At 40.7% G+C, this 427,905-nt stretch overlaps 2 protein-coding genes and 1 long non-coding RNA gene across 14 annotated transcripts; 1 reads left to right on the forward strand and 2 right to left on the reverse strand.

Moving 5' to 3' along the window:
* Positions 1-22,492: 22,492 nt before the first annotated feature.
* LOC132382492 (NAD(P) transhydrogenase, mitochondrial-like) lies at positions 22,493-99,764 on the reverse strand. Of its 2 annotated transcripts, none has more exons than XM_059952742.1 (22): positions 99,627-99,764; positions 95,975-96,153; positions 80,091-80,320; positions 77,664-77,881; positions 76,017-76,104; positions 73,300-73,388; positions 71,537-71,724; positions 69,973-70,106; positions 69,688-69,879; positions 67,740-67,893; positions 66,719-66,880; positions 64,466-64,576; positions 63,624-63,769; positions 61,890-62,085; positions 55,544-55,777; positions 53,364-53,524; positions 52,395-52,574; positions 46,767-46,926; positions 42,675-42,756; positions 41,717-41,835; positions 30,966-31,081; positions 22,493-24,731 (listed from the first exon to the last, which is right to left on the reverse strand). In XM_059952742.1, exons 2-22 carry the CDS (start codon positions 96,111-96,113, stop codon positions 24,585-24,587), a joined length of 3,246 nt encoding a protein of 1,081 aa, XP_059808725.1. In that variant the 5' UTR covers positions 96,114-96,153; positions 99,627-99,764; the 3' UTR covers positions 22,493-24,584. The 2 variants fall into 2 exon arrangements, with proteins under 2 accessions (XP_059808725.1, XP_059808724.1); XM_059952741.1 differs by lacking the exon at positions 99,627-99,764 and adding an exon at positions 98,622-98,773.
* LOC132382493 (uncharacterized) lies at positions 99,743-128,932 on the forward strand. The gene is made up of 3 exons (XR_009508351.1): positions 99,743-99,867; positions 115,863-116,045; positions 122,542-128,932. It is a non-coding gene; the product is annotated as an uncharacterized LOC132382493 (long non-coding RNA).
* atp8b4 (ATPase phospholipid transporting 8B4) lies at positions 125,331-427,690 on the reverse strand. 11 transcript variants are annotated; one of them, XM_059952733.1, is made up of 30 exons: positions 426,991-427,690; positions 422,344-422,428; positions 363,121-363,210; positions 314,053-314,118; positions 265,387-265,445; positions 244,598-244,711; positions 240,058-240,156; positions 236,439-236,500; positions 217,039-217,111; positions 211,559-211,629; positions 205,436-205,518; positions 196,394-196,552; positions 193,709-193,797; positions 190,885-191,081; positions 187,887-188,095; positions 185,130-185,173; positions 181,914-182,079; positions 178,364-178,552; positions 178,085-178,200; positions 171,151-171,315; positions 168,942-169,053; positions 157,188-157,293; positions 154,759-154,888; positions 153,245-153,428; positions 151,920-152,143; positions 150,659-150,742; positions 147,108-147,353; positions 135,137-135,275; positions 134,234-134,364; positions 125,331-133,150 (listed from the first exon to the last, which is right to left on the reverse strand). In XM_059952733.1, exons 4-30 carry the CDS (start codon positions 314,078-314,080, stop codon positions 132,872-132,874), a joined length of 3,558 nt encoding a protein of 1,185 aa, XP_059808716.1. In that variant the 5' UTR covers positions 314,081-314,118; positions 363,121-363,210; positions 422,344-422,428; positions 426,991-427,690; the 3' UTR covers positions 125,331-132,871. The 11 variants fall into 11 exon arrangements, with proteins under 11 accessions (XP_059808716.1, XP_059808715.1, XP_059808714.1 ...); XM_059952732.1 differs by lacking the exon at positions 363,121-363,210 and adding an exon at positions 385,468-385,538; XM_059952731.1 differs by lacking the exon at positions 363,121-363,210 and having other exon boundaries at positions 426,991-427,167; positions 427,307-427,689.
* Positions 427,691-427,905: the final 215 nt, after the last annotated feature.

The raw sequence follows: 427,905 nt of genomic DNA on the forward strand, positions 1-427,905 counted from the left end.
GGGTGTTTTTTCAAACCCATCCTGACATCCACACAAAGTCCATGCACAAGTCAATCTGTGTAGCCCTCTTCTAATTCTCTGTGTGAATTATTTTCCTAGAAATGTCTTATCAAATTCTGAAAACTATTGATTAGCTGATTTTTTTACACCATATGGTGTAAAATGGTGATTTTACACCATTACACTCAACAAATTCCATATGGGATGAATGGCAGGCCGAGTGAAGTAGCAAGGAAGCTGCAGGACATTGGCATATAAGGATCACTGAAGCTGGCAGTTGTTCAATGTCATTTCCAGTACACAAGTATAAAGGAGAACAAACTAATTGTTACTCCAGATCTGATAAAATAAATAACAATAATAAAAATACACAATAAATACAAATATGTAAGATAGCTTTTTATATATATATATATATATATATATATATATATATGTCCATAAAGTAATGCTAGGCACAGGAGTGTCTGTACTTAAGGTGACTTTGACAGAAAATGATAAAGTTGTGGTAGGTTTATATGTTGAGGCATTGATCAGCCTTACTGCTTGGGAAAAGTAACTTTTTGAGTCTGGTGGTCCTGGTGTGGATGATAAGGAGTGTGACACACAGTCCATGAGCAGAGTGAGTGGGATCCTTTCTGATGTTAATGCCACCCCCTTTTCTGGCTTCTTTCTGTATATGTTTTGGATAGCAGGTAGGCTGGTGCCGGTGATGCATTGGCCAGTTTTGACAACGTGTAGCCCTTCCTGTCCGCCACAGTGCTGTTTCCGTACCATGCAGTGATGCAATATTTAGGACGTTCTCTACTGTGTATCTGTAGACAATAGGTGCAGAAGTAGACCATTTGGCCCTTTGAGCCTGCACCACCATTTTGAGATCATGGCTGATCATCTACTATCAATACCCAGTTCCTGCCTTGTCCCCATATCCCTTGATTCCCCTATCCATAAGATACCTATCTAGCTCCTTCTTGAAAGCATCCAGAGAATTGGCCTCCGCATTCCAGACCCCCATAACTCTCTGGGAGAAGTTTTTCCTTAACTCTGTCCTAAATGACCTACCCTTTATTCTCAAACCATGCCCTCTGGTACTGGACTCTCCCAGCATCTGGAACATATTTCCTGCCTCTATCTTGTCCAATCCCTTAATAATCTTATATGTTGCAATCAGATCCCTTATCAATCTCCTTAATTCCAGCGTGTATAAGCCCAGTCTCTCTAACCTCTCTGTGTAAGACAGTCCTGACATCCCAGGAATTAACCTTTTGAATCTACGCTGCACTTCATCTACAGCCAGGATGTCCTTCCTTAACCCTGGAGACCAAAACTGTACACAGTACTCCAGGTGTGGTCTCACCAGGGCCCTGTACAAATGCAAGAGGATTTCCTTGCTCTTGTACTCAATTCCCTTTGTAATAAAGGCCAGCATTCCATTAGCCTTCTTCACTGCCTGTTGCACTTGCTCATTCACCTTCCGTGACTGATGAACAAGGACTCCTAGATCTCTTTGTATTTCTCCCTTACCTAACTCTACACCGTTCAGATAATAATCTGCCTTCCTGTTCTTACTCCCAAAGTGGATAACCTCACACTTATTTACTCCCAAAGTGGATAACCTCACACTTATTCACATTAAACGTCATCTGCCAAGTACCTGCCCACTCACCCAGCCCATCCAAGTCACCCTGAATTCTCCTAACATACTCATCACATCACACTGCCACCCAGCTTAGTATCATCAGCAAACTTGCTGATGTTATTCTCAATGCCTTCATCTAAATCGTTGACATAAATCGTAAACAGCTGTGGTCCCAATACCGAGCCCTGTGGCACCCCACTAGTCACCACCTGCCATTCCGAGAAACACCTATTCACCACTACCCTTTGCTTTCTATCTGCCAACCAGTTTTCTATCCATGTCAATGTCTTCCCCCCAATGCCATGAGCTTTGATTCTACCCACCAATCTCCTATGTGGGAGACATGAGTACAGATAAGTGTTGTTCAGCTCTCTTCAAACTTCTCAGAAAGTAGGTGGTGGTTTTGGTGAGCTTTCTCGATTGTGTAGGATATGTTCTGGGACCATGAGAGATTGTGTGAGATGTGTATTCCCAGGCACTGCAACTGCTTGCAGTTTCCACTGAGCTCTGCCAATGTAAATTGGGGTATGAGTGGAGCAAGTTCTCCTGAAGTCAATAACCTTTGTCAGGTTGACATTGAGGAAGAGGTTATTTATTTAGCACCAGGTCTCAAGCTCTTCCACCTCCTTGCTGTAGGCCAGTTCATTACTGGTGATAAACCCCAATGTTGTGTCATTGACAATCTTGACAAAGTGATTACTTAGGTGTTTGGCTGTGAAGTCATGTGAACAGAGTGTACAGCAATGGGCTCAATACTCAGCCCTGGGGGCAGCTGTGTTGAGGATGATGGGGAGGAAGAATCAGAATCAGGTTTAATAACACCTGCATATGTCATGAAATTTGTTGTTTTACAGCATGTAATAATAAAAGCTATAAATTACAATAAATCTGTGCAGTATTATAAGAAGAAAATCAAATTAAATCTGTAGTGCAAAAAGAGGGGATAATACTGAGGTAGTGTTTATAGGTTCATTGTCAATTCAGTAAAATGATGGCAGAGGGGAAGAAGCTGTTCCTGAAATGTTGAGTGTGTGACTTCAGGCTCCTGTATTTCCTCCTTGATGGTAGCAATGAGAAAAGGGAGTGTCCTGGATGATGGGGTTCCTGGGTGATGGATACCATCTTTTTGAAACTTTTGAAAGAGTTCTGAATGCTGGAAGCTGGTGAGTTTCCAACCCTCTATGGATTTTTCCAATCCTATGCAGTGACCCTTCCGTGCCAGATAGTGATGCAACCAGTTAGACTGCTCTCCATGGTTCATCAGTAGAAATTTGAGAGTGTCTTTGGTGACGTGCCAATTCTTCTCAAATCCTAATGAAATATAGCCACTGTCATATCTCATTTGGAACTGCATCAATATGTTGAGCTCAGATACTGTAGATTGTTAGAGGTGTTGATACCCAGGAACTTGAAACTGCTCACCCTTTCCACTTCTGATCCCTCTGAGAACTGGTGTATGTTTCCTTGACTTCCTCTTCCTAAAGTCCATAATCAATTTCTTGGTCTTACTGACGTTGAGCACAAGGTTATTGCCGTGGAGGGGCAGTTGTACATGGTGATTGTCTGTTGGTTAGGAATCCAACACCCAGTCCCACGATGGTTTATTTAGACAGAGGATTATGAGTTTGTTCACCAAGGTCTGTGGGACAATAGTGTTTAATGCTGAACTGAAGTCCAGAAATACCATTCTGACATAAGTGTCCTTGTTAAGGTAGTGAAGAAGGCTTGCTTTAGACCGGATATAAAAGTAAGAACAGCTTCTTGGAAACATTTTCCTTCATCAGAATGTTGCTCCATTTTATAAGAGGCTGGGTTTGGTTTCCTTGGAGCAGAGGAAGCTGAATGGGGATCTGATAGAGGACCTTCATATTCATTGTGAAATGTGGTAGCCACTGGGTACAGTGCTCTAGTTGTAAGCTAAATGAGATTTTAAGGAAAGTTTGACATAACCTCGCTTTTGTATTTTATGCCCCCACATATGAAACCCAAGAGTTCAGTATGCTTTACCAGCCAATTCCTCTTATAACTTTCAAGAATGTATGCAACCACAGTGCAACCTTGATCTAATACTCTCATTGCAACATGGTTTCAGATATACCACAAGTAATATGTCTGCTAAGATGGAAATTAGGTAAAGGTTAATTTCTGCTGTAATGCGGATGCTATCATTTTTCCTTAGGACCCATGTTATATTGAGTTTACATTGTAAATGCCAGAGTTTCCACAGGGTACATGTTTTTATTAATGCTGTGTTATTTAGCCTATATTGTCTCCCCTTGTTCTTTCTGCTATCATGTATTGTTTTGAACATCCCTGTTATAAGTTTAATCTGATATCTGCCTGTCTATTCTTACAACCTTTTGATGTAGTTTTACGGTCTCTGTTTACTCACCTCTAAGCTGGAACTATGCAGATTTTATAATTTTACTTTTCATTCCCATATCTCAGTTACTTAAACATATCAAATGAGATATTCTAGCAGTAACATCTGGGACCCATTGTTTACCAGCCCTGTCTATTAAAACCAACTGTTTACCATAACTCTTTCTGTCCTTAAGCCAATTCCTTTTATCCAAGCTGCCACTGATCTGCTTTGCATTAAGACCACCCATACGCATTTTATTAGAATTGTGTTGCAATTTATGGCCAAAGGCTCCATCATATTTTTTACCTCTGGATTATTTATTTAAGAAAACCATGATTATTACAGGTGCATAGCAAAAGGATATGCTCTTTTCCTGGATATTTTCAATGATTCTATGAGATTGTTTATCTTAGATTTTCAAAATGACGTCCTTTGCTAGCAGAATGTTTGGAGCAGAAACCAAGCTTAGGAATATTTACCCACAGTATTGCACTGTCAGCCAAGGTCTCCTTACAGACATCACGCATACTGCACAATTTTTATGTGAACATCTGAAATTTATCTTCTCAACCTTATTTTTCTGTTATGTACTTCAATCCTTGTGGAAATGGAAATAGGGCAATCACAACCTTCAGTGGAAAAATACTGTTAAAGCGTGAGGTACATTAGGGTGAGTTTCCAATTTCATCAGGTACAACACACAGCTATCCCCACTAGAGGGGAAAATTCCTAGAAAGAATTGACTCTCAGAACCATGGTCTTCTGGTTACCAGAATTGTTGGTATAGCCTACAATGGATTTCAGTTAATTGAGACATCAGGACTAGTACATTTTGCCCCAGTAAGCCAAAGTTTCTTGGAAATACTGAAAAGGTATTAAAAAAGAGATGTTACTGTTTAAATGAGTAGCAAATTATGCATTTAAAATACAGACCTATTAGAAAACTATCAATACTACTACAGTACTATACAACTGTATTAGTTCTGTATTTTAGTATGTATAGTTAACAATGGAGGAATTCATCCAGTGTACATGTTCTTTTGATTGACTGTAAATGAACAAAATCAGCGCAGATGACTAAAGTAGATAAATTTTGTACAATGCTATTGACGATTGCATCCTCCAAGTCATCATTTTCATTGTAATATTTTAGATGATTATCGATACCTTCAAATTCTTTATACGTCCTAACTTGAAGTAGAGAAGTTGTTTCATTTTCATTCCTAGCCATTTCTGGCATCTCTAAGCCTGAATTATTTAAGCCACAGTGAGCAAAACAGTTCTGAATTGTCTTGCTACTTATTTCTTGCCAACTTTCAGTGACAGAAAGTCACTGCTTTTTGAACACAAGCACACACAACTGACAGTATTTCAAAAAGCTAGGGTAAAAGAACCCTTGGGGGCAAATGATCATAATATTATCAAATTCACCCCAAAATTTGTGAAGGAGAAGCTAAGGTCCGATGTATCAGTATTACAGTGGTGTAAAGGAAATTAGAGGCACGAGAGAGGAGTCAGCCAGAATTGACTGGAAAAGAACACTGGCGAGGATGATGGCAGAGCTGCAATGGCTCAAATTTCTAGAAGCAATTTGGAAGGCACAGGGTATATATGCACCAAAGAGGAAGAAGTATTCTAAAGAAAAGCTGACAAGGGAAGTCAAAGCCAACATAAAAGCCAACATGATGAGGGCACATAATAACAAAAATAGTGGAAAGTTAGAGGATTGGGAAACTTTTAAATTCCAACAGAAGGCAACTAAGTAGTCATTATGAAAGGTAAAAATGGAATATGAAAGTAATCTAGCCAATTATGTTAAAGATGCCAGAAGTTGCTCTAAATACATAAAATGTAAGAGAGTGGCTATTGGATGGCTGGAAAACTATGGTGGAGAGGTAGTAATGTCTGATAAGGGAATGGTGGATGAACAGAGTATTTTGCATCAGTCTTCACTGTGGAAGGCACCAGCAGTGTGCTTAAAGTTACAGGTGTCAGGGGTCATAAAGTGTGTGAAGTTACCATTACTAGAGAGAAGGTTCTTGGGAAACTGAAAGGCCTGAAGGTAGATAGGTCACCTGGACCAGATGGTGTACACCCCAGAATTCCGAAATGGGTGGCTGAAGAGATTGTGGAGGCATCCGCAATGACCTTTTCAAGAATTACTAGATTCTGGAATGCTTCTGAAGGACTGGAAAATTGCAAATGTCAGTCTACTCTTCAAGAAGGGAGAGAGGCAGAAGGAGTGGAAATTGTAGGCTATTCAGTTTGGCCTCAGTTGTTGGGAAGATTTTGGAGTCGATTGTTAAGGATGTGGTGTTGGGGTACTTGGAGGCACGCGATAAAGTAGGCTGTAGTCAGCATGGTTTCCTCAAGGGAAAAGCTTCCCTGACAAATCTGTTGGAACTCTTTGAGGAAATAACAAGCAGGATAGACACAGGAGAATCTGTTGATGTTGTGTTCTTGAGTTTTTCCAGAAGGCCTTTGATAAGTTGCTACACATGAGGCTTCTTAACGAGCTATGAGCCCACAGTATTACAGGAAAGATTCTAGCATGGATAATGTAATGGTTGATTGGCAGAAGACAAAGCGTGGGAATAAAGGGAGCCTTTTCTGGTTGTCTGCTGGTGACTAGTGGTGTTCCACGGGGGTCTATGTTGGGACTGATTCTTTTATGTTACATGCCAATGATTTGGATGACAGAATTGATGGCTTTGTTGTCAAGTTTGCAGATGATGTGAAGGTGAGTGGAGGAGCAGGTAGTTTTGAGGAAAAAAGGCGGGGGGGGGGGCTACAGAAAAACTTAGATTAAGAGAATGGGCATAGAAGTGGCAGATAGAATACAGCGTCAGGAGGTGTATGGTCATGCACTTTGGTAGAAAAAAATGGAAGTGTTGACTATTTTCTAAATGGAGGGAAAATACAAAAATCCGAGGTGCCAAGGGATGTGGGAGTCTTTGTGCAAGATCCCCTAAAGGTTAATATGCAGGTTGAGTCTGTGGTGAGGAAGGCCATTGGAGAAGGTTCAAAGAATCACGGAAATGATTCCGTGATATGAAGAGTGCCTGATGGCTCTGGGCCTGTATTCACTGGAATTCAGAAGAATGAGAGGTGACCTACTTAAAACCTGTTTAATGGTGAAAGGCTTTGACAGAGTGGACGTGGAGAGGATGATTCCCATGGTGGGAGTGCAAGACCAGAGGACTTGGCCTCAGACTTGTGAGTGAGGCAAAGAACAGAACGATTATACAGATTAATACGTGGCTGAGAGGATGGTGCAGGAGGGAGTGCTTCAGGTTTTTAGATAATTGGGCTTTGTTCCAGGGAAGATGGGATCTGTTCCGACGGGATGGTTTACACCTGAACTGGAGCGGTACTAACATTCTTGCTGGAAAGTTCGCTAGTGCTTCTCGGGGGGGCGGGGGGGTTAAACTAAATTTGCAGGGGGCAGGGATCCAGAATGCGAGAGAGGATAGCGAGATGAAGAATAAAGGACAGGTGGGGACTACACGGTTCTGGAAATGTGATGAACTACATATACCTGTCTGGACACGCCCCCTGCTGACTGCTCCTGTGGCTCCTCCCACAGACCCCTGTATAAAGGCGATCAAGGCCTGAGCCCGGCCTCTCAGTCTCCAGGATGTAGTATGGTGGTCACTCACTGCTTGTTCCTTCTTCCAGTCAATAAAAGCTGATATCTCGCCTTCACGTCTCAGAGTGAGTTATTGATGGTGCATCAAGTAGAGAAAGGTGAGGCAGAACAAGTGATAAGGAGGACACATGTACAGAGAGATGGTCTGCAGGAACATGGAGTTAAATGTGCAGAAAGAATAAGGAAATGTAGGAAGGAAAGCAAAATTCAAGGGGCGTATAACCCAATGGGAGTTCAGGGAGCTGGGTTAAGTACAACAGGCAGCGATTTAAACAGAGAGAGGAGAAATGGGCTAAAAATTGTATATCTGAATGCACGAAGTGTCAGAAATAAGGCGGATGAGCTTGAAGCTCAGGTGCGAATTGGTAACTATGATGTTGTTGGGATAGTGGAGACATGGCTGCAGGGAGATCAGACCTGGGAAATGAATGTACAAGGGAATATGTGCTATCATAGAGACCGAAATGTGGGCAGAGGGGGTGGGGTGGCCCTGTTGGTGAGGAATGAGATTCAGTCCTTTGCAAGAGGGGACATAGGATCAGGAGAAGTAGAGTCTGTGTGGATAGAACTGAGGAACAGTAAGGGCAAAAAGACCCTAATGGATGTTGTCTACAGGCCACCAAACAGTAACATGGATATTGGGTGCAAGTTGAATAGGGAGTTAACATTGGCATGTGGCAAAGATAATGTCGCAGTAGTTATGGGGGATTTCAACATGCAGGTGAATTGGGAGAATCAGTTGGTGCTGGATCGCAGGATAGGGAGTTTGTAGAGTGCCTACGGGATGCATTCTTGGAACAGCTTGTACTAAAGCTGACCAGGAACAAGGCTATTCTGGATTTAGTCTTGTGTAATGAACAGGATTTGATAAGCGATCTTGAAGTAAAGGAGCCATTAGGAGGTAGTGACCATAATATGATAAGTTTTTATCTGCAATTTGAGAAGGATAAGGGCAGATTGGAGATGTCAGTGTTGCAGTTGAACAGGGGAAACTATGGAGCCATGAGGGAGGAGCTGGCCATAGTTAACTGGACGGATATCCTAGCAGAAAAGACAGTGGAACAGCAATGGCAAGTATTCTTGGGAATAATGCACAAGGTGCAAAATCAGTTCATCCCCCGGAGAAGGAAGGATTCAAAGGGGGGAAAGGGGCCACAGTGGTTGACAAAGGAAGTCAGAGATTGCATAGCATTTAAAAAAAAGTAAGTATGACAGAGCTAAGGTGAGTGGGAGGACAGATGATTGGGAAGTTTTTAAGGAACAACAGAACTTAACTAAAAAGGCAATATGGGGAGAAAAAAATGAGGTATGAACGCAAGCTCGCCAGGAATATAAAGGAGGATAGCAAAAGCTTTTTTAGGTATGTGAAGAGAAAGAAGATAGTTAAGAACAATGTTGGGCCCTTGAAGAATGAATTGGGTGAAATTATTATGGGAAAAAGAGAAATGGCAGAAGAATTTAATAAGTACTTTAGATCTGTCTTCACCAGGGAAGACACAAGCAATCTCCCAGATGTATGGATGGGCCAAGGACGTAGGATAACAGAAGAAATGAAACAGATTGACATTAGGAAGGAAACAGTGATGAGTAGACTGATGGGACTGAAGGCTGACAAATCCCCAGGTCCAGATGGTCTGCATCCTAGGGTACTAAAGGAGGTGGCCCTGGAAATTGCAGATGCATTGGTAACCATTTTCCAATGTTCCTTAGATTCAGGATCAGTTCCTGAGGATTGGAGAATGGCTAATGTTATCCCACTTTTTAAGAAAGGAGGGAGGGAGAAAATAGAGAACTATCATCCTGTCAGCCTAGCATTAGTAGTGGGGAAGATGCTAGAGTCTATTTTTAAAGATGAAATAGTGGCATATCTAGATAGCAGTGATAGGATTGGGCCAAGCCAGCATGGATTTACCAAGGGCAAATCATGCTTGACTAATCTATTGGAGTTTTTTGAGGATGTAACCAGGAAGTTAGACAAGGGAGATCCAGTGGATGTAGTGTACCTCGATTTTCAGAAGGCATTTGGTAAGGTCCCACATAGGAGATTGGTGGGTAAAATCAGAGCTCATGGCATTGGGGGAGAAGACATTGACATGGATAGAAAACAGGTTGGCAGATAGGAAGCAAAGGGTAGTGGTGAATGGGTGTTTCTCGGAATGGCAGGTGGTGACTAGTGGGGTGCCACAGGGCTCAGTATTGGGACCACAGCTGTTTACAATTTACATCAATGATTTAGATGAAGGCATTGAGAATAACATCAGCAAGTTTGCTGATGATACTAAGCTGGGCGGCAGTGTGACATGGATGAGGATGTTAGGAGAATTCAGGGTGACTTGGTTGGGCTGGGTGAGTGGCCAGATACTTGGCAGATGACATTTAATGTGAATAAGTGTGAGGTTATCCACTTTGGGAGTAAGAACAGGAAGGCAGATTATTATCTGAACGGTGTAGAGTTAGATAAGGGAGAAATACAAAGAGATCTAGGAGTCCTTGTTCATCAGTCATGGAAGGTGAATGAGCAAGTGCAGCAGGCAATGAAGAAGGCTAATGGAATGTTGGCCTTTATTACAAAGGGAATTGAGTACAAGAGCAAGGAAATCCTTTTGCATTTGTACAGGGCCCTGGTGAGACCACACCTGGAGTACTGTGTACAGTTTTGGTCTCCAGGGTTAAGGAAGGACATCCTGGCTGTAGAGGAAGTGCAGCGTAGATTCACGAGGTTAATTCCTGGGATGTCCGGACTGTCTTACGCAGAGTGGTTAGGAAGACTGGGCTTGTACACGCTGGAATTAAGGAGATTGAGAGGGGATTTGACTGCAACATATAAGATTATTAAGGGATTGGACAAGATAGAGGCAGGAAGTATGTTCCAGATGCTGGGAGAGTCCAGTACCAGAGGGCATGGTTTGAGAATAAGGGGTAGGTCATTTAGGTCAGAGTTAAGGAAAAACTACTTCTCCCAGAGAGTTGTGGGGGTCTGGAATGCACTGCCTCAGAAGGCAGTGGAGGCCAATTCTCTGGATGCTTTCAAGAAGGAGCTAGATAGGTATCTTATGGATAGGGGATTCAAGTGATATGGGGACAAGGCAGGAACCGGGTATTGATAGTAGATGATCAGCCATGATCTCAGAATGGCGGTGCAGGCTCAAAGGGCCGAATGGTCTACTTCTGCACCTATTTTCTATTGTCTATTCTATTGATATCCTTTTAGAATGGATATGAGGAAGAATTTTGATTGCCAGAGACTGGTGAATCTTTTGAATTCATTGTCACGGGCAGTTGTGGAGACAAAGTTTCTGTGTAATTAGAGGTTGATAGATCCCTGATTGATCAGGGCATGAAGGGATAAGGGAAGAAGGAAGGAAATTGAGGCTGAGAGGAAAATTGGATCAGTCATGACAAAATGGTGGAGAAGACTCGATGGTCCAAACGGCCTAATTTGGTTACTATATCTTCTAGTCTTACAGTCTTGAGAGTTGCCCCAAATAAGCAGCTGCCCTGATTAACTGATAGCCACTGTAATCAATTTACCGAGCTTTCATCATCAATTAATCCATGTCCCAGGAAAGCAGTGCACAAAATGGACTGTTTTCCAACCTGCAGAAAAGTGTTGTATTTGTACTCAGTTCAAGAATTTCTAAAAAAACAAGTCCAGCCCGAGGGTTTGGGATTTACTTCAGATGAATTACATTCGCTGAGATATTTTATTGTTATGATGACCTGCCAAAGAACAAACTCACTTTGAGCAAAGTAAAAAGTAAATTTATTGTTAAACCCTAGGATTCCTTTCCTTGTGGACAATTACAGTAAATACAAGAAAAGCGATAGAATCACTGAAAGATCACATTTAATAGGGAGACAACAACCAATTTGCAGAAGAAAAACTCAGCAAACTGCAAATACAAAAATAGATACTTTATTGATCCCAAAGGAAATTAGTGTCATAGTAGCATTACAAATGCACAAGATGCAAATATTAGAAGAGAAATTAAAGAGAATTTAAAAAATAAGTTACCTCAAGGAGGGGTGAATCATCACTACCCCAGTTGTAGGTTGACTCATTATAAAGCCTAATGACCAAAGGTAAGAATGACCTCATGGTGTTCTATGGAGCAGCACAGTTGTCTTAATCTATTAGTAAAAGTGCTCCTCTGTTCGGTCAAGGTGGTATGTAAAGGGTGAGAAATATTGCCCAGAATTGCCAGGGTTTTCCATAGGGTCATTTGTTGTACCACAGCCTCCAGTGTGTCCAGTTTGACTGTTATAACAGAGCCAACCTTTCTAATTCTTTTATTGAGCCTATTGGCATTACCCATGTTGATGCAATTGCCCCAGCACACCACCACGAAGAAGGCTGTACTGGCAACAGCAGACTGGTAGAACATGTAAAGGAGAGGCCTGCATACTCCAAAGGACCTCAGTCTTCTCAGGAAGGAGAGGTGACTCTGGCTGTTCTTGTACACAGCCTGTGTTGGTGCTCCACTCAAGTCCGTCATCCAGGTACTTGTAGGTCCTCCCAACATCTGTATCCTCACCATCAATAGTAACAGGGAGCATTGCAGGCTTAGTCTTTCTAAAGTCCATCACCATTTCCTTCGTCTTACTGATGTTTAGCTGTAAATGATTCAGCTTGCACCATTTGACAAAGTCCTCCATGAGGGTCCTGTATTCATCCTTCTCATCCTCCCTTTATACACCCAACTATTACTGAGTCATTAGAGAAGTTCTGCAGATGACATGATTCAGTGATGTATCTAAAGTCAGAGGTATACAGGGTAAGCAGCAAGACAGCCAACACAGTCCCCAGTGCTGCTTATAGCCATGTCTGACACGCACCTCTGAGGCCACATGAACCGTGCTCTGCCAGTTAGGTAGTCCATTATCTAGGATACAATGGAAGTGCGAACCTGCATTGAAGGCACTTGAGAAATTAAAATCCTCACAGTGCTGCCCTGCTTATGCAAATTGGAGTAGCCTCTGTTCAGCAGGTAGATAACAGCATTATCCACTTGAGCATGCTCCTGTTAGGCAAACTGCAGGGGATCGAGATCTGATCTGGCCAGGGGTTGGAGGTGAGCCAGAACCAGCCTCTCTATGGTCTTCATGATGTGTGAGGTCAGGGCCACTGGACGGTAGTCAATACTTTTGGCCCTTCTTGGGTACTAGGATCACACATGACGTTTTTCACACAGTTGGTACCCTTTCCAGTTTGAGACTCGTATTGAAAATGCACTGGGGAACTCCACACAGCTGCTCAGCACACTCTTTCAGGACCTTGGGGTTCACATCATCTGGTCCCAATACTTTGCTGTGTCTGAGTTACCGCCAAGTCCTCCTCCCGTGCTGAGTGGTGAAGGTGAGTCCATGATGACTGGGGTGTTGGTGGGGAGTGGGGGCAAAAGCATTTGGTATGTGGAGGTGTGGATGGTAGTTGCAGGGCAAGGAGGGGATGTAGACAGAGGTAACCTGTGTTCATCCACCTGTTGAACTGCTGGGGTGGGGGGGTGAGGTGTTGGTGCCTCAGCACCTGAACTGCTGCACAGAGGGGAGTGTTACAGGAGGGCAATTGTCAAATCTATTGAAGGATTAGTTTAACTTGTTAGCCCATTCATGGCTGTATTCCGTGGTAAAGAAATTTAAAAAAAAAGACAAATATTAAATAAATCAGCAATAAATATCAAGAACATGAGATGAAGAGTTCTTGAAAGTGAGTCCAGTTGATTGGGAATAGTTCAGTGATGAGATGGGTGAAATTATTCCATCTGATTCAAGAGCCTGATGATTGAGGGTTAACAACTTCCTGAATTTGGTGCTGTTGGTCCTGAGGCTCCTGTATCTTATTGTGATATTGTGCTTTTCACAACCTTTGATCACCCCAACATAGTTTGCTTGAGTAATCTCCCAGTCTGGCATCTTTTCTGACTTTCTTTCACAGGATGTTAAGTGGCTGTGGTCTATACAGTGTATGGGTTCATCCTATCGCAAGTATCCTTGCTGATATCTCTTTCTTATCTGACCTTGCAAAACAACATTCAAATGTGAGCATAGATGCAGTGGTATGTACATAAAACTAAGCAATATTACAAACAAGGATTTTTTAAATGTGTACAATGAACAAGCACCAAATCATGGTAAACATGCAAGAATAAACTCGATATTCTGCAGATGCTAGAAATCCAAAATAACTTAAGTGTCTCAGCCCAAAACATTGACTCTCTTCCTTTCCATAGATGCTGCCTGACCTGCTGAGTCCCTCCAGCATTTTGTGTGTATTGAATATGTAAGAAATGTTTTAGAAATTTAAGTTTTGTAATTCACATTAGGGGTAAAATGTTAAATGGTTTTTGTCCACTTCCACTGATAGAAAATATAGAATCAAAAAATTATATCAGTGAAATCAATTTCACTTTGATTTTTACCTTCATCCACATGATGCAGACATCACTGACAACAGTATTTGTTGTTAATCTCAGTTTGTTCTTGAGCAAAGTAATAAATGCATGATGGGACATTTCAGAAGGACAGTTAAGCGTCTGTTGGTACGACAGTTATGTTGCTGCAGGTCAGGAATTAAAAATGGGCCCACAGTGGGTAAGAATGCCAGATATTTGTTGCCAAGAGAATTAGATGGTTCACTTTACGGGAATTCACAGTCACCATTACCTGCCGACTCCATATGTATTTCATTAAATGGAATTAAGTTTCTCAACTTTAGTGGTGGGGCTTAAACTCCTGTACCCAGACCATTTTGAATGTAGAACTTACTGCCATCATAAACATGCGATTCTGCAGATGCTGGAATTCCCAAGCAATAACAGAAAACGCTGGAGGGATTTAGGTTGGTCAGCATCTACGGGAAGGAATAAACCATAGACATTTTAGGCCAAAACTCTTAATCAGCCCGAAATTTTGACTCTTTATTCCTTCTCATAGATTCTGCCTGACCTGCTCAGTTTCACCAGCAGTTCATATTTATATTGTTAAAACTATTGCTGGAATATTGTTCACAAATCTGTTCCCTCTACTCATGGGTAAGAAATAAATGTGGTTAGTAGTAGAATGTGATCAGCTCCTGCTGGAATTCTTTTCTGTTGGGATTTCATCCCCTTCGAGGAGATTATCGATGTACACGGTTGGAGAGTGAAGGTTATTTGGTTTATATCATGGGACATTACTTTGCCTTCCATGGGGGAATCAGGTCAATCAGAGACCTTTCATCCCTTCTGTAATGCAACACACACAAAATGCTGGATGAACTCAACAGGCCAGGCAGTAAGCATTCGGCATAGACTAGAAGGGCCGAGATGGCCTGTTTCCGTGCTGTAATTGTTATATCTATGGAAGAGAGTAAACAGTTAACGTTTTGGGCCAAGACCCTTCATCATGATTGGAAAGGAAGTCAGTCTAATACCTGCTATCTCCACTAAACATGGAGATGAGCTGAGTCATCTGAGCAATAACATCCGCAGTACCTTACTTGTCACATTTTGCTTCAGATTCTGGGCCTCTTGTCTGCTCCTCTGCTGTCAACATTTGTGCTACACGTTTATTGTGCTGCATGATTGCTGACATCAAGATGACCATGAATCATCACTTAAAACAGAAGTACCTTTCCTTCCCCATCACAGGAATCATCTTGTGATTCTTCATTACAGTACCTCAAGTGCGATTATTTCCCTGTATCACTGAGAAGGTATGGACAAGGGAAGCACAGGAGTGCCCACAGGACTGCTTTGAATTGGTGGGCTGGCCTATATTCAGGGATTCATCTTTGGATCTGGATAAGTGTGCTGCAGTTGTTACTGACTTCATTAAAACCTGTGTGGATGAGTATGTGCCTACAAAGACTGTACATTCCCAAACCAAAAGCCATGGATGAATCAAGAGGCATGTCGTCTGCTACAGGCCAGATCTGTGGCATTCAAGTCCGGCAAACCAGGCCTGTACCAGAAAACCAGGTATGATTTGCGGAGGGTTATTTCAAGGGCAAAGAGACAATTTCGAACGAGGTTGGAAGTAGTATCAGATGCATAGCAACTCGGGCAGGGTCCACAAGACATTACTTCCTACAAAGTGAAACTCAATAGTATGAATGGCAGCGATGCTTCACAACCAGATGAACTCAACACCTTCTATGCATGCTTTCAAAGGGAGAACACAACTACAGCTGTGAAGATCCCTGCTGCACCTGATGACCCTGTGATCTCCGTCTCAGAGGCCGATGTTAGGCTGTTTTTAAAGAGAGTGAACCTTCGCAAGGCAGATGTCCCGATGGAGTGCCTGGTCAGGCTCTGAAAACCTGTGCCAACCAACTAGCGGGAGTATTCAAGGACATTTTCAACCTCTCACTACTATGGGCAGAAGTTCCCAATTGCTTAAAAAAAGCAACAATTATACCACTGCCTAAGAAAAATAATGTGGGCTGCCTTATTGACTACCGCCTGGTAGCACTTACATCAACAGTGATGAAATGCTTTAAGAGTTGGTCATGACTAGACCGAACTCCTGCCTCAGCAAGGAACTGGACCCATTGCAATTTGCCAATTGCCACAATATGTCAACGGCGGATGCAATCTCAATGGCTCTCCACATTGCTTTAGACCACCTGTAAACACAAACACCTATGTCAGGATGCTGTTCATCGACTATGGCTCAGCATTTAATACCATCATTCTCACAATCCTGATTGATAAGTTACAGAACCTGGGCCTCTATACCTCCCTCTGCAATTAGATCTTCGAATTCCTAACTGGAAGACCACAGTCTGTGTGGATTGGTGATAACATATCCTTCTTGCTGACGATCAACACTGGCTCACTTCAGGAGTGTGTACTTAGCCCACTGCTCCACTCTCTGCATGCACACGACTGCGTGGCTAGGCATAGCTCAAATACCATCTACAAATTTGCTGACGATACAATCATTGTTGGCAGAATCTCAGGTGATGACGGGAGGACGTATAAGAGTGAGATATGTGAACTAGTGGAATGGTGCCGCAGCAACAACCTGGCACTCAATGCAAGTAAGATGAAAGAGCTGATTGTGGACTTCAGAAAGGGTAAGACGAAGGAACACATACCAATCATCAGAAGTGGAGAAAGTGAGCAGCTTCAAGTGTCAAAATCACTGAGGATCTAATCTGGTCCCAACATATTGATGTAGTCATAAAGAAGGCAAGACAGTGGCTCTACTTTATTTGGAGTTTGAAGAGATTTGGCATGTCAACAAAAACACTCAGACTTCTACAGTAGTACCATGGAGAGAATTCTGACAGAATGCATCACTGTCTGGTATGGAGGGGCTACTGCACAGGACCGAAAGAAGCTGCAGAGGGTTGTAAATCTAGTCAGTTCCATCTTCGGCACTAGCCTACGAAGTATCCAGGACACCTTTAGGGAGCAGTGTCTCTGAAAGGCAGTGTCCATTATTAAAGACCTCCAGCACCCAGGACATGCCCTCTTCTCACTGTTACCATCATGTAGGAGATAAAGAACCCTATAGGCACACACTCAGCGATTCAGGAACAGCTTCAATGTGGACACTACCTCACTTTTTTAATATACAGTATTTCTTTTTTTGCACATTTAAAATCTATTCAATATACATTAATAATTTACTTGTCTATTTATTATGTTTTTATTTGTTATTCCCTCTCCCCTCTCCCCCCCCCCTAGATTGTGTATTGGATTGAACTGCTGCTGCTAAATTAACAAATTTCACATCACATGCCAGTGATAATAAACCTAATTCTGATTCTGAATCTATATATTTTGTCAACTAACCGTGCAGCTACTCTCAAGACGGGAATGTGTGTGAATCATGGCATTTGGCATAAGGAAATTCTTCTTGTGATCCACCACCACCAGCATATTAATGGAGTGGAAACCTTCCATGTTCATAAAACTTCCAGGTTATTTAGGGGAGCTCTTATTAGCCCAAGGTCAATTTAAGATTACCTACACACGTATGAAGCAGGAATGCTGGTGAATGCTCATGCCAATTCCCAAGTGTCCAGCTAAATTTACTTCCACAGCATCAATGTTGAGGGATAGATTAACTATCTGAACAACTTACTGGAGGAAGAAACACCCATGATCATTTTAAGCACTGTCAATGAATGTTGAAAGATAGCTGAGTAGTCCACAGGCAATTCAAAGTCTCCCTGAATCTGCCCATGCCTTTTTCTAAATAGTGAAAGAATAGCCTTATACTGTATGTTAGACCAAGACTCGAGTGAGGAAGGGGAAGTCTGCTCCTGTTCATTTTGGGACATTAGGTCTGATGCCAGGAAAAGATCAATCCACTAACAGAAATAGTAAACATACAAAACATACATACCAATCAAGTTTCTCAGTTAATGCAATTTCACCTGGAAATTATTGCTGTCCTGGGTGAAATCAGATTTTGCAGTAACAAATTCAATTTCTAAACATTTTTCTCTATGGAATATGATAAATTGAACTAAAGAGCAATGGAAAGGTTAATGTATCACATTGCAAAATTAGAAAATCTGGAACATTTTTAATTTAAATTTTGAGCAGCACTTGTTGCATCCATCCATAATTTCCTGTTCATGGTCTTCACAATTATTTACGTTTATTCTTTGGGGATTATCACTTGCATATAAAGTTATCACCTGGTTTAAAGAAAATAAAGGGCAATTTACAGGAGTGAGCATATGGCATGAGCACCAAAGAAATATTGGTCAAAGATAGACCGATAGCAAAGGAAAACAAAACCAAATGCATCAAAATAACACTTTCCCCCTTTGACAACACTGCATTAATGAAGTGAATGTGCCTACCCTTAGTACAAAATAGCAAGAAATGCAGGTAATTAAGTATTAGAAAATATTAGTTACCTCCTACTAATAAGACTTCAATTTAAAAAGATGGAGGAAAATAGCTTGAGATGTGTGCGTGATTTTCAGAGGTTGTCCTCAAATTACACCATTGAGATGGCATTTTTTGAAGAGAGCGGAAGGCTGAAAAAAATATTTATTGCTTTTGATCAGGGTATGAATCAAAATAAGAACCACCAAGTTACAGCTGGTGATAGAGCTAGTCCACAATGGATTGGCAACAGAGCAGAAATAAACCAAAAGGGATTTCTGAAAATAACCATGCCAGGAATGCTTCTTGCTTCCATTCGGGATCTCGGAGGATTGTGGTAACCAGGGCCAGCACATATTCTTCATCAAATCTGGAATCTTATTGTCTGAAGATATGCAGACTGGACTGAAGCCAAAGGCCTGACGGTATTTCAGGTTGAGGATTTGGAGCCTCAATGTCTCATGACTGCCAGCTTGGATGAGCGCCCAAAGGGCCCAAAGAATCCTTTTTCTCCCCCTGCAGCTTTTTAAAAAAAAAGCTATGCAAGTGGTAATGATTAAAAAGCAACAGATTTTCATCTGGCTTTATAGTGAAGGTATTATCTAACCGAAGTCAATAGAACTAGACATGTACTGAAAGGCTGTTGTTCATTAATTGTATTGTAATACACATGGATGATGCATAAAATAATAATGGTTATCTTTATTAATATCAACTACTCATCATTAAAGTATTATGTTGCTAATTATGTCCCTCAGGGTGGAGGAGCAACACCTTAGATTCTGTCTGGGTGGCCTCCAACCTGATGGCGTGAATATGGATTTCTCCTTCCAGTAAACCAATTGCTCTCCCTCCACCCCTTCACTGTAACCTTTTATCCTCTTCCTACCCACTTATCACTTCCCCCGGGTCCCTTCCACCTCTCCTCTCCTATCAGATTCCTTCTTCTCAAGCCCTTGACCTTTCCTACCCACTTGGTTTCACCTATCACCTTCCAACTGGCCTCCTTGCCCTCCTCCCACCATTTTATTCTGGCATCTTCCCCCCCCCCCCCACCTTTCCTTTTCAGTCCTGAAGAAGTGTCTTGGTCCAAAATGTCGCTCGTCTATTCACTTCCATAGATTCTGCCTGACCTGCTGAGTTCCTCCAGCATTTTCTGCGTGTTGCTTTGTATTTCTAGCATCTGCAGACTTTCTCGTGTTGATGTTATGTTACTAAAAGAATGGGCTGATTTCCCTGGCCTTGCATTTCACTGTCTCTTAGGAGCTTAATACATATACATTATAATTATTGGGTGAAATTGATTAGAATGAAAGATATTTCTTATACCGGCCACTTAATTTCTAATGCTTTGCAGTTTAGGAAAGCTGTTTATCTTAACTACTTGAAGCAACATGCTGATTAAAAACATTTACCTGAAAAGAGGTTATTTTGACTTTAATAACTACTGATTTTTGAGTTGTCAAGCTAGATATATTACCCATATTTATTGGTTACACATTGCAGATGGTTCCAGTATACAGCACCAAAGATCAGTTTGGAAGAAAAAAAATACTGCTCATGGTTCTGTGTGATTGGAGAATATTTAAAAATACATATTTACTTGATTTCTTAGTCCATGTATTAATAAGTTTTCACAAAAAGTCATTTTTTAAAAACATGGGAAGACATATCAGTTTATGAAGGATTTATGTTCATGTGCACGTTTTAAAAAATAAATCTTCGGAACACTACACTTTTACATCCAAAATAATAATAACCCCTTTACTTTCTTTGCAGTGGTGCTTTTATTTCACTGTTATATTTTCTGCAAGTGTATGTCAAAATGATTTGCTTCATAGAATAAAAATTAAAAATACTGTAAATACTTGATGGATTTGTGGCAAATAGGGAGATGCATATGGTTAATATTTCAGGTTAATGACCCATCTGAATTCATTAGCTGTTTCTCTCTCCATAGTTGCTTGCCTAGTCAACTGAGCATTTCTATTATTTCAGATTTCACCACAAATTTCTTTACGCTTTTTGATCAATTGTTTCTGCTGTATACAAGCAGAGTAGGGAGTATATTGTGTTCAAGGAACACCTCCATGATAGTGTATAGTTGTATAATTGCAGACTTCAACTAGATCTTAATACTAATGTTCTCAAACCCACTAAAACTACAACCCCATGCCAAAGGGAAGAAGAAATGTGTTTGTTCACAGGTTTTCCACAAGACTTTTTTGTAATTACAATTACATTTAACTCTAGCACTCTGGTTAGGGAGTGAGAAAATGTAATATTTAAATATTAAAATTTTATAAAGACTATAAAAGAATTAAGCTATTTGGCCCATAGAGTCTGCTCCACCATTTTGTCATGGCTGATCCAATTTTCCTTTCAGTCCCAATCTCTTGCCTTCTCCCAATACCCCTTCATGCCCTGACCAAGACAGAATCTATCAACCAAGAGGCAAACTGAAGGGGTAGATAGTAATAAATTGGAATGTCCTGTAGTCCCATATATCTTCATTACCTGGAGGATCAGATACTTTGCTGGTCTTCCACATTGTCAAGTGGTCGCAGGTGGTATAATGCAGTGAGGCCAGACATCATCAGCACTCAAGATGAAAACGGAATAATTTTAAGTTTTTCTTTCTAAATGTCTTTCGTATTCAAACATTTAAAGCTATTAAACTTAAAAAATAGAAATTATTAAAGAAAACAAGGAATTAAAAATAATACTAAACAATCTGGCCTGTTCCCCTGTCCCCAAGACTAGAATCTCCTCTGAAATTGAGTCTCAGATGCTGAGGCAGGAAACACAGGGTGATCTTCCTAGGATTCAAGTGGCTGAGTGAACCCAAATGAGACTATGTCCACTGAAAGGGAAAGAACAATTAAATTAAGACAGGGGGTACATAAAACAAGTAAAGAGTTTAATTTTCAACTATCTCCAATGTAAAATTACAAAGGAATGGGACTTCACACCTTTCAAAGTGCCAGTGAGGTTGTTCAACAGTAAATAGAGGGTTGATCACATTGTTAGTAGTCTCGATCAACTTAAATAGCCACTTTGTGGCTTTTTATGTAATCGTGTTACCCATTTCATGTGTTCTAGTGCCAATTGTCTAATTGAGTCATTAAAATACCCTTAAAATTAGAAATCGAACAGCAGTGCAAGGAGCTTGTGTTTACACATTTGGAGACCAAAAATTATTTCATAATTTGAAGCAAAGGGCATGGACCTCATGCTCTTTCTGTGCTTCAGCACCAATTACAGCTCGGGCATCAGAGATCAGAGTTCAATTCCAATATCATGTGTAAGCTTATATATCCCTCCCTTTGAACATGTGGCTTCCTTCAGTGCTCTGGTTTTGTTCCACATTCCAGAAGACATATTGGTTAGAGGGTTAATTGGTCATTGTAAATTGTCCTGTGATTAGGCTAGGGTTAAATAGGTGAACTGCATGGCTCATTGGGCCAAAAGGGTCTGTTGTACACATCTAGCCCCCAATAAACAAATAAATCTCCAGTTCATGGATCAGATGCACACAAGTACAATATATACACCACCTCATAAACAACTCAAACCCTGCCTGATGAGGCTCCTCCTATCCAGTCTGGGGTAGTGCCCATACTGACCTCAATCTCCTCAGTACTGTTACAGAAAAGCCTCAATAAAGAAGCAGATGTCCTCATTAATCAATGAATTTTTTTTTTAGTAATGGTAAGCATCAATAGCCATACTGCTGTATTTAGCTACAAACTCCACGCCATTTTAAATTTAGACAGAATCCAATGCAAAGTAATTACATTGGTGACTTGGGGAATTAAACAATTTTGAACAACAAGGACCATCTGCTTGGCTCTGCATTGATGTCAGATTATGTTATTAGTCAAATTTAATCTTCTATTTAGCTTTTCATGAAATGAAACTCCTTTGAACTAAAATAATTTATCAAGCCTATTCATATTCCATAAGACTTTCTTAGGCTTATGGCATAATGATTACAATAGAAAATATTGACATTCAAGTTTTCTGTAATTAGCAGTTACTTAGTCACATTGAAAATACAACAGCATATTTTGAAAGTCTGTTCAAGGCATCCATTTACAATTAAGTGATTATTGTTACTTGTTCCAAAAGCCAACTTTTCTAAAATACAAATTTGTAGATTCATTTTTTAATTAGTTATTCTCAGCTTGAAATTGTTTTCCTACCCATCTAGTCACATAACATTCTGATTCTGCTAATATAGAGAACTATGTGTTCACAATTTTCTGTTAAAGGGTCCTCCTAAAATCACATACTTTCTCCTTCAGATGCTGTTGAAATCTCAACTTCATAATTTAAAATAAGTTAACAGCAATTTCATTATTTTCATACTACTAACATGAAGTTATAGCCACAGATAACATTGCTAATATCTACAAAGGAAGGTTTGCGACAATAAAATTCCTTTATATAATTTAGTCTCATGTTGTGATTTAACATTTGTTACTGAAATTTTGTACTTATTCAGAAACTTACATCAGATTTTGGCAGTCTTACCTCCTAGTGAATGTTAGCCATTGCTCAGTTGAAATAATTTTTGCTTCTTGAGTGCTTAGAGGGTAATTAAATCTCATTCCAGACACTGGAGTACAAAATGTAGGCCAACTTTCCAGTGCAGAAGTGGGAGACAGAAGTACTGCGAAATGTGCCAATATGCAAATAACATCATCTCAGGTGGATGTGAAAGATCCCATGACACTTTAATAAGGTGAAACAGATGAACCATCTCTGATACTGTGGCCAATGTTAAACTCTCAAATTGACATCACTAATGCAAAATTATCTGGACATGATCACATTACTGTTATGTATGAATTTGCTGTGAATATTCGAAATGGGTCTACATTCAAAAAGAATTTAAATGGCATTAATGCACTTTGAAGAATTTTGGGATCACTAAGATCTTTTATGAAAAGTTATCCTTGTAAACTAATTTGTTTGCATCACCAATTAAAGAGCTGGCATCTTCCTGTGGGATACCATCAATAGGCTGGTCACACAAGTGATGGTTGTTAATGTTGCTAATTTCTTTTTGCCGTAACCATTGAATTCCCTTCCTAGAATTCTTGCTTTGTCTGTAATCTTCACTCTCCCACTCATTACACATTCTTATCTTTTCCTTCATCATAGAGCATCTATTGCCTCCAACTCAAATGGGTATCCCGCTCTGGAATTTGTAAGAATCACAATTCTGAGGTGAATTTTTGCATAGGTGATAATCTTCATCTGAGGAGGTCACTACTTGTGTCACGAAAATAATTTCTCATTAAAATAGGAAGAGAATTTTCATTTTAGAGGGATGCAATTCTTTAGAATTCTCTATGCCAATTTTCATGGCTGACACAGACTACAGGGGGTTGTAGACAACAGGCAGATCAGACATGACTATACTGAATGACAGGTTTGTAGGGTGCTCAGTTAATGTTCTAATCTAAAAGACGACTCAATTCTGCTATGGATTTCATTCCTGATTTTTTGGGGAATAAAAAATGACTTTGAACTAAACAGTTAAATCCAACTATCTCAAACAAAACCATTAGGTTTGAAGCAGTTAGCAATTAAAGCAAATTCGTAAAGCTTTCTGATCAGCTTTGAAAATTTCTTTTCATTCACCCTCATTGTTTGTGTATTATTCCCCCCACCACCAAAAAAACTAAATAATTTGATTTTTTTAAAACAAAATCAAGAAATGAAAAATTCAAATGTGGAACAGAAATCCAATGGTACACCCTACTTGTTATAGAGTCAATGTCAAAGAAACAGGTCCTTCAACCTTCCTTATCCACACTAACCATCAAGCGCCCTTCCTTATTATGCCAGTATTTACTGATCAAATCTAGAATTAAACCATTGTGAGTTGGTGCAAGTTCCCTGACTGGAACTTACAGAAAAAAAGACAATTAAGATTAATAAGCAGATAACCTGAATGCAAATAATACAGTAAAATATTTATTTTCATATTTCCTCTGGATTATGCATTCCGTTTGTTCCTGTCATCCTCAAACTATAAAATTGTGGAAGTGAATTGATTTATTCAGCACAACATTTTTGTCTCAATGTTTAGCTTTCCATTTCCCGAATCTTGCCCTGCAGAGCGTCACATGTCTTCTTTGCATCACCGAGCAGCATTGAAGTGTTGGGTTTATAGAAAATGGGATTGTCAACTGCAGCGTAGCCAACTCCTAGAGTTCGCTTCATCACAATAACCTGTGAGAGGAGAGTTCAAAGTAAGTAGATCCAATTAAATGTCCATGCAGAAAAATCACACTTATATACAATCCCTTTGGCACCTGAGCATCTCTAATAAGAGCAGTTACCAGCTAATATTTGTCACTTTATTAGTAGTGCTTCTGTTGTCATAATCCAGAGATTTTACATCAAAGGACTATCAGAATATGTAATTAGAAATTAACCAGTATAGGGCTCCTATTATGACCATTTTCAGACTATTTCAGGTTACTTTAGAGATTCAACCTGGTATACCCTAGAGTATTTCACCCATTCAAACCTTTTATAACATGTACGTCAGGCACATACAGAGTGAAATGAAAGGAACGCTGCCCAGGGTCAAAATAAGCTGCAGGGAGTGGTAATCTTAGCTTCATCATGGGCACTAGCTTCTGAAGTATCCAGGACACCTTCAAGGAGTGATGCCTCAAAGAGGCAGTATCCATTATTAAGGGCCCCCATCACCCAGGACATGTCCTGTTCTCATTGCTACCATCAAGAAGGAGATACAGGAGCCTGATGGCACACACTCAATGATTCAGGAATAGCTTCTTCCGCTCTGCCATCCGATTTCTGAATGGACATTGAATCCATGAACACTACCTCTACTTTTTTTTTTAAACTTTTGCAACATTTATTTAAAACTGTGATATCTGATTCACCTGCAGCATTAAATTCCTGGGTGTCACTATCTCAAGAGGACCTGTACTGGACCAATCATATAAGTATTATTGCGAAGAAATTACAACGGAACCTCTATTTCCACAGGAGTCTGGAGGATTGGATGTCATCAAAAGCCTTGGCAAACTTCTATAGATGTGTAGTGGGAAGTGTGCTGACTGGCTGCATTATGGCCTGGTATGGGAACACCAATCCTTTTGAGTGGAAAATCCTACAGATGGTAGTGGATTTGGTCCAGTACATCACAGGTAAAACCCTCAAACCATTGAGCACATCTACATAAAATGTTGCCAAAGAAAAGCAGCATCCATCAAGGATCCTCAGCACCCAGGTAATGCTCTTTTCTCACTGTTGCTATCAGGTAGCAGGTATACGAGGGGTGATTGATATGTTTGTGGCCTAAGGTAGAAGGGGTCAATTTTAGAAAACCTGGCACATTTATTTTTCAACATAGTCCCCTCCTACATTTACACTTAGTCCAGCAGTCATGGAGCATATGGATCTTGGACCTCCAGAAAGTGTCCACAGATGGGTGATTGATAATTTCGTGGCCTAAGGTAGAAGGAGATGAGTTATACTGCTCTCGTTACATGCAGGTCAACGCTTTGAGTGATTATGCAGAAAGTTCGAAGTTAATAACTCATCTCTTTCTACCTTAGGCCACAAACTTATCAATCACCCCTCGACCATCTGGCTCCTGAACAAAGGGGATAACTATACTCACTTAAGGACTCTGTTATATTGCTCTTTCACCCTCGTTATTCATTGCTATTTATTTATATCTGCACTTGCATAGTTTGTTTACAGTTACAGTTCTATAGATTTACAAAGTAGGCCCACAGAAAAAGAATCTCAGGTGGCATGTTATGTACTCTGATAATATATTTTACTTTAAACTTTGTACTTTAAGAGTATTGAAATAGAATCACATAAAAGGAACAGACTCTCTGACCAATACCCTTAACATATGCTTGTATGACCAAAAGTGAAATAAGATTTTTCATTCTCACCAACATTACACAAATTACATTTTCTTCTGAAATACCCAATACAAATTCTCCAAATTTCTCACAAACTCATTTGGGGCAATGGGAAAAATTTTGAAGAATTTTGCAAATTCTCTGGGTACAGTCCCCAGGTATAGAATAATCAACTTAGTTTCATTAAAAAAAATGATTTCCAAATTACATGCGCCAAGAAGGGCTAAGGATGGAGCAAAATGGGGCCAGATGAGAATTTCAATAATGTGATTCTGACTGGTGGTATATTATCAATCTTTTCTTAGTTAATGTCAAAAACTGAAAATCCAGCACTGATGTCATGGGTAATACCCTTGAGGTTTGTTAATATACTTTGTTGGAGTAGAGAGGAGTGTCACATTGTTTAATACTATATCCACCTCAAGAGTACTCAACACTGATGCTAGATGCCAGAAATACAAAGAAATTACATTTTCCAGTACTTATATGCCTGATTATACCTGATCCCACTGGATATTTTGTCAATAAGAGAAAAATATACACACTATTTCCAAGAATCTACTCCAACTGTTATAATACTTTTTTGTATATTTACCTTTTATTAAAAGATGTTATGCTTGGATAAAACACGTAATGCTTCTAATTCACATAAAATTCAACTTATTATCCTAATAATTAGAAGAATTAAAGCAGGAAAGAAGAAAAATAACTTTCACTCAGAATATGACAGGGGCAGCAACTCTCCTCACATTTAAATACCAGTTCTATGTATAATTATGGTTGTAATCCACGATCTATAACGTGCTATAGGTGGGATTGGGCTGGTGGCTCCATTTCAATGGGCAGAGACACCTTAAGCTAAAATCTCCATTCCTTTCATAAATGCCCAGGGTGTGTGTTCTTTTTTTAAAGTTCTTTTACATTAAGTAAATACAAAGCAATAGAAACTATCTTGTTTTGTCAAATTTAAGGATCTGATTTTTTCTGTATTTGACCAGTATTAGCATGGCAGGGCAAGGATGGCAACGAAGCTCAGGAATTATAATAGTAATGATGTCCCCACTCCAAATGATTCATATTAGAAGTTTTAAAAAATCTGTGAAAATCCACTCAGTATGATTGATCAGCCCTAATGATCTTAAGACAGGGGAGTGGCATGAGTTTGGGATACTTTCTGTTGTGTTTTGAAATTAATTTTGTCAGAGTTGTTGGAATTTTTGTGCTAAGGAATATAAAACCATAAGACATAACCTCCTTTATTTTTTGCCTCTTTCATCAAAACTTATTTGTCCAGATTAAAAAGCCTTTCCAGATGAAAAACACGAGTTACAGAGTTCGTTACACAATTAAACTTTGAGAAGATATATTCAGCAATAATAAAAACAATGATTTGAGATGCAAATTTCATCTGTATCCCAACAAAATTTCCAACTGGGAGTTTACAGTGGATAGCTATGGCTTCAATTCTGTTCTTTTTTTATTCAAAGTATATTTATTATCAAAGTATGTACGCATGATGAAACCTTGAGATTCATCTCCTAACAGGCAGCCACAAAACAAAGGCATCCAAAAGAACCCATAAAAGACCCGGGAATACCCGATGTGTAGAGGAAAAACAAATCATGCAGACAGTAACCGCAAACAAATAGCATAAAGAACTGGTCCATTAAGAGAATCCCATGTATAGTTCAGCGCAGAGCCGAGTAAACCTCGTGGAGCAGCAATCTGAATCGGCCCGTCCCTTGGACCCCAAAACGCTGACCTATCAATCTGGCTCGGTGCCCATATCAACGTCTAAATACTGGGTTCTATTGCCACGATACTCTTTGCCCATCAAGGGCTGGGTAGTGAACTTCCTTTAGTGACATAAGAAAAAAGGCACCTTTCCAACATTTATTGATATATCTTGTTCAAATGGATTTTGTTTGTGTGATTGAATTTGGTACTTTTTCACTGGGATAGCTTGGGTTCAAGCATCAGCGATTTGGATTTCATGTGCCTGTAATACCGCAGAGCTGCACCCTAGTGTAGTGTTAGGACAATGCTTTACAGTACCAGTAACCCGGGTTCACTTTCTGCCGATACCTGCAAGAAGCTTATATGTCTCCCCGTGACCATGTGGATTTCCTCCAGGTGCTCCAGTTTCCTCCCACAGACCAAAGACCTACTGGTCAGTAGGTTCATTGGGTCATTGTAAGTTGTCCTGTGATTACGCTCACATGAAATTGGAAGGATTACTGGGCATCGTGGCTCCAAGGGCCAGAAGGCCTACTCTGCACCATATCTCAATAAATAAATGATAAAGAAATAAACTGCTGTGTCCAGATACCTGAGGAAGAGGCCCCTAAATCCAATGAAACAGAAACCCGTAATGTAATAGTAGCTCATACCTTGCCTCTTTAATGGCATTGGAAGAAAAAATCCTCTGTCATAACCACAAGAGGAAACTGATCGAAGTTTTTGGAATTTTGCATGTGTCCAATAAAATGGGAAAACTCAGTTAGTTGCCTTGGCTATTCTAACAGCATCTCTCAATCTGTAACCTGGCTAACCTTAATAATGGCAGAAGGCATATTGGAGCAGCCTGCCATACAAGTACCCCTCCAAGTTACACAACGATCTGGCTATTAATAAATGACCATTCCTGTGGAGCTGCTGCATCTAACCTCAACAACAAAATGCAGCACTTCAGTGCAGGTTCATACTGTCTTCAATGAGGGACAGGAAATGAATGCAAGGCTCAATAAAGATGTCCAGAAACCAACTGAGTAAAGAAAAATCCATACATTACTGATTATAGGACAGGATTCTCCAAACAGTCTCTGGAAATTGAGCAAACTGATGAAAACTATTCATAAGCTATGCTTGCCAAACAAAAATATTACGCTTTAATGTGAGAATGTACGATGCACTCCAGAATTAGCTAACTCTTGGCCCAAGAGGACTAATTCATGTGTGCAAACTGTAATTTCCTGAAATGAATAACTCTAAATTTAAAGACCTGTGAAGTTTTTATTTCACTTAGAGATACAGCACGGTAATGCAGTCTTCCGGCCCAATGATGTCACGACACCTAATTACACCAATGTGACTAACCAACCTACCAAACTATGTCATTGGAATGTGGGAGGAAACCAGAGGACCCACGGGAAATCCACATGGTCACGGGGAGAACGTACAACTCCTTACACAAAGCAGCAGAATCGTACTTGGGTTATTGGCGTTGTAACAGAATTATGCTAACCACTAAGCTATCGTGCTGCCCCATGAAGATACCATGCTGCCCTATCTTAAATGTTTTAGTTGCTCAAAATGTTCTTCATCTTTTACTGCAATCACCCACATTACAATCTGCACCTTTTAAAATACAAGCAAAGATGTTTTTACTTCCTGGTGTGCTGTCTCAAAGTATTCTTGAATGAGCATCGTTGATCAGCCAGTGTGTTGGAGGCCAGACATCACCCTGAAAGTGATGCCTCACAGCAAGTAACTTCCGAAAAGATAAAATCCACACCACAAAGATTGCAAGATATTTTTGGCCAGTTCTGTTCAGGGTTGGAACAGGAAAAGTACATGCAAGTACAGGATCATAAGCACAAGATGTTGGAAATCTTGAGCATCCACTCGTGTTGTGATTTAAAAAAAAACTTCAAAGGAAAACATGATATGGCGGGCGATGGTTCAGGTCCTAGGATGGAACTAAGAAGACTAACAGTTTTGCATGGACTAGATGGGCTGAAGGGTCCGTTTCTCTGTGCTGTAGAAGATTTAGCAGAAAGTGAAAAATACCTTCAGCAAATAAAAATTAAGACTTCACAGTTCTTTATATTCAAAATATTTATTTCAGGGAATTACAATCTACATTATGAATTAGCCTTTCTGGGCCAAGATGTGTCACACAAGTACAGAGCCACTGACCTAGATTTTATTTTGCTCTTCACTGTAAAGTCCAGGCCAGTGACTCTGTATCTGCCCGAACACAGATTCCATAAAATGTCCCAATCATTCTTTTCACTTCCACTGATGCAAATAGAAAGTGTTGCAAATGAAGAATACATTCAGTCAAACACTGCGGGTTTCTTTTTGAAAAACTAGATCACAAGATTTGACTTCAAAACCCCAATTGCAGTCCAAAGGACAGTGATTAAGGACACTGACTTGGTTTATATACTAAAGAAATACTGTAGCTGTTCTCTTCAAGATGATGCAATTCAGGATCTCCACTTCTTTGTTTACTCCAAGTCCATCACGATATTGAAAACAGACTTTCAATAACATTCCCAAGAAGTAATCTTAGATTTCCTTAAATATGTGTATACCTTATTGATAGTAAACAGCATTTTTACACGAAATATTGTGCTTGGCTCCAAGTTATGATTGGCACAGGAGTCCAAATCTCCTACTTGTTTTTTTATATATAAATATATAACAAACATAGGTCATTCCAATTTGTTCCACCAAACTGGATGAGTGATTTACTTTGCATAGGATGAAGTACTCAGTACTGCTTGAAACATTCGACTGGAAAAGGTACTTTTACATTTGTGCTCACCTGCTTAGATTTCCAGACCTCCAAAACTGGCATGCCAGCAATTATCGAATTAGGATCTTCCTGTGCTGCTGAATTCACAGTGTCATTGGCACCAATAACCAGAACTAAATCAGTTTCTAGGAAAAAAGAAAACAAAAGTCTGATATCATTCCTTTGCTGCTGAAGACATTTTTTTATTTATAAATAAGACAGCTTAAATTTATCATTTTGGTAACTCAAGCCCATTTGTTTCACAAGAGTACTGACAGAATGCAGACACAGTTCAAGTCAAATGAGTGCCTGGTGTAATAAATACCACAGACAAGACCATATGGACTTTGTATCAATCATTGAACCTGCCTTATTTACACTCAGTCATCTTAAATCTCAAATATGAGTTTAGCCTTTAGGGAGATTCTGTCATTACTTCATCCCAGAGAAATCAAGTTGGTTAACTGCAGTCGTCATTCCATGTAGCAAAGCTTATTCTCGGAAAGACGAAAACTATTGAGGCAGCACCAAAGAGCTTTAGAAAAACTGGAGTCAAAGGAGTTAATTAATAAACACTCCAGTGACTGGATTAAGACTAGATGCAAGGAAAGATTGCTGTGGTCATGAGGGAACACACATCAAAGACAGCCCAAGGAGATTACGGTGCAGATTTCTCAATCTCATTGCAAAATAGAAATTAATTCCTTTATTAACAACCCACACATAGTAATAACTTGAAGAGTTAGGCTATTTACTGGATATGTGAAATTGCTCTCATCTTCATAACTCCCAAGATAACAAAGCAACTCATACTAGCCTACAGAGCTTGGCTTTCCAATGGCTGGCAAAATTTGAGGGACTCAAGCTTCCACCATCTACCAGCATCACTTTTAGAATATTTATCTGAGACCAAGATGATCCTAGCTATGACAATGTTTGAAGAACTCAAAACTCCATCCAGGACCATGTATTCAATTAGTTAAATAACAGTTCACTTATGTGTTTTAAATTGCACTTTCCTCACTTGCAACAACAGGTGCAAAAAAACCCATCATATTCACATATACCTCTCCAATGAGTTTATATTATTGACCTTCATTGTGCCTGGGTAAATACCCTGGAAGCTCCTAATATTACTGAAGCATAGTCATTATAAAAGCTGGAGTACATCAAGACAATTAATATTTTAAAATCCCATGTTTCATAATCAAAGATTTCTTCCAAATAATCACAAGTCTACAGGCATCATCTTCAGTTACTGTCACAAGCTCTGTACACCAATCATGATAATCCACTATTTCCATTGCACTCAATGGTCAATGTCCAAGCTGATCCAGGCAATTTACGGTTTTACCATCCTAATTTTACCTTCACTCCCATCCATGCATCACCTCTGATTCTCCAGAACTGTGCAAGAACTTAAACATTTTTGTAGCATCATTAAACAGACAAAGGTATGTGCTAAACTGGGGAAAGCAGGGAGGGAGGGAGAGAGTTAGGCCTCCCTTGTTGCACATCTCCTATCAGAGTACTCAGACCAGTCCACAACAATGGCCATTGCTCCCAATCCACCTGCTGCTCAAATACTTGACTTGGTTGCTTTCGGTTTCAGCTATTCCAATGCACTTGTGTTTTGTCTCACCAATTTCATATATAACATTAAAACCTCATAATACGGCACACTTAGACATTGGTGGTGCCAGATTAGTGGATTTTCTAAACTGTTTGATGATATTTTTATTTATATCTCAATGTTTTCATTCACTTTTGTTTTTAAGTGTTAAAAAAGATGTAATAGTCATCTAATGAACAAAGTTAAGCTGAAAGAGAATCAAGAACCAGAGGTTCAGGGCAGAGAGGAGGTGGGGAACCTGATTAACATTGGCAAGTGACCAAGATACTGATCCAACAACATTTCCAGTTATTCAAATGATGGATTATTGTAAGTTTACCATATTTCAGTGTGCCATGGTAGACTATTTTCCAGTCCACATTGCACAAACATTACCCGTTTTAAAACTTATAGCCAAAGTTATACAGCATGGAAACAGGCCTTTCGGCCCAACTTGTCAATGCTAACCAAAGTGCATTCCTGCACTAATCGCACTTGTCTGTACTTGGCCCATATCCCTCCAATCTTTCCTATTTAAGAACTTGTCCAAACCGCTTCAAAATGCTGCAAGTACCTACCTCTTGTGCTTCAGCTGGTGGTTCATTCCCCATACAATGTGTGGAAACACCTCTCCAGTCCCCTTGAAATCTTTCCCCTTCACCTTAACCAATGCTGACTAGTTTTAGACTCCCCTTGCTGGGCCACGACCATTCACCTTACTGATGCTCCTCGTCATTTTATAAATTCACTACTCAGCCCCTTTCACTCCAGGAAAACAGCACTGGCCTATCCAGACTCTCCTTGTAAATCAGTATTTTCCACACCCTCTTGGAGTAAGTCACATTTTTCTTGTATGGTGACCAGAACATCACACGATATTCTTTGAATATATGACCGCAACATGATGTCCCAACTCTTGTACATAGTGCCCTGTCCAGTGAAGGTAAGCATGCAATATAACATCTGGTCCATCTAAGTCTCCACTTTCAGGGAGTTATGTACTTGTATCCCACATTTTCTTTGTTCTACAACACTCCACGGAGTTCTTCATTTACTGTACATGTCCTGCCCAAATGCATAATTTCACACTTGTCTAGGTTAAATTCCGTTTGCCATTCCTTTGCTCATTTTTCCCATTTGAATCTGAGACAATCTTCACAATCCACTCCATAACCAATTTTGGTGTCATCCGCAAACTTACTAACCACATTACCTCAGTCAATCATTGATACGTTGGACAAACAGCAGTAATCCCCGTAGCACATCACTGCTCACACGCCTTTTATTTGAAAATCAACCCCCCATCCATCTACCACTCTTTGCCTTTCGCACCAAACCAATCTTGCACCTAACTGGCCAGCTCACCCTGGATCCTGTGTAATCTCACTTCCTGGACCAGTCTACTCTGTGGAACTTTGTTAAGAGTCTCACTAAAGTCCAAGTGTACTAATGCCTATTGCCATGAACTCGATCTTCTTGGTATTCTCTTTTATAAAGAACCCAATTAAATTCATGAGATGTGAATTCCAAGCACAAAACCATGCTGACTATCCCTAATCATTTTTTTTTCCAATTCCAAACAGAATCTCTCTCTCTCAGACTATGCTAGCCATGACCATGACACCTCAATAAGTTAATTTCCACCACAAATCCTACGTGTCAGATTTACTGCTACATAAGTAGTACCCTTCTCCAACTGAAATGAGTGGAAGACAGCTGGCTCCTGAGTGCCTGCTAAAGAAATGGACACTTGCTTGAGAATGATACAAGTTAACTTGCTTCTAGATTTTCTCATCCTTCCCAGCCTTACAAGGAAGTAATCTGCATCCACACAATACTTCGCAGAAGGGGGGGTGGTGTTTCAAGATGGCGACATAGACATCTGCCTTTTAGGCGCTCTTTATGTTTTAAGCTATAATCACCCTTTAATCAAATCTTTTCGTACCTAACTACATGGGTTGATATTTACGATTTATTTCTTTTTTAAAATAATACGATTTAATTTTTTCAAACTTAAAATGTCTGTACCTAAGAAATCGTCTAAAGACCCTATATCTCTCGATGCAATCTCCAGTCTTCTGGATACTAAACTTGCAAGTTTGGAAAATAAACTTACTGCGAAAATGTCTGAGCTTGAAGATGTTGTTAATCATTTGATACCAAGCTTCAATCGCTGGCAGCAGATATTGAACGGCATGAAGAAAAGCTTGCGGCTCTTGACAAGATAATTTGTGAAAAAATACGTACAATCGAAACTTTGGAGGAGAAGGTACGGTCGACCGCTAAAATAGTGGAGCAGAATAAGTTTAAAATCACCGATCTTGAAAACCGATCTCGCAGACAGAACTTGCGTATTATTGGATTTCCCGAAAATGTTGAGTCTGGTGACTTAACTGAATATTTCTCTAACTTATTGTGGGAAATTTTTGGCGAGGACGCTTTGTGAGTTAAACCTACTATTGACCGTGCCCACAGAGTTCCGAGATTTTCGGCTGCGAGAGACAAGCCACGAGCTGTGATTGTCCGTCTCCATTATCCTCGGGTGAAAGAGCTTTTAATTCGATTAGCTCGTCAGAAAGGTATGATTTCTCACAAAAACAACAAGTTTCGTATTGTGGAGGACTATTCATTCGAGGTGATGAGGGCGAGAATCGCTTTCAAACCAGTGATGGCAGAGATTCATTCGATTGGTCTTAAACAAGCTTTAAGATACCCAGCGAATCTCAGAATTACATTGAGTGATGACAGTCAGCGTTTCTTTAATACTTCGGAAGAAGCGAAGAAATTAGTTGAAGAATATCGGTCTTCTAGTACAAGTTGAACTATGCATTATGTTGAAGAAGAATTTTTGGAGAGAAGACGCCATTCCGCTTTTAGGCTCTAACTTATGAAGCTGCGGTATAGCTTTTTACTTTGGTCTGTAGACCTGGTTTTTTTTTTTATTATCATGATTTACAGATGCTCTTTTAATTTTACTATAATGTTTTTTTAATTAAGTTTTTTTTTCCTCTGGATTAGATATACACGTTAAGATTTTGTAATAATGATTTATTTTTTAAGATGTCGTTTCTTTTTCCCATAAGACTTTGCTTTCCGTAAGCGTTTATTTGCCTGTATTTGAGAATGGGACAAATGTCTTGAATTTTTGGACCTTTTTTTTATATATATTGTAGTGGTTATTGAATCCTTTTTTAATCTTATTTTGATGACTTTTTTTAAAAAAAAAGATTGGCAAATTTACATTTATATTCTGTAATATGGTCCTTTCAAAATGTTGTTTCTTCTTCCCATAAGTCTCTGTTTTTGAAACGTCATTTTCTTATATTTGAATATGGAATCTTTTTTTAAAAGGCATATTACACTACTTTAAATTTCAATGGTTATCCTTTTTTTTATTAATGATTTTTTGCTTTTTTATATTATTTTTTCATTTTGATTGATATATATTCTTTCTTTTTACAACCCTGTATTTATATCTGGGTGTTATATAGTTTCTCTTTTCTTTCTTTTCATGAAGTTGCCATCTTGAAAATGGGGGTAATATTAGTATTAGTTTGTGCGCCTGCCGCTTGGCTCTTTTTCGAGGGGTTGGGGGAGGGGGTAGGGATCTTTTTTCACGCTTTTGCTTTTTATTTTTTTGCTTTTAGTTTATGGGCCGACTTTAAATTATTAATATTGTTATGTTCTCCGGTTGCTCCTGAATCATTTTTCCTTCTTCCTGAATTATGGGTTATGTGTCTTTTTAACCTTTTATGATATACACAACTAATATTGGCATGATGGATAAGTCTATTAACTTTATCTCTTGGAATACTAATGGTTTAAATCATCCGATTAAACGTAAAAAAATATTTAAAGTATTCCATAGACTAAACGCTAATATTATTTTTGCACAGGAGACCCATATTAGGAGGGAGGATAATCAACGTTTTTTTAGGTTCTGGAAGGGTCAACAATTTCACTCGAATTGTACCGCCAAAATTAGGGGTGTGTCTATTTTTATAGACCCCTCAATTTCGTTTACGCATCATGAAATTATTTCTGATCCACAGGGCAGATTTTTGTTGATAACTGGTTCACTTTTTAATCGAAAAGTGGTTCTAGTTAATATTTATGCTCCAAACTTTGACTGCCCTGAATTTTTTAAACGTTTATTTACTTCCCTTCCTAATCTAAATGAATATATGTTGATAATGGGTGGAGATTTCAATTGTTGTTTGAATCCTTCGATGGATAGATCTAAACCTATCCGAATTCTTCCGAATAGATCAGCCTTACTTATTAATTCTTTTATGGTTGATTCAGGAATTACTGAAATATGGCGGTTTTTGAACCCTAAAGATAAAGAATTTTCATTTTTTTCACATGTATATCACAGTTATTCTAGAATTGATTATTTCCTTATTGATCATCGTTTATTAACGGATGTTACTGATTGTAAATTCTATTACTATTTCGGATCATGCACCTTTGAAGATATCTATCAAGATTTCGGACTTTTCCAATAATACTAGATCTTGGAGACTTAACGCTACTTTGCTTCAAGACCCAGAATTTATCACCTACATAAAACAGCAAATTGACTTGTTTTTCTCAACAAACTATACTGAAGAGATTGACAGAGGAATACTTTGGGACTCTTTTAAGGCTTTTATCCGTGGACAAATTATCTCATATTCCGTTGGTAAAAGAAAACAAAGATATTTAGATATTGCTTTATTAGTGGATAAAATTAAAGAAATTGAGATTTATTCCGTGACTCCTACCAAAGAACTTTATAAGAAGAGAGTTGAGCTTCAAATGGAGCATAGCTTATTATTATCTTCTTCAATTGAGAATCAATTAATTAGGACCAGGGCTCAATTTTATATCCATAGTGATCGAACTGGTAAACTGTTAGCTAATCAATTAAAAGCTATCTCGACTAAGCGACAAATTATTAAAATTCGTAAACAAGACGGTAATCTAACTACTGATCATAAAGAAATCAACAACACTTTTCAAGATTTTTATAAATCTTTATATCAATCAGAATTTGATGGCGATCTGTCCATGATGGATAATTTTTTTAACAATTTGAATATTCCCAAACTGACAGATGAAGATCGTAGCATGTTTGATGCTCCTATCTCTATGGCCGAAATAGGACAGGCTATCTCGTTAATGAATTCAGGGAAAGCTCCTGGTCCTGATGGTTATATTATAGAATTTTTTAAAACTTTTTCTTCTTCGCTTTCCCCTTGGTTATGTGAAATTTTTAATGATGCATTTGCTGAGAAGAGATTACCTCAATCTTTTTATGAAGCTACTATCTCTCTAATTCTTAAAAAAGATAAGGATCCTACTTATGTGCATCTTATCGCCCTATATCACTATTAAATGTAGACTATAAGATTCTTACAAAAATTTTAGCCATTAGGTTAGAAAAGGTACTATCACAGATTATTTCAGAAGACCAAACTGGTTTTATTAGGAATCGGTATTCCTTTTTTAATGTTAGAAAATTGATTAATATAATTTATACTTCATCACCCATAATTCCAGAATGTGTTATTTCATTAGATGCTGAAAAAGCTTTTGATAGAGTTGAATGGACATACTTATTTAATGCTTTGAGATATTTTAAATTTAGTCCTAATTTTATATCATGGATCAAACTAATATATTATAAACCTGTTGCTTCTGTTCTTACAAATAATTACAGATCCTCTTTTTTTCAATTATCTCGTGGTACGAGACAAGGTTGTCCCTTAAGTCCTTTATTATTTAATATCGCATTAGAACCTTTAGCCATTGCTATTCGTGAATCTCCTAATATTTCTGGTATTACCCGTAATGAGAAGTTATACAAGTTATCACTTTATGCTGATGACTTGTTGTTATATATTTCTGATCCTGACAGGTCTATTCCCGCTATTTTATCCTTGTTGGCTCAATTTGGTAGTTTTTCTGGTTATAAACTAAACTTGGATAAGAGTGATTTATTCCCTTTAAACGCGCAAACTTTATTGAATGATAGGATACCATTTAAAGTTGTTACTGATAACTTTATCTATTTAGGTATAAAAATTAACAAGAAATATAAAGATTTATTTAGACTGAATTTTTTACCTATGCTCCATCAAATTCAACAACTTACTACAAGATGGTCTCCCCTATCCTTATCATTAGTTGGTCGGATTAATGCTATTAAAATGATGATTTTACCGAAATTTTTATATTTATTTCAAGCTTTACCAATTTTTATTCCTAAATCTTTTTTTGATAATATTGATTCAAAAATTTCCTCATTTGTGTGGCAAAATAAAAACCCCAGGTTAAGTAAAAGGCAATTACAAAAATCTAAAAAAGATGGTGGTTTAGCTTTACCTAACTTTAGATTTTACTATTGGGCGAATAATATTCGTAACCTAATATATTGGAAATTAGATTTGGATTCACCACTGTGCCCACAGTGGGTAAATTTAGAATGCAATGAGGTACAGGGATATTCTCTATTCTCCGTTCTTGGTTCTTCTCTTCCTATTGATTTAGTTAAATTCAATAAACAGTTATCTAATCCTGTTGTCAAACATACATTACGAATTTGGTTTCAATTTCGTAAGTTTTTTACTCTGAAAAACTTTGTTCTTGATAGCCCTATCTTAATTATTTTTTTTCAAACCTTCTTTGACAGATCAAGCTTTTAGCATATGGAAAAGGAAAGGTATAAAATGTTTTTGTGATTTTTTTTTAAAGGTAGTTTGATGTCTTTCGACCAACTTTCCAACAAATTTAAGTTACCTAAATCTAATTTTTTTTTAGATATTTACAAATCAGAAATTTTCTACATAAAGTTCTACCATCTTCCCCCAATTCAACTTCAATGGTTTTCTCAGATTTGATTTTTACCTTAAATCCTTGTCAGAAGGGATTAGTGGCTTTTACTTATAATACGATTATGAAGATACAACCAGAAATATCAGGTAGAATTAAACAAGAATGGGAAAAAGAACTTCAATATAATATATCAACAGAAAAATGGGAAAAAATTTTACAAATGGTTAATTCTTCTTCTATATGTGCTAAACATGATTTAATACAATTTAAAATTGTACATAGAGCTCATATGTCTAAAGATAAGCTTGCTCGATTCTATTCTCATATTAACCCTCAATGTGACAGATGTCATTCAGATGTGGCTTCATTGACCCATACATTTTAGTCATGTCCCACTTTACATAACTATTGGAAGGACATATTTGCTACCATTTCCTCAATTTGGAATATCGATTTACAACCTCATTTTATTACTGCAATTTTTGGTATACCAAATGAGGATGATAATCAGTTTTCCCCTTCAATGAGACGAATGATTGCTTTTGTAACATTAATGGCCAGAAGGTCTATATTACAAAATTGGAAAGTAAATCCTCCTACCACGTTTCAGTGGTTCTCTCAAACTATTTCTTATCTGAGCTTGGAAAAAATTAGAAGCACTATTTTTGACTCATCAATTAAATTTGAAGAAACTTGGGGACCGTTCATTCGACATTTTCATATGAATTAATTTGACCTCTTCCAGACCTTTTCTCTGCTTATTCTTGTTCAGATATGGAGTTCCGGAGTTTTTGACACTATCATATACATATAAACTGTTATTATTGCCCATGTTAGTTTAGTTTTGTGTTTTTTTTTCAATATATATTTTTTCTTGTATTTTAAATTTTTTTTTCTTCTTTTGATGATTATTTTTATTTTTTTCATATATAATTATTATAGACTTGATTGATTAATATACTACTTTTTTTGTTGTTGATATTTAATAGGATATTGTTATCTTATTATTAATGTAATCTCAAGTCTATTGCACTTATAACCTATTCACTATTATGTTATGTTTTCTTTATATATGAAATTCAATAAAAAGATTGAAAAAGAAAAAAAAAAGAAAAAAAAAAACAATACTTTGCAGAAATACTAAGATGACACTGAAAACTAACCAAAATTAGAGGAAAAGGCTTTGGTACTTCTAGTTTATGCTATGGTCTTGTTTATTTTTTTTCTGCATACAAAATCTGGAAGCAAGCTAAAACCTTGAAATAAATAATGAACAAATGTTTCTACTTAAACCTTTCACTGCATGAGTGAGCACCATCCTTGGATGCCCATGGCCTCCATTTGCTTCCAAGTTAACTCTACACATATTTTCATCTGAAATTAAACTTCTTAAAACTGTTAAATCCTGGATTGCTGTCAATATGTTACCCCGTCTACTGAAAAGCTCAAAATAAAAAAAAAGAGAAAATGTGCAGATGCTGGAAATCCAAGTCAACACACACAAAATGCTGGAGGACCTCAGGCAGCATCCATGGAAAAGAGCAAACAGTTGATGATTTAGGCTGACACCCCTCATCAGGAGTAGAATGGAAGAGGAGAAGTCAGGGTAAGAAGGTGGGTGGGGGGGGAAGGGAGGAAGAAGTACAAGGTGGTAGGTGATAGGTGAAACCAGGAGAGGGAGAGTGGGTGAAGTAAGGAGCTGGGAGTTGATTGGTGAAAGAGATGAAGGGATGGAGAAGGGGGAATCTGATGGAAGATAGAAGGCCATAGAGGAAAGGAAAGGGGGGGGGGAGCACAAGAGGGAGCTGATGGGCAGGTAAGGAGATAAGGTTAGCGGGAAACAGAAATGGGGAATTGTGGGGGGGGGGGGGGGGTAATTACCAGAAGATCGAGAAATCGATGTTCGTGCCATCAGGTTGGATACATAACATTTACTTTTGCTGATTGAAATCTAATTCTTTGGCAACTTAAAAAATCACGAAACTACATTTAGTCTGGGCAGTGGATACATTGCATCATTTTAGTTTTCAAATAAACAGGAAGTTAGATCAATGTAGTTCATTGTCTAAGAACTGACCATGTAAGCTTTGACAAAAGATGAGTGCCACACATGCTAATTATAAAGACAGGAGTTTAAGCATAACCATCCTGCTTTATCAGATATCTACTATAAGCAACTTGGTTAAAGAAACACCAAACGTTCCCTCCTATTTTAGTGAAGCACAACTTTGCCACTGTGTCTGCAAAACGTCTCACAGTTACACAGAGGTGTAGTTTTCTCTGGATAGGGACAGGTAATTAAAAAAAAAAGAGGCTAGTGATGCCTCTGAACTTAGAAGTGTCCTCTCACCTGGGAAATCATTATTGATCTCATCCATTTCTAAAACAACATCGTAAGGTACACCTGCCTCAGCCAGAAGCACATTAAGTTGACCAGGCATTCGACCAGCCACAGGATGTATTCCAAATCTGCAAATTATAATTCAGTTAATTACTAAGGCTACTTTGAAATAATAATGGCACAATTATAACACAGCTTTTATTATTTATTTTTTATTAGATCAAAATGAACCTCTGGCCATGGGGGAAGATCCTTGCAAGTTAAGACAGGCATAATTGGGCAAGAACTCTTACAGCAAGGTGGCCTCTCAAAGTACATTACTCACAGTACTGGTATCCTTGATGTTGAACTATATACTGCAGATCTTCTTAAAAAATACTTGAGAGCACTAAGATTTGTTTCTCAAAATCGACTTACTTCTGGATGTTGGATACAAAATGTCTAATTGTGCTTTCTTCAAAATTTAACCAATTAGCTTAAGTCATATGACTGTGCCTTCCAGATTTGACAAATAGAGATACGCTCTTGTTTAACTATGGATTCCCTGAATAAGCTGTTACAGCTTTCACAGAAGGTCAATGGACATTTGGAGACAAAAGAGAATGCAAATGCAAACACTCCAATTTGCAGGTTCACACACTCCCCTGGAAGGACTCCAGAACTCAGTGGCTCAAGCAGCCCCTGCAGGAGAAAAGGAAATGTAGAAGATTCATTTGGAACCCTGCTTCAGGATTAACACAGAGCTTTGACCAGAAATATCAATAATTACTTTTCTCCCACAGATACCGCTTGAACTACAGAGTTCTTCCATCATACTGTTTGCCAATGGACATCCCTTTGATACATGAAGTGGATTTCCACAGATCACTAGACAAATTAAGGCAATCAAGGGAATTAAGTAAATTAATGTCTATCTACAATTAAAATAGAAAATAACCATTCATTTTGGAGAAAAGCAAGTTCTTACCTGACTTTCTTCCCTTGTTCAACTAGCATCTTGACCATGTCAGCAATTGGATACTGAGCTTTTGCAGCACACAAGCCCCAACCTGCAATATAAAGCACAGACAGGTTTGCTTCCAAATTAAATTATTTTACTTCTTTGTTTTGAAAACTTCTGATGCTTCAGAACACAGCAGTATAAATTCATTACAGGGATCAATGTTTGAGTTCTACCCCTAAATTCCTGCTGGAACATGTCGAGGTTAAGAAAGAAGATGTGGCGGAGCTTTAGAAAAACATTTAGATAAATCCCCAGAGCCAGACAGAATACACCTCAGTTTAATATAAGAGAGGGAAGAGATTGATGCACCTTTGGTGATGATCTATGCGTTCTAACTGCCTACAGTAGTTGTACCAGAAGACTGGAGGGTGATAAACTATATTCCTTTGATCAAGAATGTTAATAGGGATCATCCTGAGAATTACAGACTTCCGAGTCTTACATTAGCAAACTATTAGAAAAAATTCTTAGAGATAGTATTTATGAGTATTTAGAGAAGCATAGTCTGATTAGGGATAGTCAGCATGGATTTGTGAGGGGCAGTTCATGCCTCATGAGTCTGACAAAACAAACTGATGAAAGTAGAGCAGTGGATGTGATGTATATGGATTTTACTAAGGCTTTCAACAAGGTTCCCTACTGCAGGTTCACTCAGAAAGTCAAGAAACATGGGATTCAGGAAAACTTGCCTGCATGGATTCGGAATTGGCTTGCCCGCAGAAGACCGAGAGTAATAAGTATACGGCGTGTATTCCCCGCTGGAGATCTATGACTAGTGGTGTTCTGCGGGGATCTGTTCAGAGACCCCTGCTCTTTGTGATTTTTATAAATGACTTGGATGAAGTGGAAGTGAGGATCAGGAAGTTTGAAGATGGCTCAGAGGTTTGTGGAATTGTGGATAGTGTAGAAGGTTGTCAATGGGACATTGATTAGATGCTGAGCTGTGAGGTGGCAGGTAAGATTCAATCCAGAGAAGTGTGAAGTGATACACCTTGGAAGGCAGACTACAGAGTTAATGGCAGGATTCTCAGCAGTGTGGAGGAACAGAGTGATCTTGGGGTCCACGTCCATAGACTTCTCAAAGTTATGACACAAGTTGATAGGGTGGTTAAGAAGCCAGATGGTGTGTTGGGACTTCATTAGTCAGGGGAGTGAGTTCAAGAACTATGAAGTAATGCTGCAGCTCTAAAAAAACACTCTGGTTAGACCACACTAAGAATATTGTATTCAGTTCTGGTCATATCACAAAAAGGATGTGGAAACTTAGAGGGGGTGAAGGAGGTTGAAACTTTAGAGTGGGTGTAGAGGAGACTTACCAGAATTCTGCCTGGAGTAAAGAACATGTCTCATGAGGAAAGGTTGAGTGAACTGGGGCTTTTCTCTTTGGAATAAAGTAGGATGAGAGGTGACTTGATAGAGGTGTATGAGATGGTAAAAGGTAAAAATAGTATAGATAAGCAGTGTCTTTTTCCAAGAGCAGTGATGGTGAATATGAGAGGGCATATTTTAAGGTGACTGGATTAAAGTATAGGGGGTATGTCAAAGGCAAGGTATTTTACTATATGATGTAAGAACATGGAATGTACTGCTGGGTGAGTGGTAGAGGCAGATACATTAGGGACATTTAAGAAATTCTTCGATAGGGACATGTATGAAAAAAAGTGGAGGGCTATGTCAGAAGGAAGAGTTCAATTGATCTTTAAGTTGGCCAAAGGGTCTGCACTGTGCTGTAATAATCTACATTCTGTGTTCCATAAAGCCTATTCTCCAGGTTCAGCCTGTCGAGACTACTCAGAGACATCAGTGAATATGAAACTTTTATACAGGATTTAATCATTTTCTGTGATGGCTGCTATGTGCAACGCAGTTGGCATACGAGTAGGATGCTCACAATGCCTCTTGCAATCATCAGTCACAAAATACCAGCTCCAGGAAGAATTCGCTCAACTGATGAATTTCAGACTCAGTAAGTAACCTCGGAACAAGCTGATGTCAAGTGATACTGATACTTGCGTCAGGTCACTTGTTGTTTAAATATTTAAGTTAGCTGTGCTAAGGTGAGGTATCTGTTGAGAGTGGGAGTTCAGTGGCACAAAGGCAAAAAGATCCTATATAGACCATCTTATATTGAATGCAGATTAACTGAGAAGTAAAACAAGCTAAGCAGGTTCGCTAGATATCATTCCTATAAAATATGATGTTTCTGAATCAAGCTGCGGTGATCTACTTTCTGAACACTTCAAGTTTCAGAAGAATAAGAATGACAATAGAGAATCAGGGATGGAGATAACTGGTGAGAAATTAGAGTGGTACTGATGATGCAGACACAACACAATCCTCCGCAGCATAGTAAATATTTCTTGTGTTATGTGATGACACAGCTGTATACAATTCTCCATTTGTGTCCAATCAAACTTTTAATGAAGTTGTAGCTAGACATTCATGTTCTCATATTCTGGGCCTTGGTTAATGAAAACTGGCATCCCTCCTGCCTGTTCAACCTCTGTTGCCACATTCAGCAATATATAGACTTGTACATTAAGGTCCTTCTGCCCTCTCCACTCCCTAGGGGCTGATCATTCATGGTGTATAGTCTGTCCTTATTGGACCCTGAAGAGGTGTTTAAATTTAGAAGACAGATCCAAAGTTAAACCAATTTTGGAACTCCCCCATTTAAGGGATGTCTACTAACTTCATGAATTGTCCAATTCTGGGCAATGTTTCTCACCCTCTGCATGCCACCTTGGCTGAACAGAGGAGCACTTCTATTAATAGACCAAGAGAACTTTGCTGCTCCAAAGAGCACTTTATGAGGTCATTCTTACCCTCAGCCATTAGGCCCCATAATGAACATAATGAATCAACCTATCGCCAGGGAAGTGATGACCCCTTCGTGTTAGACCATTTGTGGTAGCTTACCTTTTACTCTTTCTTACTTCTCTTCTAATATTTCTATATCTGCGCACTCGTAATGCTACTGTGGCACTGTAATTTCCTTTGGAATCAATAAAGTATCTATCTAATCAAATATAGCAACTTTATTTCTGACCCTTTATTGAAATGCAAGGTATTTAGTGGCATTGAATTCTTAAACTTTGCAGAAAATAAGCCTTTATTTCAGCCTTGTCAACTTTTAATGGTTTGAAAAGTATTAACAATTGTCAAACACTCTAGTACTCTCTCTCTCTCCCCCCACCCTATCTTTTCCCCCCGCACCCTCAAATTTGATTTTGATCTTTAATTTGGCATCAAGATTACTTATGCTAAGTTACACTTTGTTAATAATTTCACATTCTGACAATACGCAAATCTGATTACTTGACCATTCTCTTGAATCTGAGGTACTTGCTGTAACATCATTGGTTCACAAATTCATTAACTCATCATGCAAAATACCTCTGCAATTAAAGTTAAGATCAAAACTACCAAATGGCAGAGGCCATTAATTTTCCTGCTATAACAAATCCAGGCTCAATGCTTTTTACCAAAAAAAAATTGGAAAAGGCTTGCAGAGTAGTCTACATACAAATACTAAAATTCTTCTGCTAATTCCCTTCAACTTGTATCCCCTGGCTACCAATCTTTCTGCCAGTGTAAACAGTTACTCATTTTCTGTAAACCTTCATAATTTTGACATCTAATCAAAAGCTGTTTTGTACATTGCTTCTCCACTGAGTCAAGGGAATTGCTATGATTATGTAATAGTCCAGATGTAAAAAATTAATAATTCTAATTGTTGATTGTATTACATTTATCATACTTACCTTTATTTTCCTCCAAAACTGCCTTATGTTATCAATGATGTTATCCAACTAGAGAAATGCCGTCTCTACATTATCAACATTTGGCTTGAAATAGCATTTAAAGCAAAAAAAAAATTATCCAAATGGTAAATTTAAAAACTGATTAATCAAGTACATGTTTAGTCATGATGAATGATTGTTATACATCATTATTTCCAGATGTAGTTATATTTAAATCAAGAGTAAGAAATTAATATCTATTTCAACCTTTAGATTAAAATATTAGCAGATCAACAGTTTCAGAGGCTCTTACCTGGGGTGATAATAATTGAATTAGCCTCTCTGATCATTTCAATAGCCTGATCCACATTAACTTCAGTGTGAGTTCCCACAATTTCCATGGGTTTGCCTGTGCCAGTGGATGATGTTCCATATCCACCCAAGATTACATTGGGTAATGAACGATTCATGGCCTGAAAAGTGAAGTGCCATGACATGTGGGTATGAAGAAAGCATGGGAGTTTCATATTATTGCTTACATACAAATACACTCAGTGGCCACTTTGTTAGGTACCCAGTCTAATACCCTGGGAAAGGTTTCACTTGTTACATAATGGTCGTTCCGTAGAAGCAGTGCTCGAGTTATGGTTAGAGATAACGGGTGCTTTGGAACATGAGCTGTTCAATGAAGGGTGTGTGTTTTTGTGTTGTGTGTCTGACACCGGTGTGAGCTCGGTCTTTTGTTCGGCAGGAGATGAAGGGAGAAAACGCCAGAGAGAAGAGGTCGTAGGACTCGACCTGGACCATGACTCAATGAAGCCTAGGGAGATTGAAGGAGGATCAGTGAAGGGGAAACTGAGCTCCAAATTGTGCACAGCAGACTGCTTCATTAAAATGGGACTTTGGTTCTTTTTTTTTGCTTTTTCTCTACTTACCCTTTAGTTAAATTAAGAATTATAAATTATAAATCATTTAATTATATGTGGTGTACCGTCTGTGATTTTGAGGTACTTATTTGTAACAGGGTAACGAATCACACAGCATCTACACAAGCAGGGGGTTTCAGGGTTTTGCACCTCAATCTCACACATTTGGCGGGGCCAGAGATTGCAGCTGACGGAACCAGAGTGTTTCACTAGCATATCTAATAAAGTGGCCACCAATCGTACATTCGTGGTCTTCTGCAGCTGTAGTCCACCCACTTCAAGGTTCGATATATTGTGCGCTCAGAGATGCTTTTTTTCACACTACTGTTGTAAGGTATGGTTATTTGAGCTACTGTTGTCTTTCTGTCAGCTTGAAACAGTCTGGCCATTCTCCTTTAACCTCTCTCATTAAAAAGGCATTTTTGCCTGAAGAACTGCTGTTCACTAGATTTTTTTTTCTTTTTCGCACCACTCTATAAACTCTAGATTGTTGTGCACGAAAACCCCAGGAGATCAGATGTTTTTGAGATTCTCAAATCAACTCCTCCGGTGCCAACAACCATTCCACCAAAGTCACTTAGCTCACATTCCCTTCCCATTCTGAAGTTTGGTCTGAACAACAACTGAACCTCTTGACCACGTCTGCATGCCTTTATGCACTGAGTTGCTGCCACATGATTGGCTGATTAGATATTTGTATTAAGGAACAAGTAGCCTTTAAAGCAAGTGGCCTTTATTAGGTGTACTTAGTAAAGTGGCCACTAAGTGTACGTTACTGATACACAGTCGGCCCTCCTTATCGGCGAGGGATTGGTTCTGGGACCCCTTGCGGATACCATAAAACGCGGATACTCAAGTCCCTTATTCAACCTGTCTCAGTGTGGTGGACATAAGGACCCGGAGGTGGAGCTCTGAATCCGTAGTGTCTCTGTGCACGAAAACAATCATAATCATGATTGAAAATGAAGTGGAAATAATAAAGCGATCAGAAAGAGATGAAACGCCATCAGTCATTGGAAAAGCGTTAGGCTACAGTTGGTCAACGATCAGAACAATTTTAAAGGATAAAGTGAGAAAGGCCTTGCCCTGATGAAAGCTACAATTATTACTAAGCAATGCAGTGGTTTAATTATTGGGTTTTGGGGTTTTGGGTTTTTGATCCTCCACATCACTCAGGCATGGATGGAGAGCGCACTCGATAGCGGTCTGTCCGTGGATCGAACTCAGGAACTTCTGTTCCCGAGTCCGGTGCTGAACCATACATTCTTAACTGCATAGAAAGGTAAAAAATAAGACAAACGTTTGACTAACTAGTGCTAAATAATACCGGATGTACCTGTTCCGACTTACTTTAGTAAGAGAACTTCCCATTTTTCTCGATCTTGATCCACGATAACCTACGCATATCCTCCCATATACTTTAAATCATCTCTAGATTACTTGCAATACCTAATACAATGCAAATGCTATGTAAAATAGTTGTTATACTGCATTATTTAGGGAATAATGACAAGAAAAAAAGAAGTCTGTACATGCTTGATCAACAAGTGCTGGAAGAGCACTTCCGGGTTTTCTTGATTCGTGGTTGGTTGAATTCATGCACGTGGAACTCGCGTATAAGGAGGGCCGACTGTACTTCTATAACATTTTCAATTTAGTTGTGGTTTGGAATTAACCAGTCAATGACCCAACGAAGATACGAGAGCTGTGCACTAGAAGTATTACATGGCTAGCATGCACTGATCTTTCAGAACTCATACACATTTCATGGAACTATAGCTGAGAACATTAGAAATAAAAGCAGAAGACCATTTTGCCACTCATGCTGGCTTTGCCATTCAACAAGATCATGGCTGGTCCTTTGCTTCAATGATACTTTCCCATATCCTTCGACCCCCTTGTTGTCCAAAAATCTATCAAGGCAACATTAATATATTCAGCAAGTGAGCAAGCCCTCTTGGTGAAAGAAAGCTAAAGATCAAAATTCTCATGGTGAAGACATTATCCAGTCTTAATCACGAATGGTCTATCCCATGTTTTGGAAGTGTGACCATTAATTCCAGGCATCACACACACACAGAAAACATTAATCTTGATGTGTTCTCTCAAACCATTTAAGAACTTCAAATATTTTGATGAAATCACCTCTCATTCTTCTAAATTCTAGAGGCTATTGGACCAGAGGTGCTGAAGGTCTCCTCATGCAACAATTCCTGCACTCACCAGCCAAAGAATCAATTTATCAATGGAAAACTGCAGATGCTAGAACTGAAATGAAAGAAGACATGCTGGAAGAACTCGGCCAGTGAAGCAGCATTCATGCAAAGACAAAACAAGATAACCTTTGGGTCAGGGACACTTCATCAGAACTGACGGTAGAGGGGTTAGAGCTTTCAAAGCAGAGGAGAGAAGTGAAAGACTAAAATAGAACTGGATAGAAGAGCTAAGGGTTTAGAGTTTTCAAAGTAGAGCAAGGGAGAGGAAAGAAGTGAAAGACTAAATTAGAACTGGATAGAAGAGCTAAGGGTTTAGAGCTTTCAAAGTAGAGCAGGGGAGAAGAGAGAAGTGAAAGACTAAATTAGAACTGGGTAAGGAGAGCCAAGATGTCTGACAAAAGAAACTCTACTTTAAAAACTGCAAACTCTCCACTATGGCTCCAGTTCAGAGTAGGAGTCCCTGACCCAAAAGGTTAAAAGGTTTCTTTCCACTGATCCTCCGTAACTTCTGCCACCTCCAATGGGATCCCACTACCAAGCACATCTTTCCCTCCCCTCCCCTTCTGTTTTCTGCAGGGATCGCTCCCTACACAACTCCCTTGTCCATTCGTTCCCCCCCCCCCCATCCCTTCCCACCAATCTCCCTCCTGGCACTTATCCTTGTAAGCGGAACAAGTGCAACACCTGCCCTTACATCTCCTCTCTCACTACCATTCAGGGGCCCAGACAGTCCTTCCAGGTGAGGTGACACTTAACCTGCGAGTCGGCTGGTGTGGTATACTGCGTCCGGTGCTCCCGGTGTGGCCTTTTATATACTGGTGAGACCTGACGCAGACTGTGAGACCGTTTCGCAGAACACCTACACTCTGTCCGCCAGAGAAAGCAGGATCTCCCAGTGGCCACACATTTTAATTCCATGTCCCATTCCCATTCTGATATGTCTGTCCATGGCCTCCTCTACTGTCAAGATGAAGCCACACTCAGGTTGGAAGAACAACCTGATATACTGTCTGGGCAGCCTCCAACCTGATGGTATGAACATTGACTTCTCTAACTTTTGTTAATGCCCCTCCTCCCCTTCTTACCCCATCCCTGATTTATTTATTTCCCCCTCCCCTTTTTGTTTTTTCTCTGCCCATCACTCTACCTGTTCTCCATCTCCCTCTGATGCTCCCCTCCCCATTTTTAATTTCTCCCAAGGCCTCCCGTCTCATGATCCTTTCCCTTCTCCAGCTCTGTATCCCTTTTGCCAATCACCTTTCCAGCTCTTAGCTTCAGCCCACCCCTCCGGTCTTCTATCATTTCACATTTCCCCCTCTCCCCACTACTTTCAAATTTCTGAGTCCTGATGAAGGGTCTCAGCCCGAAACGTCGACAGTGCTTCTCCCTATAGATGCTGCCTGGCCTGCTGTGTTCCACCAGCATTTTGTGTGTGTTGCTTGAATTTCCAGCATCTACAGATTTCCTCGTGTTTGCTCTTTCCACTGATGATGCTTGACCAGCTGAATCAATCTGGAAATATTTGCTGCTTTCTTTTTAATCACAGATATTGCCTTCTTTGGATACAGAGACTAGATCGGTACACAGTATTCCAGATACATTCTTACCAGATGAATTCTCTATGTCGCTACAGTAAGAAGAGCTTACTCTCAGAGTTCTCACTATAGATGCTGCCTGGCCTGCTGTGTTCCACCAGCATTTTGTGTGTGTTGTTGTTTGAATTTCCAGCATCTGCAGATTTCCTCGTGTTTACTCTCAGAGACAAATGTTTACTTGCAGGGTTAAATACTAGCCTTACCAACTACCTGCTGTAGCCAAATAATCCTCTTTACAATTCAAGGTGCCAGCCAGCTTTTCATCACAAGCAAAACATGGACAGATGGCACTTGATGAACAGTTGAAGCCCCAACACCAAGCCCTTTGGCGCTTTACTAATTAGTCTTGCTAGTCAGTGCATCTCAAACCAAATATAAACTCATTATTCCTGCTCTTTTACTCTCCGTTAATCAATCTTCAATCCAAACCAATATATTACACCCTACTCACAAGCACTTTATTTCGATTTAAATTACCTCACGTGGCATATTACTGAATGCCCTCATTTGCTTTGCTAGTTGCAATGTTGTAAAACTTAGTTTTGTTAACTGTAATTTTCCTTTCATTAATTCATAATGATTTCCCCCAATTATTCCACTTGCTCAAAAAAGTTCAGCATTTTTCTCTGGTACTAGGCTAAATGTTCCATTGTTCCCCTTTTCCTTTATTCTTTCTTCAAATAGTGGAATGAAATATGGGAGCTTCCAATACCTGGTATCTGGTATTGAAGTTCTTTGGAAGTTGACAATGTCCATCTCCATTGTGACTGCTTTCAATACCCTGGGATACAAATTTTTAATTCCTGGAAGTTTTTACTTTTGCGTTTCAGTCAAACTAGTTTACCAATTTTGCCTTTTAAAAATAATGTAAATTTCTTTCTGCTCTTCATTTATTCCAGGCCTGCTATTTTCCATGACTACCAGTAGGGCTTTTGTGTTCATCCATATGCAAAGTCACAAAAGCACATTTAACTTCTATGAAGTGGAAAATGGGAATTCCCCACTTCAGTCTGTAATATATCAACGTTAGCTTGGTGTGATTTGTGTGATGACACCACCATATTCTAAGCATCTTTTATTCACTGATCCTCAAGAATAAGAATGTAAACCCTAGGGCAATGACTTTACAGAACCCTGCATTTGCTTCCACATTCCCTGTTCAAAATTAAAAATATAACAAGCTCTGGAGTTATAAAAATCTTACCACACACATGATGTAGGACAGTATAGCACCAGAAGATCCAATTAGAGCGCCAACAATTGTCATTAAATTGTTGTCCAGGAGAAAACCTTCTGCACACAAGGCCCAGCCAGAATAACTGTTTAACACAGTAATCACAACAGGCATGTCGGCTCCACCAATGGCTGCTGTTAGAGTCACACCCTGGACACAAAATAGGACACAATAGCATTATAATAGGATAATATTCATCGCCACCTTCATTTAGGCAAGAGCAAATCATGATCTCACTAAAATGGATTTTGCCTCTTTTACCCCTTGTGTAGTAATCACTCCTTAAAATAAAGTCTCCTACATTAATTCTAATATAGTCCTCTACCTATCATGCTTCTTGTCCTAATTCATGGATGGTGTAAATAGTAAATCAGAGAAACACCTCACCTTCAAAGCTCAAGTACCTTGACTGACCAGATGGCCTTCACCACCTAACCCCAGTTTAATATTGATGTACTATGAATGTTTCATACTTGTGACCAAACCTTGGTTACCAACAGCACAAGTTATACTTCATTTAATACTAATTTTACCCGATTTATGCTCTGCTGATTTGCCGTACAATATTTTGTTTGCCTCTTGATTATTGCTCTACAAACTTGATTCTATGAGGTTTAAAGTGTGACGTTTGCTGCGACCCCGGACATTTCAGACTCTTGCTTTTACTGCCATGAACAATCATCTGATTGTTCATGATTTTTCACAATGTAAAAAGATTGTGTGTTTTTAATTGAAGAAAACTATGGGGTATGAATGAGTACCAATCCCCAACTTGACCAAACTGAATTTATTTCTTACAATTTTATGTTTACAAAACTACTAGATATCTTCTACGTTATTCAATTTAACCCAAATGAAATCAGCTATAGCAACGTTGCTTGAAAATAAATAATCGATACCTGTTTGTCCAAGAAACACAGGGAATTGTGACCTTCTTACCATGACTGTTGACAGAGCAGAGACACTTAGTAGGCAAGTCATGCCTGTGGTGTAACTGGGATCCAGCATAAACGGCACGATTCCACCCACTGAAGCTGCAAGTAATCCAGCATTCAAGTAATGCCGGCCAGGTAACATAAGCGGAGCCGAGTTCAGTAAACCTATAAGCAAGGAGTCAAATGGTAAATAGGACCAAGTTTTTGTAATCCTGAAGGGAACCTTACTGAATGAGTTACTTAAGTGCCAGAGACCCAGATTCAATACTGACCAGCTGGGGGAGGGGAGTTGGAGAGAGAAGATGGAGGGAGGGAGGGTGTGAGTGTGTGTGTGTGTGTTTCTGAACACTTCTACTACCCACTGACTGCCTTCCTTTCTGTGCTCAGTTTCCTCATACATTCCACACTTGTACAGATTGGTAGGTAAATTGCCTTGAGCGAGCTAATTAATATAGAGACTGGGGGGGGTGTTATAATAGAGAATATGCGGAGAATAAAACCTAGGTTCAATGTAGGATTAATGTAAAGTGGATGGCTGAAAGTTGGTGTAGACACAGTGGACTGGCCACTCTGAAAACAAGCCTCTCCACTTTATTTCATGAAGGAAGTTGAATCTCAGTGGAAAAGATAGTGGGATAATTTCTAATCACGGTAACAGGTCTATGACTGTGTCTGACTCATAGTAATAATAATAATGAGGACCAGATTAAATGGTAAATATCTATTTCACTATTGCTACAGATATTTATCTTCAATAATTGTATTAAATTCTCAACTCCATAACTAGCCAAAGAAAACACTTCTAGATCTTTTTCTTCAATTTCCTCCTAAAAATTGCTATGATTAAGCAGCATGATTCATCTCCTATGCTGTCTGTGAAAGCTGGCCACTTTCCATCAGTGGAAACTGCAATCTTTTAAATGAGTACTGCTGTACTTCCGAGCACTTTGGTTACCTTTTGAGTGCACACATTACCTTCAAGATCAAACAGGTACTCTCTCTTGTTTCTGTCAATGAATTGGATCACAGAGTCGATGACTTTGTAGCCAAGTTTGCGGATGATATGAAGATAGGTGGAGGGAGAGGGATTGTTGAGAAAGCACAGAGGCTGCAGTAGGACTTTAAGACAAATTAGGAGAATGGGCAAAGAAGTGGTAGATGGAATACCGTATTGGGAAGTTTATGGTCACGCATCTGATGGGAGTCCTCAATCAGTATTCCCTAAAGGTTAATTTACAGGTTGAGTCAGTAGTGTGGATGGCAAATGCAACGTTCGCATTCATTTCAGGAGGACTAGAACATAAAAGCGAGGATGTAATGTTGAGGCTTTATAAAGCATTGTTAAGACCTCACTTGGAGTATTGTGAGCAGCTTTGGACACCTTATCCAAGAAAGGATGTGCTGACATTGGAGATGGTTGAAAGGAAGTTCACAAAGACGATTCCGAGAATGAAAGGCATGCCACAGGAGGAGCATTTGATGGCTCTGGGCCCATATTCTCTGCAATTCAGAAGAATGATGGGGGGGAATCTCATTGAAACCTTACCCAAAATTTGAAAGCGCTCGATAGAGTGGATGCAAAGAGGGCGTTTCCTCTGGTAGGGGAGTCTAAGACCAGAAGACACAGCCTCAGAATAAAGGGATGTCCATTTAGTCAGAGAGTGGTGAATCTGTGGAATTTGTTGCCACAGGCAGCTGTGGAAGTCAAGTCATTTTTGTATGTTTAAAGCAGAGGTTGATAGATTCTTGATTAGATAGGGCATGAAGAGTGAAAGGAGAAGGCAGGAGATTGGGGCTGAGAGGGGATTGGATCAGCCATGATGAAGTGGCGGAGCGGACTCGAAGGCCAAGGGGCCTAATTCTGCCCCTATATCTTATGGTCCCTCCAAGTTGAGAGGCAAGTACCAGACCGGACTATCAAGGAGCTGCAGTTTTCAAAAGCTCTAACTGGATGTAAAATCATTTTATGTCTGGAATTGTCCCAACTCTTGTTGCTCTGAATACTTATAAAATTCACACTCAGCAACCGCATTGTTTACTGTGGTTTATTTTTCATATATGGATTGACATGATCCATTTTAAGGCTGAGTTCATCTTCATCCAAAAATGTCATAAAGAAAGCTGTAATAAAAGATCTCAAATTGAGGTCATTTAGTTTAAGTACTTAAAATAAAAATCAGTTACCTTGCAACTTTCCATAAGCTACCAAAGAACCACTGAATGTCACACCGCCGATGTACGTGCCCAGATAAGCCACTGTCTTAATCAGATTAGCTGCGGGGTGAGTATCCAGATGTGGGAACTCAATCATATACTCAGCAACACAGGTGAGCACTGCTGCCAGGCCAACCAAACTATGAAATGCAGCGACCAGCTGGGGAAGGTCAGATATTTCAATGCGTTTGGCAATGGTGAGACCTAAGACACAAAAGAGGCATTTATAAAAAGGCGGAATATTTACCAGCGGTGTTAGCTATGGCATTAATTTGTCAAATCTTTATCCTTGCCCATCTCAATTGGTTATTACATCCAATTATATGTCTATTAACAGATAACAGACTGTCAGCATCTGCAGAATCTCTTGCTGCCCATTTCTAACATTATCAAGACTCAGCTTTGATCATATATGCACAAGCTTGAGAAAGGAAGAGCTCACTTTCCAAAGGTTATATTCATATAAATTCAACTTTCCACAACTAGGTAACTCAGTATTCCTCTTATCTTGCCTCTACCATCCCACCTCTGAAGACTTGTATCGCTTCCCATAGAAAGTATCTGATCCAGTATGGTAACTGCTCTACCAAGAAACCTCAAAGAGTGCTGGAACCAGCTCAGTATAGCACAGAAACACGTCTCCCCTCCACAAACATGAAAAAACTTGCAGATGCTGGAAATCCAAAGCAATACACATACACACAATATTCCCCTCCACAGATTCCATCTATATTTCTCACTGCCTCGGTAGAGCAGCCTGCATAATCAAAGACCCCACCAACCCAGATATTCTCTCTTCTACCCCATCCCATCAACCGGAAGATACAAAAGCCTGAAAGCACATACCCCCAAGCTCAAGTACAACTTCTAACCCGCTGTTCTAAGACCATGGATAAGCTGTTATGAAACCACGATAGGTTGACCCTTCAAAGATTAGAGGTATGCCTATGTTATAAAACCTTGAGATCCGACTCCTTACAGGCAGCCACCAAACAAAGAAACCCAAATGAGCCCATTAAAAAAACCACCAAACACTCAATGTGCAGAGAGAGAAAAAAATCCTGCAAACAACATACACAAGCAAACATCGTTCTGAGAAGTCCATAAAGAGAGTCCGTTTTCAGACCCTTCATTTCAGTGCAGAGCTGAGTAAATGTAGCAGAACAGCAAGCTAAACCAACCCCTGCCTTGCCTCAGGTCCCGATACCCTGACTTTTCAATCTGGCCCGGCACCTACTAAATTGTCGTCCTCTTGACCACATGATTAATCTTGTTATGATCTTGTGCCTTACTGTCTACCAGCACTGCATTTTCTCTGTAACTCTTAACAATTTATTCTGCATTATTATTGTCCTAACTGGTACCACCTCAATGTAATGTTGTAATGAAAAAATCTTTAAGGAGTATACAATATGAATTTTTCTACTGTACCTCAGTGTGCGACAATAATAAGCTAATTTACCAATTATCCTTGGTCTTCCTCCTCCTTCACTTCCATGCTGTCCCAACACAAACATCAGTTTACATAAGAGAAACCTCCAAAACCATGTGGTAAACGTAGACTGCTATTATCTGACAACGACACACTGAAAGGGGTATCTCTTCCTCTTTTTTTCCATTTTACTGGTTTAGCACATGGGAATTTTGCCACTAGTCTAAAGGGTTCTTCAGCTGGAGATTAAATGAAAAACGAGATGCAGAGAGATAATTTTCCCTCTGATCTTCCAAGTTCCCAGTTGGGATGCACTTGATTTCTACAGACTGTATACTTCTAGCAGTATGGCCAAAGCATTGCAGTCATCAATTAATTTCACCCTGGCATTAACTGAAGAAAAAAAATCAGAAAAACTGCAAGTTACTAGGTTTGGTTTTTCTTTTGAACTAAAATGTTAACTGATTTTCCACAGATGCTCTCTGACTAGCAAAGCGTAGCCGGCATTTTGTGTTTTTATTTCAAATTTGCATAGAAACAGTCTAACCATTAAAATTATCTGAAGCTTCTGAATGTATCTCCCTCCCATCAAGGTTTCAAAGTCACAATGCATTATCCTGCCCATTCCCTTCCTGGTCTAAAGTTCCAATTGTCAGTGTATCTGCAGATAGCAACTCAGAGCTTCTGTCTCAATTTGGAATGAGCATGTGAAAAGAGGGTCAAACATGGAAATCACGAGAGAGAGGGAAAATAAATGAAATGTAGCAAAGGAAACTAGTGAAACAAATTAAAATAAATCCAAGCAATGGAAGTAAGGATAACTCAGATTTCTTTATTTTCTGCTGTGTTTTAATCCAGTTTTCAAAATCAAGTTATGCAACCGTATGTGAGTGAGTTTAAATTCTAACACTAGTGGCCTATTTTAATGCAATAGTCTAGATTATGCTCTTACTTTTGGCAGCTGTACTGAATTTTTATATTGATGACTGTACGTTTGAGAACCATGGGGAAATAAATTGCTGCCCTGCACAAAATGAATAAAATTCCAAAAATACATGTCAAATCATTAATTTATAAAGTGACATTTCCAGAAAGGTATTTTCTAAAAAGCCAAAGGCTATGGTGTTAGGTTTCGAACAGAGCAAAGTATGTGTTGTATTTCTGTCATCATTACTATAGTTACATAAGCTGTCTGGATACCAACCTTTACAGGACTCTAGGTACCATTAACAAACCATTACAGCTAGTCCATATCAATAAGATGGAGAGTTTCACAATGATTATGCTATTTCCCCTAGCAGTAAAGAGGTGAAATATGTGAACTCCCTGGTAGCAGAAAAACACCTCGTTTATCTAATTGCACCTACAATGAAATTACTGTATTACAGGGAAAGATTTAACCAAATTTCAAGCAAATGCTCCTATTATTTAAAAAAACCTATTAGTTTACAACTTCAGTAAAATTATTATCCATTTCTCCTTAGGTTTTGTAACCAATCATATATTAGCATTATTACCTATCATTCATACTAAAAATAATTAAGAGTGGTTGCTTTAAAAGCCAAATCAGATATACATTATGAAATTTATTAACTTACTTTATTGTCAAATTTCTGCACAGAACAGTCATCTGTTTCAACTTAGAAAATGGATTATCACCGTGCATTGTTCTTCCTCATAACATTCATCCAATACCACTATGTTTAGGTGCCAAGTTTAAGCCTTTTATTCCGGGAAATGAAACATTTTCTATTTTAAGTACCTGGCTTCGACATCAAGCACACCAGTTAGATTTGGTGTGAACAACTGTAACACAAATTATCCTCCACCACATTATTAGAGATGCCTCGTGGAATGCTAGTAACAACGCAGGAACTGATAAAATGCTGCAGTTTTATCCTCACCTTGACATAAAAGTACAATAGTCAAAATTCAGGAAATACTCAGCAGGCCAGGCAGTGTCTAGAGAGAGAAGGAATTTGTGATGTTATTGAAAGCTTGCCTATTTAAAAATTGATACTGCTTTTCACAATTCTCGCAAAACCCAAATTCAAGGACTTAGGTTAAATGCATTTGAGGCTAATATTCAGACTTTGCTCTGGTCACCTAAACAAATGGAGTTTAAGTCCAGTCCTAATGAAGGGTCTCTGCCAAAAATGTTGATGATTTATTCTTTTCCATAGATGCTGCCTGGCCTGCTGAGTTCCTCCAGCATTTTGTGTGTGTTGCTTCAAATGGAGTTAACAAATGAGTTCATTTAAAAAATCCATAATCCTGACAGTTAAACAAGAAAAATTCCTAACAATTCCTCTCATAAAATGCCTCACATAGATGCACATAAAATAAATTTCTTTGAAGTCTAGTAACTATTACACAACATGCAATAAAAAAAACAAAAGAAACATAAGACATCAATGGCCAAACAGTCTGATTCAGTGGCTTTGGTTGAAGAAGGAATCTTGGACAACACCCTTACAATTGTTTACCTCCAAGCAAAGTTGCATGGGAGCACTAGTGTTTATTCGAAGGTTAAAAAAAAATTCCTGTGTTTATGAAAAAAGGATTCATCTGCCATAGTCCATGAAAAATGATATACCAATACACCAATAATGGCCTTCCTCTTTGTTTTGCTATACATACCTACATAAGAAAGTAATGACTAATCCTTGGGGGATATAAGAGAGGTCTATGGGAACAGCCAAAGTTAACACATCCAAGCAAAATATATCCCCTAAAGCTTATAAACGTAAGTACAGAGTATTTGGAAATGGATCTGAGGGAAACTGCTTCCTTTGTTTTTGTATAAATAACACAAATCAGACATATTCATACTATCAATGCCTCCTTTGTCTTCTAAAGATATTGACCACTTTTTTGGACACTTACGCCAAAATGCTGATTCTGGATTTTAGATCGGCATTCACACTATATATCAATGTAGCCATAACGAGGGCAAGACAGTGGCTGTATTTCATTTGGAGCTTGAGGAGATTTGGTTTGTCACCTAAAACACTCAAAAACTTCTACAGGTGTACTGTGGAGAGAATTCTGACTGGCTGCATCACCGTCTTGTATTGGGCGGGGGGGGGGGGGGGGATGTGTCTACTGCAAAGTGAGTAAGTTGCAGGAAGTTGTAAAATTAGTTAGCTGCAACATGGGCACTAGTCTCCACAGTACCCAAGACATCTTCAAGCAGCAGTGCTTCAGGATGGCAGCTTCCTTCATTAAAGACCCCCACCACCCAGAACCTGTTCTCTTGTCATTGTTAAATCAGGAAGGAGGTACAGAAGCCTGAGGGCACGCACTCACTGATTCAGGAACAACTTCTTCCGCTGCCATCCATTTTCTAAATGAACATTGAGCCCATGAATTAGTGAGACCAGCTCACTACTTTTTAAAAAATTTATTTGTTCTTTGCACTACTTATTTTAACTTAACTATTTAATATACATACATAATTACCGTAATTCAGTTTTTTCCTATATTTATCATGTATTGCATTGTATTGCTGCTGTTAAAGTTAATCAACTTCACAACATATGCCTGATTAATCTTTTTTAGCTAAAGAAAATAAGTTTAACTCACAAGATTCGTTCACATTTTAGTAGGGAATAACAAAATATATTAAACTATTCACTGCTGTTGGGGTAGGTTTTATCTCTTTAACTTCAGATTCCTTTTCTCAACTACTGCAAATCTGAAGTAGACCTATATGGGGGGGGAAGGATATCATGCACAATTTTACAATTATCTTTTGTAATTGAGAATATCAGTGATTTTAAACAAATGAACATAAGTTAACAAGAACTAAGTGTTACACTGATCTGTCATCAATTTGATACGAAACTTTGTAACACTTCACGTATAGCCAACACACAAAACCAAACCACAAAGTATTTTAAGTAACCTTCATCTATCTATAACATATGAAATTATATGATTAATACAATGTATCTGTACCTAATTTTGTCTTTCGAGGGAATGAAAACATTAAAAGTGTAACCTGATTTTCTATTGATGCAACATAAGTAACTACTTTTTCCAAGGAATTGCATAGAACTAAACCAGGCTCAGTTGACACATCTTAGCAACTTTAGTTTATTTAAAAATTTGCACAACATAAAGGGTACTGGATATCCTACTGAAAAGCATGCTCTTCAGTTGTCCCCTTTCTCCAACTTAATTACCTGATGGTGGACTTCCAGTGTGAGTAAACAAATCCAGCACTATAACTAACCATGGAATTCTGAGTACACACTGAACATTACTCAAAATATTTCATGCTCATTTTCTCAGCAATAGCACCATCTACTGCCAATAAATGAAAGGACTTGCAATCAAATATCTTTCTTAAACATTGACTCACATTTCCCTTGACTGGGCATGATTCCCATCAGTTTTCAGAACTAGAATCCATTTATCTTAATTAATGCAATACTTAAGATATTCCAACAAGTACCTCAAATCTCCGAACCATAAACTATGTACAATAGTGTATGTTTTTGCACCTTTTCGTCTTCATATCTTGCTTAAGCTATTCAAAGTAATTTTCTGCATATTTTGATAATACGTCTCCCGCCCATCTCCACTGATTTCGAAGTTATTTCAAAATTATCCCTTTTTTGGTGTGTTGGACCTTGATGTACCAATACCCCCACACTTGGAAAACTAATATCCATCTAACCACACAACTATCTTCCTACTTGCCATCATATCCTCCTAACCCCAAAATAAGCATATTTAAAATGAGCATCTTGAAGATGGCAGAGTTTGTCATTGAAACATCGGTTAAAGTCGATACCTGTACCAGTCTGGAAGCCCGAGAAGGGTTTTTTGCAGAAGGCAAGTTCATTAGCAGTCACCATAAACAACCGATTATCTCACCTATAGTTCCACCCATTGCCATGGCAGTCGACATCTGACCGAGGAGCTCTGGTGAGGGTTTAACTGCGCCCAGGGTGGCAGCCAGACCACCGGCTACACCAATCATGCCCAGCGCATTTCCCAGTCTGGCTGTTTTCTGTGCAGAAAGGCCACCTAATGCACCGACACAGCACAGGCCCGAACCAAGATACATCATCTGCAAGAGCAAAAAAATATGAAAATATTATTCCCAAATAATATATAACATTAACAGTGACAATTTATTATCCATACTAATAACACTAGTATTTCAAATACTCTATTGAGTTTTGAGACAAGAAAATAATTTGAAAGCATCTTTCAAAAAAGTTAGTACTATATTAAAAAAAAAGAACCATCTTGTGTACAGCCACTTGTAATAATCATTATATGGAAGCATTTTTCATTTTTATTGCTTCTTGTACTGTGGACAGGTCACCTAAATTTAACAGGAGCATCACAAGTATTGCACAGCCTAAAATGACACAACTGCTTCAAAAATTGTTCACCCATCTTTCATGTAGTGTTCTAGCAGAGTTTAAGCAGTTTATTGTTGCTAATCAGAAAAGTTTGGGTTTAATTATTTCTTACTGCCAAGAAAAAGGGTTAAAGAAATTGTTGGACAGATGGGAAGATTCACTGACAATGCTAAGGGCCCTGCATATGTAGCGTTCCTAATAAATAACTGACGGATGGAAGGAGGCCCCGATGATCCTCCCAAAAGTCCTCGCCATCTTTTGTAGAGATGTGGTCAGAGGCCTTGCAATTCCTGAACCAGACAGTGATGCAACAAGGGTTGCATCTGGAACAAGGGTTGCCAATCTGGGGGTCCATGGACCCCTCGGTTCATGGTAGGGGGTCTATGGCATAACAAGGTTGGGAACCCCTGGTAGATGGTGCTCCTGTAAAAAAAAATGGTTAGAATGGAGGTGGAGGGATGGTTGCTGGGAAGCCTCATTCACCTCAATGTCCTCAGGAAGTCCTGAGCAATGCACAACAGGAACAACAAATCACGGGCATATAGCACAACAATCATAAAAGGAAAAGCAATGATACTTCCAAAAAAACACGAAACAGTAAGGGATTAAGAGAGATGTCTGATGTTTGGTGAAAGGTAACTTGAATTTTTCCTTCCTTTTAAGAACCAACTGCTCTATTTCATGAGTTAACAAATGGAAACAAGTGTGAAATCAGATACATATTTTATTCAATTTGCTTGATGTCTAACCATAATTTGTTTCATCAGGGTAGATAACATAAAGAACAAAAGCAGCTGTTTCACAATAATGTTAGCTAATGTGAACTATCTCGCTGATAAGGGACTGGCCTTTGAAGAAGTTACATTTTCTTCGGTACTGAACTACTGAATGTCAAGTTCTATTACAAGAACTCCTGTGCAGCCATTAAATGGTTAAAACAAGTCAACTCTGAATGGTTTGAAAAACAGTATGCCAATTAATTTAACAAAAAAAAACCAAAAAACATATACAGAAAATTAAACCCCAAATGGCTTGCTTGCTAGATGAAAATGCCGGATAATAAAGAGAAAGGAATATTTTAGGAGATCATTAATTTTGTTCCATCATTACATACAATGAAACACATTTTATTAAGTTACCAAGTAAAGTGCAGTGAACCAAAACACAGAATATACAAACAGAAACAAGCCAGAATTGTTGATCTGGAAGTGAAAAACAAAAAAGAACCAAACTCAACCTGCTCTATGTTGTATCCACTGGCCAAAGCAGCACCATAGCCACCAACAAATGCTGCTCCAGGTATCAAGTAAAGATAGTTATATTCAGGTGGATCTGTGGGACGTTTGAACATATCCAACATCCTCTGCGTAATAAGGAAACCACCTGAAATGGCACATGTACAAATATAATTTTAATCCTTGTGCTTGCAGTGAAATAAAGCATCAGATAGTTAGCTGTGTTGAAGAAACTTCACTGCCAGTTAATGACTAAAGCAATGACATCTAAACGTTTGAAACAAATTGCTCTTCAACATCACTAAATAAAGTGATTTGGTCAATGTTGTACAACAGATGGTATTCTATACTTAACCAACCTGATGGGTAGTAGGGTGATCCTTTGAGAAGAAACTTTACAAACTGCTCAGTGGTTGACAAGTATGATGATCCTTTAAGAAGGGGCTTAAACTGCTCAGTGGTGAAGACACAAGGGTGTAGAAAGAACAAAGGTGTAAAGTACTCAGTCTGGGGTAAAGTCTCAATTCCCTTGCTTGAAAACTAAAATTAACTTTTTAAAACTATCAAAAAAAAAACACTTAAAAACTGTACAAATATTGGGAAGATGTTAATTTGGTATTCCTAGATTCTGTTGGATCACCCCTGCAAAGAAACACAGAGACTGAATTGTTTTCCGAAGAAAGGTTCTATTGAAAGTGGGGATGGTCTCAGACAGTTTACAGGCTTTCCAAATGAAAGAACCACTCAGGCTCACTCTCATTCATCATTTAAAATGGATTTATACATCACCCAAAACTTCAGGTTTTCTGATCAGTCTTTAACAGTGACACCTTTTACAGCTTACCTGCGATGTTAACCGATGATATAAATGCAGCCAACAGGGCAAGTGTTTGAGGAGCACTTGATGGCAAGTAACTTCCTCCCATTAGGACTAGACCGCCTACAGCTGTAAGTCCTAAAAATGGGAGCACAAAAGCAAATTATGAACTGTGAAGGAAAGCTCACATTTTTTTTAGAAATAATTTCTTTCCCCCATTTCCTTCTGTGTAACTTTACCAGAAATGACTTAACATGGTTGCACAGTTTAAAGTCCTGAATGGTATCTTTGGAAAAAAAGAGCTTAATTTTCTCCTACTGAGATGTCTTGTGGGGAAGCACCGAGATATCCAGTCCCTCTGGTCACATCCTATCAGAAACTGAACACACATCTCTCCAAACAAAGGAAGAAAACTTGGTTCCATTTATTTACTGATGACAATCTGCTTGACCAATATAAAATATCAGTTTCCAGTACACGTTATCCGCTTAGGTACTGCAACTGGAGACATACTGGACCTGTTATTTATGCTCTTGTTAGCACATCTAGAATGGCCAGATGGAAATTCATTCTAACATCCCACCACTATCAAATCAGAGACAAGGCACAGGCAAGAAACTTTCTGGTGGATATCATAGAACCATAGAACATTACAGCACAGTACAGGCCCTTCAGCCCTCCATGTTGTGCCGACCCATATAATCCTTAAAAAAAGTTCTGAACCCACACTACCCCATAATCTTCCATTTTTCTTTCATCCATGTGCCTGTCCAAGAGGATCTTAAACACCCCTAATGTTTTAGCCTCCACCACCATCCCTGGCAAGTCATTTCAGGCACTCACAACCCTCTGTGTAAAAAACTTACCCCTGATGTCTCCCCTAAACTTCCCTCCCTTAATTTTGTACATATGCCCTCTGGTGTTTGCTATTGTTGCCCTGGGAAACAGCTACTGACTATCCACCCTATCTATGCCTCTCATAATCTTGTAGACCTCTATCAAGTCCCCTCTCATTCTTCTACACTCCACAGAGAAAAGTCCCAGCTCTGCTAACCTTGCTTCATATGACTTGCTCTCCAATCCAGGCAACATCCTGGTAAATCTCCTCTGCACCCTCTCCACAGCTTCCACATCCTTCCTATAATGAGGTGACTAGAATTGAACACAATACTTTAAGTGCGGTCTCACCAGAGATTTGTAGAGTTGCAAATATCCTGGTATCTGAATACCATTGATGCCAATGGAAGCCAAGGACGTTATGGCATCCGCTTAAATCATCTTTCCAAAAAAATCTCCGAGGAATTTAGTCATGGCATTTACAGTTTACAATCAGTTTTCAGGTATTAACCTGCCCCACTGGTGAGGTCAGCAATCAGCAGGAACCTGAGACTAGATCAGGATGAGTATTGACATGCTTCCCCCAAGCCCAAATACAAAGAGGAAGTAGATATGCCACCCACACCTCTCGGGACCAACAGTGCAGAGTACTTAACTGTGCAACTATCTGATTCTCACTGCAGTGGAGGATGGACAGCAGCGGAGTTTCAAAAGCAACCATAACACTTAACAGCATGCAACATTGTGGAGGAGACTCAGCCCACTGAATTGATGCCAGTCAAGAAAGAACTAATCCTCATGTTCCAGTACTCCATACAAGCCTCAGTTGTCCAAGTTCTGGTTAAATATGTAGTGAAGGCCTCTGCTATGCTTTCTGGGCTGACTTCCAGACCCCCAGTTTTTCTGCATCTCCCCGTCAACAATTACTAAAAGTCTATGGCACTAGTTTTTGACCTCAAGTAGGTCCTTCCCACTTACTCTACTGATTATGTATAAAATTATGAGAGTCCTGAATAAAGTCTCCCCTCAGCTTCTCCAACTTTCTTCATAGCTACAACTTCCTGGTAATGTCAACGTCTTTGCAAATCTCCTGGACACCCTGCCCAGTGTAGTCACAATTCTCCTATCATGCAGTCATCAGAATTACATATAGTCCTCCTAGGTTGTGTACAATCCCTACTGCACACCTCAACTCAAAGGACAGATCGGAATGGTTTTTACATAACTTCAGAAAAAGGGTAAATGCAATTAAGTCCTTAGAAACAGATGTGCCAACTGAAATTCATTTATATGAACACTTAAAAATATTATTATTCACAATTAGATTCATCTTGTCAACACTTCTCCCAGTTTTCTGTGCTTCACAGTCCAACTTAAGGCCCTATGTAATATATCATTAAAAAAACTACAAATACACTGTATTTTACTTCATGAAATACTTACCCGAGATAGCATTCGTTACTGACATCAGTGGTGAGTGGAGAGCTGGAGTAACACCCCACACGGTGTGATAGCCTACTATGCCTGCTAGGCCAAACGTTGTGACCATCTGAGTAAAAGCAGCATTTGGAGAGCTTATTCCTAATCCCAATGTTCCAGCCAAACCTGCGAATCAACATTAGTTAGCTTTATTCTTGTTATACTACATTAATCACAGTTTATTATAGGTACTTGATTACGAACATCACGTTTTCTTAGTGATAATAGTAACATAATAACTTAGAGAAAATACATCAACTCTTTCTGTGCAGAGTTATTAAGACAGTGTTATTGAATGCAGTTTTGTTCAATAAAGCTGATAATAGAAATTACTTTGATTTAAATAATGTGAGAATCAAATAGGAGTTTAGCACAACATCAAATGATTAAAGAGTACATCTGTGTGAAGAGATATGGTTCAAGGCCATATTATTTTGAAAGTACACATTCTCAGAAGCTTCTCAGCCTGTTCTATGTTTAAATTGGAGTTCATTTAAGAACACCAACACAAATAAAACCTGTGAGCCTCATTAAATGTATCTAATACACAGTTAGATTTTTGCATCGCAAGAGAATCAAGGATTAAGGGGAAAAGCAGATTGGTGGAGTTGAGTCCATTGTCAGTTCAGCCATGATCTTATTGAATGGCAGAGCAGGTTCAACAGACCAGATGGCTTATTCCAGCTCCTATTTATAATGAACATATGAAAGCTCTATCTGCACGCTTATAACTTCAATCCCTTATGCACTCTTGCGTGTTCCTGGAAGAAGGAGAATTGCCAATAACACATAATCTATCAAAACAACAAAATTTCCTCAGTCACATAATAGTTCTTAGACTTTGAAGCTATTTACATTACTTTATGGTGTCCTTGCCAGGCAGGTACATTTCAGTCCGGCCTTTATCCACAATGGCAAGGTCTAACTAACATTAAAACCCATGGACTAATTAACATTGAATAGTATTTTATGTTCTTTTCTTTACCTGCTGTATAGACACTGGCAGAGGTCATCGTCGTTGCGAAAGGAGAAACCTTGGCCTGCTTTTCTGCTTCAATGTCTAAAACAGATTTTTGTTTAACAGGTCCAGTCTCTGGAACACGTAAAGGCTGGGGTGCGGGAAACAGGTTTTTGCCTTCCTGTGTGCAAAATGTAGAAAATGTTAGATCTTCACAATTCCTTCACTTTTACAAATGCATCATTAATTAGTCTCACCTTTAATCCACATCTATAGTTTTATTTGGTCAAAATCAACAATTTGGTCAAACCAAAGTAATTTTCATTAACATGAGTTTACCATTCGTCAATAAGTTGATGGAAGCAAAGGCCTTACAAACTTGTTCAGAGCAAGTTTTATCAAGGGTGACAAACAAAGAGAGGAAATTCCAGACTTAGGATCAAAACAGTGAAGCTAGAGCTGACAATGGTGGGGTGAAGGGAATGTAGGAAGCGTGAGAAGGTAGAGTCAGTAGAGCACAAATATTCCATAGGCTGGAAGTTACAAGGATCAATAATGGGGTTTAAATTAAAAACTTGAGGCTCCAATTGATCGAATGCAAATATATGGACAAGTAAAAAGAATAGAAGGCAAATTGAGGTATGGAAAGATCAACGCCTTTGAATGGAAAATCCTACAAAAAGTGGTATAAACAGCCCAGTCTATCACAGGTAAAGCCCTTCCCACCACTGGGCACATCTACACAAGATGTTGTCTCAAGATATCAGCATCCATCATTAGGAACCCCCACCACCCAGATCAGGTTCTTTTCTCGCTGCTGCCTTGAGAAAGGTACCACAGGAGCCTCAGGACTCATAACACCAGGTACAGGAACAGTTACTACCCCTCAACTATCAGGCTGTTGAACTAGGGGGATAACTTCACTCCCCACATCACTGAACTGTTCCCAGAACCTATGGACTCACTTTCAAGGACTCTGCACCTCATGCTCTCAATATTTATTATTTATTTATTTTTCTCTGTTGTATTGCAAAGTTTGCCTTTTACACATTGACGGTCTGTCCATGTTGCTGGGCATGGTCTTCCATTGATTCTACTGTGTTTCTTGGATTAATTGTGTATGCCTGTAAGAAAATGCATCTCAGGGTTGTCCTTTGATAATAAATTTACTTTGAACTTAATATGCCACAAGGTCGACAAAGCACAGGTCTGGATGGGAGTATTAAGTGATGGAGGATGACGGTCTTTGAATTTGACTGGTCAGTGGATTAGAAGGTGAGCAAAGATACCATCCACTTGGATGGTATCTTTGATCCAATTGATTCTTACTTGAAGTATGTAGATCAGCTGGCCATTTACTCATTAGCAACTAATATGGAATCATTTGCACACTTAATTAACAAAGATGTAAACTTCTGCATATCTAGAGACAGGCAACTGAAAGATAACAATACTGTTAGTCATCCATATGAGATTGCTTCATGTCATCGGGTGATTTGACACATTTTTTGTGATAAAATAAAATGGACATCTGCTATAAAAGCAGCAGCTTCATTCTTGGTTCAACTAATTAAAATGCTCACTTATAGGCTTGCACCCCAAAATATATTTAATTCAATACCATGTCTGTTATCCCTCACTCCTGAGTGCACATTCCTCTGATTTTAGAAGATGAAGAACTGAAATTAGATTCGAAAGGGAAAGGCATCATTTAAGTAAGAGCTGACCCTGAGAATGAATTGATACAGAGGTTCTCTATAGGTCAGCAGAGAAGTACAATCTGTAATAGTACAGCCCATTTAATATTCTTACACCAATATCACACTAATTCAACCTCAGATTTAGAAAAAAACTAAACTAAATGCAAGTTTTATTGCTTAACAAGCAATTATATATAGTAACAAAATATATTTATATACCACATTTTGAATCTTTTAATAATTCTGTCAAACCTATACACATCAGGAAAACCCACCTGCATTACCAGAGTGCCTCTGATAACATGGTCAACTGTACCATAATTAAATTCATCCTTGGGCTCAAAGTAGAAGTATTCCTTGTCAGAACTTATTGCCTTCAACAACTTCAGGACATTGTTTGAGTACAGGCTACTGGCCTGTGTGGCCATTCTACTCGGCAGGTCTGTGTAGCCTATGTGGGTCACTCCCTGACAGATCAGAGAACAGGGTTAACAAAGCTGAAGTTTACTGAAAACAATTGACAAAATAAAACTCTTTTAAATGACTTTTTAATTACTAACCTTATGAACATACACCCCTTCAGGCTTTGTTGTAGCTACATTTCCACCAGCTTCAGCTGCAAGATCAACGATCACGGAACCATCCTTCATTGTTTCTACCATCTCCTTGGTGATTAGGACTGGCGCCCTTTTCCCTGTAAGCCCACGTGTCAAATAGTATTAGGAAAACATTAATTGGTTTGCTTTCCTTTTGCTGGATTTGGGAAACAGAACTTTGTGTCATAATATAAAGTGCTAGTGCACAGGTAGGCCCTTGGCCCAATGTGTCCTAACGTCTCGAAGTACAAACCTGTCCTATTCTATTGCAAACAAACCAATAGTTTTAACAAAACCCAGCTACATTTACATTTCATGCTCTTCATTGTCCACATTTTGGAAACAATTAGATATTCTGCTCTACTGCTTCAATCAATTCTTGCTGAGGTGTGTTTCTTCTTGCAATGCATCTCGTCTTCAAAGTAAAGTCTCATTATTACACTTAGTGGTCATAAACACAGGAGATTCTGCAGATGTTGGAAATCCAGAGCAACTCACACCAAATGTTGGAGGAACTCAGCAGGTAAGGAGAGGAATAAAGAGTTGACATCCTGATGAATTGTCTCAGCTCGGAATGTCGACTGTTTATTCGTTTCAGTAGATGATGCCCAACCGGAAGATTAGAGGTCAGTTTGGTTTCTAATTGAGTACTAGGCCAGAATCCAATCAAACCTCACCCAGTCCAAACCCAACCACACAACCTATAATTTTGTTTTACAACCTGACCCGACCCTTGCCAAAAATCCTATCCCAACCCGCAATCACAGCTGGAGCAGGATTGTTGCGACCCCTTAGCCTTCATGTTTGTTTATCAAACTTCTGAAGTGCAGTCCTCGGCCCTCAAGTGCAATTGGGTTTACTTAAAAAGAATGGTGGCTGACAGTCCCTCCCAATTTGATGCAGGCCCAGTGATATACAGTTTTATTCCAAAGCTGCCCCAGTTCTAACCCAATGTGGGCTTGTGAGGCATAGCTAGGTTCAAATTAGGTTACTTTTCCTTGAATCTGGAAGTCTCTGGACACTTCACTGAGATCCCATTCTCTATTGCTTGGTAGAGAGTATTGGAAAGGTATATGATCACTGTGGCACTGGAAATTGGCATGATGCTGCCTGCATTAATAATAGATTCTGCCATACATTATAGAATCAAGCTCTTTGAAACAATGAGTTCATGCTGAATACTAAGAATCCACTACACAATCCTACACGTGTCCCATTTTCCTCTCTCTAAATCCCTATCAACTTTTTCCAATAGCAATGACAACATCTTTAACATACCTAGGTTTTATTATAGAACCTTAGTCCTTGCCAGGCCAATGCAATCAACAGAAGTGTACCAACTTCGCAAAGGTGGGAGATGAATGAAAAATACCTTGCCTGTTAAAGCTGGGCTTTGATGTGTGCGATTGAAATATGATCCATGCGTCTTTTGGCAAAACACACTCTCAAATAAATTTTGTGTGTAGAATGTCAAGCTTCTCAGTGAGTTGCATACATATAATATTTTGAGTTTCAAAACTGTAATTACCTGGAATAAGTGCTGTAGTAACGATAATGTCCACTTCCTTACACTGTTTAGCAAACAGTGCCATCTCTGCTTCAATAAATTCTTTGGACATCTCCTTAGCATATCCACCAGTCCCTTCGCCAGATTCTTCCACATCAACATAAAGAGGCTCTGCTCCAAAAGATTTAAATTGCTCCAGAGCTGCAACTCTATACAATAATTATGCAAAAGGGACTGTCTTAGGTTAACTGGTTTTACAACATCATTGGTCATCTTCAAGAATGATTGGAAACATGGATGTAATTCGTGATTGGAACATTAGTGATGACCTCACACTAATGAGTATATAACACCCTCTAGCCATCCTCTCAAACCTACCACTGAAATCTTGATTCAAAATTTCAAATCCAACTGCTTTTAACTATCATCCAAAAATAGTTTCTAAGCTGATTTTATTGGATAATTAGATTAACTAAGATTTGACATTTGGTGCTCCCAACTAAAGTTCAAAGTAAAATTTATTATCAGAGTACAAACATGTCACCATGTACAACCCTGAGATACTTTTAGTGCAAGCGTTCTAGCTTTGATATCTCTTTTTTCCTTTTCAAGGTTCTTTTGCAGACCCTGACCTGGAGTTACTCCCTGACTTTGGTTCTTTGCAGGAATAGGACCCGCTCTCAGGACTTCATGACCAGCCACTTTTTGATATTCCAAGGATGCAGCCTAGAAGACAAGTGCACCTTCAGGGTTCCGAAATTTCGTGGACCTGAGCACATACTGATTCTAGGCCGGTATCCCTAACTGAAGCATCACGGGAGAACGCCGAACATCGGGAGTAGTGGGTTAGCTACCAGCGGTTGTGTGTCAGAAGAGCTGAGCCTTTTTGGGTCCGACTCTCTGGATGCAGAGCTCATAAAAAGTGACGTAACAGACTTTTAACATTAAAAATCAGCAAGTTATTTGTTCTGTCTCTCCTCTTGCTGTGAAATGGGGACACCTCTTTTTCCCTTATTAGGAGGAAGAGAGAGAGAGTCTATGTTATGTCAAATGACCGGATGAACGAGTAGTTTTTTGGGGTACTGCAAGTTTCTGTCTTTATTAATGCTTGCTGCACGCTTGAGTGCTCAGCAGAGGGTGCTGATGCTTTTTTGCTATTGGGGGAGTGGGGGGGGGGCATTACCTTGATCTGCCTGTGTACAGGATTTAAAATGTCATTCAATCTTTGGGTCACTCTTCTGTTTTTGTGGATGTTTGCAAAGAAAAAGAATTTCAGGATGTATATTGTATACATTTCTCTGACATTAAATGTACCTATTGAAACCTACTGTAACTATAAACAGGATGAACAACAAAGTGTGCAAACGCAAATATAAATACAATTAAATAATACAATTAAGAAAACAATGTCACTTAGTTACACTGACTTCTGCATTCAGTTCTGCTATTGAGAAGAATTTAATACTAGTCTCACTTGCACAGTAGCTGAACAAATACTGGCTGAACTCATGTCCTTTCTACTGAACAGTTTGTTCATGCACAGATGCCAGAATATGGAGTAACAAACAATGAACTTTGACCCAAATGTTAACAATTAATTACTCCTCCCCACAGATGCTACTTGAACCACAGAGTTCCTCCAATAGATTATTTGATGCTTAAATTCAAAACATTCTTACCACAATGATCATACTTTCTGTCATGGATTTACAAGTTCTTACTCTTTATGTAGTACAGGTTTCAATAGGAAAGGAAACATACTCTCTGTTAAATAGTTAACATACCTCGTGTCAAAACCTCGAACAATGGCTCCCAATGATTTTGCAGCACCAGCAGCCGCCAAACCAGCAACACCACCTCCAATAACCAAGACCTTGTGTTCGAAAGGAGAGGGAATCAGAGAAAATAAGAAAATCAGCAATTATAATTGGTACAGTCAACATTGTAGTTGACTATCTATTTATTTCTATAGATACTGACTGACTTGCTGAGTTCCTCCAGCATTTCGCGTGTGTGGCTTAACACTATAACAAATCAGTCCTAGTTCACAGATCTACTATAGTTGCCTCTTATGGTTTCCATAATCGGGGATATATACCAAAGCCATGGAAATGGAGCAGAAAAGATCTTCTAAGGTAGCGACAGAGTCAAGGAACCTTCATTTTAGGGGAACTATAGGTCCTCACCAGATCATGACAAGATTCCAAACACCAGAAAATCTGAAGATGCTGGAAATCCAAAACAACCGACACAAAGTGCTGGAGGAACTTGGCAGGTTCGGCGACCTCCATGGAAGACAGCAAATAGTCAATGCTTTAGTACCGAAACACCTAATCAGGACTTGATGAACAGCCTTGGCCTGAAATGCCGACTGTTTGCTCTTTTCCATAGATGATCTATGACATGATTCTATCCCTGATTACTGTTCATAAACTGAATTGTTCATAAGTAGAAGATGCAGCCACTCTAAACGGAAAAACATAAGCCATCCAAGGGAAATGTACAGTTACACCACTGGGGTGTTTAATTCAACCATTCTGATACTGACGTGATGCGAGTTCCCACACAGCAGGAGAAGCCTGCAGCTCCACGACAGCTGGCAAAACCACCTCACTGGAATTCCAAATGTTGGTTTGTACGTACAAGCTGTAAAATAATAAGTCAAGTACTTGGAACCTGCGGAGTACTTATGCATGAAGGCAAGATTCTGAGATCTGGTAGAAATTTGCAAAAGGCAGGGAACCCTTTCAGTACTCAAAAAGATGCGCTAAACTTGTTTTGTTAAACACCCCCACCCCCCCTTCAAACCTATCCCTAGACAACACCTCGCTATGTCCAATGTCGAGTGAATGCCCGGGAATGGATTGAGGGCAAAGCAAACGGTCAGAAGTGGCAAGGCTGGGAATTGAACACTATGGAAAATAGGCTCCCTTTCACAAAGTATAACAGATTCCGCAGGTGCTGGAAATCCAGAGTAACCTGGAGGAATTCTGTTGTTTCAACAGCATCAGGATGAATGGTCTCAGCCTAAAACATCGGCTGTTTATTCCTCTCTATAGATGCTGCCTGACCTGTTGAGTTCCCTTTGCATTTTGCTTGTGTATGTTCCCTGACACAAGAGCAGGCCTCAATTCCGCTAAGTGTCTCGGTCTGTTCACAGGTTGAAGATGAACAAATTTATTTTGCAAAAGTGATCCCAAAACACAAGTTGCATGCTGTTTTATGTCATTGAACCTGGTTAATAATTTCCATGTAAATACATACATAGCCTGGAACAAACGTTGGAAACTCCACAACTTGTTAACAAAATATTTAATTATTATAAGAAAATAAGATACAGGAGCAGAATTAGGCCATTTGGCCCATCGAGTCTGCTAGGTTATTTCATCACGGCTGATCCAATTTTCCTCTCAGCCCCAATCACTCCTCTTCTCTCCATATCCCTTCATGCCCTGAACAGTCAAGAATCTATCAACCTCTGCCTTAAATATACATAAAGACTTGACCTCCACTGTTCTTGATCTGTGGCAAAGAATTCCACAAGTTCACCACTCTAGCTAAAAAAATTCCTCATCTCTGTTTTAAAAGGTCATTCTTCTATTCTGAGGCTATATCCTATTATAAACTAATGAACTATCTAACATATCTAATAAATTATCCCATTTCCTTAAATCTTTAGTAGAGATAGGGTAATGTTTGAAATGCATAATCAATGTCTAAAATGCTTAAAGGTATAAAGAAAACTTCACAGAATCTGAAAGAGTGAGAAACATGTCAGTCTTAGGTTAAGGTTTAAACAAGAAATTGTCTCTGACAATTAACCTGCCTTCATAGATCAACTTGTTGCATATCTCAGGAACTTCAGCTGAACAAGACATCATCAAACATCTGACAATTCCAAGCTTGCAAACTACAAAGAATATTTTCCAAATTATGCCAAGGTTTGTACTATACAAATCCATCTCCATTGCCTTCATTAATAGGATTCAATTCTCAGAATCAAAGTCAAAAATCAATCTTTAGGCACTAAGTTCTTCGAAGTAATAACCAGTCCCAAGTCTGATGAGCATCCAACATGAGATAGGAACAGCAGGTTCACAATTTGTACAGATTTGTTCTAGAATGCTTAAACCTTAATATTTCATTTAGCTTTCTTACTGCAACCGTTTCCTCTTGAAATTGCACAAAAATTTACGACATGCCTTAAGTCTGCTCAAGGGCATAATTTGGGCTGGCCATATCCCTGACATATGGGACAACTAAACCCTGACCTATGCAAAAAAATGCATAGCAATTTTCACTGCTGTTAACCAGCATAGGGCAAGCTAATAGCAAGTAACAGGATCTGTGTGTTTTGCTTAAATTAGATTCTCGGCTAGAAATGCACAATTCTACATATCTAAGGAGAATCCATAATTAGCCCAGATTTGTAGCAAATCAGCAAATTTGTAGCAAATGGTTGTACAGAATTATAAATTTCACACCATTATAAAATTCTTACCTTTGCTGGAGGTACTTTCCCAGCTGCTGTTATCTGACCTGTGAAAAATCTACCAAAATGGTTTGCTGCCAATACAACAGACTTGTACCTGAAAGAAAAAAATTAGAAAATTTAACATTCACTTAAGAACATGCATTGGTTAACCACACCATAATTAAACAAAGGGACAGAAAAGTTTGTGGACTTAAACGAGAACACTGAGGCAACTGTGCCCATGTTGGTGAGAAGTGGTTACTTGCCTTCCTAGCTCTAGGTCTAGGAAACGTGCAGGTTGAGCTCGATACACCACCACCAATGTCCATCTCTGGGCTTTTGCCAGAAGTATGTCCTAGGTCTCACAATCATGGGATTCTATTTAATCCTCTTCCCAATTAACCCAAGCCTTTGGCAGCTAAATATTCAGCAAAATAGGTACTTGCTGATAACCTTGCTTATCTTACTTTCAGTTTTGTACCCCTGTGCCCCTTTAATGCCAAAGAAAACAATGCCAACTTAGGCAGCTTCTGCGTAAAACCACCATCCTTTAGAGCTGACATCAGTCTGTTATGAGTTAGGATCCATTACAGATCTCCTCACAAAGTATTGACAGCTCAAGCAAAATTTTTCCACTTGCTCACTATCACACCAGACCACTTTCTGAAGACTAATCTTAATTTGGTCATGAACTTGATTAATAATGTGCGTATGTCCCCCTTTTTCTAAATTGTTCTTTAATATCAAACAATGTTTATAGCCAGTCAGAGAGATAGCACAGAAACTAGCTCTTTAACTCACCAAGTCCTGACCAACAATCAATCACCCATTTTTTTTTGTTATTCTCCCCACATCTTCATCAACCTTCACCTGCTTTTTCCACCCACCGCTGCACTAGGGGAAATTTAAAATACCTAATTACCACACCAACCTGCACATCACTGGGATGTGGGAAGAAACAGGAGTACATGGTTGAAACCAATTTCAGTCACATGAAGAATATGCAAATTTCAAACACTACGCCTGAGGTTAATATTAAACCCAGATCTCGAGCACTGTGAGGTACCAGCTCCATTAACTATTTTGTGTCACCTGAAATGTTTTGCACTTTTTCCCATATTTTGTTTAGAGTTCAATATGGTCTTCTTTGCTCCTTCCAAGGCTGAATGCAAGATTTTCTTAGTTAAACTACACTACAACCCCGTGACCCTTCTCTGCACTGTTTTAAAATGATTAGATATCAAATCCAGAACTTGGTATATAAAACTGAACACATCATTAATTAAGAAAAGAACAGCACAATGGACTATACTTCAATGATTTAATGATCACTGTTGCCATGTTTGCTTTGTTGTGTCTTATGACAATAGCAGAGAATTGAACATATTGAATCAACTCCCCTTTCAGTCTTGCTGCCTACTAGATTACTACCATTCACACAGTGTGTCTCTAAAGATATTTTCCCCCAATGTCCAAAACAATGCATCTATCTTTATTGCACTTCCATTGTTGTGGTTCAGCCTAAGTCTTTATTTCTTCTGTAGTCGTATTAAATTTCTTCCCTTCAAGATCTGTTTTGACCTGATCACAGAGGCAAGCATTAGTAAGAGGAAATACACAAACTAGGTGTCTAAATCCCATTTTCTTTTAAAACAAAGCAAAGGTCCATCATACCCTGCGATGTTAGCCATGGAACTAAGGGCATCATAACCCTGTGCTATGGTAACGCGAGGAACCTGGTCCATAGCCAGGACAGAGGCCTTTCGCTGAGCAAGTTTATCCATTAGTTCAGCGTTCTGAGCAGGATAAATGAAACTGACAAGAGTAGATTTCTCCTTTAGCAGGTCTGCTTCATGTGCTCCCAAGGTCTCATTGAAAACAGGAGCCCTGACCTGCAAAAAAAAATCAAAATCATAACAACAGATAAACAATGAGAAACAGAATTGAAATGATAAATGATCTTGGTTAAAGCATCTTGTGGGAAACAACAGAAATTTGTCTTTACAATATTTTTAATGTTGTGAATATCTAATGCATGGGGTGACCTGAAGCTGGCTTCTGAGCAGGGAGGTTGTGCAGATCATAGAACCAGCCCACTGAAAGTAACAAGTTGATCCCCAGAAATCCAGATAAGCAACCCCCACATACCCTTCCATACCCTAGCTAATCAGCTCAAATACAAGCCATGTCTGTATTGTCAGAGACAAATAATCAATCTTCTAAAAATTCTAGCGAAATATATTAATGTAAAAAACATTAAATACCAGAGCAAACATGGAGTTGCTTAACCTGGGAAAGTGACCTAAATTTCCCAACTACCACAAAAGTACAGGGAGTGCTGGTCGGGTCAGAGTGTAATAAGCAAAACTGCAGCAAGGAAATGTGAGGAAATGTCCATGCTGAGTTATAGAATGTCAAACTGGCCCCCAGTGTGAATAACAGGAAATCTGCACAGACCTGAGCAGGTGTGGACAACTACAACTGCAGAACTGCACAAATGTATAACTGTAAGGCAGAATCCTGAAAATTTCCCATGATGTAGAGTGGTGTTATGACATTTAGGCAATTAATTGACTGGCCATTGTGGCCAGGAAACAACCTGCTTGCTACAAGGTGCCTAACATATTTTGTCCTTCTAAAAATGGTGAGTAGAACTTCTAAAGCAGGGGTTCCAATCTGGTGTCCATGGACCACTCTGTTAATGGTTGGCGTCCATGACATAAAAACAGATGGGAACTCCTGTTTTAATGTTACCTTATACAAGAGGCTTCCTCCTCTTTTAATAATTTTATGCAATCCCAGATCCATAAACATTTTAATGAACTGCTTGACTAACAATAATTACTATCACTTTGGACAATTTGCCGCGTTTTTTATAATAACTAGATATTGCTAAAGTATTCAATAGGAACTTGTTGGATTCTGGTTTTGGCTTTGATGCAAAGCAATTGTTCTCATTTTACAACACAATTGAAAAAGTACATGCAGTTTATTAAAAACAATCACAAGTTACCCCTGTAACAAGTACTTGTGTGAATGGAATGTACTTTGGCATATTTATTCAAATATTACAATGACACACATTTTACATACTATAAACTTAATTCTTTTTCATCTCATCGCAGCAGTTCACGTTAATAAAATCAGATTTCTCATTCTTCCCTACTGAATGCCACGTTGCTGGCTGAGCCACATTCAATACACAAAGCTTTTATCTCAATGCATCCTTTTCAAATCTACCTTAACTATAATGCAACTTCTATCTTATAACTTTTGCAAACTCCTAAAATATTTGTCTCCTTCTCTCTACAAACTCTTTGCAGGTGAATGTTCAACTGCTGCTCCTAGTGGACCATTCCACGCCAGTGGGAAAGCGCCTTATAAGACTATAAGACACAAGGAGCAGGATTAGGTCTTCAGCACATTGAGCCTGCTCCCTTATTCCATCCTGGCTGATTTATTATCCCTCTCAACACCTTCCCCCTGCCTTTTCCCCATCATCTTTGCCGCCCTTATTAAATAAGAACCCATCAAGCTCTGCTCTAAATATACACAATGACTTGGCCTCCAAAGCCATCTGTGGCACTGAATTCCAGATTCACCACCCTTAATCAGCAGAAGAGAAGGTGGTACCTGTGCTATCTGCTTACAACTCTATATCCAGATGGTTTGAGGTAGTGATGATAATGAAACTGATCTCTGAAGCTTCTGATAGACTTTAGCTGTTCTACAACACGTGTTGCTGAGGAAAACTGAACTATCATTTATCACAAGACATGATTTTTTTCTTCAGCTTATTACTTTGGAATTACCTCACTTCTTGCATCACTTTTGGTCAGAAGAAAACATCTCCACAACAGAGGGACAGATACTTTATCAACTGGGGTACAATGTATAAAAGTAAACTTTTAAAACCTTAAACTGCTCAACAAAATTAAGTTCTCCTTTAAGCAAGTTTTCAAATCTTGTTAAAAAAACACACATCAAACTAAAGCTTCTGAGAGAGTAATGAAAAAGTAAAGAACATAGCTTACTAGCTCCCCTTGCATTACCCAAATAATTTAAGGTATGTTTACCTTTCAATATAGGTGGAATACAAACCTTTAGGACAATATCTGATCCAAAAACAGCTTTTGTATCTTTAATCGTGGCCCCAGCCTCTCTATATTGGTCATCGGAGAATTTGGCACCATCACCAGCTGTTGCCTCTACATTCACAGTAAAACCTTGATTGACAAGGGCTTGGACACCTGCAGGAGACACTGCTACCCTTTTCTCATTCTTGTAAATTTCCTTCGGAACGCCAACAACCAAATCTTTGTAACGAACACCTATCAAAGAGAATCAGAAAATATTTCGGTCATATTTTAGAACGCTGAAACTTAATTGTGATATGGTTACAAAGATATCAACCTCAAAGTGATTTCCATTCCAATTGAAGATTAACAAGCTGAAACTCACCTTGATAGTTTCCCCAGCACTTTGAAAGATGAATGATAGTTATGATTAAACTTCTCTGAGTCATTAAAGTTCTTCAAATACCAACAACTTTGGTATCAGTTATAAGTTGATATTAAAGTCATAATTGTACATTAAAGACCAAAACTTACAACAAAAAAAGTCAGCATCAATGCTCATGTTTGTGTGGTTAGAAAGGTACAAACAGCACTTCAGGTCTCTCAGGTCAATAAAATCTTATCAGATTAACGTGAGATAGAGGAAAACATAAGCAGGCTCTATGCTCCAAGAGTGGAGTCAGGTCAGATGGGAGATATCTGAGCTACTTACGTGATAATAGTAAGAGGATACAAATAGGACAGAAACTACAGATTCTGAAATAATTAAATTTCAGAAGTTCAAAGTTGTCGACGTTGAGTAAGAGGTTGTTAAGGCACCACTCAGCCAGACTTTCAATCTCCCTCCTATATGCTGATTTTTCAAGTCAAGTTTATTGTCATCTAACTACGTACATGTATACAACCATATAATGTATATAAAAACGAGACAATGTTTCTCTGAGCCAGGGTGTAAAGCTCAGTGGTACATATAACACACAATAACTTATGATGGTAAGGATAAAATCTACAGACAAATCACACATAAATAACAAACTAAAGTGCTTTAATACTAAATATTGTAAGGTATGGAACAAATTAACCAGTGACGCTTTAAATATGATGTGGCAGGGTGCTCAAAAGCTTAATGGCCCGGGGGAAGAAGCCTTCTCATCCCGACTGTTCTTGTTTTTATGCATCGTATTCTCCTGCCTGATGGTAGAAAGTCAAAGAGGATGCTGGATGGATGGGTGGGGATCCTTAATAATACTAAAGGCCCTGTGTATGCAGCACTCTGAATAAATGTCCCCAATGGATGGTTGGGAGACCCCTAGATTCATCACCACCTCTAATTCAGCCTATGGCAGAGGCATCGTAGCTAACTTGAATATGGCACTGGAGCTGTGCTTAATCACACAGCCGCAAGTGTTTAAGCAAGTAGAGCAGGGGTCTAAGTATGCACCTGCGTTGATGGATATTGTGGAGGAGATGATGTTGCTAATCCAAACTGATTGGGGTCTGTAAGTGAGAATAGTCAAGGATCCAATTGCAGAAGAAGGCATTGAGACCAAAGTCTTGTTGATTCGTTTTGAGGAGATAATAGTATTGAATGCTGAGCTAGAGTCAATACAGAGTATGGTGATGTCCAGGTGTTCCAGGGTTGAGTGAAGAGCCAATGATGAAGCATCTGCTGCGGACCTGTTGCTCTGGTAGGCAAATTGGAGCAGATCCAAGTAGGTTCTCAGGCAAGAGTCGATATAGTTCATCACCGACCTCCCAGAACACTTCATCATTGTGGATGTAAATGCTAGTGGGCAATAGTCATTGAGGCAACAGTCTTGACCGCTCGTATAACTGAAGCACATTTGAAGCAGATGGGTACCATACAGTGCCAAAGTGAAAGGTGAAAGATTTCACTGAACACTTCAGCCGGTTAATCAGCACAGGTCTTTAGTAATTGGCCAGGTACCCAGTCTGGGCTGGTTGCTTCTCGTGGATTCACCCTCTTGAAGGTTTCAAGCATTTAATACCATCATTCCCACAGTCCTGATTGAGAAGTTATGGAACCTGGGCTTCCATACCTCCCTCTGCAATTAGATCCTCAACTTTCCAACCTGAAGATCACCATCTGTGCAGATTGGTGAAAACATATCCACCTCACTGACTATCAACACTGGTGCATCTCAGGGATGTGTGCTTAGCCCACACTCTGTTCTCTCTCTGTTCCCATTACTGTTTGGCTAGGCATAGCTCAAGTACCACCTGTAAATTTGCTGATTCTACCAACCAATGTTGGTAGAATCGCAGATAGAGACGAGAGGGTGTACAGGAGCGAGATATACCAACTAGTGGAGTGGTATCGCAGCAACAACCTGGCACTCAACGCCAGTAAGATAGAAGAACTGATTGTGGACTTCAGGAGAGTAAGAGGAAGGAACACATACCAATCCTCATAGAGGGATCAGAAGTGGAGAGGGTGAGCAGTTTCAAGTTCCTGGGTGTCAAGATCTCTGAGGACCTCATCTGGTCCCAACATATTGATGCAGTTATAAAGAAGGCAAGTGACTATACTCCAATCTCTGTTACCATCAGGGAGGAAGTACAGAAACCTGACGGCACACACTCAGTGATTCAGGAACAGCTTCTTCCCCTCTGCCATCCAATTCCTAAATGGACATTGAACCTGTCAACACTACCTCACTTTTTTAATATATATTATTTGTTTTTTGCATGATTTGTAATCTATTCAATATAGATACACTGTAATTAATTTACTTATAATTTATTATTTTATATTTTTTTCTTCTTCTTCTATACTATATATTGCATTGAACTGCTGCTGCTAAGTTAACAAATTACACAACACATGCTGGTAGCTGTCCAGGATGCTGTCCAAGTTGCATGTCATCTTGGACAATGTCTCCCATCCACTCCATAATGTACTGGTTAGACTCAGGAGAACATTCAGCCAGAGACTCATTCCACTGAGATGCAACACTGAGCGTCATAGGAAGTCATTCCTGCCTGCGGCCATCAAACTTTACAACTCCTCCCTTGGAATGTCAGACACCCTGAGCCAATAGGCTGGTCCTGGACTAATTTCCACTTGGAATAATTTACTTATTATTATTATTATTTAATTATTTATGGTTTTATATTGTTATATCTCTACACTATTCTTGGTTGGTGTGATTGTAATGAAACCCAATTTCCATCGGGATCAATAAAGCATGTCTGTCTGTCTATCTGTGACAATAAACCTGATTGTGATTGTGATTCTGAGTCTGAAATCATAGGTTCAGCAGGAATGTGGGAGTTTGTGATTGCTCTTCCATGTTTTGACAGCCAAAGCAACCACAGAAGGCATTGAGCTCTTCTGGAAGTGAAGCCCTGCTCTTGTCCATGTTGCCTGACTTAACTTTATAAGAGGTGACAGTAATTAAGCCCTGCCACAACTGTTGGGCATCCTTCGTTTAATTCAAGTTCGGTCCGAAATTGCCACTTCACCCATGAGATGGCCTTCTTGAGATTGCACCTGGACCCCTTGTAACTTTCTTGATCAGCAGACTTGAATGCCTCTCATCTGGCTCTCAGCAGACTGCAGATCTCATGGATTATCCACGGATTTTGACTGGGGAAAATTCTGAATGATTTTGTGGGGACACACTTGTCTACAACTATTTTATTAAAGGCTGTTACAGCTATGGTGTATTCACTCAGATCCACAGATGAGTCCCTGAAGCAATTCCGTAGCCACTCCTTTGCCTCCCATGACTACCTCTTTATTGGCCTAATCTTTGAAGCCTCTCTGCCTATATGCAGCTAGAAGAACAGCCAAGTGATTCGATTTACTGAAATGTGGTCTGGGCATGGAATAGTTGTCATTTCTTATCTTAGTATAACAGTAGTCTTGTGTGCTGCAATCTCCGGTGCTACAAGTCATATGCTGATGGTATTTGGGCAGTTTTCTTCAAACAAACCTGTTTGAACTCACTGACCATGATTTCAAATGCACTGGAATGGACTGTCTCTTGTTTGGAGATGGCATCATGCAGTACCCAAGTACTTCATTATAGTTGACCACTGGTGGTATGTACACTGTGGCCAGGTTTATGGAAGAGAACCCTCCAGGTAAATAGAATGGACAGCAGTTGTTCAAGGTTGGGGGAAGACAAGTTCGACAAACCCGCTACATCCGAGTACACGAGAATTTATCCTGAAACACAAACCTCCACCGTTTGCCTTTTCTGAATCAGCAGTTCAGTCCATTCGGTAAATCAAGAAGACTTCCAGTTTCACTGCTATATCTGGCAGACTGGAATTCAACAGTCCTTCATCTCCCTCTGATTCAGCAATCCTATCCTCAGGTCCTCAATTTTGTTGTCCAGGTCCTGCACATTTGCGAACAAGATGCTGGATAGATGGGGCTCCATCCCTCTGCATTTCAGCCTGACCTGTACTTGCTGGAGTTTAGAAGAATGGGGGTGGGGAGGGTGGATCTCATTGAAATCTATGGAACATTCAGAGGCATGATAGAATGGACATGTCCCTTTAAAACAGTGATGATAAGGTATTTCTTTAGCCAGAGGGTGATGATGAATCTGTGGAGTTCATTGCCACAGATATCTGTGGAGGCCATGTCACTGGGTATATTTAAAGTGGAGGTTGACAGGTTCTTGATTAGTAAGAGTTAAAGGTTACAACGAGAAGTCAGAAGAATGGGGTTGAGAGGGATAGTAAATTAGCCATGATGGAATCATGGAGTTGCACGATGGACTGAATGGCCTAATTCTGTTTCATGTTCTAAGATACAAATAAGGTTACAATGGACAGTGGATTTCTAAAGGCTGTCTTTCACTTGAAGGGCATGAGTGGCGTTAAAGGGAAAGTATTTAATGTGGGATCATTACCTTGGTGACGCAGAAGTTCAGAATGAAATCTGCCTGGGGTGCTGCTGAAGAAGGCCAAGATCTCCAAGTCATTTTGCTGGTGTGGGTGAGAAAAGGCAGTTAATAAGAAAAAATTGGAAGTGCCAAAGTGAGGTAAGGTAGAAGAATAGGGGGATACACTTCAGTTGGAAATATTCAGGGAGAAAACAGATTCAAAGGAAAATTTCTTCCCACGGGGTAGGCATGGCTTTAAGTAAGTGCATTATTGGATCTTGAGGAAGTTGCTGGCCAGACTGAGGAAAAGAATCTTGGGTAAAATGACACCAAACCTCTGTGTCACAACAGCAACATAACCCTACCGCTAAACACCTTATGATTAAAAAGTCTTGGCACTGAGGGAAGGTGAGGTGCAGGAGATAGGGACACAGACTACATGCAATCACAAATGGCTTCCAGCCTCAATGGGTTAGAAGTTCCTAGCAAAATATTAACAGCATCTCTGGTCAGCGTGTACTACATCAGGACCGGACTCAAGAGAAGAATTCTCTAATTTCAGAGGAATAAAGAGTAAGTTAAAATGCCAACACTTCACAATGAGAAGTTGAAGAACTGTGTGAAACTGTTAATAGCAGATCACAGGAAGAAATAAAGGGCATTGATCCTTTGGGAGATGACAGCTTAATATTCACTGATGGGGTCAGAGTCCTGGAGGAGGCAGATCCATTGTCATGTTTGGCATTCAGCCTCCAATTTTTGTTTTATGTGTTCATTCTTCATCATAGCATTTGCTGCTCAATCCTAAAGCTCTCTCCCTGCCCCACTCGCTTTACACCTAAAACTGTGGGGCTAAGCACAGCTCCAATGCCATATCCAAGTTTGCCGATAACACCACGGTTATGCCAAAATCATATTTGGCTAGGTGGTTGCCATAACAACAACCTCTCACTCAACGTCAGCAATGAACTGATAAAAGACTTCAGGAGAGGGAAACCAGAGATCCACGAGACAGCAAACAAGTGCAATTGTGAGGAAGCATGGCAGTGCCTCTGCTTCCTTAGGAGTTTGCAGAGCTTCAGCGTATCATCTAAAACTCTGACAAACTTCTATGGCTGTGTAGTGGAGAGAGTATTGACTGGCTATGTCGCAGCCTGGTATGGAAACACCAATGCTATTGAATGGAAAATCCTACCAAAAGTAGTTGATTCAGCCCAGTACATCACAGTAAAGGCCTCACAACCATTGAGCACATCTACATGAAATGCTGTCACAGGAAAGCAGCATCCATCAGCAGAGATCCCCACCACTCGAGTCATGCTCTCATCTCACTACTGCCATCAGGTAGACAGTACAAGGGCCTCAGGAATAACACTGCCAGGTCCAAGAACAGTTACTACCCTACAACCATCAGACTCTTGAATAAAAAGGGGAGAGCTACACTCAAATTCACTTATCCCATCACTGAAATGTTCTCTCAACCAATGACTTCACTTCAAGGACTCTAACTCATCATCTCGTTACATTTTGATGTTTATTTATATTTGCATTTGCAGAGTTTGGTGTCTTCTGCACTCTGGTTGACCTCTCATTGATCCTGTTATGGATACTATTCTACAGATCTGTTGAGTATGCCCACATGAAAATGAAACTCGAGGTTGAATATGGTGACATATTTGTACTTTGATAATAAAATTTACTTTGAATTTCAGAAGATTTTTATGTAAAACAAATGCTAAACTTCTAGTACCTTGGTCACCTCAGTAAATTGCTGTTGTCCGTCTGAAGAAGTTACTAACTCAATACTTAGACTGAGTGGAGAGAATAAACGCTTTGGGTCCCAACTAGACAGGCTGCTTTCCTGGGACAATGTTGAACTGAGTGCAGTTGGAACTGCACTCATCCGGATAAGTGATATTTTATCACTAACCTGACTTTTGCCTTTTACTTGGTGGAAAGCATCTTGTGTGTTAAGAAGTGAGTCATCCCAACAGCTTCCACTCCTTTCTTGTTCCTGCAGTGTTTATATGGTTGGGTCAATTGAGCATCTGTTCCAAGGTGACCCACAAGATGTTGCAAGTAGACCCTCGCCCATGCTAGTTCCATGGTCAAGCAATCTCTTACCTGGCTGCCTGGTCGCACTCTACTACTTACCACTGCAAGCCCATGTCTGAATGTTATCATGGGCTCACTGTTACAGGTAGGGATTGTGTTACATGGTGAGTAGCTGCATAATGCAATCATCTGTGAACATCCCCACTTCTGACTTTACAATGGAAATAAGGTCATTGACAAATCAGATAGAAGTGACTAGATCCCAGAACACCATTCCAAGTGATGTCCTAGGGCTGAAATGATTGCGTTCCAATAACAACAACAATTTGACACTGGGTAAAGTACAACTCCACTGATCTTTGTCTTACCTGGGCACTTTTGACAGCACACTCAACCAAATGCTGGTCTTCTTGTTGAGGACAGTTAGCCCCAACTTGCCCTGAAATTCAGTTCTGGTCTACACCTGTTCCAAAGCTATGATGAAATCTGGAGACTAACAGCTCTGGTGAAACACAAACCAGGCACGAGAAAGCCCATTTGTGAGGAAGAGCTACTTCATAGCCTACCGATGACATCACCCAACACAGCTCCTTTGATTCAGTACAACCTGAATGAAGATTGACTTGCTGGATTCAATCTGCCCTGTGTCTGGTGAATGGGATATACTGTGCTGTGCAAAAGTTTTGGGCACATCTTAAAAAAAAAATTATAAGGTGAAGATGGTTTCAAAAATAATGTTTGAAAAAATTTCTAAGTATCAAACATTATGTAAAGAGCAGTAAACAGTAAAAAGCTAAATCAAATCAATATTTGGTGTGACCACCTTTTGTGTACGTACGTATACACTCACACTCACACACACACACACACACACACACACTCACACTCTTCCAGTATTTGGTGCACGTCCTTTGATCCAACAAGACCACTTCAACTGTGAAACATCCATTCACATGAGTTCCATTTTATTCTCCTCACACTCACCTCAACTCTCCCCAGGTAATTTACAGTGACTGGGAAACTCACAGCCTACACGCTGTTGGGATGAGGAAGGAAGCCGGAGCACTCGCAGGAAACCCATGCAATGTCAGGGAGACTGCGCAGAGGTAACACCAGAGGACAGGATTGAATTTGAATTGTTGGAAGTGTGAAGCAGCAGCTACCGTGTCACTCCACTCAGTGCTTGCATTCATATTTACATGTACATTTACATTTACATATTTACACCATAAATGAAGATCAGGATGTTCTTGGGGATCTCTTCCTTCCCACTACTACCCACTCTTTCTGTTCAAATCCCCATTCCTATTCGCAAATAAATGTGGTGGAATTCCAGAGCTGTCATCCCCAACTACTGCAGCTTTGCTACTTGACGGCATTTCGCGGAGTGCCTGAACCCACTGCTGGCTACGCCCTACTACACTCCTCCGTACCCTTGGCTTGACAATACCGCATGAAGAAACAGATGGTGCTGACTTTACCAATGACTGCTGCTGTCATTGACTGTCCGTAGCATTCACAGATCTGGTCTGAATAGCCAGATCTGTTCTAAACCTTTCCCATTTAACACAGTGATATTTCCAACACTAATGGAAGTATGAAAGTGAGATTTCATCTCAACAAACACCAGCTTCTACCAATGATATTTACTGACAGCAGGATTTGTAATAGATTGGCTGGTGCTGATGAACTCAAGTATGTTTGTCCCTCATGTTGGCAGACACATTACCTGCTGTCGAACCAGACTAATGGCTGAGTTGGCCAGCCATTTGTGCTCATTAGGCTACAGGGTTGCAGGACCAGAAATGATATTGGTATACTATTGTCACATGTACCAAGTTACAGTGAACAGGTTCTCTTGCATACTGTTTGTAATTATTACACAGTGCACTGAGACAGAATAAGGTAAAACAGTAAAAAGCAGAATGAAGTGTAAAAGTTACTGAAAAGTGTAGTGCAGTTAAACAATAACATACAAGGTCATAGCAAGGTCTTATCATACAAGAGGTCTGTTCAAGAGACTGGTATCAATGCATAGAAGTGTCCTTGAGCTTGGTGGTATATACTTTCAGACTTGGGTATTTTCTGTCCGATGGAAGAGGGGAGAAAAGAGAATGCCCATGATGTGTGGGTTCTTAGATTATTCTGGCTGCTTTACTGAGGCAGTGAGAAATATAGACAGAGTCAATGGAAGGAAGGCTGGTTCTCGTGACATGCAGAGATGTGTCCACAATGCTTTGTAGTTTCTTGTGGTCAAATGCAGAGCAGCTGCTGACCCAAGTCATTACGTATCAATAACAATTGGTTAAGGATTGACGGGGATATGCCAAACTTCTTTAGCCTCCTGAGGAATTAAAAGTGTTGGTGAGCTTCCTTGGCTGTGGTATCAACACATTTGAACGAGGACAGGGTGGTAATGTTCACAACTAAGAACCTGAAGCTCTCAATCTCAACACCATTAATGGAGTAGTGAAGTTACTGTAATTTTGAAGTCATTAGACTGGCAGCTGGAATCCCAGATCACTAATCCAGAGGCAAGTTTAAAATCGCAAACTAGAAGCTAGGCAATTTAAATTCAAGTAATTAAACATCTAGGATTTTTTTTCTTTTCCACAAAGCTACCAGAGCACTGTGAAAACCTATCTGGTTCATTAAGGTTCTTCAGTAGGGCAGTGAGGGTTGAACAAAACCTGCTGTCCTCAGCTGCTCTAAACTTTGTGACTCCAGGACCACTCGGGAGTTGTTTGAAGTAAGTGAGAGAAACTGCTAACCAAACCACTATGCCACCACTACCTGCCACAGGTTGGAGATTCACTTGCAAAGGAGCAAGAACTCAGCTCTTGACAGAACAGGAGCTCCGGGGAGAAAAGAGAAAGAGGATTGATCCAATAGCGAAAAAAAACCAGCTCAGCATCATAGAGAGAGCTTGAAATTCAGGGAGACAAGGATGTTAAAGAACGGTTTGGTCAGAGGTCAAAGGGAAAACATTGAAGGAAATGAAGCAAGTATCAGTAACACTTCCCAAACCCCCTCAACAAAAAGGACAAAGGCTGTAAGTACGTGGGGATACAATTAATCCAGTTTCCCTCTAACCAACACACACTATCCCAACCTGCATTAACACCACTGTTGCTCCAGTTGGGTCATGGAAGTACCTAACCAACAATATGTGAGAATATCTTCCATGAGCAAGACTGTAATGGGATACTGCCACTTTGCAATGGCATTAGCAAGATACAATAAATGTCAGTCATGCTATATCTCCTCCTGGTTCCAGAGAATAGAAACTTAAACTTAAGTATTTATTGACAGCCAGCACACATCAGGAAAACCTAAACACAACAGGCTGGCCTGCTAATCCATTGAAAACGGTCTAATTTCTGATAGGACTCCAGACCTTAGTTTACCCATTTGACAAGATGATTAGATTAACTTTATTTGTCACATGTACATCAAAAGCTACAGTGAAATGTGTCATTTACATCAACGACCAACAGACACAAAGGATTATGCTGGGGTCAGCCTGCAAGTGTGGCCACTCTTCCAGCATCAACGTGATATGCCCAAACTCACTAACCCCAACCGTACATCTTTGGAATATGGGACCCAGAGGAAACCCAGCTGCTCAAGGGGTGAGCTCCTTACAGACAGTGACGGGTATCAAACCCTGACTGGTGGTTGCTGGCACCTTAAAGTGATTGTGGATAGTCAGAGGCTTTTTCTTCAGGGCTGAGGTGTTTGTCACAAGAGGACACAGGTTTAGGGTGCTGTGGAGTAGGCACGGAGGAGATGTCAGGGGTAAGTTTTTTTTTAAAACACAGAGTGTGTGGAATGGGCTGCCAGCAACGGTGGTGGAGGCAGATACGATAGGGTCTTTTAAAAGACTTCTGTAGGTACATAGAGCTTAGAAAAATAGAGGGCTATGGGTAAGCCTAGTAATTTCCAAGGTCGGGACGTTCGGCACAACTTTGTGGGCCGAAGGGCCTGATTGTGCTGTAGGTTTTCTATGTTTCTACATGCCGACCCTGAGTTGACATTAGCTGTCCTAAATGATGTGCTACTTTCCGAGTTCCCTGGAGCAGGGAACAAAGTTCTGAAAAACTGGATCAGCTTTGCTCCCACTTGCACACAGAAAATTAACACAATGGAGACCCAAGCACTTAAAAAAATTAACACAGTATAATACCAGAAAACTTTATTTCTCCTGTTTATAAGCAGATTACATTGTCTTAGATCAGGGGTTCCCAATCTTTTTTTATGCCATGGACCCCTATAATTAACAGAGGGGTCCTGGTTCATTGAACTACATTTAAGTGCTCAGACATCCTCCATCTGTTAGTGATGCTTTCGTTTCGGAGAAATAATACTGTACTGCGTGCCTCCTGATTGCTTCCAATCCAATTTGCTGCATTAATTGACCTGTTAATATTCTAAGCTTAGGAACTGATTCCCTAAACCTGTCTATCTTTTTTCCCCTCCATTAAGGAGCTGCTTAAAGAGCAACATATGCTTGGTCAAAGAGATTTTATTCTAAGCCGCCTGAGAGAGCAAATACAATGGTAGCAAATCATACCAGATCAGTTAGAATCATATCCTCAAAGGTTATGAAGAGACTGCATATTGCCTCGACTGGAATAGAGAGCTCACCCCGGTCATGGTGACACCATTGCAATCTGACCAGCTATTTGCAAGCTTGGCCCTACACAGGCTCAGCCTCAAGCACCTCACAAATACGACAGATTCTGATGCTTTCTACATTCTCTCCTCATTCACCTCACCACTGACACTCCTCATCCACTCAAGCTTCTAGCTGTCACACTCTGGAAGTGCCTCCCTACACATCTCTCAGTGAAATAAATTTCTTTGATGACATTTTTGCTTCCACTTGTCATCCCTTCTTTCTAAATTAGCATCCAATTGTTGTCTGATCATCCCCTTTTGAAGTACTAGGTGATATTTATTTATAAAAACATCACTCTGTAAATAAAACACTTGGAAGTACAGAAATTAAGATCACATCCATTTTGGAATGGATAAAACTTACAGGTTCCCATGTGGATGTTTGTGCTTCTGTTGCTGCCCCCAAAATTATGTTCTTTATTCTCTGGACACCAGTGTCAAGGACAATGTCTTGCCCTTCAGAAAGTGGTGAAACACCTCCGTGATTCACTACTGCACTCCATTACACGGAGTTGCACACACAGTGAAGGCTATGGTCACATTGGGCCAAGTGCATTATAAGAGGTCCCCTGAAAAGCGGGTGTCAGTGACACTATTGCATTTTGTGACCGTGCAGCTTTTCAATTCCTGCTGACCTTCTACGAAAATGTATTTTCTAAACCTAAATTTAAACTCTCAATCTGCACAATGTAATGTAAGCTTTCATTGTTAGTGCTGTTAATTTAGGCCTCCAGATGACTAGATCACTGTAATCTGGCATCCTTAAAACACCACCATGCCCAACAATCCATGGCAGCTGATGGGTAAATCCTGGGTGACCCTGTGTAACATGATCATCATATGGCAACCCAGTTATTTTATCAATTACCATAATGAGAGTTGAACTTTCAACTTCTGTCTGGTTAGCCCTGTAGCATAAAATTATAAAAGCTAATTGTCTTTCAAAATGGATTGAGTATTTTATATTGCATTATACTAAACTGATCTTTTATTATTGGACTTCCAACTAGATAGTTACAAGTTCAAATTCCATTCTCAATAATAACATGCCAAGGCTGTCAGACGGCATCAGATCATGCTAAACAGAATAGAATAAACCACCGACAAAGAGAAGATCCCTTCAGGTAGGGGTCTCAATTCTGATAAAGTAAATCTATGATAAACCTGCACACTCGAAATTTAACAAATTTAACTGACTTTTAAATGGAATATACTTGTTTTTTTTTATTGAAAAAAGTATGTTAGGCAGTGCTATAACAAATTTCTCACTGACCCCAGTAAGATGAAAGGGAACTGGTACTCCAGCAAGTTGAAAGGGAACATAGCAAACTCACCTGGTGAGCAAGATGTGAAGGTATTAGGGTGATCCGATGAAAGATGATTGGAGTTTTACTGTTTTAGAATCCCGCAAGTTGGATACCATGCTTATTCTTGCTACTCTTAACCATCATACTCAATCACTCCTTACCCATCCCTTGGACTGTGAGCACAGAAACCCACTGTCCTCCAGCAGCTACTTATTCTACTTGACCTCAAACTCCAATTATTAGCCTATTCTTGTGGGCCACCTCTCTCCCCAGACCCAGCCTTGGCCAAGCATTTCTTGGTTACAATTGATATTTTAAGGACTATCATGGGAGGAGTGGGGGGGGGTAGTTTCATTGGACTTCCTAACATCATTCTGAAACCACAACCCAAATTGAAATAATGCTTACTTCAAATTGTCACCAAGAGGAAACAAAAGGAACGGGAGAAATATCTTAGCACAGGATCATGATGCCATCAACTGTTTTTAGAAAGGACAAGTGATTTAATACTAAATGCAGAAGTTTCAGGGTGAAGGGCATAAATTAGATCCTTCAACATTGGCTCAGGTAAACCAAGCATTATCTTTAGATACCATAAACGTCCAAATTCTAAAGAATTAATTGAGGGAAAAAATGACTCCAGCAAAAAGCTAACATAGACATTAGTGGGGGAAGGATCCTTGTACGTTGTAAACTTTCAGAGCTTGACTTTGTCTTTCTTCCATAACCTGAATAGGATAGGCAGCAAAAAAAATAGGTTGCATCTCAGTCTTGTGTAATTTGAAAGTGACTCTAGATACTGAAGCACAGTGTGCTTAGCCCACTGCTCTACTCTCTATATACAAATGACTGTGTGGCTAGGCATAGCTCAAATACCATCTATAAATTTCCTGATGATACAACCATTGTTGGTAGAATCTCAGGTGGTGACAAGAGGGCGTAGAGGAGTGAGATATGCTAACTAGCGGAATGGTGCTGCAGCAACAACCTGGCACTCAACATGAGTAGGCGAAAGAGTTGATTGTGGATTTCAGGAAGGGTAAGATGAAGGAGCACATACCAAGCCTCATAGAGGAATCAGAAGTGGAGAGGGTGAGCAGTTTCAAGTTCCTGGGTGTCAAGATCTCTGAGGATCTAACCTGGTCCCAACATATCAAAGTAGTTATAAAGAAGGCAAGACAGTGGCTCTACTTCATTAGGAGTTTGAAGAGATTTGGCATGTCAACAAATATACTCAAAAACTTCAAACCGCAGAGAGCATTCTGAGAGGCTGTATCACTGCCTGGGTCAGAGGGGCTACTGCACAAGTCCGAAAGGAGCTGCAGAGGATTATAAGTCTAGTCAGCTCCATCTTGAGCACTAGCCTACAAAGTACCCAGAACACCTTCAGGAAGTGGTGTCTCAGAAAGGCAGCGTCCATTATTAAGGACCTCCAGCACCCAACGCATGCCCTTTTCTCACTGTTACCATCAGGCAGGGGGTACAGAAGCCTGAAGGCACACACTCAGTGATTTAGGAACAGCTTCTTCCCCTCTGCCATTTGATTCCTAAAGGGGCATTGAACCCTCGGACACTAACTCACTTTTTTTTTAATATACAGTATTTGTCTTTTTGCACATTTTAATCCATTCAATATATGTATACTGTACTTTATTTATTATTTTTATTTTGTTTATTTTTTTTCTCTCCTATATTATGTATTGTATTGAACTGCTAAGTTAACAAATTTCACATCACATGCTGGTGATAATAAACCTAATTCAGATTCTGATTCTAATACTATGAGCTTCATGTGTAGTACTCAGCACTCCCCATTTACTGCTCAGCCTCAGATGCTGGTTTCACATATCATTACTTTATGGACAGGGTGCTGACTCAAGTGCCAATTAATGTAAACAGCTGCTGGGATCCCTGCCTAATACAGGGCTGGGAAAGACTGAGCAGTTAATGCCAGTGCCTCTACAGTTATCTTAACTAGTACAGCTTGTCCTAGGTAGGACATGCTCTCTTCTCAATGCTACCATCAGGAAGGAGGTACATAAGCCCGAAGGCACACACTCAACAATTCAGTGACAGCTTCTTCCCCTCTGCCATCTGATTTCTGAATGGACATTAAACCCATGAACACTACCTCACTATTTTTTTTAATTTCTATTTTTTGCACTACACATTTCATAAATATATATATATATAAATTAAAAGTTAACATATTTCATGACATATGATGCCAGGGTTATTAAACCTAATTCTGATTCTGTTGCTAAATAAAAGCAACCCGAAGGTGGGAAGCAAGTTTACTAGAGCTAAACTGAAGTAACCTTTATTTAGCTTTTTCTAAAATATGGATTATATTTTATTCACTCTTGGAAAACAACTTCAAAGTAAAGCTCAGTTCCCAGTTAAGTTAGTATTGCAGCAACTGAACATGATTACCCTTCTCTTTAACCTTCGGACTATCCACCTGAAATAGTTTGGCAGATACAGAGCTCTATGATTTTCAGAACATGAACAAACAGTACTGACTGGAATTTGGACAGACACCACAGTGCTTACAGGACTACAAGCAATCAAGGCTTTGATAATAAGAGCATTCACATGCTTGTAAGCAACCCACCTCTTCTGAAAGCAAGATAAGTTACAAGTGCAAGTGCAGATTCAGATTCATCGCATGCACATGGCAACCTACAGTGAAATGTGTCATTTGCGTTTGCAACCAACACACCCAAGGATGTGCTGGGGGCAGTCCGCAAGTGTCACCACACACTCCACTGGCAACGTAGCAACCCCTCAGCGTTCAGCAGAGCAACACAGAACACAACAAAACATACCAAGCAGCAAAGCAACAGCAACACAAAACCCATTCCAGCATCCCATCCCACACGCACACAAAGTCCTCCAAACCCAGGACAGGCCAACTTCGGCACACAACCTCCAGTGGACTCGTGAATTCACAAAAACTGGGCCCCAGCTTCCCCTCGCGGAGTTGAAAGTAAAAACATCTTTACCTTTAACTGCTTGCTGGTTCCACAACACTCGGTAAGTCTTAAAGTAACGTTTACACGCTGCACGCTTAACAGTTACAGCTGGTCCGTTCTGCAGTAATGGTAAAGAGCAGCACATCGCACCACGGAATAAATTCGCCATGATGAACTGTGAGCCAGGGACGGTGTTACTTCAAGCCACCCTGAAGACATATTGCAGAAAAAAAAAGTCGTAAGAGACAGCTTTTCCTTAAAAGTTAACCACAAATAAGTAATCACAAACATGAGAAAGTCTGCAGATGTGGAAATCCAGAGCAACACCTACAAAATGCTGGAGGAACTCTGCAAATCAGGCAGCATCAATGGAAATGAATAAGTCAGTCAACACTTCAGGCCGAGAAGGGTCTTGTCCCAAAACGTCGACTGCCTTATTAATTTCCATAGATACTGCCTGATCTGCTGAGTTCCTCCAGCATTATGTGTACAATAAATAGTCATGACATTGCATTGCACACCCTGTCATAAACCTGTTAAAGCACCATTTGATTACATGCAAAATTGCTTATTTTAGCTAATATGAGCAAAAGGAATGCTGACAAATTTTACAGTCATGGCTTGCATCAAGTCTTGGCTATTCTTCTCAATTAAAAGATTTACGGAATGAACACGTTAATGCTATTTTCAATGGGACCACAGGATCCACGTATCCTTTCAGCTGTGTTTCGCTCTGATGTTGCAGAATCTGTCAATGAAGTCATTATTGAGTTTATCCACACATGCAAAAACATGATTGAAGTGCTCATAAGAGTGATTCTGATCCAAATGCAATAAATTAGTACCCAACACTCGGTTTAAAAGGGAAAATTTACCCTGATCAATTGCAAGGCTGACTCTGTAACAAATGACATGCTGAGACAAGTGAATTTGGAAGATAAGAGTTCTAAGAGCAAGTGAATGGACCCTGGACATACAATAAAAATTATGGTTTAATGACCTGACTACATTTCATTTGCTAACAAAGTGAACTTATCTCTCTATATTTCTGAAACAAACTTCCAATGTATTTTTAATACAGATAGCTGGTGCCTTTTGTTGGTATTATTTCCAAATACATGTAAAACTGGCAATAAAATCACACTCTTTCAGATTGCACCTATAATAATGCTTCACACCCCTTCTATGCTGTCATTTGCACCACAATGTCCAATTTCTGCACTGGCCACATTGTCCTTAATTTGAAGTTGCTTTCCTGTATCTCTCCCATACGTCTAACAATGCAGCAATAATTTCAACTAGAAAATTATACTACTGCCACTTGGATAGATAAATATCTATAATTTTTGTTAGCTTGTTAGTTGATTATACAGGGCAGTAGGGATTTTACAAGATAGTAATACTTTTATCCTGAAGTTTATTCTATGGATTAAAGTTTATCAGTGATTGAGTATTTAAAAAAAGACTAAGAATGTGGCCTGTGAATATACCTTCAATTTGCTATAGAAATATTAATGCACCAAATGGTTTAAGAAAATGATCCAAAATTACTTGGACACATCTACAGACAGGCCAATAAATAAATAGCATACATTCATAAAGTGCTTCATATAACAAGTTGTGAAGAGATGCTGCACAGAAACTGACCTTTGGCCCATTGAGACAATGCTGACTACCCACTTATACTAAGTTTCAAAGTACATTTAATATCAGAGTATCTGCACAGTATACAACCTGAAATTTGTCTTATTTACAGATATCCATGAAATAAAAGAGCCCCACAGAATGATGGAAACTTCAAAACCTACAAGCAGCAGCAAAAAGCATCGCCCGCTCCACTCCCACAGCAGAAGCACCAAAATCACCCCCCCGCCATGCAAACAGCAGAACCACCAAAGAGTCCATTGATCCAAAGTCTATCAAACTACAGCTCACAAACCAGCACTTCAGTATCTCAGATTAGACTCAATCTCTCAGAATAATGCTACATTAATCCCATTTTTTTTATTCACAAACTCCGCCCCCCCCACCCAGATTCAACCACTTATCTATCTATCAGGGGCAATATGCAGTGACCAAATAACTCACCAACTCTTACATCTTTGAAACATGGCATGAAACCAGAGCACCTGTTAGAAACCTATGCAGTTACAGGCAAGAGGTGCAAAAGTGCGCCAATGGTATCTGAAGTCAGAATTGAACTCAGGTCCCTAGTGTTGTGAGGCAGTTGCTCTACCAGCTGCGCTGTCACAATGTGAATAATATAAATGATAATGTGGTACGGAATTTGCCAAGTGTGCAGAACAGGGTATGGTTCTTTCATCTCTGGGACCAGTGTTTGAATGCTGACAAATTTGAAAAAAAAAGCTGACAGCTATAGAGATTTTGTACGATATGAACTTGAGCAGCTTCATTCAAGTTCCTTGAAAGCTCAATGTGATGGATGATGAATTCAGTTTTTTTAAACTTCTTGGAAAACATTAATTTTAAGCACTTGAGGCAAATTGAAAGTGAGAGTTCTTAAAGGGCAAGTTTTGAATTGCTGACATTGTGCATAGTGTTAAATAATTATTTATTTCAATACAAACATTGTGATCAATTCAAAAAGTTTGCTGCCACACAAAAACACAATGCCTGCACAGAGGTTAACTAACCTGAATATTTTCAATCCTCTTACCATGTGTAATTAAAATGTAGGAGACAGCAACAGATTCTGGAAAACTTAAGTAAAGAAAATGCTGCAGATACTCAGCGAATCAGACAGCTTAGGCGGTGAAATAGGTGACACTTCAGTCTGATGACCTTTCATCACAACCCAGTGCAAGTTTTGGACTATGTCATGTCTACCTGCAGTTTAAAGTCAATTTCTTTCTTTGACCATCACCAAAAATAACATCTATCTGGGCCGTGGATTAAGAAATACAGAACAAGGGAATAATTATTTTTAAACAATCCTTCTTCCCAGCATATTGTTTTTTTTCCAATCCATTTTAACTGCATCAATTAATTCCAAACGACACCTTATGGCAAATTGCTTTATCTGTAAAACATGAAAAAAGTGGTTTCATGCAGTAAATGATGAAGTTTGCTTTTGAAACAGTATTATATTGCAGAAGAACACTGCACAATTCAGGTATTGTTCATGAGCTTTTGGAAGGGAGAATCTTATCCCAGCACCCAACGCTAGTGACAGACTCCAAGGTGACCAAATGGTAACGCAAGCTGGAAGGACAGAGAGAAGGGTAAATGTAGAAAAAAAAACAGAAGTGCAAATTTTTGCTCTACGTGTCAAAACAAACATTTTGATCTGCAGTGTCCCCTCTTGGAGAGGTAGTGTTCGCTGAAGAGGCCAGTGTAATACAAAAATGAATGAAAGAATGAAGGGGGCCGCTTTGAAATGAAGCATAGGCCAAAGCCGAACAATGTTGCATTGCAAACAGAATGGAGAGCCAAACAAAACAAACTCCTGTGTGTTAGGGCTAATACAGTGGTGGCAACTGTGCCACAGGGTAAAACTCCTGAATAACCTTCAGGCTGCCTTTGGGATCGATGCCGCCGACCGGGCCCATTGGTTGACACCGGGAGCCGAGCCTGCCCCCACACCAACAGCCCAACTTAGTCCCCCTCCGCCCCGGCCCCGGCCCCGGCCACAGCCACCCCCCCTCTCCGTCACGGCACCGACCTGAGTCCAGGAGCGGGCGCACCGAGCAGAGCCGACCGGCGGGTCCCGGTGCTGCAGCGAGCCGGGACACGGAGGGGGAGCGAAGGAAGAGGGAGGCTGTTTCCTGCCGCAAAGCCTGTGACCTTCACTCACGTCAGACGCCGGTCGCCCGCTTTACTTTCCAAAAATAACCCTCATGTGATTCCGGCGCCAGGAAGAGGGGTTCGAAACTCGATTCCAGCCGAGCTGCTCTGCTGCTGGTGTGAGTACTGGGCGCCCACTACATACACCCCACCTTTACTGAACCTCCCAGTGCACCGGCCGGGACCTGGGTCTGCACTAATATGCGCTACGTAATTTGGACCAGAGTCTGCACGAACCCCAAACACCCGCCCCACATCCACCAAACTGGGACGAGTGTCTATGGGAACAGTTCTACTACTCCTCTACTCCTGGAATAATGTCTGTACTAAAACCCCACCAGCATTGCACCCAGAATCAGAGTCCACCCTGACACACTCATTGCACCCAGAATCAGAGTCCACCCTGACACACTCACTGCACCCAGAATCAGAGTCCACCCTGACACACTCACTGCACCCAGAATCAGAGTCCACCCTGACTGCACTCACTGCACCCAAGGCCAGTGTGTGCATCAAGACCCTCACTGCACCACCTGGACTAAGAGTAGGCATTCACGCACTAATCCTGTCATTGCACCCGGTATCAGTGTTTGCACTAACACACTGCACTCCTACCACCACCAACCTTAGTCTTAGGCACTTACACACAGTGAGGGAGTGTGAGATTTTTGCACAGTACTATAGTAATTTTATGTATTGTGCTGTACTGCTGCCATTAAAAAAACACACAAATTTCTCTAATAATAAACCTGATTCTGATCTGGGTCTCCTGTGGACTGAGAGTGGGAAGGGGCAGGGAGAGGGGAGGGTGCAGGAAACACCAGAGAGACATTCTGTGATAATTAATAAACTAGTTGTTTAGAATCAAATGACCTCACCTGTCATCTCAGGGCTGGGTGGGTCTGCATCCGTGGTACCCCCCCTCCCCCAAGCACTCCTCTGCCACCTGTCCCACATCCCTCTCACTGCATCCCACCCTCGCCATTCTCAATTTTCTTTGCTCCTGGCAGATTTACAATCTGCAAAAATCTTAGGTACCCTATCTATATATATGTGCCTAAGAATTTTTGCACAATGCTGTAGATCAGTTAGAAACTTGGGTGGAGAAATGACAAATGCTGTTCCATCAGGTGAGGTGTTGCATTTTAAAGGTAAGAGGAAGATGTACAGTAAATGGCAGGACCCATTGGGGGCATTAGTGCAGAGGGATCTAGGGCTGCAAGTCCATAGTTCACTGAAAGTGGCAATGCAAGTGGATAGGGTGGTAAAGAAGGGGACAACATACTTGCCTTCATCAGTTGGGCATTGAATAATAACGTTAGGAAATCACATAGCAGCTGTGTAAAACTTTGGTTAGGCCACACTTGGAGTATTGCAAACACGAGGAAATCTGCAGATGCTGGAAATTCAAACAACAACACACACAAAATGCTGGTAGAACACAGCAGTCTAGGCAGCATCTATAGGGAGAAGCGATGTCGACGTTTCGGGCCGAGATCCAACCGAAAGGAAAGATAGTAAGAGATTGTGTGTGATTCTGATCGTCACAATACTGAAAGGACGTTGAGGCTTTGGAGAGAGTGCAAAAAGAAGGGTCACAAGGATGGTGCCTGAATTGCACTGTATTAGTTATAAGGTTTAGCTTTAAAGGTTGGACAAACTTAAATTGTTTTTGCTGGAATGTCAGGGTGAGAGGCAACCTGATAGAAGTATGTAAAGTTATGAGAGGCATAGATGTCTTTTTTTCCCAGGGTAAAAATACACAGAACATAGAAATCTACAGCACATTACAGGCCCCTCGGCCCTCAATGTTGTGCCAACCATGTAACCTACTCTAGAAACTGCCTAGGATTTCCCTCGCACATATCCCTCTATTTTTCTAAGTTCCATGTACCTATCTAAGAGGCTCTTAAAAGACCCTATTGTGTCCACTTCCACCACCACCGCTGGCAATGCATTCCACACACCCACCACTCTCTGTGTGCAAAACTTACCCCTGACTTCCCCTCGGTACCTATTTCTAAGCACCTCAAAACTATGCCCCTTTCTTAATTTACATTATACTCACCTCTGGTGGTTCCTTGAGCTTGTTATAGCCAGGGATGGTAATAGGGACAAGTTCCCTCTACCCATTAAATCTCAAAGTCTAGAGGGTGGGAGGGAGAAAGTTGAAAGGAGAGGTAAGTTTCTTACACAGAATGGTAGGACTGGCAAGAGTGTTAGTAGAAACAGATATAATAGCAATGTTTAATGTGCATTTAGACAGATGTGTGAACAGGCAGGGGTGTAGGGGGATACAGACAATTTGCAAGCACTACACACAAAATGCTGGAGGAACTTACAAGGTCAGGCAGCATCTATGGAAATGGATAAACAGTTGACGTTTTGGGCTGAGACCTTTCTTCAGGACTGGAAAGGAAGGGGGAGGACACCAGAATAAAAAGGTGGGGGGAGGAGAAGGAGGCTAGCTGGAAGGTGATAGTGGAAGCCAGATGGGTGGGAAGGGTTAAGGGCTGGAGAAGAAGGAATCTGACAGGAGAAGAGAGAGTTCTGTAGGAGAAAGAGAAGGAGGAGGGGACCCACGGAGAAGTGAGAGGCAGATGAGAAGAGGTAAAAGACCAAAGTGGGGAGTACAGGAAGATGGGAGGGGGAGGGAGAGACATTTGCAAGCGGATTAGTTAGAATGACATTTTGTTTAGTTCAGACATAGTAAGCCAGAAGGCCTGTTATTGTGCTGGAGTGCTCTATGCTTAGAGCAGAATAGGCCATTCAGCCAATTTAATGCTGGAGTTCAAGTGCTATGTGTAGTTTCTGTTGCTATACTTTAACCTTTCCTGTCAGCATAACTTATTTCTTCCTCCCTCATACCTTTATTGGGAATATGTGATCTGCTACTCGCTTATTAAATATTTCATAAAGTTGACCATAGATCATTGATAAAATTAGGGCCTGATTAAAGGACCAGCAAAGTTCTGATTGGATGTGATTAATATGGGTCCCGGCAGGCCATGTATTTTTGAGCCAGCTCCATACATTATTCAGATCAGAGTGGTTTAATGAATGATATCATATGTGTCCTCAGTTCTTGTTCAGTAGCATGTACACATGAAAGATATTTTATACATTTCTCTGATACTAAATGGAACTGTTAAAATTATTGAATCACTTTTCTAATTTACACTGTATTCACCTATGGTGGTTCCTTAAGCTTGTTATAGCCCAGGGTGGTAATAGGGACAAGCTCACTCTACCTATTAAATGCTCCCAATGGCATCTGACTCAAATAGCCTCTAACAACCAAGTCCAGCTCTTGGCCTTTGTATGTGGCTTAGCTACTAAGCCCAGTGGAACCATTTCTATTGACAAGAGAAGGGGCAAAGGCGGGTTACTGGCGCCTTAAAACCGGTTGTTTTAGGCAGATGGGACTCATCAGCCATGGTTGGCAACTCATATGGGAGAAGGAAAACTCAAGCCTCCACTGCCGTGTGGCTAGGCTTCGGGAGTAAACCCTGAGGGAGAAATCTGAAGCTGAAGTCCCGAAGGCAGTCCTACATTGTTCGATGCTGACTGGCAACTCCTGCGACGCTTCTGGTACCAATCTGTATCGGTCTCTGCCATTCCTTTGGGTTCACCAGATGCATGGAGAGGGGGATCTTGCTGCGTGGGCAACAGCTTACTCTCCATATCATACTGCCCGGACCTGTGTAACTAGGCAGGGAGGACACAATATCATGGTCAACTCTGACTAATGGAGGCTCGTGACTCGACTCGACTCGAGCAAGTATGCTCAGTGGCCTCCTCTAATCGTGCTCATTAATGCAAATATCTAAACAGCTAATCATGTGGCATCAGTTCTGTGCATAAAAAGTATTCAAGAGGTTCACTTGTTGCTCAGGGAAAACATCAGAATGGGGAAGAAATGTGATCTAAGTGACTTTGACCATGGAATGATTGTAGGTGCCATGTGGTGTGGCCTGATGATCGCCTGGGATTCTCATGCTCAATAGTCTCTAGATTTTACAGAGAATGGTGCAACAAAGAACATACAGAGAGCAGCAGTTCTGTGGGCCTACAGCCACAGAAAACCACCAATGTTCACTCAGTGGCCATTGGAGATACCTAATAAAGAGGCCATGGAGTTTCTGTGCAACATTGCAAACTTTACTTTCCTGATCTCTTGCAAATACTCTTAGGTCATGTCAGATCAGATGCAGAATGAATTTTTGGCCATGAACAGGTTTTAGGTTTATGCTCCAATAGATTTCTAGATAAAATGTTAAGGTAACTTGTTTATGAATCGATTGCTGAAATTCCTCTTGAATCTGGACTCTATAAAACTGCAATCATGTATGTCAGAACACAGCATCTTAAAATACTGTAAAAAAAAAAGTGGGTTCACAGACTTTATATTGTAATAATATTGTAATATATAGAGAAACACTTACATTAGAACTAATACCTTGTTTTTAAAAGAACATGTTCAGTCCAGGTTACAATGTTTGTATTGTATTGCATGGCATGGTATTGTAATTTTGGTGATCAAAATGATCTGACCAGCTTTACACAGGCATTGGCATACATAAGACCTTAAGATATAGGAGCAGAATTAGGCCATTTGGCTTATCGAGTCTGCTTCGTCATTTCATCATGGCTGATCCATTTCCCTCTTAGCTCCAATCTTTTGCCTTCTTCCCTACCCCTTCAAATCAAAATCAATCATCCTCTGTCTTAAACATACTCAATAACTTGGCCTCCACAGCTGCTTATGGCAACAAATTCTAAAGATTCACCGCTCTCTGGCTATATAAAAAAAAATTCCTCTTCATCTCCATTCTAAAAGGATGCTCCTCTATTCTGAGGCTGTGTCCTCTGGTCTTAGTGTCTCCTACCATAGGAAACATCCTCTCCATATCCAGTCTATCAAGGCCTTTCAACATTAGTTAGGTTTCAATGAGATCCCCCCCTCATTCTTCTGAATTACAGTGTGTACAGACCCAGAGCCATCAAATGCTCCTTCTTATGATAAGCCTTTCAATTCTGGAAACATCTTTATGACTCTCCTTTGAACCCGCTCCGATTTCAGCACATCCTTTCTTAGATAAGGGACCAAAACTGCTCACAGTACTCCAAGTGAGGCCTCACCAATACCTTATATAGCTCAACATTACATCCTTGCTGTTATATTCTGGACCCCTCAAAATGAATGCTGTTGTAATGTGGGTATTATTAAAAGTAAGTTAATACTAATCAGGAAACTGTTGGTAACAAGAGGCGGGTTCCGAGATTTTACTTCCAGTATGCACTGTATATAGTTCCACCACCCATGCCGCATGAGGTACCTGGATCAGATAAATATGTTCTTTTGGCCATGGACTTGTCGAGTGGTCCTTTTTTTAAAGTAGAAGTTACCACATATTTTTGGCGATGAGGTGAACTGGTTTTGTGGACGTGCCAGCGTGTTTCAAATGGGAGCTGTGAGAGGACGAGGAGCCTCGTGTTCAGATGGCTACGTTCATGTCTATCGGTAAATTTGTGGAGCTGGAGTATGAGGAAAGGTTGGGACACTTCTTCTGTGCTAATGGAATTACTGAGGGCGGTAAGAAGTGCTCTGTTCTGAGTGTGTGTGGGGCAAAGGCTTAGAAGTTGATAAGGAACTTTGCCATGCTGCGGAAACCGGGAGAAGTTCCATATGACGAACTGGTCAAGCTCATGGGGAACCACCACAATCCAAAACCTTCGGTGATAGTCCAACGGTATAAGTTTCACAGCCATTTCAGGAAGCCAGGTCAGTCTGTGGCTGGTTTTGTGGCTGAGCTTCGGCAGCTGTCAGAGCATTGCGATTTTGGAGCCATGTTGGGTGACATACTCTGTGATAGATGATAATGCGGCATTAGTAATGACACCATACAACGCCGCTTGTTGGGGGAAACCCCACCGTTGACTTTCAAGAAAACCCTAGAGATTGCCAAAGGCACGGAGATGAATGCTAATAATACTAAGGATATCCAGAAAGGACATTGGGGGGGGGGGGGGGCGGGGGGGTTGCAGTAAGTGGCAGTGCACCAAGTCAGTAGGGAGACTGGTAAACAGGCAAAGTGAGTGGAGTGTTTTCGGTGTGGAGGGATGCACTATGCAAATGTTTGCAAATTCAAAGATACTGCCTGCGAAGCAACGTCAGACCAATCAGAACACGCCACCACCAGCTCCTTTGCACCCATGGGAGTGGCCAGTCTACCCCTGATCTAGGCCACATTTGGACTTTGCTGGCCCCTTTATGGGGCAGAAGTTTCTCGTAATGGTGGATGCACACTCCAAATGGATAGAAGCTCACATCATGAGCAACACCACAGCCTCCTCAACCATAGACAAACTCAGGCAAGTGTTTGCAGTCCACGGGTTGCCTGACACTCTGGTCACTGATAATGGCCCGACGTTCACCAGTGAGCTGTTCAGTGAGTTCATGCAGCAGAATGGCATTCGTCACATTCGAACGGCCCCTTTCCACCCAGCCTCAAATGGTTTGGCTGAGCGGGCTGCTCAGACAGTGAAGGAAGGTCTCAAGTGGATGACAGGGGACTCTCTTAGTATCAGGCTTTCATGTTTCCTGTTTAAATATCGCCTCACGCTACAGACTATGACTGCCAGTACTCCAGCAGAGATGCTGATGGGCCCAAGTCAAGATTGGACCTGCTGCGCCTGGACATGAAGGCAAAAGTGGAGAGAAAGCAGGAAAAGCAGAAGGAGGGACATGATCAGCATGCACGAGAAAGACCATTAAAACCAGATGACAATGTCTATGTGAGAAACAATGGCTACCTGGTGTTATTCTTAAGCAGAGTGGTCCAGCCTCCTATGTTGTTAAGCTGACTGATGGGTGTGTTTTCCGCAGAAATCAGGACCGTGTGCGCCTGCGTCATGATTCTGGCTCAGAGGTAGACAGTTCCATGGAGTTTCCAATGGTGAGACAGACTACGGGGAAAGCATGTCCACCAGTCACTTTGCCAGAGAGAGAGAGGCTGACAGAGGGGGCAGAGTCCCCTGAAGAGGATGGACATTCTCACACGGACACACAGAACCCTCTCATGCCCCCAACACCAGATCCATCCTCACCAGCAGTGCCTGCTGGGTCACCGGGGTAGTGCGTAGATCGCAGCACCCCCACAAACCTCCTGACAGGCTGAATCTTTGATTGGATAGTTTTTTTTGTTGTTAGATTGAATGTTGAATTTGCCATGTTTTTTTAGGTGTTTTGAGTTGGTAACCTGTTGCTAAATGATACCACTGTATTTATTTCCCAGTTCTTTTATATTTGGGAAATGTTGGGTATTAAAGGGGGAGAAGTGTTGTAATGTGAATATTATTAAAAGTAAGTTAATACTAATCGGGAAGTTGTTGGTAACAAGAGGCAGGTTCCAGGATTTTACTTCCGGTATGCATTGTATATAGTTCCACCAAGCATGCAGCACGAGGTACCTGGAAGCCTCTGTATTGTAAATATCATTTGCAGTCCCAGATAAAGATGTTCTTTTGGCCATGGACTTGTTGAGTGGTCCTTTCTTAGAGTAGAAGTTGCCAACATGGCCTTCCTCACCACCAATTCAATCTATAAATTAACCTTGAGGGAATTCTGCCCGAAAACGCCTAAGTCCTTTTGCACCTCGGAGTTTTGAATTTTCTCTCCATTTAGAAAATAGTCTATGCTTTTATTTCTTCTACCAAAGCACATGACTGTACATTTCCCAGCACTGCCTTCCATCTGCCACTTCTTTACCAATTCTTCTAATCTGTCTTAAGTCCTTCTGTAGCCTCTCTACGTCCTCAACATTACCTGGACCATCCACCTATCTGAGCATCATCCACAAACTTGGCCACAAAGCCTTCAGTTCTGTTGTCCAAATCATCAACATATAATGTAAGAAAAAAAGCAGTCCCAACACAGATGCCTGTGGAACACCACTAGTCAGTCAGCCAACCAGAAAAGGCTTCATTTATTCCTACTTTTTGCCTCCTGCCAATCAGTCAATGCTCTATCTATGCTGGTATCTTTCATGTAATACCATGAGCTCTTAACTTGTTAAGCAGTCTTATGTGTGACACCTTGTCAAAAGCCTTCTGAAAATCCAAGTACACAACATACACCAATTCTCCTTTGGCTATTGTGCTTGTTATTTCTTCAAATAATTCCAACAGGTTTGTCAGGCAAGATTTTCTCTCAAGAAAACCATGCTATGTTATGTGTCTCAAAGTATCCCAAAACCAGATCCTTATCAACTTCAACATCTTCCCAACCACTCAGGTCAGACTAACTGGCCTATGATTTCAAACAGGAGAAAATCTACAGATGCTGGAAATTGAAGCTACACACAAAAAATGCTGGAGGAGCTCCACAGACTAGGCAGCATCTATGGAAAAGAGTAAACAGTCAATGTTTCGATCTGTGACCCTTCATTAGGCCTAAAAATTTCTTCTGCCTCTCTCCCTTCTTGAAGAGTGGAGTGACATTTACAATTTTCCAGGCCTCAGGAACCATGCCAGAATCCATTGATGCTCGAAAGATCATTTTTAATGCCTTCACAATCTCTTTAGCCACCTCATTCAGAGGTGTAGACCATTTGGTCTAGATGACTTATCTACTCTGTAACGAACCCCGTAACTGGGTGTCTTACCAGCAAAGATAGAAGTGTCCATTGGAGTCTGGTGATACTATTTTCAACAGTATTTATTAGTAAAAATACACAAAAATAATATCAATGCAAATATACAGATAATATACGTCATCAATACTAAACCTAAAAGTGCGGGTATAATAATAATCAATAAGAAATAAGCTCTATCTTTGTCTAGGGGATAATGAATTGTCAGATGAAAATATAAAGTTCAGTTCAGTTCAGTTCGTGCAGTCTGCGGTAGTTGTTGGTTGTGGTGTTTCAATTGTTGGGGGGGGAGAGAGAGAGAGAGAGAGAGAGGGAGAGAGAGAGAGAGAGAGAGAGAGAGAACAGTAACAGCTATTGACTTGCCAACTTTCCTTTACAATCTTGATCCGTCGATGCGTTGTTCTTGTGGCCATTCACGTATAACCCCTCTGTCCTTTAGCTAGACCGTTCTTCTGTGGTGGACTCGTCACCCAGGCAAGGGTGGACACACACACAAGACCCCACTGGTCTCGTAGCATCTCTCCTGGTGCATTTGAGGGGTGTTGCCCCAGACCCTACTTTTATCCCCACTCACGGGATCTCAGGTGTCAATCAGGTTGAGATTATGTAACCCATCAAACCAGCCCACTCTGGTTGCCCCCTGAGGGGTTTCAATGAATAGAACAGTACCAAGTACACAATCCTTCTCCAAAAGACAATAGCCGTAATCAATGGTTTCGTTCCCCTTTTGTTAATAGGAGACATTCCAACCTGAGCTGTGTCTCTTCTCTCATTAATTTTCATGAGCGGTTGCCAATAACAACTGCCTTTGGCAGATTTCCTTTAGTCCCTTTCATTTCCTTGGTAGCAGCCTTGAAATAGTAGCGATTTGCGATTTCTCCAAAAGGGGGGGGGGGCAACTTTGCACCCTTCTGCCCATCAGAATTGTTCCTCATTCGTAACAACCCTCAGACCTTTCAGTTTCCCAAGCACCTTCTCCCTAGTAATGGCAAATTCTAACAATTCTGCCCCCTGACATTCTCGATTTTCTGGCATAGTATCACTGATCCACAGTGAAGACTGAGGCCAAATACTTATTCAGTTCACCTACCATTACTTTGGCCCATTAACAACTCCCCAGCATCATTTTCAAGCAGTCCGATATCTTCTTCCGCCTCTCTTTTACATTTTATGTATCTGAAGAAACTTTTTGTATCCTCTTTAATATTATTGGCTAGCTTACATTTGTGTTCCATCTTTTTCTCATTTATGACTTTTTAGTTGCCTTCTGTTGGTTTTTAAAAACTTCCATATCCTCTAACTTTCCACAGGCTTGGCTCTATTATATAACTTCTCTTTGGTTTTTATGTTGACTTTGACTTCTCTTGTCAGCCATGGTTGTGTCATCTTGCCTTTAAAATACTGCTTCTTCTTTGGGATGCATCCATCCTGTGCCTTGCAAATTAATTCCAGAAACTCTAGCCATTGTTGCTCTGTCGTCATCCCTACTAGTGTTCCCTTCCAATCAATTTTGGCCAGCTCCTCTCACGTGCGTCTCTAATTCCATTTTCTCCACTGTAATACTGATACATCTGACTTTGCCTTCTCTTTCTCAAAATACAGGGTGAATTCTATCATATCATCATCACTAGCTCCTAAGCTTTCTGATCAATTCCAGTTCATTGCACAACACCCAATCCTTGAAAGTTCGTGAACCCTGTAGAATTTTCTCTATTTCTGGATAAATATGACCTAAATGTGGTCAGATCTTCACATAACTTAACAATATCTTATTAAATATCAGCCAAAAAAAACTTGCAATAAACAATCAAACCTATTTTGATTGAACATGAAAAAGAATAAAAATAGTCATCAAAAGAAAAAAAATGTAAAAATGCATGAAAAAATGTATATTAAAAAAAATAAACCTAAACTAACATGGGCAATAATATCAGTTTATATGAGTATGATAGTGTCAAAAACTCCGGAACTCCATACCAGAACAAGAATAAAAAGAGAAAAGGTCTGGAAGAGGCCAAATTAATTCATATGAAAGTGTCGAATGAATGGTCCCCAAGTTTCTTCAAATTTAATTGATGAATCGAAAATAGTACTTCTAATTTTTTCTAAACTCAGACAAGAGATAGTTTGAGAAAACCACTGAAATGTGGTAGGAGGGTTTACTTCTTTCCATTTTTGTAATATAGACCTTCTGGCCATTAATGTTACAAAGGTGATCAAGTCTAGTGCACTTCAAGTCTAGTGCATTTATAACCTATTTATATTATGTTATGTTTTTCTTTAAATATGAAATTCAATAAAAAGATTGAAAAAGAAAGATCTTCACATAACTGCTAAAACTAGATAAAGAGAACCCAATTAAATAAATAACACCAAAGACATTATTCTCATTTATTTATTTGTTCGTTTGTTTATTTATTGAGAAAAATGATCCAATATTACAAGTTAGCGTAGATTTTCTACAATGCTTCTGGGACAATATTCTGTGGACAGATGAGACTAAAGTTGAATTTTTTTGGCAGAAATGTATATTGCTATGTTTGGAGGAAACAGGGCCCTTCACACCAACACCATGAATTGTTACAGTATTGGGTTTTCTTTCCACAAAGTTTTAATCTCAAACAAGGACCTTAAGCCCTATTGGATATAAATAGCCATGAGTACTCCCACTAAAGGGAAGTTAAACTGTAACAACACAATCTTCAAAGACTAGTTTACTTCCCTGTTTATCCTTCATGGCGAGCTTAGCTACCAATATCCACTATTGAGTGGTGGGTCCTTCTACCCTACCAAGGAGAAGATACTTCCAGCTAACAAAGCGGTATATGTTTAAATCTAAACAACATTCTTAAAACACATTTAAAACTCACAGAGGATTTCTATCTTAAACATTTCCAAATAGCAAATGATTTCTAAGACACAAAGTACAAAAGATTAAGGGTTTCCAAAACACAGATATAATTCCTGTAAACTAAAAAGACATACCAAAGATACAGGCAAACAAATCATCTGTAACAGAATCGAAGCAGAGGAATGGATTCTAGTTCACCCCATGTTTCTTGATGTTCCTTACACTACTTCCAGTAAGTCTGAATTGCTGTCTCTACTTATATCCTTTTTCTGCCACTTGGGTGACTTTTCACACTGTTATGAATGTACCACAGCTCTGAGGGGCCGAAGGGTGCGGGGTGGTGCCCTCCTTTGTGAGAATCGCAAGATAACTGTTGGGTTGGGTCAGGGAGCCCAGGAAATGAGAGAGCTACGGGACATGGCCATTGTCTCCGGAAGGCGAATTTGTGGATTGGAGACTATGCTACGTGAACGCCCTCAGGCTAAGTGGGCTGGTTGAGGGAGAGATTGCATCACCCCCAACCTGATTGACATCTACGACCCTGCGAGTCAGGATAAAAGAGGGTCTGTAGGAACAGCCCCTCAGACGCACCAGAAGAAACGTTAAGCGACCACGTAATAGCAGGAAGTCATCTGGAGGAGGCCACGTGCGTTCAGTTCACGGAAAACAGCTTTTAGCTAACAATGGGGAAACCCACTCCCCTGACTCAACGGATTGGCCTCATAAAAGACCTGGGCAAGTTTAAAACGCCTCTCTCTTAAACCCAAAACGATAGAGCTATTTCTTATTGGTTATTATTATACCCACGCTTTAGATTTAGTATTGATGACGTATATTATCTGTATGTTTGCATTAATCTTAGTTTGTGCCCCTTTATCAATAAATACTTCTAAAAATAGTACCATTAGACTTCAACGGACCTCTCTATCTTTGCTGGTAAGTGACCCAGTTACGGGGTTTTGTAACAACACATACAATATTTCAACAATTAATGCCGTGAAACTAACTTTTCTGAGTATGTAAAATTCCCAACTATAAATTGATGTGCTAAATTACATTTTCCATCTGGTCTGCAAGCTTCCTTGAACTCAGCAACTTAGTCAGCTTGTCTCTTTGAAACAAGCCAAATTAAACATTCTATTGTCGTATATTACACTCTTAAGCAATAATAAACCAGATGTAGTGAGCTACCATCTGCTTCTAAGGATAGAGCATCTGCAAAGCTGCTCTATAGACAATACTTTAACTTCAAACCGATGACTGCTTTCCATTTACAATTTAAGAACAGAAGACTGACCTATTTATGGTCAGAAGCCAAACAAAGCATATCTAGAAGTTTATTTACAAGTGTTTTTGATCTTACAAGTGGCAGCTGCCATGTTTAGGATAAGCAAATAACCAAGAAGTGAATATCTGCTATATATCCCGTAAGAAGGCGGTGTGCATGGATGCAGCGGCCTTTACGGGGCCGATCAAAAATGTTGTTGTCTTTTTCAACATCTGTTTTTATGATTGCAATACGCTGCTGGACATTAAGAACTTCAAGAACTGCAGGTTTACCCCATCACTGAGTTGCCCATTGGCAAAAGGGCTGGCAGAGAAGGACTTGGTGCGGACCATGTTGAGAGGCGTTGGAGCCGGTGTGTTGAGCAGCGAGTAGTCATCTTAGTCATTTTTCCTGTGGTCAAAAAACTCTGTTGGACAGTAGTTACGTGGAATGCTGTAAATCCGGTTCACTGGATTGTTGGCAGGACTTATGATGGGGCATGGCCTTGGTCGTAGGGCGGCCTCGGCTTCACATTCTACAGTTGTCCAGGAGTTGGTGCCTGAAGGTTGTGTGGCATGGTATCCATGCTGATAATGCTGCTGCCCTCCAGGGTTTGCTCTGTGGAGGACAAACTGGGTTACTTTAGTTTGCAGACTGCTGTGGGCTTGCTTTTACCAACAACATTCATGGACTCGGACTTGTGCTATATTATATTTTGTCGTGTGGCTGAACATTTACTGCTATATTATATGTGCTTTATGTACCATGTGCTGTGTATGACTGTTGGTGCTGTGTTTTGCATGTCGGCCCCACAGGAACGTTGTTTTGTTTGGCTGTATTCATGTATGGCTGAATGACAATTAAACTCGATCTTGAGTATCTCAGAAATTGCTGATCTCTGGGAATTTCATGCACATCAGTCTCTCGAGTTCACAGGGAATGGTGCAAAAAACAAAAATCATCCAGCAAATGGCAGTTCTTTGGGCAAAAATAGCTTTTTAATGAGAGAGGTCAGAATAGACCTCTCTGTCAATAAAATAGAGAGAGTACAGAGGAGATTTACTAGAATGTTACCTGCGCTTCAGCACCTGAGTTACAGAGAAAGGTTGAACAAGTTAGGTCTTTATACTGTAGAGTGTAGAAGGTTGAGGGGGGACTTGATAGAGATATTTAAAATTATGAGGGAGGTATGTAGAGTTGATGTGGATAGGCTTTTTCCATTGAGAGTAGGGGAGATTCAAATAAGAGGAAATGAGTTGAGAGTTAAGGGACAAAAGTTTAGGGGTAACACGAGGGGGAACTTCTTTACTCAGAGAGTGGTAGCTGTGTGGACGAGCTTCCAGTATAAGTGGTAGAGGCAGGTTCGATTTTGTCATTAAAAAAAAATGGATAGGTATATGGACAGGAAAGGAATGGAGGGTTATGGGCTGAGTGCAGGTCGGTGGGACTATATAACCATATAACAATCACAGCACGGAAACAGGCCATCTCGGCCCTCCTAGTCCGTGCCAAACTCTTAATCTCACCTAGTCCCACCTACCCGCACTCAGCCCATAACCCTCCACTCCTTTCCTGTCCATATACCTATCCAATTTTACCTTAAATGACACAACTGAACTGGCCTCTACTACTTCTACAGGAAGCTCATTCCACATAGCTATCACTCTCTGAATAAAGAAACACCCTCGTGTTTCCCTTAAACTTCTGCCCCCTAACTCTCAAATCATGTCCTCTCGTTTGAATCTCCCCTACTCTCAATGGAAACAGCCTGTTCACGTCAACTCTATCTATCCCTCTCAAAATTTTAAATACCTCGATCAAATCCCCCCTCAACCTTCTACGCTCCAATGAATAGAGACCTAACTTGTTCAACCTTTCTCTGTAACTTAAGTGCTGAAACCCAGGTAACATCCTAGTAAATCGTCTCTGCACTCTCTCTAATTTATTGATATCTTTCCTATAATTCGGTGACCAGAACTGCACACAGTATTCTAAATTTGGCCTTACCAATGCCTTGTACAATTTTAACATTACGTTCCAACTTCTGTACTCAATGCTTTGATTTATAAAGGCCAGCGTTCCAAAAGCCTTCTTCACCACCCTATCTACATGAGACTCCACCTTCAGGGAACTATGCACTGTTATTCCTAGATCTCTCTGTTCCTCTGCATTCCTCAATGCCCTACCATTTACCCTGTATGTTCTATTTGGATTATTCCTGCCAAAATGTAGAACCTCACACTTCTCAGCATTAAACTCCATCTGCCAACGTTCAGCCCATTCTTCTAACCGGCATAAATCTCCCTACAAGCTTTGAAAATCCACCTCATTATCCACAACACCTCCTACCTTAGTATCATCAGCATACTTACTAATCCAATTTACCACCCCATCATCCAGATCATTTATGTATATTACAAACAACATTAGGCCCAAAACAGATCCCTGAGGCACCCCGCTAGTCACCGGCCTCCATCCCGATAAACAATTATCCACCACTACTCTCTGGCATCTCCCATCTAGCCACTGTTGAATCCATTTTATTACTCCAGCATTAATACCTAACGACTGAACCTTCTTAACTAACCTTCCGTGTGGAACTTTGTCAAAGGCTTTGCTGAAGTCCATATAGACTACATCCACTGCCTTACCCTCGTCAACATTCCTCGTAACTTCTTCAAAAAATTCAATAAGATTTGTCAAACATGACCTTCCATGCACAAATCCATGCTGGCTACTCCTAATCAGATCCTGTCTATCCAGATAATTATTAATACTATCTCTAAGAATACTTTCCATTAATTTACCCACCACTGATGTCAAACCGACAGGTCTATAATTGCTAGGCTTACTTCTAGAACCCTTTTTAAACAATGGAACCACATGAGCAATACGCCAATCCTCCGGCACAATCCCATTTTCTAATGACATCTTAAAGACTAGGTGAGAGTAAGTGTTCAGCATGGACTAGAAGGGCCAAGATGGCCAGTTTCCATGCTGTAATTGTTATATGGTTCGAGTTGACAGGAAGACAACAGTAACTCATGTGTTACAATAGTGGTGTGCTAAAGAACATCTCTGAACTCACAACACATTGAACCTTCAAGTGGATGGGCTACAGCAGCAGAAGACCATGAACATACACTCAGTGGCCACTTTATTAGGCACAGGAAGTATATAATAAAGTGGCCAATGAGTGTGTATTTTATCCCATATTCATAATAATGCAGAAGGAATCGTGTGGCCTATAAAGTCTAATCAGCTCTCAAAGATGCAAATTGATTTGTTCCATTCCCCCCTTCTTACTTCCCTTGATGATGATTTTAACCACTGTCTTCAAAGGGACAGCCTTTGCTCAATTAAGGAAAAATGATTTCTGAAGATCAAGGTCCCATTCTGGCATAAAGCTCATGATCCAACAGGGAGCAGTGATCCCTCCCCTCCTGAGACGTGGACTCTCTGTAGAAGGCACCGTAAAGCACTGAAAATACAAGCAATGTTACATTCATAAGATCCACTAGCAGGGTAAGTTATGCCTTTTCCTAGGCCCGAGTTACGTTCATTCAAATCTTACTCCTACCCTTGTGTCATCCATTTTCATCCACATTCTGCTCCTGGTTCTATCCACTGTACACCATACCTACACTATCACACCTCACCCTCTGTATTCGCTGCCCATCTGGTTCCATCTGCTTTTTAGTGGTTTCCATTATCACCTCCTTCACTCTCAGCACCGGTAGCCTTTGTGTATTTGCGTATCACCCTTCAGCAGCTGTCTCCACTTTTAACCTCCTCTCCACCAACCCCACCCCCTCTTGTTTCCGCTTGTCTGCTTCCTCCTATCACTCAACTGTTTCTTTCCTTCTACTCCACCTCTCTCCCCACTTCTGCTTCGGTGAGAACAAGTCGCAGGATAGTACTTATGCTTGAGAAGTTAGAGGTATAATATGTGTAGCCAGGATGGGATACGGCTGTGGAATGCCCCTCGTGGGATTTCAGGGGACCTAGCATTCTCCCTGATGACTATATCTGCAGGAAGTGCGCTCAACTTCAGCTCCTGACTGATATTGAGCTGGATGAACTCAGGATCATCTGGGAGGCTGAAATCCTCACAGATAAGTCTTTTACTGAGGTGTTCACACCCAGAGTGCAGACTTCAGATAGTAGATGGGTGGCCTCCAGGAGAGGTAAGGGGACTAAGCAGTCGGGAGGTGGTGGGGAGGGGTCTGAGTGACTAATCAGGGCACAGCAGCAGTAGCCAGGCCAGTGGCACTGTGGCCAGCTCTGAGGCTCAGCAGGTTGGGGTGAGGTCAGACAGAACGATAGTGATAGGAAAGTCAATGCCATTGGCACCAATAACAAGGATAGAAGGGAGGAAGAGGTCCTGTGCAGTGAGTACAGAGAGTTAGGGAAAAGGCTGAGGATTACTCCCAGTACCATGTGGTAGTCAGGGTAGGAATAGGATGATAATACAGATGAATGAGTGGCTGTGGAGTGGTGCAGAGAATAGGGTTTCAGATTTCTGGATCACTAGGTTCTTTTCTGGGGTAGGTCTGACCTGTACAGTTACACATGAACCTGAGGGGGACCAATATCCTTGTGGGCAGGTTTGCTAGAACTGTTGGAGAGGGTTTGGCAGGGAACCAGAGTGAAAGTGCTGAGGAGGGGGCTGACGATGTACAAGTCGATGTATTGTGGAGTGAGACTGTGAGGAAGGACGGGCAGATGATAGGGCAAAGTTGTAGTCAGTGGGATGAGTGGCAGTGTGACATGGGGGAAAAAAAGAAAGGGTGATAAAAACAGGACTGAAGGTGTTACGTTTGACGCATGTGATGTATATAATAAGGTAGATGATCTTTTTGCAGAGTTAGAGATTGGCAGATATGCAGATGTGGGCATCACTGAAATGTGGCTGAAAGAAGATCATAGTTGGGAGCTTAACATCCAAGGATGCACATTGTATCAACAGGCTATGCAAGTAACTGAGGGGGTGGGGTGACACTGTTGGTAAAAAACAGAAATCAAATCCTGAGATAGATGTGACATTGGATCAGAAGATATGCAACCCTTGTGGGTAGAGTTACAAGATTGCAAGGATAAAAAGACCCTGATGGGAAATAGAAAAGGCCTGTAATAAGGGCACTGTTATGATTAGTCATGCAGGATTACAATATGCAAGTAGATTGGGAAAATCAAGTAAATGCTGGATGCCAAGAAATGGAATTTATAAAATGCCTATGAGGTGGTTTTTAAAGCAGCTTGTAGTTGACACCACTGGAGGAAACGCAATTCTGGATTGGGTGTCATGCAATGACCCAGATTTGATTACGGAGCTTAAGGAAAAGGAACCCAAAGGGGGTAGCGATCATGTTATGATAGAATTCACCCTGCAGTTTGAGCGGGAGAAGATAAAGTCAGATGTATCAGTTTTACAGTGGAGTAAAGGGAATTACAGAGGCATGAGAGAGGAGCTGGCCAAAGTTGTTTGGAAGGGGACACTATCAGGGATGACAGCAGATCAGCAATGGCTGCAGTTTCTGGGGGCAATTCGGAAGGTGCAGGATAAATACTGTACATACCAAACATGAAGAAGTATTCTAAAAGGAGGATAAAGCAACTGTAGCTGATAAGAGAAGTCAGTCATAAAAGCAAAAGAGAGGGTGTATAATATAGCAAAAAAATAGTTGGGAGTTAGAGGATTGGGAAACTTTTAAAAACCAACAGAAGGCTACGAAAAATATCAAAGGAAGAAAATAAGAAATATGAAGGTAAGCAGGCCAGTAATATAAAAGAAGACACCAGAAGTTTTTTCAGGTATATAATAAAAGAGGTGAGAGTGGATATCGGACCACTGGAAAATGATGCTGGAGAGTTAGTAATAGGGGACAAAGGAATGACAGAATGGCCTTATCAGGGAGAAGGCAAGAGAATAGGGCTGAAAGGGATAACAAATGAACCATGATGGAATGGCCCGATTTTGCTCCTATATCTTATGGTTTTAGTAAGTATTTTGCATCAGTCTTCACTCCGGAAAACACGATCAGAACGCCAGAATTTCGAGAGTGTCAGGAGTAGAAGTGAGTGTAGTTGCTATTACTAAAGAAAAGGTGCTTGGGAAGTTGAAAGGTCTTAAGTTAAATAAGTCACCTGTACCACCCCAGGGCTCTGAAAGAGGTAACAGAAGAGATTGTGGAGGCATTAGTAATGATCTTTGAAGAATCACTAGATTTTCGAATGGTTCCAGAGGACTGGATAATTGCTAATGTCACTCCACTCTTTAAGAAGAGAGAGAGGCAGCAGAAAGGAAATTATAGCCAGTTAGCCTGAACTCAGTGTTTGGGAAGATGTTGGAGTCCATTGTTAAGTGTAATGTTCTGGTTCACATCTTTACTGTTAAGCTGTAGGTATTTCATTTAACAGCTCTGTAACAGCTGTTAGTTCTGCTTTCAGCCTGTTTGGGTTTTTGTTGAAGATGAGGGATGATGTGGAATGTGGTCCATCCAATTAGCAGGTGGTTTTTCTTGGTGAGGGACAATATGGTTGGTCTTGGGCTTTTGTTTGAGAGGAGATGAAGAGAGAAGACTCTGGGGAGAACCAGTCATAGTGTACGATCCGGCGGGAGACCCATTTGTTCAAGATGGATTGTGAGTGACATTCGAAAGGTGGCATGTGCTTTCACGTTGACCAAGGGCCCAGTGCGTGAGTGACAAAGAAGCTGAAGATGAGCTCCAACTTGTACACATTTGACTGTTTAATTAGAACGGGCCTTTTTCTTTTTGTTATTCTTTACTAGCCCTTTAGTTAAGATTTGTAAATATAATTCCTTTAATTGTATGCAGTGCATTGTCTGTTATTTCGTGGCATTAACTTGTAACAGGGTAGTGAACTACACAGCATCCACACTAACAGGGATTTGGGGAGGAGGTTTGCGCCTCAATCTCACACATTTGGCGGGGCCAGAAGTTGTCTTCCCTAGACTTACACAGCCAAGGAAACCAGAATGTTTCATAATGATGAGATTTTGGGGTACTTGGAGACACATGATAAAGTAGGCCAAAGGCAGCATGGTGTCCTTAAGGGGAAATCTTGCCTGACAAACCTGTTGGGAATTTTTTTCAGGAAATTACAGGCAGGGTAGACAAAGGAGAGTCAGTAGATGTTGCTTACATGGATTTTCAGAAGGCCTTTGACAAGGTGCCACATATAGGCTAGTTAACAAGTTAAGATTCCATGGCATTACAGGAAAGCTACTGGCATAGGTAAAAGGTTGGCTGACTGGAAGGAGGCAAAGAGTGGAAATAAAGGAGACCTATTCTGGTTGGCTGTTGATGACTAGTAGTTTTCTGCAGGGGTTGGAATTAGGACTGCTTCTTTTCACAGTATATATCAATGATTTAGATAACAGAATTGATGGCTTTGTGGCCAAGTTGCAGGCGACACAAAGGTAGGTGGAGGAGCAGGTAGTTTTGAGGAAGCAGGGAGTCTGCAGAAAGACATGACAGATTGGGACAATGGGCAAAGAAGTGGTAGATGGAATAGGTGTAGGGAAGTGCATGATCTTTGATAGAAGGAAGGTGGAGGGGCAGATAGTGTTGAGGAAGCAGGGTGTCTGCAGAAGGACTTAGACAAATTGGGAGAATTGGCAATGAAGTGGCAGATGGAATGTAGGTAGTGAAGTGCATGAGTATGCACTATGGCAGAAGGAATAAAGGGGCAACGGGGAGAAAATTCAAGAACCAGAAGTGCAAAGGTACTTGTGCAGGATTCTCTAAATGTTAACTTGTAAGTTGAGTCTTTGTAAGGAAGACAAATGCATTGTTAGCATTCATTTTGAGAGAGCTAGAATATAAAAGTAAGGACATGATGCTGAGGATTTATGAAGCACTGTTCAGACCACACTTAAGAGTATTGTGAGCTGTTTTGGATCCTTTATCTAGGAAAAGATGTGCTGACATTGGAGAAGATCCAGAGGAGGTTCATGCTACTTTGACGACTACATTGGTGCTGCTTCCTGCACCCATGCTGAGCTCATCAATTTCGTTGACTTTGCCTCTAACTTGCACCCAGCCCTCAAATTCACTTGGTCAATCCCAGACACTTCTCTCCCCTTTCTCGATCTCTCGGTCTCCATCTCTGGAGACAGACTGTCCACTGACATCTTCTATAAACCGACTGACTCCCTTAACTACCTTGATTATACCTCTTCCCACCCTGCCAAATGTAAAAATATTATTCCCTATTCCCAGCTCTTCCGTCTCCGCCGCATCTGCTCCCAGGATGAGGCTTTCCGTTCCAGAACATCTCAAATGTCCTTTTTCTTTAAGAATCGAGGTCTCCTTCTGCAGTCATCCATGATGCCCTCACCCGCATCTCCTCCATTTCTCGCACTTCGGCCCTCACCCCATCCTCCCATCACCACGGCTGGGACCATGTTCCCCTTGTCCTCACCTACCACCCCACCAGCCTCCGGATCCAGCATATTATCCTCCGCAACTTCCGCCACCTTCAAAAAGACCCCACCACTAAGCACATTTTTCCCTCTCTACCCTCTCTGCTTTTCGCAGGGTTCGTTCCCACCGCAACTGCCTGGTCCACACGTCCCTCCCCACAGATCTCCCACCTGGTACTTATCCCTGTAAGCGTAAGTGCTACACCTGTTCCTACACCTCCTCTCTTACCACCATTCAGGGCCCCAAACAGTCCTTCCAGGTGAGGCAACACTTCACTTATGAGTCTGTCGGGGTCATCTATTGCATCCGGTGCTCCCGGTGCGGCCTCCTCTACATCGGTGAGACCCGACGCAGATTGGGGGACCACTTCATCGAGCACCTCCGCTCCATCCGCCAAAACAGACAGGATCTCCTGGTTGCCACCCACTTCAACTCTGCCTCACATTTCCATTCAGATATGTCCATACATGGTCTCCTCTACTGCCATGAGGAGGCCAAACTCAGGTTGGAGGAGCAACGCCTCATATACTGTCTGGGTAGTCTCCAGCCCCTTGGTATGAACATCGAATTCTCCAACTTCCAGTAATTCCCTTCCCCATCCCACTTTCACTCTACCTCCTCTTCCAGCTGCCTATCACCTCTCTCATGATTCTGCCTTCTACTACCCATAGTGCTTTCCCCTTACATTCCTTCTTCTCCTCACCGGCCTATCCCCTCCCTGCTTCCCCTCCCCCGCCCCTTGATCTTTCCTCTGATTGGTTTTTTACCTGGCACCTTCCACCCTCCCCCTACCTTCTTTATAGGGCCCCTGCCCCCTCCTTCTTCAGTCCTGACGCAGTGTCTCGGCCCAAAGCTCGTTTCAATGGATGCTGCCTAACCTGCTGAGTTCATCCAGCTTGTTTGTACGTGTTGATTTGACCACAGCATTTGCAGTGGTTCATGAGGATGTTTCCAGGAATGAAAGGGTTAAGGTGTGAGGAGCATTTTATGGCTCTGTGCTTATACTCTCTGGTGTTTAGAAGAATGGGGAGGGAGCTCATTAAAACCTATTGAATATTGAAAAGCCTAGATAGAGAAGATGTAGAAAGGATGTTTCCTATAATGAGGGAGTCTAGGACCAGAAGGCACAGACTCAGAATAGAGGAACATCCATTTAGAACAGAGATGAGGAAGATTTTTTTTTAAGCAGAGGGTGGTGAATCTGTAGAATTCATTGCCATGGATGGTTATGGAGGCCATGTCATTGGGTATATTTAAAGTGAAGTTTGATAGGATCTTGATTTAGTCAGGGTGTCAAAGGTTATAGGGAAAAGTAAGGAGAACAGGGTTGAGAAGGATAATAATAATGGAACGGCAGAGCAGACTTGATGAGCCAAATGGCCTAATTCTGCTCCTACCTCTTATTACCCCTGACCCCTCCTTGGCAAACCCGTCACCCACTGACGTATCTCAGCCCTCCCCTTTTTCTACCAGCTATCTCCTCTCTCCAGTCTTAACTCATGATGCAGGATTATGGACTGAAGTGTTGAAAATTCTTCCTTCCCCCAACCCCCCCAAATGATATTGGTCAGCTCACGGAGTTCCTCCAGCAGATTGTCTTTGCTCCGTAGTCCAGCTTTGTTGGGTTGTATCAGAGCCTGGAATGGAAACACCGATGCCCAGCAACAGGAAAGTCTACAGAAAGTGGTGCATCCAGCCTAATGCATCACAGGCAAAGCTTTGCCCACCATTGAGCGCATTTACAAGGAGTGCAAGAAAGCAGCATCCGTCATCGACAATCCTGATTATCTGGGTCACGCTCTCTTCTCACTACTACTATTGGACAGGAGGTCACGAGCCTTGGGTCCCACGCAACCAGGTTCAGGAACAGTTGCTACCCTACGACCATCAGATTCCTGAAATGGTGTGGATAACTTCACTCACCACAATCCTGAATTGATTCCACAACCTACAGACTCACTTTCAAGGGCTCTACAACTTGTGTTTTCAGTACTATTCAGTTTTATTTTCATAATTTGTCTTCTTTTCTGCATTGGTTGTTTGTCAGTCTTTATGTATGGTTGCCAATTAATTTATTGTAATTTCTTTGTTTTCTTGTAAATGCGGTGCAAGTAAATGAATTTCAGGGTAGTAATACAGTGACATTTACCTTTGGTAATAAATCTACCTTGACTTTGATATTTGTACACCCGATGCCAGACTCCTAAAACGAGCCCTGATTTCCAAGGTCTGTCATGCAAAGTGATTACTGGCCAGACAGAGGAAAAGATTCAAAGATATGATCAAAGTCATCTTGACAAATTGCAATATCACTTCTGAATCCTGACTACTCGAAGTATAGAAGTTATATTCAGAATGGTATTATAAACCTTTCTACCAGATTCCATTCTATCAATGAATACTTTGTAATAAGAGGAAAATAATTGTCTTATCTCCCAACTAATAATAAACTCATATCTAAGCTTGAGGTAGTGTGTTCAGGTGGATGTGAAATAATACATTTCAAAATTAACATCAAAGGATGATTCTGGTTTACTTTATAAGAGATCATGAGCATTTTTTAAAAAACGAGAAAACTAGAGTAAATTGAAGTTGAGAAAAAAAATGATTTTGGCCATCATCAGTCTAGAGTGTCAGAGCTACCATTAGCCACCATTCCCTTCGAGACTTGTTAAAGGCATTATTTACATGAAGGTTTTTCTGTCATTATTTGGAACTGATTATCTTAATAAATTAATGCACATTTCCAGTGATACAGTTCATTAGATGTACTTTAAATTCTTGGGAAAAGAGTCACAGATTTGTATATCTGAAAAACAGGTTCACAGTGTCCACGCTGATGCACCTATACTAATGCTATTTATCATCCTCTTGAAAAGTTCGCACATCCTTCCTGATAATGAAGCAACCAGAACTGAAAACAGTAATCCAAATGTGGTCCAACCAGGGTTTTATCGAGCTGTAACATTACTTCATGGCTCTTGAACTCATGCCTAATGAAGGCCACACGTTACACCTTCTTAACCATCCTTATCAACTTAATGTGGCCACTGTATGGGATCCATGGATGTGTACCCCACGATCCATCTGTTCCACCACATTGCTAAGAATGTTGCCATTAACCCTGTACTCTACTCTCAAGCTCAATTTTCCAAAGTACATCACTTCACACTTATCCGAATTGAACTCCATCTACCTCTCCTCAGCTATGCCCTGCAGTCTATCAATGTCAAGTCGCTTTTTATTGTCATTTCAACCATAAACTGTTGGTACGCTACACAGTACGAAACGATGTTTCTCCAGGACCATGGCGCTACATGAAACAACACAAAACAACACTAGACCTGCACAGGTTTACATAAAGTGCACAAAGCAGTGCAGGGCAGTACAATAATTAATTAATAAATAACTAATTAATAAACAAAACAATAGGCACAGTAGAGGACAAATTTCAATATAATAATAAATGACGTAGATGTCAGTCTAGACTCTGGGTACAGAGGAGTCTGATGGCTTCCATATGTAACCTATGAAAACCTTCAAGGATGATGTAACTTTTATGGATATGCCATATAGGCAAATCTGATCCTCAGTACTTCTATTAGTGATGTGGTGTAGAATTCAAAGTCAATAGAAATGAAAAATTCACAAGTATCAACTGCATAAAGCTAAGGAAATATGCAAAGCTTGCGCTTTGATTATTTTACCTCTGCCACACAGCATACTAAATGCTGGTGTATCAGTCAGTTGAATTGACTAGGGAGATGCATCAGAATTAATCAGAAATAAATCATGGAATTTTAATTACAAAAAAGAGCAAATTTAGCTTCTTATTCCTGTGGTAGCTCTTGTAAAGAGATATCTAAGCAGTCCATTTTTCGATGTCTGTCATTTCTTCTTGTCCTGCATATTTTTAAGTATATATCCAATTTGCAGTGTTCTTATTAGGACAGGTCAGAAGGCGAGAGAGCAAATTTCAGTGCAATCATGATGAGACTTCAAAGATCGTGCAAAAAATTAAAGATAAGGGATCATGAGCATTTTTTTTTAAAACCGAGAAAACTTGAGTAAACTGAAGTTGAGAAAAAAAATGATTTTGGCCATCATCAGGCCAGAGTGTCAGAGCTACCATTAGCCAGCATTCCCTTCGAGACTTGTTAAAGGCATTATTTACATGAAGGTTTTTCTGTCATTATTTGGAACTGATTATCTTAATAAATTAATGCACATTTCCAGTGATACAGTTCATTAGATGTACTTTAAATTCTTGGGAATAGTCACAGATTTGTATACCTGAAAAACAGGTTCACAGTGTCCATGCATATCACACATAACCATCTTTAACAATTCAAAACGTACATCCTTTTCAGACTTGAATTTTAATAGTCAAACATACTTACAGAAAACAAGTGGCAAGAAAAATGTTTTTGAAACTTCATATTTTGTCTATAAATAAACTTACATGACAGAATATATAACACATGTACACTAATTTTCCATGTTATAACTCTTTGGTATTCAAATATGCAAATATGCATCCTTAATATGTACGCTTGATTATTGCATAGCAAGAGTATTCTTAAGCATTTGCTTTAATTACCATCAAACGTTTTGTAGAAATATGAATTTCTACTATAGAAGTTAAAGCTGCTTAATTGTCTACTTTTCTGACATCAGAAATATGAGAAGACAGTAGCAATGTTAGTATTGAAAATTAAAATAATTTTATAAATAATATATATTCTCATGCTTTATTGAATGACAGTTCTGACAGATACATGGACAGTAAAGCTTTAGAAATATCTCCATAGTTGTAAAGGTAAAATACAATAATATTTTGTGCTTAGCAAGAGATAACAACAAATATTTATGCAGAATAGTGCTAATTATTGTGCCATTCAGAAAGGATATATAAGACTTTGATTTTGCATTGAATCCTAAGCTGTCAAAAAGGGAAAAGGTCCCTAGAAAGATGAGTGCAGAAAGGACAGTTCATTTCACATCTTTAATGTAGACATGACCCCCAGGAGGACCACAGCCTTGTGGTAGGGTTTGGAGTCTTGCATGCCTCAATGACCCAGAGAGCCAATTTGGCTAAAGTCAAAGCCTTGTGCTTTGGCTGTTGGTAGGGTCACCCACGCCAAACAACTCAAAGGGTAAAGGTCAGACTAAGTGTGGTCCACCGGTCCTCCAGGTTTGATGGTTCAACTCAGGGCTAACAACTCTGACTGGTCAAAAAAAGTTGTTAGGGAAACAGCAATGAAGAATCCTTTTACCTCTGTGTGTGTTGGTATGGACGTACAGAAATGGCGGACCTTCACTGCTGCCCTAAATGTCAGCGGCATAATGGGCAGTAAATAAGTAATGCAGACATGAATGTCTAATTACTTATACCTATGAGAGAGAGTTTGAAATTTCAGCCTGATTGGTATTTAGGATATTGTGCATGATTAACTACTGATAAACAGTAAGAAAGCTACGGTAATAATTGTAATGATCATCTTCACTGCAGAAATGAGAGCTTGTTTAAAAAAAAATGCATTAACTCTTGAAGAACAGGGAATTCTTCTAGTGCCCTCGCTAAAATTTATCCCTCAATCATTAATATAATCAACTATAATAAATTATCCCTCATTAATACTATTGAGACATTATGGCATACAATTGGTCGACAAATTCCCATTCATTGTAATAACAGCTGATTATCTCTTCGGAAAAGTATGAAAGTCAAAGGCAGGGTTTTGTTTTCTGGTGCGTATTCCAACATCAAATGATGAAATCATTAGATTGCTTACTTTTTTGTGCCTTTCTCACTTAGAATTCCTGTTAACTTCTCAATTAGGTATTAGCTCATTGAGACATTCAAAACATTTTAAAATTGAATACTGCAACCTTTTCCAATTGATTACCAGATTCAATTCTGTTCCAAGAGTTCAGTTTATTCTTTCAATACCTCAAATTGATTCTTTATTGCGTGGGTACTTCAAACGAATAAAGCCTGGTGTATCTGGTAGGCCGCTGTTAAGGTAATGGAAGTGGCCATCAGTTGCTAGAAAGCTGATTTCATATGGAGTCTGAAGTGAAATGATATTGTCAGGCTATATGTTAATCACAAACTAAGCCTGTGAGGCAATCTGAAACATGAAAATACTGAAGCTTTTCAAAGTAGCAAATACTGAATTAAAGTGAAAGATAAATCAAAAAATATAAATTGAAGAACAGAAAGCAGAAGGTTTTCACACAACAAACGGAAGGTTTGTCACATAACAATATTCCAGGATTTGAATTAGTTTAATGAGACCTCAGCAAATTGACTGTGAGCCATTAGGATTTGCTGCTGTTGCGTAGCACAGAATAGGAGAATCATGTAGCACTTCTAATATTTGCCATTCGGTGGTGCTATGTCTGTTAGGGCACTTTCTGGACTGAGGGTGTATTGCAAAATATTAACTTCAGCAACCAATCTTTAGACCTGAACGAGGACTGTAGATTCAATTAAAAATGCAGCTCTGGACAATTGGTTCTCAGAGCTGTGAACAGCAGTTAAATTGAAAAATGAGACAATACTGATTTAACATTCATTTTCGATGTCTGGGATTTGGGTGTGAGGAAGGTGGTGAGAAAGTTACATGTAATTCAAAGGAAGCACTGTAGATACATAGTAAATATAGAATTGACATTTGATCTTTAGCATACAAAATGTCATGTAATATTGGGTTGAACAACCTCTTCCTCTGAAAAGGTCTCAATACGATGCCTGCAGTGTCTCATTTTGTTGAATAAAAGACTATTTCATATCTATGTCTCTAGGGTGACTTTGTTCACATTACAACGTCAATCCTTCAATTCATTGTTCAATGAAGAATAATTGAACAAGGATGGACTATAATGTTCTTTCCAAAATAGTTAAAAGGTTAACCAATTAGCTATTACCAAATTTTTACAAAATCTATAGTTTTAAATAAATACCATGAATTCAAATTAACAAGATTTAAAACATTTTACAGTTCAAGTTGATTTTAGTTACTTTGTAATCTACCAAAGGTTATCTTTGATAGTCCTGAAGTAATAAAACAAAATATTAAAACTAGCAGTGAACACTGATTACCAAATTTGCATATAGAGAAAGCAGCTTTATTGTCACAAATTAATGGATTGAATCCAGTTCGTCAATTGTAGAGATAGTGGGAAATGATTGATTTAAGGCCAATGAATTTAACAGAGTAACATGTTACCTGCTCACCTTCTGCATTCAAACAGTAAGAAGTTTACAACACACAGTGCCCCAGAACCGAATCTTGCTGAATTGTTTTCGTTTGTGTTTGACTTGTTAAACAACAAGAATATATATGGCTCTGAGGAGTAAAGAGTGATATTATCAGGTGACACACTGATTCATGTGAAGTCAAAGTGAGAAGCTGTACTGGGAACTGGATAATGATTGGGGCCACTAGATTTGTCCATCTTTTTTCACTCATGAGATTGATTTAGAATTGGAAAGTGTGCAGGAGATTGAAAGTGTGCTTAAAATGAGGAACATGTGAGCATTAGTTGATTGGCTCTGTGATGATATTTAAATCACATCATGCCTTGTGTCTGAATGATACTGTGGAGCTTTTTTTTTTATCCTCCAAACACGTGTAACTTTAATGCTTCATTCAGTTCATGCAGCATACCAAAATAAATGTGATTTCCTTCTGCTTGCAGAGCTGCTCTGGAGATGAACAATGGAATGGGGTCCATTATAATTAATTTCTCATCATGCACAGGAGCTTTGAAAACTTGGTTCAAATGAGTTTAATTCTGGTCATTCATCAGCAGATTTTACAGACTTCTATTCATTTTTAGAGGACACTGCCTAATGCCTTTGAGGAGAGACTCTACCCCAGACTCACTGACTAGGGAGCTAGAAGGCAATAAAAAAGTAGCCTGGACTCTCAAAAATACTGAAAATACCCAAAATTGAAAAACTTAGAAACCAGCCAAATAAGTTTTTTTTCCCTAACACTTTCTTGCTTAGCTTTACTTCAGAAGTATATGTTTTAACTTATCTCTTTCCCCCATCTCATCCCATACCTCACACTAATTTTAACAGTGAATATATTTTCCATATGAAAATACACGTCAAGTGAGAGCATTACAAACCATTTAGCTAAATCACTGCACCCCAGTATACAGCATACAGCTAATAGAGCCAAAGATCACTTTCCAGTAGATGCCATCGATCTAGATGGGTACAGAGTAGCAGCAGACAAATGGGTGGTTTGAATGGTTGTTTGGAACTTGAACCTTGACTTGCTTCTACAGGACTGAAAAATTAATTTAAGCTAAGGTTTAGCTAAAGTCTGCCAGCAGCCTAACATGTCTGTTACGAGATGCACCTTTCTACATTTACTTTGAACATCCAGTTTTAAAACCAATAATTTGATAGAAGGACGACAGCTTAATTGAGATGTGAGGGATTGCAGGTGCTGGAAGCTGAAGCAATTAAAAAGAGGCTGGGAAAATCCAGTGGATCGAGCACTACCTGTGGGTTGCAGAAATTTTTTTAAATTTAGGGATGTAGCACGGTAACAGGCCCTTCCAGCTGAAAGAGGCCATGCCACCCAGTTATACCTGTGTGACCAATTAACCTGAGCATCCTTGGACGTTGGGAGGAAATCGGAGCAGCTGGAGGAAACCCACACAGTCACAGGAAGAACATGCAAATTCAATACAGCGAGCGGCAAGAGTGAACTCAGGTTGTCGGCACTGTAATTGCATTGTGCTACCCACCATGTTACCATGCTGACCTTTCTGATGTTTTGGGTTGAAACTCCGCATCAGGACATTGCATGGGCTAAACTGATGCAATGAAGTCTTCCAAAAGCAAAACCTGCTAAGAGATCCCCTTTTCAACAGGAAGAACTCACATATTGTAGAGGTGACTTAAGACCGAAGTGGATTAAAACTATCCCACAAATATGAAATTTCTGGATTTTTTTTTCAATCCAGGTTACTTTTCTGGGTTTCCAACGTACACACTGTAAACTTAATTGTATAAGTTTAATACTTAAGATCACACGCCTGTCAGCGACAATTTAACATGATTCACATAAAATTAAGTAACACAAAAATCAAAGTCAGGATGCTAAAGAAAGAAAATACTGCAGAGACTGTAGTTCCTTAAGCTGCCCTGTCCTTGAGGCAGAGGGTGAGTACAAGAAGTCAAGAGAAAGAATGGGAAGGAGGAAATATGTTTAGCAAAGAGTAGAGAATACTGGTTAAGAGGTCAGAGGCTAAAGACTAATAAAGAGTTCTGGGGCACTCAGCTGTTCTCGAAGGGCTGAGGAAAGATGTTTGGAGAAGAGGGGAGAGGAGGAATGAAAAGCGGGACATTAGGATCTTTTTAGATGAAGATCTGTGGGAGAGTTTATTTTCTCAGTTGTTGGGAGGAGGGGTGCAGTCACTTCTCAGTGGTGGTAGAATGGTGGTAGGTTGTTGTGGAGTTGGGCGGGTGATGGGGTTAGGAGAAACTGGCCAAACTTGTGTTTGACCATTGCTATTTGCAGTTTCGTGATAGACATGTATTTTGGAGGAAGTCAAGCACTTTGTTGCAAATTATATACTCATAGTTGGAAAACTGGAAAAAGTACAAATCTAATTCGAGTTTAGGATCAGCATACAATTCATCTGAAGATGTGTTCATTGTAGGAGTGGGGGTAAAGTGGAACACTATGTTGGTACTCTTTTTTGACAGTGAGAAATGCCATGTGAGTGAACTATTTCTTCAGTGGAGAACAGACCAAGGGAGATTACAAGTTGAATAGAATGGATATACTTCATACACTCCACTTGGGAGGGTCAGGCTTATTTCTTCTGACTCTCGGTAGGTTTTCCAGAAATTGCTCATGCTGGGAAAGGAGGGAAAATTTCCAAGGGAAGTGACACAAGGAAATGACTTGGGTAGAAATAAGAATGATCTGAAAGCTGGTTTAGATTCTATGGGCTAATTAGTCTCTTCCTATACTGTAGGGGAGTACGTGAGGAAATGGGGGGGTTGATCCTGTCACATTTTCTGTTCAGTGGGGAGCACATAACAGATTTCTGCTCATCTTAAGGTGGCTATAAATACAGAAAATACAGCTCCTGTAAAATGACACAGAAGCTGGAGTTTCCCTATTGTAGTTTAGCAGAGAGGATGTGAGGTAAAGGATTTTGTGGGACCTTCTTGTTTCCTGAGTTGGCCAGTGGAAATTGTATAGTGTTTTGTGGGCTCATGCGCCTGGTGTTATATGGCTGAACTCATGCTATTGGGAACCAGAGACAGCTCACGGTTTTAAGATATAATGGATAAAGGTAAGTAGAATTGTTTCAATGAGTATTTCAGCCCTGTGTGTAAAAATGGGCTCTTTCCACAGAAAGTAAAGATTAAAATTAGTTTTATCACACGTACATTGAAACATACGTATCAACGACCAACACGATCTGGAAATGTGCTGGGGCAAACCCACAAGTTCTGCCATCCTTCCATGCCCATAACTGTACGTGGGAGGAATCTGGAGAACATGGAGGAAGTCCACACAGTCACAGGGAGAACACTCCTGACATTTAACTGCTGGGAATTGAACACCGATTTTCTGATTGCTGGCGCTGCAAAGCATGACGCTAACCGCTAAGCTACTGTGCCACACAGGAGGAGTGGGCTTTCCTAACAAGACAATACAATGAAGAGCCAGAGAGTAATACTGCATTGAAATAGGCCTTTTGGCCCACTGGGTCTCTGCCAGCCACCATGCATCTGTTCACAGAAGTCCTTGCTCTACCACTTCTGCTGTGTTGGAGGAAACACGGCTCCCATTAAGCACACAGTAAATCCCCAAAAATAAAAGGAGAAAATTATTTGTTTTCAGCAAGGAGACAGTATGAATAACAACTCATCAAGAGAAAAGCAAAAATCTCTAGATGATGAAAATCTGAAATAAAAATCTTGCTGGTAGTTCAAAGCAGCATTGGATTAGAGAAAAGGAAGAAAATAAGTGAGCAGATTATTGTGTCCAAAAGTCTTAAAACAGACTTTTCCACTTATGGTACTTCCACTTTGGAAATATGTTCCTAATCTACAGGAATATAAAGAATAAGTGTACAGAGCAATTGCTTGGAGAAAGCACATTGCAAATATAACAACTTGTGTAGGTTACTACTGTATTTCACTGGAGGAAGCTACTGAAAGTGTAAAATTACATTGAACTCTTGGCAGCAATAATTGTAAATGCAGATATGGTTTTCAAAAATATACATACTGTACATACAAATAAAAATTATTTGTTTCCATGTGAAAGGAAACCTTAAAAGGCACTAATTCCTCAAATGAGGTTGCAACTACAGGACCGCATGATAACATTCTTGTACAGAATACAAAATAATGGGGTCCTTAAGTGAGATAAATGATTTATGTTACATACAATTGCGAAGTAAATGCTCCATTTCAAAAGCTCTATAATTTCTCTTGCATATGCCTACTTATGTTGAGCATTTGCTTGAAGCAATGCAATTGTTGCTCTTTTGATTTATAAAAATGGTTTCTAAAAGTTAAAAAATATTTACAACTCAGAAATACAAACCTGGATGTCAGTGAATATACTGACAAGTGCTTCAACTGTACGTACTTCTGTCCACAAGTTTACAGAAATAAATCCTCTCACCTGGTAGCAGTTATATCAGGGAGCAGAGAGTTTACTGTGTAACCACAATCAATATCCAGCATTATAAACTTGATATGCAAGAGCTCCAGGGTGAGAGTTCATTATTTTGTGATGTTTCACCAGGTTAAGATTTCAAGCTCTATGGATATATAGCACAGTGCAAACAATGACAAAGTTTAAAGTGAGGAAGACCGTCCAACCCTCCGTATAGCTGTGACTACAGTTTAACATTTCTCTCACTGCTACTGATGTTCATGACATCCGTTGTTTTCTTCCGTAAGTTTTCTATCCAGCTGCTGCTGCTTAACATGGACTTTCCAGTCACTGCTGGTGGTGGGTTACTGAACCACATGTTCCTTCCTGAAGTTATGAGCTCGCCATAGCCTTCTTGATGAGAAAACGCATAGCCTGACCTCCGCGAACTGGTACGGTTCACCCTTCGCATACGGTGTTGTGTTGGCTTCTGTTTCCTTCTGGCACGTTGCAGATATCGTACCTGAGAATGAAGTATTTTATTATTCTTTGAAATGTAGAACACAACTACCTTGTTTTCTCTTTAGTATTTTACAAATCTTATATAAAATTAATGTAATGAGTTTTTTTTTAAAGGCCAAGTCCTCATATGTCAAAAGTATTTTCCAAAAAGAAATGAATTGGATATTGCCTCAAATTTGTAGTCCACAATGGAGGAGCTGGAAAGACAGGCTTCCACCTATCCAGCACCTTGCACAGCATTTTCAGAGAATCTTTATAGAACTAAAGATATAAATGAATAAAGTCACTGCTGTCAGGTTGAAAATTTGCAGAAAAGTGAACTATCCTAAAGAGCAAAATAATAGTTTCAGGTGAATATTTTGAGAAATATTAGAAAAAAATCCCCCCCCCCCCCAAAACTCCCATTGCTCCTCTTTGCTGTAGCAGTGTGACTTCATTTTCAGGTAATTATTCAGCTTTGGTTTATAGCACAATCTGAATCAATCAGAAAATATATATTGCAAGACAGCAGATAGGTGAGTAACGAGAACATTTTGAGAGAGTTAGGTCTAAAAGCTCGGTGGGCAGAAAGGGAATAATGATGAGCTAGATAAAATATTGAAAAGAAGCATAAAGGGTAGAGTTACAACTCCAGCGATTCTGCAGATGCTGGAATTCCAGAGCAACACACACAAAATGACAGAGGAACTGAGCAGGCCAAGCAGCAATGGTGGAGGGAAATTAACAGGTGACTGTTTATTCCTCTCTAGAGATAACGAGTGACCTGCTGAGTTCCTCCATCACTTTGGGTACATTGGATTATTTCAATTTAAAGCAAAAAATGATGAGTGACATAACCTTGAACTAGTGAAAATTATCATCAGTGGTTATGGATTTATTCATTCTAGGCATCAAATATTTGGAGCAATCTGTCAAATGAGGTGATAAAGGTAACATACGTTCATACTATTCATTGAATATTGACAAGAGAATTAAGCTCAAGTTTGGAAACAAGCTCAGTTGCAGGAAATTGTAGTGGACAAGCAAGGTCTGACTTTTTCATGCACTGATGAAAAACAATGCAAAATAAAGATCTGAGTAGTACCTTGTCACTCAAGGTTGGTTTCAAATCCACTTTCAGGAACCTGAACACCACCACTGGTACAACACACAGCACAGTGGTCACTATTATGACTAACCACACAGTTACATGAACCAGGCAATTTCGAGCGTTTCCTGAAAGCAGAAAAAATGTTTTATAATAATTCTCAATATGCAAAGTTTTGTTTCTGAATTCTGATACCTTTAATAAATTTGTAAATGTGTTCCCAATGAATTTATGATCAGAAGCAATAGTAATAGAACATAGGAAAGTACACCAAAGGAGCAGATCTCTAGTCCACAATGTTATGCTAAACTAATTCAACTAGTAACTATGCACCTGACTAAACTAATCCCTTCTGCCTACACAATGTCTATTCATGTGTCTATCTTAAATCATTTTAAAGGCCTCTATCGTATCTGCCTCCACAACAATCTCTGGCAACCACCACTCTCTGTGTAAGAAAGAACATCTCCTGCACATTCTTTGAACTTATCCCCTTTCATCTCAAATGCATGTCCTCTAATATTAGATATTTCAACTCCAGTGAAAAATATCAGCTATCTGCTTTACCTATACCTCGCATAATCTTATTATCTTAAAAGTCTTGCTTCAATACAAAAAAAATCTCTGAAATGTTGGCAGAAAAACCAATATTCTTACATTATACCTTTCAAAATCAACAAGTTATTAGTGTCAAATTAGCAATACTAAACTAGCATAAAACTGAAATAATTACAGAATTAGGTGGGATTGCATTTACTCATAAAAATTCACAAGTTGATAATTTGTGCATCCTTAAGTTTAAAGCATTAGTATGTGTAGCTAATGACAAAATCTGTTTGACAATGCCCAATAAGATGAATTAGTTTCTCCATTATGACGTTAAGACTTGGGGGGACTTACCGACATAAGGAAATTGACTTGGAAATATTGAGAACAATCCATCGCTGTGCATTGCAAACAAGATGGAAAAATAGGCCATCACACTGCCCCATATGAAGAAGTGATTGACTGCTGTCCAATAGCTGGTGTCCAGCCCAATCTGTGAAGAGAATCAGGAAAAAGTTGACTTTTTGAAAAATATTAATATCTAGTATGTCGGTACTGCTATCATTTGTTGCCATAGTTGCCTTGAGAAGATGATTTTGGGGCATTGATTTGTTGAGTGTTCTCAACAAAGCCCTATAATTGCTTAATACATGACGTGATTTCTAGATCAATGTAAACATCACACATTCTGTACAAGGCACATCCAATAAAACCAACAGGGACTTAACTTCAGTAAAATAACTGAGAGAGATGTTTGGAGGTTTTGTAACAATTTATGATCTCTGTTCAGATACCATGTGAGGTTTAATTTAAATTTCTGATACACTGGATTTTAAATTCTGTTATGGAATTGAAATTTATGCTTTCTTAGTTGCAAATCTGGGAATTTGAATTACTGAATCAGTAACAATCTGTGTATAACCATCCATATCTAACCCATTTTTTTGCTGTATTTATGCACAAACTTACAACTCAAATGAATTCAACTAAAGCTGACAAAAAGATTCAAAGTAACACACACAAAACGCTGCAGAATCTCGGCAGGTCAGGCAGCATCTATGCAGAGGAATAAACAGTCGACGTTTCAGGCAAAGACCCTTCATCAGGACTGGAAAGGGAGTGGAAAGAAGCCAAAAGATGAAGGTGGGGGGGGGGTGGGGGGAGGAAAATGAGTACAAGCTGGAAGGTGATAGGTCAAGCCAGGTGAGGTGAAGAGGTGGTTGGGTGGGGGAGGGAGGATAAAGTAAGAAGCATGGAGGTGATAGGTGGAAAAGGTATAGTCAGTTCATTGACTATATTTAAGAAGGAGTTAGATATGGCCCTTGTGGCTAAAGGGATCAGGGGGTATGGAGAGAAAGCAGGTACAGGGTTCTGAGTTGGATGATCAGCCATGATCATACTGAATGGCGGTGCAGGCTCGAAGGGCCGAATGGCCTAGTCCTGCACCTATTTTCTATGTTTCTTTGTACAGTTGCATAGAAACTGGGTGTGAACCCATTACAATTACCTGGTTTTCTGCATTAATTACTTATAAAATATGATCTGATTTTCATCTAAGTCACAATAATAGACAAACACAATCTGCCTAAACGAACAACACACAAACAATTGTACTTCTTCTTGTCAATACTGAGCACACCGTTAAACAAATACAGTTGAGGTTCAAAAAAGTATGTGAACCTCAGGGGTAATGCCTTCTACAAAAGCAATTTAGAGTTGGGTGTACCAATCAATGAGGTAAGATTGGAGGTGTGGGTTCTAGAGGTGCCCTGCCCTATGAAAAAAAGACTCACAAAGTTAGGTTACTTTGCTCTTCTCAAGAAAGATCTTTAAGTGCACCATGCCTTGATCAACTTTCAGAGGACCTTAGAAGAAGAATTGCAGAGATGCATGAACTTGAAAAAGGCTACAAAAGCATTTCTAAAGACCCGAGTGTACATCAGTCCACACTAAGAGAAATTATTTACAAATGGAGGAAAATCAGTACAGTTGTTACTCTCATTATGAGTGGGCATTTCCAAAGATCACACCAAGAGCACAACGTGCAATGCTGAAGGAGGTGAAAAACAACCCAAGGGTAACAGTAGAAGACCTGCAGAGATCTCTAGAACTTGCTATAGTCTCTGCTCATGTGTCTACTATAGGAAAAACATTGTAGAAGAATAGTGTTCATGGAAGGACACCATGGAGGAAACCACTGCTCTCCCAAATAAAACATGTTTCAAGTTTGCAAAAGACTACCTGGATGTTCCACAACGTTTCTGGGACAACGTTCTGTGGACGTATGAGACAACAGTTGAACCTTTTGGCAAAAATGCTCAACGCTATGTTTGGAGGAAAAAGGGCACAGCACACCAACACCAAAACTTCATCTCAAATGTGAAGCATGGTGGAAGGAACATCGCGGTTTGGCACTGCTTTGCTGCTTCAGGGCCCGGACAGCTTGCAACTGCAATCATCGAAGGAATAATGAACTCAAAATTGCATCAAGACAGGACAATGTCAGGGTAGCAGTCCATCACCTGAAGCTTAATAGAAGTTGGATGACGCAACAATGATCCAAAGCACAAGAATAAATCAACAACATAATCATTTAAAAAGAAGAAAATTTGTGTTTTGGAATGGCCAAGCCAGAGTGCAGACTTTAATCCAATTGATGTGCTGTGGCATGACGTGAAAAAAGCTGTTCATGTAAGGCATCCCAGAAATATTGATGAACTGAAACAATAGTGGGTAGGACTTACTTGGCCTGTGATAGACTGGGCTGTATCTGCTAATTTCTATATACTTTTCCAATCCTGGGCTTTGGCGTTTCCACACCAGATTGTGAAGCAACCAGTTAGGCCCTCTTCATTGTGCAAGTTTCTTAAAGTTTTTGGTGACATGTCTAATCTACGCAGACCTCTAAGTAGATGTACTGCTGTGCCTTCTTTGTGATGGCACTTACATGTTGGCCCAAAGACAGATCTTTGGATATGGCAATGCCAAGGAATTTAAGGATACCGACCCTCTCCACTTCAGATCCCCTGATGAGGATTGGCTCTTGGACCTCCAGATTCTTCCTCCTGTAGTCAATAATTAGCTCTTTGGTTTTGCTGGTGTTTTCGAAGAGGCTGTTGTTGTGGCATCACTCATCCAGATTTTCAGTCATATATGCTGATTTGACCCCAACTTTGATTCGGTCAACAACAGTCGCATTGTTGGCAAACTTAAATATGGTATTGGAGTTGTATTTAGCCACACAATTTAGCTGTATGAAGAGAGTAAAGCACGGGGCGAAGCACACAGCCTTGTGGTGCACCTGTGCTGATGGTGATTGTGGAGGAGATGTTGTTGCCAATCTGTATTGACTGGGGTCAGCAAGAGAGGAAAGCAAGGATCCATCCGGTTGCACAGAGGGAGATGGAGGCCCAGCCGTCTTTCTAACCTTTCCACTTCCCTCTCAGTTCTAATTTTAATCCAGAATGCTGACTTGCACCTTCTGTCTCAAAAGGTATGCTGTGACCCGCTCAGTTCTTCCAGCATTCTGTTTCACTTCAGCATTCTAGTAACTACAGTCTCTTTTGCTTTTGTGATTTCCAATTCTGTTTTGTGGCTGCTGTGATTCTGCCTGCAGGTGGCAGTAAAGCATACTGATTAGACTGGTTTATGGAAATCACATTTCAGGTTTTTTACTCCAGTAATATCATACAGAATACACAGACAGGCTTCTTATTATGTGCATTTATTCCACCAGTAAATTGGAAATAACAGAAGAAAGAAAAGGAAATTACACATCTGGAAACTCTTTACCACCAACTAAACACTAACAAGGAGAATTCCCAATTGTAACGCTGGAAATGCAACAGCTCATTTACATATTGATAAATTTCCTAAATAACAATGAGTTAACCATAAGAGAAATAATTCTGTATCTGAACAGGTCCATTTGAGGGGTGGCAGTGCCAGTATTTGAGCAGGCCCATCAAGTAGAAGTTGTCTATTGGTGAACTTGTTCATTATTGTCGCATGTACCAGTATACAGTGAAAAGCTTTTATTTTGCATGCCATCCACATATAATTACATCAAAACACAATTAAGAAACCAGAATGTAGGATACAGTGTTGTCGTTACAGAGGAAATGCTGTGCCGGTAGACAAGGAAGGTGCAAGGGCCATAGCTAGGTAGATTGAGACGTCGCGTGTTCATTTTTTTTTAAGCCTGCAAACGGTCTATTCAAGAATCTAACAGCAGTGGGATTGAAGCTATCCTTGAGTCTTGTCGTACTTGCTCCCAAACTTTTTCATCTTCAGCCCAATGAGGGAGAGGGGAAAAGGGAGTGGCCAGGGTAGGAGGAATCCTAGAAAATGTCAGCTACTTTCTTGTGGCAGTAGGTAGTGTAGATGGAGTCACTGGAGGGAAGGCTGATTTGTGTATTGGACTGAGCTGCATACACAACTCTCTACAACCTTCTGTTCCATTGTGCACAAAACACAAGCACCATGCAAAACTTCACTTGTCCATGGACTCCCTCTGTGGAGCTACTGAATGAAGGGAAATGGGATTGGGATAGCTACGGGAGGGAGCAGTTAAATGATAATCTGGTACAGTCTGGCAAAGGACTGAGTAAAGCCTGAGGGGTACTTTGAGTGAGGGGGGTGAGGCATCTGGGAGCAATCACTAAGGAAAAAAACACACTTGAAGCCAAACATATTTTTGAAGAGACAGTGACCTAGACTCTACAGTTGTGGATAAATTAAGGTCAGGTTCCCTTTAACCAATGCCAGAGCAAGACTTAGTTGAGCCCTGGTCACAGGTCTGGCAGTCTCCAGCGCGCATCACGTGTACTTAGGAAAAGAACAAAAATCCATCAAACACACTGCAGATACAAGTAGATTATTGACAAAGTTTGTCTGTACAGCACAGAGAAAGGTGGCATTATGCACTAAAATTCTCAGGCCTAAACAATTTAATGACAATTCTACGTTATATCGGTTTGGGCATCACAATATCGAAAGGTTTACTGTTATTACCCAGTGCAAGGCTGGATAAAATCTTATTGTGGTCCTAGATTTTAAAACAGCTAATTTCACAAGACACTTGTTTCTCCTCTGTTATCTGATTACTGAATGGACATTGAACCCAAGAACACTACCTCACTACTTCTTTATTTCCTATGTTTTGCACTATTATTTAACTATTCTTTTTCTTTCTAAATCTTTTTATTAATATTAATAATATGGACAGAATACAGATGATATATTGATAAAGAAATTACCAACATACACATTCCATTACATATGAAAAAAAAACATACATAATAGTTACAATATAAATGAGTTTACCAAGACATAGGCCATAAGATATATGTATGGACATAGTAAATCTAAATATTTCATAATGTATAATATAAAAAAAACAGAAAAAAGAAAGAAAAAAAAACAAAAAAAAATTTATATAATGCAGAACTAACTAATCTAATCTAATAACTATAGCTAATAAGTAATATAAAAGAAAAAAAAACAAACAAAAGAGAAGGAAAAAAAAAAGTGGGCTGTTACCCACTTGGCAACAACATCATCCTATTACCGCAATTTTTGGTTTACCAATGTTAGATTCACAGCATTTATCTTCTTCAGCCCGTCGAATGATTGCATTTCTAACTTTGATGGCTAGAAGATCTATATTGTTGAATTGGAAAGAAATTGATCCTCCCACTGTATTTAATTGGTTCTCTCAAACTATGTTATGTTTAAATTTAGAAAAAATTAGAAGTGGTACTTTTGAGACTTCTATTAAATTTGAAAAGTTATGGAGACCATTTATTCAACATTTTCATATGATGTAATATGACCCTTTGCCAAGTACATTTGATTTCCCAGCTTTTAGCTTATGTATTTTGAGAGGACCGGAAGTGACGGCATTGATGAATACTTATTTTTGTGAGATATTAACTATTTATATACTGTAATTCACAATTTTTTTCCATTATTATATTGCATTGTACTGTAGCTGAAGTTATCAAATTTCATGACCTATGCCAGTAATATTAAACCTGATTCTGATTTTCAAAGAGAACACCCTGATAAACCTTTATAACTGAATTGAAACACTGACCGAGTGATATTGAATGAAAAATGAGTGGATCTATCCAGGATATGTGCGGCACGTAGCCAAGTGGCTAAGGCATTGGACTAGCAAACTGAAGGTTGTGAGTTCGAGCCCTAGCCAAGGTGGCGTGTTGTGTCTTTGAGCAAGGCAATTAACCACCCATTGCTCCAGTCCACCCCACTGAAAATGGGTACCGGCAAAATGCTGGGGGTTAAACTCATGATAGATGGCATTCTATCCAGCGGGGAGTCTTGTTTCACGCCATGGAAACCGGCATAAGCACTGGCCTGATGAGCCTACAGGGCTCGGGACGGACTTCAACCTTTATCCTGGCAGTGTCTGTTGAACTCTGGGAAGAAGATAATCCCAGTTCAATCAATCAAAGAAGCTTGTATAAGTAATAATTAATATTGGTATAGTAGAGCATTTTACTGTTAATGTTAACTCTCTGGGAACATAGTAATCTTTAACTTGAAAAATAACTTGCCAGACATTATAGGAACCACTAGATGATTCTCTCATATTAAGTGAGCTGGCTTTCACTTGCTTGCAGGACTCTTCAAGAGTTGTCATGGAAAAGCCTGTATTTTCAATAGTGTTTAAGAATACTTGTCAAAAAACAGAAAAGGTTGTAAACTCCCTTCAGCTTTTCATACAGTATCACGACTATTTAAGGAACCCAATTCAAAACCAGAATGTCAGTTCATAGTAGCTGGATAAACAGAAGCCATATAACACAGAACAGTTAAAATTTTGATTGTTACTGTAGAAGGCTGAAGATACTAGCAAGGCAGGATGTTTACACCTATTGTAAAAGACAGCTCACTGTCCGGCAGGGTATACAATTATCCTCCCATCCTCCAAATGTTTAAACTTGGGTAATAAACAACCCACTTGCAGATTAACAAAAGACAGCTGTGGAAAACCTTGGACTGTTCTGCTCTACAATTTACAATTCAGAAGGAAACAGTAGATTAATAAATTTTGCCATCTAGAACAAAGCAGTCAAATTGTTTCCAAACTCTTGATCTAGTCATTTGAAGGAGTCAGCCTAGTTAGTCAAAACCCAAACTGACTTTCAGAGCAATTTTCATACAGCATAACTGTCAATTATGTTGGGAATATGCAAACAGATTCAGAAATTTGAAATATATAGTTAAATTTGATACTTTTTGTAGAAAGTGTAACAGACAACCTTAATAGTTACTTGGTTCATTATCTGTCTTGTAAATTATGTAGTTGAACTTCTGCTATAAAGATTGGTAACATTCAGTTCTCTTACAAAGAGTAAAAGCATTTACAATACACTTCCAGACATAGCTATGCACTTGCATGTCTTTCTAGTTCTATCTCGGTTAACTACTTAATAGCCTCGCACCTTTAAAAATGATTTTTTTAAACCAAATCTGACTTGCTCAGGAAACACTTGCTTCTTGTATCCCTTCTCTCAGAATACTCTCCAGCTCTCCTGTACATATATCATATATCACTGTCAAATAAAGTTTCTAGTGAGCTTCTGATAATTTATGATTGTACTAATCCTCCGAAGCTGCAGTTTGCAGCGAAAATGACCAAGGTTATTCATAATGTACCAAGTTTATCATTAGAATCACTTTTTCAACACTTCTCGTCTTGAAGCATTAATTTTTCTTAGTTGGAAAGTAATTTCAGTCCTTCAAACTGTATTTATGATTCAGACTCAGAATTCAACCAGCCTTTGTGCTTCCATAATTTGGATGTAAAGTTCATGGCTTCCCAAGAACACATAAAAATTTACCCTTTCTAAAATGTGCTTTTTTTTTGCAGATTATGCACAGTGGAAGTTAAAACAGAATAGTCCAGGTAAATTCCTAAAATAAGAGACTAAATTACAAGCAGACTTCCAAGAAGTTAAACGCTTTATAAAAAGGTGCTATCCTTCCTTGTAGGTTTAATTAATTACAGGATATCTGTTTAACCTTAATTCCCACATTATTCAATTTCATAGAAACTTTAATTTAAAAGAAATATTGACAAGATGCATATCAGTATTTGTCAAAGGGCCAAGTCACATTTGAACTGCCCATTTATACATTGCTCACATCATTACTGCACCTTTGACTTGCTGTTAAAAATGTCCTTCAATATTCTTTTGCCCATCTGTTACAAGGCTTCTAAGATTAACCACTGCTTCAATCTTTTTTAAAATTCAAGGTCATATTCTAGTTATTACAGGTACTCTATATGCAATTAGCCCATTAATTTTCTTCACCAGTACCTGGAAATTAAAGAACATAAGAACTTGTATTTTTATCTTCAAAATAGCAACAATACAGTGAAATGTACAATGAACCATCTGTCCTGAGAGTGATCCCATATTTTTGCATTCATCCCCTCCTGCTCTCACTAAAAACTGTCCCAATTCTGGACTCCACCAGAAGGATGTAGTTTCGGTTCTCGCTCTCTGCTCTTTGGGTTTTTCAACATACTGATTGTCTTTGTCCTTAGAGAATGTTATCCTAATTCTGGATCTCACACAGTGGCAGCTTGTACTATTGTGTAAGAACTTCTACCAGTCAGCTATATGTGCTGATGAATATCAAACATAAGAACACAGTGCTTTTGACCCCTGAAACCAAATTAAACTGAGCCCTTCGACCTGGTCATGATCTATATCTCAAAGTTCTACATTTTTTTGTTCAAGTATTTATACTTTATACAACTTTGAAATGCCACGAAACAAAGAAACTCAATATAACCCATTGAAAATAAAAGAAGACCATCCAAACACCCTGTGTGCAGAGAGGAAAAAAAAACATACTGTGCAAACAATGAAAGCAAGCAAACAGCATTCGGAACTGAAGTTCACAAATCTAGGTATCGCTGTAGCTGTTCCTTGCATTTTCTAAAAACCTCCTGAATGCCACTATCATAACCACCTCCATCGCCACCCTTGGCAATACAATTCAGACACCTTCCACTCTCTGTGTAAAAAGGACTTGCCCTGCATATCCCCTTTGAATGCCTCTACACCTTAGAGTTATGTCTTCCAGTCTGCAACATTTCTACCCTGGGATAAAGATTCTGACTGTCCACCCTATCTAAGCCTCTCATAATTTTTTAAGCTTCCATTGGACCTCTCCCCAGCTTCTGACATAGAGTTTGTATAACCTCTCCTCATGGTTAAACCCATCGAATCCAGGCAGCAATCTAGTAAACCAGTAACGTGAAGACATAAATTATGGTACAGGAAGATGCTTTGAGTATCTTCCATAAGCGTTCAGATCCTTTTATATATCTTCTTTTCTGATCTTTATCACCTACCACCTATCAGGGATGGTGAACCCATAAGAGATGGGTCCAACTTGCTGTAAAAAATTCTCTCTCTGTGCTATGGTAATTTCAGCAGAGATTATCATTGATTAATGAATTAGAAACGCTAATTATGGACTTGATTTTAGGAAAATGGATGAATCCTGTTTATTTTTATGTGCTTATTGTTCTACTATTAATAAAAGTATAATAGGGTCAAAATTGAAATAAAGAAGCATTTTAGAAAGCATGTTCAAATATTATTAATATTAATCTTTTAAAAGGACAATTGTAACATAAAATTGATGAAGCTGCTAAACTATGTACAAGCAGTATTTACCATTATTATCACTGAATATCCAGCATTCACTCACAAATAAAAGGAATAAAAATAAGCAGAGTGAAGCCAATGCCAACTGGCTCAACCATTAACTTTCCAAATACTGATATGTACAGCAGGTCTGCGGGCTGGTACCAAGCCAGTATAAGACATTTCTGGTGATAACATCTTACTGCTCTCAGATTGTAAAAAAGTCATTCACTGCTTCACTTGGCAGTAAAGATAATCATGATGTATCTTTTTTATTATGGGTGGGTTTAAAGACTGCATGCTGCATGCCAGCTACATTTTTTGATGTGCATGCGTGCCACAGGGTTGCCACCTCTGGACTATCCAGACATTGATCTCACAGTTGAAGAAACTTCCTTCTCGACATGAGAATGAAGCTGCCCTTGCTCTACCTGCTTCCCCTTGTGACACTAGGCTTCAGCACATTACAATTGCAGAGTTATCTGTCTGCCTGCTTTGAACATCGGGTAAACATATCTTCAATATAGCAACACCTTTTCACTTCCCCACTTGTTGCCTCAAAAACACATTATTGTGTTTTCAGTTGCAAAAGGATATGATATATTAACAGCTGTCCACAGTTCATAATTTGTGGGTGTCCATGATTTCAAGGTATATTTTGTATCGATTACAATATGAGTTATTTCAGTCTATCAATATATCAGGATTTTCTGGCAGGTGTCTGTTTCTGGAGGTCACTGTTTGTACAGGCCAACTGATCATGCTTCATCATTCTTACTAGTTATAGATTTTGAAATTGATTTGATTGCCTCTCTATATTAAATATATATGCTGTTGAATAATCCTATTAAGAATTGACCTCAGACTGCTTAGTGCTGATGTTGGCTGTCAAATTTGAGCAAAGTACTCCATCTTTCAGCACCCCTGACAATAGATTAACAGGCAATTTAACCTTGGCAAATTTTTAATAGAAAACATAGCCTAAATCCAGTTCCACCCGGATACTTATCGTCAGGTGGAAGCAGTCTGAATTCTTAGCTCATGACATAATATGCTCTTGTGGCCAACAATTTGAGTGCCTTTCATAAATACATTGCCTGAATGATAACATTCATTTGAAGACTGTTAGTCCTGTTGGAAATTGAGTGACCACAACAGCATTGTTCAGCTAAGTGCTACATCAAATTTTGCCCCACTCTTCTCTCAGTAAGCATCAAATCCATTAACTCCACAACCACTATAATGGAAAAAAATAGCAACATATTATGTCATCTACATAAAAATCATAAATGCTTTATATATTTTATATATATTTCTTTTACAAATGCCACCATTGCAATCACTGTCGGAAGCTAAATGAGAACCAATTTGCCAACCAAAACAAACTAAATTCAAATGTGGCCACTTAAAATTGATCATTATCTTTCTCTTAAAAACTTACAACGAATAAACCGATGATTATTCTACTTCATTGTCCACTGGCGTTCAAATATGCATCAATAAATAAATAACACAATCTTTTAGTAGCTGCAGCTCTTTTACATAATACATTTTAGTCTTACAGTGCAGAAGTGATCCTGTCCTCCCACTACTTTTAAACCAACCTTTATTTCCATTTCTCTGCATTAAGGCCATATCCTTCTATGTCTTGCCTATTTAAGTGTCTCTTAAGTGTTGTAACTGTCTGATTCCACCACTGGTATCGCATTCCAGATATCCATCGCCCCCTGTGTAAAATAAACTTACTCTTCAAATCCCCTCAAAGAATCCTTCGTCTCAGCTTAAACCTATGCCCTCTTTTCTTTTTGGATACCCCTACCATGGATAAAAATAATATGATTATCCATGCTTCTCGTTTATCTACCAGGTCAGATTTAGATGACTGTGTTCATTTCCTCTTGGTTTTGACTGTTACTGAAGGGAAGATTAGCCCTATTTTGTGACACCAGATGCTGCAGATGAGCCAGGGAGTATTAAATTGATCAGGATTACATGGCACCTCCCTAACAACTGTGGATGGGAATTAAAAACCTGGGCAATTCACCCATTTAATCAGAATTAATAGAATCATTTTCTCCCTTTTTTGTGGCTGTCAATCACATCAAAGAAATGCTAATTTGAAAACCCAAAGACTGGGTACCATCTGAAAATTGTATGAACATGACTTTATACAGAATTAATTGAAGTGCAATTTTATATCGCGTATATGAGGTGCCTCTGGTACTAAGAAACTTTTGTCTAAGTAGAAATATATTTAAAGAAAATGAAAACAATGAAGACTATTCATTTTCTGGAACAGAATATTCCTGTTGATGGCATGCATGCTTAGTTATTAACATTCTGTGACTGAGTTTGAATTTTAAGCTTTGTAATTTTATCAAGGTTAGTGGAAAAATGGGCTTTTGTCATCTTTCTTTAACATCAGCTTGCCACTTCTTTACTACCACATCTTAAGAAAGTACACTTTTTTATAAATTCATTAAGTACACTACAGAAATGCTGGTCTTTGTTCTCAAACTTAAGAAAATATGATTTGTGCTCAATGGCTGTAATCAAATCAGACGAGAAAACAGTAGTGGCATCAAGATACCAAAAACTACATCCTGCCCAGACATTTTGAAACCTGAACTTACTTGCACGCTGACCACAATCACCAGAGATGTTGCCACGGTAACAGCAAAAGACTGATAATCCGACAAATGTTGCCCATCGTCTCTTGTTGCATCAAAAAATGCACCATATGGGACAAAGAAGAGGACTATAGAGGTGTAGACCCCATGAACTATACAGATAAAGAACTCCCGCTTATTGAAAAGCAGATTAAGTTGTCCAGGTTCATAGAGTCTTGTGTATTCCAAACTCCTCTGTTCATTGACATCCTTTGGAGAAACAATTAGAGAGAGAAAAATCACAAAGGTGAGTTCTTCACAAAGGAAAAAAGAACATTGTTGCAAAAATGACAGATATTTTGACTGGAAACAGATGCTATATTTAGCTCATAATTAATGAATCCCTGACAATTATGATGCATTTAAAAGGAAGCTACTGTACTTAGTTATGCAGAGATCAACAAGGAACTAGTTTCAGCCAGGAGCTACACTCAGTGGCCTGAACCACATAAAATGGCCAGTGTTCATGGTCTTACATGTTCATGTAAAGTAACCAATGTTCAAGGTCTTCTGCTGCTGTAGCCCATCCACTTCAAGATTTGACATGTGCATTCAGCGGTGCTCTTCTGCACATCACTGTTGTAAACCATGGTTATCTGAATCTGAATTACCATCATCTCTTGTCAACTTGAACCAGTCTGGCCATTCTCCTTTGACCTCTCTCACTAACAATGTACTTTCACCCACAGAACTGCCGCTCATGGGATTTTTTTTTTTGTTTCTTTGCTTCATTCTCTGTAAACTCTTGAGACTGTTGTGTGTGAAAATCCCAGGAGATCAGCAGTTTCTGAGATACTCAAACCACCCAGTCTGGCACCAACAATCATTCTATGGTCAAAATTGTTCAGATCACATTTCTTCCCCATTCTAATGTTTGGTCTGAATAACAACTGAACCTCTTGAACATGTCTGCATGCTTTCACGCATTGAGTTTCTGCCACGTGATTGGCTGATTAGATATTTGCATTAACAGTAGGTGTATAGATCTGGCTTATAAAGTGGTCATTATGTGTAAGTCACTAGTTTATCTTAGCAGCATACGTGTTCACTTTAGCGGCTGAATCTATCAAGCAAGGCATGTTGGACTCCATCAGAGACCAGAAGGGAGTGGATACTAGGCAAGGCGCCATTCAAGCTTTTTTATGATGTTCTTTTCATAAAATAGTTTGTTAGCACTTGGCACCTAAGCTCACACACCAAGGATGGCCATCTCAGTAGAATACTGATCAGTGGCCTGTCCCTAAAGAACCATACCCCTGCAAAAATAATTTCTTCAAAGAGAGCTGGAAGAAAACAGTTGATCCTTTAGTTTGAAATGTACAATATATATGGACAATGGTGAAGTACTTTGGTGAGGAGTCACATAAATTTCTTGAACTTGGCTTAGTTTTGGGGAAACAAGAGAATTTTTAGAAAATTGGCAAGAATTCACTATTTGATCTCCAATATACTCTATAGTGAAATCATTCAAACTGGAATGTAAAATCATAACAGTACAGATTCTTCTACCAAATATAATCATCATAAAGGAAAACTTTGAATGTGTCATGTTCCTTGTAAATCTAGTCATTGAACATACCATGAGAAGAAATAATGCAAGCTTGACTGTTAACTCTGTTTCATCTCTGTCTGGTTTAGTCTGTGTGGTGGACCTTGTATAAATTGTTCACCCTTCTTAAAATGGACAGAGGAACGTATTCCTATTTTTAGTTCTAAATGTGTTAAAATAGATTAACTTAGGTAGCCTCCTTCTTCTTTTGAATATCAAAATAAACTGCAAATGCTAAAAATCTGAAATAAAAACTGAGAACTACTGCACTAAAGGCTGCCTTAGGATAGCAGCATCCATCATCAGGGTCCCCCACCACCCAGATCATGCTCTCTTTTTTTGCTGTTGCCATCAGGAAGAAGGTACAGGAGCCTTGGGACTCACACCAGCCGGTTCAAGAACAATTATTATCCTTCAACCATCGGGTTCTTGAACCAAAGGAGATAACCTCACGCAACTTCATTTGCCCCATTATTGATATGCTCCCACAACCAATGGACTCACTTTTAAGGACCCTTCATCTCATGTTCTCAATATTTATTTATTTTTTATTTGCATAGTATGTTGTCTTTTGCACATTGGTTGAACGGTCAAGTTGGTGCGGTCTTTCATTGATTCTGCTCTGGTGATTATTCTATGGATTTATCAAGTAAGCTTACAAGAAAATGAATCGGGGTTGCATTTAGTGACATATATATATATATATATAAAACACACACACATATATAAATAAATATACAAAGTGTATATAAATATACACTTTGATAATAAATTTGTTTTGAACTTTTATAAACACTTAGCTGGTCAAGCACCATCTGTGGAAAGAGAAATAATTAATCTTACAGGTCACAGAAACTGTATAACCCCCTCAACCATCAGGCTCTTGAACAAAAGGGATAACTTATATTTCTGGTGTTCCCACAACCAATGGTTTCACTTTGAAGACTCTTTATCTTGTTACTTCATGCTCTTGTTATTTGTTTCTATTTGTATTTTCACAGTTTGTTGTTCATTGATCTTGTTTACAGTTACTGTTCTATAGATTTGCTAAGTATGTCTGCAGGTAAAAGAATCTCAGGGTTGTATGCAGTGACGTGATTGTAGTCTGATAACAAATTTTACTTTGAACTCTAGAACCTTTGTGTGATGAAGAATTTAGGATCTGAAATGATTGCAGTATTTTCTATTTTTATTTCATCCTTCATTCTGGGGACTTAGAACATAAATTACTGATAAGTTCAGAATTCAGCAAGAAGTTATTAGGTTCCCGCGGCACAATTATAATAGAAGTTACCACAGCACTGAAAAAAATTAGTATTGATCTAAAATTTGAGTATAGAAACACAGGTTCAGAGCAGAATGATCTTTAATGCTGCCTGGAACATGGTTGTAGTTAACTTAATACTTTCCTAAGTTAGATATTAATTTCAGTGAAATAACCCTGGGTTATTTAAAAAGCTCTACTTAGTATTCTGTCCAGTTGTGTTGTGAGAGTTCATTTGAATCTAGCCTCAAATAGGCCCCTAATCTCAGAAAAGTTCTAAGGGAATAAATAGCTAAAAAACAGAAGAATTCTGCAATACTATTCCAAGTTCTAAGTAAATGTACTATCAAAGATTATGTACATCACCATATACTACCCTGAGATTCATTCTCTTGCAGGCATTCGCAGTAAAGCAAATAAGTACAACAGAATCAATAAAAAACTACACATAAACAGAGACTGACAAACAAGCAGTGTGCAAAAGAAGATAAACTATACATATACAAAAAATAGTATCAGTAATTAAATGAATAAAATACTGAGAACTTGAATTCTGAGAATAGGTTGAGGAATCCATTCAGCGCTGAGATGAGTGAAGTTATCCACACTTGTTCATGTGCCTGATAGTTGAAGGATGATAAATGATCTGGAACCTGGTGGTTCAGGGCAGACACATTTAAACACCTTTATAAGTTACCTTACCTGATCAAATATACCCATGGCCAGAACAGGAAGGGAAGTATAAACTATGTTGTACAGGGTAATGAACCATTGATCATAAACAGTCTGCAAAAACAAAGAAAGCTATCAACATACACACATGCCAATAAATGCATGCCAAGTTTATAAATGTTTCCACTGTGTTTAAGAGTACTTAATGAATTTAAAGGTAGTTGAAATGCATGAGGTATTTCTTCATTTGTTAACATTTATTGTAACTTTAGAATGTCAGAAGTAAATTAATTTTGTTTACATTGTGACATAACTGGAATTGGTTGCCTCACTTCCCAATTTATAAAATTGGAAAATGAATCTCATACATTTTCAAACACATATAAAATTAACTTGCCCAGACATCTTGTTATTCTACATGTACTTGCTGATTCATCTTCAATGAAAAACAGAACAATGAAAAACCTGGATACTTTCTGTGAAATGCATAAAGCCTGCAGATTTCCTCAGGGTTTCATTCTGAGAGTTTGGATTTGGAAAATCACCTCAGGAAGGGCCCCATTAAGTAAAATGCTTGGGGACTCTCTCTTGAGTTCCCACTCTCAAACCTGGTGGTATTAGACACGCTTGGTCAGCCTTTAATCTATCACTAATTCTTGGCCATCAGACTACTGATCAACTACTTTGTTCAAAACCACCCTACCTTGACTACTGACCTCTTGACTTCAACCCAATCCAATGACCCCCATCTACCAATTATCTGATTTCTACCCCAAATCCTACCAAACAGATTAACTTGCCAATCTCCTGACTCCTTTCCAAACAACAATCTCCCAAAAACTGAGACTTGCTTTGGCCCCTTCCACCAAACTCCATTTCCAAGCCTCAACCAACTTGCTGGTTGAACTCTCCTTCTACTCACTCACCCAACTAACTCAACTGGCTCTAGCTCATGACTTGTCTAATAATTCTTCTTGTCCTCAACTCTCTCCACCCTTGCACCCAGCTCTCTCTTACTTGTGCCTACCACTCCAATCCAATTTTACTTGACAACTTACAAGGGCGAGGGCTTTCTGGGACAGACAAGGGCTGGGCTTTCTTAGTGAAAAACCATAACGTATACTGCCAAATCTTTGAAAAGCAAAAAAAGTTCATTGATATGTCTCCTAAATAGATGCTATTCATCTCCTTGGCATCCTGTCAATAGCACATGTCAAAAGCTTATAATCTTGCTCAGCAATAGGTAGATACATTGACCCTGGGGATTTAAGGAAAATGTTCAACTACTAACCTGTGCAGAGAAGCCACAGAAGAAACCAAACCAGAAGTGAACAAGCGTGAATGCAAAGTTCTTGTAGAAGAAGTAATAGAGGAACTTGCACATCCTTAGATAGGACCATCTCCCATGGACCAACAGAAGCCTTTGAAGATATCTGAACTGTCCAATCGAATAGTCACTAGCCAGAACAGCCTGCATGCCTTCCTGGCCACTGATGCCAACTCCTATGTGGGCAGCTGTGGGCAAAGGGGACATATTCAGTGCCTGGCACATTTTGGGAAAGAATAGAGATTTGACTATTAAAAAAATACCTGGGTTATTTCCAAAACTGAATTTTAACAGGAAAGGATAAACAAATTCTCTGGTATTGACGAGTCATTACATTGGTATCAACATATTACATGTTATACATTTTAAATCTTTCACTATAAGCAAAGTACTTGAAAAGCTTACAGAATAAATGCATCCCTATTAGGCAAAATTTTTTTTTGTTAAAATTGATTTACCTATTTTTTTCCGCTGAGCTGATGGAAGTCTTTATAAACAACTTATTAGATTGCCTACCATAAAAACATGGGGTCCCTCAACATTTGGTCCAATTGCCACATAACAGTTATTTAATCTGTGGTGGACAGGAAGGATGAGAGCTTCAGAACAAGCTGATCAGGTGACCTCCTCTCATCATTGCTCATTGCTTTGAGTTGCAAACATCTCATATATTGTAGAAAAATTCTGACAAAAGGCAGTGACTATTTGGTCCATTTCATTCATGCAGGTTGAAAAGGAGTTACTTTAAATCCAACTTCTGGCACTATGTCTACAATCTGACAATCAGGGCTCTTCAAGTGCAAATCTAAGTATTATTGAACTGTGATGGGAGTGCCTGTATCCATCACCGTTTTCAGAGAGTGAGATCCAGGCTATTACTTGCTCTAGGTAATAATATGCTTATTTATTTTCCCTATATTCTTTCTTTATGTCATTCCTTTATCTGTGTGCTAAAAGAATGAGGCCCCTCCTATTTACACTTCCTAGGCTCTTCATATTATACGGCTTAGTTATGTTTTCCTCCACCTCTTCTATTTCACAGTAATCAACCCCAGCTTATCCAATCTTTCTTCACAGCTACTACTTCCAGTCATAGCAACACCTTTGCAAATTCCTTTACAGCCCCTCCAACACATTCACATCTTTTCTTCAAAGGTGGCGATCGTAACTGCAGAATTGTTGGAAACCGTCTTAAATGCATTAAATAAACTGACAGTAATAAAATGGAAAGAAAAGAAATGTCTGTCTTCCTGACTGGAGAATTGGAGTAGCATGGTGACTTAGCTTACTTTTAATCATGCTGACGTCATTGGCTCCATCGCCTATTGACAAGGTGACAGCTTTCTTGGACATTTTGACCAGCTCGACTACCTGAGCCTTCTGTAATGGAGTGACTCGGCAGCAAATTACCGTCCTGCACAGGCAGGCTAACTCAAGGAACTCTTGCTTCATCTCTGCTTCCAGTGCGTGCGCCTGTTACAACATCGATACAAGAAATGAAGCCAAATTGTTTAGTTTTTTTACAGCTGGAAGTAATAACACAACACATGGTTACAGCTAAAGAGCTGGCACAATGCTGCATGGTCTGAACAGCTCATTTTGAGGTATGGTGTATTTTTTGATTTTACATAGAAAAATATCAACAGAAAAAGGATGAAAAAAAAACATTCTTTACTTCAATTATGGACTTTAATAGACCTTAATCGAACTGTCCAGCCTTTTAGAGAAGTTTACACATCAAGGTACAGCCATGGCACTTGCATGGCCCCCAGCTATGCCTGTCTTTCTGTTGGCTACGTAGAACAGTTCTTGTTCAGATGATCAAACTGGAAAAACAACAGTTCGTATTCTGTTTGATAAGAACACTATATTTTTCAATTTTAGTTAGCTCTCATGCCACTGCTCTCTCCCCACATGCACATACCTCTCTACCCAGTTCTCTTTCTCCCAATCCTGTTCCATTTTGTCATCATCTCCTCATCAGGTTCCAACAACCACCTGCCAGCCTCTATCCCTCACTCCCACCTTCAATGTGCCTTGGTCAGTAAATATTAATTGTTATACTGTCCTACTGAACTACAATTTGCACAGTTCCTCACACATGCACAGGTAATTTAATTTGTAGGCCAATTTAAATATTTATTGAGATACAGTGTGGAACAGGCTATTCCAGCTCTTTGAGCCACACCGCTCAGCAGTTCCTCGATTTAATCCTAGCCTAATCATGGGACAATTTACAGAGACTGACTAACCAACCAACTGGTGTGTATTTGGACTGTGGGAGAAAACCTGAGCACCCAGAGGAAACCGACAGGGTCACAGGGAGAACGTGCAAATTCCCTTCAGGCAGCAGTGGGGATTGTTTGCTCATTAACTAGTGAGTGTTCCTCAAAGTCCTCTCCTGATTGCATTGACGGCTTTCAGGGGTTCCGGTTCCTTACCAGTTGCCCTTCTGTATTTTACTTAGAAACCTATATATTCACATTGCCAACAAGCAGCATTACACTGGCAAAGAAAAGGGAAGGAGAAGGTTATTTTTTAAACAACTGATGTAAATGTTTTTACTCAAATCCAAACAAGCACTTGACAGAGTCAGTACGGCAGTCAGGATAGGAAACTTGACCAACTTCTTCCTTAATCCAAAGGCTAAAACCAATTATCACACCCTTGTTATTTTAGCTGAGAAGAATTCAGCATTATTGGATGATGACCCAGATAATTTCCTTGTCTCCATTTTCAGCATTAAATTACTTGTATGCTAAAGGACTTGCATATAAATCCTCATGACACACTTTACACTTACTAAACTGTGCCCGTTAATAATCAATGCGAAGTCTCCCATAACAGTTTCTTCAACAACTGAAGTCACATTCTTTTCAGAGAAAGCGTGTCCATTGCAAATAGGCTTCCCCATCATTTGCTCTCTTGCTGTCCTAGAATGCAAGGTAAATTCTTTATAAGTACTTTATAATTGTATATGAAACTCTGATTTGCACTCTACCCCAGATATTCTGGTCAGTGTTATAAAAAGACTAGTTGGCAATTCTAAACTTCAGTACATTTACAATACAAACTGGACCCTGTCAGGAGATGAGAGCTTGCACTTCCTCTAGCTTCACAAAGGACAACAAAAAAAACCCTAAATTTCCCTGGCAATTATTCCTGCAAGAGGCCAAAGTGCTATGTCTGCCTATTCACCTCCTCCCTCACCTTCATTCAGAGCCCCAAACAACCCTTCCAGCAGAAGGCCTTACTTCACCTGTGAATTCATGAGGGTCACCTGTTGTATCCAGAGCTCACAACATGGTCTCCTCCACTTTGGTGAGGCCCATCATCACATGCGGACCGCTCTCTCAATCACTTCTACTCCGTCCGCCAAAAACAGGATCTCCCGGTGGCCAACCGCATTCATTCCTATTCTCATTCCTGTTCTGACATGTTAGTCCATGGCCCACTCTTGTGCCACGATGAGGGGGCAAAACTGCATATTTTATCTGGGCAGCCTCCAACCTGATGTCATGAACATTGATTTCTCCTTCCGGTAAAAATCTTTATTTCCTCCTTCCCTCTTCTTCTCTTTCCCACTCTGGCCTCTTAACTCTTCTCATCTGCCTATCCCCTCCTCCTCCTCTTTCTCCTACAGTCCACTCTCCTCCCCTATCAGTTCCTTCCTCTTCAGTCCTTGACCTTTCCCAACTACCTGGCTTCACCTATCACCTCCCAGCTATCCTCCTTCCCCTCCCCCCTCCACCTTTTTATTCTAGTATATTCTCCCTTCCTTTCCAGTCCTGAGGAAGGGTCTTGGCTCAAAATGTCGATTGTATATTCAATTCCATAGATGCTGCCTGACCTGCTGAGTTCCTCCAACATTTTGTGTGTGTTGCTTTGAACCGACTAGTTCTATGAAGCATATTCAAATAGCTAATACAGCAAATTTCAGATGTTGGCTTCAGACTTGAAATATCCGGAGCAGCGGTCCCTTATAACTTACTATGGATGTTTATGCTTTTCCCTTGAACTTCTGCAGAGACTCATTCAAGTAGTATTAGGCCCATAAAGATTACTGAGCACAACAGTCATTTATTTCCACTTAAAATACCACAATGCACTTCAGAGAAAATGTCACCACTATGGCATTTTACTGGTGTTCACAGTTTTTACGTCTTTCCTGTGGAATTTAGCTTAAGGCAAATGTTCTTCACTTATAATAAATTTCACATGAAGCCTTTTGTAAATTATAGGTAGACTAGACTGCATAGAATCCTACATTTTCACCGTGGTTAGAATGGGGATGGAGTTTAGGTACAGATAGTGGGAAACGGAATGGAAGAAATTGAGACGACCTGTGAAATATCAGAGTATTTTTAATGACATGAATCGAATGACTTTTCAGAAGAAGGTCAATTTAAAGACATAATTGAAAAGGACAGATTCAGACATTTTCAGTACATTAGCTTTTCAAACAGAAATAACTGAGGTCAAGGCCAGTGGCTCTTGTAAGTGAAAATATATATTTGAATTAGATGCTGAATTGTGGGTAATAGGGGGAAATGGAATTTGTTTTGTTTGCTTTACTAAGAACTTTGCAAGTCTATTGGATCATAGGGTCACTTTCTACAAATATTTGCCAGCACATGTTCTTCCAACAAAGAGAGCATCATTGAGACCAGAGACGATAGGTCTGTCAGCAACTCAAACTATTTTTTGGCACATGTTAGAGTGGAGCACTGCCTCAGTAAGAGACATGTCTGTTACAAATTCTGCTGTAGTTACTCTAATCGGTTCAGTGGCATCAGCCACTGAGTACCCAATATCTTGTGAGAGCGGGCACCCATTGTGTTGGGCGTCCCTTCCAACACAATGAACACACAAGATGTGTCATATCCTCTTCTTAACCAGTTCCTCAGAGTTCAGGATGAGTGTCTTCTACTCCTGATCAGTGGGTTCTGCAGTTATTGTGCAGCTTGAGTTTTCTTCCAAACGTGTGACTGCTTGATTACCTGATCAAGCTAACAAGTTGCTTGTTCAGAGTCTGATGGGACCAGTACCTGTTTAGCATATGTTTTCTGTTATTTTCCGTTTTAAGTTTATGGGATACATTTTGGGAAAAATGATGAAAAATAAACAGAAACAATGCCAACCATAATTATAAAATATGCCATTTCTTTTAAAAAGGCTACGTAATAAATCCGAATGAAGTGTGTCACATAAAAATAATTAGTATTTGTTTACCGGATTTCTTTATGGACTTCGAGAACAGTGCGGCCGGATATTATGAATATCTCATTCATGTCATCTGTTAACATGTTGCATGAGTAACCAATATTCACCGCTGTCTCTGTGGGGAAAGAATAGGAGATATGATGCTCTGACAGGTCATGATCAATGCTGCTGCCTTTTTCCAACAATCAACATATTTTCGGTTGTTCATGGAGACATTGAGACCCAATGACAAAGGTGATGGATTGATTACGAAGGAAGTCCTGGAGAACCCTAAATATGGTAAGGTTGAAATGTATATCAGGAATTAGAAGACTAGGTTTAGAACAGGGGTTCCCAACCTTTTTGATGCCATGGACCCTCCCCATTAACTAAGGAATTGAAAGGACTAAATAGGGTGGATATGGAGAGGATGTTTCCTATGGTGGGGGTATCCAGAACTGGAGGGCACAGCCTCAAGACTGAGGGGTAACCTTTTAGAACAGAGGTAAGGAGTAATTTTTTTTAGCAAGAGAGTAGTGAATCTGTGGAATGCTCTGCCACAGACTGTGGTTGAGGCTAAGTCCTTGGGAGTACTTTAAGGCAGAAATTGATAGTTTCCTGATCAGCCAAGGCATCAAAGGATATGGTACAAACTCAGGTGTATGGGGTTGAGTGAGATCCAGGATTAGCCATGATAGAATGGTGGAGCAGACTCGATGGGCAGAATGGCCTAATTCTGCTCCTATGCATTATGGTCTTATGGGTGCATGGACTCCAAGTTGGGGGCCCCCGGTTTAGGAGGAGGTCAGAGAGGAATTCATTGGAATGAGATTATACTTGATTTGAACAATAAGTAATTTTATGAGGGAATTTAATACTATGATGAGTACAGTATGTAGAATTACACAGAAAATACAGCACAGCAATAGGCTCAGTTCCTCTGTTGGCATTTATTCTCCACTTGGGTAGGAAGTGCTGCTGAATGGCCACCGTCTTTCTCTGTTTTTATTGCCTCATTCATCCATTAGCTAGTATATGTTAACATAAAGTCTGCTTTCAGCATAAGCTTCAGTAATTCATTTTGCAGCCTCACTCTGCAGAGTAGACAAAGTCTCAATCGGGTCATAGCTTAGTGAATCTGCACTGCTATTCCCTGAGCATACGTATGATACCATGAAAACCTCAAATACAGGAACCTAAATTAACTGCACTTCCAGCAAACAACTTGTGTTTTTACTACAGCCCAGAACGTCTGCTAAATTCTGCAAAGCACTTCACACAAATTATATTTGGAATGCAGTCAACTTTTTGCAGGCAAACCAAGCTGTCGACTTACACACAGCAACACTCCACAAAGAGCGGTGAGGCAAATAACTACTTAATCTGTTATAATAATTGATGAATGGCTAGTTAATTAATTAATGACAATCTGAGGCATATACAGAGCAAAGTAATTATTCATTTCATCAGAGTTGAGCTCCACTTTCTGGATCTGTCTTCAATCGTCAATACTCCTTAATCACAACAGCCTTCCTCAGAAGGTTTCACCAGTTGCTTTCACTGTAGCTTAATATACCCTGCTTCCCATGTTGAAGACTTTGCCAGCAATCAGGTGATGTGCTGGCAGTATATACACGAAGATGGAAATATCTGATGGAGAGCACTCACTCCTTACACACACCAACACTGCCTTCTAATTCTGTTGTCATTGCGCTGAGGGTACATGTTTCGATGCCTTCCCCAGTATATCCTTATAATGTGTCCTAAACAGAGCTGGTGCTCTCAGGCTGGCTTTGAGGTGACTGTCCCACCATACACTTCAGAATATTTGATTTCTTTGATAATGGGGATGTATAAATGTATGTATGTGTTGTTTGTATTTGTACTTAAAGTAAATACCTCTTTATTTTGTAATATGATTGTTACTACATTGAGGGTGCATCAGATTCTAACTTCATTTGCAGTCTTACGTTAATTTCTGGGTAATTAAAGATGGTATGTCCTGGTGCCCATTAGACAGGGTTCCTTGCTCTCAGGAGCAGACAAAGGTCGGGATTACCAGGAGTTCATCAAATAGTATGGAGCTATTATTGTGTTTTCTGGTAGATATCTTGTAAATACTGGCAGTTTTCTTTCTGCAAGTCTGATTTTTGACGTACCTAATTAATGCTCTTACACTAAAGTGCTAAGCGACTCTAGCCATTTTAATTCTTTGGGCATAACCCACACATCTAACAAAAGGATTTTTCTATAGAATTACAAAACTGTTCCAGCATGAGCTGCCATTCAGCCTATTGACATGTGTGGGGTATTGTACGGGATATAGTTTAACAACTAATTTCATACATTGAACTTTTAATAACCGCACAACTGCAATTGGAAGAATACATTAGTAACTCTGTATCAGATGGGAAGGCACTGTGACTGTGTCTGGTTAGGGCTGGTGAATCAGGGTCTGCTTTTGGTGTCAGGGAGAAATCAGGTGCCATGTGGAGGGGAGGGGCTGTTGCTTGATGTTGATTGAACTGATTGGAGCTTTTCAGTAGAGTGACAAGGGTCAACGAGTTGGGAGATCAGTTGATTGGGGGAGTTAGCTGAAGATCATGCATTTGGTATGAAGGGTGAAACCATGGGCCTGGGTCAGGACTGGAGGACATAACAAAGGAGGGAAGATAAGTATCTGGGTTAGGTCCCAGCCCTGTCCTAGGACTTACTCAGTAAAGGTAGAAAGGTGCCAAATGGAATTTAAACACAAGAGATTCTGCAGATGCTGGAACCCAGAGCAACATACCCAAAATGCCGGAGGAACTCAACAGGTCAGGTAGCATCTATGGAAATGAATAAATAGTCCATGTTTCAGGCCAAGAACCTTTATCAGGACTGGATGGGAAGGAGGGAGAAGCCAGAAGAATGGGGAGGAGATGGAGGACAAGCTGGAAGGTGATATGTGGAAAAGGTAAGGGACTGGAGAAGAAGGAATCTGACAGGAGAGGAGAGTGGACTAAGGGAGAAAGGGAAGGAGGAGGGGCACCAGGTGATAAGCAGGTGAGGAGAAGAGAATTGGTAAGGGGGAGCCAAAGTGGAGAATGGAAGAGAGAAAAAAAATTACCGTAAGGAGAAATTGATGTTCATGCCATCGGGTTGGAGGCTACATAGACAGAGCATGAGGCATTCTCTACCCTGAGAGTGGCTTCATCGTGGCATAAGAGGACTGGCATGTCAGAATGGGAATGGGGATAGGAATTTAAAATGACTGACGACTGAGAAATACCATTTTTTGTGGATGGAGAGGCAATGCACGAAAAGGTTCCACCCCCCCCCCCCCACACCAATTTCCACTGGATCTCACCAATGTAGAGGAAGCCAACTCGGGAGCACCACATACAGTCGATGATTCGCCACTGAAGTGTTTCCTCACCTGAAAGGACTGTTGAGGTCCAGAATGGAAATGGGGGAGGAGGTGAATAGAATTTAATGTAGACAAGTGCACTCTGGGAAGACAAACCAGGGTAGGACTTATACAGTGAATAGAGGGCACTGAGGAATGGAGTAGAATAGAGATCTGGGAATACAAATCCATAATTCCTTCATAGTACTGTCACAGGTAGATAGGGTTGTGAAAGGTTGATATGGCATTACTCAGCCAGATTTCCAATCTCCCTCCTATATGCTGATTTATCACCATCTTTGATCCAGCCAACAACAGTGGTGTCACAGCAAATTTAAATATGGCATTGGAGCTGTGCTTAGCCTCGCAGTCATAAGTATAAAGTGAGCACAGCAGGGGGCTAAGCACTCAGCCTCGTGGTCCACCTCTGCTGATGTGAATTGTGGAGGAGATGTTGTCGCCAATCTGAACTGAAACTGAGGATCCAATTGCCCAAGAAGGTATTAAGGCCAATGCCTTGGAGCTTATTCATTAGTTTTGAGGGGATGATAGTATTGAATGCCAAGCTGTAGTCGATAAAGAGCATCCTGATGTATGCATCTTCACTGTCCAGATGCTCCAGGGTTGAGTGACGAGCCAATGAACTGACATTGGCTGTTGACCTGTTATGACGGTAGAGGATCAAGAGTGGATCCAAGTAATTCCTCAGGCAGGAGTTGAAATGCTTTATCGCTGACCTCTCAAAGCACTTCATCACAGTGGATGTAAGTGCTACTGGATGATAGTCATTTAGGTAGGTTACGATGTTCTTCTTTGGCACCAGTTTAATTGAAACCTGCTTGAAGCAGGTGGGTACGTCAAACTGGCGAAGCAAGAGGTTAAAAATATCAGTGAACACTCCAGCCTGTTGATTAGCACAGGTCATCAGTACTCATCCAGGCACCCATCCAGGCTAGATGCTTTCTGTGGGTTCATCCTCCTGAAGGATTCCCTCACGTTGGCCTTAGGAGTCTGAAATCCAAGGTTGTCAAGGGTTGTGGGAATTAGCTCATGAAGGTACCTCCATATTTTCAAATTCAAGATTCAAAGTAAAATTTATTATCAGAATACATGCATGTCACCACATACAACCCTTAGATTTTTTTCCTTGCAGACATACTCGGCAAATCTATAGAACAGTAACTGTAAACATGATCAATGAACAACAAGCTGTGCAAATGCAAATATGAATAAATAGCAATAAATAACAAAAGCATGAAATAACAAACTAAAGACTCCTTAAAGTGACAGCACTCATTGTGGGAACACCAGAAATGGAATGAGTGTAGCTAACCACTTTTGTTCAAGAGCCAGATGGTTGAGGGGTAGTAACTGTTCTTGAATCTGATAGTGCAAGTCCCGAGGCACTTGTATCTTCTACCTGATGGAAATTGTGAGAAAAGAGCATAGCCTGGGTGGTGAGGATCTTTGATGATGGATGCTGCTTTTCTACAACAACATTTCATGTAGATGTGCTCACTGGTTGAGAGGACTTTACCCATGAAGTACAGGGCTGAATTCACTACTTTTTGCAGGATTTTCTGTTCAAAGGCATTGTTGTTCCCATACCAGGCCGTGATGAACCAGTCAATAAACTATCCACCACACATCTATAGAATTTGTCAAGGTTTTTGATGTCATGCCATAGAGGTGTTGCTGTACTTTCTTTGCAATTAAATTTATATGGTGGATGCAGGACAGGTCCTCTGAGATTGTGACAGCCAGGAATTTCAAGCTGCTGACTCGCTCCACCTCTGTTCCTTCGATGATTACTGGCTCATGAACCTCTGGTTTCCCTCTCTTGAAGTCTACAATCAGTTCCTTGGTTTTGCCCTCGCTGAGTGAGAGGTTGTTTTTACAACACCACTCAGTCCAAATTTTCAATCTCCTCCCACCTCCTCCCCCCCATTTGCTGGTTCATCACCACCTTTTGAAATATAAATTTCAGAGTTGTATAGGGATACATACTTTGATAATAAATGAACCTTTGATATGGCCCACAACAGTAGTGTCATCAAAGAACTTGAATATGGTCTTGGAGCTGTACTTAGCCTCACAGTCAAAAGTGTGAACCAAGTAGAGCACATGTCCCTGTAGTGCATCTGTGCTGATGGAGATTATGCCAATTCAAACTGACTGGGGTCTCCAAGTGAGGAAATCTAGGGTCTAATTGCACAAGGGAGTATTGAGGCCCAGGCTTGGAGTTTACTGATTAGTTTTGAGGGGAGGATGGTATTAAATGCTGAGCTGTAATCAATAAAGAACATTCTCATGTATGCACCTTTGCTGTTCCGAAGTCCCAGGGTTGTGTGAAGAGCCAACAAACTAGCATCTACTGTAGACTTGTCGCTTCGGTAGACAAATTGGAGTGGATCCAAGTCACCACTCAGACAGGAGCTGATATGCTTCAATACCAGCTTCTCAAAACACTTCATCATTGTGGATACAAGTGCCACTGGGCGATAGTTATTGAACCTCAGTGTCTGAAATCCAGGGTCATCAGGGGCTGTGGGAGGATGTGTAGGTGCCTCCATGTTTTGTTGGCTAAAGTGACCATAAAATACATTAACCTTATCTGGGAGAAAACCCTTGTTGTCACATATGTCATTTCTTTTCACCTTGTAGGAAGTTCAGCATTGCAACAGCAGTCGAACGTTCTTCTGAGATCCCAGTTTGATCCAGAATTGCTAGTTTGCACGCGAGATAGCTTTCTGGAGGTTGTATCTATATCTCTTGTACTTTGTTTGGTCGCCAGACCTGAGCACCACCGATCAGCATATTGCAGATCTCTTGGTTTATCCAGAGCTTCTGGTTAGGGAAGACCTTAAGTGACTTTGTGGGGACACACTTGTCCACCAGTGACTTTATAAAGTCAATTCAATCAGATCTTCTGATGAGTTCTTGAACATGGCCCAATCCACTGACTTGAAGCAGTCCTAAAGTCCTTCCTCTGCCTCCCATTATTTCTGCACTGTCCGTACTTCTAGAGCCTTACCCTTCAGCCTCTGCTGATATGCAGGTAAGAGGGGGGCAACCAGATGGGCAGATTTCCCGAAAAGCAGTCTATAAGGATCGAAAGGAAAGCGCTCCTTACGGTAAAGTAGCAAAGTGCAGTGTTGGGACCCCTGGTGCTGCCGGTGGTATGTGGATGATAACTGGATAGAGATTTCTTCAAACAAGCCTGATTGAAGTTCTCAGCAATGATTTGAAAGGCGTCGCATTAGGCTGTTTCTTGTTTGCTTGTCACTGCACTCCATATATCGAGTGCACATTTAATATCAATCAGTCTTTGGCAGTATGTACATAAATTGTGGTCAGTATCATGGAGGAGAACTCTCTTGCTAAGTAGAACAGTTGGCATTTAATCATTACAGGTTCTAGGTTGGAGAGGTAAGAATACGATAAGACTGGTTGAGTCAGTGGTAAGGAAGGCAAATGCAATGTTAGCATTCATTTTGAGAGGACTAGAGTATAAAAACAAGGATGTAATGCTGAGGCTTCATAAGGCTTTGGTCAGACCACACTTGCACTTTTGTGAGCAGTATTGGACTACTTATCTATGAAAAGATATGCTGGCATTGGAGAGTGTCCAGAGGAGGTTCAGGAGAATGACTCTAGGAATGAAAGGGGTAATATTTGAGGAGTGTTTGATGGCTCTGGGCCTGTACTTGCTGGAATTTAGAAGAATGAGCAGGTATCTCATTGAAACCTATCAAATATTGACAGGACTAAACACAGTGGATGTGAAAGAATGTTTCCTATAGCGGGGAGTCTATGACCAGAGTACACAGCCTTGGAAGAGAAGGACATCCATCTAGAACAGAGATGAGGAGGAATTTCTTTAGCCAGACAATGGTGAATCATGGGATTTATTGCCACTGACAGCTGTGAAATCCAAGTCATATATTAAGTGGAGGTTAATAGCTTCTTGATTAGTCAGGAAATCAAAGATTACGGGAAGAGGGAGAAGAATGGGTTAAGAAGGAGATTAAATCAGCCATGATGGAATGGCAGGGCAGACTCAATGGATCAAATGGCCTAATTCTGCTCCTATGTCTTATGGTTTATGGTCCAAGGCTGCGATGTCAGAACACCACGAAGAGTTAATCATCAAATGCAGCACCCCCCCCCCCCCCCCGCCCCTCACGTTTTTCCCTTTTCAAATCAACAGTCCAGTCCACCCAGTGTGTCGAAAAGCCCTTAGGTCTTAGTGACGTGTCCGGCATGTTTGAGGTCAGCCATATCTCCATGAAACAGAGCAATCCCTCAGTTCCCTCTAATACTGCAACTTTGCCCTTAACTTCTCGGGTTTGTTCTCCAGAGACAGCACATAGTTAACAAGATACTGGGTAGATGAAGTTTCATACCCTGACGTTTCAATCTGACTTGCAGTCCCCCTCCGCCTCTTATTTAAATACTGAATATATTAGGTAAACATTTTTTGAACAATGCCAATTAATTTGAATCTCTTTTTGAGGAAGATTTCATGAATCAAATACATTGAAAACAGAATGATATTTTTTAAAATGTACAATTAAAATATGTAAAGCTATTCCAAATAGTAATAGTACAAATTTCAGTATTTGCTATTTTCCCCGAAAAACACCCAGGAGTTCAAACGAATCAGCAGTTGCAATAACAAATTAAAGCAAAACTATACATGAAAACCTGTTGTTCTTTTGAAATTCAGTTCTTTGTTAATATATCTTTATCATTAATCATATTTGTAGGTATTACAGCTAGAATCCAAAAAAACCCACTATCTAAATTGTTTAAAGTTGAACAACTTAACTCGCTCATCTTGCATATAAAACATTTAATTTGATTTTACTTCCAAAAGCAATTTTACATTTCTCTTGCCTTTGGGAAGAATGGCTGTTATTTTTTATTTTTCGCACAGTGTTCACCTGAACAGGCTTCATCTTGGGCAAATAGGAACTTCCCAGTCAAAACCATAATCAAAGGAACCTCTGTGCCAATAATCTCATTTAATGATTTTTCTCCTCATAAATCACATAAAAAGCAAATGCGTGGGATTAATAAATAATTATATTATTCACTATCTCTTGACTGGTAGAAAGGGAAAAACAGCAAAGCTTAAAAGAAAAGATTTATTTGGATCAGTTTCTGAGTGGTCATGGAAAGGGTAAATATATTTTATAATATTTCAAGGTTTTATTCTGAATCCAACTGTACTTAGCTTTTTCTAGAATTAGGTAATCAACAATAGTGTCATTTTCCTGAGGACAATCAATATATCAATTGTCAGGGGAAATATATTGCTTTGGTATGTAACATGTGATAAATCTAACGTGTCTAGCCTCTAGGTCAAAAAAGCCATGTACCATCCTGAAAAGTGCATACAGTGACAATCCAATCTTCTAGTTTGGTTAACACATATTAAGAAAGCTGTCACACCTCAATATGCTGCACCATGATCATAAATCCAATTTATTTCCACACATAAACCATCTACATAAGGTAATACAGTGTTATACTCTCACTACAGGATTGCATTTGTGCTTCAACAATTGTTCATATTGGAAGATTACATCAGGTTCATGGCCTCATTAAAGCTTCGAGCTCTGAGTCCTCAGGGTGACATCAGTCAATGTGACTCAACTACAGTAGCCAAGTCACACACACAGAATTTCCTCTGATATCATCAACCCAAGTACCGGCGCACAGACAATTATAGAAGGCATATCTATTCAGTAGGCGCCAGAGCACCAACCGTGCACTGGCAGTATAAGGCGATGAGAAAATGTTTTACTGGTTTACCAAAGCATCATTCTTTGACCGTAGTCAGGCTCATTCCAGTGTCGGCACCAGTGATCAACAAAGCCGCACAAAAAAAAAATTGGATTGTGTGTTACTGGGGGGAGGTGGGGGGGGGGGTAAAGTGGGGAAAGTGGCAACCAAACTACTTCTGCACCAGATCACAGCCAAAATCTCAGTGGACACTATGAAGTTTAATAGTATAGATTTGGACACTTCATTCTGGAATGTTAAAAACAGACACCTGTGAATGCAGTGGGCTAGTTTCATATAGGGCTTTTTCAGCTCTCCCCCTCCCACTGGTCAAATCTAAATCAGAGGACTTTGCAACAGAACATCTCTGAAGCTCAAGGGAGTAAACATCCATGCAAGTCCATCGATTGAGTGAAGGTTAAGTAATTAATTTTGAAAAATCAAATTCTCTATTCTTTTCAAATTCCAGCAAAATTAGTTTGTCCTCATGAGGATGTTAGAAGAACAACACAGTTGAAAAAAACATGAAAATGCTTGGACTTATATGGTGAACTATTTCCCGCTAAAGCATAGGTTTAGTTGTAGGTATTTTGCTTGGATTTTGCTATTCCTTCCTTTGCAGGCTGAACAGCTTATTAAAGGGCTGTAAGTTCTGGTGTAACCATGTACTGGCTGCTGTTCCTCAGGATTAGTGTTTACCAGCCTGTGTCGCTGAAAAGAGCTGCCTGTTCTGCAATTGCTTCATTGACAGCAGGGATAAACCTCCTCTCTCTCTCACCTGAAGACACCATCACCATCTGCCAGTTTCTCTGCTTCAATGGTACCTTACTAATGATCTCTCTTTCCACACCAGCTTCTCAAACATTCTCTCCTTCACTCTCACTGACTGAGCCTAACCGCTACCATTTTCCGCACCCCATTTCTTAAACATCAATTCTCATCCATCTTATGATAACAGATTCTGTTTTGTTTCATCATCTGAAATACTGATTACTTGACTATCTTGATTTTACCATCTTGGACTCCTTCAGATCAACGTACTACTTTCTAAAAGGTCCGTTCCCTTCCTGTGGCACTTTCATGTCCCTGATGCTACCTACCAAAACAAATGCATCTGTTCATTTTACCCTTCCTAAGCCAGGATCTAAAGAACCAAGAAAGAAAGAAAAATATTACCAAGGTCTTTGACATAGTTACTGACATATAAAATCATCTCCACATTGCGTTCACTAAAAAACTGACATTTTCATGAAATTTCATTTCTGTGCCGGATTCCTGATCATGTTATGGTTTATCCAGTAAAATTGGTATTTTCTGAGGTCTCCAACAATGTTCTAATCAAATGTAAGTAAATTCCACAAATACAATCTTGCCTTTGTCTTGGATAGACAGCATTTTTCTATTTCCAACATGCACAGGCATTTTAGATCTTGTTTCACTACATTTCTCTCGGTTCACTCACCTGTCTTCTGCTTCCAGAATGTAACGCTGTTAATTTGTTTCGTTTCAAATGTCTGATGGTTGGTTAATTAATAAACTGACTGTGTCACTACAGAAAATCTCTTTTCCCACTTGTGTCTTTTGCACACCAAGCCCACAACTTGCCTTTCTTGTTTAGTCTAATGAAATGGCTTTCGTTCTACATTCCAGTTTCAATGCAAGGGTTATAACTTAAATATTAAGTTTCATTCTGGTGATTTCCAAGATTGGGCAAACTCACTGGCATCAGGGAATGGGGTACAGGGATTGTGAATTAAATCCTCCTCTGAGGGTTGGGTGGCAGATCTTTGCATGGTGGTCAAGCAATTGATAGGGAAAGGGGAATGAGACTGCCTTTAGAGAAATTGGGTGCAGGGTCAAATTGGTGGTGGGGTTGGGCAGGATATCAAGGGTGGAGGGGCTTGGTTCACGATATGTGTTTGGAGTGACAAGCACAGTGGCAAGTAAGCATTTTATGTTGTGAAGTTGGTTCACAGACTCTGAGGCCTAGCAAGTATCTAACTAATGACAGAGGACTGTGAAGGTCTGCCTTTACATGTAGAGCATACACTGTCCATACACCATGCATGTTTGGGCTAAGATCATGAAAGTGCCAATACATTTTGCTGAAAACCATCACCCACATCAGGCTTTCCACTGTGTTGGGATGGTATATCTAAAGAGGACCTAAAAGGGAAATTATATGCTTTGTACAAAAAAATAATTTGCAAATTTTTATTGAAAACGAATTCCACTGTGCACAAAAGCATGAAGTCAATCAAATTGACCCAATGTGTTGTATATACTTTTGTACACCACGTAATACACTTTCAGGAAAGAAGTACACCAACTGAATTTCTCAGCTGAGGTAAAAAAATTGCAAGTGATGAGAGAGATTGTAGAAATCTGTTTTTCATATATTAATTATTAATCAGTCAACCAGTAAATGATGTAATCTAAAAAAAAACAAATACAAGTGGAAAAAAATATTCAATGAATCACTTCATTATGTTCCATGTGTTTCTCATAAGCACTATCGTTAGGAGATTGGACCCTTGCAATAAAAGCAGCTCAGTTTTAACAGAAAATAGAAATTAATCTTTGGTGAAGGTCACCATTTAGCCTACCTTGCTTATCTCCTGTCAGTACCCAAATCTTAATGTTGGCCAGGGTTAGGTTGGCAATTGTGTCAGAAACTCCTTCTTGCAGTTTGTCTTCCACTGCAGTGGCACCTAATAACTAAACAAAGTGAGGCACATAGTTAATATAATTACAAAGAAGCTTTGAATTCATGTTAAACTTTTTGCCACCCAATACAAGATTGGGTATGGTGAAGTCCCAAGATTATTTTATTAAATTATTTCCTCATTTTATCAAATAAATAGATGAAAGGTTTAACCCCAAGTTTGTTAGCTTCTACCACCATTGTACAATGCTCTTTAACACTATTTTGAACAATATTAATAAAAAGATGGAAACTGCGAAGATCAAAAGAGTCTTTGGGGAGGCTTCCATTAAGATGTTATGCCAAGGACAGAAGGTTAATTAAAAAAAAGGGCCAGTTAATTGCTGGCCTTTATAATGATGGGTGTGGAGTAACAGTGCAAATTGACTAGAATAAGTTGACCCCATAGATGGTATTAATATTGGTGAGAAATCTAGGTTTGCAAACAATCCATACAGATCATTTCAAAATCTGAAGTACTTTGAGGTGATATAAACAAAAACAGCAGCAGAATACAGAATATAGTGTCACGGTTACAGTTACAGAGAAAGTTCAGTGAAGGTAGACAAGGACCAGGGTGAGATAAGACAGTGAGAATTGACGTTCAACATACAAAAGGATAGAAGTTGTCGTTGAACCAGGTAGTTTGTGTTGTCAAGTTCACTTATGAAAAGAGAATACAGAATCTAAGGCTGTGTTCTCTAGAATTTGGAAGATTACAAAGTGATTTGATTGAAGTTCTCAACATATTAGGGACACCAAATGTGTAGATGGATGGTCAGTCCAGGACTATGGCTATAAAATTACAGCCGGCCTTCCAGGGATGAAACCCTTCAGTGCCCAGGGAACATTTTTAAACATGGAACATAAAGATATAGGGAATGTGGTAAAAACTCAAGTGAATGAAACTCGGACAGAAACTAGCCATGATGTCATGAAAGGCAGTACAGACAGAATCAGAACCAGGTTCAATATCACTGGCATTTGCTGTCTTTGCAGAAGCAGGGGGAAAAAAACTGAATCACAGCAAGTATAATAGTTAGTTAAGCAAGTAGTGTAAAAATAGAAATTAAAAAAGTAGTAAGGTAATGTTCATGGGTTCAATGCTCATTCAGATTCAGAAATCTGATGGCAGAGGGGAGGAGGAGTGTGCAATTTCAGGCTCCTGTACCTCCTTCCTGATGGGTAGCAACGCAAACAAGCCATGGCCTAGAGGATGGGGGTTCTTAATGATGGACACCGCCTTTTTGAGAAACCCCCCCTTGAAGTAGTCCTGCCTGATTTTCCCCTGAATTCCTTTGATCTCACATGAACGTGAAGATGTTATTAACATGTAAACAGAAGTCTCCTATAAACATACTGATCTAAAAATGCTTCCAGTATCATTCAGAGATATCACAGTGGTTCACTGCATTGAGTCCTCATGCACTGCTGTAACAGAACTAATGGAGACAAGTATATAGGTCATGTTTCACAGTGGATCAAATTAGTAAATAGAGACCAAACTACTGCTTTAAGGACTAGGTAAGGTTATGCTTCTTTGGGGAAAACAGCCGTGCAATGTGATGCTTTTGTGTCAGCATTCGGGGGATTGGTGCTGCAGAGTTGGAAAAGCTACCAGGCTTGAGTCAAACGGTGGTGGTTGAGGTGGGAGGAATTGATATATGTCATGGCATTGGTTGGAATAACAATCAGGAGATATCAGCAGTGAGGTGAGAGGAAAACTCTTAACACTAGACCTAAGAGAATTGAAGGGTATATCAAGGTAATGAAGCATACCTTTAATTAACCCAGATGTGGGCCTCAATAAACCCCCTTCTGTGTTAGTTACCATATTACAAACATACGTGAATTTTCCACATGAGGTAGAAGCATTAAGTGCCACAATATGTGTTGACTAGCTACTATGTTTAAGTGCAAGCAGCTCCCCCAAAACAAAAAAATTCTCGTTATTAAACAAGATACCGTAATTGTGTTTAGTCTTTGGCAAAACAATGTGATGATCGATACATTCCAAAATAAGCACTTTCAATAACATAACATCTCCAGCTTCACGGGTCACAATAACAATACATAGCTTAGGACAGTGTTGCAGCTCCTGTGTGCCATACCATCAGATCCTGCTCAATTTCCTCATACAGTGCGGAAAGTTGTTCATCACGATTGTCAATAACCGTTCTGGCATGCTGGTGCATTTTCTGCCACTTGTTGAAGTAAGCTTCATCCAGGTCCCTGTAGGCAAGCACTAATGTCCGCAGTCCTTCCCCTGCAAATTCCTGTGTAGAAATATCATGATAAGCATTAACTCAGAATCTTCTTTTTGGGGGGGGGGGGGGGGGTGCAGAATGAACTCCAGAAAGTTCCACCAGGAAATCCAGTTATTGAAGTAAAATGCTTCTAGAACTACTGCTTCGGTACTATAGTTTACCGACCAGGAATGATCATCCGGTTGATATTCTGATATTGAATTAACTTCAATATAAATAACTTTATATAGTAGTCTTCTATATGAAAGGGACCTACTGAAAGGTATTCTGCATTTGTTTGTGAAATACCAGAAAATCATGAAGTAGTTCACAAACAAATGCAGGATCCCTTTCAGTAGGTCTGATGGAGACCTCCTAAACAATGTGAAGACCTGTCTCTGTACAAATGCCTTGCAGTCAGTGTGACCACACACATTTATTGCTTTTTTCATTTAGCGATACAGTGCGGGGAAAGCCTTTCCGTCCTTTCAGGCCACACTGTCCTAGCGGCCCACAAAAAACCCAATTAACCCTAACCTAATCACGGAACAATTTACGACCAATTACCCTACCCTGTACGTGATGCACAATCAATAACTCTTGGAGGCAGGAAGTGAACGATAGGCTTTTATTAGCAGCAAAAAAGGGAGCCCACTACATCTCGGAGACTGAGGGAGGAGCAATGCCCCAATCGCCTTTATACAGGGGTCTGTGGGAGTAGCCACAGGAGCAGTCAGCAGAGCGGCGTGTCCAGACAGGTAGGTATATGTAGATTCCCACAGTACGTCTTTGGACTGTGGGAGGAAACTGAAACATGAGGTGAAAACGCAAGCCTTCCATGGGGTGGACATACACAGACTGCTTCAGATTGGCACAGAATTGAACTCCGAACTCTAGGACGCACTGAGCTGTAATAATGTCGCGTCAGCTGCCACGGTGCTGTGGCGCCCTTTTGTGGACACCTATCTCAGAAGTGGCGACCAGGCAGTACACTACACTAAGTTGAATGCCGTTATCCACATCCAGAATCCTCCTTACGTAAAGTACAGAATGAAAATAGCAGACTTTGCATTTTCCATTGTATTTTCCATTATATTTACAAAGTACATCCATTCAGATTGAGTTGTGTTAAAGCACAAAAACACGTTGCTGTGCAATTCAGTCTCCGGGCTGGTTTCAAACTCAGTCAATGTTAAATCGTTCATGTACCACAAAAATGGTTCTGAACTGCAATTTCATGATCTAATTTGTTATTTCACTTCAAACAATGAATTGAATCTTCATATTTTTTTAAAAAAATAAGGATCAACTGAACTTTGAACAAGCATCTATGTACCACTGAAGTTTCTCCTGAAACTCTGAGGCTTCAACAGAGTAATGTGTAAAACCTCTTGAGCCTTCAACTCCCTTTTTAGAAAATGACACCAGAAATGTTCTGTTCAGAAGGATGTCAGATTCAAACCCCCAAAGGCACATTTTAAGCTAGGAGATGTCCTTATGGCAGCAATATTTATTTCATGAATGTCAGAGTGAGTCTGGTGAGTGGCTGCTCCCAGGATACCCATGGATTGAGGCACAAACCTTGAACTTAAGATGTGTCTCAGACAACAGTATTCAGACATATCATTTGAAGGTTACTAGGCAATTAAATAGCAACAGTTATTCTTGTATTAGAATTTCAATTTCATGAAGAAGTATTTTTGGCTGATAAAGAAAATGACACCATATTCACCATAATCTGAATTCAATCTTGAGAGAATTTAACACTTGTTCTGCTTGGGCTGCTTTGTGTCAGTTTGTGTACATTTTGACAATACTTTAACTTTCATTGATAATTAATGCATTTCTAAAGCTTCAGGGAAGATAAAGCTTACACAGTGTCTAGTACACAAATCGTATTTTAACACGCAGCTAAAACACACTCTTGTCAAATCTGTTGATGAAGAGCAAAACCTTCATATACTGCAGGAAGGTTCAGTCCTAGCTTCCAAACAACTACGTCCAAACACCTACAAACCACTGTCTCCACCTTCGACCATTTGAGAGGTCCTGAGAAACCCCAGTGAACAAGCAGCAATTGCAGCATGTCCTCTGGCTTTAAATCAAATTGATGAGGACTGGCTTTATTCAAACATACAAGACTCTAAGGGCTTGACAGGGTAAATGTTTGGATGTTTTCACAAATGAACAAAGATTCAGAACTACAAGTGGCCAGTCATTTACATTTTAATGTGAGCTGTGTAGAAATTTCTTTTCACAGAGGGGAGTGAACCTCTGGAATTCTCTGGCCTAGTGTTTGGTGAAAGCTGGAACATCAGAAACATTTGCAGTAGAGGTGGGTATGCATTGGTGGGCCGAGGAACCGAGGGGGTTGAGAAAATAGCAAAGGAGAGTTGACACTGGTACAGATCTGCCACAATCTTATTAAATGATATGATTAGCCTTTGTCCCTTCCTTTCTTTAGGCTGCAGCCAACTTTTTGCAACACAAAAATAATGCAGATTCCTTTGATATTTCTGATATCTCGATGGGTATTGCCTGAGGTATACTGATGCTGCCACTAAGAGGCAATCTTGAGTGAAAATGCTTTATTTAATGGAAATATCTGCAGGAGTCTTAAGGCACATCAATGTTTCGACATCTTTTCAGTGGCGTACACCAGGTTGTCATAATGGGTTTGCTGCCCACTTTGCCCTTCACCCACTGGCAGGAAGTGAATCAAATGGTCTAATCATGTTCTCTTAGCTTTCCCTTTGGTTTGAGGTTGACTTGCTTCCACCCCAGTTCAAGCGAATGTGGAACCCATCGGCTCTGCCATTGGTGAGAAAACTGTCCCAGACTAGGTGGATAATAGTTTAGTTTGCCTTTTTCTGGATTCTGTAAACTCCCAAATCATGGACCAGTCTCTTAATACCTTCCCGAACGTGCCTTGTCCACTTTGAATGCTCTTGGAGTAGAGGTTCCAAGAGCTGCTGGGGGTTTGCATTTCTTCAAACAGCCTATGAAGACATCCTTGGATCTTCTCTGTCTATTTGGTAATTCTTTCGATGAAGGAATGTTTATATTGAGAGCGTTGTATTAGGTATGTAAACATCACAGAGGTCTAATGGAGTGGAATGAATGTATTTACAGCCTCAAAGTTGGAGATGCTGACCTGGGTGGAGAATGGCACCAGTGGTTTGATTACCCAGCCACATACTTGGAGAACTCTGCATTGTTGGGATCTCTTCAGGCATTTGAACTACTAGGGTAAATAGACCACATTTCAGAAGGTAGGAATCAATGTTGCTTGCTAGACCATTGACGTTATACTGGAATATGAAGTCCTGATCTTTCCCTCTAATACCCAAAGGCAGTGCTGGAATACTAAACGTGAAAATGAAGTTCACTGTCAATGTATTCCTTGAGGTTGTTTCTGGAATATGTGAAGTGGTTCTGGTTTTTCATGATCTTGCTATGGAGCTTTATTGTCAGAGGGTGGTGTTGGTACAGTGGGCACAGTTCATAAGAAAATGTGCGCAAGGCCTATCTTCTCATATGCTTCAGTGAAGCAGCCAATAATGAGAGGGGTCACTGGCTGTGTACATACACAAGTGTCACCAGCATATTTTGTAATGCACTTTATTGCTGAAAGGCCAAATCAGTCATTACCAGCCCCTGTTCTCAAACTATTCTCTTTAGATATGACACTACTTCCTCGATGATAATCTATGTATGACAAGAGTGCTTTTAGAAGTAGTACAATTGTGTAAGAGTTATTGTTCAAATAAGCTGTTTTGTCCTTATTGGCAGCAAACACACAAATATAGACGAATACACAGACACAAATATATGCACACATAAAATGTTCCTCGATCAAGCTTTGAGTTAATAGGACTATTCCAAACAGAAGAAAACAAAGTTGATCCACAAACACAAAGTGAGATCTGGATGAGATTATTAAATCCCTTCCACCCCCCGGTAATCTCTGTTGGTTCAATGACCAAAACAACCCATAGTGGAAAGTATTTTATTCCTGCATTCACACGATCGATCCTGAACAAGAAAAAGACTGTAGATGCTGGAAATCCAAGGAACACACTCAAAATGCTGGAGGAACTCATCAAGTCAGGCAGTATCCATGGAAATGAGTATACCACATTCTACAGAGGATGTATCGAGAGCATCCTGAGCAGCTGCATCACTGCCTGGTTCGGGAATTGCACTGTCTTAGATCGTAAGACCCTGCAGCGGATAAGTGAGGTCAGCTGAACAGATCATCGGGGTCTCTCTTCTCGCTATTATAGACATTTACACCACACGCTGCACCCGCAAAGCTAACAGCATTGTGAAGGACCCCACGCATCCCTCATACAAACTCTTCTCCCTCCTGCCATCTGGCAAAAGGTACCAAAGATTTCGGGCTCTCACGACCAGACTGTGCAACAGTTTCTTCCCCCCAAGCCATCAGACTCCTCAATACTCAGAGCCTGGACTGACATCTACATCATTTATTATTATATTGTAATTTGTCCTCTACTGTGCCTACTGTCTTGTTTATTAATTACTGTACTGCCCTGCACAGTTCTGTGCACTTTATGTAGTCCTATGCAGGTCTCTAGCCTAGTGTAGTTTTTATGTTGTTTTACGTAGTCTAGTGTAGCCTTGTGTTGTCTCACATAGTCTAGTGTAGTTTTGTGTGGTTTCATGTAGCGCCAGGGTCCTGGAGGAATGTTGTTTCATTTTTACTGTGTACTGTACCAGCAGTTTTATGGTCGAAATGACAATAAACTTGACTTGACTTGATAGTCAACTTTTTTGGCTGAGACCCCTCGTTTAATATTTTGAAGTGTATCTACAGAACACAGAGTATACTGACTGGTTGTATGACAGCCTACTGTGGAAACATAAATGCCTCTGAATGGAAAAGCCTGCAAAAAGTATTGGGTACATCCCAGTCCATTGCAGATAGAGGACTCCCCCCACCCCCCCCCCCCACTCTTGAGTAGATCTACATGGAGGACTGTTTCAGGAAAGCAGCATCTATCATTATGGACCCCCACCATCTATGCCATGCTTTCTTCTCACTGCTGCCATCAGGAAGGAGTTACGGAGCCTCAGGACCCACACCACCAGGTTCAGGAACAGTTATTCCCCTCAACCATCAGCCTCTTGAACCAAAGAGGACAACTTCACTCAACGTCATCCTCCCCAATATTGAACTGTTCCCGTAACCTAAAGACTCACTTTCAGGAGCTCTTCATCTTATGTTTTCACTATTTTCTTTCTGTATTTACACAGTTTGTTGTCCTTTGCACATTGGTTATTTGTTCATCTTGTGTGTGTTTTTTCATTAAATCTATTGTGTTTCCTCGTACTTACTGTGAATACCCACAAGAAAATAAATCTCAGGGTTGTAAATGTTGACATATATGTACTTTGATAATAAATTTACTTTGAACAACTGAAATTATATTCCAGAAAACAAAGTTTCAGTGAGGCTCTTTTTTTAACATTCACAGTGGCAGATCTAATAACTGACATAAGATCAATCCACCTTAAAGCCTGTTAAATAATTTGAAGCAACAATCCCGAGTTGACATGACATGACTGGCCATTGCTCTAAGACCTTCAAGCCATGATTCCACCTAACAGTGACATTTCCTCCTCTGTGGCCATTTGCCTCTGCAATTCTGATGAATACAAATTCAGTGGAAATAAAGATTGCCTGAAGAGTCAAACACGTACTACAAATCAACTACCAGGAGAAACAATCTACTGGAAAAACTCAGGGGGTTGATCAGCATCTGTAAGGGAAAGGAACTGTAGACGTTTCAGGTCGAAACCCTGCATGAGGGCATTTCAGAATTCCTTTCCCCAACACCGATGTTGTTTGACCCAGTTTGATCACTGGTTTCTCCATATTCCAGCATCTGCAGGCTCTTGCGTCTCCAACTACCATTTGAATGTATTTCTGTCAGGTTCACAGATAGACAGCCCAAATCTAACATATGAGGAGCTTCAAAAGATCATCTGGTAAGTCAGCTAACTAAAAAAAAAATTCTGCCTGGTACTCAGGACACGCCAAACTTTTCAGATCTTCTTTTGAGTCAAAAGGCAGCTGCCCGCACTATGGGTTAACTTCATATCATTTATAATCAGTTGGTTAGATTTATTTAGGCAGTCTTAGCTCACAACGGTCTCACAACGATCCCTCACAAGAGGCTACAAAATGTATGTTTGCCATTCAACTGCTTTTCCTGGATTCACTATTCAGCTGTGTGTAAGCTGGTGGTGTAGTGGCATGGGCACCGGACTTCGAGGCAAGTGGTCCTGAGTTCAAATCCAGCCAGCTTTCTATCCGTGATGGGTTGAATATCGAGCTAGCAACACAGCCCCATAAAATATCACACAAAATGCTAAAGAAACGGCAAGGTTGCCACCCAATGTGGCAAAAAGCACAGAGAGGAATAACTACCACACAGCTGTGGGCCACTGGAGGGCTGGCTCATCCCCCGCAAGCTGCTTCGCGGGTTCTATCAGCAGAGATACTCCGATGAGGAAATTAGTTTGTTCTTTGGGTCTTTTAATTCTGGCTCCATGGAGTCATGAATAAATTGTACGACTTGTCATTCCAAAATCCCCCACGTTGCAAAGAAATTTCAACACAGAAAAGCTAGTTTAAAAGAAGACTTTAAATGAAAGCAGAATTTGTTTTATTGCAATTGTGTCTGCTCAGGTCATGCTTAATCATCATTATGTTTTTCAATAACCTAACCCAATACCTAATAGATGTGTGAAGAAGAGAGGAGGCACTTACACTAAGGTGGTCTGAGGTCACATACATCAATTCTTCATTAGACGGATGAAGCCTTTCAAACAAAATGGTATCAGCTCCCTTTGAGTAAAGTCTTATTTGTCCTTCAGGATTTTTAACTAAAATGCAAGAGAACAAAAAGTTCCCACTTACAATACGAGTGCTACAAAAACGGACACACTTACATTTAATCTTTGGCAAAAAAGAAAATTAAAGTTGAAATTGAATAGTATTTTGGAAAGGGACAAATGTGCAAGACTTTGTCATCCAGATTCAACGCACCTATCACAGACATCCTCTTCCGCACGTTGTTGAAATCCAAAATAGCTAGCAGTCGATAGATGACAGGCTTGCCCATTTCATTCACAGTGATGGTTTCTGGGGTGCGCGATCGAAAGACGAAACCAAAGTTCCTTGCCGCAGTGACCAATGCCCCTTCGTCGGGTGACTGGGCTTGGTAAAAGAGTTCACCTGGAAACAAAATCCAGCAACTCGTTATTGCTTCACATTGCACTATATTTTTCATTGTCAGTAACATAATGATTTGTTAAGAGGTGTACTCCAGATAAGCTGAAGCTACTGTTTAGCACCAAAGATGCAAATCATCCAATTACTTGAATTAAAATAAATAGGAACTTGATATTAATAAATACTGAATTATCAGATGACAGCTATGATGCCGTTAGAATGAATGTTGCAGAATGAATATAGATGGTTCAGATCATAATTACTTATCCCAGCACAAACATTAAAATGTTCATCTTTGTATTTAAATCTATCACCTTTTAAATGTCTACATCCCTCAAAATTTCCAGATGGCATGTTAACAGATAAAGTCCTTGCACAATAAGATAATGTCTTTGATTTTAGCATTAACCAAAGAAGTCTGCCTGACAACATACAGTACATACTCTACACAGCTACATGGGCACCTTCTCTTGCACAATACCAAACTGGGCTAGCAATTGACAGATGACAATGTAACATTCACCTGCTTATATAATCACCCAGAACTCCAAGTAAACTATGTTTCTGAAGGGAGAAATTAAGTTAATATCCTCCACTAGCCTGAAGTTTACACCTGGGCAAGGTGCAGTGTAGGGTAATGTAACTGGTGGAAACATACATAATTCACAATCACTGACACAGAGTTGGGGTTCACTTTAAGAGGCTGTTCTGATGTGATGATTTAATTAGGTAAAGGACTTTTAACAGGCTTCGTGTTCAGTTTTTTTTTGGAGTTCAATAAATGAGTTGTTGGGGTTTTTCTTAAATATAAAATGCCTCACATCATCTTTTTTTAAAAGAAACTATTGGCGACCCCCCCAATGCTCTAGGAAAATTCCAGAGTAATTGAACATGTCGGCCAACGCAGTCGCTTTTGAAAGTGCCGGAGGTTCGGGAGCAAAGGGTATACAGTTGCTCTCCTTGCCCAGCTTGGGGATGCGAAGCCATTGGAGCTAATGGACCACATGCTGTCTCTTCTGGGAAACCACTACCCTTGTTTTATTTTACTATTCATGCAGCAAATGAATGATCAAGTTTGCATAGCCCTCAGTAATGCACCCGTGAACTTGCTAAAATGGCTGATAGCCTACACTCAGACAGACAGTGGAGCATCATTCCTCCTCCTTTCCCTGCCTCAATAAGCCTGCTTAGCAAGGCCTCCAACTTAAGCATGCAGAACAGACTACTAACTAATGCTGGGAAAAAGGCTACCCTGGGTCCGTGTTTTTACCGTGTTCACTTTGATATGAATTAAGAAGCCAACCGCCTTGCAGCTTCGACAGAGCCAGCGCATCATGACATTGGAGGTCTGTGAATACCATTGATTCCGCTACCTTGTCCCTGCCATCACAACATGACCACGAGCATGTCAACACACCTCTGGGTGTTATATTCAACCAAGAAATATAGGACCCAAGGCAGGTGGCTCTTCAAGCTCCAGACAGACTCACCATACCAGTTTTGGTGAATTCTGAGGGAGCGGGACTGTGTAGGGTAATGTAATTGGTGGAAACGTGCATAGCTCACAACCACTAACATTGAGCTGGGGTTCACTTTAGGAGGCTGGCTTGATGTGATGAGGCAATTACATAAAGGACTTTTACCACGCTTTGTGTTCAGTTTCTTGGAGTACAATAAATAAGCTGTGGCAGTTTTTCTTTTATTTGCAAAAACCGACAGTAGCACCTTCTTAGCCCCCCAGATCAGAGTCATGTGAAGTCATGGGAGCAGGTGGCAGACAGTCATTTGAGCAGCTGGTGTATATCACAATTTCTGGTTATAAGTCGACTGACACCAGGCATACAGTCTCTGAACAGTATTGATTATGGCTGGGATCACCCGTTTTGTAAAGACACTGCCCAGAAGAAGCCAATAGCAAACCACTTTGGTAGAAAAATTTGCCAAGAACAACCTTGGCCATGGATAAAAATAATGATGATAATGATGAGTACTGGTGAAGAGTAAAAGGATCAAAGGGAATCGATGACATTAGAAAGCGTATAAGCTGTAGGGTCACATGGAAATAAGGAGGAGGAATAGATCTGATGGGATTCATCAGCAGGCTGAGCAGGGACTCAGTGGGCTGAATGGACTCCTTTTATGAGTAAATAAGTGATTCTCAACTCTTTTACAGGAGCACAAGCTGGTGGTGCAGAGACATGATTCACTGTCGCTGATCTAGGTACAAGAACACCGAGAATGACATCACTTTAAATGGGACAGTGTGGAGGCTCTGGAGCAGACATGAGAATTTTTAGAAGCCTGGATTTGCTTCTGATAACACCGTATGCACACATATCAAAATGAGACACCATCTACGAACCCCTAAGAGCCAAAAAACACAAGCCAATAGAATTCAAAGGATAACCGAAGGGGTCGCCAATCAAGACTGAGGCTAGCGAATGGGGCCCTTTATAAATGTGAGCACTCCCAGAGGGAAACACCAACAATTGCGCACTGAGGATATCACCTCAATGCCTGCAAGTTAACTGCCCAGCTCGGTGAACACCGCAGCATCCAATGCCTCACCCCGAGCTACCAATATTCACCACCATCCCAAGTGATCCTATAATGAACTGGTTCAAAGATGAATCCCAGTTCATTAACAGAATAATATTTTAGTACATCTGTTTATTTCCTCTCATCCACTGACTTGAACCCTTCTCAGCAGGCTAAGCGTCATTCCACAACAAATAAATAAGGAGACTGAGCCACTCTATGCCTGTTCCTAATACACAATATGACACAGGAGAGCGTAGTAACTGGCTTGAAGAGGACCAGGCCAACCTCCCATTGGTGGCTTGGCTGATAATAAATGCAACCTACTGAACTGAATGAGGAAAAGGCAAAATAGGGTCTCAAGGATATGACCAACAACCAGATGGTTTTAGAAAAGCAGTCTGTAAAATCCAGCTTACTTAATATCTCAGCAGCAGCATTCACTGGGAGAGCCTTCTAACCATGGCATAAAACCTTAAACAGAGCTCAATGCACCATAGCTCAGTCCTCATTAAAGCTGTGCCTGAGCTCAGATCTCACATATTGCCAACCAGCAAGTGTGTCAGAAACACTTCCAATTATTTATGACAAAACAGTCAAAGAAAAAGTCACCTCACAATTCTCTATTTCTTAAAGAGAAAGAAACTTGTCCTATCTTGCCTAGTTAACCCTGGGCTATAGTCTCTAAATGACTGGAAGTATCTTTTTTCTCTAATTCTCAGGCACATTTAATGCACAGGCATTAAACAGTAAGTGTTTTTTTTTTAAAAAATACTGTAAATGTTAAATATGAGAGCTGATTTTGTTTTCCAGATTTTAATTTTACCTTCACTTTTTTCTTCTGACATGACAGTGTGGCAGAGAGAAAGGAGCCTGAAAAATTCGTGCACTGACGGATCTCCCAATTTTGTCGCTTCCACCAGGCTGTGATCGTAAAACTTGAACTTGTTATCTGCTAAAGAGTTAAACGAAAAATCCACAGGAGAAGATTTCTATAAATTAAAGAAAAAAGGAATGAAGTTAGTTCCAAACAGCAGAGTAAAATTAGCATTTCGGCAAACTTAATGACAGCAGATTAATAAAGCAGGTTGTGCAGCTTGAATTTGGGATCTTGAATTTGCATCCTCTTCAGATGCAAAACTCAAATTGGACTTCCTCAATTTATTTGGAGTTGAGCTAAGCTCAAGCCTAAAATGCTTCTTTAAAGACATTATTATCTAAATACACTGGAATTTAGAAGGATGAGAGGGGATCTGATTGAAACGTATACGATTAGTAAGGGATTGGACACGCTAGAGGCTGGAAACATGTTCCTGACGTTGGGGGAGTCCAAAACCAGAGGCCACAGTATAAGAATAAGGGGTAGGCCATTTAGAACGGAGTTCAGGGAAAACTTTTTCACCCAGAGAGTTGTGGATCTATGGAATGCTCTGCTTCAGAAGGCAGTGGAGGCCAATTCTCTGGATGCTTTCAAGAAAGAGTTAGAGCTCCTAAAGATAGCGGGGTCAAGGGATATGGGGAGAGGGCAGGAACAGGGTACTGATTGTGGATGATCAGCCATGATCACATTGAATGACGATGCTGGCACGAATGGCCGAATGGCCTACTCATGCACCTATTGTCTATTAAATGGTAATATAGTTCCAGAGTAAGATCATCAACCTGAAATGATAACTTGATTTCTCTCTTCTCAGAGACTACCTGACATGTTGGTTATTTCCAGGATTTGCGGTTTACTTCAGAGTTCAGTATTTACAGTGCCTTTGCTGTGGTTAGCTACAGTTTCTATTTAGTTAGAGATGGTTGTTACCTGACGCTTGTGTGGCCCAACATGATATGGCTCAATACCATTTGTTTAGGTTCCTAACCTGGGGTCCATGGACCGCTTGCTTAATGTCATGGATCCATGGCATAAAAAACGTTGGGAACCCCTGATCTAGACTTTGCAGCATGCAGTGCTGTTTGTTTAATTGTTTGAGGAATAGCAAACAGAATTGAACACTATGCAATAATTGGCAAATATACCCACACATCAAAGGTACCACTCTAAGGCAATTTAGCTTAATTTCACATTAGTTTTAATTTTATTCATAACCATTTAAAATATGATATTTAACTGTTAGAATGAAGATAGGGACATCCTGGAATTCTCAATATCTCCATTCAGCTATCCAGTAGCTTAGAAAGGGGAACAATCTTGGAAGTTTAATTGAGATTTGAAAATCAAGAAGCACCCTACATAAATTTCCTAGGCTTAGGAACATGCAGCACTTTTCACATGATCAGAAATTTACATTTTATGATGAGAAGTGTATAAAAGTACCTTTTGAGCATACAGGAGTGAATAGTATTATGTATTCATGGCAATTATTCTCAAAAGGAAATTTGCATTAAAGAAACAATTTACCCAGTAATGAACTACAGCAACTTTAGATTACATTTTAATTAGGTAATATGTGGCCAGTGGTCTGTCACCAAATTAGACAAGGACTGAATTTGTTGCAGGTTATTAATTTGGAACCAACAAGATGCAAGGTTACAAGGTTTCTGGCAGCTTTTACATGATGAATTTGTATTACCAACTTCTGACCTTGAGAATACAGCACATTTAATATGCTTGAATTATGCAAATAAATGATGCTTGTACATCATTATTACCCAAGCTGCTAAATTAAATTTATTAAAATTATAGCAACAATTAATTTTTCCTATTTAAGCATTTTAGTAATATTTGCATTTTATATAAATACTAACATTGAGTAGAGACTTCTTTAGCTGTCACAAAAGACAACCAAGTCTCTCATTCTGCAACCATCAAGCTATCCTATGTAACAAAATGTTTGTTGATTTATTTAATCTTCCTTGTATTGTATTTGCTAATATTCAGGGTTGACACAACTGAATTATATTTTCTGTAATAATGAAATGCTTCTCTTCTTAAGTGTACAGTATGTAGGAGGCAGTGCTTCCTGCACAGATTTTAAATAATAATCAAAAATGTTTGCAAAGAATTCCAGGATGTATATTGTATACATTTCTCTGACATTAAATGTACCAATTGAAACCTATTGAAAATTACAACTGTATTAGGATAACCATCTACTGAATGGCCTTTTGACCCAAAAGCACATCAATCATAAGGTATATCAAAGAGCTTAAGCTGGTTTTGTGATCAGTGGCAAAAGTTGTTTATCATACTTGCACTAACCCATGAACTTTCTAATAGGCACGTACACTTATAATGATGAGGGGACAATTTTGGCTTTCACGTGTGTGGAGACCTAGTTGTGCACATTTTCAACTTTCCACTTGATCCTTTATAACTTACTCTAATATTAATCCAATCTTCCTTTCCCTCTCATCATTTCAGTTTCCTGGATAACCTAACGTTGGGATTGTATGATTCTCATTTACATTCCATGTGGTGAATCCATGAAGAAAAGTAATCTTCAGTTAGATTCATCAAAAAGAACACTACGTACTTGTTGCCCATTCAGCAGTCGTGGATTTGTGCACCACTGAGTCTATTTTTTAAATTCGTATATGGGATATAGCCTCTGTTGAGTTCACAGGACTAAAATTTGCATTATAGTTTGATTTTAATCAATGTTTCCATGAATGTTAGAGTATAAGGCATATGCCTGGATGGTTGGATGATTTGTGGTTTAGCGTTTTAGATTCTGGGTTTTACATTATTTTTTTACCGCTTGCGCGATTTGTTCTTTTTTTTTGCACATTGGGGGTTGATGTTTTTCTTTGAATGGGTTCCATGGTTTTTCTTTGACTTATTGCTGTCTGTGGGAAGACAAATACTGCACACATACTTTGATAATAAATGTACTTTGAATCTTGTAAAGGACCAATGAGCTCTCAGGTCAGAGAATGAACAGAGACTTCACTATGAACCATATTTTCATCACATACTGTACGATCAATGTCCCAAACACAGCACTGCATTTTTCAATTAAGAAAATAGATTAAGATCTAATCAGCACTGCATCCAAATGATTCCACAAGTACTTTTTTTTTACTTAACTCCTACCTCAGGTATTTCCACTTTATGTCCCAGCTCATCATAAGTATCTCCTAGACAAAAATTATAACAAAAATCATTAAAGATTTGCGCACTTTTTGGGAGAATAAACTGGCTTTCATCATATAAATAAAGAAAAAATAGGCTCAACATAATAGGAAAATTAACATTCAGAAAAGTAGCAGACACAAATGTAAATGTGATCCTCACACTGCCATGAGCTTTTACATCTGCAGTTCTGCACACACCCTGAAACTGGATTGTGTGGTATTGGTTGTTCAGTGTGTAGTCTGGATAAGTACATAAGCACAAGAACTCCTGCCAGTGCTGGAAACCCAGTATTTCCTCCAGCGTTTTGTTGAGGATAAGTGGGTGTTGTACCTGAATCCTCCACTAGTTGGCACTCATTTACACATGATGAAAATTGAACTGAAGACAGAACCAGTACAATAACTATAGTTGTCCTCATAAGTATATTGTATAAAAGTGGCATGCATGGTTATTTGAAATTGATGTACATACTAACACTGAGAAATTATTCAAATAATACAGCAAGTGGCTATGCTTTCTGATGGGAGTCGAAAGGAATAGGTTTTGTTTGAAGTGTCATTTTAAAGAGCTATATATCCTGTTGTGAGTTGTATTGTTTGAAATTTTGTTTGCTGGAGTCAGATGAATTTTAAGTCTGAGCCAATGCATGTTGCTATCTGTTTTATCTGCTTACCACTTTAGGTAATGCTTTTGTAAATCACATCACTGATATGAATTTTATTTATTTATTGAGGTATAGCACGAATTACAGGGCAATTTGCAATGAACAATTAACCTACCACCAGGTACATCTTTGGATTGTAGGAGAAAACCCACATGGCCACAGGGAGAACGTACAAACTCCTTACAGACAGCAGTGGAAATTGTACCCACGTTACTTGTACTGGTAAGAGTTGTGCTCTAATTGTCCAGGAGACTAGGCGGGCTCCAGTGTACCCATTTGGTCACAGGCTGCCAACTTGGCAAAGTAAATGTGAGCTAGTGAGCTAGGAGGTGAAGGAGGGGATATTCACTGAACCAGAGGGACACTGTGGCATGGCTAGGGAAGCTGCTGCCTCGCTGCTTCAATGACCCAACTTCATCCTGATCATAAGTGCTGTGCATGCTTCCCCTGTGACTACGTGTGTTTCCTCCGATGTTTGCGTTTCCTCTCACATCCCAAAGACGTGCTGGGTGAAGTTGCTCACTGTAAGGCCCCTAAAGTAGGTAAGTGATAGGATCTTGGGGATGACAAGAATCGGAGGAGACGGAAGCAGGATATATCAGCGGATGATAGCCTTTTCAACCTTATTGGCTAGGAAAGCTATTTTACTTAAATGCAAGGACCCTAACCCTCCTGCCGCCTTTTATTGGCTTTCCTCTATCATGTCCTGTTTAAGTTTAGAGAAAATCAGAATTCGGACATTGGATACATCCTTTAAATTTGAAGAAATCTGGCGACCTCTTATTCAATATTTTCATAGGATCTGATTTTTGTACTGATTCTCTTCCAGCTATTTTTTCAGAACTTTGGATTTGATCCGAGTCTCTCTTCACTTGGTTTCTTTTTTTCTGTTTAGAATAGTGTTTATTTTTCTTTAAAAAAAAATTCTAATAGTTTTTCCTTTTTTCATAAATTGATACGAGGAGAATTGTACGTTCTATATCAAATTTATACTTTGTAGACCAACACTATGTGTGATTCTGATATTGTTTATTTTACCTTCTGTATGTACTGCTATTGATATATATCATATAGAACCATATATACCATATATATAGAACATATATAGCAGAGATATTCTCCTCCTGTTTGTATACACACTTCCTTTTTAAATCAATAAAAAGATTGAAAAAAGAAAGAATTGGAGGAGAATAAAAGAGGATCAGGATTGCATTAATTATTAATACAAGCTGGAGGGCAGGAACAGATTTGGTGGGCCAAAAGGCTTGTTTCCATGCCATCTGGCTCGTGGACTCCTTGCAATGCCATTCCTTTTAACTGAAACTCCAAAGTAAGAGTGCAGCACCCACAAAACGCTGAATAAACTCAACAAATCAGGCAGCACCTATGGAGGGGAGTAAACAGGCTGGGCGTGTTACGGCCTTGTACGGAAACGCCACTGTAGAGGAATAGAAAGTCTGCAGAGATGGTGGATACAGCCCAGTCCATCACATGTAAAGCCCTTCAAATCACTGAGCAGATTTCCATGGAGCAATGCCATAAGAAAGCAACATCCATCATCAAGGATCCCACTACTGAGACCATGTTCTCCTCATGCTACTACTGCTGGGCAGAAGGCACAGGAGCCTTGGGTCCCACACCACTGGGTTCAGGAACAGTTAGTACCCTACCACCATCTGTTTCCTGAATCAGTGTGGATAACTTCACTCATTACAACTCTGAAATTATTCCACAACCTACACAGATAAACCTTTGTCAACTCTTTACAACTCAGTATTATTTTATATATATTTATTTAATTTTCCCAGTTTGTCTTCCATTGTACATTAGTTATTTGTCAGTGTTTATGTATAGTTTTTCATAAAAACTATTGCATTTCTTTATTTTCCTGTGAATGCCTGCAATAAAATGAATCACATAGTATATGGAAATACTATGTATCAGACGTATTTTGATAATAAATTTTACTTTGACTTTGATTTCCAGCATCTGCAGAACCACTGGTGATTAACATAGAGTGCAGATTGTTTACCAAATGCATGAATGCTTACCATAGGTTTTTCCATTTATCGAACATTTGTTGAAAATCATTATATTCTGTGTAAGTGTTCCCGTTTTGTCAGAAAAGATGTATTCAATCTGGCCCAGTTCCTCATTGAGTGTTGTGGTTCGTGCCTCCGCTGAAATGTTCCTCTGAGAGAAGAACATCTTCCGGTCCCAGTTTATGAAGTAGCTGTGTCCAAGTCTGATGACTTCAACACTTAAATGGAGATAAACATCAAAAGGAAATTATAGATTATAATGAAAAGACAGGATGCAACAATTTACAAATCAAAACAGATTATCTAAATATATTTCAAATCTAAGTAATCACCATACAAACAACAATAAAATGTTCAAAGACAACTATTCCAAAAAAATCAACAGAAATATTTAAAAAAATGAAAGGTTCTCTTTGCCCAGGGCCCAAGTAACTGGAGATCTAGCAGATATGTCCAAATGTTACATAAGGAGGTGACACCAAATCAAACACATTCATCCAAGCAGACTTCTATTTATCTTTACTGAAGCCTGACATGGCCATTTTGTCTAAAATCTTGAAGCAGATGGTCATGGTAGAACTGACGGTGCCTTGGGAAGACCAGATTGAGGAGGTGTTTGAACATAAGAAGGCCAGATACCAGGAGCTGGTAGGGTGGTGCTAGAGACAGGGGTGGAGGGCACATTATGAGCCTTTAGAGGTGGGGTGCAGAGGTTTTGCTGGGTGTTCGCTCTGCAGAACCTACTCCCTCCTTGGCATAACAGGGTCTGCAAAGAGAAAAGCCCTCAGGACCATCATAGAGGTTGTTGAGCATGCCCTCTTAGATGGCTATGAATCAAGAGGTGTCACCTGTGGACCAATGCTACTGGGAAAAGAACACAGAGGCCAGATCAACCCTAGCTGGGTCGCTTGGGCAAGAGTGGCAAATACCGAAAGACACAAAATTCCTGATGACTCCAGGATACATCACTGACGATGTTGCACCCTGAAAGTTCAAAGTAAATTTAATATCAGATATGTCACCATGTACAGCCACAAGATTCATTTCTTGTGGGCATACTCAATAAATCTTCAGAAGAATAACCATAACAGAATCATTGAGAGACAACTTGAGTGTTCTACCAGAGTGCAGAAGACAAGAAACTGTGCAAATACAGAAAAAAAGAAATAATAATAAAGATGAATAAATAAGCATTAAGTATTGAGAAATTAACATGAGGCGTCCTTGAAAGTGAGCTCATTGGTTGTGGGAGCATTTCAATGATGGGGCAAGTAAAGCTGAGTAAAGTTATCCCCTTTTATTCAGGAGCCTGATGGTTGAGGAGTAGTAACTGTTCCTGAACCTGGTGGAATGAGCCCTGAGGCTCCTGTACCTTCTTCTTGATAGCAGCAGTGAGAAGGGAGTATATCCTTTACGGTGGAGGTCCTCGATGGTGAATGCTGCCTCCCTGCAGCAGTGTTTCATGTAGATGTGCTCAGTGGTTAAGAGTGCTTTACCGTGATGGACTGGGCCGTATCCACTACTTTTTGTCGGATTTTCCATTCAAGGGCATTGTTGTTTCCATACCAGGCTGCAATCCAGACAATAGACACCCCACTACACACCTATCGAAGTTTGTCAAAGTTTTAGCTGTCATGGCGAATCTCCGCAAACTCCTAAGGAGGTGCTGTGGTGCTTTGTTCATAATCGCACTTATGTGCTGAGTCCAAGATAGGTTGTCCAAAATAATAACACCAAGGAATTTAAAGTTGCTGACTCTCTCTACTCCTGATCCTCTGATGACGACTGGCTCATGGACCTCTGATTTCCTTCTCCTGAAGCCAATAACTAGCTCCTTGCTCTTGCTGACATTCAGCAGGCATCTTAGGATGTACCTTAGCATCAACAGCATACAAGTAATCCTGGATACACGTGCATCCCTGTTCATTATTTCACACTCAAGTGTTCCACATCTCACATTTCATCAATCATTTTTTTTTTCTGACAGGAATTCACAGGTTTTACAGCATACCTCATACACATTAAAAGGCTCTGTAGATTATGATGATGCTTAGAATAAAATAGAAAATGCAATCATTTTCTGCTGATTCCATCATCCTGGCCATCATCTCTTCTTGCTGCTACTTACTGGAAAGGTGATACAGGAGCCTCAGGTCCCACACTACTAGGTTCAGGAATACAGGTGTCCCCCCTTTTACAAAGGTAGAGCGTTCCTATGAAACCTTTCTTAAGCCAAAAGGACGTAAAGCGAAGAACCATTAATTTATATGGGAAAAATTTTCGTAAAAGCGAAAATCCCTTTGTAATGCAAAAACAGGTTACTAACAAAGGTCTTTTGTAAAAGCGAAGTGGCATAAAGCGAACATTTGTAAAGTGGGGGACACCTGTAGTTCTTACCTACCCTATAACTATCAGGCTTTCTGAACCACTGTGGACTTCTTCCCTCACCACAACAGTGAACTGATCACTGAACAAAACCTCTGAACACACTTTCAAGGACTCCACAACTCATGTTCTCAGGTTTGTGTGTCTGTTTGTTTGTTTGTTTATTTATTTATTAATAAATAAATAAGTGTTCTTTTCGTATTTGCCAGAAGTCTTTGTCTGTGTGTAGCCTTTCACTGACTCTATTGTAATTCTTTGCCCAACTGTGAATGCCTACAAACAAAATGAATCACATGGTATTATTGGGTGACATAAGCATTATGTACTTTGATAATAAACTTACTTTGAAAATTTTACCTTTCAAGTTTATGCAGTTACAGAGAAAAGCTTTTGCCAATGCTACAAAGAGGTCAGGAACAGGAATTGTGCACTCAGTCCAAACAACTGCAAGTTAGGCCCAGAATGTCACTGCGAATTTATTGACAGCTACACATTTACATAAATGTTTTCTGCAATGATTATTATTATTATTATTATTATTATTATTGGCAGATTTTAATATGAAACACACGGCATGAGAGGAAAGCTCAGTAAACCTACCCAACTGATAACAGCAGCTTACCTGACATAAAGTGAAATTGGCACAACTGTGTTTAGGATAATTATGTACGACCAGAAACTAAGAAATCCTGAAAAAATGGCACTTTTCATCCACTGGTCCCAGGGCAGGTAATTACGGAAGTGAATTCCAACTTCATTTTCCCATATGGAATTTCCAATTCCTAAAATTATTCCCATACACACTAGAAAGCCAAAGATCTGTAGAGAGAATTATTACTGTCATTGAGAAACGATAAAAAGCAGAATTTTTCTTTTGCAGGTGTAAAAGAGAACTGTCTTTTCCTGTACATGCCCTGCTTCATGGCAGGTTGATCCTCCCTTACTGCTCGGTTAGTAATGTTGCACCCAAGCCAACATTTAAGATTGTAACAGGCCAAGCAATCAGAGAGACCTGAATAGGAAATTGCAAGTAATTTTTAAAAAGGCACTTTTGGGGCATACACTCAGTGGCCATTTTATAAGGTACCTCCTGTACCTAGTAAAGTGGCCACTAGATGTCTATTTGTGGTCTTCTGCTGCTGTAGCCCACTCACTTCAAGATCTGAAGTGCTGTGCATTCAGAGATGCTCTTTTGCACAACACTGTTACAACATGTGGTTATGTGATTTACTTTCGCCTTCCTGTCAGCTTGAACCAGTCTGACCATTCTCCTCTGACCTCTCTCATTATCAAGGGATTTTCACCCATAGATCTCCCGATCACTGGGTACTTTTAGTTTTTGCACCATTCTCAATGAACTGTCGAGTCTCTTGTGTCTGGAAATCCCAGGTAATCAACAGTTTCTGAGGTAATCAAACCACCCCATCTGGCACCAACAATCACTCCACAGTCAAAGTCACGTAGATCACATTTCTTCCTCATTCTGAGATTTTGTCTGAACAACTGAACCTCTTGACCATGTCTGCATGCCTTTATGATAGATATCTGTATTAATGAGCAGATGTACAGGTGTACCTAATAAAGTGGCCACTGAGAGTATATTTAATGGAAAAATGAAACTAATGCTTATAATTACAAAACTCATTCTGATTATGATGACAGATATGCACATCTATCCATTTCCCATTTCATATCATTCAGCTGTGCTCTGACCTCAGCCTATTTCCTGCTGAAACCTTCAGCCATTCTTTTGATTCCTTGAAACTCTGCCTGTCAGCCTGTATTCTACCATCTGTAAATCTAAGGCCGAACACAACCGTTCCATCTGTGTTCTGCTCATGACAATGATCTCGTTCACTCATCACCCCGTGCCTAACCAATAATCTCCTGGTCTTGGAACTTCTATCTTTCCTTATCCATCTGTATGACTGTCTGATCTGAGATCCTAAAATTCTGGACTTTCAGCAACTCCTATTTTGGCCACGCCACTATTGACACCATGCTTTCAGTAGCCAAGCTAATTCATTCCCTGAACTTCTGCATCTCTCTCTAATTGTTTTTCCTTCCATTAAGATATGCTTTAAAGCTCATCTCTACAAATATGTGGTTTGGTATCAAATTTTGAGATATTACAGTTCTTGAAACATTTAAATGTAGTGATATAGTGGTCGCACTCCAAGTGACTGATGTTTTATATATAACATAGGCATAGCTATACAACTGAATAGATCTACATCTGGTTTGATGTTCCATGCAAGTCTCTACGTAATATCAATGTTTCAACCTATTGTTCTTGTCCTTTTTCCCTCACATGCTTGTCTAACCTCCAATAAAGTTCATATACTGGTTATTCCAACTATTGATTAACAGGATATAAGAAAAGATTGAGGGTTCAGTTCAGATTAGATTTTACAGTGAAGATCGAGAGAGCTAATGACCAGAACAGACTAGGTTGGAAGGCTTCTTTGAAGAGAAAACGCATTGCTTCACTACTGCAGACTTCAATTGCATTGAGAAGCTGAAAGCAGTTGAGGGTCATTTGGACCCTGTGCCTGCTCTGCCTATTGATCATGTACCTTAGGACCACTTCCTGCACTAACTCCAATGCTAACAATGTCCACCTTAACTATACTTGGTAACTAAAGATCCATAGCTCTCATGGCAAAGAGGCTTTCTCTACTAGTCAAGCCTACTGTCATTTAACTCCAAACAAGTGTGTAAAGCACAGTAGTAAACATAAGACATAATAACTTGGGAAAATAAGGATAAAATATACAACTGAATTATACATAAACAAAGTGCATACATTAAATATTATAAGGTACAGAACAAATTAACCAGTGACACTTTGAATATGATGTGGCAGGGAGTTCAGAAACCTGATGGTGTGGGGGAAGAAACTTATTCCCATCTTGACTGTTCTTGCTTTTATGCATCGGTGTCTCATGCCTGATGGTAGAAAGTCAGAGGATACTGGATGGATCGAAGGGATCTTCAATAATACTAAGGGCCCTGTGTACGCAGTGCTCTTGATAAATGCTTCTGATGGATGACAGGGAGTCCCCTATGATCCTCTCAGCCCTTCTCAAGCTCCTTTGATGGCACTTCCAATCCAATGGTCGGCTGCTTGGAAACCAGTCGGAGATCCAGCCTGTCAGGAGGCCCTTATTTCAAGATTTTGTTTCCTGATTCAACAAACACCAGATAACTTCTCCATTATCTTATCAAATCCCTTAAGTATTTAGCATGCTTCAATGAGATCACCACTCAAAAGTCTATGTTTAAGGGACTATAGCCCAAACTCCCTAACACCCTTGAATGGACAAAAACTGCATCCCAGGCATCGGTCCCATGAACCTTTGTTACACGCCCTCTGTGGCAAGTATACCTTTCTTCACAGCCCCAAGTGACAAGATGATTGTTTAAACACGTTCTTGATGACTTACCCATAGGACCAAAGTATTCATCAGTCGGTCTATACTTGTTCGTTTGAATTTGGTATGACCACTGTTTTGCATTAGCTTGGTATCAGGTCCTAGAAGATAGACACACAAGTCAGAAAGGTCCAGGTGTTAAATCTAGTGCAATTCTGAACTGCCACTTGGCTTCTTCTGATTTTCCTGGCTTCCTCCCACATCTCAAAACTATATGGGATTGCAGATTGCCCCTAGTGAATACTTGGGGGGAAAAATCTGGGGAGGAGTTGACGGAAATGGAAAGGGCAAATATGTTGATGCAGGAATAATATGTAAATGATGATTGAAGGTTGGAGTGCATTCAGTGGTCAAAGGGCATGTAACTCCCTATGACTCCATAGCTGCACCAGTTGTCATGCCATTGTGAATAATTGTGCCATTTGCCCACTCAGATAGAAATAAGATTCACAGTATCCTAAGTCTACGTTTACTGCTCAAGCAACACGTCAGAACACGTTAACTGTACACAAGTGAAGAGAAGGGCAGAAATCTCAGTATTAGTGTCAGGAAGTATGGGATTCCAGCTTGAATGCACAAGTGCTGAACTTGTTGGCCGGTCTTCGTTGGTGATTTGGCAGCTACTTTCTAACACTGACAGAGTAAACCAGATTTCCTGTGGTATGGCAGGAGATCTGCCCACAGTTCCCGTAATGCTTAGACCTAGTGCAGGAACAGTGAGCCAAGTTATTAGACAGGAAAGGAATGTCTGCGAGGGAAGAATAGATACAAGGTCATAAAGTAAAATACTAGGTTAATTAATTGAATTTTCTTTAAATGTTTTAGTTATGTTTTGAGATTTAAGTAATTTTAAAGATTATTAGTGCATTTCAAAGTAAACCTTTTGATAAAGATTACGATTTTTAAAAAAGTTGGCACCATTCTGCAATCAGTAGCAATCTTGTAAATCTCCATCACTTCTCCCTGATCTTCTTTGCTTCAAGGAGAACAACTCCAGTTTTTCCTGTTTAATCTTGCACTGAAATCCCTCATCAATAGAATCATTTAGGAAAATGTTTGACACCTTTCCTAAGACTATCATCTTCCTAAAGTATGGAATGGAAATGAAACAATGCAATGAATGGAGTCGAGCCAACATTTTATTCAGGTTTAACATGTTTCCTTTCTTTTGACTCCATGCCTTATTTTATGGGTCACAAGATTCAAATTGTGATACTAAGCATTCTCTCAATATTTCCTGCCACTTCTTGGACTTTTGCACAAATATATGAAGTCCGCATATAAAATGCTGGAGGAAGAATAATAATTCGGCACAGGCTAGATGGGCTGAAGGGGCTGTTTCTGTACTACAATGCTTTATGACTGTGATTATATAACTCAGCAGGTCAGGCACTCTTTGGAAAGAAATCTAAACAGTTAATAAAGTCCTGATGAAGGATCTTGTCCCGAAATGTCATCTGTTTATTTCCCTGCATACATGCTGCCTGAGCTACTGAGTTCCTCCAGCACTTTGTACATGTTGCTCAAGCATCTTCAAAATCTTGTGTGTGTCTAATGTTTGTAGTCCCTCTATTTCCAGACTCTATAACTGTGCCATATGGTTTAGATTGTCTCCTTTTGTTCTTCCCATTAAAATGTATTAGTTGAAATGAAAATAAAAATACAGTACTCTGCGAAAGTCATATGCACATGTATTTATCTAGGGTGCCTAAGACATTTGCACAACAGTGTGTTGGTCAGCATGGAACAGAGAGTGAGTTTGTAAATCTGGTGGGAGCAGAGGACATTAGGAATGATAAGGGTGGAGAGCCGCATGAGGAGTGTGGGACTGATGGCAAAGAGAGAGTGCCAGGGGTGGAGAGTGTCATGGGTGCAGACACACCTAGCCTTGAGACACCAGGCAAGGTCATTTACTTCCAAACAATTGGTTTATAGGTAGATAGATACTTCATTGATCCCGAGGAAATTACAGTGTCACAGTAGCATTACAACTGCACAGACATACAAATATTGGAAGCAAGAAAGAATAAAAATAATTATCCTAAAAATAAGATATACAAGACTTACAGATTCACACTGATAAGATGGTTGTGCAATTACTGTGATGTTATATAGTAATGGGTACACAGATAAGAAGTGATGGTAGTATTGCATTGGGTGTTGAGATAGTGCAGTGTAGTGAACAGAGCGAAACTGAGCTTAAACAGAGCTCTGGTAAAAAGGGATTAATAATAAGGTTATTGATTATAACATAATGCTTCCTGCTCCCTTTCCCTTTTCCCAACCATGATTCACCTCTCCCTGTCCCCTTCTCCTTCCCAGTCCACAATAGAGGCCCATATTAGAATAAGGTTTATCATCGCTCACACGTCATGAATTTTGTCTTTTTTTGCTGCAGCAGCGGCAGCAGCACGATACATAAAATTATTACAATACAGTGTAAAAGTCTTAGGCACCCTAGCTATATATATGTGCCTAAGATTTTTGCACAGTACTGTACCTGCAGATGTGTTAGTCTGAAAACATCCAGCAGGTCAGACAACAGTTCAAGTTGAAGATTTTGCATCGGAACGTTTTGATGGTTTTTTGGCTCAAAACATTTACTCTGTTCCTTCTCCCACAGATGCTGCCTGGCTTGCAGAGCTTCCAGCACTTCATGTATTGTAAGGTTTCATTCTATGCTAATCAGTGATTTACCTGCAAAGATAACCAGACCAAAGCACCATTCCGTATTACGCAGGACACAGCCTCTAAGGAGCATCTTTTCATTATCCAGTGAATGTTTTTTGCCCTTCCAAAGCAGAGTCCCAGTGAACTTGTCCAATTTATTATTGGGTGGCTCGCAAGTAATCTCCCCTGTCACAAAATAAGCAAGCATTTGAATCAGTACCATTTACGAAGTTTGCCCAACAGCTCAACGTTGGAGAAATTCTTCTCAAATTATGTTTATATATTTCATTCAGTTCACAAATGATTTCTTTTTGCTCAATAACATCATAACACTTGTCCCTTCACCAATATTTTATTTCCTTAAGTAAAATACATTACAATTAGGTCTAAGATTATTCCCTTCTCAAATGCAATCTTCATTTTCTAATTTAAACATTTCTTTTGATGTGAGCAAAGTGCACAGAGCACCACAACACCATAATTGCTCAGAAATTGAAACAATTGTGCCTGGTTTTAGATACAAAACAAATAAAATTAACCTTTGACATCCATTTCTGGCAGACGCCCCACCTACTGAGAAACTGGAGCTAACTTTGGTTTCATTGGTTTGTTGAGTTTCCTGTTCGGAAACATTTTAATTAACTCATGACAGAAATCAGATAAAGAGCTTCTGATCTGCAGTTTTCTAAATTTACTCAAGTGTACAACTGGCAAAAAGCAGTAAATGCTGCATGTTTTAAAAATTCACCCCATGAAGCTTTTATTAGGAAAAAATGCTTGCCTATTCTGTAAAAAAAAATCAAGGCTTCTTTGAACTGGGAAGTATTGTTCACATTGCAACACAGACACAATGGGTTGACTGCTTTCTGTCTGAATGACTCTTTGACAACAGGAATGTTTCATATATGTTTGATTTTTGGGAAAGTACTCCAGTAACCCAGGTTCAATTGTATCCCTGGTCCTGTCTGAATGAAATTTCTATATTGTCACTGTAATCTCAAGGACTACCCTCCACGTATCAAAGATGTGCTGGTTGTTAGTTTAATTTGCAGATAGAAGAATGATTAGGATAGAGTTGATGGGCATATAGGAGAGAATAAGTGATTGATGGGATTGCTCTAAAAGCTAGTATAAACACAATGGGCAGAAGGGTCTCCTATGTTCAAGATTCAATATTTAAGATTGTTTAAGGATTATTCAGGTGTAAGGAGAATTAAATAATTGTTACTCCAGATCCGATGCAGCACAAATAACCAACAAAATATAAAGAAAAAAATACTAAAAACACAATAAATATAAACATGTAAGATAGCTTATATGCACAGATTGATTATATGTCCATAAAGTGAAGCTAGGGTGTACATAAGGTCACATTCAACTGGCCCTGACACACCTAGAAACAAGGACACTTATGTCAGAGTAAGTCTGGACTTCACTTCAGATTTCCATCTCTATTGTCTCACACAACTTGGTGAACAAACTCCAACAATATTCTACAAAAATATGAAAGAATGTTACGTTAAATGTAACAATTCATTAGGCCTTTTGTAAACAATGATGTAATATTTGACTCCAGCCTTTACAAGCCACTGATGGCGCTGATAAAACAAACATACTACGTGCCACATTGGGATTGGGAGTATAGAACCGTGACAATAAAATCTGTTCTACATTTCAGAGATTCTGCTGATCAGATTTGTTTGATCGTTTCCCAGGGCAGACAATTTTCCCCAGTCAGAGTTTGGTAAACTTCCCAACACCAGATGGTGAATTTGCAAACAAGTGAAATAAAAATGCACTGACTCAGTCAAATTATGTATTTGATCAAATGTTAATTGAAAGATGAAGTGTTTTCCAAAACCTGTTCTTAACACTGAATTCAGCAACTTCAGAGGAAAACCTCTTCTTGGTCAGTCAGTGAAGATAATAATTCCACTAATAAACATTTACTTTCCTCTAGACCAGGGGTTCTTAATCTGGGGTACATGGACCTCCTGTTTAATATTAGTGGTCCAGGGCATTAAAATCCCCTGTTCTAGACCCATATGTAGTCTTTTTCACTTTTCTCATTATCACTCCTGTCCACCTTACAACATTATCTCCATCTACATTTCCATTATAGAAAGGGGACTCCAATACTTCTATTGTGATCAAAAAGAACCCATCAGAAGAAAACGTAATAGACTGAGAGTAACATAACATCATTTAAGGTTTTAGGATGATGTGTACTGAGTCAGTACTCATTTTCGGGAGGTGAAAAACTAGAGGCCATCGACAGGTTCTTCACTCAGAGGGTGATGTGAGAGTGGAACAAGCTGCCAGCGGGAGCTCAAGATGTGGGTTCAATTGTTAAATTTCACAGAGGTTTGGACAGCAGATAGGTGGGGTGGGGGGAAGTTTTGGAGGGATCTGATAAGAGTGAAGGTAGATGAGACTAAGTGGATCAGGTTGGTATGGATCGAATGAGCCAAAGGGCCTGTTTCTATGTTCCTCCACCCCAGAGTGCTGTGGGAGTGTGGTCGCTGGCAGAGAATGACAAGAGGTATGGGAACAGGGCACAAAATGGTGAAATGCCCAAGGCTAGATCAGCCATGCTATATTGAATGAAGGAACAATCTTGAGGGCCCAGTGGTCCATGCCGGCTTCCTGTGTTCTGGAGGTAATGAGGAAGCAAGCGATGAGCAGGAGAGCTGAGACAGCACGGAGGTAATGAAGTTTAAAACAGATAGTTTCAGCGATGGTGTGGGTGCAGGGTCTGAAATTCACCTCTGGTTCAAACGTTTTTAACCGCGAGGTTTTGTTTCAAACATATTTCAGAGAACATATAATAATGCAGCACAGAATAGGCCCTTCAGCCCAAAATGTTGAGCTGACCTTCATAAACCTCCATAGTCAATCTGACACCCCCCCTGCTACACAGCCCATAACCCTCCTTTTTGTTCATCAATGTGCCTGTCTACGAGTCTCTTAGTGTATCTCCTCTGCCACCACCCACTGCATTGCACACCAGGCACTGTCGGTGTAAAAAAAACCTGCATCTGACATCTCCCCTAAATTTTCCACCACTCACCTTAAACAGATATCCTCTGAAACTCATCACTATTCAAACAAAGCACAAAGGTTTTAAACAGTTTTGTTTCAAACACATAGCAGTGAGACATTTAGAAGCATTATGGTTAAGGAATGTTAAACATGACAGGAGCATTAGACATTGGACAAGTGTTCAGCAATGTAGAGACAAACCATATATAGAAAAGTCCACAAGCTGACCTCCCTAGGAGCGTGACTGGTTCTTAACTGCCCTCTGAATTGGCATATAAGTCTTTAACTCAAGGACTATTAAGGAAATATGATCTGGTTCTACCAGTGTCACCTACAGCCCCTGTGCTAATAAAGGAAAGATGAGGGTCATGCTAATAGATCGGTTGCAGAGCTGGGAGGAGATCAGAGCAGGCTTCACCAGTCAGATGGGCTGCTCCTGCTCCTCCTGTGATATAATTCAATCACTCCAGCTTTCCAGACTGTCAGGCCTACTCATTTCTCTCGTCTATGCGCAACCAATGAAGTAAAAGATCGATGAGAATGAGATGCACGGTGGCTTTCGATATTTTCTCGGATAAGCAGCATGGACCTACTTCCTATATTAATGGTTTCAATGACTGTTGAGCCAGAGAGATGACGAAGAAACTGAAACATGTTCTTGTGTGCAACATGACCAAGGTTTGGTGGAAAGAAAAAGTCCAAGTGAAAATTCAGAAAGGAATGGTAAGTAGCTTGTGATCCTTATCTTGAGTCCACCATCCATATATGCAGTTGTACATGACCCTCATGCATTGAAATTCCTTAAAAGGGCTTAGAACTTAGAAAAACTTAGCAAAAGAAACCAAAGAAAACATCACTGCTAACACAAGCTGCTTCATTAGTAAATGAGAAAACAAGATTAAAAAAATAAGTATTAGACATAAATAATCCAGGTAAATTGCTTAATATTTCATGGGTTTTTAGCCATCGTTCACAAAATACAAATACTCCTTCGGGTGACAAGTTATTGTGATTTCTTTATTTGGAGGTACCTTGAAGAACAGGCCCTTCTGGCCCTTTGAGCCATCCTGCTAGCAACCCCAGATTTAACCTTAGCCTAATCACGGGACATTTACAATGACCAATTAACCTACTAATCAGGATGCCTTTGGACTACAGGAGGAAAGCAGAGCACCCAGAGGAAATGCATGCGTTCCATGGGGAGGACATACAAACTCCGTACAGAGGATGCCAGGAATGAACTCCCATGACGCAAACTGTAATAGTGTCATGCTATCCGCTACACCACACGCCCAAAGTTTACTTTAATTTTTGAGAAAACTGTAAAGCCTTCTATTTTTCTGTCCAGAAGGACGTTTTATTTCATAGCATTTCATAATTTTCATGTAAAGATAAAAATGTATTAAAAATGCGATGTACAATTGGAGGACCCGAGTTAAATGAAGAACTATTGAATAGATTAGAACTTTATTCTCTGGAACACAGAAGATTGAGAGGAGACTTGATAGAGGTATATAAAATTATGAGGGGTATAGATAGGGTAAATGTAAGCAGGCTTTTTCCACAGAGGTTGGGTAAGATTACAACTAGAGGTTATGGGTTAAAGGTGACAGGTGAAATGTTTAAGGGGAACATGAGGGTAAACTTCTTCACTCATAGAGTGGCGAGAGTGTGGAACAAACTGGGGGATGTGATTTTGATTTCAACCTTTAAGAGAATTTGGATAGGTACAAGGACAGGAAGGGCATGTGCAGGTTGATGCAAGTAGGCAATTTAAATGGTTTAGCACAGAGTAGATGGGCTGAAAGGCCTGTTTCTATGCTGTATTTTACTATGACTCCATGGCCCATTCAACAACATTCTCAGCAATGCTGAAAACTACTGTGAACATCCATGAAACAGAAAATCATTTGATTTCTGCTTTTAAATTGCATAATGTGAGCTACTTGTGGAAGAGCAGTAAATGTTTTCTGTTAATGAGCAAACTGAAATAAGATTCTTATTCCATAGACATTGCTGACATGTTGAATCAAACCATCATTGTGCTTGAAATGCTTCTCAATCAATTGACCTTTAACGATTACAAAATATGATCCGATTTTGGAGATGAAAGCCAAATGTCTTCATGTTGTCTATTCTTCTTGTTAAATCTGTCCAGTTGAAATCCGTTCATCTCTCCTGCACCATTTCTCACTTCCAAAGTTTTGTCCCTGCTTTTGATACTTGGATCTATTAACTTTAATGGAACTGACTCAGAAATAGAAAAAAAATCCTTAGTTTCCACATACTTGGTCTTCTTATTAGGTAATCAACTTTATAATAATCTGATACATTTATTGGGTGATGTAACTCTTGATTGACAAACACCTAATTGGATTCTACTCTCCATGGGCCCTCATGTTCAATGGCGTCAGTCAGTATTCACTGTTTGTAAAATAATCAGCAGAACGTAGATCAATCTGCACAAAGCAGAAAATAATTCCACAGCTGGAATCATCAGGCCAAAGGACCTCCTCGGGTTCTGTGATATTTCTGCATATTGATTAAAAGCATGAGAAAAAATGGGGCACTGCATTTTAATACAGTGCTCTTTGAATTTCTTTTGTATAGCTCAATGAATTTTTTGCATCACAGAGAGGAATTTAATCAAAAGCCCACCTGAAAAACATAATTGCGTACTTACTCTGCTATTCTCATAAGACATGTTTTGACATCACTTCTACCAAGTTCATTTGTGCATGCGGGGCCTGTGATTGGTTCATGCTGCTCATGCAGAACAGGGCTTCACATCAGTATGAGATTCAAGTATTGTTGAAACTCGCTGTTAACCCACTGGAGGTCAGAGTCAAGGCACTGGAACGTGAACAGCTTGATAGGCCACAGGAGAATTTTCATTGGGAGCTATGCAGGAGGGGGCAGCTAACAATTAATTCTTGGCACAGACTTCAAATCAGCACTTTCACCTGTACTGTTCCTGGTTTCAAATCATTAAATAACTGATGCAAAATAAGAATAGGTAAATCGACAGCTAGCTAAAAATAGCTACAGCTATCTGAAGCTGCAAAATACACCTTGTCACTTAAAGATTGCAACCCAGAGTTAAGTGTTGCAGGGCGAGGAGGAAGGAGAGTTGAAATAAAAGTCAGCCATGATTGAATGCTGGAATCGGTGGGCTGCATGGCCTACAGTTTATGGCCTCCAGGGAAGGACAACTGAAATCCAGCCACTTGACCAACATTTGAAAAGCTACATTGTAAATGATTCTCACTACTTTTAGCATATCACTGCTCCGGAAACATAGGATCCTTTCTAATCTCAAAAGCTGAGCTGTCTTAGGCCTTGTTAGTAGTTGTATGGGAGACCATACTAGAGTTAATGGTGCAGTAGGCCTCAGCCAGAGAAGAGATGGAACAACTAGGTTAGTCTGCCTGAATACTACCTCTGATGAAAAAGACATGTTGCCCTGTTTAAGATGCCTAATAACGCAAGCACTCAATTTGAATTTACTTTGTGAATTAGCTTTCTTTTTACTTGAAAGCGGTAGTCCAACTCAAGACAATTAGCTGTTTTGAACCTTTAATATGTCACCTCATGTCAAAGAAAATTGCACCTGAACAGGAGTTCCTATTTGGTAATTATACAAACAGAAGATATTGTGTTAGAGTCTGGAAAAGGCACACTTGACCGATATTTAACCTTAGTGATCAAAAAACTGTGTAAGCTACCCATCGATGGGTTCCCAATGCATCATCTGGTGAGTAGCTGTACCATGGATTTTGTCCAACTCAGTTTAAACTCACTATTCTGGGAAATGAGCCTTTAGTCCAAGAAATGTTTAAGACAGCTATAACAAGATTTAAAGTCCCAAGGGAAGTTATGCATACTTTAGTTGGGTCCTTTTCTTTCTCCTGCTTCCAAAACTCACTGGATTCAATTGTTCCAATAAATGTTATAAGCAAACCAGTAGGCATCTCCCTTGCTGATATACCAGTTACAAAATCAATATGCTACTGTATTTCACACCCAAGTGGCCTAAATATTTCCTCAGCTAAGAGACCTCAATTGTTATGCGACCTTAAAAGCTTCCTGATAAGCAATATGCAGGAAGGAGAAAATTACAACTAAAGTGTTCTAAAACTTATTTTGTAGGTAATTTGATTTTTTTTCATTAGCAACAAAAGACCAGAAGCCTTTAAACTCAGCTTAATAATCCCATGGCAACGAAAAACTCCAGCCTTATACTTGTTGGAAGATTCTGTGGTATTAAGCTCTGTGAAAATTAGCCTTATTTAAAAAAAACTATTTGGCATACTTTAAAACTTTCCTGATCTTTCAATGATTTCAGAGCTTATAAAGAGATAAGTAAGGTTGTTAACATAACATTTACAGTCTCAGCAACTGTCCTACTTGAAAATGGCATTATACAATTTTTCTCATGACTGGAGATCAATCTCCGACAACCCCATCAGTATGCCAGTGCAGGGAGGTGACAAGGGGACATGGGACATTAGACATAGAGATTTGAAGACGCAAAGCTAATGCAATGTAAAGAAACAGAACAAATTCAAGGTGTATTACATTGCTTCCCTCAGCTTTGAACAAACTGACTGCTTCACAGAGGCACTCGATACTGATCAATAACTTCATAGCTAACAACTGAATTACACTAAATGGAGGTTAGAGAATATAGTGGGAAAGTGAAGTTGATGTAGGAAGGCAGAACTGATCTACCTAAAAACTGAAAATGGCTTAAGGACTTGTCCAACCCACTACCGTTCTTTCTTACAGTCTTATTTTCAATTTTCTGGTGAAATACAGGGTTGAGGTTTTGGGGCAGAGGGGTGGGGTTGAGCAGAAAGGTGAGGTTCCAAGTATATTGCTCTAGGAAGGCATTAACCATGTTAAAATCGACTGACACAACCTAAGGTTAATGATATATTGACGTTACGTTTCATCAATTGAGTTGTCTAATGATTCATCAAGAACATGGACAACACATACTTGCTTTATATTTATAAGATGTTCATTGATGATGTTCAATTCCATTATTCGCCGATTAAAGCAATGAGGGAGATTGAAACATCAAGGCAAATGCACAAGGTGAGCGCCGGCTGCCTGCCTTCTGATAGTTGGTGGGGTCGCTCTGCTGCAAGAGAAGGGAGCCTATGTCACCTATCACTGTGCCCGGAGAATGGTACCGAAGTCTTTCCGTGTTTATGGACACAAGTATGACTATGGAATTGGACTATGGACTTTTTTCAGTCATATAGTTGTTTTTATATTTTGTTTTCGCTCATTCACTCTCGTGCAGGAGATGGGGATTTTGGGGGGGGCGAGGTTGATGTTCTTGTTACATTTCATGTGGGGGGGGGGCTTGGGAGTTGATGGTCACGTTGCCGTTCTCTTTTCTTGGGGTTTCGTGGCTATCTGGAGAAGAAGAATCTCAGAGAGATACTTTGATAATAAACAAACATTTGAATCAAACTTGATAGATGTATTACATAAACAATAAATGCCCAGCAATCATGGCGGGATCCTACTTATTGAGGAATGTGCAATACACACGTGCCACTGCTAGATCTGAGAACTGGACTCCAAAGTAAAATAGCTAAGTTGTAAGTTTTAAGCTCTTGCAATGGATGAAATCAGTATATGCCTCTGTCTTCCCAGTTCATTTACAGTCATTTTGTTACGTGGCACCTCATGTCATTTCAAATCCCACATATTCTTATCATCTGTGGGAATATGATGATGTCAGAGATGAATTAACGGCTGTGCAAAAGAACAAGTATAAACATGGTAAAGACTATGATATGAATGCGGGCCAAGAAAAATACTGCTCATTCTTTGTGCAATAAAACTGATTGCTTTAATGTGATTTCCAGTCCTGATCCACCATATTCTTTGGAGTTACTTCACTAGATGGAATTTGGAAACGAGATTTTATAACCCAACCCCCACAGTGCATATTTCCCAGCAGGGTTTGTTTTATGTATAACGAGTGTTAAAATAATATGTCAGGCTCACCATCAAATTCTGCCAATTGACTCATATCTGCACCGAGTACTGATGTTATTGAAGGTGCCTGTCGAACTTTTAAGTTGGTTTCCCTGTTGGAATAAGTAAACAAAAACTAGTAAACTTTGACAAAATTGAAGGAAGGATGAATCGAAGGAATTGAACGTCTGAATAAATTATAAACATGAGAAATTCTGCAGATGCTGGAAATCTGAAGTAACGCACAGAAAACGCTGGAGGAACTCAGCAAGTCAGGCAGCATCCATGGAAATGAATAAACAGCTGACATTTTGGGCCAAGACCCTTCTTCAGGTCTGGAAAGGAAGGGGGAAGAAGCCAAATTAAAAAGGTGGGGGGAGAGGAAGGAGGATAACTAGAAGGTGATAGGTGAGTAGGAAAGCTCAAGGGCTAGAGATGAAGGAATCTGAAAGGAGAGGAAAGTGGATCATAGGAGAAAGGGAAGGAGGAGGGGACGTGATAGCAGGTGAGAAGAGGTAAGAGGTCATAGTGGAGAATAGAAGAAGGATTTTTTTTTAAAAAAGAGGATAAATTGATATTCATGCCATCAGGTTGGGGGATACCTATATGGAATATAAGGTGTTGCTCCTCTGTCCTGAGAGTGGCCTCTTCATGGCACAAGAGGAGCCATGGACCAACATGGGAATGGAAATTGGAAGTAAAACATTTGGCCATCGGGAAGCTCCACTTGTGGCTGATGGTGCTGAGGTGCTCAACGAAGGAAGCGGTGCCCCAATTTACGACAGGTCTCACCCATGTACCGGAGGTTGCATAGGGAGCACCGACGCAATGGACTACCCCAGCAGATTCGCAGGTGAAGTGTGGCCTGACCTGGAGGGACTGTTTGGGGCCCTGAATGTAGGTGAGGGAGGAGGTGAATGGGTAGGTGTAACACTTTGGCTAATTGCAGAGGTAATTGCCTGGAGAGAGATTAGTGGGGAAGGACGAATGGACAAGGGAATCGTGGAGGGAGCAATTTTGTGGCAGGCGGAGAGAGGGGGAGGGTTGAAGATACGCTTGGAGAAAACAAATTTATCAAAATAAATTAAGAAAGAACACTGCAGAGAATTTATATCAAAAAACTATTCCATATTGAAGATTACAGGATCTAGGACATTACTCTGTGCCTTTCACATCCATATAATGACACATTCAATCTTTTCAGAGTCTTCAAAGCATTGAATAAATTCTGCAGCTGACCAAGTAAGCTGTTATTAATATCCATAAAAAATTGAATATCTAGTTGAAGAAAATTGCACCAAATTTGAGGCATGATCTCAAAAGACACTTAATAGAACTGCTAGTCACATCTTTATTTTAGCAGAAAGCATCTTAAAAGCTTAAAATTATCTAAAGAAAATTCTAAGCTCCACAATTCTGTAGAAAGCTCTTCTATAATCCAACTTGCAAAATCAATGTTTAACACAATAAAGAGCATATCTCAAAATGGATCAGTTCTAATAACCTTATAGCTTTTTACAGATCAACTAGTAGTCTAATTGACTCTGGTCTCAGCTGTGGCTTAGTTAGTAGCAGTCTCATAGCCAAGGGAGGCTGTAGGTTCAAGTCCCACACCGGAGATTTCCATTCAAAACAGCAACCAACTCTTCCAGTCTTAGTGTTGGCTGTTTTTAGAAGCACTTCAAAGTTGAAAGCAGATTTATTATCAAAGTATGTATATATCACCAGATACGACCCTGAAATTAATTTTCTTGCAGACATTCACGGTTAAAGAAATACAACAGAATAAATGAAAAAACTGCACGCAAAGACTGATAAATTGCACAAATACAGACAAGAAACAGGAATAGATAAATAAATAGCAAAAACATGAGCTGCAGAGTCTTTGAAGATGAGCCCAAAGGTTGTGTTCAGTGATCAGCTCAGTATTATGGTGTGTGCATATGTCCATACTGGTTCAGGATCCTGATGGCTGAAGGGTAATAATTCTTCCTGAACTGGTGGTATGGAAGCTTATCCCTCAACTTACAGTTCAGTGGAATGTAAAAGATGCATTGACTGCAACTGATGTGTAGAAGAACTCTCCCGAGTGTAATAACCTTCACTGACTTTATTTATCTCAACAATCATCACTTAAGCAAAGATCATTCAGTTAGAAACATGAGACAATCTGAGATGCTGAAAATCCAAAGCAACAATCACTCAGATAGAGACATGAGAAAAGCTGCAGATGCTGGAAATACAAAGCAACACACACACACAATATACTGGAGGAACTCAGCAGGTCAGGCAGCACCTGTGGAAACGAATAATCTGTTGATGTTTCGGGCCAAGACCTTTCTTCAGAACCGTTGTTGTTTTGCTGTTTGCAGGAGATTAATTGCAAACTTGCTGCATTTTTTTTTAAAGCTACAGTATAAAAGTATTCATACTTGAAAATTCTTTTATCGGATAAGAGGGGTTTTGGGAGGTCTTGAGTGCACGGTAAAAGCCCTGCAAATGCAAATTCTCTTCATGTTTCCGTTCCAGTGTTTGATCTCACCCTTAGCAACCAAATATTAAAGGAAATTGGAAAAATTGGCTGGCAGGTTACAGTGTGTAGGACCAACTACAGCATTCCTGAGAGGAAAATTGGATCAATCATGATGAAATGGCGGAGCAGACTCGATGAGTCAAATTCTGCTCCTGTATCTCATGGTCATTCACTTTTAACAACTGTTGAGGTTAGCTGTTAAGAGTAATCGGCTGCTAATGTCAAGAGGTGCAATAAAAGAGGTAGAAAACTGACAATTATAATGAAGTGCTGACTATAACAGAAGTGCAGGAGAAAAGAGAAAGAAGTGTAGGAAAGGTATGTTTCATAATCAGCAAATCTGATCATTATCCTTATAACTGCTGACTGTTGTTTGGGGATCTTTGCCAAGGCAGTTCATTATCAATCAGTTTCACAGTGATGAATTTATTGATTGGACTTATTTAAAATGCAGGCAGCTGGGAACAGGAGATAGAGAGAAAAAAAAACTAGTATATAGTTCAGGATAAGGAGTTCTACAGAACAGGGAGTGAATGTGAAAGTAATTCAGCATGGCTCAAATTACTTAAAACAACTACTCACTCAGCTATTTTGAAGAAAGAACTACATTTTTGAAGCGTTTTGCTATACCTTGTGGGATGCAGGTGGGAAAATTAATCCAGACATAGGAACAGTTATCAGATCACAAAACAAGGTAGATTTTGCTTCATTATATTTATTACAAAGGTACGGTCAAGACCAGAAAAACTACCTCTAGCCTCTCACCACGAATGTTAGTAAACAGCAGAATATTTTTTGTTTCTGTTTAAAATTAGATTCTCAAAGATGGAAGGGAAATGGTATTTCTGCTATCTTTATGTTCCTATTTTGTTCGCAGATTACAGTTAGCCTGGGAAAATTGATGGTTCTTGACTAGGAGTCTTGAGCATCAGCCCCTATTTGTAACTCATAATTTGACGATTTATAAAGCGCATTGGTACAGTGTTTACTGCTCATTATACTTTCGGTAGCTAATACATAATGAGTCACCTCTTCATCTGGATTCAAGTCTTCCCTGCAATTTTTCTCAGTTCTTCATTGAAGAAAAATTGATAAGGGATAATGGGGAATATTCATGCCTTTCACAGCCTTAGAATGTTCTACAACCAATAAGGCATTTCTGAAGCCTTGGATTGTAAACATCTCGCCTACACACTAGTCAGACAATATGGGTTTAGCAGAGGAGTAAAACTTGCCTCGGACCCTGAGGGAATTTGACTGCTCCTTGAAATCTCTTGTACCTGTGTGGGAGAGCAGATGAGTCTTTTGTTTAGCATCTCTCCACTGACAACATATACTCACTCAGAATGTATCAGGTTTTATTCTCAAGTTACCCCAACTGGGGGCATGAGCTCATCATCATCGGACTGAGAGACGATAGTTCTACCATTAACTCTTGAATTGAAGCGGATCTTTCAGGTATCTTTGGCCAATATTTTTGCAGTTTGTGAAATTAACACTTGATCCAATCTTTTAGAGGGGCAGTTTTTTTTTCCCCCCAGGAATATTACATATGGTGTGGAGTGCTGGAGGGATGAATGTGCTCTTTGCATGGATGGAGGACAGAGTTGCTGGTTCATTTCATTCACAGAAATGATTTGGGATGCAGCCTATGAGCATGTTGGAATCTAGAAGAGTGGCAGATCATCTCTTTGAGTCATTGAAGATTCGGAAAGGAAATGCCAGGACAGATGCAGGGAGGTTGTTTCCTGCAGGTGCGAAGTCTAGAATCGGTGGGGACCAGCCAATTGGGACTGAGGCAAGTATAAATTTTAGCTTTGTGAGGCTGTGCATGTTCAGTTGTTGAGTATCTTCTGGGCTGAAATTCTTGGATACTAAGGGAATCAGAGAAAACGGAGAGCAGATGGTAGAATGGGCCTGTGCGTCAGTAGCGGAGAGAGCAAAGACCTACTTCTACTTCTCCTGTTCTTCCATAACAAAGGCAGCAGGAACATCACGTTAACGATTAGGAGCTTATCTCAGTGCTGTTGTTCAATTGTGGCATGGTAGTGCAGCAGTTAGCGTAATGCTATCACAGCTCTGGCAACCTGGGTTCAATTCTCGCACCATCTGTAAGGAATTTGTTCGTTCTTCCCATGACCGCGTGGGTTTTCTCCAGGTACTTCAGTTTCCTCCCACATTCCAAAGACTTGCAGGTTAATGGGTTAATTGATTGGATGAGTGAAATCAGGCGGCATGGGCTTGTTGGGCCAAGAGGGCTTGTTAGCATACACACTCAAACATATATATATATATATTAACATATATAAGACAAGGCACAAGACAATCAGATCTGATTTCACTTGACTGCATCTTCAAAAGGCTGGTCAAACCGGTGTCAACATCAACAGTGTGACCTGGACAATACCAGCGCTATAGCAAGAAGGGAAGATATCAAGGACCTGTAGAGAGTCTTTTCCGTGAAAATGGTGCAGGAGATTTATAAGCACCTTCATTGAAAGCAGTTTAACAGTAGGTTGATACACTGGTAGAAATCACTACCATCAGCTCTGTCCACACCACTAACATGCACTGGGATGTCACAGGAGTTAAAGTAAGCATTGATATGGGCTGTAAGAGAATTAACTTTACCACTCGAATTTACTGCTGAAGAGAAATAAAAATATAACATCATGTTGTTACCAAAATTGATAACATTACATTGATTCCAGTAGCTATTTACTTACTTATTAACTACATTTAAAATGGTCACTTCAATTTACTATACCATCAATCATAAAGCTGAATTCATGGGATTTCAGGAATCACTCTCTCGTGTCTGCTCTCACCAGTTCCTTGGGCTTCAGGACGCCATTTCTACTTCAGCTTTAAGGGTCCTCAGGTGGTTTTATTGGAGCACAAAGGGGATCTTTTGAATCTTGCAGAGATGAACAAAAAATGCCTATGGGTTGCTCTGGACAATAGGTGGTCTGGGAGATTCTGCAATTCTTCTAGTATTTGCTTAAGGTGTCTATGTGTTAGCATTGTAGAGACCTGGGACTCTCAGTTCATTCCTGGATACTCCATCTCCATTTTGACCAACCATGGGACATAGATTTCCAATGGCTGATGTGTGGTATTATTTTTTTTAAGTGAGTTTTGAGGAGATCCTTGAAGCATTTCTTAATCCTCTTGAAATGTGATATGAATCAGTTGTGACAAAGTTGATAGCATTCTTATCTCCATGTCAGAAATTTGTGGGTTCAAGTCCCACATTTTTTACAGTCCCAGGCAAAAGTCCTGTAAATCCGGTGAGAGCAAAGGAAGTTGGGAATGGCGAGGGTGGAGCGCCGTAGGAAGGGTGTGAGACAGGTGACTGAGAAGGAGTACCGGGGGGCAGGGGGTGGTGCATATGCAGACACAGCCAACCCTGAGACACCAGGCAATTTGTTGTTTTTGTTTGCGGCAACAGTACAGTGCCAGGATTACTACAGTACTGTGCAAAAGCACCCTAGCTATACATACATACATATGTGTCCAAGACTTCTGCACAGTGCTGTGCATCACAGCACTGACTTCATTTTAAAATAATTAATTGGCTGTCATGAATGGTACGGCAGAAATTCTTTCTGGAATCTTACCCATCAAGCTCAGCCGTCTCGACATAACTGAGTCCATGAGGTTCGCTGCTTGAGAGCAACAGGATATCCGCCTGAAATCAAATGTGACAGGACAAAATAGAACTAAAATCAATTGATATCAAATTTCATAATACACAATCGATTCGCATCCTAAGTACTCAGTTATGATTATCGGGCCAGCTTTAAAAATTGGCAATGGATCCCTGGGACTGAGTGCTAAACATCTTTTAAAAATTGCTAGCAGAGCTCCTGCCATTTGAAAGCGTAGATATGCTCCCGTTTGTTGTATGGAACTGTGAGATTGCAACATTTCAGATTCATTTACTTATCACATGTACATCAAAACATACAGTGAAATATGTCGTTTGCATTAACAACCAATGGAGAATTGCAAGGATTGCACTCAAAGCAAAAACGCCAGTGAAGCCTGTGCCCAAGGACACAAGTGAGGCACAGTTCACAGAATCATGAAGCAGAGAAATAGGCCAGCAGGACAATCAAGTACTTATCAAAGGTTAAGTACACTTGGTTAGCAATATTGGTGATTCAAGTGCTCATCTGGATACTTCCTGGTGCTTGGGACAGTACCTAATTCCACCATTAATTCCAACTATTATCTTGGTAAAAAAGTTTTTCTTTGGTCCCTTCGAAATCTCTTACCCCCTACTTATGTCCACTAGTTTTAGATTTCTCAGCTTTCCTTCTATCTACCCAACCGAAAGAGAGTAACTTTAAAAATATTCCAAAAAGAGTTAAACTGTTGAAATCGCAAAGTACTTTGATAGATTATTCATGGCATTATTCATCGTCTCCCAGAAAGCCTCGACCCATGGCAATTCGCCTACCACTAAAACCAGATCCAGGAACATATGGATAACAATGACACCTACAAAGACTCCAATTCATTGCTGCCATCAGGAAGATAGAACAGAAACATCAGGACTCACACCACCAGGTTCAAGAACAGTTATCCCTCAACCATCAGGCTCCTGAACCAGAGGGATAACTTCACTCAACCTCATTTGCCTCATCATTGAAATGTTCCCATAATCTATGGACTCACTCTCAAGGACTCTTCATATCATGTTCTTGATACTCATTGCTTATTTATGTATTTATTATTATTTATTTTCTTTCTTTTTTGTATTTGCACAGTTTGATGTCTTTTACACACTGGTGGTCCATCCTGCTGATGTGCTCTTTCATTGATTCTATTATGGTTATTGAAGTTGTTGAGCATGCCTGCAGAAAAATTAATCTCAGGGTTCTGTATGGTGACATATATGTACTTTAATAATAAATTTACTTAGAACTTTGACTACAACTCCACTTTCAATATCATAGTTCCAAACAAGTTCATTGCCAAACTCCCTCTGCAACTGGATTCTTGACTTCCTGACTATCAACCAGCAATCAGTAAGGATAGGTGGAAAAACATCCACCATGGGTACCCCAAACACTGGTGTCCCACATGGTTGCATCCTCATCCCCTTAGCTCTCTGTACTCTCTGTGTGGCTAGAGTTTGCTCTAACTTTATGACACCACCATAGTGGGCTGCATCTCAAAAGCAATGCAGAAGCAGACTGGACAAATATGGAGAGACTAGTGGCATGGTGTCAAGACAACAAGCTTTTCCTTCAGGATGTAGGGCAGAGCACATATCCTTCCATGTATCAGTAGCTCAGAGTTTGAGATGGTTCAGAACTATAAGCTTCTAGATGTAATGACCACTAGTAGCATGTCCTGTTTCAATGACGTAGATGCCATGGGCAAGGAAGAAGACCAGCACTCTTACTTCTTCAGAGGGCTCAGGAGATCTAGCCTTCGACCTTCTACAAGTTTTAAAGATGCACCAATGAAAACATGTCATCCAGTTGTAACACAGCCTGGTTTAGCATTTTTTCCTGCCTAGGACCACAAGAAATTGCAGTTGTTGAGAATAGCTCAGCCCATCACAAAAACCAACCTTCCTTTCAAGAAAGCAGCCAACATAATCAAAGCCCGTCCCACCCTGGTCAATCTCCCTTCTCACTCTTCCATTGGGCAAAGGAAATAAAAGCTTGAAAACTCACCGTGAGGTTCAAAGTAAGCTTCGCTCAGGCTGTTATAAAACTCCTAAATGGACCTTTTGTATGATAAAGACAAACACCAGATCTCACAATTTACCTTGTCTTAGCCTTTGTACCTGATTCTCTACTTGTGTTGCTCTATCACTGTAACTGTAACAATATATTCCACATTCTATTATTATTTTTCTCTTTATACTACCTTGATGTACTTATGTCTTGAAATTATCTCTATGGATGGCATGCATTTCACTGTTACTTGGTACATGTGACAATAATAAACCAAATATTATATTAGAAACTTCAAAGATATATTTCTGCTGTCCAATGGGTAGTGTAAGTGGCTAGCACAATTCTTCACAGTATCAGCAACCCAGGTTCAATTTCCACTGCTGTTGCGAGGAGTTTTTGCGTTCTCTGTGCGACCATGTGGGTTTCCAGGGTGCGCCAGTTTCCTTCCACAGTCCAAAGATGTACCAGTTAGTAGGTTAATTGGTCATTGTAAATCAGAGGTTGCTGGGAAGACTGGCTCGAAGGGCCTATTCCCTGCTGTATCTCAATAAATGCATTGTAGTATTTAAATTGCTTTACTGTGGTTCTTAGTCTGTATTTTATTCATCAAGATATTTATTTTTGCAATTTATTTAGTAGCTGTGTTCTTTTATTTCAAAGTAGGAGAAGAAAGTTGTTCTAAGGTTTAGATCACTGGCACACCTGACATAATAGAAGTGAGGGGAGGTATGGAACGCTTTGGAACGATGTTAGGCTAACAAGTTTTGGAATTCTGCATCACATGGGGATGGTAAGGAAGAGAGGTTCAGAGTGAAGGTCATAACGCCTGGATGCAGGGGAGAAAAAGCTGAGGGGCAAGAAACACAATTAGAGACAGTGTGGAGACTGACCAGGATGCAATAGTAAAATAATTACCTTGCATTACCTATTTGATTTTAATACACTGGGGAGAGAAATAAGATAGTTGGAATAGAATCATGCTTGGATTTGAAACTCATCAGGACTCCCATGAGAGTGACTGTCATATGTTTGCTCAACCGGAGAATAAAAGAAATGCCTTTTTAAAAATAAAAACAATATATATGACAGAGAGCAAGAAGAAGCTGGTGTTGCACTTATAATTCAGGTACAGAGGCCCTATATGGTGAATATGTTGGTCTACTGTCTTATAATGATGGGACTATTTCAAGTTACTGCAATACTTTAACTTTAAAGTGAAGCTCTTTCAAAATGAGGAGACCCTTTCAGAACACTGAAGCTGAATGGGTTAGTCTGAAAGTGGCCTTATGTTCCAACAGGAATTCCAGAAAGCTATGACATGTTTACTGATTTTGGATTTTGTCTGAAAAATGCCTTACTTTAACAATTATGTTCAGCAATGATACATTACAGTTTCTATGCACTTGAAGAAAGCATCCCTAATATATCCTCACAGCCTCAAAAAGTTACCGTACCATTTGCAACAGAAACTGCTTCAGACATATGTAAGCATATTGCTTCAAGAATTCAATATCAAATTGAAATGAATTTTATTAAACATTGTATTAAATCACAGATTTATTAAATAAACACAAGGCACAGCTGAATTATTATTTAATTCCTATGTGGTCAGGCAGTTTATCAGACTAGAAAAAATGAAATATACACACACACACACACACGCACACACACACACACACACACACACACACACACACACACACACACACAGGTTAATTGGAGCAGCTGTTTATTTGGAACAAATCTTAAAGATCAAAAAAACAGATTGAGAAAATTGCCAGGATTTCCTTTGTTACACTGGGATACTCTGCTGCGTATTTGGGGCAGGAGACATGCCAAACAGGTTTTGATTAGCATCGGTCACGCACACTTGTGTGGCCATTAGATGCTACACTGTGCTTAGAGTGAACAGTTTGCAAATAGCACCAGCTGAGTTTGCTTCACTGATAGTTGGTGAGAAAGAAGCAGCAAGATAATTCTGAAATGTTTCACTCACTGCAGTTTCAAGCAATCATGGCCAGAAGTGAAAATGAAATGATTTCACTACTTCAACAACTTGGGGACTACCAAGAACTTGAAGGTATCGATAATCATCTTGAATGCAAAGAAAATGAAGATCTGGAGGATGAAAACATTGTCGCACTGTATGAAGGCAGTCATTATCTGCACTAGGTGCACGTGCTGATTTTGTTTATTGCGTACACTGGATTAATTCCTCCCTCCGTAACTATTATGAACTAATACACAGTTTTATAGTATTGTAGTAATACTGCTAGTGCTCTAATCTGTTCTGTATTTCATTTAAATACATAATTTGTTACTCAGTTACTTAAAATACCGTTTTAATTTGGGGCAGCTGCTTAATTGGGCCCAAACTTGCTTGGGGGGGTGGTGTGTGTGTGTGTGTGTGTGTGTGTGTGTGTGTGTGTGTGTGTGTGTGTGTGTGTGTGTGTGTGTGTGTGTGTGTGTGTGTGTGTGTGTGTGTGTGTGTGTGTGTGTGTGAAATGTTCATTTATTTATTTAACAAATTCGCCAAAGTTTCATGGAAACTTCATAAATAAATAAACCGAAAATGAACAAAATCAGTGGAGTCACCTAATACAGATAATCTGCTGCTTTCAAACAATGCCATCGACGATCGCATCCTCCAATTCTTCATTTCCATGGCAACATTCAAGACGATTGTCAACACCTTCAATTCCCAATAGATTGTAACTTGTTGAAATAGTGAGATTGTTTTATTTTCACTCATGGCCATTTCTGTCATCTCCAAGCCCGAGTGCTTGAAACCGCAGTGAGAAGAACAGTTCTGAATTTTCTTACAGCTCATTTCTTGCCCACTTTCAATGACAAAAATCCACTGCTTTTTGAACACAAACACACACAACTGGCACTAATTAAAACCTGTTTGCTGGTGACACATGGAAGCAGAACTCCTTTCAGACTCAGACTGATCTACAGAGGACGGGGAGGAGATCTGGCCCCTGCATACACAGCACGTAGGCCCACCAGTGAGTGGACACGCCCTGATGCTCGTGAACCAGACCCCCAGCTATGGGTAAGTAGCCCCACTGCCTTTGGGCAGCCTCGGGAGAGATGAAGGCTCACTGGAGTAAACTCAGACAAAAAATCTGGAGTGGAGCCCCTCAGACAGCTGGACATCACTGAATGTCCTTCCAGCTGCTCCTGCAGTCAAGCCCGTGTCAAATGTTATTGATTTACTTTCCTTTGGACTACACTGTTGAGGCTGAGAGGGGGAGTCTTGATGACTGGACATCCCAGGATCTCCAAGAATTCCTTCTTCCCTTTTAAAGTTAGACAATCTTACAATCTATCCTGCCAGTATTGTCCACAAATTCAGAATGAGTGTAAAAATCATTAAGTTTTCGGTGATTACTTACCGCTACAAATTGATTGTTTTCCAGTTTGATAACATCTCCAACTCGAACGTTCATCCATTTCTCAATCTGTAGCCTGTAAAATATAATGGAAAAATAGAATTTTACCCACCACTTATTACTTTGCTCCTGGATGGTATAGTCACTTCAGCAATGTCAGCACGGGGTACATGCTTAGATAATGGTGACTGGTTGTGCTCACTCCCCGGCATTCTGTTCAGTTGCCCTGCATTGTCTCTGAGGAGATCTGTTCAATTGCGGGAAATCGTTTTGGACAGGTGAGCAAAGACAAATATCTGACAGGAGAGACAAGAATGCAAATGCTGGAAGCTGGAGCAACACAAATCTGAAGGAAGTCAGCGGATCTGGTAGCAATGATGGAGAGAAATGAACGGTCAATGTTTCATCTGGACAGAGGAAAATCTCTATCTCATATGCACCCTTTCTTGTGCTTCCTACATGATTCATAGATTCAACAACAATGCATATATTGCAGACTTACAAATCAAAACATATTATCTAATCATGCACAAATGTATGAATATTGAATACCAAATGCATCCAAATAGAATCAGGTATATTATCACCAGCATGTGTCGTGAAATACTGTCATGCACTACTGATTCAAGAACCAAATAGAATCAAGACTGTCTCGGAGAAGCATAGAACAACTGCCAGCTTTAAATTCCTTTAATGTTCTCACTTTCCTTTCCTAAATCTAAAACTTTGACAAACTTCTATAGATGGTATAGTGGAGAGTATATTGACTGGCTGTATCATGGCCTGCTATGGGGACACCAATGCCCTTGAACAGAAAATCCTACAAAAGGTAGTGAATTTGGCCCAGTACATCACGGTAAAGCCCCCACAAACACAGAACTTATCTACATGCAACACTGTCGTAGGAAGGCAGTATCCATCATCAAAGATTCCCACCACCCAGGTCATCCTCTCTTCTCGCTGCTGCCATCAGGTAGAAGGTACAAGAGCCTCAGGACTCGCACCTCCAGGTTCAGGAACAGATTTTACCCTCAACCTTCAGGCTCTTGAATAAAAGGGGATAATTACATTCACTTACCCCATCATTGAAATGTTCCCACAAACAATGTTTGCACTTTAAGGACTCATTATCCCATGCTCTCATTATATATTGCTATTTATTTATATTTTCCAGTTGCACAGTTTGCTGCCTTCTGCACTCTGGCTGATCTTTCATTGATCCTGTTGTTGTTACTGTTCCACAGATTTGCTGAGTATTCCAGCAGGAAAATAAATCTCAGGGTTTTATATTATGACATATATGTACTTTGATAATTTCAAGAGTGTATAAGTGTTTGTCAAATCTTAAAACACATTCGACTTCATACTTTAAAACAAAAAGGGAGGAGGGAGGGATAATTATATCTGAGGAAGAACAGACAATATTATGGAGGTATCAATGGAAGTGTACCAGTTCAAAGACATGGAAGGAGTTCGGATGAAAAAACTTGATAAGATATTTTATTACAACCTCTCAGAAATCCCATTATGATTGTAACCTCCCTGTTTGCTGGAGAAATTGTGGAAATCAAAATGCAAACCATCATCATATTTTCTGGGAATGTCCCGTTATTAATTAAGACTATTGGAGGGGGATGCACAATGCCCTACATGATATTTTTAAATGTGAAATATCCTTAGAAAGTAAGAGCATATATTTTGGGTATATACCTCAAGAATGGTTGAAAAGAGATAAATATTTAATGAACATACTGTTGGTGGCTGGTAAAAAGACTCTTACTAGGAAATGGTTATCACAGGAGAGCCCAACCTTAAATACATGGATGGAAATTACAATGGGCATTTACAAAATGGAGAAGATAACAGCATTTGTTAATCATAAGTTGGAACAATTTGATTCATACTGGGAAAAATGGTTTAACTACATAATACCTCATAGGCCTGATCTTATTCTCACAAATCAATGAATCTGTTGTAAAAAAAAATCACTCCCTACTTGTACATAGTTTTCTGTCGCTTCTTCTTTCTTTCGTCTCCTTTCTATAAGTGTATACCACGGATAAATATTATGTGGAGATTTGTGACATATATGACTATATGATATATATGTACAATATCTGAAATACATCTCATGGAAATGTTTGTTTGATGATGAACTTCAATAAAAAATAAATTACAAAAAAAAAATTACTTTGAACTTCACTGCATTCCAATTAATACATAGTTTAAGAAGATACAGAAATAACAAAGAAGGGAATAAGTGGTTTGTATAGGTTGTGTTAGTATTAATATTACCAAAAATTTTAATAAACTATAAAGTTGCAATAAATTGAAAACAAAAGACCAAAGTGTGCTGGACCAAGACTCAGCAGGTCATGTAGCATCTGTGAGAATAGAAACCGTCAATGTTTCACATTCGAGACCCTTCATCACAACTGGATGAAAACAAGTTTGTTTTGGACAGCAGAGAAGGTGGAGAAAGAGTGGTGGAACAGAAGGAACATCTCAGGCAAGGCCAGACCAGATGACTTAATGTGCATTTAAGTACCAGTTAAGATCAGATTCAGTTTTTTTGTTTGTGCAATATGTTGCCAGTAGTAAAGCTATAAGATAGTCCCGTTGGCAAAACTAGACAAAAAGAAAAGTGAGCCAAAATGATGACAGGTGGAAGTAAACACGAGGAAATCTGCAGATGCTGGAAATTCAAGCAGCACACACAAAATGCTGGTGGAACACAGCAGGCCAGGCAACATCTATAGGAAGAAGCACTGTCGACGTTTCGGGCCGAGACTCTTCATCAGGACTAACAAAACGTCGACAGTGCTTCTCCTTATAGATGCTGCATTCCTCCAGCATTTTGTGTGTGTTACAGGTGGAAGTAGGTAGTTTTCATACAAACATGAAAAATAGTAAGTCAAAGTTGGAGAATTTGATATCAGTTCCTGAAGATGGAGGATGGGGTGTTGTTCCTTAAGCTAGTCATAGGCCTCATTGTGACAATTCAAGAGGGCACAGACAGAAATGGAATTGGATAGGGAATTACAATGACAGACAACTGAAGCTCAGGGTCACTCCTAGAGACGGATCACAAGTGCACAACAAAGCGGTCACACAGTCTGTTCAGTAACATCGAATGCAACAGATTATGTTGTAAGGAATGCAAGCAAAGCACTGCTTCATGTGGAAAACTCAATGAAGGGAAGGCAAGCACTGAAAGGACATGTTGCGCCTTCTACGATTGTTTGCATGGGAATGAGTATAAAAATGGACTATAGTTTGCGAATGAAAAGGACCAGAGTATCACAAAGTGAATTATCTCTTTGAAATGTATCTGATAACTCAAACTAACTTATTTATTTTTTCTTCTATACCTAATTCTGATGAAAGGTATTAACAGTTTCTTCTTCCATATTATGAAGTAATATTATTTTGGGACTATATTGTACAAATCCTTTACTGTATTTAAACCTGCTGGTGAGGATAACTGCAAATATTAAATAACTGCTGGCCACTCTCGTCCAACCTTATAATACATAGTATCAGTTACCCAAAGAAAAATAATATTATTAAACAAAATATGTTTTTAATTCATATAGAGCTATGGAAATAGCTTTCTTATAAATTAAATATTACCATACACCAAATTGGAGAGGCAAGTTCAGATGTCTGATAAGCTCGGATTCTTCCAGAAATTAGATTTCTTTTCAAAGGGCAAGGTACATTTATTATCGAAGTACGTAAATGATACACAACCTTGAGATTCATCTCCTTACAGGTAGCCACAAAGAAACCCAATAGAACCCGTTAAAAAAGACCGTCAAATACCCAATGCGCAAAAAAAAGTACAAATTTTTGCAAGCAATAAAAAGTAAGCAAATAACATTCAGAACTAAAGTTCATGAAAGTGAATACACAGCCAAGGGGGAAGTCACAGCCAATCCAGGAGCCCGTTAGTTGTAGGCCCAAGCCTCAGTTCAGCACAGAGATGAGTAAATCTTGACAATCAGCGAGCTGAACACTAGCCCATCCCTCGCTTCCAGCCCCAACACCCTAACCTTTTCAATCTGGCCTGCCGCTTAGATCAGTCAAGCCTTATCCAAAGTAAATTCATTATCCAAGTACATATATTTCACCATATACTACCTTGAGATTCATTTTCTTGCAGGCATCGTGGAAAATTAACACAATTTATGAAAAATTACTAATAACAAAGACTAAGAAACAACCAACGTACAAAAGATGATGACTTGAGCAAATAAATAAAGAATACAGAATTGTGGAGCTCCCCTTGAAAGTGAATCTAAAGGTTTCGGAGTCAATTCAGCATTGAGGCCAGTAAAGTTATCAGGCTGGTTCCCAGGGCTGATGGATGTAGGGAAATAAATGTTCACGCAGTGTACAAAGACATTTTCGAATCTAACATGACGGATGATCTCACATACTTTAGTTTCTCACAAAGGACTAAGTATGTTACTACTTCCTGTCTACCCAGCAATGGCCAAAGAACTTCCTAAATCATCAGACTAAGACAAAAAATGTAATTGCTATTAACACACAACAGATCTATCAGCTGTTGAGTCTACTATTCAAGGAATACCAGGTTGTACAATTTAAATCATTTGCGGTTCCATGATCATCATCGTCCTCAGAGCCTCGGCGACCACTTGCTTCCACTGCGATCTGTTGGCAGTCAAACCTCTTGCAGCTCTGTCAGTGAGGCTGGTCACTTCTTGATGTTGTCGATCCAGGTTGTCCTCTGCCTGTCTTGGCAGCGGCTTCCTTCTACTCTGCCTTCAAGCATGGTGCGTTCCAGTTCTTGAGATATGTCCAAGATAGTGAAGTTTCCTTTGGATAACGGTTTCCTGAAGTATTGGTTCCAGTTCCAGTTCAGAATTTTTTTCAAATGCAGCTCTTTTTTATTTGGTAGGCCTTTAATACTCCCAAGATTTACTGGATTGAAACCCATTCGTGTAAAGTTGAGCCCGTATCATTCAGATCAATGTTGGCAAGAATGGTAATTGTTTCAACTCCTGACCCAGAAATTATTCTGCAAAACTTTTGTTTTTGTGTGAAAGCAGCGCTCTTTGTGAAGTTCACAGAAATAAAGGGGAGCAAGAACAACAAGTGTGAGAGCTAAAGAACAGTGCCAACAAGTTCCTGCTGTGTAATGCAATGCTGGAACTGACATTGCCAGCTTCCACACAGTATTCTCTACTGGTGTGATACAGGATGCCACAACTCTCAGCATGAAGCACGACATTGTAGCCAGCGTTCAGGAGACATGCACACTGCAAGTAACACCTCTCCAGTTATTGGAATGAATTTCTATTGAATGAAAGGATACTGCAGTGATGGGGCAGTGTGGGCAGGGGTTTGGAGAAATCTAGACAGGCTGATGAGCACTGTATTCTTTTAGGAGTTGTGTGAATAATTTTACAGCTCTGTAACTTCTGTGTGTAATTTAACTGCTAAGTATTACTCTTTATGGAGGCAACTGTTGAGTTGAACAATTAAAAATAATGAAAGCAGAACAATCATGGCTCACACGAAATTTGTTTCATGTAAGGTTTAGGCAACATAGAGCATCTAAATTTCAGAGAACCCATTCAGTGCATCTTTGTATTGATGAGTTTTCCTGATCTTGTGGTGATTGAGTAAGTGGATGCAAGAAAACTTATTTCTTGCACACAAATTTTATCACCAAAACTTCTCAATTTAACAAAGCTTTATTTGCATTCTCAAACACAGTCTTAGTTTCTGTAGTAAACCATATAATGTACTAGCCCATGGTTTCAATTAAGTAAATACTTTTGCTCAGAGATCAGCATGAATGAGAAAGGTTATCTCTTTGCTTTTTCAAACAAAGCATCATCAAACAAAGCTGAATGAAGATCCTCGTGGTTCCCTCCAAATCATAATTTTTGGTCTTGAATTCTAAAACGAACCGAGGGTATTTATTTTAATTACATCAATAACTGGCTTGTATTCATTTGTGCGGGAATGCTGCAGCACTGCCAAACTAGCTAAAGTTCTGCCTGACGAAGGGTCTCGGCCCGAAACATTGACTGCTCGGTTCAACGGATGCTGCCCGATCTGCTGAGTTGATCCAGCTTGTTTGTACATGTTGATTTGACCACAGCATCTACAGTGTTCTTTTTGTTTACTGCCTGGTTTAACTTTATGCAGGTGGAAATGGACCAGGATGCTCAAACACTCTTCGCACATTTCCTTCCATGGGAATGCACTGACACGCTACCCCACTCCAATGATGAGAGGCGGGTTTTAAGATGAAAATCCCATGCTCTACTGTAGCACAATGATGCAGGAGGTATATCTGCTGCTGTACAGCTCCAGTGCCCCGCATCCTGAGCACACTGTCCCTCCCTGCACTCCTGCACTACCTGCATGGAATACTTGGAGTTTTCGTATCCTCCCTATACCTAGGCCTCTGTAGCCTCCTCGCAAATCTCATTTGCTGGTTCACGATTAAGTGGCTGTTTAAAATGGTAGAGAACACATCAGAGGATAATGGGTGGGAGAAGGAGACTGATAGGATGCTCTGTTAACCCAGCATCGACTCTACAGGCCGAATGATCTTCTTCCAAGCCACACACATACACAAAATACTGGAGGATCTCAGAAGGCCAAGCAGCATCTTTGAAAAACAGTAAACAATTGGGCGTTTTGTGCCGAGACCCTTCATCAAGACAGTCTTACTCTGATAAACTGAGGGAAATGTTTCTCAGTCGCGCTCTGAAGGATCTGAGGAAGGGTCCAGGCCTGAAAAGTCGACTGTTTATTCTTTTCCATAGATGCTGTCAGGCCTGCTGAGTTCCTCCAGCATCTTGTGTTGCTTGGGTTTCCAGCATCTGCAGATTTTCTCGTGTTTGTGATCTCCTCCTATGTTGTTAAGAAAATGAGGTGGCAACGAATGACAGTTTCCACTGAGATACGTTTTTCTCAGCTTTTCAGAGCAAGACTGACAATATTAGTGCCACCGAGCAGCACAGCTTGAGCAACAAACACAGAACGCTGGAGCCTTGATGAAGAGGAAGAAAGAGTCAATGTTTCAGGCTGAGGCCATTCATCAGGGTCAGGGGGTGGAGACGCCAGAATAAGAGGGTGGGGGGGGGGGAGTGATAGGTGGAAAAGACGATATCTGATAGGAGGGGAGAGTGGACCATGGGAGGAAAGGGAAGAGGAAGGGCACCAGAGGAAGGTGATAGGGGAACAGGGGAGAAGGGAAGGGGTAAGAGGGGAGCCCGAATAGGGAATGGGAAGGGGTGGGGGAGAAGAGAAGGAAGCTCCAGGAAGTTGAAAAAAATGGATGTTTGTGCTGTCAAGTCTGAGGCCGCCCAACCAGAATATGATGTGTTGCTCCTCCAGACTGAGAGTGGCCTCATCGTGGTAGTAGACGTCATGGACCGACAGGTCAGGATGGGAATGAAGAGTGGTATTGAACGTTCTCCCTGTTATGGATGGAGTGAAGGTGCCCAACAACATGAATTATTCTGTTGACAGCAACTTGTACCAACAATCTAAACAAGGCCTGATATAAGCTTATGAAATAGCACCATATCTTTTGCATAGCAATTGCTTCTTTCCAGGCTTGATATCAAGTACCACAACTACAGTTAAGTCGCATTCTCTTTTGGATCAAAGTTGGCCAGTTATATTGCAAGTCAGCTGCCTCCAATTATGACTTTGGTCCTCTCAGTCCTGTGGCATGGCCTGAACTGCTGGGCATTTCCTACAATTTTTACATGTCCTTTTGTTTGTGTTCTTGCAATTAATCACCCTCAATGGCCTATTAAAGCTTTTAACCACAGCAACCACATCCTATCAAGAAAATTTGCCTTATCCTCACCAAACCTCCTTCACTCTCTTTTCCAGTTCAGCAAAGGATCTTCAAATTGAAACAATTATTGTTTCCACTTCCACAAATGCTGCACAATCTGCTCAGCGTCACCAGCATTTTCTGTATTTAAAAATTACTAAATTGAGGAACAATGGAGAATTATCTTCTGTTATTGTATAATTTCTACACACTGTGTTTGCAGCAAACGTAAATGCTAATTAGACCAAGGGTGCACATTCAGATTTGAACAATAACGTCAAGGTAATACAGGAATGGCAAGGGAATGTCAGCTAATGACAAATTTCCTTTATATTGAGTTTGAAGTATCTGGAGTAAAGTTACAAAAGAAGTTGCAAACATGGAATTTGAGCAATTTAAGAGTGTGGCATTATTTGACTGCAAAAAAAATTGAAAGGACAACAACAAGATTAGTGTACTAAATCCCTTATTTGCATTCATTTGCAATAATGTTAAACATGCTGGGTAAATTAATTTTCATTTTCCTTTTGTAACCTTTAGCTGATGTAAGCCACGAACGAGGAAGGATTTTGTTTATTACTCAATCCTGCTAGCACGGAGAAAGTGGTGATGGAACTCAATGTCTTGTCAGGATGACTAATGAAGCTTCCAAAGATAATTAAATCTGAATTTATACAAGGATCCAAAAGACCGAACATGTCAGGCTTTACGGAGTTGTGGTAATTTTTTTTTTAAACTGGTACTGATTTTTATTGCCTTAAAGTGAACACAAGTTCTCAAATTGAGATCTGCATTATGCATCCAAGGTAATTAACTCATAACAAATACACTACTGGCCCTGTATGACCCTAATGCATAACACAGAATGGAAGTCAAATAGAAGTTGTTTATTTTAAATGGAAATGAACTTTAAAGGCGGAAGGCTAAAAGTGTTCACCACTGGCTCCTGCATCAGCTATGGTTGTGGACTCACTTTCGTAAACTTCAGTTCTGAATCCTATTTACTTACTTTTATTGTTTGCACATTGGGTTGGATAGATTTCTTTCTTTACAAATGGGTTCTATTGGGTTTTTTTGTTTTGCGGCTGCCTGTAAGGACACAAATCTCAAGGTTGTATATAGTATACATTCGATTCAATTCAAGCTTAACTGACATTCAACCGTACATGAATATAAGCTGGCCAGTGGTGTGGTAGCATAGGCACTGGTCTTAGAGGCGAATGGTCCCGGTTTCAAATCTGGATGGCTTCTTGCATGGTTTGCATCAATGCTGGGTTAACGTTTGAGCAAGCAAATTGGACTCATAAAAAAATGCTGAAAAAACAAAGGCAAGTTTGCCACCCAGTGTGCCACAAGGCACGGAGAGGAAAACAACAACAACATACATGAATACAGCCAAATGAGACATTACTCTGGGACCAAGGAGCAAAACAGAATACCAAGTCGCACACAGCACAAAGCACACATAGTGCATCCGAGATAGCATGCAAGATAATACAGCTATTAAAAAAAGGAATAGTCCAGATCCTGACTGCAGAAATCTGCAGTCAACCACAATACAGCTTCTTTTGTCAACTGAGGGGCAGCAGTGGGCACTATGGCGGAGGGTACCATTCTCCTGGCAGCTGTAAATACACAACATCATGGCCTCAGGCCCTGAGTCCATGAAAGCCAGTCAACCACAATACTGCTTGTCTTCTACTGAGGAACTAGACTGCACACCTCCTTGACTCATTGCTTCCTCCGAAGCCTCTCTGATACAAGCAGCAGCACAATCTTTAAGATGGTGTCGCGTACAGCAGCTGTGTTCAGAGCTCCATTCCAACTTTACAGTGTACTGCTAATTTCTGCGATTTCCTATGCATTTCTCATTCAAGTAGCTGATGGTCACATCAGATACGACAGACTGACTCTTCTGAACATCGGGAGGAAGGCAGTTGCCCACTACGCTACACTGGGAACCCCTGCTTGAGTGATCAATGTGAGGCCCATCGACTGCACGCCTGCTACCTCGGAAGCAGCACCGGTGGCGAGGGAGAAGGGCCGGCGTCCTAGTGAAGTTGAGACAGCGTGCTAATCCGCTGCTGCTCCCTAGCATACTCCTGGCTAACGTTCAGTCCCTGGGCAATAAGTTGTGCAATCTGAGAGCCAGAACTTCCTGCCAGCAAAAAACAAAGGAATGTAATGTTTTGGGCTTTGTGGAGACCTGGCTGACAGATGGGATACCAGATCATGCCATCAAGCCCTGTGGGTTCTCCCTGTTCCAGGCGGACAGGTGTAAAAACCTCTCCAGGAAGAGTAAAGGAGGTGGGGTATGCTTCAAACTCAATGATGTGACCCCCAGTACATAACTACCCTCAAATCCTTTTGTTTCCTGGCTCTGGAGCTGCTGTGTAGACCTCTCTGGCTGCCCAGGGAGTTCATGGCTGTTATTATCACAGCTGTGTATATTCCGCTCCAGGTTGATACTGACCTGGCTCTCAAGGAACTGTACGAGACCATCAGCACCCTGGCGACTGTACACCCAGAGACTGCCTTCATCGTCGCCGGTGACTTTAATAGTGTCACCGGCTAAAGTCTCTCTGAAGTTCTCCCAACACATCCAGGTGAGCGCACAGGGAGTTAGCACACTCGACCACTGCTTACGCAATGCTTACAAAGCGCTCCTTCGCCCACCCCCCCCCCCCCCCCCAATTTGGAAGATAGGATCACTCCTCCATCTTGCTGCTGCTGAGGTACAGGCAGAAGCTGAAACAAGAGGCAGCCATGGTTAAACCCGTCCACTGTCCACCCGTCCAGCACCGATCGGTCTCCATGCTACAGGACAGCTTTGATGACATCAGCTGGAATGTCTTTCATGATGAGGATGTCTCCAAGTTCATGGAAGGTGTCACGAGTTTCATTCGGAAGAGCATCAACGATGTTGGCCCCCAGAAATCAGTCAGGGCCTATCCAAACCGAAAACCTTGGATTAACAGTTCCCACCATGTGACACAGAGCTTACGTTGCCGGTGACCAACAGGAACTCAAGCTACGACCTGCGCAAAGTCATCATGGCAGTGAAACAATAATACGGGGGAAAGATTCACAATCACCTCTCCACCAACAACACACGCAGCTTACGGTAAGGTCTGCACACCAGCGTGGACTTCAAACCTAAATGCAGTGGAGTCTCCAACATTGCTGCCCCTCTCCGAGATGAGCTAAATCTTTTTTACGCTCGATTCGATGCTGCCAACACTTATGAGCCCCTGAGGAGAGCCGGTGATGTGACCTGCAGCTTAGTTACCTCTGAGGCTGAAGTACACAGGTGTTTCCCACAAGTAGACAGTCACAAGACTTCAGGAGCAGACAGCTTCCCAGGGCGGGTACACAGAATATGTGCGGCACAACTGGCATGTTTTTTAAATTTTTACAGACATTTTTAATTTCTCCCTCTTCCAGCATAGAGTGTCCTCCTGCTTCAAAATATCCACCATTGTTCCTTTACCTAAAAAGACCAAGGTAATGTGTCTGAACGACTGGCATCCTGTTGCACTCACCTCAGTAATAAGCAAATGTGATGACAGGTTGGTCAAGGACTACATCTGCAGCATGTTGTCACCCACACGGGAGCCCCTACAATTCAGCTACTGACACATCTGACTGACAAATGATGCATTAGCCACAGCTCTTCACTCTGTCCTTGCACACCTGGAGAAGAAGGATGCTTATGTGAGAATGCTGTTCTTGGACTACAGTTCAGCATTCAACACCATAATTCCCTCCAGCCTCAACAAGAAGCTCAGAGACCTTGACCTTCACCCTGCCTCATGTAACTGGTCCTGGACTTCTTGTCTGATTGCCAGCTGGTGGTAAGAGTTGGCTCCCTCACCTCTACCCCTCTGACCCTCAACTCAGGTGCCCCTTAGGGCTGTGTCCTAAGCCCTCTCCTTTACTCTCTGTATACCCATGACTGTGTCACCAACCACAGCTACAATTTGCTAATTAAATTTGCTGACAACACTACACTGATTGGTTTCATCTCAAATAATAATGTGGCAGCCTACAGGGAAGTCATCACCCTGACATGGTGGCGTCAAGAAAACAACCTCTCCGTCAATGTCCCAAAAATAAAGGAACAGGTTGTGGATTACAGGAGGGATGGAGGCAGGCTAACTCCTATTGACATCAATAGATCTGTGGTTGAGAGGGTGAACAGCTTTTAATTCCTTGGCATACACATCATCGAGGATCTCACATGGTCTATACATACTGGCTGTGTGGTGAAGAAGCACAACAACGCCTCTTTCACCTCAGACGATTGAAGAGGTTTGGTATGGGCCCCCAAATCCTAAGAACTTTCTACAAAGGCACAATTGAGAGCATCCTGACTGGCTGCATCACTGCCTGGTACGGGAACTATACTTCTCTCAATCGCAGGACTCTGAAGAGAGTGGTGGGGACAGCCCAGCGCATCCGTAGATGTGAACTTCCCACTATTCAGCACATTTACAAAGACAGGGTGCGTAAAAAGAGCTTGAAGGATCATTGGGGGACCTGAGTCATCCCAATCACAAACTGTTCCAGCTGCTACCATCTGGGATACGGTACCGCAGCATAAAAGCCAGGACCCACAGGCTCTGGGACAGCTTCTTCCACCAGGCCATCAGACTGATTAATTCCTGCTGATATAGTTGTATTTTTATGTTACATTGACTGGCCTGTTGTACATACTATTATAAATTACTATAAATTGCACATTGCACATTTAGACGGAGACGTAAAGATTTTTATTCCTTAAGCATCTGAAGGATGGAAGAAATAAAGTAAATTCGATTCAATTCAATTCAATCTGCACCAATCCAGCTCCTTCTCTATCAATGAACAATTCGCTGATGGGGTACACCTGTGGTACTTTAAGTTCTTAATGTCTAGCAGAGTCTTGTCTAAACAATATGTCTAAAAAGGAAAGTAGCACCCATTGTTGACCCTGTAGAAGATGCCACATTCGAACGTACCGCCATCTTACAAACTTCGATAATAAATGTACTTTGAACTTAATGCATTTTGCACAGCCTTTCAACTTACAAAATTTCACTCAATTAAATATCTTCCAGGAACATATCCACTTCCTGGGTCAAGGAATAATGTATCAGATCTCATCTATGTAGGATTGAAGTCCAACACAGTCAAGTATTTTGAGTTATTAAGTAAATAATATTGCTCCTATTCCAAAGCTGTAAAAGAGAATTCTCACCAACTACCCTAAATTGCATCTTCCTCTTGCAGAGGTCTCTGAATGGATAATATTACAATAATATGCCCTGCATCAACAAAGCCCATCCAACAGATACTGCAAATTTACAAGGATTGAATTGATTGCTCACAGCCTCAAGGGTAAAGCATGAAATTGGCTCTGACCCAGCCTCTGCTCAGAAGGCGTGACATAGGCACATATGCCCATTTGCATATTGTTTCTCCAACAATCAGTTAACGCTTTGCAAAGTAGATGTAACCATCTGGCAAAGAACACTTTAAACACACCATCAACAAAGAGATGCTGACAAAAGCAAATTTTAATGACAGAAGTTGTGCAATCAGACCTTGAAGTCTTAATTAGTAGATCCTTGAACAGTTTTCATCAGCTGGAGATCCCTTCACCCTACTTTTTCAAAGAGGAGTTTGAAGTACAGTCGGCCCTCTTTATCCGCGAACTCCGCATCCGTGAATTCTACCAACCACGAATCGAGAAAACCCGGAAGTGCTCTTCCAGCACTTGTTGTTCGAGCATGTACAGACTTTTTTTTCTTGTCATTATTCCCTAAACAATGCAGTATAACAACTATTTTACATAGCATTTACATTGTATTAGGTATTATAAGTAATCTAGAGATGATTTAAAGTATACGGGAGGATGTGCGTAGGTTATCGTGGATCGGGATCAAAAAAAGTCATAAGTTCTCTTACTAAGTAAGTCAGAACAGGCACATCTGGTATTATTTAGCGTCAGTTAGTCAAACGTTTGTCTTAGTATATGGTATATATTTTATCTATCTATGCATATAAAACATTTAAGAATGTATGTTTCAGCGCCAGGCTCGGGAACGGAAGTTCCTGAGTTCGATCCAGTGACAGACCGCTCCTGAGTGCGCTCTCCACCATGCCTGGTTGATGTGGAGGATCAAAAACCCAAAACCCAAAAATAAAACCACTTTGTTGCTTAGTAATAATTGTAGCTTTCATCGGGGCAGGGCCTTTCTCACTTCATCCTTTAAAATTGTTCCGATCGTTGACCGACGTAGCCTAACACTTTTCCGATGACGTTTCACCTCTTTCCAATCGCTTTATTATTTCCACTTTATCTTCAGTCGTGATTATTTTCGTGAACAGAAACACTGCGGATTCAGAGCCACCGCTGGGTCCTAATGTCCACTGTATTAAGATAGGTTGAATAAGGGACTTGAGCATCCGCAATTTTTTGTATCTGTGAGGGGTCCTGGAACCAATCCCTCACGGATAAGGAGGGCCGACTGTAGTTGGAGAAATCAGATATCGACAATGTAGTTTGGGGAGTGCCAGACTGACAATCCAGAACTCACATAAATGTAGATGATTAGAACTTCCTGTGAGGTCCTTGCTACTGTCACTCAGAATCTGTTATCTTGAAGGACTCCAGCAATAAAGTGCTAACTTCCTGCAGCTCTGCTGGGAAACCTATATGCTGAACCTGTAATAGACCAGGTGTAGTCTGAATGACTTCTTTCACTTCAACAGAAAGGTGAGGATCTGAGGGAGATGGGCCTCAGATAATTTGCATAGTTTTCAATTAATTGAGCATTTAACTATTTTAACTTTTGAATATATTCATAAGTAGCATTTATTTAATTTAATTGTTTTACAGGCTTTTTTTTAGAGAAGATCAGGAGAATTAGCTTGAAGCAAAAGTCAGCCATAATTGAATGGTAGAGTAGAGTTGATGGGCTAAATGGCCTAATTCTACTCCTCTATCTTATGGCCTTATGATTTTTATTTTGAGGTACAGCTGGTAACAGGCTCTTTCATTCCAATGAACCTGTACCGCCCAATTAGATCCATATGTAATAAGCCTACTGACCCATACATGTTTGGGACTTGGGAGGAAACCAGAGCACCTGGAGGAAACCCACATGGTCACGGGGAAAACATACAAACTTCTTACAAACAGTGGCAGGAATTGAACCCGAGTCACTGGTGTTGTACTAGCATTAGGCTAACTGCTGTGCGACCACACCACCCGTATCTGATATTATGGTCATACTGTATCTAATTTTTGATAGTTTTAAAATATTTTTCACTACCTGTCAGTGTCTTGTGACAGTATGGGAACCAGCTCCAAAGATCAAATTGCAGTTATAGGTTGGAGGGTAAATGGAAATACAGAGTTCATATTACAATTCACATGTTCTTACGTTTGTAGGCATACATGCTTGCAAATATTGAATAGGGTGGAGAAGAGTATAAAACAGACAGCTCTCCTCTAGATCCCACTTCTAGAGTTTTAATTCATATGGCAGTTGCTGAGTCTTACCTCCTGCAGCCTACTCCACAGAGCAAGCATCCGATGCAAAACTCAATTCCACATAACGTAAAAGCTGCCATTCTGAACAGGCTACTTTTAGTTACTTATTTGCTCTCTCTTCCATGCCCCACTTGCCCACAGTACCAATTCCCATCCCAAAACAAAAGTTCACGACTCATCCCCTTAAGTACCTCGCTCCTTGAGTGTCTACGCCACCCCCTATCCTCATTCCCCAGCTCAGTGGTGATCCTCAAGGTCAGCACTGTAGGTACTTTCCTCCTAATGAACCCTTTGCCACACTGACCTATTATAATGCTTCAACAGATATGGACACAACTTTTATACAAAGGCCTCCAGCTCCAAATTTTCCCATGAAAGATCTCCCCCCTCGGCCACATCACCAAACACCCAAAAAATCTTATATATTTCAGTACAATCATCTCTTAAACTTCACGGATCGTGTAGACTAAACCTACACTGTCTTTCCATATGAAAGCCTTGCCACTACAGGAGTCAATTCAGTTGACCTTTCCTGAACTGCTTTCCCCATAACCTATGCGGGAGAGCTTTTAAAGTGGAAAAGCCATTGCACTGGGTAGTTCCACTTCCTTGACCACAGAGTCCAACCTAGATACTCAGCACTGACTCATGCACTCAACGGGGTCAGCATTATGGCAAATGGCTTTCAGCAGCCTCAGTACAATAATGCGCGCAGTGTCCCAACTGTTGTCATCAGCACTGCTCGCCTTTACTATCAGAACTATGATGTAATAGAGGGGAAGAAATTCTACATTTTGAAGAACAGTCACTGGGTATATTTAAAGCAGAAGTGGATAGGTTCTTGATTAGAAAAGGCGTTAAAGATTACAGGGAGCAGGCAGATGAATGGGATGGAGAGGGATAATAAACCAGCCACAATGGAACGGCGGCATAGACTCGATGGGCTGAATGGCCTAATACTGCTCCTATGTCTTATGGCCTTTCAAACACTGCCATCCACACCTAGCAATGCTTGATCTATTTCCTACAGGCCTTTGCTCTTGCAAGGTCAAGTCAAGGGCATAAGATGCATTGTTCCTCATATATTGTCAGATTTCATGACCAGAATTCTCACTGACCTACCATACAACGACTGGCCAACAGTCTTCTACAGATGTTTAGGAAACCACAAACCTGTATGTTCTCCATTGAATGTCCAAGTGTCCTCAACTGTTCATTGGGGACAGTCAATCTAAATGTAGACGGTGGCCCCAAACTTACTAAAATGGGAGCACTTGATAAAAAGAAATGGAATTTTTGAAAAATATACCACCTTAAAGAAGTTTAGACAAGGTAAATACACAGCGGAAACAAACAGGGAGGAATCATGGGATTAATAGAACATGGAATGCTTAACACAGATGCCCTTGAAGTCAGAGACAGTGTAATTTAAAAGGAAATTGAATTTGTATTTACAAATGTGAAAGAGGTCACGTAAAAATGAGGGAAAATTAAATTAGTTGTAATTGCATCAGCATAATCACCACAAGCTGATCAGTGGTCATCCTGAGGATGCTTTACCCTACATTATCATCTCAATACCTTCTAATAATATTATTTGAAATTCATTTTGGAGCTAAAAGAACTAAAACAAACTGATTGATAAATAAATTTTACAACTAGCTGGGAGTACAAGAGTGTGAAGGGGTGGTAAATTGATAAATACTTACCGAACACATCTCATTTATAAAACCTCCACAGTCACTCCGGAAACAAATGCCAATTGACCAGGAAGTACATCCACGTTACCATGAAAGAAAATTTACTTCATTTTCATGCAGCAGTTTCATTTTATCATCACTGCTGCAAAGCTTATTCTTCGCTGTTTCCAGAGAGAGTAATTTCCTAAACTCCACTGAGAAACCTTGCAAATAATTAACTAAAATCTAAAAGTACATAAAAACTCAAAGATAGAACAATGCAAGGAACAGGATTCTCCGTTGAAAATCATTTTCTCAGTGAGTAAACAAGTCGATATTTCTGGATGGCTAACTAAAATTTAGCGCATTCCCAGCTCGAACAAGAAATAAGCGAGGACATATCTGTAGTGTTTTTATTCTCAACAGAGACGCAGTTTCCAGGCCAGTAGCCTCCAACCTGATGGCATGAACATTGACTTATCTAACTTCCGTTAATGCCCCTCCTCCCCTTCTTACCCCATCCCTGACAAATTTAGTTGTTTGCCTGTTCTCCATCTCCCTCTGGTTCCCCCCCCCGCCCCACTTCTTTCTCCTGAGGCCTCCCGTCCCATGATCCTTTCCCTTCTCCAGCTCTGTATCACTTTTGCCAATCACCTTTCCAGCTCTTAGCTTCATCCCACCCCCTCCGGTCTACTCCTATCATTTCACATTTCCCCCTCCCCCCACTACTTTCAAATCTCCTACTATCTTTCCTTTCGGTTAGTCCTGACGAAGGGTCTCAGCCTGAAACGTTGACTGCACTCCTCCCTATAGATGCTGCCTGGCCTGCTGTGTTCCACCAGCATCTTGTGTGTGTTGTTGTTTGAATTTCCAGCATCTGCAGATTTCCTCGTGTTTTTTCAACTGATGTTGGATGAGGTCATAGGTAAAGGGTGAAAGGTGAAATAGTAAGGGGAAACCTGAGGGGGGAGATTTTCGTTTAGAGGTTGGTATGAGTGTGGAATGAACTGCCAGCAGAAGTGGTGGATGCGGTTTCGATTGTATGATTTAAGAGAAGTCTGGGTAAGTACATGGATGGGAGGGATATGGAGGACGATATTGCAGGTGCTTGTCGAATTGACTAGGCAGGTTAACAGTTTGGCATGGACAAGGTGGGCCGCAGAGTGTGTTTCTACACTATGGTGCTCGATGACTCTGCAAGAAATACAACCAGCTGATATTACTGCAGAGCAGGGTAGGCTGACCAAAGACAGATTGCGAGGCTGCTGACAATTTCTGTTTTAGAATCAGGATATTGGAGGTTTTTGACCATTTATAGCTGATGTAAAAAATCCTCAAAATTTTGCTTTAAATCTTTAAATAATAATGCTTTAAATAATGCTTTAAATCAATCACCTATCAACATGTGTAATATTAATTATAACAATGGAAACACTCAGCAGGTCAGGCAACATCACTGGAAGAGAAGAATTAACATTTCAGATTGGAGACCTCGCTAAGAAGAGTTCTGCTGTGGGACTCTGACCTGAAGCGCTAACTGTTTTTCTAATGCTGTCTGACCTGCTGAGTGTTCCCAGCATTTTCTCTTTGCATTTCAGATCTCTATCATCAGAAATCTTTATATATAAAGACAACAGAGAACTGAACCCAGCTGCAATACTTGAAGTTTCTTATTGCATTCATTTCTTAAACCATTATTATCAGATACGGAAAACTCATATTAAATATGAATGCATTCATTATTGCAATATCATGGGGTTCACATGAATCTATACCTTGAGTTTTGTGTCATATCTTCTTAACCAAGGAGGAATGTTTTTGTAATGGTGGGAGTGCAATGAATGTTCACCAGTTTTGTTCCTGTGATGGGGAACAGGTGTGAAACAAGGAAGATGGATGAGGCAGACTGGGTGTATAGAATCTCAAGCCTCAAAGAATGACCGGTGATCTCTGAGACGTGCAAAATTCTTCTGAGTATTTATCGGGTGGATGCACAGATGATGTTTTCTTTAGCCAGCCAGGGTTTCAAGGATCAAGGATCACAATGCGGAGAGGGTCAAGAAAAAAATACAGCACCTATAGAGAACTGACTCCGAAGAAATTGTGGGAGCTCAATTGCAAAGCCAGAAACGGACAGGTTTTTAGTATATTGTGGAAATCAAGGGGGTTATGTGGTTAATGAGGCACTGAAGTAAAAGCTTTTCTTGTAATATCTCTTTGAATGGTGGAGCAGGCATGAGACACCCAATGGTCTGCTGCTGCTTCTAGTTCTCTTGTACTTACACTTACAACACAGCATCTGGTTCAGAGCCACCTTTGCTAGAATGAAAAGTGATGCTGTACTTACTTGGAATTGATGAGCACCTGAGACTGCCGATTGTTGACTTGATTATCACACCTGTAGCGAAACTAAAAAGTGAAAAATAACAATTAATTCAGTGACAAAGTTTAATGTCTTTTTAATTAGGAGATAAAATACTTTTATAAAAAAAAAACTTCCATGAATTAGTTATGAAACTGTTGAGGCAAGTTAACTTCTCACCCGCTGTCCAATTACACCATTTTCTGCAGATGAGGGTCAAACCATTAACCCCCAAATTGCCAGATCCTTCACTCTGCTGAAGAAACAAGTAGACTCCATCTTACAACTAAAAACACAAAATTCTGGCAGAACTCAGCAGGCCAGACAGGAGGAGGTAGTGACAACGTTTCGGGCCGAAACCCTGATGAAGGTTTCTCAGAAGGTCTGGCCTGCTGAGTTCTGCCAGCATTTTATGTTTTTATTTATTTCCAGCATCTGCAGATTCACTCGTGTTTCCATTTTACAATTGCTAGTTTATTAAGTTACTGCAGTATCTATACAATCAACTGTGGTAGATATTCACTGTCCAGGTCTCAGGGATTTTTTTTGCCAAATTCAACTTTCTAACATCACACAATGGCAGTAGAAGCTTACCAAATTCAACCTGTACTGCCTACGTCCAGGTTAACTGGACAGCAGTAAATTTAATACTGTGTCGGTAGCCTTTCTAACCTGCTATCATCGACAACTGGTCCTTTTCTACAACTTAAAAGTGGCTCAAGTGTTTGAGAAGCTCACGAGACCTGAGCCTTCACTAGAAGCCTGCGCCTTAGTTAGTACCTTGAGCATCGAGTTGGAGCTGCATTAGCGAGCAAGTTGTCAAAGGTAAAGGTTTCAGGCTGAGATGGCTTGTTGGGGCATTGCAGCTATCTGCTAAATATAAATGAAATAAATCACAGCTTGAATAGAACACCAGCTTCTGCACAAATGAAACCTCTTTCCACTTGTTATCACCACCTTACACATTTAGGCTCCCATACAAATATATCCCTGCTTAAAGTAGTAGACTAAGGAAATTTGTTCATGGGATGTATGGGGTGTACCTCTAACGAAGGGGTTCATCGTGTACATTCTGGGGCAGCTCACCTACCTTTGGTTCCCACCGGACACTCATCTCTCACCTGTGGTTCCAAGTAGCTGTTTGCATGCGACAGCGGCCACACCCCGGCACACCACTTCGACAGACGGGTAAACCAGGTGAGGGTAGCTGGCTGCCTACCACTCTGGCGAGATATGGGCTTGCCTGTCCCAGCACGTGAAGTCAGATCCAGCGGACTGAGCAGATGAGATCTACAGTGAGATCCAAAGGCCAGGAAAGTGGTAATGCAATGCTCCATGGAGAGCAAAGGTCATGACAAGGCTCAGAAGACACTGCAACCAAGGAAGACCCCGTTTTGTATCGTTTGTTTGTACCACTGACTTAGAGACTTCTGAGGTTAAGAAAGTGGAACTGCTCCAGTGCAATGGCTCTTCCACTTTAAAAGCTCTCTTGCACAGGTTCTGTCATTGTCCAACATGATGGACAACCACCATACTTATAAGGGAAGCTGTTCAGGGAAGGTCAACTAGATTGATTCCTGTGGTAGGTTTGGTCTACAAAATCAGTGAAGTGTAAGAGGTGATTGTACTGAAATAAGTAAGATTCTGCAGATGTTTGGCGATGTGGGTGAGGGGAGAATCTTTCATGGGAAAATCTGGAGCTGGAGGGCTTTATTTAACACGAATTTCACTGAGCAATGGATGGTGACTGTCCACTCTACATCTCTCTGCAACTTGATCCTTGACCTCTTCACCAGCCAGTACTATTCAGAGTCAGCATCTCCTCCTCATTGACAATCAACACAAACCTCAAAGACACGTGCTTAGCTCACTGCTCTTCTCTCCCTACGCTTATAACTGTGTGGATAAGCACAGCTCAAACATCATTTATAAATTCAGAAATAACACTACCGTTGTCGATAAAAACGCAGATTGCAACAAGGCGGCATATAGGAGTGAGATAGGCTGGCTGGTTGAACGGTGTCACAACAATCTCACTCTCAACATCAGCAAGATCAAGGAATTGATCGTGAACATCAGAAAAAGGAGGTCTGGAGAGCACACAACAGTCCTTATTGGAAAGGGAGAGCAGCATTAAGTTCCTGAGAGCCGACATTTTGGAGGGTGTGTCCTGGCCTAACACACTGGTGCATTTGAAAAGGAGCCAAGCCAACAGCTCTACTTTGTTTTGAGGAAATTCGGTATAAAATGCAAATTTCTGTACATGTACTGTTTTATCGTAGCCTGTATGGATGCTCCAGTGCACAGGGTCACAAGAGGTTGCAGAAGATTGGCGGCTCAGCCAGCTCCAGCATAAGCTCCTCTAGCATTGAGGACATCTTCAAGAGGTGATGCCTCAAGAAGGTGGCTTCCATCATTCAGGACTCTCACTATCTGGGACAAGCCCTCTTCTCATTACAATCATCAGGGAGGTGAACTGGAGCCTCAAGATACACATTCAATGATTCACAGTCATCTCCTCTTCTTTTGCCATCAGATTTCTGGATGATCCATAACTCTAACTCATTATTCATTTTTGCACTATTTACTTATTTTGTAATTTATAGTAATTTTATGTCTTTGCACTGTACTGCTACTACATAACAGCTGATTTTACCTCATATATGGCAGCGATAATTAGCCTGAATTTGAAACATCCAACTGATTTGAGGCTGATATCCCTTGCTCAGCTTGTAGAAAATGTGCACTTAATAATTCAATAATATTTGAGTAGTCTTGTATATGTTGCTTGATTAAGCATTGTTGTTAGTTTAAATAATTCATTATGGGTTATATGCATAAATATGTTAATTGCATACATCATGATGCTATCATGTGATACATACGTGCCTCACTGAAAGCAAAGACCAAGTTACACCCATATTTCAGACTCCCTACATCTTCCTTTGAATTAATTTAATGTTTTGAACTTACAAAACACAACAGAAACCAGATAGAAAGCAGAGCTGAAGCTAAGATCAAATTAACAATGATCATACTTAATAGCAGAGTAGGGTCATGAGTCCATCTGACCAATCACTGGTTTTATTTATAATGTTCTTACGTCCCAAAACCAAGTAAAAAAATAAGAGGGTCTGTAGCTCATTTCCTTGGGGCTGGAGCTTTGAAAATTTGGCCACCAAAGCACAAATGCACAAAAATAGAATGGAAAATCATAACATGCCAGAAAAATACAGGCATATCATGTATATTATATTCCGTAGGCTGACTGGATTTTCCCTGTACGCTCTGTATAAGATCTTCATACATACGCCAAAACTAACTGATGTATTTATTGCAACAGAGGTCACATTCTCCTATCCTGAATGGGAGTTAGAGTAATCTATCTCATCTGGGTGAAGGAATATTAATTAAAGAAAGATAATATTAAAATTTTATCAAAATAGAAGAATGTGCTATAGCTTCTGCCACAGATAAAAACCGAGAAATCAATAAGCAGACAGGTGCTGGTACTTCGGGTGCCTACCACTTTTACTGTCTCTAACATCAAATGTAAACAGGTTTTCAAGTACCTCTCAACCCCCAGAATTCATTTGGTACTTACAAAGTCATCTGTAGCATCTTTGACTGCAGTGATCGTTAGCACCAACACTAAAGGCACTATAGTGGTAAACCAGGATAGGGAGGAGATATGAGGGATTAGCTGCAGGGAAAGAAAGAAAAATCAGATTTTTACAATGAGAACGATAAGCAAATCACTGATGTACTTTCACAATATTTATTTTGATTTATTCCTAATTACCCAATAATTTCCTACCTAAAAAATTAAATGTTACTATAATTCAAATTAAGTAATGTAAATATGTTTTATTACATATTTAAAAAGTGGAATTATCCCGTAGCATGAATCGAATGGCTGAATTAACAGGGAGACAGAACATGCTTTACAACATATAATTTGATAATCAGAGTACATTTTCATGATGTTTTTATTGTCCTAAAGTGCATTGTGATTACATTGAACATGAAATGTCAATTAACTAAATAGTCTCTCAGTACATAGACTCAAAATATAGTGGAATATAAACACTTGACAAAGACCAGATATATCCAATAACCCTTCTTCCTCTTTGGACATATCTGGACTTTGTCAGTGTTTATAAATTTTATCTACATAGAATTATCTACATAAATACAGACTGTTTTCAGATAACTTTTTTTCCTTGGGAAATAGTAAATTTTTAATTATTGAAATATTTTTTTCCAGTATACCAGATATGGAGGAGAAATGATTATCTGTATCAACACGTTTTAAGTTATTAAAAAAATCATATTAAACAATTCACAAGGACACCAATAAGACATTTAGTTCAATGTATTGTTGATGGTTCAGTCATATCCTATGAAAACTGTTAAATTATAGACCTTTTTGAATAAAGCAATATAATACAAAAAATTCAAAGAGAGAACTAGGCCACATTCGCGATAAAGAGCTGAACATTGAACATAGTTGAAAGGAACTAAATGTCTCTTGGGTTGAGGATGACTTGCTTTCACATGTGTAGATGCCGATGTGTGATGTTCATGTGCAATTCCAGTTATATACCAGCTTTCACATGGGGTTCAGAGAGCACAATCTTGGTCAAATGTAAGGTCTAGGTTGAATGGAAAGCAGGCTCTGATGGGCAGACTAAACACATACACCAATACACATACTGTCCATGCATGTGCCCTGCTCCCGTACCCTGATCCCCTCTCATTTTCAGCATTTTCTTCTACTCTTCCCTCTTTCCTTTTGTATTTTGCCCCAACTACCTCCTTCTTGTTTTACTCCTGCTCTCCTCTCGTTCCTCTTCACTTAACCATTTTCACTCATTCAGCTTTTTCCTCATTCTCCTCTCACTCATATCGTTCCCTCTTTCCCTCCTTCTTCACTCTTCCCCTTCATACCCACTCTCTCTCTTCTCCCAGCTCTGTCTCCTGTATAACAGTTCAGTAAGTCTGCGGGCCAACTTTTAATGGCAGTGGCCAGAAAGAAGTTGTTTCCCCGTAATCTCTGGTAATAAACAAAAATATTACAAATGTTTACACTTCTCATTTTTGAATTATAAATCCAAAATTACAACAGCTATCTGCCTAAACTATCCCTTTAAAATAGCTAATATATTTTGCATTCAATGCTGCTCAAAAACTGATGCCTTTTTATATGATATTCCCACCCTCCCATTGCAACATCTACCTGCTTGTTTATCTGATCCCAGCTCCCTAAACCACTTGACTGGAACATAGCAAAAGCTGGGGAATCCACCTAAGAGAAATGAAAATGAAATATTCTGTTTGCGATCATAAATCCACTTAAAATACCTTTTGTTTTGATTATTTACATTCCTACATTATTAAATGTCAAGTGTGCCACGAATGATGACCGCAAATAGATAGATTATATAATCCTGGTAGCAATTAATCAGTTCACAAAGGATGGTGGTTTTGCTAATATTCTAATGTTTAATGACAAGACACAACTATTTGCAAGTTCAATTTAATATGCTTAACATATTTTTAGACAGTCCCTCGAGAATGAGAATAAATAGCCATGTGGGATTTATGGTGACCCAGGCGGCAGTCTAACACCCACTGACTCTCTTGTACAAGGTACGGGAGATGTCTGACGATTCAAGTGGGTGGGGAGTTTTTGGCCAGGTGCACTCTTTCCACTGTTTATGCTGGAGTTCAAGATGCATTAGCTACAGGCCAGCAATATTCCTGAATACACCATCTTCAGTTTGAGCAGTAAAGGGTGAGTGGGAAAGTTATATTTTCCAAGGAGGCTTTGTGAACATCCTCATGTCGCCACTTGCTACAAGCTGGAGGAATGACCATTCTATATTTTTGGGAATTCTCTGAGGTTTATCTTTCCAGCAACCAAGAGATTGTTCCATTAAGATCACCCTTCATACAGCATAAAAATGTCAAGACACTTAGACACAAGAGATTCTGCAGATGCTGAGATTACCGACTTCAACCACACAAATGTGCAGTGTCTTCCAAATATCAACCATCCTCTGGATGAGAAAATTCAGTCTCAATGTCTTTTCAACTCTCCTTTTCCTCATCTCTAGCCTCTGCTCTCTGATCCTGCTCTTCTCTGCTTTGGGGAAAAATTTCCAACTATCTGCCCCCTCTGTGCATCTTGCATTTTGCACGCACAACCCCGCCTCCCCAAAACTCGGCCTTCTCTGCTGCGAAGAAATCAACTCCAGTCTCTCGCCAGGACTGATGCACTTCATTCTGAGTGCTCTCCTGATGAATTGCCTTTGCAACTTCTCCAGCGCAATCATGACACTTACACAGTGTGGTGATCAGAAATGCATACTATTCTCCAGCTGTGGCCCAACCGGTGTTTTATAAAGCTGTATCATAACATAACTGCTCTTATTTCTATGCCCTTACTAATAAAGACTATTCTCAAAGCACTTGTCACCATTTATCTTACAATTCTCTCCCCCTCAGAAACTCCTGGAATTAGGTGCCAAGTCCCTCTATTCCACAATAATTCCTAGGGCCCTACCATTTATTGTGAATGTCCTTCCAGAATTAAGAATCCAAAAGGACTTGACCTTGCAATTTTCTGGATTAAAATATATCTGCTATTGCTCTGCCAATTTAGTTAACAGTTCTATAAACTGTCACCCTTTCTATTTTACAAAACACAAAATGCTGGAGGAACTCAGCAGGCCAGGCAGTATAGACCAGTTCCTCCAGCACGTTGTGCACGTTACTTGGATTTCCAGCATCTGCAGATTTTCTTTTGTTTGTGAATGAACCCTTTTGTATTTTTCTCTCCTCCTGATCTAACCAGTTTTTCCTACACCCACTCCTCACCCAAATTACCTTTTTTCTTCTCTCTCCTCCCCCACCCTCTCCTCCCGATTGGTTTCCCTCATCCGCTTTTCCCACCTATCCTCCCCTGCTTCCCCCCCACCTTCAATCCATGCTATAGGCTCCTCTCCTATCAGATTCCAAAAGATTCATCTGATTTTACTTTCTCCTATCAGCTCTCAGCTTCTGGCACCACTTCCATTCCCTTCCCCTGGCTGCCTATCACACATCTAGTTCCACCTATCGCCTACTGGCTCTTGCTCCACCCCTTCCCTCCACTTTTTTTTAATATACTGGTTATCTTCCCTCTTACCGTCCAAATGACTGTTCATCTCCATCATAGATGCTACCTGACATACTGTTGTTCCTCCAAATTTTTTGTGTGTCACTCCAGATTCCAGCACTTGCAATCTTCTGTGTCTCTGTAGATTAATTCTCAGCCTCAGTAACTTCCCGACCACTGATGTTAGACCCATAGGCCTATAGACACCAGGGCTATCTCTGCTCCCTTTCTTTAATAAAGGCACCACAATATTCAGTCATTAGACATCTCACCAATGACCAGAGAAGATACAAGTATCTCTGTCAGGGCCCCAGCAAACTCCTCCCTTTCCTTTTACCGCAGCCCAACATACATCAAGGGAGACCCTGGAGATTGATCCCCCTTTAAGACTGCTGAAGTCCTTAGCATCTCCTCCTTTTAAATGCTAACATTCCAGAATTTCACAATGACTTTCCCTGAGTTCTTCAGATGCAATGTTCTTCCCCTCAAGGAATACAGATGGGAAGTATTTATGTAAGACCTCACCTACATCCTCTATCCTCACACACAGATTGCCACATTGCCCTCTTTCCTTAAATATTCCTTCAACCTGTCTCTCACTGATATATTTGATTTTGGCATCTTCTCCCTTCCTTTCCAGTCCTGAAGAAGGATCTCAGCCCGGAATGTTGACAGTTCATTCATTTCGATAGATGCTGCCTGACCTGCTGAGTTCCTCCGGCATTTTGTGTGTGCTTCTCAGGTTTCCAGTATCTGCAGACTTTCTCATGTTTATGATTGGCGTATAATGCCCTCTCTCTGCCCTCCTAATTTTTTCCTTCAGTACCTAACATGCTTTCTATGTTCCCTGAAGACCTTTCTGATATTGAATGAAGCACCTTGTTTCTAACAATGTCCTGCTATCCAAGACTATAATACAAGCTCCAGGATATACAGTAAGAGACATGGGATGTATTCTACATTCATTCTTAAAAATACAAACCTGTAGGAGCAACAGGAACAAGAAGTACGCATTGGCAACCCGTTGGAACTGCTCAAACAAGTTAATAGGCAGAAATGTGATAATGTTGTACTTTGAGGTCTTGATGCGGTTACTCTGAAATAATATAAATAATTCAACAATATTTAGACGTAGTTGACAACTACAGCTGAAATTTCCAATTAATGTTAAGTATAATTTACTTACACATTAACTATACAAAACAATGTAAACATGTAAACAGTAACAGTGCACTGACGCAGCTTTTAATATTATTATTCACAAGATTTATAACATTTTCCAAAAGTCTTTACTGTATCTTTTGTTCTCAATGTTACTGGTGCAATGTTCAGTGTTCACCTACAATACCAAAAGGCACTGGCTTCCTCCTACCATAATACTATTTACCTCTCAAGTCCAATATGAACTTCTCCTTGGCCGATTCTGTTCAACTATTACCTTTGCACCTTGGAGGCATCAGCAAAAGACCTTTTGCCAGTGTTGACATGGAAACTCAAAAGCAACGGCCACACTATCATTTTAAGACAGCAGACGACTACCTGATTCTGATGCCAATCCATGTCTGGGTCAGTGTGAGGCGTTTCTGCTGGCAATGGTTAAGTACAGATAATGGTGGAGTGGAAAACTGTTCATTGCTGGATAGTGGTGATCTTTAGTTTAGATACGAAGGCATGAGGACAAATCCTCTTAATTAAACATATACAGCACAGAATAAAGCTGTTATGTTTTGTAACTTCAAAACATTAAAACTAATTCAAAGAAAGACTCAGGAGTCCGAAATGCAGGTCCAGCTTCTAGTTTACTTTAAGCAAGGTGCGCACATATCACAAGGTAGTGTGATAACGTCTGTAGTTAATGGATTTTTACATACAACTACTACTGAAACAATCAAGAATGCTTAAACAAACTATACAAGATTACTCAAATATTATTGAGATAAATATACAACACAGTCCCTTTGGACAACTGAGTTCATCTCAACCACCTAACTTAGCCTGTACTAATCTGATTTTATTCTTTCCACATTCCCATCAACTGCCTTCAAAGCCCACCACTCTCCTACAAAGCAGGGGGTAATTTGCAGTGGCCCAAGTATCTACCAACCTGTACATCTTTGGGATGTGGGAGGAAGCCAGTCATGGTTGATAACTTACACAATGTTTATTGGCATCCTTCAAGTTGACATGTGTAAAGACCACCCGAGTGTAGAGGGTTGATACCAGCCAGCTTCTCAGCTGCCTATGGAAGCAGACCCTTATCTTCCTTGCCAGAATTCCTCCTTAACACTCCAGTCAAATGGGTTCATCGTCTTCTATTTCCGGCAGTTTAGATGCATCTAGGCGTATTACTACCCTCTGCAGGATGTATAATTACTTACAGAGTTTCAAGAAACTCAAATTCTTGAGTATACTCTAGTCGCACATAGAAACAGAATAATAAACTTTTCAATCCGATGGTGGCTCTCTTGGTGGCCAAACAAAGATTTAACATAAAAACAAAATACACTTAAGTCAGACAGCCTCTTGAACAATATGCTTCTCTCAATTTTATATTGATTACAACTCAGCAAAGTATGCTGAACTGTCCCTGGACTACCACAGTCACATAATCCAGAAGTATGCCTTCCTATTATCTTTAAGTAACAGTTTAGCCCACGATGCCCCAACCTAAGTCTTGTTATTTTCACAATATCTCTATGATTTAAAGAGTAACAATATGAGACCTTTTTAGCTAGTGGATGACTAGAAAAGAAATGCCTTCCCTTTAATTCATTTTTCTAATCCTCCTGCCATTGCATCTCTATACCTTTTATTATCTTACTTCTCAATTCTGCTCTGCCTGAGAGTATTCTAATTCTTACTTGCTCGCTCTGTAAGGAAGACTTGGCAACGCCATCCACAATTTCATTTCCCTCCACCCCAGCATGCCCAGATATCCATGTAAATAGGTTCTTGGGCTGCTTAATCGCTAGAGAATGGTCCTTAAATTGGACCCCACTGCATCAGCTTACAACCTGTTCACTTGTTATGTGCAGTTACAATGTAGGTGATCGTGGTCTTTCCATTATCATAATAGTTCTTGGCAAATTCTACAGAAGTGGCTTGTCATTGCTGTCTCCTGAGCCGCGTCTTTACAAGGTGGGTGACCCCAACGCTCATCAATACTCTTCAGAAGCTGTCTGCTTGGCGTCAGTGATGGCATAACAAGGACTTGTGACCAGCTGCTCATACAACCATCCACCCCCCGCTCCCATGGCCTCATGTGACCCTGATTGGGGAAGTCGAAGCAGGTGCTACACCTTGCCCAAGGGTGACCTGCAGGCGAGTGGAGGGAAGGCGCGCCTTACACCTGCTTTGGTAGAGACACATCTCCAATCCACCATCTTGTTACACCATGTAAAATGTCCATAATGAAAACCAATTTCACCTCACAAACCTAGCAATATATATTGTCTGCACAGTTCCAATAATAACTATTCGAGAACAAGCTAAATAACTAATGCAACAATATGACAGAGTAGGGATACATAAGAGCACAGCAGGAGTACTGTGTAACAGTGCTGGTTGGCACACCTCCTTGTTCACTAACTTACTCTGCCCATTATTCAACACGGGGTGAAATTCAAACTATTTTATACACAATCACCTAATCTGATTTAGGCATGTAAACAACTAAAATATTGGGATAAACATTAACAAATAGAAACAAAATCCTCTGTAATTCTCCCAAAACATTTTTAACTAACGGCCAGAATGATCTAGTTATTTGGCATTTTATGATGGTCAAAATACCATCGTTTGCATCCAATAACACACTTTTGAGCCCAGTTACAGTTGTAAGATAGGAAACACCGCAGCTAATTTATCCCGCAGCTCTCTCACAAACAACTCAGTGATAATGGCTAAATAATCTGTTTTCTCACTGCTGAATTACCAAAACAATCGACAACATGACAGTGAGGAAAACACATTTATAGGTGTTACACTTACAAATCAGTTAACAACTGCCCACCAGTTGGAGTCAATGCATTTATATACAAATAAGCTTCCAAAATTCTGAATTGAGAGAAATTAGTTGGTGCCTTTATATAAAAGTGAGGAATAGACAACGTACGAGAAGTACATCAGTCTGCTTAATATAGTCCGTGGGAGCACAGTTAATTGGTTCTCACATCTCTAAATAATGCAGTTCAATACTCTTTTATCTGATTAAAATAATCTTTTGTGCAATTAATGTTAATATTTACCATGAGCATTTGGAATGGCCACCACAGCAGTGATGATAAAATCTCCTGAAAGCGATTATAGAAGTAATGGATTCATTTTTTAAAAATCAAGCTAAATAAATATGTCACGATTTATCAGAACTTTGATCTGATAGCTTTTCTGAGGAAACCGTTGGAATATTATCAAGAACTACAGCAAGGCTGTACATAAAGGAGTGTTTGCTTTTTATAAGACTCATCCCAATTACTTCTCATGCATTGTTCCCTCTAAGCTGCATGGGTGCACAGCCGGGCAGTAAGTGAAAAGCTCCTGCACATATAGCCTTTGTTGCCACTCAGCTGGAACTTTCTATTACATAATGTTTTATTAAAGTGCTGCGCAGTTTTCAGGCCATGTAAAACCTTTCCTGCTCAGAGCAACGGTTGGTCTGCACAGCTGTAAAAAAAAATGAGGGAATGTGGCTCTCACGTGGAACAAAAGATCATAAAGGTACTTTTTAAGTCTTAAAGCTGAAGCATTTAGCTCAAGATGGTGTCAGCCAACAACGCAGCCAAAGGCGACGCCCTGCAGACAGTTCACAAAACTGCTTCTTCTTTCAAATATGATTCTACTAACTAAGCTGCGTGTGACTGGAACGTGTAATCTACATTCTGCTGGTGTGTTTTTAGACCGATTAAGCAATCTGGCACTTTGCTGTCTGTGAGGGACCCAGTGAGGTTTGGAGTGGAGTGTGCAGCCTGGAGTTCCTCCAGCATTTTCTGTGTGTTGCTAGGAGTCCAGTATTATTCAGTTTAGTTCATTTCAGTGTCACACCGCTAGCCCACTGCATTTTTCCGAATGAGGAGTCAAGCAAGGTTAAAGTGGACGAGGACAAGAGCAGAGGATAGGTGGGTGTTTGGCTCTGTCTGCCTGCGTTTGTCCAAACTTCCTCTCCCTACTGCTAGCTGTTGTCAGAGGAGAGCGCAGGGCTCTTGGGATCCACATTGCGAGGGAGAGATAAGATTTTGGTGGACTTTAGGTTTCATGTTACCTAGATGTAACCCTAGATTGTTGTTACTCTTTTTTCCGCTGATTTCGAGCGGTTTGATCGGGGCAATCGATGCATTCTGGGGCGCTTCAGCGAAGAATGGTTTGCCCTGTGGCCTGCAGTGGGCTAGCGGCGTGACACTGAAATGAACTAAACTGAATAGTACTGGACTCCTAGCAACACACAGAAAATGCTGGAGGAACTCAGCCGGCCAGGCAGCATCCATGGAAAAGAGTACAGATGACACTTCAGGCTGAGACCCTTTCTCTTGTTTGTGATCGATTACTCCTGGTTTGATGTTTGATATTCTACATGTTGACCGTTTGCTTTTTGCCGTTTGTGCAATTTGTTCTTCTTTTGCACGTTGGGTGTTTGATGTTTTCTTGAACGGGTTCTGTGGTGTTTCCTTGTTTCGTGGCTGCCTGCAGGACGAATCTCAGTGTTGTATTCTGTATACATACTTTGTTAATAAATGTACTTTGAATCTTTGAATTTAATATGAAAACATTGTAAAGCATAAACTTCCAATATCTAGAAAAACAATTCATTAAAAAAATTCAATCTAATATTTACACTCTGGAATAAAAGCAGAAACTCCCAGAAACAATCAGCAGGCCAGGCAGCACCTGGAGTCTCCACTGGAATCAGACACAAATTAGCAGAGGCAGACTCAGTAAGCTTCTTGTCTTCTTGTTCTTCCCAGGATACAGACCACTTCTCAAATCTCATTTGCTGATGTCAGATAGCAGCCCATCTCTATCCTCTGTCAATACTCTCACAGTAGGTCAAATCTCACCATGACAACCCAGTTCTGGCCAGCCATTCGTCCACCTAACTCAATTATGTTCATCTACAGCCAGAGTGCTCCAATCTATATAAAGCGCATGGGCAGCTGCTCGTGAGGGAAGCAGCAAGTGCCATCACATCACTGCCCTCAACTAGAAATCTGAGGGTCAACACGGTTTCCTTTCTAATTAAGGAACAATGGCTTGAAATGTTAACTGTATCCCTTGCCCCAGACACTGTCTGGTCTGCTGTGTATCTCTAGCAGCTTGTTTCAGTTTCAGACCCCCTCCCCCCTCATTATCCTAGATTATTCACTCATTGATCCTTGAACTTTACCACTACTTCCCATTCTCCTAAACCAACTGCCCGATTCAAGCAACCAACTGACTACTGATCTCATCATGACCAGGCCCTGATGACTACCCATTTCCTAATCTGCAGCTGTTTCCTGCCTACAGGTCCCTATACACAAACCCAAACTGCCTCGTGGCCCTCAAACAAAGACAAAATCCTTGACATCGTGCTTTCCTATCCCATATCTTGCACTTTTTTCCTTCACTTCATGCACAAAATGGAAAAAAAAGCAGGGAAGTGCCTCAAGCTGTCACAAATTTTATTTAGCACCGAATGAAGGGAAATCAAAACGACTATCATGCTGAAGATCTGAAATAAAAAGAAAATGCTGGAAATACTTAACAAGCTGTGCAGCATCTGTAGAAAGTGAAATATATGTTATACAGTAAGTCAAAGGCCTTACAGGAGGCTCATAATCAAGTTGTTTGCTCTCCAGTGAAAGATTTAAATGGCCACATGAAGGCTATGTATTTCTAAATCAAAGTTCTTTAAAAATTTAAACAAAATACCTACTTCATGTTAACATTATGCTTCTTTGTCACAGCAAAACCTTGCTGCAGACTAGATCTCTTCAGCAGCTTCATACAGACTATGCAACCAGTTACTTTGCTGTTGCAATTCCATTGTTTCTTCCCCATTGCCATCAAGGTCTTGACCAACCCAGTAAACCCTAGATGATATTTCACTTACTTTCAACTTGCACTAATGTTATGTTTATATTAATTTATTTTTGTCATGTAAATTATGTACACATGTTTTAAAAAAGTCTATGTCACCTTATACTTGTGAATGTTGTCATATACTGTGCTGCTGCTGCAGAAAGTTAGATTTCATGGAATTAATACACTGGGTATGTACGTCTATGACAATACACTTGACCTTGATTTGCACTTGACTGATCCTGCAGTTTGATCATGCAGAAACTATTGGATCATGCAGTAGGTTCACCCGAACGTTATCCATTTCATTTTGTTCGATTATCTTAGTCCTCAAGGCATTTACACAAATACAATGGTTTGATTTTATTTCTTACAACAAAGAAAAAAAAATAATTTCTGTCTATTCATGGGACTGCATCCTGCAGCATTTTTGTATTTGTTTGAGGAAAAATCATTTCCACTGAGATTCAATTTAAAATCGTTGTCAAGGGAGCTGTTATGAATAACCATTTTGTTCAAAAGACCATAAGGATATGAAATGATCTACCAGAAATAATGATGTCAACTGAACATCTAAGTTAATAATTAAAAGGGAAGCAGATAAATTCCAGGTTCACAGAATGATACCCACGCCGGCAATGCTGTAGAGACATTTGCTAGTTAACTAGCCCCACTGCCTTGTTTTGTCTTTATTACCCTGTATTATCATTACTTTTCAACTATTTATTCAAATACCTTTTGAATTTTGATGCTGAATCTGTTTGCACTATTTCTTTCAGCCATGGTATTCAAAACCCACCACAATTTGCATCTATAATATTTGTCAATGCAATCTTGATTTCTTTTGTCAATCATAGTAATATCTGTGTCCTCTGATTCCAACTCTGCTTCTTAAATCCAACATCAAAGCCACTGATGGATACAATAGTGTCTATCAAATCTCCTCACCATTTCATATATATGAAATTGGTGAAGATCTGGGAATGGGAACAAATGGGCAACCTTCTCAGCCAGTCGCCGCAGTGCCAATATTGCACTGGTTTGCGACACACACAAAGTGCTGGAGGAACTCAGCAGGCCAGGCAGCATCTATGGAAAATAGTCGACGTTTTAGACTGAGACCCTTCATCAGGATGGGAAGAGAAGATGAGAAATTAGTGCAAGGAGGTGCGGGTGGGGAGGGAAGGATGAAGTACAAAGTGGTAGCTGATAGGTGAAACTGGAAGAGGAGTATGGGTGATGTGAAGAGCTAGGAGGCTGATTGGTAGAAGAGATAAAGGGCTGGAGAAGGAGGAACCTGACAGGAGAGAGTAGAAGACCATGGAAGAAAGGGGAGGAGGAGAAGAACCAGAGGAAGGTGATGGGCAGGTAAGGAGATGAGGTGAGAGAGGCAAATGGGAATGGGAATGTTGTGTGGGGGAGCATAATTACTAGAAGTTCAAGAAATCAATGTTCATGTCATCAGGTTGGAGGCTACCCAGATGGAATACAGGGGGTTGCTCCTCCAACCTGAGTGTGGCCTCATTGTGGCAATAGGGAAGGCCATGCTTCTCATTTCCCTCTGTCACCTTATCAGCTTCCCAGCTCTTTATTTCACTCCTCCCCCTCTCCCAGTTTCACCTACCACCTTGTACTTCTTCCTCACATCCCCCCCCACTTTCTTGTTCTAACTTCTCTTTTTTTTTACCAGTCCTGATGAAGGGTCTTGGCCCAAAACTTTCACTATTTACTCTCTATGATAGATGCTGCCTGGCCGGCTGAGTTCCTCCAGCATTTTGTGTGTATTGCTTGAATTTCCAGTATCCGCAGATTTACTTGTCATCGCACTGGTCTGTGTCAGTTCTTTACAGCAGAGTGACTTGAAAGTGCGGTAGACACTGAAATTGACATTTCACTTATACGTCAAAGAATCCTTCAAACATAATCCCACCACTGGTTTTGTCTTTCACTTCTCCACTTTCTGCATTTTCTTGTTGGGATCGCTCACTTTGTGGATCTCTGATCCACTCTTCCATCCCCACCCCACAGCACCTTCCCATGCAATGGGAGGAGATGCAATATCTGTCCATTCATCTCTTCCTTACTCACCATCCAGGTGAGGAAACGAATCATTTGCATTTCATTAAATCCAGTCTAGTGCACTTGGTGTTCACACTGGGGCCTGCTCCACACTGGAGGAACCAAATGCAGGTAGAGTGATTACTTTTACGGAACACCTCAGTCCACCTGGGGTGATCTTAAACTTCTTATTACATGCCACGTTAATTCCCTTTTCCACTCCCTTTTTTATCTATACATCTGCAGCCTCCTCTGCTGTTCTAATGAATCCCAACATAAACGAGAACATTCACACCTGTCTCCTGTCTATCCATTCTACAACCCCCTGAATAAACACTGAACTCTCCACCTTCAACGAACTGTCCTCTCATCATTTCATTCTCGTGCTTTTGTTCCTTTCTGCCTCAATCTTCATCTGTTTAATCTTGCTCAATTACCTTGTTCATACTGCAATACAAACTTTGATTAGTGCCTCAGCAATCTCACCCCCTACAGCTTTCAGTATTTGCACATACACAACGACGATTTAGTGGCTGCCTTACTTCCATTTATTTTCAAATTCCTTTTCATTACTTCTATCCTCAGTTGCGGCTCTTCGACATTTGCTGCAGATACTCTCATTATTCAGCTTCAGTTTTGCTTTGTAAACTCAGATTGAAGAAAATACTTTTCTACCACGTCCTTCTGTTAAGAACAAAAGCATAACGTTGTCACTTCAAACTCTCATTCTTTCTTTCATTGGGGAGCTAATGAAACAACACAGCCCAAGGCTGTGCTGTGGGCAGCCTGCAAGTGCTGCCATGCTCCTGGCACCAACATACAGTAGCAAACCCACAACTTGCTCCAACCTGCGTGTCTTTGGAGACTGCAGCGTCTGGAGGAAGCTCACGTGGTCATGGGAGAATGTACAAACTTCTTAAAGACAGTGGGCACTGGTGCTGTATAGAGTTACCCTAACCACCACGTCACCACGCTGATCATATGGCAACCCATATGTGCAGAATACTGACAGCTGCAGGGATACTAAGCTGAGATACTAATCAAAGTTTACATCATAGTGTGAACAACAATGTAACATAAAGTACAAGAAGATTAAGCTAGCAATTTCTACTTGACCTCTTTTTATGTTCTTAAATTAATTCACTTTTTTGATTGATTTGTACAGATATCCTGTGGTGGGAGGGAGAACAGCCAGTGGTTGTGGTACATATTGGCACCAATGACATAGGTAGGAAAAGGGAAGAGGTCCTGAAAGAAGACTACAGGGAGTTAGGAAGGAAGTAGAAAAGCAGGACCTCAAAGGTAGTAATCTCGGGATTACTGCCTGTGCCACGCGACAGTGAGAATAGGAATAGAATAAGGTGGAGGATAAATGCGTGGCTGGGGCATTGCAGCAGGGGGCAGGGATTCAGATTTCTGGATCATTGGGACCTCTTTAGTTAAGAAAGCCTATGGGATGCTAGGTTTCATTAACAGGGGGATTGAGTTCAAGAGTAGAGGTCATGTTGCAACTCTACAAACCTCTGGTGAGAACGCACTTAAGGGTAGTGTGTTCAATTCTGGTCATCTGATTATAGGAAGGATGTGGAAGCTACAGAGAGGATGCAGAGGAGATTTAAGAGGATGTTGGCTGGTTTGGAGAACAAGTCATATCAAGCAAGGTTAGCAGAGCTGGGACTTTTCTCTTTGGAACATTGAAGAATGAGAGGGGATTTGATAGAGGTCTACAAGATTATGAGAGGCATAGATAGGGTGGATAGTCAGTACCTGTTTCCCAGGGCACCAATAGCAAACACCAGGGGGCACATGTACAAAATTAAGGGAGGGAAGTTTAGGGCAGACATCAGGGGTAAGTTTTTTACACAGAGGGTTGTGAGTGCCTGGAATGACTTGCCAGGAATGTTGGTGGAGGCTAAAACATTAGGGGTATTTAAGAACCTCTTGGACAGGCACATGGATGAAAGAAAAATGGGGGGTAATGGGGTAGTGTGGGTTTAGTACTTTTTTTAAGGATTATATGGATCGGCACAACATGGAGGGCTGAAGGGCCTGTACTGTGCTGTAGTGTTCTATGGTTCTATGGTTCTTGGTAGTCCCCGAGTTACGAACGTCCGACTTACAGACAACTCGTACTTACGAACCAAAGAAGGAGAACGTCACCTGCCATTTTAAGTCGGATCGTGACACCATCTACCATTTTAAGTCGTTGCCATTGACACTGTGTTGAGTGTGTAACTTTGTATTTGGCTTAAATTTTTCTTAGTATGATTCACCCTGACCCCGCCCCCCCCTCCCATTCCAGTCGGCTGGTGGTGTAGTGAGATCAGCGTCGGGCTCGAGAACGGAGTTTCCTAAGTTCGATCCAGTGACAGACCGCTCCCGTGCTGGGTTTATGTCGATCCAGTGACTCCCGTACCATCCGTGCCGGGTTGATGTTGAGTTCACAACTCAACCTCGTAAAAAAAACACTGCCACCTCCAGTTTAAGTTCCCACGCGGAATATTGTGGAGGATCAAATACAGTACCCAAACCTGGCACAGCCCCCACTTGTCCCATTTAACCTATCTCAGTGTGGTGGACTTTCAGACTTGGGGAATTCAGTGCAGTGGTCCTTATGACCCAGCAGACCTCGGGAGCCGGCGGAGGTCGGGACCCGCTGCCTGCAGTGTTTCTGTTCCATTGATGGGAAATGATCGTGATTGAAAATAAAGTGGAAATAATAAAGCATTTGGAAAGAGGTGAAAAGCTAGTTATTACTAAGCAATGTAGTGGTTTCATTATTGGAATACATATGTTTCTTTAGTGTTTTATATACATAGAAAAGTAAAATACATACTATATACTAAGACAAATGTTTGACTAACTGATGCTAAATAATACCGGATGTATTTGTTCCAACTTATGTACAAATCCACCTTAAAGACGAACTCAGGAACGGAACTCGTTCGTAACCCGGGGACTGCCTGTATACATTTCCTCAGATTGCTCAGTCATACTTTGTTAGTTTTCTTGCTTCATGCTCTTTAAAAACAACTCCATGCAGTCCTACCCTCTATTGCCCATGGACCCAGTACCCTTGACGGCATTGAAGGGTACGCTAATTGCAATTAGTTCGTGTACTTTCTGACAGAATATGGTAAACCGACAGCTTATCTATTTTACATGCTAATGCACAGGACCCTGATTCGAAATAAATCACTCTTCGAATAAATTCTTTTCGGACTTCCAGCCAGGTACAGGTATCAATGTTCATGAAGATGGCAAGATTGTCATCGAAAAGTTAGTAAAATTCTATACTTGTACCCGGCTGGAAGCCCAAGAAGAATTTATCTGTCACATACGCTGGGAAAGTACTAGATCCTTTTTCAAATCACTCTTCATTGTTACCTGGACAGAAATCCCGGAACTCCCTTCCTGACAGCACTGTCGGGGGTGGGGGAAGGGCTTCATCTCAAGAACTATACCAGCTCAAGCGGGCAGCTTCCCATAGGCTTCAGAAGGGCAATTAGAGTAGGGTACCATGTGTTAGCCTCACTAACAACACCCGTGCCTTATAAACAAAATAGGAATTTTCATAACCTGTTCACTGATTGACCTGCTAAATATCCAAATTGATTAATTTGGCTTGAGACCTCTTCCACCCAATTGAAGCCTCCAATTTCCAGTTAAGGATGTGAATGCCATGTTCTTCTTTATCCTCTATTTTCAACTTAAACAATGTAGCTTGTGGTCAATATTCTGAACTTCAGGCCTCATGCTTCACTGATTTTCTTATCTAGAACTAAGGTACAGACAAATTAGGAACACAGTCCCTCCCCATTATCCCAGTCTATTATGGAAAGTTGCACCGTGATACAGCCAGTAGAGTTGCTGCCTCACTGCTCCAGCAACCTGGGTTTAACCATAACTCTTGGTGCTGCCTGTGCGGAGTTTGCATTCTCCCCGTGACGAGCCAGTGTTTCTCTGAGCGTGCCAGTTTCCACCCCACCTCCCAATAACCTGTGCATTGATAGGTTCCGTAGCCAGTGTAAGCGATCCCAACATGCAGATGAGTGGCAGAATCTGGGGAGGGGGGAGTTGTGGGAGTTATGCATAGTATAAAATAGGATTAGCATAATGGGAGCTTGATTATCAGAAAAGACTTAAAGGGTTGAAAGTGCTTCACAACTATCTATGATTATAACCCTCCAAACATCTTTAATTATAAAGAGATATCAAATCATGTCTTTCCTACAGACCCCTTCACCAATCATCCCCATCAATATTGCCCAGATGTGCTTCTGTAATCACATCCTAATTTTTTGTTCTCTATCTCATTTGAAAAGTTTATACTAAATTATTTTCCGCATGATATGATTCAATTTCAGGGTAAGTTTCCACTTGGCTCTTCACATCTTGCTGGATCACAGTGTTATTGACATCTATACTTGAACAGTGTAATCCCTGCATGGTTCTGCTCCCCAGAGCAGAAAGTAGGACATTATAACACAGTAGAGGCATGTCGGCCCTCAATGTTGTGCCAGCATTTCAATCTAACCCTTCTTTCCTACACAGAACATAATGCTCCATTATTTTTCATCTGTGTACCAGTGTGCACAAATCTAAGTCTCTGAATTGTCTCTAATGTATCAACCTCTACCCCAGATGGTGCATCCCAGGCAATTATCAATAATGTGTAAGATAAACTAACTTTGACATCTCACTTAATCTTTTCTCTAATCACTTTGAAAGGATGCCTTCTGATATTACCCACTGCCGCACTGGGAAAAAGGAACTGGCTGGTCACTCTATCTATGCCTCTTATAATCTTCTACACCTAAAACAAATTGCTTGTCATCCTCCTTCAATCCAAAGAGAAAAGCCATAGTTCACTCAACATTTCTTCATAACACATATTCTCTAATCCAGGCAGGGTCCTGGCAAACTTCCTCTGCACATTCTCTAAAGTATTTGCATACTTCCAGTAATGAAGTGACCAGAATTGAGCACAATACTCAAGTGTGGTCTAGCCAGAGTTTTACAGAGCTGCAAAATTACCTCATGGCTCTTGAACTCAATCTCCCAACCAACGAAGGTTAATACACCATACACTTACCTAACCACCCTATAAACCTGCAATGCAACTTTGAGGAATCTATAAACTTCAGTAAATTTATTATCAAGGTACATATTTTTCACCATATACAACCGTAAGATTCTTTTTCTTGTGGGCATTCATAATAAATTGATATTGAATAATAACCATAATAGAATCAATGAAAGACTGCACCAATTTAGACATTTAACCAGCATGCAAAGGACACAAACTGTGCAAATACCGGAAGAAGGAAATAATAATAATAAACAAACATTAACATGGAGAACATGTGATAAAGAGTCCTTGGAAGTGAGTCCATAGGTTGTGGGAACAGTTCAATGATGGGGCAAGTGAAGTTATACCCTTTGGTTCAAGAGCCTGATGACGGAAAGGTAATAACTGTTCCTGAAGCTGGTGAGGTTCCTGTACCTTCTTCCTGATGGCAGCAGCAAGAAGAGAGCAAGTCCTGGGTGGTAAAGATCTCTGATGATGGATGCTGATTCCCTGCAACAACATTTCTTGTAGATGTGTTCAACAGTGGGGAGGGCTTTACCTATGATGGACTGGGTTCTCCAGTACATTTTGTAGGATTTTCTATTCCAGGGCATTGGTGTTTCCATACCAGGCTGTGATACAGCCAGTCAATATACTCTCCACTATGCATGTATGGAACCTTGTCGAAATTTTAGATGTCATGCTGTATCTTTGCAAACTCCTAAGAAAGTAGATGCTCTGTCATGCTTTCATTTTAATTGCACTTAAGTGCTGGACCAAGACAAGTCCTCTGAAACATTAACACCGAGGAAGTTAAAGTTATTGACCCTCTCTGCCTCTCATCCTCTAAGGAGGACTGGCTCATGGATCTCTGGTTTCTTCTTGCTGAGATTGAGTAAGAGCCATATTTTCATTCTCCCTCCCACATGCTGATTGTCTTTGATTTGGCCTATGACAGCAAATGTAAATATGGCATCAAAGTTGTGCTTAGCCTCACAGTCATGAATATAGAGCAAGTAGAGCAGGGGGCTAAGCACATAGCCTTGTGGTGCACCTGTGCTGATAGAGATTGTGGAGGAGATGTTGTTGCCAATCCAAACTGACTGGGGTCTACAAGCAGGTAAATGGAAGATCCAATTGCACAAGGAGGTGCTCAGGCCAAGGTCTTAGACTAGTGGTCACCAACCCATCAATTGCGATCGACTGCTCGACCTTTAAGACTTTCCCAGTAGATCCCGAAAAAAAAAAATGAAAAGTAAATACACAAATACTGTTGGGAGATTGTTTCCGGGTTGCGGGGTTTTAGTTCCGTTCTTTCTGCCCGGTGCGCATGCGTGTAGCTCCCCCGCCACGCACTACACAGTGTACTTCAGTGGTCCCCAACCACCGGGCCGCGAGGAAACAATATGAGTCAGCTGCACCTTTCCTCATTCCATCACGCCCACTGTTGAACTTGAACCCACACGAGGTCATCAGTTGCCTAACCGCAGTAATACCCCCACGCGGCCGGCGGGAAGTGCCGTTGCTACCGGCCTGGCGTGCGGACACATGGGCGCTGCCTCTAAACCTGTTTAGCACTCCGAATGTTTGTGGGGAACCCGGTGCTGAAATATTTGCAGGCGACCTAATTTGGGCTCAGCGTTTTGTAAGTGTCAGAGCAGCCACCTCGGTGTGATCTACTGAAACAAACTTTTGTCGGCTGATAGATCCTACGGGGGGGGTGGGAACAGGTGCGGGCTTGTTGCTCTCCTTACTCAGTCGGGCGTTCCCTCTGGACTGCGACCACCATGGCCCCAGCATGGGGACCTCCGGCCCTTGACTTTGTCCCCTCACCCCACCCACGACCAGCCGCACCTGGCCAAGGCGTCTGGTGGCGGGCGGGCAGTAGGCTGTCTAACGAGGCAATGAAGCCCTCAAAACTGCTTCTGTACCTTGAGTCCAAGCACCCTGCACTTAAAGACAAACCTACTGAGTTTTTTCAGCAGAAAAAACATGAGCAGCGCGGGACAGCAGCTAGGTGCCAAGAGCCACAAAAACTAAATCACAGAACAGACTGGACATAAGGAACCCCCTTCGAGTATCACTGTATTCCCGTCGTGTTTACTCCCCCCCGTCGGCAGCTAAGTGCCGAGAGCCGCGGAAACTAAATCGCGGAATAGACTGGACATAAGGAACCCCTCTCGAGTATCACTGTATTCCCATTGTGTTTACCCCCCGCCTCCTCTGGTCGGCCGGTCCACAAGAGTATTGTCAATATTAAGCCGGTCTGCGGTGCAAAAAACGGGCGGGTACCCCTGGTGTTTATACATCATTTCTACTTTCGGGTTGTGGGGTTTTACTTCCGGTCTTTTCTGCCATGGTGCGCATGCCTGTAACTAATTGATTTGGGGTCGATCTCGCCTTTCATTAAGGCCGAGGTAGGGGATCTTGGGTCACCAAAGGTTGGTGACCACTATTTTAGAGCTTACTGTTTAGTTTTGAAGAGATGATAGTACTGCTCCGGTAAGCAAACTGGAGCAGATCCAAGCTGTTCCTCATCACCAACCTTTCAAAACTCTTCATCACAGTGGACATAAGTGCTACTGGACAATAGCCGTTGAGGCAGGATATGATGTTCTTCTTGGGCCTGTTGAAGCCTGTTTGAAGCAAATGGGTACTTCGGACTGTGAAAGCGAGAGATTAATGATCACAGTGAATACTCCAGCCAGTTGATCGGCACAGGTCTTTAGTACTTGGCCAGCTACCCAATCAGGGCCTTATGCTTTTCATGGGTTCATCTTCCTGAACGCTGCTCGCACGTCAGCCTCAGAGACGGAAATCACAGGATCATCAGGAACTGTGGGAGCTCATGATGGTTCCTCCAATTTTTTATTGTCAAAGCAAGCATTGAAAACATTAAGCTCATCTGGAAACGAAGACCTGTTGTCACTGATGTCGCTTCGTTATGCAAGTTTAGTCCATAATTGCCACTTCACCTGTGAGATGGCTTTCTGGAGATCGTACCCGGTCCTCTTGTAACTCCCTTGGTCACCAGACTTGAACGTCTGTGATCTAGCCTTCAGCCAATTGCCAATCTCAGGTCTTCTGGTTGCGGAAGACTCTGATTTTGTGGGGACACACACGTTTACAACTGTTTTAATAAAATCTGTGACAACCACAGTGCACCACAAGATCCCTCTGTTCCTCCACAGAACGAAGAATCCTGCCATTAACCTTGCACCCTGTCTTCAAGTTTCACCTTCCAAACTATTGGACTTCACACTTTTCTGGTCTAAACTGCAGCATCATTTTCCTTTCCTCTTTGTTTTCGTTCTTCCTTTAATATTCATAGAATGCTTTTTCCCCCCTGATTTTCTGCTCTTAGAGTTAAGCTCTCTCTCCACCTGGCAAGAGTACCTGCAGCTAGAAATCCTCCGGGTTCTGGCTCCAAACCAGGTACGGTTGTGCAGGGGTGAGAGCAAGCAAAAGGTCAGCCCTGTGTGTAAAGAATGATCTCTTTCTCTTTCTGCCTCACTCCTCCTCTATGGCCGTATGCTCTCCATGTTAATGAAGTGCATTTTATCATGGAGTTGATCTTCATTCCTTTATACTATTACACTTCTCACCATCATCTATACGCCTCACAGTATTTCATCTAATTTCTTTGCTACTGTGCGGATTAGCATACCGTACCAGCAGTAATCATGAGTTCATGGTCACAGACCTATTAATTTAACACATGAATGGTTCAAACTGCCTTAGCAGGAACTCCATTATTCTTTTAACGTGATCTATCTGTTCAGGCTGCTTCACTTCTTCCGAATCTCTTCTGCCCACTCCAATATGAAAAGTTTCTCGCAACCCATCTGGTGATCAGCAATTGTAGCTGGAAATCCCACTGTGTGATTTTGCAATGTTCCAAAAAACTTAACTCAACGTTTGAGGCACATGCCTAAAATGAATAAGGTCAACTGTGCTATAGTATAGTGGAATCTAATTTACTTTATTTTTTAAATTCAATTTAAGTCACGGGGGAGAGGAATGTTATTTTGTAACACAGTTAACAGTGGAATGAGTTTCTAAGCATACATGAATAGCACAATAAATCCTTTCAGCTGGCTACAAGTTAGGGTTCATTGGTTTTGGTTGGACTGAAAAGAAATTCAGATGTAGTCTATGCATTACTGACTTTACTCCTACAGAGCACTGAAACAGTTCACTCCACACATTCACTTCTACCTGCTGCCTGTTAACTTAAACATCCTATAGAGGACCAACCTGTCAGTTTCAGTTTCACTTCCAGCAAAGTCAGAAAAAAATTCCCGGCAGCAGAGGTCACTGCTTTATTCACTCAGGCTTCACCTTTAGCATAGGTCTCTCAGCAGTGAAGTATTCATGTGCCTCACTTTGCCATCAAGAAGTTTTGATGTTAGACCCCGATTCCTCCCAGATCAGAAGTGCAATACGCTGATGTAAATGGCCTCCAGCTAAATGATTTCCCTCTCTGGGCCCAGTTTAATTGAGGTGATTAAAAGCTTTCTCTCCTCAAGGTACTCACTCATTTCCTAGTTCTCCCTTATCACCATTCCCTTCCATACTGTGAAATTATCATCTCACCTCCAACCTCAGTTGTTTCCAAAGGGTCTGTCTGTTTTACATTATTATTATTACTGAGATAAACCACAAAATAGGCCCTCCCAGCCCTTTGAGCTATGCTGCCCAGCAATCCCCTGATTTAACCCCGGTCTAATTACGAGACAATTTACAATGACTGATTGACCTACCAACTGGCACATCTAAGGACTGCAGGAGGAAACTGGAGCACCAAGAGGAAAGCCACATAGTCAAGGGGAGCACATATGAACTCCTCACAGGCAGTGATGGGAACTGAACCTGGATCGCCTGTACTGCAAATCATTGTGCTAAGTGCTAACCACTACACTACCGTGCCTGTCTTACTCCTTTCAAATTTGCAACCACCTTTTGAATAACTCTTAGTCTGAACTGCTCCAGTGAACTTCCTACAGTATTGCATGCCACTTATTAAAGTGACCGTTGACTGCATATTTGACTGATATTCTTGACCTATCTGCATCCTTTGAGCAAATGAACCACACCATCCTCCTCCAAAGCTCCTGGAGCCCATTCTACTGGATGGCTCCACAGCATTCAACATGGTGTTATGGCTGGCAATGGTTTCTTCCTGTTCTGTTACCACTGGTGTCTCCCAAGTTCCTATCTGACATGACTATTCATGACTATTCTGTGAAAATATACCCAGCAGTTGTGAAACATGCTGATGACAGCTTCATCCCACCACTCTCGGCTTTTCTACAATCATCAATCAGACACCTTGACCAACAGTAAATACTGACTGCATAGGAAGTCCCATCAGCTCAATGTTAGCAAATCAAAGAGATTCACTTCAATTAGCACTCTTAACATAATTTCCTGACTATCAAATCTACCCTTCTCTACGGCACTTATTTGTAACTCAATGTCACCATTTGAGGTGAGCTTAAGATCACATGTCCATACTATCATAACGATTGCTGTTCAAAGTACAATTTGTCTCAGTCCTTGCACTTATGCCTTTGTTCCCTCCAGAACTGACTATTGCTGCCTACCTCCCCATCCTTCTTTTACTCTCCAAGCCATTCATTCGCTGATAACCATTAACTAATCTGCACCCCATCCCAGAGACAGAGAGGGCGAGGGCGAGACCATTAAAATAAAGAGTGTTACATGGAAGCAGCAATAATAGATGTGGAATAGAGTCAGGGTATTATCGGAAAACAACAGAATTCATTAACACTCAAGCAGAAACACAGAAAATTAAACAAGCGACTAACTTGAAACGAAGTTAACAGCACTATGCTTCTATAGCTCCCAAACGATTAAACTTAGAAATAACACAGTCTCAGAACGTCATGTTCAGAAAGCTTCAGGGATTCACAGGGGAATTGATAGTAGAGACTTTTAGATTCAAAGTGTAGCGAAGAGACCATCTTGAAGACGGAGATTCAAAATACGGTGAAGAAGCAAGTCTCACAGAGATACGCTAGAAACGGCCACTGTATCTTTCCGAAGGCGATTCGGCAGACACACAGTACCCGAAAAGCGAGAATTTCACCACGTAACTGACAGGAGACGTCCCTTTTCCAGGATTGGTCACCACACACCCGAGACTTTGCAGGGGTTCACCAAAGTGGGTGCCAAAAATCCACGTTTAGATTATCCAGGTCCATGACTTACGAAGTAACTCCAACAGTAATTTGCCACAGGGGTGCCTTCTTCAGTAAACTACCACACCCAGACAAGGGTTAACACACACGTGGTATTCACAGAGGTTTTCCCTTGCCAGAGAACCCACTTGTATGAATTAACTATGTGACAACCACACTTTCGTATTCGAATGGAATCAAATTCACCCTTACAGACTACTGGGAATCAAACTCACTCATTAGGGCTACTTGGAGAGAGTCAAAATAGTGATCTCTTTGTCACTAGGTTGCTTCCGTTTCAAACCTTTTCTATCCCCTCTTCTCTGCAACTGCATCCAGCTGCAGCAACCGTGAGAGTCATTTATCAATACTCTGGATTGATCTCAACTCACTCCTTTGGGCGACTTGGAGAGTTTAAACCAGCGACCCCACTCACTAGTGCCTTTCCATGATCGAAACCATACTCGACCCTCCGGAGCAATCTTTGCTGCTCCTTATATACTGTTGGGGTAGATCATTGCGTGACACTCACAGAAACAAAGCCACAGATTTCTAGTACATCACATACCATCCCAGGTGTTGAAACTGGGGTTCATAACAAGAGAAACACACTAATAAAGTTGGCAATTCTTTTTTAAGTTTATGTAAAGAGCATAAGTTATGTGCTATGATTAAAGTGAACTGAACCACTCAATTTCAGTAGCTATAATTTCAGTGCAGTCTTTGGCCAAGGAGTACATAATTTGTTTTTTTTTGTGTGCTCATTAACGAACATAACAAAGCCTATCCTTGCCACTAAGCTTTTTGTCACCTGCCCCAATCAGACGGCAGATTTTACCTCAAAGCTCTCTTGTGGAATGCTTTGGGATGTTACTGGAGCCATATTTTTGTTGACTTGTTTGACTCTTCAGACAAGGCAAATGCCTGATAATTATTTGAGATCAAGCTGAAATTATAACTGCTAATTGAGTGAGATGATGTATTAGATATTATGGATTCTAATGTAACACTGGTGAAAGATTGATACCAGGGAGGGTGTAAGAATTAACACTTATACAGCCATTCACCTTGAGCTCGAAACCTAGGACAAGATAAATTACTGGTGTTTAATTTAATGGATATATAAAATATGATTGGAAAGTTTTAAGTAATAATATTTATCATAGTTTGTTTAATTCCCATATAAACAGCTGTAACCTATTTTATTTTGTGGAATAACAGATAAACGCACAAATAAGTGCACCCATTTGCTAATAATAAAGCAGATCCAATATAATACCGGTATCCAAATAAGGCTGGTTTGTGGTTCAGCAGACATCTATAATATCTCATTCATTACAAAGCAATGACATATGGACTACTGATAAAGATTAATTTATCACTTACAGCATACTCAAATTTTTCATTATATTCACGGTTGTTGGCAATCACTCGCCTCTCCTCCTCTGCAAAAGAAAAGAGAATTAAATCTAAAATGTAACAAACTTGGTGCAGAGAATTGGCTTAATCAGACATACAATTAAAAGGAAGTTGAAGATTTCCATTAGAAGCCTCATTATTTCCAGAGCTATATTCCCAATACACTTGAGTCATACTGAGAGTCAGACAGCACATCGGCCCATTGTGTTTGAGCTGACAATCAAGAACCCATCTACATTAATTTTAACTTTCTTCTCAGACACTCATCAATTGTGCTCCCTCCTCAACTGATTTTCCCTGTCATTCAGCTGCAAAAAGTGCAATTTAGAGTGGTCAATTAACATACCTACCAACATGTTTGGCATGTAGGGGGAACCAGAGTACCTGGGGAAAACCCATGCAAGTCACACGACAGACTCTGCACAGATAGTACCAGGTCAGGATTTGATCCAGAGTTTCTAGAGTTATGAGGCAGCAACCCCAATTGACCTGAACTTGAATTGTTTTCTTTTCAGACAGCGATGGCTTTTCAGGGGGAACAACCTGTTGGGAAATACAGCTGTTTCCTGGGTGGACCATTGGCAAATGCCAAAGAGTTCAGGACCCTTGCCTTAGTGCATAAGTCCAGAACATGCTTGCTGACCAGTGAGTTTCAGTACTGAACCACACAAGGTCTAATGGTGCAGCAAGACCTTAATAAATTCCTCAATATTTACACCAGCACATCTACCTGACTGCACAACTAACCCAAGCAACACACACCAAATGCTGGAGGATCTCAGCAGGCCAGGCAGCACCTATAGATCTCGGGCCAGTCTTGGGGTGTTGTGGAGAGTATGGGGGGGCTGTCAGAGGTTATAGCAGGACATTGATAGGATGCAAAACTGGGCTAAGGAGTGGCAGATGGAGTTCAACCCAGATAAGTGTCAGGTGGCTCATTCTGGTAGGTCAAATATGATGGCAGAATACAGAATAATGGTAAGACTCTTGGCAGAGTGGAGAATCAGAGGGGTCTTGGGGGCCGAGTTCATAGGACACTAAAAGCTGCTGCACAGGTTGACTCTGTGGTTAAGAAGGCATACAGTGCATTGGCCTTCACCAATTGTGGGATTGAGTTTAGGAGCCAAGAGGTGATGTTGCAGCTATATAGGACCCTGGTCAGACCCCACTTGGAATACTGTGCTCAGCTCTGGTCGCCTCACTATAAGAAAGATGTTGAAACAACAGAAAGGGTGCAGAGGAGATCTACAAGGGTGTTGTCTGGAATGGGGAGCATGCCTCATGAGAATAGATTGAGTGAACTCGGCCTTTCTCCTTAAGATGTAGCCAGTGGGAGATCCCACTTCTTCTGGTGGACAGAGCATAGGTGCTCGGCGAAGCAGTCGCCCAATCTACGTCGGGTCTCACCAATATACAGAAAGTCACACCGGGAGCACCGGATACAGTAGATGACCCCTACAGACTCTCAGGGGAAGTGTTGCCTCACCTGGAAGGACTGTTTGGGGCCTTGAATGGTAGTGAGGGAGGAGGTGTAGGGGTGGGTGTAGCATTTGTTCTGCTTGCAAGGATAAGTACCAGGAGGAAGATGAGTGGGGAGGGACTGTGTAAGGAGCGATCCTTGTAGAAAGTGGACAATGGGGAGGGGCGGGTGAGGGAAAGATGTGCTTAGTAGTGGGATCCCACTGGAGATAGCAGAAGCTTCAGTGAATTATGTGCTGCATGTGGAGGCTGGTAGGGCAGTATCTCCCTCCTGGCACTTATCCTTGCAAGCGGAACAAGTGGTGGCCACCCATTTTAATTCCACCTCCCATTCCGATATGTCAATCCATGGCCACCTCTACAGTTGTGATGAGGCCATGCTCAGGTAGGAACAACAACACATATTCTATCTAGGTAACATCCAACCTGATGGCACGAATGTCGACTTCTCGTACTTCTGGTAATGCCACCCCCCCACCCCCCCTTCTCTATTCCCAATCTTCTTTTCCCTCTCTCACCTTATCTTCTTGCCTGCCCATTACCTCCCTCTGGTGCTGCTCCCCCCCTTTTCCTTCTTCCATGGCCTTCTGTCCTCTCCTATTAGATTCCTCCTTCCCCAGCCCTGTAACTCTTTCACCAATCAACTTCCCAGCTCTTCACTTCATCCCTCCCCCTCCCGGTTTCAACTATCACCCTGTGTTTTTCCCTCCCCTCCCCCTACCATTTAAACCTGATCATCATTTTTTCTCCAGTCCTGCTGACTGTACTTTTTTCCATAGCTGCTGCTTGACCTGCTGAGTTTTTATGTTAAAAAAATTAACACATTTTTTTCTTTTTTTTTAAATTGTTTCTGTGATATCCACTAACATTCAAAAACTTGACAGCTGGCAAAGGTTGTGGGCTATTTGTAGGAAAGATTTCTTCTGCCTCCGACATGACCAACATACACGTAGTACTCTGCTGCCATTCAAGTCAGGTACTGTCGACCAGGGTGGTGAGGCACTTCAGCAAGTTCAGGTTGTTATATTCTTTGCTGTATATTCACAAGATAATTTCAAACCAACATGATGATTACAACACAGTCTTCATAAAGAGTTGGTCTAATAAAGGGTTTTTCATCAACAACTTCTCAGGAACCAACTTCTTCCCCTCCACCATTAAATTTCTGAACACACGCATACTTAACTGTAATTTATAGTGTTTTTTAAATTATGTATTACAATGTACTGCTGCCACAAAATGACAAATTTCACAACATATTCCAGTGACATTAAACCTGATTCTGATCTGGAACTCTTAGTATTTTTTTCTATCCACAGAGGCTGACCAAAATGCTTAGTTGCTTCCAGCATTCAGCTTCGTTGTAGGTTTTCAGCATCTGCAGATTTTTGCTCCAATTACTTTCCTATTGTACTCACGTCTTCATTGCAAACGGAATCATCAATACTGCAGTTACATTGCCATTTTGCACTCTATCATCTCCCCAGTTCAAGCGCAGGAGATGTTCTATTATTACCCTCATATACTTCCTACTCATGCTTTAATCCAAAATAATTAACCTAATTGTGGTCTTCCTAATTAGTTGGACGAGGCTGAGTTTGATCACTTGCCTGGATTTCATAAGATTGCCTGTTGTCTTCATAATAAGAGATGACTTTTTTTTTTAGGTGCTTAATAGCTCAGATACAATTTGACCTGAAGAAACAAACCTTAGCAGCAAAGTACAGCTTGTGTTTACAGCTCCCTCAGGGATTTTATTATGTTTCTGGTTGCAATATGCCATCAGGACCAGCGCTCTGTGATTACAGCCAGAAGGCATGAACTTTTCACATTACTGTTACTTGCCATAAGTCTTTTCATGCTACCAACTCAAGTCATGTTTTATGAGTATTTTTTATTATAATATACTCCCAATGTTCCCTTTTGCCTTACAGAGCTCTCCTGTCACCGCTCGGCACAGGTGTCCATTTATTACCCATTTGGTACATGCTAGCTCTTGAAGCAATGACATTTGTGTTTTGTAACTCCAAAATATCAAACAAGAGACGTGTATCTTAGTTTTGTTTTCTTTTTACTTTAAGCAAGGTGAGTGCATATGACGCGGTGGCATCATAACGTATGCCATTCACATACTTTGTACGCATAACCCATAATGAATTATGTAAACAACAAAGGATGCTTAATCAAACAATATATCTACAATATTACTCAAATATTACTAAAATATTCAATACATTCCTCTGCACACTTCCCTATAAACAATTGTCTTTCACATAATGATTATCCAATCACTCACTCATGTCAGGGGCAACTTAATGTGGCAAATTAACTTCCAAAAATTGCATCCTTGGGATGTGGGAAGCAATAGAAGTATCTTAGGAAACCAATGCAGTCACAGTGAGAACGTTCAAACTGGGCATAGACAGGACCAAAGGTCAGAATTGAACCTGGATCACTAGAGCTGTGAGCTAGCAGTACAACCTGTTGCCCCAATGTATCTATCTCTCCAAGCTGGGGAGGTTTATAGTAAATGCATCTTGGTTCATTGAAGTATTTTCTGATCAGCTGATAGAACAACATAATTGGGTCAAAATTTTCCCTCAGCTCCAAAGTTCAAAACTAATTCCTATTTTTCCCTCTATTTCGTTTCAAAATATAAAACAGAAGTTACCAATTATCAATGTGAATTCCAATATATAGTAGTAGTAATCTATACATTCAACAGTTATATGGAAGTTATAACAACTATTTGAAAGTTGCTAAAAAAAAATCCTGCACTTTCTAGCTGAGTCCAGAGCAAATTACAGCAATAAAGTGTCTATGTTCAATGCTTAATGTAAGCTTTGAATGGCAAGGATTTACCTCCTTATAACACAAAACAGAAAAGGAGTATGTTATATTGAAAATGTGGTCAAAGAAGAGCATTGGACCTTGGAAGCACCCACTTTAGTACAGCAAGTCTCATTGTCTGAGCTTTCCTTGCACGTTTAGCAAAATTGTTTAATGATAATTCTGGACAAGAGTGAGGTACCATGGAAGGTCAAATTCTGCCAGGGCTCATCAAAATGGAAAGGACATTGGAAACACTGATGGATTTGGGGTACGTGTCCATTGCTTAATGGCAACACAGGTGGAGAAGTTTGTTAAAAGGCTTTTGGCATGTTGCCTTCATGACCCAAGGCATTGAGAACAAGAGTTGCAGCTGTACAAAGCATTAGTTAGACTGCACTTGGAGTACTGAATACAATACAGGAAGGATATGGTAGCAACAGAGAGAGTGCCGAAGAGATTTTGCTAGGATATTGTCTGGAATGGATGGTTTAATTATAACAAGAGAATGGATAAACTATGTTTATTATCATTTAAATGACAGAGGCTGAGGGGTGACCCATGAAGCTTTATAAAATTATGAGGACCTAGACAGAGTTTTTCCCCTTGAGGCTGGTGAATGGAGAACCAGAGAAAACAGGTTTAAGGTAAGAGTGGAGAAACTTAGAGAAGATCACAATTAGAATCAGGTTTATTATCACTGACGTATGTCATGAACTTTGTTGTCTTCTGGTAGCATTACAGTACAAGACATAAAATTACTATTAGTTACAAAAATATATAAATATATTAAATAAAAATATTTAAATAATAAATAAAAAAGAGGAAAAGCAAGCCATAGACATTTCAAAAATCTGATGGTGGAAGGGAAGAAGCTGTCTCAGAATTGCTGAGTTTGTGCCTTCAGCCCCTGCACTTCCACCTCAATGGCAGTAAGGAGAACACGAAATGTCCTGGACACTGAGTGTCCTTGATGATGGATGTGGAGGCAGATACAATCACAATATTCAAAGTGTTTGGACAGACACATGTCTAAATGGAATGTCTACAGTGATGTGGGCAAATGGTTTTAGCTTAGACAGGCATTATATCTAGCATGAGAAAGGTGGGTCAAAAAAGGCCCATTTCTGTGCCGTATCTTTCTAGGATTGTGATTCCATGACTTTAAGTAGCAAATGCTAAGATTTTCATGAACATATTAAGTGGCATTCTTTAGAAAAAGAGGAAAACCTAGATATTTACACAAACCTAAAAGATGGTTAACATGCAACTTTTCCCTATTTTAACTGTAAGTTCACTATTTTGTTTCATTTCTGAAATAAATAAAAACAACAAAATGTATACTCTCCATACATTTAATACTGGATATTTCTTCTCAGTTTTAATCATGTAAATTGAATATTTTGCCCTATTTACAAGAGAAAAATAATCATATTTTATGATTGAATTTTAAAATGCCAGACCACACAGTTGGTCTTTGTCAATTCTGTGATTATCTAGAACTCATCCCGTTGGCAATAAAAGAGCTGCAATTTCTGAAAATCATGATGCTCTTGTTTTTTTTTGTCCTGCTGCTATATGTGTTATCTCTTCATGAATTCTGGCTGCAAACTGGTCCTTTCAACAGCATTTACAATTGAAAGCTGTTACAGGCCATTTAATGTGTGCTAAGAAAATTTTAGTTCAACAGTTTGAGACAGTTAGACATATATAATTATCATTAAAAGGCATTTCTGTCATGAAAAGAATGCATTATGTAACAACATTAATCTGGGAATGTGAAGCCATAATCATTACTTAGAAACTTTGACCATTTATTTTGTGTGGATGACCATATTAATACAGAATCATAACTTAATGCACTAACTAATAACTGGATCAAAGTAAACTGGAAATCTCTCACTTTTGGTCCTACAACCTCTTTCTACGGCTGCTGGTAATCACATGAGTTTAAGTGATAGTCGGTTTGTGTAAATTCTCTTTTGTTTTCAGTAACAATCATGGCCCAGTAACTCGTTCCTAATGATAGACTCAGTGGTTATTGAATTCAACTTAATTTGCTTCATAATTTTCTTCCACACTATATCCTGCCAACTTTTACCAAATTTCAAAACAAGTACGTGTACGAGTACGAGTACATGATCTTCATCCAGTGGAAGTAGATATTTGCTACTTGCAAATGGATGGATGTACCGTATTCTGGAGAGTTGTAGATGGGCACATGCACATGCTGGGAACAGAGAGATGTGGAACATGCATGGGTAGAAAGGATGAGTTTAATTTGGCTTCATGCTCAGCAAAGACGTCATAAGCCAAAGGGCAGGCTCTTGTGCTGTACCTTCTGTTCTATGAACAATTGGACACTTTGATCTTCTACCTTTACACCATTATCACCATATCCTAAATAGATGTGGTAATAATGACCACAAAAATTACCAGAAACCAGGGTAGTGCAGCAATTAGCACGACACTATTACAGATTGGGGCATCCGGGGTTGGAGTTCAATCCTAGCATCCTCCATAAGGAGTCTCTCTACTTCCTCCCATGGAATACGTAGGTCTCCTCTGGGTCCTCTGGTTTCCTCCCAAAGTCCAAAGACATAATTGGACATTGTAAATTGTCCAGTAATTACATTAGGGTTAAATTGCAGTTGTTTGGTGGAGTCAGGTGGTGCAGCTCAAAGGGCTGCAAGGGTCCATGCTGTATCTCTAAATAAAATAAACAATGTAAAAATCCGGAAAGAAAGTTTTGTACATTTGAACTTTAGAGAATAATCTCTATGAATATGCATGAAAGATAGAAATATCTTAAGCTTTTTGCCTTTGTTAAACAGCGGCATTTTCTGTTTTCATATCATTTAGATGCTTGTTCAGGTGAGTTACTGAAAAGTCTGATTGAAGGTCAACAATTTGAAAACTTAACTTGGTTCCTCTTGGTCCTGATGAAGGGTCTCGGCCGAAACGTCGACAAGTGCTTCTCCCTATAGATGCTGCCTGGCCTGCTGTGTTCCACTAGCATTTTTTGTGTGGTGTTTGGTTCCTCTCTCACCTCATTTACTGAGTATGGTCACACTTAGTTTTAATTTTAATCTTCTTCAATCTGTTATCAGCATCACAGATGCCACCATAAGGATATGATTTTAAAATGATTGACATATTCCCATTTTGATGAGTTGGGGTACTTACCCTGAAATTTGACTTGCTGCCTTCAAGATGGTTGATGAAATCTGCACCAAAATTTTTTGTGAATTGTGAATACAGGCTAACTGGCCTTTGAACGACAATAATTAACAGCTTAATCCTTGCTCAGATTATGTCTCGTAACTGTCTTTCTAAAACGCTGAGTAAAACTTAACAACCTCTCTGACTCTGAAAAATTAACCAGTATGAAGTCCCATTTCCTCAGGAGAAAATGATGACCTTAAAAAAATAACTGAAGTATTGCTTCTGAATTTTGCTTTATTTGTTAGTCCTTGTAAATTATCTTAAAGAAAGAATAACTTTGTTTGTCCCCCACCCATTGAAACATACAGTGAAATATGTTGTTTGTGTCAAATCAAATTAGCAAGGTTATGATGGGGGCAATCCATAAGTGTTGACATGCTTCCTCAAACACCAACACAATCCTTCTGACAACTTACTAACTGTATGTCTTTGGAATGAGGGAGGAAACCAGAGTACCCAGAGGAAATACACACAGTCATGGGGAGAAAAGACAACAGCAAGAATCGAACCCAGATCAGTGATTGTAAAGCGATTACGCTAACCACTACACTATGTCACCACTCTATGCCTCCATGCCAGCCCTATGTTTTAAATCTTGTAAAATATTTAAAATATTTAATCTGTCCTTTATTGACATCCAACAAACCATGGAAATATGATCGGAACTGTTTGAAAACGTCCCAGCTGTTTGCGCAACCTTGACAGGGGTCTTTGAATTCAAACTGCTCATGGATGACATGATTTTTGTCAGACATACATAAAGTGAAAGGTGAAGGTGTTTTCTTCTACGCAAAAGGCCTACACTTTTCCAGGATTAAATCCTTCTAGTAATGCCATATTGAGGCTTGAATCAGCATGCAGAGGATAATTAAGTTGTGCTCACTTTTCAGAGGCATGACCCAGCCATAGACACCGTAACACAGATCAAACGCGGGGGTCTTCATCACAAGCACAGCTTTCATCACACTGCTCCAAGAAAATCAGATAAATTATTACAGCATTTAGTCAATTTAGTCAGATGGAAACACAGCGGCTATCGTGGCAGTCAATCTTGTACAGGTTGCCCCAAGAGGCAATTATTCTGACTGCAGAGCACATAATGTTCTTGGCTATATGATGAAATAAACCTTCCAGGAAAATGACCCAAAATGACAATCCAACTGTTCAAAGCAGCTTCACAGTTCAGCTCATTTAATTCCCATCAGTTAAAATAAGTCAGAAGATGTTGGTGCATTTCTTAATCTAAATGTAATTGACACTATTATTACTATCGTCCCCGTTCCAATTATAGATTTAAAATGCTTGATATGCCAACAGCACCGTGAACCCTCTGCTGCAGTTTGAGTTTACTGGCAAAAGACTCTTGGTATCAAAGAATCTGCCAGCAGAGAAGTCCATTCAGCCCTCTATGCACATCCCTACTCTGTCAAAGAGCAAGAAATGGTACTTGACTGTTACACTCATGCCACATGGATGGTGGGTGGTGTACCGATGCTTACTTCAGTTGCGGGCCCACCACTATATTACATCCTTTCTGTTGCTTTGGGGTCACAGTGAGGCTACTGACTGGGGGAGCTAGAGACTTGGACAATAAGCTTGATATGAATCAGGGCACTGGGGCATCATAAGTAGCCAGAAGGGGCAATCTGAGCCCAGGGGCCATCAGGCGATTGACTGCTGTGAAAGCACAGGTGCTCTTGGTGTCATGGGAGGTGAAGCATTATACCAGCGAGCACTTGCGACTATTGCAGTCTACCAATGGTGCTCCTGGGATAACACAAACTAACTTCTGCACACAGGTTGATACTGCTCGTGATGCAGGCTCACCTCATGCTAGAAGCGACTAATTACATTTTCAGGACGTAACAAGCTCATTATTATTGTACTCACTGTGGAAGTATGAAATTCTTGCCACCTAATTCCATCAAATTATTGGTTCATCTTTGCATTTTCCCTACAACCCTGCAAACCTCTCCAATTCCCTTATGATAGTTATTACTAATCCTACCCCAGTCACCCTTTCACACTGTGTATTCCAAACCATAATAATTCAAGTCCTCAAATGAAAAAATCTCATCAGTTCCCCTTGGATTCTTTGCCAACACTTCCAGGAAAAACTCCGCAAGTTCCTAAAAGCCTCCTCCTGGCTGAATGCCACTGACCACCCAAGGAAGGGAGAGGCCCCTTTCGCAGAAGGAACGATTTAAAGAGACAGCTTAACCCTATTTGTTTCAAAATAAGCATTTGGACAGAGGACTGTTACATCACCCTGGATCACATCTGTATCCAGTTCCTGTTGTTCCACACAGCAAGCTGCAGTTGTATGGGCACAAGATAAATAGTCTTATCTATAAAAGAAAATCAGTTCAATGTTTACAAGCCCGGGAGGCCTTGGATGGGGGCTGTCTAATTGCTGAGAAAGCAAATTCAGCATGCTACAAGATTCTACCTATATTGCTTTCCTCATTACTTTATGTTATAAAATAAAAACATCCATTTTCTTCTTGTCACCAACACTCTTGTGTATGGTCGTGTAGTCATCCAACATTACATTATGACCATGCCGTGTTAAAAATATTTCCTGTGTGTAAACTGTTGCAGCAAAGATTTTGAAAACCATCGGTATTTATGTTAGTGATTAAACACGTACATGACTGAGCAATAAATAGTGCTATCATGGCCACTTCTTTATTGCTTTGCTCTTGCATATGATTCAACATGAACAGAATTCTTAAATGGAAAATACACTCTGTGGCCACTTTACTAGACATGTGATTATTTGAGTTACTGTCGCCTTCTGGTTGGCTTAAAGCAGTCCAGCTGCTCCCCTCTGATCTCACTCACTGACAAGGCATTTTCGCTCACAGAACGGCTGCTCAATGGATTTTTTTTTGTTTCTCATGCTATTCTCTGTTTACTCTAGAAACTCTAGCGCATAAATTCCCAGAAGATCATCAGCACTTTCTGAGATACTCAAACCACCCCATCTGGCACCAACAAGCATTCCACAGTCAAAGTCACATTTTTTTCTGATATTTGGCCTGAACAACAACTGAACCTCATGATCATGTCTACGTGCTTTTATGCATGGAGTTGTTGTGAAATGATTGGCTGATTAGATATTTGCATTAATGAGCAGGTGTACAGGTGCACCTGATAAAGTGAGTGCAGCTTAGCATAATAATCACATCAACAGGTGAGACCTCCTTAGCCATGACTGGAGGCTATGGAGGTGATTGTTGGTACTTCCAATATTTTCCAGTCAGAACTTGCTCAGATCACCAAAAGCAACAGAGACTTGCAAGCACACTTCATTTCAAATCGCCACTACTGGCAAGGATGGCCCGTCAATAATCCTTCTCCCACACCATCACTGGGAGCTTCCTCACCCCATTTGTACTTTGGCAGGAGGCCTTCAGATTCCACAGAATTTTATATCACACCAGGACCATTGATTAGTGAGAAACCTCCATTTGGCTGAACATAAGAACATAAGAAATAGGAGTAGGAGTAGGCCATCCGGCCCATCGGGCCTGCCCCACCATTCAATAAGATCATGGCTGATCTGTCCGTAAACTCAGCTCCATCTACCTGCCTTTTCCCCATAATCCTTAATTTCCATACTATGAAAAAACCTATCTAACTGTTTCTTAACTATATTTAGTGAAGAAGCCTCAACTGCTTCCCTAGGTAGAGAATTCCACAGATTCAGCACTCTCTGGGAAAAACAGTTTCTCCTCATCTCCATCCTAAATCTTCTCCCCTGAAGGCAGCCCTGAGTGTGTAACTGAGGGCTCTTTCCATCATCCTTTCAGCCAACGAGGCCTGATCAGCCTGATCTCTAACTACATCTCAGTAAGAAACTTTCCCCTAATCGTCTTTCTAATTCTTTGACCAAATACTTTAAGTCTGTTTTTCTAAAGCCCGTTGCTATGCATAATAGTTCCTGACCTCATAATATGATGCATCTCAACTATGTCTACATGTCACCATTTTTGCCGCAAAGAGTACAATTCCAGCTATCTATCCAATCTTCCCTCAAACCAAAAAAAAATTGCAACCTTGGCAACCTCTTCATAATTCTCTGGAGTTTCTTCAGAGCAGTTACTTATTCTCCACAAAAAGGTGTCAAGAAATGGCCTAACAAGTCTCTGGCCTAACAAGAACTGTAAAATTTCATTGTAAACTCTTCTGCTGGAATGGAGCAGCAAGAATTATAAATCAAACTCTCTGAACTCTAGAGCAGACTCCAGTTCTATAGAAAGAGACTAAATTTCCAGCACAAGGATGGCAAATCTCAGAGAGAAAGCTAAAATGTGAGTGTGAATATGTGCGCAAATGTTTGTATCTGGGTGCACATGTTCAGAAATGGAGATGTTCCCCCATGCAATGATCCAATTTTAAGAACTCCTTAACTTGATATTTTAAGGCTGTCAGTATTTATTGCTATTTATTTATATTTGCATTTGCTCTTGCTCTTTCATTGATCCTGTTTACAGTTAATGTTCTATATTATGCTTGCAGGAAAAAGAATCTCAGAGTTGTATGTGGTGACATGATTGTACTCTGATAATAAATTTTACTTTGAACTTTACAAGAGAATATGGATGCTGAACATCAGGAGCAACACACACTGCTAGAGAATCTCAGGGGGTCACAGAGCATCTATAGAGGGAAATGGACACTTGAGACCCATGATCTGGACTGTTCAGAAATACATTGCTGACTTGTGAACGGCAGCAGAAAACATTTGCCATTTAAAATGCTGAGGCTGTCACTATCCATCCTGGGATTAGTTGACACTCGGCAGAATAAGAGATTAAACTTGCCTGATGCTCAAATTGTCTTTGTTGGCCATACATTTGGGAGAGTAAAGCACGTTCCCCTTTCCTCACTTTTATCAGAAACGGGAACCGATGGAGTAAGATGAGTGATAAAATCTTCTACAAAGGCAGATCACAAAGTGATTTCTGCAAAAGCCCTTAAGGTGATGGAGGGGCAGGAAAAGATGCAGTTTTTGAGAATGCATTACTCCACTGGAAGCCAGAAAAGCACATAACAAACCTGGTACAACCGCAATGTAGATTTGGCTAAATTCCCCAGGCATCCACAGATAATTAAAGAGAGAAAAGATGATGGCTTTGCAAATCCGAACAGTTTGAAGCTGAAGCAGAAGGCTTTTACAAAACCATAACAATTAGGGAGAGTTATTTTCCCTGTAAACTGTCATTCAGGTGCATGCATTAGATTCATTTATACACCATCTTAAAAGCTTTACATCTTGTACAGCAAATTAAAATATTTTTTCAGTTTAGCAACAGAAAAGCTGATAAACTAAGCTCTTAAGAATAATGGCAAAATTACACTAATTAGATGTGGATTAGGAGAGTTAACATGTTTCACGACATATGTGGGAGATATTAAATCTGATTCTGAGTGGATGCTCTCCTGAGGAATTCTAAACACAAAAAAGACTATCTACTTTATTTAAATATAGATCAAGATTGGGAATGGATGGATTATTTTCCCATATTGTTTTCACATCATTTGTGTAATAGCATTTTAGAACTGGATTGGGCAAAAAAAATGCAATTTGTTTGAAAATGTCTAAAAACAGATCAGATCTGACATTTGTAGTAAGAAATGTCATCTTCAGTAGAAGCTATTTTCTCAGGACACAGTATGGCAGAAAGGAGAAGGTTTGACTCTTCTATAAACATCCACCTATCTTGGGGATTGTTTTTCTAGCATCACTTGTCTAAAATTAAAAAATGTTCCATTCCCTGGAATATTAAATCTCAAGAAAATAACCCAACATAGCAGATAGTTTTAAAATGAATTCAAAGGAACATACATTTAAAACTGGTGCACACCATAACTACAAGGCATAGCCATTTTAACCTCCCATGAGAATAATTTGAGAGAAACCTTTTGGCTCAGGAAATGAAATTCACTGCAGAATATAAATATAATTTTTGATAAGGTTTCCTGACAATAATAAACTATGTACTCATGTTAAGCAGCAACTGTTTTGCCACACAAGATATCCTCCTGAGATCCTGCAAAAATCTCAGCACAACTTGTCTGAAGTTCTGAATTTTTTTTTAATGGTTCACATGCTATATGAGGTGCCTCTTTTTAAATGTTTAAAGTATTTTCTAAGTCGTCATCATCGGGCTATAGAGTGTGAAGGTGAAAGCACAAAGATAGTGGTTTCAATTTTGCTGTAGTGTTGATGGGAAAACTACTCACTATCAGAACATCACAGTTTGACAGCAGCTTTTGAGCTTTGGATATACTTAACAAAATCCCAATGTTGCTGTCAGAGATTACTGTTCTATGGTTGTACTGCATGCAGCATTCTCCACTGAAACAAGTCATTACAAGTTGAATTTTAAATATTTATGAACTAACCTTACTGTAAAACACAATGAAAGTGTTATGGTTTGTTCCTTGGTGCTTGACTAAATCTTTAATGAAGTTTCAAACCATAGTACCAGATTAGTAAATATTTTAGTTCTGCAAACAATATGTAATAATTGTGGATTTTAACTTTCTTTTGTATCAAAATATGGTGGAATTTAAAATATCTTATTAATTGATTTATAATATTTCAATTTTGCTTTAAATATCTTTGCATGTTTTTTTAGCTCTCTGTGCATGTTTAGAATTAGCTTTATACCCCCTTGTTACACTGTCTAACGCCTCTATATTGGGATTAACTACTCATTAAGTGTGATAACATCTCTGGTACTTGACAGAGGAGATTGTGTTTAGCTGATGCCAATCAACAACCAATGTTTCCGAAAATGAACAGAGATGCCATTGAAATTGCAAAGAAGCAAGTGAGCAGTTTGTATAGAGTTCAGCAAGGAGGATTGGTGATTGGCCACTGGTGCCTATCTTTGCCCCCGAACTCCATCCTCCCACTGCCTCCTACCATCAAGGAGACAGGTCATGCCACTGTTTTATTAAAATAATTGATACCCTGGAGAGAAAATTGAATTTTACACATATGAATTGAATTTTTTCAGATAAATTGCTAAATCTTTCAAAAATATATTTTATTTTGTTAAATATTTTAATTATATTAAACTTATCCTTCAATTATCTATCTCTCTTTCCCTCTCATTATATATACACACATACATACACACACACACACACACACACAGACATGCTCACCCATACATACTGTCATTATTTAGATAAGATTCCATTTTATTTCTTCACCATTTAATTTACAAGTATTTACAGATATGCACCATTATCTGTCAGGTAATTATTTTCCCTTGGGTCACCGACTTTAAAAGAAAGTACAGTATTAGCAAATCCATATTTCATAATCGTATTTCATATTGAAGCTCTTAAGAAATTAATTCCATTAAGCATTACAATTGAATGCAGAATCTTAAGGCTTGATAGAGCAAACACAATTGCCTAGAGAAACAATTATACCAAATATTGTGCTTGATAATGCAATTGAAGATCCTTCTCCCCCACCCCCGCCCACTCTTTGTCTTGTTTATGGGTGTCTTTGCAATAGTTCAAGGACAAAGTTCCTTTTGTGGAACTGATAAAACTTTCACATCAAGGACAGACTGGATGATGTCAAACAGTGCACTGTGATCACTTTGGAGTCAAGGTTCTTCCAACACGTTGCCCATGAGCTAGAATTACCAAAACATACTCGGGCATCATCCATGGACACACACTGCACGGAACGAGCATACCAGTCATGGATATGAGAAACTTATCATTACCCTTGGGTCTCTGCTCAGACCCCAGAAACCCCTAGTCCTGGAACCTGAATTCCAGACAATTCCAGGCCAGTGAATTTTACATCGGTAAGAAGGAAATAATCGAAGAAGATTCTTAGGAATAGGATTTATTTATCCTTGGGAAAGCATAGATCAAAGTATGCACACGTAACTACAGTCGGCCCTCTTTATCAGCGAGGGACTGGTTCCAGGAACCCCTCACGGATACCAAAATTCGCAGATGCTCAAGTCCCTTATTCAACCTGTCTAAATGCAGTTGGCCTTAGGATCCAGCGGAACCACAGACCTTATTTAACCTGTCTCAGTGCAGTGGACATTAGGACCCAGCGGCAGAGATCTGAATCCGCAGTGTTTCTGTTCACGAAAATAATCACGATCACGATTGAAAATAAAGTGGAAATAATAAAGGTGAAATGCCATCGGTCATTGGAAAAGCGTTAGGCTACAGTCAGTCAACGATCAGAACAATTTTAAAGGATAAAGTGAGAAAGGCTCTGCCCCGATGAAAGCTACAATTATTACTAAACAACGTAGTGGTTTTATTATTGGGTTTTGGGATCCTACACATCAACCAGGCACGGTGGAGAGCGCACTCGGGAGCGATCTGTCACTAGATCAAACTCAGGAACTTCAGTTCCCGAGCACGGCACTGAAACATATGTTCTTAAGTGTTTTATATGCATAGGAAGGTAAAATATATACTATACATTAAGACAAACGTTTAACTAACTGATGCTAAATAATACCGGATGTACCTGTTCCAACTGACTTAGTAGGAGAACTTACAATATTTTTTGATCCTGATCCATGATAACCCACTCACATCCTCCCGTATACTTTAAACCATCTCTAGATTACTTATAATACTTAATACAATATAAATGCTATGTAAAATAGTTGTTATACTGCATTGTTTAGGGAATAATCACAGGAAAAAAAAAGTCTGTACATGCTCGAACAACAAGTGCTGGAAGAGCACTTCCGGGTTTTCTCGATTCACGGTCGGTTGAATCTGCGGATAAGGAGGGCCAACTGTATATACAACCTTGAGATTCATTTTCTTGCAGGCATTTACAGGAAAATCAATACAATTATATAAACAAAGTGCCAACCACTGTGCAAAATTTGTAAAGACGAGATCATGTTTTAGAAACTTGACTGAGCTTTCCAGGATGTGACCAAGATGACTGAAGAAGGTAGGGCAGAGGATGTTGTCTACGTGGCTGTTCGTAAAGCATTTGACATAGTTCCTCATGGTAGGCTGAAAAAGAAGAGTAAAGCACATGAGATTGCAGGTTACTTGGTAAATTGGAATCAAAATCGGCCTGGCCATTGAAGATAGAGGGTAGTAGTGAGGTTCAATCTGGTAGAAACAAATACAATCAGAGGTACAGATAGGGTATATAGCCAAAATCCTTTCTCGAAGGTGGAAATGTCAAATATGAAGTGGCTTAAGACTTTAAGGTGAAAGGGAAAAAGTTTAAAGGAGATCTGTGAGACAAGTTTGTTTTTACAGAGTAGATGCCTAAGACATGTGCATGGGAGGGGGAGAACCAGCTTTGGGGTTCTAATATTTTTCCGTCATTCATTCCTTGGAGTACTCCTCTGTTTTCATGGATGTTTGCAAAGAGTAAGAATTTCAGGTTGTATACAGTATATATTCTCTGGTATTAAAAGGAACCATTGAACCAGGGAGGTGGGGGAAGTTGCTAATTTGAGTAATATTTAAAATGCTTTAGGACAGGCACATGAACAGGCAGGGAATGGAAGGAAAGAGAGCATATGCAGACAAATGGGATTAATTTAAGATGACCCCATGGCCAGCTATGCTTTGTAAGTTCACAGCATTAATCTAATTCAAAGGTCAGCACAGGAGTCCGAAATGTAACTTTGTCTTTACTTTAAGTGCAGTGTGCGTGTATCACGTGATAGTTTGATAATGTATATGATTAATGTATCTTTTACATAGAACCCAGAATGAATCATTGAAATGAAGAATGCTTTATACACACACACACACACACACACACACACACACACACACACACACAAGATAACTGAAATATTAAATACACAACACCCCTCTCTGCTTGGCTATAAACTCCAACTCAATAGAGAATGCATCTCAATTATATATACAGTATTGTGGCGACCCATTTCCTGGCACATCCGAACCGGCTCACAATTAGCCAGCATTCCGGCTAAGGGAGATAGCCTGCGGGGATTTGCAAGCACAGAGCTTTGGAGCCTCTGCGCCACAGGGGGCAGGTTGAGGGAGGCTTAAAAGTGAGGCTGGGGATTTCGAATAAAGTTTTTCCTTCGACTGCAGTTACCGATTCCGTGTCGTAATTTTAGCGCTGCGTGTAGCACACCGCTACAATTGGTGACCCCGAAGGTCCAAAAGAATTTTGGACCAGAAATGACCGACACTGCCTCTGTTCATGCGGTTTTGTTGAAACTGCCGGGTTTCTGGACACAGCGACCTCACCTGTGGTTTCAGCAAGCTGAAGCCCAATTCCACGTTCGGCAAATCGCCTCCGAGGACACCCGCTACTACTACTTGGTGAGCTCCCTCGACCAGGACACAGCGGCCCAGGTCGCGGAGTTCATACAGTCGCCCCCAGCAGACGGCAAGTACACGGAATTCAAAGCCCTGCTCCTCAGGACTTTCGGACTCTCACGACGCGAGCGGGCTGCCCGTTTACTGCACCTGGATGGCTTGGGCGACAGAACTCCATCGGCTCTAATGAATGAGATGTTGTCTCTGACCGGTGGACACACATGCCTCATGTTTGAGCAGGCATTCCTGGAGCAGCTGCCCGAGGACATACGCCTGCTGCTGTCCGACGCGGATTTCAGTGACCCCCGGAAGGTGGCAGCCAGGGCGGACTTGCTGTGGAACGCCATGAAAGTGAGCGGGGCGTCCATTGCACAGATCACCAGGCCACGCTCCCAGCAGCAAACCAGTCCAGGCCCGGTTGCAGAGCCCACTAACCCCAGGGGCAGGGGTGGGGGGCACAACGAACAATGGTGCTTCTACCACCAGCGGTGGGGCGCAGAAGCCCACCGTTGTCGCCCGCCCTCCAAGTTCCCGGGAAACGCCAGGGCCAGCCGCCGCTGATGGCTACGGCGGCTGGCCATCAGGATAGCCTCCTGTATGTCTGGGACAAGCGTTCAGGATGCCGCTTTTTGGTTGACACCGGTGCTGAGGTTAGCGTTTTACCTCCGACGAGTTACGACACCCACAGCAGGGCACCGGGTTCCCCCCTGACGGCCGCGAACGGCAGCGCAGTAAGGACCTATGGCACCCGTCAGGTGCAGCTACAGTTCGGCTCCAGCCAGTTCACGTGGGACTTCACACTGGCCACCGCAGCCCAACCACTTCTGGGTGCGGATTTTTTGCGGGCTCACAGCCTACTGGTTGACCTGCCCAGGAAGAGACTGGTCCATGCCGAGACCTTTCAGACGTTCTCCCTGGGTGCAGCCCAGTTGCCAGCCCCTCACCTCGGCTCCATCACACTGTCCAACAAAGACTTCACCAGGGTCCTGGCAGATTTTCCTTCGGTTCTGGCACCGCAGTTCACAGCGACTCTGCCCTGACACAGCGTACAGCACCACATCCCGACCCAGGGACCACCCCTCCACGCCCGCGCTCAGCGGCTTCCCCCGGACAAGCTCCGACTGGCAAAGGAGGAGTTCAGGAGGATGGAGGATTTGGGGATCATCCGGCGGTCCGACAGCCCATGGGCCTCCCCCCTGCACATGGTGCCTAAAGCGACAGGGGGCTGGAGACCATGCGGCGACTACCGCAGGCAGAACGAGGCTACCGCACCGGACCGCTACCCTGTGCCGCACATTCAGGACTTTGCAGCAAACTTGCACGGTGCGCGGATCTTCTCCAAGGTAGACCTCGTCCGAGGGTACCATCAGATCCCGATGCATCCGGACGACGTCCCCAAAATGGCTCTCATCACCCCGTTTGGCCTTTTCGAGTTCCTCCACATGCCGTTCGGCCTGAAGAATGCTGCACAGACGTTCCAGCGGTTAATGGATGCGGTGGGACGGGACCTGGACTTTGCGTTTATCTATTTGGACGACATCCTCATAGCCAGCAGCAGTCGTCAGGAGCATCTGTCCCACCTTCGTCAACTCTGCGCCCGACTGAGTGAGTATGGTCTAACGATCAACCCCGCCAAATGCCAGTTCGGGCTCGACACCATTGACTTCCTGGGCCACAGGATTACTAAAGACGGGGCAACTCCTCTGCCCGCTAAGGTAGACGCGGTCCGCCATTTCCCCCGACCCACCACGTTCAAAGGTCTTCAGGAATTCTTAGGTATGGTCAATTTCTACCACCGCTTCCTCCCTTCAGCTGCCCGGATCATGTGCCCCCTGTTCGCCCTGCTGTCCGGTCTGAGCAAGGACATTACCTGGGACGAGGAGTCCGCCGCCGCTTTCGTTCAAACGAAGGAAGCTTTGGCGAACGCCGCGATGCTAGTGCACCCCAGAATGGACGTCCCTACCGCCCTCACAGTGGACGCCTCTGTAACAGCAGTCGGTGGGGTACTGGAGTAACTCATCGTAGGTCGCTGGCAACCCCTGGCATTTTTCAGCAAACACCTGCGGCCACCCGAGCTCAAATACAGTGCTTTCGACCGGGAACTGTTGGCGCTCTACCAGGCAATCCGGCATTTCAGGTACTTCCTAGAAGGTCGGCCCTTCACCGCGTTCACGGACGACAAACCGCTTACCTTTGCGTTTACGAAAGCGTCCGACCCCTGGTCGTCCCGCCAGCAACGCCACCTGTCCTACATCTCTGAATACACGACGGATGTCCGGCACGTCTCAGGTAAGGACGATGTCATGGCGGATGTGCTCTCTCGCCCTACCATTCATGCCCTTTCCCAAGGGATAGACTTTGAGGCACTGGCAGAGGCACAGCAGGCAGATGAGGAGATTCCAAAGTACAGAACCGCAGTCTCCGGTTTGCAGCTCCAGGACCTCCCCATAGGCCCAGGTGAGAGGACCCTACTCTGTGACGTCGCCACCGGCCAGCCCCGTCCTGTCATCCCAACAGCCTGGCGGCACCGTGTTTTCGACTCCATTCATAACTTGGCGCATCCCTCCATCCGGACAACTGTCCGGCTGGTTTCCAGCAGGTTCGTTTGGCACGGACTCCACAAACAGGTCAGTGAATGGGCCAAAACGTGCATGCACTGCCAGACGGCCAAAGTGCAGCGGCACACCAAAGCTCTGCCGCAGCAGTTCCACCACACCCACCGGCGTTTCGACCACATTCATGTGGATATCGTGGGCCCCCTGCCAGTGTCACGCGGAGCACATCACCTCCTGACTATCGTGGACCGGTTCACAAGATGGCCAGAGGCGATCCCGCTCACCGACACCACCTCCGAATCTTGCGCCCGGGCCCTGATCACCACCTGGATATCTCGCTTTGGTGTACCGGCCCACATTACCTCCGACAGAGGTGCCCAGTTCACCTCCAGCCTGTGGTCAGCTATGGCCAGACTTTTGGGGACTCAGCTGCACCGCACCACTGCCTACCACCCGCAGTCGAACGGGCTAGTGGAGCGTTTCCACCGTCACCTGAAGTCGGCCCTCATGGCCCGCCTGAGAGGAGCCAACTGGGCGGACGAGCTTCCCTGGGTCCTACTCAGCATCCGCAAGGCACCCAAAGACGATCTGCACGCCTCGTCGGCCGAGTTGGTGTACGACGCAACCCTGGTCGTCCCCGGGGAGTTCATACCAGCCCCACAGGGGCAAGAGGAAGATCCCGCAGCAGTCCTGGGCAGACTACGCGAGAAGCTCGGTAACCTGGCCCCCATACCCACTTCACAGCATGGGCGGAACCCGACCTGCGTACCGCTACAGTATATTATATAATACAACTACTATATACTAACAATCACAGCATAATCAATATTTAAACTGCTCTATTTGTGCCTAATCATTGTGGAGGATTTCTTACTCCTGCGGGATAATATATTTCCTGACAAGGGCCACCCCTCTGCTTGGCAGGTGAGACTTATGGCTGTGAAACAATCTTAGGTTCCGGCCTCTCGTGGTGGTTGATGGAGTTGACTCTGAGACTGCAGGAAGTAGTTCTGACAGTGGTAGTCACCTTTCTTCTTCGTTTTTCTTCTTCTAGTTTGTTCATTTTGAGCTTGGGAAAGTGCACTGGAGTATTCTCTTATTAATCCTTCTATTGCTCCCTTTATCTGATCTGTCTTGGTTTCCTCATCCACAACATCATCTAACAAATTCTCAGTTTTCCTATCTCCATTGACTTCTTTCTTTTTGGTCTTCCAGCTGGGCTTTGATCTTTGATTCTACTTTTACAAGCAGCTTTTTGTTTCCCACTTGAAGTTCAAGCAATAACCTTAATGCACTCAGAGTAGATTCTGGTTCTTTATACTCACAGAAGCCAAATGCTTGCATCTTTCCTGAATCTCCCAGAACTCTCTTTCAGCTCAAAACCAAGCCACTGCTTGATTAACATATCAGAAGCTTTCTCAGATATGTTGCCTACAACAACTGTTGTAGTCTGACAACTGCTATCGCCACTTGCATGATTCCTCTGAGAAGTGTGGTCTTTCCTTGGTCCAATATACTCTCCAACGAGAGGCACAGAGGTTGGAACCAACACCTGTTTGACAATGGTTCATGGCGTATGGCATGGAGACAGTTGTGGCATGATCCAATACCTTTCTTAATTTGCCTTCATTGCAGGGGATGCGCCATGCAGATTGTATACAGATTTTCAATCAAGTTGTAGTTGTTTTAGCCAATCACACCCCTCACAATGCTGATTCTCTTGTTTTTACCACATCCGAGCTCAATGTGGTTTGCTGGTTGTTGTATTCCACTGTTACAAATGCCATTCCGGCAGGAGTTATCTTTTCTCCAGTGTAACTTTGTAGCTGGGTACCTGCTGGCTATAATTCTATTTGAAATACTATTCAAACTCATTTTGTGGAATGACTGAAACAGCTAAGCTGGTGTCTAACTCCCATTTTAATTAATTTGCAGTTCACCTTTGGTATGAGCTATATTGCTCCTCTATACTTAATTTTCACACTGGAAATCTTGAGGCTGCACAATCCTGTGTCACTCTTATCATTATCAAACTTTTCATCAGCTGATTAGTACACTTTCTGAAACTGAAATTTTACTTTTTAGCACTTTCTCTTCCCTGTGAAGTCCATTTATTTTTGTCTGCCCAACATTCTCTTTGAATGTGTCCTACTTTATGGCATTTTCTGCAATTTCCATGCTTAAATCTGCAGTTGTTTGGTGTATGTGAGCCCCTGACACAATCGTAACAGAACTTATTCGGCTAGGCTGGTTTCGATTTAGATGATGCAATTTTGTTCACACTCACTTTCATTCCCGACTGCAACTCAATTGCACCTCTCTCTGCAGTTTCCATTGAAACAGCGATTTCCACTGTTCTTTTAAAGGAAAGCTGTGCTTCAGTTAGGAGCCATTTTTGAATACCTTTTTGTAAGATTCCACAAACTAAATTATCATTTAAAGTAGGATTAAGCCCATTACCAAACTGAGAAAGCTCAATCTCTTCAATTTAGCCATGCTTGCTGAAATCTATTTGCCCTTCCTTTTAATTCTGCTCATAAAATCTAAAGCATTCTGCAATCAACATTGGCTTTGGTTCTATGTGTTTCTGCATTACTTTGACAATATCAGCAAAGATAATTTCTGATGGCTTGTTTTGAGCAAACAAACTTCAAAGCAAACTGTATGCAAACAGTGTACCCAATACACTGAGCAAAATTGGCACTCGCTTCTAATCAGCTATTTCATTTGCTTCAAAATACTGTTGCGATAGCTCAGTACACATGATCCAATTTTCCCACAGTATAATCAAACTTGTCAATCTTTCCAATGAAGCCAGCCATTTCTGATTTTTTTAAAATGGTTACTATCACTCAGTACTCACTCTTTATGAACCCTGAATTTATCCATTTATGGCTTTTTTTTAACTCAATGATTCTGCGTGTGCTGGGCTGTTTCTTTTGAATTCAATGATTCCTCACAGCATTTTTTATTAGTTTGAACATCTCGCTCTGCTTTAACAGATCAACAGCCGTCTCAGGTTCATTTAAAAATACCTCATCACCAATGTTATGTTTTGTACCTTCAAAATATTACACATTCAAAGGAAGTCACAGGAGTCCAAAATCCTACGTGTAATTTGAATTTAAGTGAGGCACGCTTGTATTACATGGTAGCATGATGACATATGTGATTAACATATCTATTACATATAACCTGCTTTCTGAGGAAAGCAGCATCCATCATCTAAGACACCTACCATCCAGGCCATGCTCTCTTCTCACTGTGGACATCAGGGAGGTGGTACAGGAGCCTCAGGACCCAAACCATCAAGTTCAGGAACAGTTATTGCCACTCAACCATAAGGGCATTGAACCAGAGGGTATCATTTCACTCACCTCAACACTGAACCGTTGCCACAATCTGTGAACTCACTTTCAAGTGCTGTTCATCTCATGTTCTCAATACTTACTGCTTATTTATTTTTCTTTATGTTTACATAGCTTTTCATCTTTTTTACTTTGGTTGTTTGTCCATCTTTCATGAGGCCTTTCATTGATTCTATTGTGCTCCTTTATTTTTACTGTTTAATTGCTTTTATCCTCCCATGCGGCGCATTGGCTTGCAACTTTGCTGTTTCTTTAGTGTTTGTCTGTATTATGAGGCCACATTGTTAGCTTGACACCCAACCCAACAAGGGTATTTACTGTGAATGCCCGCAAGAAAACGAATCTCATGATTGCATATGGGTACGTAAATGTACATTGATAATAAATTTACTTTGAACTGGAAATAGGCCGTGTGCTGTTTTGTTCTAATACCGTTGTCAAGCTAACTGTTATCAAGGAGAGGGGAATCATGGTTGGGAAAAGGACTAGGGAGCAGGAAACTCCAGAGAGACATTCTGCAATAATCAATAAACCAGTTGTTTGGAATCAGATGACATTGCCTGGTGTCTAAGACTGGGTGTGTCTGTACCCATGCCACCCCGTGCCCCTGGCACTCCTCCTCTGCCACTTGACCTCCACCCCTCCCGCAGGGCTCCACCCTTGAAAATCAGAACATCCTTTGCTCCCACAAGATTTACAAACTCGCTCTCTGCTCCACATGGACAAATAAACCACTATGTAAAGTCTTAGAAACCCTAGCTATATATACTGTATGTGCCTAAGACTTTTGCACAGTACTGCACTTACTGATCTTCTGAGCCAAGAAACTTCCTCCCACCTGCCTTTCTTCTATTCCTTAAATTCAGCACAACCCTATTTCAGTTTCCATTTTGGCCATCTCTTTTAAACCTATTGTGAAATAATTAATTCCCAAGTTTGGTCATGTTGCAACCACACTTCTTTAACGGTTATTAAATTGTACCTCAATTTGTGTTGCTAATTCACTTATCTTCTTCAGCACTACAATGCAGTTCTATAAAAAAAAACCTTCAACTTTGCTTTTGTATCATTCTATTTTCCTTGACTTATCAATACCTTGATCTTTATCCACTGTTATAGGCTTTTTCCTTTATTCTACATATTTTTAAATTTTCCTATATTGCAACTTGGATTGTACGGGAGACACAAGTTCAGAGAACTGAATCTGAAAGGTCAGTGGAGAAGAAATGGGTTTTCATTCCTGAGTTATTGGCATTGGTGCTGGGGAAAGAACAAGGCAGTTTCACTGTAAGGAGCTAGTTATTTGATTAAAGTTCAAAGTTCATTATCAAAGTATGTATACTATATAGAACATTGGCAGCCTGTAAAAAGACGAATCTTCAGGTCGTACATAGTATACGTACTTTGATAATAAATGTACTTTGACTTTTATTAAGTAACTAGACCCATTGACAAGGCTTTGAAAATAAAAGTGGACAATGTGATCTACTGAGGGGAGATTTAAAACACTTTTTTGATTTATACTATGCTCTGTATTAAATTTAATGCTAGGGACCAATATAAAATTCCCAACAATGTTTTTGCATCTTCAGTTTTTGTACTTCTGCTTTTTTAAAAAAAAATTTGTACCCCAGCTGCCCAGCTTCCTTCAGCAGAACTTCTCAACCTTGGCTAAGCCACTGGTTCCTACATTGGCCACTACTACTGGATTTTCCCCTTTCCACTACAAATCCCTCTCCTGCATTATCTCCAGAAACTGCTGCAATTAAAACACAAAAAATTAAAAATTAAAAACTCATTAAAGCACTAAGAAATAATAAGAGGATTTACTTTCTCCCTTCTAACCTCACAGGCACAAATCTGCATTTAAATAAGTGCAGACTCAACTCCTGCTGAGCAGTTTCTCGAGTGCAGTCGAATAAAGGAAATAGCTTCAGGTATAAATTGCTGAACCTACTCAAGTTAACAGAGTCAAATTTAGTGTTAAGAGTATAGAATTCCGTTCTGGCTTAGGGAATCCCAGCCTGGTGACACATCTGTCGCCCAGCACATCACAGGCTTACTGCAGATCTATACAACTATGCAATTCACCCACCTGGGAGCATCTGAACAAAACATGGTAGCGTAGCAGTGAGCCAATATAGTTCAGAGGTCAGTTCTGGCACAGACCTTTAGGGAGTCTTTACACCCTCCCCATGGTTTCTATGGTCTCCTCCACATGCTCTGGTTTCCTCCCGCATTCTAAAGACGTACCAGTTAGTAGATTAATTAGGCATTGTAAAATGTCCGGTAATTAGGATGGGGTTAAATTGATAGGTTAATGGGCTGTGGGGCTCTATGGGTCAGAAAGACTATTCCAAGATGCATCTTGAAATAACAAGTAACTAAATAACAACCAGTTTGTGAGAACCCAGCGGGGCAGTTTTAGCAGATCAACTCTGTGCCCTTAATTCCATACCTTTACAGCAAATGCACAACCATCAGTTTTGTTTCCACAAATTGACTAGCTATATTGGAAAAAAAAGTTGCAAACAGACTGGTATACTAATGACAGCCCGGCACCCAACCATAGCAAGACTTTCCTATTCCATCTACCGCTACTGAAAGTGCTTTGAAAATTGAACCAACTATAAGCAACACAATTCTATAGAGCTGGTAGTTGAGGTTTTACTAAAAAAAGACATGCCACAATAATAAATTCCCTACAATTATTCTCTAATTCGAGATTCCACACTGTTAAAGACATTCATCAATTATGTTGACATCAGAAGGGATGCGCAGGGTACATTTTTCACCAAGAAAGCGTTCGGAATACTGCATGGATGAAGTATCAGGATGAGACCAAGAACAACATTAACTGATGGGATGAGAAAGCAGAAGTACTCCAGTACTCAATTATGTTCACATATTTTTTAAATAACTGTCATGCGGTTAACTGGGCTAATACAGCTGTGAGAGGAATAATGTAACTTCACTTTTACACTTTGTGTACCTGGAAGTACAGTTCCCGGAAACCACCTACTATTGTGTTCCCTAACCGAACTTGTGCAAATGAGCAATAGAAGTATTAACACAACATTTTTTTTTAAATCCTCAGGAGCATCTATAAATTTACAGATATTGACTAATTTGCTCAGCATTGTGGCACTCTGTCTGTATATAAAGTGTTTGTTGACCACTCAATATGACAATGGAAGTCCACCATCAACACTGCCCTCACACGCACCTCTTCCATTTCACTCACGTCTGCCTTCACCCCCTTCCTTCCGCTGCCACACCAGGGCACTTGTCCTCACCTACCACCCCACTAGTCTCCATGTTCAACACATAATTCTCCATAACTTCTGCCATATCTAACTAGATCCCATCATCGAGCACATCTTTCACTCTGCTTCCCCCCCTACCCTCCACTTTCTGCATTCCGTTCCCTTGTCCATGTCCCTCCCTACTGACCTCCCTCCTGGTAGTACCCTTGCAAGTGGAACAATTGTCACACCTGCCCCTACACCTCCTCCTCACTACCATTCAGGGACCAAACAGTCCTTCCAGGTGAGGCAACACTTCACTTGCGAATCTGCTGGGGTCATCTACTCTATCTGGTGCTCCCGGTGTGGCCTGTATATCAGTGCAACCTAATGTAGAATGAGAGACTGCTTTGCCGAGTACCTATCCTTCTGGGTAGCCTCCAACCTGATGGCATGAACACAGATTTCTTGAACTTCTGGAAATTGTGCCACCCCCTGCCCCCCACTTCACCATTTGCCATTCCTCTTTCCCTCTCTCACCATATCTCCTCACTTGCCCATTACCTCCCTCTGGTGCTCCTCCTCCTTCCCTTTCTTCCGTGGTCTATCTTCTCCAATCAGATTTCCCCTCCTCTGGCCCTTTATCTCTTTTCACCAATCAACTTCTTAGCTCTTTACTTCACCCCTCCCCCTCTCGCAGTTTCACCTATCACCTACCTGCTTGTACTTCTTTCTTCCTCCCCCCCCACCCCCAATCTTCTTACTCAGACTTCTCCACTTCCTTTCCAGTCCTGAAGAAAGGTCACAGCCTGAAACGTCGACTGTTTACTCTTCTCCAAAGATGCTGCCTGGCTTCCCGAGTTCCTCCAGCATTTTGTGTGTGTTACTGGCAATGTATGATTCACAATTCAACACTGTTTATTGTCACACTTCAGTGCACGAGTGTAAAAGAAAACAAAAGATTGTTACTCCAGATCCAATATAGCATTAAAAATACACAGTGAGTATAATGAACACAATGCATATCCAGTAAATATAAGAGCAATCAGATGAAGCACAACGTACAAGTAACTGGTACACACGTTGACTGCTTCTATGTACTTAAAGTGATTCTTGAGGATGGCCCCAACAGTGCTGGGAAAGGCTAACAGTCAGATGTACAAACGTAAGATCTCAAAAGGCATCCTTAGTTCTAGAAGATCCAGTGGAATAAAGATTTGACTGATACTGCAGGAAAATAGTGCTTTTTATTACAACTGATTGCTCCAGGATCTACCAATGTTCCAACTCACACAGAGGAGATTTTCCCAAACAAGCTAGCCTGCTGTAAAATCATAGAAGCATTTTTCCAAAAAAAAAGTTGACCTTAGTACGTGGCTAAAAATAGGAAGGTCTGTCGAGAGGGTCATAACTCTTTTGCACTAGAATTTCCAGTGTTTTCCAGTGTGGATCCAAGTTTACTGTCTTCATCTGCAATAGCAAACTCTGAAGGACTCAAAATAAGGTCAGCGGTAATTGATAAAGTGTGTTCTTCACTTGCAGCTATGGAAAAGGGTGGTTGGCTTGGGTGCTGGGAAACTTGAACAGTGGAGACTAAATCACTTCACCCACCTCAATTACAGACAGCTTTATCCATAAATGTGATTAACATTTGCCACACACCATACTTGGTTCTCACTGAAGAAATGCTGGAACATTAATATGTGAACAATGCTTCTATAAATTAAGTTGCTAAGTGAGATCAAGCCACAGCAACATTTGCTTCACCATTCTGCTGTACATTTCATTTCGGATTACATCGTGAATGCAGGGAAGTCCAGCTAAGCAGCTCTCCATCTCAGAAAAAAGGTTTACTGGTTTCATAGAAGGGTGTTGCAGGTTTTAGAATGCACCAGTTTCAACCCTTGCTGAGTTTAGCTCAAGAAATTTAGCATAGTGGGTGTACTATCAACTCTATCAACTATGTCTCAGGTAACTTATTAAAAGTTCGGTCCTGGTGAAGCTAACATAGGCAGAGATCAAAGATAGGGGCTTTTCGGATCTTATTTCACTGCCCTCCTGCATCGGGAGAAATTGAAACCAGCACAGTATCACTCCAAGAGTAGGAGGTAGCGTATGTATCAACTTTCTGATTATGAGGCCAATTGGAAAGCTAACCCAATATAATTAAATATTGTAATAGGAATTGCTGGTAACATTCAACGGGTCAGGCAGTACCTTTGGAAAGAGCTAATGCTTCAGGTCTGGAACTCTTGTTTAGAACTTACAATGATACATCTAATAATGAATCCCTTCTGGAGATATTCTCTGCAGATACTTAGCTAGAAAATTCCCACAGCTCCTTCGAAACCGGCTGGCTTTATCATCACAAAGGACAAGGGCTGCAGACTCATGAAACCTCCTGTACCTGCAGGGTCTCCTTCTATCTATGCATCACCCTGATATGGAAGTATATCACTGGTCTTTTTCTGTCACCGGCTTCAAATCCTGGAACTCTCTCCACAACAGTTCTCTGGGATTATTCTCAGCAGAAAGACTGCAGAACTTCAAGAAGGGCAATTCCAAAGTGCTGGAGAAACTCTGTAAGTTAGGCAGCATGCCCGGAGAGCAGTAAACGGTCAGTATTTCAGGCAAACACACTATCAGGACTCATAATGATAACCTAAGTATGAAATGGGTTGTCAAGGTGTTGTTCTCAGAGCTTGGAGGACTCAATGCTTCTGCAGTTTTAACTTGTGTGAAACAATGCAACAGTTTTCATCCATCTTGAAAGGGAGAAAGTTTTAAAAAAAAACTGGCTGGGTCACTTTCCTCTACATATACTGCAGATTTCTGAGGACAGGATTGAACCTGAATGCACTCCAGCAGTGAATAATCTGCTGATGATGTCTAGGCTCTGGCATTTCCAATGGGTGAAGCAAAAGGAGAGCAACTGGTACTGACAAAAACTGAGCTGGTAGAACAAAATGTCTCCTTATAAACGCCTGGTCCAAGAGACTTCTGTATACAGGTACTCCAGAGATACAACGGGGTTCCATTCCTGAGCCCTGTTCATAGCCATTCCTGAGGCCAGTTCGCAAATGTGAGATGAGTCTGGCATTGTATTTAAATAAAAACATAGCCCTACCAAGAGCAACATGGTTAAACTATGGCATTTAGCCCAACTACTGTATTTGGATTTCTCTGCTAGATGCAATAATATTGTGCAAATTAAACTCCCACGTGGCAGAAGAAATCTGTAGACCCACAGCAGGCAGTAAATCCATCCCTGCACTCTCCCAAATACTCATAAACACAAGAAAGTCTGCAGATGCTGGAAATCCAGAGCAACACACACAAAATGCTGGAGGAACTCGGCACGTCAGGCAGTATCTATGGAAATGAATAGACAGTCGACATTTTGGGCTGAGACCTTTCTTCAGAACTGAGAAGGAAGGGTGAAGAGGGAAGGTGCCAGGATAAAAAGTTGGGGGGGTGGCTGAGTAGGGTGAGGGGAAAGAGGCTAGCTGCAAGGTGACAGGTGAAGCCAGGTGGGTGGAAAAGGTCAAGGGCTGGAGAAGAAGGACAGAGAGGAGAGTGGACCTCAGGGAAAAAGGAAGGAGGAGGGGACCTGCAGTGAAGTAATAGGCAGGTGAGAAAAAGGTCTATGTGGGGAATAGAGGGAGAGGCTGGAGAATTTGTTTACCAGAAAGAGAAATTGATAAATTGATATTCACGCCATCAGGTTGGAGGTGTATGGACTGCACATTTAGCCAGGTCTTCATAACCTGGAGAGGACCTGAAACAGGCATTTACTGATGTACAGCATGTCCAAATAATGCCCCCTATCAACTACCGCTAACTAATTCTTTCCAAATATTCTGTGACCAGAAACAGAATAATGTGCTCAACACAAATTAATGGGAAGTTTTAAAAGAACAATTTAAGATGGCGTTTTAGAATGCCAAATACATCAGCTCTACGCATTTTATTGCTGGTAAGAGTGTTCTATGCACACTTAACAGTATGCTTTGTCATAATGGATGTCAATACACTTCAAAATCCATTTCTAATTAAAAAGCCCCTTCATTAATCAAACCAGTAGAGGGAACTTCTCTCGAGCTAACTGATTTCATTATGAGCACAGCTTCCCGGTATCGGATTAATCATTTATTGCAAATGTATTAAAATTCCCAGGAAGGAATACTTATTATTACAGATCTATGCAAGGAAAGGGGGAGGGCCTGTATTCGGGAGTCAGCGCTTAAAGTATAAAACCTGTAGCTCCCTCTTATTGCAAATAACTCTACCGCACAGCAAATGGAATTTATTACAGCTAATTTGACCTGAATCAATTTGAGCATCATGAACAGATCACAGCAAAACACCTCTAAAAATGTGAACGGCGCAATATGCATTGAGAGCTATCAAATAATATTGATCAGAGGATGAATGCAACTTCTGTGACAGAGATTTTAAGCTTTGTTGGAAGGCAAATTATGGGTACGTTGCAAGGTGCACAGTGATCATCTGTTTTCTTATACGCAACACTATGGTGCAGACTCTGTTCCCCCACCTCCGCTGTGTGCTATCACAGCTCATCCTGGCAAGATGCCTTGCGGATGGGTGGAAATGCAACAGGCCATTCCAACTGAGCAGCTCAAATTTGGTCCAATTAGTCATCCGAGGCTCTGAATACTTTGCCATTACAAGTTGCTTATATCGCATCAAGTTCAGAGGCTTGTACACTTATTTCATTTAATTTTTCACTCCAGGCACATACATTGCACAACGTGGGGAAAATACTTCGATTTTTTTATTTCAAACTGAATCAGACATGACAAAATATTTCCAAGCAGGGGCATCCTCAGAAAAGTAAAGTTAAGCAATAAACTTCCTCTGCAAATTAGAGAAGTACCAAATGCTCTTAAGATATCCAAAGTATGAATTCTCAGCTCTTGATCGAGAGTCGAGCATTCATACTTACTACAGGGTCAGTATCAGTGCTAGTGCTTTGGTTTAAGATTATAAACTTTCAAGCTGCATTTCTAATATTTAGAAAATGAGGACACTGCCAAAACTCCTGCAAGCCAACCAGATTGGTTTGGAGGTAGCTAATACGAATACTCTCAGGGTGCCAAAGGAAAAAATAGATAAGAACTTGGAACATGGAATGACTTGACCATTTACAAACTCAGAAATCCTTCTCAAGACACTGTACAGGCAATCAGATATCAGATTTTCAAATTCAGTGAGTCGTGAGTGAATGGGGCCATGCTGCACATGCCAGCCATCTCTGACGTAGAGCTGAGGAATTGGGTACAGGTTTCAGCCAGCCCCTCTGCTCAGTACGTTTGTTCTTTGCCCTCAACTTCAGTGGAGGGTCTAGTAGGAAGTGGGAGGAGAGAGGTACTGCTGGTCCTTCAGCTCCACTCTGATGCCCTCTTGAGGCTGGGATGTCACACTGCTGGTTCTCTGCCATTCCTTAAGCCATTATACCTCAACCAAATTTATCAGGGAAAACACCATTATTTGATCATTAATAATGAGCACATTACTGGTAGATCACAACCAAACCGCATACTATGTTTTGGCCCAATACACTATTTTTTTTAAAATACAGAATTTAATAGAATGAGGTGTTCTCAATGCAATATAAGTTCTTAAAGGAATTCAAATGGTAAATAATGAAGGGACATTTCCGTTAAAATGTTCAACATTTAGATCTGAGATCTGAATGCTTGGATACCCCTACTCAGCATATGTACCATGTAGAAGTATACTTCACAGTTATCAGAGTAGATTTGTCACATGATACAGTATACTTGTTGGTTCAGTTTGTTTGAGAACAGTTGTGAGTTAGAGTACATTTATAAGTTGGAGTATATAGGCTGTAGACATCTGAATTATGGACGATCAATAACAGGCACTGGAGGGAATACAGAACAGAGAACCTACAGCAGAATACAGGCCCTTCAAACCACGATGCCAGGCCGAACTTTTAACCCACCCTCAGACCACTCTAACACTTCTCTCCTATACAGACCTCCACTTTCTACCATCCACATGCCAATCTAAGAGATTCCTAAATGCTTCTAATGTACTCGCCTCTACCACTGCCCGTGCACCCAGCACTCTATGTAAAAATAAAACTTACATCTGGCATCATCCCTATACAGTCTCTACAATCTTCTTAAAATTCTGCCCCCTTGAATAAGCAGCTTCTGCCCTGGGAAAAAGTCTCTGGCTGTCCACTTGATTATCTCTTACCTCTACTAATTTTCCTCAAAGAGAAATAAGGAATTTTCTTGTCCAAATGTATAACCACAGCAAGAAGCATTGGCTGTTTGATGAGAGATTGAGTCTATAAATAGATAACCATAATTTTATATGACAAACATGACCAGTTACTGCCCAGATTGGCCTCTCACTCACTTAGTAATAAATTACTTATTACTATATTTTCTGGCTAAGAAAGATCTCCAACTACACCCCACTCCTTCAGTGTCAGCAAGAGGACCTGGCCACAATCATCATGAGGAAGCACTGGAGATGGATTGGGCACGTGATGAGAAGAGAGTACAACTCCATCGTCATCAAGACAACACTTTGATGGAGCCCTGCAGGGCACAGAAAACACAGGAGACCAAAGACAACTTGACCCTGAACTGTACCCGGGATATGACAAAGAAAATGGCCAAGGACATAGAAACATAGAAAACATAGAAAATAGGTGCAGGAGTAGGCCATTCGGCCCTTTGAGACTGCACCACCATTCAGTATGATCATGGCTGATCATCCAACTCAGAACCCTGTACCTGCTTTCTCTCCATACCCCCTGATCCCTTTAGCCACAAGGGCCATATCTAACTTCCTTTTAAATATAGCCAATGAACCGGCCTCAACTGTTTCTTGTGGCAGAGAATTCCACAGATACACCACTCTCTCTGTGAAGAAGTTTTTCCTCATCTCGGTTCTAAAAAGGCTTCCCCTTTATCCTTAAACCGTGACCCCTCGTTCTGGACTTCCCCAACATCGGAAACAATCTTCCTGCATCTAGCCTGTCCAATCCCTTTAGAATTTTATACATTTCAATAAGATCCACCCCCCCCCCCCAATCTTCTGAATTCCAGTGAGTATAAGCCTAGTCGATCCAGTCTTTCGTCATATGAAAGTCCTGCCATCCCCAGGAATCAATCTGGTGAACCTTCTTTGTACTCCCTCTATTGCAAGAATGTCTTTCCTCAGATTAGGGGACCAAAACTGCACTCAATACTCTAGGTGCGGTCTCACCAAGGCCTTGTACAACTGCAGGAGAACCTCCCTGCTCCTGTACTCAAATCCTTTTGCTATGAATGCCAACATTCCATTTGCCTTTTTCACCGCCTGCTGTACCTGCATGCCCACCTTCAATGACTGGTGTACAATGACACCCAACCTCCCCTTTTCCTAATTGGCCACTGTTCAGATAATAATCTGCTTTCCTGTTCTTGCAACCAAAGTGGATAACCTCCCATTTATCCACATTAAATTGCATCTGTCATGTATTTGCCCACTCACCTAACCTATCCAAGTCACCCTGCATCCTCTTAGCATCCTCCTCACAGCTAACACTGCCGCCCAGCTTCGTGTCATCCGCAAACTTGGAGATGCTGCATTTAATTCCCTCGTCTAGATCATTAATATATATTGTAAACAACTGGGGTCCCTGCACTGAACCTTGTGGTACCTGACTAGTCACTGCCTGCCATTCTGAAAAGGTCCCGTTTACTCCCACTCTTTGCTTCCTTTCTGCCAACCAATTCTCTATCCACATCAATACCATACCCCCAATACCATGTGCTTTAAGTTTGCACACTAATCTCCCCTGTGGCACCTTATCAAAAGCCTTTTGAAAATCTAAATATACCACATCCACTGGCTCTCCCCTATCCACTCCAATAGTTACATCTTCAAAAAATTCTATAAGATTTGTCAGACATGATTTTCCTTTTAGAAATCCATGCTGACTTTGTCCGACAATTTCACCTCTTTCCAAATGTGCTGTTATCACATCTTTGATAACCAACTCCAACATTTTCCCCACCACCGATGTCAGACTCACCAGTCTATAATTCCCCGGTTTTTCTCTCCCTCCTTTTTTAAAAAGTGGGGTTACATTAGCCACCCTCCAATCCTCAGGAACTAATTCAGAATCTAAGGAGTTTTGAAAAATTATCACTAGTGCATCCACTATTTCTTGGACTACTTCCTTAAGCACCCCGGGGATTTATCTGCCTTTAATCCCTTCAATTTATCTAACACCACTTCCCTACTAACATGTATTTCCCTCAGTTCCTCCACCTCACTGGACCCTCTGTCCTTTACTATTTCCGGAAGATTATTTATGTCCTCCTTAGTGAAGACAGAACCAAAGTAGTTATTCAATTGGTCCGCCATGACTTTATTCCCTATGATCAATTCACCTGTTTCTGACTGTAAGGGACCTACATTTGTCTTGACCCATCTTCTTCTTTTCACATATCTATAAAAGTTTTTACAGTCAATTTTTATGTTCCCTGCCAGCTTTCATAATCTTTTTTCCCTTTCCTAATGAAGCCCTTTGTCTTCCTCTGCTGGTCTCTGAATTTCTCCCAGTCCTCAGGTGTGCCGCCTTTTTTTGCTAATTTATATGTTTCTTCTTTGGACTTGATACTATCCCTAATTTCCCTTGTCAGCCACGGGTGCACTACCTTCCCTGGTTTATTCTTTTGCCAAACTGGGATGAACAATTGTTGTAGTTATCTATGCGATCTTTAAATGCTTGCCATTGCATATCCACCGTCAACCCTTTAAGTATCATTTGCCAGGTTATCTTAGCTAATTCACATCTCATACCTTCAAAGTTACCCTTCTTTAAGTTCAGAACCTTTGTTTCTGAATTAACTGTGTCACTCTCCACCTTAATGAAGAATTCCACCATATTAAGGTCACTCTTACCCAAGGGGCCTTGCACGACAAGATTGTCTGCCTGCCACTTTTACTTTTCACCTTACTACTTTTTGCTTCTATCCTCATTTTACACCCCTCTGTTTCTCTGCACTTGTTCCCATCTGGCTGCCACATTAGTTTAAATACTCCTGAACAGCAGTAGCAAATGCTCCCCCTAGGACATTGGTTCCAGTCCAGACCAGGTGCAGACCGTCCTGTTTATACCAGTCCCACCTCCCCCAGAACTGGTTCCAATGCCCCAGAAATTTGAATCCCTCCCCCCTGCACCATTTTTCAAGCCACGTATTCATCTGAAATATCCTCCTATTTCTACTCTGACTAGCACGTGGCACTGGTAGTAATCCAGAGATAAGTACCTTTGTGGTCCTACTTTTTAGTTTATCTCCTAACTCCCTAAATTCACCTTGTAGGACCTCATCCTGTTTTTTACCTATATCGTCGGTACCTATGTGCACCATGACCACTGGCTGTTCACCCTCCCATTCCAGAATGTCCAGAATTCCAGAGACAGATGGAGGACATTCATTGCTACGCTAAACGCCAGTGGTGTAACAGGCAGTAAATAAGTGCCTTTCATTTATCCAAATCCCACTGGGAAGCCATGCTCAATGCGAGTTTAATTCTCAGGTCAAGACACAACATACGGAGTGGCTTCTAATGACCACCAAACACAGCAGCGACTGGAATAATGGAAGCTTGACATGTACACCAGCCAGGAGCAAATTGCTCAGCTTGTTGTGGCACACATTGAAACTGAGACACTCACACAGGATATTGAAACTCAGATGTCATTAATCAGAGCCTAACGTTTTCAGCCCTGATGCACAGAAGAAAACTTCAAACTTATGGACTCTTGACATTTGCAAAGAAAACCACAATTGATTAATCAGCATTTGGGAGCCACAGCAACCTGAGGTTCCAGAATTCCAGTAACTTAGCCTTCCCATTAACAAAACGTTTCCATTCAAACACCTCATTTTAATAGCAAAAGCAGTGGGCAAATGCCAGAATCCATTACTAAAGAGTTAATAGCAAAACATTTAGAAAATTATAATACTACCGAGCAGAGCCAACATGGTTTCAAGAAAAGGAAATCTTAACTGATAAGTTTGCTAGTCTTCTTTCAGGACATTATAAACAGGACTACCAGTAAGTGCAATGTATTTGGATTTCAAAAAGATATTTGATAAGAGCCTGTATGAATGTTTATTGCTCAAGATAAGACTACATTGGGATAGTCAGCATGGCTTTGTGCAGGGAAGGTCATGCACTATGAATCTGACTGAGTTTTTTAAAAATGTTTGATTGATGATAAGTCAGTGAATGTTGTCTACATGAACTTTAGTGAGGCATTTGACAGGATCCCTTGTGGTCGACTGATCCAGAAGTTCAAGGCACGTGGGATTCAAGGTAGCTTGGTAGGTTAGAATTTAAATTGGCTTGGCCATGAAAAACATGAGGGTAGAGGTGGGGGTGTGTTACTCTGACTTAGGGTCTGTGAACGGCGGTGTTCCAAAGGGTTCAGCCTGAAAGCCCTGTTGCTTGTGATACATACACTTGATTTGAACCAAAACGTAGGTTGCCTGATCAGCAAGGTTGCAGAACATACAACAATCGGCAAAGTTGTAGATAGTGAGGAAGGTTGTCAGTCTTATTTCGTGGACACTAACTTCCCCACCGTTCAGGATGTCTTCAAAAAGTGATGTCGCAAGAAGCCAGCATCCATCACAAAGGACTCTCATCATCTAGGATTACTACCATCAAGGAAGAGGCACAGAAGCCTGAAGTAATTGAAGTAATAACATATTATACACACATACACACACGTACAAATTTCTTTGCATGTATCAATGATAATAAATGTGATTCTGATTCAAAGGATAAGGAAGATAGAGATCAATTGGGAATTATGAGTGGAGAAATGGGAGATGAAATACTTTCAGGACAAGCGTGAGGAGCTGCGTTTTCGGAAGGTAACGGTAATATATACAGTACATGATAGGAACATAAAAGTACAGAACAATCTTGTGGTGCATCCATAGTTCTCTGAAGATGGCAACTTAAGAAGATAGGGTGATATAGAATGCCTATGTTATGCTTTCCTTGATGGCTTGATTATAAATGTCAGAAAGTGGAGCTGTGTAAAACTTTGGTGAGAGCACATTTGGGATATTTTGTGCAGTTCTTGTTACTGCTGTAAAGGGGATTTCTTTTTTTTCTTTGTTACTGTTGGGAAAGGGTTTCCTTTTGTTAACTAGCAGGAATGCTAATTTACTGATAACGAGAATGGTATTCCTTTGTAAACCAAATGGGGATTAATGTTCTATCTTCTGAGTCTGTAAGCTTTTGTTGATGGGCTTTTGGGCAGATCGGCGCAAGGGGGTCGAGAGAGAGGACGCAATGCTCTAAGCTGGGCGAGGATCAGACCCCAAAGGGGGGTCCGAGGCCGGGAGATTCTCCGGGGGGGGGGGGGGGATGAAGCTAGATGTGCTTGGTTGACCACTCGAAAGGTCCTGAGCTGTTTGGAGAGTCGAGGAGTTCGGAGGGTCCTGAGCTGCGAGTCGAGGAGTTCGGAGGGGATCGAATGGTGGCCAGAAGACTTCAGAAATTGAGCTCCAACGGTTGTGCACGAAGTGGTTTGGACTTTGATAAGTTTGGCGCCTTTTCTTTAATTTTCTCTTCATATGTACTGTATCATTATTAATCACTTAGTTATAGTAACCTTTATAAATTGTACTCATTTAATCGCATATGGTGTACTGTCTGTTTTTGGGCGAGGCGGGGACATCACACAGCATTCACACCAGCTGATTACCCAGTTTGGTGGGGCCGAAGGCTGCTCCCCCTAGACGAGAACGAGCTGAGCGAGCCTGAGGCGACCCAGGGGGTTACACTGCATTATAGAGATAATGTGGAGGCTTTGGAGAGGTTCACCAGGATTAGAGAGCATTAGCCATTAGTAGTTGAGCAAACTTAGGTTGTTTCCACAGCAATAAAGGTTGAGGAACAATCTTACATCATCTTCATCATATGCCGGCCTTATCTATGACCATGTTTGTTCTTGGCAAATTTTTCTGCAAAAGTGGTTTGCTATTGCCTTCTTCTGGGCAGTATCCTTATAAGGCCTTTCACGAGGTTTTGCATGGGAGATCGGTTAAGAAGGTTCGGTTGCTCAGCATTCACGATGAGGTAGCAAATTTGATTAGACATTGACTTTGTGGGAGAAGCCAGAGGATGTTAGTAGATGGTTGCCTCTCTGACTGGTGATCAGTGCTGGGTCCATTGTTGTTTGTCATCTATTGTCAATGGTGTAAATGATAATGTGGTTAACTGGATCAGAAAGTTTGTGGATGACACCACGATTGGGGGTGTAGTGGACAGCGAGGAAGGCTATCACAGCTTGCAGAATGATCTGCATCAGCTGGAAAAATAGGCAGAAAAATGGTAGATGGAATTTAATGCAGACAAGTGTGAGGTATTGCAGTTCACTATGACCAACCAGGATAGGCATTACACAGTGAATGGTAGGGCACTGAGGAGTGTAGCAGAACAAAGGGATCGGGAAATTCAGGTGCATAATTTGTTGCAAGTGGTGTCACACGTAGATACGGTCATAAAGAAAGCTTTTGGCATACTGGCCTTCATAAATCAATGTATTGAGTACAGGAGATGGGATATTATGTTGAAGCTGTTTAAGTCATTGGTGAGGCCTAATTTAGAGTATTATGTTTAGTTTTGGTCACCTACCTTCAGGAAAGATATAAGTAAGGTTGAAAAAGTACAGAGAAAATTTACAAGGTTGTTGCTGGATCTGGAGGACCTGAGTTAAAAGGAAAGATTGAATAGGTTAGGGCTATATTCCATAGAACATAGAAGATTGAGAGGAGATTTGACAGAAGTATACAAAATTATGAGCATATAGACAGAGTACATGCAAGCAGGCTTTTTCCACTGAGGCTGGGAAGGACTACAATCAGGCATCATGGGTTAAGGGTGAAAGGTGAAAAGTTTAAGGGGAACATGAGAGGAAACCTCTTCTCTCAGAGAGTGTGGAATGAGCTGCCAACACGTAGTGAATGCAAGCTCAATTTTAATATTTAAGAGAAATTTGGATAGATACAGGGTAGGTGGGTGTTTGGAGGTCTATGGAACTGGTGCAGGTCATTGTAAGTAGGCAGTTTGAATGGTTTCGGCATGCACTAGAAAGGTGGAAGGATGTGTTCCTGTGCTGTACTTCTCTGTGACTCTATGACTCTGAGACAGGTGACCCAGGACACTATCAGTACTCTTCAGAGATATAATTCTCCAAAATATCCGCCACTTCCAACAGGATCCCACCACCAAGCACATCTTTCCCTCCCCCGCCCTTCTGCTTTCCCCAGGGGTCAACCCCTATGCGACTCCCTCATCTATCGTTCCTCCCCATTTATCTCCCTCCTGGCACTTTCAAGTGGAACAAATACTACATCTGCCCCTACATCTCCATTCAGGGCCCTAAACAGTCCTTCCAGATGAGGCAACAGCATCTGTGGGGTCAGATACTGTGTCCGATGTGGCCTCTTATATATCGATGATTGGGAGACCACATCACCGAGCATCTACACTCTGTCCCCCAGAACAAGGAGGATCCCTTAGTGGCCACCCATTTTAAATCCACTTCCCATTCCGATACTTCCACCCATGGTCTCCTCCACTGTCGTGATGAGTCCAGATTTAGGTTGGAGGAACAACACCTTATATTCTGTTTGGGTAGCCTCCAACCAGATGGCATGAATGTGGATTTCTCAAATTCCAGTAATGCCTCCCACACTCACCGGCCTCCCCACCTTCACTATCTCACATCCCCTTTCTCCCTCACATGTTATCTCCTTGCCCACTCATCGCCCCCCTCTGGTACTCCTCCCCCCTTTTTCTTTCTTCCATGGCCTTCTGTCTCTTTCACCAACCAACTTCCCAGCTCTTTACTTCATCCTTCCTTCTCCATGTTTTACCCATCACCTGGTGTTTCTCTCCCCTCATCCCCCCTTTAAAATCTACCCCTCAGCTTTTTTTTCTCCAGTCCTGCCGAAGGGTTTCAGCCCAAAACATCGACAGTACCCTTTTCCATAGATGCTGCCAGGCCTGCTGAGTTCCTCCAGCACTTTGTGTGTGTTGCTAGGATAAATGGTCAGAATAAGATGAAAATATCGAGATATAAAGAGAGACTCAACAGGTTTGGCATAAGCAATTTAGTTTAGAGGAAGAACAATGGGATCTTCTTGAATCTTAAGACTCAGAAGGGAATAGACAAAATCGGTGCTGACAGTTTGTTTCCCCTGAGATGCCAAAGTTTCAGAAGGAAGTGTCATTTGTTTAAGGTAGAGATGAGAGGGAATTTCTTCTCTTAGAGGATTTGCAAACTCTGTAATTTTCAGTGCAGAGTCATCAATATGTTAATTACAAAGGTCGACTATGATTTGGTTTGTCAACTAAAATACTTAAAAACTTCTACAAATGTACCATGGAGAGCATTCTGACTGGCTTCACCCCATTCTGGCATGGGGGTGGTGGGGGGTGGGAGCTACTGCACAACATTGAAGTAAGTTGCAAAAACTTGTAAAATTAGATGGCTTCATCATGGTTACTAGCCTCCATAGTACCCAAGGCATCTTTAAGGACCCCAACACCTAGGACATGCCCTCTTATCATTGTTATTGTCAAAAGCATATACTCAGCAATTCAGTAACAGCTTTGCCATCTGATTTCTAAATGTCCATTCAACCCATGAACACTTCTTAAAATTTTATTTCTGTTTTTTTTTGCACTACTTATTTTAACTTAACTATTATACACACCCACACTGCAATTCAGTTTTATCTCTCTGTATTTATTTTTCATGTATTGCATTGTACTGCTGCCATAATGTTTAACAAATTTCATGACATATCCCGGTGATATTAACTGATTCTGATTCTGACATATGTTTGAATTACAGAGGAGTCAATGGGCAAGAAAATGGTGATGAGGTGATGATTGCTTCAGCCATGACATTATTTAATGGTGGAGCAAAACTGAGGAGCCAGTTGCCTACTCCTGCATGGAGGTGTGCATCAAGCAAATTTTACCAGGACACGAGTGTGTGTATTAGGAGATAATTGTGCAAGCAAAGAGAAAGAAATAAAATGTAAAAAATAGTTGAAAGATTAAAAACCAAAAGAAAATCCAGGACAAAAAGAAATCATTTTAAAAGACATATCTATTAAGTGCTTTTCAAGGTTAAAGTAGTCCAAAAGACTTTTCTTCAAATGGGATAGTTCTGAAGTGTGGTAAGCATTGTAAGGAAACTCATTGACAATTGATTTGTACTCATGAAACTTGGCCAAGCAGCTGTACAATCTTGAATGGATAATCTATTTTAGTGATTTTCATTGAGGGAGTGAAAGTAGCCAGGTCACAGAAGATAATTCCTCACACTTCTGCTTTTGTTTCCCTCCCCACAAAATAACATATGACTGGCTTTACAGCCACCTGACTAAGTAGATGCAACTCCAGCTCAGCAATCACATCTGAAAACTGGTAGATCGTACTCTTTATGGGGTCAAAATAAATTGAAAGATCAACCAGTGAACAAAAATATTCAAAGTTGACTTTTTTCAAACAATGGAACGTTTTCAAGATTACTCAGTTTGGACCTCAAGCAGTCACTGCTTTTTGACAGAGTTGAGAAAAATAAATTAACATTTTTCCATGACTAACTCCACAACTGATCGATTTAAATAATTTAAGGCCTCTTAAAATTGGGACGAAGGAATTCCACGAATGTGTTATGCATCCAAATTCCCCAGTGTGGAATTGCCTTTTTGCTACAGGGTCTAGAAATCAAATTTATTATCAAAGCCAAACTGCAACAAGTATAGCAAATGTTTGGTGTATGACTTTAAATAATTTAATAACACATAAAAGTTTTTTAAAGTTTATTTAGTATAGTGCCACATCATTAAAAAGAGTGACTGAATCAAAAAAGCAGAATGATTACAATAATTGCTATGCAAAATATTCTAACAATGTTAAGTATCTTTCCTGGCCAGTGGTTCTCTAAAGGAGTACATAAAGGATTTTTTAAAAACTATGCATCTCTCAAGAAAAGCAACTTGCAAATGAATTAGCGACCATTAGAAGAATGAGGAGAGGAAATAGTGAATAATTTCAGACTGCTGTGCTACTGGTGATCAATATCGTTCATGGTCATTAACAAGGAATTAAAGGGTTTTAATCTGCATTAATGTTCCAGGTCTTAAAAACATTAAGAGAACCGCAGATACTGGAAATCAGAAAGAAGCAGCAGAAAAAATGCTACAAATACTCAGGAAATCAGCAGCATCTGTGGAGAGTCTAGGATTCAGGTCAAAGACCCTTCTGTGGCATCTTACTCTTTTGTTTCAAAGTTTTCAGCCTTTCTGCACGTTACTGGTAAGCCTTTCTTTAAATGCAAGAGGGTACTGTTACGAACCCCGTAACTGGGTCACTTACCAGCAAAGATAGAGAGGTCCGTTGAAGTCTGATGGTACTATTTTTAATAGTATTTATTGATAAAAGGGCACAAAAATAAGATCAATGCAAACATACAGATAATATACATCGTCAATACTAAATCTAAAAGCGCGGGTATAATAATCAATAAGAAATAGCTCTATCGTTGTCTAGGGAAAAATGTATTGTCCGATGGAAAAATAAAAGTCACTGTTAGTTCGTTCAAGCTGCAGCGTTTTGGTTTGAGAGAAAGACGGGTTAAACTTGCCCAGGTCTTTTATGATGCCAATCCTTCGAGTCGTGGGGAGTTGGTTTCCCCGTTGTTAGCTAAAAGCCGTTTTTCCATGGTAAAAGCCACCGGTTCCGGGGCAAATGGAACCGAACGCACGTGGCCTCCTCCCACTGGCTTCCGCTATTATGGGATCGCTAGCGTTTCTTCTGGTGCGTCTGAGCGGCTGTTCCCACAGACCCTCTTTTATCCTGACTCAGGGTCTCAGATGTCAATCAGGTTGGGGGTGATGCAATCCCTCCCTCAACCAGCCCACTTTGCCAGAGGGCTTCCACGTAGCACAGTATTGTAATACACAAGTTCATCTTCAAGAGACAATGGCCGTGTCCCGTTGCTTTATATCGCCGGGGGAACGAAACATTCCGCACGTTTCTCTCTCATTTCCTGGGTCTCCTGACCCAAATCAATAGTGATCTTGCGATTCTCACAAAGGTGGGGGCTACCCCGCACCCTTCGGCCCCTCAGAGCTGTGGTGCATTCATAACAGTACAAGCTAGACATTCTCACCCACAGTTTGCCAAAGTGATGATAAGAGTACGCCACTTGACACAAATTCTTTGGTGTTATAATTTTGGAGGACCTGTCCTAGACCAAGCATGCAAGTGCAATTATGAAGGAAGCATTGCAGCGTCTCTACTTCCTTAGGAGTTCTGAAGATCTGACATGATATCTAAAACTTTGACAAACTTCTATAGGTGTGTGGTGGAGAGTATTTTGACTGGCTGCATCACAGCCTTGCTATGGAAATGCTAATGCTCCTGAAAGGAAAATTCTACAAAAAGTAGTGGATACAGACCAGCCCATCACGGGTAAAGCCACTATTAAGCACAAGAGTGACTGAATCAAAAAAGCAGAATGATTACAATAATTGTCATGCAAAATATTCTAACAATGTTAAGTACCTTACTTGGCCAGTGGTTCTCTGTAGGATTTTTAAAAAACTGCATCTCTCAAGAAATGCAACTTGCAAATGAATAAACAACCATTACAAGAATGAGCAGAGGAAATGGTGAATAATTTCACACCGTATGAAATGCTGTAGCAGGAAAGTAGTACCCATTATCAGATACCCCCACCACCCAGGACATGCCCTCTTCTTGCTGCTGCCACCAGGAAGAAGGTACAGGAGTCTCAGGATTCACAGCAGCAGGTTCATTAACAGTTATTACCCCTCAACCTTGAACGAAAAGGGGTAACTTCACTCAACTCTACTTGCCCCATCATTGAAATGTTCCCACAAACTATGGACTCTTCTTTCAAGGACTCTTCTCATGTCTGGATATTTATTGCTTATTTATTTATTCATTATTTTGTTTTTCTAGTTGCACACTTGTTGACTACCCAAGTTGGTGCGGTCTTTCATTGATTCTAATTATGGACAGGCACATACTTTGATAATAAAATTCACTTTGAACTTGTTCTCACACTCCAGTGCCAATATGAGGCAAAGAAAATTAAGTGACACCCACTGAAATACTTGCACCAACTACATTCCTTTAATAATTCAATATGCTGAAGGTGAACCCATTCAATAGTTGAAGAACAATCTGCATATAATGAGAGGATATTAAAGTTTCTGGCCATTCTTTACCAAGAAAGATTCATTCCTTCATGAATTGACAAAATGGACTATTTGGACAAGTTCCGTATTATGCTTGAATAAGGTGTGTAGAAAATGTTTTAGAAATTGGTGGTCATAATTTACATTTTCAATAAAAGTTATGAAAGTTATAGAAGGCACAAATAACCTCGGGGGAGGGGGTTAGGAGTGATGTATCTGTTCTCTATCTGCTTTGAGTACTGTGTTGCACACTTACTATAGTAACCAGTTACATGAGGGGGATGTGGTAAAAGCGAAGGGAATAAATTACATATGAAGCTTGAGACCGACGAAGGTTGTAACTTTTCCTGACTGCTGAGATAATACTTAATATTGCTGAATAATGCTGAGATTACACTTAATCTCAGGTTATACTTAGATCCATTACTTCAAGAATGTATGTTTGCTTCTTGCTAATAAAGAATCAAATAAAGGATTAACTCTTTAGATCAATCACTTCTTTGGAGCTGAGGGTGTGTCATGTAAGTATAACAACTTCCTAGTGGTGCAAACTGGTTAGGTTTGTGGTTTAGTTTTGCCACTACATTGTCAGCAAATGTTTTTGACAGTTAAATAAAATAAATATCAGTATTCGGACATGTCCCTGCAATTGGGAGCATGACAGCCTGGAGCAGCTTGCAGAGATTAACAACCTTTTGTTGATTCATGCTGTGTGTTTTTGGGTTTGAAACACAGTTTTGAATAGTCATTGCTGCCACATCCAACCAGTTGGAATTAAATACTGTATTGTAGTGTTTGCCTGAAGACCACTTAGTTCCATTGAAATGCCAATGAATTGAATTGCTTCCATTGTTGAAAAGCTGAAACGAATTTGCCACTGTTTTGTCAGGTTTGCGCACTTGGAAAACAACATAAGTCCAGCTGGAAGTAGTGACCTTGAAGCCATGACTAAGTGAGATATTAAACAAACATGCAATGTTGAAGGTCAGATTGTTGGAGGAAATGAAGATAATTACATAGCCTTAGACTGGGCTGTGACTTCATACAAGTTGAAGACAGTATGTCTAATTCACATGCCGCACACTCCATTACTAGCAGAGCATACATCTGATACCTCCTTGGAGGCTGTTGTAACTAAGTTATATGCAAGACAACACAGGATGAAGGATAAACACACATCGGAAGAACAGGAAGAGCAGCTTCGAAGAAAGATGGAACTGCTTTGGAGAGACAAGGAACAACTTTGAAGAGATTTGGAGTAGCTTAAGTTGTAGGAAGAAATTGCAGCCAAAGTGGCCAGAGTTAAACAGCTGGGGCTTCAAGTAATGTGAGAACTAAACGTGCCCCAGCAGAGCAGATCTCTGGTAAGAGTTCCTTCATTGACATGGAACAGAGAAAATCCAGCTTACTCAAAGTGAATGTGCATACACTTGAGGACAAATGTCCATGAACCATGAGCCTGAACCTCAAGAGGTAGTTCAGGGTGTTCCCTCTCAGCCTGTACCAGTTTGAACCTCCAAAAGCACAAGGTGCTTCTGAGGACGCTGATTCACAGTATGATGACACTTGTGTTTCAGATGATAAAAGTCTAAATGCCGTGCTGGAGGCCATAAAGACGCAAAAGGAAAAAACAAGCGTAATAATGCAGCAACAACACATTGCACCTCTGCCTAAAAGATGTAGTCATTTTAATTGTGCACGAACTTTGGTAATACATCATACTTCTACAATAGGCCTTCAGTTAACCAGATTAGATTATCCATTTAAAAAGTTAAAAGATATATACGATTTTTGCTTAAAGCCTGAGCAGAGTTGATTCAAATTGGGTTGTTAGCTCTTCTCACTTTGATACTTGCACGACATTTGGCTGAAATGACAAGTCAATTTATTTGCATTTGTTTTCAGGATGCTGCTATTACTGGTCATGTTTGCATTTATTTCCTATCTAATTGCCCTTGTACTAGCTGATTTTCTGAGCATTTCAGAGGGTAGTTAATAGTTAACCACATTGCTGTGGGTCAGCAGTCGCACGTAGACCACGTCTTCCTTTTCTGAAGCGCTCTACTGAGCAGGATTGCTAAAGACAATCTGTAGTTTAAAAAATCACTAACTCATTTTCTTATACTTCATGTTATTAAATTAATTGAAGTTAAATACACTCCCACCTAACTTTGTGGTTTTTGAACCCATAACCCAACCACAGAGAAAGTTCTTCTTTTGATAGCTCAAACAAATCATATTTAATGCATTAATTTTATAAACCTCATTTCTGAATTTTAAACCTTAGTGACAGTACTGCAATAACTATTCTAACATAATAGATTTCGTTCTGATTGCACTTTAATGTCTTTGAGCAATGAGATTGAGGAAAAACTCTCAGATGTAGAAGCAACACAAGTGATTTTCTTGTTAACGTCAACATTCAGACGTGGCTGTTAACAGACATTATATTAAAAAACATACTTGCAAAAGCCAGAGGCAGCCACAAAGCAATTCAATTCATTACAGCTCAAGTACTTACTATTTCAGTAGCAAGATAATATATATATGAAAACAGCATTCTCTACAATACAGCATGATAAAAATCACCAGACCCGTACAATTTATGAAAATACATTATTAGTCCTAACCAGGTACAGTGCTACAATCCATCAAACCTGTACATTAAAGCATCTACATGGAGCCAATAAGATATATATTTGAATGATAAAGCACTCTACCTGCAGGCTTCACACGGACCCTTAGAGTACACATACTGTATGTAAAATATCAGTAGTACTTCACTTTGAAAGGCAATGGCCTTTACTGAAGAGTTCTACAAACCATAAACAAATGAAAAGGTTGCTATGAAACAACAAGGAGTGTTCCCTTAAGTCACTTCACCGCTCGCTGAAGTGAAGTAGCAAGGTAGCCAAAGTTGCGTAATGTACCAGGACCTGATGGGGAACCAGGAAGAGTTGAATGTCAATTACAACACGGAACAGTAATCTTTATATAAGAAAATATATGGTTCCTTTTATCTCTTGCCACAGCATGTTGCGCAGTTGAAAGCAGCCTGTTTGAGCCATAATAGGCCTCAGTCACAGTGGGCTCCGTTTTCCAGAGATAAAAGCCTTTATGAGTCGTTACAGCTTCCAACCCTTGCATAGCATTCTTGTCCACACACTGATGTTTATTGAAGGCAAATGCTTATCAGGGCAATGGACAGAAACATACAGTCATAACCATTGTCTATTTATATTTCAACAGAAGATTTACTTACCTACTAATTTATCCCTACAGAACTTCATAGCATCAGGTTACCTCAGATTTGGGCCCAGAAGATGGTCTAGTGAAAAGAAAAGGAAAGCAGATAGTGTCAGCAAGTCACAATAACATTAAACAACACTGGTAACACACATCTCCTAAGTGGAATCTAATAATAACCAATTGTATCATCAGCTTTATTTCAACTTTCACAAAGAGACATACAAGAATATCTCTAAGATAAAACCAGTCAAATTATTCAATCTTGATATTTAGTGGAAATGCAAGGCAATTATATTCAGATCCCTGGCTTTCTATAAATTCAACCTGATGCATATTCTGTAAAATCATGAGCTCACTCTAGGCCAGTAGAGAAGAACTTTTTAAAATTTAAAAAAAAACAAGGTTCATTTTTACCTTGGTGAGTTAGTGAGAGCATTTCATAATGAAGTTTTTATCTTATTTCAAGATTTTTAGGAAATAAATAGAAGGGTTATGTTTCAAAACTTGTACCAGTCTCAAACATGTCCACATTTCAAAATTACAGTGAAGGAAAATACACCTAATCAACTAAGCCAAATGTATGCAGAAGCTGTTCAATCATATTTTACAACTAATGTGCAGAATTCCAGCAAAAGACAATAGCTGATTTAAGTTCAAAAGTAAAAGTACATATATGCCATCATATACAACCCCGAGAAGTATATGGTAGCACCTGACTTTGAAAGGCAATGGTCTGGGGGGCATACACAGTAAATCCAAGAAGCACAACAGAATTATTGAAAGATCACACCAATAGAACGGACAAACAGCCAGTGTGCAAAAGACAACAAACTGTGCAAATACAAAAGAGAAATAATAATAATAATAATAACAATAATGAATAAACAAGCGATAAATATTGAGAACATGGGATGAAAAGTCCTTAGGAGTCCATAGGTTGCAGGAACAGCTCAGTGATGGGGCAAGTGAATTTAGCCCCTCTGGTTCAAGAGCCTGATAGTTGAGGGGTAATAACTGTCCCTGAACCTGCTGGTGTGGGCCTTTTGCCCCTGTACCTTCTTTCTGATGGCAGCAGCAAGAGAGCATGGCCTGGGTGGTTGGGTCCTTGATGATGGATGCTGCTTTCCTGCCACAACTCTCTGTGCAGATAGTTCAATAGTGGGGAGGGCTTTACCCCTCATGGACTGGGCTGTATCCATTACTTTTTCTAGGAGTTTCCAATCAAGAGCACTGGTGTTCAATACCAGCCATGATGTAGCCAGTCAATACACTCTCTACCATTTGAAGTTTGTCAAAATTTTGGATGTCATGCCAAATCTTTGCAAACTCCTAAGGATGCACAGGTGCTGCTGTGCTTTCTCCTATGCAGTTCAAGGCAGAAATTTGTGAATAACTGCTGGAATTAAAAATAAGGCATTTTTTTTTTACTCCAGAGCAAAGGAGGAGGAGAATTATTAGATTAGTAGCAAATATACCACAAAGATCCAAGAGGCTGTTTACAAATAGGGCCAAAGTTGCCTCTACTTCTTGAACAGGCTGAGGTCCTTTGATGTACACAGGTCTCTCCTTCTCCTGTTCTACCAGTCTGATGTCACCAGTACAATCTTCTATGTGGTGGTGTGCTGGGGCATTGGCATCAACACAGGTGATGCCAACAGGCTCAATAAACTGAGTAACAAGGAGTCAAACTGGATATACTGGAGGCTATCACAGAACAAAGGGCCCTCCAGAAAATCCTGGCAATTCTGGACAATGTTTCTCACCCTCTGCATGCCACCTTGGCTGAACAGAGGATCACTCTCGGTAACAGACTAGGACAACTGCGCTGCTCCAAAGAGCGATATACGAGGTCATTCTTACCCTCAGCCATTAAGCTCTATAATGAGTCAACCTATAGACAGGGAAGACCATAAGACATAGAAGCAGACTTAGGCCATTTGGCTCATCGAGTCTGCTTCGCTATTCAATCATGGCTGATCCATTTTCTATCTCCTCCTCAACCCCAGTTCCCGGCCTTCTCCCCACAACTTTTGATGCCAAGTCCAATCAAGAACCTATCAATCTCTGCCTTAAATACACCCAATGACCTGGCCTCCACAGCTGCATGTGGCAACAAATTCTACAAATTCACCACCCTTTGGCTAAACAAATTTCTCCACATCTCTGTTTACCCTTCTATCCTGAGGCTGTGCCCACTTGTCTTAGACTCTTCCACCATGGCAAACATCCTTTCCACATCTATTCACTCGGCCTTTCAACTTCGAAAAGTTTCAAGAGATCCTCGCTCATCCTTCTGAATTCCAGCAAGTCCAGACCCAGAGCCATCAAATATTCCTCAAATGATAACCCTTTCATTCATGGCATCATCCTTGTGAACCTCCTCTGGAAATTCTCTTCTCCAATGCCAGCACATCTTTTCTGTTTACCACCCTTTGCTCTCATGGACCCCCTGGGCAATACTGTGCAATATTACCATCACTTCTTAACTGGGCAGTGTGAATGTGCAGCCATTACTTATAATATTATAGATCTTGCACTACCATCTTATCAGTGTAAATGCGGAAATATTGTAAATTTTGTAATCTTTGACTTATAAATTGTGTACATCTTATTTTTAAGATAACTTTTTAAAAATTCTTTCTTACTTCTCTTCTAATATTTGCATATCGGTGCACTTGAGTTACTGTGATGCTGTAATTTCCTTTGGGAGTAATAAAAGTATCTGTCTTTCTAAAAACCATTGCAACACCTGGACTGTCAAAAATGAACCAAACGTGCCTCATTTTCTTATTAGCAGCAAAACTTACTCTTATAATTTTTTGCAATGGTAATTAAAGAGATTTAACACACCAGAAACACACCTTGCTAATGTGGAAGAGCAGGCAGCTTTTGTAACCAGTATTCTGATTAACCGACAGCTTGTTTGGGTTTGAGTGGCCTCAGAAAAAGTTAGCTCATAAGTTGTAATGAATAATTAATGATGCTTTCTATATTTTCAATCATCTAAAGTGATTAAAGTAAGCATTCTGCACAGAGTAGAAGGGCCGAGATGGCCTGTCTCCGTGCTGTAATTGTTATATGGTTATTAAGTACCACAGAAGTGAGCTGTAAAGACAGCAAGGATCTTTTGGTTCACCATCTACTTTTCTGGTGGTTGTTTGTTAAGATGAAAATGTAACTGTTTTTATTAATATATTTTTTTAATTAAATTTTTAAGAGAATTACATACAATGGAATAGAATAATAAAGTAATGAAAATTAATATTAGCCCTCCCCCCTCCCTTTAACCCTTCCCCCCCATTGGAGTGGACTATAGGAAGGGAGGGACCCCAGGGGGAGGTGATAGGCAGGCGGGAAGAGGTAAGATGTCAGAGATTCTTTCCACACACAGACACCATCACCTAGTTCATCAGCAGCTATCCATACTTACACAATGTTTTTAATGTAGATGAAAATTCCATGGAAACTACCAACTCCCTATTATTAATTAAAAGAACAACAATAAGATAAAGTGGAGGAAATAAAAGGTCTTGACTGATGCAGGGCCTGAAAGAAGTAGAAGAAAATGAAGTTTTGAGACGTGGGGAGAAAATGCTGGGTCATTATGTGTGGGTAGTGGAAGATACTTTGCTGGGGAAAGGAGAAAGAGACTGACTATGCACCCATACAAATAACTATGGAGTTAAGGGAAAATGCTTCCCTGGTGTTGGGACTGCTACAGAAAAGAGAGCAAGAAAGGATTCAAGACGTTAATTGGGATCCATAATTTAATATGACTGCTGATTTGCTAACAGTACATTATGCACTTATAATGTAGAGCACATTTACCCCAATGTCCAGATTCCAAAATGCATTCTATATTCATTTGACAGCAAGATCAGCACAGTGCTACATTACAGAGACCCCAACTCAAATTATGCACAGTTTCCCAGTTGTAATTATGAATAATATATATCAGTCGTTGTGATAGTACAATTACCTGTATATGTGATGCAAGCACACATCTCTATTGTCCGGTAGATGTTACATGTCAGAGCAGTTCAACTTATGCCAAACTCAACCTGAAAATGCATTATAGTTTCCTTTCTGAGTATTTTGGTTGGAAAAAAGAGCCTCTATCTTAAAATCTCCAAATTCAAAAGCAGGAATACAGTGCATTTTACTATTGACAATAATTCTAAGCACCAACCACATTACTGTCAACAAGGCCATTTCGAGATATTCCTTACAAACAAAGGAATTTTAATTCTCAATGAGAATTGCTTAGAAATTAACCTATGATATAAAATAATTCATAAAAAGAAACTATTTTCATCTTCTACAAACCACAAAGTGTAAAGCACAACGTGTTGCAGGATAATTCATCAGCAGACAATACAACAATGCGAAATATATTTGATATCCTTACAGAGCAAGTACATTTCTGGAGTAATAAACTGCTCACCTGTCTCAGCAATTAAAATGTTGAGTATGTGCAAATTACTGCAATGTAGCCAATAAAACATTCTTATATGGACACAAGTACTTTTTAATGCCAATTAAGACAACGGCACCAGATTGTGAAAATAAGGGATATTAAATCACTAATGAGCAAAATCAAACTATATTTTGAAGTCAATTGTCTCTTAAATGGAGCAATGTTTTACTCTTGATCGTTGATTGAGCTCAATTTCCTCTGGGTGATTCTAAATATACTATTACCTTAATATGACTATTTAAGTTGTAAGTAAGAAGTGGTTTTAGATGACCCATTTCCACCAGCCACTGCATCACACCTCAGAATATTACACTCAAAATCAGTAATTGTTCATTCCACTAAAGCCCATAGCGGTATCAGAATCATAGGATTGACCTGGTTATTAGTACATTTTACTCAACATTGACATTTAGACCTAGTTCTTTGAAGTGCACCAACATGAACTTCCATTGCTAAGCCAGCAAAACAAATGCTTTCTTTTGAAGGGGAAGTTATTTTGTTAGCTACAATTGAATTTTAACTGATGCTAGACACATAGACAACTTAAGACTAAGCTATGATTCATTCAGGATGCAACAATAGCAAGAATGAAATTGAAGGGAAATGAAAAATTAAAGTCATGCTCCTAAAAGGAATTTGAAATGAGTCTGCTCACACTTGGCTGATCACATACATTCAGACTCCACACCCCTCCACAACATCTACAGTGGGAAAGGTTACGGCATATACAACAATAAGACCATGATACAGGAGCAGAATTAGACCATTTGACTCATTTCATCATGGCTGATCCATTTCCCTCTTGGCCCCAATCTCCAGCTTTCTCCTTGTATCCCTTCATGCCCTGACTAAGCAAGAAATTCATCAACCTTGTCCTTAAATATACCCAATGACAGCCTCCTGTGGCAACAAATTCCACAGATTCACCACTCCCTGGCTAAAGAAATTCCTCTTCATCTCCGTTCTAAATGGACGTCCCTCTATTCAGAGGCTGTGTCCTCTGTTATTGCTTATAGGTCCGCAGAAGCTGCAGTGAGAAAGGTTCCAGCATGTTTCTTGCACCAGGATATCGTCTAATTTTCTGACCTTCGGTCTGGCCAATGGATTAACTCAGAAACTTTACCACTAAATGGGCCAATAATTTGAAATTAAAATGGGAAAATCTCGTAACGTATGAATGGATTGTTGTTCAGAAATATTTCAATGACACATTAAAACGTTTGAGGTTGGGTCACACCTGAGCATAAAAACCTTCAAGAATCAAACATGCAAGATATAAGCGAGCGTACATGACCAAAGAGCCCTTGCACATAAGACCAAAAGGCATGGAAGCAGAGTGAGGCTTTTCAGCCCATCGAGTCTGCTCTACCATTCAATCATAACTAACTTATTGACCCTCTCAACCCCATTTTGTGACTTCTCCTCATAATCTTTGACAGCCTTACTAATCAAAGCCCTATCCACCTCCGCTTTAGATACATCCAATGACTTGTCCTCCGCAACCATCTGTGGCAAAGAGTTCCACAAAACCACCACCCTGTAACTCCTGACCACCATTCTAAAACTGCATCAGGAATCATTGTTGTGCCAGAGCTCAGTGGGTTTTCGGAAGATGTGTGGAGAGTGAGGCAGCAATGGGTGTTGGATGTGTCTGGACCAGCGGCTGATGATTAGGGAATTCTGGCCAGATATGTACATACCGACATGCTGAAGACTGGAAGACAAGGGGATGGCATGAAGAAACATTCTCAAATATGGATGTAGCTGAAAATGGTGGGTATCTCAGAAACCAGAGCAACATTGGTTCCCCTTTCATGCTGAAACAGGCCACAAGCCATCAGTATGGGTAAGCTGGACTATTTACAGTTACCAAATGTCCAGAAGGATTTTGTACAAGTGATGTCAAGTGTACCCAGATGACAACTGATGTCACTGTATTTGCTGGGCAGTTAAACTCACAGGGTGGAAATCCAAAGCAACACACACACAAAACGCTGATGGAACAGCAGGTCAGGCAGCATCTATGGAAATGAACAGATAATCATTGTTTTGGACAGAGGATTGAGAAGGGAAGGGGCAGATGCCAGTAATAAAAGGTGGGGGGGGAGTGGAAGGAGGATAGCTGGATGGTGATATGTGAAGCTAGGTGGGTGGGAAACGTCAAAACATCAAGGACTGGAGAAAGAATAGGAAAGGAGATTTCTCTTTCTGGTAAACTAATTAATCCCCTCACTTCCTCTATTCCCCACTCTGACCTTTTACCTCTTCTCACCTGCTTATTACTTCCTCTGGATCCCCTCCTCCTCCCCTTTCTTCCAATGCCCACTCTCCTATCAGATTACTTCTTCTCTGACCCTTGACTTTTCCCACCCATCTGGCTTCACTTATTCCCACCTCTACCTATTTACTTTGACGTCTTCCCCCATCCTGCACAGTCCTGAAGAAGGGTCCTGGCCAGAAGCTTCGACTGTTTATTCATTTCAACTGAGGCTGCCTGACCTGCTGAGTTCCTCCAGCATTCCGTTTGTGTTAGGTTTACATTTCATTTGTGTAGCACAGTCATTGCCCCACGTACGATTCTAGCCTGTCTTTAAAGTAGTGAAGACAGTGGGTACAATATCTTCCTGAGTCTGTCCTTCTCTTTGAACCACAGCAGGCTGGCTTCATTTCTTCACTACTTGAAGGTTCAGATTTTCCACTGACAGAGTCCTGCACAGAGTCATAGAGAAGCATAACACTGAACAGGCCCTTCGGTCCATCTAGCCCATGCTGAACTATTTAAACTCCCTATTCCCATCGACCTGTACTAGGAATACAGCCCTCCACATCCCTAACATCCATGTACCTATCCAAACTTCTCTTAAACGTTGAAATTGAGCTCACAAACACCAGTTGTGCTGGCAGCTCATTCCACACTCTCACAACCCTCTGAGTGAAGAAGTTTTCCCCCATGTTCCCCCTAAGCTTCTCACTTATCATCCTTAACCCATGATCTCTGGCTGTAGTCCTATCCAACCTCAGTGGAAAAAGCCTGCTTGCATGCATTAGACAAGAACTTATACTTGTAATCCATTACCTGCTCTTTGAATGAACATTCTAACAGTGGGAAGCATGTGGGCATAAAAGTATGTTCAAATTTGTACAAGCTGGCAGGATTCCTAAACCGTTTGCAAAAGAGTGTAAAGCTCTGAAAACTTTACAGATCTCTCCATACACCAGTGCTTCCCAGTCTCTGTTCCTTTCATCATCCACGTTCCTGAGGCATTTGTGCACATCTTACTTTCATCAATCATCTCGGAATTTCAATGTTCCATCACTTGCAGCTTGGAAAATCTCACAAGACCATGCTATTCCTTTTCAAAGCTCTCTCTCACAAGTGCCCATACACACACCTTCCTCCTTTAACACCCTCCTAAAAACTCTTTTGATCAACTTAACTTTCCTTTTATGGTTTGGCTTCAGTAACACCAGAGCATTCAAGTAGGCTCTTCAGTCCAACTAGCCCATTCTGTCCCAGATGTCCATCTAAACAAGCCCCATTTGCCCATATCTCTATAAACCTTTCCTATTCATGTACATGTCCAAGTATCTTTTAATTGTTATACTGTATCTGCCTCAAGCACTCCTTCTGGCAGCTGCTTCCTCTGTGTGAAGAAGTTGTCTCTTAGGTGCCTTTTAAATTTTTCCCCTTTTATGCCCTCTAGTTTGTGGTTTCCTTTCTCTGGGAAAAGACTGTGTGCATTCATCCTATTTATGGCTCTCCTACCATTATAGACACTTATAAGGTCATCCCCTCAGTCTTCTGCACTCCAATGAACAAAGACCTCATCTGTTCAATCTCTCCATAAAACTCAAGACCTCAATTTATATTTGATTTTGGCCTTGCTAAGTGCTTTGATTCATTTGAAGGGCAGTGCTGTTAAAAACATTTTCTGGTCACGGTCCTTAGGAGGAACAGTTCCAGCCAACTCATAGAAAAAGAGTTTTAGCAAGAAAACATCTTGAGTCAATTTTGCAAAAGGACAGTACAGGGATATTGGCAAATGATTTTAGCTACTAGCAAGAATGGCGTTAAAAGAACTTTTAAACATAGCTACAAGAAAACACAATGGAGAAAAAATTCACATTTTCTAATTGTTTTCTGATTGGAACTAACTGGCCAACAGTTCCTGCAATGATCTGCTGAATCACTTGCGGTGGACTGCAGAGCTTAATGTTATTCTTCAGTCCTTATTGCCACAAATCCAGCTGCAGTAGGGAAGTAATTTTATTCTGAGGTACACGTCAGAGCTTGGATACGAACACTAGTTCTCTTTTTGGATCACACATTTAGAAATCTCGGAAGTACTCCAAACAAAAAATCCCTGAGAGAAGTCACGTTTCAAGGAGACAGTAGAGGAACTTTGACGCTTGTTTTAAGCAAATCAAGTAGTCTGGCTAGGCGCTAGGGGAACTGGTGGTTCATCTCAAGAGGAAGAACCAGATACAGAGCTGATTGATTCTGTAGGAACAATTACTTGCTGAACTCCAAGGTGCCAGACTGTTAAACACCTTTCCAATATTTGCTTCATGTGCTATCACCAATGCAGAACTTCTTCCCCCGCCCCAATACAAACCACTGTTGCCAATAAGCATGGTTCGTATGGCACCAATTCCCAACTCATGTCGGTCACCTTACTCCCACCATCCCCAATGCCCTCTTGTTTGCTCTGCAAATGACATTACTGGGCAGTGTACAACAGTATCAAATGTGAGAGACTGGATGGAGCTGGCAGGTGAATCACAGTCACTCAGAAAATCTGGGATTCAAAGCTCAAAGTAAATTTATTATCAATGTATGCGTGTGTGACACCATATGTTACATCAGGATTCATTTTCTTGCAGGCATTCAGAGTAGAACAGAGAAATGCAATAGAATCACAGAAAAACTACACACAAAGACTGACAAACGACCAATGTGTAAGAGAAGACAAACTGTGGAAATTCTGAATAAATAATTAATACTGAAGAGTCCTTGAAGGTGACTGTGTAGGTTGTGGAATCAGTTCAGGGTAGAGGTGAGTGAAGTGATCCACGCTGGCTCAGGAGCCTGATGGTTGAAGGGTAAAACTGTTCCTGAACCTGGTGGTGTGGCACCAAAGACTCCCCCTGCACCTCCAGCCCGATGGTAATAGTGAGAAGTGAGCATGGTCTGGACGATGGGTATCCTTGATGATGGATGCTGCTTTTTTATAGCAGTGCTCCTTGTAGCTATGATCAGTGGGGAGGGACTCTCCTGCAAAAGGATTCAGAAGCTGTGAAGGAATACTGGCAATTCATTTTATTCTGGGGAAGAGGGAGCAAACTGTTCTATATTTTTATCTTCCTTTGTCACACTACAAGATTATTGCAGCCTTCCCATTTCTTAAGATTGCTATGCCTCCTCTCTATACGCCACTGCTGTTATTTGGCGAAAAGGCAGAGAAGGAATGGTAGTGGATGATCTCAGTACTAGTGGGCCTTTGTCCAGCTGCTTACCTGCTTATTCTAGTCCCTGCTTACCCTCAGCTTCCATGTGCATCACATATTATTCTCCCAAATCTAATTCTGGCAAGTCCCAGAACCTGCACACTCATGCTACCCCGCACACTCACAACCCCATTTAAATCATTCTGACTCAATAACCACCAGTTCCACAATGTAAAGCTTCAACAGCTTCTGCGGTCTGCTCAAATTTAACAGTTATTACTTCAGCCCATTCCTACATTACTAACTTGAGGCAAGGTCAGTTGCACTCTGCCTACATCTTCCTTAATTGCCTGTTAATTAAAAATAATATAAATTAAAATTAAAGAGTACTATGTATTTTCTTGGATTTTGCCCCATCCTGCTCACATCTTTGATGCACCCTCTGTACTCCTCGCTTTGAACTACAACCCTCCCCAACTCCCTTGAATTGTCCTCTGTAACTTTTCTTGTTCATTCCACATCACTCCTCTGCACCATGACCTTTTGTTCCTACTCTTCCCCCCTCACTCTTTTTCCCCCTGACCGCACGGGGCAATCACCAAGTATGACCGAGATTTCCCTTTTTCTCATGCAGCTGCCACTCAGGCATCTTCAGTGACAGAAAACTGGATTACAGGTAGGAGCAGAGTGGATCCAGGCACACGGGTGGTCTTCAAAATAAAAACAGAAGATATTCTGAAAACATAGCAGGTCAGGCAGCATCTGTGGAAAGATAAAGGGGCTTCAGCTTGAAATATTTTGACAGATGGTACCCGACCTACTGAGCATTTCCAGCGTTTTGTTTTTATTTCAGAGTTCCAACATCTATAGTTCTATTTTTTTTTAATTTTCAGTTAGAAGTCTTCCTCCTCACGGCTGCTATTCCAAGTAGACTTTGGAATTTTATTGCAAGCATCTGGATCAAACAAATAAGCGCATCAGGGCTGCAGACTTCATGTTCTTGCTGTAGAAGCTGGAACAAGTAAGCAGCTGGAATTGCTTCTCGTAAATTTTCATACAAAGTTTAGTGAACTTGACAAAAGTTTGTGGAGGGATGCAAAGCTGTCTCCCGTTCACCACAAAGTATCACAGTTATTGTTTACTTTCTGGCTTGTGAAGAAAATGCCCCTGTGCACAAACGGTGTTTCCTAGGAGGCCATACTATATTATAACATCATCAACAGTTTTGGTCATGGACCAGCACCCGTCCACCCCCAAATACCTTAAATTTCAGTGGAGCTCAAGTTTCATGCACGACTGAAGAGATAATTAATGCTTACATTAAACATGAGACCAGCAAATTGGTGCTTGGTTTTACAGGGAAGGCAGGCAGGTTTAGGCCCAATTGATCAGTGTTTGGTGTTGGGAGGGGTTGGATATGAGGAGCCATTGGCGTATCAGGTCAGGGATCGGGGAAGTCTTGCATGATCAAGTCCTTGCACGAGAAGCACAGGATTGGGACTTCTATCTGGGGAGCTTCAGAGCCTTGACTGACAGGGAAGTCAAGGGGATGGACGTAGCTTGGAGATTGGTGCATCGGGGAAATTGCTGAACATGGAGGGTGCAAGATAGGGCAAGTGATGTGGAGAAACAATTTTGTCTATTCATGCTGATCATGGTAAGTACAGTACAGAGAGGAGCTGACATCAGCGGATAGAAAATAAACTCAGCCTGTAATTAAAAAGCTTCCCCAGGGCTGTCCAATGATCGTCAGTCCAAGGAAAACTGGGAGCAAGTTCCACTGCATATTTCAAAAGGATGGTTGCAAGGCAATTGACGATATTCCATGCTAATGCATCTCATACTCAAGACTAGCAGGAAAGTGTTTATTTTTGGTTTTCTGTCAGATAATTCTGAGCAGAAGTGTTATGCTATTGAATTTTAAGGCTAATTCTATAAGGATGTGACTCCTCTTTAAATTGGAATAAGATCAGGTCTGCTCCGCCATTCCATCATGGCTGATTTATTATCCCTTTCAGCCCCATTCTCCCGTCGTCTCTCCATAATCTCTGACACCCTTACTAATGAAGAACCAATCAACTTCCAGTTTAAATATACTCAATGACATGGCCTCCATAGCTGTCTGTGGCAATGAATTCCACCCTTTGAATAAAGAAATTTCTCATCTCTATAACATAGACAAAAGCTGGCTGTGTTTTCTTGGATGATATTTTAATGTATTCATTTTAGAGATATAAATATCTAGATGGCACTTGTGGTTTGTTTTAAAAACATTTTTAGGATCGGGACATCACTGGCAGGACTAACATCATCTTTTATTGCCTTTGAGAAGGAGATGGTAAAAATCAAGAGCCGGTGGCAATGAAGGAACAGCAATGTACATCCGAGTTAGGATGACATGCGACTTGGATGGGAAGTTGCAGATATTTCTAAGCACGAGCAGGCTTTGTCTTTCTTGGTGATACAGACTTGGAAGGTGCTGTAGCCTGGGGAAGTAATGCATAAGCTTCATTCAAAATGATCTCCAGAAGGGTGTACGTTATTTGCTTATGGTTTGTGTAACAGATGAATGATGATCTATCTTCCCATTCACTCTGTCAGGTCCTCCCTGACCAATATATTTGCTAAAGGAGCTGTTAGAGTTGGATGGTGGACACACAGTGAAATGCCACGTAGAGCCATACGACATGAAAACAGGCTCTTCGGCCTACTGAGACCATGGCAACCATCAAGCACCCATTGACATGAATCTCCCCACAATTCCCAATTCTGCTGTTACCTGCACACCAGGGCAAGTTGCAAATGGATAGTTATCCAAACGATCATAATGTCCTTGGAATATGAGAGAAAGCCAGAGAACCCAGGAGAAACTGTTGGACACAGGAAAAATATGCAAACTCTACAAAGAGAGAGATTGGGTTTAAATACATACAGTTTCTCTGAACTTCATTTAGTTGGGACTACTAAGTAATCCAGTGAAAAACTGTGTTCAGACCTTTGCCACTTATTTATATGTTGTGCTGTACCTATTACAATCATTCAATCAGGCCATCTCAAAATAAAAGACAGTGAATCTGGATAAAAGACCATTTAAAACAGTGGTGAGGATGGATTACACCAAAATTAAGCAATGAATTTAGAGCTGTCCTGCCAAAGGGTCTCGGTAAAAATGCCAACCACACTTTTCTCCATGGATGCTGCCAGGCCCGCTGAGTTCCGCCAGCATTTTGTGTGTGTTGTTTGAATTTCCAGCAATCTGCAGATTTTCCCCGTCTGTGTAATTTCTCTTACGAGCCCCATTTAAAACTTGTAGCAGCAATGCTTTTGCCATGCTGTTCACTAGGTTAGAGGTGCTTGACCCCCTGAAAGATGCCTATGGAACAGATGCTAAAATCAGCTAAGAGGTGAGAAAAAAATGTAAGGATGGGAACACTGATCTTCTTGATCACAGCACAAAGATGTGATGTGTGTTGTATAAAATAAATTGGTGATGGAATAGTCCAGGATAAGGTTTCAATTATTCTGAGCTGTGTGTAAAACATTGACGTAGAGTGATAAATGGCTCGACAACAATCTCAGAAGCTTGTGCTCTTGGTATTTTTGTGATTATCACAAAAGGAAATAAGTTGTAACAAAAAACTAAAAAATCGCTTTGGAAGGAAGGTACTGGTGTCCAAAGTAATGTCTTTAGGAGTGAAATTCACACAAGAAGGTATGACAGGCTATGTTAAGTACATAGTAGTGCCCTAGTGAGGTCCCAGGTTACCCAATGGGTGATTTGTACATGCCAATAGGAGCTACAAGATCCAATTTCTAGACTAAAATAGTTGTGTCTTCCTATAAATGCAGATGTCCTGATTCTTGTACATTAATAGGGTAAGAGGAAGCAAAAGTAATCACCTAACGTACGTGCAGAAATGCAGTCTTTATAACAATAGCCTGACAAGTCAAACAATGCATGGATCAAATATAATCAGTTATTTTTGGAAAACAAGAGATTCAAGGGTTTTTCACTCATGCTGCAGCATGTGAATATTCCAGTGACCTGTATTCACCATCGACTTTCCATTTCGGCATGGTGTTGCGTGCTTTTATTAAAAGCTTGTGCCATCTCACAACAACGAAGGGCTCAGAGTTCTCAGCCAACATTGCAGTGGCACTGCACTACTGGAGGTACAAGCTTACCAATAATAAACGGTACTGGCATCTTCTGAATTCCGAAGGACAAAGGAGCTACCCCAATATTTGGCCAATATTTCTCCCTCAATTCATCCTCTGAAGATGATTATTTGTTTATTATCACATTGATTTGTGGCGGCCTCATCATTGTAATCGCAATGATTGAAGTGGAGGCTGTACTTTATTAGTGCTGCACTGTGCACCAAAAGGTCAACAGTGGTAATATAAAAGAACATCTTTCTACGACCAACCTCATCAAGCAGCACGTAGATGTATTTCCTAAATAATGAGCCAAATCGTTTCCGAATTAAAACCCAACGTCATCTTTGCTTCATTATCTAGTCATCACAAATGCAAGGGAAAGCATTCATTTCAAAATAATAAGTGAAGTAAACAAACATTTCAAAGCACAAGTGCAAAGATCAAGAAAACACCAAGTTCAATGCTGACTAGTACTCAGTCTATCAAATTCTAAGGTGGGATCAGCAAGCAGGAAGAAATTTGTTAAAAGAAAAATCAGGAAAATCTGTACATGCAGGCACTGAAAAAACTGGATTAGGTTAGTTTATGGTTTATTCTGCCCCCCCCCCCCCCCACCAAACAGACAACACATTTATTGTGGCAGGAGAATTCAGAATCCCAGAGGGTTAAAAATACATCGGAATGCTGGAGGAACTCAGCAGGTCAGGCAGCATCTGTGGAGGCAAAAGGACGGTGAGCATTTTGAATTGAAGTCCTGTATCTTATTGTGTGGCTCAGAGACAGAGAGCAAGCAAATGGGTTAGTCTGGGTGCAACGGCAGGTAACCAGAGAATAAACAGGCATGTATAACCATTTTTTGGAGTATTTTTCTGTAATAAGTATTAAACTGATTTATGTTCTTGGGAATTGTACATGATGCACAGAGTCTCAACTTTCTGTATCTTCTTGTGCAGCATAAAGACAATCCCAACCACCTGTTTTTCCCACATTATTTTTGGAACAGTTCTAAACGGAATTGAGATAATGAGCTCCTGTACATCTGCATCTGATGCAACACTGAATTAGCATCAATCATTGCCCATTCCAGGCACATAGGTCAGGAGAGTTTATAAGATTTTCCATGAAATTTACTCAAAAGTTACCAAACCCATATAAAACATCACGTAATTTCAGGTACAGATTATTATTCGCCTAGAAATTTGGTTTCCACGATCATCTGGGCTAAGGTTTACAACTAGCCCCACCCCAGAATAAATGAATCATCGTTAGTTTTCCAGCTTAATGCATTTAATTGTCTACAAGGTGGTCCATAACGTTAAACCTTTCTTAAGGCACAGGAATACATATAGTAGATACAGAAACATTGTGGTTAAATTACAGGATTAACCCAGAGTTCAAATCCCACCACAGATTTGCATCCTTTCATTAACTCAATCAGAAATAAAAAGCTTGGATTAGTAACAATGATAAAACTACTTGACTGGCATAAAAATCCACTTCATTCACCAATGTACCTTGGAAAATGATCTGTCTTTGCCATGCCTGGTATATATATATATCTATATGGTTCCAGGCCCACAGCAATGTTATATACACTCAATTGTCTCTTGAATGGCCCAACAAGCCATTCAGTTCCGTTAAATTTTTGTGACTTAACCCATCACCACCTCCAAGAAAATTAAGATCAACAACCAATCAGCTAACGCAGAGGTCCCAAACCTGGGGGAATCACAGACCCTTTCCTTAGTGGTATTGATGCACAGCATAAAAAAGGCTGGGAACCCCTGAGGTACAGGGACTCAGTAGGTCGAGCAGAGTCTGCGGGAGGAAAGGTTGAATACCTGCATCAGGATTGTCTTCAGGAACAACTTCTTCCTCTCCATCATCAGATTCCTGAATGGGCAATGAACCAATCCATGAGAACTACCTCACTATTATTGCTCTCTTTTTTTTCACTGCTTATTTGATTTAAGTGTATACATATTTCTTATTGTAATCTATAGTTTTTTTAAAGCTATGCACTGCCACAAAAGAAAAACAGATTTCATGACACATGTCAGTGATAATAAAACTGATTCTGACTCTATGTTGGATGGGCCAGCCAGACCCAAACAAGGCTCCGAAGTCAGCAAGTTATCAACCGTAGCCAAACAAGGAAATGTTGTACTTAATATGGGAGCTGCACTTCATACACATACTGTCCATACTATACTTGGACATGGGTAATGAGCAGCAAATCTGTTATTGTTTATAACCCTCTTCACTTGTTCAATCAGCATCAAAACGCAACTAGTCATTTACCTGTGCCTCTTCAGCCTCATGTGGATTTCCAGGTGAGCTAAGGATCATATCGTGATAGCACTTTCGCCATGCATCAGAGGTCACCAGAACTCAGTGACAAACTTGCTGCTTGCATCTGAGTTACAAGCCATCTAGATGTAGATACAAAATCTCCTAACTCCTCCTTCACGGTTAGAAGGGGATGTTACAACAGCTCACCAGCTATTTTGCTTTTACTATTTAAGGAAAAGGGCAAGAGCGCTGCAGGATTAAAAGAAGCCAATCTTCAGACAGATATCCCTTGATGCCAACAAACCTACTGTTTATTTTTAAATCTTCCACACGTGTACTTTCACTTCTCTTCATACTCCAGCTGCCAGCTGTTTTTATAACTACCCACAGGATGATGGGGCTAAGAATGGAAGTACAGCCAATGGCGAACTTATTCCCTCTATCAGGTAGGAGTTACAGGCACACTATTCATAAACAGCCAAATGTTCTGGAGACATTCTGCAGAGTTCCCAGAGCAGAAGCCCTCACCCCACTGGGAGTGATGCTTCAGTGAGAAGCACAAAACTTCGTAGACTTAACTGACCATTACAACTTTAACGCACATCCCGCCTTTCACCTTATTTGAAATTCAGTTCATTTAAGCTCTGCTTGCTTTATTCCATCTGAATGTACTCAGTTCCCTATACTTACTTAACACACATATAATTCTGAACCCTGTACTGAAGTCCTGACATGCTTGCACTTCTCCATACCCCAGCAACCTTGCAAGACTTTCCAGTTCCAGCCCTCTATACATCCTTCAGGTTTGTTGCTCCAACAGTGGATCCCTCTTGAGGCACTAACTAGCAGATTTAATCAAGTGAATCAGAGGACGGTACTTAAGTTGGATTTTCCATAAGTCCTTCAGAGTACTACAAAAGAAGTGTGGCGCTAAACCGTTCCTTGTGGGATTCAGGATCACATGCCATGTTAACGCCAGTTCAGGATGAAAGTAAATCCTTCAACTGGATTAGAAGCTCCTTGAAAGTAGAGCACTGCATTTTCTTACTTAAAGGAAGCACCGTAATCTTCCGAGCAAACACGAGGAAATCTGCAGATGCTGGAAATTCAAACAACAACACACACAAAATGCTGGTGGAACACAGCAGGCCAGGCAGCATCTATAGGGAGAAGCGCTGTCGGCGTTTCGGGCCGAGACTCTTCGTCAGGGCTAACCGAAAGAAAAGATAGTAAGAGATTTGAAAGTAGTTGGGGGAGGGGGAAATGCAAAATGATAGGAGAAGACCGGAAGGGGTGGGATGAAGCTAAGGGCTGGAAAAGTGATTGGCGAAAGTGATACAAAGCTGGAGAAGGGAAAGGATCATGGGACGGGAGGCCTCGGGAGAAAGAAAGGGGGAGGGGGGAGCACCAGAGGGAGATGGAGAACAGGCAGGGTGATGGGCAGAGAGAGAGAAAAAAAGATCAAGGCTACAAACAGTAGTCCTTCAGGTAAATCGTATCTGATCGTGATCAAATCAAGCTTTATTTCTTAATAAAGGATAGAATATATTCTTTGACTTTGCGACCCTGTTTTTGGATTTGATGGAAGGTGCATCAGACAGGAGTAAAACCTCCCCCCCACCCCTGTGCTTAGTCTCTAAGCAGTGTTGGTGTGTTCAAGTAACCATTCCACTTTCTTAACAAAAAAAAATCACCCCGGCTCGCTCCCCAGTTCTAACTCTAACTAAAAACAAAACAAGAATACGCAAGCAAAACTTTTCCCTTCTACCACGTCCCCACCCACATGACAAATATAATAAACGCACAACACAGAATGCAAGGCAGTGTGAGCGGGATGTCGCAGGCAACTTCAATTGCCTGACTAATTAAGGCAAGCATGTCATTTGCCTTCTTTACCACACCATCTGTATAGCCACTTTCCTGACGTTATAGGCTTGGACGCCAAGATCCCTCTGCATATCAACACTATTTAGGGTCTTTACATTAGCAATGTTCTTTTCCTTTAATTTGATCTCCCAAAGAGCAAAGCCAGGCTAAGTACCATCTTCCGTTTCTCCAGCTCTGCAACTTCTTCATCAATATTGGAATGTTATTATTCCCATGAAATCCCCCCCTTCCATTTTCTTAATCATTCCTCAAATATCTCCAAGTTTAATATCCCTTTCAATACTGATCACCTGCAGCAAACTTTTTCGCAATCATCACCACTTTGCTCACCATGGTCTGTGCCCTTTTATACTTAATAAGGTCACTTGGAGTGTGATACATTATTCTTAACTTGCCTAAACACCTCATTTCTCTCCCTATTTGCCTCAGTCCACCCATGATACAGCCTTGCTCCTATTAAAGCCCTTTTTAAGAGGAGTCACTTCCAGTGCAGTTTGAAGTGGCATAACCTTTCATTACTGAACTCCACATCATCCCTAACATTCAGCCTTGACATCACATAAATCCTTAAACGTCTCCCAATTTGCTTTACCAAAATTTCACCTCCTAAAAGTGGCCTCCAGTCCCCTATATAAATCCAAACACAAACTTACAAAAATACAGGAAAACGATCACACTCCAATGTTTCATCACCCATAAATATCCCACTCCAGCCAGAACGTTCAAAACTAAAGTTGAATCTGTATCAGTTTCAGAACTACTATGAACATTAAATTTAATAAGGCACACATAATGGGAAATACATAAAACTTCTTCTACAATCAATCCATTACCATCATTCTGCAAATAACCCACAGTGAACAATGTACGTTAAAATCCCCACAGCATACAACCCTTAGTGAGTTAGAGCTATATATACTTTCTAGCAAATCAACTGAACTCTTTCCATAAGTGTTGTTAAAGTTAACTACTTTAATACCATTACCTGTTGAATCAAATACTTCTACTACAGCTGCCTGATATACTTCATTCACATCCAGAACTCAATATCCTATTCCTTTCCTTATAAAACTGACAACACCAACCCTCTACCAACTAACTACAGTTGGCCCTCCTTATCTGCGAGTTCCACATGCACGAATTCAACCAACTGCGAAGCGAGAAAACCCGGAAGTGCTCTTCCAGCACTTGCTGTTTGAACATTATTCGCCTCGCGTCTCGTTTGTTCGCTACTTTGTTCCTGTGAAAAAATGGCTCCTAAAAAGCAATTGGGTGGTCAAAACAACTCCTCAAAGGCTAAGAGGGAGCGTACAGTGCTACCTCTCGCAGTGAAAGTAGAAATATTAGCTCTTTTGAAAAGTGGCATGTCGCATTCCGAAGTGGGCTTTAAGGTCGGTAAGAACGAATCGAGCATTCGCACAATAAAGCAGAAAGAAGCTGAAATTCGTGGAAGTGTTAGTGCTGCCCCTACAAAGGTAAAAATGGTCTTTCTGGTTTGTAATAAAGTACTTGTGAAAGCACTAAGTGTGTGGCTAGAGGACATGTCACAGAAGCATCTCCCTGTCAATGGCCAAATTACACTTGAAAAAGCTCTTAGTCTCTATGAACACTACTGGGACGGGGTTGATGAGAGCGAGACAAAAGCGTTTAAGGCTAGTAAGGGATGACTGGCTGGCTATGTAAAGCGCTACAGCCTCAAGAACATAAAGATCACGGAGAATCAGCATCGGCTAATGCCAAGGCCGTAGCAGCGTTCCCAGAGGAGCTCAAGAATCTCATAGAAGAGAAAGGCTACCTTCTAGAGCAAGTCTTCAATTGTGATGAAACTGGTTTGTTCTGGAAGAAGATGCCCAATCATACCTACATCCACTTGACGCTTGAAAAATTTGCAGCCGTTTTTCAACAGGCGCAAGTGTTAAAAGATATGATCCTCCACTACAATCCTTTGATGGAACGAAGCCTCCGTGTCATCCGAGGGATAACAACATGCCTACAACCACTGCAAGATGTGTTTGATGATGCAAAAAAAAGAGACAGCTTCCTATAACAATGTTTCTAACTAAAGCCTCTGCAATTCTGAAGTCTCAATGTTCAACGCTTGAAGATCCTCAGCCCTCAACCTCCACAGTTCCTGAATTTAGTATTATTGAGCCTCCTCCAAAGCGTCCTTATTCCCTAAACAAGACAAACAACTACTGTACAGGTATTACAAGTTTTACTCATTGTTTGATCATTGTTCACCTCGTGTCTCATTTGTTCACTGCTTGTATTGTGAGCGAGAGGAACAGGTACAGTTTTTTTTTCTTGTCATTGTTCCCTAAACATAACAGTATAACAACTGTTTACATAGTATTTACATTGTATTAGGTATTATAAGTAATCCAGAGATGATTGAAAGGATACGGGAGGATGTGCATAGGTTATCTGCAAATACAACAACATTTTATGTAAGAGACTTGAGCAACCACATTTTTTGGTATCCGCGGGGGGTCCCAGAACCAATCCCTCATGGATAAGGAGGGCCGACTGTATCATGCTTAATTACAATATAATTATATAATTCCACAAAGAAATATCTAAACATGGTAACAACCAGATTTCCTGAATTCATATAACATTGGGTAGATTTGACAAGTCAGAAATAAACTTCTTAAAGTCTTGATCAATAAAAATCAGTCTTCTTGCATTCCACTGCAATACCCTTAATCCCATTATGTCCCTTCACAAACGGACTTTATCGAAGTAGCCCTTGAATTCTTTTCATCCCTACACAGCACATAATACTCCAAAACTTTTGTCACCTCCAGCTAGATCCCACCGCCAAACCCATCTTTCCCTCCCCACTCTCCACCACTTTCTGCAGGGATCGGCTTTCTGTGACTCCTTTGTCCATTCTTCACTCTCCACTGATCTCCCTCTGGGCATTTATCCTTGCAAGCAGAACAAGTGCTACCCCTGCCCACACGCCTCCTCCCTCACTACCATTCAGGGCCCCAGACAGTCCTTCCAGGTGAGGCGACACTTTACCTGTGAGTCTGCTGGGGTCATACACTGTGTCCAGTGCTCCCGGTGAGGCCTCCTGTGTATCGGTGAGACCCGACGCAGATTGGGAGACTGCTTTGCTGAGCACCTAATCTCCGTCCGCCAAGAAAAGCAGGATATCCCAGTGGCCACCCATTTTAATTCCACTCCAAGGTGTCCATCCATGGCCTCCTCCACTGTTGTGATGAAGCCACACTTTGGTTGGAGGAGCAACACCTTATATTCCGCTTGGGTAGCCTCCTCCCTCGTGGTATTAACATCGATAATACCATATCGAAAAGTACCATATCGATAATACCTAACTTCTGGTAATGCACTCCACCACCCCTCCTTCACTATTTCCCATCTCTGTTTCCCTCTCTCACATTATCTCCTTGCCTGCCCATTGCCTCCCTCTGGTGCTCCTCCCCATTTTCTTTCTTCCATGGTCTTGATCTCTTTCACTGATCAACTTCCCAGCTCTTTACTTCATCCTCCCTTCTCCAGGTTTCATCTATCACTGACTATTTCTCTTCCCTCCCCCCACCTTTTAAATCCTCAGCTTTTCACTCCAGACCTGGAGAAGGATTTCAGCTTAAAACATTGACTGCACACATTTCCATAGATGCTGTCTAGCCTGCTGAGTTCCTCCAGCATTTTCTGTGTGTTACACAGCAAGAATAGAATTCCCTACTACTTCCACCCCATCAGCTTCTGCCTCCAAAGGACCATCCTTCAAAATTTCCTCTTCAATATTGCATTGGACCCATTAATTAGCACATTGGAAGGAAGAGGGAGGGGAGTGGAGGTCGAAGCGGGGGTGAGGTGCACGGCACTGGCCTTTGCGGACGACATCGCTCTCCTAAGTGACTCCTACGAGGGGATGGCGGAGAACTTGCAGATCCTTAATACTTTCTGCAAGAACACCGGGCTGGAAGTGAACGTAAAAAAGACCAAAGGTTTTTATTCGGAATATAAGAACAAAACCTTCCTCTACAATACGAGGAAGAGGTGGAACCTGGAAGGCAGAGAGATCCAGTTTATCGCACCTGGTGAAATCGAAAAGTACCTCGGAGCGAAGATTGATCCATGGTGCGGTGTCCAAGATGGTGGTTGGACGAATAAGCTGGAAACATGGTTCCAGGGACTGAAAGCAGCAAAATTAAAGCCACTACAGAAAATCGAACTGATGAGGACTTTTATGATTCCTAGAATCTACTATCACTTGACCCTTGTGGAAGCATCGCAAAACATACTGAGAGAGCTGGACCGACTGATCCGGACGACGGCTAAGGAAATTCTCCATCTGCCAAATGACACAACCGATGGAATTTTATATTCCAGAATAAGGGACGGTGGGTTGTGTCTACCGAAGTTGGAGATCCAAATACCGGTGGCTGTGATACGGAAGAGATTGGCATTGGAACTCTCAGAAGATCGGGTAATTAAAGCATCCTTTGGAATGGCAAACGAGGACAACCAGTTGAGGATTCAAAGCCTGGCAAACCTCAAAGCGATTAAGGATGTTAGAGGAGATGGAGATCTCAATATTGAAGCATACCTGGGAGAGGGCCCAGTTATGCTGGATAGCTTCCTAGAAGGAGAGATGATGATGGTGGAGGAGGGGGAAGGGACTACTCCCAAATTCGAGCTAGACTGGCGAGCAGCAGAGTTCGCAAAATGGGCCCGCCTCGCTCAACAAGGTTCGGGAATCAAAGAGTTCAAAGGGAATGAATTTTCTAATTGGTGGCTGAGAAACCACGAGGGGTGGAAAGCTTACCAAATCGTGGATGCATTGCTGCTGAGATGTGGTCAGTACCCGACTAGATGCACGAGGAATAAAGGGGAAGACCGGAGAATAAAAACCTGTAGAAGATGTGGTGTGGCGAATGAAACACTAGCACACATATCTGGAAGGTGTGGAGCGGTTAAGAGGAGTCGGATAAAGAGGCATAATAAGGTGATGGACAAGTTGAAAGAAAAAGTTTGCAGGAGCGGATGGCAGGCTTTTGTGGAACCTCATATTCGGACAGAAGACGGATCATTATGGAAGCCAGACCTGATCTTTGTGAAGGGAGGAAGGGCGGAAAGATTAAAGATTATAAAGAGTAGCTTCATTTGTCATATACACATCAAAACATACAGTGACATACAAAAACCCAGAGAAGCTCAGCTGGTCAGGCAGCATCTATGGAGAGGAATAAACAAATGATGTTTCAGGCCAAAACTCTTCATCAGGATTGACTGAAATGTCAACAAATTATCCCGCTTCATAACTGAGACAAGTTGGTATTCAAATGAATTTTGGTGCCATTCTGCACAAGAATTGAAAAGTTAACATACAAATGCAGGAAGCAAGGAAATGACATTGTATTAAAATTGTGTTTTAGCTTTTACTATAATGGAATATTATTGTTTATCAGTCTCAAACATTAACAGTTTCTCTTTTCGTGGATGCTGCCCAATCAGCTGAGCTATTCCAGGATTTTCTTCTTTTATTTGTCTAAAGCACATGTTCAATCATTTTAATATCTAAAAGAAGCCTTACAGAAAATGTAGAGAATCTTATCCTGTACTATGTGGAGTTCTGCTATCCTTAAGGAAATCAGAATCGGTAAAATGAGGGTGCTTTCCACAAGGACAGATGAAAAGCAATTTCAGCCAATAGTTACTTGGGTTGGAAAAAAGAAAGATAATTTAATATAATTCAAAGCTAGGAAGTTTGTCTGGGTATGATGAGAAGCAGAAGGCTGTTTCTTTTAGCTGAGGAGTGCAGAGGTAGGGGTCTCAAGCACAGTAAAAGCAGCTGGCCATTTGGGTCTGTGATGAACAGAAACTTCACTCAAAGCATTTGTGTTCCTTGACTTCAAAGGACAGTGGAAAATCAAATCCAGCCCCTGCATTATCCAAATATCATATGATTCCCTTTATCTATCATACTTTGCCATCATACAGAAATGATAATTAAGGCACAGAAGATAATGCAGGAGCTGGATTTGAAGATCAACTCTGCTATTACTGAAGGGCACAGCAATCTGACAGACCAAATGGCGTATTCTTGCTTTTACATATTTAATGGATTATTTTGCTTCAACCAGCATTATATAAAAGGCACAGAAGTATATTTCGACATTTTGCTTCAATTGTTTGCAAAATGGTATTTTTTTCCTCTATTGCGCATAGAGTGCTGGTCTTTACTTTTTATTTTCATTCTTTTTCTTTAATTGGGTTCTTTTGTGTTTCTTGCTTTGTGGTTACCCGTGAGCAAGTAAATCTCAAGGTTGTATAACTTATGCATTCTTTGATAATAAATGAATCTTGAATCGTCATTGATTTGCATGTGATAAAAACTAATGAAATCCTTAGTTTAAAATATAAAGACTATAAAAACTGTAGCATTATACTGAGTTACTTTTTTTTCCCTGGACGTAGTTCAAAAATATGCATAATAGAGGCTTGTCAAAAGGTCAGATGTGTTACTCCCGCAAAATCAACAGAGCTTATTTAGAATGCAAAGCACTGTAGGGAGCATACAAAATAACCAATAACATGGTCACTGCATGAAAGCATCTATTACTGGTTTTAAATAAAACAGCAATACAAGCACAACATCTCACTCAAAAAAGCACAAGTGTTTGTTTTCCTGCTCTGGTTAACCAATACGAGTGACCCAGATGCCCAATTTTAAGTCACCAGTAAATATTTACCACTTATTTTATTTTATATATATAAGGTATCACTGAGTCAATAGACAATAGGTGCAGAAGTAGACCATTCGGCCCCTTGAGTCTGCACCGCCATTCTGAGATCATGGCTGATCATTCACTATCAATACCCAGTCCCTGCCTTGTCCCCATATCCCTTGATTCCCCTATCCATCAGATATCTATCCAGCTCCTTCTTGAAAGCATCCAGAGAATTGGCCTCCACCGTCTTCCGAGGCAGTGCATTCCACACCTCCACAACTCTCTGGGAGAAGAAGCTCTTCCTCAACTCTGTTTTAAATAACTGACCTCTTATTCTCAATCCATGCCCTCTGGTACTGGACTCTCCCAACATCTGGAACATATTTCCTGCCTCAATCCTATCAAATCCTTTAATTATCTTAAACGTTTCAATCAGATCCCCTCTCAATCTCCTCAATTCCAGCGTGTACAAGCCCAATCTCTCCAATCTCCCTGCATAAGACAGCCCTGCCATCCCAGGAATCAACCTAGTGAATCTAAATCTAGTGAACCTACTGAGTCAGTTGGCCCAGGTCTGAAAACCAAGAATCTTCCAATATTGCACAGCCAGCTTCTTCCATTGTTAGCTCACCCTAAATTTTATCAGTCTAAACTCTTTGTCTCGGCATCTACGCAGCTGTGATGAGCAGTGAGTGTGTACGGCTGTAGAGGTTGGGCCGTTCAGTCCAGGGTGACTGGAAATTTCCATTACAATTTAAAGAACCGGTAACTGTCCTGTATCGCTGCCACTAGCTTTTTAAGTTCCACTTTTATTTGAGTAACTACAGTTAACTTTCCCAGCAAAGACAATGGGGGAATTTGAATCTGTATCTCTGAATGGTTTAGTCCGGACCTCTGGATTACAAACCAAGCAAATTAACCAGTACGTCCTGCGAGCTAAATCTTCTCTGAAAATTTCCCAGCAAAGCTTCTGAGAAAGACATCATGATTATCATATTTACGTAAGTGGCATAATGACGCATTTTGTGGCGTTAAAGAGTAGTGCCAATTCACCCTCCAGAAGTGTCTGACCTATAGATGATGCTACATAGCAAGACTCAAAATGGTCAAGTTTTGGCCCTTTATCATTCTTTCCTTTGCATCTACAGTCCGTGGGAAGAAACACAGAGCCAACCCAGACCTGGGAGATACAGAAACATCTTAGCCAAGACAGTGAGACCGAAGAACAGCTTCTTCCCGAGGGCAGTGGCGCAGCTGAATAACATTACATTCCGGCTTGCCAATGGCCGGCCTTTGTGTGTTATGGACTACCGAAGTCACTCATTGCATTTAAATATGTTTTTTTTTAATTAAGCCATACCGCATGCATTGAAAATATCTGTTTTGCACGGACTGGAGTAGCATCACAATTTTGTTGTCTTAAGCAATGACAATGAAGTTCTATTCTATTCTAAAACTCATATTTTAATGACAACTTGGGGAAGAAAGGATGGCTATTAAATATAATAAATAGAAGCAGAGACAGGCCTTATTGACCCCTCCCGCCTTGTCCAGCAATCAATAAAATCACAGCTAACCTTTTAACTCAGTCCCATCCCCCTGCATTAACCTCATCACCTTTAATTCCTTTAACATCCAAAATAAAACATTGATCTCTTTCCAAGCTCTGTTAAATCCAGCATGTTCCAGTCCTTGGTACTACTGGACTAACAAATTTAACACATTGGATGTCATTTCTCTGCTAATACGCAACACTTTTTTTAATTTGCCTTTTTAAAAAAAATCATCCAACTTGCAGTGAACCAGGTAGATTTAAATGGGTTGCAGAAACAAGGGCCTCAGTGAGTGGTTATGAAGTTTGGGAACCCGGGCTCTAATCAGTTGGAAAGGATTGTGGGAAGTGGGGCACTGGTGAGTGGGAAGGGAATGTGCTTAGTCCTGGTGAGTCAGAAGCTGAACCATAATGATTTCCCAAGTCAGACAGTGGATTATTGGAGTATAACTCTGTTCTCAGAGACTGAATGTCTACAGCCCACTTTAAGTAGAACATTACAAAGATTAACTATCCTCTGGGGTGGGGGGGGGGGGGGAATGTGAAGAAATTTCTTTCCAATCCTGAAAAGCCTACTCTGAACCTTGGAAATACAACTCTGGCATAGTTTGCAACTATGGCAAACCAGCGGAAACATCATCTCTGCATTTACCCAAATAAGCTCCATACCTTTCCATGAAATCACCTGTCATTCTTCTAAACTCTACGGATAATATGCTCAATCTATTTAATCTCCCCTCATACAAAAATCCCTGCATCCCCGGAGTCTATCTGGTGCAATGCCACTGCTTGAATGGGGAGATCACACCTGATGTTACATGCCAGATCGGGCCTTATCAGGACTGGCACCCCGTCGCACTCACCTCAATAATAAGCAAATGCTTTGAGAGGACTACATCTGCAGCTTGTTACCACCTACACTGGACCCCCTACAATTCACCCACTGACATAACTGATGGACAGATGATGCGACAGCCACAGCTCTACACACCGAGCTTGCACATTTGGAGAAGAAAGATGCCTATGTGAGAATGCTGTTCTTCGACTACAGTTCAGCATTCAACACCATAATTCCCTCCAGGCTCAACAAGAAGCTCAGAGTCCTCGGCCTTCACCTTGCCTTGTGCAGCTGGATCCTGGACTTCCTGTCAGATAGCCAGCAGGTGGTAAGAGTGGGCTCCCTCACCTCTGCCCCTCAATACAGATGCTCCTCAGGGCTGAGTCCTAAGCCCCCTCCTTTACTCTCTGTATACCCATGACTGTGTCACCACCCACAGCTCCAATCTGCTAATTAAACTTGCTGACAATTCTACATTGATTGGCCTCATCTCAAATAATATCGAGGCAGCCCACAGAGAAGAAATCGTCACCCTGACACAGTGGTGTCAAGAAAAACAACTGCTCACTCAATGTCACAAAAACAAAGGAGCTGGTTGTGGACGGTGGGAGGAACGGAGATAGGCTAATCCCTATAGACATCAATGGATCAGGGGTTGAGAGGGGACATACACATCATTGAGGACCTCACCTGGTCTGTACACACTGGCTATGTGGTGAAAAAGCACAATAGCGCCTCTTTCTCCTCAGTCAGTTGAAGAAGTTTGGTATAGGCCCCCAAATCCTAAGGACTTTCTACAAAGGCACAATTGAGAGCATCCTGACTGGCTGCATCACTGCCTGGTATGGGAACTGTACTTCCCTCAATTGTAGGACTCTGCAGAGAGTGGTGCAGACAGTCCAGCAAATCTGTAGATGTGAACTTCCCTTCCCCAGACATTTACAGAGACAGGTGTGTAAGAAGGTTCATTGGGGACCTGAGTCACCCCAACCACAAACTGTTCTAGCTGCTACCATCCAGGAAACGGTACCGCAGTATAAAAGCCAGGACCAACAGATTCTGGGACAGCTTCTTCCACCAAGCCAACAGGTTGATTAATTCACGCCGATACAATTGTATTTCTATGATATATTGACTGTCCTGTTGTACATAATATTTATCACAAATTACTATAAATTGCACATTGCACGTTTAGACAGAGACGTAACATAAAGACTTTTACTCCTCATGTATATGTAGAATGTAAGTAACAAAGTCAATTCAATTCAATTCACAGCTTTCTATACAATTATGGTAGGATGTCTTTACCCTGTGCTCACATCCTCTGGAGTTTGGACCAATGCACCATTTATCTCCTGAAATGTCTGCCATAACTAATTATTAACTTTCAGTGTCTCTTGTACAAAGACACCCAGATCCTTTGCATACCTTTTGATCCCTCGCTATTTATCTGCTTTTTAATCTTGTCAACCTTTTTTTTTAAATTGTTGCATTTTCAGATCTACCAGCGAAATTGGTTTACTCGTGGAAGGAAATATGTGTTTTCACCCATTCACTATACTGATTTGAGTGATAATCTATTGAGGGCACACTGGGTCTTTCCTTGCAGTTTATAACAATGAATGATATTATTAAATAATATACAATCCACAGGGGGTTTGACAGATGTGGAGAGGCTTTTCGTCTGTTATGCAAGTCTAGAAGTAGGGTGGGTCTGTAGGTGTTCAGAATAAGGGGCTTTCATTCAAAACTGTAATGAGCCATGGAGTCATGCAATATAGAATCAGGCCCTTTGGCCAAATGATCTATGATGTCCCATCCAAGCTAATCCCACTTGGCCAATATCTTTCTAATCGTCTCCTATCCATGTGCCTGTCTATCTGCAATTTAACAGTTGTTCTTGTAGCTGCTTCAACTACTTTCACTGGCAGCTCACACCATGTACACACCCCCTGTGTAAGAAATTCCTGTTGAATCTTTCCCCTCTCCCCTTAAACCTATGCCTTCTAGTCAACCCCAAGAAAAAGACCGAGCACTTTCAACCTATCTATGCACCCTCACGACTTTATATCTGCTCTATAAGGCCATGTCCAAGACTTCTTTGCTTCAAAGAGAAACGTCCTAGACCTCTTCCTATACCTCATTCACTCAACTTCTGAAAACATCCTCATAAACCTTTTCTGCACACTTTCCAGTATAATAATACCTTTCCTGCAGTATGAAGACCAAAATGGAATACCAAAATGGCCTCTCCAGTATGCTGTGTAACCTCCTGACTTCCATACTCAATGCCCTGACTATTGAAGGCCAGCATACCAAAAACCTCATCTACCAGTGATTCCACTTTCAGGAAACTTCAAGGTCCGTCTGCTCTAAAAGACTCCCCACTGCTCTACCACTTGCTGTGAAGGTGCTATCCTGATGTGGTTTTTCAAAATGGAACTCCTTACACTTAACTGAATTTAACTCCCTTTGCCATTCCCTGGCCAACTTAACCAGCTGATATAGATGCCCCCTGCAACTTCCACAGTGAAGAAGACCAGCATTTTTCAGTGCCACGGGGAGAAAATTATTATGTAAAGAACAAGAATAGAGGGATGTCCATTTAGAACCAAGATAAAGAAGAATTTCTTTAGCAAGAGAGTGGTTAATCAGTGGAAATCTACACTCAAGAGTGTTGGATAATGGTGTTCAAACTGAAGATAGAACAACTTCTGGAGTTTAGAATATTAGAGGTGAAAATGGAGTTGAGAAAAATGACAAGATCAGCCATGAATGGCAATTTAGGCTTAAGGGACTGAATAGTTACCCTGCTCTGAATCTAGCATAGATAACTATATAATATAGCTGGTAGAATGATTCAACCAGTGGTGAAGGCAGGTACTATACCAAGTTTTAAGCGTCATTTAGTTGGACACATGAACTAGCAGGGATGAGAGGGATGCAGACTACGTACGGCAGATGTACAGTTTAAATTGGCAGCTTGCACTGTTCAATGCCCTGCTTACTGTATCATTTGTTGTCCCCACCAAAATTAGGCTATTTGGCCCATCGGGTCTGCTCTGGCATTTTACCATGGCTGATCCATTTCCCTCTCAGCCCCAATCTCCTGCCTTCTCCCTGTATCCTCTCATTCCCTGACTAAGCAAGAATCTATCAACCTCTGCCTTGAATGTAGGCAATGACTTGGCCTCCACAGCCTCCTGTGGCAACGAATTCCACTTATTCACACTCTCTGGTGAAAAGATATTCCTCCTTATCTTGGTTCTGAATGGGTGTCCCTCTATTCTTGTTCTTTACATTATATGTTCTTTACATTCAATGAGCAAGCCAAAGAACTACGAATTACGGAATGCCAGTTTAAATACGTATCTTTACTTCTCGAGTTAACTTGGAAAGGGAGGTAACGGTGCATCAAGAGAATAAAATTAAGTGCTGTGACACAATCCAAAAATAAATGAGCTAAATATTTCTTGCAAAATATTTTTCAGAAATATTTCACTTAACTTAAGATAATTATTTTGTCCAAGTACTCTATGTTACATCCCTCCATTCTACACATCAACTATAAACTGTCCTCTAGGAAGTGGGATGAACTCCACAGTGCACCTCATCATCTGGAATTTTCAGCAAATGTTACCTCAACATTTGCTGCAGATTGACTGTGCACAAATTAACACCCACCGTCACTAACATATTTCACATACAGTTGATACATTGACCTACATCTCTGCCAAACATAAAGAGAGAAACCACAATGAACTTTCTCCAATGGTGTCCTGTAGGAAGAACAACACTATTAATTTGTACTCATGTTCAGAAGAATCAAAGAAATTGTGGCAGAGAAATTCTCAATTCAGAATTACTAGGTCAGCTTCTTTATCAATCTGAACCTTTTGTCTTGCCCTTTCACTGTTTAAAGCATTCTTTTTCACTAAAATTTGCTCCAAAGTGATTACAATTTGTAGCATTAAAATTTACCCTTTACACAGCTCCTGACACTCACCTACACGAGGCTCCCTGCTTCTTTTTTTCCTGCACTGTTTTGTGCACTTTCTGCAGTCCCGAGTAGGTCTGTAGTCTCGTGTAGTTTCTTTTGTGTTGTTTTACGGAGTTCCGTGTAGTTTTTTTTATTGTTCAATGTAGGACCATGGTCCTGAAAAACGTTGTCTCATTTTTACTGTGTACTGTGCCAGTAGTTATGGTCAAAATGACAATAAAAAGTGATTTGAACTTGAACTTTCTCAGTTTGGCATCTATCCCAAAGCTTCCAAAAAACAAAGCAATGATACTGCATTTGTCTGACATTAAATAGAAACTGCATCAATCTCCTGGGGATGCCATTGTCCCTATCAAATCAATTCAAAAAACATCTTTCAAGCATCTTGGGATGCAGGACCATAATTCCATATAATTGGCAATACAAGTAGATAGGTTGGTAAAGAAATCATAGGGCACACTTGCCTTTCTTAGTTGAGCTGTGGAGAATTAAGTCGGGAAAGCATACTACAGTTGTACAAAACACTGGTCAGATCATTTTTGGAGCACTGTGTGTGATTCTGGTTGCTGCATTACAGAATGAATATGTTGGCTTTGCAAAGGGTGCAGAAGCTTTTCACCAGGATTTTGTCTGGGTTACGGAGTATTAGCTACGTATGAGGAAAAGGTTGGACAAACTTGGCTTTTTGTTTTCCCTGGAGCATAAGAAATTCAAGGGCGTCTTGATAGAAGACTATGAAAATATAAGAGGCAAGGTTAGGTTAGACAATCAGTGTTTCTCACAGGGGTAAAATGTCAAATACTAGAGGGCATCACATTAAGGTGAGGAGGGAAAGTTGAAAGGAAATGTGTGGTAAGTTGCTTTTCACACAGAGTGTGTTGGGTATCTGAAAGTGTAAGCAGAGGAAGTGGAGAAGGCAGATACAATAGCAAGATTAAGTGTCATTCAGACAGGCAAATGGATGGGAAGATGCAGAGTATGTGTGGGCAGATGTGCAACTTAAATTTACATCATGTTCTGGTCTATTCTTTGCTTACTGTATTCTGGGAAGCAAACCATCTAATCTTTAATTTTCTCCTGAAGAAGAGTCTCGGCCTGAAAAACCCGTTCAATTCTATAGATGCTGCCTAACCTTCTGAGTTCCTCCAGCATTTTGTGTGTGTTTCTCATGTTTATAATATTTAGTTTTGTACACTTCAGTAGTTCATATATTATTAGGTTTCTTTGTCTCATTCTCATGTCTATGTGATGATATATTCATCATATTATGCTCCTTACATTTGATGAAAAAGGGTTTTTTTTTATTTAGAGGTTGTGATATTACTAGCAACACAAATATTTAGTACCCAACAAAAAAGTGTTATTGACTGCTTTCTCAAACAACCATAGCCTGCAATGCAACATTCTGTAACAGACTGGGTGGTAGGGTGGAGATACGTCTACCAAAGGAGGTGCAAGGAGCTCCTTCCCTCCTCTAGCCTGCAGACCATCCTTGGATGAGGTGTAGCACCTACTCAGCACCTCCACCCCCTGGATCAGGGTCACAAGAAGCTATGGGAGCAGGTGGTGAATGGTCATATGAGTAGCAGATATCCAAAATCCTGGTTATGAGACCACTGATGTCAGGCAAACAATCTCTGAAGTGTATTGATAATGGATGGGTTCACCTGTCTTGTAAGGACACTGTCCAGAAGAATGCAATGGCAAGGTATTTCTGTAGAAAAATTTGCCAAAAACAATTGTTATGAATGTACCATAGCTCTGAGAGGCCGAAGGGTGCGGGGTAGCCCCCTCCTTTGTGAGAATCGCAAGATCACTATTGAGTCCGTTCAGGAGACCCAGGAAATGGGAGAGGGAGACGTGCCGAATACCTCGTTCCACCGCGATGCAAAATAATGCAACATTGACCATTGTCTCCTGGAGACCACGTTTGTGGATTGGGGACTATGCTACGTGCAAGCCCTCAGGCAAAGTGGGCTGGTTGAGAGAGAGATTGCATCATCCCAACCTGATTGACATTTGATGACATTTCCCGTGAGGAAGTATAAAAGAGGGCCCGGGGGAACAACCCCTTCAGGCGCACCAGAAGAAACGCTAACGATCCCGTAGTAGCGGGAAGCCAATTGAAGGAAGTCACGTGCTTTCGATTCCGTTGCTGAAATCGGTGACTGGAACCACGGAAACCAGCTTTTAGCTAACAACGGGGAAGCCCATTCCCCTGATTCAATGGATTTGCTTCATAAAAGACCCAGGCAAGTTTCTTCTCTCACCAATCTCTCTCTCTCTCTCCAACAAGTGAAAACCCAGCGGTCCCCTCCCCTAAAGGCTGAAGACTGCAGGAACTGAGTGACTTTTATATTTCCATCGGACAATATATTATCCCCTAGACAAACGATCGAGATGTTTCTTATTGATGGTTATTATTAGACCCGCGCTTTTCGATTGAGTAGTGACGACGTATATTATCTGAATGTTTGTATTAATCTTATTTTTGTGCCCCTTCATAAATAAAGACTTTTAAAAATAGTACCATCAGACTTCAACGGACCTCTCTATCTTTGCTGGTAAGTGATCCAGTTATGGGATTTTGTAACACAATCATGGCCATGGGGACCATGATCGCCTACATCATATGACATGGCACATGATGATGATGATAACAATAATAATATAACTGAACAGTTTGTTTGGCTACACAATTCCAATAATCATTACCTTTTAGCCTCAAATCTAATTTCAAAACATCTTAAGCAAGTCCACGGCTAGTGACATTCGTTAAGCTCCAACCTCCTTGAGTATTCTGGGAAGCCAACGATCTAATCTTTAATCTTGTCCTGAAGAAGGGTGTCAGCCCCAAACATCTGTTCATTTCTGTAGATGTTGCCTAACTTTCTGAGTTCCTCCTGCATTTTGTGTGCATTTCCTGCATCTGCAGACGTTTTCGTATTTATAATCTTCAGTTTTGTACACTTCAGTAGTCCATTTATTATTAGGTTTCTTTGAATATTTATTTCCATTTGACTTAATCTCTATTGCAAAAAGATTTAACAACCCAAATGTTGTCATTCCTCAACATTCAGTTCCTGTTTTAAAAAGGTGAAACTAGTTATGAAGCACCTTTGGTCAGGTTGATCTGTCTGGAATTGCCCATTTGGCATTATCAGTTCTGTTCCACACCAAAAAGCTGGATGAAACTGTGTTATTCTGTTGGAATCTCTCACATTTTGTTTTATTGCTGCAAAATCTTAAACTATCCAGACTTGCTGTACCAAGTGAAAAGTTGGGTAGTCCAGTGTATGACTTGCGACTGGGAGCAAAAACTCAAGAAAAAATTTTCATTGCACTGTAGCAATGGGCAATTCCAGGCAGATCAAAGGTGCTTCATTACTAGTTTCACCTTATTAAACCAAAAACTGAATATTGGAGTTTGACATCATTTGGATTAATATTTTTGCAATCAAGACTATGTCAAATGAAAGTAAATTTTCAAAGAAACCTAATAATAAATGAACTACTGAAATATACAAAACTAAAGATTAAGTAGGTCAACATAATGCAAAATTCAATCATCAGAAAGGAGTTTTCTTCTTCCTCTGTTAGTGACGCAAAACAGATCAAAAGAATTATCTCACCTCATTTACAGTATATAGCAACAATTTCCTTGTTTTAGCTTCTTCCTCAGGCCGGAGAAACTCCATGACGGCCAGTGATACATTATAGGCTGGTCTAGACATTTCAGTACCACCCAAAGACTTAGGTGGACTGGCACAATTCCTTGGTGTCTGAGAGCACAGTTGTCTGGAGTTCACCCACCACAAAACTAAGTAGTTAACTAAGTAGTTAAGAGTTGCTGCACATCTTTGAAGCTGAAAACGCGCTGTTATTTCTGTGACCTATAGCTGGGTTCATGAGGCTGAGGTATCTGATCAGGTTGATACCACAGTTGTAGAATGATGGGAGATGAAGGTAGGGGAGATGGATCACAATCTTTTGCCTAGTGTGTAGGATAGTGGTATGAATAATTATCACAATAGCTAGTGTCTGTAGGGTGGTTTGGTTGAAAATGGGAATGGAAGAGGGGTGAAGCAGAGAAAGAATAAAGCTGGTGAGAAGACGTGGTTGGGAGACAGCATGGTTCAGATCAAGGTCTTTAATGGGGCTGTTAGGTAGATCACAGGGCCCAGAAATCAAGGCCTTTGCCTCAGTGTTACAATGGGGATTGGGAAGGGTCCTCACGAATCAAAACTAACTGGGAGCTCTACTTGTGCAAGAGCAAACAGGACTTCTCAAATCAATGTGAAGTGAGGAGTGGATCAATCAATGAGGGGTGGAGCTCAGAAGACAATAGCACCTAACGGTGGCTCCTTTGCTTGCATCTTTGGAACCAGCTCTATTTCTATCTTTAATATCTCTATTTTTCCCTTTCAGGGTTCTTTTGAAGCCCCCAATCTGGAGTTACATGCTGACTTCGGTTCTTTGCGGGAATGGGACCTGCTTTAGGGGTCTCACGACTGGCTGTTATACGATATACGATGAACATGGCCTAGAAGATTAGCTCGTTTTCAGAGTTTCGGGATTTTACAGCTCTGGAGGGGGCGGACTCGAGGTCGGTGCCTCCACAGAAAATCAGTGTGGCATGGGCGACAGAAGGTCTCTGGCTGTGTGCCCAGAGACCCGAGTTCTTTGGGCACAGAGCTGAGAAAAAAACGACACAACAGATTTTAAACATTGTAAGTCATCGAGTTGTTTGTTATGTCTCCCCCCTCACTGTGCAACCGAGACACCTTTTCCCCTTATTAGGGAGAGAGAGAGAGAGGCTGTGGTATGTCAAATTATCGGGTGAACAAGTAGTCTTTGTGGTGCTGCAATAATGTGTCTTTATTGATGCTTTGCTGCACACTAGAGTGCTCACTGGGGAGAGTGGCGCCAATGCTTTTTTTGCTGGTGGGGGCGGGAGGACCGTTGCTTTGCTGCTGCTTACGTGTGGGGGGGCAGCTGGGGAGGGTGGTTTGGGGTTCTAACATTTAACTGTCATTCATTCTTTGGGGCACTCCTCTGTTTTCGTGTATGGTTGTGAAGAAAAAGAATTTCAGGACGTCTATGTATACATTTCTCTGACATTAAATATACCTTTGAATCAATGCTGGATTGAACTCTAATCAGATACAGTAGGTACAAGAGCACAATTCAATATTCACTGGGAAGACTTCGATGCTTGTGGAGTGACAGAAACAGTGGTTCCACGATCAATACAGTTTATCTTCCCCCACAATGCCTCAAAAGGGAACACTTCATGGAGAATGACTGAAACAACTCACACAAAATGTTGGTGGAACGCAGCAGGCCAGGCAGCACCTATAAGGAGAAGCATTGTCGAAGTTTCGGGCCGAGACCCTTCATCAGGATGGAGAATGACTGTATCCCTTTCACCCCCAACCAAATCTCTGAGTCATAAATCTACGTAAAAATGGCCATTGTTCCATTTCACATCGGGGAAAAATAAATTAATTTTTATAAGTGTTATGCTGTAAATGAGTCAGTGATAATATGCCTAAACTTCAAAGCTCTTGCGCATGTTTGTCTCTGGAGAAAGCAGAGTTGCCTACCTGTTTAGATTCACATGCTTCTTTCAACAATGTTATACTGTCTGGGGCTTCATCAATCATTCAGTTTCTTTAGGAAGAATTTGCCCCAGTATCTCTGCCCCACTGCTCAAGGCTACTTTTCCTTCCAGAATGAACGACTTTCTGGCACACTGAATCAAAACAAACTCAGAACACAGTTTAACTTCTATATAAGCTGATGAAGTGGTGAAAGGTGTGCTTTTACGTGACAAATACAATGATTAAATATATCTCCAGGCCCTGTTTGACATGCTGCAGCAATATCTGTTGACACCTCCTCCACAGAAACCAAAACCAAAAATACTGTAAATACTCAGCATGTCGGACAGCATCGGTGGACAAACAAACATATTCACATCAATTGCCATTTTTCATTACGATCAGTGAATTGAAATATTATATTAAGTTCTTTCTCTATGTACCCTGACCTGCCAATGTTTCCAAATTTTTTGTGACTATTTCACTTTCCAGTATCTCAAATATTTTAATGTTGTCTCTTCAATTGTAAGTCATGGATAATACTGTAAAGGCACAGGCAGAGGATGACAATGAACTGTAGTGCTTGCTTAGAACACCATACCCAATACAACAGAGTTACTCTGCATAACTGCACAATAAAAATCACTGTGCCCACTGTATTTATTAAGTTTTAAATCTTCAATCCTGCTACTTTCAGCCTTAAAACAAAGCCTATACAAATTGATACTGTAAAAAGAGCACACATAACACTTAATTTTCAATGGTGATAACTGATAACTAGACTTCAAGGGCAATGTTTTTTTGACTTGCAATTCCTTTGACTTTGGCTTCTTGGAGTCCAAGGTCAGCTTTGACCCGCATAAGCTATATTTCCACAGTTCCTGGAAGGTTTGCCAGGGTCCTGAAGAAATACCAGATTAATACCATCTCCAAACTCATAAGGAAACTCAAGTGACAGCTTACGTGGGTCAAAGATGACCTGGGACTCAGGTCAGCTGGCGTTTACAGGATTCCTTGTGAATGCGGAGCAGCGTACATTGGCCAGACGGGATGCACGGTGGAAACCCGCATCAAGGAGCATAGAAGGTGTATCTGGGATACGGGTTACCCGGAGAAATGCAGAACACTACATTCACAATGGCAATAGGATTGACTTTGATGGCACAAAACTAACGGCTTTTGAGACTGCCTGGTGAAGGAAGCCATTGAAATAAGACTGGAGAATAAAAATTTTAACAAAGATGAAGTTCACCCTCTAACTAAGAACTGGAATTCAATTGTAAACAATATGGGACAGTGGAAACTTGATTGGTTGAGGGCAAACCAATCAGGAGGGATGGATGCCGGGGGTATATATACCATCTGACTAGAGCATTACCCCTGATGAAGATGGAAGAGTTTGTCATCCAAACGTCGGTTAAAATCGCTATTTGTACCTGGTTGGAAGTCAAAGAAGAGTTTATTCACCATTTATGTGGTGAAAGCACCAGATCCTTTTTTTGCAGAAAGATGTAAACTCTGCCAGCTCCACCATGGGCATTAGCGTCCCCAGCGTCCAGCACACCTTCAAAAGGTGAAGCCTCAAACAGTTGGCATTCGTCATTAAGGGCCCCCATCTCCCTGGACACACCTTCTTGTCAATGCGACTATCAGGGAGGAGGTACAGAAGCCGGAAGACACACACTCAACAACTCAGGAACAGCTTCTTCCCCTCTGCCATCAGATTTCTGAATGTACACTGAACCCATGAACACTATCTCAATTATTTTCCTCTCTTTTTGCACTGCTTAATAAAAAATATTATTTATACACACACATACACACAAACACACTTCTTATTGTACAAAGGAGATGAAGTAGACGTGGTGTACTTGGATTTTCAGAAGGCCTTTGACAAAGTGCCGCACATGAGGCTGCTTAGCAAGATAGGAGCCCGTGGAATTACAGGGGAGTTACAAGCATGGGTGGAGCATTGGCTGATCAACAGAAAACAGAGAGTGTGAATATTCTGGCTGGCTGCTGGTTACCATGGGATTTCCACAGGGGTCGGTGTTGGGACCACTGGTTTTTACGATGTATGTCAATGATTTGGACTCTGGTATTAATGGATCTGTGGCTAAATTTGCTGATGATACAAAGACAGGTGGAGGAGCAGGTAGTGTTGAGGAAACAGAGAGCCTGCAAAGAGGCTTAGATAGTTCAGGGGAATGGACAAAGAAGTGGCCAATTAATACAATGTTGGAAGTTGTACAGTCATGCACTTTGGTGGAAGAGATAAATGGGCAGACTATTATTTAGATGGGGAGAAATTCAAAGTGCAGAGATGTAAAGGGACTTGGGAGTGCTTGTGCAGGATACCCTAAAGGTTAATCTCCAGGTTGAGCTGGTAGTGAAGAAGGCAAATGCAATGTTGGCATTCATTTCTAGAGGTATACAATATAAGAGCAGGGATGTGATGTTGAGGCTCTAAATGGGACGTATGACACCATACTTGGAGAATTGTATGCTGTTTTGGGCTCCTTCTTTTGGAAAAGATACAGTGACATTGGAGAAGATTCATGGGAATGATTACAGGAATGAAAGGGTTACCATATGAAGAACTTCTGGCAGCTCTTGGGCTGTATTCCCTGGAGTGTAGGAAAATGAAGGGGGATCTCATAGAAGCATTCCGACTGTTAAGCGGCCTAAAGATTAGATATGGCAAAACTATTTCCCATGGTAGGGAGTCTAGGACAAGAGGGCTCGACTTCAGGATTGAAAGATGTTCACTTAGAACAGAGATGCGGAGAAATGACTTCAGTCACAGGTGGTAAATCTGTGGAATTTGTTGCTATGAGCAGCTGTGGTGGCCAAATCATTGGGTGCATTTAAGGCAGAGATTGATAGGCTCTTGATTAGCCGGGGCATCAAACGGTATGGGGACAAGGTAGGGGTGTGGGGATGATGAGTAGAATTGGATTTGCCCATGATTGAATGGCGGAGCAGACGTGATGGGCCAAATGGCCTACTTCTGCCCTTATATCTGATGGCCTTATTAACTTATAGGTTTTATTATATGCATTGCAAAGTACTGCTGCCACAAAACAAATTTCACAACATATACCAGTAATATTGTCTGATTCAGATTAATTTATCATTTCGTTTTTGTTTCTTTTTTGTACTTTCACAATTTGTTGTCTTTTGCACATTGGTTGTTTGTCTGCTTTGGTTAAGTGCAGTTCCTTGTTGATTCTATTGTGTTTCTTTGCACTTAATCTTTATTATTTAATGATATGTTGATGTCCATTAAAGCCTGCCGCCCCAGCAACCCCAATTTAACCCTAATCTAATCAAAGGACAATTTACAATGACCAATTAACCTACCTGGTACATTTTTGGACTGTGAGAGGAAACTACAGCGTCCGGGAAAATCCACGGAATTCAATTCAGACAGAGCCAGAAATGAACTCTGAACATTGACACCCTAAGCTGTCATAGTGTTGTGCTAATCGCTACACCGCAATGGCGGCCACAACTGTGAATGCCCACAAAAAATGAATGTATGTGTGTTTATACATGTACTTTGATATTAAATTTACTTTGAACTTTGAGATGGATGACTAGTACATGCTTTCAGGGGAAGTGATCAAAGCAGATACAACAGAAATGGGTAATATGTACAGATACATGATTACGCTGGCAATGGTGGAGACAGAGTGGATTAGATTGGATTGGCATTATAGTTAGCATAGACATTGTGGGCCAAACGAATGTTACTGTGTTGTATTGTTTTATGTACTAGTATCACTCTCAAATTTGTATCATCGTGGAGACATACCATTGTCAAATACTTTGTAAATAGATTACGAATTAAGGGGTACCTAATACTCTCAGCATAAACGGGAAAAAGGACAGAGCAATTTTGGTGTCAGGCATTCACCAGGCATAAGAAAATGCTTTGGAAATGATAAATAATTATATCTGCTTGTCAATTAACATGAAAAATGGTACACACAATATGAAAAAATTATAGTGACAGAAGATAGAGCTGCTGGAGAACATCAGTGGGCCAAGCAGCAACTGTGGAGGCAAGGAAGTAGTCGATGTTTCAGATCAAGGCCCTGAATCAAAACTGAAAAAAATTATACTGAAGACTTCAAAGATGTGTTACCGTCCTTTATACAGCTGGCATTTAGGGCATCAATGAAGTTCCTCCATCTCTGGTGAGGTTCAAGGCTTCCTTCCTCATGTTAGTAGTTCCCTCTTGGTTTCCACTATTGTCAGTCATGCAAGTCCCAGGTGGAGACTCAGGAATACCATCACACTCAGATGTAGAAGGATTCCTCATTGCTGTTTCTGTATCAATCTTGTTTTCCTAGTCAGGGTTGTTAGCCCTGAGCTGAACCCCTGGAGACCGGTGGACCACTCTTCGTTTTGTTCTCTACCCTTTGACCTGTTTGGCCTGAATCACCCTACCAAGAGCCAAAGCATAAAGCTCCAACTCTAGCCAACATAGCTCTCTGGGTCATTGAGGGACACAAGCCTCCAAACCATGACGAGGTTCTGGAGGACTGTTGAAAGACCTCAAAGATATATTACTATAAAAAAAAACACCAACTCTTTTTTTCTGTGATTTTATGTCTCTTGCCCTCAAGCAACATTTATTCATGAGAAAAATCATGTACGGAACAGCATGGCCCAATTATAGACAAATATAAAACATGAAAAAATAAAAATTATCTTAGCAAGGTAAGTGCAAGTAGAAACTAAGATAATCAACATTCTAGAGTACATGAAAGGGTTTAATTAGATTTTAAAACATTAAATTATTACAAATCAAGTATCTAATTAACACATCAGAAGGCAGAAATATCAAATATATCCAGGGCTTTATGTTTTCAGTTTTTAATTTTGTCTATGCACAAGGTCTTTCCCTTTTAGTTTTCATTACTGATTGGTAAAATTTAGGTGCTTCTAATTTTTTTTCCAATTACTTTCAAATGATGCAGTAACTTTTTTTATTCTCCCTGACATGGTTTATGAAAGACAAGTTGATAGAAATGACAATACATACACAAAGTTATACTAGTTACTAAAATTTTCCACCAGCTATCAGGTTTCTCTGTGACCAATCTGCGTATCCTACAATTGTGATGGTCAACAAATTACAGTATGTCCTATGTTAAAACCAAACTGCTGTGTGGTCAAGACCACTCACTAATAAAGGAAGGTAGCAGTCTACTTTTTAAAATGTAGATATTTGTAGGTTGATTGCTGTTCTTCGTCTGTTAAAGCTGCAAGAGTGAAACCCCAAATGTACCTTTTGGTATGTACTTGCTACCAGTCATAGGGCTCTATGTAAACCATACCAGTGATGTGGTCTAGTTACTAACATCAAAGTAATGGAGGCTACAAATGGCAAATTTGCAAAAAGCAAATACTTGTGCTATTTCATTATAGCTGAAGGAATTCCATATTAACTGAAACTTTTCCAATTGGCATCTAATCTAGATTTTTAACAGACTTTTGTGCACAAAATTTTGCAACACCTACAAGTATTGGTGTAAAAGATTTACAGCAGTAAAATAATACTGTTAATCTTTCAAAAAGATCAGTCAGACATGGATTACATCTACAGATAATTTATCTTTCTCACTTTTTACTCGTAATCTTGTACACAGGTAGCCATGCAATAATTAGCAACAGGGAGCAAGCTATTGTTCTTGGAGTTGGAATCCATTAGTTTTATTAAGGCTGTTTCTTTGTGTTTCATTTCATTTTTTTTACTTGAGCTGCTGCTCTGAAATTATTCTTTGTTCATACTTTACAACACAAGTGTCAGTAAACCCCACGCAGTCTAAACATTGCATGCCAACTGCCAACCCATTGCCAATTAGGCCTTCCCGACTGAATGAGAAGCTTATATCCTGATTTTTATATTAACAGACAATAAATCTTTTAGCAATTTCAAATTCAATGCAAGTATCCGTTACAATTCCACAGCCAGAAGGCCTACATCAAAACAAAGGCATTATGCTATCGACCTGAGGGGATAGAATGGTGGCAATATATACCAGAACTGGCTGCTGTTATTAGCCATTGATGGCATCCACCCACTCTCCAAGGTAGAAATCCTTTTTCCAAAGGCTGTTTTTGCTTTAAAAAAGTCATTTGGGTACTAATAAATCCCAATGGTTTATTTATTCTTTCAAAACAATAAGAATTCATGTATGAGGAAGCAGTTGGCTACCTGACCTTCTGATATAAAGCAATGATCTCCCAATTCACAGCAGATGCTGGCCTCCAGATGGCGAGGCATTCTGCCAGCACGGCACACCATAAAGTGATGGAAGTTCAGAAAAAACATGGGAATAAACACCAACTTTTTCCTTTCCACGCCTTGTGACACATCGGGTGGCAACTTTGCCATTTCTTTAGCGTTTTTGACTGTTTCTTTATGAGGCGGAGTTGCTAGATTGATGCTCAGCCCAGTGCAGATGAAAAGCATGCAAGGAACTGGCCAGATTCGAACTTGGGACCACTTACTTGTGTTACGAATGTGCCACAACTCTGAGGGGCCGAAGGGTACAAAGTAGCCCCCTCCTTTTTCAGAATCGCAAGATCGCTATTAATTCGGGTCTGGGACCCAGGAAATGAGAGAGAGACACACAGAATCCTCAAGGTTTGGAATGTGTCCTGGGCCTCTGAAAGACAAAGCCACGGATAACGGCCATTGTCTCTTGGAGACGGAATTGTGTATTAAGTACTGTACTATTCATTGAAGCCCTCAGGAAATGAACAGAGTGGGCTGGATGAGGGATTGCATCATCCCAACCTGATTGACATCTGAGTAAGGATAAAAGAGGGTCTGGGGAACAACCCCTTTAGATGCACCAGGAGAAACTCTAGAAATCTCATGACAGCGTTTAATAGCGACAGCCAGTGGTGACTCGTGTGTGTGTCCATCCTTGCCCGGATGACGAGTTTTCCACGGAACAGCTTAGCTAAAGGACCGACTACAAAAACTGAACTCTCGAAGGATCGACATCATAAAAAAGGAAAAGCTGGCAAGTTTAAAACATCTGTCTCTCTCCAACCAAAGGCTGCAGCCTGAATGAGCCAGTGACTTTTATATTTCCATCAGACAATACATTATCCCCTAGACAACGATAGAGCTTATTTCTTATTATTATTATACCCGCACTTTTAGAGTTAGTATTGACGACGTATATTATCTGTATGTTTGCATTGATATTATTTTTGTGTATTTTTACCAATAAATACTGTTGAAAATAGTACCATCAGACTTCAACGGACCTCTCTATCTTTGCTGGGAAGTTACCCAGTTACGGGGTACATAACCCTTGTTTGACTCTGCTATCTTGTATCTCCATTAGGATGGTGCATGACAGGACAGGAATGTGGAGGTGAGAATGACCCCAGTCAGTCCTGTCTTTCTAGGTCGGGAAGCATGGTTTAAAAAAAAAGCAGGAGAAGAGACGTGACTAAAGAATCGCACAAGATTTTCTACCTTCAATCACCTTTGAATGGCCAGCAACAAAGTTCCCGCTATTCACTTTGTTTAAATTACCTATTTGGACTTTAGAAGGAGTAGAATTATTCTTCATTTCTCGTCGAGTTTTTTTTGCATATGCACAAATATAGTAAAATGCAAGTACAATGAAAAATTTGTTTGCAAAGCATCACAGGCCTATAGAGTCAGACATCACACAACAAACAGAATTCACGCAAAACACTGTAAAGGTTGCAAAACAAGACAACAGTGCAAAAAATTACAAACAAACCAAGTCCCTGATGGTACAAGAGGTGATCTGTCATGTTCACTTGTGAGGTAGACTCAAGATCCATTCAAGAACCCGATGGTTGTAGGAGAGCTTGGCTGCTCCGGGCGTCGTGTCTATGGACTCACTTTTGTTCTGAATGTTTTTGCTTGCTTTTATTGTTTGCAAGATTTGCGTGCTTTTTCTCCCCCTCTGCATATTGCCTGTTAGTCTTTTTTTAATTGAGCTCTTTCAGGTTTCTTGTTTTGTTGCTGCCTGTAAGCAGATGAATCTCAAGGTTGTACAAGTTATACATACTTTGATAGCAAACGTACTTTGAACTTTGAAAGCAGTTGTTCCTGATCGTGGCATTGCTCATTTCCCTCCACTAAGAACCCTGCTTTATGATTACTGTCACAACTTAGCTAAGACTATAGTGAAAGCCATCTTATTAAGTTTTCACACATATTTTCTGATTCTGCTTGAAAGTGCAGTGTCATTTGTACAGGATGAGACCACAATGCTTACAATAACAAATACGGAAATGGCTGATTAGATTAGTGATTAGTGATTTCTCAGTCGCAGAGGAAACCTGCTGCCATTTGAAATTCATGTTTTCAAATAATTCTCAAGTGTTTAACACTTATAAAAGCCCACGAATAGAACAGTGACAACTTGAGAAACAGTCTTAAAACGTGGCCACTCAGAAATAAAATTGCAACTGGACTCAATAATTAAACTGATTAATGTTTTCTTCACAAGCAATTTTTTTTTCACTCCACACAATGAGACAGCAAGTCAATAATTTATTGCTACTAAACAAATGTCATGTCTTATTAAGCTGCTGATAGTACAAAAAGTTTCTGGGATAATAAACAGTCCCTTTTACAGTATGGGCTTTTCCAGCCCCTCCTTTTACAAGTAGAACAGAATGTAGTGAATGGACTGGAACAATGCAACACAATGTCCACATCCAACAGGAAAAGATCCAATGAGATTATTGCAACAATTATAAAGTTAAAGCCTAGATTGCAAGAGGAGTTGCTTATTTTTAACAATGGGAAGATTTATACAAGAGATTCTGCAGATGCTGGAAATCCAGAGCAACACACACAAACTCAGCAGGTCAGGCAGCATCAATGGAGAGAAATCAAGATTTGATGTTTCAGGCTGAAACCATTCCCAAAGGAATTTGAAGGGCTAATTTTAAAGAGGATTCGAAATATCATGGCATGCTTGATGAATGTAGAAGAGAAAGAAGGTAGATGTTTTGGGGTTCGAATGAGATGGAGAAAAAGGTACATAGACCCTGGGTTGGGAACCCCTGATAAATGAATGAGAGTTGTTAAGCTCAGATGACCACTACAGACAATTAATGAGCTTGAGGCCAGATCACAAGAAAGATAACATAACAGAGGTTGAAACAGATCACATTGGTGATGGAATGAAAATGGAGTTTCAAACTTAGCCCTGCTTCAGCTGATCGAGCCACTTGGGTTTATTTTGAACCAATATTAGAAAAAGAGGGATTGGTTGCTTTGATCTAGTCAAGTTGATAGGAATTCCAGATTCTTAATGACTTAATGTCAAGGAGTTAACGTGAAATGTTCATGGAATTGTGTGTGGTGGAAGAAGGTAAAGCTGAAAGTCATCAGCATAGATGTGGGTTAGCAATCTCAATAGTATGGGTTAGTGAAAGAGTGGGAACTTGTGAGCAAGCCAGAGATATTTATATAGGTTCAAAAGGTGAATGTGGTGAACTTGTGATAGGTAGGTTTGAAAATCATTGTGGAGCACAAAGATGAAGATGGGCCATAAAGGAACAGTGAAGGTGGTAACATATCAATGATACCCATGCCTATGGGTACATTTGTCCGCTGAGAAAACGGACAACATAACGCAGTTACAATCATTTTGACTACTGCAATCTCAGTCACAACCAAATGGGAATTTGACGAATTTGTGAGAAGGAGCATGGAATTCTAAGCTCTGGAAACTCTTGGGATAACTTCCCCACCATTTAAAAAAAATGGGTTTTCCTATCTTTTATCTATCCTAAAGTGCCTAAAACATTTATTCTGCACTCTTGGTATTGTTATATTTTATACTGTCTCAGAGCACTGTTGTAATAAGTTGGTCTGAATGAACAGTATGTATGACAAGCTTATCGATACCTGAGGATGTGTGACAATAGTACACCAATTTTCCATCTTGTTGACGTAGTATTAAATTCTGCAGCTCCAGTATGATAAAGAGGGACTTTATAAATGCAAGCTTATTGTGCCTACATGAAACCAAATGAAGCATACATTGCACATTTAATAGCGCTGTTTTTAAGTCCTGGAATCAGATGTCTGAGCCTGAAGGTTCCATTGTTTACATGTCTCCATACAATTCTCAAACCAAGAAATGAAATGCTTTGGGGAAGGGAATTTCAGTACTTCAATTGTGGTTGCAATTTCCAATAACATAGCTCAATCACAACAGTCCCACCCAAATATTCCTGCAAATCTGGTGTAGAAAACAGATGTTTGTGTCTTGAGCAATGGAAACAGTAAGCTATTTAAAGAAAATTACTCAAATGTGTTGTAGGTTTAAAGAAATTATTGGCATTTACACAGTCTCACAATATTGCAAAGTATATCATAGCTAAGGAACAGCCTTTGAAGGTTTTGTTGTAATGTCTGGAAAAGCTTAGCCAAATTGCATATAGCAAACTCCCATAAAACAAAGCCTTCATTAGAACAGTTTGCCAAACATCTGTCTCATGACAAAACAAATTTTGTACACAGCAAGAAAGAAAAGCTGAATAGTGTGGTAATTACTCACATTAAAATGAACACTGTGAAAGTAAAAGTATTTAAGTTTCACTGATGGCTTGGTAGCCTTCATGGAAGTAGTGTAATTGTTATTTCACACATACTAACGTCAGAGGTAATGTGAAATGTCCACCAAGTCCTTACAGCCAGTCTAATACAGTTTGTCTTTGGAACTAATAATACGGGAAGTCTCTTTTTTGTAATAAGTTATGGTTCCTTCAAATAAAAGTATGTTCTTTAACCTCAGACAATAATTTTGAAGCTAATGTAGAGGGAATAACCATTTGTAGACCCATCAGTGAGCTGCAGCTCATGCTTCTCATAATTCCGAGGGACACAATTCCAATTCTTGAGAGTACTGGAATTAAAGATAGAACCATAGAACATTACAACACAGAAACAGGCCTTTTGGCCCTTCTTGGCTGTATAGATAGCCAGCATGATTTTGGCAGAGCAGATCCTGTTTGATTATATGGGAGACAGGGTTTAAGGGTCAGCACAACATTGTAGGTTGAAGGGCCTGTACTGTGCTGTATTATCCTACATTCTATGTTCTATTATTCTGAGTATTTTCTCCCCCAAATAAGCACAGGGTTCACGACAATTTGGAAAGTGATAGAAGGCAGAGTGACGGCTATTTTTGTGATTGGAAACCTGTGCCAACTGTTGAGAGAGGGTAATTCTAAAGGAAATTTAGTTTTATTTTTGCGGAGTAGTAGCTGACTGGAACATGCTCTCAGGGAGTGGCAGAATCAATTCAACAGCAACATTATGAGGCATTTTAACAGGCGTGTGAACAGGCAGAGAATGGACCGATACTGACTGTGTGCAGCTGGGCGGGACTCAATTGGCATCATGTTCGCACAGAAATCATGAGCTAAAGGGCCTCTTTCTATGCTGTACTGTTCTATGTTCTATAAGTTTAACATGAGGGATAAGAGCTTAAGAAGTTTTGAGGAGAGTTGACAAAGAAACTTTCTTGTCCAGGGGTGGTGAGAATTGGGAACGAGCTGGCGGAGTGGTTAGTACTCTTTCTGTTTCCCAACCACCTTCCTATTTTAACCAATACCTGATCTAGTAATTTGCAAAAGTTTTACGAGTCTGCACATATTCAGCAGGACATCAAAAACTTTGTCTAACTTCTATAGATATGTTGTGGAGAGTGGAGTGACAAGCTACATCATGGACTGGAATGGGAAACCACTGAATAGAAAATCCTAGAAAAGGTAAAAGATTCAGCCCAGTACATTGTGAGTAAAGTCCTCCCAACCACTGAACAGTTCTACAAGAAAAGCTGATGTAGGAAAGCAGCATCCACCGCCAGAGTTCTTCACCACCCAGGCCATGCTCTTTTCTCACTGCTGCCATTAGGTAAAAGGTACAAAAGCCTCAGGACTCACACCACCAGGTTTGAGAACAGTTACTACCCCTCAACCATCAGGCTCCTGATCAAGAGGATGACTACACTCGTCTACTGAGACATTTCCACAAGTAATAATCTCACATTAAGAACTTTTTACCCTGTTATTTCACTCACGTTATTTGTTGCTATTTGCAGAGGTTGTCATCTTCTACACTCTACTTGATCTTTCATTGATCCTGTTCCAGTTACTCTTCCGCAAATTTGCTGAGAATATCCACAGGAAAAAGAATCTCAGAGTTGTATGTGGTGACATATATGTACTCTAAAAATAACATTTACTTTGAACTGTTACGTACCCCGTAACTGGGTCACTTACCAGCAAAGATAGAGAGGTCCGTTGAAGTCTGATGGCACTACTTTTAACAGTATTTATTGATAAAAATACACAAAAATAATATCAATGCAAACATACAGGTAACATACGTCATCCATACTAAATCTAAAAGCGCGGGTATAATAATAATAATCAATAAGAAATAGCTCTATCGTTGTCTAGGGGATAATGTATTGTCCGATGGAAATATAAAAGTCACTCAAGTTCATTCAAGCTGCAGCTTTTTGGTTGGAGAGAAAGACGGAGGTTTAACTTGCCCATTCCTTTTATGATGTCAATCCTTCGAGAGTCGTTGGGGGCCGGATTTCCCCTTTTTGGTTAGCTAAAGCTGTGCTTCCGTGGTAAAGACCCCACCAATTCTGAGGCAAATGGAAAAGGACGCACGTGGGCTTTTCCACCGACTTTCGCTGTTACACTGTTACAGGAGTTCTAGCATTTCTTCTGGTGCGTCTGAAGGGGCTGTTCCCCAGACCCTCTTTTATCCTGACTCACAGGGTCTCAGATGTCAATCAGGTTGGGATGATGCAATCCCTCCACCAACTCCCCCTCGGTTCATTGCCTGGGGGCTTCGATGAATCGTACAGTACTCAATACACAATTCTGTCTCCAAGAGACAATAGCCGTTATCAATGGTTCCGCCTTTCGGAGGGCAGGACACATTCCAAACTCTTTGTGGACTCTGCATGTCTTTCTCTCATTTCCTGGGTCTCCTGAACTGACTTAATAGTGATCTTGCGATTCTCAAAAAGGAGGGGGCCACAGACGTAACAGAACTATCTACCTCTATACAGGTGGCCCCCGTCTTTCGAACATTCGCTTTAGGACAGCTTGCTGTTACTAAAGACCTACATTAGTACCTGTTTTTGCTAACCAAAGAGGATTTTCGCTTTTACGAAAAGACGCCTGCTTTATACATGTGTTTACCCTGAGAAAGACTACCATGACCATGAAGCCTTGTACAGGCAGTTGTGTGCACATGCGTGCACGTGCGCAGGGGTGTATGTGCCGATATTTTTTCTCCAAATCGATTTTGGCTCACTGTCTTGCCGATTTTTATAAGTGAAACTACACCATACATACAATATTTCTACCTTATATAGGCTGTGTATTTATCATATCATTTCTGCTTTTACTATATGTTAGTGTTATTTTAGGTTTTATGTGCTATTTGGTATGATTTAACCATATAACCATATAACAATCACAGCACGGAAACAGGCCATCTCGGCCCTCCTAGTCCGTGCCGAACTCTTAATCTCACCTAGTCCCACCTACCCGCACTCAGCCCATAACCCTCCACTCCCTTCCTGTCCATAAACCTATCCAATTTTACCTTAAATGACACAACTGAACTGGCCTCTACTACTTCTACAGGAAGCTCATTCCACACAGCTATCACTCTCTGAGTAAAGAAATACCCCCTCATGTTTCCCTTAAACTTCTGCTCCCTAACTCTCAAATCATGTCCTCTCGTTTGAATCTCCCCTACTCTCAATGGAAACAGCCTATTCACGTCAACTCTATCTATCCCTCTCAAAATTTTAAATACCTCGATCAAATCCCCACTCAACCTTCTACGCTCCAATGAATAGAGACCTAACTTGTTCAACCTTTCTCTGTAACTTAAGTGCTGAAACCCAGGTAACATCCTAGTAAATCGTCTCTGCACTCTCTCTAATTTATTGATATCTTTCCTATAATTCGGTGACCAGAACTGCACACAATATTCTAAATTTGGCTTTACCAATGCCTTGTACAATTTTAACATTATATCCCAACTTCTGTACTCAATGCTTTGATTTATAAAGGCCAGCGTTCCAAAAGCCTTCTTCACCACCCTATCTACATGAGACTCCACCTTCAGGGAACTATGCACTGTTATTCCTCGATCTCCTGTTCCTCTGCATTCCTCAATGCCCTACCATTTACCCTGTATATTCTATTTGGATTATTCCTGCCAAAATGTAGAACCTCACACTTCTCAGCATTAAACTCCATCTGCCAACGTTCAGCCCATTCTTCTAACCAGCATAAATCTCCCTGCAAGCTTTGAAAACCCAACTCATTATCCACAACACCTCCTACCTAGTATCATCTGCATACTTACTAATCCAATTTACCACCCCATCATCCAGATCATTTATGTATATTACAAACAACATTGGGCCCAAAACAGATCCCTGAGGCACCCCGCTAGTCACCGGCCTCCATCCCGATAAACAATTATCCACCACTACTCTCTGGCATCTCCCACCTAGCCACTGTTGAATCCATTTTATTACTCCAGCATTAATACCTAACGACTGAACCTTCTTAACTAGCCTTCCATGTGGAACTTTGTCAAAGGCTTTAGTGAAGTCCATATAGACTACATCCACTGCCTTACCCTCGTCAACATTCCTCGTAACTTCTTCAAAAAATTCAATAAGGTTTGTCAAACATGACCTTCCACGCACAAATCCATGCTGGCTACTCCTAATCAGATCCTGTCTATCCAGATAAATTATTTATACTATCTCTAAGAATACTTTCCATTAATTTACCCACCACTAATGTCAAACTGACAGGTCTATAATTGCTAGGCTTACTTCTAGAACCCTTTTTAAACAATGGAACCACATGAGCAATACGCCAATCCTCCGGCACAATCCCCGTTTCTAATGACATCTTAAAGATCTCTGTCAGAGCTCCTGCTATCTCTACACAAACTTCCCTCATGGTCCTGGGGAACATCCTGTCAGGACCCGGAGATTTATCCACTTTTAAATTTCTTAAAAGCGCCAGTACTTCCACCTCTTTAATTGTCATAGGTTCCATAACTTCCTTACTTGTTTCCCACACCTTACACAATTCAATATCCTTCTCCTTAGTGAATACCGAAGAGAAGAAATCGTTCAAAATCTCTCCCATCTCCCTTGGCTCCACACATAGCTGACCACTCTGATTCTCTAAGGGGCCAATTTTATCCCTCACTATCCTCTTGCTTTAAATATAACTGTAGAAACCTTTCGGATTCATTTTCACCTTATTTGCCAAACCAACCTCGTATCTTCTTTTAGCTTTTCTAATCTCTTTCTTAAGATTCCTTTTACATTCTTTATATTCCTCGAGCAATTCCTTTACTCCATGCTGCCTATATCTATTGTAGACATCCCTCTTTTTCCGAACCAAATTTCTAACATCCCTTGAAAACCATGGTGCTTTCAAACCTTTAACCTTTCCTTTCAACCTAACAGGAACATAAAGATTCTGTACCCTCATAATTTCACCCTTAAATGACCTCCATTTCTCTATTACATCCTTCCCATAAAACAACTTGACCCAATGCACTCTATCTAAATCCCTTCGCATCTCCTCAAAGTTAGCCTTTGGGAAGTTATTTTTTGGGTCTGGGAACGCTCAAAAAATTTTCCCATGTTAATGGTAATTGCTTCTTCGCTTTACGACATTTTGGCTTACAAATTGTTTCAAAGGAACGCACTACCTTCGGATAACGGGGGAAACCTGTATATATAAATAATACTTTTGCACAGTACTGTACACTCTCAACATTTAAGACATTCTCAGAAAGCACGTGAATCACCAATGCAGCAAAGGTTATGGACCAAGTTGTGCCAAAGGTAAACACAAAGTACACTGCAGATGCTGTGGTCAAATCAACACGTACAAACAAACTGGAGGAACTCAGCAGGTCAGGCAGCATCCATTGAAATGAGCAGTCAACTTTTTGGGCCGAGACCCTTCATCAGGACTAAAGGAGGAGGGGGCAGGGGCCCTATAAAGAAGGTGGGGGGAGGGTGGGAAACCAATCAGAGGAAAGATCAAGGGGTGGGGGAGAGGAAGCAGGGAGGGGCTAGGCAGGAGAGGTGAAGAAGGAATGTAAGGGGAAAGCACTATGGGCAGTAGAAGGCAGAATCATGAGAGGCGGCAGGCAGCTAGAAGAGGAGACAGAGTGAAGGTGGGATAGGGGAAGGGAGAGGGAGGGAATTACTGGAAGTTGGAGAATTCAATGTTCATACCAAGGGGCTGGAGACTACCCAAACGGTATATGAGGTATTGCTCCTCCAGCCTGAGTTTGGCCTCATCATGGCAGTAGAGGAGGCCATGTATGGACATATCCGAATGGGAATGTGAAGCAGAGTTGAAGTGAGTGGCAACCGGGAGATCCTGTCTGTTGTGGCGGATGGAGCGGAGGTGCTCGGCGAAGCGGTCCCCCAATTTGTGTCAGGTCTCGCCGATGTAGAGGAGGCCACACCAGGAGCACCGGATGCAATAGATGACCCCAACAGACTCACAAGTGAAGTGTTGCCTCACCTGGAAGGACTGTTTGGGGTGCTGAATGGTGGTAAGAGAGGAGGTATGGGGACAGGTGTAGCACACGAAGGACGTGTGGACCTTTCTTCACCTCTCCTGCCTATCCCCTCCCTGCTTCCCCTCCCCCACCCCTTGATATTTCCTCTGATTGGTTTTTCACCTGGCACCTTCCCAGCCTCCCCCCACCTTCTTTATAAGGCCCCTGCCCCCTCCTTCTTCAGTCCTGACAAAGGGTCTCGGCTTGAAACGTTGACTGCTCGTTTCCACGGATGCTGCCCGACCTGCTGAGTTCATCCAACTTGTTTGTATGTGTTATGCTAAAGACAATTGGCATAGATGGGTATGGATATGGAGAGCCAAAGGCACATTTTCTGTGTTGCTTCACTTTATGACACAAGATGTGATGAAGCAATGACACTATTTGCAATGTATTGAGTATTTTGGTGATTGCACACATCCATGGTCCTTTTGACTTTCAAATATACTGTATATACTATTTTGAAACATTTACTTTCTGTATTATATAAGCTAATATCTTTGTGATTCAGTTGATTAATGCAAAATTCATTGTTCACATTGAAACTAGGACTTGCAAAATTTTTTCCCTACAAACATTTGCATTTCGCACTCATGAATAATCTATATGTAAAACCAAAAACAACTTGATACTGCAATTTAAAATAAAACACATCAACTCTTTCCTCAGGCTTGTTGGGTGTCTCTTTTACATGGATACATGAAGTGCAAATTCAGTGTTTGGATCAAGTTGGGAGAGAGACTTCTGAAACTCATTTCAGAGTCACGTGGTAGTCACAATTACAGTAAGGTAGTTGATGCAATAGAATTCTATTTCAACATTTCTTACTCCGTTTACTGTTAACGTTGACACTGAGCACCGACAGTAACTTGTGAGGACAGGAAATAAGGTTCAGAGAAGGAAAGTTCACATACAAATCAAAGCCTGATTTCCCTGAAAAATTATGCTATGGGCCAAAATAAGATTTAAAACCTAGTTTCTCAAAGGCTTCTTAGCAAACCTAGCTGCTCTTTCACTGTGTTGACTTAATTAAGAAGGAAATACCATTCCTGTTGCCAAAAGAAATCAAACTTAACACTTTTAGGTGAGTGAGTGCGATGTTGAATGCATGAAAGGTTATGGAACACACATGGGAGCAAACTAGTAAGAAACTGCTGAAACCACCTCAAGTGCAGCCCAGTCACCAGTTCAACAAAAACAACTCGATTAGCTGCAACTGTCACTAGTTTCAGCAAAGTGATGCAGCAATTTCTGACCTTCCCTGAATTCAAAGTGGCAGTCTTCCAATGTAAAAAGCACAGTATCTCATTCTGAGCTGTAAATCTAAACTCTAACAATGCATCAAAGCAAGTTTTAAATTGCAGATTTGACTTTACAAAAGGATTTTTAAAAAAGACTCTGTGTGATATGTTTCAGTGAACGATGATTCCTCAGGCGACATCTTCCAGATAGCCAATCCCTTCAATTATTTAACTTTTTCTACATCCTTGGTTTGTTTCGTTTGCCTTGTTTGTGTTACAGAATCTGTTGGAGCCTGTGATGTGCAGCTTGGAATTTTATAGAATGATGTATTTGCTCTGCTGCATCCGGAGAGCTGCCTCATGGAGAAGATCAGAGATAGGGTCCCGAAAAGGACTAAGAACACACGAATGACTCCATCTCGAAGCGATGAGGAAGACTGAAGCATCGGGGTGAATACAGTGGAGATCAGCAATCGCTCCCAACAGAGGGCACCAGAGTGACGACGGTCAGCAGCCGGACTGGCGGCAATCAGACCCGGGTCAGCAATGCTCGGGCCTGCAGTCACTCTTCACAGACGGACTGAGTTCATGTGGCTGCTCTCCTCGTGTGCTGACAGAAAGATGTTTTGCTTATTCTGAAATTTATGTGATTGTTGGAATGTACTTTATATTTGTCTCCTTTAGTTTTTGCTGTTTTCTTTCTTGCGGCTGATTGGTGAATGGGTGATCTATTAATTTTTTGTGTGTGAGGAGGGGCTGGGGGTTTTGATCCTACTTTTGCTGTTCTTTGCAGTGAGTGAGGGAGTCGAGGATCGTTTTGTCACTGTATTTTTTTCCTGCGGGGGGAGGGTGGGGGATTTCGCTATGTTTCTTTTTCATACTGGGGGAGGGGGGAAGAGTTGATGTCTTTACTTTTAACAAATACTATGATCTTCCTGTATTTCATGGCTATCTGGAGAAGACGAATTTCAGAGTTGTGTTGTACATGCATAATTTGACAACAAAATGAACCTTTGAACACTATTCCTTACCCGCTTTAGGGATATATGGATATCACTATTTTATTCACAGTGATTGCTTCAGGCGATTAATTTACTGTTTAAAATAACTAAAATTCACATCAGGAGTATACCATCAAAATGCCAGTCTTCAGTCAAAGTGATAAATAGCCACACTCCGGTCAAACTGAAACAGTGCACGTGCAACAACATCATCAATCTGAGCGAGCAGAGAACTGCCTAGGTTTGTCCTGCTCATAAAATGTTGGAGAAATCTAATCTAGCCAATTACTGTCCTAACCATATCATCATCAAAGTTACAGTGCTATTGAGTGACAATGATTTATCAATCAAGCACAGTTTGGATAGGTGGATGGATGGTAAGCGTATGGAGGTCCTATGGTCCTTGTGCAGATTGGCAGTGGTAGGCAGTTTAAATATTTTCAGCATTTAAAGGACCTGCCGCTATCCCATACTTTCTATGACTCCAGTAGTCTGCTTACAGTGGCCCCAAAGATCACTTAGATCTCATTACAGGCTTGGTGCAAACATGCTCAAAAGAGCTCATTTCCTGAGTAAGAAAGGGTCTTCTTTAAAGTCAAGTCAGAAGTTGGCCAAATGTGGAATAAAAAACAAAACGATATTAAACTGAAATCAACTTTCCATGACCTGGATCAAATGTACAGGAAATTGGTTCTGTTTATTAGACTCCCACTAATGGGAGTTCCAGGGCAGTACTTCTTCTTAGCAATGCCCTACAATCAGCTGTATTGTCAAAGGCCTTCTCACCAGCATGAGTGCAAGGTATTTTCCAGTGTTTCATTTCCATTTGTAGCACCCAATATAATGATACACTAGCAAATGCATGCAGCAAGATATGAACAGCATTCCGATAAATGACAGGCTAATCTGTGCCACGTGAGTGCCAGTATTTTTTCCGAGAACAATTGGCTGCAGGCAAGAAATGTAAGCTTTGTCCATACAGCCAAACAGAAAAGTGAAACAGAAGACTGACAAACAATCTGGATTTCCAGCACCAAGAATGATATACTGTAGATGTTGCTTGCAAATCACTCTACTTCAGCTTGTCATAGTACATACTTCTAGACTACAGTGCAACAACGAGCTTCTGAAAATTATTCAAAACTGGTGAAGGATAACTATCACGACAGAAAGCATTGTCAAGTACCTTTCACTAGGTCTTATAACAATGAACCAAAAAAGAAAAACAGAATGGATCAGTTCAAAGGCATGTTTATTACTTGCAAGGAAAGTACCTCTGCTCCTCATGTATGGCAAGCTGCTTCCAATATGCAGTTTACAAAGTGTGCTTTTTATACATGTTTTCAAGCTATACTTTGGCTATTATTTGTTTTGAAGGTCAGTTCCTCCACTGCAGTACAGCTGCAATACTCAAATTCACACATTATATCAATCACCCCTTAGTTGCATAATAAACAATAATTAAGATGTTAAATGTCTCTTGCCACATACACACTCAGCTTATAACAAAACACTCTGGGATTATACGGGCTCCATTTTATCACATTACAAAATTAAATACATCTCCACTGCATCCATCTCAAGGTCACCTAAAAATGATGCAAAGATGGTACTTGAGCATAAGGACTGTCATATCTTCCTCTTCCACTGCTTTGCCTGTACTTGCAGAAACCAGTGATATGGATAAGTTCTCATCTGTGAGGTGGAGAGCAAAGGTGAAGTTCTGGTGCTCCCAAAGGTTAAATGATATGGATGTTACAATGGGGCACCAATATCTATTTTATTTTGAATAGTTTTTGCACATATTCTTCAGCTAAAGATGTTCTATCCAGTAGTCAATCCAAAGGCTCAATTCTTATGAAGCTAGTGCGGTCTTTATGGCCGAGGATGGCAGGCCAACAAAGACAGTGCTAAGGGAAACCACTGGAAACTACACTGTGGTGGTGGGATAACATGGGGTGAAGGGTGGGAGTTGGATGAAAAGGTGCATTTTTCCTTATCACTTTACAGGAGGTTTAGTAGGTAGACAAAGGCATCAGAATTTCTAATGTCATGGTCATGAAGTGTGGATAGGGGGCAGACCAGTTGTATTTTAAGATTTTGGCGAAGATGAGAAATGGCATTGAATTGAAGCTTTTTTTGTTTACAAGAGTTGCAGCGGAGTAGGATAGTTTGTCGGGAGTTAGAGGGAAGTGCCTTAAGACTGAGGATGGCAGGCTGGTGCAGTGAAAGCTGACTGGGACGGCTGAAGGGAATTGTTAAGCTAAAGACCTCCCACACAAGTATTGCTGTCCAGCTTAACATAGGGAAGACCAAAGTGTCCTCAGACTGCTCATCCATCATGATCATGCCAGGAACAACACGGTCAAAGTTGCCTGATAGTGCTCTGAAAAAGTCTTTTTTTGCTTGGTATATGATATCAACCAGCAATTGACAAGTTTGGAAATCACATCAAAATGCAAAAATTCAAATATCTCAGAAAAAAAACTTTAAATGACAACCTGCTAAGAAAGTGTGTTATGTGTTTGAATTTCTAAGCATGTTTGTCCAATAAAATGGTTAAATGAGTGAGAGTGTGTTAAGGTCAGGATACTGAATGAGAAAGATAAGGTATGATGTTGCCATTTTAAGAACAGCCTTATTACCCAGGCTGTTCTTCAAATGGTATCATCGTACTTCAGTACAGTAACCGGTTACTAAACATTTCCAGGTGATGGCTATTTTGAGAAGTGCTATTTAAATTAATTAAGTGAGGAGGGATGCTGTTGTAAAATTATTCCCAGCTGTTACACATCCACATATCGCATGGGATTTGTGACTTTCTGCAAAACATTGCACCATAACAATCGCTTCAAGACAACTTATAAGACGTGTTTGAGCAATTCCTTTAAAACAAACTAGATGATTGCAAGACAAAAAATAGAGGCGTAAACATGAGAGGTGTTGGAAATCCAAAGCAACACACATGAATTGCTGGAGGAACTCAGCAGGTCAGGCAGCACCTATGAAGGGGAATAAACATATGACTTTTCCAGCTGAGACCATTCATCAGGACTCCAAAAGAAGAGGTAAGAAGTCTTAAGTTCCCCTTTACAAGTCTCAGCCTGAAATATCAACTGTTTATTTCTCTCCATCGATGCTGCCTGACCTGCTGAGTTCCTCCAAATGTTCTGTGTGTTACAACAATGACAGAATTTACATCATTCTTTGTGTAGTAATCACCAATCTGGGCTGGGTTCATAATATTTAATATAAATTGAGATACCTAGGCATTTTGTAAATCAGTGAAACACTGTCCTGAAACATAAAGCTTAGCAATATGTTCAGGCTGTCAGTGGAATTCAGTGCGAATTTTTGTGTACAGTAATGCAAAACTCGAGATTCTGCAAACTTGTAAGCTTTAAAATAAATACAACCATCTGTCTCAAGCAAAAATTGTCAATGTGATGAGTTTGGATGCTAATCAAGAATTAACACAGAACCAACCCAGCATTCCCAAGGCGTGTTGAACATGCAATGAAGTGTTCCTTATCAACACATAACCAAATCCTGTTCAGTAAATGTTATGCTACAGGCAAAACCTGATACATATAGTGAGAAAATGAGACTATCATTTCCAGAGAGCAAACTTCTCAAACAAAGTTATGAAATGCCATTCATCACCTGCTAATATGCTTGTCAAGCACCAAATCACATTCAAATGTGCAGTGCTGACATGGAATCAAGCTGAGGGGCCCATCTAATTTCTAAAATTTGATGTGAATCGACTAGCAATTCCAGACTCTTGTGCATGCAGTTACAATGAATGGCAAGACAATAAAATACACACATGCTTTTAATATGATGAATACATTTATATTCATCATGTGAAAAGCAAACATTGAAAATTAAAGGAACAATCCTTTGCACTCAGGTCATGCCCTCTTCACACTGTTACTGTTGGGAAGGAGGTACAGAAACCTGAAGACACACGCAATTCAGAATTGTTCCTGAATTCTGTTCCCAATTCAGGAACAGCTTCTCTGCCTCTGCCAACCGATTTCTGAATGGACACTGAACCCATGAACACCACCTCACTACGTTTTTTATTCCTGGTGTGTCTTTGCACTACTTAATTTAACCTAAGTATTTAATAGATATACTTAATGTAACACTTTTTCCCCTCTATATTTATCAGGTATTTCATTGTACTGTTGTGGTAAAGTTGACAAATCTCACGACATGTGCCAGAGATATTAAACCTGATTCTGATTCTAAAGGATTGCTGCTTTGAATAACAGCACTTGGCATGACAATAGGTCTGTTCATCCTACAGCAATCACATATTCAAAGACCTGACATCTTGCACGTTCAAACGTTGGCAGCTCAGTGTTACAAGTACTTGCAAAGCAGTGAAGAAAACATACTACGCCTAGGGTGATTTTCTCTGCATCTTCGCCAGAGTGTCAATCTAATTCACAGTTCCATTCCTGATTAGAATCACTACTAGAATGAATGCATGTCAATGTGCCCCATCTGAAAAATGGGGTCTCATATGCTGGGGTGCTGTTTATAGACTTCAGTTTGGCAATTAATACAATCATACCCCAGAATCTGGTGGGGGAACTGTCCTCACTGGATCTCAACACCTCTCTCTGTTGCTGGATCCTGGACTTCTTAACAGAAAGGCCTCTGGTCCCATTACGCTGAGTACTGATGCTCCGCAGAGCTGTGTGCACAGCCCACTGACGCCCATACTGCTGATGCAATTCGTACAATTCAGCTCAAACTGTCAAGTTTGTGGATGACCAACAGTGGCTGGCTTCATCAACAACGACGATGAGTCAAAGTACAGAGAGGAGGTGGACTGACTGGTGGACTGGCGTGAGAACAACTCTGGAGATGGAGCGGACCAATGAACTAACTGTGGACTTCGGGAAGGTGCAGATGAGCCATCCCCCTCTGTGCACGCATGGCTCCTGCGTAGAGAATTAAGAGCACCGAGTTCCCGTGAGTCCACCATGGTTGACCTCAGCTGGTGCCTCAATATCACTTCCCTGAATAAGAAGGCACTGCACTGCCCCCACTTCCTGAGAAGATTGAGGCAAGTAAGGCTCCCCCAGCCAGAATCACCACTCAGAGTATTCTGACAAGCTGCATCTCTGTCCGGTACAGGAGCAGCAGAACATCAGACCTTACACGCTGCTCTGGAGAAACGTTGTCTTGTTTGACAGTATACATGAATATGGTTAAAAGACAATAAACTTGTAAGGATAAAGATTGGGCTTCTTGTCCTCATTACTGGAATTTAGTTTCATTGCTCACTGGAATTTAGAAGATTGAGGGGGAGATCTTATTGAAACATATAAAATTCTAAAGGGATTGGACAGGCTAGATGCGGGAAGATTGTTTCCGATGTTGGGGAAGTCCAGAACGAGGGGTCACAGTTTAAGGATAAAGGGGAAGCCTTTTGGGACCGAGATGAGGAGAGGCTTCTTCACACAGAGAGTGGTGAGTCTCTGGAATTCTCTGCCACAGGAAACAGTTGAGGCCGGTTCATTGGCCTTATTTAAGAGGAAGTTAGATATCGCCCTTGTGGCTAAAGGGATCAGGGGGTATGGAGAGAAAGCAGGTACAGGGTTCTGAGTTGGATGATCAGCCATGATCATACTGAATGGCGGTGTAGGCTCGAAGGGCCGAATGGCCTACTCCTGCACCTATTTTCTATGTTTCATTACACTTTTGTTTAGAAAAATTTAATTCTCTATTTAAACCACTGAGTATGGATGTTTACTCCAACTTGAATCAGTCAAATAAATATTTGCTCAGCATACAAATCTGTTTATAAAAGCAAAATCTGAACCATACAGGCCAATTACATGTCATCATTTAGTATACAGTGAGGAAGGGAAATATCAGATGAACTTAGCAGGCAAGCAGAAAGAGAGAAGAGAAATAGTGCTCTGAAACGTACAGCCTGAAGAGTGTGCCCTTGAGTACCTATAGCTGTTTCACCTCATGCCCAATGATCGAGGGTGGATGGGAGGTGGGGGTCTGAGGGACCTGTGATCAACGTCGGTTGAAATGAAAGGGTGAAGACTGGCTGGATGCTGCCAATTCGTGCTGCATGGGTCAGTCGGTGCAGAGCATGGTGATACAATGAGCTGCTGGGTGGGGGGGCAAGTATTGAATGGGAGCCGAGTTTTATGTATTGTGATGAATACATAATGGTGCTAGGAATACACAACAGCCACTCAGGACAATACGGACTAATTCGTTTGAGGAGGAATGATTTTATTCAAGTGTGCCTAATGAGGAGATTCCATCAGGAACAAGGTGTGAATCTTGATGGGAGCATGGAGTGTTATCCAGTTGAGCCGTTGGGGGGCCATGCACCGATCCAGAAATGCTGGCTGTCATGTTTCACCCGGAAAATTAATCAAATCTCACATCACATGCTGGTGATAATAAACATTCTGATGCTGAAAAAGTATCTCATCCATATTACAAAGCCTTAATGTTCCAATATGATGTCCTTTTATTGGCACTGAATAAGTTAATGTCAGCATTTTTAATCAAGTATAATGAGGGGGAGTGGGAGGAGGTGGAGAAAAGGAAAGAGATGGGGGAGGGAGAGGGCATAATGGTGCAAGGCAAAAGGACACAGTCTCCTGACAAAGAACAAAACAGGAGGTTCAGAGAATGTGTCTGTGGCAACAGCAGAACCATGACTGCCATCATCCACTGGAAAGATTGTTCTTAAGTTTTTATATTGTTCAGAAGTTTGTAAAGTGTTTTCCTGGAAAATCTATTCTGTTTCTTGAGTTGTCATTGAGTTTGTCAGGAACTAAATACAAGAACTGAAAAGGTATAGGGACAGGAACTTGAAAGCATAAGCAAGGGGAAGCACTGGATCATTCCGGTGGACTCAACGGAAGTGAAGAAAATGAAGAACTATTGGTTCATTGAGTTAGCTGCACAGAAGTACAAATAAACTACGGTTTCTTGTGGGAAGTAATTGTCCGAGCTCTAAATGATGAGGAAAACAAGTGTTGCATTGCTGTCATTTCCTTGGTAAGGTGCCATGAGAAAGGGGGGAAAGTCAGTGCTGGCAGGAGGAAGGAGCAGGTTGCAGCATAGGCAGTGACCTTTTTGAAGGGCTGAAAGGGAAACTTATTCTTAAATAAAAATACATTAATCATAAATTCAAAACACTACAATACAAACAAAACCTAGGCAAATCAAGGCTGACACAGACTAAACCAAAGCATTTCCCGTGCTCATTTTGGATGGCAGTAATCCCCTGAGGTGTCCAACATGCCTCAAAATGCCTCCACGTTACCCGTGGACACCCTGGAGGTGGCGGCCTGACAGGAGTGGCAGAAAGACACATTTTGCACCCAAAGGCTGATGAAGTGAAAGCCAAAGGGAGGACAGTCTCGGCTGCATTTTGGAAGAGGGAGAAAAGGGGTCAAGCGCTGACGTGCAACGAGTGGGGTGGTCTCGGATGCAGCCCCTGTCCAAATAAATGAAGGGGAACTGTGATTTAAGGAAAAATAACGGGAGTGTAAATATGGAAATTAGCAATGTGTGAGCATATGCAGCAGGGATAGAAACTGGGAGAAGGTAATGGAGTTTTTACAGAAAAGAGGAACCACTGTAATATAATGAGAAAAGGAGGCAAGGGAGTGGTCACAAATGTAATGAAGAACTACACATTCCATCATCAGAAATTAAATGATGAGTATATTTAAACATTAATTTTATTATCACGTTTGCATTTTACACTTATTAAAACTAAGCATGGCTTTGAAAGGAAAGAAATGATGTCCCATTAATAAGTGACTGATTAACTCAGTCCCATGGCTATTATAACCACTTATTTACAAGTGCCTTATTTTCTCAAGTTCATCCAGGCAGGGTGATGTTCTCATTCTCATCCAACAAAGGTCACATGAAACAGAACTTGTTTGCACACAATCGCCAACCTACAGTTAACCAGACACAGCTATTACATGGGAAGCTTATTTTATGTGACTAGGTCAGTATTTACAGCAGTGGACAGGAGCTCTTCACACTCTGATGCTTGATTTCTCTCCCCACCCCCACCCACCTCTGCACATTCGTCTCTTCCTTTGAAACCAGACATCGTTTTGACCAGGCCCTGAATCACTGTGCCTCTGGACTGCCTTGGGGTACCTCAGCTACACTGTTTTTGGAGGGAAGGTGTCACATTTCACAAGGTCATTTTCACATTTACTTTAACTAAGCAAGGAGCATTGGTGAACCAGCAAATTGTCACAGCATTTCAGTTTGACACAAAAAAACTCCCTTGAAGTCAACATTCTGTGATGATTTTAGCCATCGCGAGCAGGTTTATTGATATACTACACATATGTCAACCACTTTTGCATTTCAAAAACCTGAACCACTTCCTGTTTGTGGCGGTGGGGTCGGGGAGGGAGGGGCAGCAGCATAAATAACCTAGTGATTTATCATTTGTAATAGAATAAACGTGGTTCTTCACAGCAGCTTGTAAGATGTTGAGGGATCATGACTTTTGTAAAAGTGAACTACATTTAATCAGCAGTTTACTCTAAGGCCTGAAAGGATCTTCTTCACGCAGGTGGGAACAGGCTCAGTTCTACATGAAAAGCTGGGCAAGCTTTCCTCACTACACTTCAAAAATGCCTCTTTTATGTCTAGCTGCTTTGCTTTAATCAAGCCAGATACTAAAATTTCAAATGCAAACTGGTTTCTCACAACATTTCCCTCCAAAATGTCTCATCTCAAAATGCTGATCTGGGAAGATTGACTTTACAAACAGTAGCTCTGGGTGATACAAGGTCCTCACAAACACACTAATGAGTAAAAGATATTTTACGCCTACAGCAGACCTAAGGAACCATTTGAAAGAGGATAGTTTTAATGGAACATCAAAAATCCTGTCATTTCTACTTGTTTTCTTGACCTACATGACAAGTACAAAACCTCATGACAACATCCTGGATCATCCATGAGACAAAGCAGAAGTTTATTTACAGTGCCCATGCTAATGTCAAGTGCCAATGATTGACCAGTGCTCAAACTGTTCAGTTACCTCCATCAGCCATGCCTCAAGCCAACAGTAGCCAGAGGAGCAGTGACAAAAGAAAATCAATGTTGAATACCTCAAGGGTCCTGCAACAGCAGCTCTTTTCAGACAACACAGCAATGACAGGTTGATGACTGCCAATCCAACAAGCTGAAGAGAGTTTGTGATATCTGGACTTCCCCAAACTCCATCAAAATTAGCTCTTGCAAACAGACATTTCCCTTCTCCACCAGAAAACACCAGCACAAGTTTGATGAGAACGACCAGGACATCTAGTCGATAATCAGCCACAAATTCAAGGCACACTTCAATTGGATGCTCCATCAGATCTCATGTGAAAAGAAACAGCTCTATAGGCAACTAAAGGGTTAGATGCAACAGAAATCCCATGACACACAAGATCAGCTGGTGGGTGGAAGGCACAGGATACCTAGCAGTTCACTGTAACCATGACATACAGGGAATTTTCAGCATTCAAAGCCACCCACAGCCCAAACATTCAATGACACTTCCTATTGAGATCCAAGTACAGAGGTAAGCCTTTTAAGGACAGGGATGCAGCATCTGCTGGAAGGATCTCTTGGAAGAATTCCTCAATCACAACCATATTGCTGATGTAGATGTCCTTGACGCCACACTACAGCAAATTATCCAGACTAGTCTCATCAGTAAACTATACTGATGAGAAGCTTAAAAAGGCTACATGCAAAATGTAAAATAACCAGGCCTCAGAAGAAGTTCTAAACATTGGTGGAACAGGAATTTTCAAAGTCTCATTTATTATCTAAGTGTACAACTTTGAAATTCTTCTTCTCTGGAGATTCATGAAACCAAGAAAGATAAAGAACAGCAGCACAATCATCAACCCCCAAATTATTCCTCCCCACACAAAACAAACAAACAAATATGAAACTGGCACATCTGCCCCCAAATGTCCCACCCCTGCACACAAAAAACAAAAAAGTTTGAACGAAAAAGTTTGGGCAATAAACATAACTATAAAAACTATAAGACTGAAAAAAAGTCTGTAGTCTAAGTGCATTACCAAAACACAGAAAACCTGGGTAACGGCAGCAGGCTCTCCCCTCTCAGGTTGTAGCGCAATCCTCCTGAGCAAAAGGCAGGCACCCAGCACTCAACTTCCATATTCGCCTTGTTGTTTCAATCTCCCTCGTTGCTTTGATCAACAAACTAATCAGTGAAATGGAGTCCAACAACAGCTCGTGCCCTGTCCCACAGCCTTCTCGCCACGGAGTTCATGCACGCTGCCTCTGTCTCCTGGAATCCTCGCAGAAACTGCAGAACACTAAAACACTGAAACGATCTCCCAACTTCTGCATTCGCCTCGATATTCCAATCTCACAAAAAGTCACAAATTCATCTCCATGTCTAAGAAGAGACCTCAGGGATATTATAATTTTTAAGGAAACAAGCCTGGTTGCAACAACTGATGTGGGTTCCCAGTCAGAGGGTTCTTCTCAATCCCAGTGGCTAAACAGTTATTCTCTAAATTGCAGTCTGAATTCCATTTATCTACAGCCTGGTGGATATGACCTTTACCACACAACTCCAAGAGAAAATGAGGGAGCAAGATCAACCTCTATATGTGTTCTTTTATGACACAGTAAATCTTCCAATGTCATCACTCTCTAAAAAAATGAGTTCCCAAACTTTTTTTTAATATCAGTAAGCCGGTAGGGGAGCCCTGTGTGAGAGGAAGCCTCTTTCTGTGCTGATTCATGATCAAAATTACTGGGACTACCACAAAGTGAGCCTCAGCACAGACCCCAGTATGGTTAAGCAAGCCTTCTCAATCATTCAAGCACACGGTGTTGGCTCTGTTCTCAATCTTTCTTTCTCCTACGCTACAGTTCACTTCCATCCAGCTTCCTTTTGGAGAGGACTTGAATCACAATACAAATGGGAAGATAATCAACCCACATTACCTCACCCCAGAGCAGGGATCCCCAACCTTTTCTACATTGACCGAGGGGTCCGCAGGCTCCAGGCTAGGAAACCCTGCTAGAGCTGACGTCATTCCAGTCACTGGGCCGCAGTATTCAGTTGATGTTTGCTTAAGCTGAGAGTTTGAGTTTCAAGTCATTGTTGAATTATTCACTAGAAGAATAACCCAAAAAGGGCACTTACACTTAACATCCACAAATCCAAGGTCCCCTACCAGCTGGCGTACAACATTGCCCTTTGACAAAAATGGTCCACAACAGGATTCTAGAAAACATGGACCAATTTTCCATAACCTGAGGACCACCTGGCACCAAAGGCAGACGTCAATGAAGAACTTCTTCGTTGTCTGTGGAGAGGAGTACTTCAAGATTAAGACTTTAAACCTGGCACAAAGTTAATAGTTAATACCTAACAAAGCAGAACACACTCAGTGATTCAGGAGCAGCTTCTTCCCCTCTGCCATATGATTCGTAAATGGACATTGAACCCCTGAACACTACCTCACTTTTTAAAAAATATATATTTCTGTTTTTGCACTTCTTTAAACCCCGCGGGCATGTGTATGTACACATACACAAACGTGCATACACACATATTTACTGTAATAGATTTACTTACATATTTTTCTTTCTATATTATCATATATTACATTGTTCTGCTGCTAAATTAACAAATTTTATGACAAATGCCGGTGATGATAAACCTCAAGACTATGGAAAAGTATCTGCAATAGTATCTAAAATCAGTGGCCACTTTATTAGATTCACCTGTTCATTAATGCAAATATCTAATCAGCCAATCCTGTGACAGTAGCCCAATGCATTAATGCACAGAGACATGGTTCAAGAGGTTACGTTGCTGTTCAGTCCAAACATCAGAATAGGGAAGGAATGTGATCTCAGTGACTCTGACCATGGAATGATTGCGGGTGCCAGAAGGGGTAGCACCTCAGAAACTGCTGGCCTCCTGGGATTTTCATGCATAACAGTCTCCAGAGAGTTCACAGAGAACGGTACGAGAAACAAGAAACATGCAGTGAGCAGCAGTTCTGTGGGCAAGAAAAGCCTTGTTAGTGAGAGGAGACAGAGGAGAATATCCAGACCAGTTAAAGTAGGAAGGCAAGAAGTAACTCAGATATCCCTGCATTCCAACAGTGGTGTGCAGAAGAGCATCTCTGAACAGACATGTTGAACTTTGAAGTGGAAGGGCTACAGTGGCAGAAGACTACAGGCATACATTCTGTGGCACTTTATTAGGTACAGAAGGTACTATAAGGAGGCCTCTGAGTGTATGAAGGATTGTCTAAATTCAACAGCAAGCTGAATGAACCAATGCCAGAGTACACACCCAGAACAACATACCAGCACCAAATCCATATTATTCACAGCTGGTTCCTACAGGCAGGCCAAGGTATTCCCATACCCAACTACACCCTCTAAAAAGGCCTCCTATTCAGAGCCGTCATGGCAAGATATTACTAGCTGAACAAGGAAATGATTCCAAGATGTTCTCAAAGCCTCCCTGGAATGGTCTACCATCTGCAATGACTTGTGGGAAACTCTAGCCCATGACTGTTCAAAATGGAGAAGGAGCATTCAATATTGAGGAAGCACACAAAAGCTCAGTGTAAATGGTGGAAAGAGGTGTTACAATCACAAATGACATATTCGCTCATCACAATACGCCCCGGTCTTCCTCACCGAGTCTGACACTCTCATAATGGCCTCATTAGTGACCTCGGAATCCACAGAACCGGAGTGGAATTGTTTCATCTCAAAGGATTGCTTAAGATGAAGCCAGAATAAAATTGAATTCATACACTAAATATTTGACTCTCCACACAGGCAGCCAACCCACAGAACCACTGCGAAAGAGAGATCACAGAGTCAGGCATTACATTCTGTTCCTTTTGACCCACAGCCAGAAAGACACAAACATCTCCTGATTCGCAAACTTTGTTTGCCAAACAGCAGTTAATCTCCACTAGGCTCCAGGCTGTACCGACGTGCTGCAATTGGACTTGGTGGTCTAAAATTGACACAGATAAGCACACAAGTCAGCTGATGTACCATCAGTATGGCACACAAATCATGGTCCAAAAATTTAAAAAAAAACAGATGTAAGAGTGTCATCCAAGGCCTGGCGACCCTGGAAACAACTTTCCCTCTCTCCATGAATGGCAGTGGTAGATATCCTTCTTCAATAGTTAAACGGGCCAACTTCAGTTTTAACTGTTGTGATAATCTCTTCAAATGGAATTTCTGAAACCCGGCATTAAAATGGACAGCTTCACCTTAACAGACCTCTACAATACTCCAGATGACAGGCAAATCGTTAAAATGCAAATACACTACTGTGGGTTGTACGGTTTTTTAGCAGATGGGAAAAAAATAAAAGCAGTTAATTAGAGAGGGAGAAAGAAATAGGATGTGCAGATGGAACTAGTTGGAAGAAGCTCATGTGAAAAACATTATGGGGCACTTGGACATCTTTTAGTGCTGTATATTCAGCACAATAATAAAGCAACAAGCTTGTAATTTTTTTTAAAACATTGCTCAAGCATCTAAATGAATGGATTTAATATAGAGGGGTTCAGAATTAACCTAAAGTTCAAATCGTAACAAGCTAAATATGCATCATGTTGCCAGGTAGCATAACAGATCAAAGATATTATGATATCCACGCATTAATTATCAGCATACATTTACTTACATAACACATGAGAGGGCTATTTATCGTATTCAGTCTATACTGGCTCCCAGTAAAGCAATCAAATCAGTCTCTTTGCTTCTCCCTGTAGCTATTCAACGCATTCTCTCTCTCCTGCCTAGCACTCCCCTCTCATTTACTCTAAAGGCAAGGCAAAACTTCACCTGCGAACCTGCTGGGGTCATCTATTGTGTTCAGTGCTCCTGATGCGGCCTCCTCCACATTGGTCAGACCCGTTATATGTCGGGGGACCGCTTTGTCAAACACCTCCACACCATCCACCACAGGCGGGACTTCCCGGCGCCTGAACATTTTCATTCCGATTCCCATTTCTGTTCCAACATGTTGGTCCATGGCCTCCTATTGTGCCAAGAGGAGGCCACCCTCAGGGTGGAGGAGAAACACCTTATATTCTGTCTGGGCAGCCTCCAACCTGCTGGCATGAATATCAATTTCTGCTTCCATTAAACATATCCACCCCTCTATTCCACACTTGTACATTTTATTTCTTCTCACCTGCCTATCATTTCCCCCTAGGTCCCCCCCTTCCCTTTTTCCTATGGTCCACTCTCCTCTCGTATCAGATTCCTTCTTCTCTAGCCCTTGACCTTTCCTGCCCACTTAGCTTTACCTATCTCCTTCCAGCTAACCTCCTTTCCCCCCCCCACCTTTTTATTGAGGCATCTTCCCCCTTCCTTCTCAGTCCTGAAGATCGCTGTTGATTTTCCACCACTTGTTCCTCACTATGCCTCTATTTTGTGGGGCATACCTTGACTTCAGTGGGAATCACAAGTGGTAATACACCTAAACCGTTAACAGCCTAGATGTCAACATGCCAGAATCTCAACATTGCCCCACTGGAAGACAAGACTTCAGGTCAGCTAAGCAGAGATGCAAAAAGAAGCAAGTTAAATAAACAAAATATGAACAATCAAGTGACACTGCGAAGTCTGAAGTTCTGGTAACAGATACAGATTCTGAGGGAAATATTACAATAATTATTTCAATAAGCAAACTTACTGAAGCACTTTTAACTCATTAAATGCTCAGAATAATTCAAAATATAAAATATCATTTCCAACATGCTTCCTCCTATCTGGTAATTCAACATAAGGAATATTTTCTTAAAATAGATGCATTAATCATGTTTTTTTCTTCAAGCAGTGCTCATTCGATGTACAATCATTTGTTTTCCTGAAATGAAAATCACAAGATTCTTTCTTCAAGATCATAACATCTGCTAACAGAAAGGGTAGTCAAATGACTTGTATTCTTTCCATAAGGACTCCATTTTTCTTACAGCTCAGCTAGGAAAATTCTTGACTCAAAGCCAAAAGCCACCCCATGGCCCAGGGGTCTCCTCTGGGTGCTCTGAATTCCTTCCACATTCAAAGAAACATGTTGATACGTTATTTGCCGGCTACTGTATATTGCTCATTATATTATTGGCTGGCAGGAGAATCAGGCGTTCGATATAGTTGGCAGGCATTTGAGGTAGGGAAAAATACAGGGAAAATGGAATTGGATTGTTCCAAGAGACAAGTTTTCCACTTTGGCAGGAGAAACCAGGGTAAGACATATCCAGTGAAAGGTAGGCACTGAGGAGTGCAAAGGGATCTGGGAATAATTCCTTCAAAGTGGAATCACAGGGTATTAAAGAGAGCTTTTGGCACATTGGCCTTCATAAATCAAAGTATTGAGTACAGGAGTTGGAATGTTATGTTGAAGTTGTATAAGACTTCAATGAGACCAAATTTGGACTATTGCTTGAAGTTCTGGTCACCTACCTGTAGAAAAGATATCAGGACTTGAGGGCCCAAGATACAGGGACAGTTTGAATAGGCTAGGACTTTTTCCCCTGCAAATGAGGAGAATAAAAGGTTATTAGATAGAAGTATACAACATTATGAGAGGTATATATAGGCTATATGCAAGCAGGCTTTTCCACTGAGGTTGGAAGAGACTAGAGTTATAAATTGTAGATTAAGGGTTAAAAGGGAAATACTTGAGGTGAATTTCTTCAGGCAGAGGGTGGTGTAAGTGTGGAAGGAGCCATTGTCAGAAGTGGCAAATGCAACATTTAAAGTAGGTCCATGGACGGAAGAGCTATGGAGGATATTGGTCTAGTTGTCGGTCAATGGGACTAGGCAAAGTAACAAACGAGAGAAAATCTGTAGAAGCTGGAAATCCAAGCAACACACACAAAATGCCAGAAAAACTCAGCAGCCTAGGCAGCACCTATGGAAAACACTACAGTCGACGTTTCAGGCTGAGTCCCTTCATGAGTCCTGATAACAACAGTTCAGTTCAGAGTAGATAGGATGAAGGACCTGTTTCTGTGCTATTGTGCTCCATGACTCTATAATTGGAAGGAATTTGAGATAGTTGGCAGGCATTTGATTGGGAAAAAAATGGGAAAATGGAATACACTGTGATCCACCATGGACAATAAGCCAAACGCTATTCTTCTATGCAATAAGAATGAATGAGGATGTGAGCATTTGTCAGCATAAACTTTAGGCCAGTCCTTTAGTGCTTATACTCAGTGATTACTGCATTTTGAATGAGATGCAAGTAGCTCTTTGAGAAGCAAAAGAGTTCACCTGATACCCTAGCTAAAGTTGTTGATTTTGGGACCTTACTGGGTATAAACTGCCCTCTTTACTTTTTTTTGCATCATTTAAGAACTCAGTTGCCTTGTACTACCAAGTCACCACATACATGTCTTTCATCAGATCAAGAAATATAAATTGCATTGTGCTTCATTCAAAAATTCTTTATTTCATCATATTGTTTATTTTAGGTACAGTATGAAGTACAGTATGAAGTTGCCCTCACTCTGGCTGATTCAGCAACTTTCTTAACCTTGGTAGAAAAGGCAAATACATTTATTATCCAGGTATATGTCACCGTATACTACCTCAATATTTGTTTCTTGCAGGCATTTTTACAGGAAAACAAAGAAATAAAATTAAATCCATGAAAAACTATACCTATACAAAGACTGACAATCAATGTGCAAAAGAAAACCAACAAAGCAATTAAAAAAAAATACTGAGAACAGGAAGTGCGTTTATAAGTTGTGGAATCAGTTCAGAGTTGAGGTGAGTGCAGTTATCCATGCTGGTTAGGAGCCTGATGGTTGAAGAGTAATAGCTATTCCTCAACCTGGAGCTGTGGGTCCTAAGGCTCCAAAGATCGATGGGTTGGTATAGTAGCAGGAACTTGACCCTTTAACAAGTTTTAAAACAAACGCACAAATATTGCAGCAAATTAAGTACACAAAAAACTGTACAAATAAAACTTTGTGCTAAAGTAGTTTTGAAAAGTTTATAGGCAATTAGTTAAGTTGAAGAGCATTTAAAAATTCAGAACATTAAGTGAACTTTTTCTAAGCATTTTTCTGGAATGCCTTAACATACTTCAGGAGAAAGAAAGGTGACAAGACAGCGGGAAACTGATTATCTTAATGCCAGAATAATCACAATTATAAAAGGAAAGCTTCAGCTCTGGAATAACAAGCAAAACATCAAAAAGGAGAACTTCAAACTAGATGATGATTAAAGTTAAACACACAAATTGCTAGAGGAACATAGCAAGCCAAACAGCAGTTATGGAGGGATTAAACACTCAATACTTCGAGTAGAAAACAAATGAAGGAACTCAGCAGGTCAGGCTTCTATGGAGGACACAAACATTCAACACTTGAGGCCCAGATCTTTCATCAGGTCTCAGTCCGAAGCATCGACTGTTTATTTCCCTTTATAAATGCTGTCAGATTTGCTGAGCTCCTCCAGCATTTTGTCAATATTCCCAGGATCTGCAGAATACCTTGTGAAAATATGTTGATGACTGAAGTTAGATACAGACTACGGCTGGCGGAGCCCCTTGTACGAGGTGTGATTAATAGGTTCGTGGCCTAAGGTAGAAGCAGTCAATTTTAGAAAACCTAGCACATATATTTTTCAACATAGTCCTGTCCTGCATTTACACACTTAGTCCAGCGGTCATGGAGCATACGGATCTTGGACCTCCAGAAAGTGTCCACAGCAGGGGTGATTGATAAGTCCGTGGCCTAAGGTCGAAGGAGATGTCATTAACTTCAATCTTTCTGCATAATCACTCAGAGTTGGCTCGCATGTGCATGTAACGAGAACCGTATAACTCATCGCCGTCTACATTAGGTCACAAACTTATCAGTCACCCCTGCTGTGGACACTTTCTGGAGGTCCAGGATCCGTATGCTCCATGACCGCTGGACTAAGTGTGTAAATGCAGTACGGGACTATGTTGAAAAATAAATGTGCTAGGTTTTCTAAAATTGACTCCTCCTACCCTGGGCCACAGACTTATCAATCACCCCTCGTACCTTCATTTCTGCTTTTGAGGTTCTACTATTGCTTTGAAATCTCGAATGAATTCACTGTGATACCAGACTATGACTCACGATGCCCAAGCAATCCAACAGACACTGAAAGGACCTGATTTTATAGTTCAGGCTCCAGTCAGGTCAGCTTCAGAAAACAAGACACAGGTCCTCAAGCTGGAAACCACCTCAGATTCAGCCAGGACAGCAGTAGCGGGCTCTTTATAGATAACTATGGTAATTAAGTCACCTGAAGTTTCACTGCTTTTGAATGAAGTTTTGGCATTAGCATTTATTCACAGATACAGTTAGTACAACAAATGGTTTCTGTACATTGGCTCAGCTACTTGAGGGAGGGTTTAGCAGGAAATATGTAGACTAGAGTTGAAAGTCGGCCGAAAGGGGCTGATACAACAAATAGGTGTGAAACTAGCTGGATCTATGTAAGAAATTTATGTTACTTTCATCCCCGGTGCTGACTCACGCTCAGCATAATGAAATAGTCTTGGAAGACTTCTGGAACAAGTTGGCTATATGTAACCAAGTGCTGGGGAAAAATATTGTTCATGAAAGCAAGCAGTAATTTGCATTTGGGTGAACTGCAGAGAAGAATATTACGATGTGATTAACAGATGTATGACCAAAAAACATCCATTAATCATCTCTAAGAGTTCTGTACGGGAACCATGCTTCAAAACTTGTAAAGTTACTGCAGCCATACAGTGCTGGGTTAGCTTGGTTAGATTGTGGGCTGCTGCATACCACATTTCATGGGGAGTTGTTAAAATACTCACGTAGTGGCCACTTTTTTTAAGTACACCTGCTTGTTAATGCAAAATATCTCAGCAGCCAATTATGTGGCAGCAACTCAGTGCACAAAAGCATGCACAGATGGTCGAAGGGTTCACTTGTTGCTCAGACCAAACATCAGAATGAGGAAGAAATGTGATTTAAGTGATTTTGACCATGGAATGAATGATTGTTGGTACCAGACCAGATGGGGCGGTTTGAGTATTTCAGAAACCGCTGATCACCTGGGATTAACAAGCACAACAGTCTCTGGAGTTCGCAGAGAATGGTCTGAAAATTTTTTTTAAATGCAGTAAGCAGCTGTTCTGTGGGCGAAATGCCTTTGTTAATGAGAGAGGTCAGAGGAGAATGGCCAGACTGCTTCAAGCCGACAGGAAGGCGACTGTAACTCATGAAACCATGCTTTACGATAGTGGTGTGTAGAAGAACATCTCTGAACGCACAACATGTTGAACTTTGAGGTGGATGGGTTACACCAGCAGAGCACCACAAACATACACTCAAAACCCACTTTATTAGGTACAGGAGGTATCTAATAAGGTACCCAGAGTACAGATACAAGTTCCAGGGCTCAGGTCCGGTTGAGTTTGAGTAGCAGTTTAATTGTGTATGCCTTTGACCTCCACACAAAATTAAAACAAAGAATGCTGGAAATTCTCAGCGGATCAGTCAGCAACTGTGAGAGCATCTGCAGTTTTATGCTTTTGCTCTCCTCTCACTCATCGAAAGGAGCAATACGGAGATCGACGGAGCCGCGTAGTACAATTTCATCTTTGTATTTATCAGAACTATTGGCTAATAACGTCTAAATGTTCACTTAAAAAGGAAGAAGTTCCTTTCTTTATGAAAATCTGAAAATAGAATTGGATAAAGAAGGTAGAACAGTTGAAAAATCAGTCATGCCATTTAACCATAGAAGCAGTGGTTGATTAACATAATTATGAAGAGTTACCTTAAAGATATTGTGAATAATGGAAATGACATTAAATATAAATTGTGCAACCTCTGAAAGTTTTATAAAACCCAGGAAGATTAACAAGCTGATAACACTAGAGGCCAAATAATCTATTATTGACTGAATATTTTTTAAATTGTTTCAAAATCCAACCAATGGACAGAGGGTAAACCCATGCTCTAGTTTTATACTGTGCAATTCTAACATTTGATCTTCTCCTTTATCAGAAAGAGCCTAGCTCTGACAGAAACAGATCGGTCCTGATTATAAGATTAACATCAGCTACTCATGTACAGAACTTCATATTTGAATTTGCAGAAATGAAAGGCACCTACAAAAGGAAGATGGTTAGATGAGAAAGGGGGATGGAGAGGAAGAAGAGGGGAGATGCGTAGATATGGTTAGTAAACAGGAAGACGAGCAATGTATTAATCTTTAGTATAACGGGAAGGAAGTCTTTGCAATTACTGAGATCATGGTGAGATGACGTCTGCAGTACTGTGTATAGTTTTTGTTTCACATGCAGTACTTGCCTTAGCAGTGAGTGCAACTGATCATTACATTAAATCGATTGCTGTTGTGAGATACAATGAAATGTTGAAGAAGGGAGCTCTTTCTTAAGAGAAATGGGAAACAATCTTTTAAAAATCCACATAATTTAAAATACTTAACAGGATAGAAGTCAAATTCTGTTGTCACTTTGGAGATTCTGGGCTAAGAGGTCATGGTCCAGGGATAGAGATAAGATATGGGAAATTGAACAAGAAGAAATTTTTTCAGTGGAAGAGCTGTCAACATTTGGGATTACTTGTCCAAAAGAACTGCAGTTGCTCAGTCATTAGAAATGTCAAAATGAGATCAATTGAATTTTAATTGCAAGTAGAATTAAAAGATTAAAGTCAAACAGAGAATCAACCATAATCTTATTGAGAGTGGAGCATCACGGCCCTTGGTCATTGCTCATCCTGACAAGAATCATCATCAAGGCTGCAATTCAGCTACTCCAACTGTTCGTTGTTACAGAGCTACAGGACTTGTTCCCCTTCCACACCTATCTCAAAACTGGACTCTAGCCTATCAGTAATTCAAGATGATAGAATCCAACCTTCTAAACAACTTCGATCCAGCCCTGTTCCAACAACTTTAACTTTTGACCATGTCTCATTTATACAATAGTCTGGTGACAATTTGCTGGTATGACAAAATTCCTGGTAGTTTTCCATAGATTCTATTGTTCCTTTGTTCTGCTGTGAATGCCTGCAAGAAAATGAATCTCAGCATACAGTGACATACGGATGCTTTGATAATAAATTTACTTTGAAGTTTGAATATCGCTTAGAAATTCTTCGACATGGAAAAAAGATTGTTAATTGTCAGGAGACCAACACAGGTGTTTCCTGGGAGCTGACTGTAACATTACACAAGAGCCACTGCTCTATATACCATCCTTACACACCTGGAGAAGGATGTTTAAGTGAGAACGCTGTTCCTGGATTACAGTTCAGCATTCAACACCATAATTCCATCCAGGCTCAACAGGAAGCTCAGAGACCTAGGCCTTGATCTTATCTTGTGCAGCCGGATCCTGGATTTACTGTCAGATAGCCAGCAGGTGGTAAGAGTGGGCTCCCTCACCTCTGCCCCTCTGACTCTCTACACAGGAGCCCATCGGGGCTGTGTACTAAATCCCCTCCAGTACTCCCTGTATGCCCATGACTGAGTTGGCACCCACAGCTCTAATCTGCTAATTAAACTTGCCGAGGACACTACTGTGATTGGCCTAATCTCAAACAATAATGAGATGGCCTAAAGGGAAGAAGTCATCTCTCTGACCACAGTGGTGTTAAGAAAATAACCTCTCCCTCAATGTCGCAAAAATAAAGGAGCCAGTTGTGGATTATAGAAGAAATGGAGATGGGCTAACCTCTAAATTGAAATCAATGGATCTGGATTGAGAGAGTAAATGGCTTCAAGTTCCTCAGCATCCACATCACCAAGGACCCCATGTGGTCTGTGCACACCAGCTGTGTGGTGAAAAAGGAACAGCACTTCTTTCACCTCGGATGGTTGAGGAAATTTGGTATAGGCCACCAGATCCTAAGAACTTTCTACAGGGGCACAATTGAGAGTATCCTGACTGGCTGCATCACTGCCTGGTATGGGAACTGCACCTCCTTTAATCGCAGGATTCTGCAGAGACTGGTGTGGACAGCCCAGCATATCTGTAGTTGTGAACTTCCCATGATTCAGGACATTTACAAAGACAGGTGTGTAAAAAGGGCCCATAGGATCATTTGGGAACTGAGTCACCCTAACCACAATCTATTCCAGCTGCTACCATCCAGGAAATGGTACTGCAGCATAAAAGCCAGGACCAACAGGCTCCGGGACAGCTTCTTCCACCAGGCCATCAGACTGATTAACTCACACTGATCTGAGTGTACTCTATATTACACTAACTGTTCTATTTATTATAAATCATTATGACTGCACATTGCACATTTAGATGGAGATGAAATGTAAAGGGTTTTACTCCTCATGTATGTGAAGGATGTAAGAAATAAAGTCAATTCAATACATTCAAAAGCTCATGTAGCCAGCAAAGGGACAGGCTGGTGTGTATTTGTTATTTCAATAATATGAGTACATAGAAATTTACAGCAATTACAGGCCCTTCAGCCCCCAGTAAGCTTGTAAATATATGTTGTTGATTAGGCATTCTTGTTTGTCTAAATAATTAATTACAGGTTTAATGTACAAATACATTAATTGCATACGTCATCACGTTACCAGGTGATACCTGTGTGCGTCACTTAAAGTAAACTTGAACTACATCTGTATTTTCGGTCTCACAAGTGTTTCTTGGAAAAAATTTAATGTTCTGAAGTTACAAATCATCAGACTATTCAACACCAGCTCTACCTTGGCATTGTGAGTGGAAGTAAGCACAACTTCAGCTTGCAGAGTTTGGTCTCTAATGTATGGGATTGCAGAGACGGGCTGGGGTAGGATAGGAGACAGGAGGAAACCGGATCATGATTAAAGGCCGTAAGTAGGAAGAAGTGGTGTTGGACATTCAGCCTTTTTTTTTTAACCATTCAACAAAATTACAACTGATTCAATATCTCTCAGTCCACTTTCCTGTCTTTTTCCCCATTATTCTTATTAAATGAAAGTACCTTAGAAGGGTCTCAGCCCGAAATGTTGACTGCTCAGTAGATGCTGCCTGACCTGCTCAGTTCCTTCAGCATTTTGTGTGCGTTCCTCTGGATTTCCAGCATCTGCAGAATCTCGTGTTTACTCTTACCTTTAAATACACCCAAGGTCTCTGTTCCTAAATCTCTAAGAAGGGAGTGCCAAAGAATTGCAACCCTCAGAGAAGAAATTCTTTCATATGTCAGTCTTAATTGACTCCCCCTTATTCTGAGACCATGCTATCTGGTACAGGAATCTTCCAACAAACATACTTACTCCCTGATTGATACACTGGACAAATCTTTTTTTCCAAGTTTTTTTCCTTAGAAATTTTTTTATGATAGACCACTTGAAGCTGAACGTAAATATAATTTCAGACAACATGTACCATGTAGGAACTTGGAGAAACAATAAGTAAACATTTATTTAATACAATGCATTTAATTACATTAATGGTGCTGATGCTTTCAATAGTTCAAATCAGGTGAGCATGTTTTATTGATGATTTTCATTTGTATTCAGAGACTGGGGTTTCTTGCTTAAGTGTTGAACAATAATCAGCCAGCTTTGATGGATTCCAGTTGCCCTGATACCATTTCTCCATGACTGCGATGTCCTGATGAAATCCTTCACCATGTTCATCACTGACAGTATCAAGATATGCAGGAAAGAAATCTAAATGAGAATGCAGGCAATGAATCTTTAGTGACATGTCGCACTTCATGGTTTTGTATGCTTGAAGCATGTTGTCAATCAGCTGTGCAAAATTAGTTGCCAAGAAAATTTTCAACGACAGCCTTAAAAGCCTTCCATGCGATTTTCTCCTGTCCCACTGGAAGTTCTTCTAATTGCCTGTCATTGATGATCTGTTTGATTTGTGGACCAACAAAAATGCCTACCTTAATTATGGCATCAGTGATTCTAACTTGAATTACTAATTGAAATAATGATATAGGCAATTTTATAAAATGGAGTATGATAGGAAAATTTCATGGTGATTTTCATGATCAGCAGCCCAAAATCTATAAGATGCACCCAGAAGTATTCAGAAAGCAGAGTCTTTGTTGTCCAATGTAATTAATGTCCCATTTAACAAAATAAAGCTGCCAAACCATTTCAATCTACTGTCAGAAATTGTGGACAGTTATAGTTTTGGAACCCATAGCTAGAGGTGAGGAAGAATAATTATGGGCTTTCAACTTTAAAGTGTTGTTGGGTCATGTCTTGTCGGATGTTTGTATATGGACCATACTATCACTGAACACGCATCTATGGAAAATCCTTTTCCAAAGGTGAAGGGATCTTGTTCTTACTTATTATTATGATACAGCAGGGAGCTACTTAGTCCTTGAGGTTCACACCATCTTCCAAAAAAGCAAATTTGCTGTTGATACTAAGCTGGGTGGCAGTGTGACATGTGATGAGGATGTCAGAAGAATTCAGGGTAACTTGGATAGGCTGGGTGAGTGGGCAGATACTTGGCAGATGACGTTTAATGTGAATAAGTGTGAGGTTATCTACTTTGGGAGTAAGAACAGGAAGGCAGATTATTATCTGAATGGTGTAGAGTTAGGTAAGGGAGAAATACAAAGAGATCTAGGAGTCCTTGTTCATCAGTCACTGAAGGTGAATGAGCAAGTGCAGCAGGCAGTGAAGAAGGCTAATGGAATGTTGGCCTTTATTACAATGGGAATTAGGTACAAGAGCAAGGAAATCCTCTTGCATTTGTACAGAGCCCTGGTGAGACCACACCTTGAGTACTGTGTACAGTTTTGGTCTCCAGGGTTAAGGAAGGACATCCTGGTTGTAGTGGAAGTGCAGCGTAGATTCACGAGGTTAATTCCTGGGATGTCTGGACTGTCTTACGCAGAGAGGTGAGAGAGACTGGGCTTGTACATGCTGGAATTAAGGAGATTGAGAGGGGATCTGATTGAAACATATAAGATTATTAAGGGATTGGACAAGATAGAGGCAGGAAATATGTTCTAGATGCTAGGAGAGTCCAGTACCAGAGGGCATGGTTTGAGAATAAGGGGTAGGTCATTTAGGTCAGAGTTAAGGAAAAACTTCTTCTCCCAGAGAGTTGTGGGGGTCTGGAACGCACTGCCTCAGAAGGTAGTGGAGGCCAATTCTCTGGATGCTTTCAAGAAGGAGCTAGATAGGTATCTTATGGATAGGGGAATCAAGGGATATGGGGACAAGGCAGGAACTGGATATTGATAGTAGATGATCAGCCATGATCTCAAAATGGCAGTGCAGGCTCAAAGGGCCAAATGGTCTACTTCTGCACCTATTGTCTATTGTCTATAATCCCATTAGCTGCATTTCCCATCTCTGTTCTCCTTTAGCCCTGAAGTTTGCACACTCTCACACAGGTATCAGCTTTCATTTATTTCATTCCTGCAAACAGAAAGCCTAACTCACAGCTGCTGATTAACCTACCAGCTCACATCGGAAGAAATGTGACATCGCATGGAAATGCACATGACCACAGGAAAGAACTCCACATAAATGGCACCCAAAGTCAGGGTTGATTCCAGAATCCCGGAACAGAAATTGGTGCACTACCGTGCATAGAAATTTAGTCTGAACATAAAATATGGACCAATGGCAAGACTGCCTGTCCCATCTCTGACTTATATCTGGGTGGGAAGCTTTGCTATTGTTGCAATAAGCATATTCAATGCAAATGCCAACTCAGAGTAGCGAGATGCATTAGTTGCATGAAACAGATGTACATAGTCTATGTAAGTAATGGGTAAATAGAGTTTAGCAAATTAAAATAAAGCAAACCTCAAAAGGAATGTTTCAGTAATATTGAGTACGAGTAATGTGAACACACTTAATTATACTACCATGAGTGGGGATGAAAAATACAGAAATTTCAAAATTAAATATTGTGACGTTCGTATGAATATTGACACAGATGTAAACATCTCTAACATGGGAAGAGATACACAGGGCCAGGGTTTAGGAAGGTGACATTAGGAAGAAGGACGTTCAAGATAATACTGAGACAAATGGAATATTAAATTTTCCATAACGGACAAAGGTCATGTTTACAAAGCCAATGGCTGAAAGAGCTGAGGAAATCGAAGTCTGGTTTGAGAACTTGTACATAATTCAATTAGGTATCAAACCAAATAATAAAATTTTGACTCAGCTTGCCTTGTACTGACTGAAGAAAAGTTTACGAAGAGCTAGGCAAAATTAAGCAACATGGGGACAATCATGATTGTTTCACAGAGAGTTGGATGATATCCATCACGATTGTTTCACGGAGCTGGACAATATCCATCATGATTGCTCCCAAGCAAGAATTCCCAAACCTTTTCATGCCATGGAGCCTGACTATTAACCAAGGGGTCTATGGACCCCAGGTTGGGACCCCTGTTCCCAACGGAGATTGACTTGTCACTTCTATGCACACTGTAGAAGAAACAACAAAGCAAGATTATGGAACAAATATTGGATTTGCTGAATATAATGGCTGTGTCTGGAGGATTTGTATTGACCAATACAGAAACCTAACCAGCAAATGTAGACTAAAGTCAAAAATGTAGACTAAACCATCATTCCACACACAGATGTGGTTTACACAACCACTCCAATGGGTATCTCTTGAGCAACACACAATATGCTGGAGGAACACAGTGGGTCAGGCAGTATCTGTGGAAGGAAATCGACAGTCGATATATTGGGTCGAGACTTCATCAGGACCAATGTTTGACTACTGAACATAATGTAGGGATAGAAAGTATAAAACATTGGAACAATGAAAAGCAGAAAGATCTACTCACATTGTTAAGAAGACATTAAAGAAAAAAACAGAAATTCAACTGAACTTCATCCTGAAATACTGACCTGCAGTGTTTCTTCTAAGCTACTGGATAATACCACATGTTGTATCAGGATACATTTTTACCGAAGTGCTGTTGTAAGTATTTAAGGTGCATTCAAGTCTTGTTTAGCCTAACTTAAGACTGACTAGAGGAGTAGAGAAGGCAGTCCAAACAGAATATGCACCATGATATCCAGCCATACCCCTCAAAGTCCACACCTACGTCCCCGTTGTGAGAAGTGGAAATGGATACGGGTGACCTACAGGGCCCTGGTGAAGCTGTTTCGGCCAATCCCTTGTACACTGGATATAATGAATTACAGAAACATTGATATACTCCAAGATGAGAGTTCATCAAGGGTCTATGCTCCACTGCGACCCAAGGGCCCAAGAAGAAGAGGACTAAGCCATAAGAAATAGTTTAATCTATATGACAGTGTTTAAGTGTAGAGATATCCCAATAAGTGATAAGAATTTGGGTTATTTAAGAAGCAATAAAGATTTACAGTTCCAATAACAATCTCATGATTATCGGTGGTAAATTGAGAAAAATCCATGGAGACCTTCTTGATCCTAGTGCGCAATGCTTAGTAGCATGGAAACGAAATCTGTGAAATTGAAGTTCATGAACTGAATTCCGAATTTATGAAGAACCAACAATTCATACCTTGGTGAGAATGAAGGCAACAATACTCTGAAGGTGGATGACGTGTCAACAACTCCTTGGGAATCACCAAACTTAACAGAACCATTGCCAATACTACTGTGAAGATCACAGAGAGTAAAATAAAAGTTGGTCTGGTTAAATTTGTAAATACATGAAGACATTTTAAAAATAAGAAATTGAGTGCAGAATTGGAACACAGTGGTGAACAATAATTGTTGCTTTAAGGCCATCACCGCCTCAAGGCTAAGTCAGTGATTAACTGCTTTCTGAGTCGCAACCAAGTGTACCAGAAGTTCAAGGGTAAGTCTGTTAACAGTCCCTGAGTGAGCTGTGTCCCAGGTGTATCAGTCTGTGCACTCTGCTATGAAGTGTGTTGGAGGTCAAAATCCCACTTAGCGTACGCCTGGGTTTTTCTGTCTGCTGGCATGCTATTTCTGTAGAACAGCCAAAAGCATAATTGAGAGTTTTGGCAAAAGTATGATTACACTGCATAGTTGTTTACTTTAGGTGAGATCATGTACAATTTCTTCATCTACATACATTGGCAACACCTACCATCTTTGTTGTCCTCCCTCCTACTTGTGTGTGTGTTGTCAGACAGTTCTTCTGATATCTACAGTACCTCTCGATCAGAATTTTTTTTCTGATTTCTTCAGATACATAAAGTGTAAAAGAGAGGCAAGAGTGAATATTGGATAGCTGGAAAACAATGCTGGAGAGGTAGTAATGGGGGACAACAAAATAGCAGATGAACCGAATAAGTATTTTGCATCAGTTTTCACTACGGAAGACACTAAAAGTAGGGTGGAAGTTTCAGGTTTCAGAGGGCATGAAGTGTGTTAAGTTATCTGGACCAGATAGTGCACACCCCAGGATTCTGAAAGAGGTGTCTGAAGAGATTGTGGAGGCATTAGTAACGATCTTTGAAGAATCACTAGATTCTGGAATGGTTCTGGAAATAGAAAATTGCAAATGTTACTCGACTCAAGAAGGGAGAGAGGCAGAAGAAAGGAAACTACAGGCCAGTTAGTCTGACTTCAGTGGTTGGGAAGATGTTGGAATTGATTATTAAGGATGAGGTCTTAGGGTACATGAGACAAACAATAAAATAGGCCATAGTCAGCATGGTTTCCTCAAGGGAAAAATCTTGCCAGACAAACCTGTTGGAATTCTGTGAAGAAGTAACAAGCAGGATAGAAAAAGGAGAATCAGTTGATGTTGCTAATTGGATTTTCAGAAGGCCTTTGACACGGTGCTGTTTAAGAAGCTATGAGCCCATAGTATTCCACGAAAGATTCCAGCATGGATAAAGCAGTGGCTGGTTGGCAGGAGGAAAAGAGTGGAAATAAAGGGAGACTTTCTGATTGGTTCCACAGGGGTCTGTGTTGGGTCCAATTCTTTTTATGTTATGATGTCACTGATTTGGATGATGGAATTGATGGATTTTGTTGCAAAGTTTGTAGACGGTATGAAGTTAGGTGGAGGGCAGGTAGTTTTGAGGAAGTAGAAAGGCCACAGAAGGACTTTGACAGATTGAGAGAATAGGGAAGGAAATAGCAGATGGAAAAAAATGTCAGGAAGTGTATGGTCATGTCATGTACTTTGGTTGAAGAAATGAAAGGGTTGACCATTTCCTAAATGGAAAGAAAATACATAAAACTGAAGTGCAAAGGGACTCGGAAGCCCTTGTGCAGGATTCCATAAAGGTTAATTTACAGGTTAAGTCTGTGATTAGGAAGGCAAATGCATTGTTAGCAATGATTTCAAGAGGACGAGAATATGAAAGTAAGGATGCAATGTGGAGACTTTATAAAGCACTGGTGAGGCCTCACTTGGAATATTGTGAGCAGTTTTGAGCCCCTTAACTTAGAAAGGATGTGCTGAAACTGGAGAGGATTCTAAGGAGGATCAATAAAATGATTCCAGGATTGAATAGTTTGTCATACGAAGAACGTCTGATGGCTCTGGACCTGTATTCACTAGAATTCAGAAGAATGATGGGGTGAAATCTACTGAATGGTGAAAGACCCTGATAGAGTAGAGGTGGAGAGAATGTTTCCTATGGTGAGAGAGTCTAAGAGCAGGGGACACAGCCTCAGAATAAAGGGTTGTCCTTTCAGAATGGAGATGAAGAGGAATTTCTTTAGCCAGAGGGTGGTGTATCTGTGGAATTCTTTACTACAAGCAGCTGTGGAGGCTAAGTCCTTGTGTACATTTAAGGCAGAAGTTGACAGATTCTTGATTGGTCATGAGGAGAAGGGATACAGGGAGAAGGCAGGAAATTGGGACTGGGAGGAAAATTAGATCAGCAATGAGGAAATGGCAGAGCAGACTCGACGGGCCAAATGGCCTAATTCTGCTCCATGAAAAGTTACCCCATTTATTTTATTTCTTATTTAGAGATACAGAATGGCAAGTCTCTGCAATCAGTACCACCAAATTACACCCAGACCAACTAACCTACTAGCTCGTGTGTCCTTGGAATGTGGGAGGAAACTACTACATCCAGAGGAAAACCGTGTAATCACAGCGAAAACACACAAACTCCTTAGAGACAGCATTAGAACTGGACCCAGGTTGTTCACACTATATTTACAGTTTTGCTGCCACATCACCCCAATGGTCTTAGAATAAAAAGAAACTGGAATCTCTAAACACAATCTCATATTCCATGTCTGCAGTGTTGGTTATGAAATGTTACTGTCAAAATTTAAACAGTATACTCCCATGAACAGAAAAAACCCGGCAACTCACACAGACATAAACCCCCAACACCACACTCACCAACTACAGGCACACTGCAGACAAAACCCATACACGTCTCACAAAATGCAAACTTACACATTATTCCACACACCTATACAAATACAGACTTACAGTCACAAAACCGCACACGCTAACCAAAACGCTGCACCTTACTCTTACAGAAATCCACACAAACCTGAATACATCACAGAGACACAAAGAACTTACTGTTCAAGCAAGCAATCATAGGAAAAATAAATACAACCAATCCTCTACAGACCAATTATTTCCCAAACAAGTTTTATTTATTTAGAGAAATAGCGTGGAACAGGCCCTTCCGGCCCAAAAGAGCCACACCGCCCAGCAACCCACCTTTTAACACAAGTCGATCCACAGGACAATTCACAATGACTTTGGACTGTGGGAGGAAACCCACACAATTCACCGGGCCAGTGGAGTGGGGAAAGAGATACAAACCCTTTGTGGATGGTGCCAAACTCATTGCAGACGGTGCCAAACTCCAGAATGCCCCGACTGTAATAGTATCGTATTAACCCCTACGCCACCATGGCGTACCACTTCCCTCCCCACCCCTGCCCCTGATTCTTAACAGTCTTTTCACGTGAGCAAATTTATGGCAATACTTGAGCTTGGAGAACAGCACGAATTACAGTGATAGTGATTAAGCTGCTGCATACTTTTGTGAGAATTGATTTTATGCTGGGCCCAGAAGTTTGTGCCTGAAAAAGACAGACCCAGTGATACAACCAGTCACTACCACAGAGCTGTTGAAGAGGACCATGATCTACAGTCGCAGAGTCGACCTACAGCACAGAAGTAGGCCCTTTGGCCCATCTAGTCCATGCCAAAACTGCCTAGTCCCATTGCCTGCACCCTGACCTCCATACTCTTCCTCCCTGTCCACTACACCCCCCCAATCTTGGTGTCATCTGCAAATCTGCTGATCAAGTTAACCACTTTATAATTCAGATCACTGATCTAGATGACAAACAATAATGAACTCAGCACTGATCCCTGTGGCATTCCACTAGTCACAGGCCATCTACTACCACTCTCTGGCTTCTTCTGCAAAGCCAATGTCTAATCCAATTTACTACCTCATCTTGAATGCTAAGGGAGTGAACTTTCTTGACCAACTTCCCATGTGGGGCCTTGTCAAATGCCTTGCTGAAGTCCATGTAGATGACATCCATGGCCTTGCCTTCATCAACTTTCCTTGTAACATCCACGAAAAACTCTACAAGATTGGTTAGACATGACCTACCACACATGAAGCCTTGCTGACTATCAGCCATTGTGTATCCACTTATTCATATACCTGATCCCTTAGAATACCTTCCAATAACTTTCCCACAACTGATGTCAGATTCACCGGCCTATAATTTACCTTGCTTATGTTTAGAGGCATTTCTAAACAGCGGAACAGCATTGGCTGCCCTCCAATCTGTTGGAACCTCTCCTATCGCTAATGATGTTTTAAATATCTCTGCTAAGGCTCCAGCAATTTCTGCACTTGCCTCCTGTAGGGTCTGAGAGAACACCTTTTCAGGCCTTGGGGATTTATACACACTAAATTTGTCTCAAGATAGCAAACACCTCCTCCTCTGTAATCTGTACAGGGTCCATGAAGCTAATGCTGCTTTGCCTCACTTCTATAGACTCCGTGTCTGCCTCCCGAGCAAAGATCTCCTCTATCCTTTTTGACTCCATGCATAGATTGCCACTGTGTTGCTCCAGAGGACTAATTTTATCCCTTGCAGTCCTTTTGTTATTAACATATCTGTAGAAGCCTTTAGGATTCTCTTTAATCTTGTTTGCTAGAACCTTCTTTCAGCCCTCATGATTTCCTTAAGTGTTCTTTTGCATTTCTTGTACTTAAGTAGTTCATTTGTTCCTACTTGCCATGCACCTCCTTCATTTTCTTAACCAGGGCCTCAGCATCTCTTGATATCTTGTGTTACTACCACAGGAAACCGCTTGAAGTAATTCGTGTAGATATATTTAAAGGGCGCTGGGCAACCACATCAGGTGAGAAGGCTAAACATGAATGATTTCGCCGACGAAAACTGGTTGTAGCAGGCTTGGACTGGTCATGCTAAAATTGTATATGATTCCAAATCGGGTCTAGCTAATGAATATGTCAATTGGAGGGATTCAACATTAAATACAAACATAATAACTGAATGGAAGACTTGCTTTATATTTTTCTTGCTGCCAAAAATAAATTGATGCAACTGCAGGAACATAGGCAATGTACTTGAGTAGTTGAATTGCCAGAATTTTGAACACCATAGACCAGGCATGGGCAAACTACAGCCCGCGGGCCATATGCGGCCCGTTAAGCTTTTTAATCTGGCCCGCAGAACTTGATGAAATTATATTAATTAATAAATATATAAATTAACGTTTTTTCCCCGCAATTCTGGCGTTTTCCCAATAGATGACGCACTCTATATACATTGACCTTTGTTGAGGTGCAGCGTATTACTCCACATTTGCACTTTACTCTTTGTTTGGCTTGACCTATTTGTGTGAACAGGCGTTCAGCGTCATGAACATCAACAAAGCCAGCCACAGATCCAAGTTAACTGACCAACACCTCAGATCCATCCTGAGAATCGCCACAACAAAACTAAATCCAGACTTTGATGCGCTGGCTAAAAAGGGAGACCAACAACGCTGTTCCCACTGAAATTAAAAATAAGTTTCTTTGTTGTGTTATGTAAAAAATGCATTTGAAAATATTTTTTTTCAATAAGCCTTACATGTTACATGTCATTTCTGTTAAGTGATGGACACGAGTAGTGCGCAGGTGCACATACGTTCTCATAATAAAAAATACGCTCCAGATCAAATAACGCGCTCCGCATACTGGCGCGTTGTCACTGTTCTGTCTTTGTGCTGCTCGTTGTTGAGTTTTGGCACAGGGGACAATTGAATAAGAAGGAGCAGGACAAGCAGACCTGCATCTACTACCGGTTTTGAAATAAAGACAGTCAGGAGGAGAGTGATGATGATAATATCTTGAAGGATAACAGAATTTTCAGTGCTTTAAAATAATAACTGTTACTATTAAAAAAAGCTGTATTTTATTCATTTAATTTTCAGTGTTTTAAAAGTCATTTCAATAAATAGCTAAATACCATGGGACTTCAAAGACAGATATTTTGTTGTAATGCATTTGTTCATTTTCAATTGAAAATAAAGCACATGTTTTCTACATATCCCATGATATTTTATTTTCTCTTATGAGGTGTATTACCAAAACACTCCATCCATCTTCTCCTGGTCCAGCCCCCCTGTCAAATTTTAGAACACTTTGTGGCCCACAGGTCAAAAAGTTTGCCCACCCCTGCCATAGACCAACTGCTTGTAAAAATGGTTTTGCTCGAGATGGATACAAAATGTTTATGGCATAGACAGGCTGGATTAAAGGACTTGGTTATGTGTTGTATGACTCGATTACTCATCGACTTGGGTTACATGACAGAGGGATGATAAATCAGCCATGATAGAATGGCAAAGCAGACTCAAATGGGCCGAATGGCCTAACTGTGCTCCTACTATAAGGAGGCACAGAGGACAGGACAATTGTTTTGGCTCCAATACAAGTGTCCCCCCATTTACAAAGGTAGAGCATTCCTATGAAACCTTTAAGCCGAAACGGCGTAAAGTGAAGAACCATTAATTTATATGGGAAAAATTTTCGTAAAAGCAAAAATCCTCTTTGTAATGTGAAAACAGATTACTAACGTAGGTCTTTTCTAAAAGCGAAGTGGCGTAAAGCAAACATTCGTAAAGCAGGGAGCACCTGTGCATGGAGGTCCAATGACTAAGCATTCAACCACAAGGCAGCAACAGAATTACATTTTACTTCAAGCAGAAATTTCTCATTGTGCCTGCAGTATTGTTAGTGTTGTGTCACCTTTTAGTTATTAGCTCTGGTCAGCCTGTAAAACATATTACTTCACACCAGCAATGGCATAAAATTACTATCCAACACATTCTGAGCACCCAAGTTAAACATGTGTAATCTGTATAACCCAAACAGGCAAGAAGGTTCAAAAAGATGCCAAGTGAAATGACTCCTAATACTCAGTCAATACACAACATGTCGCTGGAGGAACTCAGCAGGCCAGGCAGCTTCAATGCAAAAGCGTACAGTCGATGTTTCGGGCCGAGACCGTCAGCAGGACTGGAGAATCTCCAGGATCAGGTCTTTCTTCAGGATCAGGCGCTGCTGGAGCCAGTGACCCCAAGAGCATGTTCAACCGTCTGCAGGCTTGGCACATTTTGTCATAAAATCTCAGACCAGTTTTGAAAAGGAACCAGACAGACCACCAATCCAGCTGGGACCTTCAGAAATAAAAATGCTGGAAATACCTATCAGGCCAGGCAACACCTGCAGAAGTGGAAAAATAGCTAACCTCAAAGGTCATTCACCTAGTTTCAAAAGGCTGAGTTTTTCCTCTGTCTTGATCGGTGTTTTTTTTAATGCTTAGAAAGTTATTCCAATAATATATTGTTTTTCTTAATCATGCTTCTACTAATACGGTTTTCATGTTTGGAACATGCAGCTTGTGCCAAGGCAGTTAATGACAAAATTACAGTTGTGGTTATTTCTGCCGTCATTCCAGATTGTACCTCTTGTATTGTTACAATGCAGGGTTTTTGAGTAGCAACAGTGATATTGATAGGACTAGAATTGAAGTACTGCTGGAAGAATTGCATAATTGCTTTGATCAAAGCCACATAAGCAGAGGAAGGATTGCAGCAAGACTTATTTAGTAACAAAGTACTAAACAAGGCATTACAAATTGATTCTGAAGTGACAATTTCCTTTGGTTGTTTTTAGAAAAAAAATGGACATGTTTCTATTCAACGTCTCATGGCAGTAACACAGAGTTTGGTTAAGAAACCAGAAATGATAGAAAATAGGAGTGGTATTCTTTTGATTTTTCAGATATGGGAATAAAAAGAGACTGAGATAGACAGGCGGAGAGGGAGAGGGAGATACAAAACCAAATGCTGGAAGAACGAGTGAGTGTCAAGCTGCATCTGAGGAGACAAAGAGGTGGTTGACACTTTGGGTTTGATTTCAGGAAACATCCAAACATCTGATGGTGTCCATCATTAAGGGCCCCGAGTACCCAGATCATGCCTTGTTCTCGTTGCTACCACCAGGAAAGAGGTGTTGTACAAGCCTGAAGGCACACACACAATGATTTGAAACAGCTTTTTCCCCTCTGCCATCGAACTTCTGCATGGACAGTGAACCCATGAACACTACCTTACTACTTTTTAAATTAAATAAGTAGTGCAAATATATATAGCATTGTGCAAAGCCAACAAATTTCATGATATACGCCAGTGATATGCAACTTGATTCAGATTCCGATTTTGCCACCACAGATGCTGACTGACTACGGAGTTCCTCCAGAACTTGTTTTTTCATGTTTTTTTCTAAATTGCTCCATATTCCAGCATCTGCAGCCTCTTGCACCTCCTGGGAATAACTTAATTTGACATGACAGTATAACATCGCCTATACTAGTAAAAGAACTCCAGCAAGCTATAGAGCTGTTTTGAGTCTTTGCACTGACCTGTAAAATACTATATTTATTCTTAGCTGGAATAAACATTTTAAAGCTGTTTTCCATTTAGATATTATTAATAGGACGCACTTCTTTTTGATCTAAGTCAGAGCATCAACTGTATGTCATGTCAGAAATGACATAATTGGACATTTATCAAAAGAAACTAAAACTAGAATTAAAAGTGATCATTGCAATTTATTTGGATTCAATGTCTGGGAAATGCCGTAGTTACACAACACTGGACACGGTACTCATCCAAAACTGGAATTTGTAAGATTAGCTTCCCCAGCCTCATCTCAGCAACGTATGCAATTAAGGAACACTGGTGGACTTTAATTAAACATTATCAACTCCAAATAAGATAAAATAAACATAGTCAGTATGGAATAATTCCAGTACCTTTCACTAAAGGTCTGTTATATAAAACAATGCAGCAAAATAAATACAAATTTCCCCTTAATTATCAATAGGCATTGAATATTTTCATTGTGCTACATCAGATCTTAGTATGTGGTGCAATCAACTTTGGTTCAGAATGCTGTTTGTGTTTGTTTCAATTGTTTCCAAGTTTTTTTTACTTTTTCCTTTCTCTTGTGCATCGAGCGCTGCTCTTTTGTTTTTATTTTTGTTCTTTTTTTCTTTAATTGGGTTCTTTCAGGTTTCTTGCTTTGTGCCTACCTGTGAGCAATCAAATCTCAAGGTTGCATAATTTATACATTCTTTGAAAATGAATGAATCTTGAATCTTTAATGTATGACATGGTGGTGCCGTATTTTAGTTTTACATCATGTGAAACATCATGCAGTTATAAAATAGGAACTTCTGGCCAAGCCCATTACCAAATCTTCAGCAACACTTAGACTTGAAAAGCTGTTGGATTTTTTGTCTCCCCCAGAATATAATTAATTTATTATCTTCCACTGTAACCATACAAAATGACAACCTTTTTTTTTTAAACAGCTGTGATTCTGCAATCGTTTTTGAACACGAGATTAAAACTTAGACAAGGATAATTTTTGCTCGCCTGTTGTAAACCATTGCTAGGATGTTTATTTCTGTCCATCAAAAGAAAGTTTTCCCTTGGGCTCTGCATGGGTCATATCCTTATAGGAATTTCTACCAACAGTCAAAATACAGAGTTTATTTAAACTATTTCCAAAATTTTCAGTGAAAAAAATCCAAATGCTTTTAAAATGGATTGTATTCAGCAAGATTCTTAGAATAGCAACAGGTTTTTTTGAACTGGATTCAGGGGGCAGAAAATCATCAGTATTAGGTTTATTATCACCAGCATGTGATGTGAAAATTGTTAACTTAGCAGCAGCAGTTCAATGCAATACATTATCTAGCAGAGAAAAAAATAATAAATAAAAATAATAATAAATAAACAAGTAAATCAATTACATCTATTGAATAGATTACAAAACATGCAAAAACAGAAATAATGTATATTTTTTTAAAAAGTGAGGTAGTGTCCAAAGATTCAACGTCCATTTAGGAATCAGATTGCAGAGAAGAAGCTGTTCCTGAATCGCTGAGTGTGTCCCTTCAGGGTTCTGTACCTCCTACCTGATGATAACAGTGAGAAAAGGGCATGCCCTGGGTGCTGGAGGTCCTTAATAATGGACGCTGCCTTTCTGAGACACCGGTCCCTAAAGAGGTCCAGGGTACTTTGTAGGTTAGTACCCAAGATGGAGCTAACTAGATTTACAACCTTCTGCAGCTTCTTTCTGTCCTGTGCAGTAGCCCCTCCATACCAGTCAGTGATGCAGCCCGTCAGAATGCTCTCCACAGTACAACTATGGAAGTCTTTGAAGAGATTTGGCATGTCAAGAAATACACTCAAACTCCTAATAAAGTATAGCCCCTGTCTTGCCTTCTTTCTAACTACATCGATATGTTGGAACCAGGTTAGATCCTCATAGATCTTGACACTTGAAGCTGCTCACTCTCTCCACTTCTGATCCCTCTTTGAGGATTGGTATGTGTTCCTTCATCTTACCCTTCCTGAAGTCCACAGTCAGCTCTTTTGTCTTACTGACGTTGAGTGCCAGGTTGTTGCTGCGGCACCACTCCACTTGCTAGCATATCTCACTCCTGTACGCCCTCTCGTCATCACCTGAGATTCTATCAACAATGGCTGTATTGCCAGCAAATTTATAGATGGTGCTATATCCTAGCCACACAGTCATGTGTACATAGAAAGTAGAGCAGTGGACTAAGCACACACTCCTGAGGTGCGCCAGTGTTGATCATCAGCGAGGAGGATATATTATCACCAATCTACACAGATTGTGGTCTTCCGGTGTCGTGGTTTCTCGTGCCCCACAAACGACCAGGAGACGCAGAAGATCCTTCAAGGTTTAAACTTTAATTTGCAAATCAAAGCTGAGACAGTCATTGAGCTAGTCGCTGATTGCCCACCGATCCTTGCACATAGCATTTTTTTATAGCAATCTCCTGGTTTAGTTGCATTAGCATATCCAATTGGTCTACAGTTGCGTGTCACAAGTACATCCACCACTATTGTTTCTACCTATTGACTTAATCATGTTCTAATCTACATCTCTTAGCTACCTCTCATTAACACACCATTATCTTCTACATTCTTAAGATTTCATTCTCTAGCAAATAGCAAGTTCAAAGCTGACTACATAGTTTTGGTTACACAGCAAACAAAGCAACTTTTATACTCCAATACTCTTAGGAAGTCAAGATTCCAATTGCAGAGGGAAGTACAGAGGCCCAGCTTCTGCAACTTCTCAATCAGGACTGTGGAAATGATGGTATTTAATGCTAAGCTATAGTCGATGAACAGCATCCTGAGGTAGGTATTTGTGTTGTCCAGGTGGTCTAAAGCCATGTGGACAGCCATTGAGATTGCATCTGCCATTGACCTATTGCGACGATAGGCAAATTGCAATGGGTTCAGGTCCTTGCTGAGGCAGGAGTTCAGTCTCGTCATGACCAACATCTCAAAGCATTTCATCACTGTCGATGTGAGTGCTACCAGGCGATAGTCATTAAGGCAGCCCACATTATTCTCCTTAGGCACTGGTATAATTTTTGCTTTTTTAAAGCAAGTGGGAACTAATGCCTGTAGCAGTGAGAAGTTGAAAATGTTCTTGAATCCTCCCGCTAGTTGGTTGGCACAGGTTTTCAGAGCCTTACCAGTACTCCATCGGGACCTTCTGCCTTCTGAGGGGGTTTACTCTCTTTAAAAACAGTCTAACATCGGCCTCTGAGCAGGAAACTTCACAGCTGTAGTTGTGTTCTACCTTTCAAAGTGGGCAGAGAAGGTGTTCAGTTCATCTGGTAATGAAGCATCGCTGCTATTCATGCTTTGTAGGAAGTAATGTCTTGCAGTCCCTGCCAGAGTTGCTGTGCATCCGATGTCGCCTCCAACCTCGTTTGAAATTGTCTCTTTGTCCTTGAAATAGCCCTCTTTGCAAATTATACCTGGTTTTCTGGCACAGGCCTGGGTTGCTGGGCTTGAATGCCACAGGTTTAGCCTTCAGCAGATGACATACCTCCTGGTTCATCCATGGCTTTTGGGTTGGGAATGTACAGTAATACTTTGTAGGCACACACTCATCCACACAAGTTGGTAACAACTGCAGTATACTCATCAAGGTTCGAAGATGAATCCCTAAATACAGTCCAGTCCACCGATTCCATGTAGTCCTATAAGAGCTCCTGTGCTTCCCTTGTCCAAACCTTCTTGGACCTCACTGGTGGTGCTGCAGTCTTCAGTCTCTGCCTATACTCAGGGAGTAGAAGTACAGCCAGGTGATCAGACTTCCCAAAGTGAGCGTGTGGAATAGCACGATAGGCATTCTTGATGGTGATGTAGCTATGGTCCAGTGTGCTGTTTCCTCTGGTGTTGCAAGTGATCTGTTGATGGTAGTAGCTTAGTGATTTTTTCAGACTGGCCTGGTTAAAATCTCCCAAAACAATGGTGAAGGCATTAAGGTGCGCTATTTCGTGCATGTTGATCCCATTACTCAGATCATCTAAAGCCTGTTTGACATTGGCCTGAGGTGGAATGTATACTGCTAGATATTCCAGATCTGGTGAACATAATTGGGACAGCACTGATATATTTGTGCTCCAAAAAGAGTTTATCATGAGGCATACTCCTCCAACTCTGCTTTTGAGAGACTCTATAGATCTATCCTGACAGTAAACAAGTCTATCTGGATTGCTGCATCCGGTACAGAAGGGGTTAACCAGGATTCCGTGAAACAAAGGACAGAAGCGGTCCCAATGTCCCTCTGATTCAGCACCTTGGCTCTGAGATCATCGATTTTATTCACCAGAGACTGCACGTTCGCCAGCAAGATCGTCGGTATTGGGAGTTTAAAACTGTTTCCTTAAACGCACTTGTAATCCTGATTTACGCCCACGCTTCCTCCGAGGTGTCCTCTGTGGGCACTTCCGACCACAATCAGTGTTGTTTCCATCAGTTTTAAGCAGCGATAGTTCACTTAAACTCAATAAGACATCTTTGTTGACTGTACTGACCTTGGAGGCAGTTGTGCTTTTTAGCTGTGCCAGGCTGAAATGGGAATATTTATTCATATTCATTGAGAGTACTGCTGCTACTTGTGCCTAATTAATTATTATTAATGAGTATTTCTATGTAATACTTCTAAATGATCTAAGGAAGAGCAGATCCATTAACATCCACTTTTCACCATTTCCAAACCTGATGAATTTTTAACGGAATGCCACTTCCTTGAAAACTCACCAACAGATGTGAAAAATGCTCTTTATGTACCTGACAGATTTTTCTAAAACAGCAACTAACACAAACACACACACACACTAAATCACACCATTTAGTGTACAAATATAATTCTGGAAGAAGAGTTAAGATACAGTACTGTTTTCAATAATTATCCAATAATAATTGTGATGAGATAGGAATCCTGAGAAAATATGGAGTGGAAAATTTCTGAGCTCATGTCCCTCATTCAATATCTCTACCTTCTGCACAGATTAATGGTCCCTATAAATGCCACAACAGTAACATAAGCTCCAGAATTGCCCTTATTTTTGTTCTTGAATCTTAAATCTACCCTATAAAAGTATTGTTCTCAAATAAGTAACCTTATTGGCAGCTTTAAACTAAGGAATTCAAAAAAGTCGGTTGATAGAGTTTTTTTTAAGGGTGGGCAAGGTCAACATCTGTTGCCCATTCCTGAAAGTCTACGAGTGAATAGTGATGAACCAGCTTCTTGAACCACTCTGTCCTTCTGGTGAATGTATACCCACAATGCTGTTGGGCAGGGAAAACCAGGATGGAGACCCAACAAAACTGAACCAACTACATATAGCAACATGCACAAAATGATGGGGGAACTCAACAGATCAAGCAGCATCCATGGAAATGAACAGATGATTGACATTTCAGATTGAGACTCTTCTATATATTTTGGTTTAGGATTGGAAGGGAACCTGCAGGTGATAGTACAGCTTGGAGGTTTGTTAATTTCTTCTGGTATAGAAATTTAATATTTCTAATAAATTGCAACTATATTCAAATATTTGTAAGTTAATCTATTTTTTAAATCTATTTGAACTGTTTTAAATTAGGTCTGCTCATTGGAGAAATCTAAGGGCAATTTATAGACCATTCACAGAAGCAAGTTATCAAAATACCACCAAGGTCTAATGATCTGATACCTGAAGCTCGGTGTTTCTTAGGACACTTGCAGAAGTTCCAAGGTCATCAAGAACTTCAAGGCTGCTCTGAAAGTGAAGGTGAGGAAATAGGGGCGAGAGAGAGGTAAGAGCAAGGGAAAGCTATGGCTTGAATCAGTGTAATTAGCATTAATTTTTCCAACATTATTTTTGAAACCAAAAAAAATCTCAACAAGATGAAGCTGACTGGATAGGCTGTGAAAAACACAATTATAATACCTGTCCTGATAAAAGTGGAACCTACACTGCATTGTTACATGTGGCTTCAATGATTTCTGGGTGGTGCTGTCCTCATGAACTCCTAGAGTTCATTTTAAACAGCTTTATCTCATTTTTTTTCCTCTGTTTAGAGAAAACTATGTAATCAGCAATATTCAGAACAGACAACACTAAAATCCAAAATACTGTTAGGAAGATAGCACAGACTTGCAATAATTTCAAAGGAGGCCAAAATGGAAATAAAGCCCCTGCGCCTAAACGTCTGGAGTCTAAATGTCCTTCATACTCTGCATAATCATGTCTTGTATTGCACATGTTTAACATGAGCAGATTTGGAAAGAGAACATAATGCAGCTTTACAAACAGCAGAAAATCTGCCGATGCTGGAAATCCAAAGCAACGCACACAAAATGCTGGAGGAACTCAACAGGTCGGACAGCATCTGTGGAAATGAGTAAACAGTGGCATTTCAAGGCTGGACCATCTCAGGACTGAAAGGGAAGGGGAAGAAGTCTGAATATAAAGGTGGGGGGAGGGGAAGGAGGCTAGCTGGAAGTTAATAGGTGAAGCCAGGTGGGCGAGAAAGGTCAAAGGCTAGAGAAGAAAGAATCTGCGAGGAGAGGAGAGTGGACTGTAGGAGAAAGGCACGGAGAAAGGGACCCAGAGGGAAGTACCAGGCAGGAGAGGAGTAGTAAAAGGTCAGAATGGGGAATAGAGGAAGTGGGGGGAGGGAGGGTGATGGGGAAATTTTGTTTACAATTGAGTGGTTTAGCCAACCTACTGAATTGGAAAAATGCCCAAAACACATTCAAATAGTAAACCATGATAAGATCGAGAACTTTACGTTCTATGAAATAATGGAGTATGCTATAAAGGTTTGGGAGCACAAATGAATTTTGAGTTAATGTTCTCAGAGGTATCATCTCATCTTTACAACACAGGAAGCCAATTGGTCCCTCAAGTCAGTGCTGGCTCTCAGCAAGTAACCCAGTTTGTTCAATTTCCCTGGAGCCCTGCAATCATTCAATCTGTATCAGTTGTCTCTTCAAGAAGGAAATTCGACATCATAACTACTTGCTGCATGGAAAAATTAACTTCTTCACGTTCGACTTTGTTCTGTTGCTCTTCACCTTACACTTATATCCCATTGATCTTATTCCTACTGGCAATAACTGCTTTTCTGACCAGACCCTTAACAGATACCTCTATCAAAAGTTAAACTGATCTTTCCTGCTGCAAGAGCCATCTCATCCATGGCAAACTATCATGAGACTTCCTCTTACCTCAGTTTGCTGCTTCCTGCAAGCTTCAGTGCTCAGGTTTTCCCCACCAATAATAAACAGTACTAAATCCAACTTATTACAAAACTCCAGGCCCACAACATCCACCTCAGTTCAGAAATAGAGGCACACATTAGGTCTGAACCATCATGGCTCAGAAATTTGAATAGTCAAAGGCCAAGCCTACAATTTAGCAATTGCCACTGACAGGTGCCGTAGCAGAAGTTGAAATTTCTCAACACCAGATTTATGGCCAGTATGTACGTTTGTAGTTGAAGAAAGAGAACTAACCCATATACCCAGAAATTTGAATAGACTTTAAATTAACTCTTTACAATATGTACTTCTGGTAATATTTATACATTTCTATACTACATACTGTGTGATTGACCACTATCCCTTAATATTGGCCTTATTTTAAGCAGTGACAAGACTACCTACAGAGGAGAGGTTGACTCCTTGACACAGTAGGGCCAAGATAACAACTCCCCTCTCAGTGTCCAAAAAACAAAAGAGCTGATTGTGGATTACAGGAGTGGAGACAGGCTCGTCCTGATTAACATCAATGGGTCTGCAGTTGAGAGAGTGAGTAGTTTCAAATTCCTCAGTATACACATCACCGAAGATCTCACTTGGACTGTACACATCAGCTGTGTGGCAAAAAAAAAGCACAAAAGCATCTCTTCCACCTCAGGCGACTGAAGAAGTGCGGCACAGGCCCCCAAATCCTCAAGACCTTCTATAGAGACACTATTGAGAACATCCTGACTGGCTGTATCACCCCCGGTATGGGAACTGCACCAACTTTGAATGCCGGACACTGCATTGTGCGGTGTGGACAGCCCAGTGCATCTGTGGGTGTGAACTCCCCTCCATTGAGGACATTTACAGCAGCAGGGGCAGAAAGAAGACCTGGAGGATCACTGGGGACACCAGTCACCCCAAACAGAAACTGTTTCAGCTGCTTCCATCTGGCAAACAGTACTGCAGCATTAAAGCCAGGACCACAGGCTACGGGACAGCTTCTTTCTACGAGCCATTAGACTTTTAAATTCACATGTCTGTACATTGCAACAGAGTCATAACACAAAGATTTTTACTCCCTCACGTTGTGGGATGGATGTAAGATTTAAATAAATTAATTCATTCATACACAGCAAATATACTCAATTTAAGATTCAAGGATTCATTGAAGGCAATAATATCAAGTGAAAATGGTAAACCATAGAATATTTATGATTTTGCTTTTTCGGTATTTTTTAGCAATTTTTTCATCTTTTCCTTTCAATTAATATTTCAGAAAAGTACCTCTCTGTTCCTCAGTACTTCCGACAAAGCTACTATTCATTGTGCATATCCTCATCTTATTGGTCCTCATAAAATATATAACTTCACATTTTTTGTGGGTTAAAATTCCATCTGTCATTTTTAGCTCACTTTATCTACTCATGGTAACATCATTCTCCAGTTTAAGATAATCCTTCTCATCATCGGTAATATCACATCATTGTTATTCCTCTCTGTGCTTTATAGCACATCAAGCAGCAACCTTGTCATTTCTTTAGCATTTCTGTCTACTTTCTTTAAAGAACGAGGACGAGTTGCGAGCTCAATGCCGAACCCAGTGAGGATTGAAAGCGTCCAAAGGGGCCAGCCAGATTCGAACCAAGGACCATTTGCCTCAAGGTCCAGTGCTGATGCCATTACACCACCAGTTGGCACAATTTTCACATCATGTGAACTCATTATTCATATCTCCTATATTCGTGTACAGATTACACTGGGCAAAAATTTTGTTTCCTGAATACTAATGGATTTTGAGCTGCTGATAACGAAAGACACCATGAAATTTCCCTTAAAAAAAACCCGCCTATATTTGTCATTTCAATTCATAATTCAAGATAATTAAAATGTTGCCCATGAAACCATAAAGCAAACGTGTCACTGAACATTCATCTTCTGCAGTCCCACTTAAGACTTCTTCCCTGCAAATCTTGGTGTTAGTCAGTGAAGAGCATGATGAAAAGTTTCACCAGGACGTCACAGTCACGGAGAAATGGTATCAGAGTAACTGGAATTCATCAATGCTGGTGATTAAGCCTTAGGCATTGAATGCAAATGAAAATCATCAACAAAGCATTTTTAGCCACGTTGAACTATTATGGTGTCAGCACCATTAGGCAATTAAACACATAACATTCAATAGAAATTAATTTCTTGGTTCTCCAAATTCCTATGTGATACAAGTAGTCTAATATCATATTTGTGTTCAGCTTCAAGCAGCCTAGCATAAACCAAAATATTTTTCTGAGGAAGCAATACTTTGAAAAACTTGTTGTACAGTTTATTAATGTATATAATAAACAGCAAGGTCACCTGCTTCATTCTCTGCATTACACCACTGGTCACAGATCTCCAATCTTAAAACTAGTCCTTGATCGTCACACACAGCCTCTTATTACCAAGCCAATTTACAACACTCTGGTTTCATACTAACCAGGAAACAGGCATTTTCTGCCTTTCAATCACACACCTCTATGATACTTTGAAGGCTAACACTTCCAACTCACTAATCGCTTGACAGAGCAAAACCTTTAATGTACAATAATTACATTAAATATATCCAGCCCTGCATTACATTGACAAAGACAATGCTTGTTGATTATAGTTACAATTGTTCCAAATGCTTCTGAATCAATAACTAATGAGTGCAAAATAAAATCTCATTTTATTTCAAACAAAATTACCATTTATCTGCTATTTAACTAAAGCACACATTGTAGCAGTGTGCTACACACAGCGCTAAAATAACAACACGGAGTCGGTAAATTGCAATTAAAGATGATTTTATTCGAACTTCACAGCCTTGCTTTAAAGCCTCCCTCATCCCGCCCTCCCCGGGCGTGGATGCTCTAAGGGACACGTACACACAAACCCCCGCAGGCTTTTCTCCCTTTGTTGCGGACCTGGCCTTTGTGCCTGCGTGCTGGCTATTTGTGAGCCGGTTCGAGTGTGCTAGGAAGTGGGTCGCCACATAACCCCCCCAGAACTGGCGATACACCCCCCAATGTCCACAGTCTGGGCCGGACCCTGTTTGGGAGGTCGGCCTCTGCGCCGCGGTGCAGGAAACTCGACTGGTTGCACCAGGTCCACGTGGGCCGGTTTGAGCCGGTCCACCGTGAAAACCTCCTCTCTCCACCCAACGTCCAGCACGAACGTGGACCCGTTGTTCCTGAGCACCGTGAACTGCTCCTCGTAAGGCCGTTGCAGCGGCGGCCGATGCCCACCCTGTCATACAAACACAAACTTACAGTTCTGCAGGTCTTTGGGTACACAGATCGGGTTCTGCCCATGCTGCGAAGTGGGTACGGGGACCAGGTCACCAAGCCTCTCGCATAGTCTGCCCAGGTTTCTTCCTCTTGCCCCCTTGGGGCTGGAATGAACACCCCGGGGACGACCAGGGGTGCGCCATACACCAAGTCGGCTGACGAGGCGTGCAGATCGTCTTTGGGTGCCGCGCGGATGCCAAGTAGGACCCAGGAAAACTCGTCCGCCCAGTTAGCTCCTCTCAGGCAGGCCATGAGAGCCGACTTCAAGTGACAGTGGAAACGCTCCACTAGTCCGTTCGACTGTGGGTGGTAGGCAGTGCTGTGGTGCAGCTGTGTCCCCAAAAGGCTAGCCACAGCTGACCACAGGCTGGAGGTGAACTGGGCGCCTCTGTCGGAGGTAATGTGGGCCGGTACACCAAAGCAGGACACCCAGGTGGTGATCAGTGCCCGGGCGCAAGATTCAGAGGTGGTGTCCTTGAACCGGTCCACGATAGTCAGGAGGTGCCGCACTCCGCGCGACACTGGCAGGGGGTCCACGATATCCACGTGAACGTGGCCGAAACGCCGGTGGGTGGGGTGGAACTGCTGCGGCAGAACTTTGGTGTGCCGCTGCACCTTGGCTATCTGGCAGTGCATGCACCTTCTAGCCCATTCACTGACCTGCTTGCGGAGTCCGTGCCAAACGAACCTGCTGGAGACCATCCGGACGGTTGTCCAGACGGAGGGGTGCGCTAAGTTATGAATGGAGTCGAAAACACGGCACCGCCAGTTTGCCGAGACGACGGGATGGGGCTGGCCGGTGGCGACGTCACAGAGTAGGGTCCTCTCACCTGGGCCCACGGGGAGGTCCTGGAGCTGCAAACTGGAGACTGCGGTTCTGTAACTCGGGATCTCCTCATCTGCCTGCTGCGCCTCTGCCAGTGCCTTAAAGTCTACCCCGTGGGAAAGGGCATGAATGTTAGGGCTAGACAGCGTGTCCGTCACGACATTGTCCTTACCCCGAGACGTGCCGGACATCCGTCGTGTATTCAGAGATGTAGGACAGATGGCGCTGCTGGCGGGATGACCAGGGATCGGACTCCTTTGTGAAGGTAAAGGTAAGCGGCTTTTGGTCCGTGAACGCGGTGAAGGGCCGACCTTCTAAGAAGTACCTGAAATGCCGGATTGCCAGGTATAGCGCCAACAGTTCCCAGTCGAAAGCACTGTACTTAAGCTCGGGTGGCCGCCAGGTGTTTGCTGAAAAATGCCAGGGGTTGCCAGTGCCCCTCGATGAGTTGTTCCAGCACCTCACCGACTGCCGTGTGAGGGTGGTAAGGACGTCCATTCTGGGGTGCACTAGCATTGCGGCGTTCGCCAAAGCTTCATTCGTTTGAACGAAAGCGGCGGCGGACTCCTCGTCCCAGGTAATGTCCTTGCCTGGACCCGACAGCAGGACAAACAGGGGGCGCATGATTCGGGCAGCTGAAGGGAGAAAGCAGTGGTAGAAATTAACCATACCTACGAACTCCTGAAGGCCTTTGATCGTGGTGGGTCGGGGGAAATGGCGGACCGCATCTATCTTAGCGGGCAGAGGGGTTGCCCCGTCTTTAGTAATCCTGTGGCCCAGGAAGTCAATGGTGTCGAGCCCGAACTGGCATTTGGCCGGGTTGATTGTTAGACCGCATTCACTCAGTTGGGCGTAGAGTTGACGGAGGTGGGACAGATGCTCCTGATGACTGCTGCTGGCTATGAGGATGTCGTCCAAATAGATGAATGCGAAGTCCAGGTCCCGTCCTACTGCGTCCATTAACCGCTGGAACGTCTGTGCGGCATTCTTCAGGCCAAACGGCATGCGGAGGAACTCGAAAAGGCTGAACGGGGTGATGAGAGCCGTTTTGGGGACGTCGTCCGGATGTATCAGGATTTGATGGTATCCTCGGACGAGGTCTACCTTGGAGAAGATCCGCGCACCGTGCAAGTTTGCTGCAAAGTCCTGAATGTGCGGCACAGGGTAGCGGTCCGGTGCGGTAGCCTCGTTCCGCCTGCGGTAGTCGCCGCACAGTCTCCAGCCCCCTGTCGCTTTGGGCACCATGTTCAGGGGGGAGGCCCATGGGCTGTCGGACCGCTGAATGATCCCCAATTCCCCCATCCTCTGGAACTCCTCCTTCGCCAGTCGGAGATTGTCTGGCGGAAGCCGCCGAGCACGGGCATGGAGGGGTGGTCCCTGGGCCGGGATGTGGTGCTATACGCTGTGTCAGGGCATGGCTGCTGTGAACAGTGGTGCCAGAACCGATGGGAACTCCGCCAGGACCCTGGTGAAGTCGTTGTCGGACAGCGTGATGGAGCCGAGGTGTGGGGCTGGCAACTGGGCTTCTCCCAGGGAGAACGTCTGAAAGGTCTCGGCATGGACCAGCCTCTGCCTTGGCAGGTCGACCAGCAGGCTGTGAGCCCGCAAAAAATCCGCGCCCAGAAGCGGTTGGGCTATGGCAGCCAGTGTGAAGTCCCACGTGAACCAGCTGGAGCCGAACTGTAGCTGCACCGTACGGGTGCCGTAAGTCCTTACAGTGCTGCCGTTCACGGCCCTCGGGGGGAACCCGGTGCCCTATTGCGGGTGTCGTAACCCATCGGAGGTAAGACGCTGATCTCGGCACCGGTATCGACCAAAAAACGGCGTCCCGACTGCTTGTCCCAGACATACAGGAGGCTATCCCGATGGCCAGCCGCCGTAGCCATCAGCGGCGCCTGGCCCTGGCGTTTCCTCGGAACTGGCAAGGCAGGCGACAACGGCGGGCTTCTGCGCCCCACCGCTGGTGGTAGAAACATCAGTGTTCGTTGGGCTCCCCACCCGTGCCTCTGGGGCTAGCGGGCTCTGCGGCCGGGCCTGGACTGGTTTGCTGCTGGGAGCGTGGCCTGGTGATCTGTGCGACGGATGCCCCGCTGACTTTCTTGGCGTTCCACAGCAAGTCCGCCCGGGTTGCCACCTTCCGGGGGTCACTGAAATCCGCGTCAGACAGCAGCAGGCGTATGTCCTCGGGCAGCTGCCCCAGGAATGCCTGCTCAAACATGAGGCAGGGTGTGTGTCCGCCGGCCAGAGACAACATCTCATTCATTAAAGCCGATGGAGGTCTGTCTCCCAAGCCATCCAGGTGCAGTAAGCGGGCAGCCCATCGCGCCGTGAGAGTCCGAAAGTCCTTAGGAGTAGGGCTTTGAATTCCGTGTACTTGCCGTCCGCCAGGGGAGACTGTATGAACTCCGTAACCTGGGCCGCTGTGTCCTGGTCGAGGGAGCTCACCACGTAGTAGTAACGTGTGTCCTCTAAGGTTATCTGCCGAACATGGGATTGGGCTTCTGCTTGCTGGAACCATAGGTGAGGTTGCAGCGTCCAGAAGCTTGGCAGTTTCAACGAAACCGCATAAACAAAATCGCTTGGACCATCGGGGTCACCAATTGTAGCGGTGTGCTACACGCAGCGCTAAAATAACAACACTGAGTCGGTAAACTGCAATTAAAGATGATTTTATTCGAACTTCACAGCCTTGCTTTAAAGCCTCCCTCATCCCGCCCTCCCCGGGCGCGGATGCTCTAAGGGACATGTACTCACAAACCCCCGCGGGCTTTTCATCCTTTGTTGCGGACCTGGCCTTTGTGCCTGCGCGCTGGTTATTTGTGAGCTGGTTCGAGTGCGCTAGGAAGTGGGTCGCCACAACATAGACTTTTATGTTAATGAAGTGAAAAGTCACAGAGAGTTCAAAACAGCATTACAGTCATAAGACACTGATGTGATGTTTGAAATGTTGACTTACAGACATATGGGGAACTAGATCTCCATTGTATTAACCCATCATTTAACCCAATTTACACACATTACTTTTTCTGTAGTTCAACAAGTACTTCAACACTGAAAATATGTCAACAGTCATGTGATAATGATGGGACATCTATCAAGCCTGACATTGCAATCAATGTATAAACTCTGAGACATGGTTTTAATCAATGTAGAAACTCTGAAACTCTGCAAAACTGCTTTATCTAACTGTCAAGTGAATGTCAATTATATGAATCGTTCCAATTGATATGAAAAGCTCTCTTACCAATATAAATGTCACAGCAGAAAAGAGGCTGAAGGTTACAACATGACTTTAGTGTACAGCAAACTCAAACAGTACAAGATTACTCCACGATGAAACATCTGAGGTTGTGAAATATGGCTCATGATATAACAGCAAGTTTATTAACAGCAATTTTTAGGGTTATGTGCCTGTAGACGATGAAGTAAATGAAAGAGTTAATGCAATTCTATTGCGCTCTGTTGTCAAACATAAACTAAATGACCATTTGCCTTGAAATACATCCATGTTTGATAGCCTTAAACACACTCTCTAGTTGTACTTTGCCTCTGAAGTTCCTCCAATTTACTTCAATGGGATGAATTTGAAGGACAGAGTAGAAGGTGACTGCATAGCATGTTCAGCACCACTGACCAGCAATTCATGTAGTTTAAATTATGTTCTGAATCATTGTAACTGAGAAACAATTTCAAATAACTTTAAACACAAAGATATTCTTTCAAATGTTTGTTCACAACTGACTTATTTTTAAAGAGCAAACACGAGGAAATCTGCAGATGCTGGAAATTCAAAACAACACACACACACAAAATGCTGGCGGAACACAGCAGGCCCTTCGTCAGGACTCGGCCCAAAACGTCGACAGTGCTTCTCCTTATAGATGCTGCCTGGCCTGCTGTGCTCCACCAGCATTTTGTGTGTGTTGTTTGACTTATTTTTAAACCCATTTCCTTATCATCACGATCCAGTTTTACCACATCCCCCCTCTGGTACCCTGCACACTTCCACATGCCACAAAGTCTTTCATTTCACAAGATTTCCTGGAGTTTGCTCTTGGCCTAATTTTTGGCCTTAAACGCTCCCTCCTGCTTTTGTTGATGTTGTTGTTCCTTCCCGCATCCTGTGGCGCATCGGGCAGCAACCTGACAGTTTCATTAGTAATTTTTTTTTGTCTGTTTTTTTTTTTAAAAGCGAAGCCAAGTCGTTAGCTCAACTGTCATCCCAACATGGATGGAAAGCGTACAGGGAACCAGCCAGATGTGAACCCAGGACCACTCGCCTCGAAGTCCAGTGCGGATACCTTTACACCACAGGCCAGTTCCCTCATGCTTTTCTTTTATATATAAAAAGTATCACATTCAATCAAGTTGGTCCATGCTCTACCTGCGTCTAATTCCAATTTTCTTCATTTAATTCTAATATCTGAAAAGGAAGAAGTGTTGAGAGCCAGACAAAGATCAAAGCTGTCGTGATGTTATCATGCTCTAATGCAGCAAGAGTTCCCAAACCTTTTTATTCTATGGATCAATACCATTTAGCAAGGGGTCCATGAACCCCACATTGGGGATCCTGTTCTAATGCAATAAGCTGAAGAGTGGGTTACAAAAAAAAGTGAAAGCATCAATTGACCATAGTTTAATGAACATTTCCCAACCTGCATCAATGACCACCCATGCATCATCTTTCTCATATGATATGATAGAGTAGTCAATGGAAATGATTTGGAAGATGTGCATCTCGGATGGTTGATTTGAGTTGTTCTCCGACCTTGGTGAGTTACCAGAAAACGTCTTATCACCACTCGAGGAGAAGTTGTCAGTGTGCTGTTGTCTGCAGTGCGTCCTAAAGGCCAACAATTCGGAGGACACACCACAATCAAGAGCACGCTGATGATATCTCCTTGCAGGGTGATGAAATATTTGCAAGGAAATTCCTAAGATCAGAGGACAATTCAACCAAACCAGCAGCTTCAGCATATAAATATGGATACATATATAAGCCATAATCAGCAAATGAATAAAGATGAAAGATTGTATTTAAATTCTGGCTGGTGTCCATAACTTTGTAAAACTGGATTAAAAACATGCTAAAAGTTCCAAACTTACCAGAATAGTAGATAAAGCTTTGCAATGATGACATGCCAAAAGGCACTGAGTCACTCACTGACCACGATTGATCCCAGCTTTGCTGCTATATGGGAGGAAAAGAGAATCAGAGATCAGAAATCCAAAACTTTCTTTCTTATTTTGGAAACAAAATGTCAATACAGTGACTTTCAAACTAATATAGCCTACTGTGCAAACTTGTCCGTGCATAGGTGTCCCCAGAGATGGGACAGAGTCTGTAGCATTCATAAAAAGTTGAGTAGTATTGACTTTTCATGCCACAAGTTCCTCTTTGCTTTGTTCAAACTTTTCTAATTTAGGAGTTGCGGCAAAAAAAAATCAAATAAAATTTAAACTGCAAGAGATTTTGCAGATGGTGGAAATCCAGATCAACATATACAAAATGCTGCAGGAACCGAGCAGGGCTGTGGAAAGGATTAAAAACTCAACACTTCAGTCGGAGTCCTGGTGAAGGGTCTCGGCCCAAAATGTCAACTACTTATTTCTTTCCATAGATGCTGCCTGACCTGTTGAGTTCCTCCAGCATTTTGTATGTGTTACAAAAGAAAAACTAAGAAGGGTTAAAAGTTCACATCAAGCCTATTACAATAATAAATGCAGTTTAACTGAACAAGTCAGTCATTTAAACTTGACATTGCTGTTACAGAGCAGTATTAAGGAAATGACTGGCCCTGAGTCAACCCAAGAATGTTTTTGCTGGAATCAACTAACATTGTAAATGATTCATTCGATCTCATGTAAAAAACTCAAGTAACTTGTGCAACAATTAAAAGGTTTCATTTGGGGAGGGGGGGGGGGGTGGGCAGAAAATAAGGTAGCACTAATACACTGAATTTAGACCTCCAGGGCCTGACATGGAATTCATCCAAGCATAATGAAATGAGATCAGATCTACTTGTTCTAAAAATTCTACTTCATTAAGTTTACTTTATATAAATGAATTCAAAAGGGAGGAAATGGTGCTTCGGTTGTACAGAGCCCTGTTCTATTTTGAGTTCTGGGCATCATACCTCGAAAGATCCATTGTCCTCAAAAGGAATTCAATGTAGTTTCATTAAAATTATATCAGGGCTTAAAGATTACATGAGGCATGCAAAAAAATCTCACTTTCAGAAAGTTCGAGGCTGATCTAATTTAGATATTGGAAATGAGGAGAGATTATATACAGCAGATATCCTCTGGTGCAACAACTCAGAACAAAGAGGACATAATTTTAATTAGAGCAGCCCAGTGTCAAATCAGTAAAGAACTGTTTTCATATTAAGAATCAGAATCAGAATCAGGTCCAATATCACCAGCATAGGTCATGAAATTTGTTAACTTTACATTATAAATATAGAAAAAAAACTGAATTACATTAAGTACATATATATGTACTGTATATTAAATAGTTCAATCAAGGTAAGTAGTGTAAAAACAGAACTTTAAAAAAAGTAGTGAGGTAGCGTTCATGGGCTCAATGTCCATTCAGGAATCAGATGGCAGAGGGGAAGAAGCAGTTCCTGAATCACTGAGTGTGTGCCTTCAGGCTTCTGTACCTCCTTCCAGGTGGTAACAATGAGAGGAGGACATGTCCTGGGTGGTGTCGGTCCTTGATGATGGGAAGCTGCTTTTCTGAGGCACTGTTCCTTGAAGACGTCTTGGATGTTACGGAGGCTACTGCCCATGTTGGAGCTAACTACATTTACAGTTCTCTGCAGCTTACTTCAATCCTGTGCAGTAGCTTCCCCCCCCCCCCCACCCCCGCATGCTAAACCAGACGGTGATGTAGCCAGTCAGAATACACTTCACATTACATACATAGAAGTTTTCAAGTGTTTTGGGTGACAAAACAAATTTCCTCAACCTCCTCATGATAAATATATGCAGCTGCTGTCTTGCCTTACTGGAAACCAGGAACTCAATTATCCAAAAACCCTGGGCCAACTTTAATTCAGATTGGTAGATTTTTGTTTAGGTAAAGGAATCAGAGGAAAAACTGAGCTGAGTTAAATTTCAGTCTCAATTTAACATAACAGTGGAAGTAGCTTAGGACCATTACTATAAAGGCCTAATCCTGCTCCTATATTCAAAAGATAAAGTCAGTAATGAGATAAGAACAGTTGAGATGTATTTAATTCCATACCACAAGCACACTGAAACCAAAAATGGACTAGAGCGAAAAGTGTAACTGTTTCCCGTGAAGTGGCACCTTAGGCTCCAGAGGAAAAAGTGATTTCTCACTCATTTTTAAAGCATCTTCATAACTTTGCAAGACCCAACACAAGGAAATGCTTCCCCAGTTTTGGACATAAAGAGAACATTTACTACAAACAACAATGAGTAATTCTAAGAATCAGCACCAGAGTTGAAACAAAAATATTTAGGGACTCACTCTTCAACATCATACTTTTCTTCACTCTACCAAATAATGTAGAGATCATCTAAGTCACAAGATATAAAGGTGGATCATCTGTCATAGTCTGCTGCAATAGCCTTCAAGCAAAATGACAATCAGTTGTCCATGGAATGGTGAAAGAAATAACTTGGAGGCTGTTTTTGAATAGTTTCACACTGAAACCAAATTGGAATTGAAGTGAAAAATGATACCGTGTAGGCTAGAGCAAAAAGTGTTGAGTTGACACTATTGAACCAATTAAACTGCGTCTATGGCATCATTTTAAGCTTGCAATATCCATGCTATTTCACCCTATGGATTTTGTGGTTAGAGCCAACTTGCAGTTCTGCTCTTAAAGAGCCAATCTAGCCATTATATTTAATGAAAATAGCTTCCTTCAGTTCCTGTACAATAAAAATATATCAACCTGTGATTGGAATCTCCAAATATCTGCCAACTTCTCGTGCAAAACCTAAATTAGATCAACTGAGTGTCCATCAGGTAAGGAGTTTGAAATTTAAAAGTAATGACATTAATTATATTCATTGCAATAAAGTTAATGCCATTTAGTTTTGCTTTGATCACAGCAATACATAAGAACATCAGTTATATACTATTAACTTTTTCCAATTTTATACCATTTAGTTTAATTCTTACAATTGAAAAGAAACAAGTTATTTTCCGATGAGATTATATTAAGTTATTTCTAAGTCTATTCACTGAGGCAATAATACAAGAAATTGTGTTGTTCATTGTGTAGTGCTCTGTTGCTCAATAACTCCAGAACATTTTGTTTTGAAGTCTGCTGCAATGGTATTTTACCTTGATCCTTGCCCGCATTGCCATCGCTGCAAGTACTCAGATAACAGCATTCTTAAAAATAAATTACTTTCTTTTTTAGTTTGCAGATTTATTCTTAAAATATATGTAAACACTAGAGCAAGGAACAGAATCACCAATGAACAAGGCAGGAAAGCATGATAGTAGCTGCCAAGCCAATTGAAAGAAATCTCACACGTTACATATAACCACAGACACGTGTAGGCATCTGAGAACCTGGGTATGCTCAACTTATCTGTGTGATGTAATCATAGTAGGGAGGAGCAGTGAGACACAGCTAATACATATTATAAGACGTGGTACCACACTTACGATTTGAGATCATGATACAAAATCCCAAATGGTCTATTAATGGTAACTTTCAAAATAAAACATAAAAAGGAAGTAGAACTGATTGGATAACTTGCAAGAAGCAATAAAGACACAATGGGCTGAATAGCCTCCTTTCTGAGTTACATCAAATTTAGGCTTCTGTTTGTTCTGCTGTATTAAAATCCAAGATCCATGGCTGCTTTGGAACACTACTGCAGTCTCTTTCCCTATATGTACTGCATTATATAACTAATTGTGTATTACAATGCATAAACACACTTGTATTCAAAACTGAAGCAAACATTAAGGAACCTCAGATTCTTGCTATTACACATGCAGTATAATATTATCATACTGTAGACTCACTGCTTAGAGAGAAAAAAAAGAAAAAGAAAAATTGAGATGTTAAATCGAATCATTTACTATGTTGTATATGTCTAACCATCTAGAAATTGACATGGTTTTGATGAAGCAATCAAGTACAACTTCTGCTGGCTATATTGCCATCTGATCCCCTCTAACTCAGGACTATTTTGATGGCCTTCAGTGATAACAAATCTTTAAAGCACAGGAAGTTACCACAATGTGGTGGCTATGCCAATGAAAAACACAGTAATCCCACTTCCCTGTTTGGGGTCTGCAGCCCTGTAGGTTAGAACATCTCATGTGCATCCAGGTATTACTTAGATGAGGGTTTCTGCCTCAACCACACTTTCAAGCACCACTCAGTGGACGAACGAGCGCGAATAACCTCAACGTGATGCGGACAATTTTTTATCTCCTATTCCCCACTTCTTTACCGAACCTAACTCTGGGTTTTCCAAACTTCCCAGGATTGTAACTAGCCTTGTACAAATGCATGACATATTTTCTACTGTGCATTATTACACACACACGCCAGCCCCATTCACAAAATATTTTACCTTTCTTTAAGTCTGTTCCCAGACTACATTGGGATTTGAATAATATGGTAGTTCCCTCAAGTACACTGACTAACTCTGGGTAACATTCCTGCCTGCTTCTTTGTAGGCGACAAGTAGAATTGCCGTCACAAACCACAACGATGAGTGCATTCTTATAAATGTTTACATATTTACCAGCAAGCAGCACGCTGAACAACGGAAACCTTCTCCTGGATTTCAAGGACCTTCCACCTTTATACGAGGGGATACAATCCTCGCTTCTTCACCGCACAAGTCAAGAGGTTAATTATCTCAGGAACACGGCACCCCGAACAGTCACCGCCGGTCATTTATCGCGGGAGAGGCACGGCCCTTCGAAACGAAGTTGAAGACTCGGTTTACAATTCCACTCTTGCTCGAGCGGATTTCCTGCTGTCCCCGCCCCGTTCTGCCTCCTCAGGAAGGGAATGCGCCGTCCTCCCACTCACAGCCCTCTCGGCGTGATACTCACCGGGGTCCCGTCGTCTCGCCGCCCTCACACACCCAGTCAATGCAGAAGTGAGGGCGGAATTCGCCGGGGCTGCTGTAAGCGTGGCTTAGTCAGCCCCGAGCGAGAGAGAAACTCCGGCTCCCGGAGCACCGGAGGGTAGAGTAATTGCTGAGAGGAAGCCGGAGAATGAGAAAGATATAGACGCTGCTTTTTTTTTACAGAGGATACACAGGCACTGTTTATTTTACTTGGCTTTGGCTTTCTATAGGAGTTACGCTGACACTGACTTTTATGGGTGGAACAGGCACTGGTTCCTACAGAGGAAATATGGACTCTAAATTGTCAGAGCAGAGCGTTCCATGGAGAGGTCACTGCCTCCCTCCTTGGACAGTTTGGTGCCTCTCTTCCCAGTTGAGCCAGGCAGTGCCTATGACTCCTGGTCAAACCAGGAACATCTTCATCTAGAGAAGTTACTGCCTCTAATCCCTCCTCCCCTTAAACACCAGTTCCTCCCTCTTCTGGAAAAACCAGTCACTGAAAGCCACAGGGTACCTCAAGTGGACAAGCCAGTGCTTCCAATCCACAACCCCTTTACAGGCCAGAATCGCCTTGTTTAACAA

Source organism: Hypanus sabinus, chromosome 28 (assembly GCF_030144855.1).
Source record: "Hypanus sabinus isolate sHypSab1 chromosome 28, sHypSab1.hap1, whole genome shotgun sequence".
Lineage (NCBI taxonomy): Eukaryota > Metazoa > Chordata > Chondrichthyes > Myliobatiformes > Dasyatidae > Hypanus > Hypanus sabinus.

Excerpts from the sequence above, each read along its gene's own strand:
- LOC132382492 (XM_059952742.1), bottom strand. The coding sequence starts at position 96,113 with ATGGCGAATTTATTCCGTGGTGCGATGTGCTGCTCTTTACCATTACTG. Across the intron at positions 80,321-95,974 it reads GAACCAGCAAGCAGTTAAAG|GTGTTCGTTACAAAGATTTG; the intron begins GTAAAGATGTTT and ends TCTCTTTGATAG. Across the intron at positions 53,525-55,543 it reads AGCTTATGGAAAGTTGCAAG|GTTTACTGAACTCGGCTCCG; the intron begins GTAACTGATTTT and ends CCTTGCTTATAG.
- atp8b4 (XM_059952729.1), bottom strand. The coding sequence starts at position 313,544 with ATGTGTACTCTAAGGGTCCGTGTGAAGCCTGCAG. Across the intron at positions 135,276-147,107 it reads TGATTGTGGTCAGCGTGCAA|ATTGGGCTGGACACCAGCTA; the intron begins GTAAGTTCAGGT and ends TTCTCTTCACAG. Across the intron at positions 134,365-135,136 it reads AAGTCAATTTCCTTATGTCG|GAAACGCTCGAAATTGCCTG; the intron begins GTAAGTCCCCCC and ends TTCTGCTTTCAG.